Source organism: Lissotriton helveticus, chromosome 9, assembly GCF_964261635.1.
Source record: "Lissotriton helveticus chromosome 9, aLisHel1.1, whole genome shotgun sequence".
NCBI classification, from domain to species: domain Eukaryota; kingdom Metazoa; phylum Chordata; class Amphibia; order Caudata; family Salamandridae; genus Lissotriton; species Lissotriton helveticus.
Genome location: NC_136070.1, coordinates 334,026,071 through 334,602,786, shown reverse-complemented (window position 1 = coordinate 334,602,786; position 576,716 = coordinate 334,026,071). Strand labels below are relative to the sequence as shown.

At 44.5% G+C, this 576,716-nt stretch overlaps 3 protein-coding genes across 7 annotated transcripts in view; 1 reads left to right on the top strand and 2 right to left on the bottom strand.

The window, feature by feature from the left end:
• RPS6KA5 (ribosomal protein S6 kinase A5) overlaps positions 1-35,519 on the bottom strand; it is a 628,800-nt gene extending 593,281 nt beyond the window's left edge. The window contains exon 1 of the mRNA XM_078660052.1: positions 35,222-35,519. Coding sequence (XP_078516178.1) covers positions 35,222-35,285 — 64 coding nt within the window. The 5' untranslated portion in view covers positions 35,286-35,519. The remainder of the gene's footprint in view (positions 1-35,221) is intronic.
• A 201,149-nt stretch (positions 35,520-236,668) lies between these two features.
• On the top strand, positions 236,669-513,795 carry DGLUCY (D-glutamate cyclase). Of its 2 annotated transcripts, none has more exons than XM_078660051.1 (13): positions 236,669-236,777; positions 289,021-289,132; positions 302,707-302,860; positions 365,696-365,894; positions 370,644-370,788; positions 410,494-410,616; positions 415,161-415,358; positions 418,739-418,999; positions 480,816-480,915; positions 492,928-493,076; positions 501,674-501,793; positions 506,113-506,264; positions 512,832-513,795. In XM_078660051.1, the coding sequence occupies exons 2-13, from the start codon at positions 289,030-289,032 to the stop codon at positions 512,991-512,993; spliced, it is 1,866 nt and encodes a 621-aa protein (XP_078516177.1). In that variant the 5' UTR covers positions 236,669-236,777; positions 289,021-289,029; the 3' UTR covers positions 512,994-513,795. The 2 variants fall into 2 exon arrangements, with proteins under 2 accessions (XP_078516177.1, XP_078516176.1); XM_078660050.1 differs by lacking the exon at positions 236,669-236,777 and adding an exon at positions 258,542-258,666.
• Positions 513,796-560,300: 46,505 nt separating this feature from the next.
• Positions 560,301-576,716, bottom strand: part of GPR68 (G protein-coupled receptor 68) — a 218,826-nt gene continuing 202,410 nt past the window's right edge. For all 4 annotated transcript variants that reach the window (XM_078660049.1, XM_078660047.1, XM_078660048.1 and 1 more), the window contains one exon: positions 560,301-563,482. In XM_078660049.1, the coding sequence (XP_078516175.1) occupies positions 562,258-563,370 (1,113 nt within the window). In that variant the 5' untranslated portion in view covers positions 563,371-563,482 and the 3' untranslated portion in view covers positions 560,301-562,257. The remainder of the gene's footprint in view (positions 563,483-576,716) is intronic.

Below are 576,716 nucleotides of genomic sequence, written 5' to 3'. Positions count from 1 at the left end.
AGTGCAACAGTAGAGAAAGTAAATACTTCATATGTTATTTAAAAAATATAAATTAATATCTATAAAAAATTATTTAAAGTAATTACCAATTTAATATAATATAACAATTAATCAATTAAAATTACAAATTAAAATTAATTATTACTATTAAGTTACCTATTAATCCAAATTAATTACAAATTAAAAATTAATTAATTAACAATTAAAACTTATTTAACATTTATTTCAAATTAAATACAATTAAATAAATTGAATTATTTAATTATTTATAAATAAATTACTTCCCACCCTATTCCCCTATAAACCCACAACTCGCTACAGAAAATAAATTAGTAAAATTAACATAATTAGCAATAAAAAAAAAAAATTAATTGTCAATTAAAATTTAATTAATTACCCATTAAAAATTAATTAACAATTAATTCAAAACAAATACCAATAAATATTTTTACATATTTAATTAATTATAATTAAATTACTTCCCACCCAATTCCCCTATAAACCCACAACCCGCTACAGAAAATAATTTAGTAAAATTAACATAATTAGCAATTAATCAATTAATTAAAATGAATTGCCAATTAAAATTTAATTAATTACCAAATATTAATTAATTAACAATTAATTAAAAATGAATACCAATAAATACATTTACATATGTAATTAATTATATTTAAATTACTTCCCACCCTATTCCCCTATAAACCCACAACCCGCTACAGAATTTAACTATGCAAATATTACAAAAACAAATTTCATTATTTAAAATTAATTATAACATAAATACACAATTTTCACACATATAATAACATAAAAAACACTATAAAAAATTCGATACTATTAGAAATTCGATAATTTTATTAACCTATATTATATACTTCGATATTTTAACTTTCTATATTTTTAAAATTCGATATTAAATTACTTACCTTAAAAACGATATTTTTGATGTCTATATTCTGTCCATTCGATATTTTGTCCAGTCTATATTTTGAACTCGATATTATGTCCATTCGATATTTTGTAGTCGATATTATGTCTGTTTACCGATAGATAGATAGATAGAGTGAGGGCAATAGATAGATAGATAGAGTGAGGGCGATAGATAGATAGAGTGAGGGCAATAGATAGATAGAGTGCGGGCGATAGAGAGATAGAGTGTGGGTGTGGGGTTGTGTGTGTGGGAGGGGTTGTGTGTGTGGGGGTTGTGTGTGTGGGGTGTGTGTGTGGGTGTGTGTGTGTGGGGGTGTGTGGGGGTGTGTGTGTCTGTGTGTGGGTGTGTGTGTGTGTGTTTGTGTGTGGGGGGTTATGTGTGTGTGGGGTTGTGTGTGTAGGGGGGTTGTGTGTGTAAGGGGTTGTGTGTGGGGGGTTGTGTGTGTGTGGGTTGTGTGTGTGGGTTGTGTGTGTGGGGGGTTGTGTGTGTGGGGGGGTTTGTGTGTGTGGGGGGGTTTGTGTGTGTGGGGGGGTTGTGTGTGTGGGGGGGTTGTGTGGGGGGGTTGTGTGTGTGGGGTTGAATTATCATTCAACTTGCAACCAAGCAGCTTCTGTTCACAAGCTTGAAAGCAGCAGTTACATAAATCGGGAGCTGCAGCATGCCCATGGCTTGCCAGTGCATGTTGCAAATGAAACTAAGCATAATGTGTCCCGTCACACCTTCTTGATTCAGAATACAGCAGTGCACGATGTAATAATTAATGCTGCCTGAAAAATCATTCATCTAACAAAGAATGTGTGACAATAGATAGGTATAAAAAAACTTTCATAAATAGATGATTGATTTGAATAAAAAAAGATACAAACTGTAAGTTATATGTTAGAACTACACAGCACTGTAATAAGACCACTGGAGAGTCTCCTTGTCTGCTGTGTAGATGTTTACAACCTGCAGGCCAAAGATGAGGGAAGTGGAGGAGCAAAACCGAGAGAGAAAGAATGGAAGAAGGAATGGCAGATGGAGCTCAAGTGGGAGAGTGAGTGACAGAGAAGAGAGAGCGAGAGGAGAGAGATGAAAGGGGAGAGAGAGAGTCAATGAAGGGGATAGAAATAGAAAGAGAGAAAGGGGGGACAGAGAATATAGGGGGAAAAGATAGAGAGAGAGAGAGATAGAGGAGAGAGAATGAAGGAGAGAGAGAATTAGAGAGGAGAGAGAGAGAGAAAGAGAGATAGAAAAAGAGGGGGCAAAGCTAAAACAATGCCAACATTTTTTTTCAGGGACATCATATGTAGCAAATAAAGAACCCAAACGCACACATTTGGGAACCCCAAATATTCCTAAATACTGCCATGTAAAATGCAGCTCTGCATGTCAGCGCCTAGTGACGGGTCACGCGCCTGGAAAAGCTCACAGAGGGGGTGAATGGGTGCCACAGAGAGAAATTAAACGAAAGGATGCGAACAGATAACCCAGGCTTTTGATAGAGGGGAAACAGCTAAATCAATGCGCCTATTGCCTGTCTTTGTGAGATGCGCCGTCTGTGGTTCCTGTCTGTGTGAGAAGCGCCCTCTGTTGTTCCAGTCTGTGTGAGATGTGCCCCCTGTTCCTGTCTATGTAAGATGCGCCCTCTGTTGTTCCTGTCTGTGACATGCGCCCCCTTTTGGCTCCTGTCTGTGTGAGAAGAATCCTCTGTTCCTGTCTGTGTGAGATGCCCCCTCTGTTGTACCTGTATGTGAGAAGCGCCCACTGTTGGTCCTGTCAAGTGTGAGAATGAGCGAGAGAAAAGAGAGAGCAAGAGGGAAAGGAATGAAGGGGAGAGAGAGTGAATGAAAGAAAGAGAGGGAAATAAGGGCAGGTAGAGTAAATGAAGGGAAGTGAAAGAGAAAGGGTGAGAGAGAGAGAGAGAATGAAGGGGGAGAGCGAGAGGAGAGACAGAATTAAGGAGAGGTAGAATTAGAGAGGGGGGGAGAGAGAAAGAGAGTGAAGGGAGAGAGAGAGTGAACAAGTGATACAAAAAAAGTAAGCCATGCACGAGTGATTAACGAATGCTGATATTTTTAAGCCCACAGCGGATGTTACTTTGCCCAGTGGGAGAATATAAAAATTTAACAAGTTACGGTAAGTGAGGGGTGGATCTTCTCTTAGAGAGAGCTGTTTCAGGGAAAATATACATGTGCGTGTACTTTTAAACTCTACAGCACATGCTAAATAAATAAAGTCAAGCATTGCCTGTTTACTGGAGTGGGACGACAGACACACGTCACCAAGGAACTCATCAGACATGTGCAGGGCAACACTGCTAGGAGCAACATGAAGCATTAAAACCGAACAAGTCTGTAGCAGGAAACATTTTTACTGCGTCAAACACTCACGCTACAATGTTGTTATACAAACAAAATGCCGCGGACCACCTAACAGTTCGAAACCAATAATAAACATCAAACTTAGACCCCGCTTAGACCCGGCTCACTTAAAACCGGTTCAATAAAGTGTAATGATAATAATTTTTGGGCGAGTGGAAAGCGGGAGGGGGGGGCTGAATCCTTTTTTCAGTACTTCGTGTATATTCTAAGTGTCACTAAGCAAAACACTAAAACAAAAAAAGAAACACAAACAATGTGTAGAGGCCCTCAAGTAAAGAAACACAAACAATGTGTAGAGGCCCTCAAGTTAACCTACTAAATAGTTCCTAACCGTACAAAAGGCTAAAGTGTTCCATTTTAAATTGTGGTTTTGGGTGGCCAAAAGCAGACCGAAAGTTTGTGATAGTGTGATATTTTGGAGTGAAAATCGAAACTTTAGAAAAGAAACAACGGCAGGCTAATGAAGCGCTAACAAGCAGAGAAGGACAGATTGAAATCTATTCGTAGGAGGCACATGTGGGAAGCAAACACCGAGGCACGCCAACATCTATTAAACCAGCCAGCCCCGGGGATCCTCCCTGCTCGGCACCCATGCGCACGCGTAACCCCCTCCCGCCTGGCGGCTTACCGTCCCCGGGTGAAATGGTCTCGATCTCCACTCCCATGACGGCAGCTGGGAAAAGAAAAGGGGGTGTCCTCGCGCGGGCTGGCTCTGGCTGGCACCCCGGGCTGGGACGTGCTCGTGATGCCTTGGCGGGGCTTGCTGGGCTTGCTTGTGTGCTTCCCAGAGAGACAGGAGATTGGGAACGCGCGCGCGCGGCCGGCTCCGATCGCTTTCCTGAGCGTGCGCGCGCCAGTCTCTGTCTCCTGGGAAGCAGACTCCGCAACTATAGTATCGCGCCTGGCGCGATGCATATGGCTTCGCCATATGCATCGCAGGCGCGAGACCTAAAAAGGTATCGAGGTCTAATGCAGGTTTGCACTGTGACTGATTAAAATCATGTCAGAAATCCTATTTGGTTCCAATGTTAGGCGATATGAACATCTGGTTTAACGACCCATATTTTACAGCAACCAACTACATGTGTGTATGTTTTATAGCCTGCCTTGACCCGTGAGGAAAGCAGGGAACTTTATATACCGTTCCACTATTTGAGTTTCCCAAAACATTAATAAACAGGGTAAAGCACTTGATAAAACAACAAAATCACATCACTAAGCCATGGACAACTCTATTATAAAGATCTTACAATGCTTTTGCCATATAATGTGTCTACCTGTTAAGGTAGAGCGGAATTCACAAAGGATTTAAAGCCAAGGCTTGATCCTCACTTGCATCTATAAAATCCATCATCCCCTGCAGTAATAACTATGAAAAATGTCCACAACCCAGGAAGCCATGACCACACACAAAATGTCTCTAACTTACTGTCAAAGTTAAAACAGTGCTTGTATTTCTGGTAGCATTCTAGCATAACTAATAAAAAAGGGATCCGTTCCCTGCCACTGCTGAAGAAACGTTCTATCCAGGGACACTGCCAATTTCAAATATGTTCTATCCAGGAACGTAATGATCAGGCAAGACAAAACCAACTACATTGCTTTCTTAAAACCATCAAGTCTAACTGGCATGAGGTCAACCATAGGAAATATTATTTCTAAAGTCTGATCTTGATGTTTTCAGGATGGAGGTGGACAGTATTAGTGAACTGATTTGACAGCTCTTTCAACAGCCTACCACATCAACCCCGTGAAACACTTCTATGGTGATAAAATCAGATTCACTATCGGATTAGGAGCACATGCATCAAGCATTTTTGCCTTTGCAAACGGGCCCATTTGCGAACACAAAAAACGCTTTTTAGATGCAGCAAACCCCATGTTGCCATTTGGTAACCTATTACCGAATCGCAAAATGTCTTTACGATTCGCTATTAGGAAGGGGTGTGTTTAGGGCATCCCTTCCTTATTCCGAATCGCATCAGTATGAAGGAATGTTTTGTGACCGATATGCGGTCGCAAAACATTCACGTTTTACCACCTACTTTAATTAGGTGGTAACCCATTTGTAAATGTTCGTTGCAGCGTTTTTTTAAGAGGAGGCAGTTTTCCCATGGAACACTGCCGTCTCTTGAAAAATGAAAAGAAAACTTTTCATTTTACTTTTTCGAAAGTATCTCATTTTCCTTTAAGGAAAACGGGCTACGTTACAAGACAAAAAAAAAGATTGCTTTATTTAAAAGCTATCACAGACATGGTGGTCTGCTGACCTCAGCAGGCCACCACCCCCGTGATTTTTGTGATTCCTGGGGGGAGGGGGGGGCGCAAATTGCAAGGTACCTCATTAATATTAATGAGGTAGAGCAATTTGCCAACCTCTAAGGATCGCTATCTGAAACTCTGAGTTTCATACATTGTAAATTGCGATTACCTAATTGCGATTCTCAGGAATTCGCAATTAGGTATTCGCAATTTACAATTTTTATGCATGTAGCTCTCAGTCTTCTCCGAGAGTGCAGACATAGGCCATTCGTCCCGACTCCTCCAAAGCAGGTAATGATCTGCAGGTTACAAGGATTCTGAGCTCACAGCTCTATTATTTAACTTCCGTTTACAACATCGCACCAATTCAGGTGTCTGATTTAATTTTCTAATAATGGGAGGAAAATGCCCCCAGGAAAAGAATGTCAGTCATCCTTTTCACAGCACTATGTATGCAATCAGTAAATGTATAAATGTAGTATAACCATTTGCTTTATCAAATACAAAGCTGTATTTTTACCACAACTGTGAAGTGATAGTCAAAACAGTGATAGTCAAAACAGTAATATAACTGTCCATCTAGACATGTGGAAAAAACTGGTGTACTTTTGGACTCATATCTATCCCTGGCTACTCAACTGGACCCTGCCAGCGCATGTATACCCTCATGAGTGACAGGAAGTGCTCTACAAATCTACTGATTGATTGATTGCAGGCTCCCAGATAGGTGCAGTGTCAAAATAGTGCTTTTAACACCCTAAAAATAATCTTCAGCTATGTACACTGTTTGTGTCATCTTTAGGACACACATCTTTATTCATTTGAAAAGAGAATACGTAAAACATCAAGGTTTGGTTTATTCTTAAAATATCACAATAATTTACGACTCTTGGTTTATTTTTTCGTTCATTTTTAGGTCTCGGCTAGAAGCGAGCGAAGCTCGCTCTCGCCAGAGACCTTATTGTTAACGGCTCAGCTTCCCAGGAGGACAGCACTGGCCGCGCGCGGCGATTTGTGAAGGTCACGCGCACGAGAACGCGCTCGCGGCCAGGTGCTGTCCTCCTCGAAAGCTGCCTCCCTTCCCCGTGCAGGGCGGGCCGCCGCACTGCCTGCGGCGACCCGGAAGCATTGCCGGCCAAACCGGAAGTAGAAGCAGAGTGACTACAGACATCAGCCCGCACTATCGGAGGAGGGAGTGTGCGAGGGAGGAGGGAGTGTGCGAGGGGGGGAGGGAGTGTGCGGGGGGGGGGGGGGAGTAATCCTGGCGTACATTGCACCCTTCCCCGGGGCGTTGTGTGCGGTTCAGGAATTTCCCCATTTTGTATCCACACTGAAAATCTCAAAACTCCACTCCAGACACTCGGTGAGAGGCCTGTGTGTCTACTGCCCTCCAGCCCAAAACGAGCCGGGCCCCTCCCTGACCGAGCATTAAGCAGAAAGCGGCCCCCTTCGTTCTGTCCATCCACGGCTGGGCTTCCCAGTGCTGCGAAGGGCAGCGGGTTGTAGATTAGACGCTATATTTACGGCGATATTACGGCGTAGATTTATGGTGCTCTGACGTGCACCAGGGATGATGCGAGCTGCTGCTGAGTGCACGGCAGGTAGGTGTGCGGAGCTCTAGAGAGCACGACGGGTAGACGTGAGCTGTTGAGGTGTTCATCCCAGGTGGACGTGAAGTTTTCTTTTACGCACCATGGGCGGGTATGATGTATTTTAATGCTACCCTATCTACACCACGAGTAAACATGAGGTGTTGTAGTCTGTTTGCAAGACCAGACTTACGTCGCTCCCAGTGTAAACACAAATGGAGTTGAGCCGTTATCACCTGCATCAAGGCAGAGATGGGCGGTAGCAGTTGTGCAGCTCGTTCAAAATGTGAGATGGCCCAGTGTGCACCAGTGGCAGATGTGAGCTATTTCAGTGTAAAAGATGTGATGTGCACTAGTGTGCACACTATCAGAAGCGGGCGTTCTAGGTGGCGCTAAAGGCAGAGTTGAGCTGTTCTTGTGTGTGTAACACTTCTGATGTTAGAGCTGTTCGAGTATGCCACACTTGTAGACATATGTAAGGCGCCACATAGTTCAACACTGACACACCTGATCTGTTCTCATGTGCAACACGCGAAGATGTGACTTGCTATAGTGTACACCGAGTCACGTGTGAAGCATTTTATGTGCACCATAGCCAGAAGTAAGGGGTGTAACGGTCTTGAGGTGTTCAGTGGGCACAACTGTTGCGTCACACTTGCGGTGTCCTACTAGTGTCTTGCGCGGGCCGAACACCGCACAGATGTGTCAACGAGGCAGGGACAGGAGCTGTCTAACGGATTCCCGCCTGGCCCCAAAACCATAACCCTGCAATTAATGTATCTCCTTTGTAATAGGTCACACGGCTCTTGCACGGGGTGCGTTCACCTGGTTCGTGCAGCCGCACTCAGAGGCGACGCGGTGCCCCTGTGTGCACTACCTGCGAAGCCCCCCGTGCCTTCAAAGACAGCCCCCGTGGGGAGTCAATGGAGAGAAACAATCGCCGCACTAATTAACATTCCTGATACCGGGTTCGGCGCGCCTGTCACGATAGATTCTGCGATGTCACGTGATTGGTGATTTTATAGGGATGGAAGGGGGTCTTCTTGAAGGCATGAAAAGGGAGCTCTCTCAGACCTCATTAACGGGGGCAGCTCCTTCTCTCACGCTCAATTAGACCTCAAAAGGCCCCATTTGTCCAATTTGCACACTTGGTTACAGAGAAGAGCATGGGGGCTTGACTGTGGCCCGGGCCGGTGGCGCGCTGCGCCCCCAATGGCTGGATCTGTGCTGCACATCAGTCTCACATGTAGATCACACGACCACGTGCCCCTGGTTGCACTGCTATAAACATGACGCGCGTGCAAAGAGATTCGATGGCCGCCAAGATACGGACGGACCCGATCTCGCAATCAGTACAAGACTTATAATCAATTGAGCGTTACATTTCTGCAGCGAGTAAAGCAGTTAATGCCACTACAGCATGTTTTACGAGAGGTGGCATTACGGAAAGCGATTTGCGCATATTCCCAGTGGCACAGGAGCACATACGTGGACACACACATGCGCGCACACACGTGCACACTCTCACGTGCTCCACATGGTTGTGGCATTCAGGTGAATAATAGAAAAAAGTTTTGATTTTTTTCTCCAGAAATGTATCGATTGTTGAAAAAAAGATTGCCGTTTGTGCCTGGGCATTTTTCAGGCGCACATTTAATGGTGCCAAAGTTCTTTTATAGGATTGGACTCAATTTACTTCTGCATTAAAGAGCAACTACCGTTAGAGGCACACAACCAGGTACAACCGGCCGTGTAAACGCCCATCACATGAAAAGGCAGCCAGATTGAGAAAGCGCCTCGAGGCTCCTACTAATGGTAGACAGCGCGGTGGAAATGCAGGTGCCAGAGTAAAGCAAGGAGTGCTTGTTTAGTCCACTGCTGCTCCGACATACGTGAATGTTTAGAGTATGTGCATGTGGGAGAGAGGGTCAGACTTTCGCTTACACACCTGCACTTTTCACTTCGAATTGGTAACATTGGGGCATCTTTAAATATTTTCAACCATCAGTGCACCTACTGGTTCTCTATTATCTTTCTATAATGACCTTTGCATTTCCGTCTTAAGTTCTTCACTCAACCTATTGCCTTTAGCGCTGTAATAAATATGATTATGGATTTATTATGAAACATTAACAATTGATAGGGCACCTAAACTGCGGAGTGTCCACTTTAGATTGGTTCAGAGATGTATACAATATTTTCCTCGGGCACACACCATCTCTTCTAATAGGCCTGGTGTTAGAGTTGACGGCTGAAGAGGTATTTTACTCCCACTAAGGTAGCTCAGTTGCTTAATGCAGCTACTTCTCTAGCAGGTTTGATTCATTTTGTGTTGACTCATCCTTGAATCCTTACAAAGTTAATATTAAGTGGTGTTGGTTAAACGGGCTATTGGGTGAATGATGTCATGATAATACTCAAAACCCCACCTGATATCGTCAAACAAGCATTTATAATGTCAACATGTTATGCTTTGATTTAGAATGCAATGGTTTTGTTTTTGCCGTCTATTAACATGTGTTCAGTTGTGTTGTTATAATGTCACCCTGTTGTGCCATGCTATACTATTTTGTATGCTGCTGTGATGTTATGTGCTATGATGGTGTGTCATTTGTTATAGTGCTTTCTGATGTTGTTTAATAGAACTGGACTCTTTGTTATGTCTCATAATGTTATATTATCGCATGTTATACGTCAATTACTAGGGAACATATGTATGTTTATTTTGCCTCTTGGTTATTTACATGTGTTTGAGATATTGACATTGCAAATGACAATGCCATTTATTTATCTGTTTTAAAAACCAACACATAAACAAACATTTTGTCATTTACAATGCCAATAGCTCTAACTTTTGCAAAGGCGAGACCGTTGCATTGTAAATGCTTGTTTTCTTTTACTATGGACAGTAGTGAACCCGATTTGCTTCTTTCCAGCACCTTCTTGCTTGAACTATCAGCAGGTAATGGAGTCAGTTGTATCCTGACACAGTGTTCACTGGTGTTGTCCCTGGTTTGGCTGAAATACATCTTGTCAGATAACTATTCATGTTTTTCAGCACTGGAGAAGTTATGTTTGCACCTGCCCTAATTTTAATCACTCCACAGGCTATGCCGAGTGTGTCCACCTTAGGTTAGTGGTGGACATTTTGGGACTTCCTCAGCGAGTTTTGAACTTTTCGGCTTCGCTTCTGCTGAACGTCTATCACAAAGAACATCCCTGCTGCATTAAGATTGATCCCTGGCAATCCATGGTAAAATGTAAACCAACATTAAAGCACTATACCTGTACATCAAGTTATCCACTAACTGAAGCCGTCAGGGGGCAGATGACTAGTGAGGGACCACTACCTGAAGGTAGGTTGGGAATCCCACGTTTTAACAGTCTGGGTCTGCCAGACGTAAGGGTGACCCCTTCCAGCAGCCATAATGCCACCAACACTTAAAAGCAACTAAGCATCTGGTGTACTCAAGAAGGAGCCCCAAACGGAGGGAAAAGCTGAAGGCAAAACTAATCCTATACAGCAGGAGAACAGGAGAACCCAAATGAAAAAGGCAGAACTCTGAAGAGCAAGAGATGTCAGTTAAAGAACACGTGACACCAGCTTCTGGAACTACTGAGGGTGAAAAACAAAGGAATCCTAGAGCTGGTCAGGAAACACACCAACAAAGATCGAAAATGTGTTGTGAAGCAAGGAGAAAAAAAACTGCTGGATGTTATACCCTAAAGACAGGAAATACCTCACAGGAATAGAGCTGCACCAAATTGGATTGGGAATCAACTCACAGCAACTAATAGAAAGCCAGCCATACTGGAATGGACAGGATATCTTCCTCCAAGCCCGCCTGCATCAAACAACCCCCGGGAGAAGAGCAAGAGTGCAGGAAATTGTACCTGTGGGCTGGCTGACAGGCCACTGGCAGCAATCTGTCCCAAGGCGTGCTCTGGAAGCTGCACGTCCCACCTTCTATGGATCAGCTCAGGAGTTACCATCAGGCGAGGATGCCAGAGCAACAGAAGCACGTTTCTTGAATAATAATTTATATATTCCCTTTTGCTGCAGATATCCAGTACTGTGTGACATATGTTATGTTATGTTATGTTAATGGTTTTTGTAATGCGCTCAGCTGCTCCAGCAAAGGAGCGTCCCGGCGCCCGACAAGAAAGCCACACAACATAACCAGGAGCAGAGTTATTTAAAAAATTCGAGTTTTTAACAGGGCTAAGGAAACAGGAGAGTCTTAACGGCCTTGCGATAAGAAAGCAGATCAGCAAGGGTCCGAATTTCGCGAGGCAATGCGTTCCACAGAGCTACTGCCCGCACCTTGAAGGAACGTCCCCCAGCTCGACTACGATTGAAGCGTGGAGCTGCTGCCAGTTCGTGATCCGAGGAGCGAAGGAAACGGCCTGGGATATATGGGCGCAGAAGATTGTGCAAAACGGGAGCAGACGGGCCTTTTATGATCTTAAAAGCCAAACAAAGCACCTTAAAATGGATCCGCTGCCTGATCGGCAGCCAGTGGAGAGCACGCAGGGTGCGAGAGACTGAGCAGAACCTAGGGAGGCCTACAACTGCTCTGGCTGCTGCGTTTTGCACTCGCTGGAGACGAGTCAGCTCGGCCTGATTTAACCCTATAAAAAAGGGAGCTGGCATAGTCTAGCCGAACCAATATCGTCGCCTGAACCACAAGTTGGCGAGTTGCGGCATCAAAATATTTGAGTGCAGGTCTCAGATTACGCAGAATGCCAAAGCAGGAGGCTGCCGTCCTTTTGGTATGACCAACAAAGCTGAGTGAGGGGTCCAACCACACCCCCAGATTTTTGATCTCCGAAACCGGAGTGGGGGTGGGACCCAACTCAGAGGGCCACCAGGTATCTCCCCAGAGATCCGTCCGCTTGCCGAAGATCATCACCTCTGTTTTATTGGCGTTCAGTTGGAGACAGTTGGACGTCATCCAACTGGCCACCGCCCGAAGTCCGTCCCTGAATCGGGGGGCCTCCACCTCGGGGTCCCCGCTGATCGTGACCGCTAGCTGAGTGTCATTTGCGTATGACACCATAGTCAAACCGCAGGACTTCATAACCTCAGCTAGCGGCCTCACGTAGAGATTGAACAACGTGGGACTCAGCGAGGAACCCTGCGGGACCCCAAACGACAGGGGATGGGATTTGGACTTGTAGGGCGGGGCAGCCACACAGAAGGACCGATCCGCTAGGAACGAACGGAACCACTGAAGTGCAGTACCAGTCACACCTGCCTCCTCGAGGCGCTGCAGGAGGATGTCATGCGAGACAGTGTCAAAAGCGGCGCTCAGATCTAACAAAACAAGCGCCGCCGTTTGACCTGCATCAAGCACTGCCCTCAAATGCTCGACCATAAACAGGAGAGCTGTCTCCGTACTGTGACCAGCGCGGAAACCGTTCTGTGTATCATCCAGAACGTTAGTGCGCGACAGATGGTCAGTGAGGGCGGTGTTAACATGCCTCTCCGCTAGTTTGGCTGGCCACGGGAGAAGTGAGATGGGACGATAGTTCTCCGATTTACTAGGGTCGAGAGATGGCTTCTTTAGAATGGGCATTACTACTGCCTGCTTCCACTTCGAAGGCACCAGGCCAGATGTAAGCGAGATATTAATCAAATCGCGGACCGGGTGAGAGAGTGTCGAGTCTCTAAACATTACTGGCTTGAGTGGGTCTGCCGGCGACCCAGATTTGACTCGAAGAGCCAAAATCTTGAAAGTCTTCGGAGTAAGACAGGGGAAAGAATCTAACACCACCTGTCCAGGCACAGTATGCGGCCCGACACCGGCCTGCACCGCGGCAGGGAAGGCTCTGTAGATGGAATGAACCTTCTCCAGAAAAAAGGCCGCCAGCATTTCACAATGAGCATTAGAGCTGATGGTATCAGCAGCGGGCTTTTTTGCCACAAGGTCCTTAAGAGCCTTAAAGATGGTTTTGACCGGATTCGAGCTGTTGCGAAATTCCAGAGCATAAAAAGCGGCCCGAGCTCTGCAAACAGCTCGATGATAAACCTTGACAGTGGCCATATAGAAGGTTTTTTTGCTCTGATCGTACGCTCTTCGCCAGTCTCTCTCTGCACGTCTGCAGGAGCTTTTCAGTGCGCGCAGAGTACCATTATACCAGGGGCTGGGATCACGAGAACCGCACTTACTCGTTCTCATCGGGATAAGGGAGTCAAGGGCCCTGGTTACCCATTCGCAGAAATGGTCATAACCAGATTCCACATCCTCCACTAAGCCCAATGGATCTTCCGTAAGGAGGCGGTAAAAGTCTTCCAACTTTAATTTGCTCCAACGTCGCCTGGGCAAAGCTCGCGGCAAGGACTTAAAAGGAGCCTCTGACAGTGGGCAGTGAATCGTCACCAGCGAGTGATCTGTCCAAGGCAAGGGAAGGGAAGGGGCCACCTTTACCCCCACTAAGTTTGAAAAGAAGGGGTCCAAAGTATGTCCCCCGACATGGGTGGAATCCGAGACCAGTTGAACCAATTGAAGGGCCTCAAGATCAGCCCCCATCCTGCTCACTGAGGGTAGGGCCAAGGTGTCAAAATGGAGATTCAAATCTCCAATGATGGAAAAGTTGGCACACCCTACTGCCAGTGAACTGACTGCCTCAGGAAGAGCCTCTCGAAATGCCACATCGCTGCCCGGTGGGCGATAGATAAGCAGCCCTGTGAAAGTAAAATGAGGTGTAGCAGAAACCTTAAACAAGGCGCTTTCACAGCCCGCGATGTTTTGAACTCTCCAGGTGCAGGGGTAGCACGATTTTACAGCAATCGCTACTCCTCCGCCCCTGGAAGAGCGATTGAGCGTATAGGTGGAATATTCAGGGGGAAACGCCAGGTTAAGGACACAAGTCACTACTATGGTCTTAGATGAGTGACATTAGGTAATTCCTTGTTTCCTTGGAAAAATTAACATTTGCTCTTCAAAAGAAACAGCTACCCATGGTTGCATCAACAACAATACGCCCCTGTCATTTCAAAACACATTTGCCAACTGACTATCACCAATGGTCAATAACAATGTCGATGTCGCGCACTGAAAATGCAACAATCAAAAAATAGAGCCTTTTGCTATTTCAGGTTAGCAGTTAAGTACAGAACTACATCTCTCTCTCTAACGCAGATAGGGAAGTGGAGGGTGACGGGGGCTGTTGGATGAGAATGATCACTGATGTACTGCTTTTTTCGTTCATGAGATTCCCAACCTCCAACTGTTTCAACAGAGAATCCCAACCTCCAACTGTTTCAACAGAGAATCCCAACTTCCAACTGCTCCAACTGAGACCAGGAGATACCATTTTCTTAAACACAGACTCGTTAGAAGAAAGCGGAGGACAGAAAACGCAGTGTAACATAAAACTCACTGTCTTCAAAATAGGAAGATATTCATACTAATTATATGGGTTAAGAGCTCCTACTCTGTGAGTGGGGGCCAAGAAAACTTGTGGAGAGCCTCTCCTGTCTCAGTTATGTTATATGTATTTGATATCGCGCATGCTTCACTCCCAGAGGAGTATCTTGGCGCTTGCATTGAGCAGGCATAGTAAAGACTACTGTCTAGAACAACCATGTTTTGACCATCTTCCTGAAATTCATAAAATTGGCGCAGATGCGGATGTAGAGAGGAAGACTGTTCCAATGATGAGCAGCCAGATATAAGAAAGCTCTACCACCAAATCTGGCAGTATAGATATGTGGAATCTGCAGAAAGGCTTTATCAGAAGATCTTAACTGTCTGGAAAGCGAGTAATAAGTCCGTTTTGAATGGAGATACACGGCTGGGACTGATAAAGGGCCTTGTGAGTCAGGCAACAGAGCTTGAAGAGTGCCCTTTTTTATGGGAAGCCAATGTAATTTTTTTAAATGTATGAGCCGAAGATGACTGACCAGGTAAATTACAAATCAACTCGGCAGTGGTATTCTGTACGACCTGTAATTTAGCCAGAAAGGTGTCATTTGCTCCCACTAACAATGAATTTCCATAGTCCAGGACCTGGGTTTTCCTAGAGGTTTAAAGGTAACCTGGGAAATAAATTTTTTTAATAGCCTCATAGTGGCATAACAAGTGCCACATGTGGCGTTAACCTGCTTTCTTAAGGACAGTGTTCAATCAAGTTTCACTCCTAAATTTCTCAACACTTGCTTAGGAGTGGGGGCTGGTACAAGATCCAAAGGCACCAGTCAGCTGACCAGAGCGTGTGCGCTTTGCCAAACAACATAGTCTCAGATTTCTCACTATTTAGTTGGAGACAGTTACTGACCATCCAGTCAGCGATCTCCCTCAAGCAGTGCGCAAATAGTTTTTTTAACATATCTGGGTCAGGACCGATAGAGATAAGGAGTTGAGTGTCATCCGTATATGACACAATCTCCACACCACAGGATCTCACGACACCTGCCAGAGGTGCAACGTAGATGCTAAATGAAGTTGGGCTCAGGCACGAGCCTTGAGGGAATACTTTATTAGAAAGTAACTTTCTTGATTTAAACTGACCCAAACAGACCTGATTGGTACGATTGTCAAGGAAGTCCCTGAGCCAAAGCAATACCCTATGAAGGATACCTACTTCATGTAGTCTACAGGTGAGAATGGAATGAGAGACCATGTCAAACACGGCAGACAGGTCCAATAGAACCAACATGATTGGGGTTCCTACATCAAGGGAGAGTCATATTGTTGGTAATTGACACCAGTGCTGTCTCAGTACTGTGCTGTGCTCTAAAACCGGAATGTGAAGGGTCTAAGATGCGATGTTCTTCTAGATAAGATATCAGGGCTCGAGAAATCCGAAAAATGGTACTAGTCCTGCAGGTCTAGTACCATGGAAAATCCCCTCGACCTGACTCCAACCCACTTGACCTCCGTCTCTGAAAACGGAGCAAAAGTGACAAGATAACAAGATTTAAAGGCATGTTTATTGCTCATTTCCTTTGTGAGCAATAAAAATGACTTTAAATCGTGTTATCTTGTCACTTTTCTTTTGCTCTGTTTTTAAAGACAGAAGACACAAGTTAGTTTGATTTCCTACTCGCCAGAAAGGGCGAGTAGGACCTAAAAATAGCTCGTCCTCATCCATTCTCCCTCGCAAATGCGAGCGGGCGAGTGGATTTGACGAGCCCTGGATATGAACTGTTTGTTAATATGGATCTTTAGAAATTTAGTGAGCAAAAGGTAGTAGCGAGATAGGTCTATAATTAGTGAGATCTTCAGGATTGGCAGAAGGCTTTTTGAGAAGTGGAGATACCGGATTGCAGTTTGGCAAAAGTTAATGCAAGCTCAAACAATTATTTTATCGAAGGAGACCGATAGTTAGCTAGACTGGACATTATCCTAGGTGGGTAAAGGTCTAGCGGGCGCCTGATTCTGCCAGAGTTAGCATTCACTGCACCTGTTCCACTGAACAGGGTTCCAAATCCTCCAGAGTGGTTGAGGCAGTAGGATGAGGTTGAATCAGATCCAGTGTTGTATCCCGAAGTTCTCTGCTTATGCAAAAGCTCTTATAGATGGCATTTCTTTTCTTTTCAAATAAGTTATCTAGAGAATAACCGAAATTCTGGAATGCACAGGATTTCAAAAAGATGTTTAACATTTAGTAAATCTCTTTCGCGGAATTCCCAGCTACGGTAATAATGGAAATAATATGCATTTTTCAAGCAGCTCGGATATTGTTGTGGTAATTGCGGAGTATGTCCCGGTAAGCAGCTTTAACCAGAAGATTTAGTAGCCAGCTAACGTCGTTCTAAATGTTTGCATTTCGTTTTTTCTAGTCGCAAGTCACTGGAGTACCAGGGAGCTGTGTTTCTCCGAAAAGAATGAGAAGAAGGGGTTTTCTTATGGGGGGCTATTTGATTAAGAGTATCTGTTTAAGATTAGTGGTAGGCATCCACAGCAGCATAATCCGTAAAGGATGACAAGGTAGCCGCCGTAAAACACTGAGAAGGAGGTGGGAGTGACCTCCTTCCAAGGACGATAGGGGCTACAGAACTCTTAGTTTTTGCAAAATTGTTTTTGCGTAAAATGGACAACGTGATCACATAATAATCTAACCATATAATTGATTAATGTGGTTTACTTGTTACATAAGCTACAATTTAAAAATAAGATCAAAGGTATGTCCAGCCCTGTGAGTGGGGCCAGTGACTATTTGTTTCAACCCTAAGGTCTTCATATCAGCTAGGAACTGGGACACTCCCTGGTCGTTAATATTCTCACCATGGTAGTTGATGTCACCCAATAGGAGAAATTTATCAGCAGCTAAAATATGGGGTCCCACAAAACCAGTTAGTACCTGGCTATAATCTTTCTTGGTGCTAGGTAGGCGGTAAATTAAAGCCCCCCTCCAGACTTCAATAGCGGATATTGAGAGTTTAAAGATGCACAATGATGTAAGTGATCGAAGACACAACGCTGAAGCCTCTGTAAGGTACATGGAAGATTTAATGATAGAGCATAATGACAGCGAACACTTCACCAGCTAACCAGACACCAACTGACAAGTGTGGGATGCAGCTTGGCTGAGGGAGAAGCATTTGGAAAGCTATAGGTATTCTAAAGGAACAGTTAGGGACGGACACAAAGGAAGTTGCCCCTTTCTTGAGCAAAAGTCTCAACGTTATTGTTTTGTCCGAGAAGTTCTTCACAAATTTGGAATAAAATGCTATCAGACCCATGAATGACTGAAGTTGATCTTTATCAGTGGGACATAGGGCTGAAAGTATGGCCTCTAACAGATTTTGTTTTGGTTTGACTCCCTGAGCTGAAATTTTATAACCCAAGTACTCTATGTGCTGAACTAGAAAAGAACACTTCTCTTTACGTAATGTCAAGCCTGCTTCATCAATTCTACCAAACACATCTTTGAGAACCTGATTATGTTCTGAGATGGTGTCACCAAACACAAGAAGATCATCCTGAAAAAGCACAGCTTTTTTTTATTCCTTTAAAAATCTCTGTAACTATATGTTGAAAAACGCTGTCAGCGGAGATTAATCCAAAAGGAAACTGAAATGTACCCTCAGTGGTTATGAAGGCAGTTAAATGTTTGGAATCATCATGAATGCAGGTCTGATGATACCCGCTCTTCAAGTTTAATTTCGTGAAGAACTGCTCTCCCTGTAAAGTGGACCCCAACTCCAATGTTGGGAAGGGGAAAAGTGTCTGCCACAAAATTTGTATTCAATTATCTTAAGTCCGCACAAAACCTTATCTTGCCATCCGCCTTTTGCGTGATGACCACTGGAGACACTCAGGTGGAGGCCTCAACAGGTTCAATGACACCACCTTGTAACATTTCATTGATTACATTTTTAACCTCCTCGCTAACTGCAAATGGTACTCTTCTCACTTTCTGTTGCACCGGAATAGTGCTATTCTTTACACAGATCTTGTGCACAGATCCTTTTAATTCTCCCAATTCATCTCTAAAGACATTGCTTGCATCATGTAAGATGTCACTAAGTGTGAAATCATCTACAACCATGACTTGGTTGGGAGCTCTTGGATTTACTATTATGTGAATATCGTATTGATGAATCCAACCAAGGATTGGTGGTCCATCAACAGCAACATATACCTTCCCTTTAATGGACCTATACATAAAAGAAATGTCAGCATCAAAGTACCCTAATAAGTCTATGTTCTCACCTTGATAACCTGTAGGAGAAATGTCGGTCTCTTTTAGTAACATGTCGGCCCACTCATTCTTGAACAAGGACTCAGGAATTATGGTATATTTTGAACCAGTATCTACCATCAGTTACTATATGGTCTTTAAACTCTGCTTTGGGTCTTCTTTCTCTTTTTTCATTACAGGTATTGATATCCGATCAACTAACACAATTTTGTTTCTCTCTCTTGCAATTTCTATGGCCTTATCTTCAATCACTGCCACCTTGGAACGACCTTTGTTCCGACACATTCTTGAGAAGTGACCTAACCTCCCACGTTTAAGACATTCTTTGTTATTTGCATAACAAAATCTAGCATCTGAGGTATGTGCATTGCTGCCACATCTGGAACATAATCTAATTGGCTTTACAAAATGTTTTCCTTTAGACTTTACTAGACCTATGGCTTCTTCATCCCCAGGCTCATACTCATCTATAAGCTTTTCAGTTATTTCATACATTTGTTGTTGCAACCCACATTTTTGAAACTCTTTCATACATCTTTCTGATTCTTCATGCACTTTCGCTAAATCTATTGCTAATTTTAAAGATGGATTTTTAGCTGCCCACAACCTCTCCTGAATGTTCCTATTATTACATTGTACAATAAGTTGATCACGGATCAGCTCATCGGTCATTGCGCCAAAACTACATTTTACAGATAGTTCACGGAGAAGTGCTACAAAATCATCGATGGATTCTTCATTACATTGTTTGTGAGTGTAGAACTTGTATCTGTTCATAACAAGATTCTCTTCCTTGGCAAATCTCACTTCAAGTCCTGATACAGCCTCTTTATATTCATCTGGTATGGACTGCCCACTGGCTTGCAACGTTTGAGGCAGATACTTGAAAACTTGTTGACCTTCTTTGCCTAGAGCACTTAACAATAATGCTTTTTTGCGTTTGGCAGAAAAATCTTGCCCCTCCAAAGCATCCAGATAGGTTTCAAACATGACTATCCAGTCTTCCCACGAAATTGAAGGTGTGCCTGGTTCATTGAGGAGAGGAGTTGGCCTAACGGCTAGGGCCCTCGACCTCGGACCTGGAGGAACTGGGTTCGAGTCTCGGTAACGACGCCAAACATCCTGTGATTCTGGGCAAATCACTTAATCTCCCCGTGATTAACAAAAATGAATGTCTGTCCTCATGTAACGTAACTGGTGCTATGTAAAGCGCTCTGATACCCGATTAGGTTTGGGTCTAGTTTGCGCTATATAAAACTCTGCAAAAAAAAAAAGCTACTGCTATCTGTTGAGTTGCTTGTTGAGCCATACTAATATGTTGCAGTCAAGAACAAAAAAAAAATTGTTTTAAGTAATTTTGTTAAAAGGTTGAAGTAATAAATCTTGACTGTAGATAACTATTTTGATGTACAAGTCTTTTGCTGTCACGCAGAGAAATTGTGACAGCCAAACACTCTTAGAACAGCAGGCAAAGAATAGTGAGTGTATCCCCGTGTATAGGTCACACTCGTATTTGTAGTTCAGGAACAGTGTAACAGTTCACACTCCTATTCCTAGTAATGTAGCAGTTAGTGTTTCACTGTTATGCTAATACTTTTATTTTTCTTATTTTTATGTAAGACAATATAGCAAAGAGTGCTGCGGGAGCCGTATTCACAACGCCGACTAACACGCTATCCAGAAATTAAAGCTGCAATAGATGCTGCGGTTAAAAAAAAAAAAACAGTTTGCGCTAAGATCGGTAAATTTCCCGATCCAAGATGCCGCCTTGCGTTGCACGTGACGTCAACGCGTTACCAAGCCAATACTATTGCGCTAGAACATTCTGAAACTAGGAGGAATTGTTGCCTAGTAACGTTCGCGCAAGAAAGAATTCTGAAGCGCAGGGTAAAATGAGAAGTCTGTTGCTTGGCAACGTTAAGCTTGTAATGCTTGCACATGCAGGGTGGCTGACTCACGGTTAGTTGGGTGACATCAGCTCTGCTCAGAGGACGAGCTGTCTTTGTCCAAAATTTGAAGGAAGTGTTGATAGAGCTCCTTACTTCGGAGTTGAAATCGAGTAGCACGTAGTGGATTCGTGTGGGGAGGTGCCGATTGTCTTATAGTCGATGAAGTGCTCTTCTGCAGGTTCTGTTTCTTGTCTAGTCAGCTTTCTCGTCTAATCAGCATCACTGATCATCCCAGATCGTCGCCATAATGATGTAAGTGATCGAAGACACAACGCTGAAGCCTCTTTAAGGTACGTGGAAGATTTAATGATAGAGCACAATGATAGCGTACACCCCTCCAGCTGACCAGACACCAACTGACAAGTCTGGAATGCAGCTTGGCTGAGCGAGAAGCATTTGGAACGCTATAAGTTTTCTAAAGGAACAGTAAGGGACGGACACAACGGAAGGGCTACAGATTAATGAAGGTTAGAAACCATATTGAGTGAATAGAACATATTTACAATACACAACGTAATCCATTCTGAAAGTAAGGACTAAATTATAGCAACTTCTACAGTGTCGTAAAAGGCAATAGCAATGCCTCCTTCTGGTCGTTTTTCCCAGTCTAGTTTAACCAGCGAATACTGCTCTGGTATTACCAGGGAGATATTAGGGAGTGCAGAATCACATAGTCATATCTTGGTAAAGAAACAGATCATTGGGTGATAAGAAGAGATGAGACCCCAAATCTCTGTAGAATGTTTTACCATACTTCCAACATTACAATAGAGTCCGGCTATCTTTCCTATACTGTCCTTAAGTAAACACGAGGCTTTGTGGGACGGACTTTATAAATTCAAATCATCACATTCAATGCACAAGGAGCAAGCAGGGGGTCTAGACATGTAAAGCTGCATGTTTTGCAGTTCACTGGTCCTTATAATAATGGAAGCCATTGTTCTCAGCATAAATTAGGAGCCTGAGCCCAAATAGACACTCATGTAGTTGCTTTAGTTCAAAAGAGGAATACTTCAGCACCATTGTACTTGCAATACTACAAGAAACTGATAAAAGCAGAATACGAAAATGGGCAGGAATCCTGGTGTCTGGCGTCGTCCAAGCGCAGACAGGCTGGCCTTTGGCGCTGCGGTGGCGTGCATTTGCGCCCTGGAGCTGCCTAAATAGTGTACCTCCATGTCAGGTCCAAACGTCTACACGGCCGACCTGCCCAAAATGGCAACGGTCTAGTGTCCCACAAGAAGAGAGATTGAAGAGACCAACTCTCTCCGCAACAAACAGTACGAGCCGTGAAAGACCAGAGAGCTGTAAGAAGGCCCTGAAAAAGTGCAGTGTTACATCAAGCAAAAGTCAGAAGACCCTTAATATGCCTTCAATCGCAAAAAAATAAAAAAAAACTGGGCTTTTTAAATAAGAATATGAATAGCAAACGACCCGGCCTGTCAGCACCGCAGCCTCTCTGCGCACTGCAGCTGCCTGAATAACGTACCTCCCTGCTAGGCCTAAAAGTCTAGACTACTGACCCACCCAAAATGGCATTAGTCGCTGTGTCCTACAGCAAGAGAGAACGAAGAGACCAACTCACTCTGCAACAAACTTCACGAGCTGCGGCAGACCAGACAGCAGTAAGAATGCCCTGAAAAAGTTCAGTGCAACACCAAGCAAAAGTCAGAAAATGCTTAAAATGCCCTTAATTGCAAGTAAAACAAACTTAATAAAACCGAGCTTTTGAAAAAAGAAAATAGCAAGAACCCTTGCCAGTCAGAATATGAATAGCACGTTTTTTTCCTTCTGACTTTGCCGTTTGTATAATCCCTTCCCGTCGCTGTCATCGGGGCAGTGTTTATCACGACGTACAATGTATTGCTGAACCTAAGCACAAGGTTAGCATTGATTCTTGAAACTCCCGCAGAAATATTACAAAATTGGTAAATCTCGTGAGACTCCTGCTTATCGTTTCTTCACCGGAGGGTGCTTTCCTGGATCCCTTGCTGCCTGCCTGAGAGGGGCTACTGTTCGCCGGACCTGCTCCGCGGGTCCCGCTTCACCTGGGCACTTGTTGTGTGTTGTGTGCGAGGCGTGCAGGGCTGCGAGCGTGACGCAGGGGACTCCAACTTCCAGGAGTCCCTGCGAGGCCAATCACCATCACCTGGCCCGCTCTCCCTGCAAGGCACGCCCACAGCACTCTGGACATTGAAAAGCCCGTTTTCCCCTTGGCGTTGGTGAGACTCCTGCTTATCGTTTCTTCACCGGAGGGTGCTTTCCTGGATCCCTTGCTGCCTGCCTGAGAGGGGCTACTGTTCGCCGGACCCGCTCTGCGGGTCCCGCTTCACCTGGGCACTTGTTGTGTGTTGTGTGCGAGGCGTGCAGGGCTGCGAGCGTGACGCAGGGGACTCCAACTTCCAGGAGTCCCTGCGAGGCCAATCACCATCACCTGGCCCGCTCTCCCTGCAAGGCACGCCCACAGCACTCTGGACATGGAAAAGCCCGTTTTCCCCTTGGCGTTGGTGAGACTCCTGCTTATCGTTTCTTCACCGGAGGGTGCTTTCCTGGATCCCTTGCTGCCTGCCTGAGAGGGGCTACTGTTCGCCGGACCCGCTCCGCGGGCCCCGCTTCACCTGGGCACTTGTTGTGTGTTGTGTGCGAGGCGTGCAGGGCTGCGAGCGTGACGCAGGGGACTCCAACTTCCAGGAGTCCCTGCGAGGCCAATCACCATCACCTGGCCCGCTCTCCCTGCAAGGCACGCCCACAGCACACCTGTATATAAACGCAGCATTTACCCGCACACGCGGGACGCGCGCGGGACGCAGCTCGGGGCGAAGACCGGGCAAAGAGCGGGCCGTTCGAGGACGGAAAGGACTGGACTGGGCAACCCCACAGGACTAATTGTGTTCACATGTACAGGTTTTAATTACTTTTTATTCGTATTTAGATCACCATGTGTTCACAGGGTACTCGTAGCAAAACTGCTAAGGGAGGGTTAAAATCAAATGGGACACTCGATGATTTCATCGTCAAGACTAACATAGCCATTGACAATGAAATCACTAAAATGCAACACAGAGTGTCATTGGAGCTCGAGGCAGCGCGAAGATTATCCCAGGATCTAGCATTCACTAAAAAATCATCCTTAGGCAATATTGCCTCGGCCAAAACTCCTGAACGCCTGTCTGGCCCACGGCCCCTGATAGTACAGGCAGTTATTCATCCCCCCCCCATCAACCCCTCCACCAGAGCCACAACCCATTCCCTTCCCGATACCCTCCAAGTTCCCCCAGACTTCGATGTTAAAAACCCAAAGCTTAAACCTTGGTATCTCCAAACAATTAGACACGCTAAAGCTGCCAGCTAGTGTTGACAAAAGAGTTGCTGCACATACAAAAAAACGTCTTGCCAGATCAATTTATGCTCGTAAAAAGGCCAAAATTGCGAGGGCACATTTCTTTAATAATCGCCGTCTCTTGGCCTCAAATAGAGCAGGTACTAGTGCCCCGCCGGCCAATACTTGCCCTACTGGTGTGGTCACCGGTACCAGTATAGATAGCATAGTCCTAGACACAACAACGGGGGAATCACTCCCGATTTTAGCTGAGGGAGCCCCTGAGGAACTATTAGGTGACCCTGGTAAGCTACAGGGGGGTGATGAAGTTTTCCTCAAAACTGTATGGGACACTTTGAAAAGGCTTCTATCCCCCCTGGAACTCCGACTCTCACGAATCGAAAATAATCTATTAGAAATGGACAAGACAATTGTTACTCTAGCAAGTCTTGGCTTAAAGCAGTTGGAGGCAAATACTTTACTGGGTGTCGAGAGCATCCCACAGGCTCCAGCGGTACCTGCATCGGCCCCACCCCCGCCTAACCCTAAACCCATACCAAAACCTCGCACTAAGGACTGCAACCCCTTGGCCACTAACCCCCACCCTATTGCCCCAATTTCTTGCCCTCTACAAGACAAAGCACCTACAAAAAGGGCCAACCAGGCTAGTGTCCAGCAAACAAATAAGAGTGTGAACCCACGCACTTACTCCAAGGGAGTTAGAGATGGAAATCGACATAATTTTCGTGGAGGCTACATTGATTTACCACCAGATGCCAGGTCTTATGTTGTAGTGTTGGCAGGTGTGCCTGTTCTGGAGCCATGGTCTCAAGAGGATCATTGTTCATTAAAGAACAAGGCTATCCATTGGCTTAACGTAAATAGACAACTACCGAACAATCTTAGAAGTAACATCCTAATGGTTCTCAGGGTTCCTTGGGTAGGCCCTTCATTCAAGTCTATCCCGGGTGATTGCATTGTTATTTCCTTTGCAGATCCAAAGACAGCCCACCATCTATGTTCTTGGGATGCACGGGGTGATAACTCTGGTATTACTGTTAAGCCACTCACCTTCTTTTATCCCCCACGACTACACACAAACCTAGGAGGGAATTGGTCTACAGTCCACAATACTACATGGGGTGGACGAAGGGAAGGTTGGCAAGGTCAAAATGGTTGGTGGGAAGGGGTCCCCACCTCAAACAGGTTTGGTTGCCTCGACGAGGTCGATTGACTTCGGAGGGACAATGCGCCAGCTTATTATCCTAAATCCACCCCTATGCCTGTGTTTTCTGCTCCTACCCGTCTAGAAGTTTGTGTAGAAAATGTTGTCCCCTTCGAACTAACAGGTTATGTTCCAAGACATGTAATCAAGCTTCCCACCACTAATTTACATGCAACTTATGTTGTTGTTGATACACCCTTGGAGGGCTCACCACCTGTTTTGAAACCTGTATTCGGCTATATTGAGACCAAAGCCGAAGAGGCAGGTCCATCTGAGGTGCTACCATCTAGAGTTTTAGTGAGTCCTCCAGGGGTGGCTTCCTGCAACATAGTTGGGCCAAGGGGTGGTATAGTACTGTCCCCTGCTACGCCTGTACGCATGACCTCCCCAGTAGTCCCCCCATTGGATACACTTAACATACTATCCTGGAATGTTGCAGGGGTTAGGGGTAGCTTGAATTCAGAAGATTGGTTGGAGTTTGTGGACAGTTTTGATATCATTCTGCTACAGGAAACCTGGGCACCCGATCCAGTTCATAGAGTAGGTTTTGTAAATTTTTTTAAACCAGCTATAAAGGGTGCCAAAGGGCGTGCTTCTGGGGGTCTGTTGATCTGGGTGAAACAGTCATTTGGATATCATCCATCTGAGATATTTGTAGATAACCCGGACCTTCTGGTAATTAAATTGAGCAAAGAGGGCCACCGGGACATGAATATTATTAATGTTTATGCACGAGGGCTCCCAGGGGGCCGTCGCCCAGCTGTGTTGGATGTATTGGACCACCTTCTCGCAGGACAGGCCAGAGAAGATTTTGTCCTCCTGGCAGGTGATTTTAACTGCACCTTTGAGCCGTTATATGTAGCCGGTGACAGCTGGGGCTCTGCAGAAGACGCAGTTTGGAATATCCCGGATCTACTGGTAAATAAAACTGTTAAAGCTACTGAGGCCGCGTTGAATTGGATGGCTCTGTGCCTTACCTGGGGGCTCAGGGCAATAAACGGTCGGTCAGGTTCTGACTTGGGTGCTAACTACACCTTTGATAACGGATTGAGGAAAAGCAGGATTGATTATTTCCTGTTGAAGTTGGAATTCTGGCCGCAGCTGGAAGATATGGAAGTTGTACCTCGCCCAGAAAGCGACCATAACCCCCTCTCACTCAAATTGAAGCTCCCAGGTATGAAGAGACTAAAAGAACCCGACATCACCCAGACAGGGGACGTTCTCTTGACCAATGACCGTAGAAGGTTGAAATGGTCTAGGCTAGCGGGCGATGAGACCCTCCAGGAGTGTGTTGAGATTGTGGTTTCTAAATCGTTAGGCGACATTATGGGTGAGGATTTGCAGGGGGGCGGATCTGTAAATACTGTTATTGACCTTCATGAGCGCTGCTTTAACGAGCTCAAATCCCTCCTCTCTCTACCAGGTCAGAAGGGCATTGTTAAACAGAATGCAATCCGCCAGAAATGGTATAACAAAAAATGCAGGGAGGCCCACAGACATCTTGTTAAAGAGGTCAAGTCCCGCAATATGTGTGCGGTTAAGGCAGCTAGGGTGTTATATAAGAAAGTTCAGTGGGAAGCCAAACGGGAGTGGGAGGATATGTATTGGTCTGATCTCCTGGACGCCTCTACCTCAAACAACCAGCTTAAGTTCTGGAACTTAGTGAAATGGGGTAGGGATTCTGACTCACATACCCCTACAAATCATGTGTCCCCTGAAGCCTGGGTGAGCCACTATTCGGCCCAATTCTGTGCCGAAACATCCGAACCCCCTTTCAATCTGGATGAGGTACCTTTGCCACCCACTCGCGGGGAGAGACTCATATTCACAGATACCGAGGTAGAGCTAGCACTCGGCTTGACCCAGCGGGGAAAAGCACCTGGTATGGACTTAATTCCTGCAGACCTGTTTAAAGCCAACCCCGCTCTTTGGGTGCCTTACATAACAAAGATCGCCAATGCAATAGCTAATGGGGCAAGAATCCCTTGGTCTTGGAAGGGAGCGGAGATACTCCCTATCCACAAAAAAGGCGATGGGTCTAATCAGGGCAATTATCGCCCGATTAGCCTTATCGACTCCCTCCAAAAAATTATTGCACGTATGGTTCTGAGTAGAGTTCAAGGCTGGATTGAACTAGAGGACATTCTATCTCCTATGCAAGCAGGCTTCAGATCTGGAACGAGCACCATCGATCAGGTGTTCAGATTTTGTCTGATCTACTGGAAGGTGGTTTTGCTCGGCGGTGGTACCATCTTTGCCGCTTTTATTGATCTGAAGTCTGCTTTCGATCTCGTGCCGAGGGTTAAACTGTGGTGTGTCCTGAGGGACTTGGGCCTACCAAGGGAACTTCTTGATCTGATAGTTAAAATGCATGAGGATAATTATGCTAGGGTGAGATGGGGAGGCCAGGGACAAGTATCAAAATCTTTCTCCGTGACCCGTGGTATTCGCCAGGGCTGCGTCCTGGCCCCAACACTTTTTCTGCTTCTTATTGATCAAGTGGTCAAGTTCTTTACAGATACCCCCACTGACGCCCCTTTGTTGGCAGGGTTGAAGTTTCCAATGCTTATCTTTGCCGATGACACTCTGCTCCTCTCGAAAACACGTAGCGGACTCCAGCGGGCGCTGGACCGCTTCGAGGAGTTTTGTGCCATTAATGACCTTAAGGTAAACGTTGGTAAAACCAAGTTCATGGTTTTCAATAGGAGACATTTTGTCCGGAGCTCCGTAAGTCTGAGTGGAGTTAACCTGGAACAAGTTGAAACCATGACGTACCTGGGGGTTACCCTGGACCGCCGTCTGGGTTGGAAAGATCAGGTCAGTGCCCAACAGCTCAAGTTTGCCCGACTCACTGGTTGCCTTCTGAGTGAGCAAAGGAGATCAATTACCAAACGGGTTTCCCCAGCGTTAAAAATTTATGACACCAAGATCAACACCGCAATTTTATATGATGCTGATCTCTGGGGCTATATTGATCTCTCCAGCCTATTCAGAACCCAGTGTAAGTTCCTAAGGGGCTTGATTGGGCTACCCCAATCTTCACCTTCTATACCCCTGTGTTTGGACATGGGATGTAACCCCATCAATGAGATGGCTAGATTTAGACTGGTGGCTTTCTGGAGGCGCTTATGGACATCCCCTGACCTTATCCTTTTTGCTAGGGAACTGGCCGAAGTTAGGTCAATTGGGGGATCGGGGAGAATCCCCTGGCTAAAAAGCGTAAAAACCATCTTGATTGAAATGGGTTTAGAACATTTGTGGATTTCCCCTAGCACTAATGCTTTCCCATCCAAACAGGATTTCAAGGCACTGTACTGGGCCTCGGCCCGCTTATCATTAATAACTGCCTCCAGCTCTGTTGGTCTCACAGGAAGATTTCTGACTATTAAGTTGGATCCCTCCCGTGAGATCTACTGGGACATTATTACGAAACAGCTGGACAAGAAGCTTTACCATCAGTTTCGGGTAGGATCACTGCCCTTGAACTCCTTTACAAAACAAGCATTTGCAATGCAATAGGTTTCGCATTAGGAAAAGTTTGAGCTTTTAGTATTGTAAATGGCATTGGCTATTTTTTTTTGCAGTAGTTACGTTTTGTTTTTATAAAAAGGGACATATAAAATATGTTGCATATTGACTTATAATGATGCAGCCCACCTATGACTTATGCAGGATGTAGCCTACTGCACAGATAAGTTGTGTGTTTTTACATTATGAATGCACAGCTTCTTGCAGAGACTAGTTCGGAGGGTACTGTAGTATTTGCAACATTAAAGTGTTTTTTGTGCCTCAGAAGCGTAGATTTTGTACACAGCTCTGATGACGCACCTCAGGCACGGGGCTGACAGTTATTATTCACACAGCTCTGATGATGCACCTCACGCACGGGTTCACAGCTGTTATTATTCACACAGCTCTGATGATGCACCTCACGCACGGGGCTGACAGTTATTATTCACACAGCTCTAACGACGCGCCTCAGGCACGGACTCACAGCTGTTATTATTCACACAGCTCTGATGATGCACCTCTGGCACGGGCTCACAGCTGTTATTATTCACACAGCTCTGATGATGCATGCTTGGCCGGGCTTAAAGCTGTTATTATTCACACAGCTCTGATGATGCACCTCACGCACAAGGCTGACACAGTTATTATTCACACAGCTCTGATGATGCACCTCAGCACGGGGCTCACAGCTGTTATTATTCACACAGCTCTGATGATGCACCTCATGCACAACCTCACATCTGTAATTATTCACACACAGTGATGACCCCGGGGGCAGCCTGCACCTTCCTACGCTACTGTCTCTGCATATCACAATAAGTCTGGTAATGGGCAAACTGTCCTGGTTGGCATGACATGAGGAAGTCTGGTAATGGGCAAACTGTCCTGGTTGGCATGACATGAGTAGGGAAATTTTAAGGAAAAAAATGCAAAATTCATTTTCACAACCTCTTCCTTGAACTTTGCCAAGCAAACTATTTTAAAAAGACCCATGAAGACGCCCGCCTGATTTTTCCACTATGTGCTAGCAACATATGGGGGAAAGACTTAAACGAAGGGCCACAGCTAAAGTGCACTCATTGGATTCAAAACAGAGTTGGTAGGATTCTGGCATCTGACACATTTACACTTTTTAAATCCGCACTAGGGACACAAACATCCAACAATATCCAGTTTGCTGTGAGAATAAGGCATCATTTTCCCTTCGAATATTGAGCAATTTAAATGTTACTGCAAGCAAAATGATGGGGGAACATACATGTACTGTATGCAGCCTATGCAGTAAAATCAGAAACATTGACCGTAGTAATTCCCACTAATTCCCCCACAGCAAGTTATCAGATGCTTCCATTACAAATCCAGATTGCACTTTAACTTCATTTTAAAACACATCAGCACTGCAATATGGTGGCTTGTGAACAGGTAGGTGTACAGTAGCCATAGCTGCCAAAGTTTGAGATTGCTATGTGTGACATTTTCATAATTTCAGTGTAATTATGAGTGACATTTCAACATCTATGAGTGACATTTTCTCATCAGCAAAATCAAGCAATGAAGACGAGGGGAACATATTAATATCATCACAGTATCCACGTCACAATATCAACTGCTTATTAAAAAATTGTCTTACCATCATCTAGGTGAGGCATACGTCAAGTGCATTATGACGATCCCCTGGACAACTTCAGAGGTAGCAGATTGGTTGTCGGGCTCTCATAACATTGTTAACTAAATCTGTCCTTGCACTTTTTGGCGCTCCATAAACTGCAGGCATGCTCGGGCCGCCAGCCACCGCGGGAGGCCGTAGCAATTAGAGTTTGACCCCCGGCCCTCCTCCAGTGATAGTCGCGCAGGCCTTGGCACTGTCCTCCCACTGTGCATGAAGACGACCCCCTGGACAACTTCAGAGTTTGAGGTAGCAGATTGGTTGTCGGGCTCTCATAACACTGTTTACCAAATCTGCCCTTGAACTTTATGGTGCTCCACAAATTGCAGGCAGGCGGGGGCCGTGGGAATTAGAGTTTGCCCCCACAGCCTTCCTCCAGTGATGGTCGCCCAGGCCTGGGCACTGTCCTGTTACTGACTCTTGCCGATCCCCACCCAGTGCCATGCTGCAGAAATGAGACAGTCCTGGGGGCCCTGATTAACTCGCCAGCAGCCCCACTGTGTGAGGGACTTAGACGATGCCCACACTTTTTCAAAACAGAGGCCACAGGCTTATATTACAACTCCAAGGGAGGCGTGCAGCCGCATATTTAGATGGCTGCAACCGCAGGCGATGAAGACTCGGGGGAAAGATAGACCTGCCACTGATCCGAAGAGCTGGCTGAGATGAGGTGGGAGCACGGAATAGGAGAGGACCAACTTCTACAGTTCGTGAGCCGGAGAGCCCCTTTCTGAGACCTTGCTTGAAAGGGGGAGGATCAGACTGGCAGGCTAGGACCTCGCAGTGGTGAGGGGACAGACGGCGGCAGCTGAGGACGGCACCTTTGACACTGAGAGGTGGGAAGGAGAACAGGCCCAAACTGCACTAATGCATCACCAGTGCAGATCAGACTGCGATGGAGGAACGGCCCGGAGAACGCGTCGGCCCTGCTGAAGGTGGGAACAGTCACGGGCGCGGGCCGAGACACAGGCTGAGCGTCCTGTTGCTAATAGTGCATTGAGGGTTGGATTGACCCCTACTGCACTGCTGTTTTGCCTGAGCGGGTTGCCTCGGGGACAGAGAGACGATCCTGGCACGAAGGGCTTTGGCCTGGCCAGAGAGTTCCGGGCGGGGCCGCCCACTAACAGACTGTCTGTCTGTCCTGGCGGCTCCTGTGTCACCGACTCCCTTCCGTCGGCCGCAGAAAAATATTGAATTTTCTCCTCAATAACAGCTAAGAAGCACGTGGCAGACCGGGTCGGAAAGAGCCCGCGGCTGATGGCGCCATGATTATATTAAAGCTCCCTCCGGCCAATATTATATGCCTGCTACGCCTGGAGTGCCCACAAAATTGCCTGCTCCCTTCAGCTCGAAAAACATACTCCTCGCGCTCGGCGGCACTGAGACGTGCGCACGCAATTACAACAAGCAAACATCTAAAATGGCAGAGCAAAACGGTAATCATGATGTGCCCCAGCCCACCACTGAAGAACATAAACCCAAAGCTAAGAGAACAGGACTTACTCTGGCCGCATACTGTAGTGATGTAATGCGTGGACAGGGCAACGAATGAAGAGTAAAGCGGTTCATACTGTTTATCGTGGTGTAGTATCTCCGACTCACTAGTAAAAGAAACAAGAAGCCGTGAGCGTGCACACTCCCGAACTTCCGGTTTTGGGATGTGCACGCTCACGGCTGTCGTGGGGCGGGACTTCCGTCTTTACGAGAAGCCCGCGCCCACGGAGTGGATGGCCAGAGGACCGGTGGCAGCTGAGGCCGCTGATGCGGTAAGTGGGCCATAGTGGGGGGCGCGGTGTGTGTCTTTGTGACTGTGTGTGTGTGTGCGTGCGTCTGTCTGCGCGCGTCTGTCTGCGCGTCTGTCTGTGTGTGTGTCTGTGTGTATGCCTGTGCCTGCAAGGCATTATGGGCTGCGCCGCATATTAAATGAGCGGCTCTCCCGCTGCTCCGGGGAGAGCCACGCTGGCGCTTCGCCGCTTCCTGGGCCATAGATGGGGGGTCTCTGTGTGTAGGTGCGGCGGCGACGGGGGTATGTGTGCCCGTGTATGGATGTGTATGTGCGCATGCGTGAGTGCTGTGTATGCGTGTGGCTGTGATGTGCGCATGCGTGAATGTTGGTGCGCGTTCAAGCAGCTGAATCCAGCCGGGGAGAAGCGCGTGACAGTTTTTTGTCCGTCATTCCCCCGTGTCAGCTCGCTATAAGTCTCTAGCCTGGACGCATCCTTCGGATGCGATTTCCAGGCGAGACCTAAAAATGGGCTAACGGAACAACCGAATTTTGTAGTTGTTGTACAAGCTATAAAGAAACAGAGGGCCATTTCCTGTTCGCCTGCCCGATCTATTCATTGCCCCGTACAAAATAGCTAAAACCTCTGTTCCAGCACCTCCCTTTCAGAAGGTCCTCGGAGGCTATTCAGGTTTTAAAAACCAATACCTCAGAGATGATCGTGGTGAGTGTAGCCAAATTCTTAGGGTGGGCTTGGGCCATTAGGGCAAGAAGTAGACAACATATTAGGGCTTCATAAATCCTTTACAAAGGATCACTTACATTATCCCCAACTAAATTCTGTAATACTGTATATAGTCTGAGGTATGCTCCCTGTATTTTTGTTTGTCTCATAAATTTTAATATGCTATGGTCAGGTTTGTCTTGTATTTCTGTATGTTTAATAACTTTTTAAACAATGGCGTTAGTGTTTTCTAAAATATTGTAATTATAATGAAATGTGTTTTAATATTGTCTTTTATGATTTTGATATCGAAATAAAGACTTTAAAACCTGAACCTGAATAGCAATACACTCTTGCCTGTCTCTAGAGGATATAGAAGATCCACATACTCTCCAGGGGAGTAGAGCCCTTGAGACAGGAGGATGAACAAACAACAAGGTAGAGGCGGGTAAGCCAGCAAAGTCAGAGAAAGTTGAGCTAGGGATCTGGCTTGGCTATGAGATCCAAAGCAGGAGCCAAGTCATCACAAAATTTGACATGCAAATCATGCAACAAATGCCTTGTAAGATATAATATAATAAACGGTTTAAATTTTTTTAAAAACTGTTATTTCTTCAACAAATGTGTTATTTAATCTTGAATTTTAGGAGTGCATAGATTGATATTTATTGAAAATATTTGTCTCTAAACATAAACTTAGAAACATTCAAATTATTCTGCGCCCTGATGACATTGCCATGAACCAACCAAGAAAGATGTCAATTTGTCAGGAAAACTGTACATAAGAAAAGGCATTTACCATAATAAGTGAAGCAACATCCATTGCCCATTAAACCATACTGGATTAATTTTTTGTACAGCGCACATCCTGAACTGAATTACTAAACGGTCCTTTCAAATTGGTTGCTCAAAGAACAAGGCAATAGCTTCACCGATGTGAGAGCTATTGGCTTTGCCAATGTCTTTTAGCCATGTTGTACAGCAGAATGGCTGTGCAACACGGTTAGAAATAAAGTTAGAAAAAAGCAATATTCGCAGCAGTACTGGGCGCTGCCTCATAGCATGGGGGGGGGGGGGGCAGGCGGAAGGGGTAAGAAAAGACAGGGAAGGGAGTGAGGGTACCGACAAGAAAGGACGACGGGGAGAGGTGGGGCAGTAGGGGCAGTGCAAGCGAGAACCTAGGCACATAACAGAGATGGGGGCTGTGAGTGGGAAGTAGCAACACAGAGAAGGGGAGTGTGAGAGGCGGGAAGAAGAAATAGTACCTCAATCACAGCGTGAGCAGCAGACACATTAATCAAGATTACACAATCTGTGCTTGGTCCATGGTCCACACAAAAGAAAAGGAAAATAAGCAGGTCCTTGCAGGCCTATTAGGAGCCAACAAAGAAGAGTAACAATGCAATTAACGAATGGTAAGCAACAAGCGGGCTCAAAGCCATTCATAGAAAACCATACCACTCACAACAGAGCATGCACTGTCAGCAGGTGAGACCTAAAAATGAGGAACTGTGAATTAAATCAATGTGCCTAGGATCACACAATTTGGTCAACTGGTGAAGCTAGGGATTTAAACAGCTTTCCTGATTGCAACTTGTAAAGTTACGTCCCTGTAGGTTTACCTTCTTCTTTGATCTCCCATTTAACAGCAAATTGTTCATTTCTTTAATAAGGTCAATTAGAGCTCAAGATTCAATAAATACAAAATATTCCGCGGAGATCAAAAGAAATGCAGGGCAGTCGTTTTTCTTGCTGGCTTACCCCTACTAGGTTTGTATGGCTCACCATCACAATAAATGCAACTAAATAGATGAGCAAAATAGGGCTCAGGGATGTCACAAAGGATGCTCAAGTTACAGTTGTTCTTGATACACAAATAAAACGCAGCTAGCCACAGAGAGACATTCATTTACTTGGTCTGCCTTCGTTTCAAGAAGAAAAACTGATTTTACACATCCACTCAGCCGTCCGGAGTTTAATTGTCTACCTTTCAAAAGCCGCACTGTGGCGTGAGTGGAGCAGAGCCTGCGGTGCTTACTCCGACTCTCTGTTTTGATGCCAGTCCCATGAAACATGGGTCGAGACAGACCTTTGGCTCGAGCCCTGCGTGAATTTCCGACCTGCGAGGACAGGTGGTCCAGCGAGCACATGTTGCCTCGTAGGACAGGGTTTGAGGTGAACCTCCTCGTCTCCAAGGTAAACGTTAATCCCTTGCTTTTTTCCGGAGAACAGTGTAAAGAGCCCATGCTTGCCGGCTCTCTCTTGGTTTTCGGGGTTCTATGCTCCACAGCAACACACTTACCATTGGTCAGCTGGTGTTTGACGGTGTGCAGCTCCTCCGATCCGCCAGCCGGAGCCTCCTCCATCTTACCCTCCTCACTGCAGGCTCCGCTCTGACAGGCGTCTCATTGCCTAGGGGAACTTGGGGGCAAGACAATACCTGCCAGTACCTTGGAGCATGTGGACTGCGTGGCTCAATGCTAAAACACTCTTCCCTCCACGCCGCCTAAAAAGATTTACAACCCTACTACGCACCGCAACCACCATCTCAGGGGCTGTCTAGTTGACCCAGCGGTGCTGTCAGGAGCCAGCCTCCCATTGGCCATGCGCTCCCAGCAGCCGCCATCTCATTGGTTAGCTGCATTCAGCAGCCATTCGTCAATTGGATGGAAGGATTCGGCTGTAAACAAACAGTACAACCTGGAAGGGCGTGAACATAGAAGAAACACAACCGTGGTACACTCACTGTGCTGTGCATGGCACGGGAGTGGAAGACACACTACTATTTGGCAGCAGCGGAATAGTAAGAAAGAGTAGCATGGCATCCCCAGTTCTTAGGCGTAATAATGTCAAACTAAATACGCTAGAAGCAGAACTACACTACCAAGTGCCACGCCTAACACTTTTCAAACACATACAGACAACTCCCCCAACAACTATATAGCAATGGATTGATATCTGCTATTCACCACAATATTCGGATTATTTCCTTTCCTTCCTTCATGACTCTCTTTAGTTGCGTTCTTCTCAGAACTGCCAGCCTGCCCTGTGTTACGTATCTCAGGTTAGTCTAACACATGCTACTGATGTGGCACTTTTAGCCTGATAATCAATCCTAAATTCTACTGATGAACCTGGAGCAGTGTAAATCTCCTTTAGAATTTTGTTGCTATCAAATGGCATTGCATAATTGAATATAAAGCACATTAGGCTTCACAATAAGGAATGATAGGTATTGTAGTGTCTTGTAGTTATTAACCCGTTCGGTGCTGATGACGGCTCCCGGCTGTCATGAGTTACGGAGGGCGTGTGCTGATGACGGCCGGGAGCCGTCATGACCACGCCTGCGATCGGAATGTGCCGCACAGGCGCAGAATTCCGGCCGCAGCCAGGGGGTTAGCAGGACCCTTTCCCTCATGGACACCATAGAAGAATGACATAAGCGTTTGGGTGTGGTTAATAAAGTTCATGAAGCAGTGCATACAGTTAATGGTTGCACTAAGAAGAATAATGACATGCACTACAAAGCTCAGTGTGTGGCGTTGTCATTTACATGCTACCGGGCTAGGGAGGACACTGCAACTGGCGACGAGTTAGAGGATCTGTAACCCGTAGTAATGAGTGTGCTCTCCCTGAGAGTTTGCTGAGGTCGAGCAGAAAGTTCAGTCACAGATGGCCCGAAATCTGCTAGTAAGGTAGAAAGAAGAGTTACTGTGGCGCAGCATAACACAGAGCTAGCATACATGCAGTGACAAGTAGGTACAGAAAAGAACAGAAGGCCACGATAGCCAGGTGCAGAAGCGCGCTACAAGCTAAAGCATCCATGTGCCAAGAAACACTAAGGGCAGTGAAAACCAGGTATGATGCAGAAAGATGAGAACAGTGACAACAATGCACATGAGAAAAAGCAGTCACTCACCGATATAGACGACAAAAAGACCATACAACATGGGTACTCGCAAACATTTTTCTTGGGGCCACAAAGAGCTGTCTGTGGTGTGACCGAGGGCCATACCGATGGCAGCAGGGTGGCGGGAGGGGCTCTGGGATTCTGTAAGGAGGTTTAAAAATAAATTAAACGAGCAAGCATTTATTTTCAAGTTAATAAATGCTTGCCTGTTTCTTTAACATTTTTACTCAATATTAGTGGTCAGCAACTAAACAGTAGCTTGTGCTGCTGTTCACCAGGGGGCTGCTTGTAAAGGTTAGGAGGGTCGCAAGAAGCCCCCGGGCGTACTTTGAGCATCACTGCCATAAAACATCAGATCGCCCATGACAACACTGATGCAAGCACGCAGCTGGGGCTTAAGGATGGTATGAACGAAGCATGTACCAGGGGGCAGCAGATGGCGACAGAGCGAGTCCGGCTCTCGACAGCAGCATGTTTCACAGGTGGTTATGATGCCGCCATGTTCTTGAAACCAAAGCTTCCATTCGATACTGCCAAAAAACAGAATATTGGCGCCAGATAGACTGGATCGAAAAATTCAATGATTTCAGCAACACATTAGAAGAAGCAGATGACAACAAGATCATCAAATACCTAAAGAACCTTGCAGGTGACGGAGTGAAGGGAGCAATAGAGAAAATACCCCAAGTTGATGAACTATTTTACCAACAGATTAAGGTGGCATTAGCAATCACGTTTCATCCACTGTAGAATGTTGACTATGAAAGGTACATCTTCAACTAAGCCAGACAACAAGTTGGAGAAATAATGGGTGAGTTTGGTGAAAGACTTGAGGCTCTCATCAAGCATTACAAATTCAATGATGAAGAAGCCATCCTCGTGACTCCAAAGGACCAATCCACACCCAGGACTAGACTAACTATGCTGAACTAGGGCATACCTCAGAAGGAGGTAGGGTGGGAGAAATGAAAGCTGAGCTATTGTTCATCGGCCATTGTTACTTGACAAATGATTATTGGCAAGAACCCACGTTTCGCCCACTGAGATTGGACTGTTTTCAGATGTGACTGAGCATATCCACTGGATTCCAATGAAACACAATAAAATTTGTAGAGTCATCAATGCTTGCCTTTTTGACACATTATGTCTGGAGAGAGTGCTTATGGCTGCCAGTGCAGAAGAACATGCAGATCGACAAACTGCTGATATGGAAGCTTAAGTAGCTCAGAGTGAATCAGCATTGAACATGAAAAGTAAGCAGAGACACAAGGTCGAGGGCGATAAAGTGATGTCTCTGAGGAAAAGAAATTGTGTTTCCGATGCGGATTCTCCTTTTTGCACGGGGGTAAATGTCCCGCCATTGGATAGACATGCAAAGGCTGCAGGAAAGAGAACCATTTTGTAACTGTTTGCAAAGCGAAAGAAAAACCGACAAGGTCACATCGAGGAGAGAAAATGGATGCCAGAAATGTCCATAAACCCTCTAACCACGCCCACAAGATCAAGTGGCGATACCTATTGAAGCATGTAAAATTAATTGAGATTGACCATTATCTAAATCATCCTCCAAAGGTTCCTCAATGTCATTGTCGAGCGACAGTGAGTAAAATAACTGTGCACTGATAATGTCAACTGGTAAACGGCGTGAGCATGTGGGTTTGGCTTCATGCAGAGAAGAGTCCAATTCCAAGCGAGATCAATACGTGAAACCACGTTCCTTTGGACATTGCCCCAAGAACACACTAAAGGGGAATCGTTGTTCCATACCTTTTATCATTGACAATGGTGCATCGATAAACATCATGCCAGCAGAGAAGTACAATGAACTGTCACCAGTACTCTGTCTCACACCTTTGAAGACAAGGGTATACATGTGGGCTCCCTTCAAGCCATTGCAAAGTCAAGGATCATTTGTAGCCACCATGAGAAGACGAAAGTACAAGCACCAATTCATGTTCTTCCAGATACTTTGTCAAGTGCATGTTTACTCCATTTCAGTACAGTTACTGACATGGGTCTGATTTCCATGAACTATAACATAAATGCACATGCAAATATAGTGAGTCAGTTCCCCTCATTGTTTCATGGACTAGGAAAGCTTAAGAACATGGAAGTGCAACTTCATATCAATTTGTCCTGTTTCTCAACGACATTGTCAAATTGCGTTTCACCTTCAAGAAGCTGCTTAGAAAGAACTGGAAACGCTGTTCAAGTATGATATCATTGAACGCTCTACTGGTTCTACCCCATGGGTTTCACCCATAGTGGTAGTGCCCAAAAAGGACAGTGGAGATACCGTGTGAATCTGTGTCGACACGTGCCAAGCTAGCAAGGCTATTGAGAGAGAATGACATCCAGGCCCGCACGTTGCAGACATGATTATACAGCTGAATGGTGCCAAAGTTTTTTCTCGTTTTGATCTGAACAAGGGGTATTATCAATTCTAACTAGAGGAAAACTGCAGGTACATTACCACCTTTTTGGCCCATAATAGTTTTGGGGTGTCATCAGCTGGAGAACTGTTTCAGGATATCATTCACCACATAATACAGCCTGTCACACATGCCTTTGATTATAGTGTTGATTTGCTGGTATTTAGGGCCACTCGAAAGGAACCTGACAAAGCCCTTAAACAAGTATGTCTCTTGCTGGCTGATGCCGGTCTCACTTTAAATGCAGAAAAGCGTGAGTTTCACAAAACAAACCTGAAATTCTTGGATAATATTTCCTATGAAAAGTGTATGATATCAGATCCGGCTAAAGTATAAGCCATGCCGTCCACTACTCTACCACAAGATGTGATCATCCTACGATCCGTCCTTGCCATTGCCACTGTTCCAGGTACATTCAGGATTTTTCCACAGTTGATGCCCCTTTAAGAGACTTGACAAAAAGAACGCTATGTTCTAATGGTCACCTGAATGCGAAACAAGCTTTAAGAAAATCAACATGCAATTGAGAAATATACCAAAATTGTCTATTTTGAACGAAAACTTCATTCTAAGTTTGAAGTAGATGCCAGCCCAGTGGGGTGGGTGTGGTCCTTTCCCAGCACAGTAGACACGACAACCCTCAAAGACACATTGTGACTTATGCAAGCAAGAGTCTGTCGCAGACCAAAGTGCTTATTCCCAACCTGAAAAAGAAAGCATAGGTGTAGCTTGGGTTTTTGAATACCTCCATGGGTTTCTATATGGAAAGCACTTCACTCTTGCCACTGACTACCAGGCATTGTTCCCCATTTCAAAGAATCCAAAGGCCAAGATGCCTCTTCATACAAGAGGTGGGGTTGAGATTGCAAGAGTACGATTACACTATCGTTCATAAGCCAGGGACAGATCAGAATCCCACTGACTACTTTTCACGAGTGCCAGTGTAGTGTCACAGTACACCTCTACCGTTTCATCAGCCTTGCATGACTAGGTCTAGAAGACTTGTTCAAGCACCTCGACGACTCATTGAGGAACTGTGATGTATATATGTAATATCTGTACTTTTTATTTAACAGAGGGGGAGATGTAGTGTCTTGTAGATATGAATAGCGGGACCCTTCTGGTCCCTGATGGACTCCGTAGGAGAATGATGTGATTGTTTGGGTGTGGTTTATACAGTTCATGATGCAGTGTGTGCAGTTAACGGTTGCACTCTAAAGAATAAAGATATGTACTACAGAGCTCCATGTGTGGCGTAGTCATTTTCATGCTTCGGCACTGAGGAGGATGCTACAGGTATTAAAATGAAAATCATGAAGGTTTAATAAAAGTTTAAAGGCATTACAGAAAGCAAAATCAATGACAAAGAGTCACCAGTTAATTATTTGTCACATGAAAGCATGAATTTCACAATAAAATACAAATCATGAAATTGCAGAACACACTACAGAGTGCTTTCTCCCAAAGATCTGGGGAAAGTGAGCACAGCACCCTCTGGCTGAAGATCATTTTATAGTGGAATATAAAATAATCTATGAATTCTGGTGTGTGAATGTGCAAATGCCTAAAGATACCATCAAATCATATTACAGAAAGAACAATACAGTTTAAAATTACATTTTTCATTACTGTCCCACAGACTTTTTCAGTACAATTGCCATCCCTGGTGCTCTTGTGACACCTTCTAGTTAGTACATATTCTTTTACAACTCGAGGTTAAGTTCTCATGAAAAATTACACTGCGGTCCCAATCAGTGAGACTTGGGAATGCATTAACTTTGCTAACATAGCATGAGAAGGAAGCTTGAGAATGAAGTATCTTTGTACATGAGAGAATGACATTGTGTCCAAAACATTGCCTACAAAATATCACTCCTATGCTGGATGCACAGCGTGTAAAGGACAGAAAGATGACTGCATGCGGGAAAAAGATGGCGACAGGCAGCAAAAACCATTTGGAAAGCAAGGCCTACATTATTCACATTAAAATAAACACACTTTCTCATTAAAATATCTTAAATTCATTATGGTAACACTCCGTGTTAATACAAATACGCATTTTCATTAAAACCGGTATACAAAAAGTGATATATCTCCACAAGGATGGGATATTATCACGCACGTGTGACACTTGGCAGGGTTAAACAGAGCAAATACACAGCTCTCTGTCTCGTCCGCAGCTGCTTGCAAGAGACAGGTGCCAAGGTCTTTTGGTTAATTGATCAGCCCTGCTTCTACACCATTGACGTCAAAGTCCCTGGCCTGGGGACCTGCAATAAATAAAATTACTTTCATACACCAAGCAGTAAAGAAATACTTCTTCAATGAGATTTGGATTGCTGATGGTGTTCATTCACCTCAAACAGCTTGCCTCACCAAAGCACATTCATCATGAAAACTATACACGTGGGCATGGCTGAGCGCCACAAGATGGCTGATGCGTATTGCTGTGGCTCCGGCTGGAGGGCCTATCATCTGAAAACTTTGCGGAAGGCCCATCGCCAGTGAAAAGGCTTCCCACCTGAAGTTTTGGACTAGAAGGGGTGCTTTCTGCTACTGTGTCGTGACGGCTGCAAGGACTTTGAGGCAGCTGGGCTGGATGGAGCCTCGCCCGGGAGTGGCAGTAGCCACAAAGCGCATACAATGCTCTTTCCCTGCCCCCACCAGTTGGGGGGCACACAGTACAATATTTTAAAATTGTTATTCCTTTGCTTTGCGCCGAGCGCCCGCTCTTTCTACATTTTTTTTGCCTGCGCCGCTTAGAGGGAATTACAGGGAGCTCTTACCCGCATTTAATTCCTGCACACCCACACTTCGTGGGGTAGAAGGGACTCGGGGGCACTGTGTAATCATCGCGCCATCTTGGATTGGGGAGAAGGATTTCCTCACGGAGCGCCATCTTGGGTGAGGGAGAGCCACTCGCCCTGCCAGGACCCACGCATTGGAGGAGGAGGTAATAAAAGTAGGACCTCCTACCTCGCTCAGGCAGACTACAAGCTTCCAGCATTCGCACTGCGTGTAAAACGCTCTTCTTGCATTTTAATATTTTAAAATTGTTATTCCTTTGCTTTGCGCCGAGCGCCCGCTCTTTCTACATTTCTTTTGCCTGCGCCACTTAGAGGGAATTACAGGGAGCTCTTACCCGCATTTAATTCCTGCACACCCACACTTCGTGGGGTAGAAGGGACTCGGGGGCACTGTGTAATCATCGCGCCGGTTTCAGAGTGCCATCTTGGATTGGGGAGAAGGATTTCCTCACGGAGCGCCATCTTGGGTGAGGGAGAGCCACTCGCCCTGCCAGGACCCACGCATTGGAGGAGGAGGTAATAAAAGTAGGACCTCCTACCTCGCTCAGGCAGACTACAAGCTTCCAGCATTCGCGCTGCGTGTAAAACGCTCTTCTTGCATTTTAATATTTTAAAATTGTTATTCCTTTGCTTTGCGCCGAGCGCCCGCTCTTTCTACATTTCTTTTGCCTGCGCCGCTTAGAGGGAATTACAGGGAGCTCTTACCCGCATTTAATTCCTGCACACCCACACTTCGTGGGGTAGAAGGGACTCGGGGGCACTGTGTAATCATCGCGCCGGTTTCAGAGCGCCATCTTGGATTGGGGAGAAGGATTTCCTCACGGAGCGCCATCTTGGGTGAGGGAGAGCCACTCGCCCTGCCAGGACCCACGCAATCTCTTAGCCTGGCCTTTAAGATGGCTGCTAGACAGGCGCGCAGCGACGGCGCGCAGCGGGTGCGCCGTAGGGGCGCCAGAGGTGCGCCAGAGGTAAGCCCGTTTGCGCCCGTTCGCGCAACGGGCGCGCCGGGGGCCGGTCCCCCTGGATTACCATCTCAGGGGACTATCACCTATACTCGAGATGAACTCCTATGTATTAACACCAGTTCCTCGCTAAGAGGACTAGCAGTGGCAGCGGGGAAGCAGACAGACTCGTTTAGCTGCGGCCTTTCTAAACGTGAGGTCGCTGTGTTCACATCACGGAGATATTGCCTTCATAATTGACTGCCATGAGTTAGATATTCTACTCATGACAGAGACATGGACAAGCACGGACTGTGCAGTGGAGCTGGGCTTGGCCTGCCCCTCTGGATATAAAATCAGGCACATCCCTCGGATTGGTGCTAGAGGGGGAGGACTGGGCTTAATTTTCAGAGAATCAATAGACCTATCCCTGATTGACATCAAGACCATTCCTGGTTGTGAACTACTAGCCTTCTCTCTGAATGGGCAGGGGGGCGCTCTATTTACCGGTCTGCTCTGCTATAGACCTCCATCTAGCCCTTTTTCGGCCGTGACAGGGCTGATTGAGCTAATCCTTGATTTATCCACCTCGCACTCAAGGTTAATGGTACTGGGAGATTCCAATCTCTGGTTAGGCGGTTCTGGAGAGACTGCGCTCACAGACCTGACCCAGACCTGCCTGAGTATTCAGCTGCAACAGCTGGTCCTCACCCATACCCACTTAAAGGGCCATATACTGGACCTAGTTTTCGCAGATCCAGAGTACGTAACTGTACAGAACATCTTGCCCCAGTGCTGGACGGACCATGCGCTGGTGCATTTCTCTCTTACGCCCAAGGTGGGGCAGGGGAGAAATAGGAATTCAGGTGGGGTTAAAAGTACCAGACAATGGTCAAAACTCTTGAGTCAGTCCCCTCTACCTTCACTACTCTCAGAGGGTTTCACCTTAAAGGAAAACGTAGACTTGAGCTACGAAAGGCTTAACCAACGGATCGTGTCCTCCCTAGACTCCTTGGCCCCTTTACGGAAAATCAGAAACAGGCCTACTCCGGCTATGCCATGGTTTTCCGAGGAGTTGCTTCAACTTAAACTCCAATGTAAGCGGGCCGAGCGTACTTGGAGAAAGAACTACCTGGACTCCAATCGGGCTCTCTACAAACAGGCCCTGTCCATCTATAAAGCACAGATCAAATGTGCGAAGGCCAGGTTTTTGGAAAAGTCTTTGCGGGTGGCAGTAAACAAATCACAGACCTTGTTTAAGATTGTGAAGGACCTGTCATGCCCTGCTACCGCGGCCAATGCTATTTCCGCATCTCAGTCTCTGTGCGACTCACTGGCACAGGCCTTTGAGGACAAAATCACAGCCATTTTGAACAATCTTGGCGTTACATCCAGCGGTAATCCTCAAGGATGTAACGAAACGCATCCTGGGCCTATTACAGAAATAACCCCCAGCTTTGCCAGGTTGGACTGTTTTCCTTCTCCAACTTTTGAGGAATTCTGTTCCTTGGCTCACAGCGTGTCGTCGGGATCACCTTTGGACCCGCTTCCACATAAACACTGGAAGCTGTTCCGGGAAGAACTTTTCCCCCCGCTGTTTGCCATCTGTGATCAGTCCCTGGTTTCAGCACGGGTACCAGATTGCTGGAAATTAGCCGTGGTATCCCCTCTTCTTAAAAAGGACACCTTGGACCCGGCCTGCCCAGCAAATTATCGACCTATCTCTCTGCTCCCGTTTCCAATAAAGATTCTGGAAAAGTGGGTTACAAAACATCTGTCTAAGTACCTGGAGACCGGGTCCTGCTTGGATGAGGTTCAATTTGGGTTTAGACCGGCCCACGGGACGGAATCAGCGTTGGTGACTGTGCTAGACGATCTCAGGACGCGAGCCGACCATGGAAGAGCAGCCTTTTTAGTGCTGCTCGATATGTCGGCCGCGTTCGATACAGTCAGTCATGCAATTCTGATTAAAAGATTAGAGGAAGTAGGGGTGACAGGCCATGCCCTGAAGTGGCTGACATCATACCTTGGAAATCGTCATCAGGTAGTGTCATTGCCACCTTTCAAATCTAACATCAGAAGAGTGGAGCAAGGTGTTCCACAAGGGTCGGCCATCAGCCCTATCCTCTTCAACCAGTACCTGCGGCCCCTGGTTGCGTTGATTAGATCCTTCGGCATAGCGGTGACGAATTACGCGGATGACACTCAACTTGTCTTCTCGCTTGAGGGCAAGGAAGCAGTGGCGTTAGACACCTTCCACCGTTGTATGCTCGCAACTGCGGACTGGCTGAATCAGAATTCGCTGCAGTTTAACAGCTCTAAGACAGAAGTCTTACACTGCACTACTGATCGCGTCCCTAGACCTCTCCCGCCGGACTTTTGGCCGCCTTCCTTCCAGAGCACGACTGTGTCTGCCACCTCGGTCCGTAATCTGGGAGTGATGTTTGGGTCTAACCTCCAACTGGATGCAGCCGTTAATAAAACAGTGAGCACTTGTATGGGACTGCTTCGTATGCTGAGAAAGGTCCTTCCGATGCTTCCCATGGACAGCAGGCCAGAGGTGGTGAGGAGCATTATTGTAAGTCGCTTGGACTACTGTAATGCTCTATTTCTTGGAGCACCATCTACTTTGATAGGAAAACTGCAACGGGTGCAGAATCTCGCAGCCAAATTAGCGCTTGCTCGTCGCCGCCTTGATTCTTCATCTCAGGCACTAAGGGACCTTCATTGGTTACCGGTCCTTCAGCGGATCGATTTTAAATCTTTATGTATTGTATTCAGGGCCCTTCATGGACAAGGCCCAGTGCCACTACAGAATATGTTCCATTGGTACACTCCGTCCAGATCCCTTCGTTCGGCTTCTGCTTACCTTGCTGTGGTGCCTAAAGTTTTGAGATCGCGGCTGGGTGGCCGATCTTTCAGCTTTACGGCAGCCAGACTATGGAACGCTCTTCCGCTAGGACTGAGAAGCATGAACGATCTCAATTCCTTTAAGAAAAATTTAAAAACACATCTCTTTCCTAGGGTTGGGCCACGTTAGTTCTTATAAGTCAGCATGGTGCGAAGCAGGTTCCTTCTAGTCAAAGCGCCAGGATACCCGTTGGGTGACAGACATGCGCTATAAAAGAGTACCAATACATACATACATACATACAGTGGGGTGACTGCTTAGAGGAGAGGTGAGAGCCGGGGTTCCAGTCAGAAAAGGGCAGTAGCAGGGGACAAGAGCACCGCCAATGGAAGGGACTGCTTCTTGGGGTTGGTCCCGTGCTCTGAGCCACTCACCTGAATCCCAGGCGGTTCCGACAGGGCATCGCTAGATTTCTTTATTCCTCCTAGGGTCTCCATCCGGTGGCAGGAAATTACACTGTACCGGTTGCAGGTCCCAAGGGGAAAGGGGTTGGGATTGGAAAGACAAACAAGGTGCTACGGTGCTCCTCCGTGGCAGCTACAGTGGAGTCTCAAAAGGCCTGTTACCCATCTTGCGAGAACGCCTGATCAAAGGGGTATCTGCGAATTGCAAGAACAGTGTTTTAACTCAGAATATAATTAGTAAACAGAATCATCAAAATGTTTTTGTATGTCCTTTGTTCATACTACAACAGACATCTAGTAGTGCTCTGTCTTTTAGACTGAAGGCTCATGTCATTGTGAAGTTGGAGCATGGGTTCTTAATGAATCACTTGATGGATGTCAACCCAATTATACAGTAACGTCCCATGTGTAGCACAAGAAAACTCTGGATACCCACTTTTTTTTAAACATATTTTATTTCCTTTATTGCACATTTGTGTTACTCTCTTAAATCTCTGGATACCCACTTACCATGCACTGAGACTAGGTTCCCAAATTCTAGTCTATTTGTCAAGCCCCACCCAAATTACAAGGGTACAGAAGACTGTGCAGGGGCTAGGTTCATGATACCCCGCCCCCTGTTCCTTCTGATATTTTTGCCTGGATTCTTTCCTCCTGCACAGACATAGACAATACCTTGTAAAAAGTTATTGGGACTGCACCCAGCACCCTCTTGAGCAGTTGTTTAGTCTACAATAATATTGGACATTAGTAAACACAGGCACACATATAGTACAAATCATCTGTCCTTGTACGGGGACATGTAGAAATTTCCTCAGAAAAAAAGTGTAAATAATCAAGTCCAATTCCTGTTCCAAGTTTTCAATGTTGGTTTATTCTGTGGAGCCTTGGCTGAGGTTTAACTGGAAGTATTCCTGTCCGAGATGCTCTTTTCTGGTCCAGGGAGAACCCATCTTGGCACTTTGTGTCGGGCAGTTTCCATGAGGAGCAGGGTCAACACTGATTTGCATATGGATGGGCCCAAACTGGGGTGGTGTAGTGAGCAACAGAAAAATGGATTTAACCTAGATCTCTTGACTGGGGGTGAAAGTTTGATTAATTCAGCATTCTGTCCATCATTTGTTGCTGAGGCACATTATTGCAGGATGGATAGAATGCTGAATTAATCAAACATTCACCCCCAGTCAAGACTTGCTGACAGATCATACTGGGCTCGCAGCAGGCCAGTTTCTGACGCATAGGTGCCTCATGACTGAACTCAAGTGCTATGGGGCATTATCAATGCTTAGCCCACTCAACATCCTCTGTCACAGGCACTTCATACAATGGGTGATGGGCACCATTTGATCTCTTGACTCTCGAAAGCAATCTCACATATGGCACAAGATCCATTCGCTCCTCTTAGGCAATTCTAGGAGCGCAATATAAGGCTTGTGCTGATCCATAAGGAATAGGGCAGCGTGTTGGCATAACCCGTAAGGTTTCCTGCAATGCACGCTTTCAGTACATCCAACATCTTACATAGAGCCTATCTCACTCTGGCCAAATTATATAAAGAATACCCAGCAGTGTCTCCTGATTACCCTCGCTGTTGTGCCCCATTGGCAGACATGGTGCACATGTTCTGGACATGTGCGGATGCTCGCATGCTATAGGCAGAAGTCTGCATGGTCCTAACTCATGTTACTGGAGTTCCAGATGAGGACGGGGTAGCTATCTGTCTACTGGGTCTAAAGGCTGATGGTGGTGCTAATCATTTTATTGATTTGGTGAAGCTGATGGCTTGTTGAATGATAGCAATGCACTGGATGTCCCTGACACTCCCCAGTACAGTGCATTCATTGGGGGGCCGTAGCCCTCAAATGGGGTGCGATTGAGGCTACAGCGCTGTGATGATAAGAAGTACATGAGGAAGAGACCCATACGGCTACATGGGATGAACTCCTCTCTACTTTTCAGGGGACCCCTGACAGTGATGCTAGTTTGGTTTAATATAAGTCATGGCATGCTTCACGCAGGTAGTGCTTCTACCATGCATGACAGATCTGCTCCCCTTCCCCCAAACTCCAACCTCGCTCCCACCCACAGTGAAACTAGACTGAAGCATATGTGCAGCATTATTGTGCTATTCGTTCTGCCTCTCTTTCCTCTTGTTGAAAGCATACTGCCTACCCCTTAATCTTGGGTGTGCTGCAAGTATTTCTGTATCCGGCTTGGATTCACCTTTGAGAAGGTGGTATTATAGGCTCATGATTCAAGTTCTGGTTAATTTGTTTGGAATTATCACACCATCAGCGCCAGGAAGCCGTTCGGCCATCGTGCGCTCTATAAATAATTTCATTCATTCATTCATTCATTCATTCATCATGAGCCTTTGCTATGTAATATAAATGGAATTCCTACACCGCAATGTCATACATGTGTTTACAATTTTCTGTATGATGGCAGGTAAGCTGCCAGAGAGAGTATAACACTTTAATAAAGATGGTTTAAAAAATGTTCATGAAAACTGTTCATTGTAAGTAGTCTGCTCCCTGTAGCGTCCTATCCAGCCCTGGCACGCCTCAACGACTACACCACATCCAGAGAGTAGTTATGTACGTCTTTATTCTTCAGCTTGTAAACAAGAACTCAACATTCTTAACCTCCATTCACTTCACTACCTTCTAACGCCTATGTCACAGGTCTACAGAGTCCACCAGGAACCAAAAGAGTTAAGTTTTTCTTTATTCACACAACACTACAATCTCCCGCCTTTGTTAAATAAAATGTTACAACTTTTTACAATACATGAACAAATAAATAAACACATAAATAAGTACAAATACATATGCAATGAGCCTTTGTGGCACTTGGATCACATGTCCTGATCAGGTCATCAGAAACTGGAAGCGGGTATATAAAGTGTCAGTGATCTGCATAGGTGAGGTGGAAACAATAGCAGTTACAGGATCATCAAATGTCTGTCTGGGCCCAGTCTCTATGGTGACATCGATGTTTGGTGAGTGATAAGCTACATGTTCGAAGTGAGAAGAATCTCTAGTCAGGGACTTCCTAGGATGTTGGGCAGTCACCACGTGTCCTTTGGTGGCTGTAACAGTAAATGGTTCAGTCTTGAAGGGAGCATCAGATTTTCATTTTCTAGATTGTCGAACTAGTACTCGATCTCCTCTCTTGAAAATTATATCTTTCACATGACGTCACTTGTCAGCATAGATGTTTCATTTGCAACCAGAAACTTATGTGAAAATGTCTTTCTCAGTCTTTGATCTGAGGTTGGTCCATTGAGGTAACTTGGTCTTCATGGCTCTCCCAAGGTGGCAGGGCTTTCCCCTGTGCTCAAGTGAGGGGCCAATCGGTAAGCTCAAAGGCTGATGCTTTATATTGAGATGGCTGAGAAAGTCTCTGAACTCTCGAATATTGAAGGGCAGGCAGATTTCAAGATCTCAAAGACACCCTATGTCGCACAGATGCCATCTAATCTTTCATTAACCGCATGCGTGCGGCATGATTCCCCCCCGTACGCTGGATTTTGCGAAAGCGCACTTTACATGACGAGCTGGGCTCGTCATGAGCGTGCGAGGAGGCTACCTCATGACGAGCCCAGCTCCCATCAATGGAAAACTGAAGAATTTATCAGCAATGACAATTAGATGATGTCCATTCTCAAGAGGTCTAAAGAAGTCAACAGCAGTTCTCTCCCAAGCATGGTTAGACAATTCTGACATGTTTAAAGGGTGCTGAGTAATGAGGGATGACAGACAATTGGACAAATTGAAGGCCTTTAACTCTCTTTCAACCATCTCATCGAGATGAGGAAACCAGACTCTGTCTCAAAGAGCTCTCTTTGAGGCAACTATTGCTCCATGTCCCTCATAGGCTACATCAATTACTTCTTGTCTTAGTCTCTCCGGAAGGACAATTTGTGTACCTCACAAGATGAGACCTTCCTGAGTTACAGACAGTTCAGCCCTTACATTTCTGAATTTTAAATACTCACTGTCACTGGTGAGCAGTCGAGAGTGCTGGTTCCAATATTGGTACGCAATAATGTCTTTCAATTTTAGCATGTCTCTATCTTGGCTCATGGCAGGGACAATTTGTTCTAATGAAATGGCAGCCTGTGTGCTCGATTTTACAATGAAATTTATGTAAGCTTCAGCCACCTTAGATGGGGTACAAGGGCATTCTAATGGCACTCTGAAAAATAATCTGTAGAATTTTGATCTATCCCTGAATGGTGAACAATTGTGCAGTTGAATTCTTGTAATCTTAGACCCCAGCATTCAATACGAGGAGGCATCTTGGCTTTTGGATTGCCAAATATTGGCGAATACTTGTAATCTTAGACCCCAGCATTCAATACGAGGAGGCATCTTGGCTTTTGGATTGCCAAATATTGGCAATAGTGCTTGATGATTGGTCACTACTGTGAAAGGCTTTCCATCTAAGAACCCATGGAAATAGTCACATGCCCCCAGCACTGCCAATCTTTCTTTCTCAGGTTGTGAATTAGCATAAGTCACGATGTGCCTTTGGGCATTTGGCTGTCCACTGTGCAGTGCAAGCATTGCTCCTAACCCAACATGGTTAGCATCAACTACAAAGTCTGTATGAATCTTGGGATAAAAGTTGGCGATCTTAGTGGCATTCTCAATAGCTTGCTTCATTCTCCTGAAATTTTCCTTCCACTCACGTGACCACTGAAACACAACATTCTTTTTCGTCAGTTCTCATAACTGTTCACTGACTGTGGGAAAGTCTTCTATGTATCTAGAACAGTAACTGGCCATTCCAAGGAATGAACGTAACATAGAAATGTCCTGGGGGGATTAACAGCAGATAGCATTTACACTTTAGCTGGATCAGTTGGCATAACCCCATCAGAAAAGACATGGCCAAAGAATTTCAATTGTGTCTTATGAAATTCACATATTCAGGATTCAAAGTAAAACCAGCATCATTTAGAAAACAACATACTTGCATGAGAGCTCTGTCATGCTCTTTCTGAGTAGCTCTGAAGATTATGTAATCACTGTAGCTGAAGGTATTTACAACAGGCTGCATGATACGTCTAATGACGTCTTGGAAAAGTTCTGCAACAGAGGATACACTAAAACTCAGTCGCTTATAGAGAAACAGATCAATGTGTGTACAGAAGGTTATAATGTACCTGCAATTATTTTTAAGTACCAACTGGCGACATCCTTTGTTTAAGTCGAGTTGAGATAAAAAATTTGCATCATTCAATTGAGGTATTAAATCAGCAATGTGCGGACCTGTATGTCATTCTCTCTCATTTGCCCTGTTTGCAATGCATGTCAATGCAAAAGTCCTTAAGGAGGGACTGAATAGCATGGGGGAGTAGGCATTAGCATGAATCACAAAGTTTGAAGCCATATAGGCTCGCTTAACTGCCCCTCCATGTTCTTGTCAACAACAGCAGATGGCAGAGCGTCCTCTGACACCACAGCACCCTTGGTGGACAACCCAGCCATAATGTTATCAATCTTCACAGAAGACAGGAACTCCTCCCAAAACTTATCAAGAGGCTAACATTTCAACAGGAAGTGAGGAAAAGATTGCTTTTCAACATCCTTCCTTTCATTCGTAAGCACACGGAGAACGGAAGCGTGGAAGGGCAAAGATTTAGGCTCACCTGGCTGAAATTGCGAGGAAAAGTAGTCATCAGTCTGTGCCTTATCTGGAACAGCAAAGCCACAAATTGTCCCTAATATGCTACATGATTTTGGCCAAATTGCACCATGCACAAATTGGCCCTTAAGGTCCTCATCATCCCACTGCGCTGAAGGATCCATCCTAGGAACCTGTGCAGAAGGAGCCCTGATGCCGCCACAGGCTGCCCAGCAAGACCAGTGTGCCCACTGTGATCAGGTATACACCACATACGGTCATGATCATGATCATGAAAAGGAAAACATAAAGCAGGTCCCTAACAAAAACATACAGACCTGTAGACAAGATGGTAATCGGCTGCAGTAAAAAGAAACAGGAAGTCGTTCCCAATAAGTGAGGTATTTGTATTCATATTGATAGGGGCCATATTGAATTGGGAAGGAAATTTGGAAATTAGCTCCTGCATGAATGGAGATGAACTCCTACCTAAGGACTGTGAGAGAAAGAGGGACAAAGAGTTAATGGTCAATGCTAATATGCATGTACTCTTTCAGCAAGCTGTCACAAAAGCACAGCAGGTCAAGGCCACTCGTAGTTAGGGATGGCAACAAAAACGAGTAAAACGTGAGGCTGCTTTATGGGAGAACAGAGCAATGATATCTGGGAGTGTGCTTGCCTGCGGAACACGCTTGCACTAATCTACAGTCTTCCAAAATCCTCCACGATTATGACTAAGCTATGGAAAACAATAATTGAAAATGCCAATAGGTCTGGCTTGTAACTTAAAGTACCCCTTCAGTCACTGGTGGATTTAGGAACTCAATATGTCATCATAAATGCACTCTGACAAATATCCTTACACCCCATGAATTATCCATACATCATACGTCCTCATCCCAGTCATTACTATTTAGGAGGATTCCAAAGAAAATGGGAACTAGGAGTAATCAAGCAGTTGCCCGTCCACCTTGTAAGGCTTCTATAATAGTACTGAGTGCCCATAACCATTACTGTTTTTTCCTGTCTCATGACTGAGAGGAGGGAGTAGGATGGGGCCTCTTTCAGACTTGAACCTCTGGTGTTCTGCAGACTTTGGATACTTTCATCCTGGACACAGAAAGTTGATGATGCAGTCCAAGGGAGTACCAGAGACCTTTCAGGATGAGAATGGCATACCCTGGAGGGGGTTGGCTAATCCTCCCTAAACTCAGTAAGTGGTCATGTATTTGGCAGGTAGGTAAGAAATAGTTTTGCTTACCTGATATATGTATATGCAGTCCAGGGGCCTCATTTATCTTATGCAGATTGTGCCTTATGATGGTACTTTGTTTTTCCTTTGCCGATATTATGCACTGGGCTGTGATTGGCATTTCATTTAATTTCAGCATTTGTGGTAGAAACACTACTGTTCTTCCACGCATGCACAGTGATTCACTTCCTGGTTCAGGACACACCCTTCTTTATTTAATGGATTGTGGTCAGACAGGTAGGTGTGTTTGTACTTGGCTAAAGGATAAAGCATTTTGTTCAGGAGTGGGAAAAGTCCACTTTCCACTCTTGGGTACCAAGAGTAGTGAGAGAAGGTAATCTCATTAAATCTTATTCTCACCCTCCAGGGATTGGGACCATTCTTATCAAATCCTCTAGATCAGATTAAAAGCTTTGAAGACAGCGATTTAGTCTTTAATTCTGAAGAAAGCAACAATGCCTTCACCCAAGAATCAACAAGGCAGGGAATCTTGCAGAAGGATCTTTCTAGTTCTGAAGGTAACAAGAGGATTTCGCCTGATCACAGACCTGAAGAAACTTAACAAGTGAATAAATAAGATTCATTTCAAGATGGAGACTAACAAAGAATTTATAAATCGATCTGTCTGGGAGCATGTATGGTGATCGATGCCTATTTTCACATATCAATAGCAAGAGCTCATAAAGGGAGCCTGCGCATGCGCATTCCTTGCCAGGAATGCGCATGCGCAGGCTCCAGCGCATGCGCAGTTTCAAGAAGAAGGCGCGAAAGACCAGGAAGAGATGTCCCCGCGATAAGGTAAGTGTTTTAAATCTTATTTCAGGCTTTAATCTGTTTAATATTGCTGGAGGGAGGCGGGCGGGAGACGGGCGGGCGGCGGGCGGCCAACTCCCGTTCCGCACCCGAGTGTGCGGAAATTTGCACCGTTTTTCGTCCTTCTTTGCGGTAGGGGCAAATTTCCGCACATTCCGTGGGCGGAACGGAAATGTCCGCCCACCCCTAGTAAAAGGTTTATCATCTTCTTAATGGGGCTACCTGTTTCGCCCCATAAAGAAGATAAGAAACCTTTTACCACAGCAGTAAGTCAAGGAAGCCAGTCTGAAAGGGACGGGGCTAAAAGAGAAAGAAATACGTCACTAGGACCTCTTTTCCAATGGATGGCCACCGTTTAGCATGAACAGTGACGCCAGCCAATGGAAAAGAGGGGCGGGGCTTAATCTCGCTAGTGAAACTTACTCTAAGTCATTAAATCTCGCCAGCGAGACTGCACATGTGCGCATCCATCACAGGCCGAGACCCAAAAACAAGTTCTGACCACACAGAGACTTTCAGCAAAAACAGCTAAAATGATGCACTCAACATGTGCTATGATTGCAGGGGCTAGGTGAAGCAACCCACCCTCATCAGTATGTGGTGAGCGCTTGTTGTTTTACTTGTTTAGCACACAATGGTTGAAGTGTGCAGAGACTCAGCTTGATGAGAAATCCTAGTCAGCTCCTTTCATTGCCATTTAGAGCTGGGGAAACCCCCCCTCAGAACGACCCTTTTAAGCGTGCCGAGAGCGACTCCACGCCAAAGGAATCCTTCAGCACGGCCATGTCCATACTACCAAGTGCAGACCGATACAACTCGGAGGCGCCTGCCCCAGCCTGAGAGAACTGATTGTAACATCTGCACTGCCCTGAGAACCACCCGAAGGAGAGAGGTCGCTGACAGTCATGGCCGGCAGCTGAGCAACCATGGGGTGCTTGGACCCACAGGCCCGCTGCAGTTGAACGGCCCGCATAATAGAGTCCCAGTAATCCGTGCCTTGTTTGTCACAGTAGGTGCGATTGGGTACTGGATTAATGATGATGCTTGGAAGTTTTCCCTTTATTTTTCTTGTCGGATTGCCTAGTGTGGATTCTTCAGCGGAGCTGGTGTTTCATTAAGGTCACTCCAGGTAGCAGCCTTACAGTACTCCAGAGAGCCACCAGGCCTCTCCCGTATTATGTATCTCTTTAAACCCTTGTGGCTGGGCTCAGTCCGAGGGAATAAATAAACTGGCGGTGATAATGATCCAGCGGCCTACAGGAAATATATCATAAACTACGCTACCCAACTTCACTATATTCACCATTAAACATAAATCAATCACAAGGCCCATGAACTAACATGATATATTATGACCAACTGAATCATGTGACCTAATTAACCTATTCACAAATTATATACATTTATATACAACCGCGGTAAATGAATTCATCATATTTTACAAAACCCTACAAATTAATTAAGCCACTGTGGCGATATCTTGCTAATGGTAACCTAAACTCATGAAATAACAAGACCAGCTTGTTTTCCAAAGTAAGATTTTTATTAGCTACTTATTTGGAATTTGCATTAGAATTCTTTATTAAAGCATTTTTAAGTATTATGTAAATCAAATTATTATTGCAAAAGAAAATTATCAGTTTAGCATTTTTCAAAACCTAAGTCCCTAACATAGCTAACTAAAATAACGAATAAAAGAGTAAAGTCTTAGAAGGCCCTTACGTGCTCCAAGGGAAGTTCATCAGCACGACACCCTCATCAAAGGTCAGCAAGAAGCAGCCTCCTCTTCCACGGGGAAGAGTTTTTATACCCTTCTGCACTAAGCTAATCTAAGCAAAAGTATAACTTTTCTGCTGAAATCGGAGTCCCATTGGCTAAAAAGTGACGCCATCGTTTCATTCCACTTTTTAGAACATCAGTTCCGTCACTTTCTTAGAGTCCATTGTCTCTAGTTTTCGAACAACGAGGCTTCCTCCAGTTTGCAACATTTAACCAAGTAAAGTCATCTGCTTCCTCGGATATGAAATTTGTCGCACGTTCTCTTGCCGGTTCCTGGCCTTGGCCTTGCTTGACTAAAGAACAGTCAACGCATCACAACAAAATGTTTCAGGCAGCAGGAATTCATCTGTCATGGACTTTCTTTTGCTCCAAGCAAAATTTTAGCAAACATAAATGCACTAGGCCCAAAGCCTCTTTTCGTGAACTATTATATAAACAAACACAAGAACAATAATTAATGTGAGAAATATAATTCGTTCTGTTGCCACCCACCATAGCTAATGATTAACCCATTAGTCTAAATTACCTAGCTGAAGCGTACAATTAAAGCAGCATTTATATCTACCATTCTTCAAATAATCCAACATGATTCTTTATGCACCTGTAAAGAATAAAGTGACACCATATAGACAAGAAAGCAAAATAAGCACATGCCATTATTTAAAAGAGCTGCTATTAGTCATGACACAACGATAGACTAAATACATTTTATTATTTTCCACGTACATGGGAAAGCAACATAGAGCACATTTATGAGCACACATGTTAATAACCCTTATGTATATTCGTGAATGTAACTTTAAACTAGGTTGAATTAATACACACACACAAACTTTCATTAATATTATTAACTCTTGTTATGGAAGTGTGACTTCACGAGTTGAAATGAAAACATTTCTGAATCTCGCTCCATCAACTCCCTCATCTGGTGATTAACAAATCACCACACCCAAAATTTAACAAAATTTACCTAAAAGAATATGATTCAATTTCACTGTGTTAGTATTTCTAAAGTTTTGTTTCAGCAAAATCTTTGCAACTATCATATTGAGCTCTGTGTAACTCTTCTAATTCAATTTCCCTTTCTTGTTCTTTTCTGATTTTGTAAATTCTTTTCTTTTCCTTTATGTCCTTCTTTCTCTTGTGTAACATACAACTGATCTTTGTCAAAACTATTACAAAAATTATAACAAACAAAGGTGTTAGAATCTTGCCAAGAACTGAACTACCAATTTCTTGAAACCAGGTTTTGATTGCTTGAAATCTTTTTGAAAGACGTTCTGTAAAGTCATCTTCTTCTAAGGGAACTATTTCTGAATGCATTTCTGTCATGTTCCTAATGTACATTTCAATATTCTTGCTTTCATCTGGGATATATGTACAACAGTGCTGGACATGTAAAATACCACAGACTCCTCCCTCTTTTGCTAGGAGTATATCTAAGGCAAGGCGATTCTGCATCACCATTGACCTAACCGCAATGACCTCGGTATCCACTAATTGGAAACCACCTGCTGTATAAGTTGATAATCTATCAACAATTGTGGACAATTTTCTGATTCTTCCTGCATTCAGGGTTATACCTACTAAAGGTATTACTGCTTCGAAAATGTCTCCCAAAATTTCTGAGAAACTTTCTCTTTTGAACCTATTTACATGATTACTGATTTCAAATGAACCTTCTGCATTTCTATCAACATGAAATATTTTACGCGAGATGCTCAATCTAATCCTCGACGAGATCCGCGAAATTAAAAATAATCAGCGAGCAGAGTTAGCTGCCATCCACATTAGAATAGATAAGTTGGAAGAGATAACTCTGGCACTCCCTAATAGAATACAGGAAGCTGAATCAAGGATATCAACATTGGAAGATCAAATGAATCTGGTATCTGGAGCGACGAGAGAGGCTACAAAGAAGCGGATCTCCATGGAAAATAAACTCGAGGAGTTGGAGAACCACTCTCGTAGATCGAACCTGAGGATTGTGGGTGTTCCCGAAGGAACTGAAGGTTCCGACACGGTACACTGGGTTAATACCTTCATTCAGAAAGTATTCCTGCCAGACTTTGAAGGAGACTTAACGATAACTAGGGCACACAGAGTACCAGCTCAGCGTTTTGCGAATTCTCCTTTTCCCAGAACTATCTTATTGAATTTTGCAGATTTCAGGATCAAGGAGCAGATTCTTTCTAAAGCCTATCAACAACGTCAGTTTTCAATCTCTGAGACTACTAAATGTAGGATCTTTTCGGACATGACAGCAGCTGCGGCCAAGAGAAGGAAAGAGTTTGTAAAACTGCTGCAGCTATTCAAAGCCAATGGCGCCCAGGCCTCGATTGCGCAGCAATCAAAGCTGAAGGTTCTTGTAAAGGGAAAATTCTTTTTGTTCACCGACTTAGAGGAGGCTCAGACTCTTCTCAATGAAATATCCACAAGGGCTTAGGCTTAAAAAGCTTAACGGAGTTACAATGTGAGGAATCCAAGGTTCTAGTCTGAAGGGGATGCGATAGTTAAAAGAAATTGTTTGAAGGCGGGTGTTCCTGGGTTATTGGGTCACACCAGGGTGTACTACGAAGACACCCGAAGAAGAAATCAGAGGGCGGGATGTGGGCAGCGTGGAAGGGGGGGGTTCCCACGTTCCAGGGGGGGGGTTCTGGGTGGGGGGGGTAAATGCAGCAAAAATTACAAGCGCAGTAGGTTTGTTATTTTTAATATTGGTTGGTACAGAATATGTTTAGAATTTTACAGATTTAAGGATGAGATTTGATACATGTAATATCCTGTCCATTAATGCGAACGGGCTGCTTAATAAACAGAAGTATGGAGCCCTGTTGAAATGGGTAATTGCCCTAAAACCCCAGGTGGTCTTCCTCCAGGAGACTCACCTGAAAACAAATTCTCCAAAGTTGTTTCTGCCAAGATATTTTTCCCATGGGTTTTTTTCCTCCGCTGGGGTCGCCCAGAGGGGGGTTGCTATTTATTTCTCTAGGAATCTACCCTGGGAAATTCTACGGATGCAAAGAGACTCTAAAGGTAGATGGCTTTGGGTTTTAGTAAAATTGTCGGGAAAAGTATTCAACTTTGTAAATTACTATGGCCCGATTTTTGATGACACCTTGGCATTGTCTGAAATTAGTGAAATTTTGAGGGGCACTATGGGACAAATTATAGTAGGAGGCGATTTTAATTACATCCAGGATCTAAAGAGGGATACTTCTAACAAGAACAAGAAACAATTAAAACCAAAGACGAAAGGAGTACTGGAGGCTTTTAAGATAGAATACCAATTGAGGGACTCTTGGCGCTCCTTTAATCCCAATTCAGAGTCTTACACATGTTATTCCAATAGGTTTCATACAGCCTCCAGAATAGATTTTTTTTTATCCTCTAAATCACTTCAAATTTCCAACGCATTGATAGGTTGCAATCCCTTTTCAGATCATGGGAGGGTTGAGATTGAACTGATACTGGAGGGTATTGAAGGGGCGCGTTCTAGGTGGCAGATGGATCGCACCCTTTTACAGAATATGATATGGGTAGAGGGCTTCAAAGACTGGATAAAAGATTTTTTTCTAGTAAATAATGACTCCGCAGAGCCTTTTGCAGTATGGGGAGCATTTAAAGCAGCAGCCCGGGGACAGATTATAGCATTTTCTAGTAACAAGGCTAATATTCGAAGGGAAAAAATATCTGCCCTTCAGTATGCTGCTGAAAAGGAGCATGCATTAAAACTGAATCAAATGCCTAATAAATGGGAACAAGCCAAAGCAATGCTCAGGGACTTTTTTGTTCTAGAAGAGATAAACAGCTCAAAGGCCTTTCAGCAAAGGGTGTATGAAGATAGTCAACTGATGGGAAAGCTCTTGGCTAATTCAATTAGAAAAAAACAAGAGTCCTCTATCATTTTGAAAATTCAAGACCCTCTGGGGGGAACCAACACCCAGAGCGAGGGGATTGCGAAAATATTCCTTGATCATTATGAGAGAATCTACTCTACAGATATTCAAGTGGGCGGAATGATGATCAAGGAATATTTTGATAATTTGGATATTCCCAAAATCTCTGATTACAGGAGTAACCAAATAGGTTCAGAAATAAATTTACTTGAAATTCAAAATAGTATAAAAGAAACAGCAGGAGCAAAGGCTTCAGGTATGGATGGATTCCCGATCGAATTTTATAAGATCTTCGTGAAGGAATTGGAGGATCCATTAAAAAATTTATTTAATTTTATTAGAGTTGGTGGAAAGGTCCCATCCGAGTTTAAAGAGTCCACAATTATTAGCTTTGTGAAGAAAGATAAGAATCCGGAGGATGTGAATTCCTATAGACCAATTAGTCTTTTAAATTCTGACTATAAGATTCTTATGAAGATCTGGGCTCAAAGATTTGTGTTGGCAGCCCAGGAGGTAATACACAAAGATCAGACGGGATTTATAGCTGGGCGATATATGGCAGCCAACACAGAATACTTGATACAGGCGTTAGACTATTTAAATGTTAATTCGATCGCTGCATGCATCTTAATGATTGACGCTGAAAAAGCATTCGATTTAGTTAATTGGTCAGCATTATTTTCTTCCTTAGGTTATTTTGGTTTCCCTGCCCTAATTATTAGGATGATGCAGAATATTTATGAAGGAGCGTCAGCCCAGGTGATAATTATTACTAGGCAAGCAGGGAAGATAAAAATAAACCGCGGCACTAGGCAAGGTTGCCCCTTATCGTCCTTGCTTTTTACTTTTTTTTATCGAACCCCTGGTAATAAAAATAAGGAATAATGACGTAATTTACCCTCCAATTGCTGGAATGTCAAAGTTAAAACTGTTTGCGGATGATATTATTTTGTATCTGGCTTCCGAATATGAGAAGATCGGGGGTTATAAAATCAACGAGAAAAAAACAGAAGTTCTTATTTTAAATTCAAGTATAGATTTTCTTCCGTTAGATCTTCAGTTCCAAGCACAAAAACGGGATCCAATAAGATATCTAGGGTGTTTTGTGACCAGCGAGTATCAAGAACTTTTTCGATTGAACTATATAAAAATGAAGAACAAAATCAAGAGCCTACTCGAACAATGGGACCTATTGCCCTTATCTCTGATTGGCAGAGTAGCTCTGATAAAGATGAATGTATTGCCTTTGCTTTTATTTCTGTTTAGCAATATCCCAATTAAAGTCAATACGGCCTTTTTTAATGAACTCGAATCTATGTTGAAGAAGTTTATTTGGAATAAAAAGGCCCCAAGAGTCAAGCTCTCGGTAGTACAACTATCTGTAAATCAAGGTGGGCTCGCTCTCCCCCATTTTAAGACATATTATGAAGCAGCCTTTTTCGATATAGTGGCAGGATTATTAAGGAACAGACAGACAAGAGACAATTTTTTTTTGGATAAAATGCTGAAGGAATCAGGTTCTCAAATTTTTTTCTTTTTAAAAACTGCAAAACTTCCTAAGAAAACAAGATATAAGACATTGATGGGGTATTCATCCAGATTACGTTTTTTATTTAAAAAATATGGTTCAGACGGATCCATTTATTTGAAATTGTCGGAATGCACTAAAATGGGTCTCAAGATATCTCCGAATCACTTGTTAGAATGGGAATCTGCCGGATTTTGTGAAATAAGGCACCTACTCATTCAAAATACGGTAATCAGTTGGCAGTTGGTTATAGATAGAACACACCCAGAAGGCTTATGTTTTTTGAGTACTTACAACTGATTTATTTTATAAGAAAAGAAATAGGAGGCTTAAATACAACACCCAATGTCTTGTTAACAGCTTTATATGGGGAGAAACACAAGAGTATTGGATTCTGGTATAAAAAATTAATGCCTTCCGGTTTATCTCCTATAATTACTGATCATTTAGAAAAGATAAGCCTCTCGCTACAGTGCGTTTTTTCAGATAAAGATTGGGAGCTAATATGCCAATTAGGAAATAAAGCCCTCCGAGCAGCTAATTATAAACGAATGTCCTTTCTCTCTCGCTGGCTGGCGTACTACACTCCAGAAACCTTACAGAGAATATTCCCTGAATGTGAAAATAAATGTTTTAGGTGCAAAACTAGGGGCCAGGGGGGTTGGTATCATATCTTCTTCTCTTGTCCAAAGTTAGAATCCTTCTGGAAGGGGATCTTTGCAGACTTGGAGATTGCAACAGGGAAAATTCTATTACCAGAAGCGGAGGTGGCCCTTTTCGGTATCTGCAAAGAAAGGAATAGGTTTAATACATCAGAAGAAGTGTTTATTTTTATTTCTACTGCAGTAGCTCGGTCTCTGATTTTACAAAATTGGAAATCTATGGTGATCCCATGCCAGTTGAAATGGGTTAATAAAATGAGAAGAACATGCAATTTTGAGAGAGCTTATGCAGGTAGAGTGGGCGCGATAGCCAGATTCGAAAGAATTGGAAATATTCTGAGAATCTTGAATTGATAAAAGGAAGTTGATTATTTTATTTGAATCGATTTTTAGTGATTATTGCATCAGCACTTTAAAAACCGCAAATACATATTTATGTTGTTTTGCTAGTTGTTCATGTACTTTTTCGTATATACTAGCATATTTTGCACAATATTGCATTCGCACTTTAAAAAAAATGTAATAATATCTCAGCTGCAATATATCGATGAAAGGTAATACTATTTTTTGCTGCTATACATCTGCTCTTTCTGCACTTTATTGTACTAGTCACTTTATATAAGCTAATTTTGCACATTACTACACTAGCACTTTGAGAATTACAATAATATTTTTGCTACTTTAAATCGCTGGTTCTCGCACTTTATTGCACTAGCACTTTATAAACCGCATAGTAATCTCAATGCTTTTTATTAGATGTTTATATATTAGTCAATTCAGCACGTTTTTGTACTAATATTTTAAGAATAACAACAACATCTTTATATATCCTCATTTTATTATGGGGGTAGGTTTATATGAATGTTTATATGAATTATAGTAGAAAGTTCGATGTATAATATCAGTTGTTTCTCATGTACTAGCACTTTAATATCGGTATGTTATTGCAGTTGTTGTATTTTTGCTGTGGTATTTTATTATCTAGGGTTGTCTCTTGTATATTGTTTGTAAATTTTTGTCCAACTATGAAGAATTTAATGTACCAATGTTTTCCTACGGCTTGTTCAATAAAAAAAATGTAAAAAAAAACATGAAATATTTTTGGAAAAACAAGTCCAACATAACATGTCCCGTACCAATGGTCTGGAAGATTATAATAAGCTTTATCTCCACAGATAAAATAGATCCCAGGAAAAATTGGATCTTTACCACCTTTAAATCCCCAACCTCCCATGATTTGATAAGTATCCTCACAATTGCTAGCACCTACAAAATAATTATCAAAAAGAGTATTATCTCTTCTAATGCAAAGCTTACCACTAATTAGTTTATCTATATGAATTGCAACATTGTCAAAAGATTTGCCATTAAGCTTCTCATCCTCTTTCTGCCAAAACTTGGATTTGGTCTGTTTGACCTTTTCATTCCTCTTATAGATTGCCCTTCTCTCTTCAACTAAGTTTAGGAAAGTCTTTTCCTCTGTTCTCAATTTGCAAGCTAGGTTATTTCTGTAAGCATACTCATAGGTGAGTTCATTAGTAACTAAAAAGAAATCCCTCATCTGTTTGGCTTGTTTGTGTTTATTTAAAGCATTCTCAATTTTCAGATTAGCAAAAATCTCATCATAGTTTGAATAATAATACTCCAAACGACCAGTCTGGTAAAATAAGCTAGCTATCACACTGCAGGTAATGCCATAAGTAAGAGGAAGCATATTGTATGTCACTCCCTCAGAAACAGAAGTAGGTAACTTTACACAGATATAGCAAATCTTTGACACTCATAACCTTAACATATTCTCCCAAAAGTCTCGAAAATGTATTGCTAGAAAAATCACTAACAGACCTATCTTGATGAGCCTCTGGTCTGTGATCAATAACTTTATTAGCTTTGTTTGTTGCACTATATTTGTTTTGACTAATTGAAGCTTTGCTTGTCATATTGACTTTGTACATCTCCTTATCGATCCCGAAAGGAAAGATGACAGCTAACACTAACCAGAGCAGAATTAATATGAGCATACATATCAGAGTCATCTTACAGCAATTTTTAAGAATGGAACATTTTGAAGTACTACGTTTCAAGACAACAGGCATTTTAGCTAGTTTTATCAACAAAAAAAAGAAAACAAAATTTAAAATTATGTCTAATAAAAACCAAAATTTTAAAACACCCCCTTTTTCAATTTTTTTTATTTTTTTATTTTTTTAAAACCTCTAACAACTTTTCTTCGACCTTGCGTCACAAGTTATTTTCCAACTAAACACAATTTCTTCGACCTTGTGTCAACTAACACAATTTCTTCAGCCTTATGACAAAAACAAAAACCTAAACTCTAACAGATTAGTACTTTTAATCATTGTCACTATTGTCCTCAATTTCTTCCTGACTGCTACTATTTATTTCAATTACAGGTGGGATTATTATATAAGCCCACTCAGGAGACTTATACTTTTGATTTGGCTTCAAAACTCTCTTTGTTTTTCTAGAGATAACCTCTATTTTCTTTCCCTTTTCTGCTTTCTTTTCAGGATCCTCTTGACTAGTAATCTCATTCACCTGCTCTTTTGATCTTTTTATTAGCCTGACTCTCAAACCTCCGTTTTCATTTGGCCAGGTTTCACCTTTTCTCAGAATTTTCCTTCTTGGTTCAGTCACATTAGTTTCTGTTTTCCAAGATCTCTTTCTCACATTTTCCCTTTGACAATCTTCATCACTTTCTCCAGAATCACTGTCAGAAATCTCAATTCTTGATTCAGGATCTTCTCTAATCGGCAGCTTCACTCTGTTAGGAACTATACTTTTTATTCCATCACTGGTACTTGGCAATTCGTCTTCCTCCACTTCATCAATTACCTTCAACTTCCCAGTTCCAGATTTCTTGTTCCTGCTTTCAGAGCTTATATTCTGCTTTTCGATACTTTCCTGGTCTTGCTTCTGAACTTGATCCGATTTCTCACTCGTCTCAACTTCTCTTTCTTTATCTTGATTATATTCTTGTGTAGATTCTTTTTCTAATAGATCTTCATCGTTTTCAGAATCTATTTCAATAATTTCCAAATCCTTTCCATTCACTAAAGGTTTCTCCAGATGTCGACGTCTCTGTCGATCTTCAGAATCTGGATTTTCCTCAGCTTCTTCTTCAGAATCTGAATCAGCTGTTGTATCACTCTCTTCATCTGAATTTTCAGGTGTAGGTATCGGAATAGTATGGCTTGGATGAATCCACCTTTTTATTCCCCTACACTTTACTGCATTTGTCGTTACAAGTATTACCTGCCTTGGTTTCTGCCACCTCGGAACCAAACAGTTTCTTCTTCGGTGAACTTTTGTTCTGACCCAATCTCCAGGTCTCAGATCATGTGTTTGCACTTTGTCTTTTGACTGTATTTCAGTTCCCACCTGATTAGACACAGAAGTTACTACGTCAGACAGCTTTTTACAATATTCCAAAATTGCACAGTCATTAATGCTCAACAGTTTTCCTACTGGTATAAATGCTTGTCTCATTATTCTACCCATGATAATATCATGAGGACTCAGACCTGTCTTTTTATCTGGTGTACTTCTCAAAGTCATCAAAACAAGTGGAAGAGCATCTGTCCATTTTATGCCTATATCTAGACACATTTTTCCAATTCTATGTTTAATTGTTCCATTAATTTGCTCTACAACTCCAGATGCCTCTGGTCTGTATGCACAGTGTAACTTCTGGTCAATGTGTAAGGCTTCACATATCAATTTCAACAATCTGTTATCAAAATGTCCTCCTCTATCACTCTCTATGGTCACAGGAAATCCGTACCTAGGGATAATCTCACGTAGAAGCAATTTTGCTACAGTAATTGAATCATTGTGTCGTGTGGGGAAAGCTTCTATCCATATTGAAAACAGACAAACAATCACCAAAACATATTGCAGTCTGTTGTGCTTGGGCATTTCAATGAAATCCATCTGTAACCTGGTGAAAGGACCACCCTCTCGACCTATTATTCCTGTTCCCACAACTGATTTCCTGCTTGGATTCATTTGTTGACAGATCAAACACCTTTGGCAGAGAGACTCTGCAATTGTTCTGAACTTGGTATTGAACCAAGTTTCTTTAAAAAGCCTAATCATTGAATCTCTTCCAATATGACCAGGGCCCTGGTACAATCTGGCCATGTCAGCAATCATGCAATTTGGTAAAACTACCCTGCCATCTTTGTATGTCCAAACTCCATCTTCATCTCTCTGTCTACATTCTGCTATCAACCATGTGTTTTTCTCATCATCATCAGCTTCATTTTGTAAATCTCTGATTTCTTGCCATGTCTCAACAATTGATGTTAGCATCAGTGAACTTGAATCAAATTCTTTGTTTTTCTCCCGATTAAGTGCATAATTATTCCTTGCGCAATACTTTGCAATTTCATCTGCATAAGCATTTCCTTTGGTGATAAAATCTTCACCTTTTCTGTGAGCTGCACACTTTACTACAGCTATTTCTTTAGGCGACTGTATGCCATCAATTAATCTTTTAATGAACTCTGCATTTTTAATTGGTGAACCTGCTGATGTCATGTAGCCTCTCTGAGACCAGAGTTGTCCATAATCATGCACAACTCCGTACCCATACTGACTATCAGTAATTATAGTAACTCTCAGATCTTTCGCCAGTTCACAAGCACGAATTAAAGCAATTAATTCAGCTACTTGTGCTAAAAGAATTCCTTCAAGACATGATGCTTCTTCAACATCTGCCACTGTGCAGACTGAATATGCTGCTTTCAAAACACCTCCCGCTGATCTTAGACAGGAGCCATCTACAAAGTAGACATAATCTGATTCAGGTAATGGTATATCTTTGATATCCTGTCTTGGCTTGGTACAGTATTCCATAACATCCAAGCATTCATGTTCTACATTATTTTCATCACAAATTTCAGTATCAGGTAACAGTGTGGAAGGATTTAAATTCACACACCTTGCAATTGATACATTGTCTGATCCCAAAATTATCTTTTCATATTTTGTTAATCTATTGCTTGTCAGGTGTTGCGTTTTACTCCTTGTAAGGAGAATTTCAACTGAATGAGGAACATAGACTTTTACAGGAAATACCATTATAATTCCCTCACTCTGTTCAAGGCTAATACTAGTTGCTGCAACTGCTTTTAAGCAACCTGGTAAGGCTTTTGCAACTGGATCAAGAACTGCTGAGAAGTAAGCAATAGGTTTTCTCATATTTCCATGTCTCTGTATCAACACAGACAAAGCACACCCTTCCCTTTCGCTGCAATATAGGTCGAAATCCTTCTCATAATCAGGCATGCCTAGAGCTGGAGCTTCACATAGACTTCTTTTTAACTTTTCAAAAGCTTCCAATTCGATTTCAGTTAGAACAATTGGATCATTTATATCTGATTTTGTCAGTCTTTGTAGTGGCTTTGCAATTACTGAAAATCCACTAATCCATTGACGACAATAACCAACCATTCCCAGAAACATTCTGACTTGTTTTTATGTTTTTGGAGGTTGCATTCCCTGAATCATTTTTATTCTCTCAATCGTTACTTGTCTCATTCCCTTTGCAATTCTATGTCCTAGGTATTTTACTTCCTGTTTACAAAACTGCAATTTTGCAGGGGACACTTTATGTCCCTCATCAGCCAAATGATTCAAAAGTGTAATTGTATCTATCACACAGTTGTCTCTTGTTTTTGCAGCGATTAACAGATCGTCAATGTACTGTACCAATGTTGACCTACCAGGTAGATTAAGATCTTCCAAAGATTTCTTTAACAACTCATTAAATATGGAAGGACTTTCTGTATACCCTTGAGGAATTCTACACCACGCGAGGGTCCTATTTTGGAATCTGAAAGCAAAGATTTCTTGGCTCTCTGGATGTAAAGGAACAGTAAAGAACGCATTGCAAAGATCAATAACAGTATACCATTCTGCATCATGCGGAATTTGATAAAGAATGACTGCTGGATTTGGAACAACTGGGCAACATGGAACAACAATTTTGTTAACTTTTCTCAAATTCTGAACTATTCTGTATGTTCCATTTGACTTTTTGATCCCCATAATCGGTGAGTTACAAGGACTGCTCTCAATTTCTTTTAATACACCTTGTTTAATGAATTTCTCAATCACAGGAATGACACCTTCAATTGTTTCTGTTTTCATTTTATACTGGGGAATGTTTGGAAATTCTATTCCCTGTTTCACTATAATTTTGACTGGATCGATATGTTTCATTAGACCCATTTCATTTCCAGTCAAATCCCAAATTTCAGTTTTGACAGTCTCCTTTAATTCCTCTGGTAAATTTTCCTTTTTAAATGGAGAAAATAATTTTGTTTCGCTTCCTTCAACTAACAACATTGTCAATCGATATAACCCATCTTCTTCCATTGTTTGTAATTCAATTCCATCAGGTGAACAATATATTTTGCAATTCATTTTGCATAATATATCTCTTCCCAATAAGTTTACTGGACTGCTGTTGCAAACTACAAATCTGTGTTCGTCTTTAAAATTGCCAATTTCAACCTTGACAGGATCGGTTAGATCAGTTTTAATCTGTTGATTACTTACTCCGACTACTTGGATGGTATCCCCAGAGAGAGGCAGGTTATCAATTTCTACTGATCTAACAGTAGAACGGGTAGCACCAGTGTCCACCAGAAAAGTAATTTCTACATCATTTACTTTTCCATTTACAAATGGACCAGTCTGGTCAACCTCAAGAGTGGCTCCAATTACACACTCTTCCCCCTCTCTCGGGCACCGTCAGAAGCAGTCATCAGAATCACTTCCTTGTTTTTCTGATAACAAAAATTGTTCTGTTGTATTTTGCAAATTAGATCTTTGAGTTCTTATTACCTGATCACATCCTCCGAATCCCACACCTGGATTATATTTTTGACCTCCCCCACAATTTGGAAATGGAGGCTGTGGAATCTGATTTTGCTGATGTGTTAACTGTTGCTGTAGCTGTCGCTGAAGACTCAGGTCATTCAGTTGACGCTGTAGCTGTAGCTGTTGTTGCAGATCAACATCGTTTTGCATCTGTGGGTTTAATGATGTATTTTGAAAATTTCTTGGTGGGTTTTTACACTCACTTTTCCAATGACCGATTTCGCCGCAGTTAAAACAAGGTAATTTCTGTTTTACTTCTTCAATTTTAGCATTATTCTTTGATTTGTTAAAATTAATTTTAAATTTTCCTTGACCTTGACTCTGGTTCTGATTCTGTGTAAAATTTACATTATTATTCTCAAGACTTGCAATCTGTTGCTCAGCCACCTTCACTTGCGCCCACATAGCTTTTTCCTTTAACCTTTTCTGTTTCACTTCTAATTCATCACTGCAGTATTTAGCTTTTCTCAAAATATCATAAACTGAATTTGATTGCCAACCGACAATATTATTCCTAATCATTTCTCCAATTTCTGGTCTAAGACCATAAACAAATCTGTAGATAAAATGACTCATATCCTTTTCATCTAATTTTTCATAACCACTGTACTGTTTAAAAACCAGTAATAATCTTTCATAAAATGAATGAACTGATTCCTTTGGTTCCTGATTTGTCCTGTCTATTTTTACCCAATCAACTTCTTTTGGGGCAATTTAATTTTTCAACCAGTAAATCACTTTTTCATATAAATCCATGACTATTACGGCTGGAGCACCTGTTTCTTTAATTCGCTCCGGTTCCTCTTTTGGCCAAATCACAGCAATTTTACATTCTGTCCAAAGATCTGATGGGACAACAATGTCAAAGAATCCATCCAAATCAATCCACAGAACTTTTGAAACTTTGATAAATCTATCCACCTGTCGATACCATTCCACAGGTTTTTCTCTTAGTCGAGGAAAGTCATTTGTGAAAAGCAAAATATCTTGTCTTGACCATGGGACATGGACATATCCTCCACCTGCAATTTCTCTCATAGGAAACTGTTTAGACAGTCTATCCAGTTTATCTAACCTTTCATCTTCCTTCTTTTTAGTCCACTTTACTCTCCACTTACTTAATTCACCCAACTTTTTGATGTAAACAATCAATTCTTTTATATGCAGTATTCTTCCCATTGTGTTAAAGTTCTCAATGTCCCTCTCTGTAAAATCCAATCTGTATTGTTTTCCCAAAATTTTCTGTTTGCTCAAATCGATTTCTAGTTCAACTGCCAGTTCTTCTAACTGATCATATTTATTCTTTGTTTTCCATTGAATACTCTTACAGATGAACAGGAGTTCATCATCACGATAAAATTTTAGACTGTCAGGACCAATTGTGCCAATTATTAATTCTTCCAAATTAGCTTTTAATTTTGCAACATCAAGTTTTGAGTTTGACTCTCTTTTCTCAGGAGTCTCAACATCAGATTCTGAACCCATTGGTGACTTGTTAAAAGAACCTTGATTAAAAGTTAAATCAGGCATTTTTGTTGTCTCACAATGAATTTTAGATAAATCTGAATAAAATGTTTCAGCTACTTTTAGAATTTCCGCATTTTATGGAATTGTCAAACCTGGCTGTTTTAATTCTTTTTGATCAAAAATAGGCTGAACAGGACCAATCGTTACTGGAACTGTTACTGCTTCCATACCTTTAGTTATTTGTTGAATTAAATTTTCTTTTGATCGTAAATATTCTGAAGTATTTACAACTTCCTCATTTCTGGCAGTTCTCGTAAAATTTTTAGGGGCTTCCCTTTCTATTGGAGTTTCTGAAAAGTTCTGCTTTCATTATAAACACTGGAATTAGTTCTGGTTTCAAATCTTTCTGGAGTTTCAAAAGATTCAGAATTATTTGGATATAATTTAGGAGATTCATTTAATGGAGGTGCACTTGGTGTGGTTCCTGTAGAAACCATCGGAGTAGACCATGAACAAGGCTGTCTAAGTGGAGTTTGCTTTTTATTCGTGGTAAAAATTTCTTCCAAAACTGCGTCTTCTGATTCACTTTCTTCAGTAACATTATTTTTCTTTTCAGTTCTCTTTTTATCTGGAGACCCTAAAACCATTTCTCTAATTAAATAAAGACCATCGCACATATCTCCTTGTCTCCACATACGCATTCTATCTTCATGCGTTTCTCTTCTATAACTCGGTATTTTTGGAGGTCTTTTTATCCCACTTGCTTCTTTCTGAAATTAAAAAAATCTCATCCTCCCATTCAAGTAATGCTTCAAATTGAGTTGGTCTAGGCTTAGGTATAAGAGCTGACATCTTTTCTCTTAAATTCCTTAAAATTTTCATATTAAATGAACCATCGTCCGGCCAAGCCAATATGCCATCATCTTTAGTGTAATGTTTCCATACATCTGTAATCCCCTGGTTCCTCAGGATTGGGGCAGCGCTACGGCTTCACCCGTTTCTTAGCCCGCAATAGAAGACAGAGAGGTAGGTTGTCGTAATTAGCTTTATTAAGCAATAAGTGGCTAATCACGCGTAGTAACACTCAAACTATCAAGGTGTAGCAACAGCCCTGGGAAGGTCTATATTCCAACCGTCCTCTGCACGAATGCCGGTCCCGACATTCCCCAACAGAGGACCCTGTGCTAAGCAGTGGCCGACCATGCCACTCGATTAGAATCTGGTGATGTACTTCCACAGATCGTCCTCCGCATGAGTGTCGGTCCCGACACTCACAAACGGAGGGCAAGCACGCGTTGGAGGAGGGCTCCTTGATGCAACCGTGTCCTCACACTCGAAACCCTCGAGCGGGGACAGCGTCAAAGTTTTTGCAGCCTTAGCGTCTCACACGCTCGATAAACCCTCGAGCGGGGACAGCGTCAAAGTTGGCAGCCTTAGCGTCTCACACGCTCGATAACCCCTCGAGCGGGGACTGCGTCAAAGTTTGGCAGCCTTAGCGTCTCACACGCTCGATAACTCCTCGAGCGGGGACTGCGTCAAAGTTTGGCAGCCTTAGCGTCTCACACGCTTGATAAACCCTCGAGCGGGGACTGAGGCTCGCTTGCTCGAATACCCTCGAGCTGGGACTGCAACAGAATTCTCAGAAGCTCTCGGCTTCCTTTCCGCTCGATAACCCTCGAGCGGGGACTGTGAAAAGGAAACAAGGAAGGTCGAGCAGTTCTCTCTCCGTCAACCTCGAGCGGAGGTTTAACAACAATGAGGGTGAGCGTTCCGTGGCTCACGCACCCTCGAGCGGGGACAGGAAGTCTTTGGACATAAGCGTTTACCCCCACGGCTTACCCGTTCTAGCGGCTCACTGTCGGTATCCTTGGATAGTCGTTGGGGCTCTCCCTCCGCACGATTCGGGGAAGGGTTCTGCCACAGGAACTCAAAATATCCGACGCCGCGTCCCGCCACCGCTGTTTGTTTTAAGGCGGCGCCGGCATCCGTCCCGAGCTGTGCCCTCCTGGGTATCGTAGTTCATGTGGAGGGCGTCTCGGGATTTGTAGTTCTGAGAACGGATCGCTCCGGTTGCAGGACTGAACCGCAGTGTGTCCTAACAGCACATCCCCCGTCCGTCAGGGCCCCACCGCCGGACCGGGCTTGTCCGGATGTCTCCTGTGAAAGGCTGATACCAAGCGAGGAGCACGGATCCCCGAGACAGGCTCCCATGACTGTTCTTCCGGCCCATATCCCTTCCACGCGACAAGGTACCAGAGCCGGCCCCTGCTCCACTTGGAATCCCTGATGCTCTCAACCTCGTAGTCGTGGTCAGCATCTACCGACACCAGCGAAGGTCTGGCACCCCTTGCCACGATGGAGGGTTTGAGGAGGGATACGTGGAACACCGGGTGGATCCGCATGCAGCCCGGTAGGTCCAAACACATGTTCACAGGGCTAAGGCACTCCTTGATGCGATACGGCCCGATGAACCGCGGGCGGAACACGCTCTTTTTCCGAAACCTTAGGTTCTTTGAGGACACCCAGACGTAATCCCCCACCTTGTACAGAGGGCCTGGCCTCTGACATCGGTCCGCCGATGTCTTGTAGGCCTTCTTGGCGTTTTCCAAACACCTCTTAGCGCACCCGATCGTTTCCTTGATGTGGGCGACCCATCTGTTGGTTTCGGGAATGCCCACCGTAGAGGCTGGGTGCACCAGAGGAAGGAACCTGGGATGGTGTCCGTAGTTGCTGTAAAACGGTGACACCCTTGTTGAGCTGTGCGTGGCATTGTTGTACGCGATTTCAGCTAGCTATAGTTTATCAACCCATTCTTCCGTGCCCATATCGACGAAACAGCTGAGATATTGTTTGAGCGTCTGGTTGAGGCGCTCGGTTTGGCCGTCTGTCTGGGGGTGATAGCTAGTGGACAAGGCGGAAGTGACGTGTAAAGACGAACACCAGGTTTTCCAAAATCGCGCAGTGAACTGCGATCCACGGTCCGACACGATCACACTGGGCAGACCGTGGACCCGTACCACTTCTTTCAGAAGCGTGATGGCCAATTGGCCTGCTGTTGGCACTCCTTTGCAGGCGATGCACCTACCCATCTTTGTGAGGTAGTCGATGACCACGAGGATGGCGGTACACCCCTGGTCCTTGGGCAGCCCCACGATGAAATCCAAGGAGATGTTGTCCCACGGTCTCGTGGGGGTTGGAAGAGGTTGTAGGAGTCCCTGAGGGCGGCCGTGGTCTGACTTCATGGATGCGCAAACTGTACATGAGGCGATCCACCGACGGATGTCAGCCCTCACTGACGGCCACCAGAATTGCCGTACTACGCAGTCCACCGTTTTTCGCAGTCCAAAGTGACCCGCACAAGGTGATTAGTGGCACCACCGATATGCCTGTTTCCTCAGTCTGTCTGTCGGTACCAGAACACAGCGGCCTTTCACAGGGATACCATCCTTGCCCTGCCACTCCACGTGTCTTTGAAGCCAGGTCTTCCATTTGAACGAGTCGATGCCTCGTTGGATACCACGAAGGAAGGCCCCTGGCTGTATTGCTCCAACCACCACCCCCGGGTTGATGATGGACTTGATAGTTGGTGAGGGAGGGCCATCGTTCGTGGACTGCCTTGAAAGAGCATCTGCTTTCCGGTTTTCAGAGCCCGGCCTGTAGGTGATGGTAAAGTGAAAGCCAGAAAAGAACAGCATCCATCGTAGTTGACGCGGTGATAGCTGCCTGGCAGCCGTCATGAACTGGAGGTTCCTGTGGTCTGTGTATACCTGAACCACTTGTCTGGCCCCCATCAGCAGGTGTCTCCATTCGGTGAATGCGTCTTTTATGGCCAACAACTCCTTTTCGGCGACGTGGTAGTTGATTTCGGCTGCGTTCAGCTTCCTTGGCATGAATGCCACAGGGTGAAGCAGCCCGGACACCCCGTTCCTCTGTGAGAGGATGGCCCCTACTGCCAGGTCAGATGCGTCCGCCTCCACAATGTACTGCTGCTCAGGGTCTGGATGAGCAAGCACAGGAGCCGACACAAAGGCGAGCTTCAATGCCTCGAACGCACCCTCAGCCTCGGTTGACCATAGAAAAACGGACGATTTCCTCAGGAGATGCGTGATGGGGGCTACCAGTCCAGAAAACCCCTTGATGAACCTCCTATAAAAGTTGGCAAAGCCAAGAAAGCTCTGTACCTCCCTAATGCTCTTAGGGGCTGGCCAGTCCACCACCGCCTTGACCTTCCTTTCCGCCATTGTCTGTCCTTCTGGGCTCAGCATAACCCCCAGGAATTCCACCGTTGATACGTGGAAGTCGCACTTGCTGAGTCTGCAGTAGAGTGAGTTTTCCCTCAGGATTCGTAGCACCGTTGCCACGTGCCTCTCGTGGTCTTCCAAACAGTCCGAGTAGACCAGGATGTCGTCTATGTATACGACGACGTATACGTCCAAGATGTCACGCAGCACGTCGTTCAGGAAGAACTGAAACGCCGCAGAAGCGTTGCAAAGCCCGAACGGCATCACTTTATACTCGAACAGTCCGAACCTTGTTTTGAAGGCGGTTTTCCACTCGTCTCCGCAGCGCATGCGGACAAGGTGGTACGCTCCCTTCAGATCGAGCTTGGTGTATATGCGTGCCTTCTTGACTTGTTCCAGGAGCACGTTGATAAGGGGTAGCGGATACCGGTTCTTTATCGTGATGGCATTGAGCGCCCTGAAGTCCACACAAGCGCGGAGCTCTCCGTTTGCTTTCGGGATAAAGAACAGTGGCGAGGCCGCCGGTGACTTGGACGGCCGAATGAACCCTAGACGTAACATGGTATCCAGATAGGATCGCAGGTGGATGTTTTCGGGCTCAGACAGGGCATACAGCCTTCCACCCGGTATGCTAGCGCCAGGAACCAGATCTATCTGACAGTCGTAGATCCTATGCGAGGCAAGCGTTTCCGCCTGTTTGTCATCAAACACGTCCCTGTATTCCTGGTATGCGTTGGGGAGGCTCACTTCCTTTTCTGCTGCTGTGGCCACCTCTTGTCCGGGACTCAAGGTTCTGGCCGGAGGGCCTGATGACCCACCACAGAAACGGGCACAATACGAGGAGTCCATACTCAGTACTAGGGAGTCCCAATTGATGGAGGGGTTGTGTTTCTTAAGCCATGGCAGTCCTAGGATTACACCATACTGTGGCGCACAGATGACGTTAAAGTCTAAGACCTCCTTGTGTCTTTGTTCGTATGACACCTCCAAATCCCCGGTATGTTGACTGATGGGACCAGATAATAAACGTCGCCCGTCCACAGCGAAGACTTCTTCTGGTACCTCATACCGTAGAAGAGTCACCCCTAGGCGGTGAGCCTCTTTCTCATCCATGAACACCCCCGTTGCTCCTGAGTCTATCATAGCAGAGACCGAAACCCAATTGTTTCGCACTTTCAGGTGCAGGGGTATGAACATGTGTCTGGGACTGGTTGTGGCATGTATCTGTGCTGAAGGGATGGAACCATGACTCCGGGAATCCCCTTCCCTGTTCCGGGAGTCCTCTAGTTTTCCGCCCCTTTCTCCGCTGATGAAGCGGACAAGCGGTTGGGGCGAGATCTTCCAGATCTCGGTTTCGCGGGGCACTCTCGGACGTAATGTCCTTTCTTCCCACAGTATAAACATAGCCCTTGCTTCCTATGAGATTCCTTTTCGGTGGCGGTAAGGCTGGCTCTAACCGCTCCTATATCCATGGATTCAGCACGAGGCGCCAGCGTCGTGTCTGTGGTAACCGGTTGACCCGCTGCGAGCGGTGCCTTGTCTTTCTTAGGTCCTCCCCCACGACGTTCGCTCAACCTATGATCCAACCGAAGCGCCAGACTGATCAAGTCCTCGCACTGAACTGGCTGGGGGTCGATCTGTGCGATGACGTCCTTCAGGTCTTCGCTCAATCCCTGGTGGAAGAGCGCGGTTTGTTTTGCGGGTGGCCACTTGATTTCTGCCACAAGGCGCCGAAAAGCATTCAAGTATTGGACTAGCCCCGCTGTGCCTTGTTTGAGTGCGAGTAGTTCTCTATCGGCTGTGTATGAGTCCGCTCTCCGGTCAAACACCTTTACGAATTCCTCTTGGAATGAGTCCCAATCATACAGCAGCGGATCGTCCCTGCTAACCAAAGGCACAGCCCATTGAGCGGCGTTCCCTGCTAAGTATGATATCATAAACGCCACTCTGGCCTGGTTCGTGGGAAATGACATCGGCTTGCAAGAGAAGTGCAGGGCCACCTGGGTTATGAAAACCTGGACGGTATTGGGATCCCCACTGTACCTTTCTGGTGTGGCCAGTGGAATAGCCACCGGCATTTCCACTACGACGGCCGCTGGTTGTCCTGTATGTGCAGTTCCGGCGTTAAACGGATTCCTCTGTTGGGTATCCATCCTCGCACGCAAGTCAGCCGTTTCTTGGCGTGATGCGGCTAGTTCGTTCTGTACGTCCAACAAGGCGGCCAGCACGTCTTCCATTGAGGCCATGACACCGCACCCAACCGGGAGGATGATTGGTATGTTAGGTCGGATATTATGTAATCCCCTGGTTCCTCAGGATTGGGGCAGCGCAACGGCTTCACCCGTTTCTTAGCCCGCAATAGAAGACAGAGAGGTAGGTTGTCGTAATTAGCTTTATTAAGCAATAAGTGGCTAATCACGCGTAGTAACACTCAAACTATCAAGGTGTAGCAACAGCCCTGGGAAGGTCTATATTCCAACCGTCCTCTGCACGAATGCCGGTCCCGACATTCCCCAACAGAGGACCCCGTGCTAAGCAGTGGCCGACAATGCCACTCGATTAGAATCTGGTGATGTACTTCCACAGATCGTCCTCCGCATGAGTGTCGGTCCCGACACTCACCAACGGAGGGCAAGCACGCGTTGGAGGAGGGCTCCTTGATGCAACTGTGTCCTCACACTCTAAACCCTCGAGCGGGACAGCGTCAAAGTTTTTGCAGCCTTAGCGTCTCACACGCTCGATAAACCCTCGAGCGGGGACAGCGTCAAAGTTGGCAGCCTTAGCGTCTCACACGCTCGATAACCCCTCCAGCGGGGACTGCGTCAAAGTTTGGCAGCCTTAGCGTCTCACACGCTCGATAACCCCTCGAGCGGGGACTGCGTCAAAGTTTGGCAGCCTTAGCGTCTCACACGCTCGATAAACCCTCGAGTGGGGACTGAGGCTCGCTTGCTCAAATACCCTCGAGCTGGGACTGCAACAGAATTCTCAGAAGCTCTCGGCTTCCTTTCCGCTCGATAACCCTCGAGCGGGGACTGTGAAAAGGAAACAAGGAAGGTCGAGCAGTTCTCTCTCCGTCAACCTCGAGCGGAGGTTTAGCAACAATGAGGGTGAGCGTTCCGTGGCTCACGCACCCTCGAGCGGGGACAGGAAGTCTTTGGACATAGGCGTTTACCCCCACGGCTTACCCGTTCTAGCGGCTCACTGTCGGTATCCTTGGATAGTCGTTGGGGCTCTCCCTCCGCACGACTCGGGGAAGGGTTCTGCCACAGGAACTCAAAATATCCGACGCCGCGTCCCGCCACCGCTGTTTGTTTTAAGGCGGCGCCGGCATCCGTCCCGCGCTGTGCCCTCCTGGGTATCGTAGTTCATGTGGAGGGCGTCTCGGGATTTGTAGTTCTGAGAACGGATCGCTCCGGTTGCAGGACTGAACCGCAGTGTGTCCTAACAACATCAAACCACAGAACAGTATGATAACCATATTCACCTTCCATATACGCTGCAGGTGTTTTGTATTTATGAAGTAATTTACCACCTCGCGTTTCAATTTTCTTGTCAGGTGAAATAAAAAATTTAAATTTCTGAAACATTGTAAGCTTTTTCTCAACATTTTTGTAATAATAACTCATCGTAAAAGTTTCCTGGTTGTTTTGTAACACCGACCAATCCGTGTGCGAAACACACCAACAAGCCAATCAGGTTCGAGCTACATCACTATCTTGCTCGACCAATAAGAATGGAGCTTCTCACGAAAGCCAATCAGTGCTCAGCTCGACTAAATCACGTGAGCCAATCAGAGTATAGCATGTGACGTATGATATCCAATCACTGCGCGAACTGTGTGACGTACACAACCGCTGCGGTTTTTCGCGTCTCACTCTTAGCGCTCACCCCTCCTTTACAAAAACTTTTCACAGCGCCATTTTAAAAACACTCTTTTAACGAGATTTATTTAATAACGACAAAAGGACGACTCATCTGTCTGTTTCTCTAAATAAAGTGATAGATTTTTACAGACTTACAAGAATTCTTTTACGTGAAATAGACAACGCTATTCTCACAGAATATACATTCGTCGATAAAGTAAACCTTTACTTTACCCTTCAAACAAGTAACTAACAAACGCGTTTCCCTTTGAATGCACTTAAAGTAGCAATTCAAAGTTTGACTCGAACAAAATTTACAGAATCAATTACGCACTTTCAAACGGAAAGTATCCCTAACCATACACACATGAAATCTTGGTTGGACTCTAACCCGCCACAGATAACATGAACCGTTAGTAAAATAAGCGACGTTATTTTACCCTTCACTCAAGTTTGAATATATCCTATTACTTTCTCGCAGTAAGTTTTAGAACGGGCTCTTTGTCCATATACTCAAAGCTTTGATTTCATAGATAATTCTCCCTATACATACACCCTATCTAACACACCTATCCCTAACATGTGTTGTACGGCCACAACACTTGTGATACTCGGCGACACCACTTAGAAACAGATCAAATGTACTGTGTGACTACCTTCTCATCACACTACGCTGTACCGGTACAACTAGGATTTTTCACGCTGCTGGAAAAATACCTTACATATAACACAAGAACGAATCCAACTTCACTATATTCACCATTAAACATAAATCAATCACAAGGCCCATGAACTAACATGATATATTATGACCAACTGAATCATGTGACCTAATTAACCTATTCACAAATTATATACATTTATATACAACCGCGGTAAATGAATTCATCATATTTTACAAAACCCTACAAATTAATTAAGCCACTGTGGCGATAAAATCTTGCTAATGGTAACCTAAACTCATGAAATAACAAGACCAGCTTGTTTTCCAAAGTAAGATTTTTATTAGCTACTTATTTGGAATTTGCATTAGAATTCTTTATTAAAGCATTTTTATTAAAATCATGGTAAATAGTTATGACAGTATTATGTAAATCAAATTATTATTGCAAAAGAAAATTATCAGTTTAGCATTTTTCAAAACCTAAGTCCCTAACATAGCTAAATAAAATAACGAATAAAAGAGTAAAGTCTTTGAAGGCCCTTACGTGCTCCAAGGGAAGTTCATCAGCACGACACCCTCATCAAAGGTCAGCAAGAAGCAGCCTCCTCTTCCACGGGAAGAGTTTTTATACCTTTCTGCGCTAAGCTAATCTAAGCAAAAGTATAACTTTTCTGCTGAAATCGGAGTCCCATTGGCTAAAAAGTGACGCCATCGTGTCATTCCACTTTTTAGAACATCAGTTCCGTCACTTTCTTAGAGTCCATTGTCTCTAGTTTTCGAACAACGAGGCTTCCTCCAGTTTGCAACATTTAACCAAGTAAAGTCATCTGCTTCCTCGGATATGAAATTTGTCGCACGTTCTCTTGCCGGTTCCTGGCCTTGGCCTTGCTTGACTAAAGAACAGTCAGCTCATCTCAACAAAATGTTTCAGGCAGCAGGAATTCATCTGTCATGGACTTTCTTTTGCTCCGAGCAAAATTTTAGCAAACATAAATGCACTAGGCCCAAAGCCTCTTTTCGTGAACTATTATATAAACAAACACAAGAACAATAATTAATGTGAGAAATATAATTTGTTCTGTTGCCACCCACCATAGCTAATGATTAACCCATTAGTCTAAATTACCTAGCTGAAGCGTACAATTAAAGCAGCATTTATATCTACCATTCTTCAAATAATCCAACATGATTCTTTATGCACCTGTAAAGAATAAAGTGACACCATATAGACAAGAAAGCAAAATAAGCACATGCCATTATTTAAAAGAGCTGCTATTAGTCATGACACAACGATAGACAAAATAAATTTGATTATTTTCCACGTACATGGGAAAGCAACATAGAGCACATTTATGAGCACACATGTTAATAACCCTTATGTATATTCGTGAATGTAACTTTAAACTAGGTTGAATTAATACACACACACAAACTTTCATTAATATTATTAACTCTTGTTATGGAAGTGTGACTTCACGAGTTGAAATGAAAACATTTCTGAATCTCGCTCCATCAATAACACTTGATCACTCGCCAAGCAGTTAACCAAGTGTGCGTTTACTCTGTGCTGCTGTCTCTGGGGCTTGGCCTAACACATGCTGAAGGCCTCTTACCAAACTGGTGATGAGAGAGTGACAATCCAGCGCTTCATCTGGCTGCGCCTCGTTGCTGTGCCCCTTCCCCAGTGACCGTTGGAGGCATTGCTAGCATCCACCCAGCGACTCCACGCACATTGCTGCCACCTGGTGCCACAGCGACACCCTCAGCACTACGGGTCTCTGCAGGAAAGTGCCGGCCTGCCAAATTCCTGTTCCCTGGCCCACTGCGACTGCCGGATGCCCCGCGGCTCTTAACACGGCCCGTCACCAGGGGCTACAACCCAAATAGCAAAAGAAAGGCTTCCAGCTACAGACACCACTCTCCCCCACATCCACAGCATCCAAGCACAGTGTTTAGGAAAGTACCCACAGCAGCAAGGCTCAGTTTTCAGCGACCAGTGTGCACCCCCACAATTCACTACCTTAGGTGAACCTGCTGCCTGAATCACATCCCTAATTGGAATTTCGAGCCTTTGACATGATTGAAGAACTGTGAATAAAAATTGGAGATTAAAAAGGACGAACTTTGGAATACTTTTGGTTTAAGTGTATATTGAACACTAGTGTATCAGGCTCTGCAACCCTTTGTTAACCTGCAAACAACGGGTCAACCCTTCTTGATAAAATATTCAGGACCCACCACCTCCTCAGCCACCAGCGATGACCCAGGTGCCCCTGTGCCATACTTGCACGCCTCTGTCACCCGGATGCCACCATTCAGCCAGCTAGCTGACCCAGCAGGGGCTGCACCTCGATGGAAAGTATGGCTAGGCCACCTCAACCACTACTTTCACAGCACGCGAGAAACCAATGTCGCTGTAAAACGTTAGCTACTAATGGACATTGGGGGCGATGAGCTGTACGAGCTTTTCGAGACCTTACTGAACACCAGCGAAGATGATGACTACAACGCGGCAGTAGACGCCCTCAATAGACACTTTGACCCCCAAATGAATCCAGACTACGAGCGTTTCAAGTTATGCCAAGCCAAGCCGAGCAGATGGATGCAGAGTCGGTAGACATGTTCTATGCCAGGCTGCCGAAGTTCGCACACACATGTGCGAACATCGACCAACATGAGAAGATCCGTGCGCAGATCATACAGGGATGAAAGTCTGTCACACTCTGACGCCAAATACTCCACCAACCAGGTATGTCCCTGGACGAAATTTTGATCCTTGCACTTTCAAATCAACTCTCCAATAGCCGGGCAGATGAAGTGGAAGCTGCCAGGGTCCAGAACGACAACACCTCATTGGCCATGTAGACAACCCCCATCAAAGAGGAGACGGTAGATGCTATAAAACGACGCTGAGGCCCAGCTCAGCCACGAGGTACCCCACCGAAGCACCCCAAAAAGTGAGGATACTGTGGTTTTGACCACAAGCCAGCAGACTAATGCCAGGCAAGAGGGCAGACATCTTCCAAGTGTGGTAAAATCAACCACTATGCCAGTGTTTGCTGTGGCAGAATATGGCGACCGAGAGGAGGTAGCTTAAGAGGACGTGCCACGATTCTTTGCTATTTGACACTGGAAAGCCCCATCATCCCAGGGACACCACCCACACAATGGAGTGCAGGCCATTTCGAAGAAGATGATGCCGACGTCTTTGTGATCTCTTTTGCCGGATGTTCTGGTCAAAAGAGGCATCCCCCCCCTATGTGCACAGTGCCCGTCAACAATGTACCGATTCAAGCCCTAATTGACACCGGGCCATCTGTAACTGTGATGGACTCAAATCACTACAAAAGACTAACTCCCTGTCCACCTCTCACCCCCAGCTTGGCCAAGATCTTCACATATGGGGGTATGGAGCCCCTGCCAACGATGGGCCTGATCGAGGTAGACGTCAGCAGTACCGACCACACTGTCAGAACCCCAAGTTTCACTTAACGGAAGGCCAAAAGGGCACACTGATTGGTTCCCACAATGCAGAAGATCTGGAGCTGGTGTTTTTCGCAAAGCAAATACAAAACTCTTAGTGGAAGACCTGCTCAACGATTTCCCTCAACTGTTCCAAGGGCTGGGGCAACTGAAACATCACAAGGTCATTCTACACATTGACAAAACCATCAAGCCCACGGCACTCAGAAACTGATGCATATCGTTTCATCTCCGCCCACTGGTTGAGAAGGAGTTACAAGACCTGGAAAGCCAAGGTGTGATCGAGATGGTGTTGGGCCCCACCCCCTGGATCTCTCCACTGCTCATTGTGCCAAAACCCACGCAGCCTGGAGCCATCTGTGTGGACATGAGGCTTCTAGTGCCATCTAGTGGGAAAAACATGTGACCACCACCATGGATGACAACATGGCAGATCTAAATGGGGTGCAGTGGTTTTCCAAACTGGATCTGAACTCAGGATACCACCAGTTGGAGCTGGCACCCGAAAGACGCTATATCATGACTTTTTTCACACATGTGGGACTCCGGCAGTACACCGTACTCAGGTTCGGCATCTCTGCAGCAGTGGAGGTGTTTCAGAATACCATCAAAGAAACCCTCTCAGGGCTGGTGGGCATAATAAACCTGAGTGACGACATCCCATATATTCCCAGAGCCTGGAGGAATCCATGAGCGACTGTGCGCCACGCTACAGCGCCTGACAGACTGTGGCCTCACCCTCCACCGGAAAGAGTGCTCATTCTATCAGAATTCATCTACTTTCTCGGATATGTGTCCTCCCGCGAGGGCCTCCAAGTCGATCTCAGGAAAGTGTAAGCCATCCGGAGTGCCCCGGTGCCAGAAAACCCAACTGAAGTGCCCAGTTTTGCTGGCATGGTAACATATTGCGGAAGATCCATGCCAGTCTGGCCACGTTTTCAGACCCACTGCCTCAACTCACAAAGACAAGTATGCCCTGGTCGTGGGGTTCCAAGGAGGAGGTTGCGTTTCAGAAGATAAAGAAAGCACTGCTAGGCTAGACACGATGGCCTACTTCCACCCACGGAAGAGAACTGAGCTGGTTGTGGATGCCAACCCTGTGGGGCTTTGAGATGTTCTTCTGCAGGAAGTTGCTTGAGGGGAGTACATCCCAGTGGCCTATGTGAGCCGGGCATTGTAGCTGACGGAAACCAGGTATGCACAAATAGAACGCGAGGCACTAGCCATCAGATGGGCATGCCAGCACTTCCATCTCTACCCATGTGGTCACCAATTCAGGGTGGTGACGGATCACAAGCCACTCCTGCCTCTGTTCAGTGGATCACCCCACCTGCCCCCCCCCCCCCCACCGATAGAACTATGGGCCAAGTTGATGTTGGCGGATGGACAGAGTACACATCACCAGCTCTGAAGGGCATGACACAAACTGAGCACGAGTGGATTCAACCTGGTGTTGCGCGGGCAGAGGATCGTCATCCCCAAGAGCCTCCAGGGTAGTATGGTCACGCTTGCTCATCAAGGCCACCAAGGGGCAGCCAAGACAAAGGCGAGGCACTGAGCAAAAGTGTGGTTTCCAGGTATGGATGAGCTCAAGCGCTGCCACCCATGCACCATCACTGGCAAGGACCCTGCTCCAGCGCCCGTGCTGACTGAAGCGCCGTGCCTCACAATGTGGGAAAGGTTCAGCGTCAACTTTGGATGTTTTCCCGATGGGCTGAATACTCTGGTGATCATAGACTTGTTGTCCAAGTTTCCAGTGGTTGAGCTAATACCCTCCACCGCATTAGTCCATATGCGACCCACACTGGAGAAGACCTTTGCGATGTTTTGTCTGCCAGGAAAAGTAAAGTCCGACAATGACCCCCCCTTCCAAGGGCAGGAGTTTCAGGACTTCCTGGCACAAAAAGCAGTCTAACACCAAAGAATCACACCCTAGTGTCCACAGGTGAACAGGGGTGTGAGAGATTCATGGGGACACTGAATTGTGCCCACAGGATTGGAGTAGACCTGAACCAAGACGTTGAAGTATGTCTTCACCAATTCCTCCTGGCATACCGGCAGACCCCATGCTCCACCATGGGGTGCGCCCCCGCCACCCTCCTATTCCGACAGTCGTCCAGAGATGTCATTCCAGAGGACTCCGAGTGGGTGCCACCAAGTATGGACGTGGAAAAAGTGTAGCAGAAGCGGCAAGCAACCAACAAGAAGGCCTCCCAAGAACGGCATGGGAGGACTCCAAACCTGCAAGTAGGGTCACAAGTACTAATCAAGGACCACCACCCGGGGTGGAAGTTCTGCACACGCTATGAACCCGAAGTATGGACTGTGATGCAGGTCAACGGAACCATGATACCCGCCAGGCGAGGCCGGCATACGGTGGTGAGGAATGTGGCCTGGTTCAAGGAGATTCCCTCGAATACCGCGCCCGCAAGCATTCTGAGGTGGGCAGAAAGCAACGCAGTAGACGAGGAATACCCGCCAGGCATGGCGGACGGAGCAAGTGTACCACTCACCCCCCAATTGGCAACAGAAGGGCAATCTGGAAACGAGGGGCCTGACAACCAGCCGCGAGAGAGTCAGACGACACATCCCAGAAGTTCGTTGGATGAAGATCCTGCAGGTGAACAGGAGCAAAGTGTGGTGCAGAGAAGTCAGCAATATCAACTGCGCCCGAACCGAGTGCCCAGCGCCCAGCCAAAAGCAAGGAGACTTTTTGTGTAAATGTGTATAAGAATTTTGTTTAGATATATGCTTTGATTAAAAGATGGGAGAGATTTAGAGAGCCACCCGGCCTCTCCCCTAATATGTATCTCTTTACACCCCTCGTGGCCGGGCGGTGTTCGCACGTGATCACTCGCATGTAACCCGGTGTGCATTTACTCTGTGCTGCTGTCTCCGTGGTCCGGCCTAACACACGCTGAAGACCACTTACCACAAGTACCATTGCAGTGCAAAAGGCTCAAAATTGTCTTATTGTTAACTTAAGTATCATTTTTACTGCCCGTTGAGAATCAACCTGCTCTAAGTTTTCACATTTGGTATATGCGCAACAGCGTCGATGTGGTTTTTAATTTTTTTGCTTCTTGAGCAAACCCCAGTTGGTGTGGAGGGCGAGGGTCACCTTCTACTTCTTCTCATGCCACCTTCCCAGCCTAACCCCACCGCCGCTTCTTCAGTCTCATCCCACCTTCCCAGCCTAACCCCAACGCCCCTTCTCATTGAGAGGCTTGCATCTCTAGAGCCCTCCTCCGGACCCTTGACCCATGGTAGCAGGGCCGGCGCTAGGCATGGGCAGTGTGGGCAGCTGCCCATGGCCTCGCACTCAGCCCACCAGCATGGGGCCCGCACTAGTTCAACAAACCACAAGCCCTCTTGTACTCTTGCCGATTCAATTAAAAAGAAATACGTCTCTTTGCAGTTGGGCCCATGAGAGGATGGGGAGGGAGCCCTCCCGGGGCCTCTTAGGGATGGTGTCCCAGTTGCAAGGAGACGCATTTTGCATGTGTGTCCTGCAATTAGGCCTCCTGCCCGACTGCCCATTCAGAAACACTGCGGGACGTCCATTGTCAGCACTTTAGCACCCCACAGGTTTAACTCTAGGCCCTCAAGCAATTCTCACACCTAAAAGAGGTGCCTGTAGGTGGATGAGAGAAGGATCTGTGGTCCAGGAAAAGTCTGAACACACCAGCTCCTGGAGCCCTGTCACAAATGCAAATTAGAGGGGCCTCGCACATTCACTTTCGGGCCAGGCCCCCAAAAATCCTAGAACCGGCCCTGCATGATGGCTTTAATGCCACTCATCCTCTTCTGCCTGACACCTCAAAGGGGCATTCGTACTTCTGTTCTCGAATAGAGTTTCTTCTTCACACTCCTTCCAAACCGTTCAGCCATTCAGCACAGGGCCAAATGATTTCACTAAGGATAGAAACAACCGGGACCGTGCATATGTAGCACACTGCATCCCGGGGCAGCATCAGTGGGTGGACGACCCCGCTGCTTTCATTTTGCATTCTCCCTTCCCTTTACTCGCCCTATGAATGAGTGAGCAGCAAGGCTTTATGGAGTATGCACCAAAGCGTGCAGCCATCCCTCTGCCCCCAGTGGTGGGCGTGGTACATAAACAGAAGGGTCCCAGCAAGGACAGTGTATAGTACACTACATACACTAAAAAACTAAACACAATACAACCAAATTACTATATGTCAAGTATTGGCATTTATTTGTCAACACCATGTAGTTACCAAAAGGCAATCAAAATTCACAATCAATAAATAGCCCCATAGGAAGGCAGAAAGGAAAGGGAAGAAAAGAGGATAAGTGCACGTGGAGCAAGTGAAAAAAGGTGAGCACAGTCCAAAGACAAAATCAATTGTAACTTTATCAATCAATCACAATACATGGTACATAAAATACATAAACCCTGAGTCAGGGCAGACAATGAGACTAAATGAAACAATGACAATCAACGGTCACATACAGATTTTGAAAAGAGTCTGGGGCATGTGCCGGAAGTCCAAGGAAAAAACAGTCGACGTTTCGACCCCTGTCTATAGGCTATCTTGAGTCCTTTTACGGGGTCTTCATCAGGACATAGGACCGGGAAAATGGGAGGGAAAGTAGGGGCAATAGTATCTGAAAGATTAAAAACAAAAACAATGGCACTTAGTATAACGAAGGTGGACTGAATCCGACCATCTGAAAGTCTAATATCTAGTGAAAGGTGAATTACCATGGAGTAAAGGCCCGCAATGGCTCTAAACTTGGAAAGGGAGATGATGCCACGCAATGTATCGTGATCAGTCTCACCGATAAAGATTCGCAACTACAGAGGAGAACAATAAAAATGAAAAAAGAGTGCATGACTCCGATCACCAATACACTCAAACATCAATTAACTTAAACATAATCAAGGATTATCAAATGACTCAAATTGGTGAAAGACAGTGGATGAGTCAATTCATGGGCCCAGCTAGGAAAGGACATCATACAACTTCATTACGAAAAATCATTACATTGACCTTCGAGACAAGGTCCAAGCTCACATCCCGTTACTGTAGAGTGTCCCACAAGTGACACATGGCAGTATGGAAAGACATTCAATTCGTAACCGTTGTTACTAGAGTATACTTTTGGATTGAGTAGGGGAACAATTAAACAATAAAATTGGGAGACCAATATATATAGCATACCTCCGCTATTAGGAAGAGACAGCGTAGTGCTTTAAAATCTGGCTGTTCTCACACAGGGACCTTCGGTTCATTGGTGAAATTCAAATTTAAACACTGTAAAAACAAGTGAAAAAAGGGGGATGCAGGCTTAGTGCTTTAATTACATCCTCATTTGCTACAGAAAACGGTTACGAACCTGTTTCCTACCTCTGAATGTTGAAATAGATGTCTAAACCAATATGACATCGATAGCGTGTTTGGTTACTAAAGGAAACAGGGTAGGGCGGCAAAATGTCCAAACGACCTTACTAAATCCGTCCTATGGGTTAAAAAGGACAGCAGGTAAATGCGTGCTTTCTCACAACAGTCTGCAACGAGTAGAAGCAGAGACCTCTACTTACATACATACGTGTTGTTGACGCCAGGTCAGACGCTCAAATGGACAACAGCCCTATTACGAAGTTGAAGGCGGAGTTCTAGGGTTGGGCAGCGACTTGTCCGCAAACCTTACCGAGGACAAACCTACGAGTTAAAAGGAAAGACCGGTAAGAGCGTACTATCTCTAAGAACCCTGACCGGGTACAAGGTACAACGCCGGCACCAGCGCTACTCACGCGTATCCGGATCAATGCTGCCTGGCGGGGGACTCGCGCAACCATCAACCTAGCCGCTACGCGAAGTTGGAGGCGGAGTTAGTAGATTGGGCAAGGTTAAAAAATTAGAAACGGAGAAAAGACTTCATTATTCTCTACACGTTTTCCTCAAACAGAGAGCAGACTGGCTTCTAATTAATAAACATGCCTTTCAATACAGTCAAGGGAAAAAAACGAACCTATATTCTCAAAAAACATTACAATAAATTAGAATTATATTGATTCTTACCACCGTGCAACTCTCACACAGGAGGTTGAAAACGGGTGAGATCATCATAACAATTATATACAAAACCCAAATACAACAATTCTGTCAGTGGGAGAACGCTAGTACTTAGATATGGATACACCAACAGTCAGTAATAACGCGCAACTCTCAAGACATGAGGTTGTAGGCGCAATGTTTCATAAATTGAACCGCGAGATATACTATTACAGGATTTACAATATAAATGAAATCTGTTTCAGATAAACAGTATTACCCCAATGTTGCCAATTGGGCTAAACTGCTGTCCTGTTCGTTCAGCCCGTTACTGATTGAATCAAGGATGGACATCCATTTGGATTCTCGTGTGTTTAGTCCAAAGGTAGGTTTCCTCCTCTCCTACCCAGGACCACCTTTTCAATTACGAACCATCGCAGATCTAAGACAGTGTGACCTGCCGTCTGCCAATGTTCTACCAGCGGCGAGCCCGCCACTTTGCATCGCAGTCTACTGCAATGGGAGGAAATCCGAGATTTAATTTTTTGTTGGGTCTGTCCCACATAAACTAAACTGCATGGACATTGAATAATGTAAATCACGCCAGTAGAATTGCAATTTGTGTAGTGTTTCAGATTATATTTGCGACCCCTATACTCGAATACTTTGGTTTGAACAGTGGTTTCACATGCCGTGCATGTCCCACATCTGTGGTGTCCGATTAATGGAGGCAAATTCCATAAAGATGTCAAAGTGGGTTGACTTTCGGACTCAAGATATGAATGGACCACCATGTCCCGTATATTCTTGGCTCTCTTGAAGGAATGAAGGGGAAGTTGTGTTTGCTTAACCACCTCAGCCACCAAGGGCCAATTTTGGTTGATGATTTTCTTAATCTCGTTACTGCGGGTGGAGAAAGTTGTCACACAGATAATACGATCTGTAGCTGATTGAGTACTTGCCTCTGGATTGAGCAAGGATTCTCGTGGGTTATACCAAGCTCGTTTCCTAGCTCGTTTCACCATCCGAGCGGGATAACCTCGTGAGACAAGACGCTCACTGAGGGTTTCTGATTCCAAAAAATAATTAGCTCTTGTTGAACAGTTTCTCCTAATTCTAAGGAATTGGCCCACAGGTAGGTTGTCTTTAAGGCCTCTGGGATGATGACTCCCATACTGTAACAGTGAGTTACGTTCGGTTGGTTTCCTGAATAAGGTGGTTCTTAGACGGTCCCCATCTCTGTAAATTGATATATCTAGGAATGGAATAGTGTCTTGACTGGATTCCATTGTGAATTGAATGTTGGAATTTCTGGAGTTTAGCCAAACATGAAATACATCTAGTTGATCTTTATTGCCATCCCAAATACATAGCACATCATCGATGTATCTGACCCATAGGGTCAACTGGGTCTGAAAAGGGTTGGCAGATGAAAAAATGTGTTGTTGTTCAAAATGGTCCATATAAATTATGGCCAGATTGGGAGCAAAAGTCGCTCCCATCGCGACTCCTTTCGTCTGCAAATAGAAAACCTCCTGGAAGATGATTTTTTTTTTCATCATAGCGATCTTAAGTAGCTCTATTATGAAGTCAGTGGGGACGGGTACAGGGGCCGGTCGCTTATCCAAAACCTCCCGCATCACGTCCAAAGCCTCCTCTTGGGGGATGCTGGTGTATAGCGATATAATATCGCAAGGGACTAAGAGAGAGGTGTCATGATTGAACGGTCTTTCATCTATCAAATTCATAGTCTGGGTGGTATCTCGCAGATAGGCCCTTGTATTGAGTGCAATGGGCTTTAAAAAGAAGTCAGCATATTTACATATGGGCTCTAGAATGGATCCGCACCCGGACACAATCGGGCGTCCTGGAGGACTGTTCAAGTTCTTGTGGACCTTCGGGAGGGTATAAATGGTGGCCAGTCTAGGAAATTTAGGGTTGAGAAATTTAAATTCCTGTTCAGTTAAGAAACCCGCATCTAGACCTTTCTGTGTAATTTTCAGAATCGTAGAGGCTATATCACGTGGACGTACCGAAATTTAAAGAAGGGTTCAGTTACGTGGCGAATAACTGCTCCCGGCACTGGATGGTGCTGGGAGTGGAGACGGCAGCAGAACAAGTCGTCTCTCTCTCTAAAGAAATTGCTGATTTGAAAGCTGAAATTCTGGGAGATAATTCTCTGACAAAAGCCAAAGAGGCGGTTGAGAATTTAGAAGCCTCAATAAAAGACTTTGATATCACAGCCCAAACAAAAAAATTGGAAAAATTGGCCAGAGACCTTAGACTTTTTGATAAAAAAACAGTCTACCCATATCTGCAACCTGATTACTACAAACAGGACAATCAGGGCCGTTTCACCAACCGAGGTAGGGGTGGCTATAGAGGAAGACGGAACTTTACAACTTTTTCCGACTCTTCTTACAGTTCAGGGAGTGACGTGGAAGCTGGTCCTAATATCCCCTTTTTGTACCCACCACAAGACACAGGATACCAACAGTACCCCCCACAATTTCAGCCCCTTTTTTTAGACCAGGGCAGGGGTCAATGGCGACCTCCACGAGGTCGGGCCGAGGTCAACAACAGAACCCCAGAACGTGGGACAGCAACCGGGGCAAGCAGGTCAAACGGGTAACTTTTCGTCCCGAGGTCCACAGAGAAATATCAACCAGAAGGAACACATACCGGTGGTAAATACAGTTCCCCTTTCGGTTGCCAACACATTGAGTGCCCATAAAATGACCCTAAACCCTGTGATTAATATTTCCAGCTATAATTTACAGGAGGAAGAACTTAAGGTTCTAAGCAGAGGCCTGTCTTATGTTCCTACGGCTCCAGTGAACAAATTCTTGTTAAAAACAGAACTTCACTCAATACAAGGGCCTATCTGCGAGATACCACCCAGACTATCAATTTGATAGATGAAAGACCGTTCAATCATGACACCTCTCTCTTAGTCACTTGCGATATTATATCGCTATACACCAGCATCCCCCAAGAGGAGGCTTTGGACGTGATGCGGGAGGTTTTGGATAAGCGACCGGCCCCTGTACCCGTCCCCACTGACTTCATAATAGAGCTACTTAAGATCGCTATGATGAAAAACATTTTCATCTTCCAGGAGGTTTTCTATTTGCAGACGAAGGGAGTCGCGATGGGAGCGACTTTTGCTCCCAATCTGGCCATAATTTATATGGACCATTTTGAACACAACACATTTTTTCATCTGCCAACCCTTTTCAGACCCAGTTGACCCTATGGGTCAGATACATCGATGATGTGCTATGTATTTGGGAGGGCAATAAAGATCAACTAGATGTATTTCATGTTTGGCTAAACTCCAGAAATTCCAACATTCAATTCACAATGGAATCCAGTCAAGACACTATTCCATTCCTAGATATATCAATTTACAGAGATGGGGACCGTCTAAGAACCACCTTATTCAGGAAACCAACCGAACGTAACTCACTGTTACAGTATGGGAGTCATCATCCCAGAGGCCTTAAAGACAACCTACCTGTGGGCCAATTCCTTAGAATTAGGAGAAACTGTTCAACAAGAGCTAATTATTTTTTGGAATCAGAAACCCTCAGTGAGCGTCTTGTCTCACGAGGTTATCCCGCTCGGATGGTGAAACGAGCTAGGAAACGAGCTTGGTATAACCCACGAGAATCCTTGCTCAATCCAGAGGCAAGTACTCAATCAGCTACAGATCGTATTATCTGTGTGACAACTTTCTCCACCCGCAGTAACGAGATTAAGAAAATCATCAACCAAAATTGGCCCTTGGTGGCTGAGGTGGTTAAGCAAACACAACTTCCCCTTCATTCCTTCAAGAGAGCCAAGAATATACGGGACATGGTGGTCCATTCATATCTTGAGTCCGAAAGTCAACCCACTTTGACATCTTTATGGAATTTGCCTCCATTAATCGGACACCACAGATGTGGGACATGCACGGCATGTGAAACCACTGTTCAAACCAAAGTATTCGAGTATAGGGGTCGCAAATATAATCTGAAACACTACACAAATTGCAATTCTACTGGCGTGATTTACATTATTCAATGTCCATGCAGTTTAGTTTACAGTGGGACAGACCCAACAAAAAATTAAATCTCGGATTTCCTCCCATTGCAGTAGACTGCGATGCAAAGTGGCGGGCTCGCCGCTGGTAGAACATTGGCAGACGGCAGGTCACACTGTCTTAGATCTGCGATGGTTCGTAATTGAAAAGGTGGTCCTGGGTAGGAGAGGAGGAAACCTACCTTTGGTACTAAACACACGAGAATCCAAATGGATGTCCATCCTTGATTCAATCAGTAACGGGCTGAACGAACAGGACAGCAGTTTAGCCCAATTGGCAACATTGGGGTAATACTGTTTATCTGAAACAGATTTCATTTATATTGTAAATCCTGTAATAGTATATCTCGCGGTTCAATTTATGAAACATTGCGCCTACAACCTCATGTCTTGAGAGTTGCGCGTTATTACTGACTGTTAGTGTATCCATATCTAAGTACTAGCGTTCTCCCACTGACAGAATTGTTGTATTTGGGTTTTGTATATAATTGTTATGATGATCTCACCCGTTTTCAACCTCCTGTGTGAGAGTTGCACGGTGGTAAGAATCAATATAATTCTAATTTAATGTAATGTTTTTTGAGAATATAGGTTCGTTTTTTTCCCTTGACTGTATTGAAAGGCATGTTTATTAATTAGAAGGCAGTCTGCTCTCTGTTTGAGGAAAACGTGTAGAGAATAATGAAGTCTTTTCTCCGTTTCTAATTTTTTAACCTTGCCCAATCTACTAACTCCGCCTCCAACTTCGCGTAGCGGCTAGGTTGATGGTTGCGCGAGTCCCCCGCCAGGCAGCATTGATCCGGATACGCGTGAGTAGCGCTGGTGCCGGCGTTGTACCTTGTACCCGGTCAGGGTTCTTAGAGATAGTACGCTCTTACCGGTCTTTCCTTTTAACTCGTAGGTTTGTCCTCGGTAAGGTTTGCGGACAAGTCGCTGCCCAACCCTAGAACTCCGCCTTCAACTTCGTAATAGGGCTGTTGTCCATTTGAGCGTCTGACCTGGCGTCAACAACACGTATGTATGTAAGTAGAGGTCTCTGCTTCTACTCGTTGCAGACTGTTGTGAGAAAGCACGCATTTACCTGCTGTCCTTTTTAACCCATAGGACGGATTTAGTAAGGTCGTTTGGACATTTTGCCGCCCTACCCTGTTTCCTTTAGTAACCAAACACGCTATCGATGTCATATTGGTTTAGACATCTATTTCAACATTCAGAGGTAGGAAACAGGTTCGTAACCGTTTTCTGTAGCAAATGAGGATGTAATTAAAGCACTAAGCCTGCATCCCCCTTTTTTCACTTGTTTTTACAGTGTTTAAATTTGAATTTCACCAATGAACCGAAGGTCCCTGTGTGAGAACAGCCAGATTTTAAAGCACTACGCTGTCTCTTCCTAATAGCGGAGGTATGCTATATATATTGGTCTCCCAATTTTATTGTTTAATTGTTCCCCTACTCAATCCAAAAGTATACTCTAGTAACAACGGTTACGAATTGAATGTCTTTCCATACTGCCATGTGACACATGTGGGACACTCTACAGTAACGGGATGTGAGCTTGGACCTTGTCTCGAAGGTCAATGTAATGATTTTTCGTATGAAGTTGTATGATGTCCTTTCCTAGCTGGGCCCATGAATTGACTCATCCACTGTCTTTCACCAATTTGAGTCATTTGATAATCCTTGATTATGTTTAAGTTAATTGATGTTTGAGTGTATTGGTGATCGGAGTCATGCACTCTTTTTTCATTTTTATTGTTCTCCTCTGTAGTTGCGAATCTTTATCGGTGAAACTGATCACGATACATTGCGTGGCATCATCTCCCTTTCCAAGTTTAGAGCCATTGCGGGCCTTTACTCCATGGTAATTCACCTTTCACTAGATATTAGACTTTCAGATGGTTGGATTCAGTCCACCTTCGTTATACTAAGTGCCATTGTTTTTGTTTTTAATCTTTCAGATACTATTGCCCCTACTTTCCCTCCCCTTTTCCCGGTCCTATGTCCTGATGAAGACCCCGTAAAAGGACTCAAGATAGCCTATAGACAGGGGTCGAAACGTCGACTGTTTTTTCCTTGGACTTCCGGCACATGCCCCAGACTCTTTTCAAAATCTGTATGTGACCGTTGATTGTCATTGTTTCATTTAGTCTCATTGTCTGCCCTGACTCAGGGTTTATGTATTTTATGTACCATGTATTGTGATTGATTGATAAAGTTACAATTGATTTTGTCTTTGGACTGTGCTCACCTTTTTTCACTTGCTCCACGTGCACTTATCCTCTTTTCTTCCCTTTCCTTTCTGCCTTCCTACGGGGCTATTTATTGATTGTGAATTTTGATTGCCTTTTGGTAACTACATGGTGTTGACAAATAAATGCCAATACTTGACATATAGTAATTTGGTTGTATTGTGTTTAGTTTTTTAGTGTATGTAGTGTACTATACACTGTCCTTGCAGGGACCCTTCTGTTTATGTACCACGTAGCGCCCAGGTCCCCGCGACTGCATGGGTTCAACCCCCCTTTTGTAACGTCCCAGTGGTGGGCGGACTACAAAACCAGCACAGCACGCGCCTTGTCCATGAGGGATGCAAGCGCGTGCCCTTCCGGTGCCCAGTCCTCCCTCTCAGCACCTGTCAGTGCCTCTACATTCAGTTTTATTTAAGCTCCTCTGCCAATAGCCTATTCCACTGAGCCACAGGTTTCGCGCGTTAGACCTTTAAACCGCGCATGGAAGTGCAACATAATTTTAAGTGCCGCAGTAAACTTACGAAAGTAAAGATATGTCCACTAAATTACCTAATAAGACAACTAGTGTAAAATGTCAATTATGTTTACGCCACAAACGCCTTTGTGATTGGCAGCTGTTACTGCTTGTTATGTGTGCTTTTTAATTTTGTGTGCGATTTATGAATTAGATGTGATGCAATTTTTTGGGGGGTACACTTCTATTATGTAGGGCAACATAGATTGGTTCTGATGGCTTGATAAATTCAAAAGGTTTTTAAGATGGCATTCACACCTCCCAAAAATCGCTTTTGGTATGTCCGTGAGACGCAGAGATTTGGGACACCAGAGTGCGGAGTTTATTTGCCATTACTCATTTACCCAGGTCCCAGCACTATGTACTGGTGCCTACGGGAAAGCGATGTAATCCTCAAACAAGATGGAAGCTGGACTGACTGTACTGACGGTCATACCCTACGCATACTGATCCTCCCCCTTGACTCCATGTATGGTCAAAAGAGGTAGCTACACCAATATGCATTCTTTCCAGTGAAATGTTTAGAAGTGGCCGTGAGGTGACAAGTAACTATAGAACAGATCTCGAATAAGAAAACCTTCTTTCTATTCATTCTCTATCTACAGTGCACAACACCGGCCTTGGATCATTCTAGGCAGCTTTATTTAATAAAAGACAGATTGTTGTTAATTGTTCCCTTCGTTTGTAGCACCTATCATTCAGCATACGCGCATCCTTGTTGTACATAGCCTCCTCACATCACCAGCGGCAAATGAAATGACAGTAGATGTTGTAACACCCATGATAACGTGCTGCATTGCTAAACACTTATAAAGTCCCAAAGGCGGGACCTGTTGGCTATGCCAATGCTTGTTACTTTGTGTTTTGATTTGACTACATCAATGTCCAGCAGGCATGCCTGTGGGAGCAGTGGCACCACAACTGACACATCCCTAAATTGGTGAGCACAGTATTGAAAGAATTGTCCTGCAACTGTCTCAAAAAATCTCCCTGGCCACTTCAAATGAAGTAATGGCTGCCGCTTCCCTTAAATCGCCAAGTGTAACGCGCCCATTTCTTTTCCATTTCGACATGTCCATGGTGCATTCAAAGCGTGCAAATTCTGGTAGGTGCCATAATGGCAAATCACATGTATATGGCATTTGCTTACACCATCTTAGTCTATATCCCTTCCAGATCAACGCCATGTCCCTTACCAGGCAAGGAGCTCCCTGGAGTGTCCCTGTGTCCAGGAACCATTACTTTGACAGCTCTTCATCCTGTGATAGGCTGGCGAGCAGGTCTTTGTCTGTGATGGTGTTCGAATCAAACCAACCTGATATAAACCATAACAGGCATACTAGATAATAAGTTCCGTGTCTTGGAGCATGGTCCACCCTCTTCATAAGTGCATTAGAACTTCTATTCTGACCCTGACCAGTTTTAGATATAGTTCCCAAAATTTATTTATCTGTTATCTGTTCTTTGGGTGCATTAGTGAAAGCCAGTGTGAAAACGACACCTTTGTTCTGTTCTTTATCTACCAGGAAGGGACCGCCTCAGGGGCGGATCTAGGCTCATGGCGGCCCTGGGCAGGGAGCGTAGGTAGGGGGCCCCGGAATAGGGTGCCCCGGAAGAGGGGGGTCCGGGCGGGGCAGAGCGGGAGGCCAGTGAAGAGGGGGGTCAGGGTGTTTGGAAGTGGAACAGAGCCGGAGGCCGCCAAATCCCTGCCAGGGGCCGCCACGCAAATATGTATCCATCCTCAGAGGATTATTATATTAAGGATATATATTGGCGTGGTGGCCCCTAGGGTTTGGTGGCCCTGTGCAGGTGCACAGCTTGCACATGCCTAAGGCCGCCCCTGACCGCCTTGTGAAAAACCTCAAGATTGGCGCTGTTAGGACTGGAGTCCGTGAAACTCTATACGCAGCTGGTTGTAATTGCTCAGGTAATGTGTGCTTTTCCACTTTTCGCTTTCTGTCAGAATCATCCTGACTCTTAACTACAGCCGGAGGGAAGGTCAATTGTGAGAGGCACATTCGTTATCTCGATTACGTTATCATCTAATAGTGCGAAGGTGACGGTTTCTTGCCTCTGCAAATGCGCTGGGGAGAGGTGCGTGGATATTAAGCATTAGTATAGACAACAATTGGTCCTCGACATCATTTTACTGGTAAAGATACTCATAACATTTGATCAATCTAATTAACTCCACAATCAGACTTAATCTATAGTCTTTCTGACATAAATGATAATAGCCCACAACCTCAAAGAACATTTACAGTATGTGCCAATAAATCAATAAACTCGAAAAGAGAGGAAGTTCAGCTGACGTAAGTAATTTAATATATCATGTATTAACAAATGAAAATCAATATTTCTATGTACACATATTTACACAAATCCTAAGACGAGATACATTTTTACTCTAAAACTGGAAAAAAGAGAACGTGCACAGAGATAGATAAAGCGTGTGCTCAAGTGAATGATCAAGAAGATCAGGAAAACAGTGTAGATCATTTATATACAGGAAAACATTGAGCCTGTCCTAGGTATAGCTTGTAAAAAATACTTCTTTTTTACTCGCTAAGTACTATCTACAATTCCTTGGTCCTTGAGTTGCCCCGTTGGCAATAGGGTTACCAGGGAAAAGGGGGTGGAAGGTGGACTGGGGACAGGGGTCAATAGGTACAGGCTCCCAGAGGGGAATGTCGTCGACGTTTCGACCCAAAAGAGAGTGGGCGGTTTAAGTCCTCAACAGCGGGTCTTCATCAGGACGGAGTGACAAGGGATATCTCTCAAAGTGCACGTCAATAAAAACCATTTGTGTGGCACCCTCCCGTGGTGCCTTGATACGTCCAAGTGCGACGACTGGTCCGCACTTGTAATATGCAAGTGTCCAAAAGTTTTTTACCAATGCGATTGTCACTGGTGTACTTATTTCAGAGTTATATGCTGTTAGGTCAGCACGTCTGGTGCCTCACGCTCGTGTGTACATTCAACGCCGAGGTAACTGGTTATTCAGCTCCGTTTCGCGATGTGCAGCCTTCCGTCTTGCACCGCGTTTTGGAATTGGCCATTTTCCTCTTGTTTAGAATTTTGAATTTGGACTCCTCTCACCTCCGGCCAAGTGGGGAACGTCGATCTTTATCTGCGCTACCGAAATACGGACTATACCTCTTTACCACGGAGAGTGCTAGGGTTATTTCCGTTTGGTGAGTAAAGGGTAGAGACGAAATCTTTATTTCGATCTTTTCTCTTTAATATAATTGTATAAATTGCTCTAATACTGATGTCTCGTTTACTCGGTTTTTGTGCAATACAGCCCGTGGACTTGGGACTTAGACGAAAGCGACGAATATATCCTCCCTCTGCAAACGCCGGGGCAAAGAAATTGAATGCTTCCTTCTGAAGCTTCTTTAATCTTTGAATGATTGAAGAATAAAGTAAGTAATGCATCTAGGAATTCTATTATGGCATGCTCAAGTGAAAAAGAACTTATGTTCATGAACTTAGTGAGTTCCTCGTTTTGTATTGATCCTGACCAACTAAACCTGGGAAAGAAACTAAGAATCATGTTTGGTATAGTTTTGCTGGATTCGAGAGTGGGCTTGGCTGGCCCTGTTGGTCATGTTTTGAATGTAAATGTATATGCAAGTGCAGTATGATGGTATTGTGTGTATCTCCTGGGGATTCCTGTTTTACTCTATTGAGCTACCGATTGGGATTATTAGCAAAGAGATGTTTCTGCAATTTCTTGAGCTTGCTGCAGCAAATGCCAGAAAAAAGTGATTGATTTTTCACTAAACTCTTTTGTATCCACATATCTCTCTCTTGATATTGGTACCTATAAATGTGGTTGCAATGATATATGCTTGTTCACTATGTATTAAAACTTGGCATACAGAATGTTAAAATGTATGTTTGCCTATTACAGATTGTTTGCTGGTGTGTTGTGGCCCCGTCTCCCCTCCCTGGTGTTTTATCGCCCTGAAGAAGGTGTTGCCGTAAACCGCTGCACCGAAACGCGCGTTGGCGTCGTGTTTACTGTCTCGCAATTACATCTTCGGGCCTCCCTATGTGATCTTGGAAGACCCAGCGGGACAGAGAGAGAGTGCTACATCCAAATCTATGATGAGTAGAGAATGTATGATGGATATACGTGTATGATTGTGTTTGAGTGTGCTAGAGTATGGCGAGTTGTATTTAAGTGTTGAATGGCTGATGGAGTGTTGGCGGGGCCTATATTGATTTGATGTGTATTGTTCTAATGTATTATGTTTTGAAAGTATATATCTATTTTTGCATGAACAATGCTTAATCACTCAGAAAACAGAAAAAAGAACAACAAGAACAACTATCTAAATAAAAGTAAGTTTTTTTGACATCTATGTTGTAATTATTGTCTTTGGTGTCTGGTCTTGGCTTCAGTGAGCTCATCTTTGGCTTCTCTCCAAACTATGGACTCTTTATGAGCCATCTTTGTATCATGAAGGGGCAGACAATTCTGTGATTTTGTACATTGTATATTCCCCTGCCTGTCTGCTTCATATTAGATTTCAGGGGGCCCTCTTTTTGCATTACCTGCTTCTCTCCATACTCCATATTAAAGTGTTTAACAGCGACCTTAACTGCGTGATGTACTTTTGTGGAATTGTATCTAGACTGCATTGAAACAAATATAGACATCTGGGTAGTACTATCATTTTCGCTATTGCAATTCTTGAGCAGAGAGACGACTACTTCAGCTTATTAGCTGACTATGGTTCCTTTGCCATTTTAAGATTATAGGAAGATCTATTCATGGTATAGCTGCTTCCTGAGCTTTGTGGTGTGTCTAAACGGAGATTTGCTGAACACTTTTTTGAATCACCATAAATCCACGGTTTGGGACTGGGTGATGATAATTTTACACACTCAAAAAGGGGGGGAGGTAGAGGGTATAGGGCTAGGTCCACCCTCCTTTCAGAAATGAAAACAGAAAAACTGGAGTACTGGAATAGGAACCTAGCTATGGGTGATGAGACCTCTACTCAAGTTGAGTTAGACAGTCTAATTAAGCAAGAAAGAAGAATTCCTTTCTTGAGTCCCTTCACTCACCAGGGTTTCCCCTTGGTGACATGCTTCCTCATAGGGGTCCTCTCAATCGCTGTGGATTGAGGCGTGCTGCGACTTGCGAAATTACGTAGGAGTACTTATGTGAGAAAATGTGTCCTGCAGTGCTGTGGAGTGGAAGAAAAAAGATGTTAAGAATACCTGGCTAGTGGGCGAAATAATTTTTTTCTAGCTCTTAGTCGGTATGTTTAAAAGCAGGGGTACTAGAGAAACAGTGTAACCTTAATGAGTTAAACGTCTCTATTATTGGTCAACATGTTTTGAGCCTCTCCAAGGCTTTTCCTCCGGACCACACAAGGACCAGCCTGTCATCACCCATAGCTAGGTTCCTATTCCGGTACTCCGGTTTTTCTGTGATGATAATTTTAGACAGAATGAACTGAAGTCAGTAATGCCTGGAAGATAACTAACTTATTTTTTGTTACTTTTCCTTGACTTCTGTTTTTTTCACTATTGAAGTTTGTTAGCATTTAATGGTAGCATTTAATGGTGATGTGTTTTATTAAACGTATTAAGCGCCAATAGAGCTTTGTTATTCCTCAATAACAATAACTGTCACCACTACATAGGATGTAGGGAGAATACCTTTGTTATTCTTAGTCCATTACGTCATTGTGACAGTCATTACTACCAGCTCACCCTTTGTGTATCTTCTGGCCTCATTTTGATGCTTGGTAAGATCAGGAGAAGTTATGAGTAGTCAGTACTCTTATAAACCCATTAGGGTGGACAGGTTCCGTACCTTACTACTCCTACTTCCAGATTTCTTTAACTGTCATGGGGTGAAATCTACCTCAATAGTAATAACTGTGATAATGATGTTAAGTGCTGAGGATAATAAAGATTACCGATAAGTAACCACTGTATTCATTCATCCACCTGTTCGATCCTTCTTGCATTCCACCGCTTTCCCATCCACATTGAAACACACAAACGTTCGAGCCCCAATCCATCTAAAACTATTTTCTCTCTGATAAAAGACATGTTAAAGCACCAGAGGGAACTATCAACATAATAGCCTCCAACTCGCAATGCGAAGCTCTTGCACGTTTCTTTATCAATAAAGTCGAGGGTATTTATAACCTTTTGGACATCAGAAGACCTACCTCGATTTCTGGCTGACCCACCTGTCCATCTGTTCCCCCTTATTCCCTACAAACCCTCCCACCCCTGGCCTATAAAGATCTTGAATTTCTGGCCACAAAGGTGAAGTCTGGGTCACCTGACGATCCAGTTAAACTTGACACCTTTAGGCAGTTCCAGGACTCCATCCTGTGTGAGGGTTGGGAATTGATTAACAGATCACTCCAGTCATCTATAATCCCTCGTTCGTGGAAACATGCCAAGGTCATCCCTCTGCTGAAGAAGCCCACTCTGGATCCTTCCCTGCCAGAGAACTTCCAACCCATTTCTCTTCTCCCGTACCTGGCCAAGGTGATGGAAGCACACTTCAATTCCACCCTGACCGGATACCTGGAAGTCAATGGTATCCTGGACAAGTCACAAAACGGCTTCCGGGCTAATCATAGCACGGAGTCCGCTCTGCTGGCAGTCACTGAACAACTGAGGGCTTCGCAAGACCTAGGGAACACCTCAGCACTGATCCTGCTCGACCTTAGCGCGGCGTTCAACACGGTCTCCCACGAGATTCTGCTCCATCGTATCGGGGAGTTCGGCGTCAGTGGCGGGGCACTGGTTTGGTTTGCGTCTTTCCTATCCGACCGCTCCTTCCAGATTCATGCCCCACCATATCTGTCTGGCAGGTTCCCTCTCAACTGCGGTGTCCCTCAGGGCTCCGCCCTCAGCCCTATGCTGTTTAACGCGTCCGTCCGTCCTCTGGCCCTCCTGGCCAAAAAGCGGAAGATCAAAATGATCTCATATGCGGACGACACACAGCGGATTTTCACCTTCTCTAAGAACACTGTGCCAGACCAGTTAAAATTCCAGGAAGATGTTCTGGCCATCTCGAACTGGATGACGGAGAATTATCTCCAACTCAACTCCTCCAAGACGGAGGTACTCCTGATTGGATGTGACTCACATAAGTGGGACTATCAATGGTGGCCTCCGACAATGGGTCCCCCCCTATACTTAAGGAGGTAGTCAAGAATTTGGGGGGTCCTAATGGACAACTGCCTTTCATTTGAGCTACATGCAAAAAAAGTTGCTGGTACCTGTTTTGGCCGCCTGCGCAGCCTCAAACCCATCCTGGGATTCTTCTAGCCCCCTACCCGCCAAGTAATTATCCAGTCCATGGTTCTATCCCATCTGGACTATTGTAATGGGCTATTACTTGGCACCAATAAAACGGTCATTAAAAGACTTCAAAGGGCTCAAAATGCAGCTGCCCGCACTCTCTTTGCCCTACCTAAACACTGTCACACCTCACATCTTCTGCACCGTCTGCATTGGCTGCCCATGAAACAAAGAATCCAATTTAAGACCCTCTGTCTAACCCATAAAATCCTACATGGCCAGGTCCCTCAAATACTGCAGGGACTCTGCACCTTCTATGTGCCCACACGTGCCTTACGCTCTGCAGACCTCCACCTTGCCTGCACCATTAGGGTGCGCAAGAGCAGAGCAGAGCAGGTGGCCGCTCTTTCAGGTCCTTGGCCCCAGCCCTATGGAATTCTATCCCCCTTGAGGCACGCGGTACACATGATCACTGGCTCTTTCGGAAACAGATCAAAACCTGGCTGTTCGCCTCAATTTAGGGAGGCTGCCGCACCTGCTTCCCTAAAATGACCTCACTCTGCTGTCTTTCCTGTTGTGCCCTGCTGCCTGGTTTGTCTGCAAGCGCTCCCTGTTGCTGGGGCAGCCATGCGCTATATAAGCAAAGCTAACATAACATAACATATGAAAGATAAATTAGAAGACTAAAAGTAGTAAAAAGAAAACATGCCTGTGAAGGAACTGTTAAGCTTGCAATAAAAAAAAAAATAAGCATGGATTCAACATATGCTTTTCATTATAAATAAGTCGGGCCTGGTTCCTTTGTTATAACTTTTCATGACAGCTCAGTCCTTTGACATCTGGCTTAGCTTTTCCCAGTGAACAAATCAGGCCTTTGTCCTGTAACATGTTCCTGTCACTATAACCAGTTCCTACGTGCTACATTGAGAAAACATTTTTGACAAGGCAACTATCAGTCATACCGTCATAAAATTATAAATATGTACAACATTATAGCTGATAAAACAATATACAACCTCCCCATAGGAGCCCAGAAAACAATCTACCACTTTAAATCTTCTTCCACTGGGATTTGTCAAAGGGGATAACGGACACCAGCATCCTTGAGTATTGTGGAAACTTGTGACGTTCCATGTAACAAAAAACCTGTCTGTGATCTTTAACACATGTTAAAATCAACCCAGCCTTCAAAGCCTATTGACTTTAGCAAATGCTTTTCACACTAAATATGTCACACCGACTGCCAGCTTTTTTTAATACACAGGTCCGGCCTGTTCCATCTAACTTACCATTTACCAATGAACCAATCAGGCATTTTCCTTTATACTTGACTTGTCACTAGAAGCTGCTCAGGTCTACTGTATGGTCCAAAAGCTGGCAATCATCAGGCTACAGTTATAAAATTATAAATATGTTCACAATTACAATTGGCAACAACAGTAACAGGTTAACAATGATTAACACAGTAAACAACTTCTGACCCCAGGTTAGTTTATGAAGTTTGCTAATGCCAGAACCATGCCTGTCTATGTTCCTGTTGGCTTTAACCAATATTTTCCACATCAAACACAACCCAGGCTTACTGCATCGAGCATAACCATTCCCACAAGGCAACAGATAGTCATACAATTACCAGTATATACAATAGTCAAGTCTACAGAACATACTTCAACCTTCCTAAAAAGTCCATGCAATGATTATCTGTGTTAATCTTCAGCCCCCATGTTTTTAGGTTTCGACTTGGCGAGGGGCGAAGCCCCTCCCAGATCGAAATCTTTTGTTTTCAATAGTGAGGTTCGGACCGCCTCTGTTTCCAATTGGCTAGCTCCATAAATGGAGACTAGCCATTGGGAGACAGAGGCTGTCAATCGCGCTTTCTCTCGAAAACGCGATTCGGGGGCGTTTCTGGTGCTTTGTTTAAGCCCCGCCCCTTTGTCCCGGGCCGCGCTGCGATTGGCTGCCGGCCCGGGACACCCCCGTGACGTCATTCCCGGGCCGCGCTGTGATTGGCTGCCGGCCCGGGACACCCCCGTGACGTCGGCCAATCACAGCGCGGCCCGGGACCTGACTTGTTTTCTGGTCTGGTTGCTTAGTGCATATGAACAGATGATTAAATACACACAATTCTCTGTGTACACTACTCCTATTAAGATGGCCTCAATTTCTCAATAAATGCAATCCATGCATATTCTTTCATATTGAAACGTAGGGATAAGAATACCCTTTTCCTGAAAAGAAAACTGGCTTTTTGTGTTGTTGTGCAACGTTAGATGTTCGTAACAAGCGTCCAACCTTTTCAAAATGCGTACATCGGATGAGGAATGTCTTAAATGTATGTGAAAAGTACTAGTCACATTTTTTGGATAGCACAAGTGAAAAAAACATTGGCAGTAGTAGTGCTCTTGGGCGCACTGGGTTAACACCTTGCGAAACGTATTCGGTGGTGGGGGCATTATTAGTCATGTGAGAACTCTGGAACACAAATCTGTTAGGAAGGGAAAGATGAAATGCGTCATCTTGCTCAAACAGTGGATTATAGCCTTAAAACCGGAAACTATTGTGACCCCGAGAGACGCCTGCAGAACGCCTCGTGTTCTGATCACATCGAATTGAAATGAGTGTTGCGTGTTTCAGAGCAGCTTGGTGCCGTGGTAGATTATGTTGAGGCTGGGAGAGGAGCCGCCGTCAGTTCTCCAAGGGGAAGCGGTCTCGTGATAGCGAGTTGCGGTAGCAGGCGTTCCCGCAGAGACTGTGAAAGGGTTAAGGAGTCAGGCGGAAGTGGGAGGGGCTTGCTGTGCTTCAGCTGCAGGCATAGGAAGTTTAGAAATGGGGTCGAGCTGCTGCCGGACTGGGGTGCTGTTGTCATTGCAGCCAGAGCGAGGGGTGCTCTTGCCATGAGAGCGCACCTCGCCCAGTATTGCTCCCCCAGCTATCCCCCGCTGCCTCCTCTTTCCTCACAGTGGTCAGTGCTGGTGTACTGGCCCCGTGCAGAGATACCCCCGCATCATGCATCGCCGCCACCGGGCAGCGAGCTGCTCATACCTGGCTCTACGACTCGTGCTGCTTCTGCTGTCATGTACCGCACGCCTCAATCTCGCAGCGACGGACGTCACTCCAGGTGAGAGAGCATAATGTGCGAGAAGATGCTAGGGGTAGGCGCTGTCTTGACAACAAACGCATGCTGGATCTGTCTAGTTCCAGCGTAACCTGTATTTTTTCTCTGAGTACTAAGGGCTTTGTGTCAGAAAACGAAAAAAAATGTTTGTCTTTTTTAATCTTTTGCGCAGAATTCACTTTTATGGGGACATGGTTATAAACTAAACCAGTTGTTTATGGAGTGTGCACAACTTTCACGCCCAATTCCTAAAAAGGTGTGAATCGAGATTTCTTACCCAGAATTGCATAAACACAGTATAAGTCCAAACAGCTCACCGAGCTTCTGGTTGCTTCATTTTAAATATTTTTGGGGGGAACTCCTGCCTGTCATATTGAGTTCATTAGTAGGTGCAGAGCGTGTACCTCATGAAGGTATGAGATGTATTCTGTTTCTGTCGTTCCTTTCTAAACTGCGATGGTCGGTAGTGTTGAGGCAGCACAGAGACCTGTGGTTGAAAGGGGCCACGGTGGTTCGAGCTGTAGCTTTCTGCGTATCCATGCTTTCATCGAACACCGCTTTAATTTGAAACCGTTAATATTCACAGCTGTAATTTCTTTTACAAGTGAAGGTGGCATTTTCTCCTCAACGGTTGGATCTTGGCCTGGTCCATGAATTTATGTAGATTGTTGTGCTCTGTTCCACAAGTGGTTTAAAAACATGGACTTCCAGGGTAGTCCTATGCATTTGTAAAGGCCCTGTAAAGGCAATAGAACAAATCTGTTAATTAGGAGTGGACACACCTTAAACCACAAGACCCTGCTCAGATTTCTCTTAGCCCGGTGATTTGAGTCATGGTTGTGCATAATTTCATGCAGTGACTTGGTGGAACCTCTTCATTTTATATAAAATATATAATTGGTCGCTTTAATGACTTCTGTGGCACATGTGTGTATGTATATGTGTGTGTGTATGTGTGTGTGTATATATATATATATATATATATATATATTTCAAACAAATGCCCTGGAGCTTGAGATGGAACGCGACAGCATTCCGCCATCCGGCTTCGTAATGCAGCCTGCTTTACTCCGTCTTAATTTTCTTTCTGCCAACGCGTTTCGAGGCGGAAGCCTCTTCTTCATGGGCACAAACAGCACATCTGAGGCTCGCATTCTAATTTTAGATTTTATTTATTCCAACTCCGCCCCCTGTGGGCGTGTGCTTAGTGCATTTCATTTCTGGTGCATTATAGGTCATTGAGTCCTTAATGCGAGCAATGATGTTCGCTTTCAGTAAGTTCAAATTGTGCGTTCGTAATTTTAATTAATTATCATTCCTTTAGTAGGCGACAGTTTCTGAAAGCAGGCTAAGTGAGCATATGGATTGCTGTGCCGATTAGGTTTTGAAAGTTCAATTCCACAGCCTCTTCCAACTGGCATTTGTGGTCTTTGTACCTGCTGGTGATGGTTCTCATCCCCACGGCCGGGCGCCGTGTCAATCAGATTTCAAACAAATGCCCTGGAGCTTGAGATGGAACGCGACAGCATTCCGCCATCCGGCTTCGTAATGCAGCCTGCTTTACTCCGTCTTAATTTTCTTTCTGCCAACGCGTTTCGAGGCGGAAGCCTCTTCTTCATGGGCACAAACAGCACATCTGAGGCTCGCATTCTAATTTTAGATTTTATTTATTCCAACTCCGCCCCCTGTGGGCGTGTGCTTAGTGCATTTCATTTCTGGTGCATTATAGGTCATTGAGTCCTTAATGCGAGCAATGATGTTCGCTTTCAGTAAGTTCAAATTGTGCGTTCGTAATTTTAATTAATTATCATTCCTTTAGTAGGCGACAGTTTCTGAAAGCAGGCTAAGTGAGCATATGGATTGCTGTGCCGATTAGGTTTTGAAAGTTCAATTCCACAGCCTCTTCCAACTGGCATTTGTGGTCTTTGTACCTGCTGGTGATGGTTCTCATCCCCACGGCCGGGCGCCGTGTCAATCAGATTTCAAACAAATGCCCTGGAGCTTGAGATGGAACGCGACAGCATTCCGCCATCCGGCTTCGTAATGCAGCCTGCATGAAGAAGAGGCTTCCGCCTCGAAACGCGTTGGCAGAAAGAAAATTAAGACGGAGTAAAGCAGGCTGCATTACGAAGCCGGATGGCGGAATGCTGTCGCGTTCCATCTCAAGCTCCAGGGCATTTGTTTGAAATATATATATATATATATAATTATATAATGTTTTACGGACAATGATGCAATTTTGTGAGCAGGATCCCATAAACATTTACACTTTTAACCTATCATTTTGCTAAACGGACATCAATGTTACAAAACCGCTTTTGATGAGCTACAGCCTAGGTAGTCACACATTGTTGCCAGTACATGCTTGTTTGCAAAATGCATTGTTTTTTTTAAATATTCTAAATTGTGACACATTTTTTTCCTTTAAATCTGCTTGCCCCCAGTATCTCTGTTGCATCGTCTGGTGTTTGTATACTTGCCACCAGTACCTCTCTCTCACTGGCCATGGTCTGGGTGCTTGCTTCAAGCTCCTCCCTACTTCCCTATATTGTCAGTATTTTCCCCCTCGCCGGCCTCCCCCAGTTGTCCATGTTGCACCTGTTGTCCATGTTGCACCTGTTGTCCGTGTTACCTCCTCTGTTGTCAGTGTTGCCCCAGACATAACAAACAAGCATTTACAATGCAACGGTTTCGCCTTTGGAAAAGTTAGAGCTATTGGCAATGTAAAGGACAATGCCATTTATCTGTTTTCAAAACCAACACATAAATACAAATGTTGTCATTTACAATGCCAATAGCTCAAACTTTTCCAAAGGCGAAACCGTTGCATTGTAAATGCTTGTTCAATGAGCTGGTAACTAACATCAAAACATTTGCCTATTATAGTGAGATTCTATTAAACAAAAGCTCTTTAGAAGCTCCAACACACTGTAATAGCAATCCACCCTTAAAGGCCTATTGGCTCTAACATATGCTTAAAGAAGAAAATTAAAACCCAATGCTGTTGTAGTAACTGTAAATGAAAAGGAATCTGGCATATAGACTTGGTTATTGAATTGGTACCATATCCACGTTAGTCCTGCTGTATTGAGAAAAGAGTTACACACACAGAAAAAAGTTCGATACAAGCACTCTTTCGGCGGAAGTGCACACTTTTTCCCAATTCAAAGTTGTACTAAAAAAAAACAGCATATAGCCGAAGCCCATCTTAAGGAGTACTTTTTAAAGATCGTTTTTTGTTGATCACATAAGATCTCAAACAGTTTTTCTTTTGAGTCATATCTACGAATGACATGAATAAACAGCACTAGCGCTGAACTGCAGAGCTCCACCTTCCTCTGCAGTTATGTCTGCACTACAGAAAACAAGCATCAGCAAAGCCAGCAAGTCTAACTTACTAACGGTAATCCACGCAAAACTAGGAATGCATGCTTGCACATTCCTTTGTTTGCATGCATTAGCACATACAGTTAGAGCTACTGATTATGCTCATGCAAGTTTTTCTGGCAACATACTTGTGATGCATCTATCCTGAAATGTTTTAGACTCTTTTTTTAACTTACCTAAACAATTTCATTTATGCCATACTTTCAGAAACATTTTGGTATACATAATAACTATGTTATGGTTCCTGATGGTTCCCATCAAGGCTTTAGATGTTCTTGGACATAATTTGGGAACAACGATGGAACATAGAATTGGGTGGATCTAAAATCTGTGGTGTCTTGTGCCTATTTAGACTGCGAGCATAGGCACTGGTGCTCACTTACATAGCATGTGGTATTAGAACTTCTATGGCTACTGCAAATTTCAGTTTGAAAGGTGACATTGCACAGAGAGGGTGTGCAAGATTGCAAATTTACGGATATGCCTACAAGAAATTGTCGACTGAATTGATTAGACTTGTTTTATATACTCGATTTTTTTGTAATGTCAATATTCATTTTGATACAATGTTTTGATGCTGGTTTTAGGAATAAATGAATACGATTTGTCACTATGGCTATGAAGTGCATTGATATTGGACTTTTAACCCATGACAGCGGCTGATGGGTTAGACAGCAAAAGTTATTTAGAGAGTTGAATTATGGCAGTGAACCCGAAGGTGCTCTGCATGGGGCAAACTCAGGTCTTGTCACTCATGACTCAGACTTTAATCCAGAGGTAAGTGCGGTAAGTGGGACACAGATTGTTTACAGTTCTTCCACATGGCAGAACTGCAGTATGAAGCGCTGTATAAAAACAAAGTATTTCTTATTATTAGACCGGGGCAGCGCCGCTTCCTTGTTTATACTGCAAACCTTATTGCACCAGAAAAGGAAACATGTCGGCTTAGCAGGAGAAGAACGTGGTGTCTGTTTTGAACTGACCGCAAGAACAGAAGGTGGGTGAGAGTGTTGACTGAAAAATACCACCCTAAACACGGAGTTTACAACTCATCAGCACCGGACAGAGGTGTCTTCAATGTCAGCGGTGCGTATAGTTCTAGAACGACGCAAGAAAGGGTAAAGTTGAACACATCAGATTAACACCAGAGCAAGAAAATGGAAGGGATGAACCCTGCGCTCCATTCTCACACCGGAGATAAAGCGTCCTTTATTACTACAATATCTGAGGTTATATATATATATATTCACTGAAAAAACCATAGGTTATAGACCATATATAGTTAGGAATTAGCATTTACAAAACCTTGAAAATTCACTGAAAAAACCATAGGTTATAGACCATATATAGTTAGGAATTAGCATTTAAAAAACCTTATTTTACTCACACAAAACCATTGAAATTCCATATATAGTTAGTTGCACTAACTATATATCGCGTACCCGCAATCCACTGCTGATCATGTCACATATTACATCATTCATGACATGGTCAGTGACATCACTGATGACATCACTGATGACAACATCCAGTGATTATGTGTTTCTGTAAAGTTTAAATATGTTTTACATATTGAAGAATGAGTGGATGTATAAGTGTCTGAATGAAGGTTTTAGTAGGTGCGTGATTGACTGTATGAGTGAGTGATTAAATGCGTCTTACTGAATGCACGGGTTAGTGACTAAACTGTCTAAAAGTGTGCATCAGTATGTCTGTTGTTGTGCAAGCTGCTGCACGTGTTGATCAGTAGCTATATAAGTAGCTATATGGGTTATTGATTGGTTGCACAAGTATTTGTATGGGAGACTGAGTGTGTGTATGGCTGGCTGGGAGGTGTGTAACTCTGTGCAGATCAATGTGTACTTGTATCAGTGATTCTATAAGAGAGTAACTATGTGTTAGTATATGTTTCAAAAATGTAAGGTGTTCTGTGTTTAACTGTATAGATGAGAAAATGGAAGTGTGATTGATTCTTTTCAGGACTGACTAGGTGTGTGAGTAACTCCATGGATGAGTGGCAGAGTGTGAGTGTCTGTATAGGTGTATGAGTGCATATGATAGTGTTGTAAAGATGAGTGATTGTATGTATGAATGATTGTATGAGTGAATGTGTGTGTAGACATAGGAATCAGTGAGTGCGTATGTAGTAACTAGTATTGGTGTGTCAATGGTTTCAAAAATGATACTCTCTATTTAACACTGGGTGTAACGGAGGTTATATTAGAGTGTGAGGAGATGCATTGTATTATCACATGAATGATATCATCAGTGATGTGATCATTGATGTCAAGTGAGATGTCATCAGTGATGTCATTTGAGATGTCATCAGTGATGTCATCAGTGATGTCACTGACCATGTCATGAATGATGTAATATGTGACATGATCAGCAGTGGATTGCGGGTGCGCGATATATAGTTAGTGCAACTAACTATATATGGAATTTCAATGGTTTTGTGTGAGTAAAATAAGGTTTTTTAAATGCTAATTCCTAACTATATATGGTCTATAACCTATGGTTTTTTCAGTGAATTTTCAAGGTTTTGTAAATGCTAATTCCTAACTATATATGGTCTATAACCTATGGTTTTTTCAGTGAATTTCATTGGTTTTTTAACAGCTAATATCTGTAGCTGTAAAATGTATTCTTCTTTAAATCCAAAAATATATTTTATATGTTTATTAATAACTTTTTTTTAAATATTTTTTTTTCTTCGTTCCCGCTTCGCGAATCGGGAAGCTTCCCGTTAGCTGACCTTGATGCCGCGAAATAGACCGCGAGCCGGTAAACGTTTCTTTACCGCAACTGCCGCGTTAGAAAACAACATCGTGACGCCTCCCGTCCGCATGACGTTTCGCGTTGTCGCGTGATACGTCATATGACGTGCTACGTTAGCGAACTCGTACGCTTACCGAGTCGCAAAGCACAGGTTTCTGGAAGCAAACCGGGAGGCCCTGCAAAGCGCGTAACATACACACAGCAGGTCATGTGACTTGGTAATAACACTTTTCATTGGTTCATTTCACTTTCGGTTTCCTAATGATGTAAGACTAGGTCATATGATCTAAAATGAACACTTTTCATTGGTTGAGAACTATTTTTTTTCCCAAATGGTGAAAATCCCTCCTTCTTTCCTCACTCTGACTTTCATCATTGTGAGAGAAAGACCCTTTGTTACCAGTGAGCAATGGCTTCTTTACTAGCTTCAGCTGGTGCTTCCCCACCACCTCCACCACATCCAAGGAAGAGTGGACCACCTGCTAAAGTTATAATTCAGCAAGAAGAGGAAGAAGAGGAACAGGACGACCTAGATAATCTCCCTATTATGGCCAGAAGATATGTTGTACCGGAAGTAACGGGACCAGAGGGCAGGGAGATGGTGCCAAATATACAAACGAGATTTCGTGAAGTAAAACAAGTCTGCGTACATTGGAGTGAATTCATTTGCTACGGAGAAAGTAGCATCACTCTGATCAACAGAGCTATTGACAATCATGCTCATGTTTGTCCGAAACTCCCCAAACAATAAATTCTTTTTTTTTGTTTTCTTGCTCCTGTTGAGCCCTTTACAATGAATCGTTTTCGTTGCCCCCTCCGAAAAAAAAACAAAAAAAATATAAAACTGTTCAGAAAAATTCAAAAAAAGTAAAAAAATGTTCAGAAAAATAATAAAAAAAATATAAAACAACAAAAACAATTTAAAAAAAAGTTCTTTTCAGAACTACCTCCCCGTTATTAAAAAATTGGTACAATATTTGCAACTGTGCCAACCTCTATTTCTCTTAGTTCGCTTCCCAGTTCGCTCCCCGGTACGCGAACGGAAGCGAACCAAAATTTTTTTTTTTTTAAAAAGAACAGTAAGTATAAGGGAAGGAAACAGACACTTATGTTAAAAGAAAGACAGCTATAAGGGAGTAAACTAGAGATACTATTACCCGTAATCCACTGCTGATGATGTCACATATTACATCATTCATGACATGCTCAGTGACATCATCAGCAGAGGATTGCGGGTAACAGTATCCCTAGTTTATTCCCTATAGCTGTGTTTCTTTTAACATAACTGTCTGTTTCCTTCCCTTATACTTACTGTTCTTTTAAAAAAAAAATTTTTAGATCAGTCAGAAACAGTGAAAGTAATGAAATATAAAAGACTACGTAGAATATGAGCACTGTATGCAACAACTTTGACACTTACAGAAGCCTCACCTTCTCCATGCCTCCTACACAGTTCTACATGTACATCATAAATGCAAACAGAACAGAATTAATTATACATGTTAAATGGTTTATTTTTGCTGTTCTCAGAATGTATCAAATTTCACTAAAACAGTGACTTGAAGGTATTCATCATATAACAGCGGGGAAAAAAAAACACAATCAAAATGATTGTGTTTAAAAAACCCATACAACATTAGAAATCAGAATTCAGAACTCCTTAAAGTTAACTTACTTTCCATGACGGCCAAGGATGTCCTATGAACAGCTTACACTCTGTTGTGCTGTTATTACTTTCAACCCGCCACTTTCTGAAAGAAAACCTCCATCGTTTTCAAAAACATGTTACATACAATAAATGACTTCTTGCTCTCTACCACAAGATTCCACAAGGCCAAATCTTGTCAGAGCCATGTATAACTCTTGGATTTCTTGTTAGCCAATCCCGTCTTTTCGCATTTCCGCAACTTTCAGAATTAAAATGTTGAAGATCATTTACACAATCCTGGACTAGTAATATCTTCCCCTTCTTGCTCAATCATGTTCTACATTTCCTATCACACTGATACTGCTTACTATGAAGCAGACTTACACTACCTTTATGACTAGTACAGTTATTTAATTCTCTACATCACTTTTAATCACAAAGCAATGTAAAACAGTAGACAGCATTGCAGACTTACATTCCCTCTACTCCATGTTTTGATTCGCTGCTTCAATTAGCTTATAAAAAGAAATAGTTTTTCTGAACTCATTCAAAGTGCACGTATTTCTCAATAACGTCCAGTGTTATGGTAAAAAGTTATGTCTCTGTACTACACTTATCTTCAAGGCCAAATAGTGTAGGAGCCATGAGAACTTCTTGAAATTCCTCAGAGCACATCCCGAGATTCTTTCCCTAAAATTTTGGTTTTAAAAACACCAGGTAAGAGTTTTTAAGGTCATATGGCAATTTTTTTTTGAAAATTAAAACAGAATCATTGCAGAATGACCAGCCATTTCTACACTTTAAATAAGCTGTATAATGTCCTGATGTTATTGAAGAACCATCATGATATATAATTGCTACAGTTACAAAAGTCCTTCCTGATATTGACAACTGTGAAGCCACAAAATTTTTAATTAAAGTTGTCAATTTTGTTCCATCAGGCCTACATCGTTGGAACATTAAAATGACATACTGGCCATATGTTCGTATAAATAATGTGGACATCATTTCAGATTTACATTGCCTACACTCCATATTGTGATCAGCTGCTTTTACTAGCTTATTAAAAGAGACTGATTTACTGTCTGGCAAAGTTAAATATATACATCTTTCTGAGTCTACACTAGTACTACTTGATACCCTACAGTTCTCGCAGTCATGCTGCCATTGATAAGAAAGCCCAAACAGATGATCTACATCTACACCTTCAGCATACAATACATCAAGCATATACATTAAAAACTCCCGACAATCTTGCTGACTATTTTGAGAGAATTGTGTTTGGCCTGAACATCTGTCTAACAGATTTCGAATTTCAGACACACTTTCTATGTTTGTTCTATCAGTGCTACATTTCTCTAACACAGAATTTAACAAACTGCAAAATCTTTGATCAGAATTGACCACAATCTCTTCTTTTACATTTTGTAGAGAAAACAAAACATTAACCACTACATTAGCATAGCAGTTGACACCAGAACTGTTTTCAAATTGAAAACCAACAACATCTTCAACAGAATCCTTTTTGTTTCTGCTTATAATTTCAGGTTCATCGACTTTTCGTCTTTTTGCTACAACCTCCCCAGTATTGGTCACATTTCTTCGTTTCCGGCCTACCACACGTTTCTCAAACAAAGGATACTGAGGCAAATGTGGCGCATACTCTCTTCTCAACCTATTGTATTCCTTAACACAATCTAGATCCGCACAAATGTTTGTGACATCACACTCAATCAAGTACAATCCCGATAAAGTCCTAACTCGTGACAATGCCACATATGCCATACCCTCCTTGAACACAGAACTGCCAATATTCACCAATGCACAGTCTACACTTAAACCTTGCGATTTATGGATTGTCACCGCATATGCCAAGCAAACAGGAAACTGCTTACGACGAACATATAAGTCTTTTACAAGCAAAAATCTAGCAGAACAACGAGCAATTAGCTGTACTTCCTCAATGCCATCAAATTTAATTTTTAAAAATTCAATTCCATCTCTATTTCTGTATTTCACAAAATCAACAACATTACCCATTGATCCATTTACCAGACCTCTTTCAACATGTAAATTCCTTCTTAAAATTATACGGCAGTTCAAGCACACATTCAGAGTCTTTTCAAAACCCGCAGTTTTAGATATACTCTTCTCTAATGAATCCAATTTTGTTTTCAGATTCTCAGACAAAATAATTGTTGATCCCATATGCTCTACTCTGTCAATAGCTTCCAATTTCACAATCTCTTGCTTTTCTAAATGCAACATTTTGTTGTTGAATTTGGCACATTCTGCAAGAGTTGGCATCAAACATATTCCAGATTTTTTCTCAGTAACTTTCTGAAAAATATTCTCAGGCACAACATCTTCGTCTGGATATAAATTTGTCAGTAATCGTGCATGTAAAGCTTCTTTCCCATGCTCGGTCACTTTTCCAATTCTAACATCTTGTAGAATAGTCTTGTAAACTTCATCCTTTGCCTGACGCATATTTTCATGCAGTTCAGCATAATTGAAGTTTAACCATATATTGACGTTGCCAATACTCCCTAAGCACTTCCTGGTATCTTCATGCGTGAGCATTTTGAACACAGGTTGCCCTTTCACTGGTGTCAGCTGCAGAAGATCTCCGAAAACAATGATGTGTTTGCCACCAAATAACACATCATACTCTGTTTTGAGAACTTCTTGCATTCTCAAATGCACAAAGGCAAGCATGACATTGGAAACCATGCTTACTTCGTCAATGATAAGAAGTTTCATTTTCCTCAAGACTCTTGAAACTTCAAAACAAGCATCTCCAGATAGCTTGTGATATTCTAATTTGTTGTCATGCTCCACTGGCAGCATCAGTAAACGATGTAAAGTAATCCCTTTAATGTTATGTGCTGCCAGTCCAGTTGGAGCGGTGACAACACAAGACAGCGATGACTCTGTCCTTTCCTGCAAATAACATGAAATTGCTTTAATAAGGAAACTTTTTCCAGTTCCCGCTTCTCCACTCACGTACAGTCGGACAGGCTTCAACGACGTACATGAGCACTCTTTCTTGTCATGACTTAATCCATGATCAATTTGCATGGTAAGTTCGTCATATATTTTCCTCTGCTCAACGTTGAGTTGTCTTTCCAACTCTTCTAAGTTAACCACATCCTCCTGAGCATGTGCCATGGCTCTTTCCACTTCATTCATAGCAGTGGCAGCTTCATTTTCGATAAGAGGTCCTCCTAGTGGATCCTGACTCAATGAAGCAGAACTCTGACTGTCCTGAGAACTGTCTCTGGCAATCTCGGCTGCAATCGTTGCTTCCTGCTCAATTTCCACATTCAACATTTCTACATATTTGGGAAAAGCAGGACATTCTATGGTCTCCTTGGCAGCATTGAATGAGTCTTCGTAACAAAGGAAATCTCCAAGCAGTTCCTCTTCTGCACGCCAAGGCTTAAAAAGTTGCAAAAGTGCTAAATAGAAAAACTCCTTTTTTTCAGGAGATTCGCCACTCAATTTTCGATGGTTTATCAAGTGGCATTTTCTTTGCTTGACCAGACATCCCTCACTTCCTATTACAGCATACACTCCTTTCTCAGTATCTTCTTTGATGTTCCTCTTGAATATGTAATTTTGCAGAACCTCATACAGACAAACATTCTCGAGGTGACTGCTTCGATTTGGATAATATGTATCCAACATGTTGCTCTTCAAAATGTCGGTACTGTTTGGCTCCTTTTCCGCCAAATACTCAATTTCCCGCACAGGTTTCAGAACTCGATTACGCGTTGCAGCAAGACCAACACTCGCCCAAACGATACTCCTGGACTTGGCATAGAGACTTGCTGAAGACAACCGGTCAGAACATTCGTAAGCTCCGATTTCTCGATGCGACAACATCTTCAGACTGAAACTGTACAACTTCTTGCTGAGGCTCTTTTCATGGGAAATGTCCTCCCACATATCCTTCAATTCTGTCTTCTCTTTTTTGGTGATGTAAGATGTCACATACCGAGCCACAGCCATACAGTTATCAGCCACAAACTGTATATCCATGTTAGCATTCCACATGGACAAAATCACCGGGTTATAGTCGTTGATGTACTTAGACTCTTCGTTCCTCTTCAAATTGTATGTGTTTTTAGGTGATTTCTTCATCACATTATGTCGCAGCGAAGACATCAAACTGTTCACTCTTCCTTTAGAAATCACCGATCGTGGAAAGCCGAAACGACATTTGGTGTAGAACTTGTCTTTGTTCCGGAATTTACGACGACAGTACTTTCCACATCGATGGCTTTGGAAACGTAGAACTTTTTCTCTTAGGCTTTTTTTCTCCTTTGCGTTTGGAACAGCACACGTAGAATACTGTTCTATGAAACTCATCACTGAGTCGTCTGCATCCGTTCCAAATTTAGGTGCATCCTTGATCCACAGCAACATATGTATATGAGGAGCACCTCTTGCTTGGTACTCCTTCCTCCAGAAGAAATCCAACACCTCTCCAAGAGGTGGATTCTTCTTATTCATGATGAAAGACATCATACCTTCAAATCTATGATTGAAGTACCTACATACATTGACTGGATCCAAAGAGCACAGTTCTCCGGGTGTCTTGAATTCGATGTTTTCTACGTTAGCATTTGCCTCTCGTAGAAATTCAAGTAAGTCTTCCCAGCCATACTCAGCACAGCTCAAAGTGAGGAACCATGTGGGAGTTCCTAAGTTCCTCAGCATACATTTTAAATCACCATGACGACGGTACCAGTACTCATTAGTACCACGCTGACACGCCATGAGATTAATCAGGTGAGAATCCAAAATACTGTCTTGGACATTGACTTTATCCATAAAGTCACTTGCCGAGATGTTTTGCATGTGTATACCACTTTTCAAGATGTGGTTCACTGCATATGACAGTCCAGACAGATCGCTTTCAAACAGGAGATGAAACAAATAAGGAATGCATTGTCGAAACCTAGGATCTCCTGCATACAATCGCAAAGTCCGGTATTCAGAAGCAGGAATTTGATGAGGTCGCTCATCATATCTTCCTCCCTGACCTGTTGGAAAAAGCTGTGGGAAACACCGAGCTTCCAAACTTTCCTCCCAAACACTAATGGGACTCCCTTTCGCTTGTTTCATTTGAAACAACTCAATAGCATTCCCCATGACTTCCTTGGAATGCAAAGGATGAACACTATAATGTTCATATATTTCTTCACTAGTACAGGGTTCTACTTTCTCAATTTGACCAGCACACAAATCGCTATCCTCTTCCTCACTTACTTCCTCTTCTGCAACATATACATTTTTATAGTATTTATTATATTTTTTCAAATACAATGTTGCCCTTTTGACTTTCCTAACATCTACTAAATCTTGCCATATTTTCTTATTCTTTGTCGGAACCCCATTAACTAAGATAACAAGAGGTTCCTCTTCCACTTTTTCTACTCCAATTGTGTTAATGTTTTTCTTCAAATCTAGAGGCAAATAAACAACTCTTCCCTTTAATCCTCTCTGTAAATCTGATGGAGGCAATTTCCCTGTCTTTGGCTCCATTCTTACAATAGCCTGAAAGGGATGGATACTTTGAATCAAAATAGATTCATAAGTATTTAAATCCTTCAATTCAGAAGGAATCTCAACCAATTCCAGATTATTATGAACTGCTCTAGCAGGCATCTGGTTTTGATTTAATTTGTTACAACAATAAGTACACACACGTTGATCCAATCCCAAATCAAAACAATTTTCTACCATCAAGTATGTTGTAAAATCCTTCCATTCACTATTATTTTCCCTTTCACTTTTTCCATATAAATCCACTAACTTAGTCTGATTCTTATAATAAGTGCGTCGACAACACACACAAGTGAAATTTGGCCTCTCACTTGATTTCACCTCAAACGTCGCAATTTCCCTCTGGAAATTATCTGTACTGGAAACCTGTACACTATCTTCCACATTACTCTCTTCTTCTTGGTCAATTTCAACATTCTCCTCTTTACTTCCAAAGTAACAAAACTCAATTTCTTCACATATATTCTTCACATCTATTTCAGAACCATGCAAAAGAGCAGCGCATAATTGTTTAAGCATAATTGCTGGACTCTTAGCATAATACAACATTCTAACTAATTTCCTCACTTTATTATGATGCACTGCTAGCATCCTGAAATGATGAAAAACACTCTGGCATACTCTCCTGGAAAGACAAGCCAGTGAATGACCATGCAAACCTATCACTTCTCTCACTCTGCAAGGATCTAATTCTTGCAACAACTTCATTTTCTGCTTCAAACTTTTCTTACTAAATGACCGTATAAAATCACAAAGCAAATTGATGGAATCCTGTCGTACACTGCAAATACTACTACACTTCCAGGTGTACACAGGACCCTTAGGACGTCTCCCTAAAACCTCATTACCTAACACCTCTTCTATCTCTGTTCTCACAAGTTTTTCTTTTTCAACTGGACAACCATCTTTCACTTCATAAGCTCGACCACTGGTGTCAACTGCATGCACCAAATCATTATCCTGGAAATAACTCTCCTCATTAAAAAATGCCTCAGAGCTTGAACTATGCATCCATTCTCCAGAAAAAACTTCACAAAAATTACTACGATTAACTATTCTCTTCCATCTACTATTTCTTTTGAAATCATAAATTACCTTGTTTAGCTTCCTAATTCTATTGATTGTCAAAATAAATAACTTACGTTTAATTTCAAATGCCTGATCAATAACTTTCTCAACTATTTTTTTTCTCTTATAAAAAACCACTTTCTGCTGACCTTTCTTAATATTTTTTAACAAATTCCCAATTATCCTGTTGCGGAACATTCGTTTACGAATATCCCTAAACTGTTGTTTCCTTCTACTTTCATGCATAGAGTTATCTCTTACTCTAGCAGTAACATTTCTCATTGGCCTTTCCTTACCATTTGAATTCTTTCTCCTTTTCTGGACTGAAACATTTTCTGTAGTAATATTTTTTTTACTACACATATTTCTTATGACTGTTTTTCGACTCTTACCCGGTGCTTTCTTGGTGACTTGACAAATCTTTTTGTTAGAGGACTGCTGCATTATTCCATGGTCCTGCTGTCTTTGACGTTTTGCAGCCTTTCTTACTCTTTCTTTGCTAGGCATCCTAAAATCTTGAAATAATCTGCAGTTGAATCTGTGGTAAAATATAATAAAAAATGTTATTAACCACTATTACCCAACAGTAAATTAATAACAGTCATCAAAAACTTAACACACTACTTAAGTATATAATATACTGAAGCCTATCTCCAATTTTTCACTGAACAGGACTCATCTCTTCTTAACCTTGGATAAACCTCACCTACTCTGTGTCCCCTGCACATAATTAAATGTAAAGGGGCAGATTTATATTAACTAGCACATCCCCAGGGATGCACCAGTTAACGTGCACCGCTGCTCTGCCACCCACGGTGTACCGCATTTACAATCAGATAGGACAAAGCTACATCAAAACCCTGCGCCTGCTTGAAGCAGGCATAGATCTTGACGCAGGTAGGCTGAAAGCTAAAGCAACAACTAAGTGTCGTGTGCAGAAGTTACAAAAAAGGAAAAATGGCATTTAAACCAGTAATGAGACCATGCTAACGTAATACAGAGTAAAAATATCCAGGATCTACATCAGTTTGGGGTTCACGAACCTGGCAGGTACAAGGCACTGAGGCTTTCCACCGTGCATGTCTCATCCCAAAACATATGTGGTTTGTGAATGAAACAATTTCCCAGACCAAATGCTTTGGATTGGCTACTTCTAAAAAATTAAACACCCCTACTATCCCGGAGTTAGAGGAATATGATGGTTGGAGTAATTTTACTCGTTGTCTATTAAAGATTTACAGGCCCTACTCCGTAACTCTTCCTTTAACATTTCCAGTATAAATCCAAAAGGTTGACTGCTTTGGCAACGTGCCTTATCCACGGTTTAATAACGCTGTCTTTTGCTTTATATAAGTTTTCAAATTGTATGAAATATATACCAATAGGTCGTTATTAACCTTTAGGTAGTGGTTTTCTTCATGAAGTCTGGTCGCTTCCATACACATACAGATTTTCAAAGATGATCAAGAACTTTATCTGAATGGAGAGGAATGCACTGAGACGCCAGATCATTCACTAATGTGTAGGCACATACAGTTACACGGTTCATGCAACAAACACCGACCAAATATGGCTTGCGTGTTGCAAGGCACACCAGTTCCTGCTATCATCCCCACGTTCAAGTTCTTGGAAAATGGTAGTTATTTGATGCTCAATAATGAAGATTGTTCTGGGTTAATTAAAAGTATTCATTTTATCGTAACAGTAAATGAACGGGTTATTTGCTGCAGAAATGTTCTATTTCCTCCCACACATGAACATAGGGAGTTTTCAATCTGGCCACAAATACCAACCTTGGGAACAGATTTCAACGGCATGGCAAGAATAAGAGCACTTTTGTCTCAGAGAGAGGTGGCCTTGAGTTCGGCCCGTGAAACTTTCGTGCTTCACACAGCGAACACCCGTACAGAGGTGCAGACCCTTTTAAATACAGATTTGCCTTTCCATTTCAGCAAGATGGTTCGGACTATCTCTAACGCGTCCTCCACAAAGGGCCTGGCGCACTTTTTTAAAATTGTTACCAGTGGTCTCGTGACTTCATTTGAGAAAATCTTTGGAGTCATCCCTGCTTTCTTTCATTCTATATTTTTCCACTGTGCTTCGTGGATTCCCATTTTTACTTGCATTACCAGCGGACGCTCTTGTGCTTTTTTACATTTTTAAATATGGATGTCCCTCCTGTGCAAGCTCCCGCCCTGCAGCTGCTGACACTGTTCCGCAATCGCAAGCTAGAATATTATGGCACAATGCCGTTGGCGATATTAAGCACGGCATATGGATTATCTTTTCTATGCTGATGTGATTCCTTCAAATCTAAGACACTAAAGTATCGGCACGCCCTAAACCAACACAAAGAGACCTTCTTAGCAAATAATATAATATGTGTATTAGGGAGGGTGAGATATAAGCAGCCGCGGGCCGTGGAGGGAGTTACGGTGAGGCAGGGAGGCGGGGAGGGGGAGAAGCAGGGTGGAGCCCTCTCTACCTTGCCCCTCCCCCTCCCCGCCTCCCTGCCCCACCGTAACTCCCTCCACGGCCCGCGGCTGCTTATAAGTGTTGCTAACTCTTATTCATTTACAGCATGTTAACATACTGTCACCATTCGCTTTTTATGTACTAGTAACTATGCTGGTAATTTTGCTACTGATAATATGTGTACTTGTATAATCTAAGATACTACGCCTGAGAAGACGGCATTAGTAAATAAACATTTCAAATACACATGTGTTCTTCTTAACTCCATGTTCTCGTTTCTAAGAAATATATAACGACCGACTGTTCATGAGTTCCACGTATCCTGAGGTACTATAAGTTCATATTCTGGATTGTCTAAACATTGAGAGTTTGTTATATCCAATGTGACACTGTACCTAGCTTGCTAAGGGGTTTTGATTACTAAGGTGAGTTTTGGGACACCCTAATTCGCCGAGGTTCCAATCCTCTGTCCACAGTTCTGTGTCAGAACAGAAACCCTGCGACAGGGGCACCCCTCAACCTTACTGGAGCTTCATCACACTTGCGATACAACTCCAGCAATGCGCCAACTTTACGGCACAAATACGTCACGCATCTGTGCTGTTTTTGCCCCATGATGCGCCACATTGTAAATGCAGCACACCATAGGTGACGGAACAGCGGCACAGAATGACTAACACATCCCTGGTGATGCGCCAGTCATCATAAATCTATCCCTATGCTTCTTATCTTGTTAGAGATAAACCGCCATATGTATCATCAAAGTTTTTTGCATTTCCTAAATAGCGAACTTTAAGGAATAAATAGCGATTCTTTACCATTCCTAGTTTGCGATGAGCTATTTGCTAATTACAAATTACCCATTCATTTCCATGCAGCAGGAGGCCCATAGGAATGAAGGTGCAATTTGCGATTAGCAATTACCTCATCGCAAATTACGAATTTTTCCGACGGTGCAGGGGTGTCTCAAGAACACCCTGCTGCACCCCTGAAAAAGAAATTTGGGGTCATATGGCGCACATAAATTTTGAAAACATTCCTTTACCTCAAAAACGATTTTCAACTCATAATTTGAAAACACTGCACATGGGGAAATGACTTAAAATGTCCTTAAGACACATAAAAGCATTTTTTGATTGCCTTTGCAGCATGTTTCAATCACCTTTAACATGCCTATGTAACGGAAACATTCAAAATCTAAATTTGCCATGCACAGGTGGGAGCATATTTACAAGCAATTTGTTCCACAGACAAACTTCTTACATTGAAATGGGAAAAATAACATCAGAGACTCTCAATTACCTTATAAAGAAGCAGACACCATTATGTCCTTCTCATCAATATTAAAACCATTGCTTTTTCTCAAAAACGATTTACAAGTCATAATTTGAAAACACTCCACAGCTCCTATGCACATAAAAGCCCTGTCAGTACTAATACTTCACATTTTCTCCAATTACAATTTCTCAAAGAAACAAAATCTATTTGTGAAACACTTGAGACAAAGCAACATTTGAAAAACACAACTTTCTTCATAATGTTCTCCTTAAAGCACACTATTTTCTATCTAAATTAAAGAAATCTTTTCTCACCTTAGCAAATACTTTGAGTTTCAAAACAGTCTCAGAAACACACCAATTTGTCTTCAGCAGAGCAAAAGGTATGCACTCCAGAGTCTGCAGCTATCAAAAGCACAGAAATGCTGTAATTCCTCACACATATCTCTCATGTCACCCAATCAAAACTCTTCCCTCACTTTTTTTCAAAGCAAAACCCTTCCCCCCTCTGCCCCCTCTCTGCTTTTTCTGCATAGCAACCACCTCTTGCAAGACCTCTCACACAACAATGTTGCAATTGAACTCTGAACTCTCAGTGCACCTGCATATCCAGAGCATTCTTTCATTTAATGATTTTTTCTTCGCCACTCAAAATACATCTTTCAACGAACTCATCCATGCACACTAACTTTCTGTTTTCAGCAATCAAAATCCACCAATCACTCTTACTGCTTCATTAACACAGAAACTCCTCAGTTTTTTTCATTTTACACTCTCATTTTTTCAACTGCCATTTCATTGCCACACTTCATCTGACTGCAGCAGAACCTTCTCTCACCATGTTTTCTGTCTGGATTGTTGGACATAGTTACATATATTGGGCTCAAAGGTACGCTGAAAACAGGAATTTACCTAACCTCAATTTACAAGATGTGGAAATTAAGTGGTTTGGCCACAGAGGATTAAAATGTCACCAATTGATACCATTGGGGAAAACCTTTATGCATTTGCCAAAACCTGACCTGTTAATTGTGCACTGTGGAGGTAATGATTTGGGCACTTTGACTGGGGTAGGTCTGGAAATGCTTTTAAAGGACACCTTTGAGCAATTGATGGCACTTTTTCCTCAGACTGCCTTGGTATATTCAAATATATGCCAAAGACAGAAATGGAGGTGGTCGAACCAATTTTGTCCACAAATTGAGAAGTCGAGGAAGCATGTAAACAAATCTGTTTCAGCTTACATGAGAGACCATGGAATGGGCTCCCTGTACAACAATAACTTGCATTACTACATGCAAGATATCTACAGAGGAGATGGAGTTCACTTCTCAGATGAGGGCAACAGAGTTTTCACTCTGAATTTAAGAATGTGCATTGGTACCTACTTATAAGTACCTAAATGTACCATAAACCCAAAAGCTCTTCTCAGAGCTACCCTACATCTGATCACTCACAATTATTATTTTACTCTAACTTTTTTCACTAATTTTCAAGAAAGTACGCTCCCCAGAACGCTTCCCGGTTCGCGAACCGGGCGCACTCCACGCAAAAAAACAAAAAAAACGGTATATTTTTTTTTGCCCTGCGAGACCCCTTCAAAGCCTCCACATCAAACCTAGGGGGTCAGGGACGATCTACTATGCCCCCTTATGATCATTTGCCCCTTCGCTTTGGCCTCCTCTTGTCTCTCGATCCTACCGAGAGACAAGATGGCGGCCGCTACGGACTGTTTGGAATGTTTACAGACGCCGAAAAACCAATCAGCTTCGCAAACCTCCGTAACGCGAAAAGTACGCGAAGCGGAGCGCTGTTACAGATATATATCTTTTTTTGAACGTTAATTTCTCAAAATCCACTGGAGCACATATATTGAGACCTAGCAAAGGCACATCGGGCTACCAGTCCCTACAATTTTGCCAAGTTTCGTGCAAATCCATTCAGCCGTTCGATTATTATTATTTTATTTTTTTTTGCCCCGCGGGGCCCTTTTAAAACCTCCACATCAAACCTAGGGGGTCAGCGAGGATCTACTATTCCCCCTTATGGTCATTTGCCCCTTCGCTTTGGCCTCCTCTTGTCTCTCGATCCTACCGAGAGACAAGATGGCGGCCGCTACGGACTGTTTGGAATGTTGACACACGCCGGAGAACCAATCAGCTTCGCTTCACAAAGCTCCGTTGCGCGTAAAGTACGCGTCCTGGGACGCTGCCAGGTCCGCTGTTACAGATATATATCTTTTTTTAAACGTTAATTTCTCAAAATCCACTGGAGCACATATATTGAGACCTACAAAAGGCACATCGGGCTACCAGTCCCTACAATTTTGCCAAGTTTCGTGCAAATCCATTCAGCCGTTCGGGCTAAAAGTGAGGCCAACCGCCCTATGGAAATTAACATGGGAAAAACGTGTTTTGGGACCCCCCTTTTTTCTCGGCCCCCCCTTGACGAACCCCCCCAAAATTTTCAGGGGCTGCTCAGAAACAAAATGTGCCATTTTCCTGAAAATTTCAGCCAATTCCGTCCACAAACGCCAAAGTTATTTGACATAGAATTTTCAAAAATCCCATAGGAAAAAAATCCTAACTATATATACCTACTGGCGACCGCCAGTAGGTAATATATTTAATAAGAATGAAAATTCCTTGTGGTAAAATTATATCCTTTTTTATTTCTCACATCATTTCATCAACCTTGTTTCGACTAACACAGACAGCCTTGTTCATGATGATATATATATATATATATATATATATATATATATATATATATATATATATATATATATATATATATATATCTATATATATATATATATATATACATATATATATATATATATATAGATATATATATATATATATATATATCTATATATATATATATATATATTCACTGAAAAAACCATAGGTTATAGACCATATATAGTTAGGAATTAGCATTTAAAAAACTTTATTTTACTCACACAAAACCATTGAAATTCCATATATAGTTAGTTGCACTAACTATATATCGCGCACCCGCAATCCACTGCTGATCATGTCACATATTACATCATTCATGACATGGTCAGTGACATCACTGATGACATCACTGATGACATCTCAAATGACATCACTGATGACATCAATGATGACATCTCATTTGACATCATTCTTGTGCTAATACGATAAACCTCTTCAGACTCTAATATAACCTTAGATGACAACATCCAGTGACTGTATGTTTCTGTAAAGTTAAAATATGTCTTACATATTGAAGAATGAGTGGATGTATAAGTGTCTGGATGAAGGATTTAGTAGGTGCGTGACTGACTGTATGAGTGAGTGATTAAATGTGTCTCACTGAATGCATGGGTTAGTGACTAAACTGTCTTAATTTGTGCATCATAATGTCTGTTGTGATGTAAACTGCTGCATGTGTTGATCATTAGCTATACGAGAGGCTATATGTGTTATTGATTGGTTGCCCAAATATTTGTATGGGAGATTGAGTTTGTGTAGGGGTGGCTGGGAGGTGTGTGACTCTGTGCATAGATGTGTGAGCAGTTGATTCACTAGGTGTATGAGTTCAAGAGTGCATGTGGAAACAGCTACATGGGCAGTTGACTGTGTGCATGAGTATATTGATGAGTGAATGGATATCTCAATGCTACATGTCATAGTAAGTACATATGTAAAACACAGTACATGTGAGAGTTGGCATATATAAATAACTGTGCATGAGAGCCACTGAATGTGTGAGTGGTTGTATGGATCATTGTGAACTTGTATCAGGGATTGTATAAGAGAGTAAATATGTGTTAGTATATGTTTGAATAAGTAAGGTGTGTATAACTGTATAGTTGAAGAAATGGAGGTGAGATTGTTTATTTGCATGACTGACTAGGTGTGTGAGTAACTCCATGGATGAGTGACAGTGTGTGAGTGTCTGTATACACTGAGTGTATCTAAGGTTATATTAGAGTCTGAAGAGGTTTATCGTATTAGCACCAGAATGATGTCAAATGAGATGTCATCATTGATGTCATCAGTGATGTCATTTGAGATGTCATCAGTGATGTCATCAGTGATGTCACTGACCATGTCATGAATGATGTAATATGTGACATGATCAGCAGTGGATTGCGGGTGCGCGATATATAGTTAGTGCAACTAACTATATATGGAATTTCAATGGTTTTGTGTGAGTAAAATAAGGTTTTTTAAATGCTAATTCCTAACTATATATGGTCTATAACCTATGGTTTTTTCAGTGAATTTTCAAGGTTTTGTAAATGCTAATTCCTAACTATATATGGTCTATAACCTATGTTTTTTTCAGTGAATTTTCAAGGTTTTGTAAATGCTAATTCCTAACTATATATGGTCTATAACCTATGGTTTTTTCAGTGAATTTCATTGGTTTTTTAACAGCTAATATCTGTAGCTGTAAAATGTATTCTTCTTTAAATCCAAAAATATATTTTATATGTTTATTAATAACTTTTTTTTAAAATATTTTTTTTTCTTCGTTCCCGCTTCGCGAATCGGGAAGCTTCCCGTTAGCTGACCTTGATGCCGCGAAATAGACCGCGAGCCGGTAAACGTTTCTTTACCGCAACTGCCGCGTTAGAAAACAACATCATCACGCCTCCCGTCCGCATGACGTTTCGCGTTGTCGCGTGATACGTCATATGACATGCTACGTTAGCGAACTGGTACGCTTACCGAGTCGCAAAGCACAGGTTTCTGGAAGCAAACCGGGAGGCCCTGCAAAGCGCGTAACGTAAACACAGCAGGTCATGTGACTTGGTAATAACACTTTTCATTGGTTCATTTCACTTTTGGTTTCCTAATGATGTAAGACTAGGTCATATAATATAAAATGAACACTTTTCATTGGTTGAGAACTATTGTTTTTCCCAAATGATGAAAATCCCTCCTTCTTTCCTCACTCTGACTTTCATCATTGTGAGAGAAAGACCCTTTGTTACCAGTGAGCAATGGCTTCTTTAGTAGCTTCAGCTGGTGCTTCCCCACCACCTCCACCACATCCAAGGAAGAGTGGACCACCTGCTCAAGTTATAATTCAGCAAGAAGAGGAAGAAGAGGAACAGGACGACGAGCACGAAGAGAGGCACTTTTTGCCTGAGGAGCCCAGGACGTCTCACCGGAAAGAAAACTTCATTTGGCAATTTTTTAAAATTCCCAAAGGTCAGAAAAAAGTAAATGCAAGATACGTAACTTGCCTTATATGTCAAGATAGACTGTCCAGAGGGACCGACAAAAAATACAGTTTCGGAAACTACACAATGCATCGCCATATGACTAGGTGGCATCCTAACAACTACAGTGCTGCACAGTTTCGTAACGACCTAGATAATCTCCCTATTATGGCCAGAAGATCTGTTGTACCGGAAGTAACTGGACCAGAGGGCAGGGAGATGGTGCCAAATATACAAACAAGATTTCGTGAAGTAAAACAAGTCTGCGTACATTGCAGTGGATTCATTTGCTACGGAGAAAGAAGCATCACTCTGATCAACAGAGCTATTGACTATCATATGCAAGTTTGTACGAAACGCCCCAAATAATAAATTCTTTTTTTTTGTTTTGTTGCTCCTGTTGAGCCCTTTACAATGAATCGTTTTCGTTGCCCCCTCCGAAAAAAAACCCAAAAAAATATAAAACTGTTCAGAAAAATTCTAAAAAAGTAAAAAAAATTTCAGAAAAATAATAAAAAAAATATAAAACAAAAACAATAAAAAAAAGTTCTTTTCAGAACTACCTCCCCGTTATTAAAAAATTGGTACAATATTTGGAACTGTGCCAACCTCTATTTCTCTTAGTTCGCTTCCCAGTTCGCTCCCCGGTACGCGAACCGGAAGCGAACCCAAAAAAGTTTTTTAAAAAAAAGAACAGTAAGTATAAGGGAAGGAAACAGACAGTTATGTTAAAAGAAAGACAGCTATAGGGGAGTAAACTAGAGATACTATTACCCGTAATCCTCTATACTACACTTATCCTCAAGGCCAAATCGTGTAGGAGCCATTAGAACTTCTTGAAATTCCTCAGAGCACATCCCGAGATTCTTTCCCTAAAATTTTGGTTTTAAAAACACCAGGTAAGAGTTTTTAAGGTCATACGGCAATTTTTTTTGAAAATTAAAACAGAATCATTGCAGAATGACCAGCCATTTTTTACACTTTAAATAAGCTGTATAATGTCCTGATGTTATTGAAGGACCATCATGATATATAATTGCTACAGTTACAAAAGTCCTTCCTGATATTGACAACTGTGAAGCCACAAAATTTTTAATTAAAGTTGTCAATTTTGTTCCATCAGGCCTACATCGTTGGAACATTAAAATGACATACTGGCCATATGTTCGTATAAATAATGTGGACATCATTTCAGATTTACATTGGCTACACTCCATGTTGTGATCAGCTGCTTTTACTAGCTTATTAAAAGAGACTGATTTACTGTCTGGCAAAGTTAAATATATAAATCTTTCTGAGTCTACACTAGTAGTACTTGATACCCTACAGTTCTCGCAGTCATGCTGCCATTGATAAGAAAGCCCAAACAGGTGATCTACATCTACACCTTCATCATGCAATGCATCAAGCATATACATTAAAAACTCCTGACAATCTTGCTGACTATTTTGAGAGAATTGTGTTTGGCCTGAACATCTGTCTAACAGATTTCGAATTTCAGACACACTTTCTATGTTTGTTCTATCAGTGCTACATTTCTCTAACACAGAATTTAACAATCTCTTCTTTTACATTTTCTAGAGAAAACAAAACATTAACCACTACATTAGCATAGCAGTTGACACCAGAACTGTTTTCAAATTGAAAACCAACAACATCTTCAACAGAATCCTTTTTGTTTCTGCTTATAATTTCAGGTTCATCAACTTTTCGTCTTATTGCTACAACCTCCCCAGTATTGGTCACATTTCTTCGTTTCCGGCCTACCACACGTTTCTCAAACAAAGGATACTGAGGCAAATGTGGCGCATACTCTCTTCTTAACGTATTGTATTCCTTAACACAATCTAGATCCGCACAAATGTTTGTGACATCACACTCAATCAAGTACAATCCCGATAAAGTTCTAACTCGTGACAATGCCACATATGCCATACCCTCCTTGAACACAGACCTGCCAATATTCACCAATGCACAGTCTACACTTAAACCTTGCGATTTATGGATTGTCACCGCATATGCCAAGCAAACAGGAAACTGCTTACGACGAACATATAAGTCTTTTACAAGCAAAAATCTAGCAGAACAACGACCAATTAGCTGTACTTCCTCAATGCCATCAAATTTAATTTTTAAAAATTCAATTCCATCTCTATTTCTGTATTTCACAAAATCAACAACATTACCAATTGATCCATTTACCAGACCTCTTTCAACATGTAAATTCCTTCTTAAAATTATACGGCAGTTCAAGCACACATTCAGAGTCTTTTCAAAACCCGCAGTTTTAGATATACTCTTCTCTAATTAATCCAATTTTGTTTTCAGATTCTCAGACAAAATAATTGTTGATCCCATATGCTCTACTCTGTCAATAGCTTCCAGTTTCACAATCACTTGCTTTTCTAAATGCAACATTTTGTTATTGAATTTGGCACATTCTGCAAGAGTTGGCATCAAACATATTCCAGATGATTTTTTCTCAGTAACTTTCTGAAAAATATTCTCAGGCACAACATCTTCGTCTGGATATAAATTTGTCAGTAATCGTGCATGTAAAGCTTCTTTCCCATGCTCGGTCACTTTTCCAATTCTAACATCTTGTAGAATAGTCTTGTAAACTTCATCCTTTGCCTGACGCATATTTTCATGCAGTTCAGCATAATTGAAGTTTAACCATATATTGACGTTGCCAATGCTCCCTAAGCACTTCCTGGTATCTTCATGCGTGAGCATTTTGAACACAGGTTGCCCTTTCACTGGTGTCAGCTGCAGAAGATCTCCGAAAACAATGATGTGTTTGCCACCAAATAACACATCATACTCTGTTTTGAGAACTTCTTGCATTCTCAAATGCACAAAGGCAAGCATGACATTGGAAACCATGCTTACTTCGTCAATGATAAGAAGTTTCATTTTCCTCAAGACTCTTGAAACTTCAAAACAAGCATCTCCAGATAGCTTGTGATATTCTAATTTGTTGTCATGCTCCACTGGCAGCATCAGTAAACGATGTAAAGTAATCCCTTTAATGTTATGTGCTGCCAGTCCAGTTGGAGCGGTGACAACACAAGACAGCGATGACTCTGTCCTTTCCTGCAAATAACATGAAATTGCTTTAATAAGGAAACTTTTTCCAGTTCCCGCTTCTCCACTCACGTACAGTCGGACAGGCTTCAACGACGTACATGAGCACTCTTTCTTGTCATGACTTAATCCATGATCAATTTGCATGGTAATCTCGTCATATATTTTCCTCTGCTCAACGTTGAGTTGTCTTTCCAACTCTTCTAAGTTAACCGCATCCTCCTGAGCATGTGCCATGGCTCTTTCCACTTCATTCATAGCAGTGGCAGCTTCATTTTCGATAAGAGGTCCTCCTAGTGGATCCTGACTCAATGAAGCAGAACTCTGACTGTCCTGAGAACTGTCTCTGGCAATCTCGGCTGCAATCGTTGCTTCCTGCTCAATTTCCACATTCAACATTTCTACATATTTGGGAAAAGCAGGACATTCTATGGTCTCCTTGGCAGCATTGAATGAGTCTTCATAACAAAGGAAATCTCCAAGCAGTTCCTCTTCTGCACGCCAAGGCTTAAAAAGTTGCAAAAGTGCTAAATAGAAAAACTCCTTTTTTTCAGGAGATTCGCCACTCAATTTTCGATGGTTTATCAAGTGGCATTTTCTTTGCTTGACCAGACATCCCTCACTTCCTATTACAGCATACACTCCTTTCTCAGTATCTTCTTTGATGTTCCTCTTGAATATGTAATTTTGCAGAACCTCATACAGACAAACATTCTCGAGGTGACTGCTTCGATTTGGATAATATGTATCCAACATGTTGCTCTTCAAAATGTCGGTACTGTTTGGCTCCTTTTCCGCCAAATACTCAATTTCCCGCACAGGTTTCAGAACTCGATTACGCGTTGCAGCAAGACCAACACTCGCCCAAACGATACTCCTGGACTTGGCATAGAGACTTGCTGAAGACAACCGGTCAGAACATTCGTAAGCTCCGATTTCTCGATGCGACAACATCTTCAGACTGAAACTGTACAACTTCTTGCTGAGGCTCTTTTCATGGGAAATGTCCTCCCACATATCCTTCAATTCTGTCTTCTCTTTTTTGGTGATGTAAGATGTCACATACCGAGCCACAGCCATACAGTTATCAGCCACAAACTGTATATCCATGTTAGCATTCCACATGGACAAAATCACCGGGTTGTAGTCGTTGATGTACTTAGACTCTTCGTTCCTCTTCAAATTGTATCTGTTTTTAGGTGATTTCTTCATCACATTATGTCGCAGCGAAGACATCAAACTGTTCACTCTTCCTTTAGAAATCACCGGTCGTGGAAAGCCGAAACGACATTTGGTGTAGAACTTGTCTTTGTTCCGGAATTTACGACGACAGTACTTTCCACATCGATGGCTTTGGAAACGTAGAACTTTTTCTCTTAGGCTTTTTTTCTCCTTTGCGTTTGGAACAGCACACGTAGAATACTGTTCTATGAAACTCATCACTGAGTCTTCTGCATCCGTTCCAAATTTAGGTGCATCCTTGATCCACAGCAACATATGTATATGAGGAGCACCTCTTGCTTGGTACTCCTTCCTCCAGAAGAAATCCAACACCTCTCCAAGAGGTGGATTCTTCTTATTCATGATGAAAGACATCATACCTTCAAATCTATGATTGAAGTACCTACATACATTGACTGGATCCAAAGAGCACAGTTCTCCGGGTGTCTTGAATTCGATGTTTTCTACGTTAGCATTTGCCTCTCGTAGAAATTCAAGTAAGTCTTCCCAGCCATACTCAGCACAGCTCAAAGTGAGGAACCATGTGGGAGTTCCTAAGTTCCTCAGCATACATTTTAAATCACCATGACGACGGTACCAGTACTCATTAGTACCACGCTGACACGCCATGAGATTAATCAGGTGAGAATCCAAAATACTGTCTTGGACATTGACTTTATCCATAAAGTCACTTGCCGAGATGTTTTGCATGTGTATACCACTTTTCAAGATGTGGTTCACTGCATATGACAGTCCAGACAGATCGCTTTCAAACAGGAGATGAAACAAATAAGGAATGCATTGTCGAAACCTAGGATCTCCTGCATACAATCGCAAAGTCCGGTATTCAGAAGCAGGAATTTGATGAGGTCGCTCATCATATCTTCCTCCCTGACCTGTTGGAAAAAGCTGTGGGAAACACCGAGCTTCCAAACTTTCCTCCCAAACACTAATGGGACTCCCTTTCGCTTGTTTCATTTGAAACAACTCAATAGCATTCCCCATGACTTCCTTGGAATGCAAAGGATGAACACTATAATGTTCATATATTTCTTCACTAGTACAGGGTTCTACTTTCTCAATTTGACCAGCACACAAATCGCTATCCTCTTCCTCACTTACTTCCTCTTCTGCAACATATACATTTTTATAGTATTTATTATATTTTTTCAAATACAATGTTGCCCTTTTGACTTTCCTAACATCTACTAAATCTTGCCATATTTTCTTATTCTTTGTCGGAACCCCATTAACTAAGATAACAAGAGGTTCCTCTTCCACTTTTTCTACTCCAATTGTGTTAATGTTTTTCTTCAAATCTAGAGGCAAATAAACAACTCTTCCCTTTAATCCTCTCTGTAAATCTGATGGAGGCAATTTCCCTGTCTTTGGCTCCATTCTTACAATAGCCTGAAAGGGATGGATACTTTGAATCAAAATAGATTCATAAGTATTTAAATCCTTCAATTCAGAAGGAATCTCAACCAATTCCAGATTATTATGAACTGCTCTAGCAGGCATCTGGTTTTGATTTAATTTGTTACAACAATAAGTACACACACGTTGATCCAATCCCAAATCAAAACAATTTTCTACCATCAAGTATGTTGTAAAATCCTTCCATTCACTATTATTTTCCCTTTCACTTTTTGCATATAAATCCACTAACTTAGTCTGATTCTTATAATAAGTGCGTCGACAACACACACAAGTGAAATTTGGCCTCTCACTTGATTTCACCTCAAACGTCGCAATTTCCCTCTGGAAATTATCTGTACTGGAAACCTGTACACTATCTTCCACATTACTCTCTTCTTCTTGGTCAATTTCAACATTCTCCTCTTTACTTCCAAAGTAACAAAACTCAATTTCTTCACATATATTCTTCACATCTATTTCAGAACCATGCAAAAGAGCAGCGCATAATTGTTTAAGCATAATTGCTGGACTCTTAGCATAATACAACATTCTAACTAATTTCCTCACTTTATTATGATGCACTGCTAGCATCCTGAAATGATGAAAAACACTCTGGCATACTCTCCTGGAAAGACAAGCCAGTGAATGACCATGCAAACCTATCACTTCTCTCACTCTGCAAGGATCTAATTCTTGCAACAACTTCATTTTCTGCTTCAAACTTTTCTTATTAAATGACCGTATAAAATCACAAAGCAAATTGATGGAATCCTGTCGTACACTGCAAATACTACTACACTTCCAGGTGTACACAGGACCCTTAGGACGTCTCCCTAAAACCTCATTACCTAACACCTCTTCTATCTCTGTTGTCACAAGTTTTTCTTTTTCAACTGGACAACCATCTTTCACTTCATAACCTCGACCACTGGTGTCAACTGCATGCACCAAATCATTATCCTGGAAATAACTCTCCTCATTAAAAAATGCCTCAGAGCTTGAACTATGCATCCATACTCCAGAAAAAACTTCACAAAAATTACTACGATTAACTATTCTCTTCCATCTACTATTTCTTTTGAAATCATAAATTGCCTTGTTTAGCTTCCTAATTCTATTGATTGTCAAAATAAATAACTTACGTTTAATTTCAAATGCCTGATCAATAACTTTCTCAACTATTTTTTTTCTCTTATAAAAAACCACTTTCTGTTGACCTTTCTTAATATTTTTTAACAAATTGCCAATTATCCTGTTGCGGAACATTCGTTTACGAATGTCCCTAAACTGTTGTTTCCTTCTACTTTCATGCATAGAGTTATCTCTTACTCTAGCAGTAACATTTCTCATTGGCCTTTCCTTACCGTTTGAATTGCTTCTCCTTTTCTGGACTGAAACATTTTCTGTAGTAATATTTTTTTTACTAGAGATATTTCTTATGAATGTTTTTGTACTCTTACCCGGTGCTTTCTTGGTGACTTGACAAATCTTTTTGTTAGAGGACTGCTGCTTTTTTTCATTCACCTGCTGTCTTTGACGTTTTGCAGCCTTTCTCACTCTTTCTTTGCTTGGCATCCTAAAATCTTGAAATAATCTGCAGTTGAATCTGTGGTAAAATATAATAAAAAATGTTATTAACCACTATTACCCAACAGTAAATTAATAACAGTCATCAAAAACTTAACACACTACTTAACATTTTTACATAGAAGAATTTTTTGTACATGGCAAATTTAGAATACAGAAATAGCAGAAAAGAAATGGAATTTATATTCATTTTACCTGTCCTGTTTTATATATGAATCTGATCTAATTTTATGACCATATTTTAATATTTTATTGAAGACACTACATATAACCTGTTTTTGAAGGTGTCTTTATTTTTAAATTAAACGGTTTACATATTTACTTTTTATTTATTATAAATTTATAAAATAAATGTTTATAGTAGCTTTTAAATTGGATGGCTGAACTCTTTTCGGATGAAGACGGTGACTTCCTATTAGAGGCTGTTGCAGCTTATTTTGCATACACAGTTATGTCATAGACCTTTTTCATGTTTGATATGCTGAGTACTAGCATTTCATTGACAATTCATTGACTTATTTGTCAAGTTTTTATTATTTAGCTTGCCTATTGGCTTAAGCCTCGATAAAGTAGTTGGCTGTTTTATTTTTCTTTAGCATTAAATTTTCCTAGTTTTTAATGTTTTACCTTGCGGACCGTCCACATATAAAGTTGCAATCTGCTCTCATGAGATGGCACTTCTATTATCTTATTCAGTTCGTTTCCGGATCATGGGGAGGTGTCATGTAGATCCTATATATCTTTACACCGTGTTAAGTTAGCATGGACTCATTACCGGTTTAAACGCCATTTTTCCTTTTTTGCAACTTCTGCACACGACACTTAGTTGTTGCTTTAGCTTTCAACCTAATAGTTCATCGTGATTTACATGAGAATAATATGTTATTGCTCTACTATCTGCTTTACTTGTTAAACTATATCTGTACAGCGAGTGCTGAAGTTTCAAGAACAACACGATACAGAATTGTTATGAGGTCTGATCTCCACGACTTCATACTCATAACATAAGTGCAGCTTCTGCCAATTCTGGGCATGAGGCGGGTTTTATATTGCTTTGCCGAACACACATACACAACACTTGATGCGGTTCACATGAAGAGAGAGCTGGTGTATGCTGATGTGATTCCTTCAAATCTAAGACACTAAAGTATGGGCACGCCCTAAACCAACACAAAGAGACCTTCTTAGCAAATAATATAATATGTGTATTAGGGAGGGTGAGATATAAGCAGCCGCGGGCCGTGGAGGGAGTTACGGTGGGGCAGGGAGGCGGGGAGGGGGAGGGGCAGGGTGGAGCCCTCTCCACCCTGCCCCTCCCCCTCCCCGCCTCCCTGCCCCACCGTAACTCCCTCCACGGCCCGCGGCTGCTTATAAGTGTTGCTAACTCTTATTCATTTACAGCATGTTAACATACTGTCACCATTCGCTTTTTATGTACTAGTAACTATGCTGGTAATTTTGCTACTGATAATATGTGTACTTGTATTATCTAAGATACTACGCCTGAGAAGACGGCATTAGTAAATAAACATTTCAAATACACATGTGTTCTTCTTAACTCCATGTTCTGGTTTCTAAGAAATATATAACGACCGACTGTTCATGAGTTCCACGTATCCTGAGGTACTATAAGTTCATATTCTGGATTGTCTAAACATTGAGAGTTTGTTATATCCAATGTGACACTGTACCTAGCTTGCTAAGGGGTTTTTGATTACTAAGGTGAGTTTTGGGGCACCCTAATTCGCCGAGGTTCCAATCCTCTGTCCACAGTTCTGTGTGAGAACAGAAACCCTGCGACAGGGGCACCCCTGAGCCTTGCTGGAGCTTCATCACACTTGCGATACAACTCCAGCAATGCGCCACCTTTACGGCACAGATACGTCACGCATCTGTGCTGTTTTTGCCCCATGATGCGCCGCATTGTAAATGCAGCACACCATAGGTGACGGAACAGCGGCACAGAATGACTAACACATCCCTGGTGATGCGCCAGTCATCATAAATCTATCCCTATGCTTCTTATCTTGTTAGAGATGAACCGCCATATGTATCATCAAAGTTTTTTGCATTTCCTAAATAGCGAACTTTAAGGAATAAATAGCGATTCTTTACCATTCCTAGTTTGCGATGAGCTATTTGCTAATTACAAATTACCCATTCATTTCCATGCAGCAGGAGGCCCATAGGAATGAAGGTGCAATTTGCAATTAGCAATTACCTCATCGCAAATTACGAATTTTTCCGAGGGTGCAGGAGTGTCTCAAGAACACCCTGCTGCACCCCTGAAAAAGAAATTTGGGGGCATATGGCGCACATAAATTTTGAAAACATTCCTTTACCTCAAAAACGATTTTCAACTCATAATTTGAAAACACTGCACATGGGGAAATGACTTAAAATGTCCTTAAGACACATAAAAGCGTTTTTTGATTGCCTTTGCAGCATGTTTCAGTCACCTTTAACATGCCTATGTAACGCAAACATTCAAAATCTAAATTTGCCATGCACAGGTGGGAGCATATTTACAAGCAATTTGCTCCACAGACAAACTTCTTACATTGAAATGGGAAAAATAACATCAGAGACTCTCAATTACCTTATAAAGAAGCAGACACCATTATGTCCTTCTCATCAATATTAAAACCATTGCTTTTTCTCAAAAACGATTTATAAGTCATAATTTGAAAACACTCCACAGCTCCTATGCACATAAAAACCCTGTCAGTACTAATACTTCACATTTTCTCCAATTACAATTTCTCAAAGAAACACAATCTATTTGTAAAACACTTGAGACAAAGCAACATTTGAAAAACACAACTTTCTTCATAATTTTCTCCTTAAAGCACACTATTTTCTATCTAAATTAAAGAAATCTTTTCTCACCTTAGCAAATACTTTGAGTTTCAAAACAGTCTCAGAAACACACCAATTTGTCTTCAGCAGAGCAAAAGGTATGCACTCCAGAGTCTGCAGCTATCAAAAGCACAGAAATGCTGTAATTCCTCACACATATCTCTCATGTCACCCAATCAAAACTCTTCCCTCACTTTTTTTCAAAGCAAAACCCTTCCCCCCTCTGCCCCCCCTCTGCTTTTTCTGCATAGCAACCACCTCTTGCAAGACCTCTGGTGTTTCCAAGTTCACACAACAAAGTTGCAATTGAACTCTGAACTCTCAGTGCACCTGCATATCCAGTGCAATCTTTCATTTAATGATTTTTTCTTCGCCACTCAAAAATCATCTTTCAACGAACTCATCCATGCACCCTAACTTTCTGTTTTCAGCAATCAAAATCCACCAATCACTCTTACTGCTTCATTAACACAGAAACTCCTCAGTTTTTTTCACTTTACACTCTCATTTTTTCAACTGCCATTTCATTGCCACACTTCATCTGACTGCAGGAGAACCTTCTCTCGCCATGTTTTCTGTCTGGATTGTTGGACATAGTTACATCTATTGGGCTCAGAGGTACGCTGAAAACAGGAATTTACCTAACCTCAATTTACAAGATGTGGAAATTAAGTGGTTTGGCCACAGAGGATTAAAATGTCACCAATTGATACCATTGGTGAAAACCTTTATGCATTTGCCAAAACCTGACCTATTAATTGTGCACTGTGGAGGTAATGATTTGGGCACTTTGACTGGGGTAGGTCTGGAAATGCTTTTAAAGGACACCTTTGAGCAATTGATGGCACTTTTTCCTCAGACTGCCTTGGTATATTCAAATATATGCCAAAGACAAAAATGGAGGTGGTCGAACCAATTTTGTCCACAAATTGAGAAATCGAGGAAGCATGTAAACAAATCTGTTTCAGCTTACATGAGAGACCATGGAATGGGCTCCCTGTACAACAATAACTTGCGTTACTACATGCAAGATATCTACAGAGGAGATGGAGTTCACTTCTCAGATGAGGGCAACAGAATTTTCACTCTGAATTTAAGACTGTGCATTGGTACCTACTTATAAGTACCTAAATGTACCATAAACCCAAAAGCTCTTCTCAGAGCTACCCTACATCTGATCACTCACAATTATTATTTTACTCTAACTTTTTTCACTAATTTTCAAGAAAGTACGCTCCCCAGAACGCTTCCCGGTTCGCGAACCGGGCGCACTCCACGCAAAAAAACTAAAAAAACAGTATATTTTTTTTTTGCCCTGCGAGACCCTTTTAAAGCCTCCACATCAAACCTAGGGGGTCAGGGACGAACTACTATGCCCCCTTATGGTCATTTGCCCCTTCGCTTTGGCCTCCTCTTGTCTCTCGATCCTACCGAGAGACAAGATGGCGGCCGCTACGGACTGTTTGGAATGTTTACAGACGCCGAAGAACCAATCAGCTTCGCAAACCTCCGTAACGCGAAAAGTACGCGAAGCGGAGCGCTGTTACAGATATATATCTTTTTTTTGAACGTTAATTTCTCAAAATCCACTGGAGCACATATATTGAGACCTAGCAAAGGCACATCGGGCTACCAGTCCCTACAATTTTGCCAAGTTTCGTGCAAATCCATTCAGCCGTTCGATTATTATTATTTTATTTTTTTTTGCCCCGCTGGGCCCTTTTAAAACCTCCACATCAAACCTAGGGGGTCAGCGAGAATCTACTATGCCCCCTTATGGTCATTTGCCCCTTCGCTTTGGCCTCCTCTTGTCTCTCGATCCTACCGAGAGACAAGATGGCGGACGCTACGGACTGTTTGGAATGTTTACAGATGCCGGAGAACCAATCAGCTTCGCTTCACAAAGCTCCGTTGCGCGAAAAGTACGCGAACCGGAGCGCTGCCCGGTCCGCTGTTACAGATATATATCTTTTTTTAAACGTTAATTTCTCAAAATCCACTGGAGCACATATATTGAGACCTACAAAAGGCACATCGGGCTACCAGTCCCTACAATTTTGCCAAGTTTCGTGCAAATCCATTCAGCCGTTCGGGCTAAAAGTGAGGCCAACCGCCCTATGGAAAACTCAATGTTAAAAACACATTTTGGGACCCCCCTTTTTTCTCGACCCCCCCTGGACGAACCCCCCCCCAATTTTCAGGGGCTGCTCAGAAACAAAATGTGCCATTTTCCTGAAAATTTCAGCCAATTCCGTCCACAAACGCCAAAGTTATTAGACATAGAATTTTCAAAAATCCCATAGAGAAAAAATCCTAACTATATATACCTACTGGCGACCGCCAGTAGGTAATATATATACATACATATATATATATATATATATATATATATATATACATATATATATATATATATATATATATGTACATATCTACATATAGAATTGTGGATTTATATAGCGCAGTTTATCAACACTGAGGGCATCCAGGCGCTGTCCATGGGCACGGGGAGATTAAGTAATTTGCCCTGAATCTCAGGATGCTCAGCCAATGCCGAGATTGGGTCTTGGATCCCGGATCCCCAGCTCCCCAGTTGGCTGCTCTGCCGGCTGCGCCACAACCTCAGCACTTAATGAACGCCATTTCAGTCTCAGTCTTTTTGACTTTTAGTAAATAGACTGAACGTCAGTAAAATCCAAAGCCTTTCGAGCCTCATGACTTTAGGCTGCCATCTTGGGGTCAAGAATGCCCTTGTGGAAAGGTCGAGGCCCCTACCTTAGCGGGGAAGCATCCTCGCACGGGGGCCGTCTCGTCTAACCCAGATTGCACCTTGTTCCCTTTCCCCAGGAGTTCTTCTCTCTCTCATCCCCTGCAGGTACGCCAAGAACCGAACACGGAAGACGGGATACCGGAAGCAGTTCTCCATGACCCCGGAAACCCCACCCCCTGCGCCGACCCGGAAGGTAGAAAAGCCGACGGTCCACAAGGAAGGAGGTTCCAACCAGCGGACTCGTGCCAGGAGGCAGTAAGGAAGGAACCGGAGCTGAGACCGAGGAGTCGGAGAGTCGAGTCGAGGCAGAGGAGGAGGACCCCGACGGCGACGTGTGGTCTGAGGACTGGTGGAGTCCTCAGGAGGTGGCTGGAGAGCGGCCGCAACTCACCAGGGAGTTGTGGCGGGCCACGTGAGTACACCTCATCTTTCTCCGTGTGTCCCTTGTACAGATAGATGTAAATATTGTAGAAAGCTGCACAAACCGGAGCACTGTAATCACTGTATATATATACATAGGTCCCTTCCACCCCTTGAGCACACTATTCACCCCTTTCCCCCCCCCCCCCTGTCTCGTCGGTCGCTTCCACCTTCCCCGTCCACCCCTCCCTCACCTTCGCCTCTTCCGTACCCCCACATCCTGGTGTCGGTGGTAGTTACGTTACGTCAGGAGAGCATAAAGACTAACAGCTCTGTATTTTCCTCTCGTCCCAAACCTCCGAGGCCCACCGGTGTATTATACAGGACCTGACGACTACGCCGAGAGTGAGTGCTCCCATCGCCCGGACGACCCCAGGAGAGAGCCCATCGCCCGGACGACCCCAGGAGAGAGCCCATCGCCCGGACGACCTCAGCCCAGCAGCAGAAAGCAACCCATAGGACATCTCCTTTTTCCTCCGGATACCTTACAAGAAACCCGTGGCCCCATCCCAGAGACTCCATCTCCCCTCCTGTACTGTGGCAACAATAAAACCAGCTAACGATAGCGCATTATATCTGGCCTCCCCGCTTGTTATTCCGGCCCGCCGAAGCCCACACCCCACAGGTGGTGTCAGAAGTGGGATCGCCCGGAGGCATGGAGGCCGCTGTCAAGAAACTGGCGGAAAGCCAGGAACAACTCGGACAGTTGATGGAAAGGTTCATGAAAACCGCGGAGGATGACCCCGGACAACTGCACGATGTTCTGAAAGGGCAAGGCACAGCACAAGACCAGGCGCTGGGGAAACTCACGGAGGCCATGGGACAGCAGAGGCCCGTGGCTCCCCTGCCTTCTGTGGTCCTACAGAAATATGTAACGGGAGAAGACCCCGACTTCTTTTTCACGAACTTTGAACGACTGGCAGAGGCAGCGAATTGGCCGATTGATCGCTGGGGGCATTACTTGGGACCATTGTTGACCGGTGAATTGCAGTCAGCCTACCAACAGGCCAACCTGCAAGGACAGACCCCGTATACTGACATCAAGGCTTGCATCCTAGAGCGCTTAGGGATAGACGAGGACTCCTACCGGATACGCCTGAGACAAGTCAGAGAGGGCCCACAAGAAACCCCGCGGGCTCTGTCCTATCGTATCCAGGACTTAACAACCCGGTGGTTGAAACCGGCTACATCCACCAAAGAAGAGATAGTGGCCAAAATTAATCTCGAACAATTCCTCGCTTCCCTTCATCCGGCCACCCAAAAGTGGGTACGGCAGCATTCTCACTTGACACTAGACAGAGCAGTCGAGATAGCCAGCGCTTACAGTAAAGCCCAAGAAGTACAGAAAACAAAGGACGAACATCTCCCTCGGGGGCCCCACAGCAGTCACCTCCGCTCTCAAAGGCCACCCGTCCCCAGGAGACCGGACCCAGCGCCTTTCGTACCCTATCCAGTGATGCCTAGACCAAACCCCCCCGGACCTCAATGTTATCACTGCGGTGGTTTTGGACATATCGCTCGTCATTGCCCGCAGAAGGAAGAACCCATGGAAGTGGGCGTATCTCGGAACTATGTATGCCTCACGTCAGGACCTTCACCCCCGCCGTTTAGATGTCCGGTACAAATCAACAACCATCCCCTGATGGTGCTTGCAGACACCGGATGTAGGCACAGTGTATTGCGTCCTCAGGACATGCCGAAACCAGTAGGCCCTATCACTGGGTCTGTGGACATCAAATGTGTGCATGGCGACACCAAACGCTACCCCACTGCACGAGTGACTATACACAATAAGACCGACCCTGGTAGCACCTTGAAAGTGGGACTGATCCCTAATTTACCGGAACAAGCAATACTGGGAAGCGATTATAGTGGTCTTCCCTTCCTTCTACGGGACACTACATGTTCCCTTTGGAAATGGTGGAAGGAAGCCCCGTTTGCACAAAACCAAACCCCGAGTCATTCCTCGCTGAAACAGTCGAAAACCAAAAATCAAAAGAAAAAGGAAAGGAGGGGGTACGTTGGAGCATATCCAGTACAAGAAGCACTGCATCCCTGGGAAACAGACCGCGAATTCCGAGCAGCTCAGCAGGAGGATCCGGTGTTGCAGGGTGCCTGGGGTCAGGCCCAAGACAACGAGGACCCGCAACGTGTAGGTCCCTACTTCTTCCGTTCTAGGGGATTGTTATACCGGAAGGACGGACCACAGCAAAAACCCCAACTAGTCATTCCAGGTCCATTTCGGGACAAGGTGTTGTTCTTGGCCCACAGCCATCTTTTGGGAGGCCATTTCGGCGAAGAAAAGACAGGCCAGGCAATACTTGAGAAATTCTACTGGCCCGGGGTATATAGTCAAGTCAAACGGTACTGTAAAGAATGCTCCATCTGCCAAAAGAACAGCCGCTACCGACCCCCTAAGGCCCCCCTCAGTCCTCTTCCCCTCATAGACGTCCCCTTCAGTAGGGTAGGGATGGACCTTATAGGTCCGATGTTGCCTACCAGGAGCGGCTGTAGATACGCTTTAGTATTGGTGGACTATGCTACGCGCTTCCCGGAGGCTGTCGCCCTAAAACAACCCACCACCCAAAACATAGCGAAAGCATTAGTGTCTATCTTCGCCCGGGATGGTTTTCCCCAGGAGGTCTTAACCGACCAGGGGACCCCTTTTGTGTCCGCCCTAATGCGCCAAGTATGCTCCCAGTTAGGCATCAAGCAAATAAGAACATCAGCGTACCACCCACAAACCGACGGGTTAGTTGAACGCTACAATGCCACCCTGAAAGCCACACTTAAAAAACTGTTGGGTTTGGAAAGCAAGAGGTGGGAGGAGATGCTACCTCTGGCTTTATTCGCCATCCGGTGTAAGACCCAAAGCAGCACCGGCTACTCGCCCTACGAACTATTGTATGGGAGACCTCCACGGACATTGCTGGATATGGCTCGCGAAGTCTGGGAAGCCGAACCCGACCGTACCCGACCCCTGCCCGAATATGTCGACAATCTGAAAACCCACCTGGCACAAATTAGAGACCTTGTACGACAGAACATGGAAAATGCACAAAAGACCCAAAAACAACAGTATGACAAGGGAACCAAGACGCGGTCCTTTGCAATCGGGGATCTAGTGTTATTGCTCCTACCGTCCTCAGATCACAAACTCTTAGGTCAGTGGCAGGGTCCGTTCTCCGTCATTAGACAGGTGACCCCTGTTACCTACGAGATAGAGACCGAACCAGCTAGAGGGGTCCGACAAATATACCACATCAACCTCCTGAAGAAATGGGAGGGCCCCCGTCCCGTCCTATCCAGTGACCCAGCGGATGTCGCTCTACCCTTTGAGGCCTGCCTAGACCCGGACCTGCCTCTCATGTTGAAACAGGATCTGAGACGAGTGTTGTCCCCTGTACGGAACGTTTTCTCTTCTCTTCCCGGTCACACCAAAATAGTGGAACACGCTATTACGACTGATCCTGGGGTTACAGTACGACAACGACCCTATCGTGTCCCGGAGGCCCGCCGAAAAATAATAAAACAGGAGACAGAGCAAATGCTGCAGATGGGTATTATCGAGCCCTCGGTCAGTAGTTGGAACTCGCCGATAGTCTTGGTCCCCAAACCCGACGGTTCGGTGCGTTTCTGCATCGACTTTCGCGCAGTAAACAAGGTCTCTAGATTCGATTCCTATCCCCTCCCGCGGGTCGACGAGATGGTAGAACGGATAGGCGCAGCAAAGTACATAAGCATGCTCGACTTATGCAAGGGATACTGGCAGATACCCCTGAAAGAAGACGACAAAAGAAAAACTGCTTTCTCTACCCCTGATGGCCTGTTTCAATTTCGAGTGATGCCTTTTGGGCTACACGGAGCCCCAGCGACTTTCCAGAGGGCCATGAATCTAGTCCTACAGCCCCACTCCAAATACGCGGGAGCGTATTTGGATGATATAGTGATACACAGCGACACCTGGGAGCAACATCTGGGACATCTCCGGGCGGTTGTGTCCTCTCTGGGTAACAGCGGCTTCACCATAAATCCTGCCAAAACCACACTAGCCGCTCAAAGCGTCAAGTATCTGGGCTATCTATTGGGCGAAGGCCTAATCCGCCCCCAGGACAACAAAATAGAGGCCATTCACTCTATACCGTTCCCGAAGACCAAGAAAGAACTCAGGGCCTTCCTGGGGCTTCTGGGCTACTACAGACGGTTTATACCTAACTTCTCACAAACTGCTGTTCCCCAAACCGATTTATTGAAGAAGTGCACTAAAACAGAAGAGGAACTTCGCCATCCCTCAGTTCCATTACTACGGGCTTTCGAACACCTAAAACAGGCCCTGGTGTCAAGACCCGTCCTTGTTAGCCCAGACTATAGGCAACCATTCATTTTACAAACTGATGCATCCGACCAAGGGTTGGGGGCCGTCTTGTCCCAGAGAGATCCACAAGGGAACGAAAGACCCATATTGTATCTGAGCAGGAAACTCTATCCCAGGGAAATGAACTACGCCTGTGTGGAGAAAGAGGCACTGGCAATAAAATGGGCAGTGGACAGTCTCCGCTATTACCTCGAGGGACGGGAGTTCGTGTTATATACGGACCATGCCCCCCTGGAATGGATGGCCCGGAATCGAGGCCACAATGACCTCGTCCTTAGATGGTTCCTTTCCCTTCAGCCATATAGATTCAAAACCGAACATAGGAAAGGGACGGAACAGGGGAATGCTGATTACCTCTCCCGATACCCTTGTTCTGCTGCCCCTACAAGAAAGACAGCTAGGGAAAGGGGATGTGGAAAGGTCGAGGCCCCTACCTTAGCGGGGAAGCATCCTCGCGCGGGGGGCGTCTCGTCTAACCCAGATTGCACCTTGTTCCCTTTCCCCAGGAGTTCTTCTCTCTCTCATCCCCTGCAGGTACGCCAAGAACCGAACACGGAAGACGGGATACCGGAAGCAGTTCTCCATGACCCCGGAAACCCCACCCCCTGCGCCGACCCGGAAGGTAGAAAAGCCGACGGTCCACAAGGAAGGAGGCAGTAAGGAAGGAACCGGAGCTGAGACCGAGGAGCGAGAAGTCGGAGAGTCGAGTCGAGGCAGAGGAGGAGGACCCCGACGGCGACGTGTGGTCTGAGGACTGGTGGAGTCCTCAGGAGGTGGCTGGAGAGCGGCCGCAACTCACCAGGGAGTTGCGGCGGGCCACGTGAGTACACCTCATCTTTCTCCGTGTGTCCCTTGTACAGATAGATGTAAATATTGTAGAAAGCTGCACAAACCGGAGCACTGTAATCACTGTATATATATACATAGGTCCCTTCCACCCCTTGAGCACACTATTCACCCCTTTCCCCCCCCCTGTCTCGTCGGTCGCTTCCACCTTCCCCGTCCACCCCTCCCTCACCTTCGCCTCTTCCGTACCCCCACATCCTGGTGTCGGTGGTAGATACGTTACGTCAGGAGAGCATAAAGACTAACGGCTCTGTATTTTCCTCTCGTCCCAAACCTCCGAGGCCCACCGGTGTATTATACAGGACCTGACGACTACGCCGAGAGTGAGTGCTCCCATTGCCCGGACGACCCCAGGAGAGAGTCCATCGCCCGGACGACCCCAGGAGAGAGCCCATCGCCCGGACGACCTCAGCCCAGCAGCGGAAAGCAACCCACAGGACATCTCCTTTTTCCTCCGGATACCTTACAAGAAACCCGTGGCCCCATCCCAGAGACTCCATCTCCCCTCCTGTACTGTGGCAACAATAAAACCAGCTAACGATAGCGCATTATATCTGGCCTCCCCGCTTGTTATTCCGGCCCGCCGAAGCCCACACCCCACAGCCCTACAAAAGGAGAATTCAATAGGGCAGCCATTATTTATGTATTTATTTTTGCGATTTTCTATAGCGTGGACATAACCCGAAGGCATCAGACCACTTCACAGTTAGCCTCTTCAGGGAGGCAGAGTCTTCTTACATATTCATAGCAAGACATAGCAATGGAAAGCAGGAGGTAGAGAACCATGTGAGGACCATCGGTTAATGGTGCAGGTTAAGGTTGGTGGGAGCGGTTTAGGACAGGTGGGCTTCAAAGAGCTGAGCTTTCAGTTGTTTCCATATTAATGTCAGGCTCACAGTCTATTGCAGACACAAACATTTATTAAAAAGGCCACTGAAGTGAAAATATGCAATGCTTGAATGGCATGAGTCCTCTGTATGATGATTGAGCCTTCTTATTAGACATAAAATAGTCCCTCCTGCACTGCAATGCAGACATTCCATTGGAGGGAGAATGATACACCAACTTGCCAAGAGCCTGAGGTGAGAAAGCATTACTCCTGTGGCAGGACCAGAAGTCAACTGTATGCCAGTCAGTCAAAGAAACTTTATTCGGCGAAAGGCCATAAAAGCATAGTATAAGATAAAAAAAAATTTAAAAAATTATTTTGCGAAAAAGCAATCCAGCAACAGATAACTTTGAAGGTGCCTTACACAATATACATAAACAAAATTAAAGCCAGTATCAGGAACGATACATTAAATTGCATATATATTCCTAATATAAAAAGCAGTTTTTAATAAAAATGTGTAATACAGCAAGGCGCAGCTCCTGGGAGTTATGTTTAGATGTATGGTTTCAAAGAAAGAAATGAGATGAGTTGTGGGCATTTTGCAGAAATTCAATGATAGAGACTAAGGCACACAGGCAGGCGACTTAGAGTCGGTTGTACTCAGTGAGAGGAGGCTATACCGAGGATGGTATGTAAAGGAGAGAGCCATTTAAAAGAACGAGAGGAGAGACAACAAACTGACATTTTAAGCTAGTCAGTTTTCATCTAGGATTGCGAGAATAGGTTTTTTAAGATAGCATACAATAACAGAACGTAAAACTATAGAAAGAAACAACATTATTTGTACGTGAGATAGTGGTATACTTTGTTTATTTGAACGTCTCTACAATCAGGCAAATGGTCTTATTTGCAGCTAAGCCATCGCTTCAGCAAGACCAACTGATCAGTTCAGGGGTCAGATTTGGAAATAGAGTGGACGCATATAAGGGGAAACAGTAAAAGTGTTCAACTGCACAGAAAGGAAGTAGCAACCTTGTGATAATAGCACCATGAGAGAGTATACAAGGTAAACCATGCAAACATCAAATAAAATTCTGGAGTAGTTAGTATAATGTTGGCCCAAGTTTTGAAAACAATGTGATTGTGATCAAATCACTTCATCTCCTGTACCCTAATGTTACTTTCCTTTGAACCTTTTGGGATGGTGGGAGGTGGGAGAGCTGCAATAGGAAAGGATTGCATGTGGTAACTGTGTCCAGAGTTCCTCAGCACCATGGTATAGGATCTAGATGTCCATTTTTTAAATTTGGAGGCTCGCAAGAATTGTTTGAAGGGATGTGGGCACAAATACTTTATTTAATGTTATAAATAAAAACATGTTACTATGAGAAGAGTTCCCCTCCTGAAAGGCAAAAGCTGGTAAATAAGATTACAACCCTGTAACTAAGAACCCTATTAACTTGTGTAGTATTTTGTTGGGCTCTAACCTTAAAGTACTTTCTTGCAACTAAAATGTAAGCACCGGACCGGGCGATACGTTATTGTGTCTGTTGGTTGACTGTAGAGTTATAAGCTCTGGCACCCCACAACCCTTTCCCGAAAAGTCTTTGACAGCACGCCCTAGCTATATTGAGAGTGAGGTGAGGAAATGTTTGTATTTGGCCCAACTTGCAGAGCCATAGTAGGATGGACGTAGTGGCAAACGACCTCAACCACCACAGTTGTGGCCCAGGAGCCCCTATCTCACTTGTGCCCTCTAATGGGGTCTGACACCTTCCAACTGAGTGAGGAACATAATTCATTCCACTTTGTATTACTATGGTGGTGCAATGCAACTATCAGTGTGTGTAAGTGGTTGTGTTGATAGCCTTTGCCTTTCATCAAATATGACTGGGAAGTGACCTGGGGTGAGTGGAGATGCTGTGGGTTAAAGTGGGCCCTTACCTGATCAGGACAAGGGCCATGTCCCTCCCACTCCGTAACACACAGGCCACTGCCTCTGACATGTATGTTATAATGCTATTCTGTAGTGCACAAATTTGATCAAAGGGCTTCTTGACTTTAGGACATCCACAAAGGCAGGAGTGGCGGCTAGACACTCTTACCACCTCCCTGCCCTCTTCCTGTAGTCTTGCAATTAGAGGACAATGCAAATGACTACTGAAAGGTGTCAGAGGCAGCTGGTACTTTCACCCTTATCTGACACTGCATTGATGTTTAGAGGGTGAACATATTACAAAAGGGAAGGTGGTGTATGACATTGCATAACAACTTAAGCAGCGTTGCAGCAGCGGTACAGCCCATGTATAGACCACGAAATTGCATAATAGGGTACTTTTCCGAAACTGATCTCACTGCACGGGCAGGGACGTCTTATTCTACTCATCACAAAGTGTCACTAAAAGTGCCACATACATAAGGCATTCAGGTGTCACATCACATGCAAACACAGCCAAAGCTTGGAAATGTAACTTATAAGCAAGATTAACAGCTATAAATAATAGGAAAGGCAGAGGAAAAGGAAGCCACAACCTTGCCTGCAACGTTAGGCTATGTCTGAAGTACTTTTCTTCCCTGCCTGCCTAGTGCTATCATGCAAAGTTATTCTTGAAAAAACATTTACTTGCTTTGGGGATTAAATCAAGCATGAAAAAGCCAAAGATGTGTAAGTTTGGACACGGCCAAGCACACTTTAGGAACAATTCTCTTATTGAAACAAGCAATACAGAAAGCAGCTAAAGGGAAATCACCTCAGGAAGATGTCACCGGGTGGCATGCCAGAGAGCAGTTGTCTTTTATCCTTGGTCCCTTAAGTCCCTTTTAATCAGAGAGAGGCAATAAAGTACATCTTAGCACTCTTCTGTTGCAGTTATGCTGCCATCTCCCAGAGGGAATGCTGTAATGCAATGGCTCCTCTAGCCTGTCAGGCATGGCACTGTACATCGATCATGCCTGCTGCGCCCTCTGTTTTCAGCATTGTGGCCCACACAGGTTGGCGCTTAAATTTTGCTGAATGATGCATAGCGCCTAGACACCTTAGGGTATTGTGCGCTTTATAAATACTTCCTCATCATCACCATCATCAATGATTATGCAACTTTGAAGAGGACCTGCTGTAAAGACATAGTGAAATGACACATGGTGACAAAAGGTTGAATGATGGAATCACGCATGTGATTACCACGCATGCCTTTACTACGCAGTTGTTACATCACAGTTCCGTTACCATGCATTACTTTTCCGTGCACGTCTTTACCACTCATGCCTTTACAACAAATTTCATTGTAAAGACATATGGATGGTAAAGGTTACGTCTGGTCATAGGACCTGCTTTGTAACCGCTTGCACCTGCCACTGCCCCTCCCACGCCCCCAAACTTTATGCAACAGTCCTCCTCTCTCCCCATGCCTGAAAACCATCCCGCCACCAGCCCTGAAACCTAACACCAGCATCCCAGCCCTAAAACCCAGCCCCCAGCCGCCACCCTTAAACCCAGCCCCCAGCCCTGCCCTGACCCCTAAAATCAGCCTCCCAGCTCTAAAAACACCCCAGTCCCCCCAGCCCTGAGAACTACCCCACACACAATTTTCGTTATAAAGGCATGCGTGGGAAGACATACTTGTTGTTAAACCATGCGTGATGAAGGTAGACGTGTTGACGTGGTAGCATCCGCATGGCAATTGCTGTTTCCTGTGAGAAAGACAAGTGGAGGTGGAGTTGAGCAGATTAAAACGTGGAAGGACCAGCAGGAAGAAGGGGTCATGGAGGATTACCCCAGTGGAACAAATATAAGAGACAAATCAGGACAGAAAAACACCCACATTGATGCTGTGAACTCAATAGTCTGAAACAACTGCATTTGCAGCAGGAGCTGCTAAACTCTACCCCAGATCCTCTGCCTTTCAGTGACTTGCAGCTTCTTATAGGAAGAGTCATTAACATAACCTAATCGTGGCAATGACTCCTCACCTGTGTCATCCATTCACCTGCTGCAATATGCTTCTAAACCCAATATCTAATCCAACTATATTTGCTGGACTCCTGAATATGTTCCCTCTCTCCAGTAAAAGTCCCTTTCTTCATCATCTGTTCGTCACTGGTCAGCATCTGTCCCTCTGGGATTCCACCATCAGTGTCAGGCTCACTTAGGACATGCATGTACACTGCCTAATCCGCTCCTTCTTGTTGCACTTAAATATGCATGGCTTCTCTTATTTTAAACATGCACTATCCAGAGACTGGTGAACAACTTTTAAAATAAAAAAGGACACGACCTAGAGACCTTTGGAAAAGCATACAGTTATGCAAAGGGTAGAAAATCATTGTTGTCCACTTTGGTTAATGTTTGTTGGGGCAGAAAGTCTTCTACATGACTTGTTTTTTACAGTGTTTTATATGCGTAAACATGACCCGAATTGGGTATCAGAGCACTTTACATAGCACCAGTTGCATTACATGAGAACACATTCATTTTTGTTAGGCACAGGGAGATTAAGTGTTTTGCCCAGAATCACAGGATATTCAGTGTCATTGCCGATACTTGAACCCAGTTCCCCAGATTCAAGGTCGATCTCCCTAGCTGTTAGGCCATCTCCTCTCCCCTCTCCCATCTCCTCTCTGGAGAGGGTGCTTCCCTGCCCTATACTGATCTCCTAATGAGTTCCTAAAGTTGCTGTAGGTTTTTTGATGTCTACCTTAGTGAACATGGACTGAGACCATAGAGCTCGGCTCTGGGGCTGCGGGGGCATGCAAAGTGCATCTCTTTTTTTACTGAGTGGTGGTAGCATTAATCTATACTCAGGGGTACTTGTAACCTTGGTGAGAGGTTGCAGACCAGCTTCCTTCTAGTAAATTCTGTGCAGTCTCCTTTCCCCGGGTTCTTTTTGCCTCTGTCATGTCAGAGATATGTGTTTTGAGGGCGATTGTGTTCACTGTGTGAGAATTGATTGTGTTTAATGTAAACCAACCTAATATTTGTTCTGCCAAACATTCCAGCTCCCCTGTGCACCTGCCTCGCCCTTGCAGGAGCTAGGTGGGTTAGAGAAGGAACCACACCTTATTTGTGTTTAGCTCAGGCTTTAGTTCTGTTGGGTGATGGTCAAACCTCATGGCCTGGAGTTAATTTACATTTCTCCCGGGTGAAACACACACACAGGTACCAAGAGTAAGGAGAGGAGGACACAGGGCTATCCTCATGCACTGATCACAAAGTGAACATGCAGGAAATTTGCCCCAGATTTGGAGGAGCACCCAGGATTCAAAAATAGCAGAGCCGCCAATTGGATTAGCCTCTCCATCAGGGAATGCTGAAAGACTAGCCTAAAATATCTACCAGTGAGTTGCTCTATGCTTCCCACGTTTTGAGAGGAGACCAGCATGAGCTAGCAGAGATCTAGCAGAGGCATCCATTGGAGTCTCACTGTCCCTGCCAGCCTTAGGAACAGAGTATAAGCTTGAGAAGGTGTCTCTGTCATGATTTGCCTGTGGAAAGCAATTTACCAGTCTGATAGCAGAGCTGGGCTTAACCTCATCAAGAAAACAAGCATTTACAATGCAATGGTTTCGCCTTTGGAAAAGTTAGAGCTATTGGCATTGTAAATGACAAAATTTGTATTTATGTGTTGGTTTTGAAAACAGATAAATAAATGGCATTGTCATTTACATTGCCATTAGCTTAATCTCTGCAGTCACTTTGCAGTCACTCTGCACTCCCTAGCACCCCCTAGCAGTCACTTTGCAGTCACTCTGCACTCCCTAGCACTCCCTAGCAGTCACTTTGCAGTCACTCTGCACTCCCTAGCAGTCACTCTGCAGTCACTCTGCACTCCCTAGCAGTCACTCTGCAGTCACTCTGCAGTCCCTAGCACTCCCTAGTCACTCTGCAGTCCCTAGCACTTCCTAGTCACTATGCAGTCCCTAGCACTCCCTAGTCACTATGCAGTCCCTAGCACTCCCTAGTCACTATGCAGTCCCTAGCACTCCCTAGTCACTCTGCAGTCCCTAGCACTCCCTAGTCACTCTGCACTCCCTAGTCACTCTGCACTCCCTAGTCACTCTGCACTCCCTAGTCACTCTGCACTCTCTACTCTGCACTCTCTACTCTGCACTCTCTACTCTGCACCCTCCTTTGCAGCACGTGGAGCCCAAAGAGGAGAAACGAAGCTGTGGCTCTCAAGCTCCTTAGCTCATGAGCTCCGAGCCTGTCCAACCCCCAAGGTGAAGAGGCAGAACGTTCCCCGGACGCTGCAGCCGAGCTGCCTCGGCAGCTCTCCTTTTCAACATGTTCTTTTAGTGATTCGGCCTCCATAACAACCTCTGAAGGCATCTCCGTCTGTCAGCAGATTAAGTGCCTGTCCATCATGGCTGCAGGAATGCCATGATGGGTGCTATAAAGTACAGCATAAAGGCAGGAGGCACACATGGAAGGGATCATCAGAAAGGGCGGACAATAAAACAAACAAACTGCTCTATCTAGGTGCACCAGCAAAACCGTGTGTTCAGAACGAGCACGACTGAAAAAACTGAAGTGAGATGCGGTGGTGAGCCACCTATGTTGGAGCAGGCGATCGATCCAGGCAGTCGTATGTGGCAGCTGTACAGATCGGGGAGAAAATCCAGGAAACAAAGGTCCTCTGAACACTGCTCTCTACAATGCGGAACTGTTCTGAAAGCTGCCCTTCTTTTATGCAGCTTCACTGATGTTTCCAGAGCACTGCTTCGTGTGTGTGTGCTCCGGGGATCATGGGCTTACACTGGCTGATCTTAAGAAAAGTTTGCCGTAATACCCGAAGACAAAGTACGTTCGCTCTTGCTACAACAGAACCGCTCTTGTACTCAATTGGCACAACGGGCAGTCCCTGGAGTTTCTAGAGCTGATGGTCTAACGTGCCAACTTCCAATACAAAATGACAATAAAACCGCAATTTGTTTCGCTCATTTGTTTCTAGGGTAGTCTGCGTGTATAAACTTCCGATTACTGCTTCTCTTCTTCGAACGTTGCATACAGAGAGCAGAGCTTTACTGTTCTCGCATCACCACAGTGAGCTCTCGTGGATGAATGATTCTATAGCAGAGCCTTCCTGAGCTCCACTCAGACACAGTGAGCTCTCGTGGATGAATGATTCTATAGCAGAGCCTTCCCGAGCTCCACTCAGACACAGTGAGCTCTCGTGGATGAATGATTCTATAGCAGAGCCTTCCCGAGCTCCACTCAGACACAGTGAGCTCTCGTGGATGAATGATTCTATAGCAGAGCCTTCCTGAGCTCCACTCAGACACAGTGAGCTCTCGTGGATGAATGATTCTCTAGCAGAGCCTTCCCGAGCTCCACTCAGACACAGGGAGCTCTCGTGGATGAATGATTCTATAGCAGAGTCTTCCTGAGCTCCACTCAGACACAGTGAGCTCTTGTGGATGAATGATTCTCTAGCAGAGCCTTCCCGAGCTCTACTCAGACACAGGGAACTCTCGTGGATGAATGATTCTATAGCAGAGCCTTCCTGACCTCCACTCAGATACAGTGAGCTAGCGTGTTTTTAGTGCAAACCTTGCCTATCTTTAACTATTGTTTATATAACATACCTTATTCAGCACTGACCTAGGCTGTCGCCGACTAGAGCAAATCGTCTCTGTACTTATCTCAGATACAATGAGCTCTAACTCGTCTTTCTAGAGCAGAGTTGCTGCAGTACTCACCCCACTCTCTAAGAGCTCAGAGCTCTCGCTGCTGGTTCTAGAACAGTCGTCGCTCACACAGGCCCCGTAGCCAATGAAGTAGAGGAAGGGCGACCCTTCAGGGCCCATAGCCCCACGGGGAGGAGAGGATGGGGATTCAGCCCAATGCCAAAACAAAAAGAATCTTTGATGTGTACGAGCAAGTGTTTCTATTGCACCCATTCCAAATATACTAAATTTGTGTGCCTCGAGTAAAACGTTCCCTGTGCCCACCTCATGTCAGTCTACTGCTGGGGTGGTTCTATCCAGTGTGCCCGGAGCAGAGCCGCCGGCGCCCGGAGGGCGGAGGGGACATATAACTGCGGTGCCTTGGTCCAGAGCAGTCGGGGTGCAGTTCCTGCTGGGGCCGGCACTGCATTCTCCTTCTTTTCCCGAGGGGTCGGCTGCATGAAGGCTCGATAGCTGCTGGGGAATATCCGCTCCTCCTCCCTCCTTTTCCTCGCAAAGGTCCTGCATGTCTAATATTTAGACATGTTCAGTTTTGTGCACTCACGGACTCTGGTGCTATTCGCACTCACCCAGTTCATTTTATTAGCCATTGTCAAGTGTCAAGATGAAGATATCCGTATGTAGCCTCGCTGCGCGTTTCTCCTCCATGGGGGCAGATGTCCTTGGGATATCTCGCAAGACGTAGGAGCGGGTTGCCCTCTGTCGAGGGCCTGAGGGCAGTGGGCTTTGGAGAATAGGGGTAAATGTTGCTGCCAAATGTGAAAAGTGTGAATATATGTTGAAATGTGCAGGCTAGTGTGACACTAGCGGGCGAATCGATAGCACTGAAGCACAAGCACTCACCTGGGCTTCCTCCGGCGGCCGTGGTCGGCATGGAATGACAAAAACAAACCCAGAAAAAAAAAACGAAACTCCGCCCACGGCCGCGATGACGACATCGCAGAGGCGGAGAGCGAAAAAATCTCTGGAACGCCCCCAAATCTGGTCCGGCCTTGACGGACAGATCCGGCTTCCAATGGCTAGCCTCCATTTATGGAGCTAGCCAATGGGAGCCGGGGGACGTTCCTATAGCCAATATTGTAAACATTAGATTTCGCCTGCGCGAACTGCTTGCGCAGATCGCCAGGTCGAAACCTAAAAAAGAGAGACATTTTGCATAGTTTCTCTGGAGAACTTGTGAAGTGATAACCTATATGCCTTGGTTTCATTTGATTGGGATTTAGGTGTTAGGTTCTAGGCGGCTCTTATCCAGGATAACACTTCAACAAAAGAAGGGCTGATGGCCCTTTAAATCAGGCCTTTGTTTTGTGCCTGGCTGGAAGTGATAATAAGAAAGCTCCCTCACTCTCTGCATGTTGCTGCACCGAACGGAATGCAGACAATAAGTGGGGGCTGCTGAATTGTGCCCCTAGACACCAGGACAAATTCAGTATATTTTCCTGGGTCAGCAGGATCCCAAATCCTGCCTAGAAATAGTTGCAGGAACTGGGATCTGGCAAAATCCCTTACTTTTCAGCACTGATCAGCACTTTCACTAGACCAGCCTGGAAGAGAAATGAAAAATAGTTTATCTTTCAGTTGTGCGGGTTGGAGAAGCTCAGTTTATATAGTAGGTGAGGCCCTTTGAAGGATGATCCTTGTATACATGCCTGAAATAATCATTTCAAGAAGTCAGGGCCCGCGTGTTTGCTCTGCCAGCATGGCCCAACCCAAAAGTAGCTATCTAGCTATTAAATTCAATATTATAATAATGTCGAATTTTGCCCACAGCAGCCATACTTGCAGCAGGCGTATAGCTACCAACAGTGTGGGTGGTGCAGTGGCAGTGATGGCAGACTTTCTCTACTCGTCGACGTGTAGGCTGGATAGATGTGTCCCAGGGAAGTAACACAGGCACCAGCGGCAGGGGGGCATAACCCTTCTGCCCCCCCCTTTTGCGCTATGCCACTGGCTGTACGCCGTCTGTGTTTAGTGGGTGGGGGTAGAGGGTGGACTTTAGATTTCCCAACAATCATGTGGGGACACATTATTAAAATAGATTATTCGAGAAGTAGGAAATTGGGGGGGCTTAAAGGGCAGTAGAAAGAGAGAGGAGTGAAGATTGTCAGAGGTACTTAAAACGCAATATTATTCAAACAAATTCTTTTTTAAGGCCTTCAAAACATAGATGAGAGTGTGTGTGTGTGTGTTTTTGTAAGCGAGCATGGAAAACGGTTTACTACAGAATACATTTTTTAGGGGGGCGTAACATAATACCCCTCCCCCACTAGAGGGTACGCCCCTCTGTCACCTGGCTCCATTTTATGTGTCACACCATTAGCCAGTCATAGCTTCTAAACCAACTGTACTTTTTAGCCCATATAATTTCAATGGTAAAATAAAACTACAATTCACAGTGTTCAGCTGGCTGGTGGGTAAAAAACATGAGGAGAACAGGTGTCACACATGTCTTGAGACCCTCATATCAGTAATACGGGCCTGTCTTGTACATTTAAAGGAAACACGCACAGTTGCTGACACTGCTGTACCGCATAAAGCCTGATAATAAATGGTTGTAAAACATTCCATTGTAAAAGCGGACGTGCGTGGGCGTGTGCGCGAGCCTCCTCGCATTTTTGGCAGTGCTCTTCGAGCGGAAGGAGGCTCTCTGCCAATGTGCGCCTGTGCCACTCCCAAGGTACAACTGGGGGCTAAATTCTCGACTGTTCAGGAAATACCTGCTTCTGCTCTGAAGGTGTTACCAATGAGAGAGAGCTTTGCACAATGGTGAGCGAGGGTCTCAGGCAGGTCCTGGTGGGTTGAGGGATGGACAAGGTGAGGGATACGCTTTTTTGATGCGGGTGGCAGCGCTGAGACTTTAAATGGGCCAGGTCTTAAACCCGAAGTAATTAACAAGCATTGGCAACGCCTATGCAAGAGCTATTGGCTTTGCCAATGTGTTTTGGCCATGTTGTACACTAGCGTGGCTGCTGTTCAGCATGGCTAAAAGTTAGCGGCGTGTCATACAGTGGAGTAGTGTAGATTGGACCGGTGTAATGTAATGTAATGTAAGGGATTTTTTATATAGCGTAACTACCACTCCAAGGAGCATCTTGGCGCTAGGAGATACCAGACAGCTGGAAAGACTGGTTTCAACTGCTCATCGTGGTGCACCACGCAAATCAGATTAGGCTTTTGCACTGCGTATCAGGCAGACTGTAGATCCAAGTTTTTTTTTTTTGTGTTTTTTTTAATTTGAAAATGCTTTTATTGGCATCAGCAAGAATAAAAGAAACATACAAAAATATATATATAGGTGGAGTATACATTGGCGGTTTTTATATCTACAGTCTGTTGGACAGGCCCCACGAAGGGCTCGCTCCCTCCCCGCATGACAGGGCCCAGACATCGGCTCTCCGGGTGCTACCCGCAGAAGCAACCCGCAACCCGTCCCCCTCCGGGACGCCGGCTCCCGGATATCTCTGTGCCACGGGCCCAGGCCCCCGTCAACCCCATTGCCCGGCCCAGCCGACATCTTGGACACTGCACCACGCGGCCGCGTGGCCTCGGCTCGACCCCCAACCCTGGGCCTGGCCGGGCCCAGACATCCCGGCACCACCATCCATCCAGGAGGTGAACGGACCACTTGGCAGGTTAATGGGAGAAAGAAGTGTCGATGGCTCTCCCCCGCCAGGTGCCGATCGCCCCCAGCCTCCCCGGGTGCTGGCTCCACCCCCCTGCTGGGTGTCTGGACTCCCTCATCCCGGACCTCCCGACCTCCCAGTGCGAGGGTCCGGACATCAAAGGGCGCCAGACCTATAACTGAGGCAGCCCCAGAGCAGGAAGGCAGTTGTATCCTGGAGTCGAGAGACACCGAGAAGAACTCATCCTTGACGGACTGCTGGCGCTGCCGCAGCCCTGCCTTGTGAACTATCGTCCTGCCTGCTGGCGCTGCCGCGGCCCTGCCTTGTGAACTATTGTCCTGCCTGCTGGCGCTGCCGCGGCCTTCTGCACCGTTCATCCTCGTGGGACCTGCTGGCGCTGCCGCGGCCCGTTGTAACCGTCATCCTCGCTGGGACCTGCTGGCGCTGCCGCGGCCCGTTGCCACCTACGACCTCTTCGGGACCTGCTGGCGCAGCCGCGGTCTGACCCGTCCGAACGCCGAGCTCGAGGATTGTGAGCTACCACCGTTTCACCTCAGTACCTGTAGGTACCAAGACTGTCCCGCTACCCCCTTCCCCTAATAGAGACTAGAATTGAGAGGATCATCGTGTCCTGATCTCCTTGTATCGTACCACCTTACTCAAAGAATTGCCTATAAAAGGTGTTAAGCTGACCTTCGTGTGGTGTCCATCTGTGGGGGGGAAGTTACTTGTCTGTACGATCGCTGGAGACGGCCCTCACCGGAGGCCTCTCCCCTTGTGCTCGGCCGACCCTCCAGGTCCCCGTCTAACATTGGTGGCCAGCGGCGCGATCCGAACCAACGCGTACCGTACAGAGAGTAACTCACCCTACGACTAATCCACAATGACGACCAGAGAGAGCGGATCTGCAGAGAAATTCCAGATGGAAAAACTGGAAGAGTACAACCACCGAGAGCTAAAACAATTTTGCATAGAACTAGGCATTGCTACCACCGGTCTGAGCACGAAAGAGGACTTCAAACACGCCCTAGAATCCTGGGCAGAGACAAATACCGCCGGACCCCGGGACCTCGAAGCCCCGGAAACAAACACCACCCTGACAGAAGAAAGGAGAACGGATCTCTCCCGGGAAGAGATCCGAGAACGAGAGAAAAATAGACTTCACGAGTTAGAGCTGGCACGGCTCAAATTAGACGGAGAATTGAAACTGGCAGAACAAAAGATGAACTTAGAACACTTACGGCTCCAAGAAGAGCGAGAGGAGAAGCAGAGACAGAGAGAACTCGAAGAAAAAAGACTGACATACGAACACGAGTGCAAGCTAGCGGAGATAGAGATGCGCAGACAGAACAAAGACCTAGGGGTGCCCGAGCAACCGCGCCCCCCAGGTACTACCGAACAGAAGGTCCACATCCCCAAAGATGTGGTCCGGGAATATGTCCGGAACGACGACATACAGCAGTGGTTCAAGGCCTACGAGATCGCCATGACTGCCCACCGGATCGCTCGAAGTGACTGGGGAGCCGGTCTATGGGGGAGATTCGTCAATGAAGGCTGTGATGCCCTGCTGCAGCTTCCGGACCATCAAATGACGTCCTATGACCACATGAAGGCCGCCCTCCTCAGTCGATATGGGCTGACGTCCGAGATGTACCGCCAGAGGTTCCGCAACTGCACCCGCATCCCGGGTACAACCTGGATAGAATATGTGAACTATTTCAGCCGAGCTTTCGAGGGATGGATCAAGGGTAGCAACGTAACCACCTACGAACAGCTCTTCAACCTCATTGTGTGGGAGCACCTCTCCAACAACTGCTTCGTCGAGCTCAGGCAGCACCTCCTCGACAGTAAATTGACTGACCCACGGCAGCTCGCCGCCGAGGCTGACCGATGGGAGAGCACCCGAGTGGCCCGAAGTGGGCCCAATGAGCAGAACAGACCCAACCAAGGTCATCATCGTCCCCGAGGAGGAGGAGGAGGCCCGGGCCGGGGCAGAGACGCCGTCCCGGCCGCTCCCGCGAACTACACCCCGCCCCCGGCCGGCCGGGGCAACCCCCCGATGCGCCCGGGGTTCCGAGCCAACATTACGTGTCATCGATGCCAGCGAGTCGGCCACTATGCCAGTGACCCGACCTGCCCAAAGAACCAGACCCCCGGGCCCCGCCAGGTGGCTGCCGCCGCCCTAGGAGAAGAGCAAGTCTCCGAGGAGCCTGAAGATTACGAACAGGAGCAGCCCGAGTGGGAACCTGCCGCCATGACCCTGGCCTGCCTAGGGGGGAGAGATCTGATCCCGCGGGCTCCCCTACCAGCCAACACCAGGAAGTACAGCCAGTGGGTGAACATAAATGGGCGTAAGGCCGAAGCCCTGCGTGACACAGGGGCCAGTGTGACGGCCGTCCGTTGTCACCTGGTGACCCCAGAACAAATCCTGCCAAATGTTCTTTGCCCCGTCCGATCGGCCGACAATTCGGAGAGCCTGTGTCGGATGGCCTGCGTCCCCTTCGAATGGGGAGGAGTGTCCGGGATGCTAAAAGTGACTGTCCGCGACGATGCCCCCGTGGACTGCCTCCTGGGGAACGATCTCGAGAGCTCCCCGTGGGCAGCCGTTGAAAGAAGAGAGCACCTGGGGATGTTAGGCCTCCCGGGCTGGGCGTGCGTAACAACCCGGTCCATGGCCGCCGACACCATCCCTAGATCTGAAGAACCCGCATGGCCAGCACCTCCTCCCCCGATCGCTCCGGAGGAAGACTCCATCCCTACCGACACCCCGGAACAGACCCAAGAAGAGCCCGCTCAGCCCCAAGACCTTCCGGCCCTGGCTCAGTGGCGTCAGGAAGGGGGGCCCACCCAAGAACAATTCCGGCAAGAGCAAAAGACCTGTCCCTCCCTCGAGGGACTGCGACAGCAAGCGCTCGCCCAGAGCGCGGGAGACACCGCAGGGGCCCACTGGATCTATTGGGACAATGACCTGCTGTACAGCGAACAAAGAGTAGCGGAGCTGGGGACCAGTCGGGTGCTGGTGGTGCCCCTCCGCTTCAGAGACTTCCTTTTGAACCTGGCCCATGATGTCCCCCTGGCTGGACACTTGGGGCAAGACAAAACATACAACCGCCTGGTGACTCACTTTTACTGGCCTAGGATGAGAAATGACGTCTCCAACCACTGCCGGTCCTGCCCGACCTGCCAGGCCAGCGGGAAGAGCGGCCGCAAGCTCAAGGCCCCCCTGCAACCATTCCCCGTGGTGACCACCCCGTTCGAAAGGGTGGGAATAGACATTGTGGGGCCCCTGGACCCCCGAACAGCACAAGGGCATCGCTTCATCCTGGTCCTGGTGGACCACGCCACCCGCTATCCTGAGGCGGTTCCCCTTCGAACTGTAACAGCACCAGTGGTAGGGCGAGCCTTAATGGGGATCTTCTCTCGCGTGGGCTTCCCCAGGGAGGTCGTCAGTGACAGGGGCACGAACTTTATTTCAAAATATATGAAATCCCTATGGCAACAGTGCGGAGTCACCTACCGATTCACAACCCCCTATCACCCGCAAGGAAACGGACTGGTCGAGCGGTTCAACCGCACTCTCAAGGGGATGATCATGGGGCTGGAAGAACCCCTACGCCGCCAGTGGGACGTGCTACTACCGTGCCTCCTCTTCGCCTACCGAGAAGTCCCCCAGAAGTCCCTCGGCTTCAGCCCCTTCGAACTCCTGTACGGACACCCTGTTCGCGGGCCTCTCAGCCTAGTTAAGGAGGAGTGGGAAATGGCCCCCCTGAAGACCCCTCCAGACGTCTACAAGTACCTCCTGACCCTCCGTAATCAGACCCGGCGATTCAGAGAGCTCGCCAAAGCCAATCTTGAGGCCAATCAGGAGGACATGAAGAAGTGGTACGATCAACATGCCTCCTCCATCGAATTCGAGCCTGGCCAGCAGGTGTGGGTGATGTCCCCCATCGAACCCTGTGCCTTACAGGACAAGTGGACGGGGCCCTTCAAGGTGATCGAGCGTAAGAGCCCCGTCACCTACCTCATCGACATGGAATCCCCCCGGAACCCCCTCCGGGTCCTCCACGCCAACAGACTCAAACCCCACTTCGTGCGCTCGGAGCTCAGCCTGCTGATGGCCACAGACAGTGGAGCTGAAGAGGACTCCGAGCCCCTCCCTGACCTGCTGGGGACCGGGGAAAAAGATGGTTCAGTGGACGGGGTCCAACTCTCCGAGGCCCTGACCCCGGAGCAGCGCCAAGACTGTCGGGCCCTCCTGCTGCAATTTGCACGCCTATTCTCCCTCACACCCGGGGTCACCCCCTGGTGCCTGCACGACGTGGACACCGGCGACAGTCCCCCTATCTGACACCGGCCGTACCGAGTACCAGAGCGAGTACGCACCTGCATCCAAGAAGAAGTCTCCAAAATGCTCGCCCTCGGAGTCATCGAACCCTCGGACAGCCCCTGGGCCAGCCCGGTTGTACTGGTCCCCAAAGCTGCGGCCCCGGGCACCACACCCGAGCTCCGGTTCTGCGTCGACTATCGGGGTCTGAACGCTGTCACCCGAACCGACGCTCACCCCATCCCCCGAGCCGACGAGTTAGTTGACCGCATGGGGGCGGCCCGCTACCTAAGCATCTTCGACCTGACGGCGGGCTACTGGCAGATCGGCCTCACCCCCAGGGCACAAGAACGATCCGCTTTCTCCACCCCGGATGGACACTACCATTTCAGAGTGATGCCCTTCGGCATGAAAAACGCTCCAGCCACGTTTCAACGACTTGTGAACCAGGTATTGGCGGGCCTCGAGGAGTTCAGCGCCGCCTACCTGGACGACATCGCGGTGTATAGCCGCCACTGGTCAGACCACCTCCGCCACCTCCGAGGGGTCTTGCAGGCCCTCCAACAGGCCGGCCTCACAATCAAGGCCAGCAAGTGCCAAATAGGCCAGGGGTCCGTGACCTATCTCGGACACCAAGTGGGGAGCGGTCTGGTGGCCCCCCTCCAGCTCAAGATCGCTGCCATCCAGTCCTGGCGGCCCCCCGTAACTCAAACCGAGGTCCGAGCCTTCTTGGGGCTCACCGGATACTATCGGCGGTTCGTGAAGGACTATGGCAGCATTGTTCGGCCCCTCACGGAACTCACATCCAAGACCAACCCAAAAACCGTCAACTGGACTCCCGACTGTCAAGCGGCCTTCGAGAGGCTGAAAGCCGCCATGTGCACCGCTCCTGTGCTCCAGGCCCCCGACTACAGCCGTGAGTTCATCGTCCAGACGGATGCCTCAGACCATGGCATCGGGGCCGTCCTCTCCCAACTGAACCCCGAGGGAGTCGACCAACCAGTGGCCTTCCTCAGCAGACGCCTCCTGCCCCGAGAACAGCGCTGGAGCACCATTGAGCGAGAGGCCTTCGCAGTAGTATGGGCCCTCAAGAAGCTCCGGCCTTACCTCTTCGGAACCCACTTCCGGGTACAAACAGATCATCGGCCCCTGCAATGGCTAATGCAAATGCGGGGAGAGAACCCCAAACTATTGCGATGGTCCATCTCCCTGCAGGGGATGGACTTCACTGTGGAGCATCGCCCTGGCCAAGACCACGCCAACGCGGACGGCCTGTCCCGCTTTTTCCGCCTTGACGAGGAGAGTCCCCAAGAGGATGGGTGACTCTCCCCGCCTTCAGCTGGGGGGGACGCATGTTGGACAGGCCCCACGAAGGGCTCGCTCCCTCCCCGCATGACAGGGCCCAGACATCGGCTCTCCGGGTGCTACCCGCAGAAGCAACCCGCAACCCGTCCCCCTCCGGGACGCCGGCTCCCGGATATCTCTGTGCCACGGGCCCAGGCCCCCGTCAACCCCATTGCCCGGCCCAGCCGACATCTTGGACACTGCACCACGCGGCCGCGTGGCCTCGGCTCGACCCCCAACCCTGGGCCTGGCCGGGCCCAGACATCCCGGCACCACCATCCATCCAGGAGGTGAACGGACCACTTGGCAGGTTAATGGGAGAAAGAAGTGTCGATGGCTCTCCCCCGCCAGGTGCCGATCGCCCCCAGCCTCCCCGGGTGCTGGCTCCACCCCCCTGCTGGGTGTCTGGACTCCCTCATCCCGGACCTCCCGACCTCCCAGTGCGAGGGTCCGGACATCAAAGGGCGCCAGACCTATAACTGAGGCAGCCCCAGAGCAGGAAGGCAGTTGTATCCTGGAGTCGAGAGACACCGAGAAGAACTCATCCTTGACGGACTGCTGGCGCTGCCGCAGCCCTGCCTTGTGAACTATCGTCCTGCCTGCTGGCGCTGCCGCGGCCCTGCCTTGTGAACTATTGTCCTGCCTGCTGGCGCTGCCGCGGCCTTCTGCACCGTTCATCCTCGTGGGACCTGCTGGCGCTGCCGCGGCCCGTTGTAACCGTCATCCTCGCTGGGACCTGCTGGCGCTGCCGCGGCCCGTTGCCACCTACGACCTCTTCGGGACCTGCTGGCGCAGCCGCGGTCTGACCCGTCCGAACGCCGAGCTCGAGGATTGTGAGCTACCACCGTTTCACCTCAGTACCTGTAGGTACCAAGACTGTCCCGCTACCCCCTTCCCCTAATAGAGACTAGAATTGAGAGGATCATCGTGTCCTGATCTCCTTGTATCGTACCACCTTACTCAAAGAATTGCCTATAAAAGGTGTTAAGCTGACCTTCGTGTGGTGTCCATCTGTGGGGGGGAAGTTACTTGTCTGTACGATCGCTGGAGACGGCCCTCACCGGAGGCCTCTCCCCTTGTGCTCGGCCGACCCTCCAGGTCCCCGTCTAACACAGTCCATTTGTGGATGCGCGCTCTTTTCGTTTGTTTTCCCCCAGTTAAGAGGAGGGAAAGAAAAGAAAAAAGGAGAGAAAGGAAGAAGAAGGGGGCGTCTCACACTTGTTGTTGTCCTTTACTGGGTCTTCCTCAGGTGCTCGTCGAGTGGGCCCCACATGTGTACTTTGGCGTTGTGTTCTTTCGAGAAGTTGCCTGTGATGTTGTCTGCTCCTCTCAGGAAGGTGACCCAATTAATCCATGTTTTAAAGTTTGCTTTGGCTGTGTTCTTCCAGTTTGTCAGGATTATTTTTAGGGCCGCTGTGAGGAGCAGGTCTAGTAGTTCTCTCCTCTATTTTTTAAGTTCGCGGTCAGGTGTTCTGTTGCTAGGCTTACGAAGCTGATTGTTAGGTCAGCTTTGAGCATGTCGTTTATGAAGGTGTTGATCTGTGCCCAGAACCTCTTGACTTTCACGCAGTTGAAAATGAGGTGCTCGAGGGTGCCTTCTTCTTTCTGGCAGTTCCAGCAGTTGCCCGACTCTGCGATGCCGACCTTGTGGAGCTTGGTAGATCCAAGTTTTTAATACCTTCATAAACACTGGTTCCGAGCTGATTTGATGGAGGTCCAGGGGAAGTTTATTCCAGGCCTTTGACCCGAGGACTGCCAGAGCTTTCCCTCCCTTGGTGGCCAGTCTAAAGGAAGGAATGGTCAGCAAGTTTGCGTTTGAGGATCTCAGGGTTCGAGTTGGAAGGTACCGCTTAAAACTCTTTAGAAGATATATGGGCCCTTTTAAGTGAAAGGCTCTGAAGGTAATTAGAAGAACTTTAAACAGTACTCGTTTTCGGATCGGTAGCCAGTGGGGGGCATCCATTGCCGCAGTGGGTGATGATTTTCTGGGCCATCTCAGCACCAATCTAGCCGCTGCATGCTGGACCATCAGCAGTTTATGGGTGACCAATTTCGTTGTACCTGCGTATAAGCTGTTGCAGTAGTCTAAACAAGATGGTATGAGGGCCACTGCTACCGTGTGCCTGGCTATAAAAGGTAGAAAGTAAAAAAATGTCCCCAGGCCTTTGATGCTAAAACACGAGCCCACTACGGCTAGAGCCTCTTGCTTAAAAGATAGGGCAGCATCGAACTTGACTCCTAAGTTCCTCACTACATTGATTGCGTTTGGAGGCACGGTGGCATTTTTAGGCCACCACTGCTTGGGGCTGAAAGAGTTTTCGAGGCCAAAAGGCAGGATCTCGGTTATCCCTGAGTTGCATCTCAGGTGATTATCGCTCATCCATCTGAATGTGGCTGAGAGACAGTTTTTCAGATTTTCTTCTGCCTCTGTTGAATCCCCATCCAGCACCAAGATGAGCTGCGTATCATCTGCATAGGAAATGGTGTTTATCCTAAAGGACGATATCAGTTCAATCAGAGGGGTCATATATAAGTTAAAAAGAGTTGGGCTCAGGCAGGATCCCTGAGGTAAGCTTTTTCTCCTCTGAGCTAAACTGCCCCAGCGTGAGAACTTGCCTCCTATTTTCTAAAAAGTCCTTGATTCAGCCCAGCACGTTTCCTGCTATACCCACTGCGGCTAAGCGGTCTATGAGTATTTCATGCGAGACCGTATTGGAGGCCGCAGATAAGTCTAATAGGACCAGGACGGCCTTCTTGCCCTGGTCCATAGCAGCCCGTAATGTTTCCGAGGTAAAAAGAAGAGCCGATTCTGTGGATTGTTGGGCCCTGAAACCCGCTTGGTTTGGGTACCAAGCATTGTTATCTTCCAAAAAGGTGGTGACCTGTTTACAAATTTTTCAGTTAATTTACAGTGCGTGGGTAGGAGTGAGATAGGCCGTAGATTTGAGAGGGTAGTGGGGTCGGCCGCCAACTTTTTTTGAAGAGGTTTAACCGCCGCTAATTTCAATTCTGCAGGTATCTGTGCCTGGTCAAGCGAGGAATTAATTATACTATTAATGATGGGGTTTACTATATCCACCATGGAATGCAAGACCATAGGGGGGCATGGGTCAAAGGGGGATCCTGATTTAAGGGACAAGATGGCTGTGTGGGTTTTCTCCAAATTAATGGGAGAAAAACAATGCATACTAGCCTTGTATGACGCTACCCTGGTGTTATCTTTTAGGTCCAGTTTGTTCGGAGGGGGAAGTCCTTGATTAGCATGTGGACGTTGTCTTCAAAAAAATCCGCTATAGTATTGCAGAGATTTTGAGATGGAGGAATATCTTGCTATAGGGCCTTGGGATTCATAAAGATGTTGACAATCTTAAAAATCTCTTTTGGTTTATTGCCATTATTTTTTATGGCTTCCGTATAAAAGTCCCTTTTGGCAGTCTTAATTTGGCCATGGTATTGTCGCCGGGCGGCTTTGTAGTTGATAAGATTCTCGCTATCATAATACAGTGTAGAGTGTATTGGTGTAGAGTGTATTGGTGTAGAGTGTTGCAGAGTAGAGTGGCGTAAAGTGCAGCAACATATAATTTAGCAGCATACAATGCAGCGTTGTAGAATGCAGTGGTGTAGATTAGTGTATTGCATTGTAGAGTGCAGTGGCATAGAGTGCAGTGCCGTAGAGTGCAGCGGTGCAGAGTAGAGTTGAGTGGCATAGAGTGCAGTGGCATAGAGAGGTGCAGAGTAGACTGGTGTACAGTGGCACAGAGTATAGTGCCGTAGCATGCAGTGGCATAGAGTGGAATGATGCAGAGTAGAGTAGTGCAGAGTAGAGTATAGTCCGTTAGAGTGCAGTGACAAAGCGTACAGTGGTGTAGAGTGGAGTTATGCACAGTAGAGTGGGGTAGAGTGTAGTGGCATATAGTGAATTGGCATAAAATGCAGTAGCAGTTTATAGTGGTGTAGAGTTCAGTGTCATAGAGTACAGTATTGCAGAGTAGAGTGGTGTAGAGTGCAGTGGCATAGAGTGGTGCAGAATAAGTGGCGTAAAATAGTGCAGAGTAAAGTATAGTGGCATGAAGTGGAGTGGCATGGAGGGTTGCTGAGTGCAGTGGCATAGAGTTCAGTAGTGCAGAGTAGAGTATCAGAGAGTGCAGTGCTGCAGAGTAGATTGGTTGAGAGTTGAGTGAAGTGGTGTAGTGTGGAGAGGTGCAGGGTAGAGTATCAGAGAGTGCAGTGCTGCAGAGTAGATTGGTTGAGAGTTGAGTGAAGTGGTGTAGTGTGGAGAGGTGCAGGGTAGAGTAAAGTGGTGTGAAGTGGTGCAGGGTAGAGTGTGGTAGTGTAGAGTTAAGTGGTGTAGAGTAATAGCGTAAAGTGGTGCAGAGTAGAGTGACATATGTAGGGGCCTAGAGTGGAGTGGTACAGAGTAGAGTGCATTGGCCTAGAGTGTATTGCCATAGAGTGCAGTGGTGTAGAGTGCAGTGTTGCAGAGTGGCGTGGAGTGGAGTTGTGCAGAATAGTGCAGAGTGGCCTAGACTGGAGTGGTGTAGAGTACAGTGGCTAAGAGAGCAGAGGTGTAGAGTAGAGTGGCGTACAGTGCATAGAGTAGAGTAGTGCAGAGTAGAATAGAGAGGTGTGGAGTGAAGTGGCATGGAATGGAATGGTGCAGAGTGAAGTAGAGTGCAGTGGTATGGTGTAAAGTGCAGTGGTAGAGAGTAGAGTGCAGTAGCATGGAGTTCTACAGAGAAGAGTGGAGTGGCGTAGAGAGGAGTATGCATTGTATGGTAGCGTACTGCCATTACAGACAACATATTTTCAATTGAAATGGCCATTACATTTGCACAGAGATACAGATTTACTAATAAAACTATATAGCACACAAACTATAGTGTGTAAATGGCATCATCTAGTGTATTGATTTATTTTGATCATATTAAAGTATTTATTTCCAACACACTTCAGAATTCACAAACATTTGCTTCATTTGTGCTTTGTTAATTCTGATATATATACTAAAATACTTGCACAGTTCATTTAAATGTTGTTGTATGCTATTAAAAACTCTTTCATCTACCCCAATATTCAGCAACATTGTCACATAAATCCTCTCACTTTGAAGTCAGAGAAAGAAAATTAAACACTTAGGGCCCAATTACAACTTTGGCGCAGTTGCACTGGCTCTCGGCCAGCGTGGCTATGCCAAAGCTGTGCAAGGACCATTGACCCGATTACGAGTTCAACTCGTGCAGGTGGATGGACCTTTTGCCTTTCCCATGGCGGCGCCAGAAAAACAGGCACCATAATGGGAACGGCAAAAATGTTCCAGCACAGACGGTGAAGTCCATGCCATGCTGGAACTGGGGGTGCAAGCAGATGGGAGGGCACATGTTGTGCCCCCCTGAATGCATCCCCATGGCGGGGATGGCATGGGGGCCCTATAGGGCAGTGGAGAAACACGCAATATGCTCAGCTGGACTGCACCAGTCCCGGTCCGCATGTAACATTGGGCCTCTGCTGCACCAGCGCAATCGACCCGCGGTTCCCAGGTGCTGGTCCACCGCCGGCTACGACTTTGAAAGTTGTAACCCAGCGGATGGTGGACAGCCACTGCTGCATCACTACGAGTACAGGAGTTCGTGATCAGCCTCTAAGTTCTCTCAAAAGACTGAGGCTGACATTTGATCGCTGGCTTTGAATGCACCTTAAATGTGACAAGATAGGACCAAGATTTACAGGTCTGTTTACAGAAAGGAGCACTCATGGAACAATACAAGGGGAGGTAATGTGAAAAGGCTTTTCTCCTTGGGAGGGACGAATTGAACCTGGACAGCCTAAAACAAATAAAGCCATCAAATAGAAAGCCAGAAAATGTGATTAACAAACCACAAAACCAATGGTAAGCTACTGGCGGAATGCATTCCCAGGGAAGCTTTCTGAAAATGTACCCAAGTTATCTTTAGCAAATTAGACAGCTGTGCCGCCTGGCAGGCTTCCACCTAAAAACAGGCATTAAAGTAAATACCTATCTGGTACCTACTTCCATGTCTTTAACTTTACTGGCAAATAACACTAATCTATTTTTGAACAATTAATGTAAACCTTTATGGTATCCTGTGTCAGCAAATTAGTTCCTATTTATATGTGACATATGTTAATTAACAGTGTTAACTGTTTCCAAGATATTGAGTCTCTTTATATTTTTTCATGAAGCATATTACTGTTGTATACTTAATACTTTGAACTGAGTCTTATCCATGTATTTATAATGGACCACGATTGAGAGCTCTGGAGCAGAGACTGAAAATAGTGTGAGTTTCTCACAGTGCCTATCAGTGGGTCAAAAAGCCGTTCAGAATACATGAACACCCATCCAATCCTGGCTCCTCTGCAGAGCGCACAGAACAGTGGTCACATATAAAGTTGCAATTGTGATTCATTGCAAATGTTTGTGAAGGAGATATACAGCTGTCAAAATACTGACGTGGTAAAACTAAAACGGAATACAGTGCCTAGAGGAGAGTGGGTGTGTTGTGTTTTGGGGGCGTCAAAGTAAATGAGATGTGAGAAAGTGCATTCAGGAGAAAATAAAAAGAGGGTGCTGAGGAGAAAAGAGATGCGGGGTAAGATATGCGGATGGAAGAGATGTGGGGAAAAAAACCTAAATTTGTCTAGAATAGTGAACATAACAGGAGTGATTGAGATGCTCTGAAGATCTCCACCCCTTCCACAGGTCTCAGCAATGTTTAATTTACAGAAAGCACTCAACGCCCTTAAGGCTAGAAGGGTTCTCTGTCTTTAATTTAAAGTGTGGATTATCTCATAATACCAGGCTAAGGGGTGGGTGGAGCGAAGGGGGACAGGCAGGAGACCGAGGAAGAGTGTGGACCTGTGGGCAAGGACAGGGCGAAGGAACGGAATGGATGGAGGGGCATGGGATGGATGGAGCCAAGGGAGGGTAAGGGCAAGGGGAGGATGGGGACTGGATAAATGAGGAATGAGGGACAGGGGCTGTGTGAAAAGACCAGCATCCAGTGGAGAAACTAGGGTTTAAGAAATGGGTGGACGGATATGCAAAATATATGGGTGGAAAACAGAGCCGCAGTATGGACTGAAGGACGACAGGAGGGGTGTGAGTCATGGCTTGTGTTGTATGGTGAGACAGGGATTAGTGGAGAAACTGGGGATAGCAGATACATTGGTGGTGAAACCAAGACGAAGGGATACTTTCAGAGACAAGATCAAGGTATGGATGGGGCGACAGGCCAATGATGGAAAGTGGGGGCTAAAGGAAAGGTGGAGAAGCAAGGTCATAGAGATGAATGGTTGACAAGGGAAATGTATGAATGGGCAGGCAATTACAAGCGATAAGTGGACTTGCGAGCATCGGGTGCGGGTGGAGAGGCAAGGGATCTGCAAGGAGACACTGCTAAGGGTGGATAGCGCATGGAGCAGTAGACGCAAAGAGTTCACATTCCAGGAGTAGGTGGAGAGTCGAAGCCAATGGATTAAAATAAGACAGTGCTGGGGGGGGGGGGCGAATTACAAGGCCAAAACCAACACATAACATAAACAGAATCACAAGTAGAATGTAAAAAGAGAGTGCTGGATTTTTGTACATCACATACTTGTTTTTCACAAATAAAAGGCTAATAGCAATTAGGAATGGCTCAGAATACCGACATATGAATCCTACTTGTTAGACCCATTGGCAGAACAGTGACAGTTTTGTGACATGAAGCCCACTCCTTGAAGGTGAAACTGTGTGAAATAGTGTACAAACAAGGAAGAAGTGGATGACATGCCACAGAAAAGCAGAGCAACCTGAGGGGATGGGACAGCCAGCTGGGTGCATTTACAGAGAACAGCATTGTCATGGGGGATGGAGGGGGCAGAAACCTAAGGGTTCGTTGCTGATGGAAAGGACAGCAATCTGCACCGTAGATAAGGGCGTTGGACGCTGAGCAAGTGCAGCATCCTGACGAGGAGACAGAGGGATTTGGAAGCACTCTGACAAATAGCACAAAAAAGAGAGGACAGCAGCATCCTGAGATAGTCACACCTTGAGTAACAATAGTACACTGAGGACTGTCCTTGTGATGGAGAAGCCTTCTAGAGGGGTGTTCCACAGGAAGGTAGCAGTTCTCTGAGAGAAGTCGGCACACAGAAGGGGAAGGCAGAACAGTAAGTACCCAAGGGTTTCAGAGAGACTGGCTAGCACCATGATGTATAGCACAGGAGAGGGCAGTGGCACACACAGAGCAGTACCTTAAGCAGGAAGTCCGAGCAGTACCCTGAAAAGGGTATCACAGGAACTCTGCTTCAACATTTAAAGGGACAGTAGTGTATTGAAGTGACTAACAGCTTTATGGAGTTACACACTTTCAAGAAAGCTGCACATAGAGAGTGGATTTGCAGGTGTGGGACAGCATCACTAGAGAGAGAAGCACATTGAGAAGAAAGACAGAACAGTATATTGAGGGGGAGCAGACTGACAGGAGAGCAACTTGAGAGGCAGAAGAAACAAGGTGGTATCCTAAGCGGCAGTATCATAAAGAGACACGAGCCTCAGCACCAGGGTTTCCAAGGGAAGGGGCAGTGACTGAGAAATAACACCAGAGTGAGAGGGCTGCACCACCCTTGGAAAGCAGTACTAGAAGTAAGAGTTCAGAGTAAGAGCAGCACCCTGAGAGTATATGTGGGGAATCTAGAGGAGCAGTGGCGGACAGGAATTTTGCCTGGGAGAGGAAGAAGGTGGGGGGCACACACGACATATACAGCTAAGGAGGGAAGCCAGCAGTCCCAAACCTCGGCAGTCCTAGGAGGCGGTCAGTCAATGAGAAAAGGTAGCAGTCCCTCACTTGTCACAGAGTGAGATGGGGTCACTGGGCTTGCTGACCCCACCCACTCTGTGACGAGGTGTCACTGATTGACACTCAGCCCTGGGCACTTCAGGGCATAAAAATGAAGCACCCTGGTCTGTGGCAATGGGTGAGGTTACCCCTTGTCACGAGGGGGAGGGCCTCGAAGCACTTTAACCAGGCTGAGGAGGTCACGCTCACAGAGCTGTGAGATCCTCAGCCTGGCAAAGTCCAGCTCTGGTATTTAGGGCATGTCTAGCTCCTGGCTGCCTGACCTGAACAAGAAGAGTGTCGCCCAGGCTGACATTTGTTCAGCCTGACAGACACTCTACTTGCCTGGAAAAAGGTGGGGGGCATGACCCCTCAGCCCGTAGGGATGGTCCGCTGCTACCGAGGAGAGAACCCCACCTGATGGGAGGGAGAATCCAGAGAGATAGCAGCATGCTGAGAAGAACAGGACAGCACCGGGAAAGGAGAGAATGCCATCCTAATGAGGTAGCAGATATAGCAGCCGGAGAGTGGGCAATCACACTATAAGTGTGACGGTTCAGCACTTTCTGAAAACAAGAGAGCAGCACCCCAATGGGGGAAATTCAAAGATTCAGTGAGCAACAGTGAGAGAAATTAAAAACAGCACAATGAGATGGATACACCCAAAGAGGAAGTGTGGGTTGCATACTGGGGAGTTAGGAGCCAGTCAGTACATTTAGTAGAGAGGAAGGGACCGGCATACCTTGGAGACATAATAGCACCACCGCAACAGAGGAACAGTACCATGGTGAGCAAATATTTTAAATTACAGATAGATTGTGTTATTGGGAAAGGTACATCCGAGGCCATGGGTCTAATCTTTGTATGATAAACATTTCTTACAAAACACAGTAGGATGAAAATCAAATGATAAAGCCCCTAGTCCTCTAAGGATGGGTGAATTAAGGATGGATTGTTATTAAACTGCATTAAAGTGTCCATAGACATGTACGACGTCACATGGATTCTTTTAAATTACCGTAGCAGGCAAGGATTCTGGTGCTGGCTCCCCCTTTGATAAACCATGCAAGTAGATTTACACTCTAATAATCCATATAACACCTTGCAGGAAGGGGGTTGAATATTGTTTTATGAATATTTATCATTTTCGGACTGTGTGCCTGAGGATTGCATTATGGTAGCATTTATGCAGAATTCTGTAGTCCTGGATTAATTATGGTGGCAAGCCAGTAATAAAGGCTATAGGCCTGATTGATTCAATGGGAACATTTATGTCAGGTACCATATTTCTGATTTGATTATTTGAAAAGTTACGACAATGGAAGTAGGCCTGCCCAATTTATTGTAAAAAGGGCTTGTTAACACCAATAGACATTTAAGAGTGGCTTGTCATTTGGGTGCATTAAAGGCTATAAACAGGTGCTTTTATTAAATGGAATCTTAAAGATTACCTTAGTGCGCAAGGTTTTCCCCTTTGACAAAAAGATTTTAATTTTTAATGGGATAGTCCTTGCTAGGCCAAGTTCAGAGGGGTTGTATATTGTTTTGCCAGATGTATTTCTGTATATATTTGTAATCTAATGAGTGTATTTTATGGTTGCCAGTTTATGCACAATACAAGGGACCTCATTTGGTTAGGTTGACAAGACAAGCCAATGATGAAGGCCACTGGCTTGCCTGGTTCATTGGGGCAATTTATCTCAGATGCCATAGGTCTAATTGATTTATTATGAAAATATGACATAGTCAGTAGACCTAGTCTATTTATTCTGTAAACACAAGGAGATGATGGACGGAGCGCTGTAACTTTCAGACACTCACCTCCAGTCACAGATCTGGGTTGAATCCATCATCATTCTTTAGCTCACTGCGCTACCCCACTCAGACACAGCTATATGCAAATCACTCTTGACCCTGTTCCTCATAGAAACAGTCCAGCCTGACCTGTCAAGTCAGGTCTCCCTGGGCTGGAACCAAGCATCCTGGGACCGTTTTCGGGGTAACACCCCTAATCAGCAAGCACCCACGTCTGGGCATACCCTGCCAACTTAGGGTGATCAAAGCAAACCCAAGGAAATGATGGACGGAGGGCTGAAACTTTTCAGACACTCACCCCCAGTCACAGATCTGGGTTGAATCCATCATCGTTCTTTAGCTCACTTCGCCACCCCAGTTCAGACCCAGCCATATGCAAATCAGTCTTGACCCTGTTCCTCATCATTTCATTGTGTTGGTATTTATTCTGTAACACATGTGTTAAAACCAATAGGCCTTTAAGGGTGGATTGGCTTTACATTGCGTCAGAGACTGTAGATAGGTATTTCAGGTATATTGCTTACATGGAATCTCACAGATAACCTTTGTAAACAAGTATTTTGGTGCTAATTACTCCCTCCATCAAATCCTGGCAGTAGATCATTTTAAGTGTTACAATCCCTGCTTGGCTGTTTTAGGATAGGTTGAATATTGTGTTACCTTTTCTAATGTCATACATATTCCTGGTTTTATGACTTTTTGCCTGATGATTACTTTCTGGGAAAGCTTATCCTTAATGCATTAGGCCTGAGTTGGTTATGGTGAGAAGCAAGTGATAAAGGCCATAGGCTTTATTGTTTCATTAAGACATTATCTTGTCTGATCTGTTTATTAAGTTACAACAAAGACAGTATGCCTGGCTTACTTATTGTAAAAAGCATAGTTATTGCAAAGCAATGAGAATTGCCTTTCCTAATATGAAATGTTTTTATCAAGGTAAATAGGCCTTTGGGGTGGATTGTTTTTGCACTGTGTTGAAGGCTGTAGTGTGGTATTTTGTTATAGGGAATCTTACAGATTACTTTAGTATGCAAGTGTACATTTACATTTACAAGTGTTTTAATACTAGTTTTCCCAATGAATTATCAAAGATTTGCACAGTAACAGTCCTTATTAGTCTTTTCTAAGAGGAGTTTTGCAAACATTAATTCTATAGGGGTTTGTCATTTTCCCGGCTCTTTGCCCTATGGCTGCCTTGTGAGAAGGCTTATTTATGATTGTTAGGGTAGGCCTGAAGTAGTTTTGATGATGAGCCAATAATAAATGTTATAGACCTGATTAGTTCATTAAGAAAATGTAATGTCCAATGCCGCATATTCAATCAGTTTATTATTTAAAAAATTCTAACAGATTCAAAAGTTCTGATTTATGTTATCATATGTTAAAGCCAATAGACCTTGAAGGGTATATTCTTATTATACAGCGTTAAAATCTATACACAGATTTTTTGTTACACATAATCTCCAGCGTACTGTAATAGACAAGTATTTTGGTATTTGGCAGCTTCCCAGACAATCCTACAGGGCTGATCACCTTACTTACATTCTTTAATTTATTCTGTCTTTGCTTGCTGAATTTGTGTCGGTTTTAATGCAAAGGGGTAAGTGGGTGAATGCAAGAATGGCTCAGCGGTGGATGAAAGAATGCATGCCCCTCCCCAATGCTTAGAATGTTAGCACCGCCCCATCCTTTAATGTTTTAGCCCTGCCCTACTGCTTGGTGTGTTACTTCACTTTCCTCTACCCCCCAGAACCCCAAAGTTCAGCTCTAGCCGCGTGCCTGATTAACAGTCTCAAAAAATTGAAGAATTGAAACATTTTCAATATTAATTATTTTCAACAAAATCATTGCTGTTACTCTTTTACAGCTAAAAACATTGGAAATGTCACTAGTCCTGACTAGTTTTAGGTGTATATCAGTTGATTTGTTATAAATCTGGATGCAATAACAGATACCTCAGAGAGGAACCAAATACACAGGTCACAGTAATTTAGTGTACGTGCTGAAGCCTTGCCCTTAATATACCACACCCTTTTAGAGACCCACACTATTTGCATCGCACTTAAACCCCCAGGGTCACCTTGCTGGGGTTCCAAAATGTCACTCAGCATAAAATAACCAGACATGGACTACAGCATCAATAATACCCAATGCAGATGATTTACCACAACCATGTAGGCCACAGAAGATGGCGGGGCATATGGTACTGCCAATAAATTTGCCGGTTCCAGGGTTATTGGCCTACCTATACCTAAATGTGTTTCACCCTTCACCCCCTGCAGGCCATGCCATGCCACCCCACTTTCAGCTGCATGCAATCTTATTAGCACACACAAAATATTAGCATATCACACGTTTACCTTCCTAAACAACTTTCTTTTCGGTCTTGCAATCTACAAGGAAGCACATGGACAACAGGCAGCAAAGCAGGGGTAGTGCTTAATAACCTTTTCGTGACAAAATGTATTTTGTTAAATCAAAGATTTTTCTGCATCAGGACCCAGACTAGAACTCCCTGCTGCCATCATTGGCTCCATCTTTTCAGTCACCTTGCGAAAGGAATCAGACTTGCTGGTCTCATAAATATTTTGGATGAACTAATTTTTGGTTAATTAACTGTATGTCTGTAATAAAATCGGGTATAATTTTTTATTAAATCTATGTTGTTTTTATATAGCGGTTCGTTTACAGCTCTTTCAGCTATCTTAGCAATATTTGCACATTAATAAATACAAATAAAATATGAACAAATACCGATTTAGTGTAAGAAAAGTAGTCATAATAACAGTTCAACAAAAATACTTGGAGACAACTCAAATTAAGCAATCATCAGCAGTAAGGGCATGTTTGATTAAGCGGGAACACGTTTCACATATTATTTTTAATGTGTTTTTATTGGAAATTATCTAGCGAATAGGGTTTACAGCAGTAGCAGGTTCATACTCAAGTATTGTATACAGCATACAAGAGTTAGTTTGATTGAATTGTCATTAACTTCAAATGATATTTCATCCCAAATACCCTCCCACCCACCAGATCGGTGTTAAAGCCCCCTTACTTTACCTTACCCCACCCAAACTTGCTCCATGTTACTTTGTAAATTAGAATCGGCAATCCCTCTAGCAACTGTGTGATCAATGACCTCCTCATCTAATCGATCAGTAATGCTCAACTTTAATCTATGACCCCTGAAACTTCAGCCGTGGTTGTACCCGGTTTTGTCTGTCTACCCCGACTCAGATCCGTGTTGGCCGCCACTGGGGACAGGTCCAGGAATTTAGTTGAGGCTCAGTCTGACCGAAGGTGGGAGAAGAGGCCTAACAGAAGGCCCTCAAAGGAGTTATCGACGCCCTGTGACTTGGTGGAGTATGGTAATAATTCCAGTCCAATAATTTAGCAATGCCCCACACGACCATAAGGTATGGGGATAGGTGTCTGCATCTGAGGAACGGCAACAACGGAAGTGACAGGGTCCCCTGGTAAATCTTGGAAATGCGACAAGGGGTAAGATATGCCCTATTCAGAATATTACATTGAATATATTTGAAATGCAAATTGTGAGACACTTTGTGTGGGTATACAAGGATACCTTCAAGTTACAATAAAAACAAGCATTGGCATAGCCAATAGGTCTCGCCTTTGGGACCTACTGCATAACTAAATACTTATAAGGTCACAAAGGCGAGACCTATTGGCTATGCCAATGCTTGTTGCTTTATTGCTAGCAGGAGGGAGAGCAGGGTGATAGGTAAACAGATGAAAGAGTCGTAGGCAACAATGAGGGCAGAGGGTGTGAGGTAAAAAAAGTGTTATGATTCAGTCAGTGAAGACAGCAGCATAGTTGTATTTGTTGTTATGGCAGGCGGGGGTCAACATGGACAACAAGAGGTAGGGAGGAGTTAGGGCTCACAGACAACGGAAGGAGGAAGGGAGGGTGGGGGCAGGTCAACACGGACACGAACGGAGGGGAGGGAGTGAGTTCAAGGGCAAGTCAGCACAGACAACCAAAAGAGGGCGAGTTTGAAAGCTTTTTACAAAACAAAGTGCAATTAAATGATAAAATGATAGTAGGGGGCATGGCCAAGATAACGGCGTGGGCGGACGCGCTATAAACAGCTCTGCATTAGGTACTCTAAAATCCTGATAAATAAGTTTCTATCCTGCCATTCATGGCAACAATCGCTGTACGACACCACCAGTCGTTGTAGCGACCCTGGCAAATTGGGACTGTTGGCACCGGAGCTGAACGTGCGAGGCTGTCGGAGTAATGGCCTTCGGAAGGGAAGATTGACTGGGCGTGGCCCGGCCTCGCGTAGCCAGTGCCGGGGAATGGAACCGTGCTCGTCCATGGCAGGGAGAGACTGCTTGTAACTGAATGTTCGGCTCGGGCTCTCTGCGCCTCCTGCGAGGGGGCAAAGACACCCTTCGACTAAGCCCACACAAGGGGCGCTACAGCAGGAGGTGAGAGATGCCCACGCCTGAGAAATTCAGGAATCACGAGGGCCCTAGAGTGACTGTGAGCGGGGGCCTGAACGCCTTGCGGCCTGCTGCGACTCGATGTGCAGCTGCCGGCTTTGAGTGCTCGGAACCCTGCAGGCCGCTGCTGGGCCATCCATCACCCTGCTTTGGTGTACAGGGCAAGGCCAGTGTCGGAGATGCAACTGCAGTGGGCGCAATGAGCGCCCACAGCCCATAACCATAATACTTACAAGGGAGTGAGGGACACCGAGGTGATTGCCTTCCATGCTCTTGTTGTGAGCACACCAGGGTAGATTGTATTTCGCTGCTACATACCTAGAAGCGGCCTGACCAGGGACCTTAAGAGAAGACTGGGCATAGCTCAACCAGCTCATAATTGTTGCCGGTCTTGGGGACCAGAGTCAAGCCCCCATAAAACACTGTGAGGGTACGGGCGAGACCCCCTGGCCCACCTCCATCAACATATGGCCACATCAAAGGCCACTAAGATCCCGTATTTGCCATGGTGCGGCTTGGCATGCGCGGAAACACGTCTGGAGGGTCTGTGCTTCCTGAGGGCAGATGTGCAGCTTTAGCCACCAGAACTAATCTGAGGCACGATTGCCGATTTCTGGAGAGCCCTTCTCCACAGCAGCACTGCACAAGAGTCATGCAGAACCCAAAAGTCATTTAGAGTCTACATATAAACAACCATGCGAGTGGTGCGGCCGCACGTGGTGCGCGCCGCACTAATTAAAAACAGATGGTGGAACAGATGGCCCCGGTTCTTAACCGCAAGCCTCAGGCCGTGGGCGGATACATGCAGACGCCTTTGACCAATTGCGTGGTGTCTTTCTCAGAAAGACACACGCATAGACCAATGAAAAAACAAAAAGCCTAGAGCGAATCCAAGAAGTCGCTTTCCTAGCGCAGCGCATGCGCGCTGCGCTACGCTCGACCTAAAAAGGACTCTGTCTGTAAATTTCTATGAGGAAGTGCAGCAAGTCACTGATATATTGGAACACACCCAACACACTGGTCTTCCCAATTATAATGCAAAACAAACTAGTTTATAGAAAGCATTTAATTTATTATTGTCATTTTATCAAAATAGTAAAGAAACATAAAGAAGATAAATATCAGAAGGATCTAGGCACATCTTGAATCGCACACACACATTCAATCAAACCAAACAGACAGACGCATACCCATACATACTCACACATCCCATCAAGTCAGGATTCATTGAATAAAAAAGTACTTTCTTAGATGGTAACAACAACTTTCCCATCAAATTGTTTGGGGAGAAGACAAAAAGTTTTGGTGCTATGTACAAAAGTTGAATTAGATAACAATAAACATCAGAAGTTCAGTTCCTCAATCGATAATGCAGTCGGTACTCCAGTTTCTTTTCACAGGGGAAGGTAAAGAACAACAGAGACACAAAAGGCTCCAGCGCCGACGCACATTTCGGTGTCAAACCCAACTGTGGGTCACACCTTCTTCAGGGGAAAATGATCGTGGGCAAAACACAAGATGAGATGTGCCTAGCATGTATGGCCCAGAGAAAAACACAGGATAATGGAGGGTAAAGGACAATGCCATGTGGGTTCCACACTTAAAGAGCCAAGGCAAACATGGCAATGTCTTTCAATTGCGGAGACCACACTTTGAAAAAAACGCCTGAAAATGTGAAGGTACACGGCGGTGAGAACCATCCAACGGTTAGGCGTGATAACTTCCCAACAGCTGTTCCCTCGAAGCCGTTAGGAAGTTTTTTTAAAGTGTGGTCTCCACAATGTAAAGACACTGCCGTGTTTGCCTTTGCTCTTTAAGTACCAAAGGTCTCCTGACTCTGAGCTGGACCTTGTTGAATTTTATTATAAGAATCTTGGCTCCATCAATGTCTAAATACTCAAGCCAAGATAGCTGTCCCTCCACTTTTCTGGGTCCCAGTGTGGAACCCACATTGCATTGTCCTTTGCCTCCTGACTTACGTGCTATGGGGACTCGATACAACCTTTTTCATCCTTGCCTCTTCAAGGTTACTTATAAAAATAAAACGACAACATATGAGGATCCTATCAAATTGGGTAAACAACCTTTACAACGCAACTTTTACATCGCAGAGCCTTTACAACGCAACCATTACAACGCAAACTATTACAACGCATTGCTCTGGGGGGCGCTCTAGGATAGGGAATAGGTTAATTTACTATCCAATAACCTTCCCTAGTGTCCACGGGGACTGAAGTTGGAATAGTAAATTAAACTATTCACTATCCAGCACCCCAAAGCACTATGCGTTGTAGTGGACTGCGTTGTAATACTTGCGTTGTAAAGGCATGCGATGTAAAAGCATGCGTTGTAATGTCATACATCCGTCAAATTGCAGAGCTCCATCAATTCCTGCAAAGTTGATTCTATGGACATCTCTGGAACTTCATTTTCTCAAACAGTTTAATTGACTGTTTTTTTTTCATCTCCTTTATTCCATATATTATGGTAACTTATTTTTTTGACTTTGTTGTTCTAAGGTCCGAGCGTTTGGTTTAATACTTTACAATTTTTTGCTTATTTGTTATAGTGTTTCTAGTTGATTTTTTCTTGTCTGTTATTGTATTCTGTTTTTTCTGATTCATTGTTTTGATGACCTTCTTTCTCTCCCCTTTCACAGGTTTGTGGATGTCTGACCCTGTTATTTACCCTTACCCCAGGTGAGGTGCTGCGGTTTGTTCTCGTCTTTGTTCCGTTGAGTTTGGACGTGCCATTTGCTCCACATGCTCTCACCACTCCACCTCTTTATGATATCTTTAGATCTAGGTATGTTGTCTTTTTTTCATTGTTGTTTTTTTTCTTTCCTCTTTTATTTCCTTTCTCTGATTCACCTCTCTTTCTTTTACATTCTGCTCTTCTCTCTTTCTCCTTTCTGTTTTTTTATTGTTCTTTTACATTGGTACTTATTTCCGCTAGTTCCTCTTTCCTACCTTACTTATTGCTTTCATGGTTGGCTTGTCTCATATTCTGTTCTATGCCTTTTCATGGTCAGCTTAGACGTACATTTTTCTGTTGTTTTCTCATGGTAGGTTTTCATGTCTTTGAAAATTGTTTCATGGAATGTCAGAGGTCTTAATTCCCCCATTAAAAGACAATGTGTCTTAACACATCTTTCTAAGCTGGGGGCGGGTATTGCTCTTATACAAGAATCCCATCTAACAGACATTGAATCTATGAAATTGAAAAGTGGTTGGGGATGTTTTCCGCTCGCCTTGAGATGGCAAACGCAATGGTCTAATGGCGCTTTGTCATAAATCGCTTACTGTTAAATTGCTCTCCCAACTCTCTGATGAAAGATGGTTGTACACCAAACTGCTAATTGGAAATGCTCCAGTCTCTTTGTTTAATATCTATGCTCCAACTATTGGTGATCCCTTGTTTTGGTCATCCCTTTCCTAACAAATCTCATTGTGCATAGATGACAATTTCCTCCTTGCTGGAGACCGTAATCAAATTGTAGACCCATTCATAGATCGTAACTCGTCGGTTTCTTTTAAACCGCGCAAAGCACTTAAAATGTTCATCCAGACCCTCCAACAGTATAATTCATAGATGCTTGGAGAATTTGCAATCCCACTACGAGAGAATATACTTTTTATTCCCCAGCTCATCAGACTCAATCCTGAATTGAATCCTTTGTTTTTACTGCCGACCGTTTGTGAGGGTCGAGGACTCTGTTGGACCCCTTATTTTCTGCCACTGCTTGCGGAACCCGCTCCGCGGGTCCCGCTGCGCACCGGAGCCACAGGGGAGCCTGTTTGTGCAGCGTGGGTAGGTCCAAGGCTGCGAGCGTGCGGGGCAGGACTTCGTTGACCAGAAGCCTCTGCTGACCGCGCCTCCCGTCACCTGGCTGCTCTCCCTGGCCACCACGCCCCGCCTGCACTCTTTAAAAGACCGTGAGGACTGCACGTCGTTGGAATCCTTTGTTTTTACTGCCGACCGTTTGTGAGGGTCGAGGACTCTGTTGGACCCCTTATTTTCTGCCACTTCTTGCGGAACCCGCTCCGCGGGTCCCGCTGCGCACCGGAGCCACAGGGGAGCCTGTTTGTGCAGCGTGGGTAGGTCCAGGGCTGCGAGCGTGCGGGGCAGGACTTCGTTGACCAGAAGCCTCTGCTGACCGCGCCTCCCGTCACCTGGCTGCTCTCCCTGGCCACCACGCCCGCCTGCACTCTTTAAAAGACCGTGAGGACTGCACGTCGTTGGAATCCTTTGTTTTTACTGCCGACCGTTTGTGAGGGTCGAGGACTCTGTTGGACCCCTTATTTTCTGCCACTGCTTGCGGGACCCGCTCCGCGGGTCCCGCTGCGCACCGGAGCCACAGGGGAGCCTGTTTGTGCAGCGTGGGTAGGTCCAGGGCTGCGAGCGTGCGGGGCAGGACTTCGTTGACCAGAAGCCTCTGCTGACCGCGCCTCCCGTCACCTGGCTGCTCTCCCTGGCCACCACGCCCCGCCTGCACTCTTTAAAAGACCGTGAGGACTGCACGTCGTTGGAATCCTTTGTTTTTACTGCCGACCGTTTGTGAGGGTCAAGGACTCTGTTGGACCCCTTATTTTCTGCCACTGCTTGCGGAACCATCTCCGCGGGTCCCGCTGCGCACCGGAGCCACAGGGGAGCCTGTTTGTGCAGCGTGGGTAGGTCCAGGGCTGCGAGCGTGCGGGGCAGGACTTCGTTGACCAGAAGCCTCTGCTGACCGCGCCTCCCGTCACCTGGCTGCTCTCCCTGGCCACCACGCCCCGCCTGCACTCTTTAAAAGACCGTGAGGACTGCACGTCGTTGGAATCCTTTGTTTTTACTGCCGACCGTTTGTGAGGGTCGAGGACTCTGTTAGACCCCTTATTTTCTGCCACTGCTTGCGGAACCCGCTCCGCGGGTCCCGCTGCGCACCGGAGCCACAGGGGAGCCTGTTTGTGCAGCGTGGGTAGGTCCAGGGCTGCGAGCGTGCGGGGCAGGACTTCGTTGACCAGAAGCCTCTGCTGACCGCGCCTCCCGTCACCTGGCTGCTCTCCCTGGCCACCACGCCCCGCCTGCACTCTTTAAAAGACCGTGAGGACTGCACGTCGTTGGAATCCTTTGTTTTTACTGCCGACCGTTTGTGAGGGTCGAGGACTCTGTTGGACCCCTTATTTTCTGCCACTGCTTGCGGAACCCGCTCCGCGGGTCCCGCTGCGCACCGGAGCCACAGGGGAGCCTGTTTGTGCAGCGTGGGTAGGTCCAGGACTGCGAGCGTGCGGGGCAGGACTTCGTTGACCAGAAGCCTCTGCTGACCGCGCCTCCCGTCACCTGGCTGCTCTCCCTGGCCACCACGCCCCGCCTGCACTCTTTAAAAGACCGTGAGGACTGCACGTCGTTGGAATCCTTTGTTTTTACTGCCGACCGTTTGTGAGGGTCAAGGACTCTGTTGGACCCCTTATTTTCTGCCACTGCTTGCGGAACCCGCTCCGCGGGTCCCGCTGCGCACCGGAGCCACAGGGGAGCCTGTTTGTGCAGCGTGGGTAGGTCCAGGGCTGCGAGCGTGCGGGGCAGGACTTCGTTGACCAGAAGCCTCTGCTGACCGCGCCTCCCGTCACCTGGCTGCTCTCCCTGGCCACCACGCCCCGCCTGCACTCTTTAAAAGACCGTGAGGACTGCACGTCGTTGGAATCCTTTGTTTTTACTGCCAACCGTTTGTGAGGGTCGAGGACTCTGTTGGACCCCTTATTTTCTGCCACTGCTTGCGGAACCCGCTCCGCGGGTCCCGCTGCGCACCGGAGCCACAGGGGAGCCTGTTTGTGCAGCGTGGGTAGGTCCAGGGCTGCGAGCGTGCGGGGCAGGACTTCGTTGACCAGAAGCCTCTGCTGACCGCGCCTCCCGTCACCTGGCTGCTCTCCCTGGCCACCACGCCCCGCCTGCACTCTTTAAAAGACCGTGAGGACTGCACGTCGTTGGAATCCTTTGTTTTTACTGCCGACCGTTTGTGAGGGTCGAGGACTCTGTTGGACCCCTTATTTTCTGCCACTGCTTGCGGAACCCGCTCCGCGGGTCCCGCTGCGCACCGGAGCCACAGGGGAGCCTGTTTGTGCAGCGTGGGTAGGTCCAGGGCTGCGAGCGTGCGGGGCAGGACTTCGTTGACCAGAAGCCTCTGCTGACCGCGCCTCCCGTCACCTGGCTGCTCTCCCTGGCCACCACGCCCCACCTGCAATCCTACGGACAACCCATTTAAGGGAGGGCCATTTCCCGCTAAGCGGGAGCGTCCCGGGAGAAGCCCGGGACAAGGGCGGGACCGTCTGTGGCCATCAGGGGCCGAAGGAGGCCGGGCTGGGCCAGGTTATTTTCATCTTGTTCTGGCGCTCTGTGTCTCTGATCATTTTATTGTATTCTTTCTTTTTCTTTTTTTTTGTTCCACCAGTAGAATATTAAGCTTGTACTACTGGGTTGTGAAAGTCTAACCGGTCAGATTTAGTCATGAGTCATTCTGCACCCCCAGGTGTAGGCACCTCTGTGCTTGGTCCATTAGATAAATTTTTTAAAAAATCTACTAAAGAGGTAGATATGGACCTACTCCTAGCAGAGAGAAGAGCAGAGCGTCGACGATCAATTGAGCAGTTTAAGAAAATCTCATTGCCATCACAGACAGTTTTAAATTCTACCCATGATTTGGCTGCTCAAGGGTTGAGCTCTATTGAGGTCGATGCTACTGACACTAATCAAACCCCTAGAATATTTAGGTTCCCAATTATTTCCCCGCCCTGTGTCAGTGCTACCAGCGGTGATCACTTAGTCTGCCCGCCGGTTGGTCACTCTATCCCCTCTATCAATATTATTGATTCGGATCCTTGTCCCATGTTGCCCAACCTTTCATTGGTTTGCATAGATCCAGGCGAGTGTATACCGCCAAAGAGTATATGTAATAGTAGATCTAAGCCTGATGAGGCCAAAAGGGTTGTGCATTCCCCACCGAGGAAAAGAAGGAGGAAGGGTGGGGTAAAAAGGAAAGGTCACAGTGGCCAACCACCTTCACCAACTCTATCTAAACCAAACACTGAGTCGGTGTTTTCACCCAATGTAGCGCCACTGTTTTCAGATATACAGGTTTTGGTAACCCCTGAGTTAGCTAGCGAAGGGGTCAATGAGGTGTCCTTTGCTAACATAGAGAAGCTTATTAAATCATATATGCTACCTGTGCTGGAGCGTGTTAGGATAATGGGTGAAAAATTGGACCGCCTGTTGGCGATCATTGAGCCTACACACTCCTCTAGCTTGGACAAAGCCAAGGGTCCACCTAACAAACCTTCCGGATTATCCCAGCGTGTTGGGAATATAATCAGTTCTATTAGCAAACAAACTAAAAGTGTAGCCAACACTGACACTGTCACTACAACAATTAAAGCTTTGGCCCTGGCTGCTAAACCCCTTACAGCGGCCAGTATTGCCAAAGCAAATCCTAGGGTGGTAGCCAATAAACCGCCTGCAAAGGGAGTAGTGCCACAGACAAGGAAGGGGATGGGTAAAATCGCTAACTCCACTGGCAAAATCAACAGACCCCTTCCCCATAAGAAAAATGTAGATTTGCCCCCAGATTCTACAAATTATGTTATTGTTATGACGGGTGTGCCACCAGTTGCGGAAGGGGATAGGGAAAATAACGAAAGTTTAAAAAACAAAGTCATCTTTTGGCTGAAAACAAATAGACCCCTTCCCTCTCATCTTAATGGGGATATTGTTACAGTCAGAAGATGTCGGTGGGTAGGGGTTCGTCCCAAGGATATAGAGGGGGATATAGTAATTATTAACTTTAGGGACCATAAAGTAGTATCCCATATTTCTGATTGGTATGTGGGAAGTAATGAGGGAGGGATCTCTACGAGGAATCTCACCTATTTTTACCCCGAGACCCTGATCAATCCATCAGATCAACCTCCTGCTAATAACAATAAAAGCTCCAAAAGCCTCCTTAAATGGACTAATTTTACTCCTAATTTTTATGGATTCCAATTTAATCCTGAGGCGCAGTATTGTTCCTACATTCAATCTAACTACAACTGTCCTGTACAGTCGCCGGGTTGGGCTAAGATTAATTCCAAGCCCAGAGGTCCTCCAGTCATACGGGATCTACCACTCCCCAATAAGTCCCTGTTTCCACCGGTTCCTACAACACCTGCCTTTACACAGATACAACAGCCCCCAAGTCTCTTCCCAGCACACCTTTATCCCAATAGGTTTACCCAGCCTAATGATTTTTGGAACATTCCTCTGAGAAATCTTTATGATCCTCTATCATGGTTGTCGACTAATGATTGACCAGCACTTTCGACAAGGGCTGATGAACCTAATTCTGAGTGTTTGAGGGGGGGAGATGTCGTGGGTATCCTTTCAAATGTTGCCGAAAGTTCGGAAGACCAATTTCATCAAGTTGAGGAGGGCTGTATTGGTTATAGAGGAGAGCCAGATATGCCAGCTTTGGTACCCACCCCCCTGTCTTCCAATGAAGTTATCAGTGTAGGCGCAAGCTCTGGGTCAATTACCCAGGCTGGGTCAATGTGTCTGCTAATGGAAGGTCTGGTTACAGATGCATTGGGGCATGTAGTATCCTCTCCTCAGTCTAATGAACCCTACCCAATTGCTGTAACAAAAATGTGTGATCAAGCATGTGAAAAGGGCACCACTATGGGATGTTGGAACGTCGCAGGAATTGACTCTTGTATATGTATTCCTGATTGGGCTAATTTCATTCGACAAGGGGATGTCTGGTCGTTTCAGGAGACCTGGGCGACCCAATCAGTTTATTTTCCAGGTTTCCTGAACTTTAACAAACTAGCAGTTAGAGGCCAAAGAGGTAGGGCCATGGGTGGTCTCACTATTTGGGTTCGCCAGGTTGCAGGTGTTTCTGTTAAGGAAATCTCTATTGACTGCCCCGACATATTGATACTTAGTATGAAAACAAATAGTGGGCTGAACATACTGCTGATCAATGTATATGCAAGAGGTATTGCGGGTGGCAGAGTGTCGACCACCCTCTCTTGCTTGGATGATTTCCTGGGTTCCACTCAATTAACTGGTCATGTGGTTGTTATGGGTGACTTCAATACCTGTTTTGAACCCTTAGGTAATGAGGATGGGTTATTAACCGAGGCAGAGGATCTGACCTGGGGGATTCCTCAACTCGAGCTACCCCCGATCACTAAGTGGTCTCAAGCAGCCACATTTATTAAAGGTCTCTGCCTAAACTGGGGGCTGCGTGCCCTAAACGGACGCGTAAGCTCTGACAGGATGGGTAACTACACTTTTTTCAATGGCAGACATAGCAGTCGCATTGATTATATCCTAGTTGACATTAAAATGTGGCAATTAGTTTTGGACATGATAGTGAAGCCACGACCAGAAAGCGACCATGAACCACTCATAGCGGAATTGAAGGATTATAGCTTTGTAGGGCCGATTGTACGTCAGCCTAATCCTGTACAAGAGGCCGTGGCACTAACAAATGATATGAGGAGGGTGCGCTGGCCAAAGGTTTCTGTAGACGTGGAAGCACGTGTAAAGATCAGAACCCTGGTATCAAACTCCTTAATGGAAATTGATAAGTGTGAAAACCAGGAAATGACGATCTCAAAAATCACAGACATTCACGCTAGCTTGTTTCTATCCCTAAAAACTCTGTTTGTTAAATTTGTTGTTAACAAGGGTAGGGGGAAGGTTAAGAAACCTGCAAATTGGTTCAACGAAGCTTGTCGAGAGTCCCATTCGTATTTGTTTAAGGCCTTAAAATTAAAGAACCCAGCCCTAATTAAAACTAGTAGGAAGGAGTATAACGTAGCTAAACGTCGGGCTAAAGCTGCATGGGACGACGAGCGCTGGAGCTTATTAGCCGAGGCCTGTGGCTCCAGGAACCTACAACAGTTCTGGCACCTCCTTAGGTGGGGTCAGTCTCAGGACGATCGCCCAAGTCCTGCATCCATTGAACAACAGAAATGGGTGTCTTACTTTGAGGAACAATTTAGCTGTCATGGCATTACGCAAGATTCCATTAGTTGGCCAATAACTACTGATACACTTGTGTTCTCGGCCAAAGAAGTGGAATCAGTCTTGAATGCCATCCCCAGGGGCAAAGCGCCCGGTCCGGACTGTATCCCAGCGGACCTATTCCAACAAGATCAAGATCTATGGGTACCGTACCTAGTGCACTTGGTAAATGCGCTGGTTATGGGTGCCAGGGTTCCTGACTCTTGGACAGGCGCCGAAATACTTCCTATCTTTAAGAAGGGTGATCGGTCGGTTCCTTCGAACTACCGGCCGATCAGTCTAATTGACGCAGTCCAGAAGATCATAACCCGTCTTGTCCTGTCAAGGGTCCAGGCTTGGATAGAGGAATATAACATTCTTACTCCTCTCCAAGCTGGGTTCAGACCCTATGTGAGTACCCTGGATCAGGCGTTTCGTTTCAAGCTCCTGTATTGGAAGTTGGTCACCCTGGGTAAAGGCAACCTATATGCGGCCTTCGTGGACCTTCGGTCTGCGTTCGACCTTGTCCCGAGGGCCGGGCTTTGGAATTGCCTATTAGATATGGGCATGCCTCCCATCTTGGTGCGTCTTATAGTGAACCTTCACGCACAGACATTTGCATTTGTGCGATGGGGTAAACCGGGTGAGGTGACAGAGAATTTTCCAGTGGCCAAAGGTGTCAGGCAAGGTTGTGTTTTGGCACCCACCTTGTTTTCTCTATATATCAATAGAGTTACCAAGTACTATGACAACTTTCCCACGGATGCCCCAAGTTTGGCTGGCATGAGAATCCCCCTGCTCATGTTCGCTGATGATACTCTCCTGATCTCACGAACCAGACAGGGTCTGCAGAACGCACTGTCAAGGTTCGAGAGTTTCTGCAGCGATCATGAGCTGGAGGTGAACGTCTCCAAAACCAAATTTATGGTTTTAAGGGGGCGTAAACAAATAAATGCCAGGGTTTCCATGGGGGATACCCCCCTGGAACAAACAAAGCATTTCACCTACCTAGGTGTCACTTTCAGCGACACCTTGAGTTGGACCCACCAGATTGAGCTCATGACCATGAAACATCAACAGCTGGGCGGAGCTCTGATTAAAGAACATAAAGGGTCATTTACGAGGCCAATGTCTCCGCTTATTAAGATCTATGGTGGTAAGGTTCTTTCAGCAATTCTGTATGGTGCGGAACTATGGGGTGGTAGTAATTTGGACCCACTAAAACATGCCCAAAACAAGTTTCTAAGATTGTCCACAGGTCTGCCACAGTCGACTCCAATAACCCCCCTTCTTTACGATCTAGGGTGTCACTCTGTGGTGGACCAAGCAAGACTCCGTCCTCTAACATTCTGGCGCCGTCTGTGGACAACGCCAGAACTCCATCATTATGCAGAAGCATGCTTGGAGGTTAAGAACAGCTCTGGTGCCTCTAATATTGGATGGTTTAGAGACCTTAAGACTAATTTATTAGCTTTGGGTTATGGCGATCTGTGGTCCTCGCCTGAGTCAGCCAATTTCCCCTCCAAAAAGGATCTTAAAAAATGTTATTGGGATAGGGTGACCCACAATATGTATTTGGAAACGAACTCGAGCAGTCTCACTGGACTGTTCATTGTACATAAGGACACACCCAAGTTAGAGGGGTATTGGGACACTATAACTAAACCCTTGGACCGCAAACTATTTTTCCAATTTAGATGCGGTTCACTTCCCATAGGGGAGTTCACTATAAAATGGGGATCAGAAAGGTCGGGTTTTTGTCCTAATTGCCAAGGTATTGGGGAAAGCCTGAACCATTTTTTGTATGTGTGCCCTTTATACTCTGCCCCCAGAGCCAGATGGCTAATACCAGTATGTAGGCAGTTAGGAACCAGATTGGCTGTGGAAGCAACTAGATTGCTAAAAACCAACCTGGATCCCCTTATTGTTGTGGGGGTTGCTAAATTCCTCGGGTGGGCCTGGGTGCTTAGAAGCAGGTTCATCAAAAATAACCAAATGGTGACTGCCTAGTTTCCAGTAACCAGTTGATGTATGGTTGTACACGAGTCCCTATGTAAAGTTTTGTATATTTGTACAAGAAGCTGATTAGCTTGTCAATGATTTAATACTTGTTTTAACTTTTTTATATGTACATTGTATTTTATGTCTTTTATGATGAACTAATCGAATAAAGACTTCTTGAACATGATTACTTTTTTGTTTCTCATTTCACAATCATTTCGTAGTGCAGAAATTGGATCCATTGTAATATCAGACCATGCCCTAATTTCTATTCAATTAGATGTAGCTCCTAAACCCAACATTCCTAGGAGGTGGCGTTTTAACAACGCACTCCTTTTAGAGCCCAAGTTTATCTCCTCTTTTACTTCCTTCTTCCATGATTATTTCTCCTTAAATCAAACAGATACACTCCTTTCCATGTGATTTGGGATGCTTTCAAAGCCACTGCAAGAGATTGTATAATTGGCTTTGTTTCCAGGAAAAGCAAAATATCATGTAAAGCTACTGGTGAGCTTTTAGCCGAGATAAAGAGACTGGAGCATTCTTTCTATACTTCAAAATCCAAGCTTTGTCTATCTCAACTTGTTAAGGCAAAGTTCCAATTCAACAACGAAATGCTTCACTTTATTTGTTAAAATCTAGTGCTAAGTTTTATAGACTCCAAAACAAAGCAGGTAAACTTTTAGCAAATTTCGAACATAATAAGTTTGATATTGACTGTATTATGGATGAATATGGTACATTGCATTCGAAAGATTATGAAATACTAAAGGAATTTTTTCTTTTTTATAAGCCACTTTACTCACTTGAAATTGTTCCCTCGCATTCTCACATTTTACAGTTCCATGCTAACACTTACCGTACCCACAATACTCAAATAGATTTTATTCCTTTAGAAACCGACATGTCTCAGCAAGAACTTCTCACTGCTTTGCATTCCCTAAAGAAAGATAAGGCTCTAGGACCAGATTGCCTTACAGTGGAATTTTTCGCTCACTTTGCTCCACTACTCCTTCACAAAGTACTCACTCTTCTCAATTCATTTTCACATAGGGGAATCGTCTGGATCCTTTTTGGAAGCTCTAATCTGTCTGGTTCCAAGGAGGGCAAAGATTTAACCCCTTAGACGGTCATGACGAGCTCAGCTCGTCATGAGGACCAGTGGAGCTGTGCTCATGACGAGCTGAGCTCGTCATAACGGCCAAGGAACGCCCACGTGGGGAAAATTCCCCTCCTGTGCGGGGCGTTCCATTGCGTGGGCGGAGTCATGACGAGCCCAGCTCCACTGTGCAGCGTGACGAGCTGAGCTCGTGACGAGCTGAGCTCGTCACGAGCACCGCGGCGCTGCGCGCGGCCCCCTCTCCCGCGCACCGCGGGGGAATTAGCCCCGCGGGGAAGGGGTAAACTACTGTGAAAATTATAGGCCTATATCCCTGGTCAACATAGATTACAAGATTTTCTCTAAGGCATTAGCTATGCGGTTGGAGACTTTCCTCCCACAACTACCTGGTGTGGAACAGTCAGGATTTGTAAAAGGTCGTCTTATTTCTGATAATACTCGCTTATTTTTTGATATCCTTTCTAAATCCTCTCATTCTTCCCAATCATTAGCTGCTGTCACTCTAGATGCGGTGAAAGCTTATGATAGGGTCAATTTGTCGTACCTTTTTCAGACCCTTAAGTGGTTTAGTTTGGGCCCAAAGATCATCTCCCTGATTTCGATTCTGTACTCTAATCCCTGTGAAGCCATGTTTGTAAATGGTATAACATCGTCGTATTTTGATCTTAGTAGAGGTGTTCATCAAGGATGCCCTTTGTCTCAGTTTCTTTTCAATTTAGCTTTGGAACCTTTTTTGTCCAGAATACGTCAAAATAATGATATAAAGGGTTTTGAAGCATCTGACAACCAAATTAAGTTGGCTGCCTATGCTGATGATATTTTATTATTTCTTTGAAATCTGAAATCCTTTATTCCTGCCTTTTTACAGGACGTTGAGCTTGAAAACAAGGAGAGGGGCTCTACAAATCCAGAGGGACAGAGCTCCTATGTAACTTGAAAGTTAAAACCAGAATTTTCGCTCTGGAACTACTTATGCACATTTGGTCATTTACTCCTCACTCATGCCAAACACTATCTGATGTATTAATGTTCCCCCAAGATTAAACTAAGTGACTCTAATAAGAGTATCTAAGCACTATTGTGCGTATTTAATAGATCAGAAACTCAAATAGGTAAAAATGTATAATACAAATACAAATCATCATAAATAATAAAACATCACAAATAATTAGACATTTTGAATATCAACAAAACCAGTCATATATACAAATACATATCAATTCTTAAAAACCATTAAATAAAACAGATTCTTCTATGCACATCAAAATAAACCACCCCACTGGACAGGAAACTACCAGACAATATAATTTGTCTTGCAACTGTTAATTTGAACAGTAATGTAAAAAAGCACCCAGCAGGGGAAGAAATTCCCTGTCCTTAGCGTTCTTGCTGTCTCTTTTCAATTTTGACATAAACTTGCTGCGTCGACACGCTGCGGTGAAGTTGTCTGAATGTAACCACCTTCCTCAGGACTAACCATTATCTTCCTTTATCCAAGTTATACATTGATAAAGATAAAAATACCTATCGAGAAAAAAATATACAAAATAAACATACAATCAATTAAAACCAATCTCATTTTGTTCTATGACATTGTTAAAAAAACATTTCTATTACTCGATTTCATCACACATAGAGTCTATGAGGAATTTACACCCTATCTAATTCACAATTTGAGCTTTATATACACATCCTAAAGTGCTATATGAAAAATATACATCAGTGATTATTTCAACTTTACAACCTTGATTCAGTTTGTAATCCTCTAAATACACACTTGTTTGAGACTTTCTATAAAACAAGAGGACCCCAAAGATTCCATCAGAAATTAGACCATGTACTATTCCTCTCATCATGCACACTCTCATTCAGTTCCCTATTAGTTCTTAGCTAAACATTTTCGGAAATGCATAACTACATCTCCGGTGCCATAGCACTCGGGAAGGAAAAGCTTCTCTGTACAATTTCGAAATACACACTTCAGTAATGTGGATCCGGATTCTATAAAGATAGATAAAAACACGGCGTAATCGTTCAATGTTCTGTTCTATAATAGTGGGACAATCTCGCACTATTTATTATTCATAAATAGGTACCTTTATTTTATCCTTAGTCTCCTATTTTTATTGTCCTTTCGTGCCTGCTATTCATTGTTTATATTAGATATAGCAACTAGTGCGATTGTTGTGCACACAGCTTTGCTTAAAACACCCCCTGCATTGAGGTGAAAAAAACAATACAACATTTTTAAACCGTATGGTTTGTCATTCTGTAACATATATATCAACATGGTTCTGTTCTTGTCCATTCCCTTATTGCTATTTTTAAGATATCTCTACATTTTTCTTTATTTCAGATATGTTAGAGGTTAATCACATTTCGTGTTTACATGGTTATAATTTCATTTAGTTAAACAGGGACATTTTTCAATTTGGTAAAGCCACTCTGCCCCTACCGCTATGACAGCAACCGAAAATATGTTTATTTCTCACCTTCTATACAGGCGGATGAGAAAAATTCTTCCAACCTGACTCCTGGAGCGCGTCAATATATAAGGCTGTAAAAAGACATATGACAATCAGGTAAAAAAAGGGGGAAGTTGTATATATATATATATATATAAATCGCCACCTACCTCTAAGGGCATAACAATGTGACCCTAGATCACGTCTTGATATTAAAAGAAGAGCCTATCTACTATATTAGAAATAATGTGTCTCATTCTGATATTTAAATAGTAGTTTAGCATAATGATGCCAAACAGCTTAAACTTACTTAGGATGAAAGAAGCATTGTTTCTCATTTTAAACCTAATTTGTGGGTCAAATTAATGGTAGCATTCCACTCCATTCGTCAAATCTCCTTACCTTGATAAATCCTTTTACCTGCTTACTTCAGGGTCTCTCCTTGGTCTCGTTTCACAAATAAATGAAACTGGCCTTGGATTCTGTTGCTTATATAGCGTCCTGACCTTACTCCATCTAACATTACTTGCTCTTGTGATCCGGCGCCTGATGATGGCAACTAAGACTCTGTTACTAGACCCACCATCCTGAAATGGCTGGCGAGTGCAATGTCTCATATGTCGTATCTATTAAGGACCACCATTTCAACTCTTATTAAGTGTTCCCCTCTGTGAATATTTCTCTATTTACATTTCATATTCACAGACCTCGTGTGAAAAATATACATCTATACTTTGAGGCCCGTCAATTGACTATCGATCCCTCAGTGACTCCATTATATAGCATTACTTGCACCTATAATCCGGCGCCTAATGATGACGACTAAGACTCTGTTATATATTTTTTTAAGACTCTGTTATTAGAGCCGCCATAAGATTAGATAGGGTGTAAATTCCTCATAGACTCTATTTGTGATGAAATCGAGTAATAGAAATGTTTTTTGACAATGTCATAGAACACAATGCAATTGGTTTTATTTGATTGTATGTTTATTTTGTATATTTTTTCATGATAGGTATTTTTATCTTTATCAATTTATAACTTGGATAAGGGAAGACAATGGTTAGTCCTGAGGAAGGTGGTTAGATTCAGACAACTTCACCGAAACGCATTGATGCAGCAAGTTTATGTTACATTTGAAAAGAGACAGCAAGAACGCTAAAGACAGGGATTTTTTTTCCTCTGCTGGGTGCTGTTTCCATTAGTGTTCAAATTAACAGTTGCAAGACAAATTATATTGTCTGGTATTTTTCTGAACAGTGGGGTGGTTTATTTTGCAATTGATCTATACAGAAGAACCTGGGTTTTTAATGGTTTTTAAGAATTCATATGTATTTGTATATATGATTGGTTTTGTTTATATTCAAAATGTCTAATTATTTGCGATGTCTAATTATTTGTGATGTTTTATTATTTATGATGATTTGTATTTGTATTATACATTTTTATCTATATGAGTTTCTGATCTATTAAATACGCACAATAGTGCATATATACTCTTACTAGAGTCTCTTAGTTTAATCTTGGGGGAACATTGATGCATCAGATAGTGTTTGGCATGAGTGAGGAGTAAATGACCAATTGTGTATAAGTAGTTCCAGAGGGAAAATTCTGATTTTAACTTTCAAGTTACAAACTCAACACAGACAAATGTGAAATACTGCCCTTAACTAAGTATACTTTCAAAGATGATTTTTGTGCCTCAAATTTTTCTTGGAATTCTGAGCATATTAAATATGTGGGACTCTCTTTTACTCATTTACTTTCAACTACAATCACTTTGTGTTTAGAAAAATGCATACAGAAAATCTCCTCATTGACAACTAGGTGGCATCCCTTATATCTCTTGTGGTGGGGCCGCATAGACACCATCAAAATGATGCTCTCCCCCATTATTCTATATACTCTGTCTAATATTCCAGCTCATATTCCTTAAAAAAAATTAAAAAATAAACTCTATCCTATCAACATTCTTATGGAACAACAAAAGATCCTGCATGTCATTATTCAGATTAGCAAAGTCTAAAGCAGAGGCTGGGGTTAACTATCCTGATTTTTTTCTCAACTACCATAAATCCTTTTTACTTTGTCAAGCTTCCAGATGGCTTGATGATTCCATATATTCGTGGCTAGTCCTCGAATGCACATTGCTTTCTCCTTTTTCCTTTAATGAGTATCTTTCTTTCACCTGTAAACCACAATCTTTATCTACCCTTAATATCAAACATGCCTGTAAGCTTCTAGACATTAATTCATCTTTGTCTCCTACTGATCCAACCTCTTTTTTAAATTCTCCTTTATGGCATAACAAGGCCATACTAATCCGCGGAAAACCTATGTATTGGAAATCTTGGAGACAAAAAGGCCTAATATGGGTACATCAACTTTTTTGTCGGAATGAGGTTATATCTTTCTCCAAGTCCACTCAACTCTTTGACTTACCTCCGTCTTTTCATTCTAAACATAACCTTCTTAAGTAAGCTCTATTTGTTGCTTTTACCCAAGTTTCTTCTCATTCTCTTCCTGCTTCCTCTCCTGTCAACAAATTACATGCTTTCCTATATACCTGCCCCAAGGCCTCCACTCTCTATGCCCATTTACGTTTATCACATTCGGTTAGAGAAAAAAACCAAAGTGGAACTTGAGTGGGAAGAAGACCTTGGTGTGGATTAGGCAACTCAAACACTATTTTTTTAATATATGATAGACTTTTATTTCATCCGGTCTTGTTACATAAGAGACACACTGACTTGCACAACACTTGTTGGTCCTGCACTTCCCCATCTGCTGATTTGAAACATCTCCTTTTTACATGCTCACCTGTATACGCTTTTTGGAAACTTGTTTGGGTTCAGATTAAATCAATTTTTGGTTCTTATTTCCCTTTTTCTATTACCCATTTATTTCTAGGAATTTCATCACCGATTTAGGAGGATCTAATTTGCAACACAAAGATCATTGATTTACTGTTAGCTTTTGCATTTCAACGGATCACCAAAAATTGGAAAGCCTTGAATCAATTATACTTTCAGGCTTGGTGATATGCTGTTTGTTACAACCATAGATTTGACACAGCTTTTGTTCATCCAATTCATTTAGCCATAAAACGTTTAAATCTATGGTCACCAATTACATGGTTCATTGACACTCGTGCTAAACGTTCTTTTCCCTATCGCCTTCTCAGCAAGACGTTCCTCCGTGACATTCCTCCTTTTGACATCATAATGTCACATTTGTGTTCATTTCATCTTCATATGATTTGTAAAATGTATTATCTTAATGCTTACAATGTTTTTTTATTGTATTGCCATCCTATTACATACATGTTTGCATGATGCTTTTCCTTTATTGTATTTACTTTCCTTTTTCTTTCATTTTTGGTATATATTTATTGTCCTTCATATTTTGTATTTTTATCCCGTTCCTCAATAAACTTAATTTTGAACTAAAAGAAAGCAGTTGAGGTGGGTGAACTTGTGTTTTTGGAAAGCTTTGTTAAAATTTGTCAAACAGACCTAAAGTCATTAGCAGAACATGAAACTCGCGTTCAATAGAAGGTCTCACCTAACTATGGCAACTATCACTGTGTAATATATATCCTCAAGATATTTACATGTGTACTTAAGAATTGTGAAGCTCTCTCTCTCTCTCTTACTTTTCCAATAATCTTGTCACAATATTCTTGTAGTTAATGCTTCACCCAACTATTAACATCCATATATAATGTGGACCGGGTAGAAATAAATTTTCAATGCTACCTGGAATATGTCCAATAACATAATTTCAAGGGTCTGGATGTATTCATCCAGACCCTTGAATTTATGTTATTGGACATATTCCAGGTAGCATTGAAAATGTATTTCTACCCGGTCCACATTATAAATGGATGTTAATAGTTGGGTGAGGCATTAACTGTTTGAATACTGTTTGAGTGGGGGGCTGCCTCGCCCATTCCCTTCCCCCTTCACCCTTTCAGATTGTGCACAATATTCTTGTAGGACAATATTTTTTACCCAGTGCCCTAACATACAGCCAATTTGAACTTCAGTCCTCTAGTCAACTATTTTAGTACTTTCATCAGAAACTGTGTTTCTCAGTTTCCTCTTGCACCAAAACTGGTTACACAAGATTTCTCAGCTTGCACAAGCAATGCAATAAAAACTGGTGTGTGGCGAAATAACACAAATTAAGAATACTTTTTTTCAGAAAGTAGTGTACAGTCATGCCAGGAAGTGGTTAATTTCTTTGTTTGCCAAGGGATATGAAGGACTGAACAGTGTTCAAAGAGAAATTGTGGTTGATTCACATGTTATGCAACAAAGTGGCAGTCTCCAAGCTTGAGTCATAGGACAGGGCCTTTCAATATATCTCCCAGCAAGCTCTGCTTTGTGTGCTTTCGACACGGTACTATTTTACTGCAGTCTCTGGGTGCAGGACAGGAAGTATGCATTTGTAGGAAGGCTGACACGCGTCAAAGAGCATACCTGTAAATTATATACAACAGTGATGAGCATGTGAATCCATAGCCTACAGATATAAATTAATTTAAGCACGATGAATAGCATGCAAGAAGTAAAACTGTGTTGGGCCCAAAATGGCAACCATTTGCCAATCGGTTATCAACCCTACTTAATACAAATTGGCCCCACTCACGCCCCCCTTCTCAAATATTTCAAAATAAGGATCCCCGGGACCTGACCCACCCCAGGGATCAAAATAATAAAATAAAAAACAACACTGGAAAGTGTTTTGTTTAGCTTTTTTTTCAACAGTCCTGTTGGAGTTCCAAGGGATTGCGTCAAAAAATATATATTAAAAAAACAACTTCAGGACAAGAGACTAAGCCCCAGAGTCTTACAATGCCTGTCATAACATTTTCTTTCTTGTTGCAGCCAGCCAATCAGAGGGCTGACTCCAGCCGGAGCGAAGGGGCCGAAGGGAAAAAGAACCAATCAGAATGCTCTATTTTTTAAGGTTGAGCTCTCGTGAACCCATCGTCTAGCTATACAAATATTTTTGTTCCTTAATTTCTCCTAAACTTATAAACGGATTTACACCACATCACAAAAGCATACTTTCTGAACAAAGATCTAACTTCACGCCAAATTTGGTGTCATTCCGTTGAGCTATGGAAAATACATGGGGATTTTGCGTTTTGTGACCCATCCTTTTTCTTCGCCTCCGCTTGATGGATCACCCCAAAACTTTGCATGCAAAAAGTAGGCTTTTGTCAAGTAGCACAACAGTTATTAGCAAAACAAAAAAGGCATTTCCTTTGAAAATACAGGGTTTGTGTGTGTTTGTGTGTGTCTGTGGTGTGTGTGTGTCTGTGTTTTTTATTACCTAGTGGCGATTACCACTGGGCAGTAATAGTCCGCATTTCTATAGGTAATGCCTTTTTTTGTTATGCTAATAATTATGGTGCAATATGATGATTCACCACAAAACTTTCCAAGGCGTTTCTCTTTTTTGTCTAGATGGCGATGGAAAGTTTCAGGGTGATCTGTCGATGTAAAGGGACTCCCACTGGGGCCAAAATAAAAATAAATTGTAGGTTTTTGTCGCAATCCAGCAAGACTCCAGCTAGATCACAGCAAAAAAAAAAATAATTATGCTCTGCCATTTGTTTAATTAAATATTTGGGGAGGGGGCATGAGTAGGGCCCCCCTGTGCCCATTTTGGGCATCAGGATGGGTACCTCATGTGAGGGAAGGTGGACATGTAGCTTCCCTCCCTGAGAGAATGGCGGCCCCATGCCCTCCGCGGCCAAAATTAACTTTAATGGAAGCTTTTAAATGGCTCCAGGGCCCCCCTCCTCTGGGGCCCGCTCTGTTACTCTGTCCCGGGGTGCACACGTCGAGACAGAGTAGTTTGCCTGCCTGCATTGATGTGGGCAGGGAAGCATATGTGTGCTGCCACCTAGCAGGAGCATATTCAAATCAGCTGCCGGGGGAGAAAAAACAAGCCTAGAGAGAGATTTTAACATGCTCCCGCCTGGTTGGAGTAGACTTCTGTTTCCATGCCCACAGGAATGTGGGCAGGGAAACAGATATCACTCTAGCCCAGAGGGACCATGCAAATAAAGCTGCTCCCTTTGAGCAGGAGCAATGCAGGCTCCCATACCATGCAGGAAGCCGGCTGGAGCCACGTGGCCTTTGGGGCTCCCCTCGCACCTCCCTTAAGTTGTGGTTTATGGGTTCCTTAGGTGGGCATGGGGGCAACCACCTGTGGCCATGGGGGATGGGGTGCCTGGGGCCCAAGAAGGTTCGAGGAGGAGGCCACACTGCCCCTCCGATTATGTATGAACTTCGGCCCTGACAGATGGGGTCCCCAGGACTTAATTAAATTTGGGGATGGGGTGGCGAGACTCAGCTTCTTTATTGTATTTGGTCCCGTGAGGTGAGTTTAAGGCCCAATAAGACTCGGGGAAGTGAGTCTGCACGCCACCTCCGCTTAGCATTCGGCCCAGTGAATGGGTTCTCTGGGGCCTTTTAAGGCTTGTGGAGGCCTTATGCTAGGCACCCCTCACCTTAATAATAGAATTTGTCCCCAAGGGATGGGTCCAAGGGGTCTAATAAGGCATGAGGAGTAGCACCGGACTGCCACTCCCTTTTTATGACATTTGGCCCTGTGGTCCTCTGGGCCACAATAGGCTCATGAAGCGGTGGTGCATGGCCAACTCCCCATAATTATGGTAAAAGGCCCAGGGGGATGGGGTTTCTGGGGCCATTTTAAGCTTGGAGATGGGGGCCACATGCCCCCTTCTCTTTAATTAAAATATGGCTCCAGGGAGTAGGGTCCTAGGGGCCTGTTGGGGGAGGGGGGTGTCCATTTGCTCCCTCCCCATATAGTAAGATATTTGGCCTCAAGGGATGTGATCCTTAGGGCTCTTTAAGGCTCAGAGAAGGGGGGACATCCACCCTCTCCCCTATAAATAAAATATGGCTCCTGGGGATGGGATCCCTGGGGCCCATTTGCCCTCGGGAGGAGGTGGTTGTGGGCCCTTTCCTATTGTAATAGTATTTGGCCAAGGGGAATGGGTTCCCAGGGGCTCTAAAGGCTTGGCAAACTAAGCCACGTGCCCTCCTCCACTGCAATTAAAATATGGCCCCCATGGGGGTGGGGTCTCCAGGGCTTTATACGGCTCAGAGGATGGCCACTCCCCCTCTTCCCCTATAATGAAAAATAGGCCGTGGAATAGGGTCCTTGGACCCATTTGGGCTGAGGGGGGGCAGAGGCCCCTCCCCTAATGTAAAAGTATTTGGACCTAGGAGATAGGGCCCCCGAGGCCTCTTATGGATTGAGGAGGGGAGCCACACACCCCTCCCTCATAATTAAAATGTGGCCCTGGGGAATGGGATCCCTGGGGCTCATTTATGCTAGCGGAGTAGGGCAAAATGCTCCCCTCCCCTCATTGGTGGAGGGGGGACCACGCTTCCCTTTCCTCCAATAATATATTGTTTGTTCCTGGGGGATAAGAGGGCTGCGTGCCCTCCCTCCCCTTTTTAAAAACTAAGGGCACTAGGGTTCCTGTGGCCAATAGTGGGTTGGGGAGGGGGCTGACGGCCTCCTCCACTGGTGTGGGTTGGCTCTTTTTAGGGATGTCCTGTCTTTGCTTGAAGGCAAAGGGTTGACAGCAGGGTTTGACTGCAGGCCATTCCATGGAACAGACTCCTCCCGCCGAGGTTTTGCTTTACGTATAGTAATAAAAATATTACTTTACGTTAAAAATACTCTAGAAATTCCTGGAAAAAAAGATTAAAGTCACGTTATAATTAGGTGTGCCAAATAAAACATGATTTTGTGTAATATAAATAAATTAGAAAATCACTGAAAAAAACAAAGGGTAAAGTGATGTTATAGTTAGGTGAATATGTCAGTGCCAACAGAACGTTTTAAACTTAAAAAACACAGAAATTCAGCAATTATACTTATCAGAGCATACTTGTGATGTCATAAATGATGTCATAGAACATGTCATGAGTGATGTAATATGTAATGTCATAAGCAGTGCATGGCGGAGGCACAAGTTATAGTTAGCCCTGCTAATTATAACTGATGAATCCTGTGGCTTTTTTAGTTCAAAACCGTTAGGTTGGCACTGACATATTCCCAAACTATAACATAATTTTACCCTTTGTTTTCTTCAGTAAACTGGGTAGTTAATAGTTAGGTTCAGCTGTTCCAGAGGAAAACCATTTTTTTGTGTTTGTTGCTAATAACTAATAAGCTAATAATGTCACCATTTGTCAAATCTGCACAAAACTTTACAAAAGGGGCTACATTTTGACTAGTTTATGCATTGAAAGTTTTGGGGTGATCCATCAAGCAGGGGCAAGAAAAAAGGTAGGTCCCAAATTTTAAAATCCACATGCCTTTTCTATAAACTTCTTTAGACAGTGCAACAGCAAAAACTACTGAACGGAATTTCCTCAAATTTGGTAGGAGGCTAGATCTTAGTACGCAGACTGCCCTTGTTGTAATTTGGTGTAAATCTGTTCAGTAGTTTTTGAGAATTAAATAAAAACAGCTAGCTGTACGGTTGGGTCCACAAGAATCTCTGGAGACTCTCATGGGAGTGCCAGTTCACAAATAGAGTGTTCTGATTGGCCTAGGGAGCTTTATTTCCCTACAGCCATCTTGCTTCTGCTGGAGTCAGAATCTTGTGGGAGTGAGCGCTCGGATTGGCTGCCAGCAACATGAATAAAATGCTGATGGCAGCCATGACAAGACTGCAGTACTTAGTACCCTGTCCTGAACATATAAAAAATGTTATAAGGGGGCTGGGTAGGGATACCCTACCCCCACCCCCATTCCCGGTGAGGGGAACCCAGAGGGACCCCTCAGGGCAAACATAAAAACAAATCGGCAAACATTGTCTCAATCCTGTGGGACTCCCACATGATCAGAAGAAACAAAATGGTGGAAAAGGCTACATTGTTCAGTTATATTCAATAAGGGGAGGTGAGCCACTCGGCCCTCTCCCTGACCCATTATAGGCCCTTGGGAGCCCATCACTGGGGACCAAATTTGCATAGAAGGGGGGCCATGCCCCCCGAACCTCCGGATGCCCTGAGGACCCCATCCCTGGAGCCAATTTCAATAATCAAGGGTAGGGCAGAAGTGGCTGCTACTGGACCCGGGTGGTGAGGCAGGGGGGCACTTTCTTCCTGCAGTCCCAGCCAGCAGCAGGAAGCACCCGCCCTCCCGGCCTCTCCATAACCAATAACAACACAGCATTGTAATTGGTGTGAGCGCTGTGGATAGGTGCTCAGACGGGGACTGGGAGGGTTTGCATGTTCCTCACCAGGCTGCGTAATGCAGCCTGGTGGGGGACATGCGAAGTGCACAGGACTGCTTTGGGCAGCCCGAGAGGGCTGGCCCAGCAGTCCTGCGCACTTCAGGAGTGAAAACCTCTCCTCTCCCTACTCAGTCAGCACCGCCCCACCCGAGAGTCGCTGAATTATATAGGACAAATAAAATGATTCTAACAATAATTATAATTGTATTTTTCCTTTTGTTTAGTGGGGCGATGCTCCTCCGCCTAAACAGACGAGCCACTTCTGGGGGAGGGGGCTGCCTGGCCCCCCTCCCTGAGCCGTTACAGTCCCCAGTATCCCACCCCGGGGCCCCAAATTAGCATAAAAATGGGAGAGGACTGCACCCCTCTGAACCTCCGGAGGCCCTGAGGATCCATCCCTGGGGCCATTTCAATAATCAAGGGGAGGAGGTTTCCACTCCGCGAGCCATTTCAGGGGAGCCCACCCACAGGACGAAATATTATTAAGAGGCCTGACTGTTTAAGACTGCCATATGACTGGGCACAAGCAGCATGAAGAGAAAGGTCCCAGTTAATCACATTCCATTGAACCCACATGTTGCACTGCAAAGATTCCACGTAATCCTTTATGATGCTTTCGTCATAAGTCAAAGTTTACTGGAAATCTTATTTCCCATTTTATGGGATTTAACTATTCAATTTCCACTTTACCACTTGAGTGATAAATGCATGTTGCCTTGGTTAAAGTATCGTTCACCACAGTTATTTGGGCCACACTATTTTCCACATCTGGAACATCTTAATGGCACATGAATGATGGAAGAACAATATAGACACAAATGTGTAATCTAGCACACCTCAGCAGACAGATGAGAGATGAGTAAAATATATATGGATATATATACTCCCATTTAGTTCCCGCACGTTTTGAGAGTAAATGGAGTTCAAAGGCCATTCACCATTTTTATCCAGCCTTTATTAGAGGAAGGGACTAGGTAATATTTCTTAATAGCTATGTCCTCCATTCTGTGATTTATTTTCCCTAGAATTACAGGTGAGATTGGAGTTAAAGTCCCTCATCATAATTGCTTACACTTGGCTAATATCCTTTATTAGCTTTTTTAATATTTTCAAAATGTGAGTGGAAATTGTCTGCATAAATACTGTTTTGGGTAAAATCAAACATTAAATGCTATCAAAGTCCATACATTAGTAACTAATGATTGTTGGCTACAACTTTCTTTCAGTCCAATTTTAATGATTAGCTAAAAGTGTGTGTGGGCGTGCTGTATCCCTAAAATCCTATACCTCAACAACATGCACACTGGTTAAGTGGATTGGAGACTGTGAACCTTAATTTCATGAGACAATGTGTCCCAGAAACAAGGTATAAACCAGCATATCAAAACAAGAAAGGACTGATTCAATAAGTGAGTTCTAGAGCGGAATTTAGAAAAACTATGAAGGCTTATTGCAATAATTCAAATGTTAATGGTAAATTGCATATGCAGCAAATCTCATTTAAATGCATACAGTCATTGCCATGAAGGCTCTCAGTAATAGGATAATGCAGAATAATAAGCAAAATCAATAATATGCAAAGTCTCAAATGTGCAGCAAAATCAGTAAGAAATCCGAAAGCATCCCTATATTATTGGGTCACCCCCAAATTTGAGGGTTTATGTAGCAAATTTCCTCATAGAAGTTAAAACTGTGAAATCACTTTAGTGTCAGCAAAGAAATACATTTTAACAAATCAGGATGCAGATTTTTAAATCATCATACAGCCCTACCACCTAAGCACTAACCCACTACATGAATATTGATTTTACCCCCTGACCTAATGTCATCTGGAGGTGTTGGAAAAAACTAGTTACACAAACAGTGAACCATTAAGAATGAATGCAATACAGGGTCCAAGTGGAAAAATCTTGGCGAAATGTTACAATAGTGAGTCCATGCTAGAGAGCCATCTTTGAGAATACTGTCATTCAGAAATAAACAAAACTACATTATCCTTTACTACAAGTAACAGAATCATTAACAAAGCATGCACATGTTGGGATATCCATTATGAACAAGATGGCATTAGGATCTAATTGATGCCTAGTTAGCAGATGCCTAGGAGACACACTTTAACAGGTTGTGTCAAAATAGTTTCAATGGCAAAAGTATCATCTTAAGATATACATTTGAAATCAGGTGTAAAATAACATTCTGCACATTGTTAATAATGCATGTTCTTGATTAGAGCGCAAAAGCTATGTTAAATGCAGGATGTTGAAAGAATTCTTTCCACGGTGTAATTAATGGCCACCAGCTGCACAGTATATCACTTCTTGACCAAAAAGACTGCATTAAGCTGGTTCTTCAAAGCCTTCTGAAACTACTGACTAGGGGTAGTAAAGTATCTCCTTAACCCAGGCTAAGCACCACAAGAGTTCCTACAGGTTTATCTGGCTGAACATTGAGACTAGTTGCTGGTGACCAGTCAAAGCACACTCCAGTCCACCCAGCTCTGATTCAGACCTAGCAAGGATGGGAACATGTTTCAAACCTTTAGGTAGAAAGCCTCTTGTGCCTGCCAACTTCACAGCACATGGTTACCTCTGACTCCTTCGAGAATAGATGCAAAAGAGGGGATCATTGAATAAAACTCAACAATGCCTATTGTAAAAAAATATTATTATTGACATTTTGTAACGATTTGGCTTCTCATCTTCCAAATATATGTTCTATTTTCTAGGCACATCAACTATAGATAAGGTTATCAACAAAACAAAGAATGTTGAACGTTGCCTAACAAACAAGGACAGATTCATCCCTGCACATATGTGTGCTGAAACCAAAAGCCATCTTCCTAGCTCTGAAAGCCTTCCTGCAAACAGAGAGTGCTGATGATTTACACACCCACAGCCCTCTTACATGTGCCCAATCTCAACTACACTCACTTGTGTTGGCTCTGTAGATAGATTGAGAAAGTATCTGTGCTCACATAAGAGTGGGAAATTCTCTAGGAAGTCCTCAACACCATCTTCAAAGCCTAAGGCGTCAATCCATGGATGCCTTAACAACTCAACCAGTATAGTCACTTTGCTTCGTTGATGGGCAGGAGGCAAAATCGATAGGAGATGGCTGATTATCGCATGGGTTGAAGACTTTCATTATGCCTTCCCTTCAAACCCCCTGATCCAGTCGGTACTTCATTATATCAAGGACAGAGAACAGTGGCGGCTCGTAGAGGAAGTGCTGCTGGGTGGTAGGGCAGGGCGGGCGAGGGGCAGGGTGGGGGACTTCAGTAGGGTCGGACATACGACGGCAAGGAGGAAAGTAAGTAAATAAATAAATAAAACTATTTATCTTGCGTAATTATGAGTGACATTCAAAGACTATGAGTGACACTTTCTCTGGAACAGTATAATGTATAGGTCTTCAAACTGTGGGGCGCGCCCCTCTGGGGGGGCGCAGCATCCCCTCAGGGGGGGCGCGCACTCCCCCACCACTTCATCTTCCATTGTTGCCTCCAGGCGCCGGTTGTGTGTCTCAGCTATAGTCAGAGTGGAGATGCAGAGGCGCTAAGAGGGGAAAAAAGATAACAAAGCCTCTTTCACACGTGAATGGTCTTTTAACGACCTGTGAAGTACTCGGGTGCAGCTGGCCTCTGCCCTAGAGCCAAAGGAAACTCAAGAGGGAGGGGAATAAAACGACAGCACTGAGAATGCTCTAATTTACTCACCTAGATAAATAAAGGGTCCTGGTGGATGTATTAATGAGACAAGAACTTTCCCAAAATGCAGAACATTTCTGTAGCACGAAGGAGCGGTGACCTCTCGCACAGAGATTATACGAGGGATTATGTTTTTATTTAATGGCAGCTCCCAGTGATGTCGACTGTAAACTCTGATATATCACTGTAATTCCATCAAAACAAGCCACAAGCTCATAGGACCTTCTATGACAGTGGTCACGTTTAAAAATACTTTACAATCAGACCATCTCATGCATGCAATAACTGTTTCTGCATTTTTAACTAGTTTATTTCTATGTTAATATTGAGGCTGCTGGGAAGGTTTAGATAGCTACATTTCTATGAAATGCACTGCATCTGTGTGAAAGTCACCTGAAATAAAATGTATTGGAAAAGTTATGGTAAGCTATGATGTCCTCATGCGGGCCTTTTATCAAATCGTTGAATAGTAACACCCGCACAAGAAAGTTGCCCAGGAATTCGGGAAAGCGAGCTGATGTCTGCAAACTTCAATAATGAAATGGGAAGACAATACAATCAGGACACACATCCCTGAAAATTCCTGGGTAGAGCACTACAATAAAATATTTAATCCCAAAGATATAGCTCAAATTGCTACCTTAGGAGATGGTGAATATGATGGCTCCAATACTGAATCAGCAAAAACACTTAGTGATTCATTAACAATTATAGAATTGGAGTCAGCTCTTACTAAGGGGGCGGCGTTAAAAGCCCCTGGGCCGGATGCCATCCCTTTAGATTTGTTTAAACATAATCCTAAGGTTTGGTGCCCATTGCTTCTGAATGTCTTTAAGGCGGTAGTGTTGGGGCGGGTACCGTCTTCATGGACTGAGGCTGTTGTGGTGCCTATTTTTAAAAAGGGAGATAAGTCGAACCCAGGATGTTATAGGCCAATATCTTTAATAGATGCCTCCTGTAAATTAATGGGTAGAGTGATATTGGCACGCTTGGAAACTTGGGCAGAATCATCAGGAATCATTGTAGAGTCACAGTATGGGTTCAGAAGAGGGAAGGGTACTACTGAGCAGTGCCTGAACTTAGCACTGATTATGGGCAAGTACATGGGTGCCAAAAGAAGTCCTATTTGTTTGGCATTCATGGACTTGTCTAGTGCTTTCGACACTGTATGCAGGGAGAAATTGTGGTGTATGATGGAGGTTATGGGTTTTGAGGAGCCTTTGGTAACTCTGCTCCGCAGGTTGCATGCTGCTACAACAGTTAGGGTTAGATATGGTCCTGGAGGTGAAAAAACCAGGCATATCTTTTCTACTGAAGGAGTTCGCCAGGGATGTATACTAGCTCCCTTTTTATTTTTGGTTTATACGAACGGTTTAGAAAGCTTTTTGATTGAAACTGGTGCTGACTTTCCTAAGATTAATGGTAAAAAGATCCCAATGTTGTCATATGCTGATGATACTGTGCTAATGACCCTTACCCCCAATAGCATGCAGACTTGTCTGAATGCTTTTGATTTATTTATGGGAAAATTAGATCTTGGGGTCAATTTTAGCAAATCCTTTACCATGATGTGTGGTCAAAAGAAGAACCCGAAAATCCGCAACTTCAAGGTGAGGGAGTTTGGCATAGAGAAAGTTGATAATTTTAATTATCTGGGCAACCTTTTTAATAAAAAATTGAATTGGGAACCATTGTTGTTAAACCGGGCACAGAAGGTTTCACAGCTAAATGAGGCTCTCTTTCGTTTTGCCAGTAAACTAGGACAACGACGCATTGCCGAAATGATATCCCTGTACCAGGCTAAATGTGTTTCTGTTATAACATATGGTGCTGGTGTTTGGGGGTCACAGAACTGCGACAAAATACAGATTGTGGAGAACAAATTTTTTAAACGCCTATTATGCGTTCCTTCGGGTACGTCAAATTCTTTTTGTCATAGTGAGGCTGGAATTGAGTTTGTTTGTGATACTATTCATATTGCACCCTTAGTACTATGGTCTAAAGTTTGGCAATCTGATGATTTGAAATTGACGAAAGATATTCTTACAGATTGTCTTAAACTTGAGCACTTTGGGGAAATCCCTTGGCTTCGATATGTCAGAGATACCTTTGATAAAATCGGGTTAAATATTATGTTTAAAAACCCTGATATCTTGAAAAAGGACTCTAAAACTATCATTAAAAAAGCATATAGCCAGAAATTGGGATCCTTGGGTGGTAATGAACAGGTACTACGTGTACAGGGAAAATTAGTGCGCCCATTTTATTTAACATATATCTTGAAAATGCAAGGACGCTTCTATCTTACTAGGTTTCGTCTCGGAACCTTACACTTCCTTTTTGCTTTCCCAGAGCAGGGGGGTTGGAAGGTGACATTACCCTGTTGTCCCTGTAATAATAAAGTGTCACAAAACACTCTACATCTTATTTTATTCTGTACCTTGTACAAATATCCAAGAAATTCCTTCATTAGACCACTATTATTATCCCTTGGAACGCCTTATTACAAAGAAGGTTATGAATATTTGTTATCATTGTCAACGGAAAAGATCTGTAATGCCGTATTAAGTTTCATCAGATCGGCTCTTGCAATCAGAAACCGTTATTGATTTATCTTGTGTAAATCAGAACTGTGTAACTATGTATTATGATGTCTCCTTTTTGCCTTTTTTCTTTTTAGAGAAATGGTTATTGATTTTATTTTTTATGGAAATGTCCAATAATGCAGTTTAATGTTGCCTTTTTTTGGGGGGATTATTTGGAAATGTGTTATGATTTAATGTTGTTATATTTTTAAATAATTGTATACTTTTATGATTTCCTCTGAGAAATCGAAATAAAGTTATTTGAACGAACGAACGAAATGGGATATGGGTGATGCTGCAGTGGCTGCAGCGTGGGGTACCGTGCCAGCGATCTGACCCATTTTATACCCAAAACAGTGCACAAGCAAAAGTCAGGGTGCCGAGTGTGCTTTATGCTGCGTGCCCTTTCCTATCTCATAGGACTGTATGTATGGGCTGCAAAGAGAAGGGCCCAGTGCTCTGACTTACAGATGTGCCGTTCTGCAGTGTCTTGTCTGTAGTAGAGGTCGTCTGATGGTCTTTGAAGCAGACTCCAGATAGGTGCCCCTGCGCAGAGGCAGACTCTGTCAGGTTCAGGAACACGAAAGTGCTCCTCCTTTTATCCATAGGAAGCGACCTTTCCAGTGACCTACAGTCCATGGCTGTACGCTTATTTACAGAAAGGCGTCCTGCTGCTGTTTTGTGTAACCCCTGGGTGTGGGGTACCACCCGCCCCTCCACGACGATATGGAATAATGTCCCCGTGAGAGCGAATGTGTGGTAAATATAGTTTAATAAATGTCTTGGGTTCTATTAATGTATTTAAAGGTTGGTAAGGGGGGGGGTTCCTCATAAGGCTTGGACACTGAAGAAGAAAGTGCAGAAAGGAGAGCAAGAAGCTCAAAAAGTAGCTCAAAAAGAGTCTAGAGCACAACTTGTTAATAATGGATTTTACATGAGTGAGGATCTAAAGAAGCTCTTAGATGATTGTGTGAGCAATAGCTTTGAAAGGAATCAAACTACAGCCAAGAAGAAATGGGGTTCATTCAAGCTTCAGCAGAGACCAGTGTTGTAATTGAATGTCTGACTGCCTGAGGTTTACCTTTCTTCTGAATGTTGATTGCAATGGAATTTAAGAAAGTTGTGTAATGTATATTTAAGGATCTTTTAACATGTCACACAGTGAAATGTTGCTCATGCTGACTTCAAGGTCCTGTCCGCCATTTATTTGGCATCTTTATGAGGTCTGAATACACGTAGGGTCGATTCTGTGTCTACAATTAATTTGTTGTCTGTGAATCAAATTCTCTGCGTCCTGGGTGGGACTGTGTGAAACTTCTTATATCTAAGTGTATTCTTGTAAAATGAATGAATTTTGTGTTACGTAAAATGTGCAGATCTTCACCATTTCCCATAATGTAACATTTCTTGTGGAGAATGGATCAAGTCATAAATGTCTCAACGAAGTCTGACTTCAAATCATGATGCAGCTTTGAGATCTCTGGCTAACACATATACACAATGGGACTGATTCACAAAGGGCCCCCACCCTATTGGCAGAGGCCCTGCAGTCGTGTGGGATCTCTGCAATGAGAATACTCATATTTTACAGAAGACGCTTGTGCAACCCCATCTGTAATACTGGTGAACATGTAACACCAGCGCTATCTCAAGTCCACAGTTCCTCATTTGCAGGGGGGTGAATCTCTTTCCCTCTCCACCTGTGCCATAAAATGGACTTGGCTAAAAAAGGTGAAGAAGCCATCAGCTCGCTACAAAAGATGGCGCAGCACTGTCAGTGCCCACCCTAAAGGCAGCCGTCTGTAGGGAACTCAAGATGTCCTATGGTTCCTCCAGACATCTACCAGCAAGCAGACTTCAGTTTACTAAACACTCTTAATTTATTTAATATTATTTGCCCTATGCGACCTGAGCTCTGCAGGAGGGAAGGACCATCAATGATGCAGAGTACCAGCTTCCAGAACATTTTTGTCAGGTGGTGGTGATGTTGGGGGGGGCTCGGCGTGTAAAAAGTTTTAGATGGGGGGGCTCAGCCGACAAAAGTTTGAAGACCTCTGGTATAATGTCTCCTACACTTAGGGGCCGATTCCGATGTCGGACAGACCTAAGTCCATCCGACACCAGGCAGGAGCTGTAACCGACCGACCTGCTATCGTCGGTTACAGCCCTGGTAGTACGATGCGACCGAAAAGGGTTCGACCGGAAAGCTAGCTTGCATTGCTGAAAGCAGGGGTGCAGTTCATCCCTGCACCCTGTGGCCGGCACCCCAAGGTGCCTGCCACCGGGTGCAGGGATCAACGGAGGGGCACCATAGGTGCCCCCAGGCTGCCATCTGGCAGCCTCACTCCCATGGGGGCCCTGCTGGGGGCCCCCAGAGACAGCTTCCAACTGCCTTTTTTTGCCGGACAGACCGGCATGAAAAGGCAGTGAAAAGCTGCCATCGTACTCCCTCGGTCGCACAGAGGCGACTGGGGGAGTACTGGAGGATTTCCGGACTGCGGACAGGCTCTCCGAGCCTGTTGTCGGTAATCCAGAAATCCGAGTCGGATTCCTTCCCAACCGAGCCCATCGGAATGGCTCGGTCAGGTAGGAATCCGGCCGGGACTGACCGATTCGGTTGGAAGGGCTCCGAACATGGTTCGGAGTCCTTCCGGCCGAAATCGGAATCGGCCCCTTAGTAGTAACATGGCACAACCCACAGTCTAGGTTGGACTCCTGTTGCCAGGTGGGGCGACAGTGAAACAATACATTGAACAAAGATTCCCTGTCTTAGCCAGCCTGCCCCTCCCTGGCAATCAATCAAATTAATGGCATGATCAGATCATGATGAATTGACAGAGTTAGTCCAAGCTCTCTGCCACGTGGGACCCAAGGCGGACTACAGGATGTGTGAGGGGGCCCAGTGGGGATCTTCTCCCTGTACATATCTCCAATTAGGTCCCCTTTTACAGCAGTTTAGATTGACCCAATTTTTGGCATGTATTTAGGAGCTTTGTTTTGCAGCTGGATAGCCACATCTGTTTGATATTATGATGTGAGCAGGGGGTGCCTTTTTAGATTAACTAGATGGGTGTGTGGTTTTGTGTTTCGCTCTTCAAATCTCTGAAGTTCATTTGGATTGGATAGGAGTGTCTGTGATGGCAGGATATTTCCACATCATAATATTCTCCCTTTAATCAAAAACGCCAACTAAACTCTCTAGATCCAGGAAATTATCGTCCTATTTCCAGATTGCCCCTACCAGTGAAAATAATTGTGAAAGCTCTTAACTCACAGCTATCCGCTTTCTTCGAGGACCAGAGTCATTTAGATCCTTGCCAATTCGGACTTAGGAAACATCATAGCACTGAATTGGCTTTGATAAGTGCCTCAGAACAGAGTAGATGGAAACTGGATGCAGGGGGCAGTGCAGTGCTGGTCCTACTGGATCTCTTAGCGGCATTTGACACTGTAAACCACCAAATCCTGCTGAAGAGACTGGAGGATATTGGGATAAAGGATAAAGCCCTTGCTTTAGTCAAATCATTTCTGTCAGACAGAATCCAGCTCGTTGCAGCTGATAACTTTAAATCCCCATCCTTCTCTCTCCCTTGCGGCGTTCCCTAGGGTTTGTCTCTGAGTCCGGCCCTTTTTCTCATCTACGTGGCCCCTTTGGCCAAGCTACTTAGATAATTTGGGTTCTCGGCAGTTACCTACGCAGACTACACACATGAAGTGATCTCCATCATCTAATATCTCAGAGACAGCAAAGCACTTTTACAACTGTATGCAAGAGATTGGAAAATGGATGGCCCTAAATTGCTTAAAGCTGAACTTAGGCAAGACCGATGTGATGCTTTTTGGGAAGGACACTTCCTTCTGGTCTCAAGAATGGGGCCACCTGACCTTGGACAACTTCCGCCGCCAGCCACAAAGGTAAGCAAACCTTGGAGTTATCTTTGATAACCAGTTAACCTTCGAAGGGCATGTGAATACTATCACGTCTGCCTCCTTTTTTACAATGAAACTTTTACGGAAAATCTTTCCTTTCATTCCAAAGGACCTGCAAAAAACAGTAGTCTCTGCCATGATACTTTCAAAGATTGACTACGCAAATGCTCTTTTTGTAAGTGTAAAAAAAAAAGTCTAAACAAGCTGCAGATCCTACAGGACTCAGCGGCTTGCTTGTTATTAGGCATACCCAAAAGAGAATCAGTCTCAGCTGCCCTTCCGCTTCTCCATTGGAAACCTATTGAGAAGCGTATACAGTTTAAGGCCCTATGCATTGCTTTCAGGGCTCTCCATGGAGAAGGCCCACAAGTTTTTAAGCTGTGGTTTCAATGGTATCTCCCGCCACGATCCCTTTCCTCGGAAACAGCGTGTAATATCATTGTTCTCAGAGTAAAAAAAGTAAAATGGGGCGGGAGAAGTTTTGCTGGTAGCACCTCCCATCTCTGGAACAGTCTCCCTTTATTCCTGAAAAAGGAATCAGACCTTCTCTGCTTTAGGAAAAAAACTAAAAACATGTCTTTTTAATCTCTAGGAGCCTATATCTGGTACTGTCCAGTTTTTCTAGGTTGCTCGCCTAGAGAATATAGCATGTTACTACGCATGCTATTACCACGCAGTAGGCTACAACGCGGTCGTTACAATGACCGCGTTGTTATCACGCATGGCTTTACATCGCAAGTCATTTCTACCACTTGCGCTAGGTAGCACTCTGGATTTAGGAATAGTATGAATTACTATTCCTACTCCAGTTAGCGCAACAGCAAGGAATGAATCCCTGGTGTTGCACGCCACCTAGAGCAAGTAGTAGAAATGACTTGCCATGTAAAGCCACGCATGGTAACAACGCAGTCGTTGTAACAACCACGTTGTTACCTACCTGCGTGGTAATAGCAGCGTTGTAAATGCTGTTTCCTTCGCCTATACACCTCAGAAGCACGTTTATTATACATTTTTATTTCATTTCAATATATCTTGAGATTCCTATGCCTCCTGTTGTAACCTAGCACCATATTGTGACCTTTGATAAACAGTACTCAGAGCTCAGCTGGTCACTAGTTAGAACATCAACCCACACACTTACTAAGTGGATGATGGTTTTTTTACATCACTTGCCTGACACGGAGAACAGATAACACTTGAAAGAATTAACTTGCAGCCCTTCTAACCTACTAGAAGAGGCCTGGGATGTCCTTCTTCAATACCAGTGTGTACCAGTACTCTCTGCTTCTGGGCACAGGGTGTAGCTCTTTCTCCTGTACACGCCAGTACTACTGAAGAGTTATAGATTAATATAGCATAGAGTGGCAAAAACCATCTTACAATAGCTTTGCTTAAAAGATAACATTTGAATAAAATCAATGCACTACCATAGATAAATAACTGTCTGTAAGGTGGAAAAAAGTACACCCTATGATTATGCTAATGTTCATCTGTGCTTGGAGTGTACCTCATAAGCCCACATCTCACTGCCGGTGTTCTTCTGTGACCTGGGTTCATAAATCAATATTTATACTTTGAAAACCACTCATAGGTTGACCAAATTAAATTTCCACTCATTTTCGAACCAATCAGCATTTGACAGTTCTGTAGCTGGTCTGTGTATCAAACTGTTACAATGATAAGGGAGCAAGTTAGTACACATTACCTCCTCGTCCTGTCTCCCCATCCCATTCCTTACATGTGAGCAGCTAGTCTGCTCTACAGAAACCCCTACCTAGCTGACCTGTTTGCACTTCCCCCTAGGATGACGTCACCATCACGTGACTATAAAGGGGGAAGTGCATCCAATAATCATCCTGTTCTTTTTTTTCTGCGATCTACGACCGCCTTTCCTGGCTGTGCTGTTCGGGGGCTGCCTGTGTTCATGGTGAGTTCCCTCATGTTTCCTTTTTTGTGTGCGGCGGCGTGCTTTAGCGGCCGCCTTGGTTCTCGCGCTGCCATTTCCCCCGCGCTGTCTCCTTTTTGGGGCTATTTTATTGCACGCGACTCGCGTTAGCGGCCGTCTCTGTCTTGGACTGTTGTTTTACACGCAGCTCGCGTTAGCGGCCGTTTATGCTCATTGCTCTCAACGTTACTCACAGGGCTTTGGTTGGCCTGCTCCAGCGGTCATTCCTGGTTAGGTCTCCGGTCCCTTTTCGTCCTGCATTAGCGGGCGGGGGCTTTTTGTGGAGTGGGTGATGTGGCTCTTGTGCGATTAGGGGACATTTAGGCTGCTGGCTGGGCCTTTTTCTGCTGGCCCATTTTTTTCTTACTGCCACACGTGTTCGGGTCCTCTGCCTATATATGGGGTCCTTCCTGTGTGGTTTTTTGTCCTTGTTTTGTGCCTGTTGGGGGGTTTTTGGACTTGTGATTCTGCGATGGCTTCTGATGCCTCTTCTTCTGCGGCCCCTCTGGATGTCCTGCGCCTGATGATTAATGAGGCTGTGGCTGCTGCTTTCCTGGCTAGGGACGCGGCTGGCCCTCCTCCAAAGGTGCCTCGTGTTTCTTTGGATCCACAGGCTGAGCCTGAGGAGGACTTTAGTCCTGATGAGGATGAGGGTGTCCGTGGTCGTTTTGTTCAGGGTGCTGAGCTCGCTGAACTGTTCACCCATGTGCGGTCCAATTTGGGCTTCTCTCCTCCTGTGGATGCTGTTGTAGAGGGTGACTTTTTTACGCAATATGTCCAGCCTGCTCCGGACTCTTTTCCTTTACATGGGGCGGTGCGCAATGTGCTGTCTCACGAATGGAAGGAGGTGGACAAGTCTACTTTTCCTCGTTTCCTGTCCAGGCGTTACCCTCTTGAGGGTTTTGCTGCTGAATTCCCTCAGGCTGTGAAAGTTGACAGTTTGATGGCTGGCCTTTCCTCTCAGGGTTTGGTCGTTTCTGAGGACGCCCTTCCTGCAGATGCTGTGGATTAACGTGTTGAAGGGGCGCTGAAGCGTTCCTATGCTGCTTCTAATTTTTCTGTCCGGGCGACTTTGTATTCTAACTATATGGTTCAGTCGCTCCTTAAGGATTTCCAGTCCCTGTCAGTTCTGCTGCACGACGGCGAGGATGCCACGCTTCTTCTGTCTCTGATGGAGTTGCAGGTGCGTTACCTGTCGGATCTTTCCTTCGACAATTTGGGGCGGCGGCGGCTGCTTCTGGTGCTTCCATTGCTGCCCGTCGTCATATTTGGATGCGTTCCTGGAAGGCGGACTCTTCCCAGAAGTCGGTCCTCCTTAAGTTGCCCTTTGAAGGTTCCAAGGTGTTCGGTCCTCAGCTGGAGGGTATGGTCAAGCAGTCTGCTGAGAACCGCAAGCTGGTGGCTCCGGTCCGCCCTCCTTCTCGGGGTCGTGGGTTTGGTTACCGTCACGCTTTTGGGCCTCCTGCTCGTGGCGCTTCTCAGCCCTTTCGTGGCAGGGGTCGTGGCCGGGGGGCCCCTGGAGGTGCCAAGCCCCGGGCCGCTGCCAGTGCTGCCACCCCCGCTTCCTCCTCTTCTCAATGACTGTCTGCCTTTGCCAGTTGGTGGTCGCCTCCAGTCCTTCCGCACTCAGTGGTTGTCGGTTCCGGATGCCTGGGCGATTCAGACTGTTTCAGAGGGTTGCCGGCTCGAGTTTTCCTCTCCTCCTCCTCCGGGTTTTGTTTATTTATTTGTATTTATTTATTTTAAAAATTTATAAAGCGCAGCATATACCCGTGGGTGTCTTGGCGCTATGACTTGGCTGCAAATCTCAGATGGAGCATGTGTCTACCTTAAAAAGTATTGTGCTGATCAGTTTATTGGTCAAATAACCAGGTTTTTACCAATTTTCTGAATTGAAGTAGCGAGGGTGCCAATTTTATTTCCTCTGGAAGCGTGTTCCAAAGTCTTGCTGCAGAGTTGGTGAAGCATCTATCGCCCCACGTCACCGTCCTAGTGCGTGGCACTACCAGTAGATGTCTCTGTTCAGATCGTAAGGATCTTTTCGGTAGATAGTAAAAAAGTTTCTGTTTGAGAAATGCTGGTCCAAGACCCATGAGAGCTTTATAGGTGAGACACAAGGTCTTGAATCTAATGCGATTTCTCACTGTTAACCAGTGGTAGTTCCTTATCGCTTGCTTGGTGGACTGAAACTTGGGAATGCCAGCTAGAAGCCTTGCGGCAGCGTTTTGTATAAGCTGCAGTTTGGCCACCACCCGTGCCTGAGCATTTACAAATAATCCATTGCAATAATCAAATGATGAGAGTACTAAGGAACTCACCACTGTTTTCCTTGTACTCTCAGGAAGATAGGGCAGGATTTTCCTGATGATCTTAAGCTTATAGAAGGCAGACGACGCGACCTGATTGGCATGGCTGGAGAAGTTAAGATTGTCGTAGAATATAATTCCCAAATTCCTGACCTTTTGCACAGGTTCTGGGGGGGCTCCAAGTAGGGCCGGCCACCAGAAAGTGGACCACTGAGGCAATAGTTTTCCAAAAATCATTACCTCAGTTTTTTCAGAGTTTAAACGCAAGCAGTTCTCGGACATCCATTCCTTGATGGCCAGCATGCCGTCTTGGAACCTGGCGGCTACCTCCTCACCATCATTCTTAATTGCGATCACCAGTTGGGTGTCGTCGGCGTATGAGGTAAGGCTCATCCGGTAGTTCTTGATTACCCTTGCTAAGTCCGACACATAGATATTAAAAAGTGTCGGACTTAGGGATGAGCCTTGCAGAACGCCACATGGGAGGGCGAGCTCGGTGGATTGAAATGCGCCCAGTGTCACTGCTTGCGTTCTGTTGGACAGAAATGAGGCCAGAAGCTCCTTAGCCCTTGAGCAAATGCCCATTTCCTCGACACGGTCAATCAGGACAGCATGATTGACCGTGTCGAAGGCCGCCGAGAGATCCAGCAGGACCAGAATTGCTGTTCCTCCTTGGTCCCTGATGGTTCTGATGTCATCGGCCACCTTTATGAGAGCAGTCTCTGTTCCATGAAGTTTCCGGAACCCAAACTGAGACTCGTCCAAGAGGTTGTTTTGTTCAATATATTCAGCTAGTTGGCTGTTCATTGCTTTCTCCACTATTTTGGCCAGGAAAGGCAGGCTGGCAATAGGTCTATAGTTTTTGAGAGTTGTTTTGTCTAGACCAGCTTTTTTAAGGAGAGGTTTCAGTAGAGTGTTTTTTAACTTATCTGGGAAGATCCCGGATTGGAACATGGTGTTGCAAATAGGAGTAATGACTTTACTAACCACGTCAATTACTGGAATGAAGATTTTAGGGGGGCAGGGATCTAGGGATGAGCCTGTTTTTACCTGTCTCATGAGATCACTTATCTCCTGATTCGTCACATCCCTAAATCTAGTAAACGAACAGTCCGGATTATTTCTAGGTGGTTTAGGTTGTGTGTTGGTATTTGATGAAGTAACCGAAAATTCCGAATATATGTCGTTTACTTTTGAAAAGAAGAAACCTGCTAAATTATTGCAGAATTCCTGTGAATGGGGAGGGCTCAAGTCTACCACTTTCCCTGCCAGAGTCTTAACTACTTCAAACAATTGTCGACTTGAGTTTTTTGATTTGTTAATTTGCAGCTCAAAGTAGTTTTTTTTTTCCTCCTGAATAATTTTTTTATAGATGGTAAGTTCGTCTTTGTACTTAGCTTTGCTTATGTTGTCATAAGTCTTGCGCCAGGTTCTTTCCTGGTTCCTACAGATCTGTTTTTGCTTTCTGAGGGTTTCTGAATACCAAGGAGCTGAAGGCACTTTCCTGTTTTTCGATATGGTTTTTAGTGGGGCATGCATATCCACCGCATTGCCTACCCAATTGAGAAACTGTCCCACTGCTTCAGTAGGGTCAGACTGAATGTTCGGGCAAGTGTTAGACAAGGACATCCTGAAGGTTTCGTAATCGATGTCCTTCCATACTCTGAATTTATTATGGAAAGGGGTCTGTTTAGCGGGGTTGGTTCGTTTAATCGGTAACTGACAAAAAATGGCATGGTGATCTGTCCATGTGAGAGGCAGAATTTTAGATACCTCCAACTCACTGATGTTGGAAAAAATGGCATCCAAGGTATGTCCAGCATCATGTGTTGGTGCTTTTATGTGCTGGTTTAAACCCAGTGTGTAACATTCTGCTAGTAGAGCTTGTGTATCAGCCTCATCTGTTTTGTCCAGATGGAAATTTATGTCTCCTAATGCCATAAAGGAGTCCTCGATGGCTAGAGGTTCCATCCAAGAAGTAAAGGCGGAAAGAAATTCTGCGCGCGGTCCTGGTGGTCTATAGATGAGCACTCCCTTAAGGTTGTGTGAAGCGTTCAGATTGATGGCAAAGTGTAGCCCCTCACATGCCGACGATGGTACCAGGGCAATTCTAACTGGGAAAATATCCCGGGTAATGATTGCCAGGCCTCCTCCTCTTTTTCCCCCCTGTCTGTCCCGCCTATACACCTTAAAGCCGTCTGGTACTGCTACCTGAAGGTCGGGTTCAGATGTATCAGACTCCCCTGCCCCGTCTTCCTCTACACAGAGATGCTTTGTTGGCAGGTGTGCGGCTCCTGTTGGAGAAGAGGGCTATTGTGGAGGTTCCTCCTCTGGAAAGGGGCAGGGGTTGCTGTTCAATCCTCTTTCTTGTCTCGAAGAAAGACACTTCGGATCTTCATCCTGTTTTGGATCTGAAGCGGGTCAATCGATTCGTTGTCCACCGTCCGTTCAAGATGGTGACGCTCCAGTCCATCCTGCCTCTGGTCCTGCCGGGGGGCTTCCTGGCATCCCTGGATCTGATGGATGCGTATTTGCACGTTCCAGTCCACCCGGAGGACCAGCGTTTTCTCCGATTTGCTGTGGGGGCCCTGCACTATCAGTTCCGGGTGCTCCCTTTCGGCATTTCATCGGCACCCAGAGTGTTCACCAAGCTGTTGGCCCCTCTGGTGGGTATCCTTCATTCCAGGGGATTGCTGGTGTTTCCATACCTGGATGACTGGTTGATTGTCTCTTCTTCTTTTTCACAGGCTCTGTCGGATGTGGACCAGGTGTGTCTTCTGCTGGGTTCCTTTGGGTTCCTTATCAACCACAAGAAGTCCTCCCTGGTGCCCTCCCAATCCCTGAAGTTCCTGGGGGCTCTCTTCCGCATGGACATGGGCATGGTTTTTCTCTCGCAGGAGTGCCAGTTGACTTTGTTTCGTCACCTTTCCTGGCTTCTGTCCCAATCCCGGGTGTCTGCCCGTCTCTGGTTACGGAGTCAGGGAGAGATGGCGGCCACTCTGCATCTCCTTCCTTGGTCCAGGCTGCATCTGTACCCCCTGTTGCATCATGTCCTGTCGCACTGGGATCCTGCCTCCTTGGACTACGAGACTCTGATCCCTGTCACTCCGGGGATTCGGGCGGATCTCCCGTGGTGGTTGTCCCCTCTCTCTCTTTCCCGGGGGTTCGATCTCCTTCCTCCTCAGTCTGTGGTCGTGTTGTCCACAGATGCCAGTGCTTTGGGGTGGGATGCCGTTCTGGGTGCCTCCAAGGCTCAGGGTGGGTGGTCCAGCTTCGAGTCCCTCCAGTCGTCGAACTGGAAGGAGTTGGGGGCGGTTTGGTTGGCTCTTCTTTGGTTGGCTCCTCTCCTTCTGGGTCGGGCGGTCTCTGTGCAGACCGACAATCAGGTGGTTCGTGCTTATGTGAATCACCAGGGGGCATGTGTCGTGCTCTGTTTCTCCTCTCCCGAAAGATCGGCCTTTGGGCCGAATCGAATCTCTTGTCTCTGACGGCGGTATATCTTCCGGGGAAGGAGAATGGGCCTGCGGACTCTTTGAGCCGGGTGTTCCCCTCATCGGTGTCCCTCTGTCTGTCCCAGGATCTGTTCGATCTGATTGTCCTCAGGTTCCGCCTTCCTTGGCTGGATCTTTTTGCCTCGGAGGATTCCGCCCTTCTTCCTCTGTTTTGCAGCATCATTCCCTCTCCGCTGGCATGGGCCACCGATGTTTTCTCGATTCCTTGGTCGGAGAGTCTGCTATTTGCCTTCCCTCCATTTGCCTTAATTCCGAGAGTCCTCCTGAAGATTCATTTGGATCGGGCGGAGGTTCTCCTGGTAGTTCCGGAGTGGTCTCGGCGGTCTTGGTACCCCCTTCTGCTGGCCTTTTCTCTTTGCCCTCATTGGCGGTTTCCCCTGTCTCCCTCCCCCATGAGGGCTCCTCTTCTCGGCCTTGCCTCCCTACGTCGCCTCCGGCTGGGGGTTTGGCACTTGAGAGGTTGAGTTTGCTGGATCTGGGTTGCTCGGTGAAGGTTGCCCAGTGTCTTCAGCTTTCTCGGCGTCCTTCCACTTTGAAGTCGTATGCCCGTCACTGGAAGAGTTTCTCTACTTGGTGTCTTGGGAAGGGTCTCTCTTCTGCCTCCTGTGAGGCCGTGAGGGTGTTGGACTTCTTGCGGGATGGTTTCGTCCTGGGACTTGCGGTTTCTTCCCTGCGGGCTCAGTGGGCTGCCATTCTTGCTTTTCGGGGTTCCTCTGTTGCATCTATCTCCCCGTTGGTAGCTCACCTTCTGAGAAGTTTCTTGCTTCAGCGTCCTGTCTCCCGTTCTCCTGTGCCACCTTGGGATCTTCCCTTGGTTCTGCGGGCTTTGACGGGTCCTCCTTTCGAGCCTTTGGACTCCGTGGACCTGAAATTCCTTTCTGCTAAGGTTATTTTCCTGGTGGCCATTACTTCTGGTCGGAGGGTTGGTGAGAATGGGATGTTGATGGCTTCCCCGCCCTTCTTGCGCTTTTGCGATGATAAGGTGATTCTCCGTCCGAGTCAGTTCTTTCTCCCTAAGGTGGTGTCTTGCTTTCACTGTCAGGAGGATATTGTTCTCCCGGTGTTTTTTCCGGCTCCTCCATTCGTTGGATGTGCTGAGGGCTCTCCGCATCTACTTGGAGCGTACGGCTGCCTTCAGGCAGGTTGATTCCCTGTTTGTCACATATGGCCTCTCGGGGCTGGGGCTTCGTCCTTCCTTGTCCACTTTGTCTCGGTGGGTCAGGGGTGCTGTGGTTTCTGCTTACGACTCTGCCCGCTGTCCTCTGCCTTCTTCTGTTCAGGGTCGGTCGACTCGGGGCATGTGGTCCTCCTGGGCCATGTTCAAGGGGGCCTCGTTGAGGGACATATGCAATGCTGCCACATGGGCTTCTCCACATACTTTTGTCTCCCATTACCGGCTTCAGTTGGGGATGGCGGCCTCTGCTGATTTTGGGGCTTGTGTCCTTTCTGCGGTGCATGATTTTTGAAATGTACTGTTTTCTGTGAATTAAAAATGGACCTGTTTTTTTTTCTCAACACTGTTTGGTCTGTTTTTTTCTTACAATCACCGTGTGCTTGGGTATGGGCTCACATGTAAGGAATGGGACGGGGAGACAGGACGAGGAGGTAATGCCCGGTTACTCACCGGTAATATCCATTACTCCGAGTCCTGGTCTCCCCGTCCCATTCCTGAGCCCTTCCCTCCCTCCCTGGTTTGGGATTTTCTTTGAGTGATTGTCTGTTTTTTCATTCTGGTTTTCTTTGGTATTCTCAGGATGATTATTGGATGCACTTCCCCCTTTATAGTCACGTGATGGTGACGTCATCCTAGGGGGAAGTGCAAACAGCTCAGCTAGGTAGGGGTTTCTGTAGAGCAGACTAGCTGCTCACATGTAAGGAATGGGACGGGGAGACCAGGACCCGGAGTAATGGATATTACCGGTGAGTAACCGGGTATAAACTCCTACTTGGAGGAGAAGGGCTTGATGATCAGGAAGAGAGGCTGATGAGTGAGGGAAGACAGTGGAAGGCAATGGATAGAACTATGGTGGGAGCTTTAAAGAGATGTGGGGAGGGTTAGGAGGAGAGGATGGGGCTATGTCAGTGACAGAGAAGATAGGTTGGAGGAATGGGGATCAGAGTGTCCTGTTAGGGTGGGACATGGAAATGCCCAAAGGTGATGAGCCCTAATGTTTAGGATGTCGTGCTAGATCAATGGGGAAGAAAAAAGGGAGTCATTCTTCATTGCAGAGAAAGATGTGTAGTAGAGCTGACATAGCTGCCAAGGTTTCAGATTGCTTATGTGTAACATGTTCTTAATTTCAGCAAAATTGTGAGTGACATTTCAATGACTATGAGTGACACTTTCTCTTTTTTTTAAACATATTTTTATTGACATTTTGTTATACAGTTAGCAGCATACAGTACTATTGTGGCAATGAGTGACACTTTCTCGCAAGCAAAATAAAGCAATGAAGATGACAGAAGCATGTAAATATCAGAAATCGCACCCACTTGAGCAATAAAACCTCTAAGAAGATATTAAAACAGCTGCAATTGACCTATGGCTTTGCTGTTACTCAATATTTGTGACTGCTGTAATTTCTACTTTAATGCTCTTTGTCTATCGTAAATGGCCCAACACCATTTGTAGTATTATTTATATGCCTTCCACCACCTATTTCATTTGTAAAGCACTCTAACATCTTTCAATCCCTCTCTCACAAACCGTTCATTTGTTTTATAGTGCTGCTCATACCAGTGCAGGGTGTCAGAGCACTTTACATCACACACACAATATACAGACAGACTTAATCATTTGTAGGTAATCTAGTCTAGAAATGTTATTTGTTGCACATCTCCCCTGACAACATCTGAAGTTATGTCATAGGTGGTTCATCCATCCAGCAATAGTCTAGGATGAAACTGAAGTAATTTGCAGTGTTCACAAGCATTCTGCCTGGTGCACTGTAAGAACTCCAGCAGAAATATGAAATAAGTAACAGGGGGGCCAAGGCCATCTGCTGGCCGTGAGAAGGGATTCGATCATGATTTACATTTCATAAAATTATAAATAATCGTTTTCCAAATTGCGGGTTCCTGAGGTTAATAAATGGAATAACCCTCTTAGTTCGCATTATTATTATTTTTTTTAAATATCTTTATTGGTCTTTTCATGTTATTCCATTTCCTTACAATACATGACAAAGCAAAGAAGGTGAAGGATGCAATATAAACATCAACACGCAATCGTCATCAGATCGACATTAGAGCAATTAGCTGCTCCTACTGCCGCAGCACAATTTCACATGCACAATCTCATATTAGCTTATTTCTATTAGACAGTTTCTCATACATTGTTGCGACTGCCTGCCCACCACATATCTCAGCAGCCTCCAAATATCTATGCTGAGGGGGGGGGGGCAGAGGGAGATGCCGCTAACTGCATGGGTCAACCTCATCTGCAGTATTTAAGTCCTTTGTGTCCTATTAAGCACAACGTTATTAGGCGCTGAAGATCCATACATGTGGCGTGCTCAAAATTACAGCAGAGCGGGCTTTGCCGAAGAGGAAAAGTGGTGATAAAGGATAATAACAACAGACCTATCGATAAATCATATTTTATCTAAATTAACGTGCTGATCAAACTAAAGAGCAGCTATTTGAAAAGGAATATATTAACCATTGCTTTACTAAGTGCGGGACCGGTTATGGCATGAAGAGCTACGTGGAGACTCATCGGGACTCGACTCGGGCTCACGTGTATGGAGGAGACTAATGCCGCAGCGATAAATGTCGGGCAAGAAAGAGCAGGACCCCCAGTACATCTGACTGCCCCTAAGGGGTATCGTCCTGTGGAATGCAACAAATGTCCACCGCCATCTCTCTCCCCGTCACCCGGGAACTTCAAGTAGTATATCATGTAGCCACTCAATAAGTGTCGCTGCCCTCCCCACCTACTTCATTACTGAATGTTGCAAGCATGGTGTCCCATTGTTGCGCTATGGGGTACTTGCGGAGCCCCGCTGTCTCCTCCCTGTGCAGCGCCATACTCTCTGCCTGCGCCCATATCTTGAGCGAGCTCTTCCAGCTTTTTATGTCTGGGGGGTCAGCCTGTTTCCACCGTTTTGTAATTAAGCGCTTAGCAGTTATTAAACCCAGGTCTCTGAATCTCGATGTGACACTATTTTTCCTAGATCTGGCATATACCCCTAAAATGCAAATTTCCCATGTGGGCGGAAAGGAGGTGTCGGTGCAATGCGTTAAGGCTGCAGCGACCTCCCTCCAATAACCGACAAGGGAAGTGCAAGACCAAATCATGTGGAGCACGTCTGCAGCAGGCTGCCGACAGCATGGGCATTCCGCTGTGGCTGTGTGGAAATATCTATTCATTTTGTCTGGAGATAAATATGCCCTATGTATTATATATGTTTGTATTAATTTGAACCTGGAATTCCTGGGTATATAAGTAGCACCAGCTAAGACTGTGGACCATTCCTTAGCCGACCAGGACCTGCCTCTGTCCGTCTCGCAGCGGAAGCGAAGTGCCAACATTGGTTTCAGTGTATGCGTGAACAGGGCTGTCACCAGCCAGTGTACGATGTGTGAACCCGCCCCTATTACATGTAGGTACTGCAACAATAAATGTGTCGGTGGTTCGGACGTTAAATCTCCCAGGAAAGCAGATAACGCTCGCGTAATGGAGGTATGCAATAGGAATTGTCCAGCTGGCAAGCCAGTGGTCTCCACCAGTTCCTCAAATGTCAAAAGTGTGCCTTCCTCATATAGGTCTCCCAGGGTGTCTATACCTGCTGCATGCCAATGCACTAGAGTGGATTCAGAGGTGCCCGATCGTCCTCTAGGGGTCCCCAGGAGTGGCAATATCGGGGCATATGGGAGTCCCGCTCGGGTAAGATACTCTTAGTTCGCATGATGTTCGGGTTAAGGTAGGCTGCCTGGCCAAAGTACTTAATTCTGTTCTGTAGTCTGACTGAGTGTCTGTCAGGTTGGCCGTCGCAACGTTGCGGCGGGGCCGGAGGGGCCTGTGTTGAGACAGTCAGGGAGCCCACAGTCCTCTGGTACTCTGTCTCTGAGCGCGAGTTCAGTGCAGAGTTGGAGGTGAGCTGCACCGGTCGCGGCTGCGGCCGCACATCACTGCAGCTCATCGCAACACCCGAGGCCTCGAGTCATGCACGGCCATGATGGTCAGAGTGTTGACGCTGCCGTCCGGTCCAACGCGGCCAGTAATATGCGCAGGCAGCAGCATACTTATAAAGCTGCGTCACCAAGACGTGGACAGCACTCAGCACACCACTCCTGTCGAGTCCCCCGCCGCTTCCCGAATCCGACCTCACTTCCTGACAGCTGCGGCTGCGGGCAGGAATTTCTTAGGCCAGAGACAGCAGGGCTAAAAGAAGTACCATTGCAGTAGGCAGCTGTGTTCAAGATTATTAACTGTTTACTGTACCTGCTGGCAAGTCTCTGCAGGGAGCAGCTGAGCCAGCGTACGTGCTAGCAGCCTAGCCTAACCAGTTTCTGCGCTGGTACAGAGGCAGTGGCATTTAAATGCATGACAATGCATTTCAGTGCGGTGATGCGAAACACCACACTGAAATGTGTTAGAGTCACGTCTGATGCAGGATACTTGGCAGGCCTGAGCTGAGGGTTTTCAATATACCACAAGGTGCATTGCTTATTAGGGATAGTGAGAAAGCTGTTTGTGTATTCATGCAAAGGTTTGTTGGGGCAAACTGGGGGTAAGGGGAAAATTTGTTGTTGGGCTGGCAACGAGATAGAAACTGTAATGAGGAGTGTGGTGATCCAGGCAATCAAAGACCGAACAACTGAACAACAACAATACGTAGGATTCAAATGTCTATATGCTCCTAACAAGAGGCTTAGAATACTAAAGCTCTCAAGGGTATTGCATAGTCATATCTATGCCCTCCTAAAGACGCATCTCCTGGAGTGTGACAAATAGAAGCTGCGGGATGGAGGTTATACACAAACATACTTTGTATCTAACAGCAGAAACGTAGACGGTGGCAGTTCCCATGCAAAAGTATTTCCCAATCTTCTAAACATGTTTGAAAGGATGCTAAAGGTCACTATATGATGGAAAAGTGAACTATCAAAGTGAGCCATGTATGAAAGATCCCTCATCTTCACATTGGTAAACCCATAAGCAGAGGCAGGAGAGGTTCATGAGGGAATTCTTGTTGGAGCTTGCACACTTTGGGAGGGTGAAGTAATCATAGTGACAGAACTTAATACAACTTTGAGCGGGACATAGATAGATCATTGGACCACAGGGTATCAACCAAAACATCTTCCAACACATTGAAATGAGTTTCAAGGGAGGCACTGCTTTTTGACAGAGACATTTAAAGAATGGCATTCAGATGCCGAAAATAGTTTTCTCACATACTCATATGTGTGTCTTCCAGTATAGACTTTCTTTTTGGTATGTATGAAAGGGATAACTAACAGAATGCAGAAATATAAGATGGAGATTATCATTTTTTCAGATTACACTTCTAGAAAATTTGACCTGATTTCATCCTTTGCATTTTCATGGTATTACTTTTACATGGTATTACTTTTACCATTATAAACACCATTTACCATTATAAACACAGAATTGAAAGTACCAGATTGTGAAGAGAAACAAACGTTAATTTGTATTTATTTTAAATAAGTTAAACCTTTAGAGAACTCAAGTTGTGCCATATTAGGCATGAGTAACTCATCTAGTGGTTTATCCTGTTACATACTGGTGCTTGTAGCACTATGTTCCTATTGGGAGAAAAAAAATACCAAGGGCCTAATGCAAAGAAAAGGAAAACTAGACCAGCTATGTGTGACTGATACCGGACAATATATGTTTTTCTCTTTTTTTAACTGGTCTTGTTGGACTGTAGCATTTTAGTCCACCGTCTAAGTCAGCGGGCACTTTCACTGTAAGCTACCTGTGTGCACTGTCGCAATCAATGTGCAATCACTTGCAGAAGTCTTAAGTTTCCCGGGAACATGCATGACATCAAGTTTAGGATTTTATTTGCATTTTGGAACCTGTAGTTTAGCCCATTAAAAATAGGATTCCAGGCTCTACAATGCAAAACAAAAATCTGCCCTGAACGGTCACTCAAGGCCGGGGGGATGGAGTTATAATTACATAAGGGCACAAGTAAGTTACTTGAGATAACTAGAACTGGTGAATTTGAGAGTTTTTTTTAGTTTCAAACATTATGTTGTTACCATTTTCACCTGTTACTTTAGCCTTTAGGGTGTGTTCTTTGCCCACCTCTATTTTTAGGTCTGGCCAAGAGACTGCTTTAGTTGTTTCACTAGTCTCATGTTTTCCAAAAGGTTCCTAATAGTACATACATATATATATTTACCTGTAGAGACTTTTAGTCAGCCCTTATCAGTCACTGGTCTGCGTCATTCACATGTTGCTTCTGACAACACTGCAGTATACAGCATGTGGCAATGGGTCAGGCCACTTCAACCATTGGCTCATAACACTGTGAGTGACTGCATTTTCTATTTTCATGCGTACACGTCAACTTAAATAGTAGACCACGTCAATGCCAGGGCTGCTAGCCAATCTCTGCTTTCATTACATTTTATTGAAAATTGTTGCACAAGGTCATTTTATTATACTTTTCTTTTTAATAAGTGTATGCATGGCAACTTTAGGTGGTGGCATTGTTACTTTTTTTTTACATGTTTAATTTTTATTATGTATGTTTGCAAAATAGAAATTAGAAAATACAATTCAGGCTTGCCAAGGCTGCAACTCTGCTGATGAGCACTTCAAAGGAAGTCTGGCTTTTAGAGTACTGGATACAAAGAGGCCTACACTTCAAGAGTTGTTGCACATTCTGATCCTGAGGTGTAGGGCTTTGCTCACCCTCTTCTTGTGCATCTTGCTCCCCTGGAGCCTCACTCCTTGAATATGCTGCTGTCCAGGGTCAGAACGCAGAATGCCATAACAGAAACAGGATGGCAGCACAGAACCTTCCACATTATGCGAATGAGGTACCCGCACCTCTTTTACAGGTACTTTACCCATGAAGCTGCACATAACTCCGGAGGCTAGTGGGTTGTGAATGTTCAAGGAGAGTTCAGATCATGTAGAGGATTACATACCATTATAGAGTAATGTATTTTTGCACATAATATCAAACCCACACTCTGAAAATAATCTCTATCTGGCCACAGCAGAGAGGAGTACAAAGAAAAACAAAACTACTCACTTTTCACCTCTTTTTGCTTGTGCACTCGTGCTCCAAGCTCCCATGGCTTGTCATTTCTTTAGCACCCATAGACACAGATCTGGAGCTTAGCTCCTACCTATTTGTTGTTTTTCCGACACCAAAAAGGCAAAGTTATCCACACAGTTCCACATCATACAATTCAACTCCACACACTTCCAAACCACACCACATAATTCCACATCTAAAATTGTGATATTTAAATGATTTCAACGCCTCCTCAGGGGTAGTAAGCACTATATCAGTGGTGGCTGGTGACGTTTGAAAGTGATGAGGCATCAAAGTTGTGGATGAGTGTTATGTCATGAGCGAAGCAAGTGAGCTCAATCGAGAAAAAGAGAGCTGGGTGGGGATCCCCTGAGAAATTGTTGAAAAGAGTAGAACTTCACAGCTGGTGTTTGGCACAAATTTGCCCGCTTGACGAAGCGAGTGGCCTATATGTCAGGCTCTGACTAATGCTGTGCTTGCTGCCTTGCCATTGCATAGTGCTGGGAGGGACAAACAAGTGAAGAGCACCCAGACCTGTATTGGGATCCACCTGCAGCACGTGGATGTGACACCAACATCCGAGCAACACGGCAACCAGCTCCTACTGTGCAATCAGACGGGAAGCAAATAGGGGGGATGTAAACAGGGCCTGCAGTGAAGGCTTCATGTCTTCAAGTTCACAGCAATCAGGACTGACAGCTGTGAGACTAATTAGCAGGGTTATTATTTATGCATGATGAGACAAAAAACTTCTGTGCAGATTTTTGGTGCAGTCCTTTTCTATTCAGCTCCTCTGGTTTTATTTATTCTGTATCGCTGACAGCAAGAGGAAAACAAATAAATCAAACCGGAAATGTAGGATGCATAAGGAAATAAAAAGAGTCTTTCAGTTTAACCATAACCACTGGATTTGGTTTGTTTAGTTCGCATCAGTAATTGAGAAGCGAAACTGTATAGGCCCCATCACTTTGTTTGGTGGCAAAAAAAAGAGCTATAATTTGGGTGCAGTGGGCCGCTCAGTCCCCGGTTTCACTGCACCATATGCACCGATAGCCCCTGTGCCCCAGCACGCGCCTGCCTTACTGATGGAGGGGAGCAGCGGTCTCTGGTACATGCCCGATCCCGGAATACTACAGTACATCATACCGTTACACTTCAGAACTGCTCATAAACTGGATGCCTTTTAAGGGAGTATTGTGCAAAATAGTGCAAACCTCTCGTTTAAAAAAACGATAACAAGAATTGTTTTTGGAGGGCCCATCTCGGGGTCCCCTGGCAGGGCTGTTACTGCCTCCTCTCAGCCCCCACCCGCGCATCTGTGACGTCGCATGTGCTGAATACACTAGTGGCCAGCGGGTGTTCCTCTTCAAGCCACCTCTCATCTCCAACAGTCTCCTCGAGCTGCACCCGGCCCCAGCTGGAGAGAGGTGGGTGAGCCAACACGTCACCAGGGAGAGCCGAGCGACAGCCGGGCCATGGCTCTAGCTTGGCTCTAAGAGCCAGAGTAGGCGTGCACGAGCCGAGTCCTGACAACACTTGGCATGTAAATTGCAACCAACATCGAGTGAAAATATGATAAAGTCTCTTCAAAGGTCAATAAAATATTTCTGTAACGTAGAAAGGAACCTGGATAACAAAAAAAAGGCTTTCAGTTTTAGCATCGCCACTGCGAAGAATAGATGTTATAGTGCACTGTGACGTAGCATGGACGTCTAGACCCATATCTGCATCAACTAAGGCCATACTCTGCTTACGCAGCAAGCCTAGGCCATCTCTGCACAGGGACTCACAGACCGTGCATGAATGGTGCTTTTCGTGTATGGCTGGAAGGTGTGCCGTGGGTATCACCATCCAACTCACAGCAATGCAGTCAGGCCCATGTGAGCCGAAACACCGTTGATTTTCAGAATATGAGCGGCACGCAAGTAGTCATACGATTGCAACTGCTTCAGGCTTAATACTAGGAGCAAATCTCACTACAAGTTCATCCCACATACAGTACTGCTGGAAAAGCCTGAGCATAAAGGATATGGTCTGCGGTCTGCGCAGTAAAATAAAATGTAACTGCATGTTAAAATGACCACCCCCTAACACGCTCAGATCTAGAATACCAAATTCTTTACTGTACCTGTCTCTCCAAAAAATGATCAACAGTCGCAACAAGCACAAGAAACTCCTTTGGGCAGGAGCTGGCTTCACACGCATGAACTGCTCACATGTCAGAGACTCAACCCAGGCCACTTCCCAGACAATCACTGTCCGAGGAAATCCACCCGGAAAGTCACTCACATGAGAATTATACCCTTATTTTATTGATTTATTTTGTATAGCGCTGGCAAGACCCTAGGGTATCTGAGCGGTTTACAGTTGGAAAAGTTTAAACAATTTAAAAGTAAATGAAAAGTGCACACACATGTAGACTGCAGTCGCGGCTCGCGGGGGAGGGAGGGTTGCGCAGGACTGGGTGCCAGGGAATTAAAGATAAAACAGTAAACTTACCTCACAGCTGGTCCGCGCCACCTCTGCTCCCCTTGGCGCCTTCACGAACGGCACCGGAGCGGACTGGCAGCCCCTCTCAGCCAATCCTGGCGCTGATTGGCTTAGGGCACGGTTAATCTTCACCGGCTGCCTGCCCATTAGGAGTCTGCAGGGCTCCTAATGGGCATGTGCAAACAATTACAAACACAAATTTGCCCTCCGTCCCCACTCATGCGCACTTGTGTGTTGTGCTGTTGCCCCTGGTCTGACAATCATGTCAGTCAACATGACGCCAGACTGCCCACCCCCTTCAGACTTTGAAGGGGTGGGCGGTCCGACGTCATGCTGACTGACATGATTGTCAGTTCTCCCTCAGCGTCTTTGAACTTAAGTAAACTGATTCAATTTACTTAAGTTCAGAGACGCCGAGGGAGCTGCGGGCGGGGGGGCTACGCCCCAACGCTCCAATGGACCCACCGCGCCTGCACTATATAAATGCTATTTATTTTGTGCAATTACTGGGAAAGACCACCACATCTGATATTGTTACAATGCACGCATATTTCATAAACAGGGACTGAACAAAGTGAAATGTTGCCTCTCTTAAGTATGTGAGAAGTGCTAACAAGGTGTGAGCCTTTGTTTATCCTCTGCTGCATTTGCTTATAGGTGTGAGGCTCCTGACTGCTGCCAGCAAGGACACTCACAAAAAAGGAGGCCTGATGACCCCTCTTTTGTTAAGAGCCAGCAGGAGTCAGAAATAAGAGAGCCCAGGCCCCGCCTGCACGTTGTACCGATCAAAAGTAGATAACAACATGCAGACGCTACTTAAAGTGTCCCGGTATTTGGAAATTACACAGGACCAAATTCAGCATCTTTATCAGTGGGTCCCAACTTCCTGGCAGGGTGGACGCCGTCCACCCTGTGAAAATGTGGGTGGACGCTGTCCACCCGCATGTACCCCCGACTCGTGCCCTGCACAACACACATCCAAACGACACCACAGAATTCCAGATCATGCCACAAAATTGAACAGCACACCTCATAATTAAACTTCCCTACATAACACTCCACAACACAAAATACCATTCCACATAATAACACTTCCCACAATGTTTTTTAAAACACTCAATAGGATATAATTAATGCTCCTTGTTTTCCGTTTTTACTGATTTTTACAGATAAATACAGACAGAAAACAATTGTTTTCTTCTCTGTATTTATTTTTAAATGTGGATAAAAAATTTAATTGGGTTGCTTTTTGAGTAATTCTAAATACTGTCTTGCATCACTGCCAGGCCAATAGATGTGTGGGTTGATAGGTAAGTGGGTTAAAAAGAAAGGAATTTAGTGAAGAGGATTTAACAGAAGTAGATATGCACAAGGTTGATACGGAAATTTATATACATTGATTTATCTTCTGCGGATCTTCACAGCACTGAAACCTGGCTGGCATTCAAGCATGAGTGCATATTTATTGGTTAAGTAAATGTGGAAATATACTCATTTCAGCTTCATTTCGCCACAAAACCCAAAATAAATATGGATAAATACAGAAAAATTTAGCGAAAAATAAATATGGATAAACAGACGGAAATGTCAGAAAAATAAATACCATAAAACCGGGAGCCCTAGATATAATTACTATCCACATGTTTACACAGCACACCATGCTACACAATTCCACTACACAGATCCGCTTCACACCACACAATTCCACAACTAACAATTACAATCCAACCCACATAATTCCAGTGCACACCCCACTCCACATCAAAACACATGGGTAAATGACGTCACATTGTCATTTACAATGTCAACAACTCTAACTCAAGCAAATGCGAGACCAATTGCATTTCCTATGCTTTTCATTCAGCTGTGGTGATGGAGCCCACAGGGAGCCAGGACAAACACAGCGGGAGCACTGAACCCATCCAAATGCCCTTGGGCTGATCCCAGCCGCCTCCCGAAGCCTAACAAGGCTGCCGCGGAGTGGTCGCCAGCCACTGCCAAGCCCTGGTGTGTTCTCGTCTTTCTCCAGCAGGCGAAGCTCGCACCCCGACGTCAAAGTCGTGCATGTTAGCGCGCAACCTGCTCCAGAGAGGCTCAATTGAAAACGCAAGATGCAATGAATTGTGTCATTGTGTAATGTTACTGGTACTAACGTAAACAGCTCCAACACCTTCGTTTCGAGATAGCGCTATGTTTAAAAAAAATAGCTTCAATGTCAAGATTGCCGGCTCACATGCGGCGGGGGCATATTTTCCGGAGCAGCATTTTTTCGAACCAATAGCAATAGTCACCTAACTGTCATTTGTTGAGCTATCAACCTATGCAGAGCTATTGTTCTATTACTTCCTGTGTCCTTGTGTATATTAGTTACTGTCGGTATTTAAGCGAGAATCGGATTTTTTGTATGTGTTCTATTGGGAGGTAAGGTGCACCACGTACGAGAACATGGGTGTGTTTTTCTTCCAAACACATCAGTGACCTTTGATATGTGTAGAACTTGGGACTGCTTTTGTGAAATGTAAATTAACCGTGTTAGGAGTCGTGGGTCCTGTTGCAAAGTAAACCAGTCAGATGTTACTTTTATCATGCTTTATCTGGGGACAACACACATATGAATACACAATTTTTAGGAAGATAGAAATATAACTGTATCGTATGTGGCCCTACACTTGCATTGGAATGAAAACTATTGCAGGAAGGAAGAAATTTAAAAATAAAATAAATGTCATTTTTTTGAGGTTATAAGGAAGCCCCCCCCCTCGCGAACGTTCATCGTTAATTGATTTGATTGGCTGATTTGTAATCGCATCATATTCCACCCACACATTGGCTAGATGTACGGAGGAAGCAAAAGATGTGTGAAGTTGGTGCACATGGTCTGTGACAATGTTAGGCTCTTCCAAACTGATGAGTATGTGGAGTAGGTAGGTTGAGAATTGTTGTGAAAAGGACTGACTGTGTTTCATGGGATCTCTGCACAGATTGTGTCATAGGCGAATCTGCAGGGTGGGCAAGGGCATGCAACTATGTCAGGGTCCCTTCACATTGGACATAATCGCTTGTTTTCTGTGGAATAAAAAATGTTTCCATTGCTACAATATAAGAAAAGTGAGGTAAATTAGTGACCTAGTGATCGCACAGTGCGTGCTGCAGCTATTTTAGGACCCTCTACAGGTTATTAAGTTGCACACAAGTGGGTAATTTTCTTACATAAATCCCATGACATAGACACAACTACCTTTTTCGGCTTCTGGTAAAGTGTCACTTATACAATATTGAAATGTCACACATAATCACACTGCAAAACCAGAAATGTCACACATAAGAAAAATATAGCTTTGGCCCGATTTTCACCTCCTGCAGCAAATATCACAGTCAACAAACCATCACCAATCTCCTGGACTGACCATGCCTTCATCAGTTTCAGCACCTCCGTCCCAATCTACGATAGAACCACCACCTATGGACATGCCCACTGTAGCTGGAAAAACATCAGAGGAAGACGGGACGTCTGCACCCGCAGCGCACTGACCTAAACATGCCAGTCTCCCAGAAGCCATCAAGAACTTCAAAAGCTGAATCACCACAAACACCAACAGCCATGGTCTACTCTGGCACAACAAAATAGCCCAATCACATGCCAGCTGGTACACAGAGGAACTTTGGCTGCGAAGATTCACTGCAAACAACTAGAGCGCAGGTGGAGAATAAGCCATGGCAACACAGACCAAGATACCTACTAATACGCACTGAGAAGATACCACCAACATCTGGAACACTAAGCATCAACGCTGGCACCAGCAGTAAGGAAATCTTATCCATCAGTAAAGAGTTCACTGGAACTGCAGCCGCCTCCGACAGCATTACATCCTTCACAGGTGCTCTGAAAAATGTTCTCAGAATTCTTCTGCAACAAGATTCCTTCGATTTATGACCGCTTCAACCCTCAACCAGACTCTGTTGACCTCTCATCACGACTTCCCATTTCAGCCAACAAACTCAACCTGACCTCGTGGCCAGCCATCATTACTACTGAGACCTCCTCTATCATAAAGCCCATCCATTCTGGGGCCCTGTCGGACCCCTGCTCCCACCACACCTTTACTAAAGGCTTCCTACCTATCAGCGAAGTTGAAACACATCCTCAATGCCTTTATCACCTGTGCCACCTTCATGGGTGCTTAGAAAAAGGGCACTGTCACGCCCCTGCTCAGCAACCACCAGCTCCTCGATGCCAAGCAGTCCAGCATCAGACCCAACCACAGTGCAGCAACACCCCTTATCGCCACCACAGATATCATCTTCATGATCCTGAACAAATGGCGGCCTCATTCTGAAATTCGCAGCAGCATTCAACATGGCCTCCCACCCCATCCTCATCACACTCCTAGACAAGATCATTAATCAAGGTCCTGCTATCAACTGCATCTGCTCCTTCTTTATGACTTAGAAGGTGTCATCTGGCGCTAGTCCTTGGAAGCCTGCGAGTGCCTTCAGCTTGGTCCCTCATCACTACCCTCTTCAATGCATATGTGATTCTTCTGGGCAGTGTCATACATTCCATGCACAAAATATCAACCTCCTATCCTATGCCCAAATCACTCGGCTCCTACTCTACCTCTTAGACAAGTCTCCCAACACAAGGACCTTGCATGACCGAATTTTCCAGCTGCATGAAGTCCAACTGTCTCAAGCTCAACAGTGACAACAGAATTATTGATTTTCGGTAAGAAACCCTTATCATGGGGCTCTACCTGTTGGATGGTCTACCTTGAACCCACCTCCTGCTCTTACTCTAGGAACTTCAGAATCATCTTTGACCACAAACTGGAGATGACCTCAAGTCTTTTGCAGCCCTGACAAGTACCACGCATCAGGGGTTAGACTAACTCATTTTAATGCTGGTGTCTGCATTACCGTATTAAAATGCTTTAGTCATGCATAGTAGCGACCCAGGGGACCACCCTTAACAAGGCAATCGACAAGGCTGGCTGCATTCCCAAAATGCAGGCAACACATATTTGGTTTGCTAGTGACAAACAGTGACATGCAGCGCTGTTGCATAGTCTCTGATACAGATGTGCTCCGGCCTGGCAGGAAGAGGTGATCACTGCTGTGTTTGTGTTTTTATTTTAAGGCCAATGCTGGGCTTGCGATCAATCAAGCCCACTGCCCGGTGTGGCGTCTCACAGGCTGTCTGGGCAGATCACATGCTCAGCTATGTGGTGTCAGGGAAAGGAGGAAAATACCAGCATCATTATCAGACGGCACTGCCTGCCTGCCTGCAGCAAAGTTATGAATCTGATGGCTGTTTGCCTTCTGATGTTTTAGATTCAGAAAGACATCCCAGCCGTTACCTTGTAGACTGGTAGATGCATAAGACAACTTAAGAACTGTTGTTTTCACCTGTGTCTTAAGTAGTGAAGGACCCTTCAGTCTCAGCAGCTGATGGAGACCTCCACAGGCATATTTTCAGTGCCAGGCGGGCGAGGCAGCCGTAGAATTACCTTCTTCAGCAGGGCTCAGAGATGAGACTGTTGTGCACCAACGCCAGTGTTCTCAGTAAACCCAGTTCAGTCACGGTTAAGGAGTTTAAGTTCCCAAGCAGTTCTGTATGATTTCTAAAGAATCACTGTATCCGCCAGAGAGGTAATCCATGTCATTGATGCAGCCCATGTTTACATTTCACATGTTTAACTTCAGTTTATAATCCCAAAACAATTTCACATACACTGAGTTTTGTGAACCATGTCTCCTCTGGATGTTTTACTGAGTTCACGGTTGGTGTTAATGTTAGGGCATGATTGTGACCTCCAGCCAGGTCAAGTTTCTCACTTTGCTGCCCAGTGGGTCATAATGTTTAGCTCATAGGTGTGGCTTGTTTTAGTGATATATTGATTATTGTGTATATTTTAAGATACAATAATAGAAAACTCACAGGCATGCAATCATTGCTCTGATGTACTCCCAGGGAAGTGTCACTCAGTGTCACACATTTTGTTGTAGAATGCCACCCTAAAGTACACTGAAACAGTATCACACATAAGCAATATGAAAACTTGGCAACTGTGGCTAATGCTAATAAAAATGTGCTTTACGCTGCGCGCTGTCGTGAAATGCCTGCCCTGTGCTGCACTCAGCTGAGAACTGCATCACACAGAAGTCAGTTTGCTCAGATTTCATCTGCTATAGCTAGTTGCACTATACTTGTTTTGGTTTGGGCTCGATGAGGACCACTGTCTGTGGTGCACCTTTAACTTCTGAACTCAGCGCGCCGAGCGTCAGTAAGTCAGCACAGTGTGTAGTGTACAGCTCTGTGACAGGCTAAGGCTGATGTGATCTCTGGTGCCGCCAGCGGGGCTGGGCAGATAGGGGGTGGCTCACCAGACTGGAGAGGATGGCTCTAATGATTATTTTAGGGTTGAACATGAGCTTATTTATCTTTGCATTTATACAGCCAGGCTTTGACCGCTACGTGTGCCTCCACCTCACTCTCCTGAGGCTTTCGCAATGCTGTGCTGTCCAGTCCGTGAGTCAGCTGACTGTTGCCCTTCCATTTCTGATGCTTCTCAGAAGTTTTAAGATGTTCTTAGAGTTTCTCGTTGCTCAAATGGGCGTAATTTCTGATATGTATATATTTACGTCGTCTTCATTGTTTGATTTTACGTGCGAGAAAGCATCACTCATAGTCGTTGAAATGTCACTCATAATTAAATTGAAAATATGAAAATGTCACACATAGAAATCTGAAACCTTGTCAGCTATACTGTAGTTTAGTTTCCAATAATCAGTAGGAACTGCACGTTCGCGGAAAACATAAACTTAGGATTGTGCCGGGCTGATTCCATGCACCCCCGCAGGATATGTTGTCCCTTGGAACAGTTAGCTCCCAGTGCCACTGTTAACCCCGCTAAACTTAGGCAGGGAGCGAACAGTTCTGGAAACCATTGAACATGACAAACCTGTTCCCTCAGAAATCTTGGTGACAGACCCAGAACTTTTCGCTCAGTCACTTGTGCTCTCTTTCGCTCAGAGAAAGATGCAAAGAATACCCAATGGGAAGTTTTTCAATATTTATTGAACCGTAGTGATTCTTGTATAGAAGATATGTGCTCCAATAATTAATAGGAGACAAAAGTTATAAGGAGTGTCAAAACAGTGAATAAAACAGAGTTCCACCATCTTGTTGAGACAGCTATATATGCATACATATACAGTATTATAACATTCTAGCATACTCCTATGAGGCAAACCTTATCCTATGTGTCTCGTGTATAAATGTATGTTCTGCCACAAACCCCCCTTCTGGATGATCTGACCCCTTGACACGGTGAATAAGAATGTAGTACCTCTTCTTGGTCACGAACTGGACACCCCTCACGGAAATGTCAGTCAGCTTCTAGGCGAAAGCTTCAGCATGCAGGGACCCCTCGAAGTTAGCAGAAGTGTCTCCTCTGATTGTATTTGGAAACAAAAGCATATATATAGAAAGGGTCATCCTTCCCTCTGGCCAATATTGTGACCATACCGCCTATTGTTTGTGTTCCGCAGATAGCTGCGTCGCCATATAGACCTAATGATAAACACATTTATAGCACGCATGTGAAGATCTTGTATATAATGCCATGGCAGTATGATAGTGTTTTCACAAAGTTCTTTTGAATCATTAAGGTCGGTGTTTCTTAGAAACCTAACCCAAGCGTTGTAAATGCAAATGTGTGTCAAAAGTCAATGTGACAACGGCAAGGCAACTTTAGGAAAGAACTGTGCGCATGTAAATTGGCACCATTTCCTACCAAGCTTAACTCAGGAACATGACAAGTCTACTCTGTTACATCAACTTGCTTCCACATCTTCCTGAAGATGGCTCCCAAGCAACGCCAGAAACACTGTCACCCGCACCCTCATAAACAAGCTGGACTGCTGGAATGTCCTTTAAGCTTAAATCACCAAGCAATTCACCAGAAGACTACAAACCATCCAGAACTCTGCAGCTAGTCTTATCCTAAGCCTCCCATGCAGAGCACACGTATACCGCTGAACTTCCCTGATTCCAGATACACAAGCAGGCTCAGTTCAAACTCCTCACTCAAAGGCCCCACACAACACAGGCTCGCTTGCTTACCTGAATAATCGCAACTCCTTCCACCAATTTCTGCTACACCTACTCTCGCCCAGACTTCTACTCGCACACATGCCATTACTACACAGAAACAGATCCGGAGGCAGGGCCTTCTCCTACATTGCTCCTAAAGCTTAGAAAGGCCTCCCAGTAGGCATCAGAGCCTCCTTCTCTTTTCTTATTGAGTTCAGCAAGAAGCTGGAATCCTGGCTTTTCGATTAACACCTGCTCTCAGCTATACTAGGCAGACACACGTCGTCATCGCAGGTGATACCACGCTCTACGAATACACATAACATACTTAGTAATGCCCTGATTACTTACCGGTAGTCCTCATTACTCTTAGCCCTACTCGTCCTCGACCCAGTCATAAGGCATACTACTTCATTGGTTATGACTGGATCGCGGTCAGATGACGGACGTAGAGGTATTTAATGAGTTACAGTATCAGTAAAAGTGTGGGCCGCCTCTTGGGGCATAAATAATGAAAGGATCTTTTCACTGCAACAGTGAACCCCCTAAATCGCTGGCTGCTGCATGAGCAGGAGATAGTGTGTATACTACTTGAGAATGGTTGTACGGTAAAGCAATTCTAGGCAAATGTGTAGGGTACTACCAGCGAGGGTTCGAAAGTCAATGGTAGACTGCCCCAGAAGCAGTAAATTTGGTCTCATTGATTGGTGATAAGAGTGGTTTAAAATCACTTTAGCAAGAGCAGCACACATCTTTGCTGCCAGTCTTACACCTGTTCCAAGATGGCCACAGAAATGCAGCTGGTCTTAGAGATTGCCATGTAGCAGGGTTATTACTTCATAGGCCAATCTGCAAAGGCAAATGGTTTCAGAGTTATACGCTAATAATTTACTTGTAGTGTAGACGCCATTGAATAGTCAGGTCAGACATTTTTGATGTCTTCCTTTTGAGTCACTTACTTATAAAGCCATAAGGTGCTTCCTATCTATGTATTCCTTATTACTAGTTCGTACTTAGAGGACGTTTCAAAATGTTTATGCTTGCATAATGTAAATAAAGATGACTAGTTTCTGTCTTGAATGTAAATGGTTAAACGGGTGCTGGGGATTATCGGTTGGCCATTGGTTCTTCAGTTGTTAACCCTATTTATTTTTAACTAAGGAGCAATGGGGCTAGCCACTGAAGACGCTCACTGTGTATCAAGGCAGTTCTCTAATTGTTATAGTGGCCTGATTAAACACTATTGGTGGTAGAATTCTGTAGCTTTTTCAAGGACATCATTACTTGATTGCCTGTCTATAGCTAGTTAGACGTGGTGGGTGGAAACAGCAAAAGGATAGCCAGTGGTAAATGTACAGGATGTGTACTCCACATTTCTTTATAAGAAATTAACAGTAGACAAACAAGAGATGTAGAATGCATGCTATTACTATTCTCTGCTCTGCTGGCATATTTCCGTATATAGGGAATATAGAGATTACATGAGTAGGTGATTACAGTAGCATAAACCCCTGCTGTGGTATTATAGGGTGGTTGTGGGGACTGTGTTAGGATGTTAAAGCCAGTTTAAGATGAGTCCAGCACTCTTGATGGAGTTTGATAGTACTGTATTGTTTACTTGCATCTTGCTTGTATATTCTCACAAGTGTGGTTTTGATAGTGCCACATCTGTGCCCACCCTGTAGCAGAATGCTAGAGACCATTTATTTGCTTTTTTTCATTTTCTCCATGTTACTGTCATTCTCACTAGTGGATAAAGAAAGGTTTCCGGTAGACAGTAATACCTGAGTGTTTATTAACCTTACGTTGAAGGCCAAACCCAGGTTGCGCATGCTCAGTAGAATGGAAGGACTTTCTTTATTTTCAAGATAAAGCTTTTGTGACATTTGCTGTGACTGGCAGGTCATAAGTTAGATTCCTGGCACTGCCAACTCAGCTTTTCATCCTTCTGAGGCCATTAACTACGTGCCACTAAATTAGGTGATAATAGTAGCTAATACTTACAAACTCAGAGCTAAAAAAGGATGCAAGGCAAATGTTCATTATTATTATTTAATGGCACAGTGGGAGGCACTGAAGTCTGGGTTATGAGTATTTGTTTCAGCGTATGCTGATACCTTGAATTTGTGTTTTTGAATCATAAAGCTGCTCTCTGGTTTCCATTTGTTTTGGCTCATGGTGAGAACAAGTGATGCACTCCCTTCTGGGTTCTTTTGTGGGGATGAAAATAGAGAGCATAGGTCATTCACAAAAATGCTGGGTTAAGGGCTGCCGTGGAGGTTATTCATTAACGAGTTAAAGGCGGGTGATGTAACAGAGGCTAAGAGAGAGCTGTTTCTTCAGAGGTGTGAACTTCCTCCCAAGAATCAACTCTTAAACTCAGTACAGACCACGTGGACAGCTGTGGATACTGGTTCCCAACAGAATGATGAATCCTCACCCAACTACTCTGGCAGGATTCATCATCTGGATCCACGTATAGCGCAGGGAAGCGTCCCTGGGTAATCCAGTTGTTAAATGAATTTTCAGTATGCTTTAGAGTGGGGGATACAGTGTAGTGATGTGTGTGTACATATATGAGGAGGGAGAACCATGATCAGTGAAAATTGTGTCTAGAAGTGGGCTGCCACTATAGTAGTATGATTTGTCCGTACTGCCCATCCCATTTCACAAGATTAACAAGCATTGGAAACGCTACTTTATTCTGGAAAATGTGGCAAATCAAGGAGACTTGGAAGGAGCATCAGGAAATGTGTATGAGGAAGTCATAAAAGCTGATGCAAGGGCATGAAAAAAATAGATTTAACCATATATAAAAGATATAACCAAGCCAATGATATAATTGAAAAACTACAACCATTATACTATAGCAGGTGATGGTATCCAACACAATAACGACTGCCATCCACAAGAAAAAACAATAAAATACAAAATTCCTGCATCATTGATATACAAGGTGTTTCTTGTTTTATTCCCCCTAATTCTTGTGGTCGGTACTGCCATCTTTGTCTATGGTGACAGTAGTCCTTCTACTATGTCCGTAGGCTGTGTTTGGTTTGATGATTGTCATATTCCAGTTGGGCGGTTATGGGACAGAAATGGGCAACGGGCCCCAAATGTGGTGGTTGAACGTATTGAGCTCGGGTCCGTCCTACTATGGCTTTGTAAACTGCCAAGTTCACACCTTTTCACACTTGACTCAGGATAGCGATTAGATGCATTCTTATCCGGGATATTATGTGGGGGGTGGGAGGATGGGACAAGCTGAGATCTCAACAGCCATCCAACAGAGACAACGACCGAATGTGTAACGCATTCACGTCATTTAGGGGGTTGCCATGGGTCGCAGCTGCGACTACTGCATTGCCCCTTACTACCCCTGGCACTGCCTTTACGATCTCTGGACTCAGAGGTGGCAAAAGCAGTGGCTGGAACACAGGAGCGGCTCACCCTAATAGACGTCGTGTGTAGCTTAAATGTCATGGTTTTCTCTCAAATCTTTATTACACAAATAGTGAATAAGGTTATTCACTATTAGTGTAATAAAAGAGGAGTATAATTAGCTGAAATATGACCCTATCTGGCAGCTAAGGTACGTAAAAAAGCTTTCAAAAGTATGTTGTATGCATGCTTGTAGGGGAGTGTGTAAATGTGTGTGTATGTTTAAGAATGTGTGTGTGTGACTCAAAGTAAAGGTCAAATGGTGTGTGATGTCACTTCCGCTACCCCTGGCATTTTGGTGAATATACGCCTATGGTGTAGCCTAGTGCTTACCTTTTATGAAAAAGAAAGTACTTTAACCTCATAGCACCACCAAATATTACACAGTCCCATGACAATGTTAGAGAGAGTTGTAGTAACTTGAACCTTTACATTGAGGCACTATACACCATCTTCCTTCCCTGTAACTATACTTTTTCCTGCTATGGTCGAGACTCCACTATTATTACCTCTCTAAATACACTCAAGACATAGGCAAGGATTAGGTTCAGGTGCAGATAGCTTGGAGTTTCTCACAAGTTAAATGAGCAACTAAGTTCAGTGTCTTCTGTGGTTCTCTGGCAAAAACTCAAAAGCGGATGTAGCAGAGTTGCCCAGATGCCCCAGTCTCTCACCCCCAGGTGCAGGGCAGGACTCTTGGTTTACCTGCTGGTTGTCTCTGGCAGTCCATGTTTATGTGGGACGATGCGGCTGGATTGACATTCTCACTGGGTTGCTCCTTTTGTCATAGGATACTGCAGATGATGTCTAGCTCAGGATGATGGTTGCAGGATGGACTCTGGGAGCTGGGCCTATGCTACAGCACCAGTCTTTGGCAGTGGCTCCCTTACTGGGTCTGCCAGATACCTGCAATCAGATTTTGGCAGTTGCGGCCTCCAGGCTAAGTCTTGTTGCATTGGTGTTGACAGGTCATCAGGCTAACTGGGGCTTCCTAATCAATCATCTTCTTGTGGTAGCAATAGTCTCTTAAGCTTGCAGCCTGGCAGTAGGAGATTACATGTTGTGGTACAGACCTGTGCAGGGAAACCAAAAGGACCTCTTCGGGGCGTAGGTCACTTCCGGATCACTCATAGGTCATCAGCTTCCTCTGGGTGCTCCTTATGCTGGGAACATCATGGGCCTCTCCTCTTGGACAGTATATCCTCTTGCAGGACCCAGCACACTCCTGTCTCTCAGCAGGTGAGCTTCTAGGCTTTTAGGCAGATCCTCCCTCCAGTAGAAAGTGTTGACTTCAAATGATGTCCCTTCACTTCTGGGAGATCGGCTGTTTGGCAGACACTAACCCTGGCTGTACAACCGCTCTGGTGAGTGTGTCCACACTCTAAGGCTTCAGAAGTGGTTTGGGGTGGTTCTGTTTTGAACGTCATTTTAAGGCAGTTCTCCAGACACAGCCTTTTTGCAAAGTGATGGCTCTCACAGCTGGCAGTAATGGTGTTGACTCCAAGCAGGATTATCCAGAACACAGCCACCAAGAAGTATGAGTTATCTGTACCTTGCTGTCATCAGTCTACCTGAAGCAGTACTTCAAGATAGACAAAAGGGCAGGCCCTGTCTATAAACTTCCTCACCTTGAACAACAGATAATGCAATCTCACCTGTCACCCCTACCATCTTCCAGTTTTCAGGTAGAACCTATCAGTATCCACTTGCTAACAGAGTCTTTTAAAAAAAATTAAAAAAAAGATTTTGTCCTCATACATGCCACCAGATGATATATTCTCTAGATGGGAACTCCTGAAGCCTTTCATACTGTTGATCTTAGTTACTGCCCTGGAGTCAGCGTGCAGCAGACAGGAATCTCCCAGAGGTAGGCTGTTTCCTTTTCCTACTCCCATTCTTTCCGATGGAACGCCTCATAGAACTGGGAGGACAGGACCCACACACCTCTGGCATAATCATTGGACCGCCATTAGATATTAAACCAGGCCACCAGAGCCGACCATACCCTTTCTGCGCTTGCCTCTTGACATGCCATGTCTAACTTACTGACTGACATTATGTTTCTTAAACAGTCAGCAAACCTAGGCGGGGCATCAGACTTCCATTCTCTACAGATCTCTCTTCGAGCTATAGCCATCACGTAAAATATAAATTGTGAGGAAAAACTATTAACATTATATCCAGCTGGCAATCCAAAAAAGACTAATCTTGGAGAGCAGGTAATAGGAGCAGATAGAACTTTTTCCAAAAAACCAGTGACAGCTTTCCAATAGTCAGTAATATCTGGACACTCTAAAAATATATGCAGATCGTCTGCTGCAGGGAGTTTACATCAGGGGCAACAATAGTTCTTTAATGTAACCTTAGATAATTTAGCTGGGGTCCAGTATACCCTATAGGCAGTAAACAGTTGGTTTCTTCTAAGGTTAGCCGGTTTTATTAAACTCTGAGACATGGAAAATGTATCTACCCAGATCTTCTTGAGTTTCTTCGGGACTATCTGCTATCACATTACCCCAAAGACTCACCAGCTCTGAATATAACGTTTCTTTTGCCCCCGTTAACCACCTATACCAGCAAGAGAGCTCTCGTTTCCAAAGTCCTTCCCCACAGACAGAATCAAGAATCCCAGTATCATCGTCAAACTCTAGCGTCTCCCTAGACCACCAGGCAGAAAGTTGGTAACATTTGAATCTTGTTAAAGACCCGTTGGTCAGGGACGCAAGAGAATCCCAGTTCATAAGGACTGAGTTAACACAGAGATCTCTCCCGATCTAGGTAAGCAGCCTGTTTTTAATGGCCGAGACAATTGATCCTGCAGGCATTCTGGAGTCCCCGTAGAGTCCCAAATTGGAGCATGTGTGTTATAATATGGAATCCCCAGAACTCTCCGGACATGTACCCAGTTCTTAAGTGCTGACCGTAAGATCTTAAGTTGGACTTTTTAATAAAATTTCTCATCTCCAAATTTAAAAAGGAAGAACTCCTAGCCCTGTGGTTGATCATGCAACAACGCCTGAAAAAGGCGGCCCTGTGACGAGGAGTCCAGTTTATTTGCCAATAGTCTAAAGTTTTTAAAATGAAAGGTATGACAATATGAAAGTAGATTTGGTAAAGCTAGACCACCTATCCTCAACCCCCTCCTTAATTTCTTCCAGGCTATCCTAGGAGATTTTGAAGCCCATATAAAAGAACTGATCTTCCCTTGGAGGCTCTTGATGTCTTTCAGAGCAAAGGGTAAAGGGATGCTGTTCAAAAGAAAAGTTGTCATTTTAATGAGGTTCACCCGTCCGTATATATTCAGTGGCAGATTACCCCATCTTGTTAGTATTTTGGTAATCTCTCTTACAGCTACCTGCCAGCTAAGTTTAGGAATGTCATCCAATTTTTGGGTCAAGTGGATTCCTAAATACCTCATTTTATGTTTAGCCCCCTGAATAACCGTGCTGTTGTTCCACCCCATTATTTCTGTTTTCTCCTTGTTGATTTGATACCCTGAAAACCTTCCAAACTCCTCGGCAAGATGAAATAGCCTAGGAATTGCTTCCTCATGGTTGGAAGTATATAAGAGGAGGTCATCAGCATACAAAGCTACTTTAAGCTCCAGGTCTGCTATCTTAAAGGGTCGAATAACCTGATCAGCTCTGATTGCACAGACAAAAGGCTCTATATAGATGTCGAATAAAAGAGGGGACAACCCTGCTTGGTTCCACGGGAAATTTTAAACCAATCCGAAAGGCCTCCGTTAACCAGGACTTTGGCTCGTGAGTTCTGGTAAAGCGATTTAATTCCCTCAATAAAGACAGAAGGGAACCCGAAGCCGGCCATAGTGGCCCAAAGGTATAACCAGTTTACCTGATCGAAGGCTTTGGCCGCATCAATCGCTATAATGGCTAGTGGCGACCCTCTCACCTCAGCAAAATCGACCGCTCCTATTGCCTGGAATGTTAATTCGCTCAACTGTCTCCCCGGAATAAACCCTCTTTGGTCTGGATGAATGATTGATTTTATTATTTTGGCTAGTCGAGTAGACAGTATCCCGGAATAGAGCTTCAGATCAGAATTCAGGAGGGAGATAGGCCTGTAGGATTCTATCTTTGTGGGGTCTTTATTAGGCTTAGCTATAAGCGTGATCGTGGCTTCAGCCCAAGACGGGGGGATCCCTTGACCAGAAATCAGAAGGCTGTTAAAGAGTGTGGTAAGTACAAGAATCAAAGCCTCAGCACAGACTGCATAAATCTCACTTGGTAGCCCGTCTGGCCTGGGCGCTTTACCGCCACTCATTTTCTTGAGTTGGTCTCTCACTTCCCCCTCCGTGATCTCGCTTGCCAGATAATTTTTATTTGTTTCTGAAATTTGGGGTAAATTCCTCTGGATCAGCCAGGTCTGAGCCTCATTTGACTCAAAGCCCATGTCTTCTTGATATAAGCCTTTCATAAATCCCCTAGCTTTCTCCCTGATAGCCCCGTACTCCATAGTTGATATCCCTGACTCACTATGAATTAACGCTTTGATATTGTTCCTGGATCTCTCGGTTTTTGACTTCCAAGCCAAAAGGGCCCCACATTTCTCTCCATACTCAAAATCTTTCAATTTACTGACTTCCCACCTCTCCTTAATGATCTTTTCATCGCCAACTTTAAGTGAAGTTTGTAGATCCAGGAGCTCTTTCTCGAGCTCCGGGATCCTCCCCCTATATGAGATAGTAGCCATCTGTAACTCAGCATCCTTTTCTGTTAATGCTCTCAGATCATCTAACTTCTTCTTCTTACCAACTTTCCTTTTATGCTCCATTAATGAGCTCAATAGTCCGCGAAGGAAAGCCTTGAAAGACTCCCAGACCCTCTGGTCAGTGAAGGAGCCAATATTAAAGGAGAAAAATTCAGAGACCTTTTCCTTCACCTCTGCTTTTACTCTGTCATCTAGAAGCAGCGTCCTGTCTAGCGTCCATCTGATATCGATGGGTCTAGATCCTAATTCAAAAACTAATTCAACTGCCGAATGGTCAGAAATCCCAACTGGAATATGGGAGGCCGAGGTGATATCTGTTAACAGATGCTGATCTGTTAAAAAATAGTCTATCCTGGAATACTGTCTATACTTCTTAATATAAAACGAATAGCCTCTACTAGCGCCATATTTAAATCTCCAGACATCCAGCAAGTTAAGATCTTTCATTATGGTTCTCAGAGCCGAAATAGATTTATGGGGGCATGATATTTCGCCTTAGAGGACCGGTCTAGAATATGATCGAAAACCAAATTAAAATCCCCCCCCAAAATCACAGGGGCCGAGGTCTCAAGAAGCTCAGCCCCCAATTTCAAAAGGGGACCAGGATTATCCTCGTTAGGGCCATAGTAAATGGCACAGGTGTAATTAATTCCACAGATGGAAAAGGCCGCCACCAGCCATCTACCTGTCTGATCAGTATCCCACTTTAGCAGCCTAATCCCCCCTGTTTGCCCTTGTGATTATCGCGACCCCCCTAGCTACCCCCTTCTGTCTCGAACACAATGTTTCCTGCACCCATCCCAGTCTACCAAAAACCGTTTTACAAGTATTCGCCTCTAGGTGGGTTTCTTGTAGTAAAACAATGTGAGAATCCGAGTTTCTTAAAAATTCACAGACTCTGGCTTGTTTTCTTCCCTCTCCTATTCCGTTCACATTCCAGGAGAGAATTTTTATGCTTTTTGACCTACTCATGTCCAGGCACCAACTTCCCACCCATCTAAAGTTTTAAGTGAATACGCTTTTTTCTTTACATATGAGGACATTTTATCGCTTTTCCCTGCCACCCATTGATGCCACCCATCCCTCCCAACCCCCCCCCCCCGAGGAACCCTCCCTCCCTGAGGAACCCTCCCTTCATACCTGACGATGAAACCGCCTTTAGGGCCCCAGGAGAGCTGCCCTGGCTATAATGACTTGGCTACTGTAACTTTAACTACCCCTACGGCGGCAAGAGGTTACAGCTCATAGTATTCGAGAGGATGGTGCTGAAATAAGCATATGTGTTTTTTTTTTCCTTTCTCTGTATTTTTTTTTTTTTAGATAGACATTTTTTTTTCTTTACTCCCCTCACTATTATAGGTCACCTGATTATGACTCTCCCCCTTGCCCTGACCCCCGTACTTCAACCTTCATCTCCCCAATAAACTCTTTTCCTCTTTCAGATTACTCATTGTGTTATTGTTTCTGCCTCATCAGTACAAGGAGATCGTCCACATCCTCAGGCTGGCTGTGATTATACATTTTATTCCGCCACATGATTTTTAATAGGGCAGGAAATTTCATTTGGACATGGGCTCCATGTGATCTCAATTCGGGCATTCTAGAACCCAGTTCCCACTGCCTCTGGGCTGTTCTCCCACCAATGTCAGATCTAATTAAGTATGGATTTGCCCGATAGTGCAGGACAGCCTGAGATAAACACCTACCCAAGATTAACTCCTTAACACTGTAAGTCTGAAAGTTCACCAAGATCTTCCTGGGAGCTTTCCTGTCCGCATGTAATTTAAAGGGATCTCTATGCACTCTGGATTTCCATTTCCAAATTGATGTCAGGGCGATCCTTTAGGACCCCTTCCCTTAAGAGCTTACAAACAAACCCCTTAATGTCCTCCAGTTCTTCCCCTTCAGGTATCTTCAGGATTCTAAGATTATTCCTTCGTGCTTGTGTTTCTAGTCTCTCCAGATCCATAGCAAGAGCTCTGGTCTGTAGTCTTAAAGTAACAATATCTTTAGAGTTTCCTTGGACCGATTCAGATAAAGTGGTTACTTCCACTTCCAGATTCCCAGTCCGGGTAATAACATCATCCAATTTGGACTCCAGTAAGTCGAATCTATCATGGATGGCTTTCTGGTTGTTCTCAGAGATCTCAAATTTGGTCATTAAATCCCCCCTTAAAGACTGGAGAAGAGAGCTCAACCTATCTTCATCCGAAATTCCATACTGCCCCTGATCCCCCTGGGCACGTACTAGGTCCTTCGATTTAGATAAAGCCTTACTGTGGCTTTGGACATTGCCCTCCGCCCCAGGGAGTTGTAGGGTAGGAAGTGCTACAGTTAAAAAGGAGCCTGAAGACCCTGTAGGGTTTCCGAAGCTTCCGAAGTACTTATGGCGTGTGTGGAGAAAGAAAGGGAGCTAACTAAAACTGGCTGCCCAACCTGAGGCTCAGTGATCAGATCTTCTGTCTGCTCAGCTCCTCCGTTCCCCGCATCCGGTAAGCCCTCAAGTGGTGCAAAGCTGTTATCCACCGGGAGCGGGGGAGGCCTGGTCTCCTGGGTCGCCATGGCTGAGTCCGGCTGTATTCTAGAAGCTGCTACCTGCTCCGCTACTTTAAAAAAGGTCTTCAGAGAAGGGGTATTTTTAAGAGGGGGTTGAACTACTTTCGACCCTTTTACTTTTTTAATACACACAGACTTCTTTTTCCCCTTACAGGGGGTTAGTGGCGTAGGCCGCTCTCTTTCTACCAGGTCCAGCACCCCCTTTGATCTCAGCTCCTGCTGCGATCTAAGTTGGTATCTATGCCTGCGTCTTCTTGGTGGGGAAAGTGGGACCGCAGGGGGCACTCCCCTACCCTGTATAGAGTTACCAACACCGAGGGGAACTCCCAAGGTGAAAATAGAGGCAGGACAAGCTGGATTTAGAGCAGATACCGCTGGGTTATCAGCCAACTTCAGCCATGACACCAGATCTCGAGCCTGCTCTATCTTCCCCCTGCACGTAGAGTTAACCGGAGCAGCAGCTATTGGCTCAGGATCCATGCAATCGTACTCACAACCTGGTCTCACCTTACAGCGCCTTGCAACAAATTTTCGCGTAGGTGAAGTAGAAAAATAGGGAGCATAGCAGATGTCCTTGTGGAGCGACCCCCGGACCTGGAGATGTGCCAAAACCGAGCCGGTTCGGACCCATAAGCTCGTCCGGCGTTCTCGTAGTCGCCCCTCCTCCATCTCTACCTCGAGGAACATGCACGCCTACCTTGTCCCCGACGACCAGCAGCCCAGGTCCTAGCGCGGTAGCCCCCAAGGAAAACAGTAACTATGATCGAACACCTCAGGGGAAACGAGATAAAAAAAAAGGGTGCGGTTAGATTTATACCGTCTAATTAAAGCATTTAGGCAGTGCCATCTCCCTCTTACCATCTACAACAGTTAAATCATGCCTCTCGGTTTACGTTTCGAAATACCGCGTTCTCAGCCAGCAGCAAGCCGTCTCCTGGAGCCTCCGCGACCGGCGCTCAGCCTGCCGCCATGTTCCTCCAAGCCCCGCCTCTCATCTCTGACCCATGCCGCCCACTTGCTAACAGAGTCTTCATGTAATTTCTAAAGGTAGCCTTATCTCCAGTCTCCTTACTTCAGTGTCTGGGTCTCCATCTTTAAGGCAAAGAAATGCAGGCAATACTCTTCGTCTGCCAGGGAAGCTATCTCCATTATGTTCCTTGATAACCAGGGACATCTAAAAGGGATGCCACTGGCCCCAGTACTCAGACTATTAACAACACATAGAGTCCTACTACTATACATGTGCCACACGTGCATTGCACATATATACACACTTTTTTTAATAACGTAATTTTCATTAGTTTGTGAGATAGTTACAATGATTAGAAACTTGACAACATGTACTTTTGTCTCCATCTACACGCTATTGGTAAAACATCAGCATTATCATCCTTACAGGTATAAACGTTTTCCCCATCAACCGGCTTCATATTAGTTAAGTGATAGGTCAATCTATTAAGGATGGTGTAGGCGTTGTCACAGTCAATGGGTTGTGTGTCCAGCTACACATATGAATGCAGTTGCAAATATGCACTATGCATTAATAAGGAAAGCAAACCATAATTGAGAAAGAAAAGAAAGAAATAATCTGAAACTATGTGTTGCCTGCTAGGGTGTCACGATCATTACAAAATTATTTCCAATGAGGGAATTAGCATCAGTGGGGATTCTGCTTGGGTATCAAGTGTAGTCCATGTGGAGGTAATCGGGGAATCTGCTCTCGGATGGAAGGAGCAGAAATTAATTTCCTCTTGGGAGGGATCCCATTTGGTCCTCACTGTCTTCTTCTCTCCCTGGGTGGGAGACAATTCTCCCCGTACAGTCAATAGTGGGACAGTCCCGCAGTATTGAACTCCGTGTCTGTGCATGTTCTAAGGGCCTCAGGTTGCGCAATGCCTCCCTCTGGACGGTTGACTCTTGCAGTCCGTCCACTTCAACGCCTCAGCGATCCATCGCTGAAGGGCCTGGCCTCGAGGATCCTTCAGGTGATTACAACTAGGCAACAAGCAAGAATTAGTGCCAGGTCAATATATCAAGATGTCATTTCTTACGATTTAGGCCTAGAGAATAGGCCAAGCAAACAATAGGCCGGTGTTTTAAGATTGTGATAGCCGGTGGCCCTTGCAATGTATCTAATGATTGTTTCCCACTCGTAAGGCCTTGAAGACTTGGCTTTTTACTCCCTCTACTCTGTAAGTTCTCTTGACCTCTTTCCACAGCGCCTTGATGCCCCTGGGTTAAGTTCGCACTTTATAAAGCTTATATTCATTCATTCCCAGTACTGCAAGAGGTCTGTATGATAGAAATCCACATCTACCACTTTGCATCTCTTGCACTCTGCTTGTGCCCCTGGGGACATCAAATGTATTTCTTTAGGTGTAAAATTATCTCTGTGAAAGAAATAATATTGGCTGAGCTTAAGTCTAGCATTCCTTGACGTGCAGGGAGCGTTTTCCAAAATAGTGTTCCTATCCCTGTCCGAAATCAGAAGATTCATAAGTCGCCCAACTGTCTCAGAGGGCCACCAAGTTCCCCTTGGCTTGTCGGAGAGCGCTTTATACCGCAAGGTAATGGCTTTTGATTGTACTGGGAGTGGTGCATATGATCTTTAGGGCATCCTAGATGGTGGTTTATCCGCCTTCTCGCCAACATGCTAGACCATAGTCCTTATAGCCCCAAAGGTTAAAAAATTAATGGGGTGGGTTGCATTGAGTAGAGTCTGGAAGGTTCGAAGTGTGTAGTACGAGAACGGCCCCTTTCCAATCCTGCAATCCTATCCTATCCATTTAGGAAAGATACAGCCGTAAACAGGAGGTCCCTAAAGTAGGGGCATTTCACTTGTGCTCTCTATAATGCTCTAGACCAGGCTTAGTTTAGTGTGTCAATCAGAATATTGGGCGCAGGCATCACAGTGTTAGTCCAGTTTAGCAGCAAGTTCTACAGATATGATATAGGATCCAGTAGACATATATATGGGAATATGTGTGTATATATATATGTATGTATGTATGTATGTGTGTGTGTGTGTGTGTGTGTGTGTGTATATATATATATATATATATATATATATATATATATACATATATATATATATATATTCCGAATAACTCCACACCAATCCCTTCATACTGCCATAGATAGATGTTCACCTTACTACTCCACATACCATGTTGTATTTAAGAGCTCGCCGTGGATCAGCTAATATCCCTTCTTTCTGCTCCTAAATTCATGCACTTTCCTACTGATCTAAATTCGATTTACTATATATATATATATATATATATATATATATATATATATATATATATATAATACACATTCAGAAAACAATAACAGTTTCATTTAATTACTTCATCTCAAATTCATATTAGTATGTTAAAGACTGTCAAACTCAACACAGCTACTTTGTATAACAGTTCGCAATACATTGATTTATGTCCCTAGATGTACGGCTAATTCCCCTCCACTATTCATTCCTCTCAGGAATTTAGTAAGTAGATCTATAATATACCGTGACTCTAAGCGTGGTAATTTATGTAACCTGTCACCTCCTCTAGGATTTATTGGGACATAGTCCAGGCCAAAGTATTGTAATTTATTTCTATTATTTTGATAGAATTCCGCAAAGTGGCGTGCCACAGGAAATGCGAGATCGATCCACTTTATCTATGGCTCTTAAATGTTCCAGAATTCTGATCTTCAGTTGATGGATGGTACTACCTACATAGCGTAGCCCACATGGGCACACCAGGCAGTACACCGCATATGGAGTGCTACAGGTTATAAAATGAGTGATCCCCCTAGTTTTGCCTATGTCTGGTAATTTATATGTCAGGACGCTCTTGTTGTTGGCACACGCCCTATTTTTTATTTTTTTTATTTTCAAAAGTTTTATATAGCGCTGGCTAGACCCGGAGGTATCAGAGCGCTTTAGAGCATCTACTGCAAGGAAAGAAGCCCATCATTTCTTTTAAGGTGTTGGTTCTCTGTGGTGTTTTTTCTAAATGACTCCTTACTAACATGTCTCGCAGAGACCTGGCTTTTCTAAACGTCACTAAAGACTGTGCTGGAATATCGTCTCTGATAACACTATCGGTTTTTAAGATATGGCAGTTTTTTTTAGCATTTTCTTGAGGTAATTAGCTTCAGAGGAATAAGGGTAACCATCCGGAATTTACCCTTGTTATCTGCTGTCGTCTTTTCCTGTTTATCTATCAAGAGTTTATCCCTTGAGATCCTTCTTACCTTTTGCAAGGTTTTAGTTAGAGATGTTAAATCCTAGCCCCTAACGCTGAATCTTGCAATGCACTCTGCGGCAGCCACCTCAAAGTCCTTTTCTCTCGTGCTGTTTCTTTTTAACCTGAGGAGCTCGCCGTACGGAATGCTTTGAATGAGTTTGGTTGGATGATTGCTCCTGGCAAACAGTGTAGAATTGCCTGCCGTAGAATTACGATATAGTGCTGTGTGTATGTTACCATACTCCACAAATACTTTCAGGTCTAGATAGTCCACTGCCATTGGACTTACTGTCCCTGAAAGGTGTAAGTTTAGATTGTTGTTATTCAAGTCATCGATGTATCCATGAGCTGACTCCACTGTCACCTGCCACACAATGAATAAGTAATCGATATATCTATGCCACTACACTACTCTGCCATTGTCCTGTCCCTTATGGGTTTTGGGCACCTGCTCCTCCCACCAGCCAACGAACAAGTTCGCATAGCTGGGGGCAAAGCAGGTACCCATCGCCCACCCAGATGTACAAAATATATGTGTGTGTATATGTGAGTGTGTGTGTATATATATATATATATATATATATATGTATATACACATGTATATGTGTGTGTGTGTATATATATATATATATATATATATATATATATATATATATGTGTGTGTATATATATATATATATTTCACATAGCTCCCTATAGACCCTCAGACAGCCTTTGATAAACACTCACATAGCTTCCATCTCACCTCCTTTTTTTCCTCAGACTATGCAACAGATCCTTACATCTTTCCCAGACCCTCTCGTCCTCTAAAAAGTCATTGTCTTTCCTCATGTTCTTGCCCGTCCGTCTGGCTCTGAAAAACATGGGGATGGTTTAAAGACTACTTAAGTATGCGCAATAACTCCTCAAGTGTAGTAGTTTGAAAATAATGATACAGTTTTGTTAGGTGTCTTTGCGCTTGGACTTACGACCTTCGATCTGCCCAATTGGAGATTTGCTGGAGAGGCCCCAGACCTCATACTCATGATCTGTTAATGAGTCATCCATTGCCAACTTTTCTCAGACGAGGTTCTTCCAAGTACTGAGACGAGGGTGGGACACATTTCTTTTACCTGGAAGGTTATACATTGTATGAAACATATACGTAAACCTGCTGAAGAGGGAGACTGTGCAACCTTTGTGAAACCCAGTGGGACTGCAGGCCTTCAAGCCCACCCTGGCTTCCTCCTCTTCAGACCAAATGTGTGAGGTAAGGTCAGCTCATTGTTTGGGAATTATCACTTTGTCTTTTGCTTGGGAGTTTTATCGAATAGAAACCAGTAGAACAGATGGAGGCGTTCACTGAGGTGTTTCTTCACAAGGCTTTTAGTTGAGATGGTCGTGCTAAGCTCTCAAGTTAGGCATGTTTTTTTTTAAACTAATTGAAAAAAGTGAAGTGTTTTGCATTCATATCGTTGAAATGCCATTTCCTTTCATAAAGTGTTGAGATAACCAGAGCTTTCTGTACAATCAACGTGCCCTTATTTGCAACTCATCTCCAACTATTTGCATTTAATCCCTGTGAACCCCGAGCTTCTCTAAATGTGGTATGGTGAGGAGTGGTATGATGCATCGTGCTGTGGATTCCTATGGTGTTTTTGGAATGTTGTCTGGGGAAGGAAATGTATGTAGCACACTGATGTGGGAGAACGTGTTTTTGTTTTTACAAATTTTTTTATTTGAACATATTTTATTTGTCAAAAAATACGTAAAGGGGGCGTGGCTAGCAGCCAAGCATGGCGGCTGTGTAAAGCGGGAGCTCCCCACGGCATAACGGCCTTGCATGAAATCCGACAACCTAATCCGTCCCATTGCCCACCTGAAGTAGCGGCGCCGGCTCGAGAACCCTAGCGGCACCATCCGTCCAGTTCCGGTGAAAAGCCCTGGCAGATACCCCCTTCAATGTGACATCGGCCCTCGGGACACTACGGAGAGCGGCCGGCGGTGAGTGCCCCGAAGCCCCAAAGAAACCCGAGTGCACACAAGAGCGGGATAGTTTATTGAACTGTTGGCAGTGAGGCCCTTACCGGGGGTGAATTCACGGAGAGAGCGCCAGTGGACACTGCTCCGGTGGCCTCCTGGGCGACGTCCCGGCGCTGCGGCCGTGTGGAGCCTGCCTGCTTGTGGGACTGGCGGTAGCGCAAAACCAGCGCTACGATAATTCGGTCAGCGAAGCGAACCATCTGGTGGGGTCGAGGCCACATACGCAACCTGAAAACGGAACGCGACGCTGTGTGTGAGACGCAGGAGGGTTACATGGCGAGTTGATACCCAGCCACCGCAATCCAGTACCCACTGACCGGGGACACACCGCAGAGATATTCCGAGACCAGGGAAAGTGAGAGGGGGCCTTAGTGGCTGCACTACGTCAAACGCATTGGGGGCCGGAGAAGGCCGGAAGGACGAGACACCCCTACCAACGGACACTGGATCTGCCGGCACAGAGCACACTCCGGGAGCTGAAAACAAGCGACACCTCGACCGGATCACGTGACCCCTGACCATCGGTGCGGACACGCAGACCCCCGCCGCGTGCGGACCACGGTGCTGTCAGAGATAGGGTGCAAACGCCGCACGCCTCGAGAAATGGCAGGTAAAGGGACCAGGAGTGGTTCGACGCAAGCTAAACTGGACAAATTTGCATATAACCAGCACGGACAGTCTCAGATCAATGGGCGTAATTCCACAGGCGCTGCTCAGGACGCGGAAGGGACTCGGAAGGTAACATTGGAGGACATTATGAAGACTCTCTCACAAGTACAGACAACAGTGGGTTCCATCTCCTCCGAGGTCACTCTGCTACGAGCGGACTTTCAGAAAATGAATGAAAGGGTGTCTCAAGTTGAGGTGGTTACGAAGTCACTTATAGAGGACACCTCGGAACTACAAGTGGCGATGGAACGCATGGAGAAAGTCACCAAGATGCTACAAGAGAAGCTGGATGACCAGGAAGGGCGTTCACGAAGAAATAACATACGCATCCTTGGTCTTCCAGAAACAGAAGGGAAGGAGGCGATGGACTTATATGTGGAGGACCTCATAAAAACTAAGCTTCGACCTAAGGGCCTGTCGCACTTCTTTTCAGTAGAGCGGGCGCACAGGGTGCCTGGTGGAGTACCAAAACCAGGAGCTGCGCCGCGACCTGTCCTGGCTAGACTTTTTAATTTTAGAGACAGGGACGCGGTTCTGCAAGCGGCGAGAGTCTCACCACCTGTCGAGCTCCAGAACTCGACTCTAGCTTTCTTTCCGGATTATACAGCGGAAGTGGCCAGGCGCCGGAAATCGTTTAATGAGGTGAAAAAGGCACTGCGAGACAAGGGTCTGCCATACGCTATGCTGTTCCCTGCAAAGTTACGGATTGTAGCCGATGGTAAAGCGTGTTTTTTTGACAAGCCTGAAGTTGCACGGGACTGGCTGGCTGGATGGAGACAGGTGGGCCAACAACAACGCCCACACAGAGATCGACCGCGCAGTCGTGACGGCAGGCCTACGACCACGCCGCCCAGCCATCCCGCAAGCCAGGAGGATGCAGCGAGAGTGGACTCTGATCTGGAACGGGATCCACTTGACTCCGGACAACCGACCATGGAGTAATAGTGGCTCTTTCTACTCCGGGACGAATGCGACAAGAGGGAACCTGATGCTGGTGAAGCTGAGTAGGGTGGGCATTAGCCGGTGCCTGTAGGGGACTCACCAACCCCACGAGCAAGTAAGATGGTTCGAATTGGGGGGAAAAAAGCACTCTGCCAAGTTGGGGAAGCGGGCGGGGAACGGTCCGTGGAGCAGGGGAGCAGGGAGGGGGGTTGGGGGGGGGGGGTTGTAATGTTAATGTTATTGTTGACTGTCATCATTTATGTACCGAACTACACAACCACGCCACTTGTCACATGGTTCCGAAGCACCAACACACGGGGCAGCATATGCACTGAGATACGCTGCCGATCACCCACATCACTGTTAACACGACCCAATGGCTCAGCAACTACACGCGGCACCCACTGAGGACCCCCATACAACCACGGAAGTGCCCCCCCTGCGCCTACTCACTTGGAACGTTCGAGGCTTGGGGGATAAAATTAAGAGAGGGCTGGTTCTGCAGGCCATCAAACGCCAGGGTCCTGACCTGGTGCTGATTCAAGAAACACACCTCACAGGGACAACGTGTAAAGCGTTGCGTAGACGTGGGTATGCGATGGCAGTGCATGCAGACTTCACAACGGGCTCCAGGGGGACTGGGATACTCATGAAAAAAACATCACCTTTCTTGGTGGAACATCGTAAGGCGGACGACCAGGGTCGATTCGCTGCGCTCCATGGCCAATGGGCAGGGAGGCCTCTCAATATAGTTTCTGTGTACGTTCCTCCAGCGCTCCACTCTACGGCACTGCCGGCACTAGGCAAATTCCTCCTGGACCTCCCGGAGGGTGACACAATCATAGGGGGGGGATCTTAATGCAATAGCGGACCCCACACTGGACACCTTTCCCATAAGAAACCGCCCTGGGAGATCTGCCGCACTCCCTGGCTTCCTGGAGGCCATGGGACTTACAGACGTGTGGCGACAGCTGAACCCGACGGCGAATCAGTACACATACTACTCCGCTACACATAACAGCCTTTCACGCATAGACTACTTTTTGTTTCTGGGGGTAGGCCTGGGATCAGTGGAAAAGTTAGAAATCCTGCCCAGAGGCGTGTCTGACCACTCACCAATATCCCTGTTGCTCACCACCAAAGAAAGGAAATGCGCTAGAATATATCCATTATACCCAAACTATTTAAAAGTCCCCAAGGTCCGGACGAAGCTTAAAGTAGTAACCACACAGTACTTTAAGGAGAACAGTGGGACGGTGTCCTCGCCATCGGTACTATGGGAGGCTTACAAAGCGGTCCTCCGGGGGGAGGCAATCGCGGTGATAGCAGGGCATAAACGGGATTTTAGGCGCGAACTCACGGAACTAGAACTGGCGCTCCACAGCGCGAACATTACTCACATGTCGGATCCCACCCCAGAAACGACGCACCTACTACAACTCCGTCAGCAGCAATACCAGGCCCACCTCAAAACGACCGTTCAGGGCTATATCGCAAACACATCACATAGAATATATGACGTGGGTGATAAGGCCGGAAAAATGCTGGCATGGTTGGACAGGAGGGGGGGCAGTAGCAGAGGTAAACAGAGGCTTTACAATCACGATGGTCAACTACAGACTCACCCTGAACAAATAGTTCGCACACTGGCACGTCACTTCCAGGAGATCTATACCCCGGACCGGGATGTCACTGCACAGACGGCGGCAACCTCACTCGAACACATTGCCATCCCCAGACTCTCGCGGGAAGCACAGCAGGAATTAGAGGCTGATCTGTCAGAAGAAGAGGTTCAGCTGACGATACATGCACTGCAATCCGGCAAAGCATTGGGTCCCAATGGGCTGCCCGTGGAATGGTACAAAGCAATGGCTTCCACACTGAGTAGGCCACTGCTGGATATGTATAACGATAGCCTCGAGAAGGCGGAATTACCGCTTGATCAACGTACAGCCACGATCGTGGCCATTCCAAAGCCGAATAAGCCGCCGACTGCCAGCACATCGTATCGCCCTATCTCCCTGCTAAACGTGGAAGCTAAAATCCTGGCGAAGCTCCTGGCTAGCCGACTGACGCAACACCTACCCACACTGATACACCCTGATCAGTCGGGCTTTATGCCTCACAGGAGTACAGCATTGAATCTTAGAAGGGTCCATGGGGTCATGGCACGTGCGCACCTACTCTCTGAACAGGCGGTGATCCTCTCCCTTGACGCTAAAATGGCATTCGATCTCGTAGAATGGGAATATTTATTTGCAGTACTTGCACGTATGGGCTTTGGTCCAAAATATATTGCATGGGTGAGACTTTTATATACATCACCAGTAGCGAAAGTAGTGGCGAACGGCCACATTTCACCACCATTCCCACTGAGACGTGGGACCAGACAAGGGTGCCCGTTGTCACCCCTACTCTTTGCCCTAGTACTGGAGCCACTAGCGATCATGCTTAGAACGACACCACTGTTTCGGGGTATCAAATGGGAGGAGGGATAGGAAGATAAGATCTCCCTGTACGCAGACGATATGCTCATATATATGGTTGACCCTGACGCCGGGATCCCTGCCCTGCTGCGTCTCTGTAACTCGCACGGGAAGGCGTCCGGTTACACCCTGAACTTGTCCAAGTCGGTGATATACGTGCTCAAAGGCCCAGAACCACTACTGCAGGAGGGTTACCCTCTGGCACTGACGACAACCTCCTTTAAATACTTAGGTGTCGTGATCACGGGCAACGCCACAGATTTTTTTGAGAAAAATTTGAAACCACCTCTAGATCGCCTGCGTGCGGACGACAAACACTGGGCGACTTTACCCTTGACCCTCCTTGGGCGAGCAGCCCTATATAAGATGATGGCGCTCCCTAGATTCCTTTATGTACTAGAAAATACCCCGTATATGGTTCCGCCACACTACTTCAAACACATTACGGCCCTGGTCACCAATCTACTCTGGAGTAATGGCCAGGCGCGTATCGCACATGATAAACTGGTAAAAAGTTGGTATGAGGGGGGGATTGCACTACCAAATGTACAGTTATACTATTGGGCAGCCCAACTCAAAATTATTAACCAATGGATCCACTCCCCACGAGCGGACCCAGCTTATAGGGCGGACTGGTCTCAACTGGAGACGGATTGCATGCTCTCCGTTTTGTATAACAAGTCGCAAGTTAAAAAACTGATGGGCCCAACAAAACACACAGCGGCCCTGTGGCACATAGCACAGACACGTATGGGATGGAAAGGGAAAATCACCAAAATGACACCACTGTGGGATGTGAACTCACTAGGCAACCTTAGGTCATGCAAAGGGTTCACACAATGGGACTACATAGGGATCTCCACGGTAGGGGACCTGTGGGACAAAGACACGGTGGTAACGTTTTCCCACCTTCAACAACAATACGGTCTAGGCCCCACCGAGACGTTTAGATATGTACAGATACATCATGCACTGCTTCAAGCGATCCCGGCAGGCACCGTACTGCCGGAAGCCTCGCCACTAGAGGACAGACTATTGACAGACTTTATACCGCACAGTGCGACCTCCCTCACATATAAAAAAACTGGTAAATAATTTGGATGACCCTACACTTAAACTTAAAGAGAAGTGGGTGGAGGAGATAGGCGACTTAGATGAATCAGAATGGAATGCAGCACTTGCCTCCCCAAAGGAAGTAGGTATTTCGGCAAAATTTAGATTAGTGCAACTCAAAATTCTGCACCGCACTTACTACACTAGAACACTACTTCACAGGATACAAAGGGCAACACATCCCTTCTGCCTGAGGGGTTGCCCAAAGATTCAAGAATTCTGGAAGCAGGTTATGCGCACTGTCTCCCAAACCCTCAAGCTCTCCATCCTACCTGAACCCCGTAAGTGCCTGTTGAATATCAGGGACCCCAATGACCTGGATAGGTACGGATTGATATGGGCCACACTGGCGGTAACAGTGGCTAAGCGAGACATTGCACACAAATGGGGGGCTCCGGATCTGCCTACTGCAGCTAGATGGACTAGAAATATGGACCTGCTGATGGTGGTTGAAAGGGCGGTATATGTGCTCAGGGCTTGCCCCCGTAAGTGGAACAAGGTCTGGACCCCTTGGAATGTTTACAGGGGGGAAATCTGCGAACCCTTGCCAGAGGAAGAAGACTTAGATTTCGAAGAGGAGGATGGGTAGGGGGATGGGTGGTGGGGTGCTGGATGTTTGTCTCCGACAAAATGCTACGCCGTTCTGGCTTTGCCATGGACCAGGAGAGTGGCCATAGGAGGTGCTGTTGGTCAACTATGGACATATGTGGCAAAATGGAAAATGATGACACGGGTTAAGTTTATTTCTCTTTGTTTTTGAATTGTGTTATTCACATACTACTATTTGTGTTAGGAGGGCACGGGGGATATACCTCATATACTGTGAGACAATATACTGAGCTTCAACACTTGTACTACGACCACTGGTAGATACCAACCAGGTCTTGGTAGGATAACATTCACCTACGTTTGATTGTACATTGAATAAGATGATTTAACATAACGTACTTACATTGAAAAAGTTATTATTTCTGAACTGCAATAATGTGTATGCACCTTCTGCCTTCATGTTAATAAAGATTTAAAAAAAAAAAATGAATTAAAAAAAAAAATACGTAAAGGGCGAAGCTCTGTGAACCAGAGACTTCCGTGGCATCAATATACATCATCATGACGTTGACATTTTTTCATATACAGAGGAAAAATGAAAGTCCATTACAATCGAATCAAAGACAAAAAGAAAAAAATGAACATACAACACCCCCTTGTTTTTACAGTTTTATTTTGTGAAGACCAGGCTCACTTGGTCATCAGAGCTCTTTACATAATTCGAAAAAGGTACAATGCAGGAAGTTAGTAGATGCAGAAACAGGAGAAACATGTTCATAATGAATATTAGGGCTGAGGTTGGGTACAGAGTTTCACCATTTTTTTTTACCTTTTGGACGGAAAATTACAGAACAGAAAAGTTCGTTGAGTTCAATTTGTAGTGTGGAGTAGGACTAGAAAAGTTTAGAAAATGATGTGGTAATGACTGGGGGACTGAACTATTTAAAGAGTTTAACCTTCAAAAAGCCCATACTACACCTACAGACTTGTTGCAAAGCATTAAAGTAAAATTGTGCGTCACAATTTGCTTCGCAACTCTCAACGCCTGTGTTGCGATTCCTTGTAAATAGTAAGGAAAATGGGTGACCAACCGGTACTGCCTCTTGTGATTAACATGGAAATGTACACATGCTTTGTGAGCGCTAGTGCAGGAGCAAACCTTTGACCAGTTACTGACTGCTATTTGCAGTCATTAAAGTTTTGTGCTGTGGAAAATGCCGGCTCTTCTTAATTTAACAGCCTAACCAGTTTGTAATCCGCTAGTGTTGCATTCGCTCATTGCGTCTCAAGATGTTTTCCCTACCTGAACTCCTTGCATTTTATTCTATTAAATATGGTGGCTGTGCTTGCATTCACACCAATGATGGTTCTATTTCTGTGGTTCTGACTTTTTAAACTGTCCCACTGCCATGACTGGAACAAAATAAGCCAGGCATTGCTGTGTTGTGTTGGTAGTTCTCTTTAGGCATTTGCCTACAGAAAGCCAAATGCTTGTGTCTGGACTAAAATCCCAGTTCAAGAAGGCCTCCCATAACTTTGAGAGCTGGAGGTCCTCAAAGTCAGGAGTCCTGGGGGACAAGTGACTTCATGCATTACATTAAACCTAAAAGCAGACATCTCAGATACAATTAAGGCCATTTGTTCTACCTGTTTTTCTGAGGACATTCTATATCGCAGCAGACGTTTGTTAACATAACTAGTTGGGAAGACAAGATAACATTGATCATTGTCAATGTTCAATAGTTTTGCTATGTCTGCATGTGCCATCTCCTTTGCTTTACCCAATTTCTAGTTTCAGGATGTTTTATGTGGATTGAATTGATGATTTATTGGACGCTTCTCCGACAGCCTTCTAGGTCTGTCCACTTTAGAAGCTAGTGACCTAGAATTAGAGTTAACTAAACTTTGTTGCCATGTCTTATTTAACGTTTTCCTCAGTGGCAAGCGGCTTACCTCCCTCTCTTAGAGTAGAATGGATAAATTGTTTAAGAATTCTAATTACTATATGTCAATTAATTGGCTATGCAGCAGGGTCACTGGAATTATGTGGCGGTGCAGCGTTAACTAACTTATGGGCTGAGAGCAAGCTAATTATGTGCGAGGAACGACAAATTATGCACCATAGTTTGCAATTAAATGCAAATTATGCAGGCTGTTTGTTAACATTATTTTGTAGCTACCTTAACATTTTATGGAACCAATCTTTTTATTAATGTTGGTAGACCATCCTTAAGGCAATACACAGCTGTGTGCCTAGAACCCCATTGGCTGACAGCGTGGAGTAAATCAACGTAACCAAGTTTATACAGCTTCAATGCCTAAAACCCTGGGGATGGCAGCGATATCTGGATTGTGTTAACAAACCTATCTACAATAGGAAAATAATTCTAAGCTATCAGCAATACATTTAAGAAAGGAAAGAAACCCCCTTCTTCCCATCCCTAAAAAGAAAAAAAAATGGTCCTGCACAAGTCATGAGTTAACAAGCATTTATGCCTTACACCTTAATCTGTCATGCTTCTTTTAAGATCTGAGTCACTCCGTGAAAGTCGCCGTTACATCCTTTGCCTCAGGGTTCAGGTGCAGTATTTGTGGGTATTTGGGGCATGTCACCTCCCTCAATTCTTTTGACAGCAACTGGATGAGAGGGGCCCACAATTCTGCATAGGTCTCGCCCTTATGGTCCTGAATCAAGGAGAGGCGTTCCATGGTGAGAGTCTGCCACAGTCTATGTAGCCAGGCCGTGTGGTCTCAAACATTCGTGGTGCCCCATTGTGCACGGATTGTTTGTCGTGCCGCTAGCCGTGCCATCTGCCTACCTTTCAGTGAGCATAAGGGAAATGTCAGCGCGTTTGATAGCCCCAGAAGTGTATATGCCGGGAAGTGTGGGATCTCTGTATCAAACGCCTTGTCAGTGTCATTCAACACCCACTCCCAGAAGCGACCCAGCTTTGGGCAATGCCAAAGTAAATGCACTAGAGAGCCTGAGAGGCCACATCCCCTCCGACACTTCTCAGTATGATTTTTGTCCCAGCTGTGAATGCGGGCGGTGTGAGGTCCAGTAGCATATGACTTTGTAAGCCGATCGAGTCCGCTGTGTTATGTGGCGTATGGTGCGCTCTGTAATGGATCTTTGCCCATTCTTTGTCCGACAGGGCCCTTCTCAACTCCTCCTCCCAACGCAATTGTCCCTTTGTTCGCCCCCCTTCCTCCCAGTAGCAAGCATGGTGTACAGCTCTGAAATCAGATGCTTATCTTTTTTGCATACTAGCCATTTCCAGAAGGAAGTGAGCTGCCGAGAAGCCTTCACTAGATAGGTCATGGAAGTGACCCAGTGCCTAAGTTGTAGATATTGAAAGTCATTGGATTTAGGTAGGTCATTTAGTCTAGTCTCAGTTGTTCATATGGGATTATGCATTCTAGATCAAACAACGAACCCCTCTTCTTACCTCCCGCTTCTCTCCATCTCTGAAAGACCTCTGATTTGCAGCCTGGTGGGAAGTCGGGGTTGTCAACTATCGGGGCGGGGATGTCGTCAGGCCCCTCCTTAGTGCTACGGCATCCCATACTTTCAGTGTCGCAGCCGTAACTAGGGAAGAGTAGAGACCCCAGGCCCTCAGTTTACGAGGGAGCCATACCTCCCTCCAGATATTTGCTCCAGCTGCTGCCTGATCCATGACGGTCCAGTGCTTTTCGGAGAGCAGTCGGTTCCACTCCACAATGTAGTGGAGGTGGGAGGCTTGCAAATACCTGTGCACCAACGGTAGGCCCACTCCTCCTTCCTGCTTGGACTGCATCATTTGGGATATAGGTAATCACACCTCCTTCCCTCCCCAAACCACTTTGTTTATATATTTGTTTCGGTGGGGGGGGGGACCAAGGGTAGTGTCTGAAAGATATATAGAATCCGCAGTTGCACTGTCTTCTTTACCGCTGCTATATGCCCAAACCAGGCCAGCTTTAGTCTTGACCACCCATCCAGGACTTTCGTAGTTTGTTCCACCAGCGCCGAGTAATTCAGCCCCAGCGTCCTAGAGTCGGAGCCAGGAGGAAGTAAGTTATCGGTTGCTTTGCCCATTGCAGAGGGAATCTCTCCCTTAAGATCTCTTCATGGGCCTATGGGGAAGATAGGTTAAGAACATGTGATTTGCTCAAGTTTACTTTGAATCCTGAGACTTTCCCAAAGGCCTCTAGCTTGTTCAGGAGGGCGGGCAGGAAAGTCAGTGGTTCCAAGAGTGATAAAATTGCGTCGTCCGCGTAGAGACTTATCTTGTGTATGTCACCTCTGAATCGTAGTCCCCCTATCTGCGTGTGGTCCCGAATCTGTTGGGCAAGGGGCTCCATGTATAGAGTGAAGAGGAGGGGCGAAACAGGCATCTATGCCTCGTGGCCCGTGCTATAGGGAATGGATCCGAAGACAACCCATTCACCCTGAAAAATGCCTGAGGGGCCTGGTATATGGATCGCTCACCGAGGCCAAATCAATGGAGTGTGTCAAAAAGGTAACTCCACCGTACTCTGTCGAACGCTTCCTCTGCGTCTCTTTGTGGGATCTATGTACACTATCCATAAGGTATAGGAGTCGCTTAGTGTTATCTCCTCCCTGACGTGTGGGGATGAATCCCGCTTAGTCGGGTCGATCAGGCTCGCCATCAACGGGTTCAATTGAGCCGCTAATATTCCGGCAAAGATCTTTGCGTCTAGATTAAGCAGTTATATTGGGCAGTATGAACCGCATGCGCTGGGATCTTTATGAGGTTTGAGAATCACCGAGATCGACGCTTCTGCCATGGAGTCGGTGACTGCCCCGCTTTCCAAAAAGGCGTTGAATAGATGCGTTAGCAGAGGGGACAACTCCACACAGAAGGTTTTATAAAACAGAGCTGGATACCCGTCGGGGCAGGGGCTTTATTCAATTTCAGCCAAGCGAGGCCCGAAATGACTTCCTCAGGGCGTATTGGGACGTTGAGTTGGCTCACCATAGCCTCCGGGAGGCGTGTGAACTTACTTGCCTCCGGATATGTGCAAGCTTCTTGCTGCTCTGCTTCATCTTCGGCATATAAAGATTGGTAGAACTGTCTAAAGGTTTCTACTATCTGAGAGTCCGAGTGTACTTTTTCGCCCAAAGGCTGCTTGATCGACGGTATTGCCACCGCCATCGCCATAGCTCTGAGTCTTTGAGCAAGCAATCTCCGCATCTGTCACTGCTCAGGTAGAATTTGTGTTGTAGGCGGAGAAGGGCATATTCCACCCCATCTAAGTCCAGACGTTTTAGGAGGAGCCTCTTCTTTTCCAGTTCTCTCTATACCCTGGGTGCACCTCTGCGCTTATGGAGTCTCTGGCTCTCTAACCTCCTGCGCTATGTTCTGTTGAGTTTCTCGGCGTCTTCTATTGGCAGCTGATGTACAGCCATAAATTCCCCCCTCGCTACCAATTTCAATGTCTCCCTAATTGCGGCCAGGGATGTGTTCTCCCTATCATTGTGCTGTAAATATTCTACTATTTTTGTGCGTATCTCCTTCACAGTGTTTGGTGATTGCAGCAGGCCTTCTCTTAGGCGCCATCTCGGGAATTTATGTCGGGCATCATCTGGTTGAACAGTGACAATAATCAGTGCATTATCCGACAGGGATCTTGGCTCTATAGTTGCCTCCCACACCCTAGGCAGAAGCGCTGTGGAGGCCAGGTAGTGGTAAAGACGTGTGTAAGATTTGTGTGCAGATGAGTAGTGTGTGTAGTCTCGTGTCTCTGGGTGTTGTTGGCGCCAGACATCATGCAACCCATTTTCTTCGAACCACCGTCTACCCTCCGGTGAGTGCGCCCCTATTTGTGCAGATCTCTGGCAAGAGCGATCCTTGGTAATGTCCACCACTAAATTGAAATCTCCTCCCACTAGGATCGCTGCGTCGGGAGACGCTAAACCCTCTGAAAGATTCCTAACAATGAAGGGTTCCTGTTGCATGTGTTCCTTTTTTAACTTTATTTTCATTTTGTAAACAAACATTGTTGCCATTGGCCATTACATTTAGTGCAGCAGCAGCAAGAGGAGACGAATAGTGACATACCATCGACATCATTAATACAATCATTTTACATTATACTTTAACGAGGAGTTACCCTTTACATTGTTTCTTTTGCATTATATCCAACCAACCAGGGGTGAACTTGTACCCTTCAAGCTACGAATCTGGCCCACCTCCCAGACAGGCATGACCTGTACAGTGCGAAGCAATTCCCAGTTTTTTCCGCACCGGTTAGTTTAGTCGATACCAGCTCTATCCTGTTCTTCTTCTGCGTTTTCCGTCTCAGATAGGCGGGCAAGATATACTTTGAATGGGTCCCAGGTATCTTTTAGTTTACAACCCATAGGCATAAGAGCATTAAAGTTTTTTGACTTTATATTACAATAGGACAAATCGGCACACCATTCCTTTATTGTGGGCGTAGGCCCCACTCATCCATCTCAGCGCAACTCTACGCTTTGCAATCAAAATGCACAGGGCAAGTAGCTTCCACAAGGTTTGGGAAAATTCTTTGACATAACCCAGCAAAGCTTCCAAAGGGGTCAGTTTAAGCCTCACTCCCACAATATCTTGCAACGCAGCATGTACCGCCTCCCAAAACCTCTGAATACCGGGGCAGTCCCACGTAAGGTGTGTGAAGTTTGCAGCCGCCACCCCACATCGCATACATCTGTCATCTTCGCTGAGTCCATACTTGTACAAGCGTGCTGGCGTGTAGTACACCCTTTATACAAATTTAAAATGTATCAAACGGTGTCTACCATTTTGTGATATGGACTTCGTGCCCGCGCAGCAATATTTCCTCTGTATTTGTGTAATATCTAACCCTAGTTCAGTGCGCCAATCTTGCAGAGCTTTTATGCTTGAGGTGCTAAAACCAGTATTAGACAGGGTATACAGTATCGAAATCGCATCCCTTGACCCGGACTGCCTTAAGAACTTCAGGCCTATTTCGCTCTTACCCTATCCAGCTAAAATTGTAGAGCGGGTGGTGGCAGGTACCCTCTCTAAATATCTCGAACAGCATAAGCTTCTGGACGATGTTCAATTTGGCTTCCGTCCAGCTCATGGCACCGAGACGGCCCTTGTGACTGTACTTGATGAGCTTCGTTGGCGGCAGGGGTTTTGATTCTGCTTGACCTGTCTGCCGCCTTCGATACGGTGAACCATGAAATTTTGCTGGACAGGCTGAGAGATGTAGGAGTTGTGGGGAGTGCCCTCCGGTGGTTTGAGTCTTTCCTTCAAGGTAGGGCACAAGCTGTGTCCCTTCCTCCTTTTCAATTTGCCTTTTCAACCATCTCGCATGGCGTTCCACAGGGCTCGGCAGTTAGCCCAGTTCTCTTTAACATCTATATGAAGCCCTTAATAGCTGTCATCAAACATTTTAAGATCGAAATTGTCAACTACGCTGATGACACGCCGCTGATTCTGTCCTTGGAGGGGAATGATTCTACCTCCTTGGAGGGATTCCACAGCTGCATGCGAGCCACTGCAGAATTGCTGGAAGCCAACTCGCTGCAATTTAACTCAGGGAAGACTGAGGTGCTCTACTGCCCTCGGCCTAGGGTAAGTTCTACATTACCTTGTAACTTCTGGCCGAAGGACTTTTCCTCATTGGTCCAGCCCGTGAAGGTAGTTTGGAACCTGGGTGTTCCGTTCAACAGTGATCTCTCCTTGGAGGCGCAGGTCTCTAAGGTGGCAGCTAGCTGCATGACCATTATCCGCCTCTTGAGAAAAATCCTGCCCCTGTTACCGCATACTGCGCGGATAGAGGTGGTACGTTGCACCGTGCTAAGTAGGTTAGACTACTGTAACGCCTTATTGCTGGAGTCTCCGAGCTACCTTATGGATAGGCTTCAGAGACTCCAGTCTGCAGCAGCCAAACTGGCCTTAGGTTGGGCATCGAGATCCTCTTCTGATACGGCTCTGGCTCAGTTACACTGGCTCCCAGTGAGGAAGAGGGTGACCTTTAAGTCCCTGTGTTTGACCTTCAAAGCCCTGCACGGGCTGGGCTTGGCCCGTCTCCAGAGGATGTTTTCATGGTACATACCGGCCCGTAATTTGCGTTCCTCCTTGGCCAGGGTGGTGGCTGTACCCAGGTTTAAAAGATCTAGAGCAGGAGGCAGATCATTCAGTGTGGCTGCGGCCAAGCTCTGGAACTCTCTGCCCACTGAACTTAGGCAGATTAACTGCCTCCTTGCCTTCAGAAGGCAGCTAAAAACTTGGCTTTTTCCCCGCTCTCCTTAACTTTTTAGCCAGCCTCCAGCCGCCCTTCTTTTCGCTTTTGTTGCTGCCAGCGCCAGGATGCCTCTCGAGGTGATAGTGCGCTTTACAAGTGCAATAAATAAATAAATGTTGTGAGGATTGAGCTCGCAATAAATATGTTAATGAGATGTATTCCTTAGGCTCTAACATTTCCTCCCACAATGTGGTTTACAGCGCTTGCCTGGCGCGGAAGAAATGGCATTTTGCAATTGTGGGGGTAGCCAAGGTGTCTGTTTGTAGCATGTCCCATTGCTTAACCACTCCTTCTTTAAAGTAATATCCGACTGTGCCGATGCCCAGAGACTGAATTGCTAAAATAAATTCTCTCTCCTGTCTCATTGGAATTCAACCACACAGCTCTAGCGGCAATTTGGGCGAGTAAAGTAGAGTCATACCCTGCCTGTTGGCTGCCCTCCAGCGCAGGTTCCTTGTGCACCCGACTGGGTCTATATTGTGGTAGCGCTTTCGGGGTGTCCTGAGTAGATATTGAGACAGAGTCAGAGGGTCAACCACTTCCCTTTCAGTGTGCATCTGTGAGCTATCCCGGGCACCGTGCAGCCAGTAATATGCATGCATCTGCTGCACAGCACAGTAGTACAGCTCGAAGTCTGGGACACTCAACCCTTCCTCCGCGTAAGGTCTAGTCAATGTTTCCCACTGCACTCATGCCTGTTTCCCAGCCCAGGAAAGCTAGAGCAAACAAGAGCAGAGTGTGCAGAAGAATGATTTAGGCAATAGAATCGGTATGTTGGCAAATAAAAACAGAATACGTGGGTGTACTATCCTTTTCCTAAGCGAGATTCGCCCCAATAGTGACACTGGCAGTCCAATCCATTTTTCCACAGAGTCCGAGAGCTTCTCTATTGCCCTGCAATGGTGTTCTCGCACCACCACTTCCGGATGATAAGTATGTATCTGCACTCCCAGGTATCTAGTTGGCTCCAATGTCCACTCAATGGGGTGGGCGCTCTCGACTGGGAGGGTGTTGGGGGCCCGGTGGAATGCAATGGATTTGCTTCAATTAATGCGCAGACCTGAATGCTGTCCGAACCTCTGAACCTCTTGGAGGATTGGTGTTAAGTTCCATGTGGGATCATTAACGTATAAGAGGGTGTCATCTGCGTTCTCTGTAATTAATAAGTTCTGCATTGGGAAGCGTATCCCCCGGTGCCTGTGGTATTCACGTAGTGCACACGCAAGAGGCTCCGCAGTCAGTGCATACAACAGGGGGGACAAAGAACACCTCTGCCTTGTACCCCACGTGATTGGTATTGGCCACCCGTTTGATGAAAATCTCGCCCACCCCCACACGGTTCAGCACTGCCCTCAAAAAGCGCCATTTGACTGAATCGAACGCCTTCTCGACGTCGAGAAAAATTGCAGCTGCACGCATCTCTGGGTCTAGACCTGCAATCATGCCAAAGAGGGTGCGTAGGTTACTTGGTAATAAGCGGGTGGGCACAAATCCAGATTGTTCAGGGGCCACCACCATTGGGAGTAAGGGTGCTAGCCGATTCGCCACTATTTTGGCGAACAATTTGGTGTCTGTGTTCAGCAATGAGAGCGGCCTCTAGGAGGAACAATGCTGCAGGGGTTTGTCTTTTTTTAATATGGTGATCAAGGTGGCTTCCCTCATACTGGGTGGCCTTATGCCACCTGTCGCCATTACCTCAAATAAGTTCACCAAATGGGGGAGTAGTTGATCCTGATAGACTTTGTAAAATGCTACTGTTAACCCATTGGATCCAGGGGCCTTATCATTGGGCATGTATTTCAGGGCTGCTGCAATCTCAGTGGGGTGCAAAGGTGCCTCCTGTTGCGTTTTTGGGGTATAGATGTTGATTAAAGTGAAGTGAGTGGAGCTCCACCGAATTCTAAGTGCGAGTACCCGTCCCTTCACCTCATAGAGAGCTGAGATTACTTTGCTCTCGAATTTTGCCCCAAAAAGGATAGCTATTCCGTTCTTTTTAGTAGCGATAGAGGACCAATATTGGCGTGGGAATCGGCGTGTACGCATGCAGGCTGTGTCTCTAGATAAGTGGTGGGTCTCTTGCAGCATACAAATATCGCCGCCAGAATTCTCCAACAAGGAGATAATGGCTGAGCGTTTTACTGGGTAATTGAGGCCCCGTACATTAAGGCTTATAATCTTGAGGTCTTTACCCATGGGACATAACTGGTGTCATGTGGAGCTGTAGGGTATGTTCATGATAGGATGAGTTGGGTAGGGTGGGTCTGAATGTGTGTATCAATGCCTCCGAATACCTAACGACCCAGTGACCGGTGCAGGCTTCACCAAAAAGTATAATTCCCAAAACATAATAATAGTGTAATATCTCCCATCAATCAGGATGGAACAAAAACTATAAACTCTTGAGACAAAAGTTCATCTGAGTAGGACTGTTCGAAGGGGCAGTCCTTGATAGGAAAGTGAGGGCAGTGTCTGACTCCACCTCTTATCTGTGCCCATCATATGCTCTTTGAGCTTTCAGCTGGGGTATGACTGGACTGGGCCAGTGGTCAGTGAGGAAATGACCGCCTCTCGTTCTTTGACTATAGTTGCAGTGTCCCGTTTGTGGATGGAGGGTTTCCCCACTTTTTGTCAGCGGGCTGATTGTGTCTCGACCCTTCAAGTGACTTGTGTTGCACCTCTGGGGACATGGGTATCGCAACCTCCAGGACCTCCCTGGCCTACTGAAGTGAGTGTAGCAGTCTGGTCTTGCCCTTGTAGCGGAAGATGATCTGAAAAGGGAGTCCACATGAGTATGCTACTCCTTTCTCTTTCAAGTGTAGCGTGATAGGGCAAAATTCTCGTTGTTTGAACAGGGTGGTATCCAACAGTTCCAGTAAAAATGTAGGGGAGTGACCACGGAATTGTATCAGGTGTGCGTCTCTTGCCTTTTCCATGATCAGCTCCTTCTGCTGAAAATCCTGCATGCATACTACAATGTCCGCTGCAAACCTACCCAGTGTGCCCGGTCAATCGCACTATTGGCTGTGTGGTCGTCGCCCAACACATGTCGAAAGAGGGCCAGCACAAACGCCTTAATGTCCTCTCCCTCTGCGCCTGATTGCACTCCTCTGATGCGCACATTATTGCACCAGGACGATTTTCCAAGTCCTCTGAATGGCCTTGTAGCTCAATATGCTGCTCCTTTAGCAGGATAATTTCTTGTTGCATCATTTCCAGCGCCTCGTCCCTTCCTGTTTCGTGTTCTTCTAGAGTCGCTACAGAATCGCCTATTTCTTCCACATCGCGCTTTAGTTCTTTGAGGTCGGCTGAGAGTTGCTGTTTCAATTCTTGTAAATCCTAACACAGGGATGTGAATAGCACGGTCATGAAGGCTTTTGTGGCTGGGGCATCGTCTCAGTCCTGTCCTCCCTGCAGCCCCTCCTTGTCTTGGCCTATATTCCCTGTGGCTCCATGCAAGGGCTGTTTCAGCAGCATCTACTTGACAGAGCGCTCTTTCTTTAGCCGGGCACTCGCCATTTACCCCGCTTCAGTTTTGTCTATGCGTTGTGGTTTCTGGAACGCTGTGTCACAGGTGCCGTTGATCCCCTATCCCGAGCCCGCATTGTGCTGGCCTGATGTGAAGGGTATCTCTGAGTGTGTATTGGGTGTGGGCACTTCGGATCCCGATCCTTGTGAAGCGTTGTCACCAATCGGGTATATCCCAGGGGGATGCTGCCTTCATTCATTAGCGCTTGGATAATGAAGTGTGTTGGGAAGGGCCCACTATCGTTGTTGGGCCCTGTTCTCTTCTAGAGGGGGGCCGGGGCGTGTCGCCAGGCGGGCCATGTGTTCAGATCACTCTCCGGGATCCCGCTTGCCATTGCTGTCTGAGGGGGACTCCTCGGTGAGCCCTGACCTCCGATAATGGGGATGCCTCCTTTTAGTGGCAATGTCCTCAGGACCGAGCTATGTCAATGCGCCGCGGGCCCCAGTAACTCCTAAGTATTTACAACAAGGGGTGGTGATGGACAGAGTCTCTGAATTAAGCAGAATTCTCTCACCCAGTCAAGAGATCAGGGCTAGATCCAACACCGTTTTTTAGCTCATTGCACCATCCCAGTTTCAGAACCTGGCTGTATGCAAATTAGTCTGTCCCTGGCCCAGTGCATCATGGGAACAGGGCAGACCAGACTACAAAAGCCAATTCTTACACTGGGAAGGAAACAAGCTTCCGGGGACCGGTTTCTGGCATTTCAGCCGTCTTCGGCCCGGCTTGCTTGAATCCTGATGGTGCAATGAGCAAGGGACTCACATCTGAGTATACCCTTCCACGCTTAGGGTGGACAAAATTATTTACAACAAGGGGTGGTGATGGACAGAGTCTCTGAATTAAGCAGAGTACTCTCACCCAGTCAAGAGATCAGGGCTAGATCCAACACCGTTTTTTAGCTCATTGCACCATCCCAGTTTCAGAACCTGGCTGTATGCAAATTAGTCTGTCCCTGGCCCAGTGCATCATGGGAACAGGGCAGACCAGACTACAAAAGCCAATTCTTACACTGGGAAGGAAACAAGCTTCCGGGGACCGGTTTCTTGCTCATTGCACCATCAGGATTCAAGCAAGCCGGGCCGAAGACGGCTGTAATGCCAGAAACCGGTCCCCGGAAGCTTGTTTCCTTCCCAGTGTAAGAATTGGCTTTTGTAGTTTGGTTTGCCCTGTTCCCATCATGCACTGGGGCAGGAACAGACTAATTTGCATACAGCCAGGTTCTGAAACTGGGATGGTGCAATGAGCTAAAAAAACGGTGTTGGATCTAGCCCTGATCTCTTGACTGGGTGAGAGTATTCTGCTTAATTCAGAGACTCTGTCCCTCACCACCCCTTGTTGCCAGTAACTCCTAAGGGCAGTCGCTCTGCAGCCGGGGACCCGTACTCTTCCCCGCCTTCTTAAGTGTGTCATAGTATGTGCAGGGCCTCGGCGCCAAGGGGACCCAGGCCCCCCGGGATTTTAGGTGGACTCACTCCCACGCACCGCAATCACCATCTATGTTATTGTGTCTTCCGTGAGGCTGTCGCTGGGGGGAGGGGGGCAGGGGGGTGGGGGCGGAGGACGAGACTGCTGCTGCAGTTATGTACGATCTGGAGCCACACAGCCTGGAGCCACGCAGCCCGCGGCCTCGATGTCATCACCTTTGGGAGCTCCGGCTCCTCCAAGCGGCAAGGCCGGTAACAGGGCCCAACCACCCGTGTTCCTCTTTATTTTCAGGGCCAATCTCCGTTCCTGCCGGGGATCTCTTTCACTCATCCTGGGTCTCCTGCGCGGGGGGGTTCCCGTCGTGGCTGCACTCAGCCTGGAGCCGCCCAGCTCACGGCTCTGGCGCCTTCAGTCTCAGGAGCCCCGGCTCCACTCCTCCAGCAAGGCCGGCCTCTGGATCCGATCGCCCGGGCCCCCAGTTGCATCCGCTCTGCCCAGCCTGGCCTCCACTTCTCCCGGCGTGTTCCCTCTCTTTTGCTACGGTCGACTTCCACGCTGCAGGGAGTAGATGCAGTGCAGGGGGGTCAAGGGCCGCCCGGGCGCAAAGGCCCAGTCAGTCGTGTCGCAGGCCTCCGCCCACAATCCGATCTGGGCAGTCCGCAACCAGCTCTTCTCTTCTGGGGTCCGCCACCCAGGCCCCGGGGCTCTCTGTTCTCCCAGAGGCTCCAACTGTGCCCCGTCAACGCCCTTCCGGCCAGTGGCTATGTGATAGAGCGGGCTATAGTAATGCAGTTGTTCGGATGAGCCGTACGGTTGTGTTGCCTTGTTCCCCCTGCCCTAGTTGCCCAACTGTGAGTAGCTAGTATCCAGGTTTTTATTTTGTCACAAGCCTCACACTGATCTAGTGTGAGTGAAAAGGCCTAGGCCTATATATTGAGATGAGTGAAGTACAGGGCCTGGAGGAGCACACAAAGCATGCCCTAATTGTTTTGACAGCGGACCACCATTCCTATTGTGGATTTAGCACGTAGAGCTGTGGTAGCAGTGTACCATGTTTTGTGCATCAGTAGTTGTGACCTGCCAGGCATGCTGTATTAAGGTAGGGACTTGAAGCTCTGGTCACTCTCCGCCCATATTTTTCATTGGCTTGTGTCATTGTCCACTGTAAACTGTGGCTGTTCGTTGGTCAATAGGCTTAGTAGTCCCTCCTTAGTACTGCCTTGTCTTATTTTGTAACCTCCCAAGGCGACACCCCCTGTTACGTGTGTTGTTACTCAGTAGGCTTTAATTACAGCCTCTGATCACTATTTTCTCAAATAGCTTTGTCAAGCAGGACAAGCTCTCTCCTAACGCTTTTCAAAACAAATCATAGCACAGGCGCCTAACACATTTCCAATTCAATAGGTCTCGCATTTGTGAGAGTTTAAGCTTTTATTTGCCTGTTTTAAAAAACACACATAAATAAAAGGCATTGTCATTTACAATGCAAATAACTCAAACACTCGTAAATGCAAGACCTATTGCATTGCAAATGCTTGCTATCTGTGTCACGAGACTGGAGACCTACTGTCCCCTTCATGTAAAGTTCTACTGATCTATGCTAACTCAGGTTCAAGTGCTAATATCCCATGTTTATGTGTATTTATGTATGTGGCCTGCGTGGTGCATGCATTGAGTCTGAGTGAACCAGAGTGTTGGGGGCCTGTGGGTTCCATTTTGGAAACACTTTTGATCTATTAAAGTGCACAACATGGAGGTAAGGTTGTTTTCCAGACATTGCAAGTGTATTGCAGACAATCCTGAAGATGGAGGGAGGAGACGTAGACACTGAAGAGCGGAATGATGAGACAATGCTACCTTTAGAAATTCAGTTTAGACCTTTTGCTTCAAGGATTTGCTTTTATTTCATAGACGGCTGGGTTGAAGGATGGCTCTCTAGTCTCTGGTGTTCAAAGTGTGAAGTGTCCTTTGGGGGAGGCCAGCCCTTTGTCTGTTGACCTGATCACTGTTTAGCACCCACCTCTTTGTGTCTCTGTTGTATGTGCTCTAAACTTGAGATGTGGCTACTGCGAGGAGCATTGTTCTTCTCAAAGACCCGGGTCCTGATTATGAAGTTGGCGGACAGGGTTACCCCGTCACAAACGTGATGTATATCCTGTCTGCCAAATTACAATTGAAAAGTCTATGGAACATGTAGTATGGTGGACGGGATAGCCCATCCACTAAGATCTAAATCAGACCCTCTGTCTGGAAGACAGCCTGGGAAGGACAAATGAAAGAAGAACCAACCCAAACTAGTTCTGAGAGTGCGACCAGAAAAGCAACGTCCGGTGTCTGCTTTCTCACTTGAAAAGTGGGAACTGCTGACCCATGTATCATTCCAGTTCTACTTCCTTTTTAACCTAGGAATGGGATGCTGTGCAACATATCCAGAGGACTGCGTGAAGCCAAACCGATGCCTGCCTGACAGCCAGCTTTCCAGAGGCGAGAGGATGTCAGCTGCAGTCTGACCTGGAATGAAGAGCTGTCTCTCTGCCCTGAAGCACCTTGCAGCTGACCTCCCAGAGAAGAAGGGAGAAGAATACCTAGTCTGCGGAAGGTCATGACTACCTGGCGAGCATAGTCCGTTGACCCTGGAGCAGTGAATCTGTCCCAGAGAAACGCGAGTGACCTGCATACTCACAAATTGAAGCGTCAACTCTCTTGTTTAAAGGAGCCACCCCATGTCACTGCCAGAGTATGTCCAAGCAGACTGCTGCTGCACCGTGCACTGCTGCGGCCTGCACAGTGACACTGTCTTGTAGTTTGGCTGAAGCAGACTTCAACTATGTGGCTCTGAAGCAGATGCACCATGGTAGTTCCATAGTGTTTTCAAGACGACTCTTGTCACCATGCAAATGGCCTGTACCTTGACACCGTACTGAAGTGTGCCTGAGTGGACTGCACCGCTGTGACCCTAAACATTATTGGCCAAACCAGACTGTGCCACTCCATGTCGAGAATTATTGCCAAGGCAGACTGCACTGCCCTGATGACTGACCAGACGTGTGCGGACAAAGCTAGTGTGAAATTGCTGTGAGTGGTGCTGCACCGCCACCCTGAAAAGTGCCTACAGTACCCTGTGACCTCTGATCCCGCCCAACTTACCGTATACCCAGAAGGGGGCCTGCGAATGACCGTAGACCACCAGTGATGGAGTCGCCATGCCTGCCATCCAGTCACACTCTAGGAAGCGGCCTGCACAGCTGCTTCATCCATCGACGGGACCAGAGTGCTGATGCACTCACATCTGCATGTCCTCTTCTGTGAAATGGGACCAAACACGTGCTGCAGGCCCCATCCATGACTGGCAAGAGAAAAGGACATGCATTGGAGAGATTTACCTAGCAAGACTAAGGGCCTGATTTATATTTAGAATGTGGCCTGCCATTCCACCAACAGAGTAAATCACTTTGTCCCCATGGTGGAGAGGCCGCCCACCTAATTTATAAATGACGGCAAGTAGGCGGTCATCTCTAAAAGCATTTCCTGGAACCGCCGTGACAGTGGTTTCTGCCAATGCATATTACTCTGTGCTGCAGGGCTGCAGGTGCAAGGCGCAGAGTAATCCTTTTTCCCCTTTCAACAAGAAAATACCAAAACAGAATTTTCTTTTTGAAAATAAAATATATAATACTCCCCTTGCCATGGGCGTCTTGGTGGTAAGAAAAAGTAAAATGACTACATGTCCGCCCATCCAAATTGGGTTGGGCGGACATGTACCTATTTCTCTGGTCCTCATTGTCCATGGTCATTAGAGAAGTTTAGCCACGGCAGAGACAGAGTGATCTCTGGCATGGCCAAACTGAAGGCTCGACCGCAATAAAATTAAGACTGGCGGACCTTCATATTGGCGGTATGTCTACCCGTTGCCATTGCGATGGAGTATACATCCCCCCAGTATATAAATCAGGCCCCTAGCCTGTAAACTGCGCTCACAAACTCTGAATGAGAGGAGTAGCACTGCACCTATACCTGAAAGCTGCATTACCATATCTTACACTTAGTTAGAAGAAGGTGTGGGGAATATGACCTGAACCTTGGGTCCAGTGTCTCCACATCAGGGGATATTCATACCTGCATATTGCAGTGTGTAGTCTTTGGTTTTTGAGTGTATTAATCAAGCACTGGGGTTGGGCAGTCGGTTATTGTGCAATCAGTTACTGTGCCTCTGGGTTATTGGTGAGTTCTGAGCAGGGCTTTAAATGGGCCGGGTCTCACTGGTGCTGATCACCGTTCGGCAGTGTTTTTAAAGGAGGCCTCCAAACGGGTCTCTATCAGGCTGTTTTGTGCCCGGTCACAGGTGGTCTATTTTTTTCTGGACAGTAGTGCACTGCTCACTTCTCACTAGTGGAGAAGTTATGGCATGACGTCATCCAGGTGAGCGTTCTAGGGGCAAAGAAATCCTTTATAGAGTCATTTTCTCTCTGGATTTCCCTTCTCTTTTCGAGCAGCAACATTGTTGTGATGTTACCAGGGCTTTAAGTGGAAGCTGTTTCTATATTATATACAAGCCATAGTTGCTTCTTATGTGTCTGCCTTAGGCAACTAACAACCATTGACAAAGCCAATAGTCTTGACTTGTAGGTATGATGTTACTTGTTGTGTCATATATCTGGATGCAATGACAGAAACAGCAAAATCCAAGTCGGGTGGCACACTATGCTGAGAACCGATTTTTAGCTTATGTGCTTTTAAGCCACGCCCTTAATGATATTGGCCACCCCATCTTTGAGAGACCCCCCAGTTTTTTCATCCCACTTAAAGCCCTGGTTCTGAGCCTGAAGCACTGTCATACTACCGCCCTGGGAAGCCTGTGCTACTCTCCACCACTACCACTGAGAGTCAAGTGCCTGAGAGGACCTACTTCGCCCAGTTCTGCAGCACAGAGCCCGGGACATCAGAGGCAAATGACCCCAGTCCCAACAACTGTTTGCCCTGTGGCTCCCAGAACAGGGTCTGAAAAAAGGTGTGTATTTTTTATTCGGCTCATCCCACCTTATGTGTTAATTCTTGTTTCAGTTTGAGGTTTGCTGTGAAAGTGCCTTTTTCATTCAAAGAAACCACTTTGCCGAATAGCAATCTACCTTTCATCTTTATTTTGTATTGCAAACTAGGAGCTACTTTGCGGCTCAAGTCATGAGTAATAAAGAATTGTAATAGATTTGGGATTCTTCTTAAGCCTGAACGACCTGCTGAAGTATCTGGTGCTTGTAGACTAGTGTTTGCAATGGAAACACGTGAGAATAGTAAAGCAAAAACATTTCACCAATGACTCGTTCTCTCCACCTTGTTTGAATTGCTTTGTGTTAGTGTATTTTGTGGCCTGCTGCAGACAAAAATCATTGCCTCACTTCATCAAATGGGGACGCCTGGGCAGAAGTGTCACCTCTTTAAAAGCCTATTAAAGCAGTCAGCAGCTGAAGGTGGGCACTTAACTGTCGTAAGGTTTATGGCATAGCACAATTTTTTCCTAACTTTTGATCCATCTGAGCTAGGAGCACTTTTTTTGTCTATTAAAATCTGCAGATTATGCAGTTTATGTTATATTATAGGACAAGTCTGGCAGAAGTGCAACGAAACTGCTGCGGCCACACAATCACGTTTTTCCAGGGGCCTTGTTCATGGAATGTTTATCCTGAGGGACTATTGAGATGGAATGTTTACCAGTTGCAGAGAAGGTGCTTAAGTTGCAGAGAAGGTGCCTAAGAAAAAAAGACATACAACCATTCTTGAATCTTGAATCGTCGCCTAAGCGTTCATGCATTTTCAAACTAAACGTGTTCAGAACAAATTGCAAACATAGTTGGAAAAAGGCAAAACCGGCCGAGGCTAGGGAGATCATATGGTGTCCTTTCAGGGGAGGATGTGGCATAAGGGCCAGAGCTGCCAACTATGGAGCTGGGAAACTGGGTTCAAGTTTCGGCGTCTGCTTAACGTCCTTGATCAAATCAGTTAATCTCGCAGTGTCTACAAAAATGAATGTGTCTGTGTGTAAAGTAACTGGTGCTAATGTAAATCGCTCAAATACCTTCGGGCGGTGTTGCCGCTATATAAAAGTTCCCCAAATTAGTAGCTGATGCTAATGTAAAGAGCTCCAATACCTTCGGGTGGGGTTGATGCTTTATAAAACTGCACTCAAAAAGGTAACTATTCCTAATGTAAAGTGCTCCAATACTTTCGGGTGGTGTTGGCACTATTAGGGAAGATTAACCATTTGGAAGCAAGTCTTTTGAAATGACACTCGAAGAAACAAATGAAAAGCAATGAGCGGACTGTAAGCCAACAAAGTATATACAACGTCTCGAAGAGAAATCGCAAGCTCTGTCTAGTCTCGACCTAATAATGAATGTGCCCTTGTGTAATGTAACTGGTGTTCATGTAAACTGCTCCAATACCTTTTGGTCGAGTTCACTCTATATATGGAAAAGAAACTTCATGAAAGCTGTGTAGGGTTTTGAAACACATGTTTGTGCTGCGTCCACAGCCTGGTTTCAGTTTAAGCTTATTTACTCATGATAACAGGAGAGGCGAGTCTGCCTCCAAAAGCTTAGTTTGCAATGATTACCGTGATCTATCAAAGCGTTACACATAAATAAAAAAACGTATGTGACTGCATGTAAATGAGGCCACTGAGTGCGCCTTCAGCGTCTTGTTTGCGGAAGTACCCACAATGTATAACAAGAGCATACCTTCATATTCTCACAGGTTCCGGGCAATAAAAGCAAAGCGCAAGCGCATCACTCTAGTAATTCTACTATGCATTGTGTCGGATGCGTCTGTTTAATGCCATAGAAACTGGAAAGGATGTATTCTAGCCAATGAAAGCTCACCTGTAACTATACGATGTGTCACAGAAGAGCGGCAGCATTCATAACACTGTGACGAGCAGGAACACAAACAAGCATCTTACAAAAACAAGATGGCCAGCGCTGCTTTGAAACATATAATGGTAGTGCATTTTAACTGCGCATCCCAGAGAAGTGCCAGCCATTTTATATGCTGATCTTGAGGATGTAGTTTAAGGGCTAAAGCGGCCGACCTTGAAGCTGGGGACTGGGATCAAGTCTTGGCGGGAAGCTCCGTATCCTATCAATATGGGCAAATCTCTTAATCTCTGTGGGCCTGTGAATGTGTCCGTCTGCAATGCAACTTGTGCTTGTTTAAAGCACTCCGATAAAGCACCCTGATATGGGCCTTACTATAAATGTGTCAGTCCGCAATGCAACTGGTGCTTGTGTAAAGCACTTTGATATGGGATGAGTTTGTGCTATGTAACACGACAGAGGAAGAAAATTGTACTTTCCTGAAATCCTTGCAGAAACCAACTAAAAAAGTAGTGCGCGGAAAAAAGCTTAAATGCACACAAGTGAAAGGCTACAAGTAGTAGATCCTTGTTCCTTGAGATGGAGCAACACACGAGAAGGAGGGACATAAAGGGAATATTAAACATTTGCAAGCAAACCTTTTGAAAGGACACTTAAAGAAACATATGAAAAGCAATGGGCAGGCTGTAAGCCCACAAAGTATATATAACATGTCTCAAAGAGACAGTGCAAGTGCTGTCTAGGCTCGACCTAAACACTAGACACATATCAGGGCTCAAAAAATCATAAACATTTTACTAGACCTGAAGGTCTAGTAACTTGAATAATCTACTTGACCTAACTGTAATGTACTTGACTCATGAACTGGCCTCAAATTGTGTGAACCTAGGCAAATATTTTGTCTTATGAAATGAAATGAAAAATTATATTTATATAGCGCGTATCTACCCGAAGGCCTCGCAGCGCTTTAACTGATTACTATGGCGAGGTACAGGGTAGACTAACACGCTTTTCCAAACAAGTGGGTTTTTAGGGTTTTCCTAAAGGCCATCCGGTTGTTGTTCTCTCTGAGTTCCAGAGGAAGAGAATTCCAAATTCTCGCAGCAGTGTGCGAAAAAGAGCGGCTGCCCCAACGGGCTTTATTGATTTTGGTTGTGGTAGCTAAATGCATTGTACTGGAGCGGAGGGCTCTGGAAGGAATATAGGGCATAGCTAGGGGGAACAGGATGGCAGGACCTGTTCGATGGAAGGATTTATGCAGAATGCACATGGCCTTAAATTGAACTCGTGCAGCCACTGGAAGCCAGTGTAGTTCTTTTAGGGCCTTCTTGGCTAACTGCCAACGAGGAATCTTAAATAATAATCGGGCAGCGCAGTTTTGAGTGACCTGGAGTCTGTTGGTCACTGCTGTCGGGGCTCCCAGATATAGGGCATTTCCGTAGTCCAGGCGGGAAAGAATCAGGGCCTGAACCATGACTCTTCTCGCCTGGAGAGGAAGCAGAGGGAGCACCTTCCGAAGCATTCTCATTAGCCCGACACAAGTAGATGCTGTTCTGGTGGCCTGGACGGAGAAGTTTAGCGCCTTATCGAGCCAAACTCCAAGACTCTTTATCTGAGGTTTAGGGGGGGAGGAGAACCTAGACATGTGGGCCAGATGGAAGCCAGAGTGGTCGGTGCAGGGGTGCCCAATAGCATAATCTCCGTCTTCTCCCCATTTAATCTGAGATAAGAGGATTGCATCCACTTGGCTACAGCCTCTAGACAGGGACCCCGTGTGTTGGACGAACCCTCATTGTGGTCCAGAGAGACCACCAATTGGGTATCGTCCGCGTAGGTGACAATACGCACACCGAAGGGATGGACTATCTCTGCTAGAGGTCTCATGTAGACATTAAAAAGCGTGGGGCTTAGGGCGGAGCCCTGGGGGACCCCACAACTAAGTGGTTGCTTGCAGGAGGTTACCTCGCCCTCAAACACCTGGACCTTATGGAGCCTCCTTTTTCTTTATGATCACATAAGAGAGCACCTTCAAATATGCAAGTTCACTATTTCTGCTGTTCAGAAAAACTATTTTTATTTACCAGACTAAATGTTTGCTCCATGTATGGCAAAAATCAAGCTCATATATAGGGTACACATGATCCCTGGCTTGCCTCCTAATTCACTTATAGCATTGTTATTTGGGCAGGAGCAGTAATAATTCTCAGTTCATATTTAAATCTCACATTTCAAAAATGTATTGCTAAAGCATGATGTGGTGCACCATCATTTACAGATAGCATATTTTCCATTAAAATGGCCACAAAATCTTCTCACTAATGTGGTTTTAGTGAATAAACAATGTTTGGAAATTGAGTTTCAGCAAACATATTTAAAACTTGAACAACCACATCACCAAGTAAAATTTTCTAATTTGTTTTGATCCTACAAGAATATTTTTTTGACCACAGAATTACAAAAATGTGTCTTCATAACTACTAGTGAAATATATTTGAAGTGTTTGAACAGTTCACCTATTAGCTATTTCATGTTGTGTTAGAAAAAACCCTGACATCTTGCGACCAGGGCCAAATTGGCCGTTGAGGGCATCGGGCGTTTCTCCGGGAGGCTGGAAGCCGGTTTTGCAGTGGTGGGAGCTAATTTTGTTACTGGGGGCCGGTGTTGCAGAGGTGCTGCAATATCAGCCCCAGTAACAAAGCAGCAGTGCTTCACACTTGTTCTCCCCCCCACCCCCACCAGAGGGCTGGTCCAACATAATTGCTAGGGCTGCTTTGAGTTTCCAGTCTGGCCCTGCTTGCAGCCTTTCATTTCACATGTTTTGCACAGTTTAATTGTCACACAGGTCACTTTACAAAATCCTCTAACTTCAGTCACTGAAAGAAAAATAGATATAGGAAGACAAACTGACTTTTGACTTCTCTCTCTTTGATAGCGAATCAAATGTAACAAAATTTAAAGGCATCTTTAGTGCTCTTACACTTTGTGAGCAAGCAGAACACCTGTTGTCAGTTCACCAGAACCGACGAGTAGTCCCTAAAAATAGCTTGTTCTGATTAAATCCTGCTCAACATTGCGAGTGGGCGAGTGGATTTTTGGAGCCCTGCATTTAACTGATGCTATTTTTGGCTCCAGTCCATTTTGTCCCAATGTATACCTACGCACAGCAACCTTATAAGGCTACAATAAGTTGTGATCTGCTTGTAGCGTCACACCTTATGTATGCTTTATCATTTGAAAGATTTACTCTGCTTTCATTTTCTTAGTTTGTTCCAAGTTCTCTTACTACATAGTGCCACCAAAAATTTAAATAAGCTGTCCCACCCACACTTCCTAGGCAGATCGTCCTGCACAGATTAGATTCTTTTTTGAACAGCCTGTTCAGAAAGTGCTGCAAGCCTACGTAATTTCGCATGTATTGGTATAATCTATTTTGCCTAAATTCTTGGTATTCATTTGCCTCATCATTCCCATTGATGATTCAATAGATTCTGCAAGTACTCAGTAGCTGAACCTCCGTGTCCCTCTTTCACCACAATGGATTTCTCTCTTCCCATAGCTCTTCCCCTTATCCAAACCCAATTAGGTTACCCCTAAATAAAATCAAATTATGCTCTGTCAAGTAAGTGAAAGCTTTCTATTCTTGGGAAACATTTGATTTTCTGTAAGTCTTAATAATCCACAAACACCTAGAGTCTCTTTGGGCAGTTGTCTCCTAATTACTTTCCTCATTTTATTTAAAGGATGAAGATATGGTTTGCCTGCAGCGCCTACAACGCCTTGCCCCAGTAGCAGTCAGACGCTTAATTCGATGTAACCAAATTGCTGTGAGGAACACTTCTGGATTTGCGGATGGTAAGGGAACATCTCATTTGTCCTATAATGACAGTCTCCAATGATGCCTTCTCTTACTTCAGGCCATATGAGTAGAGTATTTGAGTAACAACTGGTTGTGCTTTTTTCACTCACAAATTTGAGGCCAATTTTTCAGAAATCAATATTATGTTGCTTGGTTTGCTGGGGTAACTATCTCTCTCTTGCCAGATCAGACATGCACTATGCCAAGTCACTGATTTGATTTGTAATGCTCTACAAAGTTTATGTATGAGTATATTGTATCCCATACCCTTAGACACTTCTGCCTAGATGCAAGGCCTAGTTACCCTACTTCACAACTTTTAGCAATCCAGAGCAAAGCAATTTATCTTCCTGTGCTCATATTATCTTACATCAGAATCTCTTTCGAAGAAACTAACAATAAAAATGCTTATTATTATTTCAATTTCGGATAGCATTACCGTGGTACTTCTGTGACTACATACCACCAATCTTTGCCTGCATGTTTTGCAAAGACCTCAGTAGATTATGACTGTAGCAAACTGCAAATTAATACTGTGCAACGGATGAAAAACAGTTGCCATGTGCAGGGTCTGCTAACATCAGAAGCCTTGAACAGTTGCCATGTGCAGGGTCGGCTAACATCAGAAGCCTTGAAAAACCCATAAAGCCATAGGACAGTAAAAGATGAAACTTGTTGGCTGAATCACTATCAAGCACCTTGAATTGTGTGTTGAAGATCATGAAAGAAAAATATGTTTTTTACTGTCTTATGATTGTTTATTTTGGTCCAGCAAAAGATGACCCACCTACCATAATGTTATTATAATGTGATTTTATAGGTGATTAATACCACATAATGTAGTAATCCTACCAATATGGGGTAAAGGACTCAACCTGTTCTTAGTTTATTCTGTGACACCACATACTACAAAATTGTAGAGAGAAAAATAGAAAAGAAACTTAAAAAGAGGAATATAACTAATCCAGTATTATTTAGCCCCGAGATTAGAATGAAATCAGGTTTCATAGGTGTCCGAGCTGAGTCTCTGGGCAGTGAAAGGCCAAAGTGGGTTAGCGGCCAAACTCAGGTGATATGTTTTCTACATTTTTCTACAAATGCACAGTCTGTTTTCCTAGACCCCCTGTCACTAAGGACTCAGATAATATGTCAACCCGAGACAGAAAAACAGTTACAACGCAACCACCCACAACCCACTGATCAGTATTCGAGTGAGATGTGTTTTGGATAACGATCAATCCCATGAGACCATACCGCATCCCTCCAACCACCCACTCCTTTCATAACCGAGGGTCCCCTAGTTGCCTCTTAATCCCCACGACCCCTAACAATGCTATATAAAAAGGTATCCGGAGGTGCCTCCATTGGACCCACCACGTCTCCTGTGTGCTGCCCATTCCTCTGACCCCACTGATCTCCTATCGCCAGTTCACTTTCAGTCTGCTTTATTCCACAGGCGGAAGCTGCAAATGATACAACAGTAACCCCAGATCTACAGCTCCTATTTAGGTTCTCAAGATGTTTTTCCTGCTTCCTCCCTATTTTTTACCAAACCAAGCCCCTGCTGGTATGTGGGTTTACACTTTTACAAAGATCTGGGTTCTTGATTTGAAGAATACCCGGTGTTGATTATCTGCTCTGAATTGTCACCAACTTGTATGGTGCTTGGACTGCACTCCACGTGGTCGATTTTGTTTTCTTTTAAATGATATGCAACTTCTCGTGTTGTCAGAAAACACTATTGTTAAAGTCAATAAAATATGGAAAAAAATCTCATAAGATATTACAGAGATAGTTAGTGAAACCCCAAATCCTCTTTCATTTTTTTTTAAATATATTTATTTGCATTTTTTTTTAAAACATAGGTAACAATAACCACATGAGGCATTAGGGCAAGATAATCAAATCAGAGATAACTGACATTATTGCGTATATTTACTATACATCCTGAATGTGACACGGCTCCCGTCCTGTCTGTTAAAAGATTAAACCTAAACATATAAATGACTTCCTTGTTATTGGATATGTACGCCAAAATCCTCTTTCATTAAGTAGTTACACACTCAAGAACATTAGAACATGAGGGATACATTTTAAAGAATAATTTTTAAATCAAAACCCTAGTCTGGTGCATATGATCTTCGTTGTAACAACAATGAAGAGAAATAGTGTCAGCACCACCGTTTACTGAAAGCATGAATGAGAGGAACAACTTCAATATGACTGCAGTTATACATTTAGAGCTATTCTACCCTACTCTATTTTGCTACTTCTAGGCACTAAGCTTATTCTTGCACATCAGAAAATAAAACACCTTTCAAGTTTCAGAGATGGTGCATGTCCGCATATCTGTTTGAACAATAGGGATTATGTTAATTAAAATAGAAAGGCTTGGTATTCTTGTTGTATGAGGTCAGTTGCACTAAAGTCATAGAGCGAAGTGCCTCCCTTCCTTTGGCTTTTATAGCATTATTTCATTGTTGTTAAAGCTCTTAGCATAAGTATAAACAATTAACAGAGAGTGGCCGGATGCCCTTTCTCTTATTTTCATTCCCCAAGACTGTGTTCTTCTGAATGACAACGATAAACAAGACATGTAAGTGCCAACCTTCTAGAAACTCTTAGAAATCAATAACAAAATAATTTAAAACATAGCAGTTGGTGCTTAGATTAAATACTGCAAATATATTCATGTAAGTCTGATTATACGTTGCAGATCATATTAACGCAAACTAAATATCTTTTCTATCACTCACACGTATTCACTGTTGATTAATTGATTGATTGGGAAATGTAATTCAAGAAGCGGAATACCTAGAATAGAAAAAACATAATTTTGATACTACTCGGAGCTTTGTGACATTAACGATTATTAACTTCAGAAGCATATGTCAGTTGTTGTTAGAAAAGGGACATTAAGAACCCTAGAATTCTAAACCACACTGTTGTTTAGGTTGTGTATGGAAATTCCATTGTTTTACCAGTTGTTTTCAACTGGGTGACATTGTAAATATCCTATTTTTTTTTATGGGATAGTAATCTAGAGTAGCACAATGGTGCAATGTGTTTAATGTATCACCAGTAAGTAAGTAAGTACATTTTATTGTATATAGTTAATTAAAACCTTTACAATTTCTGTGCTAAAATCATCCAGATCACGTTTAAAAAGTAAAAACGCTGCACAGGTAATATATACTATCATATTTACAAAATTGACATTGAATTAGCTGCTGTGCTGTGATTTGCACCTCGGTCCTTTGGTTATAAACATTTGATTTCATACTCTGTAATGTACCACGGTGTGCAGGTCCTGAAATAACAATATAATGTTTACATAATAAAACTAAATATTACAAAATGATGCCAGGGGAAAAGAAAACTGTGAATTCGGCATCACTCTTTTCCCATGCCCAAAGATTAAAAAAATGCTATTTATCAGATTTCTGTGGTAAGAAACTGACTTTCTGCAGGAATCTTGTGGCCCTGCATGCTACCTGTAACAATTGGCTATGTATCACCAGCTCATTAGAAAAATCTGCAAGTGTGTCTGAATGTAATGTTTGCACTTTTTACTGGTCCGAGTTAAGTGGGTGATTGGTGTATTTAAAGCTGGATTCTTTAGTATTTCTGTGTCTTAAATTTCCAGGATCCACCCTGTCTAACATATTCTTACTTAAGGCGGTGTTTCATGAACCTTTATCTTTGCTCACTGGCAGATCAATGTTTACTACACCATCACCTAATTGAATCAACGAGTGCTGCTCATCAGCACAGTTTGCTGATTGATATGAAATAACTTGGCAGACAGTTTCCACTAACATTCTGATTTGTGCTCAAGAATGCTGAGCGCGTATCCTGTGGGAGTGCAAAGTAATGCAGCCAACAAGGCATTGCTGTGTGAAATGGATTGCTTTTAGCAGGCAGTGGAGCAAGCCAACTTTTCATGTTTGCTTAAAAACAATGGAATAATTCCACAGCCAAGGAGTGTGGTGGTATGAATATGATACTTTCATGTGGCCTTTTCTCCTCGCCATCCCCGCTCCACCTGACCTAATGGTGAATCCCTTGCATTCCACACTGTACAGGACACTCTACATGCTTTAGCACAGACTGACAAACACATCACCCTTCCCTGCAAAACAACTATAGAGCAAGGTACATAAATAACTGTTTGCTCTTTCAATACAAGTCAGGCACAACCTCAAGTCACAAGACAACAGTGGCCTTTTACAATAGAAACGAAATGGAAGGTACACAGCGTATATACCCATAAACACAAGAAACATAAAACCAGTGGACACCTTGAAACATTATCCAGGTCTCTCTAAGATGTGCTGAACAACTTCTGCACATAAGGAGGAGGACTTAAGCACCTTTTTTGAGCTCATCTAAAACGGCGCAATTCTGTACCATAGAAGCAATGTACCCTGCATAGGTGCTATGTCATTGGCATACCAGTCACCCCACAGTATACATACACATCCCACAATATGAACTTCCAAGCTTCAACTGATCCCTTGCACAGGAAGTGTCACAGCAGATAGCATAGCAACAAGAAACGTGAGACCACTGCACTCCAAAATAATAATCATCCATTCACTTGAGATCTCACAAAGGTGTGTGCACTTCCACATCCACACATATGCAGCAATTAGAACATAGAGAACTGTTGCACTCCGAACGTCTTACTGATGTGGGCGAGTACATGCATAGGTTCATACCTTCTCTTGCAAATTCACTACTCAGCCACAACTCCAGGCCCCGCTGCACGTGAAAACACCACAGACCATACTTGGAGTCCATCTCATCACCCTCACAAGATGCAGCAATCTAAAATATCATATGGTCAGTACATTTCAAAAGTGTGAGCTCAATGCAGTTTCACATACAACTAGGGAGAAATGTAGTGCTGGCTAATTTGCTAATCACATGATACACCAATTAACCACTGCAGCATGCGCCTAAGAAAATGGTTAGGTCTACTTTTGCTATCACAATACCATAATCCACACACTTGTTAGGCGCAAACAGTAGGTTCCTGCATGCAGTCATCCCTGTGACACCTGTTGTGTGGTGTACATCCCCATCCTTGTGGTGAGAGTACTCAAAGGTTCGCAAAAATAGAGCCACAACCAAAAAGACCTTCATGAATTACTACTATTCCTGAATTCTTATAACATTTGTTTACGTAGGCACCCACTCACAGGTAACACTGGGCCAGCTCAACGTAATTTATTCATACATGTCCAAAATACTCCGTTGTCTGACACTTAGGGGGCTGTTCACAAAGGTAACTTTGCAAATGAGTATACCTACATGTGTAAAATTACTACTTTTGGTCAGTCACCATTTTAGATATTGCATTGCACACTGTGCAGACACTTAAAGCATCCCTTTGATATGTGCCAGAATAGGGATGCACCGTGGCAGTCAGCACTTATGGACATTGAGCATAAGACATCCTAGGTTTAGTTGAACACACATCTGCATGAACGTCTTACAAACTTCTTGGATTTATAGTTGACTGGTAGTGGAAAATCCCCCGTTATCTGTAAGAAGGGCTAAATCTAGAAAAGCTGGTTCGAGGCATGTGGGCTGCTGAATTCATATCTTGTGCATAGATCGCCGCCTAGTGTTGGGTTCGGATGATTGCACATTGTTGTCCTGGAAGAGTCTTCGAAGTATCACGAGATAGGTGGCTCCTCCCTCGGACTACAGTGCGCATGGGCATCCTCTCCATCCTCAGATTTTTTTTTTCCCCATTGGGTTCGGATGTACCTTTCTTTACTCAAGTTCGGAAACTTTCTAAAGGCAGAAAGGCCTTCGGGGTCGTCGGTATTGTCTTTCGATCGGTGCAGAGTTCCTGTTCCAGTTCTTTCAAGCAGGACGTCGAGGAGAGCCGCGTGGCCTTTTCGACACCAGAGGCCCGATCGTCGATGGAACGGAGCCCGTTCAAGCGATGCCCCCTCTGTAACTCTAAGTACCCGCACATCGATGTACACCCAGTGTGCAACAAGTGCACCTGACCACAATGAGGACAACTGTCTAGCTTGTGCTCGATTCCGGTCAAAGAAGACGCTTAGGCTCCGACGTGCGGCGAGGCAAACGATGTCGAAGCCAGCGCCCGACCCGGTGAATATCTTCAGTGAAGACGACGATGAGGTCGTCGAGGCTCAGGATCCAGGACAGCAATCGGATCCCGGTTCGGAGCATGACTGCACCTATTATGAAGACGTCGATGAAGAAGGTGATAATGAAAACGACGTCGAGGTAAGGGACGACGTGTCCCCCATCGGAACCGTCGATGACGACTCCAGCGATGAACCATGCCCAACTGTGGGCGTTGAGCCCAGAACAGACACTGAAAGGCTTCCAAGGGCTCAGGTCGAGGCATCGCCGGAAGGCCTTAGCCAAGATCAAGAGGAACGTTCGATAGCCCCGCGTCTCGGACCGGCTAAGGACATATCACACGAGCCATCGGTCGCAATACTGAAAGCGAAACCGAGTCGGATTCAACAAAGAAAGCAAGTGTCGACGACTCTACGAGGTCAACAATGAAGGCCGTCGAGCCGAAAATCGGTGCGCTGAAATCCATCGCAAAAGTCAAGCAAGTCGAACCGAAGAGGTCGACGTCGACGGACAGCGACACTAACAAGGGACTCGAGTCTCGAAAGGTTCTCGATCCGAAGCACCGAGTCGACAAGCCGAAGCTCGCAAAAGCCCTCGAGCCTAAAACCAAAGGCGCTTCGAAGGAGCACGTCGAGCCAAGGCAGAAGAGCGCGCCTCCGACGCCTCACGCACCAAAGTCAACGCAAAGCCTGCGGCATGCTGACGAAAGGGCTGCGTCACTTGGACATCTGTCGACGCCGGCCCCGAAAAGGTCACTCTGTCTAAAGACTCGCAGCCACCAATAAAGTTTGGACTGCCCCCAACTGCACGCCCTAAGGCGCTCGATCCGAAAAAGGGGGTCGAGACACCCAGGTCGGTGTCGACTGGAAAAATAAGTCATCCCCCGGAGGAGGACATTGTATACCAAGAGCCCTCCTATGATGAACAGTCCAAGCTGTATATCGACTCCGAGACTGGCACACTTTCCATCTACCAACGGAAAATCAGGTCAGAAAATCCTATCGAATCATATATAAAATTCCACTCAAAAGGAAAAGGGATTCTTCCACATCGCCTGTCCTTTTTGAAAATGTGAGCTACCATGGCCAGGACACTTCTGCATACTCGCCCGCACACACTAATGAGGATGTGGGGTATGACTACAGTGGTCAATATGATTACCCTGCGGACACAGATCAAGATGACCAAACTCAGCCATGGGCAGACACTATTGACCCTGGTGAGTCAGACTATTCCTGATACTCCTTCTTATCCTGTCAAACTTCCCCAACAGAAGATACAGCTGCGTTTAACGCATTAATAGAAAGGGCAGCAATGAATCATGATGTGGAAATGCATGCTGACCCAATTGAAGAGGACTTCTTGTTTGACACTTTCTCCGTTTCAGAGAAATCTGTTAAGACATTGCCAATGTTGAAAGGTGTTCTTAAACACGCAGGAGACATTTTCAAAGAAACCACAAGAGCAAGAGTTATTAACCCCAGGATTGAAAGGAAGTATAGACCGGCGCCTGTGGACCCTACATACATTAGGGGACAGCTGCCATTGGACTCTTTAGTGGTATCAAATGCTCGTAAGCGTGCCAACTCACAAACTACTGGTGATGCTCCTCCTCCAGACAGAGTCTAAAATCTTAGAAGCATCTGGAAAAAGGGTAGCTGCTCAAGCAGCTAATATGTGGAGAATTTCAAATACACAGGGCCTATTAGCCAGATACGATAGGGCGCATTATGACACACTAGAGCAACTGCTACAGCATTTGCCTGATGCCTGCAAAGAGGGAGCAGAAACACTTATACAAGAAGGGAAGCTGATTTCAAACGCATCCATCAAATGTGCGCTGGACGCAGCAGACACCGCAGCCAGGGCCATCAACACCAGTGTCATGCTCAGGAGACATGCTTGGTTGCGCAGCTCTGGCTTCAAACCTGAGATTCAAACCACGTTATTAAATCAGCCTGTCAACCCTGATTTTTTATTTGGTCCAGATGTGGACACGATCTTAGAAAAGATTAAAAAGAACACAGAGACAGCCAAATCCATGGGTGCCCTGCAGTCGCAACAATTCAGAGGCAGCTCCTTTCGTCGCTCCGGTAACAGGGGAGCTACAAGAGGCCAAGCATCCCAGCAGACTCCATACAATAAAGGGAGCACGCAAACCACCTATAATAAGAACAATAGAGGTGGATACCGTGGCAACAGCAACAAGGGTAGAGGACGAGGAAATAACAACACCAGGTCCTCTGCCAATACTAAACAGTGACACCTTGTCACTGCCCCCAGACTATTTAACACCGGTCGGGGGACGATTACAACAGTTCCTGCCAGTCTGTGAGAGCATTACCACAGACAGGTGGGTGAGACAACTTATTCAGTAAGGCTATTGTCTAGAGCTAACGTCCACTCCACCCAACATACCCCCAAGACACCGTCCTATGTCCGTAGAGCACATAGACTTATTGCAGCAGGAAGTCATCAGCATGCTGCAAAAAGGGGCCATAGAACTCGTCCCTATACAGCAACAGGGTACCGGGGTGTACTCGCTGTACTTCTTAATCCCCAAAAAGGACGGGTCTCTCAGGCCAATACTAGACCTCAGGCCCCTAAACCAATACATCTTGTCAGAACACTTTCACATGCTCACTTTACAGCAGGTTCTACCATTACTCAGTCAGGGAGACTTCCTCACAACATTAGACCTAAAGGATGCGTACTTACACATACCAATACATCCAGCACACAGGAAGTATCTCAGGTTTACCATACAAAATCAGCACTACCAGTTCAAAGTTCTGCCTTTCGGGGTGACAACTGCCCCAAGGGTATTTACAAAGTGCCTGGTGACAGTAGCCGCGCACCTGCGGAGGAACCATATTCACGTCTACCCCTATCTGGACGACTGGCTTATCCAAGTAAAGTCAGCCCAGCAATGTGCCAACCAAATGTCCCGCACTATTCACCTCCTGCACAGCCTCGGATTCTCACTAAACTACACAAAGTCTCATCTCCAACCCGCCCACGTACAACAGTACCTGGGGGCGACAATAGACACTCTGGCAGCAAGGGCTCAGCCAAACTCAGCAAGAATCCACAGCATTCAATCGCTGATCCAGGGATTCAGACCCCAACATTCCCTTCCGGCACGGGTGTTTATGCAGTTGATAGGCATGATGGCCTCCTGCATCTTCATAGTCCCCCACGCCAGACTACACATGCGTCCGCTTCAGGAGTGCTTAGCACAGCAGTGGAACCAGGCTCGTGGACAATTGAAAGACCTAGTGTTGGTGACCGGTCGCGCATACAACTCTCTGCATTGGTGGAACCCACAAAACCTTTGCAAGGGTCGACCGTTCCAGGAGCCTTTACCACAAATAGTGCTGACGACGGACGCATCTCTCCTGGGATGGGGAGCGCATGTCCTCCAGTACACAGTCCAGGGGCTGTGGACAACCCAACAGAAGAAGATGCACATCAACCTGCTGGAACTGATGGCAATCTTCATGGCAATGAAGGCGTTCAAAGTACATTTGTGCAACAAAGTCGTTTTAATCCGGACCGACAACATGACTGCCATGTACTACATACAAAAGCAGGGAGGAACACACTCTCCACAGTTGTCACATCTAGCGCAAAGCATGTGGAAGTGGGCCATTCAGAGGAACATCTTCCTCATTGCGGAACAACTCCCAAGCAAGGACAACCAGATGGCGGATTTGCTCAGCAGACACAGCCACCAGATGCACGAGTGGGAGATACATCCCTCAGTGCTGCACCCGTACTTCCAGCAGTGTGGTCACCCAGAGATAGACCTGTTCGCCACAAAAGAAAACGCAAAATGCCAAAGCTTCGCTGCCAGATTTCCACATCCGCAGTCTCAGGGCAATGCTATATGGATGAACTGGTCAGGCAGATTTGCGTACACTTTTCCACCAGCCCCGCTCATACCGCTAGTGGCACGCAAACTGCGACAACACTCAATGACACTCATCCTAGTTGCTCCAACGTGGGCAAGGCAACCATGGTACACCACGTTCCTCGAACTTTCCGTGGTGCCTCATCAAAGGCTGAGATTAACACCCAGTCTTTTAACGCAGAGCCATGGCGACATTCAGCACCCAGATCCGCAACAGTTAAACCTTGCGATCTGGCTCCTGAAGTCATAGAGTTTGGTTACCTCAACTTGCCTCCTGACTGTATGAATATTATCAAAGAGGCAAGAAGACCTACTACCAGGGCATGCTATGCGGCGAAGTGGAAACGGTTTGTCATCTATTGCACCAATAATGACATAAACCCACTAGACGCATTTACTCAAAACATCATATGTTACCTGTTGCATTTACACAGATGCAATCTGGCTTACAGTTCCATACGTATACATTTAGCTGCTGTGGCAGCTTATCTTCAGAACAGGCAGCACCTTTCCCTCTTCAGAGTGCCTGCTATTAAAGCTTTCATGGAGGAACTCAAACGAGTAATTCCTCCTAGACACCCACCTTCACCTGTCTGGAACTTGAACGTAGTTCTCACCAGACTAATGGGACCCCCTTTTGAACCGCTACACTCCTGTGAGATACAGTTCCTAACATGGAAAGTGGCCTTTCTAGTGGCGATTACATCCCTTAGAAGAGTTAGTGAGCTGCAAGCCCTAACTATTCAGGAGCCATTAATACAAATTCACGCAAATAGGTTTGTGTTACGAACCAACCCTAAATTTATGCCAAAGGTGGTATCTCAGTTTCACATCAATCAAGCTATAGAACTGCCAGTTAAACCATGAACATTAGATCCTGAGCTAGAAAGAGATAGTTCAGTTCAAAATATCAAGTCCCAATTTTTGTAAGTTTTTTCGTTTTATTCTTCTTTGGTCTTTTAGTAGAATCAATCCAATCTTCACACGTACAAAAACAACCGCTGCCAACACGTGTTTCGTCAAGGTCATCAAAACCAAACGACTTCGTCAGGGCCTGGCGATTTCACGAAACTGTCATGTAGATATACGGAGATAGTAACTCCAAGTCCAAAATCTGCAAGAAAATTAAGCATGCAACATATGGCGTATTAATCAGTTCCAAGGGTGTCCTGTTCTTCCAAGCAAAAAAAGTTCATGTCCCAAATATCCAGGGATTAAGTCGCTAAGATTTCCACGATAGGGTGATTACCTCCGAGTGCAGAGACCGAACAGGAGCGAGTTCCCCAGTGTAAACCGGCGTGCAGTTTACACTGGGGAACTCGCTCCTGTTCGGTCTCTGCACTCGAGGTAATCACCCTATCGTGGAAATCTTAGCGACTTAATCCCTGGATATTTGGGACATGAACTTTTTTTGCTTGGAAGGACAGGACACCCTTGGAACTGATTAATACGCCATATGTTGCATGCTTAATTTTCTTGCAGATTTTGGACTTGGAGTTACTATCTCCGTATATCTACATGACCGTTTCGTGAAATCGCCAGGCCCTGACGAAGTCGTTTGGTTTTGATGACCTTGACGAAACACGTGTTGGCAGCGGTTGTTTTTGTACGTGTGAAGATTGGATTGATTCTACTAAAAGACCAAAGAAGAATAAAACGAAAAAACTTACAAAAATTGGGACTTGATATTTTGAACTGAACTATCTCTTTCTAGCTCAGGATCTAATGTTCATGGTTTAACTGTACAAACGTGGCCCCCTTGGAGTCACACTTTGTTTGATCCTGGTTGGGTGACCAGTATCTGATCCTTTTTTGAGCTTACCAAATATTGTTTCTTATTAATAATTTTTTCTTTCCAGCGCAAACTTTCCCCACTCACCCGTTCTCTTTTGTATAGAACTGCCAGTGTTCTTCCCAAATCCAGATTCAGTGGCAGAAAGAGCTCTACATACCTTAGACGTTAAAAGAGCTCTCCTGTACTATATCGAGAGGACAAAACTTTTCAGAAAAACTAAGCAGCTGTTTGTTGCCTTTTCCCCACAGCACAAAGGCAACCCCATTTCCAAATCAGGTATAGCCAGGTGGATTGTTAAGTGCATACAAATTTGTTATCAAAAAGCTAAACGCACGTTACCAGTACCCCCAAGAGCGCATTGCAGACGCAAATTAGGGGCATCCATGGCTTTCCTAGGAAACATTTCTCTAGAAGACATATGTAGAGCAGCCACATGGACTACCATACATACATTTACCAAACACTACTGCGTAGATGTACACTCCAAACAGCAAGCGGCTGTAGGACAGGCTGTTCTCAAAACTCTTTTTCAGACTGCTGCAGCTGGCACGGGCAACCGCCGCTAAGAGGGAGACTGCTATACATTCTATGCACAAGATATGAATTCAGCAGCCCACATGCCTCGAACGGAATATGCTACTTACCAGTATGCATCTGTTCTTGGCATGTAGGGCTGCTGATATTCATATCGCCCTCCCTCCTCCCCGGCGCCTGTCGCAGCTGTAGCACTCAGAATTGATAGCTATCATGGACATCACTTACTGTATCATACTCCATCCCTGCCACAATGGTGAAAAACAATCTGAGAATGGAGAGGATGCCCATGCGCAATGTAGTTCGAGGGAGGAGCCACCTATCTCGTGATACTTCGAAGACTCTTCCAGGACAACAATGTGCAATCATCCGGACCCAACACTAGGCGGCGATCTATGCACAAGATATGAATATCAGCAGCCCTACATGCCAAGAACAGATGCATACTGGTAAGTAGCATATTCCTTCTTCTCCACCTATTGAGGCCTGATTGCCATGCCTGCTCCCTTGCTGTTGTGTTTTGAAGAGCGACTAAAAGGGTTCTCCTTTTGCTACTCACTTTGCTGTCTTTTGGTATTTGAGGATGCAAGGTTGGGGAGTGCCCCCAGAAAGATTTTACTGTCAGGAGATCCTGCTACAAAATGCTCCTGTCATCTCGGTGATTCTACCACAGGAATTGGCTCCACCAGCCCTGTGGCCCTTTTACCCTAGTGTCCATATGAACTAAATAATTCGATCACTGCAGTGAACATTTTTCATGACCTCAATTATTCCACAGGACAATGTCGCAGAAGTGATCCTACCTCCCAATGAGTCTGCTACCTCAGGGGTCCTATCATGCTTGCATTCCTGTCACTCTAATGGACATAACTACTGAATATCTTAGTACTTCCTCTGTATGCAAATATTGCATGCCTGGTCCTGACTGTATTGTACAGTACATACCCAATTGTATTTTCTTTTTAATGCATGAGTACGATTGAGTAGTTATGAATGTGGCATCATAAAAGGAAAAATATATTCTAGATCAACACCAATACTGCTTTAAGACATTTGTGTGGTTTTGATGATTACGTCAGAAGGTTTTGTGGGGATTTCTCTCCTGCATAACATATCTTGGTCAGATAGGTTGGTAAGACAGCAAGGATACTTTGAACTGTAGCGCTAAACTGGACTCTTCTATCCGTGCAATCATTTAGGTTTCAACCAGGCCAATATTGTGATCCTCCACAAATCCCTGGCTGAGGACTTTGAGAAATTCTGCCATGCGAACAGTGGCCCATTGCCTTTGTTGTACCGAAGTGCGCCTGGGGAATGGAGCAGCCCTCCTCTGACTAGTGACTCCGACATACGGTAAGCACTCTAGTTCCATCTATTGTAATCAACTCAATTTCACTACCTTGGGAGACTCGAGTCTACAAAGGCATTCTTGCCCGGGACACCAATGGTAAATGACAGTGAAGACTACAGACATCACCCGGTGACAACTGACTGTCCAAGGACCCAGCCGAAGTGGGTCATATTGGTAGACCGGCCATGTGGGTACAATTCCAGACTTCAGATGATACATTCTAGTATATTTATTGTAGGAGTTAAGCAATAGCTTATAGACAGTAGAAGAGCTGGAGCTTAGGGCCTTGCCTGTAGAGGAATTGAGAAATGTTTGTAAGTTCAGAAACCCTACATATGCTGTTCCATGCAAATTGGATCAGGTTTATTGTTAGAGGGGGAACATCGTTGTGTCCTCCGACCAGGTGGGGGAGGACTGTGTACCCTTCCCTGGTTTGCTGCTAGTCTAGAAAAAGGAAGGTGCAATTAACTAACAAAACCTCTTTTAATTTGACCCCTCTGCAACAGAAACATTTTGGCGTATTGCTGAGGAACTTAGCCCACCTCTTCTCAATGACACTTGAATTTACTATGTTCTGCACTGGTGAGAGTCACACTGGGTAAATGCAGGATGTGATAGAAGGTACAGGGCTCTGGCAAGGCTGAGGTGACCAAAATAATAGACGTAGCCGCCATAAATAAGCCAGTCAATGCCCTGATGTGCTTCAGACTTAACAGAATCCTGGTTGCTGTTCCTAGGTGCCAGGAAATCTCCAAGACCCCAATCATACTCACACATAGATACAAGAATTCACACAAATATCCATTAACGCTCATAAACATCCTGTTGATCAGCTGGACTCACTCTAATGAATCCACTAATACGACCAATATCTCCAGTAGGAACACAATGAAACGAAAGTTATTAGAAAGAAACTGTTGACTAAATTAGCTCAACACAATACTTCAATAGGAGTTGATGAAATTCTGGCTTTTTAATGTTTTACCTGAAGAGTACAAAAAGTATGTATCAGTGAGGGACTCTTTTCTCGATATTTAACCTGACAAACAGGCTTCCAAATGGCAGTAAAATTTGTGGCAACCATATGGGATTTTCAAAATGGGATCTTTCGATGACTGTTTGGTGTCTTTTGCACATACAGAGGAAAGTGTGGCCCATATGAAGGTCTGACCTAAAATGTTTACTTATTGGAGCGATGATGTATGACACTTTAGGATATATGAGGGATCACTGTTTCCTTTTTATTATTTTAATGTCCCATTTCTCATTCTGGCCTGTTGGTATCAATATATATTGAGTGGGCATTGCGCCCACCTCTTTAAACAATTGTCTGTCTTCCAACAGCCTTTTTTTGCCTTTGGCTTGAGACTAAGAATGATCTCTTGGTCCAGCCTAGTGAAGTTTTTATCTGTCACGTACTGCTATTGGTTGTTTGTTTGTATCCTTCCCCCTCCACTTCAGTGCTTGCATTGAACTGTATCAGGGACTTCTGTACAGCTATAGCTCGCTCTGTCAGCTCTCACTGGCTCCTACTTGTGTTCCCTACTCTGATGTGCTAACACTGCAAATGTCAACATATTCTATCCAGCTCTATTGCCTTTTCCAATGCATGTTTCAGAGGCATTAATAATTACATTATGGAGTTATTCTAACACTTAAAATTGAGCAACTTGTGGCCAAAACCAGGATTATTAAACCACGAAGAAGAGATTATCATCATAAAATAAAACTGATAAAGAAAAGTGCGCGAAAGGGTTCACGTTGAACCTTATGTGTTGAAAATTGACCAAAATGAGAATGTAATCATTGGTGCTTCAGGTTCAATTCTGACTGAAGGTGTTGAAGAAATCCATACCTAAATAGCAGATTGTTAATTTTACCACTTACATGGAAATGCAATATTTGTCAGGAGCTTTAGACTCTTGCCATAATTAATCAGATATTTACCAGACTGGGATGCGGCATGTTGGGAGATTATCACATTTATCACATTTCAGCGCCAAGAAACCTGTTGGTGAACGTGTGCTCTACAAATTCTCAATAACATTACATAACATAACGTTTAGGAAAATAACAAGGCTGTATAAAATAGTGTGCAAACCAAATAGGACAGATATTGAACCAACCATATGCCGGTCAATGTCATGTGTTCAAGATGTCCCCCATGTTACAGTCATTGCTATGCTGTGCTCTGGTAGCCAGTCAATGCCCTGATGTGCTTCAGACATTAAAGAATGCTGGCAAGCGTCTCCAGGTGCCAGAAAACCACAAGCCCCCAATCATACTCGTGCACAGATGCATATATCCACACAAATTGCCTATTAACGCTCACAAACCTCCTTTTGATCAGCAAAACTCATTCAAATAAATCCACTAATGCGACCTTTACAATATTTAGCATCAACATGATGCTAGCTTTGTGCAAGGGTTGAATCAGCTCTTGATAGTAACAAAACAAAATGGAAAAAAATGAATGTGTCAATTTGTAACGAAACTCGTGCTCATGTAAAGCGCTCTGATATCCGATTTCTCGGGTCTAGTTCGCACTATATAAAAATCTTAACAAAAACAAAAAAGCATTAGCATCCATCCCTTATCCAAATAGGATTCATAAATAGAAAGATGATAGAATATGCAGAAGTGGGCATTTCGAATTTGAGGTACATTTATGCTACGTGATTTTTGCCAGATTCATAGTTGTTTTTGTGAGGTATAGTAAGTAAAGTATTTGTTTGAGTCATAAAAAATACTTACAATAAGCAATGAGAACATAAACTAATGTATATATCTTATATGACTTGAAGTATGCTATAAAACACATACACATAAATTGTTAAAATCAATTACTAATGGTGTTCAATAAAAAGTAAATGGAAACGGTGTACTATGATTGGTATGATTAAAACATGTCAAAATGTAATGTGGTCTGCTATTGATTTAAGCTGACATATATAACTTCCTCAGCTAAAATGAAGAGAAAGTACATTGGATGTTAGAATGAGTCCAAACCTGAATTTGGAAAAAGTGCATTATGAATATTATATTAAAAAATTGCCCAATTTAACAGGGTCCTCTTGAGCTAAGCTGACCTATATGGTTTCTGCAAACTAAAATGAAAAACGTCCATTAAATGTTATTACAAGACCGAGCCAGAATTTGACTCGTTCCTCTGTGGAATTTAAGCTAAAATAATAACTTCAGGAACCCCATTCTTTAAAGGCATGTTCAAAATTATTCAATGAATTTCAGGATTATACTAAAAAGAGAGAGCACTGCATGATGGACAGGTGTAGTTGGCCTATTTTAGGGGCATCAAAGACATATGTCAAATTCCTACATAAACAGATTGAAAAGAATGATCGCTAAGGCAATCTTTTTTGAGCCCATTAAATATTGGAATTTTCTTTGAAAATAGTCCCATGATTGCCGCACTTAATGTAGACCAGTGTATTCAATCAATCAATCAATTTGTTAAAGCACGACTACTCACCCATGAGGGTCTCAAGGCGCTGGGGGGATGGAGGAGTGCAGGTTCCAGTCCAACAAGGAGGGCGTCTGTCAAAGAGCCAGGTTTTGAGGATTCTCGAGAAGATGGGGAGCGATGTTCTCCATCTGAGGTGGAGCAGAAGGGTGTTCCAGGCTCTGGCAGCGAGAAAGGAGAAGGAGCGACCTCCCGATCTGGTCTTTCTGGTGCGTTGGGACCACAGCGTAAGAGAGCTGGGCCGATCGTAGGGTCCTTTGGGGTGCGTGGAATTTGAGTAGGCTGTTCAGGTATGCTGGTCCAGTGTCGTGGAGTGAATTGTGTGCGTGGGTGAGAATCTTGAAGGTGATTCTGGCCTCGATGGGGAGCCAGTGGAGTGTGCGCAGGTGCTGGGAGATGTGGCAGTGTCTTGGCAGGTTGAGGACCAGTCTTGCGGGCGGTGTTTTGGATGATTTGTAGCTTGCAGGTGAGGTTTTTGTTTGTTCCGGCGTAGAGTGCATTGCTGTAGTCTAGTCTGCTGGTGACAAGGGCATGAGTGGTGGTCTTTCTGTGCTTGAGGGGGATCCATTTGAAGGTCATACATAGGAGGCAGAGCGTGTGGAAGCAGGAGGATGCGACGGAGTTGATCTGGCGGTCCATTTTGAGCTCGGAGTCCAGGATGATTCCAAAGTTATGTGCGTGATCCGTGGGGGTGGGTGGGCTTCTGAGGGCGGGGGCCACCAGGTCTTGTTCCAGGTGTCGGGGTTTGGGCCCAAGATGAGTACTTCTGTTTTGTCGGTGTTGAGTTGTAGGCAGCTGCTGATCATCCATTTGGCGACGGCTTCCATGCCCTCTTGAAAGTTGTTTCTGGCGGTGTTGGGTTCATTGGATAGGGAGAGGATGAGTTGGATGTCGTCTGCGCACGACACAAAGTCCATATGTTCTGACGATGAGGCCTAGCCGAGCCATGTAGACGTTGAAGAGCGTGGGGCTTAGGGAGGATCCCTTGGGGACTCCGCAGATGGTAGGTGTGGGGTCCGAGAGGAAAGGGGGGAGTCTGACCTGCTGCGTTCTGCCGGGGAGGAAGGAGTGGATCCAGTCGAGGGCCTTGTCCTGGATCCCTGCGTTGTGGAGTCTGAACAGTGGGGTCCGGTGAGAGACTGTGTCAAACGCTGCTCAGAGGTCGAGGAGGATAAGGGCTACTGTTTCTCCTCTGTCCAGTAGGGAGCGGATGTCGTCTGTTGCGGCGCGGAGGGCAGTTTCTGTGCTGTGTTTTTTTCTGAAGCCGGATTAGGAGGAGTCGAGGATGTGCTCTTCGATGAAGGTGGCGAGTTGGGTGTTGATGGCTCTCTCAATGACTTTTGCTGGAAACGGGAGCAGGGAGATGGGTCTGTAGTTCTTGAGGCCGGTGGGGTCTGCTGAGAGCTTCTTCAGGAGGGGGTTGATCTCAGGATGTTTCCAGTGGTCAGGGAACCAGGCATTTGTCAGGGAACGGTTGATGGTGTGGTGGAGTATGGGTGCGATGGTGTTGGCGGCTCTGTTGAAGATGTGGTGGGGACAGGGGCCTGTGGGGGCCCCGGAGTGGATTGCCTTCATTGTATTTAGTGTGTCTTCGGTGGTGAGGGCTGTCCAGTTGTCAATCGTTGGCTTCAGGGTGTCGGGGTGGCTGGTGGGGGTTCAGTGTGTTAGTTGTTTTCATCGAAGTTGTCGTAAATGTCCTTGATTTTCAGGTGGAGGTGCTGATTTTGTCACAGAGGTCTTCTGAGGGAGGGATGTCAATAGACTCGCTGGTGGGTTGGGCGAATGTCTTGATGATGCTGAAGAGTTTTATTTAATTATTTTTTTACATTGCTTTACATTGCATCAGTTGCGTTACACGAGGAGCCATTCATTTTTTTAGTTAGGCACAGGGAGATTAAATGATCTGCCCAGAATCACAGGACGTTTAGCGTTGTTGCAGAGACTCGAACCAGGTTCCCTCGATTCGCGGTAGACCGCCCTAGCCGTTAGGCTAACTCCTCTCCCCTAGTTCTTTGCTGTTGTGCACGTGTGTAAAGATTCTGTCTTCAATTGCCTTTTTCCTCGTTTTTCTGATGAGTTGGTGGTGGGCGTTGGTGGTGGCTCTGAAGTTGTGGGCTTCTGTGGATTTGGAGTTCCACCAGGCCTTTTCGAGGCGGTGGCACGTGCGTCTGGACTCTCGAAGTTCTGAGGTAAACCATCTGCCTTTCTTGGCGTGAGTGTTGTTGTTTTTCTTGAGAGGGGCTATGGTGTTGGGGCTGTCGGAGATCCATCTGTGCAGGGTTCGGGCTGTGGTGTTGCGGTCGTCGCCTTCCGCGATGGTTGGGGTGGAGTTGCTGAGTGAGGAGGTGAACTGGTCGTCAGTGATTTTGGTCCAGTTTCTACGTGGGAGCAAGTGCTGATGTCTGTGGATGGTGGGTGTTCTGAAGGTGAAATGGACGCATCGGAAGTCTGTCCACGTGATTTCGGTGGTGTGGCTGAAGGTGATGGAGTTTCCTGTTGTGAAGAGGGGGTCGAGGGGGTGGCCTGCTGAGTGCGTTGGTTCGGTCACGATCTGGCGGAGTCTAATGTTGTGGAGGTTGTCCAGGAGGGCTGTGGTGTTGGTGTCCAGTTGGTTGTCGAGGTGGAAGTTGAGGTCTCCCATCACGGTGTAGTTGGTGGATGCGATGGCATGCGGGGAGATGATGTCCGTGATGGAGTTGACGAATGGTCCGCAGGGTCCAGGGGGTCGGTAGATGAGGGTTTCCTCGGAGGATGGTGGTTGGGCTCGCCAGTATCTTGAAGTGAAGGTGTTCTTTCAGGTATGTGGGCTTGCTAGGGAGTGTGCTCAGGCGGAGGGTGGGTTTGTGGATGATGGCAATTCCTCCTCGTGGGCAGTCTTTCCTGGAGATCGTGTATCCTCTGGGAATGGCGATGGTGAGGTCTGGTCCTGAGGTGGTGTTGGTCCAGGTTTCGGTGAAGAATGCTACGTTCAGGGTGGTGCTATCGATGAGGTCCCAGATTTCGGTGGTGGGTTTGTGCAATGATCTGACGTTGAGGAGGGTGCATTGCAGGGGCTTCAGCTCGGGAGTGTTCTTGCTGTCAGGTTGTGCTGGGTTTCTGTTCCTGGCGGTGCTGTAGGTGTGCCAGCAGCGGTGACAGCTGAAGGGTCCGTGGGTGTCGGCTGGTGATGCTAGCTTGCAGTTGTTGCTTCCTGGGTTGAGTGCGTGGAGTGTCGCTGGGTCGTACCATTGGCTGTGCAGAGGTCCAGGGTTCCTGGCACTGGTCACGGTCGGGTCACGGACGGGCGTATTTGAGTAAAGGAGCTGGATAGCTTTCAAAATATGCAATGGGATTGAAAATTTGTTCAGTTTGATCTATAGATGGAACCTTTAAATGTTGTGAAACTCTGGCTTTAAGTCAATAAAACGTACATATAATAATTCTGTTTTTGTGTTAATAGAGTTTGACATCACTATTGATAAAGCCAGCATATTGTACTGTGTTCCCATCCCATGAGGAAACCCAGTTTGATACAAGAGAATCAGATTCAAATTAATGGTCCAGTCTCCCAGCACTTGTAAGATAGCCCTTGTATAATACTTTGCTTCGGTATCTGTCAAGGCTGTTAGCGTTTTGTTTGAGTATCAGATGGGTCGCCTTTTTTTTGAAGATCGATTGCAGGATTGACCCACGCCATGATCCAGAAATCATCTGCAAGTAAACACATTAATTAAATAACAAATGTAAAAGACTGCTTAGACTTGAACAAAACATAAGATATTCCATTGGGTCATGGTGCTCCACGGGTTCTTCCTTTAGATATGATTATGCTCAACTGCTTGTCATTTATCCACCTTTTTAAGGTTGCTTTATACGTATTGAGGAACATTTTTCAACACTGAGCCGGATCATGGGCAGTATTTGTGTTGTAGAGGGCCTGTAGAAACTGAACCCATTTACTTTCTGATATGTTTTGAACCTCAAAGGCTCGGCTGCTATTTCCTGTGCAGTTCATTAGAGACCAGAATACTTTGCTGTTCCCACTTCTGGTGACATTAAGTAAGAGCAGCCAATACATATCTGGTGCTGCTGTTTGTGTTTCTTTCACTAGATGTTTATACTCCTTTTTTTTTGTTATTTCATGGTGTTGTAGCTTTTGTGATTCCAGGGTAGTTTTCTAAACTGTATTTTCTTTGATATTACGGTTTCCAGATTGTCTGCCCAAGAGATTTGCTTGAAAAATTATTCCATAATTAGAAGATAGAAAGGCAGTTGTAGATTAATTAATAATTGTGACACAGCAAACATTAGTCCTGAGTTGGACTAGTTTGGTTGTGTTCAGTTCAGTTCAAAACTTTTATTCGATTAACTTGAGATAATCATAAAAAGTGCATCATACAAAATACAGTTTGTATAAAATCACATTATTACATTATAAAATTACAGGTGAAAGGACATTACATGAAAAGGATTTAAATCAAATAGGCTACTAACACTGAGACGTTTGGCCTATTTTGCTACGAGTCAATAAACAGGATTTTTAAAAAAGGGCAACATTCTTAGCCACATATTGTGAATCTAACAGCTGAAGTGCCAAAAATGCTGGGCGACATGTCCTCAACCCCATTTGGCGCAAGAGTGGAATGATCCAACGCTTGCGCGCTTGCTTATAGTAACGACAAAACAAAGTAAGATGAATAGTCGATTGGGGAAGAGTCTTGGTCGCATGGGCATTTACTTAATTTGTGGGACCAATTGGACACAGTTGGAAAAGTGACAAGACGAAAAAGTAAATTAAATCGAAACCTGGTCAGTAAATATTTTTCATAATTAGATAAATAAAAAGTAAGATAAGGCTGGATACCAGCAGAAACTTGGACCATCAGCACTTGCACGTTTGTTTGCTTTGTTACTTCAAGGGAAAGGCGCAATTCCCTTAGATGGTTAAGACATAGGTTTTTCAAAGTACTTCTATTAATGTCAACCATCGTAGAGGGCTCAGTGAAGTATTGCGGGCAATTCAGGTCCTGTAGAAAATTAAAAACATACAGTAACCATGGAATTTTCTTCCAGCAAACCATATTTAGACAGTCAGAGATCAGGGAGCGTGTTAGATGACATTGTGGCTTGTTCCAGATACGATGCCATAAAAGAATTGGATGGCATTTGATATTGTCAGTGAGATAGTCAATACCAAGCTCGATATGGCTACCGTAGATTGGGGCACTGCATGGAAGTGCCAGTAGGTATTTTAGGAAGCCATTTTGGACTTTTTGTAAATTGTCTGTGGGTACATAGCCCCAGACTCTTGCACCATATGTTGCTATGCTATGACATTTAGCTTGATAAATTTTTAGCAATTCAGATGGGGCAGGTTTACCCAGCTTCCTAGAAAAGGAGACAAGCGCCGAGGTCGCTCTCTGGTAGAGGAGCTTCCTACTTGCCATCCCTCTTTTCCAGGATAGTTGGTCGTCAACCAGCATCCCTAGGTAAGGATATTCTCTAGCTCGTTCCAATCTGGTTTGCTCGATGTAAAGGGGTTTTGGGTTCTTAACCGTGGGTCCTGTATACATGACAAAGGTTTTGCTCTCATTTACTTTTAGCCCCAGAGAAAGCATGAATTGGCAATATTTGTCAAGCTGTTTTTGTAGTTGTACTAGAGTTCTAGCTAGGATTACGGAATCGTCAGCATAAAGTAATGCTGGGATAGGGCGATGGCTGATGGTAGGTAGGTCCTGGCTCTCTTCCAACATGGCTGTTTCCAGCCCGTTTGTATATAGGTTGAACAAGAAAGGAGCCAGGACACAGCCCTGCCTAACGCCTCTAGTGACTGAAAAAGATGGTGAGAGTTCACCGCCAATCCCATACCTTACACAGGCCGTGGCGTCTGAGTAAAGCTCACGTAAGAACTTAATAAGTGAGGGGTCCACACCCAGACCTTCTAAGATGGACCACAACTTGGCATGGATTACGCAGTCAAACGCCGCGCTGAGGTCGACGTAGACCAGGTAAAGATTACCCCTTTTTGCCCCACGTACTTGCCTACTAGGAGAGTTAGGTTTAGGGCCTGTTCCACAGTACCAAGCCCCTCCCGGAAGCCGTATTGCAGGTCGGTCATGATGTTGTTCTCGGACGCCCAGTCCTGGAGGCGCTCCAGGATCAGGCGTCCCGCGACCTTCCCCATGGAATCCAGGAGGGAAATGGGCCTGTAACAGGCTGGTTTATTGCGGTCACCCTTTTTAAAAATTGGAAGAAGTATAGAAGAGGACCAGGAATCTAGTAGGCCGATTTTTGATACTGCCGCCATCACCTTGGTGACGATGGGAGACCATAGTTCTATGTTAGTAACGAAAATATCAAGAGGAACTCCATCGGGGCCAGGAGCCTTACCCGTTTTGGAGGAGGATAATGCATGTATAATCTCACTTAGGCTGAAATGTAGATCTATTGGGTAAACCTGCATCCTGGGGGAGGAATTGGCTGTCATCGTGGCCTGCGTAGTGGAGACTGAAGGGGGACCACTAAAGATCTTTGAAAAGTGGGACACCCATTCGTCTGCAGTCACTGCCACGTCCAGGTGCTGGTGGGAGTTTACGTCAGCCAAGAAGGGGGATTTGACTACATGCCAAAACTGGGAGCTGTCCTTGCTTCGGCAGCTCGCGTGTAATTGGGCCCATAGTTTCTTCTTTTGTTCCTTTTTACAGTTATTTAGGGCCTGCTTATTCTCTAATCGAAGTTTGGCTATTTCCCTTTGATCTCTAACGGGATTTTGGGTTGCCTTTTTTAAGGCGGATAGAGCTTTACGACAGGCCGTGTTGAACCATCTTGGAGAGAACCGATTGCTCGGTCTGTGGTGACGGAACAACTCGGCCTGTATAATATTTAGGATCTCTTGGAAACTAGATATAACCAGCTCGGATGAAGATTCATCCGCCAGGCAGGTGTTTATCGAACGGAGTGCCCTTGATATGATCTTAGTAGAAATTATTGTAGGGTCTATCTTGGACCATTTTACAGAAAATCCGTTAGTTCTGTCCATGGCCAAAGAGTTCTGGGTCAGTAAGCTCTTACTATTTGAGTGGGTGTCAACCATATCTAACTTGAAGGTGATACTATTTGGAAAATGATCACCAAAGAACTCGATGCCAGTGTTACATTTAAGAAGTTTGCCCTTTAAAGTATAAGAACATAAAATAAAATCTATAATAGTTAAAAAGCCCCTGCCGTGGAAAGTGGGTCTAAAGTCTTCAGGGGGGTCTAGGAGTTCGTTTGCGTACATCAATTCTAATAGGGTGAGACTATCGTTAAAAGATTCGCCTAGTTGGGAGTGCGAAAAGTGGGTCAAGGGGCAGTCTTCTTCGTCCAGAAGCCCACAAATGCCTTTCTTATAGTTAGTACACAAGGGGACATTGAAATCCCCCCCCCCCATATTACATTATAGACAAGCGATGATTGCTTAGATCGCTGCTCGTTTACAAAGAATGAGATATCAGTTACAATTTTCACACAATCTGCAGGGGATAGATTATTATAGAAATTAATAAAACAGTATGACGTACAACTATTAAAGTTAACTGTTATAATTTGATAGTTTACAGTGGTAAGGAGAACTGTGATATTCTTGACAGCCAAGTTGTTTGAAATATACACTGCTAGGCCTCCCTTGGATCTACCATGAGTAGTAGTACTTGCCGGGGAATGAAATGTTTTGTAGCCTTGTATGTGTAATGGGCCGGATGTCCAGGTTTCTTGGAGACAAATCATCTGGTGGGTTTGTACAAAGTCCAACCATGATTTAAGAATAATCTTTGTGCGAAGACCTGCTACGTTCCAGAATAATACAGATAGTGACGGAGTAGGAGGATTTAAGATGTTGTCACCTGAACTTCCTGGTTGCGGTAAGGTAAGGGGAGGGATACAATTTGCTTCAGGGATAGGGGGTGAATGGAGTACAAAGCTTATTTGAATAGGTACTTCTGCTACCATAGATGTAACATCATTGTGAGGCAATGGAAAGGGACTGGAAGGCGGAATCAGGGATGGTGAGAATTTGGATGAGGTAAGTGGTAGTGGGCCGGGAGGAGGGTAGTTCGTATTATCCTGGATGTTAATAGGTGATGGTCAATCCACCATCTCCAGACAGTCATATCTGTTGTATGTAGGAACTCCTCTCCATCCAAAAGATGGTGCAGCGTCTCTACCCCCCTGCCCTGCCCAATCTAGCCAATCAGATCTTCTATTCCAATTTCCTACCTGGGTCCAGTTCCAATCTGGGCCTGTCACAAAACGGTTAGCTGGCGGATAAAAGAAAGATAAGCGTTTGGTTCCTATTCCATCTTGAGTTGGGTGGGAGCCCCAGGAACAAATATGTTCGACTGCTTGTGGATCTTCAAAATTAATGATAACACAATCTCCGTGAATTGTTTTTGGCTCTTTGCCTACCCACGGGACCCTGCGGACCGTGGTGACTCTATTGTTGGAATAGGGGGGAGGGGGCCTATTGGCTGACAACCAATGTAGCACTTTATTTTTTAATGACCAGCCTGGTTCTTCAGCGTTAAAATTTAACTCAGGAACCCCAGTCATGATGACAACAAACGGGGAGGCTTCCGGAGGGAGATGGTAGGGACGACTGACTTTCCGCTTGATGTTATAGGCGGCATTTTTGGATGCTGGAGTCTTAACTAAATTTAGTGCATGGGTTGCAGCGCACGTTGGACCAGGGGCTAGAGATGGGCCTGGGACTGATGATGTGTCCGGGCCCTTCTTTGCGGCTGGAGTTGGTATCGTTTGCTGCACTGCCGTACTTGGTGGTTTCTGGTGAACTACTGCTGTGGTAGTTGTGGTTTTGGGAACTTGACGAATCGTTGTTGGCCCTATATTAATAGGGTTGGGGTTGAGGATCTGAACCACAGGGGGAGTGGGAGTTGGAATCTTATGGGTTTTGAATTCTAGAGATAACACTTCTAGAGATTTTTCTAATTTAGCCAAAGATAACGCTATGGGTTGCGTATATAACTTAATTAGTGCCTCTATACTTTGCAGTAAATGAATATCTTGGGTGCAATGGCCGTACCCTCTGTCCTCGTTGTCAATAAGAGTGATATTAGGCATGTTAGACGAGAGGTTGATAATGTCTGAGGTAATGGAATGGGCCTCTTGCTGAGGTGATGTAGGTTGGTTGGTGACAGGAATTGAAGATGAAAATTGTGTGGTGGATTGAATCTGGGTTTCCGGAGGAGTCCGGGGAATGTTTTTCTGGGCCATATTCTTTTTCCCTTTCGTCCCTCCGTTTTTCTTTGATATAGCACCCTCCCGGAGACCCCGAGTATGAGAGTCCTCCCCGCTAGGATTAGTAAAGAGAGTCGGGGTCCTCTCAAGTGATAGACGGGTTTGGGGTGAAGGGGGCTGGGATAGCTGGGTGGTTGAGAGGTCAATGGACACCGATAGGTCCACAGTACCAGGGACGGAGTGGGAATCCAGTTGTGCGCTAGGATCAAGGTTGCGCAACGGAGTTCTAGCTGCTGCCAGTAGACCCAATGAGGAACGTTTGGCTGCAGCCAGATCCTGGGAGACCCGTCTTTCCAGTATGAGGGCACCCTGATTGATAGCGTCATTGGCTCGTGCAATAAAGTGATCGATCGGGCCGATGGTATGGGCAACATGGGATGTCTTAGTGCTTCTTGTGGTTCTAGGCGACATACTTGAAATAAAGATACACAAAAATGGAAAGAAACAGTATACTACTCCGAGACACAACAGAGCAACAGTAATAAACACTCAGCAAAAAGGGGTGGAATTTAAGCGATAAAATGTCAGTGGGGTGGCCCAGTCCAGTCTTACCCGGTCTTTAACGGGCTTAAACGGGCCCGCCCTTGGCCCGGGCTTCGCCCCGTGCTCCGACCCGCGCACGTCCCGCGTCGCGGGGAGGAGCGCGTCACTAATGACCGTGAGAGCGGTGGGCGTGGCCGCCGGGGGAAGAGGCACCAGCTGAGCTAGTTTGGGATTGCTGGTCCTCGCAGTCCCCCGGACGGTGTAGTTCAACTGTTTGCCCCTAAGCCTCTACCCACAGCACTCTCAGCTGGGAGCAGTGAGTACCTCTGCCGATTGCAGAAGGCGCTCCCACCAGCGAGTGCGGGCGTGTGGGGAGGCGTGCTGATCCACAGAGCGCAGGGAAGAGTTCGAACAGCAGGTCCTCGGGTCAGAAATCCAAAGTGAGCGGCACCCGCGGAGCGGGTGTCGCGAAAGGTAAAGGGCTGGAGGCGGTGGGCGTGGCCGCCGGGGGAAGAGGCACCAGCTGAGCTAGTTTGGGATTGCTGGTCCTCGCAGTCCCCCGGACGGTGTAGTTCAACTGTTTGCCCCTAAGCCTCTACCCACAGCGCTCTCAGCTGGGAGCAGTGAGTACCTCTGCCGATTGCAGAAGGCGCTCCCACCAGCGAGTGCGGGTGTGTGGGGAGGCGTGCTGATCCACAGAGCGCAGGGAAGAGTTCGAACAGCAGGTCCTCGGGTCAGAAATCCAAAGTGAGCGGCACCCGCGGAGCGGGTGTCGCGAAAGGTAAAGGGCTGGAGGCGGTGGGCGTGGCCGCCGGGGGAAGAGGCACCAGCTGAGCTAGTTTGGGATTGCTGGTCCTCGCAGTCCCCCGGACGGTGTAGTTCAACTGTTTGCCCCTAAGCCTCTACCCACAGCGCTCTCAGCTGGGAGCAGTGAGTACCTCTGCCGATTGCAGAAGGCGCTCCCACTAGCGAGTGCGGGCGTGTGGGGAGGCGTGCTGATCCACAGAGCGCAGGGAAGAGTTCGAACAGCAGGTCCTCGGGTCAGAAATCCAAAAAGTTTGGTTGTGAGCACATTGGTGTTTCCTGACCATCCAAGCCTCCTCCAGTTATCCATAAGCGGAGTGTCTCCTAGCGTAAGTAGATGGTCCGGGCTTGAATTTTGATTTAGGCTTCTTATGATATGATATGATATGGGGATTTTGGTCACTTTCCGTTCTTGGTACAAATCTAAAATTAATAATAAATGAGACACTGTTTAAACTAACAAATGTATAATTGATAGTGGCATTCCTGAATGTGGATAAATGCATCGGTTTTGTGGGGATATCATCAGAATATCTCCCATATGTACAACAGGGGGGACAACCACCGGAATCATGGGGAGGGGCCGATAACATTGTCATTGCTAAAAAAAGGGAAGCCTTCATCTCTCCCTGGCTCTTACAGGCCAATCACACTGATGAACTCAGATGTTAAGATATATTCAAAGATGTTGGCAAAGAGGTTAGCAGGTTGTATTGAACATTTGGTGAGCCCATCACAACATGGCTTTATACTTGGGAAGGGTACTACCCAGCATATTAGGACAGCGATAACCATGATTGATGCAGCAGAGGTTACAGGCGACCCTATTTCAGCACTCTTCCTAGATGCCGAAAAGGCTTTTGATAGGGTCGCCTGGGAATATCTATGGGAGGTTATGAAGTGGTGTGGTATAGGGCCAGGGTATATACTGGTATATACTGGCCATTCAAGCCCTATATAAAGATCCGGCTGCAGGAATTAGAGTCAATGGAGGGCATTCAGATCTAGTTTATATACAAAGAGGGACTCGGCAGGGTTGTCCGTCCGTCTTCCCCACTGCTTTTTGCTCTATATATCGAGCCACTACTTCGCAAATTGGAGGGAAATCCGGAAATACAGCCTATGTCATTGAATGGCTGCATTGTAAAAACTCTCGCTTATGCTGATGACGTGGCTATACTGACCCCGAATTCGGATGTAGCTATGGTGGGAGTAGAAGCAGAGTCGCATGTCTTTGAGCTGGTTTCAGGATATAGTCTAAACAAAACAAAAACCCAGATAATTTTGAATAGTTTTGCAACTAGCGTGGATAACAGGGTGGTTAACAGTGCAACTTATTTAGGGATTGAGATTTCTACAAATTTGGAGGAGGTAATTGAGCTCAATATGTCTCCACTGCTGGCGAAGGTTAAAAGCGATCTGGAAAGAATAAATAACTTGCACTTATCATTGGTTGGATGCACTAATGTGTTGAAAATGATGGTCTTGCCTAAATTTTTGTATTTATTTAGATCAATTCCTTTAGTTTTTGAGAATAAATGGTTCAACATGTTGGAGGGTCTAGCTAATAGGTTTATATGGGCCCATGGAAAAACCCGCAGGGCTTATAAATTTATCACTCTACCAAGGGATAGAGGGGGATGGGGTGCACCAGACTTTAGATTATATTATCTTGCTGCGGCTCTCCAGTATATGCAGGGGCTAATAGGAGGAGGCGGTGGGTTATCAAAAACTATTATTATGTCAATTGAAGTCTACGCAGCTGTATTAGGTCAAGATGCAGAAAACTGCTTCCTGTACCATACGGATCTGGGTTATCTTAGAAGACAGACATATAAGACTCTCAGGGCGGCGCTTAAAATCTGGAGTTCCTTTCTAAAAAAGACGGGTATGGGAAGATTCAATAGATATACCAAAGTATATAAAAATAAATCCTTCCCTGAAGAGATCTTCGCTGATTCAGTAATGGCGGGCTGGGAAGATAAAGGGATACATCAAATTGGGGATTTAAGAAATTCAGTGGCGATTGTTCAATTTGAGGATTTGGTAAATATATATAAAATAAATAGAAGGGACTTTTTTAAATACCTTCAGGTTAGGAGTTTTTTAAGAAACAAACAAGGGGTACCGGTGGGTTTTGAACCTAATGACTTGATGGAAGGGATAACCACGGGGGAGGAACACTCCATTAGGTCGATATATGCTTTTTTGTCAAAAAGTAGACCGGACGACCTGGACAAGCATAGGGATAAATGGGGGGAGAGAATAGAGATTACTTCCGAATCCTTTAATGAATCCCTGGAATTAGGTTGGTCCATGCTCTGCTCTGCTCCCTTGCAATCCCAACATTATAAAACCTTATTCTCATTGTACTACACACCAGCCAGGATTGCGAAATGGTGGGGTACCGAGGGTATTACTTGCCCCAGATGTAACTCCACTGAGGCAGATATTGTCCACATGTTTGCTACATGTCCTCAGCTATATACATTAATTAAGGACATTGAGTACTTTTTGGATAACTCACTAAGGATAAAGATAACCCTTACAGCGAGCTTAATTATGTTAGGAGTTGATGCGGAAAATGCTCTAATGGATCCAAATGATGCAATGTTTTTGTTTATGGTGTCTGCTGTTTTTAGACTAATGTTAGCTAGAGCATGGCTAGATAAGAGTCCCCCATCCATGCAAACATGGTTATCAAATCTTATTTCTATACATAATCTAGAAAAACATATATATGCAAGAAAAGGTAGGATGGGGAGAGCTCGAGGTATTAAAATCTGGGGGCCCCTGGAGAAGTGGAGAGCAGGAATAGGTTGACATGATTTTGTGCTGACTTTCTGATTCTATGGAAATGTTACTATACTTTACATTGTTGCAATGGCTTCCTTCTTTTTAGTCTATTTTTTATTGTTTGTATTTTTTCCTTTCATATTGCGAGATGAACAAATGTAAGAGAGAAATTTGCATATTCTTTCAAAATGTGTGCTCTGATTTTGAAGTATAAAATAAAAATATATTTAAAAAAAAAAAAAGAATAGCTCCTATTGAGGGCCCTATGTCCCATGGCCTCTAATGGTGTCAGAAGGTTTTCTCCCTAAATGTCTTATTTTTGTGACTCCTAAACCGCCGGGTGAATGCCCCAGGCCTCATTTTGACAGACAACCTCATCAGTTTCTTTATATGATTTCAATAAATTCAAGTTAAAGTCCCCTTTGACCAGAACGTTGTCCTCTGGTTAGTCAAGAAGTATTGTTGTTAGTAAACCCGCTCTAGCTTTTTAATATGACATTTTTTCAGATTGTATATGGGATTAATGGATACATTGATTATCAAAAAGTATGAAGGGGTCTCATTCTTAAACCTTGCTTCAGCACAAATTGCTTATAGAGTGTTGGACTAATTATTTAGACCAGTAATGTTGAGTTCAAATCTACTTTAACAGATATGGCCAGTTCCTCAATGGCCCTACAGGGACCTTTTAGTAACTAGGTGCCTCCTGTACCTTGCCGGGCACTCCATGAGGAGGACACGGAGACTTGTGTAAGCTTTGCGATCTAGGTGGCCTAATTAAGCTTGAGAGAAAGAACATTGAAGTACTCTGGTGTATTATGCCGAAAATACGATTGTGGGCCACTGACTGTATCTCCTGGCCTACTATCAATAGGCCAGCAGCAGGTTTTGTGTTTTTGTTATTTTCACAGAGTGACTGCTAGAACTGGACCTGACGAATGCCTGAGAACCCATAGCTGGGTCATGGACTAGGCAGAAACATGTTGATCATCTAAGGGGAATATCTTTTCCAAATCCTCTTGCATGTTTCGTTTAATCCTATCCACTGGAGGCACCTGATTAAAATGTATATTTAGCCTACCAAGAGATAGTTTTAGACACACTACACTTTATATATCCAGCACTTTTCACTCACACCTCAAGTTCATCTTTATTTCTTAAAACACTTCAGCTCCTCTCCGGTGGAGAGTTGTGGCCCACACCAGGTACCTTGTGGTCTTGGTGTGAGAAGGAAACCCAATGATAAAGCATGGCACCTTTAGGTGGCTGAGGGTTCTCATCTTTTAAAAATAGCATTTTTTCCACATACGAGGACTCTTATGTGTGTTGATTTCATCAGATGCCCATGTGATCCTGGTTGCCTCTCTTTGAGGAGATGCATGAGCTTGGGCAAATTGGATTGGTTGTTTTTGTCAAGTGTTAAAGCTGAGATTAGAACCCAAGTTCCAATCTCAGTAAATAAACTACTAGACAGATACTTGGATTTTGGAAGGAACACTGTGGAATGCCATGTTGGCAGTATTCTTCTTCCCAGAACTCTAATTGCAGCCAGCGTTCAGCGAACTGGGACTGGCGAAACGGTGTCCATGTCTGGTGTGTGTATACCCGCAAAGAAAAAATCACTGACAATCAGAGAAACAATGGTAGGGCATCCAGGCAGGGCAGTTTCCAGAGGGGTGAGGGGACCTCTCCAGCTCACCTTCCCACAAAGTCTGTTGGAGAGGTTTTGCTCCCTTGCACAAGGCACTGAGCGACAGTAAAGCCAAGCCCAGAACCACCTCCATGGTGGGAAACTAATTGTCTCCGTTTACACCCCCGTTCAGGCAATGGGCCGAATGCCCCTGGATGTGGTTCTAACAGTAATTCTCTGGCTTTACCAGCGATCAAGGCTAGGGTTCACTGCATTCAAGAGTGTCCTACATGGTTCAGTTTATCTAGAGCTGCAGCACATGGTAAGGCAGACAGTTCACATGTGCAGTGTGGTCTGCAGATGAAACTGCTGATTAAGTCATCTAAGGGCACGGAATGGCGTTGATGAGTTTTTTCTTTTTTTAACTTGATGATGTTTGGAGAATGTATGAAGTTAGATAGTTGGGTTCCTATGTTAGGTGTTCTGTTTCATGGAAAAAAATAACGTATTAGCAACAACAATATAATTATAAAAATATATCTACAAAATATGTATTTGCTTTCAGACTATGATTTTGGGACAAGTAATACTCAGTGATAACTACTATGTGTATTTATGGCAACTATTCAAGTGCTAAAACTGGATGAGAGGTGCAAGTATTTACTCACGAAGTTATCACTTCCCCCAGAAAATTCTGCACGGGCCCATTCAATGTGTGGTAGTTTCAAAGTTAAGTGCTGTAAATGTCCGATTATAAATGTCAGTTCTGCTGAAAGGTGTTGGCACTGCCCCATTAAAAGAATGTCAGTTGTGCACTTTTCATAGGACGTCTTTGTACTGCCCCAGTAAAGGTTTGCTAAATTTGCATTACCTTGGTGAGAAGTACTCATACTTCAACATTTTCCATTACTCGCAGACCTGCTGTGGCGGAAGTGCTGGTACTGTCCATTATTAGTAGGATGGGCTACGGAGAAGTGCTGGTTCTGTTCAAGTACAACTAGAATTCCATTGCTGAGGGGTGCAGGTTTGAGACCTCTAAAAGTACTGCGGGCCTGCAGAGAAGTACTGGCATTGCCCTCTATAGATAAAGCAGCACTTGAGAAATGTTAGTATTGGTTACAAATTTTTTTACAAAGATTCCGCTGAAAAATGCTTGTACTCTTCGATGTAATCTATTGCAGGTCTCCAGGGAAGTGCTGGTTCTGACAGGTACTCATAGAGCATATATGTTAAAAATACTGCTACTCTCCGTCGCTAGTGTGATTGGTTGCTGAAACGTTCTGGTTTTGATGCTGGGGACCCCCAATTAATCATTACTGTAATCCGGTACCTCCCTCCCCCCAATCATGACTGCTAGCCGATGACCTCAACCTAAGCATTGTCGATGATTTGAACCGCAGAACAATACAAAACAAATACAGAAAAAACATTCAAACAAATATACAATTGTTGACACATTTTATTTAATTCGCAAACACATATAAATACAAGTCTTTTAATTTTAATATAAAGGTTGAAGCTTTTTTTAAATTAAATTGAGGTCTCTCATCGTCCATAGTATATTCTGCTTGATGCCCTTCCACTGCTCCCACAAATCAATCTGACAATACTAATTTATTTGTATTCTCCAATTTCAAATTCCTTCACATTTACAGTACATTTTTAAAGTTTGTTGTACATTTAGCTTCTTGATGTACACTTTATTAATTTGTTAATATTATTTAATTTTCTACTTTATCGCAGACCACCTGAGGAGGCTTTGTGGACCCCCAGGTATCCCCAGACCACAGGTTCGGGAGCCGCTGCTATGTTTAACTGCTTTTATTAAACTGGTGGCATTTTAAATTATTACTACAGCAGGCCCACTGAGAAGTGTTGATACTGTAAATTAAAATATGGCTGCCATGTTCATAGTGCCTGGGCTGCTGAAGCACAGTTCGCCCAAGCAGCTAAACAGCCTGTCATCGTTATTAATTGTCCATCCTCTCTTCCCCTCTTCTTCTCTCCTGTCCCATCATCGGGACAAGGGTGATGCACAAAATGGATACAATTCACTCTGGGGACTCACCTGGAGGGGGTTCACCGGTGCATCAAGACCAAGCTACGGTCAGTGTCTGGGAACTAGTGGGCTGCCAGTACAACATTTACTGAACGTAAGCCTAGGGATTGACAAACTGGCAGATCTGGAGTTTCTGTGGTGGGAAGTTAGACTAAAAGAGTTTCTGTGGTGGGAAGTTAGACTAAAAGAGTCTGCCCCCAATGCTCCCAGAAATCAAGCCTTTTTTTACTGTCATCCCAAAATTTTAGAAATTAAATTTTCAGTCACAGGTAAGCATGTGTCTGTTGATTCATGCATTACAGCGGTCTGTGGGCTTCGGTAATTGATTGCACTAATGGCAATGTTATACAATGCAAATGCGCATAAAACTAAGCATGCGCGTTCCTTTCTTATGAGATCATTTAGATGTGGCAACATCCTTGTTTTCATGTCAAAATAACTCTTATGGACCAAACTAAAAACTTACAGTGGGCTTGAAGCCTACTTGTTGCTTACTGTTGTTTGGCTTTGTCTCTTTCATTTGTTTATTTTTTTGTGCAATGGCTTGCTTTCCTCTTCTTACGTTTGTCCCTCTCTCGGAGCATAGCTTCTTTACCATCCTTTCATTTGGCTGCCTTGTATCCTTATACATTTCACATTTCCTTTTTCCTTCCATGAGTGCACATGTTTTCTCACTCACTCCCTCGTGTGCTGTTTCCCCACCCCAAAAACCTGCCCCCTGTTATTTCACCTACACCTTCACCACCCACCCATCTCCTCCTCTGTTGTTCCCTTGCCCCCCTAGAAGGCATTTAAATACAATTATATTTTTTTTTGGAAGTGTGCAGGCAGGTAGCTGTTACGTGGCTCCGGGCCGCTCTGCTTTCCAGAAAAGCACTTTTGTGTGGCTTCTTACCATGCTCACCCCAACTTGCTCCTTCTTTGATCACCCACCCCTCATGGTCCGTTCAATGCAATCATTTTTTAATTACAATTTTTTGGCAAGGCCGAGTATCTGCCATTTGCTGCTAGGACACTCTGCTTCAAAAAAGCACTTTCCGGCAAATAAAACGTAATAATATTTTTATTTACCAATCCAAGATCATTTGTCAGCTTTCATCTATAAATAAAATAAAAATAAAATGTCACCTGTATAATTCTGGTGCATATGGCCTCACCCAAATCTTCTCTCCCAGCTTCCAACACATACACATGGGCAGTAGAGTAATGGGGAGCCCAAAGTAACATCTAAAAAAAAAAAAGTGAAAACAAACCTGGCATCCACTCCTATCACCATTGCGATCCTCCCACTTTTTACATTAAAAATAAATACCTGTTCTCCTGCCACCCTCCATCCCACCCTTTGAAAAACTCTCCACTTCCCAAATCTTAAAATAAGAAAGAATCCATTTCTCCTCTAACCACGGATCTGCAGAGACCTGTGCAGACAAGGGAGAGGGTAAGCTGGCACAGAGCTGTCTGCACTCTCCTGTCTCCCTCCGGTCTATGCCGACCTAAGAGAGGTGAGAGAAGATAGGTTACATCGCACTTGGGTCTCTGTTTCGCTGCCTCACCGAGGTCTGCATAGGGTAATCAAGCGCTTCCTTTAGTGATGTCACAGCAGTGATTAACGCTTTGGGTAACCACTGTTGTGGCATCACTGCGGTGAAACCATATACACCAATCCGATACAGATGCAGTTAGTCAATAAATGAATTAATGAATGTAAGGTTTTTTAGAATGCAACAGCGACTCCTAGGAGTTTCCTGGTGCTATTGCTAAAGGCAGAGAAATCCAGTCACCAATTCCAGATTTAACCATACTCTGGCCTCATTGCTAGTGTGGCGCAATTGGATAGGTAGGGTGGTCCACTCCCTGGCTGCCAGAACACGCCCCGTATCTGGTGCGATTAAATCTGCGGATGGATGCCAGGAGGGCATCAGAAGATCCAAGTGTTCCATAGGTCCTGTAATGCGAAATCTGATTAGAAAGAGGTTTAGGCCCAATCCAGAAGAATGTGTGGAGGACTGCCAGAAGAACTTTTTTACGGGTGGACAGTGCAGCGCGTTAAGATGGTATGAGACTGGGGTGTGTTTAAGAATCTTCAAAATAAGCATACAGCAGAGTTGTATTGGCTGCAGCCCATTAATCTCCCTATCTGGAAGTCAAAGGTTAAGAACGTCAGTGTATTCCAGCCTACATGTAATTAAGCCATGGTCTACCGTTTTGTGTGAGGCCAATGGTAAAAAAGTGAAGAACTTTAATAGTTTAAAGCAATTCTACACATGTGCCGACAAGTGACATCACTTGAGACTGGAAAGACCGATTACAATCAAATTTTGTTCCCAGATTTCTAGACACTTTAACGGGCTGTGGCGTCGGAGGTAAGGCACTCTCTCATCTACTCAGCGCCCCGGAATAAACCGATTTTAAAAGCGGTCCATGTGCATGCTGAGGATGTGTCAATAGAGAGTCCTAGCTGTGTATCATCTGCATACGAGATTGTCTTAAAGCCAAAGGACTCGATCAGGACATCTAAAGGGCCCATATAGATATTAGACATAATCAGGCTTAATGTGGCACCCAAAGTGTAGTAGTCTGCTGGCCGATGAGTAAGGGGTCACCCAAACCGCTTGCTTGCTCTCTGTCCTACAGGAAAGACTAAGGGTCTTATTATGAGTTTGGCGATCTTTGCCTGGGACCGCCACTGCGGTGGTCCTAGGAAGAGCACCAAGCCCGTGGTGCACATGCCCGTTGGATTCCGAGTTCAATCCAGGGTGGGCAGGCAGTGCGGCAGCAGTGTCACGGCGGTGGTATGACAGCCTCATGGGAGAGCCTATCAAGTAGACCGCTGCTGTGACAGCACCTACAGCACTTTCCTGCACGGTGTGGCATGCACCATGGCATGCATGCCACACTGTGCAGGAGCGATGGTGTGATTTCAGAGGGGCACAAAATGTGCCCGCCACCCCTGCACGCACCCCCATTGCTGACTCGCCCACCACCATCTCGGCCGGCACGACTACCGTATTCCGATGGTGGAGGTGGGACCTACCGTATTCCGATGGTGGAGGTGGGACCTATCCTATTCCGATGGTGGAGGTGGGACCTATCCTATTCCGATGGTGGAGGTGGGACCTATCCTATTCCGATGGTGGAGGTGGGACCTGCATTTCCGCCACCCTTTTCATGGCGTGATTCCTGCAATGAAATGGGCGGTGGTAATACAGATTGTAATATGCTCGGCGGTGCAGTCGGCATATTCAGGTCCTTGTGAGATTTCCGCAGTGGGATCCTAGATCCCGGAGGACGCGATGTTCTTGTGGTGGTCCCACCACCACCATCGTAATATGGTGGTCGGGCCTGCGGAGGTGGTGGCCGTCAAACTGCCACCGTGAGTACTGCGTTCACAGGACCACCATACTCTTAATAAGGCCCTTAATCCAACCAGCCACCCACCCCAATGTCTGCCATCCATTGCAAAAAAATGGAATATGGCAGTATTGAATACAGCCGATAAAACTAAAAGATTAAGTAATGTGTTCTTTCCTTGGTCCAACAAGATCTTAATACCATCGAACACTTCTAGTAATTATGCCTCAGTACTGTGTCAAGGTCTCAAACCAGAATCGGTCGATTCAACAAATTGTGGGATTCTAGTCAGAAAGATGGATATTAAACAGTTATTTGAGCACTTTTGCTGCAGCAGGCAACAAAGAAATAGGCATGTAGTTGAAGAGTATATTTGGGTCAGTTTATGGGTTTTTCAAGAGTGGAATGACCTCCACCTTCTTCCAGGCATGTGGTGTCACTATCGAATTCAACGAGTTCTTAAAAAATTGTTTACAAATTGGGGAGGCGGCAGCTGCAGACATTGCCAGAAAAGACGGTGGACAAAGGTCGGCGATAATACAAATTTCACTTGGGCCATTTTTTGCTTGATTAATTCTCTGACTATTGAAAAGACGATTCTGCTGCTTTGATGGATTTGTGATAGCTCTTAAGAGCTATTCTGTATATCATTTTTTCCTCTAGTTGATAGTGTGTTGTTGTTTACGCTCCAACCGCCTTTTTTTCTATGACCAGATCTGCAGAAAACCAGGAGGCGAAGGGCTGCAGTATCTGGCCTTTGCCAATTTGCAAGAGGCCAGTAAGTGTCCTTCTGGCCCGAACCAACCAATATATGTTTCATAGAGAAGTGGCGGCATTGTTGCCTTAAAGGCTCAGTTTTTCCAAGAGTGTTGGTGTCCCCCAAAGTATTGCAGTCCTGCTGAATGGTGCTTTCCATCGCTACAGCAGCAGCCCTGTTACTGTCCCATTAAATCCCTGCTAAGAGGTGCTCGTGCTAGCACGCTATAAGTATTTATTAGGGTAAACGTCGTTTACAACGCGGTGTTTACACCGCACGACCTTTACCACGCTGCCATTACAACGCAAATCGTTACAACGACTTGCGCTGGATGGCGCTGTTGGTTAAGGAATATTGGAATTTTATATTCCAACACCTTCCCTACTGTTAAGTGGACTGGTGATGGAATATAAAATTATAATATTCCTCAATCCGCGCCCTCCAACGCATGTCGTTGTAATAACCGCGTTGTTAAGTACCGCGATCTAAAAGATCGCGTTGTACTGACATACATCCATTTATTAGTGTTCCTGCACTGCTGGTATGCACTACTACCGTCCATTACATGCATGGGTGCCCTGTTAAAAAAGTACTGGTGTTTTCTATTACAAGAACCACACTCTAAAGTGTTGCCAATGTCCATTACACACATAACAGCCCTGTTAGGAAGTGCTTATGTTATGTATAGCCAGTATGGGAGCCCTACTGCCATGTGCTGCTACCGTAGATTACATGAATGGCTGCCCTGCTTACTTACTGATGCTGTCTAATTCAGGAATAGCAGCTCTATGAAAATGCCATGCTGTCTGTACCTACCAGTACTACCCATTAAAGTCAAGGCTTCTGGAAAAACGTGATTCAGTTATTTTTGTTTGTTTCATTATGGATTTCGTGTGAATATCATATACAGTTAGTTATTTGTTGCCTAATAATTTACGATTGATTGCTATAATTGGGGTTGCTTTGCTGTATTTACTAATTTATTTTTTTTAAGTGAGATTTTTTAATTGTATTCTGATCCCAGATGTCTCATGATTTACTAATGAGGGGATTTCATTGAACAGACTGTATCAGGGACCCAGACTGATGGATTGGGGAATGGCTTTTTGTCTGCAGCAGGACAAATGGTAACAAACTGAAATTTAATTCAGGCAGGATGGAAATAAAGATTGCTTCTTTGATTTGGAAAGCGGTGTACTTCATTGTTCGTGCTCATTAATGTAGCCGCAAGGACACTGTTCTCAAGACATCAGTCATTTAAAGAGGCCTCTCTGAATACTGAACATTCTCGAAAATTGTACTACTCTTTTAATGGTCTGATGTCTTCATTTTTGGAGCGCCCACTGTCGAGAGATTTACAGTTAACATTTGTAGCATAGCTTACTGTTCTCCAAGGGTCTATCTAAACGAAAAGAGGTGCTTCTTGACGCAGACAGGTTCTAAAATAGAACAAAAATGCACACTTCTTATTGCTTTACCTGTGCATGAATGAGCATGTTTCCCACTGAGTGCAACATTTTATGATTTACACAAACTATTGTTTTGGAAGACAGAGGGGACACTGTTCATAAAACGTTGTTCCTGTACTTCCGTGCAAGACAACAATTTCCTTTTTTAGTAAATAACATTTTGAATAGGATTTGGGACATCTACATACTTTCTTTCGAAAGCTTTTTGCATATTGTTGAGGTCATTTTTTTATCAATGTGTGTTAAGATGACAAAATAGTGAGATAACACAGTCAAAGACTGTGCTGCATGATTAGCACAATTTAAAGTTGAATTTTTTTAATCACAAATTTTATTAGTTTCAATTACAGTACATAGCTCGAAGGTAGTCCTCACAGGAGTTTCTCAATGCATCAGTAGGTAATCTCATTCATATTGTGCGAAAGGCAAAGAATTGTATCAACCAGTAAAGAGCATGGGACTAAATATGTATTTTGCGGAAGAAAAGAGCTGTAGAATAATATTAGTGTAGGTTTAAAGGTCAGGTGTTAAGCAAGACCTAAGCATCCATGTAGGTCAATGACCTCCATCCTCCCATATGTGCTGCAGGCAGAAAAATAATTATCTGGTTATCTAATACACTTTAATTTCATTGCAATATCATGTGTGTGCCCCTGAAAGTTCAGGCAGCTGTATAAAATAAACAAAAATGCAAACAGCTGTATGGAGGGCAAGCACACAACTTCTGGCCAATCAAAACATGTACTCCTGGCTCCCAGCAATGTGGGCTGAGCCAAAGCCTCTCTCTAGTAGTGGTTACATATTGTCTGGCGACAGCTGCTCTGTCAAGCCAGACCATACAATTTGACTTGCATGATTAGTATTTACTGTGAAGACAGTAAATGGTTGATCATAGCAATTTCACCATAGGTTACAAAGCTAACAATGGAATTTGTATTTCCTCGAGAGGTGAAATATAGAAATGTTCTAGACAGAGACTCCAAGTCTTCAATTATCAATTGATATCTTCCAGATGTTGCAGACCCAATTTATCTATATCTCTGGATTTTTAAAAACATTTTCTTTTTTATAAGACCTTTATTGTGCATCCCATGAATACAGGTACGGGCCTACAACCAACTTGGCCGGCCTCGAAATCAATTTTTAGCATATTAGTCAATCAGAAGGCACCGCAGTAGACCACCATTTCAACAAGTTGCTGATATCGCTAGGAACACTTCAAATAGTCGTAATCACTGAGGTGAAGGATCAGATAAGGTCCATTTTGAAATATAGAATAAAAAGGATCAGTTGGCATGCAAATAACCCAGGAGCACAGAGTGGGCAAGGCATACTCGGAATGACCACAGAGCTAATAAGTATCAGCAGAGCGCCGGTGCTACATTACATATATCCGGACGGAGGAATTTCTAATCACATTTCGCACCAGTCACCGCCCACCCCATGAACGCAAGACCACCCGGACTAAGTTAGCAATATCCCAAAGCACAAAGATGACCAGAGACATAATACCTAGCCTCCATCCTGACCCAAGAAAAGGAAATGAAGAAAGAAAACAAAGAAAGATGAGCGAGGGGAAAAAAAGGAACCATAGAAACTAAGGAAGGACATATAAACAAAAAAGAAAGAAAGGGGAACCCCCCTACCCCCCACCCTGCACCCCTGCAGAGGCTATGGCTTACCCCCCCCTAGCAGCGTGCCTGTCACCCACAAAAAGAGTACCCGAAATATAGTCACAGAGAAGAAAAAGAAAGAAAGAAAGAGAAAGAACCATTTATAAAACTGAAGGAGGGCCATCTGTATCGGCTCCCGGCCATCCCCCCCCCCGCAACAGAACCAGATTCCTCCCCCAAATACAATGCACAATTGGAGTCAGTCAATACAATAAGAACCGGGGGAATCTACCACGTATCGCACTAAGAGGTATAGCAGAAGAACGCGCAACCCTCACCTCCACCAGCCATATTAATATCATTTAGGAAGACATACTATCCCTGGCCTGTCCTTACAGGTCTCCCTGGTCCAAATTGTCCATTTATCCGCTCAGCAACAGAGGTAGAAGCGCAAAGTGTCCAAGTAAGACCGGAGTTCAGCAGACAAAGACAAAATGGACGTCGCCTGCCACCAACTGAGCCGTCACAACTCGCAGCCATCTTTCCACTAACAGTCCCGGGACTCGTACTCCACATCAGGGAAGCAAGGGCGAGAAAGGAGGGGGCAGGTACATAAGCCAGCCGTTGGTTAAACACTTTCTGAGGAGTCCGAGACGGTACAATAGACCAAGCCGCCGTCTGTTGCCCAGAAAGGGATCCGCCAGAATAGTCCAAACACACGGAAGTCTGTCCACGGGCTACGACAGAGTCCGGGAGCACCAGCCCCCCTCCGTACACATTAGCGGCCACAACACCACCAGTGGAAATAGTGTGGGGCAGGACTGCGGCCAACCGGGACCCATCCGATCGTGATGTCTCCAACGTGAGCACAACCTCGTCGAGCTTCCTCCCCAATACTAGGGAGCCATGCTCCCAGGCAGACCGAAAGTCCCCCAGAGCGGCAAGAATATCACCATATGATAGCGTAGCTCCCGTCTCCTGTGTCATCACACCGCTTGATATCGCACACTCCCCACCTCGCTGTACCATGAGAGTCGGGACGGCCCATTCCATCCCATCCAGGCGGCCGTCGGACGTTCCCACCGTGAGGGGAGGATGGGAGTCAGCCATGGGCGATTGCAATCTGGTCGGACCACCATCCGATGCGCGGTAACAGTAGGAGCCGTCATCCAAAAAGCGGTCTCTGAATGTGTCCATCCCCGCTCCGACTCAGCGTCAACGGGAAGTTCGGGAGCGGTCCGCAAAAACCGGGCGGGTATGCAGCCCGTTTCGGAGTAGTCCACCCTCGAGAAGCCGACTGTTTTCAGGCTCGCCTTCGGTCCATCACAGCAGGGACTCTCCCCGATCACGTCATTTAGTCCAGAGAGCGTGTACAACGAAAGTCAGGCCAAAAGCCACTACGCTCCGGTAGACCGACTCCACCCAGGTAAGGATGGCCGCTGTTGTTAATTCAGCGCCCGGCCACGTAGCTCACTCGAGGTCCCGGTTCCAGGGTCACTAGGGCCGTAACTCTCCGAATCACGTTTCTCCGGCTGTTGGGCTGGTAGAGACCTCGGGATCTCACGATCGGTATCAGGTCGCATTCATAAGCATAAACCCATAGCGCAATCTCAGGATTATGAGCAGGATATCCGTGCGGGGCTCGGAGGGTTGTAGAGCCGGGAGCCTACGCTACCGTCTTGATCGCCATCTTGGCTCCTCCCCCTATATCTCTGGATTTATAAAACACATGGCTACCCCAATGGGGTTTCTCAGCGTTCTTTGAAGTAGTTAGAAATCAATCACCCTAAAATTGCCATGTTTTTAGCAAATTGCAAAGCTCCAGATAAAAAGTGCACAAAAATGTCCACAGGTTAGGGCCAAGGAAAGCAAAAAACCTGCCATCTTGCCTAGATAATTTAAACTAGATATTTTAGCCAGATGCAGACTCCAAGAGGGAAGGGTGTGCTTTGAAAAGTAGAACTTAACCAGCGGACTGAGATAAGTTGGGCCACATCCACTTAAGCCTTGTGCACATAGCACAATGATTTAAATTGAGTGCTCTTATCAATTGGTAGCCAATGAAGAGAGCATAGTTGTGGAAAAAACACTATGAAGATCTTGATGCATGGCAAAGCAGACGAGCTGCAGCATTTTGCAGTCTGATCAATTAGTTTGAAGCGCCTAGGTATAGCTCTTTTCCGTAGTCTAGCCTAGAATTGATCAAAGACTAGGCAGAGAGAGGAAGAAGCCAGAGAATGTTGCTGAGTCATTTAAGTAGCCTGAAACTGCTGGCCGCAATCCTATTTATTTGATGATCCATGGAGAGCCTGCAATCGATAGCCTTTAGCTATGCTATAGCTATTTATCTATAGCATTCCAAGATGGACAACCAAATGTCCACTCACGCCTACCAGCTAGATGCCAATGATTAAGACTAATAGTCTCATCCAGTGTTGAAGAATCACTAAGGCACTTCAGGCTTACTACGAAGACTTTGTGTGGATGACGTCTCTCCTCCTCCTCCTCACAGCAGTCCTACCACTCCTCCTGAGTTTATGGAATAGTTCATCGGTTTTTATGTGTAGTCGAAGATTGCCGCACCCCAGCTGACTGACAAGTCTTATTTCGGTTCTCCGGTGCAGCTTGTGCGTGCGGCATCTCACGGCTCTCAAACTGCATCTAGTAAGTTCGCGAATATTGGCATCCTCCATGTCTCTCTCAGCATTGACTTAACTATCTCCACGGCAGACGCATAGCGCTCCTGCACCTAACTTTGGCATTAATGTAATGCTTGTGAGAGGGCCACACTCTTTTCCCCATTGGCAGTCTCCAATCTCTCATACATTCCTTGCACTGGTCACTTGCATGGCTCTTGAAACTAATTGAAACAGTTCACCACAATGATGTTGTAACACTAAGTAAACACAGGGCAGGGTTTCAGGCAGCGTTGAACTACCAATTTACTGTTTAGTACAACCAGAGTAAAACAGGGGCGTGGTACACATGTTTAGGTAGAAGCTTACCAGACAGTGCAGCTGGCTGGTCTGCTAAAGACATCTTGGGACCTTCAGAAAGCTGACCTAGGAATACATTGCGCCTGTTGCTTACCATTGGCTTTGTGATTTGTAACTCACATTTTCTGGCTTTCTATTTGCTGGCTTTATTTGCTGTAGGCTGTCAAACTTGAGTCCATCCCTCCTGTTGCCCAAACCTTGTTTGCTGTATTCTTCCATAAACTCGCTTTCTGTAAACAGGCCTTCAAATCTTGTTCTTATATTGACACATTGCTGTTCATTGAAAGACAGGGGGCAAACGTTAAGCTCTCTTTTCCAACGGAGAGAGAGCTTGGTGACTTCAACGTGAGAGAATTTATGTGACACAAAAGAAAATAAATGAACTGTGCTGATGTTTCAGAATATTTAAGAAGTAGTACAAGTGAAGCACATTTTTTTGTAATTCTGAAGTGTGATGGGAACACATTTTTGAATACGATCAAAGCACATCAATACACTAGATGATGACATTTGCCCACATTGTCGTTTGTGTGCAGTAAAAACGTATTTTGGTGCAAATGTAATGATCGTTTCAGTTGAAAATGTGTTGTCTGTAATGGCAGTACCACACCATACATACTCCATACGACGCCACTCCTCTCAATGCCCTTCCACGCTATGCCACATAACTCCATTCTACGACATGTCATTCCACTCTATGCACCTCCACATCCCTCCATTCCTCTCCACTCTGCAACATGCCACGCCAACTCCACACCACTCCAATCTGTGCATCTCATTCCACGACACAACAGCCGCTCCACTCCACACTCCTTACCCACACCACTCCACCCTACGCCAATCTACCCCACTCCACTTCGCTACAATGTACCCCAATCTACTCCACTCTACCCCACTCCACTCAACCTACCCCACTCGAATCTACCCCTTTCCAATCTACCCCACCTCAATTTATCCACACCACTCTACCCACTCCACTCCACCCACCCCAGTATATCCCACCCCAGTATATCCCATCCCATTCCAAGCTACCCCACTTCAGTCTACAACACTGTAACCCAATCTACCCCAGTTTACTCCACCATGATCCAAACTCCCCCACTCCAGTCAATCTAACCCAGTTAGTCCCACTCCACTCTACCCCACTCCATCCTAATCTACTGCACTCCACTGAAATCTACCCCACCCTGCTTCAATCTTCCCCAGTCTACCCCACTCCAATGCACTCTAATTTACCCCACTCCAATCTCCCCTAATCCACCCTCTGCAATGTACCCCAATCCAACCCACTCCGCTTGAGTCTACCCAACTCACTCCAGTCTACCCAACTCCACTCTACTTCACTCTACCCCAGTCCAATTGACCCCTCTCCATTCCAAACCCCTCTGCAATCTATCCAACTCCTCTCCGCTCTAATCTATCCACTCCACTCTAACCCACTGCATCACAATTTACCCCACTCCAATCTACCACAATCTACCCCACTCCAATCTATCACAATCTACCTCAGCCCACTCTACCACACTCCAGTCCACTATAATCTACCCCACTCTACTTTAATCTACCCCACTCCACTCTTCCACAACCCACTCCACTCTACCCAAATCTACCCCACTTAACTCCAATCTAGCTTACTCCAATTGTATCACACGTCACTCAAGTCTCCCCACTCCAATCTAACCAAGTCCACCCCACTCTCCCCCACCCCAATTTAGCAACTCTACTCTCACCTCCCAAATCGATCTCAACCCAATCTACCCCACTCAATCTATCCCTATCTGCTCCACTCCAATCTACCCACTCCAACTCACTCCACTGCAATCTACCCCCACCCCACTCTACACCACTAAACCCCAATCCAAGTAATCCCTCTCCGTTCCAAACTCCACTGCAATATTTCCAACTCCTCTCTAGTCTACCCCTCTCCACTCCAATCTACTCCACTCCACCCCAGTCTATCCCACTCAAATCTACCCTACTCCACCCTTAACTAACCTACTCAATTCTACCCTATTCCAGTCCACCCCAATCTAATCTACTCCAATCTGCCCCTCCCCAATGTACCCTACACCATTCCATCTGATTCCACCCCAATCTACTTCCACTCTAATCTATCCCACTCCAATCTACCTGATACTAGTCTACCCCATTTCACATCAGTCTACCCTACCATGATCCACCTAATCTATCCCACTCCACTCCACCCCAGTCTACCTCACTCTACTTCACTCCTGTCTACCCTACTCCAATTTACCCAAATCTACGGCACTCCACCCTTGCCCAATTTACTCCACAACCCCACTCCAATCCAATCTACACCAATATTTCCCACTCCACCCGATCTATCCCACTCTACCCTATCTATCCCACTCCAGTCTATCCCACTCCAATCTACACCACTCCAATCTTCTCCACTTCATTCCAATTTACTCCAATTCAGTCTACCCCACTCCAATCTAACCCAATCTACTCCACTCCAGTCTACTCCACTCCGATCTACCCCACTCCAATCTACCCCACCCCATTCCAATCTGCCCTCCACCACTCCAATCTTCCCCGATCCCTCAGTCTACCCCTCTTCAAACTACCTGATCCTTCTCCACATAAAAGGTCAGTGGGAAACTGCAACTGCTGCTGCCCACTGCCCATCAGACTTCTATTATTTTTGCCTTACCTTCTCCCTGCCCCTACTGGGCTCCTCTTGATTAGCATCATGTCCTGACACCGCTGTCTGGCAGATTTGAGGGTAGAGGTCCGAGAACTCACTTTCCTCCACCTTGCAGCCAATTACCCCCTCGCTCGTGAACAACTCTATCACAACTTCATAGTCCCTTGCATCACCCAGCTGATTCTGTAATACAAAAATACCTTGAGAACCAAACTAACTCTACATGCATATAATGTAAAGTGAAACAATATGGACTATAAAATATTGTGGACCAAAATATCAACATTGTATTGGGGAGTATGTATTTTCAAATGTAAATAACATTATTGTATTTTTTTTTAATTTACGTTTGGTTTTAGAAAAAAGGAATTCTACTAATGTAAATACATTTTATATTACGTTATAAATGAAAGTAAGCATATTATGCAGATAAATATATTTTTCAAATAACTATATCAATAATGTATATTAAATAATAAAACCAAATATAAACATTTATACTTATCAATACTTTTTAAGCCCACCTAAACATATTTCATATTTGTCAAACAATTTACAAATTATAAATATGTAACGAAACCTAATAGTTTACAATAATAATTATCATAACAAAAATGAAAAAAAAAATTTTTTAACGAAACACAATGAAATTTTTTTTAAAGGAATAAAATAAGTAAAAAACATTCTTTCAAATGAAAAAAACATCAAAATATATTTTACAAAAATACAGATTGAAGTGCATAATACTGACCTTTACTAAAAAATTTGAAAACAATTCAAATACACTAACAACAATCCTACACACTTTTAGGAAAATGCATACATTATAGAGTGGGGTGAAATGAAATGAAATGAAAAATTGCACTTATATAGCGCGTAACTACCCGGAGGCCTCGCAGCGCTTAGACTGATTGTTTGTGGCGGGCTCAGGGTAGATCAACACGTTTTTGCGTACAAGTGCGTTTTTAGAACCTTTCTGAAGGACATACGATTATTGTTCTCTCGAAGAGAAAGGGGGAGGGAATTCCAAAGTTTGGCCGCGGTATGGGAAAAGGAGCGACCGCCCCAGCGGGCCTTGTTAATTTTGGTTGTGGTTACCAGCTGAAGAGAACTAGAGCGCAAGGCTCTGGACGGTACGTAAGGCGTAATCACAGGGTGCAGAATTTCCGGGCCAGTGCGATGGAAAGATTTGTGCACTATGCACATGGCCTTAAACTGTACTCTGGCCGCCACTGGGAGCCAGTGAAGCTCTTTCAGAGCTTTCTTAGCTGACTGCCAGCGGGGGATGTTATACAGTAGCCGGGCAGCACAGTTTTGTGTAACTTGAAGCCTGTGGATAACTGCTACCGGGGCTCCTATATAAAGGGCATTCCCGTAATCCAGGCGAGAGAGAATCAGGGCCTGGACCATGATTCTCCTAGCCTGGAATGGGAGCACCTTGCGGAGCATTTTCATCAGCCCAATGCAAGTGGAGGCAGTTTTGGTAGCTTGGGCTGAGAAATCAAGCGCCTTGTCTAACCAAATTCCAAGGCTCTTAATTTGGGGGGGGGGGGGCAGGCCAAGACATGGGGGCCAGATGGATGCAACGGCAGATGGAGGAGGGTTGCCCAACAGCATAATATCTGTTTTTTCCCCGTTGAGTTTAAGACAGGAAGATTGCATCCATCTGGCAACAGCCTCTAGACAGGGACCTAAGGTGGAAGACGATCCCTCAGAGTGGTCAAGAGAGACCACCAGTTGGGTGTCGTCTGCGTAGGTAACAATACGCACACCAAAGGGATGGACTATCCTTTCTAGAGGTTCCATGTAGGCATTAAAAAGAGTGGGGCTCAGGGAAGAGCCCTGGGGCACCCCACACCTAAGTGGATGCTTAGGGGAAACTGTCTCGCCCTCAAACACCTGGAAGAATCTGTCATCCAGGAAGGAGGTAAGCCATTCCAGGGCCGCACCCGACACGCCCAAACCACTCAATCGTTGTAATAGTATGGCATGGTTGACCGCGTCGAATGCGGCGCTGAGGTCAAGTAGTATGATGGCGGCCTTTCCTCCCTGGTCCAGCACGGCTCTGGCTTCTTCCGTCACCGCCAAAAGAGCAGTTTCAGTTCCGTGCTGAGGACGTAACCCTGTCTGAGAGGCACGAAGCAGACTGTTGGATTCTAAATAGTCCACTAAGATGTTATTAACGGGCCTCTCAAGCAGTTTGCTCATCCACGGAAGTAAGGAGATGGGGCGATAGTTGGCCAAGTTGTTCTGGTCCAGTGTAGGCTTTTTCAATAAAGCTCTAACCATCGCACACTTCCAAGGAGGAGGAACGGATTTGAAGGTGATGGAAGCATTAAGGACATCCAGAATGACCGGACGGATGACGTCCATGACCCTAATAAAAGTCAGAGGGGGTGCTTGGTCGTTAGGGGATCCCGAGGTGATCTTAGGAATCAACCTGTCTAATGTGGAGAGGTCGAGGAGTGGAAATTTGTTGAGCAGACAGGAATGGTTGGCAACAGTAGAGGAAATGAGTTCTGTGGCATCATTACCAATGGTAAATGAAGAGTAAATGGCCTGGATTTTCTCGGAAAAGAAAGTGGCAAGATCATCACACCGGGTTTGTGCGCCGTCTGGTGATGGACGCTCAGAGGAGGGAGAGATTAAAGACTTCGCTATTTTAAAAATTTCCTTCGGGGCGTTAGCGGCCAGGTTAATTTTTGACTCGTAAAAGTGAGATTGTGTAGCTTTTATTTCGTTTTTATAGAGCTTTATGGCAGCTCTATATTCAGCCTTCCTCTGTTGTGAGCGGTCCTGCCTCCAAGCTCTTTCCAGTTTGCGGGAGGTTTGCTTCATAGTTCTAAGGTCGGGCGTGTACCATGGAGCAACTTTGGATCTTATTATTGATTTCAAGGGGATCATGGGGAGGACTTGATCGAGAGTACAACAGATCCAGTTATCGAAATTAGTCGAGGCGGTGTTGGGATTAGTGGACCTCTGGGGTGGATGTTTAGTGAGGCCCCTTTCCCAGTCAGGGAGCGAGAGTGAGGACCATTTCCTTCCCTTATGTTTATTGAGATTGTGAGGGGTGGGGAGGGGGCTTATGGACCAAGAAAAAGGTATTAAAAAATGATCAGTCCAAGGTAGTAGGATAGGGGTCTCAACCTTTAAATTATCTAGATTACTATAGATGTGGTCCAATAGGTGTCCCTTATTATGTGTTGCAAGAAAGCCCTTCTGGCGTAGATCAATGGCCTGGAGATTAGATCGGTGGTTGTTAGCTGGTGTGTCATAAGGGTCGTCCAGATGTATGTTAAAATCACCCAGCAAAGTGAAATTTGCCGAGGTAAACAAAGCATTGGCGACGATATCTGTCAAATTAGAGACAAAGTTGCTAAGGGCACCAGGAGGTCGATAGGCTAACATGCCAGAAAAAGTAGTGGTAGGAGAGAATTCTAAGGTAAAATATAGGATCTCACAGATTGGTATGGTGGAAGAGGTGATGCGGCATTTATATGTATCTCTATAAACAATAGCCAGACCACCACCTCTACCTGACTGGCGATCTAATCGTTTGAGAGTATAGCCCTGGGGAATCGCCCACGCGGTAGTCGGGTCACTTTCTAACTGAAGCCAGGTTTCTGTCAAGAAGAGAACCTCAGGATTGAGCTCTTCTATCAACATGGAAAGTTCAGTGTGGTGTTTCGGTAAGGAGTGACAATTAAGGAGAAACATTCTCCATTTGTGTGAGGATTGGGGATTCTCGATGTGTGAGGGAGACGTACTCCAAGCACATGATTTACAATGGGACCTTGTGTTAATAGGGAGAATCAAGTGAAGGCACCGAGGGTTGGTAAGGGGACATAACGAGCGAAGACAAAAGGAACTATAAGTAAGGCGATTTCCTACCATGGTAACCAAACTAACCTATAGCTGTAAGCTGGAGCGTCTGGACGCGGACTGGCGCAGACTGGCTTCTCTTTGGCGCCTCTTCGGTGCGTCTATGGCGCTCCCGCTGCGCATCACCGCTGCGCGAACGAGTCGAAAAGATATAGATTAGGAGGTGAGGGGAGACTAGACCGTCACCCTCAAAAGATGGCCGCCCGCCGAGGGACAACCAGGAAGTGCTAGCGCTATTCCTCCCTCCACACAAACAGCATGAATTTGCTGCGGTGGACCGGGGAGTCAGCCCGTCGACAGGCAGGGTCACAACAATTTCAATTTGCAATAAACAATGTTAAAAATAAGACAGGTTAAAAAACCCTTGCAGTAGAGGTTAAAATACACCCACACGCTACGGTGCTAGTAATCAGCTCAGTGGTAATCAGCTCAGGGTGGTCAGATTTACTATTCTAATTCCAGTTTTATAAACGTTGGGGAAAAGGGATACTTTGAGTGGTGGGTGAATGGTAGTGTCATATTTACTATTCTAACTCCAGTCTAATAAATGTTGGAGAAAGTGCATAAATTGAGAAAAGTTCCTGGTGGGTGTAGATTTGCTATTATAACTCTAGTTTAACAAGCTTTGAGAACAGTGCGTACCTTGGAGGGGGCAGGGGGCAGATTTATCATTTTAACTCCAGTCCTGAGAAACGTTTGGGAAAGTGCATTCACTGGGGGAGTACAGTTTATGATTCTAACTCCAGAATTCTTCTAACAAATATTAAGGAAGGTGGATACATTATGTGGGTGTGGAGAGGAGGTTAGATTTCAGATTTACTATTGTGACCCCAGTCTGTACTAACTCCAGCCTGAAAAATAGTGACTAAAATGCATACATGGGTGGTTCGAATTAGTTTTCTATCTTCAGTCAAAGCTAACCCTGGGCGTAGTTCGCGTAGTAGCGCTATGCGTATCTACGCGGAGTGCACTTCGCACTACGCAAGCTACGCGAACTACATAGTGCACTGTGCAAAATGCTGTTCGCACTGATTGCACAGTGCCAGATGCTTGTCCGCACTGTGCAATCAGTGCAAACCGCATCTTGCACAGTGCAAGCGGTCGTTTTCTCGAGTAGATTTCTACTCGAGCGGCAGCTTTCTCAACGCGGACTGGTAGTTTCTCATCGGGAGCGGTCGCGGACATACGGGACCACTCACAATGAGAAACCTGACCTCCCCGTGTTGGGAATCTCGCCGGGAGGTTTATTTTCCTCGCTCGCGATCGGCAACTTGATGTTGAGGACCGCAAGCAAACAAAAAATGACCGCTACGCGTGTTTGCACTGTGCAATTAGCGTAGTGCGAAGTAGCTCAAACTTCGCAAACTACGCGAGCGTAGCATAGTACTTCGCCCAGGGTTAGTCAAAGCAGTGGTGTGTCAAGTGCATACATTGGGGTGTCCAATATACTGTTCTAACTTCGGTCCGGAAAACTTTGGGGAAACTGCATATATTTAGGTGGGTCCGATTCACTACACTCCAATAATGTTTAAGTGCCCCTTAAAAATTATTTTAGAAATTAAATTGAAAAAATTGAAAAACCTCAAAAGGTAATAGACGTACAGGCTCAACTTTTGCAGCAGTCCAAAATGAACGTTTTGTATAAGGGCAGCTTTGAGATGTGCTCCTTAGCGGAGCACGCAGCATTCTTGAAATCAATTCAGAGTGCAGAGAGTGCGAAGCAGCCTCAAGAAGTGGTCATCTAACTATTTATAAATTGACTGTTACAAGATTTGAATGGCTAGATGGTCATTGAAAATAGTAAGAGCTGTCCATAATGTTGGGTACTGCAGTAGACTGTTTTGAAGCTAGTGAGGACATTATGGTAAATTCACAACAATCGTGAGGTAGCCTTTGCCCTCTGGAGCCCTAGGATGCAGTGTCACGGTACCCGCTAATGAATGTATCCTCATGTAATGCAACTGGTGATATGTAAAGCGCTCTGATACCCTATTCGGGACAAGTTCACGCTATATAAAACTCTGTAAAATAAATAAAAGAGGGAACCACCCCTATACCAAGGCTGGCATCGCCCCTCTGGTGGTTTTTGAGGGCACGATGGGTTGTGGGGCGGAAAGGGCAGAACAGTTGGGAGGGGTACACGATAAGCAATGAAAAAAGGGGAAAAATCACAGTCTAAGGATTTTAAAAAATTGAAAACTACGACACATAGACGGTCGAAGTGATGGAAAGGCCTCTTAACGCAAATAAGAACCAGGAATGATATCAGATAGTTGAATGTTTGACGCATTTAAAAACTAAAGCACTTTGTATGTCCTTTTGAGAGCTTTTTGCACTTTTCACTTATTGTACTTTTAAGCGTGTTTTGCACTAGACTTTCAGGGAGTACTGCTTAGAGGTAATGGCACTTTTAGATTAATGAATTGCCCTATGCGCTTTTTAAAACCCTGATTATATATATAGGTTGCGATGGGGAGAAATGGTTTAAAGGTTCTTTCGCTTACTTCGAATGGACTAAATAACAAAGATAAGAAGTTGGCAGTAGAGAGGTGGATATTGGAGCACCTGATGGGAAACATTTTTATACAAGAAACCTATATTCCAAGTTCGAAATTGACAATTGACAATTTTCTGTATGTTTTTCACATGCTCTGGATTTGAGTGTCACTCTTTCGCAAATTCCGCTCAGAGAGGTGTGAGTATCTATATTATTAAGCATTTACAGTTGAAGATTCTCGCCTGACGAGGGGATAAAGATGGTAGATGGACCTGCGTAATGGCTTATTTGCCGGCTTTCACTGTACAATGGTGACAATCTACACATCTATTTTAGATTGTCCGGAACTGTTGGTAGAGCTTCTTTCAGTCACTCTTGATTCTTCTTGATCTGGTCCTCTTAGGGGGTGACTATAATTTTCTTCAAAACCCAGGTTAACCTTCCACAGCAACAAATTGTAGGCAAAATACAATAAGCACTGTCCAGGTCTTAACACAGTTTAAGAAAAGCCTGAGTTTGCACGATCCTTGGAGGGCGAAATTTCCCATGCAGTGCAATTACACCTGTTTTTCAGCTAGATATGGATCAGCGACTAGACTGGAATTTTGGGGGGGTTTCAGAGACCTTGGGGGCCTCCTTTTTTTTTTTTAACACAAACTTTATTGACTTTTACATGTATCTCTCTCAGCACTGTAACACCTTTGCAGGTTATCATTTTGCAATCTGTTTATCCCTTAGTACTCATCCCCTCCACATATCAATTACACTTGCATTATTATTGCCTCTAACATTGTAGTGCGGACTCCCAGTCACGTTCGTATTCAATCCCCCTCCCTCCCTCCCCACTAAAACTTAAACCCAACTGCCCCCCACCCTCCCCCACTGCTGTCTGCTATGGTTGCAGGATGAACCCTTTTGATCAGTTCTGGTATCCCTTGATGTGTGTTTCTTTGCCATTCGGTCGCTCTTTTCCGGTTCTATTCCCTCTCAGTACATAGGCTTCTAAGGGTCCTATTCCCCTGGTACCTGCTCCATTCCCCCTCCTGATTCTACCTCCGGGGACTTTCCTGTTGTGATGGTCCATCAGGGGCCGTGGCTTCAGACACAGGATTGTTGTCCATCGTTTCTACCAGGGGCCTCTTTATAATGGTGGTCAGACTTTAGTGAGTGGGGGCTAAAAAATGACATAGCACTACAACATTGACATTTCTAACATGAATATATTTAATTATGTTGTAGGTGGCAGCTACTCGGGCCACGTAGTTTGGATACATGACAAAAGTGATACATTTAATATTTGGTGAAGATATTCGGGAAAGAGAAAGAGATCCCGAAAGAATTGGTGTAAGATTAAGAGGTGAGATTAATTGGTGTATATCTGCCTAATGGCATGAGGCATAGATATTAATGATGAAGATTGTAACAAGTCCATTACGATTTTGTTACCAGGAACAAAGGAAATTAAAGGTGCACTAAAGGAGATTTATTGTAATCATTCTGCCGGGACGGAAGTAGAACCGGCTTGGCGGTAGGATAGTTTTGTGTGATATCATGGGATCTGGTCGTCATTATGTTGATATACAACAATAATGCTGTTGTGAAGTGACTTATTTGTCATTTAGATACTAACAAGGAAGTTTCAGAGACACGGGTACCTTCACCATCTCATAATGGACATTCTGTTGATACCTAGTCCACGGGAAGGTGGGTTTAATCACCCATTATAACCAGGAGGGATCCGATTTCACTGCACCACGTCCCATTTACTAATTTGTATCATGTGTCTTTGTAAATTTGTCAATAAATATGTTGTGCATGACAATATGTAAATATTGGAGTACTTCACAATACCATATACTACTATGGCCATAGTTTGTATATAACAATGCTGTTCACTGGACACTGGCTATTTTTAAGGAAGGTTTAGGTTTCCACAAAGGTATACACTTGGAATGGATGTATGTGGTGTACCATACACTACAAATATTGCTTATACTATTTTCCAGCCCTGAGGAAGTTGTGGGTAACTCCCTAGATGACGAAACACGAGTTGGTTGGCTGGGCAAATTAAAAGAAAGAAAATTAAAGATCAAGAAAAATAGAAGAAAATGGTGTCATAATAACTGATTTACTGAATAAGAATGTGTGTGCTCTGGAAACCTGTTACTTTGAACACTATATTATGGTCAGACAAAAATTCTGAATCCCTATTTACTTGAAATACCCCAGAATGTTGAGTCTTGGGGGTGAATCTTTCACAGTTGGAGTCACTTAGGGAGAAGGTAGTAACATCTTGATTACACATCGGGTACAGCTGTGGCTCCATAGCTGTTGTCTGGGCCCCCTTCTTCATCCAATTGTAGATCCCTGCCAACTATTCCCTTGCACAAAACACACCATCATCTTGTTACCTCTTCTTGTTCTTTCATCTTAGGAGGAGGAGCCAAGACGGACGGGACGTGGACCGTCTCGGCTCCCGGTCCACGCGCTGCTCCGGCCTGGATCCCAGCGTCTGAATGAAGCCCTCCGCGATGTTCATGCTCCATACCTGAAGCGGAAGGTGTGGGGCACCTGCGGGGCTGCTCCGATCGCTGCTGGTGCCACTGGAGCGGCGTAGATTTGTAATGCGGACAGACGATGGCGGCGGCCAAAATGGCGACCGGAGCCCTGCCGAGAGCGCCGGTGGCTGCATCCCTCTGCAGGAGGTATGTCTAAAGTGCGCATTTCGAGGGACACAGCAACTCCCACTAGTGGAACACTACCTCGGGGGCCTCGGTAACGGATTTACACCGGAGACGGCCCCGCCACAATCGGTTCTACCGCGCCTGCCTGACTCTAAAATGGCGCCCGGAGGTGACCCGTAAATGCCGATCGGCGCCTCTAATTGATGACCTGGGCCCAGCGCTTACTGCCTCTCCCACAACATATACTGCATCTGTCACCACGAGCTGCTGCCCCTCTGCCTATACTGCAGCTGAGCTGAAGAAACCACAGGCCTGTCCTGGGGTTAACCCCGCACCTCCGACATTTTACCACAGCAGTGAATATCTGCCGACATTTGCCTTCGAAAAAGAGTTCTGGGATGTGTGGAAATCTGCGGAAATTAGCGCGAAAACACCAAGTGCCCGGCTCCAGCTCTCCTCTCACCCCCAGCCTGGGGCTGGAGAGCGCCGCTGCCATAGCAGCACCAGGATGGGCACTGCCGGGACGACAAGGTGCCCAGCTGGGGACGTGGACACGGGAGCACATCCCACCTCCTGCAGCAGCGTGGGCACAGAAACGGGCGAGACATGCAGGACAATGTTTTATACTAACTGAGCCTAAACTCTGAAATCGGCGCCGCCTGACTCTAAAATGGCGCCTGCGGAGGACATAAGGCCTCGTGATAACTCCGGACCATCTCAACAGCCAGTTCCTCGCCAGGGAATCCTGTACTATGCTGCGTCCCCCTTCTGAATCCAGGGGCACTCCTATAAGACGCATCGGAGAGTCGGATGACCATAATTACAGACCCCGGTACGGGAAACACTTGAGGCACTGCATTTGTGGACCACAGACTCTCGGACTCCCTCACTTTTCCTTCTGTCCTGCCCGCCATTTTGCTGCTGTTCTCGGCCGTTTTTTCCCTGGTCCCCGGCCTGTCCCTTCCCTATGTATATAGAGATAACTCTAATCACTAGTATATGCAGTAGACCGTTGTGCTCTCTTCCATTTCTATGTGACTCTTAGAGTATATCCATTCGTATCCCTTCCCTATGTATATAGAGAACTCTAATCACTAGTATATGCAGTAGACCGTTGTGCTCTCTTCCATTTCTATGTGACTCTTAGAGTATATCCAGTCATATCCCTTCCCTATATATATAGAGATAACTCTAATCACTAGTATATGCAGTAGACCTTTGTACCATCTACCGTTCCTATGTTACTCTTAGAGTATATCCAGTCATATCCCTTCCCTATGTATATAGAGAACTCTAATCACTAGTATATGCAGTAGACCTTTGTACCATCTACCGTTCCTATGTGACTCTTAGAGTATGTCCACTTGTATCTCCTCCTTGTGTGACTTTCCATCTTGTACATTTGCAATTTTTTTCCGTGTGTATCCTTTTTGTAACGCATGTAATCCTAAATCCTTATGTTTTTCAACTGGTGCTCATGTAAAGCGCTCTGACACCTTCGGGTAAAGTTCGCGCTATAGGAAATCGCATAAATAAATAAATAAATAAATCCCCTCTCACCATTCCAAGCATCACATGCAAGAAATGGGGACGCCCTTCGTACTACACATATACATGCACTCTTGTAATTGATAATTGGGAAACCCTGGCCATATTTAGGCAGACTCTGATTGTGAAAGGTAACTTGTACTCTAAAAATGATGCAAAATTGTATAAATGTCAACCTATCCTGTATTTTGCAAGGAGCAGCAAGATAACATCCACGAGATCGGCAAAACAATAGCTCTTATCAGTGGATATCGGCTCCTTATTAACACAGAAACATATTTGAATGTGATTTTCTCCTTTGGCATTTTTTCCCTCAAATTGTTTCGAGTCATGAACATTTTCTGGTCAGCGCTTGACCTTTCACTATTAACATAATTAATGTAGTTTTGTGTGGGAGGATACGGCCGTGGTCTGATGCAGTGTGTGATTGTCCTTAGGAGTGTTGGCTGATGGGATGAGTTGTCTGTGTTATGCGGAGGGACTTCAGTAACATTAAGTGGTTGTGGTTCTGTTTTTCTTCATTTTCTACCCTGACTGCGGATGAAGCTTTTGTTTTTGGCAAAATCCATGGAGTACCAGGGTGCTGAATGATTTAGCTTGCACTTGTGTGTTTTAGTTAGAGTGTGTGTGTTCACGTGACTTGAAGTCTATTAGAGTGTCAGACATTGAGGTCAAAGGGTGAGTACAGCCATTGCTTAAAATACTCGGCAAGGGTAGATATTTGCTCTGTTAAGCAGGGGTGTTTTGTGTTAGTCCATCGAGGCTGGGTCCTGGCCAGATTTTCAGGAATTACATGGAATAGATTTACCTATAGATCTACTTGCAATTAATATAAATGGGCATCTTTTTCAGAACTAGGGGCCCCAATAGTAAATTTGAAAGCTAAAAAGAGAGGCCCATGGTGCAAATCGGGTACAGTTCTGAACTTGTAAAGACATGTTGTAAAAGTACTTTTCGAGTTATGAAAGGCTGCTTTGACTGGCAAGACACCATACCCATCCGTCATCTTAGCTTTAAATACTTGGGCATCTGTGTAGATTTGCTCCCTGAAGTCACCTGATCCCTAAACATGGGGCCCTTGCACGAAAATCTAAGGCTGACCTTGTGAAATAGCAATCCCTTCCAGTGAACGTCATGGGCCTCATAGTACTATTCAAAATGATGATACTGCTTTGCTTTCTTTATGCCTTTCAAAACTTACTGTTCCTCATACCACAGATGAGGTTTCAGGCCCAGGATAGAATGGTGACCTCCTTTATGTGGCACGGTTCCAGGACCTACTTGGCATATGCACACTGTCAACATGGCCCTTATGACGGTGGCCTGGGAATGGCTAACCTATACCTCTTACATTTAATTAATCTCCTGCCCATCTACGTCTGGTTTAACGGGGATGGTCGGATCCCGCCTACCGCTTTGAATTATCCCTTTTGGAATTCCCTCCAATTCTGTGTGGTATTTGAATCCATACATAAATGAAGAGATGTAGCCGAGACAGATGAGGTAAAGTTGTGAAGTAGGTTTATTCAGCCATATTCAGGATATTAGGAAGTATAACTCTGGAACAAGCAGCCCCACCAGGAGCAGCCTCTTAGCTACTCAGCCCATACTCCAACTGCCAACCCTCATACCAGTCACACAAGCATTCCATTCATGTCAATCACACTCACATTCTAACCTGGAACACTCACACTGGCTGAGTAGCTAGATGCAGAGAAGTGCAGTAACATAAACACTAAACTCAGAATACTACACATCCTCTCCCTCTCGAAATGGAAAACAAAAGTGAACAAGAGAGCGAAGAAGAAAACTATTCAAAATCAAAGTATACAGTAGTAATATTTGAAAACTATCCACAATCAAAGTATACAGTAGTAATATTTTTCCGTGAACCCAGGGATGAGAAGGACTTCACACCACGAGAGGGTAAACAGACAAAAGCCAGGAAAGAAGGAAGAAGGAGACAGTAAATACGAACACTGACATCATCCTCCTCCTTCAATACTGAAGAAAAAGAAAAATGAAATATGAGACGAACTCACAAACAACAAGTGAGCAAGACCTAACGTGAAGAAAATGTCCTCACGAAGGTAGACAGTGGTAAACAAAAAACCACTCCTCAGGAGAGGAACAAAGAAAACATGGGACTAACCCATAGGTGAAGGTGTAACGAGGGACAACCCAAGAAAACACACGCAGCACGGGAAGGTGCAGCACAATGTGGCAAAACAATTCCACTCCTCATGTGAGGAACACAATGTGGCAAAACAATTCCACTCCTCATGTGAGGAACACAATGTGGCAAAACAATTCCACTCCTCATGTGAGGAACACTAAAAATATGGGGCTACCCATGAATGAAGGTGTAACAGAGGAAATACCTAAGAACACAAGCAGAACAAGATAGTGCAGCACAATGTGGCAAAATTTTCCACTCCTCAAAAGAGGAACTGAGAAAATATGGGGTTACCCATGACCAAAAAGAAAGAGGTGTAACAAGGGACAAGACCCAAGCATACACGCGGCACGGACAGGTGCAGCACGATGTGTGAAACCAACACATAGGTAAGAAGTGAAGCACAATCAGCTTACACAAGACAAAGTGAGCCAAATAATGACCACACGCAAACGAAAATGTGATGCACATGGCGTCTTATACACTGGACACAAAAGAGAAATTCGCACAGTGCGACATGCACGCAAAAACGTACAACAAGGTGTCCAACACATGTAGAGAAGGTAAAAGTCCTAAACAAAGACAAGAACTCAATAACCCAGACATGAAAGTTAACTAATGGTAAAACCATGAAGGGAAATGGGACTACAACCCAAACCCATCCCAAAAACAGGGATACAAAGATGCAAATGAGGGTGAGAGAACCCTTAACTAAGACTTAGCGCAGACATGAGTAAGAGAACTCATGAACCAAAATAAACACATAAATGAGGGTAAAAGAACCCTAATCACCACATAAAAAATGTGACTCAGTCGTAAAATCATGTCCGTTAAATTGCACACACATTTCTGGAATATTTCTTCAAGAATAAACATGCTCGTAGGTTAATGTGAAAGTCAAAATATAGTCATAGGTGTGCCTGTCACCGGGATGATGTACCACTTAGTAGCAGAATAACATAGTTTGTGTAGGAACCGAAACAAAAAGAAATATTCCAGGTAGAACGGAGCAGTTTGCTTGAGAAATGTAGCTTCAAGCACACAAACCAAAACCATAAAATTGAAAAGCAGTACCTTGCTGGAGGAAGAGTACTTTGCAGGCGAAACAGTAGGCAGGATCCTTGAAAGGTCAAAACCTCGGAAAAACACAAACGAGGCATATTTGCGCAAAATCTTGTGTAAAATGACCCGTTTCTCAAAAATGAAAATATTTAGCCCAAACCAAATGCTTGCTTGTAAGTGCGGTGACATGGACTTCGATGGAAGAAGCTTTGTAGTAGCGAAGGCTCGATAGAACGTTCAGATGCTGAAAAGAAAACTTTATTCAGAACAGTTTGTAGGCAGAACACCACGGAGCACAGGAGACAAACACCAGCTCATAGAAATCCGAAGATGGCGGCACGTTCAGGTGACGCAAGCCGGGTGGCTCACGGCGCGCTCCTGCACCAAAACGTCCTAAGGCAGCATAAAGGACGAAGACACCAGAAGACGTCACAGCAGGCTGAAGAAAAGCACCGCGCGGCACTGCGCTGATAGTAAATTGCACGAGCCACTTTGAAATTTGAAAGGAAACTTAACCGTCACACTGACATGCCATACGATGTGATGTGAATAATAAAAGAAAAATTTGACTGTTTGCTCTCGGCGTCGCTCTTCCCCAAATTTAAGTAGAGACACAGGTAACTGAATCAACAAACAGTTTAACTGTGAGAACGCCAGTGGGTAAATGAAGTTGGTAAAGACACGCAAAAACAATTTTTTGGAAAAGGCACAAGGAATTCTCTCATAAGTGCAGCGCTAGCACAAAGCAGAGCACAAGATGACAGTCAACAACACTACAGTGTGTGTCCATGTCAAACAACTCTTCATCGGCCAGTAAATACAGTCAGTCATAAAATACCTTAGTTCCTGAGGCAAATTCTTTGCTGACACTGCTTGCTAAATAGGCAGAAGATGTGGTTTGTTGTTTTCTAGGCACTATGTCAGGTTTTGTTTCTTCTGCGTCACGTAGGCAGATCTGTAGCTGATTTTTACGCAGAAACCTTGTTATTAAAGTTGGTTCTTTTGACAGCTTCTATTATGAAACAGAGATGATATGACTCTACTGATCCTGGGCTGTCTGAATTTTCTTGACACTGGTGGGGCTACTTCGCGTGAATGATGAGATTTTTCTTCTTTAGAAACTTGTTGCTTGTTCCGCAAAAATTGCAGGAAACTCCTAGCTCTTGTTAATAGCCAGATTTGCACAGGAAAGTCTCCAGATTGTCGCCAAAAATAATGTAGTATTTGAATCCATACATACATGAAGAGATGTAGCCGAGACAGATGAGGTAAAGTTGTGAAGTAGGTTTATTCAGCCATATTCAGGATATTAGGAAGTATAACTCTGGAACAAGCAGCCCCACCAGGAGCAGCCTCTTAGCTACTCAGCCCATACTCCAACTGCCAACCCTCATACCAGTCACACAAGCATTCCATTCATGTCAACCACACTCACATTCTAACCTGGAACACTCACACTGGCTGAGTAGCTAGATGCAGAGAAGTGCAGTAACATAAACACTAAACTCAGAATACTACATTCTGTCCATGTTCCACGGCTCTCCCATTTCCAACTCCACCCAGTCAGTGATAAAAACGGCCCCCCAGACTTGTAGCCTGCAACACATTCATTGGGCTACCAAACACACACAACACACACCTCCTTGGCAAAGGTACTTCGTAGAGGGCGTCGTTGTCACTGCTGGGCTTTGGGTGCTGGGAACTTATAGGAATCTTGTAACTCTGGGATGGCTGTTGGGGACACACGTGATTGTTTCAAGAACTTCAAGTCACCTATGCGATGGCGCATACACAGTTCTATAAATTCCTTCAGTTGTGACACGCCCTCCAAACTCACGTCTTGCTCACTGACTCTCTTCCAGAGTTTAGCCCACTGGAGGCCAACATTCTGATTGGCGATTTGGGCAGAGGAAAGATTTCCTAAATCTACGGCTCCTCGGTTTTAAATGCCCCAGGCACTCTAGACCATCTCTGAACCCGATGGGAGGACTGAGTAGGTACTCTTGAAGGTTATGACTGGCGCGATGCCCTGATGGCGCCAAGGATTATCACAATTTCCTCCAATCTTCAGTTGATTCAAACATATTATCTATATACTGCCTTTCTCTCCCTATCTCGGCTCCACTGAGTAGGACTTCTCTCTGACTCTATCTGTCCCCGCTATGGCGACACTCCTGCCGATTTTTTTATCACATGATTTGGCTGTGCCCTGCAATTCCAACTTTCTGTGCTGCAATTGTGGGGGAGCTTAATGGGGTACTTGGGTGAGTGGTCCCCCATACCCCTGTGTCTATTATTTTGTTGGGAGCCCTTGAGGGCTCTGGAGGGACAAGGTCTGATGGGTCCTTCTTGGTAACGGTCCAGATGGTCGCCGAATGTGACATTGCCACACGCTGGAAATACCCTACTCCTCCCACCCTTTCACTGGCGTTAAGGGGTGGACTGGTGTGCACAGCAGGAAACGGCAGTCTACCTCAAGCATGGTCGAGTGCAGGGGAAATGGTTGGGCCAGTTGGCTGATGGCCTGAGTGAGGCCGATAGTGCTGTTGTGCCTGGTATTTTGTATTATCCTTATATTTCAAATGAATGCCAATGGCCTGAGCGATTGCATTGTAACGATCTCATATGTGCTCATTGTGTGTCCTTTGTTTGTATTTTCATTTGCACAAAATTCAATGAAATATGTTTGTTTTAATATCACGGAAACCAACACTAAAAACCAGCCCAGCAGACTATAAAACAGGCCCACAATCAACCAACTAAACCATCCTAGACACTGACCAGTCAGACCCTCCTATCGACTAATGGCCCTTTGGTTGATAAAGTAAGCTAACCACATTGGAATGTGAGCTGTAGACCAGGATGGAAGTTTAAGGTACCCAATTTTCCAAAATATGGCGTACCAATAAAGTGTTTTGCATTTCTGTTCACTGTGTGGCAAAGATAGACTGTTATAGGATAGTCCGATAGTCACGTAGCCCAGATTCTGTTAATTTTCCTTCTTCTTATGATTTGGAAATCCTACAGTAATGTAGACAGGGTTCTTTCTTTGCCTTATAGACACCATGCATCCCGAAAGCAAACTCCAGCCCCCCTCAGACTGCTCTCGCTGGTCCAAGACTATAGGGGCCTCCTTAAAGTAGCCATCAATGTAAACTCGGGGAGATTTTCATCCCCAAATGCAGTTTCCACAACACACTAGGCTAGGCAAATGACACGGTCTCTAGCCTACTCTCTCAGGCCATGCGTACCATGATTTCCCACTTCAACTTATCTGTCCTTCTATCACCTTTTCTGGCCCAGTGTATCTTGCCCCTCTTACCTCCTTGCTCCCTACTGACCAGACCCCCTAGGCCCCGTGATGTATTCCTATAGGTTCTGTATCGATCCCCCTATTCCTGACCCTATTCTGGTTAACAAGTTAACTAGCAGCCATCCCATGAGGCAGAAAACCCCCATGATGCAGGAACCGTTATCTGATAAAGCCACACTACGGCACAGGAACGTGTTATCTGATTAGGTCATACCGCTTGCCATCTAATTAGACAAGCGATATTCCTCCAGCCCCTGATAAGGCATACGGAGTTCTCAAAACAAATCAAACCTATGACAGACCTGGGAAAAACCCTGCGGCCATTGTTTTGATTTCACCGAGAACTTCAGCAAAAGAATGTGCTAACGACCAGGTCGTATGACATCCTTATTGACGTATCTATGTCCATCCTTACGTCAATCTCGGCACCTTAAAGGTATAAATATTACCGATATTGCCCTATGCAAACACACGCGGTGGTGACAAGATAGGAGCAGCCAGACTTGCCGAAGCCCAGAGCAGAGCAGACACCGCTGGCGCAGCCCCGCCTTCCTGACGCGCTGAGAACGAGACGCTGCTTTCTCCTGCCGAGAAATCCAGCTCCGGCGCTTCCGGGTAGTCCTCGCAGGCAGCCTGGAATATCGAGACCAGAGACGAGAGATACCATCCCTCATTCATCCTAGATTCCAGGTACAGAACTGAATAACCCCTTGCAGAGAATTCTTTAGTCAGTCACTTGGCAAAACAAACTTAACTTAAACTGTAACTTTCTATTCCCGCCCACGTATTAGGCTTAGGTCAGGTACACGGGGTAGGCGTAGTTAGAAACACCAGTTGAGTACGATTAGTCAAATGTAAATGTGTATGTATTCATTTTATTCATTTAAACCTTCATATGGCTTAGAAACCATATCAATGTTTTTACGGTATTATTTTATACTTCTGCTTTTATTGTATGCACTTTACTTAACCATAAGTATTGCAATAATATCGATCCATTTCTCTTGTATGAGAAAAGAGACTGATCAATAAATAACATCTTTTATTGAACACGCCCGTCTCTTCCTTTTCTCTACAATCTGGTGAGACTAAGAATGCACGTACTGACTGAGTAAAATAAGTCGTCTTTTGTTTTCACACGACTCTAGAGATACACTCTTGATTAGGGGAGAGCAAAGTTGTCATGTTCTATGGTTGTCAGAAACTAAATCCCTTCTTGTCTATCCAGGGAGGTTCAACTCCTCCTTGCCTATTCGAGAAAGTTTCTAGTGAACTCTGAGCTAGCTGGCAAAACCCAAAACTTTAAGTCTAATATCGACAGTAGTAGACCTAGTTAACGTCTGGTCTAGGCCTATACTATTGAAGGTATTATTCCAATGCGCAGAGCCTATTGGGATAATAGGAACTACACTACATGGCGCCCAACGCGTTTGGAAGGGCGATAAAACTAACGTAAGACATTTAGAGTAACTCAGTCGTGCTTTTTCACTCAGACCCCTTTTTTCCCATAATACTCCAAAGACGTCTGGAGTGGGTAAAAGGTAATATCCGCCAGACCTCGCAGGAGGAAACTCCTATGTATGGTCCTTGGTTTAGTCAACGTTGAAGGATACACTGTTCCAAAATATTGTGCATCTAATCTTTGTTTCCATAAGAAACCTGATCTGCAAACAAACTAAATAACCTTCCTGTCGGTAAAATGGTAGACAGTGATGAAGAAAGAGAGACAGTTAGGATAGCAACTGAACTCGCAGCAGCTGATAATGCACTGCTAGACACAGACCCGGATATAATACTCATCCCGGTCATCAAGAGGAAATCTATAACTTTAAAACTTATAGAAAATGGACTGACACCTAGAGGTGGCACAGTCATATTCGTGATTGAGGCACACGAATATCGGCAGACAGAGGTATATTATTCATGGATACATTTTCCAGCAGTAAATGCTGTAACAAAGTACTTCCACTATTACAAAACAGAGGACCCTCCTAATGAGTACACTCCTTTCGAGGAGGTGGAAGTACCACTTAAATTTCAAGAGCATCTGCTCTTATTTAATGACGCCCTAAAACATAATAATCACATCACCAGGCTCGGTCCATTAGGTAGACCAGGAGCAACGTGGCCGGTTCTAGCCGGATACACACCACATCCAGACATCGATGGGATGTCTGCAGCAAACCTTTTAGCACAGCTAAAACAATTAATAAAATTACATAGACAATTAGTCCAATATGTGATGCGGACTTCAACAATTCAACCAGCAATTAAAATTCCACAGCTGACCCCTCATCAGGGGAACACAAATAAAATTACACCACAGAACATACAATCCTGCTTAGGTAAGGTACCAGCTAAACGGGAACAAATACCATTCTGGTTAGCACAAAAAATCACCCAAATAGAGGCGGTGTTTCCAGACACCACCCCGTTAGAAAAACACAGGATTCTGACTATCTGTCTTCCAATGGGAATCGCACCACACGTGGAGGACTGTGACACTTGGGGTACAGTCTTTGCTTCCATCTACACAAAAACGCACGGTGTTCCATCCATTTTGGTAATACCAGATGTGCTAAAACAAATTCAAGACGAATACGGTCCAGAACCCGCTTTAACTCTTGGTATGAAATTACTAAAAGACTTCAAGCAGGTCTCGGCTATATTATTAGCCAACATAAAGGGAGAAGCAGCAAATGTGGCGATCCGCCAGAGGTTAAAGGAGACAGATATAGCAGACCAACCAGCTGAAATTGCCAGAATTATAGAAAAATCCTATGAGGAACTAGGTAGAGATAGTTTAGGTGGAATACCAGTAAAACCACAACTGATTGAAAGTCCCGAAAAAATATTTTTTAATAATAATTCAACATCACAAAAAAAAGAGCTGGGATGGAAACAAACAATCCAATCCTAAAGAAAAGAAATTCCAGTCCAGAGGAAGGTCTCCTAGGCGGAGAGAAAAATCTCCGAACCAAAGACACAGGTCACCCCAAAGTGACCCCTCTGGGAAAAGATATAACCTTAGAAATAGGGATAATATAAAGAAGCCTGATAGATATCAAGACATTGATACACGTCCCTCTCAATCTTTTCAGACTTCCTCGCAGAAATCGGAAAGAAGAGGACGATCAGAACAAAGAGAAGAGCACGCCAAGTCCAAAGACAAGGAACCTGCTCATCTAAAAAAGAAATTACAATTTCCAAAAAAGAAGGTAGCCAGTATCAAGGTAGTTAACAATGTCGAGAATACTGAGGACACAACTGAAAAACGGAGAATGGGCTCAGACAATGCTAGACAGCGCAGCAGAAGTGAGCATAGCTCGCAAAGTCCTTATGAATCTTCTGTAGACAGTGGACACGAATGAATATCTTCAAGTGGAAACTGCAGACACCAGAGTTAGCAAACCTCACAAAATATATGAAATAACTTTACGTATAGAAGGGGATAAGACTAGAAAAGTAAGGGGACTATTTTGGGATAATCTCTCCAAGGGCTATGACATCCTTCTAGCTGAAAAAGACTGGCCACCAGAGTTTGTCAGGGAGTGCCCTCATGGCGAAGAAATAATTATGCCTGCCTTCTCAAATCATATCCCAATTCATAAAAAATACACACTTGCCAGAAAGTGGGCAGTAGCTCAAGCTCCTGCTTTATATAAAAATCATGTAGGATGGGATGAGGACTCTCCTCCTCACAAAATCCAGTTAAAATCACAACCTACTGCACAAAGACAGTACCCAATTAAGCAAGAAGCTAAAAAACAGGTAAAAGAAATCCTAGATCAACTAGAATACCAGGGGGTGATTGAAACTTGCACCTCACAAATGAACAACCCTTTGTTTCCGGTCTCCAAACCAGACAATTCATATCGTCTAGTTTTGGATTACCGACACCTTAACTCATGTTGCAAAACTTTTGCAGTGCAAAACTCGCATAGTGCTGCACTAATGAATAACATAGTGCGCAAAAAATACAAAACAACATTAGACATCTCTAATGGATTCTTTTGTCAAAACATAGCACCAGAGAGCAGATATTTGTCTGCATTCTCAATAAATGGCACTCAAAAACAATTCTGTCGGTTAGCCCAGGGGTACAAGAATAGCCCAGGGGTATTCTCAGCGAGAGTAACAGAATTACTACAAACATATGATGACGAAGCATTATCTTATGTCGACGACATATACTTAACAGATGATGACTTGGATACTCACTTGAAGAGAGTGAACACCATAATACTTGGGTTCGCAGCAGAGGGTTACAAATTCAACTTTAAAAAATCCAGAATTGCCCATCTAACAGTCCTGTTCTTAGGATACGAATTATCAAGTGAAGGCAAAAGCCTGACTGACAATTTCCTAGAGAAATGTGCCGTACTCCAAACACCTAGAACACTAAAAAACCTACAGTCAATTCTAGGCTTCCTAAATTTCGGAAGAACATACATTGCAAATTACGCAGAAAGGGTCAAACCCCTTTATGATCTAATAAAACCAGATTTTAAAAGAACCAATTGGACTCAAATACACACAGAAATTTTGAGATCCTTACAAACAGACATGTTAATTAAAACAAAATTAGAAACACGTGATAACACACGCAATCTTGTGATTCGAGTCATCCCAGGAAGATGCGGATTCACATACCTGACCTCTAATGAGGGAGAAAAGGTACCAATTGCATTCAAATCACACTTGTACACAGAAGCTGAAAAGAAATTCAGCATTAAAGAAAACATTGTTCATGCAGTTCAAACCGCAATATCTAGAGAAAACGATCAAGCAGACGGTAGACGTATCATAGTCAGAACAGCAGAATCAGCCTTTGAGGCATTAACAACACCTTGTAATTTACCAACAACAACATTGAATCCGGAATGGATACAATGGGTGAATTCAATTACAACGGACAAAGTATACTACTACTTTGATCCAGAACTAAAGGAATTGAAAAATCTAGAATATGAAAGAACATTCCCTCTGCCTATCGACATTCTGCCCTTACGACACTACGCTTGTGTAATCTATACAGACGGACATGCTCAACCCTCCGTTTGGGGAGAACAAGCATACAACCCAACATATGAGATTACAAAAGAAGTGTGGCGCGGAGGTAAACTAAGACCTCTATTAACAAAAACACACTCAGTAGAAACTAATTCAGAACAACAGACTGAAATAATGGCATTGAAAATGGCGCTAGATAATGCGGATCGCGAATTCCCGACACTCATAGTGTCCGATTCATATTACTGCGTCAAATCATATAACAACGATTTGCAGACATGGATTCAAAGCGGTTACAAAGATGACACAGATGCAACAATAAAGCAGAAACTGCTTTGGGAACAAATAGCTCTTTTACAAAAAGAACTACCAAAGACTCACGTGATACACTCACTGAGTCATCAGCGTGATGGCGTTCACGTTGCAGGGAATTCATTGGCTGAGACAGCCACAGCGGTAGCAACTAAATCGGCTTCCGTAGCTTGAAAAAAGCGTACAGTGAAGTATATTGACGGTGAAACAGTGCTGGCGGTGAAAACGTCATCAAAAGGCGACTGCTCAGCGCTACCGATCAACTATCCACTCAATTATACATACATAATCGATGCAAACTCCGTCCCTTTTGCTCGAATCCCTGGAGTGGGGGATAGAGTGATTCCAAACATGGACAGGAGAAACTTGTTACTAGCAGACGCACATATGGGCGAGGGTCTCAGACACCTCAAACTAAAAGATTCTCTGGAAGAATTACAATCAAGGTACTGGTGGCCAGGCATGAGCCTGCATCATACCATTTTTGTAAAGAACTGCCCAAACTGTAACAGAAATCGTAGTGGTGAGAGAAACGGTGTAATACCGTGTCGTTTCACTCCAGGAAAGATCAACAGTAAAAAGCAAAGCGTCCGATTAACATATACAGGCTAGTTTCCACTTATAACGTAGATCACCAGCACTCGGCTGACGTCTGGACTGTTATACAAAGATTTGCGAGTCTAAATGGCATATACGCTAAGAGCATGCTACGTTTGACCATTGTTTTCAATCTGGCCCTCCAGCCTGAGGGGAAACATGGCCAAATGAGCATAGCACAGCGGGACTCTTCTCACTTCCTTCCTGAGGGAAACGGGATGGTGTAAAGAAAAAACCAAGGCATAAAGCTATCTATAACAGAAAGGATATTAGGTTCGGGAGCTGGGTGGGTCAAACATCTAATAAGTGTCCAACGTAGTCTAAATAACTTGCCAAGAAATTCTCTGAAGGGATTCAGTCCGTACGAATTATTATTTGGAACTAGGATGTTAGTCTTAGACCTCGACAGTCAGACTTCAGTGGTAAAGGAAAAAAGCTTTGATATCAAAGATCGTTTGGCTGTTTTGCAGGACTTAAATGAAACAAGAAAAGACCTGAGCAACATAAAGTTGAAACAGCAGCCAACAACCACTGAAGAACCACCACCTGTCCCAGCAAGACCTGTCTGGATTCCAAAAGTCGGGGCTCTAGTCAGAGAAAAGATCGCGGTAAAGAAGGAATTTGGGCCTTCTTACAGAAAAGCAGTTCCTGTCTTGTCTGTCAACGGGACAAGATCAGTTGTACTACCGCCGCTTGCTGGTAAAAAGGAGAACCGAGTTGTATCCATCGACCTGGTAAAACCACAACATGTGGCCGATAACAAATAGTAGGCCAAGTGAACTCCCGAGAAGTAGTAGAACACCAAGATTTGCTACTAACACAGAGGCTCAATCTAAGAGGCTAATCACATTCGAAACGCCTACAGAACTACAACAAGGACTATGCAACAATGCAATGGAACTTAGACCTCTGAAAACCCAAATAAAAACATTTAGCAGAGACACACCAATCTATAATGAAGTAACAAACGACTATGCAAGAAACAGTAATCCTGAAGCAATTGGAACAATTGACAGAACTGCATCCGGCTACTTCATAAACTTCGATGATTCCTCTGAAGGCTTCACTGAATCGAAAACACATCCATCAACAAAAACCTTTAAAGATAAAGTTAAAGTACTTTTGAAACAACTGAAAGAAACATATCTAATTTCTCCATGGATTGAATTTTGGGTGGGTTTTGGTGCATTTATCCTCATACTTTGGCTCATCATGGTACTAACTTTGGGACGCTTCATTGAGGGAAAATATGCTAAAATGGACACAGCAAGTCAGAAAATCAACTTGATCCTCAAACCACACACATCTTCACACGTCGAGAAAAGAGAACTTTCTTCAGTCAACTTCACAGCCAATCCTATACCGGGTGGGGTAGCATGGGACAAAACTGACTACGAAATTTATGGGCCGGTTGAAATCCTGAAATATCCACACCAAATTAAGATCTCGTTGAGTGACTTTGTAAAACCAAGCTCATTTGCTGATGATTGGGACTTTGAAAGTATAAATAATATGATGTCTGACTTAGAGATGTCTGCTAAATTTACCAAACATGATTATTTGCAGGGTTCGACAAATTATGATAGTATGTACTGTTATAACCACTATGGTAACCATTTTCTACATAGATCTGCACAACCTAGAAATGTTTTAAATTATAATCAATGGGAACATTGTGCAACCCCTCCAAAAGGAAGCTCAAGAACCGTTTATGACAAATATTCATACTTTTCAGGTTTTAACACAAGTAATGCCGAAACATTTTATTTCAAATTGTCAAATAAGACAGGGACAAAGACCATGATAACAAACACGAAATTGATATATTCAGACTCATTCTTTGAACAAATGAATACTTTTGGTTTTGATTATTGGGACAAAAATGTTGAAGTAAAAAGTGTTTGGGGTACAAAAGAATGGCAAGTACAGGGTATAGAATCTTTGTTTAGAGCCTGCATGATCCCAGAACAAATTATATTTTTAAATGACACTGTTCAACAAACTACCTGTCTTGGCTTAGCCAAAATCAAAGACTTAAATAAACCGTCTATTCCAAAACCAACAATAAACAGCAATAGCTCCACAGATGAAGAGATAGACGTAAATTATGTATTAAACCAAAACAGAACACATCCTGATTGGAAACAGTGGTTGATCTGGCCCACAGATACTAATAACTGTCAAAACAGATTCCTGAACAAAACACAGGGGTTCCAAATGACCAGGCCAGACCCTAGATATTCCCAAAGACAACACCCAGGAATAATAACCACCTACAGTGTGGGCAAATTATGCCTTCAGTGGCTACAGACTTCCACACTGGCAGAAATTAAGCAACACCTAACTTTACTTACTGATGGTGCTGACTTGCGTGATTTCATTATGGGACCGCGCAAACAGCGTCAGAAACGTTTCATAGCAGCCTCTGTATATGCAGCATACAACGAGGCCTGGAAGGTGACTCAAATTGAGACAGCAGAAAGAATACGGGAAATTGACCGTATTAATTTGGAAAAATCACTTTCTGTAGTGGACAATGGGTTAATGACTCTGTCCTCCAGAATTTTTTCTCTGGACAGCATTGTGTCTTCAGCAATCGACATAATATCGCAAGACTTGCTGTTGTTACAACACGGTCAGTATCAATTGCGTTCTATTGTACAGCTTGGCTGGACGTTACAAAATCTGCGTTCAGGCTATGTGCCTTGGCGTTTAATCAACACAACGTCACTATTCAATATCTTTAACCTTACTGATAAACAAATCAGTATGGCACAAAAGGGTGCTGATTATACAATTCTGAGCATTGAGAAACTGGAGAGATTACCAGTGACAATGTCAGAACGACCTGTCAGTGAATGGATAATACATGGGATAATTAATATTCCAATATCAACCTTCAGGTTTCAATACTGCCAAAAATATATACAGGCTGGCATGTACGAAAAATTGGGAAAGGGGTACATTAAAACAACATGGAACTTGCCCTATTCACATGCATGTGTCGGTAATAAAGGACAGAAAGTGTTTCTTAGTGGCAATAATTGTGCAATGTCACTGAGCGGTACACTTCTGTGTAATGGAATTAGTTTGCATGGAGCCTGTGAAGGGAACTCAAATAACCTTTCATGTCACCAGCTAGGCGCACCTGCAACAGAGATAGAACCATTCTTTCAAAGACTCTATAATGGGAGTTACATTCTAATTGTAGATCGCAGATGCTGTAGTCTTAGGCCCGGGACTCCTTATCTCGTAACTACGACTGCGAAGGTCAAGTGCTGTGGACGCTTATTGTTCCCCAGCTCCCTTCCAGACAGGGAGGCAAGGGCATGGCCCAACTTGAAAATTACTTCTATTCGAATAGATACTTTAAGCAGAATGAAAACAGTGCTTCTTCAGACGCCGACCAGACTCACGTCATCAAAAGAAACGTATGATCTCCTAGTCGCAAGGACGACTGCAGAGATTCACTCCTTATTATCAACTAATTCCCCCATACATTTCGCAGAAATCCTGAATGAAATCTTAAATATTTCTGATACCAGTGGAGTCTCAAAAGTATTTAAGACAGTATTTTCGATGGCATTAACACCATTCAAAGCCATACTGGGTATTTTTCCAGATTTCGTCCATTTGATTTTTGGCGGACTTCCCCTCATTTTAGGACTAATTGCAGGAATCCTATTCCTAGTCCTTATATTTCGTTATGGCAAACCATGTCACAGACAAAACACCTGCGACAAGGGAAGAAACAATCCTAGCCATTGGATACCGGGACCGGATATCGAAAATCCTGGGACTATCCCGGCTTAGAGACCTGAACATGACTTGGTTTCTTTCATTTCGACCAATGTGGCATCGATGTGTTTTACCTGTATTAAGGTGCTTGCTATGCGGAGAAGAATGCGTGTTAGACACCTGTCTGACTCTACAATCAGATGCGCCAATGGATGCAGAAACATTGTTGAGTCCAATAAAGGCTCATGCTTTGTGCTGCCCTCAACGGCTACCAATCCTGATGACGGCATTCGTGGAAGCTTCACCACTACGATTAAGGGGTAGTGAAGTTCAAGATGAAAGCAGCATTGATCAGGTACGACCTTCTGTCAGCAATTCTAATCAAAACGTCAATGGAAACAATCATGCGCACGAATGCATGGTTACATCTTTTTCCGAGTTGGTGGAACTCTCCCAGGAAGCTGTTGACAGCTTTTTCGACAGTCTAAATGATATGATGTTCTCACCAGAGCAGAAATAGAGACTTTTGAGCAAGCTCGCACACGGCGTTCCCTGAATTTGGCCTTCAACTAGAATAGCAAAATACCATGAACAATTTTCCCTCCAGTTCACGGACAGCAGTTTTTTTTTAGCAGCCCCAAAATATTTTTACGAAGTTTTCGGGACACTTATTTTCTGCTTAAAGTAAGAACTATTCTTAGAGAACTAAACTTTCTATTTTTAGATACTTTGTAGACATTAGCTGCCCGCTGGTAGATTCATAATTATTTTATTCTGTGATGGAATGGTCTCGAACCTTTTTTCGGTATTAAGAGCCATTTCATGTGTAAATTCTCGTATACAAATTAGTGATAATGTATAGATATGCGTGATTACTTTAGCGTTATTCTACAGCTTGAGTGCATATATTACATGTGACTGTTTTTTCCGTATATTTGATAATTTCAAAATGTATTTATGTATTTTGGGGTGGTAAGGTATACACAATACTCTACAGTATGTTTTACTATGCATAGATTCGTAAATATGTCCATAGTTAGCGTGGAGTGGGTGTGATGTATTCCTATAGGTTCTGTATCGATCCCCCTATTCCTGACCCTATTCTGGTTAACAAGTTAACTAGCAGCCATCCCATGAGGCAGAAAACCCCCATGATGCAGGAACCGTTATCTGATAAAGCCACACTACGGCACAGGAACGTGTTATCTGATTAGGTCATACCGCTTGCCATCTAATTAGACAAGCGATATTCCTCCAGCCCCTGATGAGGCATACAGAGTTCTCAAAACAAATCAAACCTATGACAGACCTGGGAAAAACCCTGCGGCCATTGTTTTGATTTCACCGAGAACTTCAGCAAAAGAATGTGCTAACGACCAGGTCGTATGACATCCTTATTGACGTATCTATGTCCATCCTTACGTCAATCTCGGCACCTTAAAGGTATAAATATTACCGATATTGCCCTATGCAAACACACGCGGTGGTGACAAGATAGGAGCAGCTAGACTTGCCGAAGCCCAGAGCAGAGCAGACCCCGCTGGCGTAGCCCCGCCTTCCTGACGCGCTGAGAACGAGACGCTGCTTTCTCCTGCTGAGAAATCCAGCTCCGGCGCTTCCGGGTAGCCCTCGCTGGCAGCCTGGAATATCGAGACCAGAGACGAGAGATACCATCCCTCATTCATCCTAGATTCCAGGTACAGAACTGAATAACCCCTTGCAGAGAATTCTTTAGTCAGTCACTTGGCAAAACAAACTTAACTTAAACTGTAACTTTCTATTCCCGCCCACGTATTAGGCTTAGGTCAGGTACACGGGGTAGGCGTAGTTAGAAACACCAGTTGAGTACGATTAGTCAAATGTAAATGTGTATGTATTCATTTTATTCATTTAAACCTTCATATGGCTTAGAAACCATATCAATGTTTTTACAGTATTATTTTATACTTCTGCTTTTATTGTATGCACTTTACTTAACCATAAGTATTGCAATAATATCGATCCATTTCTCTTGTATGAGAAAAGAGACTGATCAATAAATAACATCTTTTATTGAACACGCCCGTCTCTTCCTTTTCTCTACAATCTGGTGAGACTAAGAATGCACCTACTGACTGAGTAAAATAAGTCGTCTTTTGTTTTCACACGACTCTAGAGATACACTCTTGATTAGGGGAGAGCAAAGTTGTCATGTTCTATGGTTGTCAGAAACTAAATCCCTTCTTGTCTATCCAGGGAGGTTCAACTCCTCCTTGCCTATTCGAGAAAGTTTCTAGTGAACTCTGAGCTAGCTGGCAAAACCCAAAACTTTAAGTCTAATATCGACAGTAGTAGACCTAGTTAACGTCTGGTCTAGGCCTATACTATTGAAGGTATTATTCCAATGCGCAGAGCCTATTAGGATAATAGGAACTACACTACAGCCCAGCTTGCCCCAATGAATTGTTGGTCTATCCATTGAGAAACCAGCTTTATTGAGTAGACCATTCCATCCACAAGACTCCTGCCTCTTTAGGTCTATCTTGTCCTACTCACCCTTGTTCCACTTCAGTGCTTTGAGGAGACCTCATGATGTCTTAAAGCCCTATGCAAAAAAGAAACTTAACAAACATTAATTCAGGATACCATGTTTCCTCAGAACGGACTGCCTGGCGTACCGCAAGTATGAAAATGGTAAATTCACTGAAAACTTGTCAAGCTTGAAGGGGTATTCAGAACAGCTGAAGGACATGGTGACATTTTACCTGGGCTGCAGCTTCTCTTTTGAGAGCGCGATGCAGAAGGTGGGCGTACCAGTGAGGAACGTGGAGCAGAAGTGCAACGTGAGCATGTACAAGGTAGGCCTAGAAATTCTGGACTCCATTTGAAGATTATGCGACTTCTATATCTACATGTAAATGCTAAAGCACTAAAGACATTATGCCCTACGGGCTTTTCAGTTTTGGCAAATCTGATTACAAAAAAACCAACTCAACCAGTGTATTCCAGTCAAGTTTTACAAGACATTGTGGCATCCATGTGCAACCCGTTATTCGCCCAAAGATCTGTTGAGGCATACGGCTTGGGTCGGTAAAGATCTCCTCATGGTATCTAGGGGGTTTCCGCTCCCAGCGTTCCCACACAGTCCTGCTGATGTGCCCTACCCTTATCCTAGAAGGTTTAGCATATCTTCCTTTTCAGATTCCATTCAGTGTTTAACCTTTCTGCAGGCACTAACTGCAAACATGTCATTTATGCCCTTTGTTGGTGTCATATAAAGTAGACACCGCCCATGCCACAAGGCTTAAACCAGCAACTCGTTTATCATCGACAGTGAACACACCCACAGCAGTGAATAGAAGCTCTGTTCTGGATGAATGGCCATTTCTTCCATATAAATAGAGCTAGGCATGTTCAATTAAAATCATCCCAAGCTCCTAACATATTTCAGGAAGGACCTCCTCATACAAGATACTTCAGTGGCACCTCCTGCAGGATTACTAGCAATGATCACCTCAATGCATCAGCCAGAGTTTCCAGCAGTAATGTAAAAATGTGTTATCAGTATGCAGTGCCTTTAAATGAGTAATAACATAGGATCCATAAAAGCAGTGCACCTGGCAGCAAGGCAATGACATCAGCTACAGCCCTCCCCAACATAGCATGAATTGTCATGCAAATATAATATTTATTTATATCTCGATGATAGGATGACCATCGTAATGAAAGCAGGAACTGTGTTTATGCCAAGCTAGGACATCATGATATCAAATTTGGCCAAGATTAGCCAAGGATGAGTCAAAGAGTTCAGGTGAAGCCATTGTCATGCTGGAATGCATTATTATATATAACGAAAAGGTTCTGTCCCGACAGAATAACTTTGTCATATATCATACATACCCAGGTTCTGAGGGACACCGGGTCACCCCATTATTGATAATAGAATGCATTATTAGGCAAGGGGATCCCCCAAAATATGAAGAAGGGTCAAGATGCCAAGAATGGTTACCACTGGGCTGACGACCCCTGTATTGTAGGGGGATCAGTAGATGCCACAAGGAGTGCCAAATGCCAGGATTCTGACCAAGGGCGTACACTGTCTGCCAGGGACGCACACATCAGGGACACTTACTCACAGAGACAGACACACACACACTTGTATTGTAATTGCATTTATATAGTGCTTACTACCCCTGACGAGGCGTCAAAGCGCTTTTTTGACGAGTAGCCCGCTACTCCGGAACCCGTAAAAGATTAGCAGTGGATTAGTATAGTGAAAATATGAAAGACATTTGAGTGGGGACTATGTTAGTCAGTTATTTGGATTGATAAGGATAGTGGAGGGATAGAAGAGGGACAAAAGTTTGCATTTATATAGCGATTGCTACCCTTGATAGGGTGTTGAAGAACTTTTACGGCGAGTAGCACGAACATGCACATTCCTCACCATCCAACTAGCGAGTTGTTTACACTCCCGGCTCCGCTTTACCTCTGACATATTCAGCTCCAGAGCGGCTGCTGCTGCTGCACCTGAGCCCCTCACTTTGACCCTGGCTCCTGACCTTGAGCCTTGCTGGATGCCATTGGCGTTCTTCCTTCTGGGACCTGTGCTCACACACACACAAACAGAGTAACAACATGGTCATGCTGGTGTTTGTGTGTGTTTTCTGTCTGCCTCTGTCTCTACCACCAGCTTGGCTGCCTGACACTTCCAAGTGTTTGGAGCTGTGCTGCATCCTGCTTGTTGCAAGAGGTAGTGGTGCTCAGTTCCACACCCGCCTCGAGTGATGGATGTCCTGTGCTGTTATTCTCTTCAGGGAGCTAGTTGCTGGGGAGCTGCCAGCAGCGCCCACATATGGAGACCCCAGTTTTTACACTGACCCTTGCTTTGCTGCTTAAATAATATCTCTCTGGCCTGTGCTTTTCATTGAGATTTGCATATGTGGTGGACTCCATGTGACCTAATTTGATTAAATATGTGTGACTGTATAGCATGTATTAATTTGTTGGGGTAGTTTTATTGAGATGTGTGCAACATAAGAGTGGTCATCTGTAGTATTATTCCCAGGTATCACAGCCACATCTCCAGGGATTCTTGCAAGCAGAAATGGTGAAGTCATATAAAATGGTGCCTGGTTTGACCCACAAATTCTACAAGGAGAGGGCTCCAGTGTAAATGTGAACCGTTTCTAACACCTTTCAAACAGAAATGCACACAGATCGTCCCATATTAATATTTTCTTAAAGATACCAAATTACATTTTTGTAAATTCCAACATTAACACATAATATAAATCCGCTTAAAAAGGATAGTGGCAGCAGCAGAAGAAATGTAACTCTCTGATTCTAGAGTTTGAGGCATGCCAACTATAGGTGATGCCCTGCCCTATCTCGGGATTTTTTTACAACACCTCAAATTTTCCCTCTATTCACATATATTTTTAAAGGACAAATTATATATCAGAGAACAAGCCCAAAAAATCGGATAGGCGAGCCCCTTGCATCTGCCCAGGAGCGTATCTCCCAAAGGGAAGCCCAGCACACATTTTTATACCCATTTTTCTGAAGATTCTTGAATTTGTGGCATGCCCCTGCGTTTCATCCCGCTAGAGGGCAGTGGTGAGGGTGAATTTATGGGAGACAGTTACTGAAAACTGGCGGCATTCAATGTATCTATGCAGAAAACTGCAGGAAATCTCTGAAATTCTTTGGCACTCTTGTGCCACTTCCAGGCGCTATATGACTGCATATTGGTCCATGGCAAGGGGGCTGGTTATACCGAGGAGGTAACTGTGGTCAGATCACAGAACCTGTCGCTAAATGCCCATTGTTACGGGAGCACCGTGTTAGTCTTCAAGGACAAGCAAAATAAAGGCGGGTTTTTGCCAAAGTGAAGTTCTCGTAGCATCAGTTATAGAGTATCTGATGGCCAACACAACAAATTCCCAGAATCAGCCAATCATTTTATTGTTATCCACGGCAACTTCCTTCACGTTTTTCTAACTTTAGGAGGGAAAGGCTAACCGTTGCAAGCTTCTGCAAACGTTGATGCCGCCATGAGGACGATGTTCAAAACGAATACAAATATGTTACAAAAATGCAATCTTCCATGAAATATTTGAAATTACTTTTGTGAAGTGCTCATGCCAATGCATCCACATAAAGTAACGTGTACCCATCTTTTGCCTGAATGGTGTGAGAGAGCTGCCAGCCCAGGAGGGGTAAAGATGGCGACTGCGCAGTGATAATTTTAAGCTGCTAAATTGGAAATTGCGAGAGAGAGAGAGAGAGAGATATGTTATTGAAATACATAAAAATGCCTTGATGAATCTGGTATTCTGCGTTGTGAGCCAGTCAATCCCCCAGAGTGCTTCGGGTGGGGCTACTCTTGGCATTCTTGGCATTCTGTGACTTGTAGCCAAGTCAAAGATTTTGCTTTATTCGGTTAAAAAGTTTAAAACCATCAAAGCACAATAGTGTTACACTTCACAATTGATCATATTAACATATCACAACTGACACGTCTAAATACATTATAATATGAAAAGCGCTTTACATTTGGCGAACACATAAACAGGATAAAAAGTTTGTCACCCACTAAAAATTATTAATTGACTAAAAATCCAAGGTTCATCTAGCACTCGTCACAGCATAACGTTTCTTTGAAATACTGGGGGCAACATTCCAAGTGGGGTCGAGACCAGTGGGCGCTTTAGGATAACGATCATTTCTTTCTACATCTCATCGCCCCGATGATATAACTCGGAAGATCACTCTTGTACAGCTCCACTCCACTCCACGCGTTGCGAGCTTGCTGCTGTGATCTGTGTGTATATTGTGGGTGTCCGGTTGGAACCCCAGCAGGGCAGGCTCAGTCTTTCATCTTTGTGAGAGTGATACAATGAGTAACATTGGGGTGTTATGAACTGATATTTCTAGTATAATGGGCAGCCACTCTGTTCTTCACATTAGCCAGACATTTCTGTTGCCTTGAGCCAACACACCCTCGAAAACTCCCCCCTCCACCCCAACCGCGCATTTCCCCTTGTAATGGTACAGGTTTGTGCATTTGTTGTGTAACATTATTCTTTCATTTGCGCGGCCATTTATGTATCCGTTTCTTTCATTGACTTGGTGAAGTGCCTGTTTTAAAATGTACTGTCAGTGCATTCTGTGTTTCACTCGTTATGACTTGTTACAGTGCTTATGTGCCATTATATGTATATTGAAAAATGTATGTGTCACTCCATGTTCTTTTTGTCGTGCAAATCAAGCAACTTGTAATGATGCCATTCAGTGGGAGGCAAGCCACTGAAGGTTCGGACTCGCTCGAGCCTGGTGTCAGGCTCTGGCTCGGCCCGAGGTCAGCTGGGAATCTTGAGACAAAAGAGAGCCGAGCCGAGCCGTTCTAGCTTCTGTTCTTTCTGCATCCCGCTCTGCGCTGTAGCACCATTCTCCGAGACCCCAAGGGTGCGGGGAGGGGGCGTGTGGCTTTCTGTGAATTCTCCAGCTTGCCCACCTATAATGCCATTATTATGAACAGTCTGAGTTTCGTGCTCGGTTCATTCACTCTGTGCTCTTTCCTTCTTCCTTCCTTGTCCTGTCAGACGGCGGTGCCTTGCTTCAGCGTTGCCAGCTTCGGCTGCCCCCTGGTGGTCACCATGAGGCCGGTGCCCGAGGATAAACTGGACGCGGCGGTGGGAGCCACGCACCCCACGGCCCACGGCGCTCCCGTGCACATCGGCAGCCCTGGTAAGGACCACACTGCGCTGCTCCTGCTTGCCGAGGACTTTGTGGCACAGGCTGCAGCTTCCAAGCGCTGTAAATAAAATAAAATAAAATAAAAAAGGCTCAGTAACCCCTATCAAAACCGGCCAGCTGCAGGTTGCACAGAGATCCCCATCATTAGTCCCTAAACCCGCTGAGCTATCTTCTCAGCGTTGTGGATGCTTGAGCGGGGATGGTTTCAGGCCACTGTCATGCAACAAAAGCCACTCAATTCAAACCCTCCTGAGAGAAACCCATACAAGTTGCCCGAGGGCCGCTAGATCAGCGTGGACTCGATCACCCCTTGAAACGAATCTAATAGTGCCAGTGAGATACATTGAGAGTGTCTGCAGAGATCTCTGTGCAACCTTCTTGTCTCAGGTTTCCGTATGTGCAGGGCTGACTCAACCTTTCATCCTTTCAAGCAAATGAAAGGAATAACCTGAATTGTGTAATATTTGAGTAGTGGCGTTCAAGAAACTACTACTATTTTGGTGGTCTGTTATTAATAGCCCCTTCTTTGAGGATACACCATGCACCAGTATAGATTGATTAGTGCCTGCAGAGACATGGGTTCAGCATTTTTGTAAAATTTATAGCGATGATAACCTGGAGAACGTGGAGAACTCCATGGGACACAACGTTCCCGGATTAGTAGGTTGCCTGCTTGTTTTTAATACAGACGAGGTCCACAAAGCCATAACCTCGACATCAGGAGGAAAAGCACCCGGTCCCGACGGTGTACCGGCTGACCTCTACAAGTAGATCCCAAATTTTAGACTATGGTTTCAACCCATGTTTTTAATGCAGCCTGTAAGTTTGGTTTTCTACAGTCATGGGCGAAGGCGGAGATCATCCCCATTTTTAAACAAGCATTTTCAATGCAATGGTTTCGCCTTTGGAAAAGTTAGCGCTAATGGCAATGTAAATGACAATGCCATCTATTTTGCTATTCTCAAAACAAACACATAAATTCAAATTTTGACATTTACAATGCCAATAGCTCTAAATTTTCCAAAGGCGAAACCATTGCATTGAAAATGCAATAGGTCTCGCCTTTGATTAAGTTAAAGCCATTTGCTTTGCTAATGGTATTGTATAGCAAAGCAAATGGCTTTAACTTAATGAACGGCGAGACCTATTGCATTATTGTTTTTTTTTTTCTTTCTAGACTGGGCCAGGGGAAGCAACACAAAGATGGGGGGACAGCAATACGGAAAGGCAGTGGGAAGTAAAAACTATGGCACGGAAAGCAACATAGAATTCCGGGTTCGCGGAAGGCCTGCCCTGCTCCCCCACTAGCCCTATTGAACAATTCTCTTCTGCTTGGTGAGGTCCCCAGTCAGTTCAAGAACGCCGAAGTGGTCCCTATATTAAAAAAAACCTAACGCCGACCCCTCGGTATTGGGCAACTTCCGTCCCATCTCCCTTCTTCCTTACCTGAGTAAGGTACTCGAGACACATGTGACCAGCGTCCTCAGCTCCTTCATTGAGGACTCCAACTTTCTAGACTCCCAGCAAGCCGGGTTTAGACCTGCCCATTCGACAGAGGCTGTTATCCTCTCCGTCATGGAGGAACTCCGTAAAGGCGCTGACTCCAACACCAGTCAAGCCTTGGTGCTCTTAGATCTGTCGGCGGCCTTTGACACGGTCGACCACACCATCTTGGTCGACCGTGTCAAAGAGGCGGGCATCAGTGGGACGGCCCTTAACTGGGTTCGTTCCTTCCTGGCGGACCGCCACCAATCGGTCCGTCTTTCCCAGTTTACGGCAGGCAGGACGAGGCTCACCTGTGGCGTTCCACAGGGTTCGTCCCTGTCACCTCTTCTCTTTAACCTGTACCTCACCCCCCTGATCCGCTCCCTCAGCGGCAGGAATGTCACTGCATTTAATTATGCAGATGACATTCAGCTCGTCTTCAATCTCGACTCCTCGGATGAAGCAGCTCAAGATTTTCAATCCATCCTCTGCCATATCAGTAATTGGATGGGAGTTCATCATCTCAAACTTAACCCCGACAAGACGGAGCTTGTTCTTGTCGGAGGCCCATCCAATCCCTGGAATTCCACTTTCTGGCCCCTTTCCCTTGGTCCCCCCCCCCCCACCCTGCTGACAAAGTGAAAAGCCTGGGGGTTTACATCTCCCAGGATCTCTCTATGAAGCACCAGATCAGTGCCACCGTGTCCTCCTGCTATTTCCAGCTCAGGAAGATTCGGAAAATAGCCCACTTTCTGACCACTGAAGCCCTCACCTTAGCACTGCTGGCATTAGTCATTTCTCGGATTGACTACGCCAACGCTCTGTACGCTGGCATCCCACAATACCAAATCAACAGACTGCAGCTGATACAGAATCAGGCAGCTCGCCTGATTTATCACCAACCAAAACATCACCACGTCCGTCTGTAAACAAAAGGGTTCAGGCAGATCAGGTCGATTACCCCTTTTCGAGGTTTGCCCGGCGTCAGCCGCTTCTCACCCAACTCACGATTTATCAAATAAAGAGGCAGGCGCTGGAGACTGGAAGGCAGGAGACAGGAGTTTATTCCGACGGAGCAGAACACATCAGATCAGACAACGAGGTATCGTTTCGAGGTGCTCTCCCAACATCTCCAAGGCCTGGCCTCTTATACACAGTTTTATGGTTTTATTGCATTCATTGCATCCGTAATATTACTTTGAAGTACTGCATGACATCCTCGGAATCCCCGGTCCAGACCCGTTCCCACACACATCTATAGTAGAGTTCCCACCCCGATCTCAGCATGTGATGGCAATTGCGCAGCTGGACATTCCGCTGGGAACGGGAATGTAGGCGATCGGTCGGGTCTAGGGGTGTGAAGGTATTGATTAATCTCTGTTCCTTTGATGTGGGGTGAGTTCCTGCAGTGGGGGCAATAAACTGCATCTGTTGAGCTATGTGATGGCTTGGGGTCAGGCCGGACAATCGGGCAGGGAGGAAGAGGTTATCAAAGGGCCTGTTCTATGAATGAGATGAAAGAGTGGGGGGGGGTTGCAGCACGGGATGTGGCTCGAAGACAGGGTCGCGCTGGAGGTGCGTTATGACTCAAGCAGGAGAGACCAGGGGCTGTTGGGTATGCTTGCGAGGCTGGGGGGTGAGAGAGAGAGAGAGAGAGAGAGAGAGAGAGAGAGAGAGAGACTAGCTATCGGGAGTGGGCAGAGAGGCCATGGCATTCAAAATGGCTGCTGCTTACGCGCACGTACGAGTCTGAAAAGGGACAAGATGGCGCCGATAATGTTTATGCCACAATCTAGATTTTAACAGTCCTCCCTTTTCAACATATCTAGCCAGCTTGTCAATTTACGTCAATCCCCATTATATTTCTTACTTCAAGGTCATACAAGGCTTTCATGCGTTCGGTTTCAAAGTCCAGAGTCTTACGGCAGATACAGTTAGTCAAAAGTGGGCATAGAGGTGGCAGACATTGAATACCCAGGCAGAATCCACATATTACGACAATCGGTATCAATACGATCATAAACAACCTCCACCCCCAGTCCTTTACAGCACTCCAGAACCAACTCCCAAGTGACCATTCTTCTTGTTCCTGATGAACTTCTGAGGAAAGTCTGTGGAGGGGTTCGATGGCTTTGTAGACTGAGGGCGAGCTATCTGGCACGTAGGTGCAACAGCTGGACCCGATGATGCGGCATGCTCCTCCACGGTCAGCTAGAACCACATCTAGAACAAGGCGGTTCTGAAGAGTCACCAGGCGGACTGCCTGAAGCTCAGCCGTATTGTTAGTGAGGATGCCAGCCGTGATGTTCATGGTCATTTCTACTGCCTGGGTCAGGTGTCGGATGGCGCGGCTGTTTGCCATTGGGCCCCACAGAGGAACAAGTCCCTTCACTGCATCCAGGAACTGTGCTCCGGTGGAGTCGGCTTGGTCAATGTCTCTTGCGCGCTTCTGCCGGTGATGGTTTGCGGGGGCCACATACGTTGGGGGGAGAATGAAGGCGATGTAGCAAGTGCCCCCCCAACCTTTTGGAAGCCAAGTGTAAGCTTTGGTGCCACAAACAAAGTACATGTTCGGAGAAGCAACAAAGGAGGGGGGATCAATTGAGTCCAATGTTCTGGTGATGTGGCAGGAACTGTGGCCCACCAGCTGTGTTCCCAGGCCTTCGAGGCACACGAGGCCCGTGACATTAATAACAGACAGAGCCACAGTCAGAGTGGCAGCAGTTCGTTTCCGTAGGTAGGAGAAGGTGGGTCTGGCTGGATTATGGAACACCTGCATTTCAACTTGTTCCTTGGCAGGGATGTCCATCTGGAAGGAGGGACCAGAGGTCAAAGGACAAAAGGGAGCAGATGTTCTTCCGGTTTTGTTCAGCCAGAACCCATGGTAGAAGTGTGATACTGTTTGACCTGAAGTTGCGTTGTCCTTGTAGCTCTCTTGCAAGAGAATCAGCCAGGCGAGGCAGGAGCCGTGAACTGAGAAAGAGGAAGGGGTGAAAGGGATGGAGTGTCCGGTGGCATGCGGGAGCAACCCGCAGATCCAGCAGTTGGTGGCGTTGGCGGCAAGGTTGTGTTGGTGCAACAGTTGCACAAAGGAATTGTTCCAGAACTCCTTACGCCGTTCTCGGAGCTGAGGCGAAAGGGAGATTAGGTGATGCTCTTTCATAGTGGTTGGTTGTGCAGTGGTCATCAATATCTGATGAGCGGGTGCGCTCTCTTCCACGATCCAGAAGGAAGTCATGAGGAGGAGGCAAAAGAGGAGGACAATGAAAAGGGCAATTGTCTTTGATTTGTGTATACTGTCAGTCTTTGGGTTCCGGTAGTGGGTATTTCCGGTTGCTTCCATCATCTTCTTATCTGGCGCTTCCATCATCTTCGAGGTGCTCGGTAGTGGGCAGAACCGCAGACTTCGTTTAGCTTCTCTCCGGGTAACCCTTGGTTGAGTTTAGGCTACCGTTCTGAGATTCAACTCAGTCTGTGGTCTACTTAGCCGAAGCTCCCTCCTTTCGTCGCAGGAAATACCCTTCCCTGGATGGCACAGTGGGATCAGAGATTTTTGCAAGTTCGAGTGCCTCGGTATCAGGATAACAGTTCAGTGATGGCCGGTCTTTGTTCAGCAGTCCTTCTTGGGTGCTGACGTTTTCTGTCGTGGCCAGGGTCGAGGAGACCTTCTTACAGTGGTGTGCGTGCAGCCAGTGGCGCTTCCCCTCCACTCGAAGAGCCGTCCGGGTGGTGATCAGTACTTGCCAGGGGCCCGTCCACCGGGGTTCCAGACTCTTTGCCCGTTGGAAATTTCGGATCAGCACATAATCCCCCGGTTGGATATCGTGACCCGGACCCCTGGAAGCGTCGGGGATGGCCTGCTGCACCTGCTGATGAATGACAGACAATGTTTTAGTCAATTTGCACAAGTAATCAGACAGTAGGACGTCCGGGACGTCGTGAATGGAGGTCGGTTTAGGGGCAGTCCAGAGGTTCATTGGTCGCCCAAATACAACCTCGTAGGGGGTCAAATGGTGTTTAGTGGGAGTGGAGCGCATCGATAGCAATGCCAGTGGGAGGGCATCCGGCCATTTAAGTCCTGTGGTGGCCACTATCTTCGACAGTTTTAGTTTTAGTGTGGCGTTGTGTCGCTCAACTAAGCCAGCAGATTGGGGGTGAAAAACTGCATGAAACCTCTGTTTTACACCCAACCCTTTCAAGATTAGTTGGATAACTTCGGCTATGAAGTGGGGGCCATTGTCGCTCCATAGAATTCGACAAAGACCGTAGCGAGGGAAAAACTCTTTCAGCAGTACCTTGGCAGTAGTCATGGCAGTGTTATCACGGGTTGGATAGGCTTCTACCCATTTGCTGAAAGCACACACAATGACTAATACATACTTCAGGCTTTGGCATCTTTCTAGTTGGATGTAGTCCATCTGGAGGACCTCGAAAGGATGGTCGGGGACCCCAAACCCTCCCCGGGGTACCACAGTTCCTTTCCCAGGGTTGTGTTGCAGGCAGATAAGGCATTGCTGGACCAGGCGTCTGGCTGAGTCGGGGATTTTGTCGTTGTGCCAAACCTTGGAGATGAGTTCGATCATGGGGGCAGATCCTATGTGTGCAGGGGAGTGAGCCATAGTCAGTATGGGGATCAGGTATGAGTTGGGTAGCAACCATTTGTTAGTGTCCTTTGTCCGCCAGCAGCCTTCATCGTCTTTCATTCCCACCCGTGTCCATTCAGTCAATTCGTGTGGTGAGCTGGCCATCTGGATGTCCCTAATTGTCTCCCTAGCGTCAGTCCATTTTTCTGCTTGTGACCTGGTCTCATACATGCGTGTCGTCGTCCTATTCTCAGCTGTGGTTCGGGCGGTGATGTCGGCCAGCGCGTTTCCCTGTCCGACTAAGTCTGTCACCTTCCTGTGTGCCTGGCATTTGATTACAGCTAATCGTTTGGGGAGGAGAACTGCTTCAATCAGGGCGGAGACTAGATCTCCGTGGAGGATGGGCGTGCCGTGGGACGTCAGGAATCCCCTTTCCCTCCACAAGAGTCCAACATGATGAACCACCCCGAAGGCGTACTGGCTGTCCGTGTAGATGTTTGCCGTAGTCCCTGTTGCTATAATACATGCTCGTGTGAGGGCAATCAGTTCTGCCGCCTGTGCGGATCGTTGCGTGATGCGGGCGGTTTCAACTATAGTTCGGGCTGTGGTAACTGCATAGGCAGCTGAGGTGGTGCCGTCGGGGAGTTTTATGCAGGAGCCGTCTACCCATAGCTCTCCGTCAGGGTCTGTGAAGGCGGTGTCTCGGAGGTCAACTCTACTCCTAGTCTGTTCGTCTGTGAGGGTCACACAGTCGTGTATAGGGGGGACATTTGGGTCGTTTTCGGGCAGAGGCAACAAGGTGGCTGGGTTCAGTGTGGTGCATCTTTTCAGCGTGATGTGGGGTGCCAGTAGTGTCAGTTCGTATCCGGTCAGTCGTGCGCTAGTCAGGTGTTGTGTCTTAGTCTGGTTTAGGAGGGTGTCAACAGCATGAGGTACCAATACCGTGAGGGAATTCGAGAGTACGATCCCCTCACTTTGTCGGATAGAGACAGCAGCGGCAGCTACGGCTCGAAGGCAGGCAGGCAAGGCTCTCGCTACGGGGTCAAGGGTGGCAGAGAAATAGGCACATGGTCGTTGCTTGGGGCCAATGGTTTGAGTCAAGACAGACAAAGCGCACCCCTCCCTTTCGTGGGTGTAGAGAGAGAAGGGTTTGGTGTAATCGGGGGTTCCTCGGACTGGTGCAGAACAAAGGGCGTCTCGAAGTTCTTTGAAGGAGGATTGGCATTCGGGGGTCCAAGGGAGTGGGAAGGGGACATCTTTGGCTAGTAGGGAAAGTAGTGGCTTTACAATGAGGCTGAAATTTGGCAACCACTGCCGGCAGAAGGAGGTGAGGCCTACCAGGGAGCGGACTTGTTTCTGGGTCTTTGGGACAGGGGCGTCTAGAATGGCCTGGATTCGATCGGGTGTAAGCTGTCTCCCATCTTTGGACAAGAGGTGGCCTAGGTAGGTGACCTGGGTTTGGCAGAATTGCAACTTCTTCTTGGAGACCTTGTGGCCATTTTCCGCAAGGAAGTGCAAGAGTTGGATGGTGGCTGTGACTGCAAGCGGAGTGGTGTCGGCCGCCAAAAGGATGTCATCGACGTACTGTATCAGCACCACTCCCTCTGGTAGCTGAACAGCGTCCAGCTGCCTCTTGAGGGCCTGGCTATAGATGCTGGGACTTTCTGTGTAACCTTGGGGAGCTCTACAAAATCTATATGAGCGGGATTTTAACGTGAAGCCGAAAAGGTAGCGGCTGTCTGGGTGGATGGGGATGGAGAAGAAAGCGTTCTTGAGGTCTATTACAGTGAAGGTGGTGGCTGTGGAAGGAATCAGGGTTAGAATGGTGGCGATATCTGAGACCACGGGGTACTGAGGTACCACTACCTTGTTGACCTCTCGAAGGTCGATGATGAAGCGGTACGCTTTCTCATCTCCCTCTCCTTGCTTCTTTACAATGGGTAGAATAGGGCTGTTGCAAATATTGCTGACTACTTCCTCTACCACTCCTGCCTCAACCAGGGACTGGATTATCATTACCAATGCCTTCTCACCTTCGGGCGATATCCGATACTGTGGGAGTTTTGGGAGTATCGCATCTTGGCGAACAGTTATGCGCACGGGGTCGATTATCATTCGTCCCACATCAGCGTCAGTTTTAGCCCACAGATACAGAGGTAAAGAGTCAAGTAAGGATGCGCCAGCGTCAGAGATGGAGAACATGTGTCGTGCGGGATAGGGTCTGAGCAGAGTCGGGTTATCGTACAGAATGACTCGAACTCCGTCCTGTGAACACCTGATAGTAGCTCGGAAATGCTTCAGTAAGTCAAGTCCCATAATGGCATCGGGGGTGTTGGAGGAAAGCAGAAACGTCGTGTCAGTGGGGTTACTGTCCAAGTCGAAGGAGACCGGTGCGGATAAGGGGTTAGTGGAGGGCGTTCCATCAAAGCCTATTGATGGTATGTGTGAGCCAGACAAGGGTGCCCTTGGAATCAGTCGTTTAGATAACGCACTACGTGTTGCGCCAGTGTCTACCAGGAATGGAGATTTCGTACCTAGGACCTTAGCGGTGACATAAGGACCTTGCTGGTCAACATAGAGCTCAACTGGATCCCTTCCTAGCCCTTGGCAGTCCTATGCAAAGTCGCGGGCATTGTCGCAGTCAGTGTGTTGGCACTGATTCTGCTGGGGACGGTCAAATGTGTTCGGTCTGCTAGTTCTGTCATTGTTGGTGTTATGGGTGTGCCCTCGTCCCTGCTCTCTAGTCTTGGGGCCATTCGTCGTATCCCTCGTCTCTTTATTTTTAATCATTTCCAGAAGAACCGGACATTGAGACTTCCATGGCCAAATCCTTTGCAAAACGCACACTGGTTCTCATCGAGGTCTGTTCGTGGAGCGCCGGGTGTGGGTGTGCGGTCTCTAGGGGGTGGATTTCTAGGGGCGTTCGACTGGTAATTTCCTCTATACTGTTCCCTTCCTGTCGTCACTCCTTGCAATTGAGCAATCATCACTCGTTCTTTCAAGTCCTTTTTCTTTTTCTCAGTCGCCCTATCGTTCTCGTTCTTTTGGTGTTCGTAATACTGAGCCATCTGAAGGATAGCTGCAGGTTTGCAGGCCCCCCAACTACTCTCGCTCGTCTGTAATTTCTGGGAGACTTCTTGCGATAGACCCTTTACGTAGTTTTGCACGAATAGGTGTTGTCCGGTTGCAGTGGTCATGTCTTGGCCACTGTAGTCGGAGAACACCGTCTCAAATCGGGAGAAGTATTCTGATACGTCTTCCTGGGGCGTCTGACGGCAAGCCGTGACTATCGACCAGTCTACCTTCTTCTCTGGGATCAATGTCTTTAGCTTCTGAACTATTTTGTCCGGGAGTTCCAGTATGTCTTTTACCGGTTTCTTCCCGGGCTCTCGCTGTCTATCTAGTTCACTGAGTTGGTTCCAGGTATGTCCGAACAGATCTGTGTGGTCCGTTTTCCGGATTTGCTTCCACACGTCAGCCGGCAGACATAACCCAAAAAACAAGTCAATGTCCGCTAGAGTCATTATCGTTGAACCCAAGGCTGTACCTAGTTCGGTATAAAATGCTGTCGGGTTCTTTCTTAAATCGGGCAGGGTTTGCCTAAAAGTTAAAATATCTTGCCGATCCCATGGTTGATAAACCCAGTTGTACACAACCCTTCCCTTCGCATCTGCGTGGTTGATATCGTCGTTTGTTCCCTGACCTCGCGGGGGAACCCAGTAGGGGGCGGCATCTCTGATAGGCATCATAGTGTTGGCTACTTCTGATGAGGACCCAGTCGTTTCAGGGACTGTAATCTTAACTTCTGGTTTCTGTTCTGTGAGGTGGCGGAAGACCTCAAGCGTTTGCATGAAGAGGTCCGTCGCGTCGTGCTCAGCCTCGTCTCCAACATTGACTTTTCTATATAAAGCGGTCAGTTTAGCATGACCCTGACTCTGATACCTATCCTCATATGCGTTCAGGGTGTGGTAGCTAAACCGTAAGATGAAATACCGTCTGTGGCTACCGGCATGTGAATTGTGCATATCTATTGTGTATTCTTCGCTCTCCTTCCGTTCTACCAGTGTCTTTGCTATCTTGTCAATTCCCTCCCGTTCATCTTTGCTCAATCTATTCAGTCTGGCTGGTGGCTGCTTGCTAGTCTCGAGTTCATCTGATGTCGCTACTAATGCGGCCGGTGCGGAGGCCGTGAGGGCTGGGGTACTAGCTCCAAGGTGATTCTCATTTGCACTCGGAGCTGGCGGGTGCTGTACTAGAGGTTGGGAGGGGGCGTATGGGGGGGGGCATGTAGATGATCGGAGGACCTAGCAGTAACTCATCGTTCGCACGTTGTTTGGAGGGCAGCTCAGGGTAGAGCGTAGAGGGGGTCCTAACAGGGCATTGACCTGCCGACTCAGATTCCTGCTTTTGTCTGCTTTCCTGTCTTTCTTTTATTTCTTCTTCTAGTTTCTTAGCGGTCAGATGGGCTGCCTTTCGTAACTCTTTTCCTATTCTTGCTTCTTCTCTTTTCTTTCGTTGCTCTGCTTCTTTGCGCCACATGCCGAAACTATCAAGCATAGTGGACGTTGTTTTATTGTTACAAAGGGCTGTTTCCAGCACGCTTATTTTTTCGTCATCGAAGGATCCTATCAGTGGCCACTGACTTTCCTGATCCTTTTTAGTATATTTATGCCATAACTTACTATAAGCTGCGGCGACTAGTCCATACTTTAAAAACATATCCTTATTAGGGGTGCCCTCCAGAGGAGCCGGATGATCCACCTCTAATAAGCGGTCCGGGCTGAACCAACTACTGAACAATGGGGAGAAGATAGGCATGACGGGTTACAATGGGGACAAAAGTCTGCACTACCTATCCTTTCACTGCTTACAAAGACTAGACAGAATATCTCTATTCCACGTTATTTGTGAGCAGAGAATACCTCCAAAGAACCAATATCGAACAATCAATGTCCGTTCAATCAAACAATCAGTGGCGAGAAAGAAATAGGCACGACGGGTTACAACGGGGGAAAAGGCCTGCATTACCTATTCTTCACTATCTGCAAAGGAGGACAGAATATGTTTATCCTTCCCCGTTTGTAGACAGAGAATTCTCGAGAAAGCAATCCTCGAACAAACAATGTTCGGGCAAACAATCAATCAGTGGGGGAGAAAGATAGGCACGACGGATTACAACGGGGGCAAAGGCCTGCGTTACCTACCCTTCACTACCTGCAAAGGAAGAGAGAATACTTTTTATTCCTCTCCGTTTGCAGACAGAGAATCTCCAAGAGAACCAACAATTCGGAGAGTAATACTAGTATTTTCCAATCAATCAATCAAATATTTCATAGTTTGTCGTGTTTACACGACCTTACCCGGACCGCGTGGACAGTTTCCTGTCTTCCGATTCCAGCGCCCGATCGTCCTCTATCTTCTGTCGTGGCACTCCTGATGGTTCCCAGTCAGGACCGTAGATCACTCGAGAGAGGTCTGTTCGGAACCAGTGAAGTTCGGATGATCGGCTGCCAGACGAGGGTCTATCGGGCAGGTGCACTTCCCGATCATTGCAGTCGTTCACTCCGTCGTCAGGACCTCTCCCACTGGATCCACGTGTCGCTGATGGGCCCCACGTTTGGGACGCCAATTGTAAACAAAAGGGTTCAGGCAGATCAGGTCGATTACCCCTTTTCGAGGTTTGCCCGGCGTCAGCCGCTTCTCACCCAACTCACGATTTATCAAATAAAGAGGCAGGCGCTGGAGACTGGAAGGCAGGAGACAGGAGTTTATTCCGACGGAGCAGAACACATCAGATCAGACAACGAGGTATCGTTTCGAGGTGCTCTCCCAACATCTCCAAGGCCTGGCCTCTTATACACAGTTTTATGGTTTTATTGCATTCATTGCATCCGTAATATTACTTTGAAGTACTGCATGACATCCTCGGAATCCCCGGTCCAGACCTGTTCCCACACACATCTATAGTAGAGTTCCCACCCCGATCTCAGCATGTGATGGCAATTGCGCAGCTGGACATTCCGCTGGGAACGGGAATGTAGGCGATCGGTCGGGTCTAGGGGTGTGAAGGTATTGATTAATCTCTGTTCCTTTGATGTGGGGTGAGTTCCTGCAGTGGGGGCAATAAACTGCATCTGTTGAGCTATGTGATGGCTTGGGGTCAGGCCGGACAATCGGGCAGGGAGGAAGAGGTTATCAAAGGGCCTGTTCTATGAATGAGATGAAAGAGTGGGGGGGGGGAGGGGGTTGCAGCACGGGATGTGGCTCGAAGACAGGGTCGCGCTGGAGGTGCGTTATGACTCAAGCAGGAGAGACCGGGGGCTGTCGGGGATGCTTGCGAGGCTGGGGGGTGAGAGAGAGAGAGAGAGAGAGAGACTAGCTATCGGGAGTGGGCAGAGAGGCCATGGCATTCAAAATGGCTGCTGCTTACGCGCACGTACGAGTCTGAAAAGGGACAAGATGGCGCCGATAATGTTTATGCCACAATCTAGATTTTAACACGTCCCCTCCTTAAAGCCCTCCATTGGCTTCCAGTTTCAGAGCGCTGTAAGTTCAAACTGGGCTGCCTGACCCATAAATCTTTAGCCGGCATCGGTCCCTCCTTTATCTCCTCTCTTCTACTTCCTTATGCTCCCTCTAGGCACCTCCGATCCTCTCATCTTGCGCTCCTTCAGACTCCCCGTTTCAGACGCAAAAAACACGGTGGTCTAAGATTCTCCTTTTTGGCACCTTCATTCTGGAACTTCCTCCTGTTGGAACTAAGACTTTCTCCCTCCTACCTTCACTTTAGGTCTCTCCTAAAAACTCACCTTTTCCGTAGCATCTACACATAAGCCCCCCCCCGTCCTCTGCCTCTCACTGAACAAAGTGACCAGCGCCAAGAAACCGTCCGGTGAATGCCGCGCTTTATAAGTAATTTTTACATTACATTTTTACATTACAAGGAACACCGAAGGCGGGTAGGGCAGAAGCAGCATGGAGGGTGTGGGAATATGAATAGCAACACAGGGGGCAAGAGCGGCAGCCAGACAACACAGGGGGCAAGAGCGGCAGCCAGACAACACAGGGGGCAAGAGCGGGGGGCAACACAACACAGGGGGCAACACAGGGGGCAAGAGCGAGAGCAACACAACACAGGGGGCAAGAGCGGGAGCAACACAACACAGGGGGCAACACAACACAGGGGGCAACACAACACGGGGGCAACACAACACGGGGGCAACACAACACGGGGGCAACACAACACGGGGGCAACACAACACGGGGGCAACACAACACAGGGGGCAAGAGCGGGGGCAACACAGGGGGCAAGAGCGGGAGCAACACGGGGCAAGAGCGGGAGCAACACAGGGGGCAAGAGCGGGAGCAACACAGGGGGCAAGAGCGGGAGCAACACAGGGGGCAAGAGCAGGAGCAACACAGGGGGCAAGAGCGGGAGCAACACAGGGGGCAAGAGCGCCGCATGCTAGTTATTTGTGCCTGAGGCGAGTGAGGTGAGGTGCAGAGAGCACAGGTGCGGGAGCCTTGACAGGCGCTTTTTTTTCTTTCTAGACTGGGCCAGGGGAAGAAACACAAAGATGGGGGGACAGCAATACGGAAAGGCAGTGGGAAGTAAAAACTATGACACGGAAAGCAACATAGAATTCCGGGTTCGCGGAAGGAACACCGAAGGCGGGCATGGCAGAAGCAGCATGGAGGGTGTGGGAATATGAATAGCAACACAGGGGGCAAGAGCGGCAGCCAGACAACACAGGGGGCAAGAGCGGCAGCCAGACAACACAGGAGGGCAAGAGCGGGGGGCAACACAACACAGGGGGCAACACGGGGGGCAAGAGCGAGAGCAACACAACACAGGGGGCAAGAGCGGGAGCAACACAACACAGGGGGCAACACAACACAGGGGGCAACACAACACAGGGGGCAACACAACACAGGGGGCAACACAACACAGGGGGCAACACAACACGGGGGCAACACAACACAGGGGGCAACACAGGGGGCAAGAGCGGGGGCAACACAGGGGGCAAGAGCGGGAGCAACACAGGGGGCAAGAGCGGGAGCAACACAGGGGGCAAGAGCGGGAGCAACACAGGGGGCAAGAGCGCCGCATGCTAGTTATTTGTGCCTGAGGCGAGTGAGGTGAGGTGCAGAGAGCACAGGTGCGGGAGCCTTGACAGGCGCCTGTCCTCAGAGCATCAGAGAGACGAGAGGAGGCAGCAGCGGCCGGAGACCTCTCCAGGAGACAGCCTCAAAGCACACCCCACCCCCGCCCGGATCTCCCCAGCGCTCATTGACAAGCCCCCTTGGGCCAGAGCCGCGCTCCTGCCCCCAGCCCTGCAGACCGACCACCTGTGCCCCGGGGCACCCACCTGCAGACCACCTTCATACCAGGACCGGGAACATATACAGGTGAGACCCCAAGGTATGAGCGCGGAATGTGTGCCTGGAGGCCTGAGAGGAGGGGTAACTACTTCTTAGCGCTTCAAAGTGTGACAAATATGGGGACCAAGGCAAACAGAAAAAAAAGTATGTGCCTAGGATCACACCTGGTGTGTGGAAACCGGGATTAGGACTCCGATCTCCCGGTTTATCAATGACATTGTTGCTACTTGAGCAAATTTTCTTCCTCAGAGACGAGCGCTGTATGTATTTGTCAATTGAAATTGTTTTTGTGTCAGTATAAATGTGAAATAATAAAAGTATTTTCAAGGTATATATGCTGTTATAGCTCCGAAAGCATCCGACATTGGCTGCCGTTTGTTGTATTTCTTGTGGTACATATTAAATATGGCTGGGAAGACACTTTGTTCGAATAACGTTAGTAAACGCCAATTCTCCCCCCCCCCCCAACCCCGGGGACGCAAAAGATGCAGTAACAAGTACAGAATGCCAACGGTGGACCCTAGATGCCGCACCAACTCCTGATTATTTCCACAAGTGTCAAAAAAGTACTTATAAGCTGTTAGTGTGCAAACATAACTCCTGCACCCACCGTTGCGGGGGGCAACCCAAAGGGATGGGAAGAAAGTCACTGACGTTGATGGAGTTGTGCACTACTAGGATATCCAGGCGATAATAAGGAAGCTCAATCAGTTTCTTCGTTGCAAAAGTCTTTATTTGATATAATTCCAGAATATAAAAGCAACAGCCAACGCGTTTCGTTCTTAGAACTTCGTCAGGGCAGTAAGTAAGTTGCATAAAGATCGTCTCAATCTGTCCTGCCTGTGGAGTATGGCAGTCTGTCAAGAAAGTGTGCCACCTTGATAAGGGCCACGTTAAAGTGCTGTTAGTACGTCGTCTCCACGAGGTGCCGGATATCTCCCTTCCAGGAGATATAAGGAAGCTCAATCAGTTTCTTCGTTGCAAAAGTCTTTATTTGATATAATTCCAGAATATAAAAGCAACAGCCAACGTGTTTTGTTCTTAGAACTTCGTCAGGGCAGTAAGTAAGTTGCATAAAGATCGTCTCAATCTGTCCTGCCTGTGGAGTATGGCAGTCTGTCAAGAAAGTGTGCCACCTTGATAAGGGCCACGTTAAAGTGCTGTTAGTACGTCGTCTCCACGAGGTGGGAGATATCCGGCACCTCGTGGAGACGACGTACTAACAGCACTTTAACGTGGCCCTTATCAAGGTGGCACACTTTCTTGACAGACTGCCATACTCCACAGGCAGGACAGATTGAGACGATCTTTATGCAACTTACTTACTGCCCTGACGAAGTTCTAAGAACAAAACGCGTTGGCTGTTGCTTTTATATTCTGGAATTATATCAAATAAAGACTTTTGCAACGAAGAAACTGATTGAGCTTCCTTATATCTCCTGGAAGGGAGATATCCGGCACCTCGTGGAGACGACGTACTAACAGCACTTTAACGTGGCCCTTATCAAGGTGGCACACTTTCTTGACAGACTGCCATACTCCACAGACAGGACAGATTGAGACGATCTTTATGCAACTTACTTACTGCCCTGACGAAGTTCTAAGAACGAAACGCGTTGGCTGTTGCTTTTATATTCTGGAATTATATCAAATAAAGACTTTTGCAACGAAGAAACTGATTGAGCTTCCTTATTATCGCCTGGATATCCTAGTAGTGCACAACTCCATCAACGTCAGGGACGCAAAAGATGCGTCTGCTAACGTGCACTCTGCCATTTTTATGTGCTTCATTTTATTCGAATTGTTTGTGACATTGGGAGCGAAATCTAATAAAATATGAAAGCAAAGTACGGAGTGAAAATCCATATTTATGAAAATACTTTCTAAATTAATTCTTCTTACCTGGATATTAATTGCTTTTGTTGGCGAGAATGTCCCCCACCACCACGCACACAAACACGCCCCCTCTGGCCCATGATGGGGGTTGGGGCTGCCTGGCGCCGTTTTGCAGGATGGCCACTTATGATGTGTCTGTTTCACCACTCTGGGGTTTCTATGCGCTAATGACCTGGTCACGAGCACATGTTGAGATGCCTATAGGCTGGGTGCGAGTGTGCTTAAACAGGTGTCATTAGGAAGAATTAGCCGTTAAATGCTCGTTTGGGTTCGTGATCACCATGCGGGTGTCAGCAGTAGACCCTCAACTGCCCCCCCCCCCTCCCAATATCGCAGGCATGACCAGTGAACGGAAAGTGGCGGGTTTTTACATCTATAGCATCTGGACATTAAGGGGCTATTTACAACCCCCCCCTGCGGTGCCTGTACGCCACTTTGACGCAGCGGCGATGCAAGGGCCAGGAGCTTGTACATAAGCCCCTAAAAGTCCTTCCACTAGGCGCTTTGCTGAATGTGTATTCACATTTGCTTGCACGGCACGTGCAAGGGCGCTGATTACATTAGATTTCATTTAAAAAGATGAGGTGATGAAAGGCAGTGTCGGGCCGGGGCTGGGGCCCGAGGTCGTGGCTATACTTAGAGCCTGCTTCGAGGGTTAAAGCCAAGCGCCTACATGGATCGCAAGAGGAGCTATACAAAACCACAACAGTGGGGCGAAGACAAAAAAACTGCACATTCGCTTTTTGTTACCCGACACCTCGTCGAAATGTCTTTCCTCGTTCACTTTTCATTGTGCCACATCATGTTTTCTAAAAGTCGGGACCTTTGTCATAAACGGTTCCGTTTTATTCATCTATCGCAACATTTCCATGAAGCGCTTTCACCTAAGCGCTGTACAAACAAATCGGTACTTAACGCAGACACACAGATGGCTACGGAGGGGCGATTTAGGTAAATTTGAGATTCGGGGGGCGTGTTTTTCGCCCTCTTCCCTTCCCATTGGCTGGAAGGTAAAATTCCAGCCAATGGGAAGAGGAGAAGGCGGGACTTAAAAAAAGACCCAGCAACGCCCCCGAATCGCGTCAAGGCGGGCCCTGAACTGAGTGACGCTCCTCTCCTCCAATGGCTGGCCAGCATTTACGAGGCCAGCCAATGGAGGAGAGGGGCGTGTTCAGGCCCCCATACTACAGACATAAGATTTCGGCTCCGCCCACTGCTTACGCAGTGCGACGGTAGCCGAAACCTAAAAAGGTACCAGGGATGACCCAACATGTTACAGGCCAATCTCGCTCCTTGATTCTTTGGCAAAAATTATGGGGAAAGTGGTCTTTGAGTGCATAACAGCTTGGCTTGATAGTGCAAATATTGTATCGGACCTGCAGTATGGGTTTAGACCGGGGAGAAGGACCTTGGACCAGTGCCTTAACCTCCACCTGGTGATCGGAAAATATACCGTCACCAGGGGGGAATCTGCACTTGGCCTTCATGGACCTCTCCTCCGCCTTTGATCTAGTTAATAGGTCCAAGCTATGGCTGGTCCTTCAAGAAGCGGGGCTAGACGCCGATCTGATATGTTTTCTGGTGACTGCTCATGATAACACCAGAGCGACAGTCCGCTTTAATAAAGACGGCAGTCTGACTGATTCTTGGGTGGTCAAAAGAGGCGTGCGCCAGGGATGCATATTGGCGCCTCTGTTATTCACTCTTTATACTAACAAACTAGGGTATTCCCTGACAAATTGTTGCAAACATATACCGAGAGCAGGCACAAACATGATCCTGGCACTTTTATATGCTGATGACGCAGTTTTAATATCCAGAACCGCAAGAGGGCTGCAATTGGTTTTAAACTGTTTTATAGATTTTATGGATTCTTTGGACTTGATTGTAAATTTTAAAAAATCACATGCAATTACTAGAGGGTCTAGGAAGGTAGCTAAAGCAAAATTTTACTGTAAGGGGACTGAGCTAACCAAGGTGTCTACTTTCCCATACCTTGGGGTGCTCTTTGATGATCAACGCTCATGGTTTGCACAACGCACGCTCAAAAAGAATGTTTTAGCTGGAGCGGCAGGGGCAACATTAGACTTCGCTAAACGAATAGGTTCTAAGCCGCTCCCTGCGATCTTAAAGATTTATAACGCTAAGTGCATCCCGATGACTACCTATGGTAGTGACATTTGGGGCTACAAGGACATAACAGAAATACAAGTGGCCGAAAATAATTTCATGCGTAAACTACTTTCTGTCCCTGCATCTACCCCAATTTTCAATGTACACGAGGAGTTGGGAGCTGGTTATATCTCAGACTTGATTGCAGTTGCCCCACTTCTCCGCTGGATGAGAATTTGGGCTCAAACAACCCCAAACTTAAGCCAATTAATAATTCAGGATTGCTTAGTACTGGACAAGGCACTAAACATCCCATGGCTTAAATATATTAAAGTTCAAACGGAGAAGTTAGGTTGCCCTGAACTGTTTATGTTCCGTACCCCTTTGACTAAGCCCACCGTTAGAGCAGTAAAGCTGAAGTTTTTAGACAGATGTTCATGCTTAAGGGAGGAAAAGGAACTAATTAAGCCCTCGGTGAGAAAGTATGTCACACTGAGCCTGGGGCAGCAGATGCAACCATACTTGACCTACATAAACAAAGCTTATCATCTCTTTGTTTTGACAAGATTCCGTTTAAATATGGCACCCTGGCTACTGGCCTTTCCGAAAGGTTATTTTAAATCAAATTCACCAATTAGGTGCACATCTTCTCAGAGCAAGATACTCTACATATTTTGTTCTTTTGTTCCCATTATGATCACCTACGCAGAAAGTACATCCTCCCGCTGGTAAGGGATCAAAACTTTGTGCAAGTAAGGCCAGCTCTGGTCTACTTGCAAATGTTAAGCTCACCAGTAATCTGCCTGGGGGTAGCTAGTTTTTTAATTGGTGCAATTAGATACAGGAATAGAATAAAGCAGAGTTAATCATTTTAAACAAGACTGATATTATGTCTATGTGGATCATCATCCAAAGTTACCTAATAGTCATGATTGTGGTTGGTTTTTATTACCTCTTGTATGACGTTTTAATGGATTCTAAATATACAAAGATATGAATTTTAATTGATTCAAATGATGCTTATACAATGCCTTATGTCTATAGATGTTTTATGTTGTACTTTTTTGGCTTTAGCTAGCCGAATAAAGTTGATTTGACTGACTGACTGAGTAACCTGAATTGTGTAAATATTGAGTAGTGGCGTTCAAGAAAGTAATACCAGAGGGCAAGGGCATGGACGCAAGGCGCAATAATCGTAGATGAGGAGATAAGAAAATACGTCAAGTAATTGTATCAGCGTATCTCAAAGGGCATACGTTGTGAAAGGTTTTAAAATAGAATTGTGATGAAACTAATTTCCATTGTCAAAGCAGTAATGCGCACAATTTCATTGTACCCATTTCCGTCCCTTTTACAATCGAATACAATGAAAAAATACAGCGAGGATTCACGGACAATTTAAGCAAAGCATTATGCAGGTGTTCGAAACAGGTGTTTATGGAAACTTTTCTTTTTTGCTCTAACAACCAAAAGTGACGTCCTTGTTGTGTCAAATGCCTTTGCTCCGTCCTCTCTTCTAGAGCATAGAAGCAACGCCCTACAAGGTCTCACTGAGGCCACTTATTTGATTTGTCAGGGCTTGTTACTTTCCCAGATCTTGCAACGGTTTACATCGTGCTATAAGGAAAAAAACATTCTAAGGTGGTCACTGCACAAGCAAGCACCAGCGCAGCTGTCATCTTTGAATGTGTTTTTAAAAAAAATATCATTCAAAGATGGCCGCCACTCATGTGCACATGGTTGGCCATCTTGGAATGATTTTAAATCCATTTAAATGATGGCTGCCTGTTGAAACATGTGAAGGCAAGGTGAGCTCACCAGTGGGTTTGTGGCAAGGGGACTGGGGCTAATATTTATATTTTCTCAAATAGCTGGAAGGTCAAAGAAGGGAAACAGAGCAGTGAGGCACACATGGGGGTTGAAATCAGTCTGTTATGCGCGTTTCTGACATCGGGAGTGTAAGGATACAACTTATCCAGTCAAGACATGGTGAGAGAAATACTGGTGGGCGCTGAAAGGGGAGAGGGGGCAAACACAAGTATAGGGAAGAAAGCCATTGAATCAGAAGAAAAAAAATTAGATAGACAAGAAAGAGATTGGATCATTAGCACTGTGTCAATGCTGTAATACAGTGGTTGCCAGCTCCGGGAGACCCCCACCAGTGACCACACACTGTGAGGGTGCTTGTCGGACTGGCGATCTGCAGGACATGGGGCGCCATTTGCTCTCAAGATTGCACTTGCTGCAAACGGCTCACTGGCCTTCAGGAGTTCCTTTTGTTGGAATGTGTTCTGGCTGGGAGCAGGTGTTGGGGTTTAGTCAGGGCACACCCAGACACTCGCACCTTGCCACTAATCTGAGCAGCCCGTCAAGAGAAACCAAGACACTGACATTGTCACTTTGCAAGGTGACCGGAGGCAGCTTGCCATATGAAAGTTTATTTGAGGTTAGATAAGATTAGCATGTTTATGTGGGTTCTGTGCGAATGAAAGGTCTGAGCACATGGTACAATACAAACTGAAATGCTTTTGCCACTTAACTGTTTATTGGTACAGAGTGAAACAGATTCCATTTTATGAACCTTAGGGTAATGAAGCACGGATTTCAAACCTACAGAGATTCAAACATCTGCCTTGCAGGTTAGACGGAGCTGTCACAACTGTAGTGAAAAGCATCAAGCTCTGTAACCATGCTTGTAACTTGTGAAGTGCTGATTACATGAGGATCTCTGAATCAAACTCATTAACCCACCGTGCTACCTTACACAAAAATCAAATTCTGCTGTGTTTGAGATGAAAAAAATAGAAGTGCAGGTACTCTGTATCAAATGTTTCTGAGAAGTGCTGGTACTCTCCAATTAAAAGTATTACGTCTCGCTTGAGAAGTGCAGGAACTTGCCTTCTCAAAATAGAGTACCGAACAGTATCTCTCATATACAGCACTGATGATCTGTAGTTACACACAGTTCTCTGCAGCAGGCATATCAACCCTTTAGTCTATTTTATGATTATTTGACCAGCGACCAGAGACTACACACACTGTTGCCTTGAGGAAGGGGTGGTCTTGTTGCCAAACAGGTGGCGTCTGGGTTTGCCCTTTCTGTCATTAAATGGATATCTTTAAAATCATTTCTTACCGTTGATATTGATTGCTTGGAAATACTATTAAAGCAAACATTTAACAAAGGAAGCCAGAGTCCTTCATTTAATTTTGTTCACTTGTGCTAATTCTGTGCATCCTACATATGTTATTGAGATGGTATGAAACAGCATGGCAAGTGTTTGAGTGGTGCTTCCAGGGAGTGCAATAGTAAACTTTTAAAACGCGACAGCATTTTACCATTATCATGACCCCGCCATCTGTGGTGTCACCTCTTTTCATAGCCCCCTCCCATAAGCTCAGGTTTCCTTTGTTTACGGTCCTGTTCAGAAATCTAGATTTTTATTAGTATTATAATTTATTATCCAGACAAGAAAATATCACTACATGTCGCACATTTTTCCTGACCGTGAGCTGTCCGGTAAATCTGCTCAGATATGTAGGCAGATCATTCCAGGCTTTCATAAGACAGGGTAAGGCAACAGTCTTAGGCAGTCACATAGTGCTGGCCAGGGCACAAGTCCTACAAAAAGAAGTGGGGGGACGCTGTCACCGGAAGTGACGTCACGACAGGAACTGACGTCACGAAAGGTGGCTCCGATCTCGTCCCAGAGAGGCCAAAAAGGTGAAGTCCAGCTGTTTGGCAGCGGGGATGGCGTCCACCCTGTAAAATACGTGGGGGGACGCCGTCCACCCGCGTGGTACCCCGACTCGAGCCCTGGTGCTGGCACCAAATGACAACAAATGGCCAAGTAATTTGGCTCACTTCTGTGTATAGGGAGCGGCCCAGAAGCAAAATATAGTTTAGCATGGAGCACGTACAATCGTTGCAGCAATTCTGACAGTGGATCTGTGATGAGGTTAGGCAAAGTTCTATGCAAATTATCCTGTCAGATATTGTTTGACCAGCAGCCAGTCTTCATGCAGCAATCTGATATTGCAGGCATTTAAACGTGCAAAATGTGGTATTGCGGGTACATTGCTTGAGTAGGTTTGCTGGGAGTTTCTGAGTATTCCTACAGGAGCACTGATACTGCCTTTAACTTTTGGACCTTTATCTCCAGCGTTTACTCTAGAGACAATTCAGTTTGTGACGTGCTGTAAAATCATCTATTTTTTATCCGCATTTCCTGTGGCTACCTGCCGTAGACTGCGTATGGTGCTTGTCAAAGGTGTTTGAATGGGTGATGAAGAAAGCGCTGCAGTGTGACCATCTGTGAATGTGTTTCATTGAAAATGAGTCATTTGACTTCTCTCTCTGTTATCAAACTAGTTCCCTCTGGGGACTCTACACTTTCTTCCCTTTTCTCTTCTTTCTTTACTTTTTCTTAGCTTCGGTGCTAGAATTACATCGTAGCACTTGTATTTTACTGATTTGCTCTTAATGTATGTATATGGTATGTTTGTATGTGGTATTTGCATACCACAGACCTAGCCAAAAAGTTGGCGGACCACTGTAGAGTCAAAAGCAGTCACAAAGTCAATAAGAGGGGAGAGGATGTAGCCTTACAGCTAGAGAGGTCTACCTCGAAGCTGGGGAACCGTGTTCGAGTCTCTGCAACAACACTCAACATCCTGTGATTCTGAGCAAATCACGTAATCTCCCCATGCCTTACAAAAAATGAATGTGTCCTCATGTAACAAAACTAGTGCTCATGTAAAGCGCTCTGGTACCCGATGTCTCGGGTCTAGTTCGAGCTATTTAAAACTCTATAAAAAATAAAAATAAAACAAAGATGTGATGGGAGCTGTAACTGGTTATTGCATTGTAATGTAGCATTCCTAAATTATAGCATTGCAGGGATGGTTCTGATTATCCAGGGATGTTCCAGATTCTGGATGCCTCGATGAAAAAGGCCTGTTGCTATTTTTTGATTCTTATACTTAGTAGTCTGCAGTTTGATTGTGTCGTGGCTGTGCTGAGAACCACCAGAGACGGTGAGCATGTCTTCAAGATAAACGGGGGTGCCAGTCATGATGGCTTTGTAAATGATACCGCTGGTTTTGAAGATGGTGCGGGCCGGCAAGAGGAGCCAATGTAGTTCCAACAGAATGGGGGGATGATTTGATCATATTTCTTCCCAGCCAGGATGAGGTGTGCTGCTACTAAAGGGTACCAGTGTAGAGTCGGGAAGGCCATGGAGTAGGGCATTACCACCATTCAGAAGTGGCAAACTTCCACGGCAGTTCTGAAGTCGCATTCTGGAAGACATAGTTTCGGTACCAATCTGTTTTTTATTTTTTTGCAATGTGTTGCAGGTGAATCCAAGTGGCTTGGCATTCAGTGAAAGTTAAGGTTCGAAGCCATCAAGGTTCATGCCTTAGAGCCATTTTGTTTTGCTTGTTGTTCTTTGGGCAAAATACGAAGTTCTGTCTTATGTCTTAACAAATAGAATTGTTCGCAACATTACTATAGAGTGAATATTTTGTAAATCAGTGTTAACCCACAATTGTCATGTATACTGTCACAAATAACAACTATCCTAATTACAAATACAAAAGTGTCATCTGCCCCCTACACACTTACAATTGGCTGGGGAAGGTGTTGGGGGTGAGAGTCATTCAAGATTTATGTGGTGATCTTGCTGCATCTTGACAGAGAGGCCCCTAAGGGATAGGGCTAGAGATTGAACTACATCATTACAGGCTTCTGGCTGCTTCTGTGTATCCTGCCTCTAATGAACTGCAAACACTGCTATTTCATCAAACAGAGCTTGGCGACACTGTTGCCACTGGGAACCAGCCAGGCTTCCTAGCTTCAGCTTAATGAATGGTGCTTTAGTACAATTCATCGCAACTATTTTGCGTATACCAGACACGAGGGTCTGGGGACTGGCAAGTGGTATTGTAGAATTTGTAATTGGTGCGCTAAACGCACGTGCAGTGCAGAGGGAATACTGTTGAGCGGTGCCGTCATTCTAATATAGCGACTGTTTTTAGGTCCTGCCCCAGATAGAGCATGTTGCGAGACTTTTTTTTATCTTACAGTGGGCTTAGAGCCCAACCATTGCTTGCCATTGGTTAGTTCACTTTTTAGGCCCTACTTTTTTTCTTTTTGTTTAGGCACTCTGCAAAAGTGCATGTGTTTTCCTGCTGTCTCCCTCATGTGCATCACCCTTACACCCGCACAATGCCTTCTCGCCCATGTGCTTTCTTCTCACCAGCTTAATGTTGCTCTCCTTCACCTGTTTGGTTCCCCCACCCCCTTGTTTTGCGACCTCCCACCTGTGCCTCTGCGTTGCTTCCGCCCCTGGTTGCTTTATTGCTTTTCCCCCACCTGCGCAGCCCCTTGTTGCTTCTGCCCCCTGTTATTTCTCCCCACATACTTTGAAAACACTTCCCACCCCGTGTGTTGATTCTCTCCCCCACATATGCCCCTCCATAATGCCTTATTCCCTCTTGCTGTAAATAAATAAACTTTTTATTTACTGATGGAACTCGAATGAGCAACTGAACGTGAAAAAGGTGGCTGCTTCGTTTTGTATATATGTGCTTGCTCTCTCGCTTGTCTCGTGCTCTTGTTCCCTCGCTGTGCGGGTATTAATAAGCCCCTGGAAGCGGAGGACTCAGATGCTTGCTTCGAAGTGCTCGGGGAACTACTTTACTTGTATATACCTCTCTGGCTCATCTTTCTGGCTTTAATCTGCTTACGCTGCATGTCTCAGCACAGAAAACCAGACCTTTTGGCTTTGACAATGGTTGATTAATTCCTTAACAGAGTGTAACGAATGGTCTGCAGTTACAGCAACATCCAACGTTTGTGGAGCAGCTGCGCCACTATCATATCATTTGCAGAGTGCATAACGACTCCTCCTGGGTTGTATTGATCCGTTAAATTCCCAAACTAATAGGAGGCCGTTAGAATCCTTGACCTTTTTATTCACGTTTGTTTCGGCTCTCGCACGGGCTAGTACCTGGTGTGGAGCAGTGCTTTCCTCCCACAGCTATAGTGTTAGTCTGAACCCAGCAGTCGACTTGATTTCCTTCTTTCTGCTGCCACCAGGGGGCAGTAGTTCTCAATAACTAGGATGGCAGAGGTTGGAGCCTATGTACTTATGAACTGATTCCATTTACATTTTGTTTTCTGCAAATATTTAGTCTTAAATGATGATCCCTTAGTCTCAGATTTGTAAGGTTCTGTAATCTAAGAACTTTTAAAGCCGAATGGGACATATTTTCCCATTTTTTCAGAAGGGAGAAGTTCCAATTTTATTTACAGGGGTTTACCACAGTTTGTGGCCGGCTTACCCTTTAGCTCTCAAGAGAATGTGGTTATAAGAGACACCTTCGGATAGCCCTGGCTTTTTAGACAAAAAAGCCCGTTGCATACTAAGGCTTGTAGCTTCACTTTTATCATTGTAAGTGTGGGTTAAAAAAATCTCAGCATACAGAGCGTTTTTGCATGGAATTCCAGGGCTGGTTGCAGGCCTCCCACATGACGGTGGGTCCGGAACACGTGTCAGCTGGGTGTCCCGCCTGTGTCTGTGTTTTTTAGGTGCATTTTGTGTGCGCACAGAAGACGTACAAGTGAGTGTGTGCGCCAGAATTGTGCGTCCTGTAGCATACACCTGCCATAACAACAAGGGAGGACTCCTGTGTTGCACAAGCGCGTTGCAATCAGTAATGCATCAGGTGGAGTTACACCGGGGCACAGCGAAATGGATAGCCCATTTCACCTGAATTAGTGGCGCTTTTTTTTCACTGCCACAGAAGGGGATGGACCCCATCTCCCTGCTTGCAGTTAGGGGCATGAAGTGGTTAACTTGTGAAAAAAGAAGTGCCGAGGCTTTCGTCAGGTCCATCCCATTTCTCCTATTTGCGCTGCATATAACAGAACCAACTAATAACCATGAAACCCTACAATTGGGGAGATGATGTGGCGTACTGGCTAGAACTTTAGAGCTGGGCCACCAGGTTCGAGTCTTGGTGTAGGCTCAACATCCTGTGATTCTGGGCAAGTTACTTAATCTGGATTCACAAAACAAGCACAGGGGTCAGAGCTATACTAGACCAGCACCGATTTCCACTATTTGTGACGCCTATCTGAATGTTAACTTCCTTGTGCGACAGAGTCAGGGATGTGACCCATATACACCCCCTAGTTGTGATTAGAAAATCACTTACATACTGAACACAAAATGACCCGCACCAAGGTACATAAGTTAATCTTATATTGACAAAATTCTGTAAGTCACAGTATCAAGAAATTCATTTAAAAACTTCCCACAGATATATAGTATTCAAGTCTTGATTGAAGGTATCAAAATATTCTTTATTCAATGTTCCATTAAAATATTACAGAATTGCCTGCTGCCAAGCGTTTCGTCACATCCGTGACTTCTTCAGGGCTCAACATGTAATTTTCTTGGCTAAAGTTTCTGCAACATCCACGTCATGTACTGTGCCGACAAAGTATTATATTATAAAAGGGTAATTGTAGTGTGTACCCCTATATCATAACAGGGAAAGTTCCTCCTGTGGACCAGCTTCCATTACTTCTATTGTCCAATGAAAACCATTTATGTCAATCGTTGTAGTCCGTTCCCGTCCTAGCCGTAGTTTTGTCGACTGAACATCTTCTGACCCAGCTGCGCTCTCCAACTACAGACCCATCTCCCTCCTCCCATAACCGGCCATAGTCCTAGAGAAACAAATCAACCAATGCCTCCCCAACTACCTCAACAGCCACCAGCTCCTCAACACCATGCAGTCCAGATTCAGGCCCATGCATAGTACAGAAACAGCACTCATCTCAGCCACAATTGGTATCTGAATGATCCTTGACAGAGGAGACCCAGTACCCATTATTCTCCTGGACCTCTCTGTAATATTTGATATGGTCTCGTACCTCATTCTCATCAGGCACCTCCACAAGATTGGTTTCCAAGGACCCACTCTCCTCACTGGATCTGCGCCTTCTTAATAAATAGAGGATAAGCTGTGAGCCTGGTGCCTTATTCATCGTGCCTTAAGATTCTTCCCATAGCCACACCCTCTTCAACACATACATGATCCCTCTGGCCAATGTCATCCACATACAAAACATTGCCACCCTCTCCTACTTCGATGACAGCCAACTGGTACTCATACTCTCCCCCTTAGACAAGACCCCAAACACAAGAAACAAGTTCACCACCTGCATGACCAAAAATGCTATCTGGATGAAAGCCAGCTGTGTCAAATTCAACACCGACAAGACAAAAGTAATGATCATAGGACTCCAACTAGTGGCCGGCCTCATGTACTCATACCCTCACCAAGCACCCTTGCCATGAATCTCAGAATCATCATTAACAGCAAACTGGACATGACTACACAAGCCATTGCCTTCACTGCATCCTGCTTCCTCATCCTCTAGGTGCTGAGGAAGATCATGAAATGGCTCCAAAGCAACACTAAATAAAACTGTCACTCTTGCATTTGTCACAGGCAAGTTGGACTACGAGAACACCCTCAATGCCACCAAGTAATTCACCAGAAGACTACAAACCACCCAGAACTCAGTATAAAACTTTATAAATAAATAATAAATAAATAACCAGACTCATCCTCAACCTCCCACACAGAACTCGCATCACACCACACCTCAGGGAGCTCTACTAGCGCCTTATATACAAACACGCTCATTTCAAACTCCTCACACACATATTCAAGGCACTACACAGCTCAGCCCCATCCTACCTAAACTGTTACTTCTCTGGCCTCCTACCACCCAGACATCTTCGCTCCTCAGGACTTCTACTCCCATACATTCCACTCATAAACAGAACCAGATCAGGAGGACGGGCATTATCTTACATTGCTCCTAAAGCATGGAATGACCCCACCCCACATCAGAGCAGCTTAGTCTCTTCTCGAATAACGCAAGAAGCTGAATACCGTGCTTTTAAATTAACAAGCCTAATCTAGGCAGGGATAGGCAAACACATTGGCTCAGTGCCAGGATTCCCTTGCAGGTGATAGTGCAGTTTACAAATTACACTAACAGATTCATTAATCCCTCTGCCTCCTTCTTCTGAGGCTTGTTATTCCCCTTTGATATTGGCAGGCAATATTCAGATGCTGCTTATGCTAGTCTCCTCGCAACAGAGCCAAGTGTCAAATTATTTTGTGCTGTGCGATAAATTCTTGCAAGTACCTAATAAGCCTGCCGGCCTCGAACAGTCTTAATGTCACCTGATGGCAACCGACAAGTGTGAGAGGACCGTGATGCCTCTCTGCGGCCTCCTTTTTCCTGATGCTGATGGTCCTCCTCAGTCTTTGGATGGTCTGCTTTGGAGTCGGATGTCCTGCCTCACAGCCGTCTAGGCACAACAATCCAGGGCAACAATCTTGCCTCTGTGGTAGCCCCCTCCTTGCGCAAAGGGTTTGCAGATTTCTTCCGAACAAGGGTGACAGCATTTACATTGCTGTGGAACCCACCTATCATATATGGGTCGCCTATCGGCTCTACACAAGAGTGACGGCGTTTACTTCTTGGTGCCCCCACCTGCCATTCGGGGGACGTTGAATTTGTCCATGTAGCTGGCAAGTGTTCTTGACTTCTTGGATGATGGCGCCTCACCCAGCAGGGAGACTGGCAGACCTTGGTACCTAGTCCTGGTTCCAGCAGCTAGAAATCTTGAAAATCTTCTCCCTGATGAACAGTGCTGTTGAACAAAGTGTAGGACATATGTTCCCACCTTTATAGGCCAAATCACATACAAATGTGATTTATTGTCTGGTCCTTTAAAATTTGGAATGTATTTATTGGCTTCTTTGAAGTGCTCTCTCCTCTGCACTGTCCTTTGCCAAAGGGATATTCTGCCACAGCAATTTCTGATCGGCCCACACCTGGCTGTCAGCCTCCACTGAAATATGCCTCAATAAGGTTCAAAGGCCTAAGCCTTCCCCTCTTTCAAGATTCCCTTGTCTTACAGTGCCAACCTTTTCTGATCCAGCATCTTTCTTTACAATAAGCATAGGCTCCACTCACTTCCCTTCAGTGTGTGTGAGTATGTTTCAACCCGAGGTCTCAGGAATGGCAGCAATCCATTTCTTATGTTTGGAGGCATTTAATTCCTCATCTTCCCTAGCCTTTCCAGACCCTAAGCCTCCAAAAGGCAACCCACAGGCATGTTATGTACCATGTGCAGGTAGACAAACATCCCAGCATGCATACCCAAGTATCATGCGCTGTCCGGAGCAACACGCAATCTCCATGTAGGCCAAGGTTGAGTTAAATATACAGCAGCAGAACTTCACATGGGTAGGCTGGAAGGTCCCACTTCAGGGCCACAGGTAACATGGCGGGTTCACACTACTTAATACTACTAAACACAAAACAGTTATTCTGTAACCCCTCCGCTTATGTGATGTAATTGCAGGTGAAGGCAGTAGCCCTCTGTCGTTACCCACTATGTGGGTAGTACTTTGTGCTCCCTTCCCGGTCTAACAAGACAGCATTACCTCAATGCAGGTCTAGGTCATGGTGCACATGCATGATCAATGATCGCTCATAAGCAAGGATCAGTACCAGGGATCCAGATATCCATGCAGCTGGGCGCTCAAAGCATGGTTGCATGTCTGTGACTATGCTGGGGACGTTTCTGTCCGAACAACATGTCTGTTCAAATGATGATGGATGTTTTCTTGCTGTGGACTAGAATACTACCAGATAATAGACAGGACCTGTAATTTTTCCGTCTTATTTCAGTGTAAGAGACCAAAAGCAGTGCAACTGAATTATGCAACCTGTTTGAATCACACTATTTTGTATAATCATTTTTATTTAATTTTTAGTACTCTTGTATACAAGACACGTTATGTTAATTTGTCTAGCACGGCTAATCAACCTGTAGGGTATTCAGGCGCTGTAGTGAATACGTAGGTATAGGATTGAGGGTGATGGGAGCCAGCCCCGAGTAATTAGTCAAAGAGCCAGGCCTTCAGCTTCTTGCGGAATTCAGGAAGTGAGGAGTGTAGTGTAGTTCCTATTTTCCCAATAGGCTCTGCGCATTGGAATAGTACCTACAGCAGTAAAGGCCTAGGCCAGACGTTAACTAGGTCTACTACTGTCGATACTAGACTTAAGTTTTGGGTTTGCCAGCGTAGCTCAGAGTTCGCTAGAAACTTTCTCGAATGTTCAGGAAAGAATTAACTCCCCTGATTAGACAAGAAGGGATTTAGTTTCTGACAACCATAGAACATGACAACTTTGCTCTCCCCTAATCAAGAGTCAATCTCAAGAGTCGTGTGAGCACAAGGCAATTATTTTACTCAGTCAGTACGTGCATTCTTAGTCTCATCAGACTGTAGAGAAAAGGAAGAGACGGGCGTGTTCAATAAAAAGGTGTTATTTATTGATCAGTCCCTTTTCTCGTACAAGAGAAATGGATCGATATTATTGCAATACTTATAGTTAAGTAAAGTGCATACATTAAAAGCAATAGTATAAAATAATACTGTAAAAACATTGATATGGTTTCTGAGCCATATGATGTTTAAAATGATTAAAATATATTTACATACACATATACATTTGACTAAACGTACTCAACTGGTGTTTCTAAATACACCTACCCCGTGTACCTGACCTAAGTCTAATGCGTGGGCGGGAATAGAAAGTTAGTTTAAGTTAAGTTTGTTTTTGCCAAGTGAATAACTAAAGAATTCTCTGTGAGGGGTTATTCAGTTCTGTACCTGGAATTTAGGATGAATGAGGAATGGTATCTCTTTCTCTGCTCTCGATATTCCAGGCTGCCTGCGAGGGCTGCCCAGAAGCGCCGGTGCTGGGTCTCTCGGCTTGAGATAGCAGCGCGTCTCTCAGCGCGTCAGGAAGGCGGGGCTGCTGCCAGCGGGGTCTGCTTCTGCTCTCGGCTTCGGCAAGTATGGCTGCTCCGTCTCGTCACCACGCGTGTGTTTGCATTGGGCAAGATCGGCAATATTTATACCTTAAAGGTGCCGAGATTGACGTAAGGATGGACATAGATACGTCAATAAAGATGTCATACGACGTGCTCGTTAGCACATTCTTTACTAAAGTTCTCTGTGAAATCAAAACAATGGCCGCACGGGTTTTCCAGGTTGTCATAGGTTTGATTTGTTATGAGAACGTCGTATGCCTTATCAGGGGCTGGAGGAATGTCGCTTGTCTAATTAGATCTCAAGCGTTATGACCTAATCAGATAACACGTTCCTGTGCCGTAGTGTGACTGCGTCAGATAACGGTATCTGCATCATGGGGGCTGTTCTTGCCTCATGGGCTGACTGTTAGTTAACTTGATAGTTAGTTTAACCAGAATAGGGTCAGGAATAGGGGGATCGATTCAGAACCTATAGGAATACATGACAGGAGGAGGTCCTGATGTGTAGAAGGAGACCGTTCCAGGTCTTGGGTGCCATGTAGGAGAATGCTAGACTTGCCATTCCACTTCGGTGGATGCGGACAGGGGTGCGAGTGAGACTGTGACTGAGTGCAGGTGTCTGGTGGGTTGGTGGAAGTGAAGACGATTGTTAAAGTATGTTGGTCCCACGAGCAAGTGTGCGCATGGGGCACTATGTATGTATGCCCTCAAATGGCACTTCAGCGCGGTATCCAATAGGGATGCCCAGTATCTCCAGTGAGTTTTGCTATTGCATGGAGCCATCGGCTTGCAGGCTTCGGCAGACCCTCGGGGTATGGGATGTACGGGTTGGCGCTGTAGAGCATTTAGTGTCACTGTACCCTTATGATGCCATGATTTACTTGTGACAACAGATATCTCTGTCATGATCTTGCTTAATGTGCTGAACGAGTTCCGGGAGTTCTCTGGATAAATACAACTAGGTCTATTCTATTTCCGCGGTGTCTGCTTGCGGGGTTACCTGTGAAGCGGCTTCCCGAGTGGGTCTGCCTTGGACAGTGGATGTGGTCAAATATGTGGGTGTTCACATCAAGCATGACGAGCAATGGTGTTACAAGTATAACATGGTTCGAGTACTAGATGGACTACACCCCTGAATCCAGTTCTAGAACTCCTTGCACTTATCTAAAACATCTGTTATCCAGTGTCAAGATGCCCACGAGTGAACGTGTGATTACAAATACACATGTTATCTCTGATGGGTAAGATAGTGCTCCTGAAAATAGTGGTGCTGCCGTGGTGTTTATATGTCATGCAGGGGACTTTTTATGAAATACCCAGGAGAGTGTTTGGAAACCTAGATTCACTCTGTGTGGAGCTGCTCTGGAATGGCAGACACTGTAGAACGGGACTTGCAACTCTGAGGAGGAAATGGGATAGGGGAGGAATAGAGGTTCCAGACCTGGAACTGTATTATCTTTCAGCCCAATTGAAACATGGTGTGCATTGGGTGGATGGAGAACTGAACTGAGAGAGATCCCTGCTGTAGGGAAATCTTGAAGGACACCAACTTGGAACATTTTTGATGAGGGGAGGGAAGATTCCTCACAAATTCCCACACTTGATTAGTCTGATGGGTAGGCTGTGGGAATGTTCGGTGCAGCGGCTAACAAGACGGGCGCCCTTTGCCCCTGACTTAGATCTATGTTATGTTATAATAACTTAATATAGCGCATAAATGGATAATACGTCCCATAGACCAGATTACTTGACTAATGTCGGTCAAGAAATGTCAGAAAGGAGGATGCCTTTTGCTGTCTGACTTGTACCCAAACGGACGGTTCATTATCATACAGGGAGTGATAGTCATTTGAGCTTGAACTCCGGACAGCTCCTTCAATATGCCAAATTAGCAGCCATGCTGCAACTGCTTTGGCTGACATCCTCCGATGCTCCCGAACAAGCACAAACACTAGTGACCAATCTGTCAATGGCAGGGGGATGCAGACTCCTAGCTCACTTATATTGCGCACTGCGTACTGATAGGTAAACAAACCACTGTGTATAGAGCAGGAGTTTCCAACCTTTTCTGTAATAAGAGCTACTTGTATTCAATGAAAATCCTCCTGAGCTACTAATAATATTAGAGATGTAGTAGTAAAAACATCAGACAAGATTGTATAAGTGCCCACCATATTCAAGATCACCTCCGTGCTTCAGGCACGTTTGCCAGCAGTAGTGTAATAAATGCTTCGTCAATGTGGAATTCCTCTATATAGGTAGTATATAAAAGGTATAGCTACAATGCCTTGGCACCAAGGTAATAACATTAGTAATCATCTCCTGTTTGTGGGTGTATTGGAGTTTCATCTTTCACATAGCAGCTTATATTTTGTAAATTTAGATGTTCAAACATCAGCTCATAAATTCTGAATGATGTCACCACAGAGTCAAGCTCCCTGAAGACTGCTCTAGGAATCCAGATCGGTAACACCGAGAAGAGATACAATAGCCAGGAGAGGGCCTCCATTTTAAGCAGGGCCACTCGGACCGCTACAGAGAGTGTGAGCGTTCGTCAAAACTCAGTGCAGGCTCATAAGGATCTGATAGCAAGGCAAATGTTACCATCTAGCAGGTTCTGCTGATCATCGTATGTCTTTACTCTCAGATATGGTAGGCAGGAAGGTCCCTCAGCCCTGCTGGCAGGGGGGTATTGGCACATAAGGGGAAGAGGAGTGATTTCTGCAAATTCGCTCTCAAGCCTGACCAGGTTCCACATTCTCCTAGCATAGTCCTAGCTCCCTCCAAGTCCACCATGTGTCTCCGATAAATAATATGAGGTTGTCTGCATACAGAGCTACTTGGTGCTTGTGGTTGCCAACTTGGATGCCCCTGTACTGTTCCTTTCTCGTGCCATACAGGCTAGAGGTTCCATTGCCAGGGCTAACAGCAGAGGCAACAGACGGCAACCCTGTTGAGTACCCCCCGGCCAACTCTGTAACCCTCCGACATGGTCTGCCCTGTTTCGTACTCTAGCTCTTGAGTCTGTGTAAAGCAGCTTAGTCCAAGCCAGGACGTCATGTCCCAGATTCATCTAGGCCATCACTTCATATACGAACTTCCATTCCAGACTATCAAAAGCATTTTTGATATCGATCACAAAGGATGATGCTCTGTTATGGTCATAGGCTTCAGAGTCTAGAATAGAGAGAAGTCGCCTGATATTCAGCGCTGTGTTTTGGCTAGGTATAAATCCCGCCTGATCAGGGTGCACTTATTTGGGCATAAATGGGAGCAACCTAGAGGCAAGTATTTTACTTAACTTTTATAGTTGAGGTTGAGCATCGACAGTGGTCTGTAAGACTTGCAATCTTGCTCAGGTTTCCTCGGCTTCAATAGTGGGATAATTAGCCCCTCTTGCATGTTGTCCGGCAAGTGGCCGATGTCTCTCGCCGATTGATAGACGGCCTTCAACTTTGGCGCCAGTTCGGCAGCAAATGTCGCATAAAATTCAGCCTGATCCTGGCGTGTTTCCGCGTGCCAAACCCTTTACTGCTCCGCTGATTTCTTGCAAGAAATGTGTGTTAATTTCTTGCAGTCGGTACAGTTAATCTGCCTCTTAATGAAGTCAAGCTCAATTATAGTCAATCCCCTCTTCTCCGGATTGGCCAGCCAGGCTAGGAGTAAACCTGTTGATCAAGCTCTGCATGTTCTATCCCTTCGTCTCTCACCAATATTCCTCTGTAAGCATTTATTAAAAATGGCACACAACACCATCTCCATCACAGAAGGGAACCATACCTGCCAACTCCAGTAACACAATCAGACTGACCTGCTTCCTTACCTTTATCAACACCCTCTGAATCATAGCAAATGGAGGGAACGCATACCCTGGCAAATTTTTCCAGTTCTAAGTAAATGCATTCACATCCGGAGCTTCCCGCCAGGCCTCCAACTTCAATAACCCTTCAACTAGAGCATCAGTCTTAGGGCAAACCGATCTACCTTCAAAGGTCCCTTATGAAATGGAACCTCCTGAAACAGAATCCTGTCCAGCTTTTGGTTGCTGTAATCCATCAAGTTCCTTGAATTCCAATCTGCTACAAAATTCTGCACCCCAAGCAGATACTGAGCCGGCAAAGCAATCTTGTGATCCAGGCAAAATTCCCATGTGTCTTTTGCCACGTCTGTCAATTTCCTGGATCTGCTTCCCCCTTGCCTGTTTATGTAAGTTACTCCAGTTATATTGTCCAACTTGAAAAGTACTGAGCCACCCATGAACAAAGTTTTGAAACTTCGCAATGCAAAATTCCCTGCTTTCATCTCTAATTTATATGCTCCATCTGTTCCATCTTGCTCCAAACTCCACATGTCTGCTGTGTTGAGCACAAAGCTCCCCAACCAGGTTTGCTTGCATCGGTTTCCTACACAAAATCTGATCTTGTTCCAAATATTGCTCGCTTATTCCAGGACTCTAAATTTTCCAGCCACCAGCCTAATTCCTTCCTCGCTTTCTCCATCAACATTACATAATCCCCGTACCATAAACTATCCTTCAAACCAGCTGTCTTTAATCGTTGCAAAGCCCTGTAGTGCAATGGACCTGTAAACACTGCCTGTATCGAAGAGGATAAAAGATCTCTCAACTTCACCCCCTGTTTCCTCAATACAGATCTCACTTCTTGCCTTATTTTCCTTATCTTTTTTTTTTATAATAACCGTTGACCTTTCACAGTTTTGACCACTAATTCTAAAAACTCCAGAGAATGAGTTAGCTCCAACAATGACATTTCTAAATTTATGAGAAATTCCAAGGATTCCAACAGGGCTTTCACTATTTTCAACTGTAAATTCAACAATGAAAAATATTCATATTCATGATCAGTAAGTCGTCTAGGTAAATGATCATATGTACATCTTTCTCTTGCATAACCAACTATTGATCTCATTATCTTCGTGAAACACCTAGGGGCTGAAGATAATCCGAACGGTAGACACACAAATTGGTACAAAGGACTTTTCCACCTGAACTGAAGTCACTTTTGACTTTCTTTCGACATAGGTTCTGTAAAGTAAGCATCCTTCAGATCCAACTTTACGAACCAATCCGAATCCTGTAAGACATCTCTTAACAGATGGATGCTTTCCATCTTGAAGTGTCTGCAAGTCACATAATAGTTTAGATTCTTAAAATGTGTTACTGTCTCCATCACTTGTCCTTCTTCTCCACCACAAATAATGTGCTAACAAAACCTGTCTCTCCTTTTATCTCTATGATTGCCTCCTTCTGTAACATACTCTCTATCTCTTCCTTTACTATGCTTTCTTGCATTTTGTCGAAATAAAGTTCCCTTGGTTCTTGACCTTGTTCCGAAACTGAATTGAACTCTACTGTGTAACCCACAATCGTCTCCAAAACCCAAGGATCGCTTGTAATTGTTCTGCAAGCATCCACAAAATGTCTTAACCTTCCACCAACCCTTTTATGAATAAAACCAGAACACATCCTCATACTCGTACTCACCTGGAATTGCTGCAGAAGATTGTCCTCTGCCACTCCCATTCTCAACATCAGCCATGTTCTAAAATTAATCTCGTTACAAATTGCAACTGTATCTCAAAGCTCAAAAGGCCACTGTCCTAACTAAAACACCAAAAAAACTACTCCTTACACACCAAGAAAAACCTTCAAAATGGGCACTAGTCAGGCAATTGTCGTTACGCAACCGGCATAACCTGTTGCCTGGCAACTTAATCGTGTTCTTGAAACATGCTAACCTGCTGATAAAATTTACTTAATACCTTCCGATGGAAGCCTAATTCAAAATGGCGATCGGCATTTGCTCAAATTCCAAATCTAATTGACCTAATCAATACTAAATCTATTGAAATTTCATTTTTGCCTAGTAGAAGCCAAAACTTTATCTAATGCCGGCCTTGATGTCTTAAGAAATCTGCGCAGCAATGTGCCTGTCTTCAAAATGGCCGCCGAAGCCTGGCACTTCACGCAACGGTGAAGCTCACTTCAAATGAGGCATATGGCTTCTCCATGACGAAACATGTAGCAACGCGTTTGCTGTTGATGGCCGCCAGACCACAAATGCAGGCTTGCGCCCCCTGTTGCTACAGCTGTGCAGTCCTTACTGCAACAAAGTTTGCGCTCCAACGGTTAGCACTGCCGCAACTACAGTTGCAATAAAAAAAGTGTACATTTGTAAAACGGTACTTTTTAAACTCTCCGTTTTAAACCTCCCTCATGAAAAAAAAAACTAATTCTGAATATTTCCTTGACATATCAAACTATTATTTAAATAACAAAGATAGCAAACCAGTTTTATCCTTATTTTCACAAACACAATCTTACAGACACACCTGGTTCATAAATTGGTACCAAAACTCTTTCAACACTCCAAACACATGCCATAAGGTTCAACATATAAACAACATAAAGAGTACTTATCTGCTCAGTAGCAGCAAACAAAAGAGGAAGCAGATGGTGGATGGCAAGATTATATGAGATCGTAATGTTCTAGTCCTACTGTTGAGTGTTCAAAGTTTTATTCTGAAGTTTTATCTAAGTGTATGGGTGGAAGTGAGTTGGGATAATCCTGACTGAAGTTTAAGGTGGAAATTTAGGGTAGGTTGTTGGGGCGAAGGATTCTGCAATTTGAGATGTGGTTGTGAGGATTCTTTTGTGGGAGGTGGCAGTGCTGTAGCTGCTGGGTTGCATGGTGGGTTGAATGGCATGTGAGGTAGTCAGGGCGAAGGCACAAAACGGGAACCTAATGATCATGCCTTTTTGCCTTCCCTTAATTTGAACTTCTTCCTAGCAAATGGCATTGTATTTGTTAGTTTTTTGGGCTGATATCTTCTTGTGAATGTTTGTTAGCTAAATTGTGAGATTTGGTTTGGGTGGTTGAATTTGTTGTGGGTGAGTCTAGATTTGTGGTGTGGTTGTTGCTGCGAGCTCTTCACCTCCCTGTGATGTGGTGTTTATCATGGATAATCATGTCCTGTGGAGATGGTAGTGGTAGATCTGGGTGCCCCTGGATTATTTGTGTGCCGCTGTATCTTACCTTGTTGTAGTTTGTGTGGTGCTATTAATGTATTCAAAGAGTAAATCACTGACTACTGACTCAACTACTCCTTTTGATATAAGACACTATAAGCAATGCGTAACTTACACATAGTTGAATGAGAGGCGTGCATTTGCCCTGGCCTGACCTGTTGTGATTGTCCTGATGAGCAGTGGTTTGCCCATATATGCTTGCAATTTATCACAAACTTATTTGGGCAGCACATTGTTACCCATATCCCCAGAAGCCTTCTTTAGGCAATTGTTGGTAGTTAAAAGTCACATTACAACATTCACTGTTCTTCAGAATTCTGTGCTATGATTTAGGACCGGTACAACGGTATAAAAAATATGTCAATTACATTTTTTCACATTGGAGGCAGCTGTTTCCTACCATTCCTAGCGCAGCATCAGCTTCCCATCACAATCGGTAAGAGCCCAAGGCAGAAATAACCTAAGAATGTTAGTATCTTGAAAGAGCTGGGCTTTCCTTCCCACTGAATCTATTCGGGTCTTGACAACAATGGACTATTATTCCAATAATTTATACAGAAATTCATTATTTGTAAGATTTAAGGACTGGCGTAGACCTATTTTACAAATTCTCTAAATTACACAGAATGCTTTGACTCCTCATATAAGAATATGTCTTTCCCATCTCCTCCTTTTGTCGGTTTAGGGTATCATTATTCTTCCTATGGAGTTATTGCATGAGGGGTTATTTTCAATCTCAGAAGTGCACAGAATCATCATACATTAGATTTATTTCCTAGATGTATTGTATACAAAATGAAAAGGTTTATCTTTAGTTTTTTCATTGGAGTAGGTGTTTTAATGTGTTAGTCTGGATTTAAAATGCACACCAGACCTATTGGCTTTGCCAGTGCTTGTTTTACATAGATATTCTGGAAATTCTGAAACTCCGGGCTGGAGTTTATCATTTAGTGACTTGGCAAGCCGAGTGCTAGACTTTTAATTATTGCTGCTTTTTTCTGATTTCTCCCCCTTTCCTTTCGCTTTCATCATTCAAGATGATAGAAAGTTATTTTTAAATATCTTTTTCATAGAATCAAAGTGTAAGTTATTCTGTTGCCATTTCCCTCTTTCTGTCCCTGCCTCGCCTTGTGTATTACTGGTTCATCAATTTGTATTGCTTGCAGAATGGGCCCTATGACATTGTACTGCACTTGATTTCCACCGATAAGGCTACTTAACTAGTTTTGTTGTATTTTTTTCACAGATTTTTTAGGAATTAAAAACCTTTCAACACCTGACTTTGGAGACCCTGTGCAGCCTCATCCTGGAGACGTCCCAGTATTTTGGGCCTGTGGAGTTACAGGCGTCGAAGCCGTCAGCAGCTGCAGTAAGTGCACTGAAAGATAAAATTGATGTGTCTTAAGTCAGGGTGGCCTCTTAGGTCCAAAATAGCCTGGTCCATTCCAGACTTTCAGGATATTCACATATTATAAATGTACATATAGTGAATGTAAATGGAACTTAATTTATGTAGTCAGCGATTATCGAGAAAATCTGAGAGGAGGCCGTGGCCTAGCCGCTATAGATGGCGGCCGAGCTTTGCTAAAGCTCCACCATAACCCTGCAAATCCGACTAGGATCCAGAACCACCATGCTCTATTGGTCCACCACGCCCTGGGGCACACTTGGGGACTGGTGTGGCAAGCAGCGGGCGGTTTGGAAGCTGGGATAGTCCTGATACACCCCCAAATGACGTGTGCTTGGAAAAGAGCCGTAACAGGAGCATGGTGACTGCTGGCGCCGTCTGTGTAATAGACCCCGGGCAGGGGCAGGGTGGCGGCTGAAGAAGACTGCAGGAGACCCTCTTCCTCGAATGCAACAGAGACTGAAGAAGGGCCGAGAGGCAATGGTGATCACGGTGTGGGACTCTTGGCTCTGGTGAAGGGTTTGGCCCGAGGAACAACTGATTGTGCCCCTCTTGGCAGGTAGGAGGGGCATATCACCAGCACCTGACACAGCCTGCAGCTGGCCACCAGGTGGGAGGCAGACAGGCAGGCTGCATGAGAACAGATGCAGCATGGGAGCTCAAGGAGGCCTGCCAAGAGAAGAAATGAGAGGGGAGCGGTGGCTTGATTACCGATGCCGCACTGGCCCAAGGCCTATGGATAGCATGAGTGAGTGAACCCCGGAGCGGCTGCTCGTTTCCAGCCACACCCCTCCACTTGATGAGGTGAGGCGGGCTGCAGGGCCTACATGGAACCATTAGAGAGAAGTAGGTCCACCAGGCCCTCAACGAAGGGACCCCCTGGGGGGTGGATGTCCAGCCCTTCTGGAGAACGCTGTGGAAGAGGTGCTGGGACTTTCCATTTGTGGCCGGTTCCGTGGGCAGTCAGTACCGGAGATGCCCTGGAGCCCCACGGGGTAACTGCCTGGGGAGTGCGAACAATATAAAGGTGAGGGGACACTTTCGACAACGACTGGAGTGAAGTTGTAAAGGTCCTGTGACTTAGTGGGGTACCCTGGACACAACACGTAGAGGGGTTCCCCAGCCCATCTTCTTCCTGTTCCCTAGATAGAGACAGCCTAAAACTGGCAAGGAAAGTGGCTGATGGTCATTGGCACGCATTTCTTAGGGGGTTGGACTGCAAACGAAAAGTAACATGGTGAGGGGGCTGGAGTGGTGGCCTCCGCCCAGGGGAAGATTATCCGCTTTACAATACTGAGCGCAGGGTCAGCGTCCTCCCACAAAGAGGGGTGCTATACTGTGGTCGGCGAGGGAGAAACAGTTGGTCACACTGGAGTTAAACCAGATCATGATCTTGGACTAAACCATCAGAGTTGGGAAGCGGTGCATGTTCACAGAGGTGAAAGCTAAATTCTGTGCACTGCAAATTAAATATATCTCCTCTACCTGGCCAGGCTCCAAGTCATTCACCAGGGTAAGAATCACTTCTTCGATACAGCTGAAGACTCTGGCGATGGGTGGAGAAAGATCCTCTATGAGGGCCACTCGAAAGGATCGATCTGCACAAGACTTGGAAACATGTAACATGGTTCCCTTGCTGAAAGCCCTCTGCCAGCGGGGCACGGTGAACTGAGTCCCCTGGCAGACCACGAGTTGGAGAGGAGTCATTGCAATCCGATGGAGGGGGGTCCGATGAACCAAGCCCTAGCTAAACTATCAGATAATATTGAACCACAACGACCAAAGTCGCATGACTGGGCTAGTCCAGGGATTTGTAATGTGGAAGAACCAGGTTCTAACCCTTGACAAGTAATCAGGATGGGGCATGGGGGGTGCCCTCCATCAGGTTGAGGGTACCAAGATAACAACCTTGGGGCCCATTTGAAGGGTGTCAGTTTAAAGCTCCATCAATATACGATAGACCCCCTTTGAAGCACAGATAATAAGAAACACTGATACAAGGGGTGAGAGCAGCCGATAGGTCGAATACCCCCCACCCACTTGAGTTCTGACATGATGGGACATTTCATTTTTGGGTGACAGATGCTTCCTTTACTGAAGTGTGGGGTGGGGGAGTTTAATATGGATGGCTGGTTGCCTCCCACAGTTGAGTAGTTTATGTTCAAAGTTCACCAGGGCTTTAGCTGACCCACTTGGCCCTCACTGTAGGGAGGAACCCTGTAAGACCCACAGTGGATGGAAGGGACTGGGATCCTCATAAGCGCTCCGAGGGCTACACATTACTTGGAGGAATGCATGAACGAAATACATGAATCGCAAGTGGGCAAGACACATCAATTGAGGGTCCTTCCTGACACATTAATGGCCTCCTCAACAAACTTAAGTAAGGAGTGCTGGCCCATTAGAGGCAATCCCTATTATCCAGTGCCTTAACAGAGGGCAATATAAAATACAGACCCACTCAGGATTCACCAGAGGGTTTAGAGGTGTAGCAATCCTGGCGATAAAATCTCCTCCCTTTCACGTCCACAAAACCTGGCATGACCCTCAAGGACGATTTGTTGGAAAACAGGGCACAAGAGGACGCACTCAGATGCCCTAAGTGCCCATGCCCCTCCCACATTACAACAGCCTGTGGTAGATACGGTGGGGCCATCCTGTACAAGACAGAGGCCGACATACTTGTGATGGGGTGAGACTTCAACAAAGTAATGGATAGAGACCTGGACAGATCCCATGCCGGCTTTGTCAGGTTCCCAGCGGAGATCCGTCGGAGACCATTTTCCCACACATTGGGTCTCCTAGATGTTTGAAGAGCTACACACCAGCAGGTTGGACAATACTCCTTCACCGGAGCCCACATAACTTTCTTGACTGGACTACAGTTTCATACCTAGGGGGAATGCCCAGCCCACCTCTCATCGACATACTCCAGGAATCTCAGACCATACCCCCTTGTTGCTGGTGCTGGGAACAAGGACTGGCAGGGGAAGGAGGGGGTGGCGCCTTAGCATTTGGGATTGGCAAGACCCTGATGTGGTGCACGATCTGCCTCCATACGCTGCTTTGAAGAAAATATAGCCTTGGGGTTCTCTCCAGTGAATTTGTGGCAGGCGTATAAGACTTTCGTGCTTGAAAGAGCACAAGTCATAATAGCGAGGATGAACAAACAGACAGGCCCAGGTGAGGCAACTAGAAGAGGCTATAAAGTAGGCAGATCAACAATATCACAAAGCTGGAAGCCATGCAATGCTCTTGTAGCTTTTGCAATGAGGCGAGACTGGAAAACAATTTGGCATGTTCTCCACTGGGCTGTGCAATACAGCCCAGTGGATAACATGCCAAATGCGCATGACTGTTTGGACAGCCACAGAGGGCCGACAAAGCCGTCATGCGCAATTAGGGGGGTGGATGTAAACCACTCCTGCTCCCTCTGACATTGGGGAGCCCAGCCCGCCTGACCTGGCTGGAGTCGGAGTCCTGCTAAGAGAAATACAATGATAATAACTTCTTGTTATTTGTTTTTCTTTTACACTGCTCAACGAGCAGGGGGGCGACACTCCTCTGCCTTAGCAGAGGAGCCGCCACTGCAGAGGTGTTAGGCAAGGTGGCTACTGGAACTGGTGCTGCTTGTTGCAGAAAGGTGGTTGTTGCAGACTGTCAATATATAATCTAGACTATTGTATCTAGTGGTGCCCTAGGGCATTAGCACCCTTGACGATGCCAACTTTTGTGTGCTGGAACGATTGTCGTTCGTGGTAGCATGATGTCGCTCACCAAGTCCTTCCAAGATCCCACTCTGCAGGCACTCACTGTATCTTACCTTTTTGCAGTTTACGTGGTGCTATTAGTGGATTAAAGGAGTAAGTCGCTGACTATTGTCTCAGCTACACCTTTTGATATGAGACACCTAAAGCTCTGTGTAAGTTACAGGTAGTTAAGCGAGAGGTGTGCATTTGCTCTGGCCAGACCTTTTGTGATTCTCCCAATGAGCTTTAGGCCACGCTAATGATGGTATGCATGTGCCTATGGGATCCAGTTCACTATCATTTGTTGAAGGCATTAATTTAAATTTGCTCAAATGTTTATTGGGTCCAGTCAGTACTTGATTTGTAAATAAACAAAAAGTAGCGCAGAGGCTCAAGGTTTTCTTAGGACCCAGCCATGCTGACTGGTAGTGTTGCCGAATACCAAGCTTGTCTAATCTTCATTCCACTTAATGCCTCTTTCTGTCACCACCCTACACTTCCCGTCTCTTTATCTCACTGTAGCTGGTTCTTTTTCTTCCCTGATCACTGTTTTCTTTTCTTTCTGTTGCTTCTTCTATGCTACATTTTCGTCTTACTCTCTTGCACTGAATCAAAATCTGGTGATGTAAAAAAAATAATCCTCTAAAAATGAGGCCAGTGCCCACCACCAGCCATCTCCTGCCCAAATTAAGCATTAGGAGTACATCTTGATATTTTCATCTGAGCTTTGTCCTGATGTGCCTTCTCCCTCTGTAGAGTCTCCTCTGGCGTTTACTCACTCCCCTGGCGCAATGTTCATCACCGACATAAAGAACCTAGATACCCCTGCTCATCACCTTGAAGGAGCTCACCTGGTCCATCGCATTTCCACCAGTCCTCTCCACTACAGCATTGCCATGCCACAAGTCGCAGAGAAGATCCGCACTCTGGAGGCTGTCATTGGTGCCGACCCAGGTAACTGAATGTTTCTTGCATTTACAAAATGGCCGCCATGATAATTTGTAAAGGCAGGCGACAACTTGAGAGAACTTGTTGTCGGTCTGAGGTCCCAGAAGCAACTTCGCTTTTAATCATATTGAGGCTGAGTTCCACTGGTAATCTTGCAGGTGCCACTTTAGCTGATTTTCCTTCATAGCAACAATAAACATAAAATCTGTATGGCTATCTTTACGCAATGCTATTGATAGTTTGTAGGGGCCACAATGTAAACTGAATTGGTGTTTTTATTAAAAGTTTAAATCCAGGAAGAAAGGCAGACACTGCTGTGCTTGGATTTGGTAAACATCGTTTACTACGAATTCTTTTCCCCGTGGGGTATTACAATGCAGTCGTTACAACGACTGCGTAGTAACAACGCATAGCATTACTCCGCAAGTTGGAACAACGACTTGCGGAGGGGGCAGAAGGTGTTGGATTTAAAATCCAACACCTTCCATACTGCCGCACATACTGGAGTTGGAATAGTAAATTATACTATTCCAACATCCATCGCCCCTCACCCTCTAGAGCAAGTCGTTGTTACGACTTGCGGGGTAATGGTATGTGTTGTTACAATGCAGTCATTGTAACAACTGCATTGTAATTCCCTGCGGGGAAAAAAGCAAGCGGAAAAAAGAGGCATATTCGCTGGGATTCAGTGTAGTGACTTGCTGTTTGCACACATAACTAACTCTTGATCTTGCGCATTATCCTACTGAGCTAGCTTAACAAATTGCAGCATGGGAAGGGAAGTTAAAGCGTTAAGATAAAGTGGTCTGACCCAGAAGATGAAAATCTGAAAGCTATGCGATTGCCAGGGCTTGGAGGCCCCTAAACAATATCCCAAACTAATTGAACATTTGAAAGAAGTGCATTGGTCAACATGAAGATCAGCAAACAATGGAAAGTAATATAAAATACACGACTGTAGATTAATCATTCAGTAGCAGAGACGACAAGGGCTCATCTTGTGAATTCAAAGTTGAGGATGACATGTTTTGGTAGTTGGATGCCTTGTGCGCGTTGTCTCTGAGATATGAGGGACATTGTTTGCAGATGGCTTACATGCTGCCTCTGTCTACAGAGAAAGATTGGGATCCCACTGATTACAGAGTATAAGGCGCATCTGGAGTAGTTGCCAATTGCTACTCGGATCCCAGTTCCAGATGTAAAACTGAGATCTCAAATGGAGATCACAGCCAGGGCAGAGGGGGGCAGCTGTATCAATGTTTATTCGGCAGAAAGATAGTACATGGTAACAATAATGAATTAAAAACCTGGCAAGCGTTGAAACGCATAAGTTAAAATGATAAACATTAAGAATCAATGTGCGTCACTTGAAAACCACGATGATGGAGAGGGAAGGATTTTTATTGTTTTAAAACCCAGAAGTGTCTACTTTCCATTGCCCTTGTTCCAAATGGTCATTACATTTCAGAAAGGTGACACACAAGGTCAGTTTGCGTCAAACCAAGTAAAAAAAAACCTCAACCAACGGGGGGAAACAACTGTTTTAAAACAGGCACTGCTCAGCCGGTTTAATATGTGCAATCAGTGATTTATGCATCGTCCCATTAAACATCAAGGATGCAGATATTTTTTTTTTAAAGATGAAAATGGTGGTGGAGGCGAACAAAAAAGCTTGCAAGCCCAATTATCTTGTTGGCTGAAAAATTGTAGAATCCTCTCCCGGGTTGTTCCTCTTGTTGGTGTCAGCAGTATAACACATGTAAATATTAACCCACTGATTCTTAACAAATCCGTATATCTTGGCTTTTTTGTATTTCACTATTTTTTATGACGGTTCCGGAGAAATACAATTAAAACACACCTCAAAAGAGTACCCTATAACTTAAGAACATTGTATTGCTGTTTAACAGCGCTACAGACTGCACAGAATAGATCGGAGTTGTAGTCTAGTTTCTGCATTTCAGTTTCCTAAAAACTTTTCAAGAAATGTCAAAATGTAATGCGGGATTCAAGGGGCACATTTTCCAAATTAAAGTATATGTACAGGCACAAACCAAATAAGTTTCAAACTGTGCCTCGAAGATTCCAGGAAGAAAAGTATTATAGCACGAAGTCCTAGGGGTACCTCCTTGCATGTGACCTTCATATGGGATCACGGCGCAGGGACTAATTTGCTTATCTTACATTGGGTTATAAAAGCTATGATGATTAGCAAACGTTTATCCATACAATTGTCAAATTAATTTAATAGACTGCTTGAGGTCACATAGGTGGGACAGTTGTACACTGTTTGTCTGTGGTTCTGTTTCAGCATGCCCCCTAGCCATTATTAAACCCCCCAAAAAAGTGCAAAATGTAGATGTGCTTTCAAGTTTTATTTAATTGACATACGCATTAAATACACGCATGCCTTTCCAAGAATCTTCTAACCTTGTGTTTGAAGGCACCTACGTTTAACTTTGTTTTTGTTACCACCTAAAGAAATTAAGGAGAGGTTGGAGGTATCAGTCCTCAGAGTCACATGTGCAAGAAGCGAAAAAAACAAAAAATAGACGTCAACATTGATGTCAATGGTGTTTTGGAAGAGTTAGCAACTCATCCCCTGCTAAAGTACGTCGACTCTCCACTTTGCATTATATTTATATCCAGTATTATACAAGCTTATATGAGAACCTCAAAGGACCCTGGTATCAAGAATAAATGCACATGTATCCCTGCATAAGCATATATTAGAGGTCATTGTTAGTCACTTTGACTAATAGAGCCAAAATAACAACGTCTCTGCGAATGTATACCCTGCGTCAAGTCATAGTTCTAGGGGTTATCAGAATTGTGTTAACCTAGAACCTTTCCCTTTCAAAAGGTTTCTTTCTGTTTAAAGTCAGTTAGTTTTAGTTTTTACCAGTCACCGATTATCTCCTTTTCATCCAGATAACAAATGCAGAGAGTAAGATTATTATTATTATTATTATTTTTTACAAAAGCAATGTAACATTTAACATTTCATAGTTCTACACCGTGTAGGTAGTGCAGTATTACACATATTTCCTATAGCTGTCTTTTGACTGGGGCAGAGCTGTGCATCCAGTTTATTGCTGAAAAATACATTTTTTTCTGCATATTTTTATACCCACACTTAACTAAGGATATTATCTGTTCAATGATTTGTCTGCAAAAATAAAAAATAAAGGGCTTAATTTAGTGTTAGGCAGACGGTTTACTCCATCAGAAAGTGACCGATATCAGATGCTTCATATCCTATTGCATTTGAAATAAGGTGGACGGAATATCCGGAGAAACCCGCCTGCCAAATGCTAAATCAGGCCAAAAGAGTTGATTGACAGGTCCGAGACTGATCATAGCATACTCCTTGTCTTGATTTCTAGGTGGGAGGGGAGTGAAGCATCTCTTTGTGAAGGACGAGCTCCTGAAAGCCTGCCTGTCCCTTTCTCATGCCACATCAGTACTCATAACCACTGGATTCCCGACCCACTTTAAAGAGAACCCACCGGAAGAGACGGACGGTCCCCCTGGCGCCATTGCAATGGCCGCCATGCTACAGGCTTTGGGGAAGGATGTCTCCATTGTGACCGATCGCAGAGCTTTGGACATGAACCAGAGCATCATTGAGAATGCTGTTCAAGAAGGTAAACAAGCAGACAAGAGTGTCTCTTTGATAGGTTTGGATGCCAGATTTATTCTGAAATGTGTATTTAATCTCTTCTTCGGTTAAACAGGACCACTTCAGTGTACTTACGGTAAGTTCATATTTGTTACTTGGTAAACAAGTGCAACGACTGCAAACACATGACTCATTTAAACTGAGTGTAGGTGCCTTTTGGGTGTTTGTTTTGGCAAAGTTCAGTTTACAAGGACTCACTGTTGAGTAAACCGATAGTAGGTTACTGTTTGTAGATGCTAAGGGGATGATAACACTTAATGCAAATAATATACAATTGGCACCCTCCACGCACACACATATCTATATCTATATCTATCTATATATAGATAGATAGATATATATATATATATATCTATCTATATATATATATTCACTGAAAAAACCATAGGTTTCAGACATGTTATAGTTAGGAATTAGCATTTAAAAAATCTTTGAAATTCACTAAAAAAACATAGGTTTCAGACATGTTATAGTTAGGAATTATCATTTAAAAAACCTTAGAAATTCACTGAAAAAGACATAGGTTTTACGGCTGTTATAGTTAGTTGGACATTTCACTCGTACAAAACCATTGAAATTCCCCCGTTATAGTTAGTTGTACTAACTATAACTCGCGCGCCCGCAATCCACTGCGGATGATGTCACATATTACATCATTCATGACATGGTCAGTGACATCACTGATGACATCACTGATGACGTCAGGCCCCTCCCCTCCCTTCACCACAGTGTAAACGCGCCCTTCACCGTTCTAAGTTGGGAGATTAAATCCCCTTCAATCCCAAGGGCCCCTAGGGTCAAACTAGCCCACTAGGTACCTCCAGTAAGCGCCACAGAGCTGCGTTGCAACGAGGTGTAAGAAGGGGCGTGGCCTCTGAACACCTGTCTGCAACGCAGCTCCCTGGCGCATACTGGACATACCTTTTGGGCTATTCGGCCCTTAGGGACCCTCAGTATTGAAAGAGAATTAATTCCCCAACTTAAAACGCGCCACTGGGCGCGTTTGCACAGTGGTGAAGGAAGGAGTCGTGGCCTAAGGTGATATGTCTGCAAGCACACCCTGTGGCGCATTTTAAGTTAGAGAATTAATTCCTCCTCAATCCTCTGGGTCCCTGGGGGCCAATTAGCCCACCAGGTCCCTCCAGTATGCGCCAGGAGGCTGCGTTGCAGAGAGGTGTTAAGAGGCCACGCCCCTTTTTACAACACTCTGCAACGCAGCTCCATGGCGCTTACTAGAGGTACCTGGTGGGCTAGTTGGCCCCCAGGGACCCTCAGTATTGACAAGGAATTAATTCCCCAATTTAAACCGCGCCACAGGGCGTGTTTGAACAAATGTGAACTCAGGCCCCGCCCCCTCCCTTCACCACTGTGCAAACGCGCCCCGTAAGTTGGGGAATTAAGTCCCTTTGAATCCTGGGGGTCCTCGGGGTCCAACTAGCCCACCAGGTACCTCCAGTAAGCGCCACAAGGCTGCGTTGCAGAGTGGTGTAAAAAGGGGTGTGGCCTGGAGTACCTCTCTGCAACGCAGCCCTGTGGCGCTTACTGGAAGTACCTGGTGGGCTAGTTGGCCCCCAGTATTGAAGGGGAATTAATTCCTCAATTCAAAACGCGCCACAGGGTGCGTTTGTAGAGTGTGTTCGTGAGGGGGCGGGGCCTAGGGACGATCGCGTCTTTCAAAAAATATATAATTTGAAAGGGGGCTGTGTGGCCCCCCTGCATTTTACTTTTTGGGGGCCCTGGGGACCACAGGGCCTGACCCACAAATATAATTAAAAACATTTTTTTTATGGGAAGGGGGCCGCGTGGCCCCCTTCCCGTGGCCAATTTCGGGCCCCGGGGACCCCACCCCCCGGGGCATGGCCAATTATTTTATTTTTTTATGGAGGGGGCTGCATAGCCCCCCTCCTCAGGCAACTTCAAGGCCCCGGGATCCCATCCCCCGTGGTTGGCCCTCACTGTTGGGGACTGTGAGGAGGTCCCCAATCCCCCCACGATCCTGCGGGAGCCGGCATTGCTTTTCCATATGGGGAGCAGCTAACATGCTGCTGCCCATATGGAAAAGCAATCTGCTTTGCTTTCCCTGCTCTCGCTTCAATGAAGCAAAGCAGTTTGCAATGGCAGGGCGGGAGCCGCGAGGCTCCCGCCCTGCCATTGCAAACAGCGGTGTCCCGGGGGTGGGCACCCCAGGACACTGCAGGAGCCGGCCCTGGTGGTGGCGGTCCCCAGGGCCTGTACAAGGCTCCAGGAGGGGGGCCGCGCGGTCCCCCTCCCACATTTGTAAGAAGACCCGCGGGGTGGTGGTCCCCGGGGCTGGGGGACCTCAGAGCCCCCCACACCTAATTTCAATTAGCCCTGGGGGGGTGGCGGTACCCGGGCATGGGGGAACCTGAGAGCCCCCACCCAATTTTACTAAGCCCATGGGGGGCCTGAGAGCGCCCCTACATAATTTTCAAAAGCCCCAAGGGGTGGCGGTCCCCGGGGCTGGGGGGGCCTGAGAGCCACCCCCACCCATTTGAAAAAAAACCCGGGGGTGGTGGTCCCCCGGACTGCAGGGGGGGCCCGTGAGCCCCCCGCATATATTAAATTAGAGCCCCGGGAGGTGGTGGTCCCTGGGGCTGGGGGGGCCTGAGAGCCCCCCCACCCGTTTGAAACAAGCCCTAGGGGTGGCTGTCCCCAGGGCTGCGGGGCACCCCGTGAGCCCCCCGCATATATTAAGTAAGAGCCCTGGGGGGGGGCGGTCCCCGGGGCGGTGTGGGGGGGTATGGGCCCCCCCCCCACACAATTTTTTTCATATTGCCCCACCATATTTACCGCGTTTCTTATTTTTATTTTATATCGGTAGGATCGGATCCTACACGCATCCCGCGATTTAATTCTTTTTTAAATGTGGCCCTGGGGTCCTTGTGGGACCCCCTGAGCAGGCCTAGGGGTCAGGGTGTGTCTACCCTGACGAGAGTTTTTACAAATTAGTGGCTGGGTAATCCTTGCGCAACCACAGCTCGTCCAGTGTTCTCCAAGTCAATGGCTCAAGGGAACATGGGAAAAACGGCCACCTGCGTCCCCAAAAGCTCCTCTGAAAACAGAGAGTACAAGAAAATATAGATTGTCCCCGAGCACAGTCAAACAGTATCCTGTCAATTTCTTAAGAGAAAAGATAAACCAAATCAGAGACAATTCTGTTTCAGAGTTCTTTTGATCAGTTTCTCTTTATTTTCTTTTTTATTTTCTCTTCATACATCAAGTATTCTTCATCATCATAGTCCATAGAGATCACACAAATGTAGCCAATAGAACAAGAACCAATGCCCCTGAGTAACTGCTTTGTTCACCGGTAAACCTGCAGTCAGATTCTTAAAAAGATTCTCCGCAACCTTCTCACGATCTTGTCTAGAACTCATTCTCAATTAGACAATATCTTCATAGTACAAATACAATAGCGCTGGTATGCAGCAAAACCCAAATCTACAGAGAGTTTTTACAAATTAGTGGCTGGGTAAGCCTTGCGCAACCACAGCTCGTCCAGTGTCTACCCTGACCCCTTTTTGTGTTTTGCGGCGTTTGATTTGGGTTTCTTGTGCCTCGGTTCAACCGAGGCACAAGATGGCTGCCAACACTTCCTGATTTTGACTGTTGACAGCCAATTAAAATACAGCTCGTGCACGGCAGGGTGCTCGTAGGCTGCGCTTAGGGTATGCGGATAGGTACACAGATCCACCGCGCCCATAGATATATATATGACTTTAACTGTCATTTTCTCAGGAACTACTGAACGGATTTACAACAAATAGGCAAAAGGCACGAGTCTGAACCAAGGACTACCTCTTTGCCAAATTTAGTGTCATTCCGTTCAGTAGTTCGGGCTGTAGCTGCGGCTAAAGGTCCTATGGAAAATTGCATGGGGAAAACGAGTTTTGGGACCCCCCTTTTTTCTCGGCCCCCGCTTGATGAATCATCGTGCGGACCGGAGCTGGCCAAAAGTTTCGGCGCCAAAGTTATTCCAAATAGAATGTTGCAGATTTCCTATGGATAATAAGTCCTAATTATAACTACCTACTGGCGACCGCCAGTAGGTAATATTTATAAAATCAATCAATCAAGTCATATTTGTATAGCACGGTCAATCACCACAGGGGGTATCCAGGCGCTGTGCTGCAGGTATCAGTCAAAGAGTCAGGTCTTGAGTCCATTCCTGCAGTGGGTCAGTGAGGGTGCAGTATGGAGGTTAAGAGCGAGGGCAAGGGTGTTCCAGGCTTTGATGGCGAGGTGGTAGAAGGAGCATCCCCCGGAGCGTCAGCAGCGGATACATGCTGTATGAGCGAGGGCAAGGTGTGCGGACCTAAGATTTCTGGTTGGTTGTTGGAAGAGTAGGCAGTGGTTCATGTGGGCTGGTCCTTGGTTGTGGAGGGCTTTATATGTGTGGATCAGAAGATTGAAATGGCATCTCTTCTGGACCGGGAGCCAGAGCAGGTCTTTTAGGTGCTGGGCGATGTGTGTCCTCTTGAGCAGGTTGAAGATCAGTCCGGCTGCTGCATTCTGGATTGTCTGGAGTCTTTGCATGAGTTTGATGGTGGTGCCTGCATAGTGTGTTGCCGTAGTCAAGTCGGCCAGTGATGAGTGCCTGTGTGTCACAGTTGTTCTTGTGCTGATGGGGAGCACTAGGAAAAGAATGGCACAGTGTACATCCATATGTATGTGACAGGATGCATGTACCATGGTGTCGGTGAAGATAACACCATAGTTGTTATTAAGATCCTCCTTACTTATAAAATAAACTTTTTATTTTTGCTAATAGCTCTGGCCTCATTTGATGAATCTGAGTGAAACATGGCAGACTTTTGTTATATCCTGCATCATATCTTGGTGTACGATTTTGAGTAGAGCAGTCAAGGGGAGGTAGACGAGTACTATTTCCCATTTTAAGGCTCCAATTAATGTTTTCTCTTTACTACAGCAAATAAAAGCAGAATAGATTTGCACCACACATTTTTCTTTTCTCATCAGATATTTTGGGATCTGCAGATCCTGAGATGCTGATTGACTCATCACCTCAAGAAAACTTGTTTGTGGCTGTCACAGTATGTTGCAAGATATTGGAGGAGGTGAAACTCCAGTATTCTGTAAAACAGTGTGGGTATTCTAGGCTTAAAGTAGCACTTGGCCCCCATAATTTAGGATCCCAAATTGGCAGAACCTGCTCGCAAAATAAATAAAAATAATTTCGCATTGTGTGATTAGATAATCTAGTCATGATGTGTGAATCAAGCAGATCTGTGTTGATGTTTGCGCATACCTGACAGGATAAATAGAGACACATTGGATTCACAGACCTTAAAATGAGACCTGCTGTGGGACATTGGGTTTTTGGTTGACTGGGGTGTGAGCCTTGGTCAAGTAACGGTCACAATCCCTTGAGGGCGAGCCACAAAAAGTCATTAAATTAACCTGTGCCTAATCCTCGGTAGCTAGGTACAAAAAGCAGTCAGTCTTAACTTAGAGGCAATATGTAATGTATTTATGCAGCACACAAGCAGCAATAAAGTGAATATGCAACACCAGACCAATTTAGAGCAATAGAGTAAATTCTAATAAATAATTTGACACCAAAACAACAAAAATTCCATTCAGTAGAACTGGAGTTATGAATTTTAAAAGTTGTTTGTGGGAATTAGTGTCTAACATTCAAAGCGCCAACTGTGGATATCTAATCACGAGAGACAGTGTCAAAGTAAAATAATATGGCCGACCTCAATGAAGCACGGTTCAGATACTAGAAGTGGATTGGGCCCGGTCAGAGCTTACCTTCGGACTTAGAAAAAATTCTGAGGTAAAAATGCCTGAGAAGGTAAAGTTCAGCGGGCAAGGCTGCAGGAGGGGTCCGAGGAGGGAGTGTTGTAGTCGGATGACCTTGGTTTGAAGCCGCAGTGACTATACCTACAGTCGAGGCAGAGGGCTGTAGCCAAAGACAATTCCACGAGTTTGGATACCCCTTTAGCATACTTAATTTAGTAACCTGGAAATTGAAAAATCGCCACTTTTACATTTGTTTGGTCTCTCTATTACAGCTGCCTCTTGACACTGTTTCCTCCTCACAGCCATCCCTCACTTCATAGCATGAAGCCTGCGATCTGGCTATACCAGGACTTCCACAGATGTTTGTCCTGCTACTACAGTATTCCGTACACAGCCCCACCTCAGAGAGCAGGCCTATTGGTCTGTTAAATGCAAGGCTTCTGATACATCAGAAAAAGCAGTGCCAGCCATCTTGTATTTCTATGAAACGTGGACATGAGAGTCTACTTTTGTATAAAGCCTGCTCGCCATCCACTATTTCATTGAGAAGCTGGTATTGCGTGGTTCCCCACTGCTTCTGCTTGCTAGAGCTTGTCTTAGATTTGCCTTTGACCAACAGGAGTGCTATACAAATGGAGCCTTCACTGGAGTTCTGCCCTGAAGCATCCAATGAGCAACCAAACTAGCTACACCCAATGACCTATTTTTATGACTCTGTTCAAATGGGCCCATTTGTAATGGTTTCTTTTTACCATACAGTGGACCTACAGCATATGTTTGGGTATATAGGTTTTTTGCTCTGTTCCTAAATCATAAACAGAACCCTACAAATTAGCAATTTATTAGCAACTCTCACTGCTCCAAAGCTCTGAAATGGTGTTTACCAGAGACACATTCTATAGGAACATGTTAGAAATGTACTTTCTTGGTGAAATATTTCTGTTTGCGGCCATTTAAAAAAATAACACACAACTCTGCTGCTTTCTCATGTTAAGTATCTGCATGTTTTTATGAATAAATAAAACAACTAGCATCCTTTCAATATTCACGTCTCTGAGAAGTTTATATTTGCTGTTAAAGGCATTTTAGCAAAATGCCAGTAATTTCACTGCCATTGTTTGTTGTTTTCTGCAATTTGGCGGTGTTTGTATTTCAGGCATATTAAACTAAGTGCTAAAAACCACCTAGTCAAGAAAAACCAGCAGCCTGTTCTAATGCATGCTCTGGCTCCTCAAGTGCTTAAAAGAAACCATATTTTACTGCAAATTGGCATAATGTTTTCTGAAGTTCAGTGAGAAATTAGTTTTAGCAATTAAATTAACAACAAGATCGTTCTTGTACAGTGCGTACCCACAATGGTTGACTGTGGTGAATGGACGTTGATTCAACAAAATGCCAGGTGGGAAAGAAGTGACACCACACACCCTTTGTCCACATTTTTTTGGGTGGTAGTTGTACATAGCACAAACTAGACTCGAAGGTTTCAGAACGCTTTACATGAGCACCAGTTACGTTACAGACGGACACTTTAATTTTTGTTAGGAATGGGGAGATTACGTTTTTTGCCCAGAATCACAGGATGTTGAGCGTCCCTGCCGAGACTCGAACCCGGTTACCCAGCTCCGAGGTCGACCGCCCTAGCCATTAGGCCACATCCTGTCACATGAAGTGACATCATATGACCTTTGTCTCTAAATCCTGAGAAGTGACACTAGATGACGTTGATGCTGATTATATCACCATAATTGGTGTCACTGAAGCCTAATCTGTTCCTCAGAGTGAAAATGTGTTGATAAATCAGAGGGATATGCACAAAAAAGAGATTTAAGATGACCACCGGCATTAATTCATATGGACCATACATTTAAAATTAACTATGTTCTTGGTTTGATTTACACATCACGTTTGTTCAAGTATAATTTTTTCTACTCTCAAAAATGAAACACAGAAACAAGTTCAAAAACTAGATATGTTTTTTTCTCAATTGTTTAATTTTATGATGTATTCTAAAGAGTGTGCAATACACTTCTGGATGTATTTATTTGACCTAACTGTAAGTGTAATGTCCTAGTGGAAGCTAAAAATGTAATCATTGCTCAAAGATGCACTGTTTAACTTTTGTTCTTTGTTCTGCGTTTGCCACCTCTGCGACCCATGGTTGCAAGAACAGTACCAGGAGCCTCAAGTCAGGGGGTAGTGGCCTCTACCTCTGGCGACCCCTAAATGACATCCATGCTGTGGTGCTTTTGAGTAACAAAACTAGCTAGCTAGCTAACCAAAGTAGCCATGGCTTTTAAGGTTGGTAAAAAACCTGGGAAAAGGAAACATCCTCATGTAAATGCAGTGACAAATGATACACTGTTTTTAGGTCTTACCAACAGGACCTATTTATTGTCAAAAACCTATTGTGTAGAAATACCAATACTTAGAGCTAGGTTTAAGTCAGACCATTGATATTTGTTGACCTTTTGTCAAACTCATTTGCTTGCTTCTTATTTGATGGCGTTCCTTCCTCCTCTTTTGTTTGTCCATGCCCTGGAGCATTGCCTTTTTACGTGCTTTTGATTGGATAAGTTCTATCCTTCCACAGCTTAATGCTGTAGTCTTAAAATGTATTTTTGTTCTTAAAACCACAAGGAAACTGCAGTTATTTCTCTCTCCAGAGACTTTAAAGATTATCCTGGCAGCGGTGACTGGAGCAAGACTAGATTATGCAAACATTATATTGGCCTTCCCAAATGAGACATGGCCAGACTACAAATAGTTCAGGACCTGGTGACCTGACTGGCCTTTAAGACCCCTCCCCCCACCCATGGAACGCTCAATACATCTCTCCTGAAACAGCTGCATTGGCTACCTATTAAACAGCGCATACACTTTAAAAACTTGCTTTTTGGTCTTTAAAGCCTTCTATGGCCTGACATCGAAATTTGTAGCCAAGCAAGGTCCTTCCAAAGATCTTCACTCATCCACAGCAAATCTATTGGAGCTGCCGAAATTAAGTAAAGGTTCTCTGTGCTGGCACCTACTTAATGGAATTCCCTTCCGCCAGACTTACGGTCACTTACTGACCTAATCACTCTCAGGAAGGGCATAAAGATATGTCTTTTCAATAAAGCCTTTGACCAATAGTCCTAGGCGCCATTCTCTTCTACATGTCACTATTCATACTTAAGTCAGTGCCAAGAAACCTAGGGGTTAACATGTGTTCTATAAGCACAGTTAACATTAAATTTGTTTTAATAACTGTTATTCTGCTTGCACTATATACAGCCTGAGCTTCATAACAATTATTTACTCTCTTCTGATACTAAATCTTGTTTTGAAGACAATGTAGTTACGCCTAACTTATTACGTTTCGCATATGAGAATTTATTAGTATTTGTCTAACCGAGCATATTTATCACTTCTTATGTTGACCGGGGTAGCATATCACCACAATATTTGATCAGCAGATTTTTAGTTACTAAATATGTAAATTCTTTATTGAATGAGCAATCAAAATTGCAGTCAAAATTATCCAAGAACAGCTCAAGGCTGGCCTCAGGATAAACAAAGCCTATCTGCTCTCCAATTTGGTTTCCGAGCCAGGTTGGGCACAGTAGAGCAGTATCTCAATCTTTACCTTTTGATGAACAAATATACTAGAGCGGAGCCAGGCCACCTATATCAGGCCTGTACGGATCTCAGCTCGGTCTTTGATCATGAAAATCGGTCCAAATTATTGAACATCATGACCGATTTGGCGTCTAATGAGAATATTGTGAGTTTCCTGAGACAGTTGCATCTTGATGTCACTGCCAGGGTCAAATATGGCCCTAATAGCGAGACCACGGGTGTGTGCCAGAGTTGTGTGATCTCCCCTTTCCTTTTCACACTCTGTATCAATGGCACAGAAAAATATCTGAAGTGGTGCTGATGGCAAGGACCACAAACGTTCTACATAGAAACTATTGGATCAGTTTACCATCTTTATGGCCCACTTTGACCTTACCATCAATCGATCAAAACTCATAAGTCGGTGGACCCAGAGGAGCCAAATCTAGAGCTTACCAGGTCATATTAAGATTGGCTTAGTCTCCTCCGTCCCATTTCTGAGGGTTCTTTTTGAGGATCTTTGTACATGAAAACCCGTAGGCAAGGTTAGGAATGCCTAGTTTGCAATGAGTTTAGGTTCTCTTCTAGATTGGGGTAAACCACCTGAATGAATGTAATGGTGGCTGTTTATAAAATCAAATGTGCTCCACCAGCCATCTATGGTGTGGGTCTTTGGGGCTGCATATCTCAACCGGGCATCTATCAAGTAGGGAAATTGTTTCTTATATTCTAAAATGTTATAGTCTGCCGAGAAAATTCTTCCTTACACCTATTCTGAGATTTGCCCAGTTTAGTTATTATATCCTTTCATCCGTTAAACCTAAGATGCACCTTATGATGAGGGACTGGGGTGTTTTATTTGCACCAGTGTTTTTATTTATTTACATGATTGGTTTGTTGCTACTGTTGTATTTACTGTTACCTCCGTCGTGTTTGAGCGTTTTCTGCCCTAAATGTATTTTTACATGGTGCTGTGTATTTTGTTTAGCTATTGTGTCTTTTATGTTTTTATTACCTGAATAAGGAATGACGATGGCGTGAGCAACAATCTTCTTTGAATGTTTCAGTATAAAGCATTTTTCATACTTTCTAAATTCTCTGAAATTTATTTTTGTGGTTTAACCTTCAATTTACAATTATTTCAGGTGCAGTTAAGTTGCCTTCATTTTATAATATTTGTTACATACAAGTGAAATTACAAATTGACTTGAACAGTGTTGTGCATTTAAAAATACAGGTTGTTCTCCAAGCACAAGATGAATTGAATATGGAGATTCTAATATATAATTTAAAATGTACTTCCCTAGCTGTCTATACCATCCATTTTTTAAATAAACATCCTTCTAATTGTAGCACATTAATAGCTTTGTAACAAATCTGTGTATCAACTACGTGATACTTGATTTTTCATGTGTAGAGTAAGGCAATAATTAAGACTCTTGTACTAAAATTAAACTGTATGCAGAGTCCCCTTTTCAAGTCTTTAATTTTCTAATATGCTCATGCTCCTTCAAAAACAATATAAGCCATTTCTGAGACTGAATATATTTTCATCACCATCATTTTAAAATCATCATCATCTATCACCTCAAATGTTTCTCATATGTTTTCTACATTTATTTATCTTATTTACTGGAGAGCTTCGACAGAAGATGTATTCGTTATAGCCATAGCTGTTAAAAACAATTACATCACGTCAAACTCTTTTGTGTCTCTTTGAATCTTTAAGAAAAACATAAACATTAAAATTTTCATGCAAAGTATCTATGTTTTGCCTGATTGCTTCCAGTGAGAAGTCATAAACCCACTCATGACATAACTTGGCAATATTGTATTTTATGGGTAGGTACTTTATTGTGCCTAGGGTCTGGTACTCAGCTTCTTTGGTGAAACTGGTGGGGATCTAACATTTGTAGAATACTTTCAGTTCTGAGAAATTTCACATTGTCAAACATATTGGTTAGTTTGCTTTGGCATCAAGGGCTACCGGTAACGCCTCTGTAGCATAATTAAGGCTGCAGACACCTCTGTATGCACAGAGCTTATTCCGCCATGAGCACCTTTTATTAACTTCAATATTTTAGAATAATTTGAAACATAGCATTCTCCTACTTTAGGCATGTTCCTATTTTAGGTATGTGTTCCAGTGGGGAGCCCATCTTGTCCCTGGAAATAGTAGTACTTTCCTGGAAAACCAGGAGGTGAGATTTTATTTTGCTGTACATTGATTGGACTTCTGAGTGCATGTTCAAGTCAATTTTTGTTTTCAACCAGGTCATTGGTGTTTCTTCACAAACTTGGACTTGTACAGCAGAATTTGCAGCTTGATCTGCCGCAGAATTGCCTTTAGGGTGAACACCCTCACTCTGGTGTGCCAGCGTGTTTTGGACCTTCTTCAATGGAAGATAACATCACAGGGCAGCTCTCTAAGCCCAAAGCTGTCTATCCTTTAAGACTTTGTAATCATTGGCCTCCCAATGTCTTAAGGACCTCCCACACCTCAGTTGGTAAGTTTCCCGGGTAGCGGGTTGCTAGGATTTCTACCACCCAAGTGTTCCTATACAGAAGTACTATGCACCTCTTCACAGTATGTGGTAGGAGTGGAGGGGGAAGTCACACTCCGTTGCCTCGCTGGAGCATGCCCACGTTCACATCTCTGGAGGAATCCTACTTTTTACCGCACTCCTCTCTCCACTCGCGGAGTGCCGGACCGGCTTGGGACAACAGAGCAGGTGGAAGAATGGAGCTAGTTTCTGGAGCTCTAGGAGAAATGGCCAACTTGGGCTTCATGCAATATTTTGTATGTAAACTCCACTCCCCATACTCTGCAATAAACATAGTGGAATAACTACCTTCTGGAACTACAAGATGAAGTAAACTAATATTCTGTCTACAGTGGCAGTGACCTAGTGGAAAGGCTACTTCCTGCTACAGAGAAAGTAGTACATCCATTGTCTATGGGAGAGTGAGCGACCAGAGCCTGACAGGTCCACTGTCACTGCTACTTTGATAGTCAGGATGATTGAATACTTTGAAGAAGGAGCTGCTCCCTCTTCAGGAGAAGACATTATTTCCACTGTGTCTGGTGTAGAGCAGGCAGGTGTTTTCTAAAAGTATTTAAAGATGAGCTGTCCTCCAAAGATTCTCCCCCTCTACCTCTTCCCACCAGGCTTTACAAAGAGCGCCAGAGTTTGGGAGGGTGAAATCTTTTTAATCCAGCTGAAGGTTTGTGGTGAGATTCTGGAGCTAAACTATCCACCAAATGTTCCAAATGGGGCCATATTTGCTGCCTGTTGATTGGCAACTATTTGCATGTCGGTTTTGGAAATGTTTGCTCAGGCCTTGAAAGTGTGAGTATGTTGAGAGACTCACTTTGTGTATATTTGTTGTTGATTTGTGCATTACCCAACAGAGATCCTGCCTCATCATGTTTCATGAGAAGCTGAGGTTCACCTAAACAGCAATAATTCAGTACTTTATAGATGCTCATGGCATTTCTAAAGCCTACCACTGAACTGCTTCTGGCTAGTAACTCTTAGTAGAATTGTGCTTGCCCTTCTATCGAAAGGCAGCTGGCCTTGCTTCTTTAACAGGGAAATCTCACTGGCATTTAAGAATGTTCTTTTTTCAGTGTTGGTAAATACGTGTGGAGCCAGATGTACGGCCCTATTTTGCATGCGCAAACGGGTTTGCGACCTGATTGCGCATGCGAAAACTAGTAGGGCAATGTACAAACCCTATTTAGCTAGTCACAAATTATTTGCGACTCGCTAAATAGGATTTGCGACTCGCAATTAGGAAGAGGCGTTCCAAGGGCGTCCCTTCATAATTACAACTCTTAACCCTATGTAAGAATGTTTTGCGACCGCAATTGCAGTTGCAAAACACTTGCAATTTTACACCCTCTTCAAGAGGGTGGTAATGCACTCGCAAATGGGAAGGGGTCCCCAGGGGACCCCTTTCCCTTTGCAAATGCAGGGGGAAATATGTTTTAGGGGTAGGCAGTGGTTCCTTTAAGGAAAACAGGTTCCATTAAAAAAAATATACTGCTTTATTTAAAAGCACTCCCAGACATGGAGGTTTGCTGAGCCCAGCAGGCCACCATACCTGGGAGGGCCAGCCATTCCCAATGGGGTTGCAAATTGCAAGTGCCTCATTAATATTCATGAGGCATGCAATTTGCGACCCCATTGGGAATCGCAAACATTGTATCTGACACTGTTATACATCCCAATTTGTGACCCGCAAAGTGCAAGTCGCAATTGCGACACAATTTGCGAGTCCGCAAATTGGGTGGTCAGACATCTGACCCGTAGACTCTTATTACATCCTTGAAAAGATATATTTTTTTTTTAGCTAGTTGTGACCTTATCCAGTGCTGCTTTTTAGGTCGAGCAGAGTCTGCTCGAGACCTATTGCTGCCCGTATCTGGGAATGTAGACACGAGAGGGGCACGAGCGCAGATTTCACCTCGTGGGCGCGCACGGCGCCGTGCCCATCTCGTGCCTCATTTTCCCGTGCGCAAACACACAGTCACTCTCACGCATGCCACTCTCACGCATGCGCACATACACAGCCACACGCATACACAAGCACACACACACTGCATACACACACGCACCCCCCCTTAAACAGACCCACGCGCACACAGACAGACACACGCACAGACACACTTGAACACACACAGACACACGCACGTACACCCCCCTCCACTTACCGGGCTCTTTCCGCGTGTCCCTCGGCAGCCAGCATTAAGCGTGCAGGGTTCCAGGACGTTCTCCCGGCAGTTCCTTCCTGTTTCTTTGCCGGCCCCGCCCACGTCCCAACGAAGGCTGCCTGACTTCCGCTAGCTCTTTCGGTCACGAAGCAGACAATGCCGGACACGGGTGAGTGACGACAATGGTTCCCTTCAGATGCGTTTGTAGAGTGTGTTCGTGAGGGGCCTAGGGACGATCGCGTCTTTTAAAAAAATATAATTTGAAAGGGGGCTGTGTGGCCCCCCTGCATTTTACTTTTTGGGGGCCCTGGGGACCCCAGGGCCTGACCCACAAATATAATTAAAAACATTTTTTTTATGGGAAGGGGGCCGCGTGGCCCCCTTCCCGTGGCCAATTTCGGGCCCCGGGGACCCCACCCCCCCCCGGGGCATGGCCAATTATTATTTTTTTTTATGGAGGGGGCTGCATAGCCCCCCTCCTCAGGCAACTTCAAGGCCCCGGGATCCCATCCCCCGTGGTTGGCCCTCACTGTTGGGGACTGTGAGGAGGTCCCCAATCCCCCCACGATCCTGCGGGAGCCGGCATTGCTTTTCCATATGGGGAGCAGCTAACATGCTGCTGCCCATATGGAAAAGCAATCTGCTTTGCTTTCCCTGCTCTCGCTTCAATGAAGCAAAGCAGTTTGCAATGGCAGGGCGGGAGCCGTGAGGCTCCCGCCCTGCCATTGCAAACAGCGGTGTCCCGGGGGTGGGCACCCCAGGACACTGCAGGAGCCGGCCCTGGTGGTGGCGGTCCCCAGGGCCTGTACAAGGCTCCAGGAGGGGGGCCGTGCGGTCCCCCTCCCACATTTGTAAGAAGACCCGCGGGGTGGTGGTCCCCGGGGCTGGGGGACCTCAGAGCCCCCCACACCTAATTTCAATTAGCCCTGGGGGGGGTGGCGGTACCCGGGCATGGGGGAACCTGAGAGCCCCCACCCAATTTTACTAAGCCCATGGGGGGCCTGAGAGCGCCCCTACATAATTTTCAAAAGCCCCAAAGGGTGGCGGTCCCCGGGGCTGGGGGGGCCTGAGAGCCACCCCCACCCATTTGAAAAAAAACCCGGGGGTGGTGGTCCCCCGGACTGCAGTGGGGGGCCCGAGAGCCCCCCGCATATATTAAATTAGAGCCCCGGGAGGTGGTAGTCCCTGGGGCTGGGGGGGCCTGAGAGCCCCCCCACCCGTTTGAAACAAGCCCCAGGGGTGGCTGTCCCCAGGGCTGCGGGGCACCCCGTGAGCCCCCCGCATATATTAAGTAAGAGCCCTGGGGGGTGGCGGTCCCCGGGGCAGTGTGGGGGGTATGGGACCCCCCCACACACAATTTTTTTCATAATGCCCCACCATATTTACAGCGTTTCTTATTTTTATTTTATATCGGTAGGATCGGATCCTACACGCATCCCGCGATTTAATTTTTTTTTTAAATGTGGCCCTGGGGGTCCTTGTGGGACCCCCTGAGCAGGCCTAGGGGTCAGGGTGTGTCTACCCTGACGAGAGTTTTTACAAATTAGTGGCTGGGTATTCCTTGCGCAACGACAGCTCGTCCAGTGTTCTCCAAGTCAATGGCTCAAGGGAACATGGGAAAAACGGCCACCTGCGTCCCCAAAAGCTCCTCTGAAAACAGAGAGTACAAGAAAATATAGATTGTCCCCGAGCACAGTCAAACAGTATCCTGTCAATTTCTTAAGAGAAAAGAGAAACCAAATCAGAGACAATTCTGTTTCAGAGTTCTTTTGATCAGTTTCTCTTTATTTTCTTTTTTATTTTCTCTTCATACATCAAGTATTCTTCATCATCATAGTCCATAGAGATCACACAAATGTAGCCAATAGAACAAGAACCAATGCCCCTGAGTAACTGCTTTGTTCACCGGTAAACCTGCAGTCAGATTCTTAAAAAGATTCTCCGCAACCTTCTCACGATCTTGTCTAGAACTCATTCTCAATTAGACAATATCTTCACAGTACAAATACAATAGCGCTGGTATGCAGCAAAACCCAAATCTACAGAGAGTTTTTACAAATTAGTGGCTGGGTAATCCTTGCGCAACCACAGCTCGTCCAGTGTCTACCCTGACCCCTTTTTGTGTTTTGCGGCGTTTGATTTGGGTTTCTTGTGCCTCGGTTCAACCGAGGCACAAGATGGCTGCCAACACTTCCTGATTTTGACTGTTGACAGCCAATTAAAATACAGCTCGTGCACGGCAGGGTGCTCGTAGGCTGCGCTTAGGGTATGCGGATAGGTACACAGATCCACCGCGCCCATAGATATATATATGACTTTAACTGTCATTTTCTCAGGAACTACTGAACGGATTTACAACAAATAGGCAAAAGGCACGAGTCTGAACCAAGGACTACCTCTTTGCCAAATTTAGTGTCATTCCGTTCAGTAGTTCGGGCTGTAGCTGCGGCTAAAGGTCCTATGGAAAATTGCATGGGGAAAACGCGTTTTGGGACCCCCCTTTTTTCTCGGCCCCCGCTTGATGAATCATTGTGCGGACCGGAGCTGGCCAAAAGTTTCGGCGCCAAAGTTATTCCAAATAGAATGTTGCAGATTTCCTATGGATAATAAGTCCTAATTATAACTACCTACTGGCGACCGCCAGTAGGTAATATTTATAAAATCAATCAATCAAGTCATATTTGTATAGCACGGTCAATCACCACAGGGGGTATCCAGGCGCTGTGCTGCAGGTATCAGTCAAAGAGTCAGGTCTTGAGTCCATTCCTGCAGTGGGTCAGTGAGGGTGCAGTATGGAGGTTAAGAGCGAGGGCAAGGGTGTTCCAGGCTTTGATGGCGAGGTGGTAGAAGGAGCATCCCCCGGAGCGTCAGCAGCGGATACATGCTGTATGAGCGAGGGCAAGGTGTGCGGACCTAAGATTTCTGGTTGGTTGTTGGAAGAGTAGGCAGTGGTTCATGTGGGCTGGTCCTTGGTTGTGGAGGGCTTTATATGTGTGGATCAGAAGATTGAAATGGCATCTCTTCTGGACCGGGAGCCAGAGCAGGTCTTTTAGGTGCTGGGCGATGTGTGTCCTCTTGAGCAGGTTGAAGATCAGTCCGGCTGCTGCATTCTGGATTGTCTGGAGTCTTTGCATGAGTTTGATGGTGGTGCCTGCATAGTGTGTTGCCGTAGTCAAGTCGGCCAGTGATGAGTGCCTGTGTGTCACAGTTGTTCTTGTGCTGATGGGGAGCACTAGGAAAAGAATGGCACAGTGTACATCCATATGTATGTGACAGGATGCATGTACCATGGTGTCGGTGAAGATAACACCATAGTTGTTATTAAGATCCTCCTTACTTATAAAATAAACTTTTTATTGTTGCTAATTGCTCTGGCCTCATTTGATGAATCTGAGTGAAACATGGCAGACTTTTGTTTTATCCTGCATCATATCTTGGTGTACGATTTTGAGTAGAGCAGTCAAGGGGAGGTAGACGAGTACTATTTCCCATTTTAAGGCTCCAATTAATGTTTTCTCTTTACTACAGCAAGTAAAAGCAGAATAGATTTGCACCACACATTTTTCTTTTCTCGTCAGATATTTTGGGATCTGCAGATCCTGAGATGCTGATTGACTCATCACCTCAAGAAAACTTGTTTGTGGCTGTCACAGTATGTTGCAAGATATTGGAGGAGGTGAAACTCCAGTATTCTGTAAAACAGTGTGGGTATTCTAGGCTTAAAGTAGCACTTGGCCCCCATAATTTAGGATCCCAAATTGGCAGAACCTGCTCGCAAAATAAATAAAAATAATTTCGCATTGTGTGATTAGATAATCTAGTCATGATGTGTGAATCAAGCAGATCTGTGTTGATGTTTGCGCATACCTGACAGGATAAATAGAGACACATTGGATTCACAGACCTTAAAATGAGACCTGCTGTGGGACATTGGGTTTTTGGTTGACTGGGGTGTGAGCCTTGGTCAAGTAACGGTCACAATCCCTTGAGGGCGAGCCACAAAAAGTCATTAAATTAACCTGTGCCTAATCCTCGGTAGCTTGGTACAAAAAGCAGTCAGTCTTAACTTAGAGGCAATATGTAATGTATTTATGCAGCTCACAAGCAGCAATAAAGTGAATATGCAACACCAGACCAATTTAGAGCAATAGAGTAAATTCTAATAAATAATTTGACACCAAAACAACAAAAATTCCATTCAGTAGAACTGGAGTTATGAATTTTAAAAGTTGTTTGTGGGAATTAGTGTCTAACATTCAAAGCGCCAACTGTGGATATCTAATCACGAGAGACAGTGTCAAAGTAAAATAATATGGCCGACCTCAATGAAGCACGGTTCAGATACTAGAAGTGGATTGGGCCCGGTCAGAGCTTACCTTCGGACTTAGAAAAAATTCTGAGGTAAAAATGCCTGAGAAGGTAAAGTTCAGCGGGCAAGGCTGCAGGAGGGGTCCGAGGAGGGAGTGTTGTAGTCGGATGACCTTGGTTTGAAGCCGCAGTGACGATACCTACAGTCGAGACAGAGGGCTGTAGCCAAAGACAATTCCACGAGTTTGGATACCCCTTTAGCATACTTAATTTAGTAACCTGGAAATTGAAAAATCGCCACTTTTACATTTGTTTGGTCTCTCTATTACAGCTGCCTCTTGACACTGTTTCCTCCTCACAGCCATCCCTCACTTCATAGCATGAAGCCTGCGATCTGGCTATACCAGGACTTCCACAGATGTTTGTCCTGCTACTACAGTATTCCGTACACAGCCCCACCTCAGAGAGCAGGCCTATTGGTCTGTTAAATGCAAGGCTTCTGCTACATCAGAAAAAGCAGTGCCAGCCATCTTGTATTTCTATGAAACGTGGACATGAGAGTCTACTTTTGTATAATGCCTGCTCGCCATCCACTATTTCATTGAGAAGCTGGTATTGCGTGGTTCCCCACTGCTTCTGCTTGCTAGAGCTTGTCTTAGATTTGCCTTTGACCAACAGGAGTGCTATACAAATGGAGCCTTCACTGGAGTTCTGCCCTGAAGCATCCAATGAGCAACCAAACTAGCTACACCCAATGACCTATTTTTATAACTCTGTTCAAATGCGCCCATTTGTAATGGTTTCTTTTTACCATACAGTGGACCTACAGCATATGTTTGGGTATATAGGTTTTTTGCTCTGTTCCTAAATCATAAACAGAACCCTACAAATTAGCAATTTATTAGCAACTCTCACTGCTCCAAAGCTCTGAAATGGTGTTTACCAGAGACACATTCTATAGGAACATGTTAGAAATTTACTTTCTTGGTGAAATATTTCTGTTTGCGGCCATTTAAAAAAATAACATACCAATTCCAAAAATTCTTTATTTCGGCCACATGGGCCATAAAAGATGCAATAAAAATACATATAGATAAAACACAATATATACAATAAAAACCAACTGGACCTGCAATGTTAGAAAATACAAGGTAATATGAATTAACCAGACATTTTCTTCCTTATTATCCATGCTGCCATTAAGAATTTGGAAACCGCAAACACAATGTGGCCCAGGGTATTAGTTTTCATAACCCTGTAGGCCTGTAAATAGTTCCTGAAGCCCAGGTTCCGACATAGAGGAGCTAACCAGCGCCTCCTCGGGCTCCGATAGGCATGGCAACAGAACATTATGTGCAAATCGTCTTCATCATTAGCTTTACAGCATGAGCAGAGCTTGTCACCCCCTAGCGACCATTTATAGGTAAAAACTTTAGTAGGGAGCGTGCCAAACCTCCATTGCAGGAACAATTTCCTCGCCAAAAGAGGATAGATAAAATCCATAAAAGGTTCAAAAACATAAGAATTTTTGGATACTATAAAACGTCCCGTCAAGGTGCCACTATCATAAGCATTGTCCATATCAACAAGGCTTTTGTTCTTGTAGAGCTGTGCGAGGGTTTTACGCGAAATCTTTCTACAGCCCTGAGCTGGATCATCCCATAGATCTGGCAATTTCAGACTAGACAGTTCCGACTTAATAAACGCCAGCCAAGGGATCTTGCCATTAACATCCAGCCTCATGACGTGTATAAGGTCCTGCCTGTAATGATGCAGTTCCTCGGTGGTCCATATCCGGTGCCAGAACTTCACAGGTTTCGACCGTAGGTCCTCTGCAATTGACGGAAGGCCCAGGTCGAGTCTTAGGGGGAGGAGTGGTGTGCCTTGCGGGAGGGCAAGTAAGCGTCTGAGGAAACAATTTTCCACCCCTGCCATGACCTTCCCAGCTTTATGTCCCCACAGCTCACTGCCGTAGGAGGCAGCTGCCTTCGCCTGGGTCCTGTACGTTTCCAGGGCCGGACTAACAGGCTTGAAGGTGGACTTATTGGACACCCTCAAGAGTGCGCCCGATAGCTGGGAAAGTTTCAACCTAGATCTTGCTACCTGGGAGTCCCATGACAGATTTTCTTGGAGAGATACCCCCAGATATATAAAGGTCGAGACCCTTTCAAGGCTAGTTTCCCCCAGTTTTGGATTGGGTCTGGTTTTGGTGGGGGGGTTGAAGATCATGAACTTAGTTTTTTCCGTGTTCACCTCCAACCCATGTTGTCGACAGAAATGGCCAAAACCGTCCACAATCCTCTGGATCCCCATAGGGGATTTGGAAAGAAGGAGGGTATCATCGGCAAACATTATTGCCGGAACCCTCCTTCCTGCCAAAACCGGGGCGTCATTGTCCCCAACAGCGTCAAGATGTTGAATGACGCTGTTGATGTACAGACAGAACAGTGTCGGAGCCAAAACACAGCCCTGTCTGACACCTCGGCGGACCGGGAATTTGCCCGAGGGCTTACCATCCCTCCCACACCTCACTTGCGCAAAGTTGTTCTCATGCAGCCTAATGATGATTCTGAGGAGGTGGGGGGGAACTCCTAGCTTCTGCAGCACCTCCCATAACTTCCCCCTCGGGACCAGGTCAAAGGCTGACCTCAGGTCCACGAAGACCATGTACAATCGACCTCCCTCTAGCGTGACCGTCTTCCAATACAGGAGAAGGAGGCGAAAAATGTGGTCCATGGTCGACGTGTTCTTCCTGAAGCCAGCCTGGAGGGGGCTCATGATGTCATTGTCCTCGACCCAGTCTAGGAGATGGTCCAAGATGAGGCGCGCAAAGAGCTTTTGGGGCACATCTATAAGGCTTATAGGCCTGTAATTAGAGGGGAGCAGAGTAGAACCCTTCTTATGGATGGGCACAATCTCTGCCCCCAGCCACGACCCAGGGATCGCCATACCTCCAAGAATGGCATTGAAGAGAATGAGAAGGTATGGACCCCAAATATCCGGGTGGTGCCTAAATAGATCCCCGGGTAACCTATCCAGGCCTGGCGCCTTCCCCACTGCTAAGCGTTCTAGGGCAAGCTCCACTTCCCCCAGGGATAATTCCATTCCAAACTCCTGGGTACCCAAGGGCAGTTGCAGCTCTGCGGCCGGGCAGGAACTAGTATCTTGGTAAAGAGCCCCAAAGTGGGCCTCCCAGACCGCGGGGGCTATATTGGGCTCGATCGCTTTACTGAGTTCCCCTGTCCCATTATTTACTAGGGCCCAGAATTTCCGGGAGTCCCTGACTTTTAGGGCGTCATGAAGATCCTGCCAGTGATTCCAGTCCCACTCGGTCCTTGCTGTCGCCAGCACTGATTTATGGTGCTTCCTAAGGTCACGTACATTGGCCTTATCTGACCCCTCTCTTATTGGTGCAATGAGCTCAGATTTTGCTGCCCTGCAATCTGAGGTGTACCAGGAGGGAACAAGGGTCCTTTTCTTCCGGATTGGGACCTCCGGATGGAATACCTCGGCCAAATCCCTCACTAAATCCTGGTGAATGTTTCCCAGTTTCTCATGGTAATCTGGGGTTCTTAGATCATTCAGGAGTGCGTCCACCTTCATGAAGCTGGGGAGTGCCAGCTCATATAATTTCTTGATGGACTCTTCCGAGCTCACCAACTTTCCCCACTTGACCCGGCGCCTGTTTGTGGTGAGGGACAAATCCCCCAGATCTTCCCCTTGGCCAACTGGGGATGGGTCCGTCATGGGCAGGGGGCACAGGATATTTAGGCAAAGGGCATTGTGATCGCTGTCTGACCTCTTAATTACCCTGAAGTCAAGCACTTTAGGCCAGAGTGTAATGTCCACCATGATGTAATCTAGCCTCGACTCATGGCCCCTCCTGTTGAAAGTACACACTGAGGGGGTATCGGAAGGGGTACGACCATTACACGCCCTCAGTGCGCAATTCAGGGTTAGGGACATGAGTTGTAAAGCTAGAGGGGACCAGGCTTTAGGGTGAGGGGAAGATGAGGGTGGAACCCCCCAGTGGTCATCCTCGGCCGTAAGGACACCATCCAGTAGACCTTCCAGAGGTTCAAAGTGGCAATTGAAGTCTCCTCCAAGCACCACCTTGAGGTCACCCGGAAGTTGGCCCAAGAAGGAGGCCAAGTCATTTAGGGTTGGTGATTCGTTTGGCGAGGCCACTGGACGCGAGTAGACGTTGACAATGGCCCACGGAGTTTTACCAGGCCATGTGAGCCGCACACACTGGATGTCCTGTGAACACGTGTAAACCTGCTCCGCCTGGCACCCAGTGTGACTCGCAATCCAGATTGCCAAGCCACCTGATGGCCTCCCCCTCCCAGCCCATTTGGCAGGGATTTCGTATACTTCAAACCCTCTCCTGGACTGAGTGGCCCTCGACCAAGTCTCCTGAAAGAGGAGTATATCACATCCACCTACCAGGCAATCCCATTCAGGAGAGCCTTCCTTGTTCGCGATTCCAGCCACATTCCAGGAGAGAATTCTCAAACCTGGATCAGGTGGCAGGGTGCCCTGGGCTCCAGTAGGAGGTTGCGGAGTGACCATGGGTGAACCAGCGTCTAGGGAACCATTTCCGCTGTCCGCGATGGCGGCAGGCCCGGCCCGCTCCGCTGCCCCTGTTTGCAGAATATGGGCAGACCCGATGTTAGGTAAGGGACCCAGTTGGCACAGATTGTCGACCGTGTCAGCCCCTCGCTCATTAGCGGTGTGCAGCCGGGTTAGTTCCAACATGGGGACTATACCCGATCCCACGTATCTTTGCACGTCATCCTCCATCTTCCCCGGACCAGACAGGATTACCCTGGTTTGTGGTCAATCGACCTGATCCAAACAGGAAAACCTGTTGTGATGTATGAAGTTTGCCTGGGCAGTTGGTCTGTAGCGGGAGCCATCTACAGCAAAGCCCACCCTAGTCCACCCCTTCTCACTCCCTCCCACCGTGTTGCTACCACTAGGATAGAAATATGAGAGGGGTACAAGTTCTATTTTGGACTTATCAGGCCTTACAAGCCAGTTGCAGATATAGTTTGCAACGTGTGGGCTCTTAAAACTTAGGACGATACAATCCCCTGACCTGTTCTTTATAGTAGGGCCAATCCATGGAATCCTCCTTACCATCAGAACCTCACCCTTCAAGTTTGGAGGCAGCGGTCTATTAATGCTGAGCCAGCTTATAACCTTATTGCGTAGGGAGTCTTGAGACTCCCTAACACCACCAGTTAGCTCAGGAACTCCCACCATGATTGCCGTATATGGAACAGCTTCTGGGGGCAGGTTGACCACCCTGCGCCTATCAGGGGGGGGGGCAAGACCATCGCTCGGGGCATTTATAGGACCCACTGTCGCCCTTGACTGCGGCGCGGATTGCGGCGCAGGGGGTAACTTGGATCTCCTGGGGGCCGGAACAGGGGGCCTAGGTGCTGGAGGTAACAAAGTGCGCGTCTGAGAAACAGACGCACCATTTGCACTCAGCAATACCCTACTGGAGACCTGGGGCAATGTGGAAGGAAGTGGAGTATTCCCAGGTGGTACCCCGGTAGCTATAGGAGCGTTTGTAGCTATGCCAGGGCTTTTCCTAGTATGGTTATTTTCCCGGGACTGGAGTAGATTCTCTATAGCCTCTAGTCTAGCTGAGATGGGGGTTAGCAGATTCTTAATAATCGCTGTAAGCGAATTAATTACTATATCTGTACTATTGGAGGATACCCCACCAAAGATAAATGGACCCGCCGCCGCTGGTGATAACACAGGAGCTGACGAGGCCACAAGATCCGACCCAGACCCAGATAGAATAAGCTCTGGGGAGACCGAAATATCTGTACTTTCTTCGAGGGATGATTCAGTTACATCAATTTTTGCCCTTTTTACCCTCTTTATTTCCCCAGGCCTTTTCCTTTTTAAAGGCTGTACCACCCCACTATCTACAGGATCTGTTAACAGGACCGCTTGACCCGCTTCAGGCGTATTTGATCCCATGTTGTCCAGAACAGCAGAATGGTCAGAAGTCCCCGATGGCCGTGAGGAATCTTGATCCCTCTGCGTTACAGGAGTTCTTAGCTGCCGAAGGACCGACTCAATAGTCTGGTCAATGCTATCCAATAATGACATATGGGTAGCGTCCATAGTGATGGGTGTACTAACATCATTTGAGACAGATTCCCCAAGGTCCAAGAACACACTTTCAGGACCCATCTCAAGGTGAGAGTCCATGGATGAATGACACTTACTAATTTGGGAGCTCGCCTTGGGGAAAAATTTTTCCAAAGTACTTGCGCCTTGTTGTACAGACTTACTCCTTAAGGCTCTGGACGTCATACTGGGGTGGATAATGGGGCAGTTTAGCGGGGGCGTTAGAGAGGAGGCCCGGTCCGGTCTCTACCGGCCTCTAACGGCCTAAAACGGCCCGCTCTTTGCCCGGTCTTAGCCCCGGACGCTCCCGCGTGCTCCCGCGCTCCCGCGCAGCGTCTCTCTCCGATATTTATGGGCCTTGACCAACGGGCGTGTTCTTGGAAGGTGGGGGCGGGGCGTTCAGGGAGAGCGGGGCCAGGTGACTCAGCCTCACGCTCGCAGCCCTGAAGCCTCACACGCCCCCACAGAGCAGCCAGGCAGGAGAACACGAACAGCCGGTGAGCGGTGAGTTAATTCCGCAGCGGGACCCGCGAAGCGGGTTCCGCAAGTCGTGGGTGTATGGCAGCCCTTAACAACAAGCAGCAACTCCAGCCAGGTCCAAAAGGAGATCAGCGTCCCAAAAGGGGAAAGTCCAGGTGCCTTTTTAATTGTTGGAAGGTGGGGGCGGGGCGTTCAGGGAGAGCGGGGCCAGGTGACTCAGCCTCACGCTCGCAGCCCTGAAGCCTCACACGCCCCCACAGAGCAGCCAGGCAGGAGAACACGAACAGCCGGTGAGCGGTGAGTTAATTCCGCAGCGGGACCCGCGAAGCGGGTTCCGCAAGTCGTGGGTGTATGGCAGCCCTTAACAACAAGCAGCAACTCCAGCCAGGTCCAAAAGGAGATCAGCGTCCCAAAAGGGGAAAGTCCAGGTGCCTTTTTAATTGTTGGAAGGTGGGGGCGGGGCGTTCAGGGAGAGCGGGGCCAGGTGACTCAGCCTCACGCTCGCAGCCCTGAAGCCTCACACGCCCCCACAGAGCAGCCAGGCAGGAGAACACGAACAGCCGGTGAGCGGTGAGTTAATTCCGCAGCGGGACCCGCGAAGCGGGTTCCGCAAGTCGTGGGTGTATGGCAGCCCTTAACAACAAGCAGCAACTCCAGCCAGGTCCAAAAGGAGATCAGCGTCCCAAAAGGGGAAAGTCCAGGTGCCTTTTTAATTGTTGGAAGGTGGGGGCGGGGCGTTCAGGGAGAGCGGGGCCAGGTGACTCAGCCTCACGCTCGCAGCCTTGAAGCCTCACACGCCCCCACAGAGCAGCCAGGCAGGAGAACACGAACAGCCGGTGAGCGGTGAGTTAATTCCGCAGCGGGACCCGCGAAGCGGGACCCGCGAAGCGGGTTCCGCAAGTCGTGGGTGTATGGCAGCCCTTAACAACAAGCAGCAACTCCAGCCAGGTCCAAAAGGAGATCAGCGTCCCAAAAGGGGAAAGTCCAGGTGCCTTTTTAATTGTTGGAAGGTGGGGGCGGGGCGTTCAGGGAGAGCGGGGCCAGGTGACTCAGCCTCACGCTCGCAGCCCTGAAGCCTCACACGCCCCCACAGAGCAGCCAGGCAGGAGAACACGAACAGCCGGTGAGCGGTGAGTTAATTCCGCAGCGGGACCCGCGAAGCGGGTTCCGCAAGTCGTGGGTGTATGGCAGCCCTTAACAACAAGCAGCAACTCCAGCCAGGTCCAAAAGGAGATCAGCGTCCCAAAAGGGGAAAGTCCAGGTGCCTTTTTAATTGTTGGAAGGTGGGGGCGGGGCGTTCAGGGAGAGCGGGGCCAGGTGACTCAGCCTCACGCTCGCAGCCCTGAAGCCTCACACGCCCCCACAGAGCAGCCAGGCAGGAGAACACGAACAGCCGGTGAGCGGTGAGTTAATTCCGCAGCGGGACCCGCGAAGCGGGTTCCGCAAGTCGTGGGTGTATGGCAGCCCTTAACAACAAGCAGCAACTCCAGCCAGGTCCAAAAGGAGATCAGCGTCCCAAAAGGGGAAAGTCCAGGTGCCTTTTTAATTGTTGGAAGGTGGGGGCGGGGCGTTCAGGGAGAGCGGGGCCAGGTGACTCAGCCTCACGCTCGCAGCCCTGAAGCCTCACACGCCCCCACAGAGCAGCCAGGCAGGAGAACACGAACAGCCGGTGAGCGGTGAGTTAATTCCGCAGCGGGACCCGCGAAGCGGGTTCCGCAAGTCGTGGGTGTATGGCAGCCCTTAACAACAAGCAGCAACTCCAGCCAGGTCCAAAAGGAGATCAGCGTCCCAAAAGGGGAAAGTCCAGGTGCCTTTTTAATTGTTGGAAGGTGGGGGCGGGGCGTTCAGGGAGAGCGGGGCCAGGTGACTCAGCCTCACGCTCGCAGCCCTGAAGCCTCACACGCCCCCACAGAGCAGCCAGGCAGGAGAACACGAACAGCCGGTGAGCGGTGAGTTAATTCCGCAGCGGGACCCGCGAAGCGGGTTCCGCAAGTCGTGGGTGTATGGCAGCCCTTAACAACAAGCAGCAACTCCAGCCAGGTCCAAAAGGAGATCAGCGTCCCAAAAGGGGAAAGTCCAGGTGCCTTTTTAATTGTTGGAAGGTGGGGGCGGGGCGTTCAGGGAGAGCGGGGCCAGGTGACTCAGCCTCACGCTCGCAGCCCTGAAGCCTCACACGCCCCCACAGAGCAGCCAGGCAGGAGAACACGAACAGCCGGTGAGCGGTGAGTTAATTCCGCAGCGGGACCCGCGAAGCGGGTTCCGCAAGTCGTGGGTGTATGGCAGCCCTTAACAACAAGCAGCAACTCCAGCCAGGTCCAAAAGGAGATCAGCGTCCCGACACATTCTATAGGAACATGTTAGAAATGTACTTTCTTGGTGAAATATTTCTGTTTGCGGCCATTTAAAAAAATAACATACAACTCTGCTGCTTTCTCATGTTAAGTATATGCATGTTTTTATGAATAATTAAAACAACTAACACCCTTTCAATATTCACGTCTCTGAGAAGTTTATATTTGCTGTTAAAGGCATTTTAGCAAAATGCCAGTAATTTCACTGCCATAGTTTGTTGTTTTCTGCAATTTGGCGGTGTTTGTATTTCAGGCATATTAAACTAAGTGCTAAAAACCACCTAGTCAAGAAAAACCAGCAGCCTGTTCTAATGCATGCTCTGGCTCCTCAAGTGCTTAAAAGAAACAATATTTTACTGCAAATTGGCATAATGTTTTCTGAAGTTCAGTGAGAAATTAGTTTTAGCAATTAAATTAACAACAAGACCGTTCTTGTACAGTGCGTACCCACAATGGTTGACTGTGGTGAATGGACGTTGATTCAACAAAATGCCAGGTGGGAAAGAAGTGACACCTCACACCCGTTGTCCACATTTTTTTGGGTGGTAGTTGTACATAGCACAAACTAGACTCGAAGGTTTCAGAACGCTTTACATGAGCACCAGTTACGTTACAGACGGACACTTTAATTTTTGTTAGGAATGGGGAGATTACGTTTTTTGCCCAGAATCACAGGATGTTGAGCGTCCCTGCCGAGACTCGAACCCGGTTACCCAGCTCCGAGGTCGACCGCCCTAGCCATTAGGCCACATCCTCTCACATGAAGTGACATCATATGACCTTTGTCTCTAAATCCTGAGAAGTGACACTAGATGACGTTGATCCTGATTATATCACCATAATTGGTGTCACTGAAGCCTAATCTGTTCCTCAGAGTGAAAATGTGTTGATAAATCAGAGGGATATGCACAAAAAAGAGATTTAAGATGACCACCGGCATTAATTCATATGGACCATACATTTAAAATTAACTATGTTCTTGGTTTGATTTACACATCACGTTTGTTCAAGTATAATTTTTTCTACTCTCAAAAATGAAACACAGAAACAAGTTCAAAAACTAGATATGTTTTTTTCTCAATTGTTTAATTTTATGATGTATTCTAAAGAGTGTGCAATACACTTCTGGATGTATTTATTTGACCTAAGTGTAATGTCCTAGTGGAAGCTAAAAATGTAATCATTGCTCAAAGATGCACTGTTTAACTTTTGTTCTTTGCTCTGCGTTTGCCACCTCTGCGACCCATGGTTGCAAGAACAGTACCAGGAGCCTCAAGTCAGGGGGTAGTGGCCTCTACCTCTGGCGACCCCTAAATGACATCCATGCTGTGGTGCTTTTGAGTAACAAAACTAGCTAGCTAGCTAACCAAAGTAGCCATGGCTTTTAAGGTTGGTAAAAAACCTGGGAAAAGGAAACATCCTCATGTAAATGCAGTGACAAATGATACACTGTTTTTAGGTCTTACCAACAGGACCTATTTATTGTCAAAAACCTATTGTGTAGAAATACCAATACTTAGAGCTAGGTTTAAGTCAGACCATTGATATTTGTTGGCCTTTTGTCAAACTCATTTGCTTGCTTCTTATTTGATGGCGTTCCTTCCTCCTCTTTTGTTTGTCCATGCCCTGGAGCATTGCCTTTTTACGTGCTTTTGATTGGATAAGTTCTATCCTTCCACAGCTTAATGCTGTAGTCTTAAAATGTATTTTTGTTCTTAAAACCACAAGGAAACTGCAGTTATTTCTCTCTCCAGAGACTTTAAAGATTATCCTGGCAGCGGTGACTGGAGCAAGACTAGATTATGCAAACATTATATTGGCCTTCCCAAATGAGACATGGCCAGACTACAAATAGTTCAGGACCTGGTGACCTGACTGGCCTTTAAGACCCCTCCCCCCACCCATGGAACGCTCAATACATCTCTCCTGAAACAGCTGCATTGGCTACCTATTAAACAGCGCATACACTTTAAAAACTTGCTTTTTGGTCTTTAAAGCCTTCTATGGCCTGGCATCGAAATTTGTAGCCAAGCAAGGTCCTTCCAAAGATCTTCACTCATCCACAGCAAATCTATTGGAGCTGCCGAAATTAAGTAAAGGTTCTCTGTGCTGGCACCTACTTAATGGAATTCCCTTCCGCCAGACTTACGGTCACTTACTGACCTAATCACTCTCAGGAAGGGCATAAAGATATGTCTTTTCAATAAAGCCTTTGACCAATAGTCCTAGGCGCCATTCTCTTCTACATGTCACTATTCATACTTAAGTCAGTGCCAAGAAACCTAGGGGTTAACATGTGTTCTATAAGCACAGTTAACATTAAATTTGTTTTAATAACTGTTATTCTGCTTGCACTATATACAGCCTGAGCTTCATAACAATTATTTACTCTCTTCTGATACTAAATCTTGTTTTGAAGACAATGTAGTTACGCCTAACTTATTACGTTTCGCATATGAGAATTTATTAGTATTTGTCTAACCAAGCATATTTATCACTTCTTATGTTGACCGGGGTAGCATATCACCACAATATTTGATCAGCAGATTTTTTGTTACTAAATATGTAAATTCTTTATTGAATGAGCAATCAAAATTGCAGTCAAAATTATCCAAGAACAGCTCAAGGCTGGCCTCAGGATAAACAAAGCCTATCTGCTCTCCAATTTGGTTTCCGAGCCAGGTTGGGCACAGTAGAGCAGTATCTCAATCTTTACCTTTTGATGAACAAATATACTAGAGCGGAGCCAGGCCACCTATATCAGGCCTGTACGGATCTCAGCTCGGTCTTTGATCATGAAAATCGGTCCAAATTATTGAACATCATGACCGATTTGGCGTCTAATGAGAATATTGTGAGTTTCCTGAGACAGTTGCATCTTGATGTCACTGCCAGGGTCAAATATGGCCCTAATAGCGAGACCACGGGTGTGTGCCAGAGTTGTGTGATCTCCCCTTTCCTTTTCACACTCTGTATCAATGGCACAGAAAAATATCTGAAGTGGTGCTGATGGCAAGGACCACAAACGTTCTACATAGAAACTATTGGATCAGTTTACCATCTTTATGGCCCACTTTGACCTTACCATCAATCGATCAAAACTCATAAGTCGGTGGACCCAGAGGAGCCAAATCTAGAGCTTACCAGGTCATATTAAGATTGGCTTAGTCTCCTCCGTCCCATTTCTGAGGGTTCTTTTTGAGGATCTTTGTACATGAAAACCCGTAGGCAAGGTTAGGAATGCCTAGTTTGCAATGAGTTTAGGTTCTCTTCTAGATTGGGGTAAACCACCTGAATGAATGTAATGGTGGCTGTTTATAAAATCAAATGTGCTCCACCAGCCATCTATGGTGTGGGTCTTTGGGGCTGCATATCTCAACCGGGCATCTATTAAGTAGGGAAATTGTTTCTTATATTCTAAAATGTTATAGTCTGCCGAGAAAATTCTTCCTTACACCTATTCTGAGATTTGCCCAGTTTAGTTATTATATCCTTTCATCCGTTAAACCTAAGATGCACCTTATGATGAGGGACTGGGGTGTTTTATTTGCACCAGTGTTTTTATTTATTTACATGATTGGTTTGTTGCTACTGTTGTATTTACTGTTACCTCCGTCGTGTTTGAGCGTTTTCTGCCCTAAATGTATTTTTACATGGTGCTGTGTATTTTGTTTAGCTATTGTGTCTTTTATGTTTTTATTACCTGAATAAGGAATGACGATGGCGTGAGCAACAATCTTCTTTGAATGTTTCAGTATAAAGCATTTTTCATACTTTCTAAATTCTCTGAAATTTATTTTTGTGGTTTAACCTTCAATTTACAATTATTTCAGGTGCAGTTAAGTTGCCTTCATTTTATAATATTTGTTACATACAAGTGAAATTACAAATTGACTTGAACAGTGTTGTGCATTTAAAAATACAGGTTGTTCTCCAAGCACAAGATGAATTGAATATGGAGATTCTAATATATAATTTAAAATGTACTTCCCTAGCTGTCTATACCATCCATTTTTTAAATAAACATCCTTCTAATTGTAGCACATTAATAGCTTTGTAACAAATCTGTGTATCAACTACGTGATACTTGATTTTTCATGTGTAGAGTAAGGCAATAATTAAGACTCTTGTACTAAAATTAAACTGTATGCAGAGTCCCCTTTTCAAGTCTTTAATTTTCTAATATGCTCATGCTCCTTCAAAAACAATATAAGCCATTTCTGAGACTGAATATATTTTCATCACCATCATTTTAAAATCATCATCATCTATCACCTCAAATGTTTCTCATATGTTTTCTACATTTATTTATCTTATTTACTGGAGAGCTTCGACAGAAGATGTATTCGTTATAGCCATAGCTGTTAAAAACAATTACATCACGTCAAACTCTTTTGTGTCTCTTTGAATCTTTAAGAAAAACATAAACATTAAAATTTTCATGCAAAGTATCTATGGTTTGCCTGATTGTTTCCAGTGAGAAGTCATAAACCCACTCATGACATAACTTGGCAATATTGTATTTTATGGGTAGGTACTTTATTGTGCCTAGGGTCTGGTACTCAGCTTCTTTGGTGAAACTGGTGGGGATCTAACATTTGTAGAATACTTTCAGTTCTGAGAAATTTCACATTGTCAAACATATTGGTTAGTTTGCTTTGGCATCAAGGGCTACCGGTAACGCCTCTGTAGCATAATTAAGGCTGCAGACACCTCTGTATGCACAGAGCTTATTCCGCCATGAGCACCTTTTATTAACTTCAATATTTTAGAATAATTTGAAACATAGCATTCTCCTACTTTAGGCATGTTCCTATTTTAGGTATGTGTTCCAGTGGGGAGCCCATCTTGTCCCTGGAAATAGTAGTACTTTCCTGGAAAACCAGGAGGTGAGATTTTATTTTGCTGTACATTGATTGGACTTCTGAGTGCATGTTCAAGTCAATTTTTGTTTTCAACCAGGTCATTGGTGTTTCTTCACAAACTTGGACTTGTACAGCAGAATTTGCAGCTTGATCTGCCGCAGAATTGCCTTTAGGGTGAACACCCTCACTCTGGTGTGCCAGCGTGTTTTGGACCTTCTTCAATGGAAGATAACATCACAGGGCAGCTCTCTAAGCCCAAAGCTGTCTATCCTTTAAGACTTTGTAATCATTGGCCTCCCAATGTCTTAAGGACCTCCCACACCTCAGTTGGTAAGTTTCCCGGGTAGCGGGTTGCTAGGATTTCTACCACCCAAGTGTTCCTATACAGAAGTACTATGCACCTCTTCACAGTATGTGGTAGGAGTGGAGGGGGAAGTCACACTCAGTTGCCTCGCTGGAGCATGCCCACGTTCACATCTCTGGAGGAATCCTACTTTTTACCGCACTCCTCTCTCCACTCGCGGAGTGCCGGACCGGCTTGGGACAACAGAGCAGGTGGAAGAATGGAGCTAGTTTCTGGAGCTCTAGGAGAAATGGCCAACTTGGGCTTCATGCAATATTTTGTATGTAAACTCCACTCCCCATACTCTGCAATAAACATAGTGGAATAACTACCTTCTGGAACTACAAGATGAAGTAAACTAATATTCTGTCTACAGTGGCAGTGACCTAGTGGAAAGGCTACTTCCTGCTACAGAGAAAGTAGTACATCCATTGTCTATGGGAGAGTGAGCGACCAGAGCCTGACAGGTCCACTGTCACTGCTACTTTGATAGTCAGGATGATTGAATACTTTGAAGAAGGAGCTGCTCCCTCTTCAGGAGAAGACATTATTTCCACTGTGTCTGGTGTAGAGCAGGCAGGTGTTTTCTAAAAGTATTTAAAGATGAGCTGTCCTCCAAAGATTCTCCCCCTCTACCTCTTCCCACCAGGCTTTACAAAGAGCGCCAGAGTTTGGGAGGGTGAAATCTTTTTAATCCAGCTGAAGGTTTGTGGTGAGATTCTGGAGCTAAACTATCCACCAAATGTTCCAAATGGGGCCATATTTGCTGCCTGTTGATTGGCAACTATTTGCATGTCGGTTTTGGAAATGTTTGCTCAGGCCTTGAAAGTGTGAGTATGTTGAGAGACTCACTTTGTGTATATTTGTTGTTGATTTGTGCATTACCCAACAGAGATCCTGCCTCATCATGTTTCATGAGAAGCTGAGGTTCACCTAAACAGCAATAATTCAGTACTTTATAGATGCTCATGGCATTTCTAAAGCCTACCACTGAACTGCTTCTGGCTAGTAACTCTTAGTAGAATTGTGCTTGCCCTTCTATCGAAAGGCAGCTGGCCTTGCTTCTTTAACAGGGAAATCTCACTGGCATTTAAGAATGTTCTTTTTTCAGTGTTGGTAAATACGTGTGGAGCCAGATGTACGGCCCTATTTTGCATGCGCAAACGGGTTTGCGACCTGATTGCGCATGCGAAAACTAGTAGGGCAATGTACAAACCCTATTTAGCTAGTCACAAATTATTTGCGACTCGCTAAATAGGATTTGCGACTCGCAATTAGGAAGAGGCGTTCCAAGGGCGTCCCTTCATAATTACAACTCTTAACCCTATGTAAGAATGTTTTGCGACCGCAATTGCAGTTGCAAAACACTCGCAATTTTACACCCTCTTCAAGAGGGTGGTAATGCACTCGCAAATGGGAAGGGGTCCCCAGGGGACCCCTTTCCCTTTGCAAATGCAGGGGGAAATATGTTTTAGGGGTAGGCAGTGGTTCCTTTAAGGAAAACAGGTTCCATTAAAAAAAATATACTGCTTTATTTAAAAGCACTCCCAGACATGGAGGTTTGCTGAGCCCAGCAGGCCACCATACCTGGGAGGGCCAGCCATTCCCAATGGGGTTGCAAATTGCAAGTGCCTCATTAATATTCATGAGGCATGCAATTTGCGACCCCATTGGGAATCGCAAACATTGTATCTGACACTGTTATACATCCCAATTTGTGACCCGCAAAGTGCAAGTCGCAATTGCGACACAATTTGCGAGTCCGCAAATTGGGTGGTCAGACATCTGACCCGTAGACTCTTATTACATCCTTGAAAAGATATATTTTTTTTTTAGCTAGTTGTGACCTTATCCAGTGCTGCTTTTTAGGTCGAGCAGAGTCTGCTCGAGACCTATTGCTGCCCGTATCTGGGAATGTAGACACGAGAGGGGCACGAGCGCAGATTTCACCTCGTGGGCGCGCACGGCGCCGTGCCCATCTCGTGCCTCATTTTCCCGTGCGCAAACACACAGTCACTCTCACGCATGCCACTCTCACGCATGCGCACATACACAGCCACACGCATACACAAGCACACACACACTGCATACACACACGCACCCCCCCTTAAACAGACCCACGCGCACACAGACAGACACACGCACAGACACACTTGAACACACACAGACACACGCACGTACACCCCCCTCCACTTACCGGGCTCTTTCCGCGTGTCCCTCGGCAGCCAGCATTAAGCGTGCAGGGTTCCAGGACGTTCTCCCGGCAGTTCCTTCCTGTTTCTTTGCCGGCCCCGCCCACGTCCCAACGAAGGCTGCCTGACTTCCGCTAGCTCTTTCGGTCACGAAGCAGACAATGCCGGACACGGGTGAGTGACGACAATGGTTCCCTTCAGAGGTGTTTGGGTGCTGCTTGTTCTCCATTGTGTTTGCCACTACCCTGGAGCATCGCCACTTTTCAAACTTCACATAATTTCTAGTTGGAAGAGTTGTATGCTCCCTTTGCTGATGTGAGAGATTTTTACAAATTTTATTTCATGGGAGCTTATTGCTTGCTTATGAGAACACATTTCTGCCTTTGATAACACTTATATTTTTAATGAAATCAATTTGTGTGTTTTTTGGTTGCTCAGTTAGAGTAGAAATCAAAGCAGAGATCTAGAAACACATTTAATGTGAACTCTTTTCTCCCCGTTGTGTGCTAGCTCTTTCCCAACTGGTCCTCTCCGGCCCCTCTCCCGTCCCGTCCCTTTTTTTTTTTTTTTTACTATATTGTTCACCAACGTCAGCAGCTGCATGCTGCTTGGCGGCCTTTACCCCTTTCAAACTGTGCGGTATCATGCTTATTCTTAATTTACTATTTAGAAATGGCTGTTGGGCATCCTGCAATGGTAAAATAGCAATTAAGTATAACAGAAAAACCAGAGATGGACACTGGCGCACTAGCAGCCATGCATGTATGAGAGCTGATGCACTGGTGACCAATTTAGATTTTTTATACTTCATTACTAATGTACTGGTTCAAGATGCCCATTTTCTAAGTTAATACTGAAGCATGTGAAAAGCCACTAGGTCTGCACTGTGGAATGGACGAAGGTAACGGGGAATATTGGCTTTGTGAGTGCTTAGTCCGTTAGGTCTCCAGTACTATTACCCACATTCTTCTTGCATCACTGCAATATTTTGTTAGAAACTTTAAAACTTCAATACACAACAGTAATCTACTTGAAGCTTCATTTCTTTCATTTCACTCAGAGTTTTTAAATGAAAGGTGTGATACGCTGCCAGATATTTCTAGCCTTTCAAGTCAAAGGGAAAAAAGCAGCCGATTTATAAGATTGCTTCTACCAACCAAGTGAATTGAACATATATATTTTTATTTACATTCTCTGCTATACACACCCTCACACCCACACACCCTCACACCCACACACCCTCACACCCTCACCCCATCACTCACCATCACACCATCACCCTCACAGCCTCATCCTCACACACCCTCACTCACCCTCACACCCCTCGCCCTCACAACCCTCACTTACCCTCACACCCTTACCCTCACTCACCCTCACACACAATAACACCCCCTCACACCCACTCACCCTCCCTCACCCTCACACCCCCTCACACCCCCTCACCCTCACATCCCCTCACCCTCACATCCCCTCACCTTCACACACCCTCACACCCTCACCCCTCATCCTCACAAACCCTCACTCACCCTCACACCCTCACCCTCACACATCATCACACCCCCTCACACACCCTCACCCTCACACACCCTCACTCACCCTCACCCCCTCACCCTCACACACCATCACCCACCATCACACCATCACCCTCACACGCCTCACCATCGCACACCGTCACACCCTCACTCACCCTCACACATCCTCACACCCTCACTCACCCTCACACCTCCTCACCATCACACACCCTCACATCCTCTCACCCTCACACACCCTCACTCACCCTCACCCACCCTCACCCACCCTCACTCACCTTTACACCCTCACACCCCCTCACCCCCTAATCCTCACACACCCTCACACCCTCACCCCTCACCCTCACACCCTCACTCACCCTCACTCACCCTCACACACCATCACTCACCCTCACACCCCCTCACCCTCACACCCCCTCACCCCCTCACCCTCACACCCTCACCCACCCTCACTCACCCTCTCACCCTCACACACCCTCACTCACACCCTCATCCACCCTCACCCTCACCCTCTCACACCTCCTCACCATCACACACCCTCACATCCTCACACCCTCACTCACACCCTCACCCTCACCCACCCTCACCCACCTTCACACCCTCACACCGCCTCACCTTCACACTCTCACCCCCTCATCCTCACACACCCTCACTCACCCTCACACCCTTCACCTCCTCACCCTCACAACCCTCACACCCTCACCCTCAGTCACCCTCACACACCATCACAAACCCTCACACACCCTCTCACCCTCACACACCCTCACACACCTTCACTCACCCTCACCCTCCCTCACACCCTCACACCCACACACCCTCACTCACCCTCACCCTCACACCTCCTCACCATCACACACCCTCACATCCTCTCACCCTCACACACCCTCACTCACCCTCACCCACCCTCACACCCTCACTCACCTTTACACCCTCACAACCCCTCACCCTCACCCCCTAATCCTCACACACCCTCACACCCTCACACCCTCACCCCTCACCCTCACAACCCTCACACCCTCACTCACACTCACCCTCACTCACCCTCACACACCATCACTCACCCTCACACCCCCTCACCCTCACACCCTCACCCACCCTCACTCACCCTCACACCCTCTCACCCTCACACACCCTTACTCACACCTCACCCACCCTCACCCCCTCACACCTCCTCACCATAACACACCCTCACATCCTCACACCCTCACTCACACCCTCACCCACCCTCACCCACCCTCACCCACCCTCCCTCACCTTCATACCCTCACACCCCCTCACCTTCACACCCTCACCCCCTCATCCTCACACACCCTCACTCACCCTCACACCCTCACCTCCTCACCCTCACAACCCTCACACCCTCACCCTCACTCACCCTCACACACCATCACAAACCCTCACACACCCTCTCACCCTCACACACCTTCACACACCTTCACTTACTCTCACCCTCCCTCACACCCTCACACACCCTCACACCCACACACCCTCACTCACCCTCACACCCTCACCCTCACACACCATCACTCACCATTACACCCTCACACCCTCGTCCTCACACAGCCTCACTCACCCTCACACCCCCACCCTCACAACCCTCACACCCTCACCCTCACTCACCCTCACACACCCCCACCCTCACACACCCTCACCCTCACACCCCCTCACCCTCACATCCCCTCACCCTCACATCCCCTCACCCTCACATTGCCTCACCCTCACACACTCTCACACTCTCACTCCTCATCCTCACACACCCTTACTTCCCCTCACCCCCTCACCCCACCCTCCAACTCCACCCTCCAACTCCACCCTCCAACTCCACCCTCCAATTCCACCCTCCAACTCCACCCTCCAACTCCGACTCCACCCTCCAACTCCACCCTCCAACTCCACCCTACATCACTCAGGGACTACACCACATCACTCAGGGACACCATCACATCACTCGGGAACAGTGATAAACAACTGCTGAGGTCTTTTTGGAATTCCAGATACACTGGGCGCACACCTGGGTAACCGCTGGATGATGGAAAACAAGAGTAAATGGTGTAGGCAATGGGGCGAGTGGTAATACCTCACAACCACTCAGAAAGACCAGAAAACTGGTCTGCAATGAATATGAACAACTGTGCCCCTGCACTAACACAATACATGGAAAGCTTCAAAAGTTTGAATAAAATTGTTTACATGTAATAGTGACATTTAGCACATCAATCTAAACAGATAGTGGAGGTACGTAATTCAGTGACAAATGGTCGAGTGAGAAGGGTAAGTCAATTAATAGTCTGTAATTAAAGTGTCCATTTTCTGTTTATTGTTCCGTTTCAAAAGCCAACACGTGTTTCATCGCAAGGAACAAATGCGAATCTTCAGGGCTAAACAAAAAAATATACAAAGTACATCTTCACTAAACATGTTCTGTTTGTGGAATTTTTGCAAAGAAGGGTGACTCTTGGTGTCACCATGGTGACACAAGGCATGCTAAAAAGGTGGGGGGGTGACTTGGTGTCTATGTGAAGAACAGTCATGGCTAAAGTGACATATGTGACACGGTGGTGTGTGTGGTGCCAAACGATATTTTTTATATGACAGTGACTAGTGTAACTCGTTATTATACATTTTAGACAAACTGGCCGGTCTGAGAAGTGAAGTGGTGAGGCAGATAGTGTGTGTGATAGAAAGGACGATATCCCCAGTGACTCATGAGTGACATATGTTAACATAATGGAGTCAAACTACACGAAAAGTGATGGCAGTGTTACATAATTGTGATTGTTCGTCTAATGGTATGCTGAGCTTGCGGTATTTTAAATTTGTAAAAGCAATTGTGCACAACCTTTCTAGACCAAGTCTGTCCTATCTAGGTAGAATGCCGATTTGAAATGCCAGACATACCTGGAAAAAATGGCTTTAGAGATCGGATGTGCTGGTTCGGATAAAACACAAGAAGGGGCGCGAAAGGACCGGTCAGTGCGTGGACTATGTTGATTGTCACAGACAGGATTTCAAATCAAGGATGGAAGAGAGATGGAGGAAAAAATGGATACGTGAAAATAATGAAAAAGTAAAAAGTAAAACAAAGTACAAAACACGCTGGGCGTTAGGTTTAAATGTAGGAAGAGAAGGTTTTGTATATTACACCAAAAAGAAAAGGAATGAGGGATAATGCTTTCAAAAATAGTAGCATTAAACAAAAAAACCCCGGGGGACAGGGCTACATATGATCTGTAGCCTCGGGGTGACAGTAGTCATGATTCGTAGTGGGGTGCTATCTGAAATAGTAAAGGAACTCACCAGGAAAATCAAAATTATGTTTTCATAGATTTCGGTTCAAAGGGTATTTGCCACGGTCGGGGCGGAATCCCAAGTATCGAATTATTGGACAATAGTATCTTTAGTGTAGAGAAACAAATCTGCAATTAGAGCAAGTATAAGGCGCAATGTCAATAGCAATATAAGTCGTCAAAAAACACGAAGGCAGAGAGGGCGCATAAGTGTAGAATCCCACCTACCTCGGTAATTAACAGGTTAGGTGGAGACCGGGAGGAGAAAGGTCTTCGTGGTTTGGGCGGGTGCGCTCGTGACCAACAAAATACCTTGTCCTTAGAAGAAAATAAAAGGAGGGGTTTAGTCTCCATGTAATCCACAGGATACAAAACGTTTTCTAATGTAGTTACCAAGCTACATAGGGTTGCAGATGTTATGGGACCCAGAGCGCTTACCTAGCGGACGAAATTCTCCCTCTTGGAGTTTCCCGGCGCCGTGTTTCAGAAACGGACACGTGACCGGAAGTGGAGTTCCTTTAAATACCATTTACGTATGGGTTTGTTGGAGAGACTAGAACGTGGCCATCGAGCTCTATTGCAGAGAGAATGGCAGAAAGAAGAAGAAACACTACCCTGAGTGGTAGGGTAGAGGAAATATATATCAGTGCTCGAAGGATATTGTTTTCCCCAAAACGAGCGCGGGCGGGCCGGGGTTTTTCGACGTGCCCAAAGTCGGTGTAAAGTATTACCTTCTCGTTTGCAAATAAAGTATTCTAAAACACTTTTTACAAAAAATATATATTTTTTATTTTCTATTTTTTGTTTTAAATGTTGTAAGCAATAAAATAAATGGTATGTTCCTTACAAAAATATCTTGAGATCGTGGATAAAATTAAAGAGGTGATCCGCTTTCACTAATGCGAGGCCCAAAGGGCCTCAGTCATAAAAACGTCAAGAGTCAGATGGGACATAAAATATACGTGACGAAACACCCAGCTGGGAAATATAAGCATCGCCATGCAGGTGTGTCTACATATATAGATGAGATAATATACTTTTAGATAGTCTCCGTGAGAAGAGATGTGAGCGAGATGCGTTACATGTTTCTGCCCGGGTAGGGGTAAATTAGGTTCATTATTACCGATAGGTTGCGACTTTTAATTTTAGTCGTCACACGAAGGATCAGGAATTGTCCTGAATGAGTGCTTATGTTTAAGTAGAGCAACTGTTTACTCATATGGACAGGTACGTGCACAAGCTGGTTTAGAACGCAAAATGAGAACAACAATAAAGTATTTTTAGCACATGGTTGATTGTGTCAGTGCATATTCATATTAGAGTTCTTAAGGGGGAAAGAAAAGGACAGCAACAAAAATACAGTTTTGAACAGGGTGCATCCTTAGTCACCCAGAAAGAATTGCAATTCTGGGTCATAATTTAAACCGCACTCAATGCTACGAAGGCGCATTATCCAAGTCGCTTCTTTGCGTCTTAACAGTAGTTCTCGGTTGCCACCCCTCACATGGATAGGCACAGTTTCTATTCCATAGAACGAAACTCGAAAGTCATCTATGTTCGGTTGACATTTGGCTACATGTAGAGCCACTGGGTATTTGGGATCTTGCTTCAAGATTGCTCTCATATGTTCAGAGATTCTTTCTTTCAAAGATCTTATTGTGCTACCAACATACTTCTTACCGCAATGGCATTCGATGATGTAAATTACGTATTTGGTAGTGCAATTTATGTTGGTTCTGATCTCGTATACTTCTTCTGAGGGGCCTATGAAGTGTTTGGTCTTATGTTTGGCCCATTTACACATTGGGCATAATCCACATTTGAAGAAGCCATTACCACGTTGGGTTAGCCAGGTCGGGTTTCTATCCGACCGTGGCACTGTGGGACTGAGCCTGTTCCTCAGGGTCCTCCCTTTGCGAAATGTGATTTGAGGGGTGGTCGGGATCATTTCTTTTAGTGTAGAGTCATCTCTTAACAGCTTCCAGTTCTTGGTCATGCTGGTCCTGATCGGGTTGTGTAGAGCATTAAATTCTGTAATCATTCTCACTGTACTCTCTTTCTTTTTCTGGGGGTCTTTGGTCCTCAGAGTTTCCTCTCTCTTGATTTTGTTTAGTTTGGATTTTGCTTTGGACAAGATTGTTTTTGGGTAACCTCGTTTGGTGAATCTCAGATTCATGTCACTGATTGCTTTCTCCAATTCCTCATCATCGCTACAGTTTCGTCTTGCACGAAGAAATTCGCCAAAAGGTATGGACTTGATCTGATGGAAGGGATGAAAGCTATCCGCTCTTAAAATTGCATTACAGGATGTGGGTTTCCTGTATAGTTTGCTTTGTAGGGTGTTGTTGATTACATAGAATTCTAGATCTAGAAATTCCATGTGTGATTTGCTCTATTTCATGGTGAAACTGAGTTCCCAAACATTATTGTTGAGATAATCAAAAAAACTTTGTAGTAGAACATCAGTTCCGGTCCATAGTAAGATGCAATCGTCTATGTAACGACCCCAGAACAGAATGGAATCAGTGTATTGACTGCTGTGTGTACCCCAAAGATGGTCTGCTTCGAAAGCTCCCATAAAAAGGTTGGCGAAGGAGGGTGAGAATTTCGAACCCATGGCTACTCCGCGTTTCTGTTGGTACCATTTCTTATTAAACATGAAAAAGTTGTTGTCCAAGATCAATTTCATCATGGAAGTAAGCATTTGTGTATGTGCCCAAAGCGAGGCCGGCCGTTTGGACAACACTCTAGTGATTGCTTCAATGCCTAGTTTTGGATTGATGCTGGTATAGAGAGCAACCACATCCATAGTAACTAATGTGGTACCTGGTTGCCATTCTAGATCTCCTAGCAAGCTGAGAATATGTTTGGAGTCTTGGATGTATGAGGGGAGATTTCTGACAAGTGGGCCCAGAAATAAGTCAACATATTCTGCTAGTCTTTCAGTCGGACCTCCAATTCCTGAGACTATCGGTCTACCAGGGGGAAATGGGAGATCCTTATGAATCTTAGGAAGGGTGTAAAGCCATGGATATGTTGGTTTCAATACTTTCAGGTACATATATTCTTCTTCATTAAGGAGACCATCCTCTTTCCATTTCAGTAGATGGTCGTTGACGGTCTTTGTGAGTACACCCATGGGGTTAGATGCGATGGGTTCATAGCAGGAGAGGTCTGCTAGTTGGGTCATTATCTCATTGTTGTAGTCTTCTGCGTTCATTACCACAATATTTCCTCCTTTATCTGCCTCACGAATAATAATGGAGGGATTCAGTGTCAGTACAGACAAGGCGTTACGCTCTCCTTTGGTTAGGTTGTCTTTAAATATGAAAGTTTCTTGTAGTTTTTTGGTGTTGATTTTGTTGAGGTCTTCCAACACATGTCTGTGAAAATTGTCAATACTGTTACCGCCTGGTAACGTGGGAGTCCATGTGGACTTGGATTTGAGACCACTGGCTACCCCAAGGTCCATGTCTATGTTAAGTTCTTCTTAAAGTTGCCCCATTTCCATAGGGCTGTCTTCTCGTTCAGTAATTGACAATAATAGATGGACTGCTTGTATATCTTTTATTGTATGTACAGCATTGTCATTCAATACATCAGGAATGTTTTTGATATTTTTCTTAGCAGGAACTTTACCTGCAAAATACTTTTTAATTTTTAGGTTACGGACAAATTTGAAGAGATCTATTTTTGTTTGACAAATATCACCGGTGGAGTAAGGATTAAAACTCAAACCTTTTGCGAGTAACATTGTCATGTCAGAGGTGAGGGGGAAGGAGGATAGGTTGATAACTTGCACCTCCTTGTTGACGTTATCTAATTCTGTGTTCTCCCTGATCTTAGCTTTTTGCGATATTCGTCGTTGACCCCCCCTGGTCCCTCTGTGGGTTTTGGAGGTGTAGGGCCTCTTCGGGATTGCGCCCTGTTCCCTTTGCGAATGCGTTCCATTTCTACTAAAAAAGGACTGCTGTTCGCGTCTAGATTGTCTTCACTTTCTGTTTCTTGTTCACTGGTACCCACAGTGTTTAGGGATGTAGTACTTGATGAGATGGAGCCTGGGGCAGATGTATTGCCCTCCGGTTTTTTGGATTTGGTAGAGGGAATCAAGGCATCATATTTTCGATCGAAAGTGAACACTCTACCGTTACGGTAGTCACCATCGTCTCTTTTGATTTGTCTTGCTTTCCTATTTTTAATTTCTTCCTGATGTTTAAGTAAAACCTCATCCAGAATGGTATAGTTTTTTACAGTTGGTTCTGGCAGGTTAAGGTCTTTTATTTCTTGTTCAAGAACAGCGATTTCACCCTGTAGTTTCAGGGTTTTGCGGTCCGCACTTTCTATTAGGATGTCCATAAGGACAAAAGAATTGTTGTTAACAGAGTCTTCCCATTTTTTCATAAGGTCTACATCTAGATTGTCATAGGTCGGAAAGATTTGAGAGCGTAAGCCTCTGGGTATTTGCTTGAGGCGCATATATTGCTTCAAGGTGGTGGCATCCCACCATCGTGAGTTCTCTTGCATCTTCAATTTTTCAAGTTTTTTGAATTTTTCTTTGAGGCCCTCCACTCGAGGGGGACCAGAAATGGCTGCTGCTGTGTGAGTAGGCATGCCTTTAGCTAAATTTTCAAACAGGTCTGCGGCTACTTTGTCTCTATCCATATTGTAAGGAATACGTTTAGATTGTTTAAACAGTTAGACGGTGCAATTTAAAGAGTACTGGCGGGGGGCAGCCCACTCTGGCAATCTGATATAGTGATAAACAACTGCTGAGGTCTTTTTGGAATTCCAGATACACTGGGCGCACACCTGGGTAACCGCTGGATGATGGAAAACAAGAGTAAATGGTGTAGGCAATGGGGCGAGTGGTAATACCTCACAACCACTCAGAAAGACCAGAAAACTGGTCTGCAATGAATATGAACAACTGTGCCCCTGCACTAACACAATACATGGAAAGCTTCAAAAGTTTGAATAAAATTGTTTACATGTAATAGTGACATTTAGCACATCAATCTAAACAGATAGTGGAGGTACGTAATTCAGTGACAAATGGTCGAGTGAGAAGGGTAAGTCAATTAATAGTCTGTAATTAAAGTGTCCATTTTCTGTTTATTGTTCCGTTTCAAAAGCCAACACGTGTTTCATCGCAAGGAACAAATGCGAATCTTCAGGGCTAAACAAAAAAATATACAAAGTACATCTTCACTAAACATGTTCTGTTTGTGGAATTTTTGCAAAGAAGGGTGACTCTTGGTGTCACCATGGTGACACAAGGCATGCTAAAAAGGTGGGGGGGTGACTTGGTGTCTATGTGAAGAACAGTCATGGCTAAAGTGACATATGTGACACGGTGGTGTGTGTGGTGCCAAACGATATTTTTTATATGACAGTGACTAGTGTAACTCGTTATTATACATTTTAGACAAACTGGCCGGTCTGAGAAGTGAAGTGGTGAGGCAGATAGTGTGTGTGATAGAAAGGACGATATCCCCAGTGACTCATGAGTGACATATGTTAACATAATGGAGTCAAACTACACGAAAAGTGATGGCAGTGTTACATAATTGTGATTGTTCGTCTAATGGTATGCTGAGCTTGCGGTATTTTAAATTTGTAAAAGCAATTGTGCACAACCTTTCTAGACCAAGTCTGTCCTATCTAGGTAGAATGCCGATTTGAAATGCCAGACATACCTGGAAAAAATGGCTTTAGAGATCGGGATGTGCTGGTTCGGATAAAACACAAGAAGGGGCGCGAAAGGACCGGTCAGTGCGTGGACTATGTTGATTGTCACAGACAGGATTTCAAATCAAGGATGGAAGAGAGATGGAGGAAAAAATGGATACGTGAAAATAATGAAAAAGTAAAAAGTAAAACAAAGTACAAAACACGCTGGGCGTTAGGTTTAAATGTAGGAAGAGAAGGTTTTGTATATTACACCAAAAAGAAAAGGAATGAGGGATAATGCTTTCAAAAATAGTAGCATTAAACAAAAAAACCCCGGGGGACAGGGCTACATATGATCTGTAGCCTCGGGGTGACAGTAGTCATGATTCGTAGTGGGGTGCCATCTGAAATAGTAAAGGAACTCACCAGGAAAATCAAAATTATGTTTTCATAGATTTCGGTTCAAAGGGTATTTGCCACGGTCGGGGCGGAATCCCAAGTATCGAATTATTGGACAATAGTATCTTTAGTGTAGAGAAACAAATCTGCAATTAGAGCAAGTATAAGGCGCAATGTCAATAGCAATATAAGTCGTCAAAAAACACGAAGGCAGAGAGGGCGCATAAGTGTAGAATCCCACCTACCTCGGTAATTAACAGGTTAGGTGGAGACCGGGAGGAGAAAGGTCTTCGTGGTTTGGGCGGGTGCGCTCGTGACCAACAAAATACCTTGTCCTTAGAAGAAAATAAAAGGAGGGGTTTAGTCTCCATGTAATCCACAGGATACAAAACGTTTTCTAATGTAGTTACCAAGCTACATAGGGTTGCAGATGTTATGGGACCCAGAGCGCTTACCTAGCGGACGAAATTCTCCCTCTTGGAGTTTCCCGGCGCCGTGTTTCAGAAACGGACACGTGACCGGAAGTGGAGTTCCTTTAAATACCATTTACGTATGGGTTTGTTGGAGAGACTAGAACGTGGCCATCGAGCTCTATTGCAGAGAGAATGGCAGAAAGAAGAAGAAACACTACCCTGAGTGGTAGGGTAGAGGAAATATATATCAGTGCTCGAAGGATATTGTTTTCCCCAAAACGAGCGCGGGCGGGCCGGGGTTTTTCGACGTGCCCAAAGTCGGTGTAAAGTATTACCCTACAAAGCAAACTATACAGGAAACCCACATCCTGTAATGCAATTTTAAGAGCGGATAGCTTTCATCCCTTCCATCAGATCAAGTCCATACCTTTTGGCGAATTTCTTCGTGCAAGACGAAACTGTAGCGATGATGAGGAATTGGAGAAAGCAATCAGTGACATGAATCTGAGATTCACCAAACGAGGTTACCCAAAAACAATCTTGTCCAAAGCAAAATCCAAACTAAACAAAATCAAGAGAGAGGAAACTCTGAGGACCAAAGACCCCCAGAAAAAGAAAGAGAGTACAGTGAGAATGATTACAGAATTTAATGCTCTACACAACCCGATCAGGACCAGCATGACCAAGCACTGGAAGCTGTTAAGAGATGACTCTACACTAAAAGAAATGATCCCGACCACCCCTCAAATCACATTTCGCAAAGGGAGGACCCTGAGGAACAGGCTCAGTCCCACAGTGCCACGGTCGGATAGAAACCTGACCTGGCTAACCCAACGTGGTAATGGCTTCTTCAAATGTGGATTATGCCCAATGTGTAAATGGGCCAAACATAAGACCAAACACTTCATAGGCCCCTCAGAAGAAGTATACGAGATCAGAACCAACATAAATTGCACTACCAAATACGTAATTTACATCATCGAATGCCATTGCGGTAAGAAGTATGTTGGTAGCACAATAAGATCTTTGAAAGAAAGAATCTCTGAACATATGAGAGCAATCTTGAAGCAAGATCCCAAATACCCAGTGGCTCTACATGTAGCCAAATGTCAACCGAACATAGATGACTTTCGAGTTTCGTTCTATGGAATAGAAACTGTGCCTATCCATGTGAGGGGTGGCAACCGAGAACTACTGTTAAGACGCAAAGAAGTGACTTGGATAATGCGCCTTCGTAGCATTGAGTGCGGTTTAAATTATGACCCAGAATTGCAATTCTTTCTGGGTGACTAAGGATGCACCCTGTTCAAAACTGTATTTTTGTTGCTGTCCTTTTCTTTCCCCCTTAAGAACTCTAATATGAATATGCACTGACACAATCAACCATGTGCTAAAAATACTTTATTGTTGTTCTCATTTTGCGTTCTAAAGCAGCTTGTGCACGTACCTGTCCATATGAGTAAACAGTTGCTCTACTTAAACATAAGCACTCATTCAGGACAATTCCTGATCCTTCGTGTGACGACTAAAATTAAAAGTCGCAACCTATCGGTAATAATGAACCTAATTTACCCCTACCCGGGCAGAAACATGTAACGCATCTCGCTCACATCTCTTCTCACGGAGACTATCTAAAAGTATATCATCTCATCTATATATGTAGACACACCTGCATGGCGATGCTTATATTTCCCAGCTGGGTGTTTCGTCACGTATATTTTATGTCCCATCTGACTCTTGACGTTTTTATGACTGAGGCCCTTTGGGCCTCGCATTAGTGAAAGCGGATCACCTCTTTCATTTTATCCACGATCTCAAGATATTTTTGTAAGGAACATACCATTTATTTTATTGCTTACAACATTTAAAACAAAAAATAGAAAATAAAAAATATATATTTTTTGTAAAAAGTGTTTTAGAATACTTTATTTGCAAACGAGAAGGTAATACTTTACACCGACTTTGGGCACGTCGAAAAACCCCGGCCCGCCCGCGCTCGTTTTGGGGAAAACAATATCCTTCGAGCACTGATATATATTTCCTCTACCCTACCACTCAGGGTAGTGTTTCTTCTTCTTTCTGCCATTCTCTCTGCAATAGAGCTCGATGGCCACGTTCTAGTCTCTCCAACAAACCCATACGTTAATGGTATTTAAAGGAACTCCACTTCCGGTCACGTGTCCGTTTCTGAAACACGGCGCCGGGAAACTCCAAGAGGGAGAATTTCGTCCGCTAGGTAAGCGCTCTGGGTCCCATAACATCTGCAACCCTATGTAGCTTGGTAACTACATTAGAAAACGTTTTGTATCCTGTGGATTACATGGAGACTAAACCCCTCCTTTTATTTTCTTCTAAGGACAAGGTATTTTGTTGGTCACGAGCGCACCCGCCCAAACCACGAAGACCTTTCTCCTCCCGGTCTCCACCTAACCTGTTAATTACCGAGGTAGGTGGGATTCTACACTTATGCGCCCTCTCTGCCTTCGTGTTTTTTGACGACTTATATTGCTATTGACATTGCGCCTTATACTTGCTCTAATTGCAGATTTGTTTCTCTACACTAAAGATACTATTGTCCAATAATTCGATACTTGGGATTCCGCCCCGACCGTGGCAAATACCCTTTGAACCGAAATCTATGAAAACATAATTTTGATTTTCCTGGTGAGTTCCTTTACTATTTCAGATAGCACCCCACTACGAATCATGACTACTGTCACCCCGAGGCTACAGATCATATGTAGCCCTGTCCCCCGGGGTTTTTTTGTTTAATGCTACTATTTTTGAAAGCATTATCCCTCATTCCTTTTCTTTTTGGTGTAATATACAAAACCTTCTCTTCCTACATTTAAACCTAACGCCCAGCGTGTTTTGTACTTTGTTTTACTTTTTACTTTTTCATTATTTTCACGTATCCATTTTTTCCTCCATCTCTCTTCCATCCTTGATTTGAAATCCTGTCTGTGACAATCAACATAGTCCACGCACTGACCGGTCCTTTCGCGCCCCTTCTTGTGTTTTATCCGAACCAGCACATCCGATCTCTAAAGCCATTTTTTCCAGGTATGTCTGGCATTTCAAATCGGCATTCTACCTAGATAGGACAGACTTGGTCTAGAAAGGTTGTGCACAATTGCTTTTACAAATTTAAAATACCGCAAGCTCAGCATACCATTAGACGAACAATCACAATTATGTAACACTGCCATCACTTTTCGTGTAGTTTGACTCCATTATGTTAACATATGTCACTCATGAGTCACTGGGGATATCGTCCTTTCTATCACACACACTATCTGCCTCACCACTTCACTTCTCAGACCGGCCAGTTTGTCTAAAATGTATAATAACGAGTTACACTAGTCACTGTCATATAAAAAATATTGTTTGGCACCACACACACCACCGTGTCACATATGTCACTTTAGCCATGACTGTTCTTCACATAGACACCAAGTCACCCCCCCCCCCACCTTTTTAGCATGCCTTGTGTCACCATGGTGACACCAAGAGTCACCCTTCTTTGCAAAAATTCCACAAACAGATCATGTTTAGTGAAGATGTACTTTGTATATTTTTTTGTTTAGCCCTGAAGATTCGCATTTGTTCCTTGCGATGAAACACGTGTTGGCTTTTGAAACGGAACAATAAACAGAAAATGGACACTTTAATTACAGACTATTAATTGACTTACCCTTCTCACTCGACCATTTGTCACTGAATTACGTACCTCCACTATCTGTTTAGATTGATGTGCTAAATGTCACTATTACATGTAAACAATTTTATTCAAACTTTTGAAGCTTTCCATGTATTGTGTTAGTGCAGGGGCACAGTTGTTCATAGTCACTCGGGAACACCACCACATCACTCGGGAACACCACCACATCACTCTAGGACACCACCACATCACTCTAGGACACCACCACATCACTCGGGGACACCACCACATCACTCGGGGACACCACCACATCACTCGGGGACACCACCACATCACTCAGCCCAACCACAACATCACTCAGCACCACAACAGCACTGTCCTTGCTTGCTACCAACAAGCAATGCCATAGCCAATAGGACTCGTATTAGGAAAGTGTAAGCTATTGGCTTTGTGAATAACGATGCTATTAATTTATATATTTTCAAAGCCAACACATATTAAAAAAATGTGTCATTTACAATACCAATAGCTCACACTTTCCTAATGCGAGACCTATTGCATTGCAAATGCTTGTTAATTTTGCATTGTTATGTGGGATGGAGTGAGCAAGTCCATAAGTACCGTCGTCTTACACCTGAACTGTGTCAGTGGACGATCTCTGTGCTTAGACCTTTTGCATGCAAGCAAGGATGTACAGCACGGTCTGTCTCCAGCACCTAAGCCAGTGTGCCTGAACTCAGGAGGCACCAGGTGTTCCACAGATGTCTGATCTGAAGAAGCATACCTGGCATAGTTTGCCCAAGATAAAGGCTGCGGCAGAACACACGCATGGAATTTATATTGGAATGTTTTTTTTCTCGGGCAGTTATTACTCAGTATTGGTAGACATTCATATGCCAGACGATCCCGGTGTTTGGGAGACTCTTATCCGGCAGTCCAGGAGGAGTAAGACTCCTGGAATGCCAAAGTAAATGTTTATTGAAAGTTAAATCATCCTGACAAATAGGACTAAAACTCTTAAGTGTTATCTGGAAGGGAGAGCTAGCATTCCGTTGAATTCGCAACAAACATTTGCAATATCTTCAGACCACACAGTAATCCCTGACTTCGTACAGCTGATACCATCAGTTTTAGATGGATTAAAATGTCCGAATGTAATCTTTGACACACTTATTATGTTTTTTATTTACTTTTTTCAGCCTTGTTTATTCTCGGTTTTAGGTGCATATGCTAGAGTTCCTGTGTGCTAGCGGCTCGCACTATGGTGAGTCTTCTTACCTGTCTTAGGCATCTGTGGCGGCGACACAATGAAGAAGTGGTGGGGCGGGTAGAGAGGGTGCGGGGGAGCGGGGGTGGGGGGTTAATAATTCAAAACAAACACTTACCTGAAGCTGCTGGCCGCATCACTCCTCGCGCCTCGGTGTTCTGCTGCTTCCTGGCCCCAGCAGACATTGGGACAGAAGCAGAAATTCCCTGTGCAATCCCTGCTCTGCTCTCATGCTATGAGGTACAAAAGGGGGTGGTGATGGACGGAGCATCTGAACCAATCAAACACTCACACCCAGTCAAAAGATCTGGGTTTGATCCATCACCGTTCTTTAGCCCACTCTGCCACCCCAGTTCAGACATGGCTATATGAAAATCAGTCTGACCCTGTGCATCATGGGAACAGTCCAGCCCGAACTGCCAAGCCATGCCTTCCCTGGACCGGAAACAAGCTTCTGAGGACCGGTTTCTGGCATTGCAGGCGTCTTCAGCCCGGCTTGCTTGAATCCAGTGGCAACGTGAGCAAGGGACTCACGTCTGAGCATACCCTGCTACACTTATGGCGGCCAAAGCGGTACAAAAGGGGGTGGTGATGGACGGAGCATCTGAACCAATCAAACACTCACACCCAGTCAAAAGATCTGGGTTTGATCCATCACCGTTCTTTAGCCCACTTTGCCACCCCAGTTCAGACATGGCTATATGCAAATCAGTCTGACCCTGTGCCTCATGGGAACAGTCCAGCCCGAACTGCCAAGCCATGCCTTCCCTGGACCGGAAACAAGCTTCCGAGGACTGGTTTCTGGCATTCCAGCCGTCTTCAGCCCGGCTTGCTTGAATCCAGTGGCAAAGTGAGCAAGGGACTCACGTTTGTTGTACCTCATGCTATGAGAGCAGCGCGGGGATTGGTCTGAGCAGGCTGGTTTGACGCTACACTCAGGACAGGGAGTCTGTGCTGTTTCTCCCCCCCCCCTTGAATGCAGCCCAGTTGGAGAAACCTAAGTGCGCATGTGTGTTCGGCCAGCCAAGCACACATGCACACTTATAAGTTCACAAACCAGTCCTCCTCCTCCCTCCCATGGCCATGGCCCCCCTCCCTGCACACGCTGGCTCAGAGCCGACAAATGAAAAATAAAATGACTGTAGTATATCATTTTATTTTTCACCTCCTGGCTCTGAGCCAGTGGGCCTATGCTGCTCCACTATTGCGGAGGAGTTCCCCTGACGGGCATTGATCTATTTTTAAGCAGTAATGCCACCCTGTCCATCTTGGAAGGGTCTATATAAGTCACCATGCCACATTCTGACACAGTTGGATACACCACATCTAGACAGTACCACAGTACAATTTACCACGAAAGATACTTAGTGAACAGAAGCCTTGAAAAAGGTGCGCCTGCCAACACAAGGCAAAGCAAGTGTTGGCTGTACCAACTAATAGGAAAATTAGAAAGCATTTCTAGAAATCAGAAAAAAATTAAACGGTTACTAAAAAAATAAAAATATTATGTAATCTATTCTAGTTATGCGATTGTCTATATCTTTATTCGTGTAAAATACCTTTGCAATTATTTGGTTTTATAATCACAAGATCTGCCATTGTAGGTCTTTATCCCCCACTTCCCATTTTATGATATTCCGCAAGGTGTCTGTGACCTGAACGCGTGAATTAAAATTGGGGCACAGAAGTTATGTGATTTTGAGGCTGCAGTGTTTTCTGCATAATTATGGATATGCCCCAGATACCTCATAATCCATCATCTGCCGCGCAATCTGCAGAATTTACCAACATTTGTTTTTCTTGCCAAACGAGACAAAATGTACTGAAAACGCGGAGATACAAGGTGCCTCATTGAAAGCCACTTCGCAAAAGTTGACTGGACACCTTCCTGTTGTTTATTGCTGTATTTGGGTGGTAAACTGGAACTAATGGATTTAAATATTTGCCGGGTTAGTGTTAACAAGTATAAAAATGACAAAAGGATCAAGTAATACTACCATAAAATATGCCAATTTATGCCACAAAATTTGCATCTTCTTGCTGCATAATTTAGGCATCCCTGCTGCATAATGTTGTCCCTTTAGCCGCATAATTCCAGTGGCCCTGATTAAAATGTTGCTACCTTGAACCTTGGTTGCCTAATCTCCACTTGCTGTTGCAACTTTTATTTTTGTTTTTAATATCTGTTTCTAAATGTCTCATTTTGAGTCTGGAGAAACAACCTCTTTTCTGCTTTCTTTTCAACAGCCTAGTAAAAATTTGCAAGTAATAACATAATCAAGTCATCTGCACAAAATATGCTGAGTGGTACAATTGTGTTTACTTTCATAACAAAGCAACAGAGGAGAGAAATGCTGACATATAAAGCAGGTACTGGACCTAACTTTAAGGAGGTTGTGCCTGTCGAGACATAACAGATGCCCTGTTTACAGTATTCCACCATTACCTCTTCATCTCCTTCCCATTTCAGGCACCAGTACTAGAGAAATGTACTCTTCCGTCCTACCTGTTTTATGAATTTTTAGACACCAAAACAAGCAAAATCCACTAGAGGGTTCTGGAGATATAACTATTTAAACAAACAGTAAATGACTGCTTTTCACTAGAAATGCAAACAAGCATCGGCAAGTGCTGTGGCTGGCGCTAACTTTGAAAACTTTTGTAGAGTTGTGTTCGGGCTTCCATGCAATCCATGAGGGACACCTTAACTGACAGGCCTTTGGTACTCCGAGTACAACATACTAGGGACTTATAAGTAATTTAAGTTGTGCCTATTTGGTTTAAGCCAATCAACCATATATGTTTTGAGAGCTAGAGCACTGGCAGTGAGGCCTGGTTTGCAGGACTCAGTGCATCATCAGAGTGGAAAAACCAGCAGCATCACTTCAAAACTTTGTAAGGAAATGCCTCTTTTTGCATAATCGTTCCCAATGTCCTCTCCTGCTTTCTAGATATGTTGATTTTCATGTCCACAGATTCCAGTGAATGTGGTTGGTGATAAGTTTTCAGTCTTCTGTTTGTTTTGCAACATAGTAGACGTTTCCCTAAAAAGCATGCTATTTGAAAATAATCATTTGGTCCTTTACTGCTACCAGCCTTTAGCAACACCCTTGTAGTGATTAATTTCCACATGTAGTGGGAGGATTGGCCTTGGACAAGAAGATATGTTAGAGTGACACCAATCTGGCTGTCATTCCGAACATGCAAAATGCACATGCTCAATAGAATGACGCATACACATCACAAGTGGGGATTGCATGACAGGTGGACTCTGGTTACTATTGAGCTACTTGGGTCAAGGCTAAATATTTTCTGGGCTAGTGTTTCTTCTAACCAGAAGAGCCCATTCTTGAATGTTCAAAGTCAGTCTCCACCTGTCCAAACTAACCTACATGTTATGAGAAAGTTACAGATTCTGGGTGATTCTGGTGGCACCGACACAACTAATGCATTCCGTTATTTTTATTGTAACCTTTACCCTGCTCTGGGCCATTAATAAAACGTATGCCAAGATACATTCCTCTAGATGCTTTTTTCCTCAAGTTCCGCTCATATAATGGAGTAGACATATATTTGTGGCAGTCAGTTCACAATCCTTCCTCCATATTATGTCTGTCCTCCTTCTGACTGTCCTCACCAAGGGTTCCTTTGAGTTAGGGAAATACCTGGATGAGGGAGCCATAGAAATGGTACCCCTTTGTGGTGGATGAGAGCGTAGGAGACAGAGCTCCTTTCATGACCTACACTTCTTCAACCTATCCATGCAAAAGAATGCTATATAATGGTGACCCCGACACATGCTGTTCATTAATGTCGATTAATGTCATATGATGTCGATGTGACATCATATGACCTTTGACCCTGATAATTCCCAAGAAGTGATGTCATGTGACATTGTAATAATTAACCTTGCTGAAGTTTGATAACAATTGGATGATTAATATAACAACACAAACAAATGTGTATTTTGAATATCATCTATATAAAGATGCAGACATGATATGTCAAGGTAACTGTCACCTGAATTGTAGTAAGCAAGCAAAGTGAGTCTGACATCTTCTAGGGGAGATTGGAGGGTGGGGGTTTGTCTCCCCTAAGAACATTTTGAAAAAAGGGCTTTGATAGTGAATTTTAACACCCAATTTTCAAGTAGATTTGCTAAAAAAGCTACAGGCGTGGAAAAGACACTTATTAAATGTTCAAGTCCTTTGATGGTGTGCCAAACTAATGAAGCCTAACAGACCACACAAGTGGACCTAATTATGTTCTTAAAATGTCATATGGATGCCCCTATATGTCAAAAAGTACTTCCATTGCTAGGGCCAACATTTTGGCATAGCTGCCCCTTTTACCTAAACATAATATGCAATGTGCCAGGTCCAGAATGTTGCTAATATTGCTGCCCATGTTCTATTGGGACCCTTATGTCAGAAGTTACATTTAGAGTGCCGAGGTCTCTATTTTGTCATGGATGCCCCCCTGACTTATACCATGGTTGTCCTCCAATGTGCCAGCACTGGCAATTTTAATATGGAACACCTTTTTGCTCCAACTCGTGGCACAGCATTATTCAATTTCATTTGCAGCCATTTGTTTAATTCTTCACTGTTTCATCTTTTTACTCTTACTTATAATCCTTAATCCTTTCCACATTCATCCTTCTTTCCAACCTCAAACCAGGAAACGCAATTTTCCAAATTTTCTCATGTTAGTGTTGGGCCATCCGAAGCACTGGCAATTTGCCACAGGAGCCCCATATGTCAAGCATTTCCTCCAGTATGCCAGCACTGGCATTTTTCCTCATGTGCGCAATGCCAACATTTTCATACAGTTTGCCGGCATTAGCATTTTCCGTGGGTATCTCATATGCAAGTATTGTCTCCAGTATGCCAGAGTAAGTATTTTGCCAAGGGTGCTTCTATGAGCCAAGGTCAACAGCAGACTCACAAGCACAACACATTCTCACTCATGCTCACTTACTTTCAGTTACACTTTGTGCCGCTTGCTCATTGACACTCACTTGTACTCATTCATTCTTACTCATGGCCTGATTCACAAAGTGTCTCCACACTTATGGTAGAGGCCCTGAAGTTGTCGGAGAGTCTCCGCACTTGAGGCAATAACTCTACAATGAGAATTCTCATTCCAGGGATTCCGCCCAGAATGCCGAGACACCCCCACGACTGCAGGGCCTCCACCACAAGCATGGAGGCACTTTGTGAATCTGTCCTCAGTCTCTTGCACTCACTTTTACCTTGACTTGTTCCTTTGCACATTTTCACTCAATCCTACTCTGCCTCACTTATAGTTATTGGCTCACTTTTGCTCCCTCACACGTTCACACAGACACAAACAGACATGATTGTGTTCTTGGCACTGATTTTGCCAACTTTAATAGCCAGGGGTCGCAAAAAGCCAGCTGCTGTGACCCCTGAATGACGTCCATGATTCTATGGTTTCCCCAAAAATCACAGATCACCTAGAAGAATACAAACTGTCCGAGCCAGCTTCTTTCTACACTGAGCACTGATAAGTATACATACTTGTCAGATTTAATAACCATGCTGCATTCCAAACCCGCAGCAATTTGCCCTCACCATCATTAACCTTTTGTCCACACTCAGTCTTTCAAGCTTTCAGTCCTCTTTCTCAACATCAGGCTTCACAACATATTTCTTCTCAAAAATCACAAAAGTAAAACCTATCAGGCCATATTACAAATAGGATATACTGTCCCTGTTTGCCCTGCGATGCACCTTCAAATTGATGCTCCAGTTCCAAAGGGGACAGTGTGCCAAATTACGCCAAATTACCGATAATGCCATGCTTCCAGGGCAACCGTGAACACAGCAGCTGCACTGGCAGCCGCTCATTAGTGAAAGACTTGTCAGCTGCATGCAGCAGCAGTTTCGTCTTTCACAGTGCGGGCGGCACCCGGCCTGTACTTTAGATAAGAAAGAGATTGCCCTGCAGGCGGGTGCAGTGAGTGACAGAACCTGCATGCAGAGGGTATCTGGGAGGGAGGGGGCAAGGGGGCAACCCTGAAAAGGCTACCCTCAGGGGTGCACTAACTGCACCAAAGGAAATTTTCCAAATTGTGAACGACCTGTGCAGCGATGAGAGAATTTTACCCATTCAGGCTCCTACCCAAGAATTGTGTTATTCCCTAAACAACTTTTTTTGGGACAAAATTGCCATCATCAAGGCGAGCATCCCACCTAATGCCAACAGGGAATCACTGGATGACATCTCCAGAAACCCATTTTGCCTAAGTCACCTGTCAGCTATATGTCCTAACACGCTACTAGATCTCTTGACCCGTGTTAAATCCGGCTCCCCCAACGACCGCTGTCCTCCTCCGGTCCTCAGGGACGTCTTCTCTGCATTGCCTCATAGTATTCTCCCTTTCCTGAATGAGTCCCTCAGTAAAGGGGAGGTACCTAGCGCCTTCAAAAATGCCACGGTGGTCCCACTGCTAAAAGAAACGGGGGCTGACCCCGCAAACCCCTCCAATTATCGCCCTATTTCCCTTCTCCCTTTCCTAGCCAAGATCATGGAGACCCATGTGGCCAGGTGCCTCTCTAACTTTACAGAACAATCAGAATACTTGGAGCCAAATCAAGCTGGCTTCCGGCCTGCGCACTCAACGGAATCAGTAATCCTTGCGGTTATTGATACGCTGAGAGCTAATGCTGACATGGGGGTTTCACAGGCTCTGGTGCTCCTGGATCTGTCGGACGCGTTCGACACAGTTGATCATAACATCTTATTGAACCGTGTCGAAGAAGCTGGCATACAAGGCTCTGCTTACAACTGGATCAAGTCCTTTCTTACAGGCAGAACCCAAGCAGTACGCCTTGGCACCTTTACGGGCCCAAAGTATCAACCTCTTGTGGGGTACCACAGAGTTCTTCCCTTTCCCCTTTGTTGTTTAATCTCTACCTTAGGCCACTGATCCACTCATTAAAGGATAGGAAGGTAACCGTCTTTAATTACGCCGACGACCTCCAACTGTTTTTTTCTCTAGACTCCCCTAACTCTGTTGCGGAATTTAAAACCACTATGCTTCATATCCAATGTTGGATGGACCTTAACCATCTGAAGCTTAACCCGGGCAAGACGGAACTTGTGTTGCCCGGGAAAAGCAATATCAGCTGGGGCCCGCACTTCTGGCCTAGTGAATACAGCCCCCCCTACCCCTTCCCCCTTTGTGAAAAGTTTAGGGGACATCATAAACGCAGATCTCTCACTTAGAGGCCAAGTGGGTTCAGTGGTATCCGCCAGCTTCTTCCAATTGCGAAAAATCAGAAAGATCGCTCACCTGCTGACCCACCCAGCCCTTGTTCAGGCGGTGTTAGCACTGGTTCTCTCACGCCTTGATTTTTCAAACGCTCTTTACATGAGCCTGCCACTATGCCTGCTCAATCGTCTTCAAATAGTCCAGAACCAGGCGGCAAGACTAATTTACAAACAGCCGAGATGGCAATCGCCAGGCCTTGTCTGCAAAAACTCCATTGGTTGCCGGTGGCGCAACGGGCTGCATTTAAATCGGGCTGCCTTTTCTTCAAGGCGCTGTATTGCAAGAGCCCTAAATTCATCAACGACATGGTCACTAAGCATGTCCCCATGCGCAACTTACGTTCTTCTCACCTTCACCTACTGTCCACCCCAGCCATCAAACTCAAGCGACAGGGTGGCTGCAGGTTCTCCTACCTAGCCCCCAAACTTTGGAATTCTCTCCCATTGTCAATCAGGAGCAGTGACAATCTACTAGGTTTCAGAAGGGCCTTGAAAACGTGGTTGTTTAAACAGGCCTACTAACAACCCGTACGCAACGCAATTACACAGCATCAGCGCCATGAAACCTTTGGTGACCGTGCGCTTTATAAGCTTCTGATAACATAACATAACACCACCTTTTTTTGGCGTTCAAGCTTGATGGGCTTTTGCCTCTGCTGAGTGTCCATAATATGGCACGTGCACATATGCACAGCGTTTCCATCTTTTTGATGTGGCCATGACTCCATGCAAATGAGGGAACACCCTCTGAAAATAGCACCTGCACTGTATGTTTTTCGGTGCTATCTGCATTACAGAAGGGTCAACACAAGTGGCAATGCCTGTTCTGTAATACCACAGTGCCCCAGGGGTTCAGAAATGGGTGCACAAACCCATTGAGAACTTAGAACACTGTACATCATATGGTCCCAGGCATTTAAATGTTGATTTGTGAAACATAAAAAGAGCAACATTTATATCTGGTCATTATAGCCCTTAATAAACGTATGCACAGCGAAATAACTGGAAAGTAGGGATAGCACTGTAGCAGCAGAATCGAGAACACAGAAGTGATAAATAGTGACTCTTGAATGTCTGCAGTGATTCGCAGTTTAGTGGCGGCTAACACAGATTTTATTGATGCAGTATTTAGGACTCTTGCTTTGCAATCAGCTTGTTTCTTTGGCTCCATGTATGCGGCCCACGTTGCTGGCACTGCCTCTTCAGTTTGGAAAGTGCTAGTAGAATTTGGTCTCCTTCAAGGAGACTTTTGATAGGAGAGGTCTTCTGGTGACCCTCTTAAGGTAAAGTGTCAGTTGTCCTGGTGGACATATCCTTCATATGCCATTTTCATTTTGGGACACAAACTTCCCTATCGAAGTCTCTTGAGTGCAAATCTTTGAAGTTTAGAAGAAACTTCCCGAGTGAGCATTTATTGAGTTGGGTTTGAAATATTCAGAAACTGGAGAGTGTTGTTCTTCCTGGATTTAAATAGTAATTATGTCTATTGATTGTTCTTATCCAGAGTGGTGTCTCTTGTGGACTATATTCTTCTATATAAAGTTATGCAAGATAACATGAAAAGGCACTGATCAGTTTACATTTGAAAATATCTGATTTACGTATGTGCTGTTACCATCAGCGTAACTCATAATTGCTTATGTTACAGAAAACATTTCCTTGTCATTAGCAATTTAGAGAGCAGTCAGCCAAGGAATAATAGTAGCAGGAAAAGTTTGTGAAGAAGCTAAAAACATATCAATAGTATACTCCAATCTAACTTACAGTTATTGTACTGCTTAACTTTTTTAAACATCACCATTGCTGAAACCTGGCTACTGATAGGTGTTTCTCTTCCCCTTTTCCAAACAGGTCTCTCTACTGTAGTGTAGTACTGGAGTGTGATTCTTTAATGGATCATGTATGAATGAATTATTCACCAAATCCTTTCTCCTCAGACCCTGCTCTTACCTGAGCCTGTTTGTTCAGCAAAGTCTGAGTTTGATGTTTGTTGTCCCTGTGTGGTCCCCCACACCTTTACCATGAACCACCATACACAGAAACAGTTGTCTTGTACCATAAACCACCAGACCCAGAAACAGTTGTCTCAATGCCAGAATCATGAGGATTAACCAGTAGAAGACACATTCAATATTTTCTTATTCCTATCACTAAAGTTAAGAGGTTGAGTTTGGAGAGCTACTCATTGAAAGATGATCTCCTTATTCGCATCCTGTTCCTCTTGTTATATTCAGGATCCTGTATCACCAGAGTACCCTGATGTGGCCTAGAAGGTACTCTGGGTCCTCTGCAGATCCACCATCTTTTATCTGCAGTCACATCAGTGTTTTCGAATCGGAGGCAGTCTTTCCAACTCTCAAAGCTGCACTTGCATCGGCGAGAGAATGAGTTTTTTTTTAATTTAATGACAATATTACTACAATGTTTGAAATCAACAAACAGTGGCACTCATCCCACGATCTAAACAGAATTGCAGAAGATGAAAAACCTGAACATCTGGGCTGTGCTACCTAAAGTGCATGGGGGTAAAATGGTTGTGTGCACCTGCTTTCTGCTCTCTCTGGCACCTGGGTATCACAGGATGGGCTACAGACGCTTTTGCAGCCCCTTCAATGATACGGATAGCACTGCCGCACAATATAGTTCCAGCGCTATCGTAAGGGGATATTCTCTTATTAGCATGAGCCATGGCCCAATGCTAATGAGGGAAACAATTGCCTTCAGCTCCCCTGTCGGGAGGTGCACTGACTGTGCCACAAAGAGGTGGCACACAGTCCGTGCATCCTCTGAGGGTGCTCCCTTGAAAAGGGCTCTAGGGACTCCCTCCCGACATCCCCTCAAGGCAGAAAATGTGGTATTTTCTGTTTTTCCAAAATGTATTTAGCATTTCTTCCCATCTGATAGGCTTGGAAATGTTCCCAGAAATTTAGAGAAACTAGGCATAAGTTCAAATTCCTCACATTCAGTGACCTCTGTACTTCTTATTTTGTAGCTCTGCTTCATTCTGGAGGAACACACTCACCAGCCCCCTTCTTTAGTTAAATGTGTACACAATATGTAATATGTATTGAGAAAAAGGAATATGCATTTAATTTGAAGATATGGACCATAAGGTGGTGGCTTCAGACACAAGTGTGGCTACTCATCAAACATGCTTACAAAGCTTGATTTTACTGTTGTTCACTAAATAATCTGATTTAAGACAGGAAAGAAAGTCCCACACATCGCCCAGATGTAGGACTATGTGTACCAGAGTTGCTACAAGTGAGTGACTTGTACATTTTTCGCTGAATGCATCTTGAATCAAGGCAGAGTGCTCCATTGAGGATGTTGGCAGCTTTCTTAATATTGGCGATTTTATCCCAGAATCATGTTCTAGATTAATTGAACTTTTAATGGCCTTTTAATACAACTAAGACACCACCCACGTACTGTACAATGTGTTGTTTTGTTGTAGATGTCCTTAAGGCTGCGGTCCCTCTCCTGTTTTATCAGCACGAGGATGAAAAGTCTGCCTTGAGATTTCTTTGTAAGGATGGGGATCCTGCATCACCCAGGTAATTATGAAACATTTTCTCAATTTATTTCATCATGTGTCTGTGCCATTTTCTATCCTGCACTATAAGTGGTGAACAAAATATAGTTAAAAAATGGTTTTGATGTATATATTTTGTCACCACATGGCTCTTGTTCACTAAGTGATGAATTAGAGGCCAGGCTGGTAGGACGCTGCAGCACTGAGAGGAGGCACTAGACGGGCCTTAAAATCAGGCACTAATTCATAGGTACATGGGGGGTTGACAGTGGCAAATTGACATTTGGCATAGGGCAATGAGAATCCTAGCATCTGCCTTGGCGCCTAGCATTAACTCAAATTATAAATAGTGAAAATGAAAATGAGAATTAGTTGATGTGTAAGAAAAGGGCTCTCAGAACATATAATTGAGTTACAATGCAAAATTCGGAAAGTCACACTTTCAGAACCTTCTAAAATTCAAGTCCCCTTCAGCCGGTCTTGTCCCAACACAAAGACAAGTCGATCCTTAGCATGCCCACTTTAAGGAATTTGGCTGCAGCAGGCAAATTGATTAAATAATAGTGCTCTTTTTCAAATTCTCTTTCTGCTCATTATGTGACAAGAGTCCGCCAAATTAATTATGTAGAGTGACAATGAAGTGACTCAGGGCTTATAATGGCTGGCATAACCTTTCTGCTCCAACATGCCAATGTTTGTCTTTCTGATTCTCCCTTTTTAATTTAGAACATTAGACCCTCAGTGGGTGTAATGTTCTAATAGCCTTGTAGCCCTTCTGGCTTGGGCTATATCGATTGTAAAATGCCCGCTTCCTCGTAATAAGCCCCTCACCATGGGCCTATAAATAGGGACAAAGGCCTTTAACTACCGTCCTCGGCAGCAGGCTATCAGGCTATATTCAGGAGGGGGCGACCAAGAACACCTTCCTAAACATGTACTTTACATGTTTGAAAATAGTTTTTTTTAATGAGACCACACCCATACAAGGTAACTATTTTTTTTAATTATTTTGTTTTCCCAAACGAAGCCATTTAAAACCAAATCAGTTGTAATAAGATGCTTGTGCTTGAAAGCTAAGGTCATGCAAAATGACTTTTTTGTGTGCAAAATACCATGAAAAGTTAGTTGTTATCTCTTGCGTCTTTCTTCACAAGTGCACACAGTGTATCAAGGAGCACAAGATACCATCAGGAGATTTGTTCGGGACTCCCTGTCACTAAAAAAATGATGTGAAATTGTGTAATGAGAAATTTCAAGACATTTTTGCATAATGCAAAGTTCGGGAGTTACGCGATTTTCGTAATTCACTACAATACCACCACTCCAGAGATGTATTTTAAAAGTAAAAAAAGAAAGCATGGAGTGGTATGTCTATGAACTCACTTTATCATGTGAGAAAAGGTAAATAGTCAAAATATCGAGTTTTTAATTTCGACTAGACATAATATCAAGTAAAAAATATAGAATAGACATAATATCGACTAGACATAATATAGACTACAAAAATATCGACTAGAAAAATATAATATCGAATAGAATAGCAATAATATCAAATCAAAAATATAGAATGGACATAATATCGACTAGACAGAATGTAGACAACAAAAATATCGAATTTAAGGTAAGTTAATATTAATGTTTAATTTTTGTGTAATATAATTCTGTAGCGGGTTGTGGGTTTATAGGGAAATAAGGTGGGAAGTAATTTAATTATAATTAATTAAATATTTTATTTTATTTATTTAGAATTAATTGTTAAATAATTATTAATTGGTAATTAATTAAAATATAATTGGTAATTAATTTTAATTGATTAATTGATAAATATTTTATTTGTAGTAATTTATTTTCTGTAGCGGGTTGTGGGTTTATAGGGGAATAGGGTGGGAAGTAATTTAATTATAATTAATTAAATGTTATTTTATTTAGAATTTTGTTAATTAATTGGTAATTAATTAAAATATAATTGGTAATTAATTTTAATTGATTAATCGATAAATATTTTATTTTTATTAATTTATTTTCTGTAGCGGGTTGTGTGTTTATAGGGGAATAGGGTGGGAAGTAATTTAATTATAATTAATTAAATATGTTATTTAATGTATTGGTATTTATTTAGAATTATTTGTTAATTAATTATAAATTGGTAATTAATTAAAATATAATTGGTAATTAGTTTTAATTGATTAATTGATAAATATGTTAATTTCATTAATTTATTTTCTGTTGTGGGTTTGTAGGGGAATAGGGTGGGAAGTAATTTAATTATAATCAATTAAATATGTTATTTAATTTATTGGTATTTATTTAGAATTAATTGCTAATTAATTATTGATTGGTAATTAATTTAAATATAATTGGTAATTAAATGTAATTGATTACTTTTTAAATTGTAAATTAATTTATTGTTAATAGGTAATTAATTAGTATTAGTAGGTAATTAGTATTAAATAATTTTTATTTGTATTTTTAATTAATTATTTAATATATTTTATACAATTGTAAAATATTTTAATTAATTTGTAATTGGTATTACTATTTATGTTATTTATATTTATATATGAAGTATTTACTTTCCCTACTATTGCACTCACTGGAGTTGGAATAGTAATTTTAACCCCTACGCTATCCAACGCTTTCTCTACTGTTGCACTCTCTGGACTGGGAATAGTAATTTTTACCCCTACGCTATCCAACGCTTTCCCTACTGTTGCACTCTCTGGAGTGGGAATAGTAATTTTTACCCCTACGCTATCCAACGCTTTCCCTAGTGTTGCACTCTCTGGAGTGGGAATAGTAATTTTTACCCCTACGATATCCAACGATTTCCCTACTGTTGCACTCGCTGAGTGGGAATAGTAATTTTTACCCCTACGCTATCCAACTCTTTCCCTACTGTTGCACTCTCTGGAGTGGGAATAGTAATTTTTACCCCTACGCTATCCAACGCTTTCCCTACTGTTGCACTCTCTGGAGTGGGAATAGTAATTTTTACCCCTACGCTATCCAACCCTTTCCCTACTGTTGCACTCTCTGGAGTGGGAACAGTAATTTTTACCCCTACGCTATCCAACGCTTTCCCTACTGTTGCACTCGCTGGAGTTGGAATAGTAATTTTTACCCCTACGCTATCCAACTCTTTCCCTACTGTTGCACTCTCTGGAGTGGGAATAGTAATTTTTACCCCTACGCTATCCAACGCTTTCCCTACTGGTGCAGTCTCTGGAGTGGGAATAGTAATTCTTACCCCTACGCTATTCAACGCTTTCCCTACTGTTGCACTATATATATATATATATATATATACAGTTCCACTTCCTTCACAAAAAATGCCGGGACACCAAGACAACGGTGCAAAGCCAGGGGCAAAGGTTACCCTGTATAGAATGCAGGTTCACAGCGTGTAGCCACAACAGCTACGCAAATGCACTCTCCTTGACAACGAAAAGGTAATCAATCCCAATCTTGTGTGTGCATTTCAAAAGTATTTATTCTCTTAGTTGCAGTATCGTGAAAATAAACACGGAAATAACCCAACGCGTTTCAGCGACAACTTCGCCTTGGTCACGGGTAATTGCAATGTCAATCTTCCAAACAATAAATAAAGTTTCACGTGAAAATGTGCCCAAAATAAACAAAGGACTCAAGACCCTAATATAGCGGCCATCTTAGAGTGTAGTATTAAAATCATTGTACCCAACGCATCCGCTTATACAATCCAAAAACTTAATAACTAAAGACAATCCTGTCATATAAATCAAGTATTAAGGTAAATTTAAACATTTCATGAAGGAATTTCATTTGTAATTTTATCAAACGGAAAATGTGGCTTGTAACACAATGCATAAACTGTCACCACAATAAACATAAGTTTATGTTCAATGAATTAACCAACTCAAGTGAGCTAATCTATACAAATGTGTGGTCATTTTCTTAGTCTGTAAATAATGACCTCCCATGTAGGAAATTTTGGTCTTAAATCCACACATTTGTGGTTATTTGCGCAGTTCATTATTTGAAAGAATCTCAAGTGAGAAATTATAGTCACAAGTCCACACGATCTTCAGTACTCAACACCCCAGTGAGGTTTCCTTTCTTTTCATTATGCTTCCATACCTGAAATGTAAAAAAGTGGGCCAATCAGAGCTCTTATATCTCATATTTCATCATATAGGTCCTATCAGGGTTATGGGTCTTCAAAATTAGTGTGTATAAAAGTGAAACAATTAACAATGATTAAAATTAAAATCAGCAGAAAAGCAGTTAGTCGACTTCAGGTACCATCAAATGCATAAGATAATCCAATGTTAATTTACATTACGTTACATAGGCAGGTCTTACATCATATTCACACCCTCGAGTTGTTACTCCCCCAAATGCCATTTCATCTCTTCTTCAGAGTTCAATCCTCTCGGCATCAGGGTGTCCAATTCGAGTATGTACCTATTCTCCATCTGTCTGAGTTTGCGGATTTTATCCCCCCCTCTTTTCATAGCAGGGAGTTTGTCAATCACAAAAAACCTCAATAGGTTTCTGTTGCTCTTATGGAGCTCCTCGAAATGACGAGCAACTGGGGAGGTTTGATCTTTATTATCAATTGATCTCATGTGCTCCAGGACACGTTTCTTAGCTGGGAACATTGTGCTACCCACATATTTCCTGGAGCAAGGACACATTAGTACGTACACACAATACTATGACAGACAAGTAAGATGTTTACTGATAGTTTTCTCTACAGCTTCTACTGGGAAAAAGACTTTCTTGATGTTCTTGCTGTACCTGCACGCCTTGCACTTCATACAGGTATAAAAGCCCTGAATATCCTTGCTTTTCACTGGAATAGTATTCACGTCATTCCTGCTCAGTTTATCTTTCAGCGAATGAGCCTTCCTATACGTCATGTTGGGATTATCACCCAAAACATCCGTTAGAGTAGGCTCAGTTTTCAGGACATTCCAGTGACGTTTAAGGCTCCTTTGTATCTGCCAAGATCTTGTATGGTAAGTAGATATAAATCTAATCACCTCATTTTTCTCAATGGTTTTCGGGATTTCTTTGGCAATCAACAAAGAGGAGTGACTGATAGTACTGGCTTTATTCAGTGCTGTCTCTATGACTGAGGATTGGTATCCCCTTTCAAAGAAACGTTCCTTCATACAGTCACTTTCATTCTTAAAATCGTCATCTATACTACAGTTCCTCCGAGCCCGGAGGAACTCACCAAACGGAATACTTTTTATTAGGGCTTTAGGGTGTGCACTCTCCGCGTGCAGAAGAGTATTGCCGGCAGTTTCTTTGCGGTATAGACTGGTTGATAGTCTGCCCTCCCGTACCTTTTCCAGTAAATCCAGATACACCATAGTTTCTGCATGGATCTGACCATCCAAAACGATATTCAAATCATTTTTGTTCAAATCCTCAATGAAACTCTCAGCCTGCCTCTGCGAACCTTCCCAGATAATGAACAAGTCATCGATATATCGCAGCCATAATTTGACATGGCCACGATACATCGGATGAGTCCTTTCTACTTGCTGCTCCCAACCCGCCATGAAAAGATTGGCAAAGCTGGGAGCAAAACAAGTTCCCATCGCCGTACCTTGCCTTTGTCGGTAATGTTTCTCATTGAAAACAAAAAAATTGTTTTCCAAACAAAATTTTATCATCTGCATGATCATTTCCGTATGACAGAAATATGAAATTGATCTCGAGCTCAGAAATTTCCGACACGCCTCCATTCCATCCTCATGTCTGATCGACGTGTAGAGACTACATACGTCAAGTGAAATGAGGATGTAATCATCATGCCATGCAAAATTTGTCAGTTTGCTGATGAAATCCCTACTATCTTTAAGATAAGAAGGAACACTCTCAACAAAGGGTCTCAAGAAGAAATCGATGTATCTTGACGTGTTCTCTAAAAGAGAACCAATCGAAGATACTATTGGCCTGCCAGGGGGCTTGATGGGGTTCTTGTGCAATTTAGGCAGTAAATATAAAATTGCTATTTTAGGATGACGATTTAACAAAAAAGAGTATTCCTCCCACTCAATAATACCATCTGACCGCCAATTGTTTAACATCTCATGGTAAGTGCTATTACTCTTTTCAATTAACTGGAGCGAAGATATTTCATAGCAATCTTTCATATTTAGTTGTTTCATACCCTCTTCGATATAGTCTTCCACATTCATTAAAACAACATTGCCCCCCTTGTCCGATTGGCTTTTATACCTGTATGAAGTGCAAGGCGTGCAGGTACAGCAAGAACATCAAGAAACTCTTTTTCCCAGTAGAAGCTGTAGAGAAAACTATCAGTAAACATCTTACTTGTCTGTCAGAGTATTGTGTGTACGTACTAATGTGTCCTTGCTCCAGGAAATATGTGGGTAGCACAATGTTCCCAGCTAAGAAACGTGTCCTGGAGCACATGAGATCAATTGATAATAAAGATCAAACCTCCCCAGTTGCTCGTCATTTCGAGGAGCTCCATAAGAGCAACAGAAACCTATTGAGGTTTTTTGTGATTGACAAACTCCCTGCTATGAAAAGAGGGGGGGATAAAATCCGCAAACTCAGACAGATGGAGAATAGGTACATACTCGAATTGGACACCCTGATGCCGAGAGGATTGAACTCTGAAGAAGAGATGAAATGGCATTTGGGGGAGTAACAACTCGAGGGTGTGAATATGATGTAAGACCTGCCTATGTAACGTAATGTAAATTAACATTGGATTATCTTATGCATTTGATGGTACCTGAAGTCGACTAACTGCTTTTCTGCTGATTTTAATTTTAATCATTGTTAATTGTTTCACTTTTATACACACTAATTTTGAAGACCCATAACCCTGATAGGACCTATATGATGAAATATGAGATATAAGAGCTCTGATTGACCCACTTTTTTACATTTCAGGTATGGAAACATAATGAAAAGAAAGGAAACCTCACTGGGGTGTTGAGTACTGAAGATCGTGTGGACTTGTGACTATAATTTCTCACTTGAGATTCTTTCAAATAATGAACTGCGCAAATAACCACAAATGTGTGGATTTAAGACCAAAATTTCCTACATGGGAGGTCATTATTTACAGACTAAGAAAATGACCACACATTTGTATAGATTAGCTCACTTGAGTTGGTTAATTCATTGAACATAAACTTATGTTTATTGTGGTGACAGTTTATGCATTGTGTTACAAGCCACATTTTCCGTTTGATAAAATTACAAATGAAATTCCTTCATGAAATGTTTAAATTTACCTTAATACTTGATTTATATGACAGGATTGTCTTTAGTTATTAAGTTTTTGGATTGTATAAGCGGATGCGTTGGGTACAATGATGTTAATACTACACTCTAAGATGGCCGCTATATTAGGGTCTTGAGTCCTTTGTTTATTTTGGGCACATTTTCATGTGAAACTTTATTTATTGTTTGGAAGATTGACATTGCAATTACCCGTGACCAAGGCGAAGTTGTCGCTGAAACGCGTTGGGTTATTTCCGTGTTTATTTTCACGATGCTGCAACTAAGAGAATAAATACTTTTGAAATGCACACACAAGATTGGGATTGATTACCTTTTCGTTGTCAAGGAGAGTGCATTTGCGTAGCTGTTGTGGCTACACGCTGTGAACCTGCATATATATATATATATATACATTCTCCCAAACGTTGCTCTTCAGGTTGCCTAGCCCCGGGGGAGGTGGCGTGTATACCGGCCGAGCGCACCGGTAATCGAAATAAATCCAACAGTTCCAACAAGTTTTCACACGCTCTCTGGGACCCAAAACACAACGCCAAGCCAGCAAGATCCAAAGGTGTTTATTAAACACCTACAACATGTTTCGGCTTCCACGAAGCATTGATCACGTAAGTGACATCAAATGCATGCAAGTTTTAAATAAAGTTTCAGAGCAGTCACAAAGACATAAACAGTGGACTGAGTTCTCAGTCAAAACAACGGCGGCCATCTTGTAATGGTCAAATAACGTTTCGTGTACCTGTTGCTCGCCAAGTTGCATATAACCGCCATAGAAAATTGAAAAATAAAATTTCATTTCCAACATAATGCACAATCATGAATGCTTCATAAATCAAAGAGAATATTCTCAGACACAAATAGATTATCACATGGTTGATATGTTCAAACACGGAAACACTGGCATAATGTTTCACGTTGCCAGTTCATGGCATGTCAGTCTATAGTCTCATTGATAATCAAAACAAAATAGAGGAACAAAGTTCTTGGAAATGTAACTGCAGATGCCAGACAAATATGGGTATTAGGCCATTAAATAAATAATTTCATGTCTGGAATAGGAAATCGTGTGAAAAACCTGTCCAGAAAAAAATCGATAAGCGGGAATTGTGTCAGACGGCCGCAAGGGTAGCTGTAAATTGTTGCTAGTACCCTGTGGTCGAGTTACGGTTGCCAGGTAAAATACCCTGAAATTGAAGCAGTCGCAAAATGTAGAGGTGCCTAACAAATTTCATGCGTTGGTAGACAAAGGTCCAGGTGGCGAAAAAAACAGAACTGAGGGCTCAACAGAACCCAGTGCCCACTGAGATGTCTTGCTGCTCTAAGTGTTGCCCAAAATGAGCGTGCTCTTAAGGTGCTGTCAGGAACATGAATGACGTAGGGCTTGGTGCACAGTGCAGTGAAGGGCCCCTATCCCTGTTGTGCTCCTGTAAAATCAAAGAACATAGTTTAAAATAAAACATGACAACATGATGTGCATGCAAAAAATAAACAAGCTCATAATGCATGGACAGAAGAGTACGACTAATAACCATGAACGTTTGAATGTATATATACATATGTACATCTATACTGGCATATTACCGAATGATAAACAATTATGAATAATCGTCTTTTAAGTGGACTGCCAGTTCCTCGTCGTGGTTCAAGCCCCCTGGAGCCTTAGTTTGGAAATTGATGATATATTTCGATTCCATTTGTCTCATCTTGAGCACCCTATTCCCACCCCTCGGGTTCTTGTTGGTTTGTTCTAAGATGAAAAATCTCATGAGGGCTGGGTTGGAAAAATTATTGTCACTGAAGTGCCTCGCCACCGGATATTTGGCATCTTTGTGGATGATGGCACGATAGTGCTCCAGGATGCGTTTTTTGGCATGAGCAGTGGTACTGCCAATATACCATAAACCGCAAGGGCAGACTATCACATAAATCACGAACATGGTGCTGCAGGTGAGGAATTAGGTGATCTCTTTTGTTATACCATTGTATTCAATGTTCTTGACAAGGGTACTGTGTTTGCAGGCTTTGCAGTGGCCGCACGGGAAAAACCCATTCAAGCCGAGGCCTCGGTTGTCCGGGTAATCCGTGATGTCACTGCGGACGCAAAGATCTCTAATATTCCTGCCCTTTCTGTATGTAATACTGGGTTTCTCGGGGATTAAATCCCCTATGGTGTTATCACTTTTCAATATATTACAGTTTTTGGCAATAATCTTTTGGATCTGTCTAGACTCCCTGTTGTATGTCAAGATGAGTCGGGTGTTATCATTGTCTCCTGGTGTGGTATCATCTGGGGTATTCTCCACCAATGTATCGCTGCGTGTGACTGCATCTGCCTTAGCTTTTGCTTTTTTCAGCACCCATGCTGGGTAATCCCTGAACTTAAATATATATATATGTATTAAAAATAAATAATTTTTTTTTAAGTTACAGTAATTATTTCTTAATTTTACGTTTATTTAAGTATTTTAAATAAGTTAAAATTAATTTTATTTATTATTATATTACTTTTAAATTACTTTTAAGACAACATTCGATATTTTGACAGTATATTTTTTACACTCGATATTTTGGAGTCGATATTTTTGTACTTACCTGTTTGGAGATAGGAAGTCGATATTCTTGCAGTCGATATTTTTACCTCGATATTTTGTCATCTCGATATTTTGACTGTAGATATTCTGTCACTGATCCGTGAGAAAACGGACACTAGATGATTGTTTGTCCTGGCCTGCACCGTATGGTCAGTCAAACAGTTTTTTTCTGTTTTCTGAGCTTGACATCTGTCCACCTTAAAACTTCTTAACTTTTTCCCAGGTGGGAGTCCTTTTGTCTCTCTGATTTTGATAAAATTGAGTAACGTTGAATTGAGTAATTATTAAGTCCTGATATCAGTGGCGCCCCACAAATAGTAGAGTGTGCAATAAATGTATAGCAAGGATTAGGGTTCTTATTTTGAGTAGTAATTTGGGTTCAGCTACACCTTGGGGGAGGGGTGAATACCCATTGCTGTAGAGTTGCTTCTTGTGTCTACCATGGTGGTTTCTACATGAGAGTGGGGGGCGTCGCCTTGCTGTGAGCCGTGCATAAAAAAAATAAAAGAGTAATGAAATTATTTCATTGCCATTTGATTTTTTACTGATGTGCGCTCCACAGCCGCCAGCCTGCCCCATGTGCCCCGAGCCGAGAGACATGCGGTTCGTGTCCTCCGGTGCCGCATGAGGACTAGAGCAGTGGCTGGCCAGACGGACCAAAGTGCGCATGTCCGTTTGGCCAGTTGTCTTGCAGCGGCCAGCCTGACGTGGACTTTGAAGCCCTTCATCCCGAGCTGTGTTAGAGAGCTGGGTGAAAAGCAAGCACAGGACTCCAAGGCTTGAAGGAGCATCCAGCCAACCGGCTCCATCCAATCCTGGTGTTTCTCTCATGTTGGTTAATAGCATGAGAACAGTGTCTGAATTGGTTAGGGGAGCTCTTCTACTCATGCCACAGCCTACTGCAGATTCAGAACACCGAGGAGGGCGGACAGCCATTGATAAGTACCATTTATTTTATTTCGAATGTTAGTGTAGTTGTTTTATTTTGGGCTTTTTTGGCAGGAGGGGTTGTTTTATTATGGGCTTTTGGAGGGAGTTGTTTTTTTATTATAGGCTTTAGGAGGTAGGGGGTGTTTTTATGTTTGTCTATGGCTCACCTTTTTTTCAAAACATACATTTTATTGTTTTACACAATTTACATCAAATACTTTGGCTATGTATGCTTCTTACCACATTTTACACACATCCATCAATACAATTGAGTTACTGTATAGTCCATTTGAGAACCTTCTTTTTGCAACCTGACGAGAGTAAAATGATATGGTCTGATAAGTAATGCCAGGTTTGCATTATTCATTCGAAAATCCCAAGCTGTGATAATCAAATTCCCTGTCCAGCCCTTCACAAACAAACACAGCAGACAGTGAACAATATAACTGGGTCAAAGATAGCAGGGTTTCCAGACTTCAGAGATTTCAGCTCCTGTTTACCACCTGCAGTGGGTAGGTGGCAAATGTAAATGAGTTGTGGGGGCACAGTGGGTGGCTTGGTGGAGGCCACTGCATAGGGAGGGCTTCAGAGGAGCATGGCAGTACTCCTGAGCTGCTGGGTATACATTTAATGTTCCCTTGGATCTTTGGGAGGGGATTGGGTGGGGCCCAGCCTGAGTCTGCTCACTTCCTTTGCAACAGCTTACTGGAGGTTTTCCTACAATTTGTACCTGATAAAATCAGGTAATTCTGGTTGTTGGAACACCGGGCTACTTAAAATCAGACATTCGGTTACTATCCTCCTATACACCACCCCTGTTAAAGCTGCTCTGCCCCACTTAGAATGAGTGCCTAAGTTGGATACTTAAAGGGGCCACCGGATGAAGAATATCACAATATGCCTCAAAACCCAAGCAGACATCACCAATCATAGGAGCATTCTAGATTGCCTGTTGTAATCGTTGGTGATGCTGAACTAGGTAAACAGAAATGCTCTTTCATATGTACTGTAGGACCCCTTTAGGTTCTGGTGTTTGTGATCTAGAATGTTGGCTTTAATGCCATCAAACTTCTACCGGTTGATATAATTGGTGCATTAACAAGTACCATTCTATAAAACAGATAGATGAACACAACCACCCAGCCAAAATGTTATGCTACCTTGGTTAACAACTGTTCATATACTAAACGTGGGATACAGTCAACTGCAATTGGATGAATTCTCTCTTTTATCGAGTCCAGGTTTCAGCACCTGGTGGCGATAGAACGTGCAGGAATGGCTGCTGATGGTAATTACTACAATGCAAGGAAAATCAATATCAAGCACTTGGTGGATCCCATTGATGAGCTCTTCCTAGTTGCCGATACCATCCCCGGAGTGACAACAACAGGTAACGTACAAGAAGCGGAAGCTTAGCTTGTTAAAACATAGACATTTCTCCACATTGTATGTTAAGGTCAGAAACAACCAACATATAGACTTAAAATATCCACATAGTTCAGAAACTGAGTGTAGATGAACATTGACTGAAAAATGACCTTACTTCCTTTATTAACGCCTTCAAAAAAACTTCAAGGCATTAACTCATTGGAGTTATGTTTGGGAAAATGACAATATTAGACTGTGACATTATTGAAAAATCATATAAGAATATTGTGCAATTACAAATTAGACAATCACATTTACAGATTGTTGTATAATCAGATTACCTCTCGTTCCCAAACCTGAGGCCAATTTAATAAGGCAATACCATCAAAAGATCAAGTATTTCAAGTTCAGACTGTCACAAGCTTCTAATATAAAAAAATATATAAAATCTGGAGAAGAAACTCACTAGAGGAAATGGATACAGATGAGATGGGGACAAATCAGACAATCTTATTATCAGACTATCTCTGCTCCAGAGATTTAACTGAGATGAGACTAGCACATGATTAATCTATCACTGGGTGAGAAACTCAAAATCACAAGTTCAAGCTATCACAACATTTTCCACTGCAGATCAAATTAGTACTATTTCACTTCCTGAAGAGTGACCACAAGACTGCCACAAAATCCGGCCATTAAAAGATCAAGTCATCACAAGTATAGATTATTAAAAAATCACAGGATCAGAATACTGGCAGTGAACCAAATACTTCAGCTTTAGAGACTGACTTTGTATCAGAGGGCTCATAAGACGACGACTGGCTCTAAAACGTCTCTCTCCTCCACCCATGACTGCCGACATACTTTGTTGTGGCAGGGGTTTGGGTCAAAATATTTACTGAAATGCATCTCTCATTCACCCGAAAAGTGTGGGGCCAGCCGCATTGAGGGCCTAATTTAGATTTTGGTGGACGGGTTACTCCGTCACAACAGTGACGGATATCTGGTCCGCCGAAATATAAATCACATTATATCCTACAGGATTTATATTTCGACGGACGGGATATCCGTCACCGTTGTGATGGAGTAACCCGTCTGCCAAGATCTAAATCAGGCCCTCAGTTTTGTTTTGATATATGCTGGTTATAATGCATGCAGAGACAAACTGTGGTTAACAGTAGATAAACACGAAGCACTTTTCCGTCTAGCTACGGTTTTCCAAGATGGGAAAGGAGCCAGTAGCACAAAAACTCACAGGACAATGGTTTTTAGCATGCACATCACAGCCCCCTAATTAATGTTCAAAAATAGAAATGACTATGTGGCATGTCACAGGGGAGCTGCGTTAGTGCGCCTCCAGGCAACTAGGCATAGGGTTTACGAACTAGGAGATAAAGCGGGTAAGATGCTAGCCTGGCTCGATAAGAAGGAAAGAGCGAACAGGGTTATAATGCAACTGCTCTTCCCCACGGGCTCCATGGTCTCGGAACCAGATGGTATAGTGGACATCCTGGCTGATCATTACGAGCAATTGTATGCCCCTCGAGCGACTTACACGACTGCAGAGGCGTATGACTATATTAAGGATTTCACTATCCCTCAACTTTCCCCCGAGGCGGCACTCCTGTTAGAGGCGGACATTACCATAGAAGAACTGCGGACCGCGACATACTCACTTGCGTCCGGTAAGGCGCTGGGCCCTAACGGATTCCCGGTAGAACTGTATAAAAGAACTGCCCAGTTATCTGCTCCCTTCATGCTTGAAATGTTTCTTGAAAGTCTGGAAGCGGGATAGCTTCCGAGGGACCAACGACTCGCCACAATAGTTGCGATCCACAAACCTGGTAGGCCAGAGGTGGATTGCGCGTCCTATCGCCCAATCTCCCTGTTAAATGCCGAGCCCAAAGTCCTGGCCAAACTGTTAGCGCAGCGGCTGACCCCTCACCTCTCCTCCTTAGTACATCCGGACCAGTCTGGCTTTATGCCACACCGCAGCACGGCGCTTAATCTACGACGGCTCTATGCGGTTCTGGCGCGCGCACAGTATATTAGGGAGCCAGCAGTCATTCTCTCCTTAGACGCCACTATGGCATTTAATACCGTGGAATGGCCATACCTGTTTGCGGTATTCCGCCACATGGGCTTTGGCCCGAAATTCTGCGCCTGGATTTGCCTCCTTTACAGTAAGCCCCTGGCGCACGTGGCGGCCAATGGACGTATCTCCGGAGACTTTCCGCTTGGTCGAGGTACGCGGCAGGGATGTCCACTGTCCCCGCTGCTCTTCGCACTGATCCTGGAGTCTCTTGCCATTTGGATCAGATGGGAACCCTCCATTAAGGGACTTTCCTGGACTAATACATGGGAGGACCGCATATCCTTGTATGCGGATGATATTCTGCTGTACCTCACCTCCCCCAGGAAATTCATCCTAGAATTGTTGAACGTCTGTGAAAAGTTCGGTAGGGTGTCGGGCTATACAATAAATTGGTCCAAATCTGTTCTTCATGTATTGACCGGCCCTCCACCTATTCTACCCATGAGTTGCCCCTTACGCATGGCCGCGGCGACGTTTAAATACCTGGGTATTTATATAACGTCTGACTTCACTGGATTTTCCACTTTAAATCTTCATCCCCATCTAGAGCGCTTTGAGCGTGACGTCAAGGTGTGGCGGACTCTTCCGCTTACACTTCTGGGTAAGGCGGCCCTCTACAAAATGATGGCACTCCCGCGATTTTTATACGTCCTCGAGAATACGCCATTTCTGGTTCCTGACTCCTACTTCAAGACCATTGCTACTACCGTTTCGAACCTTTTATGGGATGGGAGGCCACCTCGTATCTCGCAGGCTAAGCTGACAAAGAGTTGGTACGATGAGGGAATATCGCTTCCCGTCATGGAATTATATTACTGGGCGGCCCATCTTAAACAGATAAATTACTGGTTACATGCCCCACAGACCGAACCGGCATATATGGCGGATAGACCATGCTTGGAGAGTAAGGGACTGTTGGGTAACCTCTATAGCCGCCGTGTACCCCCAGACCTACTCGGACCCACGCGACACACTATTCAACTTTGGTACAAGGCAAATAGGCGTCTTAAATGCTCTGGGACAATCACATTAATGACACCACTTTGGGACTCTTACAGGCTGGGCTCCCTTCGCAACAGTACGGGATTCCGGAACTGGGATACTATAGGTATCTCGGTGGTGGGCGACCTGTGGAAGAGAGGGAAAATGGTAGACTTCTCCCACCTTCAAACACATTACGAAATGACGCAGACTGAGAAGTTCAGATACCTTCAAATCAGACATGCACTCCAATCGGTCATACCTGAAGATACTGAGTTACAGGACTCATCCCCTCTAGAAGATAGGGGTCTGACAGAGCATATGCCGGATAGGGCCACCTCTTTGACCTACCGGAAATTGATAAACAACCTTCCTGACGTGTCGTCCACACTAAGACAGACCTGGTCCAGAGATGTGGGTGATTTTGATGAGTCTGAATGGCAAGAGGCCCTCTCCTCCCCCCGAGAGACAGCCATACCCTCTAGACTCAAGCTAGTTCAGCTTAAAATATTACACCGTACGTACTACACTAGAACGACTCTATTTAAGATAGGGTCCACCTCACATAAATATTGCTTGCGACATTGCAGAGACGAGGGGACGTTCTACCATACTATATGGGACTGTAAACACATAGCAACATTTTGGACAGCAGTCATGCGCACAATTTCTCAGACTACAGATATTTCCCTGGTGCCTGAGCCCCGTCGATGTTTGTTAAAGATATGGGAACCGACCGACTTAAATCATCGCCAGCAAGATTGGGTAATGTTGGGCATGGCGGGGGCAAAGCGTAACATTGCTTTATTGTGGGGCTTCGAAACACTGCCTACCCTTCGTAAGTGGTGCAAGGATATGGATGAAATGATGGTGGCTGAGAAGTCGGTATTTATACACCGTGGGTGCCCCAAGAAATGGGAGAAAATCTGGGGAGCTTGGAATAAGTTCCGTGGTGGCATTTGTGACCCTCCGGACATTACAGACAATGATGGTGCCTCAGACTAACATAGATTGTTCAAGTTACGAATAATAATATTGATGTGTCAATGACTATGTTTCTCTATGTAATTGTGACACTGCCCAAGGCTGCTTTGCTCACGTGATCCACACAATGCATATCATTTCTTATGTATGTACCATTGCCCTGTTTGCTTTGTTAATAATATTTTTTTTTTTTTTAAATAGAAATGACGACAGGAAACAAAGATACTTTTTTTACATGGAATTTGCAGAGTATGACTACTCCTACTACATGTAATAGACTACATGCATATTTGAAACATAGACATTTACATGTAGCATGTTTACAAGAACCCCATCTCTTCTCAAGAAATGGAAGGACCGCATATTTGGAACATCCTTTTCTATTTATACAAGGGTATTGTGCCCAGTGTCCTCTAGAAATATATATTGAAACTCTGTTACACCAACAGCACATACATCATACTAGAAGGCACAGCGGAAGGGCAACCACTGTCCTAAGCAAGCCTGTATGCCCTGAACACCATTTAAGCATTGTTCTCTGAGCACTTGCCCCCAAATGTAATATGTAACAAAGACATGGACGGACTAGTGAGAGATGGTTACTATTATGTACACTATATAAACAAGATACATCCACCACACCATTGTGTGATAATCCGAGAAATAAACTCTCAGACTGAAGGACTGGCACAATGGCCGATCTCTGACATATGCCTTGACATGCATCCAGAGGCTTTCAAATGCTCCTATTACTCACCAGATCTACATACCCGTTTGATTTTGTTCCTTGGTACAACAGATCTAGGGTTCTTGAATTTCACCTCAGAATACTTAAGCTGAACACTGTCACTATATATTACTGCTTACGTTTGAATGGGGTAGATGTGTCTTTGCGGCACATCATTGATATTTCTAGGTGATGCTCTACAAGATTCAGCCTTCAGAAGTATTATAAAAGAAGCTTCAGTAACTACAAAGAAAAGTAAGTAGAGTTCGGTCCAAAATGCATTGGTTGAATGGGAAGCCTTTAAGGTGGTGTTTTGTGAGCTATGCATTATTTAAATCTTTCTACATACAGAAGAAGGCCCTAAAGCGACGGTGGCCATGTTTACTTGTGATAATGAAGCCAATGCAATTTTTTGCATTGAATGATAGCATAAAACCTATAGAGTATTTAAAAATTTGGATCAGAAAATCATTGAAACCTGTACAAAATCAGACTGCTCTAAAATCAGATTATCACTGAACTAGAAATTCAGCTGAGATCAGACTGTCACATGAGTAAGCTATCATAGAGCTAACACTCAAGAATATATCAACAGTGTTAAACGTCTACAGTTTGACATATGCACACATCCACTTCTGCTCCAGATGAATGGAAAGCGATTCTGAGTGGTGGATGGGTTAGAACACTTTCACAGCAAAGATATTTTGTAAAATGTATTCCTGGATGTATTTTTGGCTCTGCCTCACTCACATACCTGCTGGTATAAGGAGGCCTCAATCCTTACTCTAAGCTTCTGATCACTGCATTGATGTGCTTGGCGCCTACTGGTCAACACTACTCTAATAATTTCTTAATACTTTTTTAGGCAAGTCAGGAGTGCTTCTACTCTCAACTTCCTCACTTGCTCATAGGTTACAACATATTTGTAAGTTCAAAGTCTTTAAGCAGCATGTATCTAGTTGGTCCTGTTTAAGTGACGCTGACCCATACCAACACTACTTGGTGTGCCTTGACTGTCACCAGTCCATGCACTTTTGGTTTGCTTTTCTGATACGAATGTTGAGAACAGGTTGAATGGGTAAAGAGGCACTTTCAGAATCTGTGCACTGCTGACGTTTTGTGAGTTTCTAACATAGAACCTTGCATCATAAGCATTGGTTCTATCAATATGCTCTTCTCATCGTGTCTAACGATTATGAGGAAGCACTGCCATTCATGGGGCAGCTCCTACTGAAAAAGATTTCACTAGGGCTATGTTGACTTTCCTGACTGTGACCATACTTATGGTGCATAATAAGTATATCCGAACAGGCTATTGTGTAACTAAGATACTCTATGTAATAGATCTACCTCCTTTCTCCTAAAACTTTACACACAATCATTTCTTTCCTGAGCACCCCTTCACGTATTTCTTTGGCGTAACCATATATGTATAAAGTACCTATATTTGGTAGTTTTCAAAATACAGAATATTGTATATATTCAAATGTGTTTCTTTTGTGTGTGATGTTAAAATTTAACAATAATATAATCAAACTCTCCCTTACTATTAGAAAGTGTAGCTACCCCCATCCTCGAGTTGTATGGGTTGGGGCTATTGAGAAATATTTAGGATAAGTTCATTCATTTAAACTTATCTGCATAGTGGATCTTTCCGATTGGACCGCTGTTTTCACGTATCATTAACCACCCAGGACCTTCAGATTATTTTTGGGTCACCCCCATTGTTATGTATTGACAAGGATACAGGCCGAGTTTAATTTCCAGCTGATGTCAGTGACTTGGATAGCTTTTACTTAGGCTGGTGATGAAATGGGCTACCAGGCCTCTGGACCGTGGCTCATTGGTAGGCAGTAAGCCCACTCTAAAATACAAAGAATTGGGGGGTTCAAGGGTGCAATTGGCTTGGGAGCCTACTGAAGTGATTTTAAATTAATCCAGAGCTGTGTCACGTGTGGATGAGATTTAAAGCTGACATTTGGGAGAATTACGTGAACAAATGTGTCTGTTGATCTTTGCCACTAGGACATGGTCGGAAGCTGCAGAGCATATTCTGAACAGTCCCCCTCCAGCCATTCTGAATGAAGGAGTTCTGCCACCCACCAGTGGATTCTTTAGAGTGTGCACAGCTTAACAATATATTGTTTTGATATCCTTTTCTTAGGTCCTAGGGTGATCGTCTGTCACCAAAGGACAGCAGTCTCAGACTTGTTGATGTTATATGCTTGACTTCCTCCACTCTTCTCAGCATTATGCCAGGCCAGCGTATTCTCTTCCGACCCTTTCGTATGCTAAATGTCTGGTATCCCAGACTAAGGTCCAGGGAATCATACAGTTGGGTTGAACTTTGCAACACATATGGTCCTGCATGGTTCAGGAGGAGAAGAAATTTAATCTTTTCGCAAGTTTTTCAAAAAATCTTGACCAGAGAATTTACTATGTGATCTTCTAGTCAGCTAGTGAGGGTGACGGAGGTGTGTTCCCCAACAATATACTCCTTTATGGTGTTCTGGATTTGGAAAAGCCAGACAGGTGCACTTAAACAACATTTATGTTTGAGTTTCTTACTAATCGACTGGCCAATGTTCAGTTTGGAATTTGTGCATCCCAAATCCATTGAAAACCTATACGGGCCTGCCGGTCCCCCACATACAAAACAAGGCGGGAATCAACATATAGAATGGCCTTACCCCTTCGTAAGGTTGAAGAAAATGTCTCCATTTTGTTGACCTTTGGTGAGCTGTGGGGCAGTACACACACATGCATATACGAGTGGCACAGATCCTGCGTCTTGGGCTTCAGCCACACCACGTATTAAAAAATGTTCACCTCCGAGATCGTCAAATTCGGTTTTGGAGACCAAGATAAGAAACTGACAGGAACGAGAGCTCCTTAATTAGACGGAACTGTAACAGTTACTTTAATCTAAGACGTGCTGGAGATCTGTGAGTTACCCACGGTGACACTCTGGCCCCCTCCTGCCCCTCAACCCCAATTCATAAGCAAGTTCAACTATCCTGCAGCTAACGTAATAGGGGTGACCCCAGCAGCTTTGTGAAAGTGTATGGGCATAGACAACATCATAGAATAGGACTTTGCTTTATTTTCAGCCAGTTGCGATATTGTGGATGGCCATGGGCAGCCTTTTTGCAGGGTTTGCAAAGGCACATTTTGCTGCTTCCCACCCAAGCAGCCTGAGTTTCCCTGCTGGTGGTGCCTGAAATGGCCACCCAAGCAGCCTCCGATTCCCTGCTGGTGGTGCCTGAAGTGGCCACCTAGTGTTGCTTTGCTCCATAACCAGCCCTTGCCTGTACTCCACCCAAGCCATCGGTGAATTTTCATAAAACCATCCAATTGTCATTTGTTGTTTGTTTATTTGATGGTTTCTTCAATAATCGGACATGCTGCTTCTGCCAGACAGTCCTGTTCAGTACTCTGCGGGGTACTGTTCTCTCTCAACCTCTCAAGCCTACACACAGGTAAGTCCACCCAGAAAATAGACATTTCCACACAGAGGCCATCTTCACACCTGCACTCATTTCATTTAGAAATAATCTTAGAGCATCATTATTATCCAAGTCCAACCACAGTATGGATATTATCATAGGTGGAGACAATTCATTTTATATCCTGGGAACTGAGAAACAAGATTAACATTAAAGGAACAGGTTCTGGTCAAAAGTAAAGGAAATGATTTGCTATTGTCTGATGTCAAGAGACTCTCTTAAAGTTGAAATTCAATGGTGTAAAAATGTGTACAAATCCTTCTGCAACTGCATTCTAGTGTCCATATTCTCATAACTCCATATTTTCATCCTTTCCCTTTATTAAGGCATTGGCGACGGAGGGAACGAGCTTGGCATGGGCAAGGTGAAGGATGCCGTGAAGAAGCACATCGCCGGGGGAGATGTTATTGCTTGTGATGTGGCTGCTGATTTTGCGATCACTACTGGTGAGTCTGACATAGGTGTAAAGAGCAGTCTCGTGCAATAATCCAGGTGAATGATTGCAGCAAAGACCTTTCTTTTGCAGACTCCATCAGCTATAGATGCACACGCTCTGCATAATCCTGCCATGTATTTCTTGAGCCGAAGTTAAACTTTGTAAAATGTGGTCATGGACAGCGGGCATGTCATGGGATTCTCCAATGGCATTCACTGGTATTCTCCAATGCCTCAGGCATTTGTGCCATCTTTATTGTTTTTCCTTCATTGGGTCACATCTTAGGAGAGAGGAGATGTGACGTTTTCACCTAACACATCTATCACAGATTGCAGTGATCAGCTTTCGAGTTTTACTACACAGAAAGGTCCTATTGAGATGACTTTTTGGATGGTTTTCAAGGCTTTCACCACTTTTTCAGCTTAGGGTCATTGAAAAGGTTCCCAGAGATTAGCAAACTCCCTATTTATAAGTGTTTCCAGGGAACCACAACGAAAACAAGTGTAGTTTTTATAGAACATGCTGGGCCAAAATCCGACAGTTATGTTGACCCATCTATGTCATGCAGTTTGATTATGGTTCTGTCTCTCTTGTGTATCGAAAAGGACAGGTCAGAAATTGATTAAGAATATTTTGAAGACACTGTCTTTTGAGACAGTGATCTCTTCTCCACCTCGCAGCAGACCTCTCTCAAAACCATTTAACCTGTGCCAAGGGCTAGCAACATCACAAGGATTTCCATGGGTGTGCTATTTAGCATATAAATTCCCAGAGGCCCCCCGTCACCATAGTCTCCTTTGTTGCACATTTAGATGCTGCAGAAACATCATGCAGTCAAAGTAACACCACGTTAGTGCTACAAAGGCTACCTTCTTAGGGGTGTATGGCATATGCTCAGAAGTAGAGGGGTTACTGCAAAATAACCCTTTAATGAAGCGCCTTTGGAAATGAAGGTTGACATCTCCTGGGTACGATGAAGTAAGAGACCAAGACAGACAGACCAATTCAGGCTCTACCAGTGTACCTAGAGCAGTTACAGAGCCAACATCCACCCAGGCGAACGTATGGACACAGGCCGATATGTCTGGTTAGATGCACGACCATGTAACCACTGCACAGAGTAACTGGAGCCACAACCTTCATAAACTAGAGATCAAAGAGAGGTGGAGACAGAGAGTTAGAGATGACGCAGGAAGTGAACTACCACCCAAACCAAATTTTGGCCTGAGAACGTCTCTCCTCAACCACTGCACACGGGTTAGTGGGTGGCAATGATTTTTTCCACATAAAGTGCAAAAGATTTTGTCAGATAAAGGGGTGATGGAAAGAGTAACCTATGGTTACTGCATAGGGTTAGAAAAGTCTGACAAAATATTTTGTCAGACAAATGGGTTATGGAAACAGTAACCAATGGTTACTGCATGCCGTCCACAGAGTATGTACTTCACTAACGTCCCTAGTCCAAAAAAGAATGCAACCCCCAGACAGGACCTTTTCTGGATATCTGACCAATCAACTGAGGACTTGGAACCCAAAAATTCAAGATGACAACTCTACACAGTGCTTTTCACTGACGCAGGAAGGCATCATCATGAAAAGGATAGATCTAAAAGACAATGCATTCAGATTCGGTTAGAAACAGACCTGCGAAAGATTGATAGCAGTTGCAAAACATAACCAGTTTGGTGAAGTTTGCATCAAATGGTTTTGCCAATACAAATCCTGTCTTATGGCAGCACATCTCTGGAGGGAAACCTTTAATGTTTATTGTTATCTGGGCACTCCACGAAATACCACCTAGGCAACGCAGTTGTTTGTATCAGTTCGATTTCGCAATGAGCATCAATAAATCATGACTAACTTGCAATCCGTAAATGACTTATCTTGGATCAAATCTAGAAACTCTACTCACAATTTCTTATCCAACACATTAAAATTTATAACATTCCAGAGAAAGATTCCTCACCACCAGGTATCATCAGTCTGTGACTCATGATGCCATGATCAGACTCCTCATTGTCAGGGTGGAGGGACACAAATGCAACACTGGATCATGCAAATTTTTTATTCCCCATGAAAGTGTTGGAGTTGATGACCCCGTGTGGGTGTTGCAATCAACTCTTTTCCGACAGAACTTAAGAACAAGCTTCACCAAAGTCTGGAAGGAGAGCACAACCACAATGCATAATGTACTAGACCAGGGTTGGGAGGGGGGCAAAGCATTTTCTGTTAACATTGAATAAGAGAAGCCCAAAGTTTATGTATTTTTAAAGACAACTGGGTCCTTAAAATGTTTTAGTATATTTATGTTGGTAAATCAGTGTAAGGATAGACACATTTTTAATAGATCGTGGTTGTAAATTCCTCAGCAGTACTGAATAAACTGGTTTTCCATGTACTGCAGTTTGAAATTCTAAATTGCACATTTCTTTCCACATGCATATGTTATTAGATTTGGTACTGCATCACCTTGAAGACGCCATCTTAACACCATGAATATTGGAAACTTATTTGGTGGCTTTGAAATACAAATTTATGAGTGGTGTTGGCTGTGTGACTTGTATTTGCTTTTATTGTAACCTTCTAGTAACTTGGATCTGTTGCTAGAGCGGGAATGAGATTCGGTAAAATGCAGTACCTAATTTGTGCCAGTGTTTGCTGGTGCTCAGCAGCTGCACTTATGTTTTCTTAATACAGGCACATATTTGTGACATTCCACCACATGGTGGCACTATACATCTATTTTTAAGAGTGTATGTGCCGACTGTTTAACAATTCGATATACAATTAAAAATAATATTAATATCAGCATGCTCAGGACGTTCTTATAGCTTGGGCTTACCTAGTATAGTCCAAATGTTACATTTGTGGGAGTATTAGTTAGTAGGTGGCATTGATTACTGGTATTTGGCAGTGCAGGCAGGCTTGTATGTGGTGCAGCCATAGAGCCTTCTGATAAATATCTTAGGTCCTCTTACTTATTTTAGTTTTCTTCTTTTTTCTTTTTTTTAACACAATAGTCAGCTGAATAGGAAATACTGAACTATTTAAATGAAAGTAAAGGGGGCAGCTCATGCAGACCTAGTTCTTGCTTAAATTATCAGAGGCAGAAAGACATGTCTCTCCTGGACAGAATTACCAATCCTTGCTTTAACTTTCTTTCTCTTACGGTGTAGAATATGAGTAAAGGTTTAGCGTTTTACAATGGTGACACATTACGTTTCTGGTCCTGATGTTTAGTCCAAATTTAAAAATAAGGCTCCCGGTTTTTCGTTTTTACAGATAAATACAGACCAAAAACAATGTCTTTTCTGTCTGTATTTTACTTTTTAAAGCAGAAAAATACAGTCAATTGTGCTCCTTGTGAGTGACACTCAATGCTGTCCTTCATAAATTCCAGGCCAACAACTGAGCAGATATAAAGCATGGGGAGCTAAAAAACAGGATACAATGTTCTTAAATGCAGGCATTGGTTAACCTATTTTTCTATATGATGCTGTACTTACATGTGGGTGGTGGGTGCAGTGTTTTGTTATATTTGGCTGCTTAATTTGCTAAAACCAGACGGGCATTAAAGTATGAGTGCATATTTATCAGTTAAATAAATGTGGAAATATGACATCTTGAGACTTGTTTTTTGTGTTTTGTTTATTCTCAAAACACAAAATAGCTATGGATAAATAAAAATAAGATGGCCAAAAAAGAAATATGTATAAATACAGACAAAAATAAAGAAAAAAACATTAAACCGGGAGCCCTAATTATAACCCATTCCAAATAATATACCACTCTCAATTTGTCTACAAAAAGCATTGGTTTTCTATGTGTACGTGTTTATCTGTGAAACCGTGAAACATCCCTGGCCTGGGTTTTTTCTGTTATTACTTTGTCTTTTAACGGATAGTTTCACTTTTTTTAGTTGAAATGCATCCCTCGTACTTTTTACACACCTTGATGCAAATTTATTGTAGTTCCTGTAGCCAAATAATGTTTTTGGGCTTTTTAAAAAAATATCCAGACTAAAGGTGCATACTATTTTAACGTTTCTTAGCACTCAGCTCTGTTTGCACTATCCTGTTCTGCTGCCAGAATTGCAGCTCTTTCTTCCTTTTTTGTATTTATGATTGTATTGAGTATGAACAATATACACAGAAGTCAACAGAATCCAGCAGTCTTTAATCCTCCTGATGTTGCTCCACAATAGTACTATTAAGTTCTACATTCTAGTAAGACCTGTTATGTTCATGGCTACAAAGGCACCAGACTGTGGCAGCGAGTGTTTAATTATAAAACAAGTTATTACTATTGTATGTCATTTTTACTTTCTAGGTGTCTCTAACTGGGGAGGATATGCTGTAGCCTGTGGGTTATATCTCTTAAACACCTGTGAGATGCATGAACGCTATCTCAGAAAAGCTATCGGACTCCCAAGTTTGTCACAGGAAGTGGTCTGGAGAAAAGCCCTTCCCTCTATCAGCAAGGTAATGGATACCTGAACATACATATTTGTTCCTACTGGTAACGTTTTTTGCTATTATAGAAATGTGATGTTTTTTATTTTTTGTTTTAAGGATGCATTGTATAAGGGGACCAATTTCATAAAATACCGTTATGCTGTACAATAGGAACACCATGTGGTTGAAACACAAAAGCATTCATGAGTTTCTGGAAGCAGTACTAAAGGAGTACGCTTTTACATATTCTAAGATGCCTTTGTGAATCCCCCCTGAAACAATCAACTCCCTGGTTGTAACATTTCAAATGGGGCATAGTGCTTTCTATTTGTAAAAATTGTATACAAGCCTTTGCATTTTACATATTTTGAGGCCAATTAACAAAAGCATGTAAAAGTATACAATAAACATTTGTTTTTCAGCTGCAAGATACCTTCTGGGTGAACTTTGCTTTACAAATACACGTTAATTTTATGTTATATAAAAGAATACTACAATAACACTCTTATATGTACTCTTCCATGCCTGTATACGCCCCCCATAATTAGAAAGAACTGATCAATATTAAATACAGCATCAATAGAAAAAGCATTTACATGTGTACACTGTAAATTTATAGATTTGTTTACTGCATTAATAAAATAATGTAGACAAAATATATTTTAAAGGTTTTAGATGCGTCCTTAAATGACCAGGAATGTTAATGCAGTAGTTTCAAGTGACGTTGTTCATTCCTCTGAAAGATTGATTTGAACTATCTTTCTTCCTTCGGAGTCGCATGAATTAGTAATTACTTCCACAGGGAACCCTAGATGGATGAATTTGTGTTCCTGGTTGGCCAATTTAAATTGCACTCTGTTTCATGTGGCAAACAAGGGAACTCTTCGGGATTAGGGTGATCTGTTAAAGCATTTTGATTTTTAACATTATTTGATTTGCCTTCATTTGATTATTTTTTTATATTTTTCTGATCACAGGAAATTGAGCAGGCTCTGCTAATTGCTTTGCTAACTGAGCAGACTCTGCAAACATACTTAACAGGCACATCTTAGACAAATCATGTGGCAGCCAGCTGTGGCCATGTTCCACAAACCTCAAGTGACAGCATCACTAATGAGTATTAGGTAGTATATCAATCAATCAAGCAAAATCTTTATTCGGTCTTGCGAACAGAAGTCCATAAAAGTACATAAGAAATATTGCACATAACTGTAAACACACTTTAAAATTCATGATGATTCAAATGTACAGGATATTTAAAATACTAAAAAGTGACATACAATGTATGAGACAAAAGACAATAGCAGTGTATCAAGTGACCAGGGTGGCCTAACATTGTAACCATACAATTACGTAGAAATATTGCACACAAAATACATCAGGCATCAGAAATTTAAAAGGGAACCTGGGATATAAAAACACATTCTGAATAAAGTGCACTGTTATGGACTAAGGGGTGAAAATGCGGTTATAGCACCAAGAACCATGAACAGGGAATGGAGAGAGGGCAAAGACTTCAAAAGGGTCCACCATGCTCTCTTAATGAAAAGAAAAACGCACAACTACCGAGATTGGTGTACTTTAACATACTGTCCATAAAAAATTCTGATGGATTAACCCAGCGTGGTATGTCTGGTTCAGAGTGCAGCTTTTAAGATGGCACAGGCATGAAAAACGATTTCAGGGGAACTGAGAGATTGTAGGTGGAGGAGGGCAGGACTGCAGTGACAAACGCCTAACCTCCTTAATAGGGGAGTTAGAAAGTGTTCATGTGCTAATCTGTGTGCGTTACAGAAGAACATAAAGTGCAACAAAGATTGGGCAGTATTGCCACACACGCACTGGGAGACCTTACTTCGCTCTGAGTCTAAATAATGTTCAAAAGATAAGGACCAGCAGATTGAGCCAGCTCTAAAGCGAAAAAGTAAAGACCGCTCCCAACTGGGCAGCTCCAAGGCCAAAAACAGCGGAGGGCCACTGGTATAATAAAGACTGTAATATTGCAGCACCAGGGGTTTGGATAGCTCAGATTTCAACCTGAGCCTTAAATACCATGAGCCTTAAATAATAATTTCACCTTAGACTTGGCGTTATTAGGAATACGATTAGGTTCAGCGTACCACCAGGGTATGCCAAGGGAGCTGAAAGTTTCTCGTAAGTAGCTCAGCCAAGGTATGGCGAAAGCGTTATCCAGCTTCATACAGTCGAAAATAATGTCCTTACAAAGTTTAGCGGCTGGATTCAACCAGATGCTAACCCATAATAGGAGCTGCGCCATCTGGATTGTATCCTCAATAAAACACTAGTTTAGCTCAAGGTGCAGAGTGAGGGTGGGGGGTATGGGGTGCACTTAAAAGCCTGCGGAGGAAGCGGTGTTCCTCTGCCTGAATAGAGCAGCATTTGCTGAAACCCCAAACTCCCGCTTCGTGTGTGGCCACGCAATGCATTTGGAATAAACACTTTGAAACGAGGGAACAGCGTCCCTCTAATTTGCGGTCTAATGAGGTTACTTACTGTCCCTGTGCATTTACTTAACTTGGAACAGACCTGGGCACAGCGGGGGTTCCATGACCCGGAGGAACTGTAATTTAATCCGAGGTAACAAAAGGTCTTGACAGGTGTCAGAAAATGGCCGTTAATACTGATTTTGTTGGAACTTAAGTTGCCTGGGCCACAAGACTTAATATATGACTTAGAATAATTAGTACTAAGGTTCAAATTGTGCATAAAAGAAACAAAATAGTCCAACTGGTATTTCAGGTCTTTTTGTATACAAGTATTCACATTTTACATATTTTGAGGCAGGTTCACAAAAGCATGTAAATTGGAATGAACTGATCAATATTAAATACAGCATCAATAGGGGAAGCATTTCCATGTGTACACTGTAAATGTATAAACTTGTTTACTGCAGTGATAACATAATATATTTTAAAGGTTTTAGATGTGTCCTTAAATGACCAGGAATGTTAATGCTGTAGTTCCAAGTGACATTGTCAATACCTCTGAAAGATTGTTTTGAACTACTATCTTTCTTCTTTCGGAGTCGCATGTATTAGTAATAACTTCCACAGGGAACCTTAAATGGATGAATTTTTGTTCCTGGTATGCCAATTTAAATTGCACTCTGTTTCAAGTGGCAAACAATGGAGCTTTTCGGGATTAGGGTGATCTGTTAAAGCATTTTGATTTTTAATATTATTTGATTTGCCTTTATTTGATTATTTTTTTGTATATTTTTCTGATCACAGGGAATTGAGCAGGCTCTGCTAATTACTTTGCTATCTGAGCAGACTGTGCAAAGATATTTAACAGGCACATCTTAGACAATCATGTGGCAGCCAGCTGTGGCCATGTTCCACAAACCTCAAGTGACAGCATCACTAATGGGTATTGAGTAGTATATCATACAGGAACATTTATAACTTTGTCTGAAATGCAACTTTCATGCTTGGAATTCTATAGGACATTCTGATAGATTATCACTAACACGTTGGCCTTGCACCCTTCCAATACACACTGCCAGGTTAAGAGCACCCTTTTGCACGAGTTCTTGCCTACGATATAACCCCCACATATGTGACAGTAGGGTGAATAATTGGGAAACTTGGGTTCTAAAAATGAACTCCAATTTTAAAACAGAATAATTCTAAGTTTATACTAAGGTTGTAAACTTTCATACGTGCTGCAGAGAAATATCCTCCCTCCTGGGATGCAAACATTGTAAATCCTTTATACTTCTCACCTAACAAATAGTACAGGTGGGATACTACCGCTGCACACTGCTCTATTGACTACCATGAGCGTATTACTTTTATTGCCAAACTTGTAGTCCGAAAAAAAGTACTCATGATAGTAGCTGTTAATGATGTATCTTGGCCCTGTAATTTTATATATCTGAATCCCATTCACTTGATATGAGCAAAACCTAGCTGTTCCTTTAGTCCATTGTATTCAATGATTCAGAAAGTTGTTAACATTTCATCCCATAGGTGCCTCTATGCATTTCGGCTAGTAATGTCCTTCATCAGGGGTATATGTTCCTTATGAATTCATCTGTAAATAATAATCTGTCAGTCCACATGGCTCAAGGAAGGCAATCAAGAGTTACCTTACCACTGCAGTGTACAATTACAAGAAAAAGAGTTTGATTAAGAGGGATAATTTGAGTTCGAACATAGCGAACAATGTAAACAGCCATTCAACGTGTGCTGTGTTGTCTGCGAACCAAATTTATCTATCCAGATGCAAGAATTACCTGATTGTATGCATATGGACCTTTTGATTATGGTAGAGTCATATTTGAAAATACCAAATGTGCCTTTGATGCTTTAGAAAGAATAATCTCTCATGACTAAAAGTCTGTGATGGCTGCACCATCAATCGCCCATGAACAAAGCAAATATCATTTGCGCATTAATGACATCAGGCACTGTAAGCATGATCTAAGTATACCTGCTTGGGTGAGGGAGAAGAATTATGCAACAAGAATGGCATGCAAGAAAAACAAGTGGTTAATATATTTATATGCGCCCATAACCAACTTGTTCCTTTAAATTAAAGGAACTTGTGAATATTTATAAGTTTAGAACACAAAACTGCAAAACAGAGTAGCAGCCAGGATTATATCTCAAACTTTTGCACAGAAGTAGTTTTTGCTCCGGGAAGTGCTTTAAACTAACCTGTCTACATCATTTGTGTCTAGTGCGTGTCTCTGGTGCGTAGGTTCGGAAGGTGTGCTCAGCATCCCAGACACAGAGTAGCAATTGTAGCTTTCAAAACTACGAACTCTGTGCTATCAGCGGTCTGTAAGTGTATCATACAGACAAACACTGGTGTCAATGTTAGTTACAAAATTAAGCAAACACAAGGAGATGATAGACGGAGTGCTGAAACTTTTCAAACAGTCTCCCCCAGTCACAGATCTGAGTTGAATCCATCATCGTTCTTTAGCCTCACTTTGGCACCCCAGTTCAGATACAGCTATATGCAAATCCGTCGTGACCCTGTGCCTCATGGATACAGTCCAGCCCGAACTGCCAAGCAATGTCTTCCGTGGACTGGAAACAGCAAAATGTTTCAGCGCTCCGTCCATCATCTCCATGTGTTTGCACAGTTACTAAATTGTCACCATCTTTAGTGGAGACCTCAAAAAATGTTTGTGGACAAGTTCTACAAATATATATTCCTGGAGTACAAAAGCAAATGAACTACTAATACGAAGAAATTAAGTACTGTTGTGAGCGAACAACATTATACAGTTGAATCAACCAACTAATGTCATTGGAAACTGCTGGTCATTTTATGAACGTATAAAGTATAGCAGATGCCTGTTTTGTCTCTTTTGAAACATACTCAATGAAGAATAGAAAGACCATCTAATCAATAAATTTAGAATTAAATCTGTGTAAATAATCAATTTGACATACTGAATCATAGAAAGCAATATATTGCTATTCTTTCATTAAGACCCTTTAGATTGTAATGTTTCCAATGTTCTTATCCGAAAGATTTGCTTTTGTAGTAATTAATTTCTGTTGTCCTTGTCTTCTGCAACTAATATGATTTCAAGCTATTTTGTTCAAGAAGTCTTAATTTGATATTTTTTCTATGCGTTTTCCCCAATATATAAAAACCCACTTTGGCAATTCACAGTAATGCGTGAAGTTTTTGTTCTACAAGTTGGTATTGGAGTGATTCTCTTAAACTGAGTGAGTTGTGAGCAAGGGAGATTTTTTAACGTGGGAGGGTGGAAGCTCTGAAAATGTAATGGAGTATTCTTGTCTGTGGGTTTCCGGAACATCTTAGTTTGTATTTCTTTCAAATCTATTTCAGTTTGAATATCCAGATAACTGATTTTTGAGGGATTGATGTCATGGCTAAATTTGATGTTGACATTGTTAGGATTTAAATCCTCTATAATCATTTCAAGGGCTTCTTGTGTTCCCTGCTAAATGAGGAAAATATAATCTATAGATCAGAGATACATAATTAGACATGTATTCCAGTTATTATCCATATAGACTTAATTCTCCTCAGATTTGGTCATCTGGCTTTAGTCCTTTCTGCTCTACTTCTTCCAACCCTCAGAGTTGGGGTATGGAAGTGTACAAAAAGCTGTCAACTATTCTACATAAAAATAAATTGTCTTTGTCTTTGATGTTCAAACCCCATATATATTAAATATGTGTGCATGGGTGTATATATTATATATGTTACATTTCCCTTAAAGGATGAACAGATTAAAACACAGGTACTTTTTTCTGAACACTATTGTTGGGTTGTCAGTTTTATCTTTGTGATATTTTTGGGGCACAATAAACAATCCTATACTGTGGTGGTAAAGTTCTTCTGTAGATGGTCGATATGCCAAAGCCAGAAATATTAGTTTTCCTTATCTTATGTTGTATTGAAGTAAGACAACCCTTCTTTAACCTGCCTGCTATTCCGACAGTATGCACTTAGTATTCAATTCCTCTGCGATTCATGAAATAAATCCTATTAAATTGGATGATGTTGATATTGTTTAATTTCAGTTTTGGTTTGTTCACTATTTCTTGTCAATAATTGCTTTCAAAATGATCTTCTTCGCAGGAAGATAAGATGCTGAGCATACTCGTAAGACATGGAGTCCGAAGTGGAAAAACTGGAACTCTTGGAATGGAAGTCGACGGGTTGCCATTTTATGATGCTCACTCAAGTGTTATTCAGAAACTTCTCGATGTCTCATCGGAAGGTCTTTCTGGAAGCTCATGAAGTGTGTATAAGTGATATGCACTGTTGAGTTTCCAATCACACACTGAAAATATTCATGAGCTCTGACCCACTTTGCGTGGTACACTAAGGTAAACCTTTTTGTAGCACATGATAAAATTAGAAGCCGAGTCCCAATTTTACATCCTTGATATGTATATTTTTAACCAAAGACAAGGAATACTATTTTGGGATACTATCTATTGAGTTGATATTATCACAAAGGGAGTATATGAGACTTCCCTTTTGGTACGAATGGCCTAGAGCTTGCGTTGGAAAACTAGAATCCAGCCAAATCATGGTTTTCTAACTCAGGTCTGTGTGGGCTAAATAAGGCCACATTTTCTACATTGTGGCTAACTAATGAGTTACAGTTAGAGAATGTGTGCGAAAATGTATCATACACAGATATCCTGAAAATATGGCTTGACAAGACCCACGCCAGACACCTCTGATCTTAGACACGGAAAACATCAACAGCAGTAAGGCTGATGTGCCTGACTAAGAGCTAATGAATGTAGAATAAAGGAAATGCCATAGCACTTCTTAAGGTAAAAAATAGCTAAATTGAGGTTGTTCTCATATTATTTTATAGGTTACTTTAAAGATTTTCATAGAAAACACTAAAATGAAAATAAGTGTAAATCTATGTATACATGATGAGAAATAGCAACAAAATATAACCAGTCTATTGGCAGAGACTTAACAAAATGGGAAAATAGAAATGCTGTTAAATTCACCGACTATCAAACATGTTATTGCTGTGTTGATGTCATACTGAAATAAAATAGTTCTAAAAGTCAAAGTTGTGTTTATTTGTGTTTTTTTATTTAATTGATAGGAGGTGAGATGATGTAACACTTTGTAGCGGAAGCAAAACAAGAAAGTTATGGCCCTCGGTTGGTTTTCTTCCTCCAGTTTTTTTTTTTTGCTAACGCTTATTTGTTCTGGGTTAGGGTTGCCATATATTTCATCACATCATAATATATCATAGTCCACAATGTGTAATGTGTTTATCTCCTCACCCCATTTCAGGCCATACACAGTCACTTTTAGAGACACACTACAACGCAACTATTACTAGCTTTTTTAATGTGTAAACTTTTGTAGCCTGGTGTGACATTGCTGATTAGTAAATCTGCTGAGGAAAAGAGCGGTATTGGTTCGTTGGCTGTTGGATTGTCAGGCCTGTGGGGTACCAGACTGCCTGGTTGCCCTTTGTTCTTTAAAATCCCAGAATTCTTCTGTATTTGACAGATGATGTTGGTATGGCTTGTTTGTGGTCTAGAATGTATTATGGCAAATGTGAACCTTGGTTTGAGTGAGTTTTGCAAGATGTTTTTAAACTGTTTATACCTTTCCCCGTTCTTCCTTGGTAACTTGCAGAGCTAAGTGGTCTTCCCAGAGTAACTCCGATACTCTGCCTGAAGCCGTTTATAAGGCTTCAGGCAGAGGCATATATTTAAGGTTTTAAAACCTTAAATATATGCCACAGGTAAGCTGAACAGTGATCAAGCTCAGTAGATGCTTCCTACCGATCTGTGATTCATGGTGCAGTTCTCAAAATTGTCAGTTTGTTCACCTTGTCATATATTGGAGATACTCTCCATTGGGTAAATGACTTTTTTGGAGTCCCCTTTGCCATTATGCTTGCCGTTTCTGAGTGCGTATTCGCGCAGTCTGCCACTGGGTCCAGTGTATTGGTTGTTTTTTAAAATGTTTTTAAGACCAGCACTAAGTAATCTGGGGTATTAGTTGCTATGTTAATGTAGCAAGGTTAATTAGGAGTAGCACTTGCAGTTTTGTGTTCCCGCTTAAGGTTGCTACCTATGTATACTTTGTTTTATCAATACTTTTTAAAACAATCTTGAAAGGCCCTTCCATGTGTCCTGTAGTAAGATGTTTCATTGAATGGGGATTGCTGGACAAATTGAAGGTGCCACTTTTAGGATCAATAGTAGCTTACTCTAGATCCCATTATTTTGATGGGTTATTCAGTTTCTTCATAGTGTATCATGGTTCTGCGTTATATGCTACAAAGATTACTACCATATTTTTTTGGGCTAAGTCAAAGACTCTGCAGTTAAGTTTTGACAAAGGCATCTCTGTAATAAGTTGTACCAAGATCTTGAGTGGTCTTTGAGGTGTGGCGCCGCGGCCAGGGCGACTGACGCTGGAATCTGGGGATCAGGGTTCGATCCCCGGCTCCGGCGGCAGGTTAGCCCAGCACCATGTGACTCTGGGCAATAGCTTGCTTAATCTTCCCGACGGCCCCCAGCGCCTAGAGACCCTTACGGGTGATTGTGCGCTTTACAAATGTGGATTATTATTCTATTGTTTCAGGCATATCTTTCTACTTGCGCTTTCAAAGCTACTACCGTTGATAGACATTTTTTCAGATTTGGTAGTTTTCATTGCATATCCAGGCTTTTCTGCTAATGCCCAGCAGGTTTAGGAACTCGGGAAAGGAGGACCGTAGGTTTGAAGAAACAGAACTATATTGTCTGCACACACTCCATGTTTTTGTCTTTCACTTACATGTGTATGTTATTGTGCCCTTAATGTGATCAGTTTAGAGAACTATGTCTTTGAAGAAGTTTAGCGCTGTAACGAAAAGTTGGAGAGAGGGGTCGGCTCAGTCTCATGCTCTGCAAGATATGGAAGAATGATGTTGCAAATCGTTTTACAAATACATTTGCTTTGGATGCACTGTATTGCACCATTTGTTATCTGTGCGAAGGATTTCTTTGAAACCAGGCCATTCCTGAACATTTCTCATGAATTTCCATGTGACTTTGTCAGATACCTTTTTGGCACCTGAGATCACAGCTGTGGCTGGCCCTTGCATATCTTTTGCAAGTTATATTTGATGACATAGGAACCTAATGTTATCACACTGCCGTCTGCTCTTTACAAAGTCTACTTGACTCAGATGAATTGAGGTCAGTGTCATTCTTGTAAGGAGCTTAACTAGTAAATTTGCATAAATATGGCAATCGTTATTTATAGATGATGTGAGCTGAAAGTCGGCAACTCGTTGAGAAGCTTTCTCTGGTTCTGGAAGAACTACAACTCTGGCCTTATTTCAATACATCTTCTGATATATTCTGAGAAGTGACTGATTTAATGGTTTGAATGGGCGATACACAACTTTCATAGGTCGTCTTGCATTGTAATAAATATTGCAATGCGCAACAACAGTTAAATATAGGACTTGCTAAGCTGCCAAGCTATGGATGTATTCTGCATGTTTAGCTTATGATTTGTGGACATATAGGTTTCTGTAACATGGTTGGAAGACGGCTACGTCAATGGTGCAATGTGGATATGTTGTGATCCATATCACTTATTGTTTTGACTTTTGCTATATTTGTTTTCAATTCTTATGTTGATAACAATCTGTTTGCTTTATTAGTGTCCCGGGATATCTTCGCTTCATTATTAAACACACATATGCTGTCTCCTCGACATATACTCTTGTATTCAAATTGGGCAATTTTTTGAATAGGTAGAGAGGACTGGCTGAGTTAATGGGCACCCTTGTTTATATGTCATTTTGAAATCTAATTAATTTCAATTAATCCAGATGTTTTATATGCCCAGTAATCAGACTACTTCTCAGAGAGGTCTTAACTACTATGAATAAAATGTAGTTGAGGGTCTCCTTTCCTGTGATTCATTTTTTGGAAAGCAAATGCAAAAATATTTTTAAATTGTGTGCAGTTTTGCAGTATCGTGAATTTCAACGGTGCTACCTGACTTAAAGTCTGGGAGAAATCGCGGCATGATCAGGAACAAGAATTTGGTCAATGCAATAATTGCTTGCTCTGGAGTATGGCATCTCACACAAACTATTTGGTTTGTGATGGAGCGAGAAGAATTTGAAATTCCAAGTGGTGACTGAGAATTTATTTTGAATCCTCGATTTATTTGCTTCATGTGCTCTGAATGGCGAGAATGTGTGAGCTGCAAAGTTCTTATTCTCAGGGTCCATAGTGATATTGAAGTCTCCTTGACATGTGTGTGGTATATTTTCATACACAGGAAGTAAAAATATGTCAAAAAGTGGACGCCATAATGCGGTTGTGTTATTTAGGACCGTGAACATTTGCGAGTCACCTTTAAATTGAGTACACATCCAAGTTCCATGCCCATATACTTGATTCAGCCATAGTCAAGCTGTGTGAAGGGTTGGATGGTTTTCAGCATCCAGAAGGAAAACCTGGTGCCCATTTTTGCCATGCTCTGTTTGTTGTGATTGGAACATGGTAGGTGTGTCATAAGTGCCGCCTTCTAGTTGAAGCTTGCCGTGTCTCTAATTCCACCTGCAGGTCTGAAGTTTAACAGCCTGCTAGTTGACATCTTTTCTTCCAGTGACCTTGTTTGTAGAAAGGAAGTTAGGAACCATACAGTTTTAAGTACTCTTATTGCCAACACTATGGGGAATTGAACGCAAAATACCTCAGCATAGGCTACTTACCGATATATAAAGTGGTCTATTTACAATAGTTCAGTAGAAATTTTGCATTATTCAAACAGTTGTAAACCAATATCCGTGTTTGGTGAATATGCAGGGTGCTTCACGTCAGCTATGTTTTTTAAAGGTTTTGAGAAATATTTAATCGCTATAGATGACAAAAAGTCACACCAGTAGAAAAAGAAGTCATTCTTTACAAAGCCTTAGGTGTGGAGGTTTAACAGATTTTCATTATAGTACACCAATTGAAAGAAGTGACTAGGAGGGGAAGGGTTGGGAAGAATACACTGAAATTAGGAGATGTATAGGGAAGTACTTTGGCACAATGCTGAGCATAATAGTAGAAAGACTCACCTTTTATTGAATATACCAGTTGGTTGGGGAAGATGGAGCAGCAAATGTGGCAAGTTTGCTCATGTTGGCTGCTAATTGTGCATTTACAAGCCCTGACTAAATGAGGGGCCAATTGATAAAGTGCACTGCTTCTGGCAGAGCACAAAATAGACTGTCGTGCCAGAAACATCCTGGTGTAGAGAAAATGATATCTGTAAACTAAAGCAATGAATAATGAGCGAAAAGTGTGAAATTCAGCTCATAATGCAACAGAAGTAAATTATTTTCGGGAGGGTAACAAGAAGTGAAGGTGAAAGTCAAAGCAAGAATTCATGGCAAAATGTGTTGGCTCAGACCAAGCAGCAGATTGCTCAATGCTCATGAGGGTTGAAAATCCATCTGGCACAGTTAAAAGGTTGTTCGTCTATTAACATGGGCTTCTGCAATTGTGGAGTAAAAAAGGAAATTTCTCCAGAGATGTTTCAACAAAATGCATACAGTAGTGAAAATGTTAATGCAAGTGATTTAATGGTTGAAAAGGAAGATTTATTTTGATTATGTAGATGAGTGTGTGGGGAGTGAAGTTCACCAAAATGTGTTGATAAGCTACATGGTATAACTGTTGAATTTGTATTTGATATGTTTTAATGTGAAGCCAGAAAACCTGAGATAATCTCGACTTCCCTGCTTGAACAAATTGCCTGGTTCTAGGCAAATATTGTATTTCAGTGTGTCTCCTTTTCCTTCATTATCATGTGTGAGACCACCATCAAAAACACAAGTTTGGGATAAGTACTGTGCAAAAACTTCCCGTGTGTTTGATTTAATAGAGGCTATAATGTTACCCCATGTATTAAAAGAATGTAGCCCACATCCACATGCTGGGTGCATATCACAACGAACTTGCCTTTTAGTTTACTAGTGGCACTGTTATCAGGGGAGGGTGGCAAGAGTATTTCTAAGTTCATATTTGAAAACCTTTAACAAAATAGTCAATACCGATATATAATCTGATGTGCTACGGTGAAGAGCTTCTGCATGTTAATGAAAGACACTTTTCATGATCTGACTGGCATGTTGGGAGCCCGGAATACATGTTTTGATTGGGCAGAAGTTGTGTGCTTCCACAAAAAAAGACTGCCTACGTTTGAACTTTCAGGGGCACACACATGACATTAGCATGCTATTAAAGTGTCTTAGGTAACTCGATAATTTATGTTCTTCTGTGGCAGCAGCACAGATGAGACGAGTGTAATCATTAACCCACATGTATTTTGTATTTTTAGGTCTGGCTTGACAGTGCATCTGTCACCTGACCTTTTAACCTACACCAATATTACTCTACAGTTCTTTGGTTCGACACAAATGCATAGTGATTCCCATGCTATTTACTTGTAATGCTTCACATTACCATACAACATTCTTTTAAAGCTATACCTATTGGCATTGCCAATGCCTGTTTGAATTTTGAAGCAGCTTTTATCATATATTTACATGATGTTTGTTGCATGATTTACATGTCAAATATGTTCATGGCTAGGCTTGTGCGCAGGCCAGTAGAGCCAAGCCACACTCTTTGCTCGGCTCAACTCTCCTTGCCAGTTTGTTAGCTCGCCCATCTCTACATATTCTCTGAAGCTCCTCTATGTTCCAGAAGATGAAATACATGTATGAGAGAGAGAGTTAGTTAAGAAGAAGGGTGGAAAGGGGCAAGGGAGGGGTAGGAAAAGTTTCATGGGGCAGGAAGAAGAAAGGCAAAAAAGAGGGGGAGGTGGAATGACGTAAAGAGGCAGAGAATAGACATGGATTAAAGTAAACTAGAGCAACGTCGCAGTGTTGCAGATGACGGGAGGGAGAAAAGACAAATTTAGACAATTGAAAGAGTGGAGGATGGATACAAGAGCCTAACAAAACTATGGAAATGGTGACACGAAGGGATCGTCCGATTAGAGGCGCATAAGGAAGACTGGGACCAACGGGATAGAAAGGCAGGGAATGAGGCAGAAAGGCAGGCATTGAAAGAAGGAAGAGAAACAAGCTAGAGAGACATGGCAGGGTGTAAACAAATGCATAGTAACAGAGGGGAATAAAGGCTTGAAACAGTAATGGGGAAGGGAAGGAAGTGTGAAGGATGCGAAAAATATAGTGTGTGAGAGACAAGGAGGAAAATTGGGTCAATGAAGTCTAAAGTCAATATGTGTGAATGATACACGGTTGATCCACATTTTATTGCTTGCTTCATGCCACTTATCAGGTGCTGTGTGTTAAATGGTTAACACAGCATCTCAAAAGGATTCATGCAAACTGGTAGTAGGGTTACAACAGATGAAAATGGCATTGACACCTTTTTTAGCATCAGAACCTATTAGTAGCTAAACACAAATTTCACGTACTCACTTTTTTGCTGAGGTGCTTCCCACCAGCGCAAGAACTGCTGTTTGCACAAGTAACTTCTTTCTAGTTCTTCCCTACCAGACCGCTTTCAGCAGTCTATAGGAGAGATCTCCTTGTGGATCATACCAAGAACGTAGTGGTGTGAGGGGCCCATTCATTGTTGACCGTTGGTTTGCTTTATTGTCACTCTCGTTGTCTTGGTTCTTATTCTATGTCTTGCCTTCCTGTTTTTGTGTTTGTCCCTCTCCTGGAGCATAGTTTCTTTACGATGCTTTTGATTCGCTGACTTGTACCTTTTCACTGCTCACATTTAAGGCACTATTTTTTTTCTTTTCCATTCAGCAATCAATGAGCAAGCATATCTTTTCAAGCTTTCTCCCTTGTATGCTGCTTTGCCACCCCAACCTCTTCAAATTCCCACTCCCTCATGCTATATTGCTACCCACTTCTCCCAGTTTGTAAAAGCACAGTAATAGGAATATTTTTGATGGGGAATGTTTTTTTTTTACTTCTAGCATTCCACATATTACATGAAACCCCAATCTCTGGCACACTAAGGCTTTAAAGCACTGATGGATGTAGTGTCTTGCGAATTAAAAATGATGGAAAAACTTTGGTTCCAGATGAACTTTGTAGAACTGTGGAATGCACTGAAGGCTGGTTTAGAATTTTGAGTTTGCAGTTACATGCAGAATAGAGATGTGTTTTACAAATCTCTGCTGTGGCGTAGTCCTTTGTGGGTACCCAGGCTGGGGAGGACGCTACAGTGGAAGGGCCCAGATCATTGGTGAACAGGTAAGAACAAATAAAAGTTGAGTAATCAATCTATGCAAGTTAACAAATACTTCATATAAGGTAAGAATGATGACACAATATGAGTAGTTCAAAGTTCTTTGAAACTGTGCCTGGAGCTAGAGCTAGCAAGGTCGAGACCTTGTTACTGCAAGTCTGCTGTAACGTTCATGGGACAACTATTACCTATCCACCCATCTTTCAACTACTTGCAAAGATTGATTACTCAACAAACCTAATTTGTTCTTACATGTTCACCAATGGACTTAAGTCTTGGAAAAGTCGTTTTAACGAAACGTGTGTTAGCTGTGTCTCTCTTCTAAGAAGTTGTTGAGTGCTTATACATCGGGTCAAAGAACTGTTACCGGTATTTCATGAAGTCTTCGATAACATCTGGTCACAGCAGTTCATTACTGATCCTGTCTACATACTATCTCTACTGTAAATACAGCTGTATCACCTATGGACAGTGAAGTTACTTAAAACATGTTTAATTGTGGACTTGAATAAAATACTAGGGGGCAGATTTATGCGTCACGCAAGGGTGACACAACTACTAAGTCAGATTTATCAAGCCATGCAAGGCTACCTTGCGTGGCTTGATAAATCTAGAGTAACGCAACTCCGCACAAATTAGTGCATTGCGTTACTCTGCTCCAGGGAGGCGTTCCATGGGTGGAACGTGGGTGTTCCCACACATCAACCCATGGATTTGGGCGCATTCCAAGATTTACCATGAGAGGTAGATCTGGTAATGCGTCAAACTGCTACACTTCCCCTGGTAAGGCGTAACGAGGAGAAATTTCTTTCGCCTCGTTTTTTCCTCTGCGTGCTGCATTCTGCAGCACACTTAGAAAGAGGAAATGCCTCAAATGGTTATTTTGTCGTGTCTGCAACGCAGGTACCCCTTGCACCACAGCGCAATGGCACTTGCGATGGCGCTAGGCAGCGCATTGTGCACCAATGCAAGGAAAGAACAGGAATGCGCCATACCATGCTAAATACAGCACATTCCTGCCATTTTCCTTACCGCAGCAAGGTGGCTTGCTGCATAAAATAATCATGATAAATCAGCCCATATATATTAATTATTACAGATTGGGGGGATACAGAGTGCAGGGAGTTCGTTCTAGACTGTCCATAATGAGAGAATATTTGTATTGTTGATTAAACGCATCAATCGTTCTACTGAGAACGTATCCATTTCCACCTCTTGCAACCCTTTAGAACCTTCAACTGAAATACAATTTTCCACAAAAGTCTATCCTTTGGCAAACATGACTGACTGTGCAGTTACTCCAGTATTACATTCCATCAGTGTATTGATGCCAAGTTGGAAATGTAATCAACGTTGTGTGTAGCCCTCCCATAATCTTTTCACTAGGATCTTCGTTTCTGCCTTTTATATGTTAGACACAAGTGTTCACTTTACTTCACCTTAGTGTGTTCTGCATTTTCATACTTTATAAAATACTTTATTATGAGTTCATCATTTAGAAATGTGTCTTGTGTGTTTCATTGCGTCTTGGCATTTCATTTTCCTTTTGTTTTCTTATAATCTCTTTGTGTCTCAATCTTTCTGTTGGTTATGAATATTTATAATGTTTGATCCTCAAATTCTGGAATTTGCAGATTGCTACCCAATTTCAAAGGTAAAATACGAATTTGAGGTTTTACTGCCACACAATAGCACTGACTGTTGCAAGAATGTATGCCTCTGGTGTTTACACTACACTCACACTTTTATTTATTAGCTGGTGGAGCAAGTTTATTTCCAGTGCCTTTAAACAGCATCTCACCCACACAGACACTTTTACCTTGTGGGAGTATGATTTCACCAGCTGAAACCTTCAAAGATGCGCCTCTGTCACACTCAGTAAAAATATGAATAGAATTGGAATATGCTGCTTTTATTTAAAGACAGTAATCATGGGAAAACAGGGTACCTTGGAGCGCAAACTCAATACAAAATATGCGTGAGGGAAGACACATTCATCATGGTCACATAAACGACCTACTTTTCTGCTTTCCTACATCTATGCAGTCCACCCCAGAATCCGTTAAAGGCACTAGTTTTGAAAATTCAAATATTTCCATTGCAAAAATTCAAAAGGCTTGAATCAGTTTCTGGTTTCTGCTCCTGCCAGCCAGGCAGCAGCAGAAAGCAGTGATGGTCAGGGCACTTAAGTTTAAAGTGTTTGCGTGTTTCTTTAGTGGGCCGTCTCGTGACAACCAGCCAGACATGCTCATTTTAAACCTGCATAAGACAGCTGGATTGGAGACAGCAATGGTCTCCAGTATCCTCGAGAGTGCCGAAGGAGGCGGTTCTGTCCCTTCCTGGCACCTCTTTCATACTGCATGCGAGTAGCGCCAGGATTGGTTACTGCCGTTTCCTAGGTCCCTCGTTGGAGCCTGCCTGCCTGGAGAAGACCTAAGCGAGGAAGAAGTCGCACAAGGAAGGTAAGTGTACTTATTTGTTTTACTCAATTTAAACTTTTATTTTTGTCCCACCTGCCTCACCACCCTCAGTACATGTCAGCCGCCACTGATGCCAGCCCTACAAACACTGATTGTTTATTTATCTTTTGGGGTGGGGCAGTGGGTGAGGATAAAGCCTCAAGAAAACACTGTCATGCAAGTGGGAGGTTGTTGCGTGGATTGTTATTCTACTGCACACTGTTGCAGATATCATGATTTCTTTCCCCAGAGAACCATAAAATGGTTTGGCTTTAAATAGAAAAAAAATAACTTTCCTCAGATTTGTGATTGGCAGTAAACCAATCCACATTTAAAGCTTCTCCTCAGCCGATTCATTCCCGATTACAGGTGGGGACTGATTTTCTTCTCTAAGATACATTATGAGATCCTGACATTGTCTCAACTGGTCTCCAGCCTATTGCTAGCAGTGGGACACTGCTCCTCCCATTAGAGACCAGTGCTTGTGACAAGGCCTGTGGGAATGAGGATAGTCAGCTGAATACCAGCCCTTGCTTGATCTACCACTCAGTCTTCCTCATTCCTACAGACCGTCCTATCTTCATCCTCACCTCATTGGACAAGGTTTTATGTATATATAGGTGGTTCTGATTTGTTTTCTACCAGCTTGCTCGACTCACTGTGGCACCTGACCTCACCAGTGTAGATGGTCTTTTAGCCTAAGAGTAGATCTGTCACTGACCATGTCATATCTCTCTTGTGCATAAACACCTGTTTCCGCAGGGTGTTGATTGAGACTGAATGAATGAAAATACTTCTAAAACGCATAGCTGCTACAAGAGTGTCCCGGCATAAAAGGAAAATAGAAGCATCAACCACCCTACAAGTTGAACAGATGAGTTTTTTGTTGATTCCGGGAGGTGGTTTCTTCAGGAATACTTCTGAATTGGAAAGGGGACTGAATTGTGTCTTCTGCTCCTTAGCGTAAGCCCGAGTCCAGGGCCTGGCTAACAGACTGCCCTGGTAGTGATCCAGACCCAAATGTCTAAATATTTGTCTGTCTCACTATATCCAAGTAAAGAAATAGAATCAGGATTCATACAATGATGACCAATCAGACAAAGCAATTTTCTGTATTGAGATTGTATAGCACGCTTCTGCCACAGGTATTATCCCTTATGTTATGTATGACTTCTTAAATTGTGAAGCCTGCTTCACCTTGATAGAGCACCCTACAAAATACCAATCTGCAATCAAGTAAAAGGGAACTTCAGAGGTTGGAAGCAGCAGGTGAAGAGGCCTGAATTGAAATGTGCCACTTTTTAACAAGAGGAAGATAGTGAGTTGGTCATAAATTGCCTCACAGAACTGAGTCCATAAAGACCGAGGTGTGATTGCTACCATAGATGGGGCTATGTTGTTTGAGTGTTCATCGGTGGACCGGAATGAATGGGATCCAGATGTTTTTTGATTCTGGTGGTCCATATCTGGCTGAGCAATGGATGCTGCTGCCATGGTCAGCTTGATGGGCCAATTCTATGTTGAGCGACTTTGAGTTTTAATTGGCAGTGAGTTTTAAGCATGGCGTGTACAAATGTCTGTGTATGGGAGAGCACGTGCATGGACACTAAAGGATTAGTACAGTCAACTGTGACACAAGAAAATGATGCTATGTTGCCAGCTAAATCCAGTGCAAGTTAGGGGTTGTGTTTGGGGAATAGCTTGAGTGCACATTATTCAAGCCAGATTCCATTAGTTAATTGAACTTCTGGCAAACGTGTGCATGGGTGTACCCTTTGAAGCACTGCAGCTGCTTACTGAACTTTATTATGATGTAAAACTGAGGTCTGTGGGCTCCCACGTTAAATGGAAAGTTATATGATAGAGTAACACTTTACCATTTGCATGGCGTCCAGCAATAACGAAGCCCAGTACCTTCCTACGTTGCATTTGATTCCACATAGGTCACGGTTGGTTTGGCTTTTTAAGATGTATAATCAGTGGTGCATTTTGGTTTTTACTGTTTTCAGTAAGCATGTCTTAATCCGCAGTTGCTGGTATGTATTGTATAATAATTGCATTTATATAGCGCTCACTACCCCATACGAGGAGTCAAAGCACTTTTTCGGCAACTAGCACGCTACTCCGGAACCCATAACGGATTAGTGGTGAATTAGTATAGTGAAATATGAAATGAATTTGAGTGGTGGATATGTTAGTCTGTTATTTGGACTGCAAAGGATAGTGGAAGGATAAAAGAGTGAAAAGGTTTTCATTTATATAGCACTTGCTACCCCTGATGAGGTATTGAAGCCCTTTTAGGCGAGTAGCACGCTACTCCAGAACCAAAAAAGGATTAGTATTAGTGGTGAATTAGTCTGGGGAAATATGAAATTAATTTTACTGGTGGACATGTTAGTCTGTTATTTGGATTGAAAAGGAATAGTGGAGAGATAGAAGAGGGAAGGGTCTAGAAAGTTGTGTTTTTGATGTCTAAACACACCTTTACCACTTAAACAAAATATGGTGATAATAAACACTGTATTAAAATCTGGGCATGGCCCCCAAGAGTGTCATTCCCTTGGGGACAGCCTTCTTTGCATCCTACTATCAGTACCACCCCCACATCAGTGATCTAGTGGGTGTTTTGGAACCGGGGGTATGGTTTTTAATCCTGGTCTCCGAATGAGACTAACCCCCAGATTCATCAAAGTCCTGTTTTGCGAGTCCTTAATAGCGATTTTTAAGGAATCGCTATTAAGGACTCGCAAAACGGGATGCATGTAGAAATCGCAATATTTTTGCGATTCCTACTGCTTCCTTATTTGCGATTCGCTAATTGCTAATCGCAAATAAGGAATGGCTGTCCCATTCATTCCTATGGGCCTAAAGGCCCATAGGAATGAATGGGGAGTCATTCCTTATTTGCGATTAGCAAATAGCGAATCGCAAATAAGGAAGCGATTTCAAAGGTGCCAGGGTGTCCAAAGGACACCCTATAGCACCCCTGAAATGGTAATGTACACTGGTGTTGCGCACACACATGTCCAAAGGACATGTGTGTGTGTAACATACAACTTAGAAAAATGCACTAAAGTGCATTTTTCTAAGTTTTCGCTATTTACCACGTAGTTAGACTTCGCGGTAAATAGCGGCCCCAGATTGCGAATTCGCAATTTTAAAATTGTTCATGAATTGCATTTAAGGAATCTCAAATTGAGAGATTCCAAATTGAGATTCCTTAAATGCAATTATTCGCAATTTAGTGATTTCTACAATTGCGATTTTTGCATTTGGGATGATCAATCAATCAATCAATGGCATTTATTGAGCGCACTACATACCCGTAGGGTCTCAAGGCGCTGGGGGAGGGGGGGTGCCGCTACTGCTCGAACAGCCAGGTCTTCAGCTTCTTCCTGAAGGAGAGGTGGTCTTGGGTCAGGCGCAGGTCGGTCGGGAGGGAGTTCCAGGTTTTGGCGGCCAGGTAGGAGAAGGACCTTCCTCCTGTAGTCGCTCTTCGGATGCGGGGGACGGCGGCGAGGGCGTGGATGGCTGATCGGAGGTGGCGTTTGGGAGCGTAGAAGTTGATTCGGCTGTTGAGGTAGCTCGGGCCTTGGTCGTGTAGGGCTTTGTGTGCGTGGGTGAGGAGGCGGAAGGTGATTCTTTTGTTGACGGGGAGCCAGTGAAGGTCTCTCAGGTGTCCGGAGATGTGGCTGGTTCGTGGGATGTCGAGGATGAGTCTGGCAGAGGCGTTCTGGATCCGCTGGAGTCTCTTCTGGAGCTTGGCGGTGGTACCGGCGTAGAGGGCGTTGCCGTAGTCCAGTCGGCTAGTGACGAGGGCCTGGGTGACGGTCTTCCTGGTCTCGGTGGGGATCCACCAGAAGATCTTCCGTAGCATGCGTAGGATGTTGAAGCACGCCGAGGAGACGTTGTTGACTTGCCTGGTCATGGAGAGGGAGGAGTCCAGGATGAAGCCCAGGTTGCGTGCATGGTCTGTTGGTTTGGGTGCGGTGCCCACGGCGGGAGGCCACCAGGAGTCGTCCCAGGCGGAGGGTGAAGAGCCCAGGATGAGGACCTCCGTCTTGTCGGAGTTCAGTTTCAGGCGGCTGGTCGTCATCCACTCGGCTACCTCTTTCATCCCTTCGTGCAGGTCGGCTCTGGCGGCGGCTGGGTCGTTGGTCAGGGAGAGGATCAGCTGGGTGTCGTCGGCGTAGGAGATTATGCTGAGGTTGTGTTGGCGTGCGATGGCCGCGAGGGGGCTCATGTAGACGTTGAAGAGGGTGGGGCTCAGAGAGGATCCTTGAGGGACGCCGCAGATGACTTCGGATGCCTCTGACTTGTACGGTGGGAGGCGGACTCTCTGTGTTCTTCCGTCGAGGAAGGAGATGATCCATTCCAGCGCCTTGTCCTGGATTCCGACGTTGCTGAGGCGCTGTACTAGGGTGCGGTGGCAGACAGTGTCGAATGCCGCGGAGAGGTCTAGGAGGATGAGGGCCGCTGTTTCTCCGTTGTCCATCAGGGCTCGGATGTCATCGGTGGCAGCGATGAGGGCGGTCTCGGTGCTGTGATTGGCTCGGAAGCCGGACTGTGAGGGGTCGAGGGATCCATTCGTCTCGAGGAAGGCGGCCATCTGCTTGTTGACGGTCTTCTCGATGACTTTGGCTGGAAACGGGAGGAGCGAGACGGGGCGGTAATTCTTGAGTTCGGTGGGGTCCGCTGTGGGTTTCTTGAGTAGAGCGCTGAGTTCGGCGTGCTTCCAGCTCTCAGGGAAGGTGGCGGTGTCGAAGGATGTGTTGATGATGTCTCGCAGGTGGGGTGCGATGACAGCGTCGGCCTTGTTGAAGACGTAGTGAGGGCAGGGGTCAGTCGGTGATCCGGAGTGGATGGAGTTCATCGTTTGGATGGTGTCTTCGGTGCTGATCGGGGTCCAGGCGTGGAGGGTGGCGGTGGGGGGTGGTTGTTCGGTCCTGGTGTGCGTTGGTTGGTTGCTGAAGCTGTTGTGTATGTCCGCGATCTTGTTGTGGAAGTATGAAGCGAGGGAGTTGCAGAGGTCTTGCGATGGGGTGATGTCGTTGTTTCCTGCGCTGGGGTTGGATAGCTCTTTCACGATGTTGAAGAGTTCCTTGCAGTTGTGTGCGTTGTTGTCCAGTCGGTCCTTGAATGCAGTTTTCTTGGCGGCGCGGATCAGCTGGTGGTGCTTCCGGGTGGCCAGCTTGAAGGTGGTCCTGTTGTTCGGTGTAGGTTCCCTTCTCCAGACTTTCTCGAGGGCTCGGCAGTTCTTCTTGGAGCTCTTGAGTTCGTCGGTGAACCATGGGGCTTTCTTGCTGCCGGGTCTGCTGGGCGGGGTCCTTAGCGGGGCGAGCTCATCCGCGCAGATGCTGATCCACTTCGTGAGGTTGTCGGCAGCCTGGCTGGGGTTCGTTGAGCTGGCAGGAGGGTGCTGGCTCAGGGAGGTGGCGAGCTGGTCTGCTGTGATCTTGTTCCAGCTTCTGCGGGCGGTCTGTTGCTGGTGGTGGTGGGTCGTCGTTCTCTTGAAGGTGAAGTGGACGCAGCTGTGGTCCGTCCATTGAAGCTCTGTGGCGTGGCTGAAGTCGATGTCTGGGCTGGAGGAGAAGACTGCGTCGAGTTTGTGTCCGGCGAGGTGGGTGGGGGTGGACACCAGCTGCTTGAGTCCAAGATTGGCGAGGTTGTCGAGCAGGGAGCTGGTGTTGCGGTCGTTGTTGTTCTCCAGGTGGAAGTTGAGGTCCCCCAGGAGGATGTAGTCGGTGGAGGGGAGGGCGTGCGGGCTGACGAAGTCGGCGATGTCCTCGCTGAATTGTGTGCGTGGTCCCGGGGGTCGGTAGATCAGGGTGCCTCTGAGGGTGGTGTTCGGGTCGGTGTGGATCTGGAAATGCAGGTGTTCGGCGGTGGTCAGGGTGTTGTCGGTGCTGGTCGTGATGTGGATGGTGTTCCTGTGGATGATAGCGATGCCTCCTCCCATCTGGTTGGCGTTGCGGTCCCTCCGGACGATCTTGTAGCCTTCTGGGATAGCGATGGCGATGTCGGGCGCTGAGGAGGCGTTCATCCAGGTCTCCGTGAGGAAGGCGACGTCAGGGGCAGTGGTGTCGAGGAGGTTCCAGAGTTCGATGGCGTGTCTGTGGACGGAGCGGGTGTTGAGCAGGATGCACTTGAGGTGGGTGCTGCTGGTGTTCGACTTGGCGGGTGCAGGTGTGCGGCAGGTCCGGGTGCAGGAGAATTTGCAGGCGTGGCAGCTGAAAGGTCCGTGGGAGCGTCGTGGTGAGGCTTGGTGGCAATCTGGGAGTCGGCCGGTGTTGAGTGCGATGAGGGTGGCGGCGGTGTACGTCAGGCGGGTCGGTCGGGGTCCTCGTGGGCCAGGGGTCCTGGCGCTGGTCGCGATCCGGTCGCGGACGGGCGCAGACGGGCTTACCTTTGGCGCGCCTTCGGCGCACAATCGGCGCGCCCGCTGCGCGTCAACGCTGCGCGTTCGCACGGTCGCCATATAAGGCGAAGTGCGCGGGTGGGCGGAGCAGCTGGGAGGCGGGAGCGGGGAGGGAACAGAAGGAAAAAAGGGGCAGGGTCAGCGGTGGTGGCGGGAAGCGGGGGGCGGCGAGGAAGGCGGGAAACAAGAAGGAGAACGCTAATACGGGCACAAGCTGACAAAAACAGGCACAAATGAAAGTCAAAAAACGCTAACACGGGCAAAAACTACTAAAAAACAAGCACAAATGAAAGTCAAAAAACGCTAACACGGGCAAAAACTACTAAAAAACAAGCACAAATGAAAATCAAAAAACGCTAACACGGGCAAAAACTACTAAAAAACAAGCACAAATGGAGAACAAAACAAAACAAAACAAACGACAGCAGGGTCAGCCGGCAGCGAGGCAGGCAGCGAGGCAGAGGGCAAGGCAATGGGGCACACGCAGCAGCTGGTGGCCGTGCGGCGCGGGGGTGTCCCACAAGTGGGTCACACTCACCTGTGTCGCACGGTCGCCATATAAGGCCAAGTGCGCGGGTGGGCGGAGCAGCTGGGAGGCGGGAGCGGGGAGGGAACAGAAGGAAAAAAGGGGCGGGGTCAGCGGTGGTGGCGGGAAGCGGGGGGCGGCGAGGAAGGCGGGAAACAAGAAGGAGAACGCTAATACGGGCACAAGCTGACAAAAACAGGCACAAATGAAAGTCAAAAAACGCTAACACGGGCAAAAACTACTAAAAAACAAGCACAAATGAAAATCAAAAAACGCTAACACGGGCAAAAACTACTAAAAAACAAGCACAAATGGAGAACAAAACAAAACAAAACAAACGACAGCAGGGTCAGCCGGCAGCGAGGCAGGCAGCGAGGCAGAGGGCAAGGCAATGGGGCACACGCAGCAGTGGATGAATCCCAAATGCAAAAATAGTGCTCGCAAAGGGCCAGATTCTCAGCGAGCCGATTTTGGCTTGATGAATCTGGCTGTAAGTTGTTTGATCTTAGACATTCATTTTCTGTCTTTGTTTATCGTTACAAGATTAGAAGATATTTTGAATTTGACTTAGAGTTTGTAGTAGTGTGATAATAAAAATGGATTGGAACCCAACACAGGCTCATTGGATATTTTGTCTTTGAAGACTGAACCCAGTCTTTTGGTTCACTCATCAAAATGTATTGGGAAAGCCAGGATCCTGGGAACAAATAACAATTGTAGTTTTGGTTCTTCAGCTTCACCAACCTGTCTGATCTTGTGCAGATACGAAGCAAGTTGTATAAACGTTTTTATGGTCGAAAACAGTCCAACCCACTGTGTGTACCTGCAGAAATGTTTTTTGCTATTTACTAAATCCATTTTAAGAATCAGAAATATTTTAAAGGCTTTTAAAATGGGTTTGGACTCCATATTGATTCAGTACTTGGAAGGGCATATTGGGAGTGTCCCTTTCAAAAGCCCTATTGATATGAGTTCAGACCCATTTGCTTTAAGCAAAATGGGTTGATTAAATAATAATAATAATCATTTGAAAAAATATCAGAGATTGTGTCCAATTGAATTAAGTCGCTATTTGCGACCTACCGCATGAATATTAATTGTGACTCATTCAGATTTCGAATTTGTATATAATTTGGGTCCACACAGGTAGGAAAAATACTGGTAGCAAATTGAGACTCCTTTATGCTATGTAATAGTACACCGGACCCTTAGTTATCCCAATGCCTTTGCTCCTTTATCTTTGGATGAGAAGTTGAGACCAAATTTGAGTAAAAAGGACAAGCACAGTTTTAAAATCAAGCATGTTTAAAATGTTCTTTTTTTTATGGCTAAAAGGCAACTGATGACAGGTAATGACTATCTGGTACTTCATGGTCCCTGGATAATGAATCACCATGTGTAGGAAAGCACCCTTTCTGCATGGTTGCCTCCTAACTTTTTGCCAGCTACCTGATGAAATTTGACTGAGGGTGCCCTGGGTCCCTGGCAATCAGGTTCCCAGAATCTGTGTTCTTCCCCTAACCTGTACTATTGTTTCCACAATTGGCACAACTCTGGCCTACCCGTAAGTCCTTGGTAAGGGGTACCTATGGCACCAAGGGCATGGTAGCCACGGTAAGGCCCCTGAGGGCAGCAGCATGTATTATGCCACCCTCGGAGACCTCTCACCACAAACAGGCACCACTGCCATTGCAGCCTGCATGTTGTGGTGCAGCTAAAAGTGAAGAGTCCACGTGGCACACATCTTTGTGTGCCATCCTGCCCAGCACTGCATGAGGCCTAGATAAGTCACCCTTAAGGCAGGGTGCTCTATGCCTCATGTGAGGACCTATCTGCATGAGCAGACAGGTCCCTATAATATCTTAGATATTATAAGTACCGAGTAAAGCCATCCTGAGTATATGGTCTAGAAACTGGTCGTTACGACCAACATATCCTGGGATGGTATCAAACATCTCAGAATAATAAACCTGCGCTGAATCCAGTGTCAGATTTATTATTCTAGAGGAGACCTCTGAACTAAACCAACTGCTGGTGTGTCCCTAACTGGTGAACACCAGCCTGCCACCACGAGACGTGTGTGAGGGTGATAAATGGAGTAAGTGGGTTTTGTGGGAGGATGTCTTTACTATGTATGACTGTTACCATCAGGTAAGTACGTAGTATTGTTTTTTACCTTTACCAGGTAGGTTAGAACTTTTCAAAATAACAATGTTATAAAGGCTGCTAAAAAAAAGGGTAAAAGTGCGAGTTGAGGTTAAGGGAGTTATGGGTGACTTTAGGGTTAATGGTGTAAGGGTGATTTTAGGATTAAGTGAAGATTAGAGGTAAGGATAAATTTAGAGTTTAAGGGTGGGTGGAGGTAAGGGTAAATCTAGAGTTTAGGATTATTGAGTAGGGAAGAGGTATAGGGAGGTTAGGATGTTTCAAAAAGAAGTAGAATATTTTTCAGATATATTTTTTCTTTAGGCAATAACTTCGGCACTGTTTGACCAATCATCACAACATTTTCAAAACGAGGTTGCCACTCACTTCAGCTAGTGTGTGGAATGTTTTTGGGTGATTCATCAAGATCAAGTGGGGACCGAGAAAAAAGGCAGGGGGTGTAAAACAATTTTTCCCCAGCAGTTGTAGTTATACTTATAGTTATACGTATCTGAAGAAACTGTAACTCATGCCGTTAAGTAACTTTAGGCCACGAGTTATAGTTTTTTAACATAAGTATAACTATAAGTATACCTATACCTGCTGAATTTCTATGGTTGTGTGTGGGTAAAACGACAACCTAACTATATTGTCCCTGTAACCTTTGTTTTTTTTCAGTGAATATATATACGACAAAAATGTGTGATAAAGGCCCACGATGTAATGTAATGCGTTGTATTATATGCGTGGATAAGGCATGCATTGTAAAGACATACAAGCAGCAGTTAAAGCAATTAGAGGTCTCTACAGGACAATCTGGACTCTGCTGGATGGGTGTTAGCAGCCCATTCTGATGTTTCTTGTTGTAGAATTGTGTGTGGCTTGTCAGAAAGGTGAGTTTTGTTGTGAGAACAGTGATACCCAACTGCAGGGCAAATCAGTGCTCCGAGGAGTGCACATGCGATGTTTCATCCTAATGTGATATGTGTTTGTTGTATCTTGGTAGCTAGTGATGTTGTTAGCACAGTAACCCCTACAAGGAGTATCTGGGTTGTCTTGGAGTGCTTCCTAATGTTTTATTTTGTGCGCTAAATCGTTCATCAGGAGCTCCATAAGCAATGTTAGCTCAGAACATTATATTGCTTAATTGGTTACAATGAACACTGAATACAAATTGTACATTAGCAGTGATATCCTGAGCGAGGGCGTCTGTTGATTAATTAATACATTTGATTTGCTTTGTTTATTGTAAAGGAATATCAGTTCATAGGCTTAGATGGGAGTATTACGGGTTGGCACAAATATACTATAATTGAGGAAGGTTCGGTCCCCAAGAAGGTTCAATGTAAATCCTGGGAAAGAGAAGTTAAATTGCAGGTTTCCAAGTCAAGCGGATTCTACATTGAGAGGTCAGTGCTATTAGAGAAGTCCTCCCTTATTTTATGTAAAAGGAAGGTAGATTCCTAATCCACTTTTAAAGTAGGTTGTAGGTTCAGCCAGAAGTGTCTGAAAAACTATTTTTGAATATTGCCCAGAGGTAATTTACAAGGAACCAATATGGATACTCAGTTGCTGGGAGGGCATTTTTATTTGAGGATCCTGATATTTGTAGGTTCCACCCAACTGTGAAGTAACAGATGCACAGTCGGGTAGAAGGGAAGCCTTAATAAAGGCCACATGTTGTTTGCATTGAATGTAGAGAGATACTCGGTTACTAATAAATGTGAAATTGAAGTCCTCCCAGAAAAAAGTAAAGAATATTACTTGCCTCTGTGTCTAATAAAATGAGGACTTTCCCTCATTAACAAATGGAGAATCCACATTGGAACGTAGGCTGTTCCATTCTCACTGATGCTGGTACAAACTGGCTGAAAGCTTGGTAGCCTCTTCATGGTCGAGCGGTGTTTAAAAGAAAAATAATTCACAGTTGTGACCGATGAATATAAAGGGCCACTTACCTGAGACTTCTGGCAGTTGTTTTTGCTTTGTGAGCCCGAATGGCTGAACATCCAGCAGCGAAGCATTAAGATTAAAATCTATCTTTCCACCAGCCAAATATTAAAACCTGCCTTCTGGCAATATGTTTAAGAAACAGATTAGAAAAATGCCATTGATATAGAGCCAGAAAATTTGCAGCTGCATTACACTGTATGGTGCACCGTGATGCTGTAGAGCACCATGCATGCCCCGAGTCTTGCCCCATTTACATAAAAGACAGGTTGTGACCACAGAGAGGAGAAGGAAACTTCTCCTACTTCACCGCAAAGACCTGGAACTCTCTTCCTCTACATGTCAGGCAATCACTCTCACTGCCTCAATTCAGGAAGAACCTCAAGACCTGGCTCTTCGACTGAACTGCAGAATCTCCCCCATCCACCCCTACCCCTATTGTGTTTTTATCTAGGAACCTAAATCGATATTTCTATTTTATGCCCTTGTTCGGCTATAATCAATAATATCCCTATAACGGCATAAGGAATCATATCCATATTAGTCGTAGCCCATGCAGTCACATTAAGCAAGGCTACTTCCCCGGCCTCCTAGAAAGCACAACGAGTTCTCTAAACAAACCAAACCTCCAGCAACCTGGGAAATCCCCCTTGCTTTTGTTTTGATTTCGTCCTAGAACTCCTGTAAAGCACTGTAAGAACGGCCAGTTCTTAGTGGCATCTTTATTGACGTCTTATGTCCAACCTTACGTCAAACCCGGCACCTTTCAGGTATAAATATACCAACGTTGCCTTAAGCAAACACACGGTGGTGGTTTTGGAGCAGCTATCTTCTTGCCCAAGAGCCCAGCAGATGCGAGAGCCCACGGACGCTGCCCCTCCCTTTTGACGCACTGAGAGAGACACTGTCTTTTCTCCTGCCGAGAAATCCAGCTCCGGTGTTTCCAGATACCTTCGCGGGTTACTGGGATATCGAGTCCTGAGAGAGAGATACAAGACCTCCTGCTTTCTATTACTCAGGTACGGAGCTGACTAAACCCTTAAGGAGAATTCTTGAGTCAGATTCTTGGCAAAACAAACTTAACTTAAACTGCTACTTATTTACTCCTTCCCACGTATTAGGCTTAGGTCAGGTACACCGGGTAGGCGTATTTAGAAGCACCAGTTGAGTACGTTAGTCAATGTATATATGTATATATATTTTATCTATTTTAAAGTATCATATGGCTAAGAAACCATATCAATGCTTTTACAGTATTATTTTATAATCCTCCTTTTACTGTACGCACTTTACTTTACTATGAGTATTGCAACTGTGGCAATTAATTTCTCTTGTATGAGAAAGAAGACTGCTCAATAAATAACATCTTTTATTGAAAACGCCTGTCTCTCTTTTCTCTGCACTCTGGTGAAACTAAGTATGCACACTTGACTGAGTGAAATAGCTGTCTATTGTTTTCACACGACTCTAGAGATACACTCTTATTCTGAGGGAGCAAAGTTGTCATGTTATATGGTTGTCGGAAGCTAATCCCTTCTTGTCTAATCAGGAAAGTTAATTCCTTCCTGAACATTCGAGAAAGTTTCTAGTGACCTCTGAGCTAGCTGGCAAACCTTAAGTCTAATATAGTCAGTAGAGACCTAGTTAACCTCAGTCCTACGTCTACACTGCTGAATATATTATTCCAATGCGCAGAGCCTATTGGGAATATAGGAACTACACTACATGGCGCCCAACGTTTGGTAAGGCGATAAATGTAACGCAAGACGTTAGAGTAACTCAGTCGTGCTTTTTCACACAGACCCTTTTTCCCGTAAATACTCCAAAAGACGTCTGGAGTGGGTAAAAGGTTAAAATCCGCCGGAACTTAGTAGGAAGAGATTTTTTCTATGTATAGTTTTTGGTTTAGTCAACGTTGAAGGATACAGTGTTCCGAAATATTGTGCACCTAATCTTTGTTTCCTTGGAACTTGATCTGTAACAAAAACTTTTCTGCCAGTAAAATGGGGGAAAATGAAGAAGAAAGAGAGACAGCTAGAATAGCAGCTCAACTCCTAGAGGATGACACGAGTCTCCTACAGAATGACCCGAATACTATAATCATTCCGGTCAACATAAGAAAAACTATAACTCTTAAACTTATAGAAAATGGACTAACACCGAGAGGTGGAATTGTCGTATTCGTAATTGAGGCCCATGAATATCGACAGACAGAGGTATTCTATTCATGGATAAACTTTCCAGCAGCAAACGCTGTCACACACGACTTCCACTATTACAAAATAGAGGAACCTTCGGATGAATACACTCCTTTCGAGGAGGTTGAAATCCCATTAAAATACCAAGAGCACCTGCTATGGTTTAAAGGCGCCCTAAAACATAATAATCACATAACCAGGCTCGGTCCACTAGGTAGACCAGGAGCAACGTGGCCGGTTCGAGCCAGCCACACACCACATCCAGACATTGATAAAATGTCAAGCGAAGAACTCTTAGTTAAAATAAAAGAATTAACAAAGGCATATAGAGAATTAGTTCAATTGGCAACGGAGGACATAACATACCTCCAGAAATTGAAAGAAACAGATATAGCAGACCAACCAATTGAACTTGCCAGAATCATAGAAAAATCCTATGAAGAACTAGGTAGAGATAGTTTCGGGGGGGAAACCAGTAAAACCCCAACTAACTGAAAATCCTGAAAAGATATGTATTAAAAATAATCTAAACACTCCAAAAAAGAGCTGGGATGGAAATAAACAATCCACTCCCAAGGAAAAAAGATTCCAGACCAGAGGAAGGTCTCCTCGGCGGAGAGAAAGATCTCCGGACCAAGGACACAAGTCTCCCCAGAGGGAGCCCTCTGAGAAAAGATACAACCTTAGAAATAGGGATAATCTGAAGAAACCTGATAGATATCAAGATATTGATACACGTCCCTCTTGATCTTTTCAGACTTCCTCGCAGAAATCGGAAAGAAGAGGACAGTCAGAACACAGGGAAGAGCACGTCCAGTCCAAAGACAAGGAACCTGCTCATCAAAGTAAAAAATTACAATTTCCAAGAAAGAAGGTAGCCAGCATTAAAATAGTTAAACATGCCGAGGATACTGAGGACACAACTGAAAAACGGAGAGTGGGCCCAGACAATGCTAGACAGCGCAGCAGAAGTGACAATAGCTCGCAGGATCCTGATGAATCATCTGGAGACAGTGGACACGAATGAATACATTCAGGTGGAAACTGCAGATACCAGAGTTAGCGAACCTCATAAAATATACGAGATAACATTATGTATAGAGGGAGATAAGACTAGGAAAGTAAGGAGTCTATTTTGGGATAATCTTTCCAAAGGCTATGACATCCTTTTAGCTGAGAAAGACTGGCCACCAGAGTTTGTCAGGGAGTGCCCTCATGGCGAAGAAATGATTATGCCTGCCTTCTCAAATCATATTCCAATTCATAAAAAATATACATATGCAAGAAAATGGGCAGTAGCCCAAGCTCCTGCATTATATAAAAATCATGTAGGATGGGATGAGGACTCTCCTCCTCACAAAATCCAATTAAAATGTCAACCAACTGCACAAAGGCAGTACCCAATTAAGCAAGAAGCTAAAAAACAGGTCAGGGAGCTCTTAGATCAACTTGAATACCAGGGGGTGATTGAAACATGCACCTCACAAATGAACAATCCTTTGTTTCCTGTCTCCAAACCAGACGATTCATATCGTCTAGTTTTGGACTATAGACACCTTAACTCATGTTGCAAGACATTTGCAGTACAAAACTCACACAGTGCAGCACTAATGAATAACATCGTGCGCAAAAAATACAAAACAACATTAGACATCTCTAACGGATTCTTTTGTCAAAACATAGCACCTGAAAGCAGGTATTTGACCGCTTTCTCAATAATGGGGTTGCAGCAAAATTTCTGTCGACTCCCACAGGGATTCAAGAATAGCCCAGGATTATTCTCAGTAAGGGTAACAGAGTTACTACAAATATATGATGATGAGGCATTATCTTATGTCGATGACATCTATCTAACAGATGATGACTTGGATACTCACTTGAAAAGAGTGAACACCATAATACTTGGGTTCGCAGCAGAGGGTTACAAATTCAACTTTAAAAAGTCACAAATTGCCCATCTAACTGTCCTGTTTTTAGGATATGAATTATCAAGTGAAGGCAAAAGCCTAGCAGACAATTTCTTAGAGAAGTGCGCTGTACTCCAAGCACCTAAAACGCTGAAGAACTTACAATCAATACTAGGTTTCCTGAATTTCGGAAGAACTTACATTCTAAATTATGCAGAGAGGGTTAAACCTCTCTATGAACTTATAAAACCTGATTTTAAACCAATCAATTGGACTCAAAAACACACAGAAATTTTGAGATCATTGCAAACAGACATGTTAGCTAAAACAAAATTGCAAACTCGCGATAATACACGCAACCTTGTAATCCGAGTCATCCCAGGAAGATGCCGATTCACGTACCTAACCTCTAATGAGGGAGAAAAGGTACCAATAGCTTACAAGTCACACTTGTACACACAAGCTGAAAAAACATTCAGTCTTGCAGAAAATGTTGTAAATGCGGTTCAAACAGCTGTAGCAAAAGAAAGAGACCAAGCCCAAGGCAGAAGGATAACTGTTTTAACAGCAGAATCAGCCTTTGAGTCATTAACAAACCCACGCAATTTAACTACCGTGGCATTAGATCCAAAATGGATACAATGGGAAAATTCTCTTGCTACAGAAAAAGTGAAATACTATTTTGACCCGGAAATGAAAAAACTAAAAAATTTAACATATGAAAAAGAATATCCTCTGCCAATCGAAATTCTGCCCATACAACTTTACGCCTGTGTAATATATACAGACGGATCTGCTCAACCCTCAGTTTGGAGAAAGCAAGCTTACAATGCTAGGTGCTCGGTTGTTAAAAACCGGTGGCACGAAGGTAAATTGAGACCACTGGTAACTATGTCTCAATCCGTAAAAAACAATTCAGGTCAACAAACTGATTTATTAGCTTTAAAAATGGCGCTCGATATTGCCGATCTCGAATTCCCCACACTAATAGTGTGCGATTCGCATTACTGCGTCAAATCTTACAATAATGATTTGCAGAACTGGGTTCAAAACGGTTACAAAGATGACACAGGTGCCACAATAAAGCATAAAAAGCTTAGGGAACAGGTAGTTCTTTTGTAGAAAGAACTACAAAAGACTCACGTGATACATACACTGAGTCATCAGCGTGATGGCGTTCACGTTGGAGGGAATTCATTGGCTGACACAGCCACAGCGGAAGCAACTAAACGGGCTTCCGTAGCCACAAAAAAGCGTTCAGAAAAATACATAGACGGGGAAACCATGCTGGCAGTAAAAACGTCTTCAAAAGGCGACTGTGCAGTATTACCCGTGAACTATCCACTCAATTATACATACATAATCGATGCAAACTCCGTTCCTTTTGCTTGAATCCCTGGAGTGGGGGATAGAGTGATTCCAAACACGAACAGGAGAATCTTCTTGATCCAAGAAGCACATATGGGATTAGGTCTAAGGCATCAGATGATCAAAGAATCTCTGACAGAATTACAATCAGAATACTGGTGGCCGGGGATGAGCCTGCACAACTACACATTTGCAATGAGCTGTCCAGACTGCAACAGAGATCGCAGTGGCGAACTGCCCGGAGTATTGCCAGGACCCTTCTTTTAGATAGCATAAGACTATCAATACGAAATACCCAGAAAAATGCGTCCCATTAATATTTTTAAAGGCTAAATTCACTTAAAAATGTAGACACCAGCGCTCGGCTGATGCCAGAACTGTTATAAAAGATTTGCGAGTCTATATCGGCACATACGCAATTGGCATGCTATATTCTGACCAGGGTCCTGCTTTTAGCTCTCGAGCTTATAAGGAGGCCATGACCAGCATGGGCATTGCATTGCGGTACTCTTGTCCCTTCCATCCTGAGGGAAATGGGATTGTGGAAAGAAAAAACCGAGACATAAAGCAATCTATAACGGCGAGGGTATTAGGTTCGGGTGATGGGTGGGTCCAACATTTAACAAGTGTCCAACGTAGTCTTAACAATCTGCCAAGAAATTCTCTAAAAGGTTTCAGTCCGTACGAACTATTGTTCGGGACTAGAATGCATATTCAGGACTTAGATAGACTTCAGTGGTAGAAGATAAATGCTTTGATATCAAAGATCGTTTGGCTATTTTACAGGACTTAAATGAAACAAGAAAAGACCTGAGCAACATAAAGTTAAAACAGCAGCCAACAGCCACTGAAGATAAACCACCTGTCCCAGCAAGGCCTGTCTGGATTCCAAAGATTGGGGATCTGGTCAGAGAGAAAATCGCGGTGAAGAAGGAATTTGGGCCTTCTTACAAAAAAGCAGTACATGTCTTAGCTGTCAGCAGAACAAGATCAGTAATACTACCGCCCCTTGCTGGTAAAAAGGAGAACCGGGTTGTATCCATCGACCTGGTAAAACCACAATCATGTGGCCAATAATAAGTAGTAGGCCCAGTGGACTCCCAAGAAATAGCAGAGTACCAAAACTTGTTACAATACAAGAGGTTCAAACTGAGAGACAAATCACATCCGATAAACCTGCAGTGAATAAAAAAGGACTATGCAATAATGCCATGGAACTTGTGCCTCTTGAAACCCAAATTGCAACAGTTCGTCAAGAAACACCTGTCTACAACGATGTAGCCTCACCCTATGCTAATGAAACAAAGAAAATTCCAAAAGCAAATGAAAATCCGAAAGTGATTCCAACAATTGACAGAATTGCATCTGGCTATTTCATCAATTTCGATGACTTTTCTGAGGATCCAAGCGAGCCTGAAGAACAGCCAACAACAAAAACTTTTAAAGACAAAGCAACAGAACTCTTTCATCAACTCAAAGAAACCTATCTGATTTCTCCATGGATTGAATTTTGGATTGTGTTAGGTGTACTTTTCCTCCTGCTTTGGCTCATCATGGTTCTTTGTTTGGGAAAATTCATTGAGGGAAAATACAGTACAATGGACACAGCAAGTCAGAACATCAACTTGGTCCTAAAGCCACACAAGTCATCTCACATCGAGAAAAGAGAACTATCACCAGTGAATGTCACAGCCAATCCAATACCCGGTGGGGTAGCTTGGGACAAAACTGATTACGAAATCTATGGCCCGGTCGAGCTCTTGAAATATCCACATCAGTTCAAGGTTTCATTAAGTGACTTTGTAAAACCGAGTACATTCTCTGATGATTGGGACTTTGAAAGCTTTAATGATATGATGTCAGATTTAGTAATGTCAGCAAAATGTACAGAACATGATTATTTACAGGGTTCATCTAATTATGAAGAAATGTATTGCTACAACCACTATGCACATCACTATTTGCATAAATCTGCTCAGCCTAGAAATGTTTTTAATTATAATCAATTGGAACATTGTGCAACTCCTCCAAAAGGTAGTTCGAAAACATTTTACGAGAAATTCCCATACTTCTCAGGGTTTAACACTAGTGATGCTGAAACGGTTTTTTTATTTTTTTTGTCCTCATATTGCGAAAGTTCTATGTATTCGGGTTTCAGGTTTCTGCCTCTGGTTATGTTACCAACACTGCCCCTTGGTCTTTCGAGGTTGGGGAGTTTGTCATCTGTCCGAGGTTTTTTTTTTTCAGAGGAGTGTCCTTATTCCTTACATAGTATCAACTCTGGTTTAGTGAAGCATGGGTGAGCTAGCCTTCAGGCTACTCGACAAGTATCATACTTGTCTACCAGTTGTTGTTTTCGCGTTAATCATAGGACCGTAAGTACTGACCCGGTGTTGGAATGTATGAAGTTTTCGAAAATTTCCCAATATTTAAATCTTTTACTGAAGTTTCCTTTTCTGTCTAATTTGTTGGTCTTTATGACAGAGTTCATCCAATCACTATGTGTAGGTGGCAGTATGCTAATCCATTTTAAACAGATCTCCCTTCTGGCTAGAACCACTAGTACAAAGAGAAGGTTTTCCTGACATTTTGTTAAACCACCCTTACACATTGTGACGTCGATCCCAAAAAAAGTAAAGGTTGTACTTACAGTTAGATGACTCTGTGTGATTATGCTCATGGTCTTACCCACTTCTTTCCAAAATTGTTCTAGTAGGGGACAGTTTCTGAACATGTGGAAGTCGTCTGCCTTTTCTTCTCCACACTTCGGGCACTTTTTTACGCCTGCATTTTTAAATTTGGACAATTTTTTCGGAGTACAGTATGCACGATGGATTGTATATAGGTGATTCCTTTTTAGTGCAACAGATTTTAGAGTTGACCAACATTTTTCCACGGATCTTTCCCAGATTATATCTAGGTCGTCCAATTGTAGCTCTCTCCCCCAGATTTGATCTTCCATCCTCTTGTCTCCCTCTCCTGCCGTTATAAACGCCCAGTACCACTTTGCCACCTCCTTAGTAATTGTTAGGAGTTCCACCATTTCTTTTTCAAGCTTAACATCCTCTTGATTGTTAGTAGGGATGGTTTTCGCCCAGCTTGATATTTGATAATATTTAAATTTGGACACTGACCCTTTGGTAAGAGATTGAAATTATTCCCATGTGATCAGGTTTGAATTTTTTAGTAGTTGTCCCCAGTGGTTGATATTGGCTTGTTTTAGAGGGATAACCATTACATCTTTTAGGCATTCTGGTGTTCCCGGTGAGTCCCATAATGGGGCCATTACACTGTAGTATTGAATTTTCAAATTTGCTCTGATTTGTGCCCACAATTTTGCTGCCTCTCTTAAGGTCTTTAATTTAATTTTTTTTAAGTATTTGGGATGACCAAATTTGAATAAAAAGTGATCTTCTCTGTCTGTCATTGCTTGCCAGTATTTTGGATAATATTGATGATTTTTTAGTAAGGTCCGTATGTTTTTAAACTGAAATGCCTTGTAGTACTCCACCAGGTCTGGGCTTGATAATCCTCCATCTTGTTTTCCTCTCCTGAGTTTCTTCCAAGAGATCCTAACTCCCTTTGAAGCCCATATGAAATTGATGATATCTCTCTGAGGTTTTTTTTAGAAGAGATTTCCCAAATTCTAAAGGGATGGTGTTAAAGAGGAACGTATACTTTGGTACTATTGACATTTTAATGATGTTTGATCTACCTATCAAGGTTAGTGGTAAACTAGACCATACATCGAGCAGTTTTTTTACCTCTCCAGTTACTTTATTCAGGTTTCGTTGTGTTATTTTGTTCAGATCTTGGTTTACTAGGATCCCTAGGTATTTTATTTCTTTTTTGATATTTGAACTTTGGAATTGTGTATTCCATGTCATAATCTCGGTCTTTGAATGATTTACCAGATAGCCTGAAACTTTCCCAAACTCGCATATAATGTCTTCTATAGATGTCTTGGAATTAATGTAGTCGTCCGTAAAAATCTTTAAGTTGTCTGCGTATAATGCGATTTTCTTGTGCCACCTCAGATATTCAAAGGGGGTAATCTCTTTGGTGTTTCTTAGTTTATTCACCAATGGTTCAATATATAGATTAAAAAGCAGGGGGGAAAGGGGACAACCCTGCCTTGTTCCTCTTTCTATATTAACATTTTCGGTAAGACTGCCGTTTACTAGGATTTTTGACCTTGGTGTTTTATAAATATGTTTCACCACATGCATGAAAGATTGACCTATGTTGTTTTTGGTCATGACTTTCTCTAGGAAGGTCCAGTTGACTCTATCGAACGCCTTCGCGGCGTCCATAGTGAGTATTGTGAGTGGGACTTTTTTTTGCGTGGCTATGTCAATGGAGCTCACGAGCTCATGTGTAACTTCATGCAGTTGTCTTCCTTTAATGAATCCTTTTTGATCTGGGTGAATGAGTTTATTCATTACTTTCCCCAGTCGAAATGCCATAATTTTTGCGAATATTTTATAATCTGCATTAAGCAGCGATATAGGACGATATGATTCACATCTAGTGGGATCCTTGCCAGGTTTTAGTATAACAGTAATTATTGCATCATTCCAAGAATCTGGTATTTTATTTTGTTGTTTAAAAATCAGGTTTATCAGTTCTGTAATATGAAGTAGTAGGGTATCCTTTAAACTAATGTATATCTCGTTTGGTAGGGCGTCTGGCCCTGCAGCTTTTCCCTTTTTTAAGGTTTTGATTGTCTCATCTACTTCACTTATTGTGATCTCTTTATTTAGTTCTTCCCTTTCTTCTTCCGTGAGGGCCAGTAAAGGGATGCCTTCTAAGTATGAATCTATTTGGATTTCTTGTGGACTTTTATCTTCGGTATATAATTCTGTGAAGAATTTCCTAAACTCTTGTCTAATTATGTACTCATCTGTGGTTTGGTTCATTTGTCCTTCTCGATGGATTTTTTTTACTTTATTCATGATTTTATCTGTTTTCAATTTCCAAGAGAGCCACTTACCACATCCTTCCCCATATTCGTGTTTTGCGAGTTTACTTGATTCCCATTTTTTGCGTAATCTGTCTTCTAGTAAGTCTTCCAATTTTTCTTTCTGATTTTTCCTTTCTAGTTCTAGATCTTTTGTCTTTTGTGTTTCTTGTTCTGCTACTATTTGAGTATCTATAAGGTTAATGTTTTCCTCTAGGTCTGTTATTTCTTGACGCGTTTTTTTGTTTTTATATGCTCCAAGGCTTAGTAGTTTTCCTCTTAATACGGCTTTGTATGTGTTCCAAGATACCTGTTTTGTTGTTCCATTCTTGTTATTTTCAAAAAAGTTTATGGTTTCCAGTTCAATTTCTTTCACAATTTGTTGGTCAAGTAGGATTGCTCTTTCTACTGTGAACCTTCTTTGCGTTTCTACTAATTTTATTTGAAAAGTTAGTTGGACCGCAGAATGATCTGACAGATGGGCTGGTAGGTGGATTAAATCTATTACACTGCTTGATATGTTTTGATCAATTAAAAAATAATCAATTCTTGATCTGTGCCCCAATTTTTTATTATGAAGCGTGAATGGATTTGTTTTATCTCCTCTTTCTTTCCAAATGTCTGTTAGTTCTAAATCCCTTTTAAAGATACCGATCCATTTTCTCATTTTTGGTAAATTTGCGTGCCTCCCTGGTGGGGATCTATCAATGCTTGGGTCCATTACGAGATTAAAGTCCCCGCCCAAGATTATTGGAGAGGTGGCTTGTATTAATTGAGAGTATAATTTCCGTAACGGGTCTTCATCATCTAGATTGGGTCCATAATATCCCGTTATTGTGAGGGGGTTATTCCCTATCAGGACTTTTGCTATTGCCCATCTTCCTTTGTTGTCTACTTCTGCTGAGTCCAGATTGGCTTTGAGTGATTTTTTGACGATTATTGCAATTCCTTTGATATTGCATTCTTGTGTGGTGCATACGAGAAAGTCAACCCAGTTTAGGGTTTTTATTACTTGATCCCATTCCATTTTTAGTAAATGTGTCTCTTGTAGTATTATAATTTCGCTTTCTGCTGTCCTGAGATATTCCAAGATTTTGTTTCTTCTGCTTTTTGTTCTCATCCCATTTACATTCCAGGAGAGTATTTTAAAATCTTTTTTTGTTTTCCTCATTTATCCGGTTTTTCTTTATTCGTGCTCCTCCCTCTGAAAACCGTTTGGTTTACCATTTTTGTAAGACCGCAGTTTGGTGACCCGTCTTCTTCTGCATTTGAGGATATTTTTTTCCCATTTTTTTTCCCTATTTTGCACCCCACCCATTTTCGTGTAGTTTTTATGATTTCTTTTTGTGTTTTACTGTTACCCACCCTGGGGAAGCCTCCATCTTCTTTTCTTTGGGTTAATTCCATAACCCTTAGTAGCTCCAGCTTCTAGCTCTCAGTTCAAGTGAATTGTGTTTGTTCAATTGTCTGCACCATTATTCATATATGTGCTCAAGTATTTATATACGTATTCTTTTAAGAAACATATACTGGGGATATTCTTTTTAAGTAATTGATTTATCAACTCAGATTTGGTCTTTTATTGATTCAATAAGAGCTTTAGCTTCTTCTGGGTCTCTTATATTTCTCATTTTGTTTCGCCACATGATTCTTAATGAGAAACGTTTTATTACAAATTGTTAAATAAGACAGGAATGAAAACAATGCTGACAAACACTAAATTAATCTATTCAGAAGCATTTTATGAAAAAATGACTACATATGGTTTTGATTTTTGGAAAAAGAACATTGAAACAAAAACCATCTGGGGTACCAAAGATTGGCAGGTCCAAGGTATAGAATCATTATTTAGAGCCTGCATGATCCCAGAACAAATAATATTCTTGAATGACACCATTCAACAGACAACCTGTCTTGGTCTAGCCAAGATAAAAGATTTAAACAAACCGTCTATTCCAAAGCCAACACCTGACAGTAATAGCACTACAGATGTTGAGATAGACGTATCCCATATTTTTAACCAAAACAGAACACATCCTGATTGGAAATGGTTGATCTGGCCCACGGACACAAATAACTGTCAAGATAGATTCCTGAACAAAATACAGGGGTTCAAATTGACCAAGGCAAGACCCTAGATACTCCCAGAGACAACATCCAGGGATAGTTACAACATACAGTGTAGGAAAACTCTGCCTCGAATGGCTACAGACATCCACACTGGCAGAAATTAAGCAACACTTGACTTTACTTAAGGACGGTGCTGACTTGCGTGATTTCATAATGGGACCACGCAAACAGCGTCAAAAACGTTTCATAGCGGCCGGTGTATACGCTGCATACAACGAAGCTTGGAAAGTAATGCAAATAGAAACAGCAGAGAAAATACGGGAAATTGACCGTATTAATTTGGAAAAACCACTTTCTGTTGTGGACAATGGGTTAATCACTCTGTCTTCCAGAATATATTCACTGGACAGTATTGTATCATCTGCTATTGATATAATAGAGCAGGACTTACTAATGTTACAACACAGTCAGTCCCAATTGCGTTCTATTGTACAGTTTGGCTGGACGTTGCAAAATCTGCGTTCAGGCTACGTGCCCTGGCGCTTAATCAACACAACGTCATTATTCTCTATCTTTAACCTTACTGATACACAAATCAGTATGGCACAAAAAGGAGCAGACTATACGATTCTGAGCATTGAAAAACCTGAGAGATTACCATTGACAATGTCAGAAAGACCTGTCATTGAATGGATAATACACGGAATAATAACAATTCCGATAACAACTTTCCAATTTAAATACTGTCAAGAGTATATACCAGCAGGCCAGTATGAAAGGTTGGGTAAAGGGTACATTAAGTCATCATGGAAATTGCCTTACACACACACATGTTATAGTGAAAAGGAACAGAATGTATTTCTTAGTGGTAACAATTGTAAACGATCACTAAGTGGTATACTTCTGTGTCAAGGTATTAACTTACATGGGGCCTGTGAGGGGACTTCAAATAACCTTTCATGTCACCAGCATGGCACACCTGCAACACGAATAGAGCCATGCTTTAGACGGCTTTCTAACGGGAGCTATATTCTAATAGTGGACCACAGATGTTGTGGCATGGTGCCAGGAAAAGCTTATCTCGTGAGCGTTAGTTCCATGGTCACTTGCTGTATGCAAGTATTGTATCCAAACAGCACTCCAGACACGGAGGCGAAAATTTGGCCTTTTTTTAATATCTCTTCTATTCGAATTGATACTTTAAGCAGAATGAAGTCTGTTCTTTTACAGACAACTGTGCCCTTGACGTCATCAAAAGAAACGTATGATCTGCAAGTTGCAAGGACAACGGCAGAGATACATACCCTTTTATCAACAAATTGCCCCGTGCATTTCGCAGAAATGCTAAGCCAAATCCTAAATATGTCTGATACCAGCGGTATCCCACATATATTTAAGACAATTTTTTCGGGACTGTTAACTCCCTTCAAAACAGTTCTGGGCATTTTTCCTAATTTTGTCCATTCTGTCTTTGGCGGCCTACCACTTCTATTGGGACTCGTAGCAGGCATTTTATTTTTGATACTTCTGCTTCGATATGGCAAGCCAAGTCGCAGACAAGACTCCAGCAACGATGGAAGAAACGATCCTAGCTATACGCTATCGGGACCGCATAACTAAAGTCCTTGGATTAGCCCGGCTAAGAGATCTGAATATGACCTGGTTTCTTTCATTCAGACCCATCTGGCAGAATTGCATCTTACCTGTGCTTCGATGTATGCTATGTGGAGAAGAATGCGTGTTGGACGTCTGTCTTACACTACCATCAGCAGTACCATTGGATACAGATACTTTGCTAAGTCCTGTAACGGCTCATGCATCGTGTTGTCCCCAGCGGCTACCAATTCTGATGACGGCATTCGTTGAGACTCCACCACTACGATTAGGGAGTAGTGAAGTACGAGATGAGAGCAACATCACCCAGGTACGACCTTCTGTGAGCATTGCTGATCCTGACATCGATGATAGCAATCATTCTCTCGACTGCACAGTTGTGGCATTTTCCAACTTGGTTGAACTTTCACCTGAAGCGGTAGACCACTTTTTTGCAAGTCTGTCTGAAATGATGTTCTCCCCTGAACAAAAAGAATAACTTTTAAGCAAACTAGTACACGGCGTTCCCTGAACTCTGAATTCGGCCTTCGGCTTTGATAAACAAAAGCTACTGAACATATTTGGAACTATATATTTTTTTCTCGCTCTCCACTGAAAACGAAATTGTTTTTTCCCAATTCCAAAATATTTACCTTTTTCTGGCACATGTACTCTGCTTAAAGTAGAACTATTCTTAGAGAACAGAGCTTCTATTTTTAGGAACTCTAGAGACAATATATTACCTCAGCCTCTAGCACATTTACAGCAACTGTATTTATATGGGATGGAATGGTCTCGACCTTCTTTTCTGTATTCAGAGCCATTTCATGTCTAAATTTCGCAAATCATTCATGCTGTTATATATATATGCATCTTTTTTACTGAATGATTACACTGCTTGAATAGCGTACAGTACCTATAATCATTTTTGTGTATATCGTATGCATCATTTCAAATGCTAAAAATTTATTTTGGGGTGGGTTGGAATACACATGCACTTTTATATGTTTACTATTGCTTAGTTTTAGTAATGATGGACATTAGATCGTGGAGTGGGTATTGTGTTTTTATCTAGGAACCTAAATCGATATTTCTATTTTATGCCCTTGTTCGGCTATAATGAATAATATCCCTATAACGGCATAAGGAATCATATCCATATTAGTCGTAGCCCATGCAGTCACATTAAGCAAGGCTACTTCCCCGGCCTCCTAGAAAGCACAACGAGTTCTCTAAACAAACCAAACCTCCAGACCCTGGGAAATCCCCCTTGCTTTTGTTTTGATTTCGTCCTAGAACTCCTGTAAAGCACTGTAAGAACGGCCAGTTCTTAGTGACATCTTTATTGACGTCTTATGTCCAACCTTACGTCAAACCCGGCACCTTTCAGGTATAAATATACCAACGTTGCCTTAAGCAAACACACGGTGGTGGTTTTGGAGCAGCTATCTTCTTGCCCAAGAGCCCAGCAGATGCGAGAGCCCACGGACGCTGCCCCTCCCTTTTGACGCACTGAGAGAGACACTGTCTTTTCTCCTGCCGAGAAATCCAGCTCCGGTGTTTCCAGATACCTTCGCGGGTTACTGGGATATCGAGTCCTGAGAGAGAGATACAAGACCTCCTGCTTTCTATTACTCAGGTACGGAGCTGACTAAACCCTTAAGGAGAATTCTTGAGTCAGATTCTTGGCAAAACAAACTTAACTTAAACTGCTACTTATTTACTCCTTCCCACGTATTAGGCTTAGGTCAGGTACACCGGGTAGGCGTATTTAGAAGCACCAGTTGAGTACGTTAGTCAATGTATATATGTATATATATTTTATCTATTTTAAAGTATCATATGGCTAAGAAACCATATCAATGCTTTTACAGTATTATTTTATAATCCTCCTTTTACTGTACGCACTTTACTTTACTATGAGTATTGCAACTGTGGCAATTAATTTCTCTTGTATGAGAAAGAAGACTGCTCAATAAATAACATCTTTTATTGAAAACGCCCGTCTCTCTTTTCTCTGCACTCTGGTGAAACGAAGTATGCACACTTGACTGAGTGAAATAGCTGTCAATTGTTTTCACACGACTCTAGAGATACACTCTTATTCTAAGGGAGCAAAGTTGTCATGTTATATGGTTGTCGGAAGCTAATCCCTTCTTGTCTAATCAGGAAAGTTAATTCCTTCCTGAACATTCGAGAAAGTTTCTAGTGACCTCTGAGCTAGCTGGCAAACCTTAAGTCTAATATAGTCAGTAGAGACCTAGTTAACCTCAGTCCTACGTCTACACTGCTGAATATATTATTCCAATGCGCAGAGCCTATTGGGAATATAGGAACTACACTACACCCCCACCCCCTTGAGACTCTAACAAGGGATTAGCTGTGCTCTACAAGAACCCTAATTGATTGATTGATTGAGAGGTGCTGGTGGTGGAAAGAGTCCCTGCTGCCCTCCATTTACAGGTGATACTTTGGGGTGCTCTGAAAACTTCTCAGAAGGGAGGTAATAGCCTACGTTAGGAAGGAGAATGAGCTTTGACCCTTATTGTGCATGTTTAGTTTGTTACATGGTACCTGCCCTAAAATACTGTTACTTCCTAGAGACGCTTTGACTGACTGACCTTCCTGTGCTTCGCAAATTAAATTAAAGCTTTGACTAACCTGTTACAGACAACTGTACCCAAGGCAGTGGGATGTTAGGGAGAAATGGCATTACCCACCAGAGATGTACTTAATACTCGGTCACTGCTCCTGGGCGAGAAAAAAAGCTTGACATTGATAAGCAAAATAAGTTAATTCTAGGTCAGCATGATAAGCCAGAAAAATAGTTTTTTACAGAAGCCATTGAAAGGTGAACAAAGTGAATGCACTATGTAGAGATGTGTGCATGCAATGAACACATAGTGGAGTCAAACCAGCAGTAAGTCGACAAAGCCCTCTCCCCAACCCAGTCGAAACATTTGTTTGAAGTGTAGTCAGGAAGGGATATATATCTTTTTTAATTTATTTGTGTTTTATAGAGCGCAAACTTGACCCGTTAGAGTATCAGAGCACTCTACAGGATTCACAAGATGTATATAAGAGACTTCGAGGGGGGTGGTGGTGGATACATTTGGGATAAACACAAATAAACTTGACCCGTAAGGGTATCAGAGCGCTTTACAGAATTCACAAATTGTATACAAGAGATTTAGGGGGGTGAGTACATTTGGGATAAACACAGGAAAATACATTTTATGAGAAATAGAAGGTCCCAGATCCCAGGGTGGGGTGCTCGGAGGTGCCGGGTGGATGACAACAGGATAGACCCAATGAGAGGTAGTAGTCGGAAGTAAAGGGAAGCAGGACAAGGTCACTGAGGTGATTTCAAGTCAATATTTATGAGAGGAATTTGGCCAAAAGGAAGGTTTTGGCATCCTTTTTAAAGTGTGCCAGAGATGGAATTCTTCTAATAGGGGCAGGAGTGAGTTCCATATTCTTGGTGTGGCCCCAGAGAAGGCCCCATTGTACGTTTTTTTTTCTCGCAAGGGTGCTGGTTGGAGCTCCTTGCTACTCGCCTTTTAACGGTGATTGAGACCATGGTCCACCCGGATCAATCGGGCTTCATACCACACCGCAACACCGCACTGAACCTGCGCAGAGTTCACAGGGTTTTGGGCCGGGCAGCCTCTATATTGGAACCGGCGGTTATAGTCTCCGTAGGCGCTGCCATGGCGTTAGACACCATCAAATGGATATATTTATGGGCAGTATTAGAGAAAATGGGGTTTGGTCCTAAATACATGCAATGGGTGCAGTTTCTGTACTCCCGACCTATGGCCCAAGTGGTAGTTAACAACAGGAAGTCAGCCACCAGTGAGTTGGGTAGGGGGACCCGTCAGGGATGCCCCCTGTCCCCTCTCCTGTTCGCCCTGGCTCTGGAGCCACTGATAGCTTGGATACGTCAGGATCTGATGGTTAGGGGCTTGCGCTGGTCTCTGGGCTGGGAAGACCCCATTTCCCTATACGCTGACGACATCCTTCTGTACTTGATCTCTCCTAGGAGGTCCTTGATAGTGGTTTTGGATAGCTTTACGATCTTTGGACGATACTCCGGCTACTCCATAAACTGGAGAAAATCCCTCCTGTTTGTGGTGGCGGGCGAGACCCCCATTCCTCTGCGTGGGTGTCCTATTCAAACATGCATTGAAGGGTTAAAATATTTGGGTATCTTCCTTTCTCTGGATCCCTCTCTTCGCTACTCTAGAAACCTCCAGCCTCCTCTGCTTCGGCTGCGCAAAGACATTGATAGATGGAAATCGCTCCCCTTTTCCTTGCTAGATAGAGCTGCCCTCTTTAAAATGATGTCTCTACCCCGGTTCCTATATGCACTCCAGAACTCCATGGATCCGGTACCCGCGTCATATTTCAGGGAGGTCGAGAGCCTTCAAAGGGATCTATTATGGAACGGTAGGCCCCGCATTGCTCTCTACAAGCTTTCCCTGAGCTGGTATGATGGAGGCGTCAGCCTCCCCGATATTAAGCTGTACTATTGGGCGTCTCATCTGTCCTCCATCAACCACTGCATGTATGCCCAAACCAGCGACCCGGGCTATAACATGGATAGGTGGCTCCTCTCTGGAGGGACCTTCAGTAGAGCCCTTTATTTTAGGCCCTGACCATATCCACTTACAGGCCCCACTAAACATACAGTGCACGTCTGGCATGCGGCCACCAATCGCCTAGGTTGGGGACACAAGCTAACGCTCACAACGCCACTATGGGACTCTGAACAACTGGGTAATCTGGGGAGAAGTAAGGGATTCGACAAATGAGATCTTATAGGTATCACACGAATAGGCTATCTGTGGGACAAATCAGACATTAAGTCTTTCGACACACTGCGACAACAGTATAAAATGGCGGAGTCTGAGCGCTTTCGTTACACGCAGGTTCGACACGCACTTCGCACACACATACAACCCGGGACCACGATACCGGAATCATCCCTACTGGAGGATAGAATACTAGATGGTCATCTCCCAGACAAAAAACATTTTGCTGATATATAAAAAACTGGTCAACAACATTTCGGACCCTCTCCGGGCCCTCCGAGAGAAGTGGGCCGCAGACGGTATAGAGATGGATGACAAGGAGTGGCAGGAGTCTGTTTCCTCTCCCAGAGTGGTGGCAATACCAGCTCGGCTCCGACTTGTCCAACTAAAATTTCTCCACAGGGTATATGTAACGGGGCCCCAATTGGTACGAATGGGAAGGGCAGATGGGGGTGCTTGTAGACGGGGATGCGGCCAGCTGGGAACCTTTTTCCACATGCGAACTGATCCAACCCTATTGGCGCGGCATTCATGATATTATTAATACTGTTTTGTCTGCGCGGCTCAGTGTGGAGGCCCGTAGGAGTCTCTTAAACATCTGGGAGCCAACCGATTGAAATGTCTGCTTGACGCAGTGGGCTACGTTGGGACTAATGCTGGCCAAGAGGAATATTGCCCAGCTTTGGGGGGTGCCGCTCCCACCAACAGTTCAGGGCTGGGAAAAAGACATGGACTGGGCAATGTTCAGAGAAAAGACTGTGTATGTATCGCAGTGATGTCCCAAAAAATGGTCTTGTGTATGGGGCTTGTGGAACTCCTATTGTGGAAAAATATGTCAGCCTCCCTTAACTCCTACTATCGATGACCCCCTTCACCCTGGACCTTCCACCCTATATGATTGTATACTGTGACTTGCCTACTGTACCGACGATGCCAATTGTAATACTCCCTCTGATATGTCGTACACTGAGAGCGCCACCAGTGCCTTCCACGCCCTGGCAATATCTATTTTAGCCAGAGTGAACTCCAAAAGCATAAGATGGCGTTTGTATATGTTGCCCCCAACCCCGTCCATAACGTATAGGAGTACCAGCTTCGGCGAGCATGGAAGGTCCCAGCCCAAAACCTCTTAAAGGCAGGCCATAACTCCCCTCTAAAAACATGCCAATGCAGAGCAGTGCCAGAGTGTATGCAGCAGAGTACCCTCCTCCCGCTCGCACCTGAGACACACAGGGAAAGCCACTAAACCTGCCCTTCACAGCCTAACTCTGGTGAAGTATACCCGATGATGGTACTTGAACTGGATAAGGCGTAGACGTACGGCTATGGCAGCCCCCCGCGGGGAGGCCAGGGCCTCAGTCCAGTCCTCCTCCTCCAGTGGGCCCACGTCCCCCTCCCAGGCCTCTCTGAGTTTCTGTAGCATGGGGGAGCTATGAGTAACCAGGCATTGGTACATTTTTTAGATCTTGTGGTCTTGGAGATCTCCCATGAACACCTTCGTCTCAACCTGGACCTAGCTTTGGGGTCTGAAATAGTCTGAATTGTCACACATGTAGGAGTGTGATGGTTAGTAGTTGTGTTATTACTATCATTGGCATCATAGCAGGGGCAATGTGTGGTGCAAGCTGCAGTGGCCTCCTGACGAGAGTCCTGCCTGGCACTTTTTTTTGTATATTTACAAATTAAGCATTGAGGTAGGTGAATCATCCCAACATGGTGAATTTGAAGTCCATGTGGAAAGAGTGTTTAGTAATGTTTAATTCTGTTGAAGACATTGGCAATGCTCTAATACTGGCACTCCTGGATCTGTCCTCTGTCATTAATGAGGAGCAACTTGTATGGTTCCCTTTTTTTGGTAAAAGGAGGTCTGAATCCTGATTGGTTATCTTGAAAGAAGGCATCAATACTGATACTTCTGAAGAAGGTTCCCATTGGTCAGCATGTCACCCTAGACAGTGATAAGATCAGTGCAGGGATTGTTCCTTCACTGCAGTAGAGGGTTGGACACAAGGATACATGCAGTCTTAGTACAACCACTGTTGTAGTAATGCACTAATAATTTGTTTTTTATTCAGTGTTCCCACTCAAACTTTTCCAGTTTCCAAGCTCTATAAATAAGTTTGGTGTAGTGTAGAGGAGACTAATCTTGCTCTCTTGTTTTCTAATGATTTCGAAGAGTTTTTACATTAACACCCTTTTCATAATATTTGAAAATGATTGCAGTACTTACATAAAGAAGAAGTGCCACATAAATGCTCATCTATTTTAATGTGGATTTGGCAGTGTTTTACGGGCTTTAGTGTGCAAGGGTCAACATATTAACTATAAGTACCAATCGCTTTAGTTGAGTCTGAGAATACCATGTCAGCTGCATTTTGCTGGGCAGGTATACTTGTAATTTGTGAAATAAAGGCATCAGATTTGGTTGACGGATTTATTTTTCACAAACCCAAACTGGGTCCGACTGCCCTATTATGAAGACTTTAATATGAAAGAATATGGGCCTGATTTAGAGTTTGGCAGAGAAGGTACTCAGTCGCAAACACAATGGAGTATCTTGTCCCCCAACCCTCTTTTTGCCCACCTTATTTGGAGACGGGCTGACCTTAAGTTTTCAGTCACCACACAACTTCCTCCTGCGGCCCGATGGTAGTTCTTGCCATCCGAGGAAGGACAAGACACCACCTGCCCTATTTAGGGTGAATAGTGTAATGTCTTTATTTTCTTGTCCCTCCTGTCCAGGGAAAAATCTGGTGGCGAGGGACAGATAAAAAAACAAAACAGTGTCTGAGGGTGTCATATGGTTTGGTAAATAAACTACCACTTATGGAGTTTGTTTAAAAAAAAAAATTACAAATGTAAAAGGTTGATGAATAGATGTCATAACCAACAGTGTCCAGCAACCAAACTTTGTGTACATTGAAAGAAACCACCCTTTCAGTGGACAGAGAGAACCACTAGGCTCACCTTCATCTCTAAATTTGACTGACAGTCGTCCGTCAGAAAATGTAAATGTAAATGTATTTGAGCTTGTAAAGCGCACTGCTACCCGTCCGTAGGTTTCCTGGCGCTGTATAACTCTGGGGAACCCGTCCTGGCTTTCCCTGTGGGATGGTTCCTGCTGGGAGTCCCCAAGGTGGAGCCAGGCATCCCTGGAATTGATGGGGCCGTTGTGGAGATTAGGCAAGCTAATGCCCAGAGTTGCCGAGTGGAACCCCTGATTAGAGTAAGCACCGAAGCGAGAATTATCGAGTCCGCTGACCCAAGTCCACGACCCTGCCGCGTCGGGAATTGAACCCTGGTCCCGGGCCGACTTTTGCTCCCGGGTCTGCCGCCTCTAACCAGTGAGCCACACTACTCCACAAGAGGGAGGTGATGTCCTACACCACCCCGAGGTCAAAAGCTAAACCCGGCTCTGTATTATTTGCTTATTAAATTATGTTGCACAAGTAAAAACGTATGTCACATTTTTTTTTTCTTTTTTAGCTGGGATAAAAAATTGATTTTCTTTTTCGCTCTGGTGCAAAACCCTCTTTCGTAATATGACCCTTGGTCAAATATTTTACATCTTTTTAGTGCTACCCAAGCCACAAAATAGATGTGCTCAGTTTCTTGCATTAGTGAAATGTCTCTGTTTGTGACCCCTTGACAGTTTTTCGTCCTCAGGGTTTTCAGCCGTCTCCAGCGGTTGTCCGAAACCCTTCTGTCAATGTCTATTGGCCTTGAAAAATCCACTTTCCCCTATAAATATATCCCATTTTGGCTAATGCCAAACATCTTTCAGTTCTATGGTTGAGTCAAAATCAGCAGATTATGTAAACATCTCCTGCAGCGTGCAATAGAAAAGATACATCTTCTGTGCCCTATCCTCTTATCAATATTTTCCGTTTATGAACAAGACGCAAGAAGTAGGCGTTCGAATTCCAGAGTGGAACGTCTTTAACCGTCGGCCTCTGCCTTGATTCTGGGTTGTCTGTAGGGAGCGTGTGTGATGTGCAGATGGGGGAGGGTGTTTACATCTACTGCACATTACCATTTCGATCGAACATTTAAACAGAGAATAAACAACATTCTTATTTCTGCCGTATAAACACTTCGAAGAGCACAAAAAGTAGGACAGCATTCCGATTACGCCTTCAAGATTTCTGATTATGTCAAACACTCTAGACAAGTTACACTTGAAGGTGATACTCAATAGCATTGTACTTTGTGCCTACGTTAGTACGTTTAGAATTTTAGAAACAAATGCCGACGAATCAGCATTGAGTACGTAAACTTAGGTACGGCGCGTCAGTGCTTAATTCGAGCAGGTGCTTTCAGGTGCTCAGCACCTGCACTTCTTTCACAGGGCCGAGGCTACAATTTCTGACCCTGCAGGTGGTGGTCTCAATATTAATTGTTCGAATTCAAAATAAAAGAATAACATACATTGCATGTTGACTGGCTGGTAAATGTGCATAGACTGGCCAGCATACGCCTGTCCAGGCAGGCATGATTGTGTATCACCACGTCAGTGATGATGTCATCTCGCCGATCACAAATCCAAGAAGTCATCGTCAAATTATGTCTTGCATTCTATTCCAGAGTCTGCTACACCATGCCACTGCCTGAGCCTAAGCCTCCCATTGGATAATTGTAGCTGGGGGCTGAATCAAGACGGAGTTGAGGCAAGGAAGCTGCAAGAGCGCATTTGGAACTTGGGAGTGAGGGCTCTTGAGGAAGAATAAACAAAAGTAAGTGTGGACTTTTCACTTGCTGTGTAGCCAGGGTAGCATATCCTGCAGCCCTGCATTGCTGCTATCCTCAACGTGCTTGATGCGGCTGGGCCCAACACAACGTTTGTGCGCCATGGCGTCACCTGTAGAATCTATGAGCAGCACCCCAGCATGGTAATTACTGAGCGTGCGTGAGTCCAGTAGGCACCACAGCCATACTTACCGGCATTGGCAGCATTACGGCTGGGGACAATGCCTATGCTGTAGCAGGTAGGGTCACAGCAAGCTGAGCAGTGGATGCCAATGCTGTTGCCATCCCTGGATCTATTAATTACAGGCAGCACTAGTAGTGACATCACCTGCTGTGCTCGAGCAGCTACCTGTTCTGTAAATTACCCAGTTATACGGCACTGATTAATATATGCAAAAAAAGCATTTTCATTTGGTGTACATTTTGTTTTGCACTTGGTGTAGGTAAGAAAGTAAAACACATCTTCCTCTTCTTCAGGAAAGATAACAGGAAAACGCAGAGTTCAAAATAGCAGGTACATGTACAGGCTGACAACAGGGGTCACAGGCAGCAGCAGTGCTATAGATGGGAGAGAGAACAAAAGGAGAGGAGAGAGATAAGATGGAGCTAAGTAGAAGAAACGGAGAGCAAAGCAGATACAAAGAGAAAGCAGCCATGATGTGAAGAAGAGAGCATTAAGAAGAGAGAAGATAGAAGGAAAGGATGTAGAGGACAGTGTAGTGTGGTTTATGGGCCTCTTTTTGCGTGCATGTTAAGTTAGCATGGCTTATTAGAAGTTTAAACGCCATTTTACCTTTGGCTGTTTTTTGCACATGACACTGCTTAGCTGTTTTTGCAAAGTTAGCTTTCACAAAGGTCTATACATGAGAAAAGGTTTGTTTTTTCGACATCTCTAGACATACATCTTGCACTGTCTGTATAGTGAGTGCTGAGCTGTCAAGGTTATCATAACATGTGAGCCTGTTTATCGGCGTGTCCGAGTAACACATTCTAGGCACAACATTTTGGCAGCTGCGAGCCGAGCAAGACTCTGGCGCCTTTATCATAGCACACTTGCCATCATTTCACACATTTGGAAGATTCCAGGGATGCAGAGAGACTAGCCGATAAAGATGTAATTTACACTTACTGAGCGGACAGGTAATGGGGTCCCCAAAAACAAGCTCAAGAGACCTTCTATAGCTAATAATACATCGTTCCTATATAGGGAGGGTGTTTAAACTAGGCGCTGTATCACCTGTTTGCACTATCATTGTAATATGATTCCTACTTTTGTATTTTATGGAGTTGTAACCATGCGGACTATATTATTTTTAATCATATGTCTGCTTATGTTGACTAAAATACTGCGCATGAGATCATGTCGTTAAAATAAATATTTTAACCATACCGTGTCTCTTTATTACTCCTGTTGTGGACTGGTATGAGAGTATAACAAAAGAGTGTTCTCACTTCCCACCATTCGTGAGATGGTCCTAAGTCGCATGTTCTAGGTTGTCTAATCATTGGTTACTTTGCTATAGGACGAAGAGCTAATGTGACACTGATGCTAGCTGGTTGGGGTTTTCTAGGTACTGAGGTGAGTTTCTGGTACACTGCAATTCACTAATGTCCTAGGTCTCTGTGCACAGTTCTGTGTATGGGCAGAAATCCTTGCAACAACAGGACAGAGGAAAAAAAGCAGACAAATGATAAAACGGAGACAAAGCTAATCACTGCTAGTAGAGTGATCCTAAAGAGCCAAGATCGAGGGGAGAGAGAGCAGAGAATAGATAGAAGTGAAGAGGAAAAAGGGCAGGGGTGGAATGAATAGAGGGCAAATCAGAAATACAGGGAATAAGGTAACACACCAGGTGTGACAAAGATGATAGAAAACAATTAGAGAGGTGAGAGGATAGACTCTTAGAGCAAAGACGTAGGGGACAGACAACAGATCAAGGTTAGAAGATAGAGACTGAGGCAGTGAGAGTGTTGAAAGTTGGGCTCACTGGAGGAAGAAGTGAGCTGTGGCCTCCTTGGCAAATTTTCAGCACCTGCACTTCTTTTTTTTACAAATTAAGCACTGCGGCGCATGCAGCACTCAAGGCCACGAGCTCGAACGTAACTTGCATGTTCCAGAAATGTACTTCTTGTAAATGAGATGGGGGGAAACAAGATTCGTTTACACGATTACTTTAAAAGATTCATTAAAAATACGGAATACATAATTTGGCATTTAACTTGCAAATCCGAGTCTCGATGATACATCTTAACACACCACATTTTTTTTCCACATTTAAAACAAATTTCACTGAGTAGGTTTTGTATATGCCGTCGCTTCCCCGACAGTTGCGTGGACTGCAGGTTTGAGGGGGCGCCTGTTTGTCCCAAAAACTCCTTCGCCACTACTGCGCGTCGTTTTCAGATTTGAAGATGACCTTGTAACGACCTGTCATTGCCCAGGTGACGACATTGTAATGAGCTGCTGCTTGCAGATGGCGACATTATCCTTAGTAGGACGACTTGTCCTTTGTCGATGTCGACCCTGTAAAGACCTGTTGCTTTCAGATGACAACCTTATAAAGACTCGATTGTAGGTACAAGCAAGGATTCAATTACCGTTGCAGATTCAAAGTTTAAAAACTTATCAGAACGAATAAATGCAAATGGTGGAAATCACGTGACACCTTTTAAGTATAAAAAAATAAATTAGGATGCAGAACAAACTCGGCTAAAGTGGTGCTGGCTGAGCTACAGTTTCACGAAACAGTAAGTACAATGTCCACTGAACGGGGAGGAGAGAAGCGCCCCCCTCTCCCCTAATCTCCCCCACCTCCACACACAGCCCTGCACTAGACATTTCAGCACCACTAAAAGCAGTCAAGTTTCCCAGGTCCAGGAGTGAGTAAATTATTCAGTTCTGGTTTTCACTTTTGCGTTATGTGACTTGTGCAGGGGCAGCTCTAGGCTCATGGCGGCCCTGGGCAGGGAGCATAGGTAGGGGGCCCCGGAGGAGGGTGTCCAGGTGGGGCGGAGAACGGAGGCCAGTGAAGAGGGGGGGGGTCAGGGTGTTTGTAAGTAGGAGGCTGCCAAATCCCTGCCAGGGGCCGCCACGCAAATATGTATCCATCCTCAAAGGATTATTATATTAAGGATATATATTGGTGTGGTGGCCCCTGGGGTTTGGTGGCCCAGTGCAAGTGCACAGCTTGCACATGCCTAAGGCCGCCCCTGACTTGTGTTCCTTTCATCCCATTAAATAATCAAGGATTGTGCATCCCAGAATGAGGAGAAACTATGATTTAATTGAACTACTCTTGGATAAACCTGGGAAACTTAAATGCTGTGTGATGCTGGAAATGTACCTGTTCTATGTGGGTGAAACTCCAGCACCCACGTCTGTTTGCAGAAATTGCATCATCCTGCACATGCATCGACTGAGTTTGCTCTCCACAGTATCCTCTCCCATGACAGATACAGGCACTTCTGTGGAGACATTTCTAGCACCCTAGCAGAGAACTTGAAATAAGGTGGGTTTTCATTCTCATGGTGGAAGAGCAAGGTAAGCCCCAATGTCAAGCAGCCAATCTCTTAATCAGCCCAACAGGGTTAAGTGCTTAATGTGTCTATTTTAAATCCATTAAAGGTCTCTTTAATTGAATGTCCAACTGCAATGAGTTGCATGTAACGTATATGCACTTATGGAATTTGTAGAAGAAGTGCTTGGCGTCTGACTCAAATCTAAAAACCCAGCTCCAAACTGACTTCTTACACCGCTGGCTTCACTACTCCACTGGAGTCAAGCTATCTTGGCTGAAGACGGCTGATAGCCAGAAACCGGTCCTAGGATGCTTGATTCCGGTCCAGGGAAGACATGGCTTGGCAGATAGGTCTGGACTGTTCCCATGAGGCACAGGTTCAAGACTGATTTGCATATGGCCATGTCTGAACTGGGGTGGCTTGGTGAGCAAAATAACAATGGATTAAACCCAGATCTGTGACTGGGGGTGAATGTTTTGCCATTGTGCAACATGCCGTCCATCATTTTGTGTGTTTTGCGGTTAGCCCTTGGAATGCGGACCTTTACAAACAGCCAAAACATTGGATTATTAAACATGTTCTACCCATCCTTCAGCAAATTTAGAGCCCATCTAAGCTCTTTGATGGAGATTCTTGCATGTCCTTAGCTGGATGACCCGTACAAGAAACACTCTGTTTATTTAGCACATCTGTCTCCGTCTCTACTGTATCCCCACATTCTATGCAGTTTTCCGGGGTGCTAAGTTCATAGGTTTCTGGTTTCTCAGCACTCTTACATTTTAGGAAAGCCAAGCACATGTTTTTGACTCTCCTGAAATCTTTGTAGGTACTTTCACTCGCAAAGCAGTACAACACCGGGTCAGCAACACAGTTCAGGCTGGTCAGAAGAAGGGAGAAGTGGTACACATTGAAGATCTTGCCAGCGAAGCTACAGTCATTCTCGAACAAGCTGCGAACCACCACGAGAACATGGTACGGCCCGAAGCAGACGAAGAATATAAGGCCAGTGCTAAGGACCAATTGCTTAATCTGGAGCTTTTTCTTCTTCTGAGTACCATGGCTCTTCCGGACTACCTTGAGGATGCAGCAGTAAGAGAACAGCAGTAGAAATATGGGGAACAGGAAGCCGGCGAAGAAACGATAGTAGTTCATGTTGTGCTCCCAGGATTTTATAGGATAATGTTCGAAGCACACCACATGGCTCTCAGGGTCCTTGGTGATTTCGCCATGGCGCAGGAAGAAAAAGCTGGTCAGCAGCTCCTTCAGCCAGATGATGCAACTGACAATGATTGCAGCCTTCATGCTCCTCAGATGGTGGAAGTGGAAAGGGTAGACCACCGCCAGATATCGGTCAATGGATATGCAACAAAGGAAGCCAATGCTGATGTATATATTCTCATAAAGCAAGATGCCACAGATCTTGCACATTAGCTCATTGTATGTCCAGTTATCATGCTGGAGGACATACTGCAACCAGAACGGCAGGGAAGAGATGTAAAGAAGATCTGCCACCGTAAGGTTACAGAGGTAGATGCCCAGCTCGTTCTTGGCCTTTATTTGCAAATAGCCATAGTACAGGGAGATGCAGTTGGCTGGAAGACCCAATGTAAACACAAAGATATAAACGACTGGGAACAACGTCTGATGGATGTCGTGATCAATTGTACAGTTGGAAGAACTGTTTTCCCCGAATGTTTCTGTAAAGTTACCCATCCTCTGGTGGGATTCGTTGATGCTTCTCAGGTGATGAAAAAAGCTGTTCTATCCATTATGTTTCTTTTCTAAATTCTTCATGTGGTTTCTGCCTTCTTCTGAGGTAAAATTCCTGAAAGTAAAGAAGAAAAGATTGCTGAATTTGAGTAACGTCCAAAAAGGGACCACAAAATAGCCAACAAAAAGGTATTTTTGACAATAAACATTTGCAATAAAGAGCAAAAGTTGTCCTGCTGTGTACACCTAATTCTCCTGGTTAGTACCTAACAGCATGTGCTGCCCACTCACTGTGGGAACTCACCTAATCATATTATTATTTAACCATTTATCCCTTGTAGGTGCACTAAAATCTACCCCTGGGGGCTACAATCCTGTGTTTAGGTCTTGGTCAGGTACCCTGCATTGTCTGTGTGCCATACATAATATTGGAAAACAAGAGAAATGGCAGTACTGATTGTCATTCAAAAATATTTAACCTAAATGCATAAACCATACACATTTGGAAGCTCTTTAATAGCTTGTTTATTTTCAAAAATATTCTGTTTATATCAGATAGCAATTAAACACATAGTCAACAATCAAAAAGGAAAATACTGAATCAATTGTGGACAAGGGGACTGAAAAACAATTAACTCAAACCTTCATTCACACCATCACATATATACTTATACACAACATACCTCATTCATACAATCCAAGCAGTGCACGCTCAACAAGGGAAAACATTTTTTTAGTAGACCCTATGTGGGGCACCTGGTCTGCCAAACCAATAACAATTTTTACTTTTTTTCTTTATCTACACCTAGTTGTAGCTAATTCGACTTGATTGATTTAAACACCAGTACAGTAAAATTAAATGCGACAAAATCAACTCAATAGTGGGACGACAATTTTGGCAGAACCAATGGTCTACGCGTTTCGAATCCCACCACTTAAGGGATTCTCCTCAGGACCACACCAATCTGTAAAAAAAGACAGTGTTTGTGCCCATTGACTTTTCAAATAGGATCCAGTTAGATATACATTTTTTTGTCTTTTTTTACAGATTGGTGTGGTCCTGAGGAGAATCCCTTAAGTGGTGGGATTCGAAACACGTAGACCATTGGTTCAAACTGTTTTGACTTGTTTCTTCATGGATAGCTTGTTATCCTGGATGATGCTGAGGTTGCAGGCATGGTCTGTTGGATTGGGGGGTGTACCATACTCCATTGACCACCATGAGTTGTTCCATGGCGAGGTGCTCCCAAAGATGAGGACTTCCGTTTTGTCCGAGTTCAATTTGAGATAGTTATCCTTCATCCAGTCTGCAACGTTCATCATGCATCTGTGGAAGCTGGCTTTGGTGTTGGAAGGATCTTTGAACAGAGAGAGGACGATCTGGGTGTATTTGGTGAAGGAGAGGATGTTGAGTCAATGCGATCCGATGGTGTTGACCAGTGGGGTCATGTCAGTGTTGTAAAGGGTCAGGCTGAGAGACAAACAGATGATCTTCTAGGGCTCAGAGGTGAACGGTGGGAGATGGATCCTTTGGGTTCTGTTGATAAGGTACAAGGTGATCCATTTGAGGGCGTTTCCTTGAATCCCCATGTGGTGGAGTCGGTTGATCAGGATGTGGTGGAAGATGGTGTCAAACTGGGCGGACAGGTCCAGGAGGATGAGGACTGCTGTTTCCCCGCAGTCCAGGAGGGCCCTGATCCCGTTGGTGGCTGCAATAAAGGCTGTTTTGGTGCTGTAGTTAACTCGAAATTTGGATTGGAAGGGGTCCAGGAGGTTGTAGTATTCTAGGTGTTCAATCAATCAATCAATAAATCATAGGGCTATTAAGCGCAACTACTTACCCAAAAGGGTTTCAAGGTGCTGTGGGGGGAGTGGGGGTGGGGCGTGCAGCTCCTTGGACGTTCATGGTAATTTGTCAAAGAGCCAGGTCTTAAGGTCTTTCAGGATCTTGGAAAGTGTAGGTGTCTGGCAGAGGCGGAGAGGGAGGGTGTTCCATACCTTGGTCACGAGGAAGGAGAAGGACGACCTCCTGTTCTGGTCTTCTTGATGCACAGCACCATCACAAGGAAGAGCTGGGCTGAGCAGAGGGATCTTTGGGGTGCGTGGAATAAAAGGCGGTGTTTCATGTAGACGGGACCAGTGTTGTGGAGGCCTTTGTGGGTGTGGGTGAGAAGCTTGAAGGTGATTCTCTTCTCAACGGGAAACCAGTGTAGTGCCCACAGGTGTTGGGTGATGTGGCAGTGGTGCAGTAGGTTGAGGAATAGTCTGGCGGAGCCGTTCTGGAATTTATGGAGTTTGCGGATGAGGTGTTGGGTGAGATACTGGTTGATTGTTTTCTCGTGATTTTTTGCTGGGCAGGGGAGCAGCAAACCTGCTGCACGGTATACGTAAGATAAAAAAGTTAGTGTAGAGCTATCTCTACAAAGATTAGCCTGCTACTGTTGTCATTCTCAGTGCAGATGCTCAAACAAGGCTGCCATGTGTGACAAACAGCCTTGCGCCATGGTGCAGAGGTGAGTGTGTGTTGTCTGGATAGGATTTGTACTTAAGGCACCCCACACATGTAATGCAGCTTTTTTTGAGAAATAAACACATTTTCAGTAGTAGGTCCCTGCTTGAAGCAGTTAGCTTTTGATGCAAAGTCCAGTTTGGCTATCTTGGTAGACTAGGCTTTGAATCAATACCTATAGGTGTTTGCATTGATCTGCCCCAGTAATGCCCCCACCATGCAAAGTGGCTCAAAGCAGTTTTGGCACTTTGAAAAGTTAAAATTTCTAGTGCAAAACATTATTTGTGGTTTGTGCTAGAGAGTAAATAGCATGTATTACTTTGCATGGTGCCAGCACCAGCACAAAGCCTTAGGCAGTCTGGGCCAAAGTGTGTAAGGGCAAAGGAGTCTTTTAATGCAGGGAAGTGCGCATGCGCACGCACATCAGACGTACTACGTAGTTTTTTTATATTATTGAAGACGCGAGGAGCAGGACGGGGAGTGCGAAGGCAGTGGAGCTTGAAAACAACAGGTAAGTGCCTTTTAAAATCATTTTAAAGGACTTTGGCAGGGGGAGGGAGCGGCTAACTCAGCTCCACCCAGGAGGCATCGTTTTTGTCTAATCCACGTTCGCCATGGAGCGCGGAGTAGGCAAATCTCCCCAAACTCCATTGGCGGAGCGGAGTTACCCACCCAGGGTTACACAGAGCTTGTTTCAGATCGATTCCTTCCATCGATGCTTGTTGAATCACCCTCTAGAGAGTGCTCATGAATCGCTCAATGACACCATACGCTTGGGGTCAGAAGGGTGTACTCCTTTGATGTTTTACTTTGAGTTGGCCAAGAAATTCTTTGAACTCTTTTGCTATTGAATGGCAGGCCATTGTCAGATTTCAGGACTTTGGGAATGCCCCACGCTACAAAGATGTCATCATGCCGTTCTATGACTTTGTTATGGGTTGTCGAAAATAGGTGTTCCACTAGAGGAAAACTCAAATATTCATCAATGACTACCATGAGATCATGTCTATTACTTGGAGGCCCAGAGAAGTCGACTGCAACTGTCTCTCAGGCATGAGCAGGAAGGTCAAACATTGTTACTGGGTGCTCTGTCACCTTTGGAGACAAACAGTTACAAATGTGATACATTTTCAGCTCCTTCTCAACTTGTTCATCGAGCTGAGGGAATCACACGCCCCTCTCTTGGTGGCTATAATATCACAGGCTTCTTCATGGACCAGTACTATTACCTACTGTCTTAGGCTCTCCAGTATGATGATTCTTGAGCCTTTTAATATTATGCCTTCTTGAGTGACTGGTGGCCTGTTGTGACAGGAAATCGTTTTCCATAGAGGAATACTTAAAATGCTCGCAGGCACAAACTACAGCTAGACTTTTCTTCTCCAGCTGAGAATAAGTACTTTCTGTTTCAGATAGGTGTTCGACTGGCATAGGCCACAATGTGTCTCTCAACATCTGGATGACCATTGTGTTGAGCAAGAACTGCCTCCAACCCCACAGGCTCGCATCTACTGTGCTCTCAGTATGTAACTTGGAATCAAAATAGGCCATTTCACTTTCAATCTTAATAGCATGCTTTATGTCTTCGAAACTTTGATCGCATTCATGAGACCACTGGAATGGGGCATTTTGCTTTGTCAAGACTCTCAAAGGAGCAGTCATGCTAGCAAAGTTGCAAAAGTAACTTGGCCAGGCCTAAGAAGGCTCATAGCATGGTACTATCTATAGGGTGGGCAGGTGTATAACACATCTTGCATCTTGTCTTGGTCTGGAGTCATTCCCCATCAGAGAATATGTGCCCAAATAACTTGAGTTTGGTTTTGTGAAATTCACACTTTGCTGCATTGAGTGAGACCTGCATCAGAAAGTATCTGGCACTCTTTGTAAAGGCATTGTCATGTTCTTTCTGTGTTTTCTTCAAAACCAGTATGGCATCACTGTAATTAAAGGCATGCAAGATAGGTTGAATAATTAGGTGAATAACATCTTGAAATATTTCAGCAGTCGAGGACAGCCAAAAACTCAGTCTCTTGTATTTGAACAAATCAACACGAGTCAGAAAAGTAGTTCTGTACCTGCAGTTCTCTTCTAACTCAAGTTGATTGTATCCTCTATTCAAGTCAAGATGGGAAATGATTTTAGCTCAGTTCAATTGCATGGTTATGTCTGCTATGTGAATTCCAGGGTGTCTCACCCGCTCAGTGGGCTTGTTTGCCTGGTGCATCGAACACAAATGCACACAGTTCTTATATTGTCTTTTAATGGTACAACGACTATGGGTGAAACCCATGGCATAGGGTCTGTGGAGAGTTCAATGATCATCAAGTAAATAGTGCTTTCAATAGCAATTGGAAGCATCCCCTGGCACTCCACTCTGAGGTAATTCAAATGATTCAAAAGAAAGTTCATACAAAAGTTTTAGAAAGAAGTCTTATTTTATATTCATAAGTTTAAGTTGTAAGTTGTAAACCATTGTCCATTCGTTTATAAGTTCATGAAGTTTAGTCGAGAATCAAAAACAACACATATTCATGTCCAATGCATTTCGGGCTGATTTGCCCTTCATCTGGGACCATGGCTAGAAGCAAGACAAAAATTACTATTCAAATTGCTGTGCCTCATACAGTCTATTGAATTATACAAATACATTTCACATCATGTACAAAATGAACTAAAAAATTTGCTCAGATAACGTTGTGCTCTCCCTTAATGTGCAAACATGCAGTGCATAATAGGAAACATAGTAACTCACGTGTCATTTGTATCTAGTCTATTTACTTGGACGTAGGTTACAATGCTGAAAAATGGGCGAAAAAATTATTAAGTGTCCGGTTAAAGCCAAACTGATGTCAGAAAAGGCTTATTTGTGGCAGGTTGTAAAACTTACTTGCTGAACGCGAAGCGTTTCTTGTGTTATCGGGCATGTTGACGGGTTTCGCGTCTAGCGCGAAGCGGCTTGAAGACAGCGTTTACTGCCGACAGTTGTTACTATCAAACCCCTGCTCTATGTGTGAAGCTACGTAATTGGTTGAAGTTCCGATCATGTGATCGGGAATCAACCAATCGTCTGTAGATGTTACGATGCATGTGGCTGGCAGAACTGGAATATCATTGCTGTCAACGACGTTATTAGTGTCAATAAAGTTACATATTGCAGAAATGTTTTCAAAGCACATTTAACAGTTAGTTAAATCAGAGAAAAGAAAAACAAGGTTAAAAAAACGGTTAGACAAAAAATACAGTTTACAGATCGGCCTCCAATTGCGTCCAACCGGAAAGCAGGTTATAACAGTTTATGTAAAGAATTGTTTTACAAATAGCATGTGAATTCAGTCCGGTCATTGAGACCATTCGGTTTGGTGGAATTTAATAAGTATATCCAGTGGTTCTCTCTTTGTAATAGATAGCGGTTATTGTCTCTACCTTCTGATTTCTCAATGGTTTCCAGTACCGCATATTGAAGTTGAGAAACATTGTGATTAGCTTCTGCAAAATGTGACACTACTGATGATTTGACATTTTTGGTCCTTATGTTGGACTTATGTTCATTGAGTCTAATTTTTATTTTTCGTTCAGTCTTTCCGACATAAGCCTTACCGCATGGGCATTTGAGCATGTAAACCAGATTGGAAGTATCGCAGGTCGCGTTAACTTTCAGTTTAATCTTATGGCCCTTCATTGGGTGAACTATTTGATTTCCTCTTATTATGTTGTTGCAGTTGCCGCATTGTAGACAGAGGCCAGTTCCTCGATATTGTTTGGGTTCCTCAGAAGTGTTTTTTAGCATTTCTCCGAAATTTTTGTTTCTGGTAAAAGCAAAAATAGGAGGGTTATCAAAAACTTGTTTAAAATCTGGTTCTGCCTTGAGTATATTCCAGTGATTCCTAATGATTTTCTTGAAGCTGAAACTCGCGGTGGAGTATTTAGACACCACTGTCATTCTATCTTGCTGAATTTTCTGTTTAATGGTAAGCAAATCTGTTCTTCGTAGGTTCTGTGCTTTATTCTCTGCTTCTTTGATTATGGACTCTGGATAGCCTCTTGCGCGAAACCTTTCTCCCATTTCTCTAATTGTGGTTTTTGCTTTAACAGCATTTGAAGTGATTCCTTTCGCTAGCATCATTTGAGATAGCAGAAGGTGTCTTTTTAGCGGTTCTTGATGGAAACTTAAATAATGAAGGGTGTTGTTCCTATCAGTTTTTTTTGGATACATTTCGGTTTCAATTTTGCCTTCTGTTAGGTTTACTCGTACGTCTGGGAAAGTGATGGACTTGGCAGAAATTTCCCAAGTGAATTGAATCCTTTCTTCTTTCTTGTTTAGTTCTATTAATGCTTGTTCTAGTGAGTCACTTGTGTTTTTCCATAAGATGAAAATATCGTCGATATAACGTACAAACATCTTAAGATTGTCTGTCCAAGATGGATTTGTCAGAATGTGTTGTGTTTCATATGATTTCATAAAGAGATACGCGTATACCGGTGCTGCGCTATTGCCCATGCTAGTTCCAATGAGTTGTTGGTACCAGGTATTGTCATACCTTAACTCCTCTCAGCAGATTGTCTAGTTACTGTTTAGAGTCCGTCAAGAACCACAAGAGCCCTAGCACGTGCATCATCAATACACTACAACCTGCTTGCTGAGAAATCTAAGGTAATTTAGTGCAAGGTTGGAGCATGTATTTGTCAGTCCGGTGAGAGAGAATTTATTTATGCTAAGGTTGACTCTCTTTCAGGTGAGATTTTCACAGAGCAGATTTTTGCAATGTGGTATGAGGAACTGGATCATGAAATAGCCACCAGTCAGGGAAGGAATAGGGAGCCATAATGTATTCTTCCAGGGCCATAATGGTATCCAAATTGGGATTCCTGAAGCACAGACACTTTGGGAATCAGTCCCTTTGTGGAGTCACTAGCAGGCATGACACCTCAAGTTCCAAAGGGTGAGTTGAATCAACATCAGAACCCATGGATAGTCCAGGAAACTGAGTGTAACACACTTCGCCTGCCTATGTTGTGTGTTCGGAGTGCTCCTAAGAGTGAAGGGGAGTTACAATCGATTAGCTGCAGCTTCCTAAGGTTTGTTGGCATTTGAGATGTCATCAGTGATGTCATTAGTGATGTCACTGACCATGTCATGAGTGATGTAATATGTGATGTCATCAGCAGTGCATTGCCGGCGCGCGAGTTATAGTTAGCTGAACTAACTATAACGGGGGAATTTTAATGGTTTAGTATGAGTGAAATGTCCAGCTAACTATAACATGTGTGAAACTTATGTTTTTTTCAGTGAATTTCTAAGGTTTTTTGAATGCTAATTCCTAACTATAACGTGGCTGAAACCTATGGTTTTTTCAGTGAATTTCTAAGGTTTTGTAAATGATAATTTTTAAATATATTAATTGTTATATTTTTTATATACTGATTTACTACGTTATTTTAAATGATTTATTTTTAGATATTGAATTTTTTAAATTACATTACATATTTTTTATATAAATTAAAAAATAAATGTTTTTAAAAATATTGAAATTGTAATATTTTTATTTTTTTATATATTTTTTAATTTATATATATTTTATATAGCAAGCAATGATATCCTATTGAAGGAAATTCAAGTTACTGTAACTACGATTAGAATTACTTTTCAGGATCAGTAGTGGGCTGAAAGATGCAGCACTGAGGTCTCTCATGATAACAGGTGAGTAAATCGGAATTTGTAGTTCGGCTGATTTTTGAGGATTTTTTTAAAGTTTCAAAACTCCACACTTTGAAACATTTCCAAGTGAAACCAGTCAATGTTAGCCTATGGAAGGAAATTCAAGTTACTGTAACTACGATTAGAATTTTTTTTCAGGATCAGTAGTGGGCTGAAAGATGCAGCACTGAGGTCTCTCCTGATAACAGGTGAGTAAATCGGAATTCGTAGTTCGGCTGATTTTTGAGGAATTTTTTAAACTTCCAAAACTCCACACACACAAGAATTTCCAAGTAAAACACGTCAATGTTAGCCTATGAAAGGAAATTCAAGTTACTGTAACTACAATTAGAATTACTTTTCAGGATCAAAAGTGGGCTGAGAGATGCAGCACTGAGGTCTCTCCTGATAACAGGTGAATAAATCGGAATTCGTAGTTCGGCTGATTTTAGAGGACTTTTTTAAAAAGTTCCAAAACTCCACACTTAGATGAATTTCCAAGTAAAACATATCAATGTTAGCCTATGAAAGGAAATTCAAGTTACTGTAACTTCGATTAGAATTACTTTTCAGGATCAATAGTGGGCTGAAAGATGCAGCACTGAGGTCTCTCCTGATAACAGGTGAGTAAATCGGAATTCGTAGTTCGGCTGATTTTTGAGGAATTTTTTAAAGTTCCAAAACTCCACACTTGGAAAAAATTTCAAGTGAAACCACTCAATGTTAGCCTATGGAAGGAAATTCAAGTTACTGCAAGTATGGTTACAATTACTTTTCAGGATCAGTAATGGGCTGAAAGATGCAGCAATGAGGTCTCTCCTGATAACAGGTGAGTAAATCGGAATTCGTAGTTCGGCTGATTTTACAGGAATATTTTGCTCAATAGCGAAGGAAGGGGGCGGGGCCTGAGGTAACATGTGTGCAAACACACCCAGTGGCGTGTTTTAGGTTGGGGAATTAATTCCTCTTCAATTCTGAGGTCCCCTATGAGCCAATTAGCCCAACAGGTACCTCCAGTATGCGCCAGGGAGCTGCGTTGCAGACAGGTGTTCAGAGGGCAACGCCCCTTTTTTACAACACTCTGCAACACAGCTCAGTGGTGCTTACTGGAGGTACCTGTTTGACTAGTTGGCCCCTAGGGGACCTCTGGATTGAAGAAGAATTAATTCCCCAACTTAAAACACGCCACAGAACATGTTTGCACACATATCACCTCTAGCCCCGCCCCCTACCTTCACCACTGTGCAAACATGCCCCGTACCGCGTTCTAAGTTGGGGGATTAAGCCCCCTTGTATACTGGGGGGTCCATGGAGGCCAACTAGCCCAGCAGGAATCTCCAGTATGCGCCAGGGGGCTGAGTTGCAGAGACGTGTAAAGAGGCCACACCCCTTTCTACACCTCTCTGCAACGCAGCCCCCTGGCACTTTTTCATGGGGGGAACTAATTCCCCTTGCATACTGGGGGTCCATGGGGGCCAACTAGCCCACCAGGAACCTCCAGTATGCACTTATGATTTTACTTATGATTGTCTCAGGAACTACTGAACGGATTTACACCATTCAACAAAAAGGGTCATCTGCGAACCGGGCTCTACCTTTTTGCCAAATTTGGTGTAATTCTATTCAGCCGTTCGGGCTGTAGCCCTGGCTAAAGGTCCTATGTAAAATTGCATGGGGAAAACATGTTTGGAGAACCCCCTTTTCTCTCGGCCCCCACTTGACGGATCAACCTCAAACTTTCAGGGAAGGAGCGGAGCAGGCCATTTTCTTGGAGAAATTCGCGAAGATTCATCCACTGGCGCCAAAGTTATTCTAAATAGAATGTTGCGGATTTCCTATGGAAACTAGGTCCTAACTATAACTACCTACTGGCGACTGCCAGTAGGTAATATATATATGTATATATATGTATATATATATATATATATATTATGTCCATACTTTGTCCTTCTGATACTTTTACACTGTGATCACTTGAGCACTTTCTTCTGATATGAGCATTATGAATCAAATCAACACATTTTATATTTCTAACATGGCCATTGTCTGGGTTCACACAGATTTACTTGGAAGCTGTTTGACTTTTATTGTTTGACAATTGCAGTTTTGAATAGCAATTCAATAGGACCACAAAGAATCATTGTGTCTTACTGATTTGCATTTCATGATGGACATTAGTGGATGTATATCTGCAGGGTTGTGTTGCCCATTATGTTTGCTTGCTTGTATTGAAGCTTACTCCTGGAGTATGTTCTGTGCTTATGTTTACTTCCTTCTACCACTGTTTCAAGAGTCAACACACAACTTGCCCCCAGATGAAGTAGTCAATCCTGCAGCACTAGAAGTAATTGTTCCCAGTAAAGTAGTGTTCCAGGGAAGGCAACTCAGAAGACTACCTGTCTCAACATCAGAACCGGCCACCTAGGCAAAGCTGGTAAGATGGAAGAATGCATGTGGATGGTGATGCAAGGCACACAGCCCAATGCCATTAAGATGTTACACGAACCACCGACTAGAATGTCCTTCCCCTAGAGAGTGATCAAAGCTCTCCTGAGAACAGAAGAAAGACCCTGCTTGCAGATAGAAGGCACCTCTTCCCCAAAGCGAGGAAGAAGCAGGCCACCATGATGAATATGGCCAGGAGCTCAAAGTGTCAGAGGAAGGAGTACTGTTAAAAATCTCATTCTGAGTCATGCCAGGCTGCCTTATGACACAAATACTGCATCTGACCCATGTTGGTTATCAGGACCCAACAAGAGGAAGACGCACGTTAGGGAGAGGTTATCAATTCCAAGGGTGGGCATGTAAATAGATGAAGACATTGCGCTCTACCTAATGTGGGTCAGGAGTCATGCAGAGGTCCCTCATTTAAAAGAACTGTACACAAAACCATGGAACACTGCAATACCAAGCTTTGTACTTCAAATTTCTCTTGCATTGGTGAAGTCCAGGAAAGGTGTCAAAACCCACCTCTTCACAATCTTTCTGCTAAATTTCTAGATTATATCCCTTCCCACCCCCCACAGAAATGCTGTGTTTGATCTCGTCCTTGTTTGTGAATACGTATTTTGTTTATTTCACATCTTGTGTTCATGACTCCTATATTGAAAACGTAAAACTATTTCTCGTTCACACTTTATCATTACCTTCAATAAAATAAAATTAAAATAAAGATTTGATTGTAAAACAGTTATCCCGTAATGTGCAAATGCATTCGCAGGACCTCTGGGAAGATGGTCAGTTTTCTAATGAAATGGAGAAAGAACCATCCGTCCTACCATTTGCAGAAGAAAGCTTCTCTGGAATCAGCGGCCAAAAAGATCCAGAATCCTCTGAGTTCAGTCACAACAACCGGTCCCCAAGAGAAGAGGATGGTTTGGTACACAGCTCACCTGATAAGCAAGGAGACTCTGGGTCTCAGTAATAACTGAGACCACCTCACCCTCTTAATTCCACAAGACTGATAGGCTGCGAACCTTGAACCACTTATAAGGTCAGTCACACCACTCTTCCTTCGGACTTGTCTTCAAATTTCCAGAGTTTTCCTTTGCTTTAACAAAAGGGGTGCTAAATTCAGCATACTTTTGCCAATTAAATCTCAACAGCTCACAAAAGCACCATCAGGCTCCCACCGAACCTTTCTCTAGAATCGCAGGCTTAAAAAAGAGGAGTGTCCCACGTTCAGGTGGACGCCAATGCACCAGTCCTGATCCTACTGACACCATTAGTCTCATCTCATGAACCTTGCAGCCATCTTGAACATCACTGTGTATTAAAAAAAAAAGAGAGCGAGACAAAAAAGCTTTAAAAGTGCACTTATTCTCAGTTTTGCTAAATGTTTTATGGGGGGAAACCACAAATGCCCTCTTAGCTGGTTTTGCAATAAAGGCTGGTCCAGAGGTGCTTTAAAAAACCATAAGTCGCAGTTGGACACCTCCGTCACCTTTTGGACGTATATAAGCATTTTATTGTATTCTTCGTTTTTGTCTTTAGATTTGGTGGGAGAAGCTTTCAGGCTTCTGATAACCATAGGATTCAAGCTTAAGATGGCTTCTTGGCACACCCCTCCAGTTTGCCTTTCTATGCGTTCCATTTATTGGAGGGCATACAAATCTTCCTTTAGCTTGTGTCGAGTGTCTGTTTTTCTCCTTAGACTGGTCCTTTCTATGTTTTGTACTGGTATTTATATAATGTTTTCCTACCCCTTGCAAGGCCCAAAACACTTACTGCATTGTCCAGTAAGGATCTACTCCACACGCATTGTTTATAAGTACTTCACTACCCTGACGAAAATCCAAAAGATCAGCAAACTTCTTTCCTTCGTGGCTCTCACGCCAGCAGTCATTGCACTAGTCCGCTCCGGGCTAGATTATGCTAATTTTATGTATCTGGGTCTTCCTAAGTGCTCAAATCACAGACTTCAAGTGGTACAACACCAACCTGTTGTATCAACCACCTCACAACTGTCAAATTACCCCCTTACTTAGGAAGTTGCATTGGCTGCCTATAGACCAGCGTTCCATCTTTAAGGCGGGGTCCCCCATTTTAAAATTACTTCAGACGGGCAGAACCGCTTTTGTTTCTGCCCGTATTGAAAGACACATTCCCGGATGCAAGCGGAGGTCATCATCTGCCAATCTTCTCACTATCCCCAACTTTAAAAGGGTTCGCGGTTCGCGGTTATAGCTACCCGTATTTGGAATCCTCTCCATTTAGGAATCAGGTCCACTTCCTGTTACACTGCAAGAAGCTCCTAAAGACATGGTTCTTTAGGATGGCATATGAGTAATGACTTGTTGCTAACTTGTTTCAGTTACCTCAGCACCATGAAACCAATTGGTGAACATACGCTTTGGAAGTTGTTTTAACATAACATTGGGTTCCTGTACGCCCTTTGGGTTCTTGGTAGAAAGGTTGTTGGTTGTAGTTTGGCATATGGGTGTTTTCATTTATTCAGTGACACTGGGCTCTGCAGGAACAGCTCTGGGGGTAGGGCATAGGCGCATCCCTACAGTATGCAGCCATGATGAGAGTTATTTATTGAAAACTGGCCTTTGCTTGTCATTAGTAACCGCCTACGCGGCATCTCTAAATTTATGCAGAGAAGGCATTGATTTGGTCCCCTGCAAAATGCATTTATTTATT

Excerpts from the sequence above, each read along its gene's own strand:
- DGLUCY (XM_078660050.1), top strand. Across the intron at positions 302,861-365,695 it reads ACTAGTGACTCCGACATACG|AACGGACTGCCTGGCGTACC; the intron begins GTAAGCACTCTA and ends ATGTTTCCTCAG. Across the intron at positions 493,077-501,673 it reads CCCCGGAGTGACAACAACAG|GCATTGGCGACGGAGGGAAC; the intron begins GTAACGTACAAG and ends CCCTTTATTAAG.